Source organism: Nyctibius grandis, chromosome Z (assembly GCF_013368605.1).
Source record: "Nyctibius grandis isolate bNycGra1 chromosome Z, bNycGra1.pri, whole genome shotgun sequence".
NCBI lineage: Eukaryota > Metazoa > Chordata > Aves > Nyctibiiformes > Nyctibiidae > Nyctibius > Nyctibius grandis.
Window position 1 is genome coordinate 39,800,366 of NC_090695.1, and position 576,716 is coordinate 40,377,081.

General features: G+C 40.5%; 7 protein-coding genes across 16 annotated transcripts; 1 reads left to right on the forward strand and 6 right to left on the reverse strand.

The window, feature by feature from the left end:
• Positions 1 to 11,924: 11,924 nt before the first annotated feature.
• On the reverse strand, positions 11,925 to 143,905 carry MLLT3 (MLLT3 super elongation complex subunit). The gene is made up of 12 exons (XM_068423136.1): positions 143,664 to 143,905; positions 142,944 to 143,124; positions 75,523 to 75,605; positions 71,499 to 71,642; positions 58,458 to 58,577; positions 49,676 to 50,281; positions 29,986 to 30,064; positions 25,313 to 25,445; positions 23,626 to 23,725; positions 20,338 to 20,409; positions 18,967 to 19,038; positions 11,925 to 12,291 (listed from the first exon to the last, which is right to left on the reverse strand). Exons 1-12 carry the CDS (start codon positions 143,673 to 143,675, stop codon positions 12,160 to 12,162), a joined length of 1,734 nt encoding a protein of 577 aa, XP_068279237.1. The 5' UTR covers positions 143,676 to 143,905; the 3' UTR covers positions 11,925 to 12,159.
• Positions 143,906 to 164,716: 20,811 nt separating this feature from the next.
• Positions 164,717 to 297,446, forward strand: FOCAD (focadhesin). 3 transcript variants are annotated; one of them, XR_011050036.1, is made up of 46 exons: positions 164,717 to 164,803; positions 173,213 to 173,318; positions 173,761 to 173,849; positions 176,900 to 176,974; positions 178,487 to 178,641; positions 183,758 to 183,862; positions 192,079 to 192,180; positions 195,841 to 196,045; positions 197,819 to 198,025; positions 198,471 to 198,558; positions 199,249 to 199,451; positions 202,705 to 202,962; positions 216,512 to 216,616; positions 217,022 to 217,123; positions 217,651 to 217,781; positions 219,382 to 219,508; positions 230,359 to 230,493; positions 230,886 to 230,936; positions 231,607 to 231,690; positions 233,164 to 233,296; positions 237,262 to 237,450; positions 237,708 to 237,829; positions 248,383 to 248,475; positions 250,705 to 250,793; positions 252,952 to 252,993; positions 255,514 to 255,622; positions 256,122 to 256,238; positions 258,052 to 258,290; positions 259,344 to 259,433; positions 265,845 to 265,992; positions 267,905 to 268,024; positions 268,965 to 269,087; positions 269,886 to 269,963; positions 270,340 to 270,411; positions 270,578 to 270,680; positions 271,848 to 271,928; positions 273,008 to 273,136; positions 275,750 to 275,865; positions 277,150 to 277,410; positions 278,042 to 278,131; positions 279,267 to 279,444; positions 281,803 to 281,900; positions 282,748 to 282,999; positions 284,158 to 284,233; positions 285,729 to 285,899; positions 294,417 to 297,446. XR_011050036.1 is itself a non-coding variant. In XM_068422429.1 (45 exons), the coding sequence occupies exons 3-45, from the start codon at positions 173,793 to 173,795 to the stop codon at positions 285,800 to 285,802; spliced, it is 5,412 nt and encodes a 1,803-aa protein (XP_068278530.1). In that variant the 5' UTR covers positions 164,717 to 164,803; positions 173,213 to 173,318; positions 173,761 to 173,792; the 3' UTR covers positions 285,803 to 286,213. The 3 variants fall into 3 exon arrangements, 2 of the variants coding, with proteins under 2 accessions (XP_068278530.1, XP_068278531.1); XM_068422429.1 differs by lacking the exon at positions 294,417 to 297,446 and having other exon boundaries at positions 285,729 to 286,213; XM_068422430.1 differs by lacking the exons at positions 279,267 to 279,444; positions 282,748 to 282,999; positions 284,158 to 284,233; positions 285,729 to 285,899; positions 294,417 to 297,446 and having other exon boundaries at positions 281,803 to 281,890.
• HACD4 (3-hydroxyacyl-CoA dehydratase 4) lies at positions 293,128 to 314,649 on the reverse strand. Of its 2 annotated transcripts, XM_068422432.1 has the most exons (7): positions 314,558 to 314,649; positions 310,634 to 310,737; positions 309,610 to 309,737; positions 298,689 to 298,801; positions 295,998 to 296,104; positions 295,180 to 295,311; positions 293,128 to 294,463 (listed from the first exon to the last, which is right to left on the reverse strand). In XM_068422432.1, exons 2-7 carry the CDS (start codon positions 310,728 to 310,730, stop codon positions 294,381 to 294,383), a joined length of 660 nt encoding a protein of 219 aa, XP_068278533.1. In that variant the 5' UTR covers positions 310,731 to 310,737; positions 314,558 to 314,649; the 3' UTR covers positions 293,128 to 294,380. The 2 variants fall into 2 exon arrangements, with proteins under 2 accessions (XP_068278533.1, XP_068278532.1); XM_068422431.1 differs by lacking the exon at positions 293,128 to 294,463 and having other exon boundaries at positions 294,642 to 295,311.
• Positions 314,650 to 324,530: 9,881 nt separating this feature from the next.
• LOC137676791 (interferon epsilon-like) lies at positions 324,531 to 325,085 on the reverse strand. Its single transcript, XM_068423832.1, has one exon. The coding sequence runs from the start codon at positions 325,083 to 325,085 to the stop codon at positions 324,531 to 324,533; it is 555 nt and encodes a 184-aa protein (XP_068279933.1).
• A 6,373-nt stretch (positions 325,086 to 331,458) lies between these two features.
• On the reverse strand, positions 331,459 to 403,842 carry TJP2 (tight junction protein 2). 6 transcript variants are annotated; one of them, XM_068422098.1, is made up of 23 exons: positions 403,593 to 403,842; positions 360,025 to 360,078; positions 355,336 to 355,460; positions 352,915 to 353,017; positions 351,600 to 352,179; positions 349,936 to 350,039; positions 349,626 to 349,779; positions 348,495 to 348,603; positions 348,244 to 348,380; positions 347,669 to 347,735; positions 343,246 to 343,396; positions 342,393 to 342,501; positions 341,490 to 341,700; positions 340,047 to 340,234; positions 338,865 to 338,960; positions 338,681 to 338,760; positions 337,422 to 337,632; positions 336,903 to 337,003; positions 336,307 to 336,519; positions 335,847 to 335,957; positions 334,536 to 334,874; positions 334,022 to 334,107; positions 331,459 to 332,379 (listed from the first exon to the last, which is right to left on the reverse strand). In XM_068422098.1, the coding sequence occupies exons 2-23, from the start codon at positions 360,067 to 360,069 to the stop codon at positions 332,211 to 332,213; spliced, it is 3,489 nt and encodes a 1,162-aa protein (XP_068278199.1). In that variant the 5' UTR covers positions 360,070 to 360,078; positions 403,593 to 403,842; the 3' UTR covers positions 331,459 to 332,210. The 6 variants fall into 6 exon arrangements, with proteins under 6 accessions (XP_068278199.1, XP_068278197.1, XP_068278200.1 ...); XM_068422096.1 differs by having other exon boundaries at positions 360,025 to 360,081; XM_068422099.1 differs by lacking the exon at positions 403,593 to 403,842 and adding an exon at positions 391,116 to 391,212.
• A 3,805-nt stretch (positions 403,843 to 407,647) lies between these two features.
• On the reverse strand, positions 407,648 to 419,799 carry FXN (frataxin). Its single transcript, XM_068423208.1, has 5 exons — positions 419,674 to 419,799; positions 417,803 to 417,885; positions 416,317 to 416,437; positions 413,195 to 413,292; positions 407,648 to 409,769 (listed from the first exon to the last, which is right to left on the reverse strand). Exons 1-5 carry the CDS (start codon positions 419,797 to 419,799, stop codon positions 409,616 to 409,618), a joined length of 582 nt encoding a protein of 193 aa, XP_068279309.1. The 3' UTR covers positions 407,648 to 409,615.
• A 6,864-nt stretch (positions 419,800 to 426,663) lies between these two features.
• Positions 426,664 to 557,571, reverse strand: PIP5K1B (phosphatidylinositol-4-phosphate 5-kinase type 1 beta). Of its 2 annotated transcripts, XM_068422568.1 has the most exons (15): positions 557,487 to 557,571; positions 516,843 to 516,921; positions 515,663 to 515,731; positions 500,287 to 500,417; positions 489,648 to 489,765; positions 485,383 to 485,535; positions 483,310 to 483,609; positions 467,325 to 467,536; positions 465,209 to 465,292; positions 465,059 to 465,107; positions 464,433 to 464,517; positions 458,318 to 458,473; positions 457,414 to 457,558; positions 438,599 to 438,816; positions 426,664 to 427,336 (listed from the first exon to the last, which is right to left on the reverse strand). In XM_068422568.1, the coding sequence occupies exons 3-14, from the start codon at positions 515,729 to 515,731 to the stop codon at positions 438,681 to 438,683; spliced, it is 1,638 nt and encodes a 545-aa protein (XP_068278669.1). In that variant the 5' UTR covers positions 516,843 to 516,921; positions 557,487 to 557,571; the 3' UTR covers positions 426,664 to 427,336; positions 438,599 to 438,680. The 2 variants fall into 2 exon arrangements, with proteins under 2 accessions (XP_068278669.1, XP_068278670.1); XM_068422569.1 differs by lacking the exon at positions 485,383 to 485,535.
• Positions 557,572 to 576,716: the final 19,145 nt, after the last annotated feature.

Consider the following 576,716-nt stretch of genomic DNA (forward strand, 5'->3'; position numbering starts at 1 on the left):
AGCTTTCAATGTCAGATGTGAAAACATTGACCTTGCAAACATTTTCAATGAATGCACTTTTGCATTCACGCTTCCAGGCCAAGGTCTGTGATGGTATGGCACTGTCTGGAATCAGACCTGGGCTGTCTAGCCAACAAAAAATGAGCTAATGGAGACTCATTGAAAGAGAATAGTATTTGATGCTGTTTCAATCATTTGATCTATTTGTTTCCGAAAGCACAGCGCAGGGATTGAATAGGCTGGTGTTGCTAACTTTCCCTGGTACAATAGTGCTTTTGAAACTGGCGCATTGCCTACAACAAATTCAATGCAATTGCTCCCGGGCTTCTCAATTTTTGTTGTTTTTACTAGCTGAATTGTATCTTATTTAGATACTAAACTTCTCCATGATGTTCAGACACCTGTGGAGTGCTGTGCCTACTCACAGTGCTGTGTAAGCAATACTTTGATCTCTAAAGTGTTATAAAAGTGATTTACAGTGAGTGACAATAAGTGATCTAATAACTGTTTCAGTTAAGACTGTAGGGTATATAGTAAACATCTTGCCTGCAAAACCTATTTCAGCTACTGTGGCTCTCTGCAGAACCATAAAAATTCATGTGTTTAGTTACTTAAATTTAGAGACAAAACAAATTCTCCTGAAAGTTTCAGATGCTGTAAAGAGACCACACTATTAACCATTACTTTAACTATTAATAACCATTAAATTTGCATTGAAAGATTTCTTTCTATGCAATCTGCAGCTAATGCTTTCAGCAACAGTAAGAAAATACAACGCCAAAACCTCAAGTGTTCACTAACAAAGGACAGTGTTTGGGCTTTGTGTGATAAGAAAAGGTAATAAAAAAGCCAAACACCCCAAGCCTTAGGCAAAAGCAGCAGACAAAACACTTAAAGATTTTCAGGCGCACTAGTTTCGGACTAGTGCTGCAAATGCAGTATGCAGGCTGTACAGAAAGTGTAGCAAATTGAATGAGTTCTCTGCGTACTCTCACTGTGGTACATGAAAAATAAACATTGACATACTCTAGTTGACTTCTTTACTCCTCAGTTTCACAGTTTATCAAACCTCTCTGGGGACTGTTGTGAAGGTTATGTATCAAATGCATAGAGACCTACTGCTGTATCTTTGTTGCTTGAGGTCAGAGTTCATGGTCCAATATTGTTATATACTCAGGCAACCTACGCTCAATAGGAGACATGCAGGTGTTATTCTGTAGGCCTCATACTATGGCACACGATTTGGGCAATACAGGAGGATACCCACTACAATGACAAATACATAAAATACGTACGTGAAGAACAAAACCAAGTAAAAGCCTCAGTGACTGTGGGACCGTTTTGAAATGTGATGTTAACATCGCTCATATACTGTGGAAAATTTTAGCTTGTTGTTTTGGCAAAAATCTTCAAATGGTTGTTATTCCTGTGCGCTTCCAGAGATGGCAGAACAGTGAGGTATATGCATGCTTTTCTTTCATCTCAGAAAACAGAGTGCAAGCCCTGACTGCTGATTTTAAAGCAAATATTCAATACAGAATATGTTAGACTGGTTAAAAAAAATATTTCTCTCTCACTTTTCAACATTTGGGGTTGAAATACAAGGCAGAATGGTCTGAGTGCTATTTTTACTTCCTGTTTTTTTGATAAGGAAAAGAAGGAAAGAAAAAAACCCACCACAGATAAACTGGAGGATTAGCAATAGACATTAAGTAGGACACAATGAATCAGTAGTTCTGCTGAGTTTAACAAAGACACCATTGTTCTGCCACACAACAGGGGTGAAAGGTTAATCAGAGGTAAGAGCATACTAAAATTTAGGGACAGGAAAAGATATCAAACCTTCTGAAATATATCAAAAACTCACTTTTGAACTTTTTCACCCTGCTTCTTTGGCATCTTCACCTCTCCTGGAACAAATCAAGATATCCTAATCTCATTAAACGACTGCTTAACTTGCTTTCCTCAGAAATGTATCCCGTACAGCCGTCATTCACCAAGTGAAGAAATACTGTCAGTTTTCTGTATCGACTCAATTTCCTAGGGTACAGGCCACATCTGTGTTCAAAAGCTGTGTTTCAGTTTTTGAACACCAGAAAAAGTTGTGGTAATTTCACATTTAAAGCCCCTGTACTGGGATTTTGAAAGCATCCACAAAACTATGCCCTGATATTCTTCAACTCAAAAATAATCTCTTAAAATTAGCCCCCATTTTCTTCCTCTTTCTCCTTCCCGCTAGTAAATTAACATGCCTTCATCCACCCCAGACCTTTGATTTTTTTCTTCTAATGAAAGTAAATTCTAACATTAATGTTAATGCCTCATCCTCCCTCATCTCAGTTGCACATTTGTCAACACCCCACATTCCTGCCTCTCTCTACAGACCAGTCTCCACCCCTAATGATTTCTTCTAATATTCCCCTTGAAAACAATCAGCAGCACCAAAGCTCATTCTCTCCTTCCCATTAGCAGACACAGAGTACCTTTCTTCTCAGCCTGTTTGCCTGCAGGCAGGACAGTTGGGAAGACAGTGTTCCCTGTTCTTGTCACAGCTCCTTGGTGAGAGCACTCCATGTGCCCCCTTCCCTCCAGGAGACAAAGCCAGCAACTTCAAGAAGGCATTATTAATCAGTTTTCAACTTTGGTGTTACAACTGTTCATGCCTTCAACTAAAGCATCTTCCCTTTCTTCTTCCTATATGTACCTGTACCCTTCACACTGCACCAACACTGCAAATGGGTATCTGACCCATTTATTCCACTCTCTCCAATCAACCTCATTTCTGAACAGCATGTTTAAATGTTTCACCAGCTTTCTAATGGTCTCATTTCTATTGTCTTCTTGTCCCAATTTAGAGGAAATTAGACATTTATAACTCCTTAATTTAGAACACAATTCAGTTGAGTTCTCAGTGCTTGAGGCCAAGGTATTTTATACTCGTCAGCTTTGAAATAGTGACTACTGAGTGCTCGCTCATATATTTATATTTGTTTGGCTTCCATTGAAGTTTAGAGGGCATATTTGGACATATCTTTTCAGACCTTCTGGACCATGCTGATCTCCTCTCTCTTGTGACCAGTGATAGGACACGAGGAAATGGAATGAAGCTGTGTCAGGGGAAGTTCAGATTGGACATTAGGAAACAGTTCTTCACCGAGAGGGTGATCAGTCACTGGAACAGGGTCCCCAGGGAAGCGGTCATGACACGAAGCCTGTCAGAGTTCAAGGAGTGCCTGGACAATGCTCTTATGGTTTAGTGTTCAGTGGTCTTGCGAGGGAGTTGGACTTGATGATCCTTATGGATCCCTTCCAGCTCAAGATATTCTGTGATTCCTGACAAACTACTTCAGTTAAGATGAACAAATGTCACACTAGAAAAAAAAAAAGAGAGCATACCCATACTCTGTACTTTATGCATCTAGATTAAGCACAGAACAGACAGTTAAATTAGAAACTTAAGTTGCAGTTAATGGAAAAAGAAAACCATGCCCTGCAGGTAGTGAAGGAAAAGTGGGATCCAATTCAGGGGATAAAAGTTAGGTACTAAAGTAACTAAAAGTATGTAGTTTAAATAGCCCAAACTAGACACTTAAAATGAAGGGAAGGTTAGCGATTTTATGGACAGGGCACCAGGGAAAAGTTTCTGTCAGGTAGCGTTCTTATATTCAAACCAAACGTCATTCAGACATGAGGCTGTAGTTCAGCCACACACAGTTGGGAACAATCGAAAGAAGAAATTCAGCATTAGTTATGGAGATGGTCAAAGTAAATGGTCACTAATGACACGTTGGACATGAAAACTCATTCACCAGATCTCCTGAAGCCAAACAGGTACTTCCCTTGGTTTTTAAGTTTTCTACTTATCTTATCATCATCCTAGATTTCTTCAAGTCTTTCTGTAGCTTGACTCCTGTTTTACATTTCACCTTTCATGGTAAAAGCAGTCACTAAAGCAAAGATTCTCTCTGTTGAGAGAACTTCCTAGCATAAGAAAAATATTGCCCAGGAGTTTTTCTGTACCATCTCTCATACCTCCTTGATCTTTCTGTGAAAGTTCAAAGAACCACAGTCTCTCTGACCCTTTATGTTACACAGCATTCATTGCTAAGCAAACTTAAAGTTTGATTCATTAGTTTGAGTTTACATATCACTGTCTTCCTTGCTGTTTTTTCAGAAAAAAAAAAGGATATATGTGGTCCAGTTTTCTGGCATCTGCCTTGAGAGAGAGTGAGAAAAAAAAACAACACAAAAACTCTATAAAAATTTCTGTTTATCTTCAGATAAAGGATGCATCCTCAGCTCTCTTCCAGAGCCTTTGTGCTTCTCTGACAATCAGAAGAGTCAGAAAATCCTTGTAACTGGTTACCCGTCACCCCCATTCAAGAGAAGAACTCCCCCAGACTGGATGATGGATGCTTTTTCTACTCTACACTGCACAGCAGCCCCAGCTCAGACTACGTATGATCACGTTTTATGGTCTGATAACTGTCCCACTCCTAATTATCCAGACAGATAAGGCTGTGGGATGCTGAGTGCCTTTCTCACCTTGGCCTTTGCTGAAAGAGTCTCCCAGGCCTCTGTGCCTAAGGACAGGGTTCAATGAAAAAAGGAGGTACTGGGAGTAGATAGAATCTAACATCTGTTGAGAAATTCTGACCGCCCTGTGTCCACGGGACCTGAAAGGATGCATCTAAAGGTGCTGAGCAAGCTAGCTGACACCTTAGCACAGCTGCTCCCTAACATCTTGGACAAGTCCTGCAGCTTGAGGGAGTATCTTCTAATGAGTAGAGAAAGGCAAATGTGGTACCCATCCGTAGAAACAGCAAGAAGGGTGATCTGCTGAACTACAGGCCAGTTAGCATTTTTTCAGCCCTTGGGAAATTCATGTAGTGAGTCCTCTTGGAAATCTCTCCCAGAACATGAAGGTTGTGGCAGTAGCAGGTAACGGACAACGTGTATATGCCAAGAGTAAAAGGGAAAGCACTGGATGTAATTTACCTCAATTTTAGCAAAGGTTTCAACTTATCCTCCCATGGTATTTTCATATTCAGGTTCAGACATCATGGTCTGGGTGGGGAGTCAGCTACGTGAGTAAAAAACTGGTTGGGTGGTCAGGTGTAAAGGCTGGTGACTAATGGTTTGTGCTTTACCTGGAAGCCAGTTGCGGGTGGCATTCCTCAAGAGTTTCTGTTGGGATCTGTCCTGTTTTACACCTTTATTAGTGACCTGAAGGAGATAGAGTGCACCTGCCTCAGCTTTGCATACGACACCGAGTTGGGGGGGCTGTAGTCAAATACTTGAGGGCAGGGCTGCATGACCTAGACAGGTGGGAGGAAGGGGATGAGAGTGATTCTGAAATTTAACAAGAACGAACGTTAAGCTCTGCCCTGGGAAGGCAGAGCCCTGCAGTGATGCAGGTTGGGTCCAGGGAGCAGCTCTGGGGGAACAGCCGGGCAGCAAGCGGAGCAGGTGCCAGCCATGTTCCCAGGCAGCAACAAAGGCCAGCAGCACCCTGGGTGGCATGAGCAGTATGTGGCCCTGGGAGCCAGGAGAGGGATCCTCTTCTCTGCGCTCAGACTACAGAAGGAATACTGCCTCGAATGCAGGAAAAACGTTGACAGACTGGTGGGACTTGAGGGGAGGCCAACAAGGAGGTGGGGCTAGAGCTCTTGCCCTGCAAGGAGAGCCTGTGGGACTTGGGCTGGTTCAGCTGGAGGAGGGACAGCTTTGGAGGCACCCAAATGGGACTTGCATGGAGAAACTATAGGGTCGGACCAGATGACCTCTCGAGGTCACTTCCAACTTCAACAATTTTGTGAAACAGAATCAATCTTGCTTTCCTTGCTTCAACTCTTTTTGATGAAGAAACTGTAGATCCAGTGCTGATTTAGTCCATCAATAGTTCAGCAGATGTCTGATGCATCACATTGTCAAGGGAAGAGATTGAGTCCTGATGGTTCATTGATTAACTATTTTAAGAAAGTGAACAAGGAAGGAAGGAAGACATTGCACAGATGGAGAGAGAACAATTCTCTCTCCAATTAAAAAAAAAAAAATCCTTAACTGCAAAAGAGTAAAGGATAAATAAAATTTATCTGAGCAACCAATATCATGGCTAATCCTAAACATAATTCAACTTAAAGCAAGGCACCGCAGAATTCTGTTCCATAGTTGCAAGACAGTAGCAACTGCCCATTCTAGCCACCCCCTCCTGATACCTGTGATAATGCAAAGAAAAAGGGCTGTTCAGCACAGAAAAATCCCAACAGACACTCATAATAATTCATTTCTTACATAGGTGGTGTGCAGATGTCCAAGGGAGCTTAGGCAAGAGACAGTCAAAAACTGAGTACCTTAATCACTCACTTCACTTGCTACACAGGCTGAGATAGTCTTAGTCACACATTAAAAATAACATTGCTAGGCCGCCCTGCTTGCAGTGGTCCAACAGACCATCAAGTGCTCCATCAAGTTACATCATAATCTTAGATGTGTACACTTTCACAGAATCTTCACCTTAATTCATCCTCTTATTATACACTGTGCTAACAACAAGTGACACTAATGAAAACAGTATTAACTTCTTCCCACACATAAGAGAATTTTTCAGGGAAAACATTTCAGAGGCTTATATTTGTTGGACAGAAGTAGAAAATAAAAACAATAATAAAGAAGTCACTACCACGTTGCACTTCTATCTTCTCATGCCCTGTCCAAAGAAACTAACAACCACATCAAAATAAACCCACTCCAAACCTAACTAGGTCCCTAGCAAGCATGAAACATCTGAGTGGGGACTAATATAGTTGCAAAAAAGAATTCAAATATTTAGATGAATAGGGAAAGTGAAAACTTAGCTGCTCATGAAAGCTGAAAGAAAACTGCTCTAACTTGGATAGCCTGGGTGGTGCTGGCTGAGCCTCTCCTGAATGTCTCCTCTGCATTGCTCAAAAACTAAGCCCTCCTGCAGCATTCTGCACTGTCTTCTAGACCACCCACTCAGATGTGGATACACAAACCACATGTGTTAGGAATGTCTGCCCTGCACTGAAAGTAATATCAGCATTATGACCTTATTACTTGCGCAGACAAGCTTTTAATGCGACTTATTTATCTTTTCAATACTTTGATTCCCTAATGGTTTGTATGTAGTCTCTCTACTGGCCATTAGATGCTTAGAGACTTGAAAGAGGAATATAACTGTTCGAAAAAACCACCATTATCAGAGTGAAAATATTTTTAGCGGACTTTCCCTCCCCTTCTTTTCCTCTGCTAAAGAGATAGGCTTTATTTCTAGGTCTTACTAAAAAGATGTAAATGACAGCTTCACAAACCTATTATTTCCTAAACAGGACCCAGACCTTGAATTCTTTACAATGACAAAAGGTAATCATTTATTCCTCACTGTGATTAGAAGGGTAAAGTTTACTGATGGAAATTCCAGCTTTATAGCATGAGTTCTCTGAAGGAACATAGGAAAATGCATGACCCATTTGATCTAACATTCAGGAAAGGGTTACTTCCAGTCAGAATTATACTGAGTGATGATGAAAATACATCTTCTGCTGTATTCACAGACCTACATTTAACTTTGCTCAAATTTCCAGACTGGAAAAATTAAAAGCAAATAAAGAATGAAAAATGAAAGATTATCATTTTGCAGTAGCATCAATCTGGCTGAGGTAAAACATAGAATATAAATAAGATGCAATATTTAAACAAATGTTAAACAGACATTAGTATCTCAAACCATAAGACATCTTAGATTTTTGGATGATGCTGCAACACACCTCTCTCTCATCAAGTCAGCAACAACACAATTACTACAGCAGTGAACCAAAGAAGCTGCCACTCTGCAAGCTGTCACCCTATCTTACAGCAGACAGGACTGCTGACCAGCAAACTGTATTCTCTGTTAACATAAGGAACCACATCCAGCTACTAAGAGATCTCTTCTTTACTCTTTTTTTTTTTTTTTTAGTCCCCTCCCACAAAGTGTATTGTTCTCACTGTAGTAAATACTTCTCTTTCCTGTCTAGTCACAGTGGCATTTGTTGCTGCTCAAGTAAATGCAAGGCCCTTACGTGATTGTGCTTTGATGTTAATTTATCTGCTCACTCAGACACAGAGCCAGCCTTATAAAAGTCACTGGTTTAGCTGTGTTAATGCACTTATGACCTCCCAAGCACACACAAAAACACTGCAGATGAGTTTTATTCCCTGTCACCAGTTCCCAAGCCTTTTATGCCCAACAGTAAAGCTTCTTGGTACAGTATTAGAATAGCTTCCTGGTGTATACTACATTCTACTGTATACTGCTTAACAATTAGGAAAACTATTGAGGCACATAAAAACACATGCCTTACACTTGTCAAAGTTTGGAACATGTTTTGCACTGGTTATTTTTGCAGTTCCTGCTAGCTCCTGCTACGGCTGGAAGTCTGACAAAATTTTCACCATAAGTCTCAATTGCAGTGCATTGCACTATAGCAAACTGTCCAAATCCATGGACCAATCAGCAAATACAAAAATAACAAGTCCCTCTACAGTCTGAAACAAGAGCTTGCTAAAAGATACAGTTTGCTGCTAAACTGCAAGTGGTAAAAGATGGAATATGATGCATATGAACGACAATGGTATGAAGCAAATCAAACATCCCACCATCAAAGCAGTGTCTGGAGTAAGATAATGCATACAACTGAAAAGGGCAGTTTTCTCTTCAGACCGTTCTACAGCTTTCCCATTAATTTTGCAAACTAAGTGACGGGGCTTGAAATCAATGGGTTTTTCAAGAGACCCCAAAACACTAGTACAGCTTCTAAAAATCCAAGATGATACTTACCAAGTAAGGACCAAGGACCCAAACCAGATTGTGAACATACTTTATTTCACCGTGAGAATGGGAAAGAAGGACAATGGGTCAGGCAAAACCCAAGAACTTGTAATATCCTTCCCCCATACTAAAAGAAACTTTAACAGAAATACAACGGGCTCTCCAAATGCGCTGTACTGTGTGTACTCTGTTTCTGAAATTGAAAGCATAGACTTAAATCTAGATGATATTGAAATTTTTGTAAAGCCTCTCAGTGGATTCAAACTTCTAAAAAGATATTAAAACTTGTCTACCCAACTGGACATCCACTTTCTGAGGTGAAAAGTTAGTGGCAAGATGAAAACCATCCTTACTATTGGATACAACTACTGTTCCAGTAACAGTGACTCACTTATGCTGAAAATGATTTTTTAGATACTGCAACTTACTGCTAAACTCTGTCTGGTCACCTCAAAGAATTAATCCAAATTCTCATATAACTTTGTTTTAAACAGCTTGATGTTAAGTAAGACTCCAAAACATTTATTGCCAGAACACTTTAACCCAACCCAAAGATCAATGCTCATATACATTAAAGACTTGGAAGGGTATCTTATTATTTTTTCTTTAAGAGAAATATGAATGTCTGAAACTGAGTGAACAAGGATTTATTTTGTTTTTGCATACAAAATCAGATGAAAATAGCTATTTTTCTCTTCATTTAGATCAACACTTAAGAATTTTGTGAAAAAAGTCAATACACACACACACAACTGCAGTCTGTTTTCTTCCTTCTCCCATTGAATTAGAAAATTTAAGAGTTCAAGGATGATCCACAATTTGCATGAAATTCAGCACTAACTACAGTACAGATACTGTAATTGCCGTCATCTCCCTTTTATGCCTATTCTCCTATTTCCTGTTTTCTTCCACCCCTGTTCTCAATGTATAATAAAGCTTATCTGGTATTTTAAGAGTAAAATGATTCACTTCACCATTTCTAACAGAACAGTGCAATAGTTATACTAGAATTATCATGGGATTCTTCCCCTCCTGCAACTCAATGAGTTTTTACCCCAAAACTTAGTTAGAAAAGTCAAAATGGACAAAATTCCATATGTCTCTGGGATAACCGAAAGGCAGGACACGTTGAACACACACTAGCAGACCAAACATTTTTAAGGCTGCTTTTAGATTTTCAAACATTTTCATATAAAATAATCAATAAAAATTGAAGTTTATCCCCTTCACATGCACCCCTTCCCCCTCTCCACCATCACCTGCCTTATGTCAAAAGTAACTTTAAAATCCCACACTACCACTCCTTCCCACAATTGCACATTAAGACATGGACTTAAAAGAACAACACAATGCTTCAAGTATGCTTCATGCCAATCGTCAGTAAGAGTCATAACATTACTGAAAAAGTACACTTATTCTTGGGAAGCCTGAGAAGGACTTCCTGCAGAGTGTGGTAAACAACATTTTAAATAAGAAAAAAGCCCCCCAACCCAATCTGTATCCCGCCCTCTCAAAAACAGTAAGGTGTAAAATGTTCTTTGGACTTAAGGAAACAGTATTAAGATTTACCATCTGAATAAGAAATAACCCCAATAGGAATTTAGTTTTACAGTGCTGCATAAACTGTGCGCATGAAACAGTAAGTCATACAGATACTACTGTTCAGCTCTACACATACAGACTACAAGTGGCATATAAGCATATACATGACATACTGGCCTGTCCAGAAACAAGATACATTTTTTAAGGCTGGTAAACCTGAATAAACCTTTGCATCCAGAAGTATTTTTAAAAAGCTTTTATATTTTCACTGTGGGATTTGCACTTCTAATAGAAAGGTGACAATTTCATCAAGAAACCATCAGCAATATGAAAGCATGGAGCTTTGATGTGAAACAAAGTACACATCCTCTCATTTGATAATGCATAAACAAGGATCTTGATTTTAAGGAATAAGTGATGGTATGAAAGAATACTCATTTTTATAGACAAGAAATCCTTCTGGAAACACAAGCAGGTTACTGAACAGATACCAAAATCTGAAAAGTGTAAAAAGCATATATGCATGTGTGTGTGTGTATATATATATATATGGGTGCATGTATATGTGTATATACACACACACACATATATATACACTACATATCATATATGTATTTATTCCAACATGTAACTGTATAACAATGTATTTTTTTCTTTTCAAATAAAGGGTTTTAATTTAATCGTTGTAAAAAAAACAACAAAACCAGAAACAAAACCCCCAAACAAGCTAAGCAGACCATACACTATATGAACAAACAAAAATGTTATGCAAATTGTTTTATAGTAAAAGTGAGTCACACACTGGCAGCAGAGGAGTGTTGAAACTCAAAGTAATAAATAGCTCCAAATTAAGAATTTTCTACATCATTTCCTCAGAAGACAGGACCAGTGTTTCTTCTTTTATGATGATCCTGCAGAACACCTTCACTCTTATATATATTTAATTTTATAACATTGAAACAGACACAAGAATGTAGGCTGCAAAAGATGCTGGATTCAGGACAATATACATAACATTTTTTGTTAAAAGTCCTACTGGTTTATTCACTAAGGCTAGACAGCAAGTCATATGATCCTATTTGGTGCATTTTCTACCATGGTCAAGATCAATAAATTGATAGAACCAAGGACCTGTGGTCCAACCTGCTGTGGTCCAACCCACTGTGGCAAACAGGAAACAAAATATAGGACCACTGTTTGGTCCCCAATTTTGTATCTTGTTTCCTGGAACTGCAAAAGTGGAAACAAGACTGCAGTGTTTTAAGTGACTAGAGAAAGATAGCAAGAAGTGGCATTTTAACATGAGTAATGTTACTAGGCTTGTGATAGCACTGCATTGAAAGAGCACACATGGAACCCTACTACTTGCACCATCTGGTAGTGTCATTCAATGACTCATTGACTTTAGAATACATGTATGCAATAATAAATAGATCAGTTACTTAATAAGGCAGTGTGTGGAACATGCATTCATCTTGTGGACTGGAATACCACAGAGAGAGATACATGATAACATACACATTCATTAAGACCAAGTATTTTTGTTTGGTTTTGTGTGTTTGTTTTTCAAGGCTATCCAGGCGAACTCTTCCAGAGCATTTTCTTCTTAAGAGTGGTCCTCTGAGTCTTGTCACTTTTCCTCTCCCTTATCAAGAGATGATGACTGGCTTTAAGGAAAAATAAAGCTGAAGAGTGTTGTTTTGTTTTTTTTCCCCCACTTTGGTTGCATCATTCTGAATGTTTCATTTAAAGAACAGTTTTTGATGCAGCCAGATACTGAATCCTCAGGAGGTTCCAGATGTTTCGAGATAACTCTGTAGTTTACGGACTGTGGTTTTGTCCAGTGAGCAAAGATCAAAGTCAAAGGTTGTATTTGTGATATGAAAGTGTCCAGTTTCTTCTATAAGATTTACTATCTGAAATGAAACAAAAGATGCAGTTGAAAATTTCAGCAGTTTTACATGCCCACTGAATGTATTAACACGCCACTATATCATATGAAAGGCATAAAACAAGCCCAACTGCCCCAATACTTGCAGGTTAAACCATTATCCTTATCACTCACTTCTGCTCTGACACAAACTATGGTCCAGACTACAGCACCTCGGGGTTGACTTTAAATCATCATCAACCATAATGCCAGCCTACCCATCTGCTGTTCCAGCAAACATTACCATTGAGATTATATTTTTCAAATGTTAAAAAAAAATCTGCATATTTACTAAGTCAGCCTTTTAAAAAAAAAAAAAAAGAAAAAGCACCACCTCCCCTCCCCCCCAAGCCCAAACAAATATAAAAAAAAGCCTAACAGGTACATTTCTGTCTGGAATATTTACTGTATGCATAGCTGCTAAGCAGGTTACTGAAGAAAATAATTGGCATAAGCCTTTCTGCAAGCAAGGGAAAGAAATAAATCCTTATAGGATCTAGTCCATATCAAACAAAAAATGTATTCAAGAGCTCCCACATCGACTGTTAGTTCACATACTAGCAGTCGTTTCTTGAATAACGATTTAAATCATTTTTTTTAAACCAAATCAACCATGAAAGACTCCTACCAACGGCATAAGATCACTTATTCTGATGGCTACTTCATCTATAATCACAGCTTTCATTCAAACAGGAAATAGAAGATCTGTTAGGAGTTCTTGAGAAGAATAGGGACCAACCTATGAGGAAATGCTGAAAGAGCTGGGACTCTTCAGCCTGAAGAAGAGAAGGCTCAGGGCAGATCTTATCAATGTGTACAAATACCCGAAGGGAGGGTGTTAAGAAGACGGAGCCAGGCTCTTTTCAGTGGTTACCTGTGACAGGACCAGAGGCAATGGGCACAAACTGAAACACAGGAGGTTCTCTCTGAACATCAGGAAACACTTTTTTCCTGTGAGGGTGACGAAGTACTGGCGTAGGTTGCCCAGGGAGACTGTGGGGTCTCCATTCTTGGAGGTATTCAAAAGCCATTTGACACGGTCCCGGGCAACTGGCTCTATGTGTCCTTGCTTGATCAGGGGAGCGTCGGACTAGGTGACTTCCAGAGGTCCCTTCCAACCTCAACCATTCCATGACTTCGTGACATCAAAAGTGCATATCCAACTTGTGTCTTTCTGCAGTTTTGACATTTTTAGTCTCTGAATTGTACTCTACATTGTTAAAGAGTGGTCACACTCAACACTGAATTGCTGTAACAAGTAACTCCAGATATTTTAAGTTCTAAGATGTGTACCCACCTAAAAAATCCATTCAGCATCTCTGAAAGCCAAAGTATTATTTGTCAGACAGGGCTAACACACTGCATCACACTATGGTTATGAATCTCTTATGGGCGTTTTCATTCCAAGAGACAGACATCCCATGTGAGCACACAGAAAGGCACCCTATTGTGAAGCAGGCCTCTGGGTAGGGTCATGGACTGACAGAACATTGCTCTTCTACTCACATCTTTCCAACCATCCCTTCTGTGGCACTCAGGCTAGGCTCAATGTCCTGTTTGCACCCTTCAATTTGAAACCCGTTTAGTTCTAGGGCTTCCACATACACCTCCACTGAAACTGCTGCTAGATACTCCTTGCTTGTTTGAGCTTTATTAGTCTGACTGTAATTCCTTTTCCACAGCTGCAGGAGATACAGATGTATGCACACATGGCTTACAGAGCATACCTTAAAATGACACATCTGGTAGGAATATACCAACTTGAAAAACAACAGTGAATTTAAACTAAATCTTCTGCAATTTTCCACTCCCCATTTCATTATATAAACAGGTGTTTTTCCTCCTCAGACCACAGAAGAAAAGACTATGTTGATGATAAATGAAATAACTTCATGTGTACTGTCAGTCATGGAATGACACAGCCCAGGGTGGATTAAACAGAATGGAAACAAAATAAAATAATAAGAGGGAAATGCCTGTTACAGTAAAAATCTCCCTTTCCAATCATCTCCCATTTTCCGGGGGGAGCGGGGGGGGGGGGGGGGGGCTGAAAGTACTTAGGAACAATCCTGCTCGTATTAACACTTCATTTAAATCTCTGCCTCTTGGCTTTAATTTTTTTTCCATACGGGAATTTTTAACCTAAAATTGTCAACTTCATTTGTCCACTTGCTGATTCACAGATTCTTGTAACACTTTTCCATCTCCTACTGTTCTGCAATTAACATGACAGGAAAAAAATCAAATGGGATAAAACTGACTGTTACTGTAAGAAAGCTTTGATATGTGTTATGTGCCATTCTCATTTTTGTCACTCCCTTGAGCCTCATCTAAGAGAGAAGCTAAAGAGTCAATCCGGCTCCCTTTTGTAAAGTTAGGAATCTAATCTCAGGCTATTCAAAAATACTTGAAAAAGAATAAAATGTTGAGATTAGTTGCCAGGAAGTCTGACAGTTACAATAATAAAAACACAGCATTAAAACATTTTATTCCGAGAGCTCAGGCTGCAAAGAACAAAAATACCCCATTTGTTCCTGCTACAGTAAGCTTTGCTTTTCTTCTGTATGTACATCGCTGTTTACATAATGTCTCTCCAGTTCAGCTTCATCATTATCCATCGCAGTACAACTATTTATCTGCCTTTAAACAAGCAAATGAGTGTGTGTTTTAAGGAAGCCAAAGTGCAACTAATGACATAGTCATTTTTCAATTTACGGAGGGTTTTAGGCCATTTGATAGTTTCCAGACCTGCAAGCTGCCCCTTGCAGAAAATTCTCAGAAAAGAGTCACCACCTGAAGTTAAGCACCTTGTGGACATGAGCAATGTAATTTTCAGCAGTGCTGCATACTCTCAATTTCTTCCTTATGCGTGTGCTGTCTAGTGCGCTGTCTTTAAGGAGATTTTTCACCCGCTGAAGATATGACTTTTAATGCCCCAAAGTAAGAGGCAAAGTCTTACCAGAAATCTTGTTGCCTTTCATGGTGTCATGCTAACATCATCTGCGCTGAAAATGCGGAGTTAGGAACCCAGCTTTAGCCAGACAAATTTAAATATATGGGACATGAAGCATCAACATTTGATTGCATACTTAGTTATCCCTACTATTTCTCTGGAAAGCACAGAGTTTAAAAAAAAAAAAAAAAAAGCCTCATCACTGTAAATCCCAAACCCTTTCTCTACAGTGGAAGAGGTGGGAGAGATATTTCTTTTTAAAATGCAATTTCAGATCAATTTCTGTCTAGCCATGGTCCAATATTCACATAAAAATTGCTCAGGTGATTCTCACAGGACTAATTTCTTGGTCAAATATTCTTTTTCACCTGCCTTCTCCCTCTTGGGCAATTCTTACATATCTGTGACTATTGTTTTACATCAGGATTACTTAGCTACATATACAGGCACTTGCAGTTCAGTATTACACCTCTCCTGCCTCCTCCCTCTTTTTTTTTGTGGATTTATTTCAGCTTCCTTTACAAAGTGTCTCAAGAGAAATGCCTTTCTTGGGAAAGAGCTACATTCTCAAACAAATACGTTTTTCTCATTCCCAACTCAGCTGCATTCCTGTTTGCTGCCATGCCTATGGACTTGGTAACAACTGAGATTGCAAAAAAATGTCCTCTCCTTTTCACCTCGCTCAGCATAAGTTTCAAAAGGTAGCACTGTTGAATAATCAATACCCTCACTCTTCTTTTGCAAGTCTCTTCTCTAAAAATTCCCTAAAAGTCTGCGGGCAGCAGACTTTGACATGTGCAAGAGATTATTACCTGCTCTGACATAAACTAAAGAGATGACAATTACCACTCAGGAACATAGAACTCCACCACCATTCCACTTCAACACCACCATTGCCTTTAAAACTCTTGCAGCTATTTGGAGTTTTCTGCTGCATATTTTTGCACTCAATCCTTCTTCTCATGTACTAACTACCATCACTTTCTGCAGTTTTATCCCTTGCTCCCCTGACCTTTGACTGCCTATAGTCTCTATATATTTGTATTTATTGGTCTAGAAGTTTCACATCCATTCCTAGAAACTTTCTCAGCCCTGTACTCTTTTTATTTCTGTGCTCACTGGAAGTATTTTACATTACAGAGCTGTAAAGCAGTACAGACATTTAAGATGGGATGACAGTTTATTTGTAATGCAGAGAAGCACTGATTCTCTGCAAGTTATCCATTCAATATTGTGCACGTATTTCTACTGACAAAATCATATGAACTAATGAATTGCAGAATGTTAAGGGACTAAAGGCATTAAAATTAAACTGCATTAGTTGTTTTATAACAGCACAGACCATTTGCTAGTGCAGACTGGCTAACAGACAACTGGTAAGTAACTCGGCTCTTCCATTGAATTCTGGCAGACCTCTGTTGCCAGTATTATGCAGTTAACAGCTATCAGCACAGAACTGCACCACTGTCCTAGCCCGCACACTCCAGCCACATATCCAGCTTTCACTGGGGCGGTATCAACAGCCTGCACACACTCCAAACCAAGGGAAACAATCTGTAAGAACAGTCCCCCAGGAAACAAGGCAACACCGATTCTACATCAATCTAACTTTTATAATATAACTAATTAAACACTATGCTATGAGAAGTCAGGGACTACAGTATTTAAATTATACTCTTCACGTGAGTTGTGAGGCAAAGGTCAATGAATGCTTTCTCTTGTCTGAAAAATACACTCAGGAGCAAATAAAAAGTCCATCATTAGTTTAAAATGCACAAGAATATACTGTTATTTTTTCATTTACTTAGAACAGGACACTCTAAATTTCCAGCTCAGTTATGTCTCTTTTCACAGTTTTTTCCTTGTATTAGTAACTTCCCATGAAGCAGATTATAACAGTACTCCGTCATCAGACTGAAGAATCTTTAGTGGACGAACCCATCATTTTTCTAACAAAGATAAATATTTCTTCCCCACCAAATACACTTAAATGCTAGTAGATGAAAAAGAGGATTATGGAGTCAACTTGAACCATCTTATTTGCTTGGAAAATATTTCTTAGGATGACAGGAGAATTCCAATTGGAAGGGATTTAGCTAGTCCCAGCCCCTGCCCAGAGCAGGCTCAGCCATGGGGTCATATCAGGCTGCTCTTGGCTTATCCAGTCAGGATTTTAAAAGCTCCAAGGATGCAGACAGCACAGTCTCTCCAGGACTCTGTCGCACTGCTAGATTATCTTTGTTGTGCAGAAAAGGTTTTGAAGATGTTTTTCTTTTTCAAAATTTGACATGAAGCCACCTAAGCCCTATGCTCTGCAGGCTGTCGATACAGCCCCAGTGAAAGCTGGATTTATGGCCAGACTGTGCAGGCTAGTGGTGCAGCTCTGTACTGATAGCCGATAACTGCATAATACCGGCTACAGAGGTCTGCCAGAACTGAAACCATTCAAAAGCTATGCCTTGGATAACTGGGGAAGTGCATGCTCAGGAAGCAAAGCTAGGGAATGAATTTGCAATACAGTGTTTTTTTCACATTCACTTTTTATGTCAACTCTCTAAGAATTAATGAATAAAGTGAAGTCGAGAGGGTGTTGCAATTCCCACCTTTTAGCTTCCTGCACAGTAATTTCCCAATGTAGATAAAAATTTCCCTCTGCCACCATTCTGAAAGCATGCTTTGGTTCCCTTTGTAGACAAAAGGGAACTTGGGAAACAACAGTACATTAAATATGAAGGATAACCAATATGCATCATTGTGCATCACAACTTATGAAATCTCACAAAGCTATCAGAATTCCTCTTTAAATAAGAATATCCTTAACCAAGGTCTTCTTTTTTCACTGACCTCTCAATTGTTTTCTCATCTTTACTCATAAGATTGAGACTGAACTAATAAACAGATTAATGCTGGGGCTTACGAAATATTTTTAACACACTTATCGAAGTGTTGAGAAATTTGATGAGTGATTGCAGTCATTTAGAAGTAGTAAAAATTTCCCTCTTTACAACATGTCCACAACTGGCACATAATTGTGCTAAACATCATAAAACCATCTGTGCTACAATTACGTCTGCTTTGTTAACACTGCTTTTTGTTTAATCTTCACAATTTGTAACCCAATAGTACCTGACAATCCCACCCAAAAAAAAGAATACTGTTCTTTGTCCTTACTATTGCATAACCTTTCAATAAATTTGGAGCTTTCTTGCTTTGCACATTTTCATATTTTACTCCTTGCATTACTTCAGAAGACTCAATGAATACATTGTGGTTTGTCACAAAGTGAGTTCTCCTTTGAATTCCATGTTTTCTGTTTGCCACAGAAAACATCTTTAATTGTTTCTGAGAAAACACCAGTCATTTTCAGGAAGAAGCAACAAGATTTTTATAAAGTCATGGTGCACAGCTATATCCATTCTCCCCATCCTGTTTTCATAATTATTGATACAGTATGTTGAGAAACATAATGAATTGGTGAAAAATTTACCTCAGATAGGCATTTTTTTTAAGTTGTTGTTTAGTGTGATGACACAATTTAAAGAATGTGTAAAAATTCCCTAAGCTTCACTGAAAGTGGTAATGTATATAGATTATACAGGCTTGAAGGCTATTAAATCTGATTATAGTGTTTTAGATGAAGGGAAAAAACAGATGTGACTTCACAATTTCAATGAGCACACTGTGATATTGCATGAGAGTGCTCCTCACCTGCTGCAGTACATGTCTCTCTCTCAATGTCATTAATCTTCTGTGGAGCTCTACTAGTTCATCGAGATATGCCTAGAAACAAATTCCCCCCCCCGCATAAACAACTTGTTAATTAAGTCATAGCTATGTATTTCAAAAACTTCAGATGTCTTCAAAAACAATACAAATTGAAATTCTATTTTAAATCTTGAGCTAAATTTTCTTATTTAGTAGTCTGGCTTTCTCTAGCTTAATACAACCCAAATATAACTTTTTGTGGCTTTTTTTAGGTACTTCATGCCAATGAAAATCTTATCAGGTGGTCCTTTGCTGTAGAAGATAATCTCTGTATATCAACTGTGGCAAAAAGTGTCAAACAGACTGGGGATGCCAAAACAGCATCTTTAAAAAACATCTCCCACCTTTCCATGTAAGACCAAAACTCAAAGGCTCACAATAAAATCCCTTTTCTTCTCTAAAGCTACATAATTAATTTTCTGTGTCAATAAGGAGATATAAGGGGCAAAAGATCAAGCAAGATTAATCCCATGGTAAATTCCACTGTCCTGCTTCCTGGGATGTCAAACCCTTCCTGGGATGTCCCACCTCTCCACCCAATTATCAACTTTCTCCTTCAGCCTGAGCCATTGGAAACCTTTTTTTCTTTTAAGCAGAGAGAGATATGGCACCCGGATTAAGAAACGAAAAAGTGTATGGATCAGGCCACTGAAAATCTAGCAACATATACTGAAACTTTGGTCTGCCTCACGTTACCACAAAGCTGACACTAATACTTTAAAATACGAACCTTCAGAGGACTTGTCTACACTCGGAAATTGTGCTATGTTCGCTCACACAAGCGCTTAGAGCTCTTACCCATGGCCAGCTGACATGAATTTAAACAAAACTGTCTTTCTCAGTGTTAAAAGATAACTGTTGGGTCATATCATTCTAGTTAACATGTGAAATCACACTACCACTTCCTAATGCACAGCCCTCAGAAAGGATTTTGAAAAATATATTTTTTTTTAATATATTGATTTATTGGCTAGGAATACAGCTGTGAATTCTCCTCTTCAAAAATTATCACTTCGTCTGTGAAGCACAATGCAAACTCATGGTGGAGAGTAAATAAAATAAATAAAGGATGGCAGGCTCCCAACTGGGGACATTTGCCAAATCACCACATGGATTGAAGAGAAGGAAAACGCTTTCAAAATAGGACAGAAGAAGAAAGAATTACAGAAAAAAAAAAAAAAGAAAGATCTGCACATAAAGGAACCCAAAGCAAAGATGTACTAATTACTAAGTTTTTCATTCTGTAAAAAAGGTTGGTGTTTAGTAAATACATTATTATCATATTCTGGACTAGTTTACCTCATTCTCATTTACCTTATCACAATCCCCATTCTTTATTTGTTTATCAGATTTGTTTTGCTTTATTGGACTTTTCACTTCTAAAATCTGGAAAAGAAAGAAAATCCTGTAAAAATTAAATGCATCATTGGATACAACTACATATGAAAAATTCTGCCATCAGTTAATAACACAAAGAATGTAACATCTGGAGAAAATATAATCAAGACTCAAAACTGAGCTTTTCATTCTTTAATCCATACAACCTACTCATATTTTTCAGAAAAAAAAAGCAGCTTACAGCAGAAAATGCTGAGTTGCTGGAATGAGGTGATATTGATATCATTAATCCTTAAAAGAATTACTTTCATGTAATTTAAAGCCCCCTCAATACTTTTTTGTATCTTCTGCATGCTGGTAGGATAAGAGGTCTGATTTTGCAGATACAAAATGATGCTGAGGTACTCCCCAGTGCCTTTGAAATGTCACATGATCAGTGTGTTTTTTCTGCTTTTTTTTCCCCAATGCTGTCTCTTTTCTTCTACAATAGAAATTTTGAAACACAGTCTTTGAAATGGCTGCATGAGTTGTAACTGAAAAAAGACACCAAACGTGTTTGATGGTAATTTCTCTTGCACTTATATGGTACCCTTCCTTCAATGCCATACAAAGCCATTTACTATCACGTATAGAAACCAAGAATGCTTCATCCAGTACTGAACCCCAGTCAAGAAGAGCATGTCAACAAGCAGCAGAACACCATGCTTAGTACGAAAATTTTAGGACTATAGTGAGGAATATTTTGGAGAAACAGAACTGTTGATTGTTCTTCCCATTTTTTCACACACAACACACATTTTTTGAAGGTAAAATTAGAGTTAAAAAAAAAAAAAAACAAAAACAGATCACCATGTCATTCCTAACCGGGAATATGATCAATTCTTCTGAAAAAAATCAAAGGAAAATAAATGATCACAGATGGTGGGAGATTTTGTTTCACATTTCATCATAAGTAAGACTAACATCACTAGCAGGATTACCTCCAAAACCACACTGCACAATCACAACACAGGACAAAACTCAGCAAATAAAACAAGGAAATAAGGCCTGTAAAAGCAAGTCTTCTAGACTAGCAAGAAGCCTCACTGACAGCTTTCTGTAACTTCCCTCTCATTTCTACTTCCCTTGGTATAAATGACTAAAATTGTATACAGGCTCCCCTGGGTGACCAGAACATAAGAACACAGGAGGCAGGCAGCTATTTCCCTGTATATAGGAAGTGACTGCAGACCTGAGTTAACCCTACCTAAGGATTTACTTAGCCACGAGTGATGCATGGCCAGAAAGCAAAACACTCTTTTCCAAAGAAAAATCCCAGTCCTTTGATTCAACACCCCCTGGCGTTACTGCTGTATAGGCCAGTGGAAGAACAAGTCTTGTTTTGAAAAAAAAACAACCAAACAAACAAACACAACCCAGACCTCTAGGCACGGATCCAGTACCTTTTCTTGTTTTTAAAAGAAGAAAATTCTTGGTTTCAAATAGAACCTTAGCAAGGACACTACATTTGAAGAAGCGGCTTCCTCAGAGTGCTCTTCATGTGTAGTTGAAATCTAACATCTCAAGCACATTTCTTTAGATGAGACACAGCATTAATCACTCCTGAGGAAGCTTAAAGAAATATTAACTCTGTCTTAGCTCTTTAGTTCTATGTATGGATTTAGTCAACACAAGCCTGATTTCATCAGTCAACAGCATCATCCTGGCAAGGAGCACTATGCTACCAAACAGAGATTTCAAATGTGGGCATGGTTCATACACTTTGAATTCTCATAATGCTTCCTTAAATTTCTGATTTCCAGCTCAATTATAAAATTCAGCTCAAGGATAAATATGGAAAGAGGTATGTGACATTCAATTTTAGCTGGCACACTGCTATTCTTTGTACAGGTAGACCTTCTGTTAGATCACTGAAGGGGAAAGAACATGAAAGACGTGACTGCATGGGCTGCTGACATTGAAACTTACAATTACTTAACAATTACATTGCCTCCATAGAAGTTAGTCTTCAACAAGCCATAAACAGGTGTTTTATTTTTCTTGTGCTTATGTCTCCAGTAAATGCAATATTCTTTATCTTTATAGTTTGCTTTTTTTTCTCCAAAAGATTCCCTTTTAAATACTTGTAACTTTTGTACAGAGCAACTTAGAAAAGCCTACAGAGTTTCTGGTGGATAAGAAGAATGCTTTCTGGACATGGAATCTCCTTCCTCTCTCTGTGCACAAACTAATCCCTATGTTTTTTTCCCCCACAGTATATCTGAACTTAACTGACATGAATAATAATGTTTTGGTTTTGTTATGTTTTGGTTTTGCACTATCAGTAAGCTTGTACGGGAAACCTGATTATAAAAACAATGACAAGTAAATAATTTCTGCCAGATAATTGAAGCAGTTAACCTAAGAGACAGAGGAGAAGAGTCATCCATAAAACTCACCATCTAAACCACAAACTTTTGTTAATACATGTAGACTATATTCTAACTATATCAATACTGTAAGCACCCATTTATTGCCAGTCAGTAAAATTCATGACTGCTTTGTGTATGATCCAACTGACACTCAGAGTGAATTATGGCTCCCTAAAATAAGTGACAAATTATGTATTTTATAAATTATGATTTTTTTAAAGAATATAAAATTTTATGTTTAATTTTTATATTTAAGAGCCTTACTTTATTGGTGACTGGGGGTGAGGTAACTCCCAAACTCTAATTCTCATTTGTCACTGATGTATTTTGTAGCTCTACATTATTTAATTTCTTTTCTCTGAAAAACAGAACTGCCCTACTTTCCTACCTCAAAAATAATAACAATGTTAGCTCTTATGGATACGGAGCAAGTACTCTGATAGTGAAGTATAATCTATTGTGTCTTCCAGTGAAGTAAAAAATATTGTATCTTCTAGACAAACACTAGTGGGGGAGAAGGGAAGAGAGCAATGAATTAACTCCTGAGAATGAGCCTCTTGATGTGAACTGTGTCTACTGCTAATACAAACCCAAAGCTGCATCTGTTGTAAGACTGATGCTGTAAAGTCAGTTTGCATTGTTTACCTTACAAAACTAATTCATACAGAAACGACATATTTCTTAAAATACTGATGAAAATATTACTTTGGTCTATAGTATTTGCTAAACCAAATACTTTTTCTTCTCCTGAAAAAAAAGCTCTTTTTTCAGTTTACAGACTGAGTACCTGCACTGAGGTAATGAGAATGTCATATCAGCCCCCCAGGACTGCATTTACAAATCCTGACTTTACCTGGTTGTTGCTGGTTTTCAGTAAAGGTGGTGCTGGTTCATGATGTAGTGGTGAGGAAGCTGAACTACTTTCACTGTCACTGCCATCACTCAGACTAACCCTATGGACAAACAGAGCCAAGAGATTACACCTCCAGACAAAGGGCTGTTATTAGGGGTGAACCAAGCTTGCACTTTGAGGTAGGACACTAAGAAGGACCCCTGGCTAAGCTACACATCCTTAATCGAGGTCACATGGAAGAGAGGCATTTGAGAAGGGCCGCACTCTGGGAAAAGCTCTGTGTAGCATGGAGAACGAGGCTGTCCACCTGCACTTGGCTGAGATGACAGGTCCAGTTAACAGCAGCTAACATTACAGAAATGGTTAAATATTTACAACATTAAACTGCCATTCCCAAGGTTCCTGGAGTGAGTCTGTATCTCAGTTCATAGCCACAAAGAAGAAAGAAAATGTTTTGTAGAGATACTTCTCTGCTTTTCTAAAAACTTTCTAAACAGCTGTACTTCCCACTTGGACAAGTGCTTCACTGAAAAGTTCCTTGTTTCTCATCATAAATAACACTCTTTTTCCTGGCTAAATTTTAAAAACTTAGTATCTCAGGAGAGGCCACGTGAAAAAGCTCATCTCCTAGTCAGTCAGTCTCACCCTTCATTTACTTAGGAACAACAGGGAATATTTATTTGTTGGAAGAAAAAAAAAATCATTATTTGGGATAAAAAGATGATAGAGAAACATTAGCCTTAAGGTTTTGTTAAAAAACTGAAACAAAATCTCCACACTTAGAGACAAGTTGAGCTTGAGACAACCCTTTATACAATCACTGACATGAACAAATTCTCAAACTGCTCGTCATCTTGGTCTTTTTCCCCTTAATTCCAGCTGCTAAAGTGCACCAGGGAAGCAGCTTACATTCATTAATGTTGTCCTTTTACCTTCCCATTTAAGCAGTAGCTGACACTGGCACTCAGGTGCTGTGCACTCACAGCAAAACCCTGTGGATCAGATAAAGAACGCACTATGAAAAGGTTCAAGAAAAGATTGTTTCAGGTTTTCCATAACCTTCAACAACATTAAGATGGAGCTTCAAGCTGCCCAAAGAACAGATGATTTTCAGAATGCCCTCATAAGGTTGGAGCTAGGATGCAGAAGCATTTTTTAAAATGTAATTTCTGTGACAGATGCTCGCTTTGCCTTCTGTCTGCACTTTTACACATTACCTACTGCAAGCAGTGCAGAAATTACTTAGTATTCAAATTGCATTGATTCTAATCCACTTTAACAACATAATGTAAAACTGGTAAGCATAGAGATCTTCAAAAGGAGACACCAAGAGACACTATGTACAAAATAGCTCACCCAGCAACTGAAGGACTTCATTTTATCTCATTTACACCAGAGAGTAATTATGACTACTCCTCTGAAGTCACAATGGCATGAAATCAAGGAAAGTCAAATGAATGAGGATCATCATAAACATATGGATTAGTACAAAAATAGTTTGTATTGGGAATGGCCAATTCTGCTAGTTTTTAGAAGAGGCACTTTTACATGCATATGCTTTAAAAACAGCGTCTGAATTCTCTGCCCATTTGCTACTCAGCACTCTTTGAGAACATTAGACCTCACCCTATTACTAATAACCACAATGTCTTGGCCACAAGGCTACTTGCAATCATAAGACACTCACCTGCGACTCCTGCTTCCTCCTCTTGTATTTACAGGTCGTTCCAACTCAGAATCATTGTCATTCTCATCTGCTTCATCTGATTCATCTTCATTATCATCTGAACGCAGATCTTTCATTATAGACCTCAACGGACCTGAAAAACAGAGACAATAAAATACACAAATGAAGTTCACTTTGCAGTGTTCCAGGCAATTCACCCAACTTTGTAGATGATAGAAAACTACCCTCCCTGCAGTGTTGCGAGGGGAGAGTCTTAAACATTAAACAGATAAAGTAATGCACTGGAGGCTTATGCTGCAGGGACTTACCCATTTACTCACACGAGCAACTCAGCTTCAATGGATTTACTCATGGCAGTGAAGTGACTCATATGTTCAAGTGTTTGCATGATTGGCCGCCTGGACCATAGCTGAAGTAAGTAAAATACTGTCATGCCAGGAGGAATTGGCTATTACTGTATTATTATTAGAAGCAAGATTCTTTTGCATTGCTGGGTTTTAGCATTTTTTGCTTTCTCAAAGGGTACTACATGCAAGTAAAGATCTACAGGGACATACTGATCAGTAATAGTGCATTTGTTGGGTTAATCCATGTATTGAGAAGCGGAGTCTAACAAATCATTCTGACTAACTCATACTGGCCAAGGCAGTCTTTATCTTCCTGGGTTTTATACATTTAGCTTTAGCTGTTCCCTTCATTTCAGGGTCAATTTCAGGTCAAGTAAGCATTTCGCCAATGTTCATACATAAAAAGGGCATCAATCCCACACAATACCATGCTAACTCTTTTCCTGCATTAACAGAAGGTACAAAGCTTGACTTGCTCATTAAACTGCATTAAATTCAGTTTGGGATTTTGGTTTGATTTTACTGAATTTAGTTTGCTGTAAAAGACAGTTACAGAAAGACAAATATGTTTAACATATCTGGCAAATGTAAAACTACAGCTGCTTGAAATAATGGGCAAAAGCAGCTTAGAAGAAGAAAGGAAGCAAGACTGATGTCACAGGGCATTTAACTCTGAAGTACAGCCCTTCTGAAGCAGCAGGTAAAAGCAACAGTGATGGCTGCAGGAACAGCAATTACTGTTAGGGTTCTGTAACTCCTTCCGCCCAGGAAACACAAACTACTAACATGAACAAAGTGAACTTCAGAGAGTTTTTCAAAGGGAGATGAAGCTTGCAACTCTCTATTTGTTAATGGGGAAACAGAGTCAAGGAGTACCATCTCTGGCCACTGCCAGAAGAGAAGACAAGAAGTCTGTCTGTCAGGGTCATACTCGTAACAGGGAGGGTGTTCCCTTCACGGAAGGAAGGTCTTTATGGATTATTCCAGACCTAGCATGGTGCACGTCATAGGCATTTTGACTAGTTTAGTGCGAGCGACCTCAAAGCCGATGTTGAGAATAATTTACCACTAAGGCTGCACTAGAACTTTCATAAATTGGCACTGTTTGGGCAGGTTCAGATCCATGGTTTCTTTTCTCTGTTTTCACACCTTAAGGCTGGCTGGGAAGAAGCCCAGATGGTGCTGATGGGAAAATTCCTGGTAGACCAGACACTTGTACAGGTGACAAGGAAAGGGGAGCTATACTGAAGTGCTTCTTGTCCACACGACCACCGTTGATCTGCAGAATCAGCTGATCTGTGATCCATTTTCTGTTCCTGTTTTAACCTCAGGCAGACAACACTCAGCTATTTGCAAATGGTAACTTGTAATCTGACTGAATATCTAATCATCTGACCCTTGAAGGACAGAAAGGACTCCTTCCTTGGCTTTTAATAGGAGCAGTAAAAAACATTCCCTTTAAAAGGAAGGAGAGAGGGCACTCTCAGCAGCATCAGCACAAGGATGAAGGAAGAATTTGCCCATTTTGATCCTTTGGAAAATGTTCTTATTGGCCCTTGACTGTTGAGGTGGGTGAATGAGAGACATGGCATAGGGAGCCAAATGAATTGAGGTAAAGGGTTAGAAAAGAGAATTAAATTATAAATATACAGAGAAGGATTCCGTGTTTCAAGAGAGATAAAAGGGTAGAACACAAGAGTATTTCCACAGGCAAGGCTTAGCCTAGAAAGGCTAGTTTCCTTACACCTTACTGGGCAAAGACACTAACAACCACCACCAAAGTCCTACTGAAGATGGCTGTCTTTATCTGCAGTGAGAGCAGATGAGTCTCACTCCACTCCATAGGCTAAAGTCAGCTTCTGAGAACGCATTTGTCTCCTCTCCACAATGTACAGGAGGAAGAAAATGACAGAAAAGACTTGGTAAAGGACAGATTAAAGGAAAGCATCATCATACTCCTGATGAAAGAGCAGAGGAAAAGGTCAGTGGGAGGGAAGGTTAAAATAATCAACCAAAACCTAACTTTGTAATGAAATTTAGTAAGACGTATGAATGGCTGATCTTGCATAAAACGCCAGCATGCGATGCGACTCCACAACACAGAAACTAGTAGCTATGCTTGCAAGTCACCCAAAACATCAGTCCTTAATTTTAGTTTTAAATGGAAGCAGAAAGAAAACCAGCACACTTTCCTCATGATCCCTACACAGCCTGCTCTCCCAAGCTTAAGCTAATTTATTATCCTTGCCTATGTCCTTTTTCCAAGTATAGCAAGGGGCCATTTTATCCCCTGATACTCGCTTGCTGTGTTCTGGGACAATCAGATAGTCCTGTCTCAAGTTGCCAATAGGCTTATTCCTCTTTCTTGGAGAAAAAGGGACTTGGACTCCTGAGACACATCCATCACTGACAGTCCCCCAGGCACTGAACAACCTGTCATTCAGACAAGTTTTCACTTAATGTAGGACCATGACTTTGAACAAGCATTTTGTATCCAGCTAGCTAACTTCTTCCATAGACTTTACTAACTATCAGGAAAGCATTAATTTTTAGGTCTTCTGTTTCTAGCACTGATAGCAATGTCACTGTTAATGTTCTGCTCCTTGCTAACACTTAATTTAGAATTCCAGGACAACCTTTTTAAGGGTTTGAGGTTGTGATCTCCTAAAAGGTGAGAACAGTTAAGGAGAAACTGAAACCTAGGAGCTGCCCAAGAGCAAGAGTTCTTCGTAAGGAAACAGAGAAATATCAGTGTAAGCCCCAAGGGCAGAAGAACTTGAAGAACCTTAGGTTAGCCCATTGCTTATGCAAAAAAAAGAGGTGCAAAAATTTAATGCTGCAGTTTTCTGACACTTTAGTGAGCACTGGAGTTTGAATGCAACAGAAAAAGAGCAATGGCCCTGGCAAGTAACTTCTAGTTAGGGAAAAAAGCATAGGTTCTGAGCAGAGCACAACACACAGTGTGAACATGCTACAGTATACTTGGTGCTTCATCCCCTTGATATACAAATGTGCAGCCTGGGCAATGAATGCATTTAGTTAACTGGAACTCCCAGAAAGAAGCAATAAGCACTATTTATTGTGGCAAGAAAGAGGAGATGTATATACCATCTGCACTTCAGAGTTTTTCACATCAGGGAAAAATCTCCCATCTATTCTTGAGAAGGTACAACAAACTGAAAGACAGTCTGTGATACAGGAATGGGTATCCAAATTTTTTGGCTTGTAATGGACAGTTCACAGCACTAACAAGGTTTTCATGAGAGCAAAATGGGGTTTCAGCAAGAAGGGGTTCTGTTTAGCCTTATGTAAAAATTAAATGCCTGAAGCCAGTCATCAACCACAATTCACTTCAGTTGTTGCTTTCTTGCACCTGGAGTAACGCTGCCAGAACACATTAGAAAATCAGTACCAGTCACCTACAGAAAGGCAGTAGGACAGATATGCACGATGTGTAGACCTATCTAGAAACAAATTGCCTGCCTGAGGCACTAATGTATTTTCATAATCTTGAATCAAGTCTACCATTGAGGAATATAAATGGATAAAACAAATGCAATCTTAATTGGTCAAAAGCTGGTTTTTTAATGCTCCTGATCCAAAGAACAAAACAAAAGCTGACCAAGAATGTATCAGTTGTACAATCTTATAAACCCAGGGAAAAAGGCCAAGCAAGAACTAAGTAGTTTAACAGATCATGTAGAACGAATCTCAACTTATTTACAGAAAACCTGCCTTGTCAAGTTCTCTTGGAAGAAAAATGCATTTCTTTACTGAGTTCCAAGTAAACCGTAATTATCAGCCAGAAAACCAAAATGCAAGCTTAAAAGTCTAACCATCATCTTCCCCTGATATGTATCTAAAGTAAATACTGTATGCTCTTAAAACTTCCCAATAGTATGGGAAGATCATGCCCCTTTGAAAGGGTACACATACACACATCCTTGGGCTTCCCATGGGAAGCCACACCTTCCTGAGCATGGCTTCAGATGGAACCAGGTGCTGTGCTACCTGACACTACTGCAAAAGGACAACCTCAGAAACAGAAGCTCTTTTGAGTTTAGCACCTGTGAAGTGCCTGGCATGTATTTAGTGTTTCAAAACAAATACCTTTCACATGCTTTTCTGAGATACACATTTTCTCCCGTTTTATTTCATCCTTACAGCCACATCTGAAAACAACCCGAGGAAAAGTCTATAGCAAAACTGTGGCCAGTTCAGGCTGTGAAAGGCAGCAGAAAAGTGGTAATGAGATGCCACCAGTTCTGTTTTTATTGGCCCCTTCATCTCACACGTTCCTTTTAATTTCTTTTCCTTTGTTGGTACCTTGTTGTCTGCTGTTTTGAGACGGTGTAAAGCTGGAACTGGAACTGGAGCTGGAACTGGCAGGACTGGGCTGTTCAGACTTAAAAGGAAAAAAAAAAAGGCAAATAAATAACATTGTAAGTAACATTTTTGCCTAAAACTCTTAATGTTAGTTACTGCCTAAGGCATGCTGTCAAGAAAAAAGAACTACAGAACAGAATAATACTCAAAGACCTTTATTTCAGGTGTCAGTGAGGCAAACATTGTGGAAATCACTATGCACTCAAGATACCTACACACTACTACATCATGCCCAGTTCTTTACTACAGCCAATGGCCTAACAAGAAGTTCCCAACACCTTGTTTGAAACACAAGAGCCTAAATGAGTTTATAATAGACCTAAGACCCCTTGTCCTTGTCATACTGTATTTGCAACATTTTCCAAACTAGTAATGATGTAGTAGAATTGAAAAACAAATGAAGACCTGAGCAGACCACATTAAATGCCAGAAAACCTAAGACAGTTTTCTTTCTTCTTCCTTAGAAAATAAGTCTTAAGATAACGATTCAAAATAAAACTTTGCTGCTGTTATTGGGTTTCTTCTCAACACTTTCCGTATATATTAAGACCCTACAGATGGTGATTGAACCAGAAAGCTTGCCTTGTTACACAGGGAAATTATCTGCAACCCACAGATTACAAAAGGGAACTAGATTTTTAAAATAGAGTTGTTAAAATCAGTTTACATTACTTAACAAACAGTTCAATACATTGTTTTTCCACTACCGTTTAAAACCTATAAATTTCTCTCTAAAAGTTTATAAAATTACTAAGAAAGGCCTACTACCACATCTAAAAATTCTGTATAATTTTTCTCATAGTGGTTATGGCTTATGAGAGTTGTACTGAGAAGTTTTGCTTCCTGCTGCCATGTTGCATGTCTCCATATAATTTTTGCTGTTTCTTAAGCTCAGTGGCTTGAAGTGTGTGGGTGTTGGCATGTATGTGCACACTCATCTGTGTACATGAGACAAAGAACAAATCTGGTATGTGAGCACAGAAGATGATAACAGAGAACATAAAACAAGAAAGAAGTGTCCATACAGAAGGAATGGTGAAAATCAAGTTAGGAAGTCATGATCTAAAAATCTATTGTTGAAAAGAAAACCTGCTTACACTTTAAATTTTATACAATTGTGTTATTGTGATGTGTTATCCAGGCTAATTTCTGACTGTCCTTGCCTGTACAATATCCCTTGTGATTAAGTTAGAACTAAATTGTTCTCAAAAATAACAGCAAGAATATCCAGTCACTGTAAAACTCAGTTTTCACGCACACAGGCTACATAAGCCTAACAGTTGCTTTTTCTACATAAATCAGTCTATTGTTGCCTTTCACAACGAGCAAGCAGATTTACAGCCTTTTACCGCATTTTCTCACAATGAGAGATGCCTATTTGGGCAACAGAATGCTTGAGAAAAACACCATTAACATCTGCTCTCCTCAAATCAACACCAGCTCCAGTTCTCATAGAAACACAGTCAAAATACTCTGGACCTGACTGCATGGGTATATACAGCTTGTACACATGTGAATCAACCCTGTGCAAGAAAACCCAACCCAACTAACACCACAACCCATTTCTGAGTACCAAGAGAAACATGGTCCACAGCATCAAACCTTTTTGGAAGACACTGCAGCATCACCTGACACTGTTCCAAAAATCAAGTAATTCTGAAAAAAACTTTGAAAAAACATCAGACTGCACTGATGAAGAACAAGAGTCAATGCAAACTTTAAAGACATCACCATTCTGGAAACTAATTTCAGTCTTCCAGTTTCAGATACTGTTAAACACCTGGTTTATCTGTCACTTCCTGCAGATTTCTCATTCTGCAGATTTCTATTCAATGTATTTTTCCTTTATTAATTTCAACATGTTATTAATTAAACCTTTTCATAGTGGGTTCTTTATCTGATCCACAGTTATTAATTTCAACATGAACTTTAACTTACGTAAAATCCATTCCTTAAAAAAAGCAACAAACACTAAAAGACTGTCATATTCAGTTTAAAAAACTTGAAGTGCTAAAACTGTAGGAAAAAATCACCAGGTGCAGAGATATTTGTCACTATTAAAACTTCACTATCTTCTTTTTGAACCAGTGTACTGGAAATTAAAAAAGGGAAAAGGCCTCGTCTCATTCACATTACAAGGCGTGCAAAGACGAGCACAATTCCTCCGTGTCAAAATTTTCTCCCAGCATTAACTAATTAAGACAGGATCACAAGAAGGAATGGATACGGATATATATAAAGTCGCTATACTATGTTCCTGGTAAAAATTTTGCTGTGCTTTAGCAAGATCACTGTGAGAAGCCAAACCACAGAAAGTCCCAGTGAAACAAAAATTATCATTCATACTCTTTTAAAAAGGGTTCTTAATGCCTCTTGAAACAATTTACATTATTTCCTTAAATGGCCCTGTCTGAAAATTTATTCCAAGAAATACAGATTAGCATAAATTTTAAAACTGTTAAGTATCGGAAATTAAACCCCGCTTTTTGACTTCGAGAAATCTGGGGTGAGAGCACACCCAGAGGAAACAGCTGCTTTTAACATAAGAATGAACGTTATTAGCAGAAAAGACTTGCCTTTTTAGAAGGAACTAAAAATATGCCTTCCATATATGAATATGGATTAATGCTGACAGTGCTGATGCTTGGAGTTACCAGAGGCTATCTTTTGTCATTTAAGCAATACTTTTTGACAGTTTTACAGGCTGTTATCCCAAGGACTTAGGTATTTATGGCTTTATTCACTTGGGCTTTCTGCTCTTATCCACTGGTTACTAATCACCAAACAGATTTTTTTTTTTTTTTTAAATGGGTCTGAAATTAACTAAAGGGTGTCCTTCAACAATAAAAGCTTAAGACAGTACCAGCAAAGGGCTTCTCTCATATGTCCTTTTCCTGTTTTACTAGTTTTCTCTTCCTGCAGACAAGCTAATGAGAGTTTGGGCCCAAGCTGTTCATTAGTGCAGTGACCCAATATGATTTATTGCATTCTTACACAGTCTGTTTCGTTTTAGTGCTCTCACACTGATGCACAGGAGACACTGGCTTCTTCATTAGGCCTGCTTGAGGGATTCTGTGCTTTGAAACTGTTCCGCAAGAAAAGAGACTTTTCTTTGGCTCAAGTTTTCCCTGAAAGGTACCTTTTTTCACCAGATCTAAATCACTTGGCTTCTCTCATTTCCAAACTCTTGTCTGTTTTTACAAGTAGTACAATTTATTCTTGTGCTGCAAACCATTATCAGGCAAACTCACCTGTTTATGGCACAGGATATAATAGAGCTGTGTCTGTAATATTTCATTGTTGTCCAGATTCATGTAACTTCTAAAAACAAATTCCATCATTTCAAGCTCCTTATTTACATTTAAAAATAGAAAACATCTGTATATGGGTGACAATGGCTTTTCGTGCCTTCCCTCACACCATTTTTAAAGGAAGCTTACATATTGTTTCCTGAAACAAAATTTAAGTGGTGTAGTAATATCCCATTTCATATCAGCCATCTACATATTTACTGTTTTTACGCACAATAGTCTGAAGATTTGTTTCCCTGTGCCATACAAACTAAAAAGTCTATCCACTTAGAACAGCTTATAGCTGAGTATTACTTCCACTTCCACTTTGTCCGGCTTCTCAGGGAGGAGGAACATGGTGCCCAAGGACAAGCCTTCTTCTCTAACAGGACTCCTGTGTTTACAACTTCTACTGTCTCTTAAGTGCCCTGTCACTGACCACCACCTCAGCTTTTAGTAGAATAATCCAACCCATCTGTAGCTCAAAGGACAGAACAATCCCACCGCATCCACCAAGTGTCCACATCTGCCACCGCCGCAGGGAGACACCATTTGGGGTGTCTGTGATACCGTAAGCCTGAACTGAGCTGCCCGCACCCTGCACGAATTCTGTATCACCACATCTCCTGTTACGCTGCTACGCTAGCAACTAACCTCCAAGGCAGGGTAAAACTGTTCCTTTTTAACCATTCACAATAGTTAGCTTGCAGACTGCACACTCACAGGGAAGATGGAAGAAGAGGGGTATGGAGTGAGAAGTGGAATTAATTATTTTCTTATAGAAATGAATCACAGAATCACAGAATCACAGAATGTTAGGGATTGGAAGGGACCTCGAAAGATCATCTAGTCCAATCCCCCTGCCGGAGCAGGATTACCTAGATCATATCACACAGGAACGCGTCCAGGCGGGTTTTGAATGTCTCCAGAGAAGCAGACTCCACAACCTCTCTGGGCAGCCTGTTCCAGTGTTCGGTCACCCTCACCGTAAAGAAGTTTTTCCTCATATTTATGTGGAAACTCCTGTGTTCCAGCTTGCACCCATTGCCCCTTGTCCTGTCAAGGGATGTCACTGAGAAGAGCCTGGCTCCATCCTCATGACACTTGCCCTTTACATATTTATAAACATTAATGAGGTCACCCCTCAGTCTCCTCTTCTCTAAGCTAAAGAGACCCAGCTCCCTCAGCCTCTCCTCATAAGGGAGATGTTCCACTCCCTTAATCATCTTCGTGGCTCTGCGCTGGGCTCTCTCTAGCAGTTCCCTGTCCTTCTTGAACTGAGGGGCCCAGAACTGGACACAATATTCCAGATGCGGCCTCACCAGGGCAGAGCAGAGGGGGAGGAGAACCTCTCTCGACCTGCTAACCACACCCCTTCTAATACACCCCACGATGCCATTGGCCTTCTTGGCCACAAGGACACACTGCTGGCTCATGGTCATCCTGCTGTCCACTAGGACCCCCAGGTCCCTTTCCCCTACGCTGCTCTCCAACAGGTCTGTCCCCAACTTGTACTGGTACATGGGGTTGTTCTTGCCCAGATGCAGGACTCTACACTTGCCCTTGTTATATTTCATTAAATTTCTCCCTGCCCAACTCTCCAGCCTGTCTAGGTCTCTCTGAATGGCTGCGCAGCCTTCCATTGTGTCAGCCAGTCCTCCCAGTTTTGTGTCATCAGCGAACTTGTTGACAGTGCACTCTATTCCCTCATCCAAGTCATTAATGAATATATTGAATAGTACTGGGCCCAGTACCGACCCTTGAGGGACTCCGCTAGACACAGGCCTCCAACTGGACTCAGTCCCATTGACCACCACTCTCTGGCTTCTTTCCTTCAGCCAGTTCACAATCCACCTCACTACCCGATCATCCAGACCACACTTCCTCAGTTTAGCTGCGAGGATGCTGTGGGAGACCGTGTCAAACGCTTTACTGAAATCGAGATAGACCACATCCACAGCTTTACCATCATCTATCCACCGGGTTACGTCCTCATAAAAGGCTATCAAGTTGGTTAAGCATGACTTCCCCTTGGTGAAGCCATGCTGAGTGCCCCTAATGATCCCCCTATCCTTGATGTGCCTAGAGACAGCACCAAGGACAAGTTGTTCCATCACCTTTCCGGGGATAGAGGTGAGGCTGACTGGTCTATAGTTACCCGGGTCCTCCTTCTTGCCCTTTTTGAAGACTGGAGTGACATTCGCTTTCCTCCAGTCCTCAGGCACCTCTCCCGTTGCCCACGACTTAGCAAAGATGATGGAGAGTGGCCTAGCAATGACTTCTGTCAGCTCCCTCAGCACCCGCAGGTGCATCCCATCAGGGCCCATGGATTTATGGACATCCAGGTTGCTTAATTGGTCCCTGACCCAGCCCTCATCAACCAAGACAGATTCCTCCTCTATCCTGACTTCTTCTGGGGCCTCAGGGGTCCGGGGCTCCTCAGGACAGCCTCCAGCAGTATAGACAGAGGCAAAGAAGGCATTCAGTAACTCCTCCTTCTTTTTATCCTCTGTCTCCAGGGCACCCACCTCATTCATCAGTGGGCCTACATTGCCTCTAGTGTTGGCTTTACCTGCAATGTATTTGAAGAAGGCCTTTCTGTTGTCCTTGACCTCTCTCGCAAGGTTTAATTCCAAGGAGGCCTTAGCTTTCCTAGTTGCCTCCCTACATCCTCTGACAACAGACTTATATTCCTCCCAAGTGGCCAGCCCCTCCTTCCATGATCTGTACACCCTCTTCTTCCACTTGAGTTTGCCCAGCAGTTCCCTGTTTAACCATGCAGGTCTCCTGGTACCCTTCCTTGACTTCCTACCTGCTGGGATGCTCTGATCTTGAGCTCGGAAGAAGCAGTCCTTGAATGCTAACCAACTATCTTGGGCCCCCTTACCTTCTAGTACCCTGTCCCATGGGATCTCCCCTAGCAATTGCTTGAAAAGGCCAAAGTTGGCCCTCCTGAAGTCCAGGGTTGTGATTCTGCTAGCTATTCTGTTCCTGCCACATGAGATCCTGAACTCTACCATCTCATGGTCACTACAACCAAGGCTGCCCTCAACCTTCACCTCTTCAACCAGACCCTCCTTGTTAGTGAGGATAAGATCCAGCAGCGCTCCTCTCCTAGTTGGCTCATCCACCATTTGCATCAGAAAGTTATCATCAATGCACTGGAGGAACCTCCTGGACTGAGGATGGCTGGCTGAGTAGGCTTCCCAGCAAATATCAGGGTAGTTGAAATCCCCCATGACAACCAGGCCCTGTAATTGCGAGACTGCTCTCAGCTGCCTGTAGAAGGCCTCATCACCCTCCTCATCCTGATCTGGTGGCCTGTAATAGACACCCACAACAGTATCACCCCTGCCAGCCTGCCCCTTAATTCGCACCCACAAACTTTCAACTCGCTCCTGATCCGCTCCTGGATAGAACTCAATACATTCTAGCTGCTCACTCACATAAAGAGCAACTCCACCACCTCTCCTTAGTGGCCTGTCTTTCCTGAACAGGACATAGCCATCCATGACCACATTCCAGTCATGCGAGGCGTCCCACCAAGTCTCTGTAATTGCCACTAAATCATAGCCCCCCGACCGAACACGGATTTCCAACTCCTCCTGTTTATTCCCCATGCTGCGCGCATTGGTGTACAGGCATTTCAGGGAGCGAGCTGAGCACACCGATTTCACCTCAGGGGGACAGGAGGCCTCCTGGTCTACCTCAACACTAGAGCGTTGCCCCAGTGGTGCAAGCCCAGCTACTACCCCATCCCCTTCGAATCTACTACCCAGTCCCCCTTCGAATTTCCATTTCTTCGAAATGGAAATATTTATTCATAACTACGACACTCAAGGAACTAAAGAATTACTTAGAAAAGTAATTTAAGATTAAGAACATGTAAAATTTAAACAGGCGCCACCCAGCTGGAAAGCAGCTTGGCAGAAAAGGACCTGGGGGTCCATGTGGATCTTATTAATGTATACAAATACCTGAAGGGAGGGTGCAAAGAGGACGGAGCCAGGCTCTTTTCAGTGGTGACCAGTAACAGGACAAGAGGCAATGGCCACAAACGCAAACACGGGAGGTTTCCTCTGAACGTCAGGAGACACTTTTGTACTGTGAGGGTGATCAAGCATGCACACAGGTTGGCCAGGGAGGTTGCAGAGTCTCACTCCTTAGAGATACTAAAAAACCATCTCGTCGTGATCCTAGGCAACCAGCTCTAAGTGGCTCTGGTTGAGCAGGGGAGTTGGACCAGATGACCATCAGAAGTTGGACCAGATGACCATCAGAAGTCCCTTCCAACCTCAACCAGCCTGTGATTCTGTGACACTGAAACACATCCTTCATTTAACAATTAGTATCCAGAAAAGAGCTTAAGCTAAACATTGCAACTGTTTTGTCTGAACAATCGCACTGGATGAAGTGGGATTTGCATTTCTTTAGAGATCGTCCTACTAAAACATGTATCTACTTTTGAAAGAAAATCCTTTTCCTTCTCTATTTATGTACATATTTTGTCTTACCTTTATAAATAAAAAATAAATTTGAGACACTGCTAACGTAAAAACTCAGAAATACCCAAGCTAGTGTAAGACTTAGAAAAGTCTCATGCACAGGAGGCTGAGCTAACACAAGGGGGCCTACAGCAAAGTAGGAGAGGGACTTTTTCAAGGGCATGTAGTGATAGGACGAGTGGGAACGGTTTTAAACTGAAAGAGGGTAGATTTAGATTAGATATTAGGAAGGAATTCTTTACTATGAGGGTGGTGAGACACTGGAACAGGTTGCCCAGAGACGTTGTGGATGCCCTCTCCCTGGAAGTGTTTAAGACCAGACTGGATGGGGCTCTGAGCAACCTGATCTAGTGGAAGGTGTCCCTGCCCTGGCAGGGGGGTTGGAACTAGATGATCTTTAAGGCCCTGTCCAACCCAAAGCATTCTATGGTTCTATGTGGATAAAATAAATTATTTTGCAGTACACTGCACAATACAGTTGAAAGTTGAAGCACTAGTGAAGGCTGTTGCCCGTAGGAATATTTTTGCTGACGAAATCTTACTGGTAAGAGCAGAAGACACACAGTAAAGCACGGAAAGAAGTACAGGAGAGAAAATTATGGTTTCTCACATAGAGCAGCTGAATACTACAGTTTCTGTGGAATTCACGCCTACAAGATAATGAGTAAACTAAAGGTAAAATAAACTAAAAACGTGTATGATCATGTGAGTATGAACATGGTCCTTAACAAAAGGGGTACAGTGCAAACTGAAGGAAGTTCTTGTCAGATAACCCCAATCAAGAAGGATGAAAACTCTGTTCTGAATGGGTATGTAATGCTGGCAAAGGCAGGGTTATATAAATCACAGAGTTTTAGGCTTCATAAAAATCAAAAGTCTTTATATAAAGGCTTTATATAAATAAAAAGTCTTAGGCTTTTCAAAATTGGCACTAAAAACTGTGTTATCTGGACCACATTTCCCAGAAACGTGTGAAAAGACATCAATATTTGTGAAGAATGAATAAAGTACGAGCAGCATAACGTGGGGAAGTTAACAACTCTATATTCTATTCAAAGCCTGAATTATGTGGAAAAAAACCACAAAAATGGGGCCCACTGATGGAAGATGAAGATACCCTAAATAAGTCACTTGTTTGAAGAATATTGCTTATCTTGTAAGCTGAGTGGCATGAAAGCCCTGTCACGAGAGAATGATGACTGTCCCTCTGTATGCTGGTAAGTGTGAAAAGGCCAAATGAAGCTGACAAGCAATACTCAGATATTGATTTTCTGGGAGTTTGACTTGACAATTTTTAAACTTTCCCTTTGAGAACACATACTATACACAAAGCTCTCATAAGCCAACCAAGGAGAGAAATGTGTTTTAGAAAGAAAGTATAACCCTCAGTTTTAGTACTAGATACAAACTAGAAAATTCAGCCTACATATTAAAGCCAATGTGAGAGTTTTCATTCAACTAATCTATGGTTTTGCTCCAATATGTCTACTAGCAATGCTAGAAGATAGGTGGTGGCTGTTCTGGCTGGCTCTGACAGGTGCTGTATTAGAAGCCAACACTTTCTGATTCTCTTCTCTTGCCCTGCTTTCTTTTCTGTGCCCTATTTTACGTATCAGTACTGAGAAGGGCAGATGTTGATGCAGTCCCAGTTCACTGTTTGGGAAACTGAACAGTTTGTTCTCACTTTTGGTGCAGTAAGAAGGTTGTGAACCGAAATTCTCCCAGATCTGAGGTCGTGATGTTAGAAATTCATGCACTTGTACTAACAAAAAAGCAGCTGGAGAACGATCTCACTACATGTAAAACTTGGATGGATGTTATTCTGCACTATGGTACATTTCCACACCATTAGAGATCTGGTCTTCTCAGCAGGTACTCACAGACATGGCAAATTCACTGTAGTTCCTCTCTCTTCTTGTGTAGCTCAAACTCTATAGAGTGCTCCCAGCATGACTCTATACTAAACTTTTACTATGCAGAAATCTTGTCAAGGTCATACACATCAAGTAAATACAGACTTAAATACATGAAAAATGACAGCTTTTCTTCTGAAGTGCTGCTGCACAGTCCCTATGCACTGTCTTTGCTATTGCAGACTGCTGGCTCCTGAACCCATGTCCCAAAAAATAAAAAAAATTTTGTCCAAAATTTTACCATAGACTATAAAGAGATCTAGTGTAGCTCTTCCATGCCATCTTTGTTGGCCTTGTTTTACAACAAGCCTCATTATATTTACTTTTTTCTCAAACTTAACTCTTGGGATTTAAATGATTATGTCAAAAATCTCAGCTTTTATTTCTGTACATTCCAGTTTCAGTGAAAAGCTGTAGAGAGAAAAATATAAAAAGCTATGGAGTATCCTAAAAAAATTACCATTAGAGCTGCCTATTAACCTCAGCTACAAAACACAGCTCTCTGGGTGATGGAGGACAATATTATCAGTCAGCTTTAAACATCCTCCTCTTGCATCACTCTGAGGTGATGATACAAGTTTTGTGGATATTTAAACAGATTCAGACAAGTGCAAATAGCTCCATTATTCTTATCTTCTAACTCTGCTGTCTAAAACATGAATTCCTACAACACAGAACATCATTTCCTTCACTTTTGCCAGGTGGCTTGCAGCACAGTTAGTACACAGTAAGCAACTCCTTCACGGAGGTTAAGACATCCACAACAAGAACAGGGAACGTGTCTCAAGATAATTTGAAAAACGCTACACACATGTCCTAGAATCAGGCAGCCCTGTCTTGCTGTGCTACACATGTGTGCAAGAACTATTGTTTTCGATGGGATACAGTCAGCATTAATTAGCAAATTTCTTGGTTCCTTCATAGCCACAGTGTCTTGTAACAAAGAAGTCTGATCAACAAAGCTATATGCACCTGCTTGTTTTCAGCCCCAAAAGGGAATGAACGGTGTGAGATACTGATGCTTGGAAAGGAGCATTAGAAACCCCACTAATGTACTCAAGGCCAGAGGAAGCACAAACTACACATTTCAGTTGAATAGATAAGGATATCTGTATTCAAGGGAAGATGCAAGCCTGCTTAGAGGCTATTTTAATAGACAATATTAGGTTTTACAGAAATTATTACAAACACAGCTGAATGTTTTACTCAAAGTTTTTTGTTAGTTTGTTTGTAGGAAAAAATGTGAAGAAAATTCATTTTGCAACAACTGTTTCTAACAAAAACATCAGCTGCACTAAGATACCGTCTAAGCCAAGTAAGACAGCACTACTGAATGACACAGGGAGTTAAACCAAATTCACACCAACACTTCTTAGAGTTTAAGCGATGACAGTTTTTCTATTGCCAGTGTGGTGGTGGTGTAGGACCACCTTCAGTGAACATCCTAATTATTGTTAGAAATAGTTGCAGGCATGAGGCTTTCCCTAAACAGAAACTGCTGCCTGGCACGCCTTGATTTTGCAGTGAAGGAGTGGACACTTGTCATGAGGGAACAGGCAACCACAGAGAGGGCCAGAAAGAGCACATCTGCTTTTGCTTATTCCCTGCACCAGGGTTACATGCACACGTCAATACTGGAAGAACAGTGACACACAGGCACCATCACCTTCCAGTTCAGGGCAGGCACACAATGTCCATCAGGAGCATCCCTTGCCCATTCTGAAAGGGCCCCCCAGCACCCCGCTGCGGTGAGGCATCGACTGCCAGCACCCAGCACAACCCCAGGGCTCCACAGCATGGAGAGCCGAACGGCAGTCCCGCATCATCAGGCAGTGAATTGTCAGTAATTCTACACAGGCGTGATACATGACACAGTCATGGTAGTAGTGAATTCAGGCAGCCTTTATCCTGCCTTGATAAAAATTAAACTTCGGGGGATTACTCAGTTTTTAAAATGTAAAACTTAAATTGTGCGTTTATGGTGTGTCCTGGAGAATTCACATCAGTCATCACTGGATTACAAGCTTCTGAATGGGAACTGTTATGAAAACTATCTAATGAATTTCATGGGGAGTTTGGCAGCAAACCTTCAAAAGTACATGAGCAACACATGCCATTTTTGCCAAAGAAAATACTGTAAACTTGATGGTTCCACATAAAAAATAAAAGGGCATAAAAGCTTGGATAGATCTAAGTATTGTGGACACAGTTAAACTATCTTAGCTGATAACTAACAGGTGTTGGATTTTAATTATGTGGAGCTATTTCTCTGCATCACAAAATAATGTATATAAGTAGATAAAGCAACTTCAAAGCAATGAAATCTGTATCAAGAAGATCTCACCTGATCATGATTAAAATAAATTATCCTATTATTAGCATTTTGATTGCAATCATCTTGGCCTTGCAAAACTGTCATGACTTTACTGGACCACGTACAAAGGCGCTTTTTTGCCACAAAAGAAAGAATATAATGAAAACATTGGCACTGCATATACCCAGTTAAAATCCTTACTTTCTCCAGGCTAGCAGGTGATTAGAATTTTCCAGTGTTGAAATATAGAAAATAAGGCCCCAATCCAAAAATACGTTTATGCAAACTATTGAATTAATCCACCTGAGTAGGCCCCACTGAACTAATGTAGCCAACTCTTGTGAATAAAGTAAAATACTGAAGACTGAACTAGTAGCCTAATAATGTATGACATTATTTCTGTGGTCAAAATATGACATTGCCTCAAATTGAAAAAATAACTCAATACCCATGACTTTGCCTCAAGAATGCAAAACTTTCTGACTATCACAGTATTACTTTTGCGACCTGGACATTTAACCATATCTACATAGTTTCTCTTCACCATTTTATTTCCAAATCCTTAACGTTTTTGTAAGCCAGTGATTTCCTAACACACCATGGTAACAAAAGTACCTCAGTTTAACACCTGGACTTGCTGCCACAGAGGAATCACTTCCTGTCAATCTTGCTGCTTCCTCATCCAGCAATGGTTCATCTCGCCACATACAGAGCAGCTTAATATGCACCTAAGCTGTTGTGAGCGAAGCCAAAGCATTTTTCCCTTCACAGTAACAGCTAATAAAAATTGGCTTAGTATAGCAGCTGCAATGTGCCATATTACAGTAGAAGCTGATGGCCACAGAGTGTACTTGTGCCTACTACTATTTCTCTAAGGAGGTCTGATTATCTTAGGCCACTACTTCACTGTGAGCATATATTTGGAAGGAAACACCTTGGACTGTACAGTATTTGCATGACCTGCTAACACCTACCTGTTTGCGACCCCTGAATTACCTCCTCGACACAGGAGTACTATGAGCAAACAATGCCACGAGAGTGGCTGGCAATGGTTTAAGACCAGCATTCACACCTGGACTAAAAGTAATCAAATGCGGAAACAATACATTAAAATATCAAGCAAAAAGTAAGGATTCTAAGAATATGACAGGTTGTAAACCCACAGTGCCCAGCCTGCAATGAAGGACATCATCAGCATCAATCCTCTTCTGCATCATTAAAGTTCTTAACAGAGTCACAGCTTCACAAAAAAAATCAAAACCTAGCTTCCTTTTTTTTTCCTGGGTAACTACATGAAAATTCCACACAGAGCTCTATTTCACTGCTGTTATTTCTAACTTTAAATATTATCTCAAAGAGATCTTACTTGTACTTCCAGCTCTGCCAAAAAGTAGGATTTTTCAGCTAACAAGGTCCTGGAGGTTTTACAAGACCCTGTGCCAGATCCAAAGTGGCATTGTATGGATTACTTTAAAAAAGGTACTCATGTTGTAACTTTAAGACTGCTTTAAGATATGCAGGCAGTTAATTTTAAGTACAAACCCATAGGCTATGTGGCCACTACCATATTTTCATTGTTCTGTAATGGATTTCCTAAGAATGAGCTCACATTTTTTTCAAAAGGCAAAAGAACCACTAAAGTACTCTGCTTTTAATAACCGAAATCCCTCACCCCTGAGCTGTCACAAATTGCTAGCACGCATTTCTGCTCAGTTTGTACTTCCATAGGCTTCCACATGCCAACAAGGCTGCTACTATTACCAATGGCAATGCTACAATTGCAGGGACATACACAGGCAGGAAGGGAAAAAACATTACACACCATGTGCAAAATAATCACACCAGGAGCAGAAATTCACCAACAGAGCCACCTGCATTCTCTAAAACAGCCACAAACAGACCACTTTCATGCACAGCAGATTTTAAGAGTTTTTATTCAGATCTGCAGCTGGAGATACACTGAGAACATTTGTTAACACCTAAACATGTACATATGACCTCCCCTGTGTTTTTCTGCTGCAGTAGCTTCATTTAGAGCTACGCACTTTTTTTTCCTCCCTACCAAGCCCAGCAAAATTGGTAATAATCACACACGAAGTATCAGAGCACCCCTTCTGCAATGGCTCCACAGCTCAGAAGGGGCAGCTCCGGCCATGGAAAACACCTCACTCAGATACAAAACTCTGTATTTCCCCATCTCACACACCAGTTTGTAGCTCACACAAACGTTACAAGAACATCATCATATTTCATGATCAGACAGGCAGCAAAACCAAGGTCAAGTCCTTTTTTTTATCATGTTGCTGCACTGTCCCACATAGGAAGCAAACAGATGGACTTTTCTTTAAAACATCCTGCCATTGAATTTAAAAGCAAAATCTTCAGAGTTTTCAAGTGGACTGTGCTAATATTCCTACACCTCAATAAAACCATAAATCTGACATGCTTTCAGTCCATACCCTACTTTATGCGCTTCATACCAAAGCCAGTAAAATAATTCCTCAGCCTTTATGCGTAATTTCTAACTGAATATACCACATGTCACTCCCAAATAGCTTTTACTTGTCCTGGTTTGGCCCAAACCAGGCCAATTAGTCTTAGAGAAACCAAGGTCACTGCTAAATTCCTCACTGCTTACGAGTGAAGAGCCGAAGGGGGGTCGCAGCTGCAGGGAGAAGTGGACGGGGCAGGTGACCCAGGATTGACCAGCAAGGTATTCCATCCCATACATGTCATTCTCACTTTCCTGCTTATCACTAACCCACTGCCTCCTGGAGGTGGGGCCCAGGAGGGAGGGGCCCTCCTGTCTCCCACTGATTGGTACCAGCTTTGCCAAATCTCCAGTTAAAAGCCTGTAGGTGTGATGGCAGGGGAGCTACTGCATTTTGCCCTCTGCCCGTGCTGGGGGGAGCTACTGCATTTTCCCCTCTGCCTGTGCTGGGGGGAGCAACTCTGCCTGTGCTGGGGGGAGCAACTCTGCCTGAGGAGGATTTCCAAGCTCTCGATCTTCATTTTGTATATATATTTGTATATATTTGATTATTTCTATTATTCTTATTATACTCTTTTTCATTACTATAGTTTATTAAAACTGTTTTAACTTTCCAACCCATAAGTCTCTCTCCCTTTTCCCTTTCCCTTTCCCTTGGTGGGGGGGGAGAGGGTTAACAGAGAGCATCTGCCACCTGGTTAATAGCTGGCCCAGCTTTAAACCGTGACACTACTTCATACGACTCTAAAGATCCACACAGTTTTGAACACCAAGACTATCACTAACGCTGAAGTCCAACACACTTCAAATCACAGATGTATTTGAAAAATGATACTCAACAAAGCAGCATGAAGAGAAATGGAGAGACACGTTTCACTTGCCAACAGCTCCAAGTCAACAGAAAAACAGAGCTAAAATAAATACAGCAGTGCACCATACTACAGCATATGCCAAACAGACCACAGAGAAATGACCATACATGGTCTTATTCTTTAAGTCATGCACAGAAAGACTATTAAACCAGGGCAGAAAGTTTATCACTAAGCAAGGATGTGATTCGCTTTATTTCCCACTGTAATTTTATAAAGGTATTTGGAGCTCAGAAGAGGCATTGACTGCAGGACATCAGAGAACAGTGTCTGGCTTTCTGAAATGCCCCCAAGGCAAGAGTACGCTAACCTGGCTATGTTCTTAAACCTGAATTTTAAGGGACAGCTCAGAGGGAGGATTAGCCATTAGCAGACATGCTCTACCACATGAAAAAGAATCCATCTCTCCCGCAGGGTGCTAAACCTCTATGTCCTCCACTTCATGAAGGCGAAGGCCACTATTTCAAGTCTGAATGCCCAGAACTAGGTAGAGCATGATGCCAGTATTGAGAAGGGTTGAGCACACCCTGCTTTTCTGTCTGAAATTAAAGCCCATTAATTGAAACGATACACCCGACCTCGAATCACTGAATAGGAGCTGTATGTGAAGAAATCAGGGGACGAGCAGCATTGCCTTCCTGTAGCACCTACCCAGTGAAACAGAACTGCTGTTTAATGATGCTTGTCAGCTTCCTTTACCATCAGGACTTCTCAGAATGTCATCCTTAATTTGAAGACCTGAATGCAGCCTTTGCAACTGAGAACTGACCATGGACTACCGTTAGCTCTGAAAACAGTACTGGGTGTGACCAGCAATAGGAAGAAACTTACTTTTGCAGGAAGTTCTAGCTTCTGGTGAACACATTTGATAACAGCAGTACCAGTTCACCTGAACTTCTACGATGCGGCTTGTTGGACAAATTTCCAGAGATAATGCCAGCACTGTTGCTGATGTCCCACTTCTTAACTTGCTTCTCACATATAAAAAAAATGAGCTAGCGGGCAAAATTCAGAAGCAGTGAACATTTGACAAGGGAAGACTCCTCCAAAACCTCTGAAATAGAGATCCTTACCCTCCCCTTGACTTTTTTTTTTTTCCAAGAAATGCACACAGAAACTACTTGGTTTTGTGCACCTACTGAGAAACTGAACTCTCTGTAAAATATAAAAGCACGACTAAGATAATTCTAGGTGAAGTAATACAACCTTAGCTGCAGAGCAGTTACAGACAGCTCTGTTACATTACACCTTTTATTACACCTTTATCGTGTTTGATATGCATAGTTATGTATATCAGCTAATGCCAAAAAAGCTAACAGTCAGCATTTCAGGACAGGTGTTTCTGAGAATGAGAACATCTCTTACTCCACGAACTGAAGAAAATATTGTCCTCAAAAAATTCTTAGCAAAGTTATTCATAATTTTATCACAATAATTCATATAGTATTAGGTTTGCACTATGTCACAAATGGAACTTAAAGTAGAAAAAATGCACTTGACTCAGTATTTTTGGGGCATCCTAGCAATTTTCTTTTAGGTATTGGTTTGTAATCTGATTTGTTGTATCTAACCCAAATTTGCTGAGTTAGGTTTTGTGGTTTTGCATTTTTAAAGCCACCTTAGGAATGAATCCTGGATACTTTACTACAGAATATACTCCTAAATAATGATACATTCTTTGCTCATCAAGAACACTACCCATCACTGTAACTGTAGCAGAGTAAGAAATAACATTTGCCTGAATTTTAGAGCATATTATTATGCCAGAAAATGACACTGAAGAATTGTCTTCCCAGCTTCAGGCAATTATGTTGGTTAGTATCACAAAGCATTAACAGACCTGAAATAGCTGTTCCTGTACAGCAAAAGTATTATCATATTTTCATTTCCATTACTCTCTATGTAACACTGCAACTTTTCACTTTCTTTTTTTCTTTATATATTTATAGGGTATACCCTTTATGTATCTAGCTGTAAAATATACTCCTTTTCCTGAAATGCTTAGAAACCTACCAATACATACAAAAAGTTCAAACTACTTTTTCCAGCATACAGAATTACCTCTATTACACTGCTTAGTCACGTTTCATTAGGCTCCCTGGTTAAAACTAAGGAAGTGTAGAAGCAACGACTCTTTGTGAGATTCTGTAGATACTCATTAACCAGGCTACCCAGCTCTTTCTCCCACAGCACTAACCATGGTGTGAATCCACGGGCATCTTAGGGAATTATTCCAGGTTTTCTAAATGTCTTTTCTAAAAATATTATTGACTTTCTAAATAGTATCCAGCTGCTGACTGGAGCCATACTCAGCCTGATTTATTAATGAGCACAGTTTCAAAGTGGCAGACATCCTTTTCACCCACACAGGTGTGGACTACACCAGCCCTCCCGCTGAAGACCTCTCTCTTCCATGATCCAGGACGTCAATGTTAAAATACACCAGAGCTCAGGCCAGCAGGATCTGCTTCTCTTTGAGCGGACTCTGGTAGTTTACCCTCTCAGTAACAGTGGCTCGCAGAACTAGAAAAAACCCGAATCTGCTTTTTTTGCTTCAGAATAGAATTAAGGCACCCCTTAGATCGTCCAGGTCCACTGCAGATGGATGACGAACAGCAGCGCAAGTGGATTTGTGTCGTCCTATGAAAAACACAAGGGTGTACCCATTATACCATTGGTAATGTGTGAGAGGCTGCAAGACAAGAGAGGGAAACGTGAAAAATTAAAAAGGATCGTTTTAAGCACCTATCTGTATTCCTCACATATCAGTTATCTGCAAGTTGCTATGCAGCACACACCTCTGCAGTGCCTGCATTTGTAAAATTCCAGTTACATTGCAGTCTCTCCTCTCAATTCTTTTGCCTTTGAAGAAAAATGGAGAACCACTGCTGCCAGTAAAAGTGTATGTGCCACTACATGGCACCTCTCTGAACGAACGGGAAATGTGAATGCAAAATCTGTGCTAATTAGCCAGCTCTACTGAGGGTAGGTAGCAAGTCTTAAGGGTACTGACATAAATTAAAAAAGAAGATTCAGCTTCTTTTGAAGACATTAAAAATTAATTCACACCAAGGATGGCAAGTGTGAACATTTTCAGGTTTAAAGACAAATTCATATGTTCTAAGCCAGAACGAGAATGTCACCCCAACCACAATATCATCAGTGCCATGCTGTAAAGTGGAGCCTGTCTTATTGCATACCTTCTAAATTTTACAGCCTTTGCATGCCCTACGGGACCAGTCATTAAAAGGTCAATTCAGAAATAAATTACTTTCTCCCTCGTGGCAAGTTTCTATGAAGTAAAAACCTAACGCTGACACCTCCCCACAGCAGGGTATTTATTGTCTGATCCAGAGAGGGCAAGCAGGGCTATGAATCTGATGGCAGCAACAGAGGCACACAACAGAAAACAGAAAAATGAGAGAACTGAACAGTCATAGCTGATAAGACTTCCTCTCTACCATGCATACCACCTCTAGCCATAAGCACAAACAAAGGCACCAAACAAGCCTTCTCTTCCCACCCCTTTCCTTCTCTACTCATCTGTCTATAGAAGATGCTTCTGAAAACTGAAGTCTGCTATGAGAATGACTAAAATTCTAATCATCAAGAGCAAATTATGCTTGAAACAGATGAAGCAGATGAGTAAAATGAGAAACACCTACAGATATGGTAGACAAATATTTTCAGGAAAGTAAACCCATAAAAAGTCCTTCTTCTTGGGTAAGCCTGTTACTTTGGATAGATTCTCCCCATCAGAGTGAGGATTCTAGGAACTCCTCCTCCTCTGCAGACGGCATCATTCACAGAACTGCCCTTTTTAGCAGAAAAATAACAAATAACGCTCCGATTTACTGCAACCTTTTCCTGAATTTACTTAATTCTCTAACACCTGAACACAAAGACTTAGGGTGTGAAATACAAGCATTTAAACCAATTTCCTCTTCTCTCAGAAGCAGCATGACATTCGAAAGAAGAATATCAAAAGAGCAATATTATTTATAGCCATCTCCCATACGCTCATTCATCATAATGTTGACAGATTTATAAACTGAATTCAAGTAGACTTAAATAGGCAATACAATTCAACTAGAATATGTGTAAGTTTGAACAGCTGGCAGTCAACATCCTTCAATTTGAACAATCTGCCAGTAGACAGGAGAAAGGAAGGAGAAAATACAACTATGGTGCACAATCCCACAGACTGGGGAATACTCAACACATGAAGCAAAACCAAACACCACTTACTTCAGATTTGGAGGACATGTTTTCTTCTATGTCAGAATCATTGGGATCCACAATATCATCAAATGGTGGCAGAGTAGGTATCTTCCTTTCCAGTGCATCATTTTCAATTTTGACTCTCCCCACCTTGAGTTGAGATCTATCCTTTATCTGTTTTTTGTCAGCTGAGCAAGTAAGAATCAGTGGTGGGGCGCTAGAAAAACTTTTAAATAATGAATCTGAGCCACTCTTCTTTCTTTTTTTTGCAGAAGGTTCATCAGAGTCCAGAACAGAAGGCTTTTTTGTGGGCATCTTCTTTTCTTGCTGCTGCCCACCTGTTATGGTAAGGATAGGGGCGTTTTCAGATTTTGGCTCCTTGGATATGGGTTTGGGTTCCTTGAAGGACATCTTAGGAACTATTTTTTCATCTTTTAGTCGTTTGTTTTCTTTGGGTTTCTTAGAGGATTCTTTGGAAGATTTGTTGTGTTCCCTGGAAGGTTCTTTGAAGGCACTTTTATGTTCTTTTAAGTCTTTAGAAGTTTTTTCCTTGTGCTCCTTTGTTAACTTGTGGGTCTTTGAAAAACTGTTACTACTGCTGCTGCTATTTGTGTTCAGAATCCTAGTTGGGTCCTGCAAAAAGGAGATGAAAAATATTACTTACAAAAAAAAAAGAAAAAGAACCCTTAAGACCCCAAAAGACAGACACAATAGGGACATGGGATTCATATTAAAAACTTGGAACTGCAGGTTGAAAACCAGAAACTGCAAATACCTATAAAAGAACAGATACAAAACCCATCATTTTGGTCAACTTATCTGTTACAAAGTGGTGGAACATAAGCAGATACCACTGCTTGTCAATATCTGCAAGACAAGTTAGTTTTTATCTTAAGAATTAGATATGTCTTTTAAGAAACACCATAAGATGAACATAAAGACAGTTTAGGAAATGTTAACCATGACCATTAGCTATCAGGGAAAAAAACCCCCACCATCACAAGGAAAGATCAGGGTATGAACCACATAGCGGCAACAGAATTACTTCAGGATCAGAGCAAAACGTGCTCCTGATGACATTTCAGGCAAAGTTTGACTTCTTTACTGTGATACTCTCTCCAACTCTTGTCAGATCCTTTTCCTCATACACAGTAACAACTCTGTGTCCAGCCTGCCTATGGAAGACTTGATTTGACAAACATCGTCTCAGCAGTCAACATCTTTTTATGGAAAACTTCCTTTAGCAAAAAAGCTTTCTTCTTTGTATTTATTACTGCTGTGTTTAAATTGTTTAAATTCAGCTGTTATAAGCGAGAAGGGTTTCTGAGAGGGCGATGACTCAGTGGTCCTAGAATACAGGCAAAAGCAGAAAGAGCAGAGCAATATCATTCCCCACTCAGTTGAATCTGAAAAGTTGAAGTGGCAAGGAAAGTGGTGATCTGCAGCTATAAGCAGCAATAAGGGAACTGAACCATCTGGACTGGATCGTATGCGATCCTTTCTTCTAAGAATTAACACCCAGGAATTTTCAAAAGATGAAGATAGCTTCAGTACTGCCCACTTTCACTGGAACTGATAGCAGTGGGTGCTCAGCATCTCAAACATATCCAGTAGTCTAACTGCACTGTTATAAACACTAAACACCTGTAGCACTCTCTTCAGAAACAAGCTTCATTTTTATAATACTTCAAATCTGCAAAGTGACATTTCAGTTTACAGGAACCTACAGTCAACAAGTTTAGGTTGCTTACTTTCTTCCAAGCCGATTATAAGCATTTCTATCTATATATTGCCTAGCACCTTTCAGAAAGAAACACTTGAACAAATATACTGCATATACCCATTGATTTCCTTTACCATTACCTAGAACAGAGGTTTAAGTACTATAAAACTGAAAACACTAAAATCCTGGGAAAAAAAAAATCAAGCATGAAACCTGATGTATTGTAAAATTTGTAAAAATCCTAACTCTAGATACAGATTTATACTGAATAGGACTTCATTAACAATACCAAGATGAATAACATAAAAAAAACCCCATACTAACCTAGAAAATAAAAGTATGTGAAGTTTTATTGCTGATGAAAAACCCTAAGACCATTAACCCATGAACCTAGGAAACCAACCCTTCTTGAAAGCAGGATATTCCCAAAGCGTTACATGCCACGTCAGTATCACACCCTCCAACTCTCAAACGATCAAATTCATGACTGGCAGAACAGGAATAGCTTTGGGGAAATTATACAGACTACACACTCTCAGTGTGACAAAGACTCCCATACTCACACCTTACTTGCTAGCAACTATACATCTTATGGCTCAAGAGTCTATAATTACTCCTCCCTAGGACAAAAAGATGACAGTATTTGTCAGAAGCTGGAATATATTTAATTAGCCGTGTCCCAATACACAGTTCTAGAATCACAGTTTTAATGAAATTCTTAGGTTGAAAAAGAGGATGATGAACAATACTTACAAGAAAATGTTCTTCCAATACCATTTTTATGCAAAAAAAAAAGCATTATTGGAAATGGGGAACTACTGAAAAGGGTATTAGTCAGTATAAATACTACAAATGCACTTCTGGGTTTGACTTTCAATAATTTGGTTGGTTATTCATTCAAGTCCTTTGCAAGCTGCAGACCAAAGTGGTGCCCAAACTCATCTATGTAAGATTGGATATGCTTTCATCTGTATAAAATTCATGTACAAATCCCTAGCTCTGTTGGGAGGGGACACAGCTGGGACAGCTGACCCCAACTGACCAAAAGGATATCCCATACCATATGACATCATGATCAGCAATAAAAGCTGGGGGAAGGAGGAGGAAGGAGAGGACATTTGGACTTACAGTGTTTATCTACCCAAGTAACCGTTAACGCGTGATGGAGCCCTGCTTTCTTGGAGAGGACCGAACACCTGCCTGCCGATGGGAAGCAGTGAATGAATTCCTTGTTTTGCTCTGCTTGTATGCGCAGCTTTTTCTTTCCCTATTAAACTGTCTTTATCTCAACTCACGAGTTGTCTCACTTTTACTGTTCTGATTCTCTCCCCCACCCCACCGTGGGCAAGTGAGCAAGCAGCTGTGTGGTGCTCAGCTGCCAACCAGGGTTAAAGCACAACCAACCTGTAGTGAATACGTAGATGTGGTATGTCTGGCTGTCTAACACTGCCACAGATTTATAGAACAGCAGAAGGGAAAACATTTTTAGCTTTTCTTCCCCCTTACTTAACCACTGTTCTACCCACAATGTAGATGGGATAGCAGCAGTGTGCTGGAAACTGAAGGACCGAAGCAGGACATGGCCAGCCTCAACCTCCACAGGGTCTGACTAATGTTAAAAATACAGTCAGTAGAACTGCTCTGAAAAAAACCCACCCAATAAAACGAAGCAGAATTAGCCTCTTTAATGAAAGTTGTGTCAACAAGAGGAGAAATTAAAACTGAGAATACATCCACTTGTGGGCTCCCTGTTGGCAGATACCTAACTACTTACGACTTGCCCAAGTGGGATGTGTTAAGCCAGCATTTAATGCTGTAGGACCTGAACAGTTTATACATATCATATGTGCAAAAAGAGCTGTATCTCCCTTATCCTTTGTAGCAATAGGTGGAAACAATTAATTAAAAATAATTACTTTGAACTTTTTCACTTCTCAGTATCTTAACTAGTTAGTGAAATACTGAATTTTCACACAGTGCTGCACAAATTATTCAATTGCGCTTTTTGTTCAGATGTTCTTGCATCAGTACTGCAAATGTATTTTTCAGTCAGATTTGGAAATCTATGTATCTATATAACATGTATGCATCAACATTAACAATGGGCAGAAGCATCAACAAGGAACAGTATTATGATGACATCTGAAAGTCTGAACGTAAGGTACTTCCTCATTTCCCAGGCCAGTAATTAGAAAACAAAAATAAAAAAGCACTAATTATGCCTTGAGATGCTTTACTTCAGTCAAAACTAGTTTCCTGGTGGGGTTTTCTTAAATTAAAAAAAAAAAAAAAGCTCCATATTTTGTTTGATGCAAGACCAGCCCCAAAGGTTGACACATGAACTAATTCGTAATGCTTTTATCTTCACATCTTTTTCTATCATGCCAGAACTGTAAGTGTTGCCCTAGGGAGGAATAAAACATGCGCCATTAATAAGCTAGATGGAGTCTTTATGTTTCTTATTGGTCCAAAAGGAGAGACTCATTTTAGTGGTTTTCCAACAGATGAGAGCTGTGAAATAGGTCCTGGGGCGCAGTAGCATTAAAACCAACAGGAACTTGAGATTTTTCTTGTCTTTTCAATTTTAAAACCAGACTTCTTTCCTCTTTCTGTAACATGGAAGCCAATGTTTTAATAGAAATCATAGTACACATATATGATGTACTTATATGAGAGAGAGAGATACACCCCTGCCACACCGTCTGAGAGCAACTCTTTCCTAAGACGGCCAACCCATTGCTTTTACACCTGCATTCATTCTCTAAGTAAAAAAAGTATCTTTTCTTATTTCCTAAGTTTCTGCAATGACCCTAACAGAAGCCAACAATGACTTAGTGGAAACAGCAAGAGGAACATAACATTTGTAAGACAAAAAAAAATCCAAATACATTCATTGGTAAAATTATATCAAACATAATGATGAATGTGGAAGGCTCGTGGGGATGAAATGTTGCTGAATATTCACATAATGTTCAGCACAGATCTTACTGAAAATCAGAATGTACTTTCAATCCATTTTCTTATTTATAAAAATCTAACAGTGTGTTTAAATGTTTCTTTTCCTTCTCATCTTAAGAACTGTTGCAAGGAGTGAACAATGTATTTCTGCTAAGAGGGACAAATAAAACAGTCTTTTCTCAAGTTCATATGTAAAATGGAGACTGTGGGGTTTTGACAGGTAATATATTTACACACCATAGCTTATATTTATGTATTCATCAAATATTGAAGCAACCCAAGCAAATGTTAGACTTTGATACATTGCATAACAAACATAAAAAGAATAATACAGAGGATTATATGCATGTTAAAATACCTGCAGATGTTTTCTTTCCTTAAGCCAAGTAACACCATGTATATATAGTACTTCAAAATATACAACCCTTTCATAGAGCAGTACTAACAGATCTTTAAAAATAAATATCTTAGAAAGCATGATAAAAATCTAAGGTTTTGCCAACAGCGAACAACTGTGCTACTGTGACTGTTACACTCAACTCATGCTCAGATTTTGGCTAACACAGGTCATGGCTTGATGTATGCTGGGAGCAGCGAGAGCATCACATAGGTAGGACAGGTGGCCGGAAAGAGCTAAAGGGCCACTATGCAGCCATGACCACCGGCAAATTGCCGTCTCCTGCAGCCATCATCTTTGTCTGGCAGTTTGGTCAGAATCTGCTAACTTATAGAAATTATATAAACCAAACCTCCAAGCTGGAAGGTACATAACATCAGTTTACCAAAAAAAAAAAATAGCTTGTGAAGTGGATCCATCAGCAGCTGGACTGCTGAGGCTTTCATGCATCCCAGCGTGACACTGGGGATGCCCACACCATGATGGAGGAAGAAGGATGAGCACTCTCACCCTCCGCTAGGTAATTAATTTTTTTTTTTTTTTTTGCTCCTAAGTGCATGGATTAAGAGTTACAGGTTACAAGTTACGAAAGCTTATGACTTGAGTGGTGAATAAGGTTTCAGACACGTGATAGACTAGTCTGGCAAGGGGACTAAGCCCACTTTGTCGTGTTTGTTCGTTGTATTTCTTAATGAGCTCATGAAATAAAGTTTAAATCGCAGTGTATGTTGTCCTGTAAATTTGAGAGATCCAAAGGGACTGAGACAGCTGCTCTACGGGTAACATATTTGCAGATTAAAAGAATTCCGTAACTACAAGACAAAAAATGGCGTTGAACTCTCTGTATATTTTGCAGGGTTGGATTCTGACTTCACACCACAAAATGTAATTCCCAATTTGGCTGAACATGAGTTTGAATAAGCAGCATCCTCTGGAAATCATTTCAAACCTCTCCAGTTGCTGACAGACATTAGGAACCTAATTAGCAAACAAAGCAGGTAGGGGAGGGAGTGGTGGTTCATTAAATTTTATGAAGTTATTAAACCAAGCACATTGGCATGACCATGCCAGTCTACTGTACTCTGGGTTTAGTCTACAAATTTAGCATTAGTGATCATAAAAACATGCATTAATTTCATTTGTAATAAAAAAGTGTTTCTTCAAATGTTATGCTTATTGAAATAATCTGTCCATCTTAAGACAATGGACTGGAATTAGTCTCAAATATGCCTCCTGCTCTTCACAGGAAAAGAGGAGGAAGATATCTAAAAGGAAGTACTTGCTCAAGGAAATTCAGATTTCTGTTGAATACAAATGTGTTTATTACCGAACAAAAACACTAACTGATTTGGGTAAAAAAAAACCCACAATATTTTGAAAGCCTTCACAAATACTGTGGTATTCTTCCACTTCCCAGCTGCATGCTGGAGATGAATTTACCTGCTGCTATTTCTTCTTACAGATTATTACTGTAGCACACATTTACAAAGCCTTCCACACTTCAGCTTGTCCAGCCCACCAAACCATTATGACCACTGACATCAGGAGAATTAGAAGCCAGTGGAGACTTATAAGGCTCACTGGTTTGACAGAGAAAGCCAAAAGGGGGAGTATAAAACAATTTTTTTTTTTTTCTAGTCACACACAGGAATAAGAGTTTTGGGGTTTTTTGTTTTTATGAAGTAAACCTCATTTCACTGCAGCTGACACTACAGCTCATTCCAAAAGACATAATCATCCTAATGAAACTAATCAAGCTGTTTCCCTGTATTCCGAGCATGTAGTATTTACATAATACAAACACAGTAATACAACTGATTTAAAAGCAACACAAGTATCTGTAGGTAGCCTGCAGCTACTTTTACATCCTGAAAAAATGCATAAAGTAAGGTTTCATGCATTTCTGCCTGTCCTCCGTACTTCAAAGACTAAAGCTTTGTTTTAGAAACACAATACGGGGTCTCACTAATACCATCTCCATTAAATTAAACAAAAAATCATGGAACTTCAGAAATACATCTACATTTTTGTATTTCAGAAGACGATGTGAGAGAAAGCAAACAAAGTTCTTTCTTCATACTGCATTGTATTTTTTTTTAAGTGAATGCTAAACCAACAATACCACTTTGTTGCACTGGTTTTCCTGTCTTGACTGCAATTCTCCTCTAACCAGAAAGTCTACGCTAGTACTTTGTAAAGGCAAATGGGTAAGCAAATATTCTTAGGTTCTGGTTTTCCAAACTCAGAGCTTAAAACTGACCTCACAGTTTACTTTTGTATTCACAGACACAAAACAAACCAAAACCAAGCCAAGTCATGCATGACATGAGTGAATCATCATTACAGCCAAATCTAAGGAAGTGATTTGAAACCAAACTCTAGAGAGCTACCCAACCTCACACAAATCCCTATTATAGACAGTAAAGTGTCGAAGTAACTCATCTTCAGTATCCGAGTCAATGGAGATACGTCCTGGTCTATCCAAGCAGTCAGAGAGTTATCTTTGGCAGCTTGCTTTGGCACCTGGTGTAGCCAGGCACCTTCCTTTCAGGCATTAAGCAGTCATTTTCACATGCCAAAATAAGAACCTTCAGTCTAACCCTCAGATTCAATCTTTCCTCAGCTCCTCATTAGGAAAATAAAAATAATCACACATATCCTTTAAATGTTGAAAGAAGACATGCATTAGAGACTGCAAGGCATTCAGATACAATGCAAACCAGGCAGAAACACTTCAAAGAGCTTTTTTCTCCCCCTTCTATGTATCCTGACTCTTGTGACATATTCTTATCAATGGACACACTTAGGCGTACCCATAGTTCATTACTTGACAGTTCTTACATGATACAAGATTTGGTACAGCTACAAAACATGGAAGTTATAGATAAAAATGGGTATTGCCCCTTGCAGTATGTGCACTGCAAGACTAAGTAACGTATTTCAAACTGACAAGATGCTAAGAAAGAAAATCAAAACCCAAACAATTTAACAGAATGGAGAAAAGGCATATATGTTAATTCATTTATGAAGCAAGTCATTGTGTTGCATTTCTTATTTGAACAAATAAGACGATGCTCTTTATTCTCCCACACCATTACTTCATTTTGTCAAACTGAAGAAATTATCTGCTTTTTCAGAAAGGTCCATTTGAATTACTCAAAAGGTTCACTGGACTATACCTCTTTACCATGTTCTAGGTTGGGGATTCAATTTGATGTCCTAGAGACTGACGACACATGGCTGTCTTTGAAACACTTAGTAAAGAATTAACCCTTGAAATTTAAACAAAATTAGAAAATCTAAAGAACACAGCTTTAAGTTTCACTGTACACAATTATCTTAAAAAGTATTCAAAAATACTTAATAAATGAAACTATTATTATAGTATTTTCTCATATTCTTTACATTTCTGTAAATCCCACTTCCATCACCAGAATCCCCTAATACTACAACAGACCATTAGAATTCCTTCTGGGAAAGGGGGAAAACAATTGTCCATGTACAAAATCCAGAAAAGCAGTACCTTTATTGCCCTGTGTTCTTATAAACATCCTTGTTCTGCATTATTTTCCTGTGGTGAACAGTAAGTTCACAACAAAGGAATGTCAAGACCTATTATCACTGGACTATGGCATAAGATTGCAAAAATACCTAGAAATATATTTTTTTCTCAAGTTAATTCCCAGGGAAAGCACCATTGGCTCAAGTATCTTCTAGCAAATAAGTCTCACCTTTGGCCCATGAGATGGTTTCTTCTTCACCTCAGAAAAAGACAGGGAGTTACTGGGAAGGCTGGGGAGATGAAGGCTCTGTCCTGAAGAGAACGATGTGCCATCTGACATCACCATGATCTGTTATAAGAGGGAAAGCATGTCAGTCAAAACATTACCAACAGTGACAGTCTCACCTGCCTAAGAACTAGCAAATCACATTGGCAGGAGAACAAACCTTCTCCAACAAACAGTATCCATGTTTCTTCTCAACAGCGAATGGGTTAATGAAACCACACTGCCATCCTCTACTTAATGAGCAAATCACATCTTTCAATTTCCATGCAAATACAAGGCAAGCCCCTCAGAAAATAGCATAACTTGTTCTATTATGCCTGCTTATACGCCACGGCACTCAAGTCCTTAGCACTCTTTCTCTTGTCCTGAGCAATGTCTAGTACACTTGAAAGTTCATCCCACCTGCAGTAAAAGGTTCTGCAGGCTGCTGACATCCCAGAAGCATGTATGTGCAGCAGTCTTCACTTTCAACTACAGCAATGTGCAGAAAGATTGTAATAGGTATAGGTGGCAAGGTTTGGGTGGCTTCTGTGAGGAGAGAGGGACTCCCGCATGCCAAACACAGCTGGATCCAGCTGGCTCAAACAGACCCACCGCAGGACATGTCTGAGCCTCTCGGGCAAGATGGTGGTGCCTCACAAAAAATAGGTTTAAGAAAGGGCAAAACATTTTTCCTCACCTACTCTCCCTGTGCAAAGAAGTGTGAGAAGCTGCAGTGTGAACACCAAGGTCAAAGAAGGAGGGGAAGAGGTGCTCAAGATGCTAGCAAGGGTATTTCCCTGCAGCACATGGAGAGCCCATGCCGGAGCAGTTCTTGAAGGACTGCGGCCCACGGAGAGGCCCTGTGCTGGAGCAGAGGGAAAGTGTGAGGAGGGAGGAGCAGCAGAAAGCAGCTCTTATGGATTGACTGTACGGCAAACCACATTCCCCATCCCCCTGCACTGCTTGGGGAGGTGAAGGAGATAGACAAGTTCTGAACGAAGGAATGAAGTTGAACATGGCAAGGTGGTGTTGGGGTGTGGTGGTGTTTTCTTTTTCATTTTGTTGTTTCTCATTACCCAAATCTATTTTAATTTGCAACAAATTAAATTATTTTTCCCCAAGTCAAGTCTGTTTTGCCCATGACATTAACTGGTAAGCAATCACCCTGTCTTTATCTTGACCCATGAGCTTTCTCATCCTATATTGTCCTTCTGTCCTGTTGAGAAGGCAGAGTGAGTGACCAAGCACCTGGGTGGGAGTTCAGCCCTTAGCCAAGGTTAACCCACCACAAAGACAAACTGTAAAAACTGCCTGAGGTTTTAACGTGAAAGCAATACAGCTGTAACTTCAACTTCTAACTTCAAGCTTCTGCTTTATCTGGAGTACAGTAAACTAGATGGCTGGTGAGCAAGCAGCGTTTTTGCTATAACAAGGGTCTAGGTCCCTTTCTTGACTTTAAAGACACTTAAGTACAAACAGATCACCTCCAAAGACCACCGATATATCAGCCATCACAGAGCAGTTACCACACATGTAAAGGTTCATGCCTTCCAACTGAGAGAAACTCAGCTAGCTCCTGTCTTCTACTCCAGTGATGCTGTACCTGGATTTTACTGTTTCCTAGCACAGCTATTCATTTACCTATTGTTTCAAACCCCTAAATGCCATAGACAGCTTACCTACTGTCTGACAAGCCCTGCAAATCTGGAGAGAAGTTGCAGAGCTCTGCACCTGCAAGGAAACACTTCTCTCTTTCCACAGGTTCCCATGCACAAAGTCACACTTGGTTTTGTGGATGCCCTGTGTGGTCACCCCTGCCTCTTCACGTGACCAAAACATCCTCTGATATTGGAGATGGGGAGAGACTGACCCATCGCATGCCTCATGCACATGACATTGAAGGGGGAATGGGAAGGGCAAAATTGGGACATCTAGGATGTAGATATGTATACTCCACATTTCACCTCTCCAAGTCAAGGTAATATTTACTGCCTACAGCTTCTTCAAGACAGGATTTCAGCTTTTTAAAAAATTTTTTTTAATTGTCCAAATGAATCTTGTTGCAGGCAACTTTGTTCAAAAGATCATGTGGTAGCCTGGAGAATATCAAGGGACATGTCTAGATAATAAAGATTACTTTTATCAGCCTATAAATTGAGCATCACCTTTCAATACTGCTGCTAGAATCCAAAGGTGGAGGAAGAAGGCAATAAAGTTGTTCTCCTTCCTTGACCATATGTTCATGTATTTAAAAAAAAATCTTTAGAAGTTATTTATGTATTCAAACATTTTGTGAAGTAAGACTCCACACAGGGCATGTAACAAATTTTCTCCCCAATTTCTCATTTCCATTTCTCAGACACCTAAACCAAGGCCTGCCCAGAGCCAGACCTCTCAAAAATCAACTAGGCAAAAGCAATGGCAACCTTCTTGTAATCATGATGATGTTGATAGCAATCAGCTGTTGTGAATCACAGTAAGTGATTTCCTTTAGCCTGACAATTTTTAACCTCAACTTGCCAAGGGTTTTGGTTGAATTCAGCCCAGCTGAATGCAAGAGAAGGCACAAGCTAACAAGAACAATCAGCAACAAGGACAAGAAAAATCTGTAGCCGTATATGCATACCACAAACCTGTGCAACAGATGATAGAGAAAATCCATGTCTCTGTCATTATTTCCTCTCACTGACTAAGTCAAATTGGTAGTTAAATAAGATTGTTCTCCTTTAAATTAAACTCAATGCAATGTTTTAAACCTACAAACTTCATAGAAAATTGCATTAAAATCATCTTTCAGTAAAAGTAGACATAAGGTTACCCATTAATTATAGAGTTTAAGCAGGTATTTTACTGACACAAAGTAGTTTTGTTCATGCAGCCATATGATAAAAAGACGCATATCCATGGGGAAGAAACATAGTCAGGAGGATCAGGTTTGCCCTACCTTGAAATTAAATGCGAAGAAACAAAAAAAATCTGCCAAGGATTCTTTCTCCTAGGGTTGGAAGCTGCCATTTTCTCCCTGAAGCATAAAAGTCTGACTCACTAAAATAAACTGAGGTTCAATCACTGCAAAAATTTTCTTTTTAAAATTCGGAAACATTCCAGTTCAGAAATATTTATATACTCATCATTATACACAGACATTCCTAGAAAGCTGACATTTTTTTAAAGTGTATAGACTTTTGAGATACCTCAGTTTCTGGGCAAGTATTTGGACCACTGACAGTCTCAGTATTACAGACTGTGTGTTTAGAAACAGGATGACTGTTTAAAGAAAGACCTACGGGGCCAAGATGAACAGCACTAGTACCATCCGATGTCTGGCAGATTTGGCAAATCTAGTTCCACACAGAGAGAAAAGAAATCCCATATACTTTTTAGAAGACAAAATCAGGACATTCCAAACTGTGAGCCCTAAAAATTTCAGTGTATTGAATCCTGAAGTCTGTTATTTCATTATAAACCCTACGAAAAACGGCAATTGTAGGTTCAAAATTTTTATGTGATTAACAATGTATACAGTAAGACAGAACTTCAGTTCAGACTACAGACTTTATGGTCTGTTAAGATGACAAAAGACCAAGAAAATTTCATATAAAATTAATTTTTTGGTCCCTATGATAAAAAACACATCTCTGTCTTCCAAACTGATCTCTGTCAGAAAAAGGATATGGTCCTCATTGAAGTCCTCTCTCAGAAAAAAAAAAAAAAAAAAAATCACTTGCCTTCTCCTCCCTCTCAAAGAATAAAGTTAATATTAACATTAAGTAACTCTTCAGGAACTCTTCCAAAATGTTTGTTTTCTTTGCCAAGATTATCTATGTAAAAAGTACCTACATTACAAACACTTTTTGGAACTGAGATGCATTTCCCTTTTGGCTAAATTTAGGAAAGAGACAGCTGTACATTCAGTTTAAGTTTAAGTTTACTGAAATAGCTCAGCTGACAGAATCATAGCAACTTCTGCAGTGGGTAACTGCCCTTTGCCCTCCCATTAGTCAAACACAGAAACACACAGCCTGGCAGATGTACTTCAACCAGCTTTCACAGCAAGTCCCTACTTTTACATTGCCACTGTCACACTGGCAGCATATATCTATGTATTCACTAGTAAGATCTTGTTTCCTCAGGCCTCCAAGGTACCCGAGCATCCTCACAGACTCTGTGGTGGTGAGTCAGTGCGCACAAGAGAGGAGGATGGAGTTAGGATGCCCTTCATCCACAGGGACACTCAGGTTCATGAGACAAGACTAGATGCAAGCAGGGGTACTGAAGGAGCTGGTCATACCATTGCAAGGCAGCGCTCTATCATCTTCAAAAGGTTGTGGTGATCAAGGAAGGTTCCTGATGACTAGAAAAAGGCGAACATCACACTCATCGTCAAGAAAGAAGATCCGGGGAACAAGAGTCCCATCAGTCTCACTTCAGTCCCTGGGAAGACGATGGAGAAAATCCTCCTGGAAGCCACTTCCAGCCACTGGAGGGACAAGAACGTGACTGAGAACAGTCAGCATAGGTTTACTAAGAACAATCCTGCCCAACTTACAGCCAGATCTATGAGATATGGACTGGATAAAGAGATGACGAGATGAGTGGAGAATTATCTGGACTGCTGAACTCAAATGGTTCTCTTCAGCTGTGTGAGGTCCAGCTAGAGGCCAGAGACTACCAGTGTCCCTCCAGCATCAACACTTAGTCCAAAACTGTTTAATATCTTGATTAATGAATCAGTGGGAGATGATATACAGATAACTATTTTTCAGAGATACCCTGCGCTGTCCAGGAGAAGCTCCACCATACAAACACGACTGTTGGGTTAGAAGATGTTCCAAGAGAAGAAAAAAGGTCAGATGAGCTGTTCCATAAGGCATCCAGAAGCTCAAGTCAGTACATGAGGTGAACTCCCAAGAAAGCCAGCCTATATCTAATGAAGATGGAGATATGATGTTGACATGACAGACGGTGCCAGTCAAGAGAAAGAGAAGAAAGACCAACAGCAGCACTGATTAATGGAATAACTGCTTGACGTGACTGGACAAAAACAGAAGAAAATGCAGATGTCCACTGCTGTTTTTCCCTGTCCTGCTCCAAAGCCCATCTGTTCCAGTGACACAAAAGACTGCAGTTAATCGACAGTTTGGGGAGGAGAGTTATTCTAATAACGCATGTCAGAGATGGAAGGAGCCACACTCCAGCTCACTTTCTCTGTGAAAGGAAAACTGGAGCATCAGTGTGGGCAGCTACTTAACACACAACAGTAAACTTGGACAAGAGAGAATGACCTTTCTTAATTTTGCTTTCTTCTAGTTTACACTGTAACTGAGAGGTTTCCTACACCACCACTAATAAGCCATTCCATACAAGTTTTAGCTCAACACAGGGAAGAGATGATAACATCAAAATACGGTTTAGCAAGATCTCATCCTAATAATATAGCTAAGAAAAATTTATGAAAACAATGCAAAACTAAACCATGTTAGAGCATACTGTTACAGGAATATCATGCTGGTATTTTTTACTATGATAAACAACTCCTACCACAGAGCAAAAGAACAAGTGTACATTAGCTATCTTTGACTTTCATTGCTTTTATGGACAGATGTATAAGACAGCTTCCCACCTGCCCCCACTCCCCAACACTTTTCTCACCAGTCCACCCCTAGAGAAAGATTTTTCTCCTTTTGTCATGTGTGCCAATAAAGCATTACGCATACAAGCACTCAAATTGATCTGCTGGTAGTGGTATCTTGCCTCTAGTTCACCAAACACCCACTTTGCTAGCCTGCAGCTGTTGAGCTTGTATTTAAAGCCTTTGTCTACTAGTTGCTTTAAATAAAAGACAGCTTCCTGGGCAAGGGCAAAGGAAAACATTTTTTTCCAAAAAAAAACCCCAAACAAAACAATGGGTAGAGGAAATCCGTTGGTATTGACATTATTGGGCAGGAATGATCCTACATGCTCAACCAACCTGTAGTGACTAGTCTCCATAATACCTGAGCTTCAGGCACCTGCTAAGGGCATTCCAGTTTGCTACTCAAGACAACTGAATGCTACAGAATGAAAAACTGCCATGTAAATTACATATATGTAATTTATGGTAGTTCCATGCACTGCTGAACAAAGGAAGGGATCAGGGAACAACAACCGCGCACCACCAATTATCTTAACTGGGAACCCTTTTCCACTATCCCTTTTCCAGCAACGTGTGAAAAAATATGAAATTGTAATACCTGTACATAAACCCACTGACAACTGATTCAGAAGTCTCCTTACAAAAAATTGACCTGTCGAAGACCACACTTATCTACCAACACATTTGGCAGCTTGGAGTACTCAGGTACCCAACAAGAACCACCCGCTTTCGAAACACAAAGCTTTGCTTTTCAGATCCCTGTACAGAAAGCATGAGGAACAGCCTCAGAATATTCAATGAAAGCTGGTCTTCTTTCATTGACAGTTTCTACAAATTATGCCACCCCTGATATGTAGGAATCATAGATCTACCACCCCACATAGATACTTACACAGTCAGAAACTGCACAAGCTGTCACAGTTGCTCCAGATCAACACAATCTCCTTATTGAGACACATTAGAGGTTCTGCAGGGGAATGAACCATTACCAAAAAGCTGTTGCCTGTCTCCTACTTTTTCATTTTCCTGAATGAAAAGAGGCCATCAACAAAGCTGGAATAGTCTGGCCTCAAATAGATACACACCAAGCTACCAGCTGTAGTTTCATTTATTGAGCTGGTAATCTAACACCTTCATTCAGCAGATTCAGAAAAGGCTAGTGAGCTTCCCCACAACGTGCTGCAGAAAAATTCAAATAGTACTTTCAGTAAGAGCTGTGAGATATCTGTTAGAATTCCAGGAAAAATGAACCATTACTACAATGTTTCTGCAGCCCTGCAGATGAATTATACTCATTGTGCATCTGTTGCAGACAAAGGTACTTCTTTGTGTGGTCCTGGGCTGACACACTCCACGTCGTTTTACAGTGAAGAATGAGTTCATTCACCACTGAAAGCACTAAAAGTAACAAAAAAAATACAGTTGTCCTGAGCAACTATTATTCCTATTTAAATCAAAAAAACTAACAAGGGAATAGAAAACATTTTAGAATTCTTTTAAGTTACTCGCTTGAAAGTACAGTAATACATAGTTTAAGAAAATTCAATTACTTAATTATGAAAAGCACAAGATTAAAGATAATCCCTTCCCTAGAGCAGCATTATACCTAAGGTTGGCTCTGGGTAGAAGCCAACTATTCCAACTGACACAGAGGAATTGCAAAGAAAGAGGGAGGATAGAGAAAACAGGGAAATCGCCATGACTGCATCTTTGTTACATGGATTAGGACCGTAGGTTTTAGAAAAGGCATTATGCAGGCATCTCAAGTGACTAAAAAGACATTTCTCAACTGTTAAACAGTAAAACCACAAAGATTTGAAAAAAAACCCTCAAACAATAGAATGCAGTGTTTTTTGGCAAAACCTGGATTTTTATCTTGATACTTTTTTCTAAAAATTGCACTCCTCTCAGAACGATTCTTTCTCTCTCGACTCATTAATAGAGCAACTGTCTTCAAGGGAAGAGTTGCCTCGCTACAGAATCACACAGAATCACAGAATTGTTTGGGTTTGAAGGGACCTTTGGAGATCATCTAGTTCAACCCCCTGCTAAAGCAGATTCACCTAGAGTGGGTAACAAGCAAGAGCTGCTTCTATTTCCAAATTAATTTTACTGAAAGCAGACAAAAAGGACACCTCTGTTGCTAGAAAGAATCATTACTACTCTAAGAGTGACCTATTCCTTGCATCCTCTAAATATGAAACCTCAAACTGTACCATTAATAGCCAAGTGCATTTGTAATAATGTTATGAATTTTACTATTTTTGTCCATAGTGGTAACTGCGCTCTAAGGGACATCTAAAAGGCTTTTCCTTTCATGAAAGAAAATTCAACTATTAAATGCTGTCTGTGTACTCCTCGATTAAACAACTAATTGTGAGACCTCTTCTTCCAAAAATCGTGGGAGAATTACACAATACAAACATTTTTTTAATATATTTGCAGCTATCGGAGAGAGGGCTGTATTAAATTGCTGTCTTAACATAGTCTGAAAATATTTTCACTACTTTTTCCTGCAAGAATCAAGTTATTCATAACATCATATTCAAACAAGTGATGCCTGAGCAAGTCTATGTTTCCTGAAGCAAAATTCAATTTAACTGTGTTAAAACTGTTAAGATGCTGTCATTCAGCATCTTAAAAATTAATTTATTTCTACTGGCTCAATAAGCAGATTAGGTGTAATTTTCATGTTTTTCTTGAAATTGAAAAACATGCAAGCCAAAAAAGTGACAGAACCAGCACTACTGACAACACAAAATACATCAATGGAGTCAGACCCTGTTCATAAATGGTTTTAGTGGGATTTAACATTCAAAATCTACTTCAAATCTGAAGATTATTTTTAATGACTATAATTTCGCAGTCAATGTCATCCCTCTTCCCATATCCATAAGCAGGAATCACAGTGTCACCTCTTTTCCCTCAGGCTCTTTCATGTTTAGAGGCTGAAACTAATCAGAAAAGGTAACTGACAAATCTAGGAAGGAATGCTCAATGCTTACTGGTGTTTACTTGATGAAAACTTCAATCCTACTGTACCTACTCAGCATAATTTTGTGCTGTGTCTAGAGGATGAGCTCTAAGGAGACTATATGTATACAGTTCTGTCACTACCAGTAGCTTGACAATCTGCTTGATAAGAAATGGATTAACAATGGAGTCACCATTTGTACACAGAGTGTCTTTGGGGATTTCAAGCAACAGGTTGGATTATGGTTTATGCTGCTAATTCACGAGTCACATCTGTACACATGTTAGCTTCACATCATTAGGTACTATACTCAGTAAATGGCGCAAAAAATTCTCAGTGGCATCATTTCCACATAATGACATTTCCACATAATGACAATAAATGTCATTTAAAATATGTATGCAAAGAGATGGAACATAAACTATTACACTGAATGGTTTGATTGAATTTGTCCAGCATACTCTTGAAAATATTTTATTTCCTCTGTAAACAGTTCTTTTTACATTTATAAGAAAAAGGTCAACTGAAAGTAGGTGAACGGTAGAGATGGACTTGAGCATAACTAAATCTTTTCAGAGGGTGAGGGCAAGTTCAGCATAGAAAATATGCTTCTGAAGGTGGAAAACTTTGACAAAGAACTTTGCAAATTGGATATGGCCTTTGTAAGACTGAACCAAAGGTTCCTATTTACCTTCCTAGTACAGAAATACAATCTCTGCAGCCAAATCAAATTCTTCTTGCAAGGGCTGAAAAAGTAATTTTCAGACTGGAAGCGAAATCAGCCAGTTGGTGACCTCCTACTAATGGTAACTGACTGAACATTTATGCTTCAATTCTGGTGATATCAAATAAAATGCTAAGATAGATATATTCCACAGAGTTAATCTACATGACTGGCACCACTCTAAATGTCCTGTTTGCCTCAACTAAAGTGGCCACAGCAGCACTGCAAAGCTGTGCTGCAGTTGTGTTCTCACTTGTTTAATTACTCGGGATATCCGAATGTTACTCTTACTCTCGCCCAGTGAACTAATTGCAGGATAACTCGTCAGACCTTTGGGCACATGAAGGCTGGGATGCATACAGGGAAGGGTAACCATGAGAATGCACTGGCAGACTGCTAGCACTTCATTTTAAAACAAACAAAAAAAAAAGGGTTCTTAGCCTGAAAGACAAAAGAACACTGGCTATAGCAAGTATCCCTGACTAGTTCACATTTGGAATGCCACAAGATGTATATGTGAGGGAAAACAGGAGTTGTGAGCATCCAAGTGATAATTCAAGGAATCTGCATCAAGAGACAAATACATAATGACTCTAAACTGAATATGGCAGCATGCAGGTGCCAGGTAAGCATGCACTTTTTCCTTCAGAAGGACATACTATTTGTAAAATACATATGTTTATGCAAATGAGAAATAAAGAATAATTTAGTAGTTTACGTCAGTGGAATGACTTGTGCCATGACTTTTGCTTGGAGAAAAACTGAGACATTTGGGTTTCGAGGTGCACAGAAATGAAGCAATTTATACCATTATCTAAAAGCATGTAAGTCTGCCATTTTACAAGTTCTTTTCTTAAAGCTACCACTCAGCATTTTACATTAACAGGGAATCTCATTCATTTTGAAGGACATGATCTTCATTTTGCCTGGCTTGTTGCCTGTCAATGAAATTCAGTGATTTGTTACTTTTATTTTTTCTTGAAGACAGCCATAAGCTAGAAGTATGAATTGTTTTACTTATAAGTGCAAAACCCATCTCGTACTTTATTATCCTGTAAATGCTTTTCTCAGCCTAAAGCATGGAAGTTGCAAGTAAGTTAATGTTTTATAAATTCATTCATCTATTCTACCTACACCTGGAAGGGAGAGCCAGCCTTCCAGGGCTTCTATAACAGTCAAAGAAAAGCCTGTGTACAGGATTTCATAAACGTGTAACGGGCCTTTCAGTGCTGGGAGATGTAAGCCCTTCAAGTAGACAAGTAACAAGACAGACAGAATGCTATTACATCATCTCCACCAAGTTGATCAGACAAACTCCTAGGTCACAAAGCCTACGAAGGGAAGCACAAAACACTGATAGCTTCAAAAAAGGGACCCATTTCTTGGAAGGAAATTGGGAAAATGGAGGAGAAGGAAAAAGAAAAAAAGGCAAGCGGTTTGTAGCCTCCAGAAGGCAAAAGGCAATGACGCAAAGCATTTTAAGAATGACCACGCTGATATACTCAGGGAAAGAATTTGATCAAAACACGCCACATTTCATTCTTTACAATTAGGCAACATTTTTGCTTTTGTTAACTCAAGAAACCTAAAATTAGTAGGCACAGAAAATGAGCAATAAAAGGGATGCTTCCTATTTTTACCTTTTTAACCACCCCCACACCCCCGCAAAGTCCCTGCTGGCATCATTCAGATTTATTACACTTGTGGGTAAAACTTGTTCATTGACAACTGACCTGATATGATTAATATTAAAGCAGTGGCTCATGAAGTTTTCCAGAATACAATCTTGATGTTTTATTTGCAAACACACTAAAGAGCCAATACATTGTCCAGACATGGATACCCTCTTGCACCTAATAAATGCAAACACAAAACACAGCTCATGCTTCTATTTCAATACAACTATAGTTGTAACAGTTCTTTTCTCCAGGAGGATAACAAGGTCTTTCAGACTATACCCGCTACTTATTTTTGCTTCGTTTTCAAAGATCCTCTTCAGCAGACTGAATATTCTTACACTAGCTTCCCTCTTACCTCCAGCCCAGAACCTACGATTGTCTAATTGTGCCAAATAGGGCTATCCATTTTTGTTATAACTGTTCAAAAATATAAATATAAACATCGGACCAAAAGATGAAGGCTTGCTTAACATCTCGGTCAGTGACCTGGAAGAGGAGACAGTACACACTCTTATTCATGAGGTTGGCAGATGACAACTAACTGGGGAAGTGAAGCAGCTGACACTCAAGAGGAGGGCTGCTACCAGAAGGGACCCAGACAGTCTGGAGGAATAGGTTAACAGCAGCCTCAAGAAATACAATCAAGACAAATGCCAAATGCCAAACCCTGTCCCAGCAACGCAGAGCCCTGCAGCCATGAGGTTAGGGCTGGGAAACAGCTGTGGGTGGTTGGCCCTGGGCACTGGAGGGCAGCGAGCTGAGCCAGGGCCACCCGCATGCCTGGGGAGCAACAAGGCCCAGCAACACCTAGAGTCTAATGAGCAGGTCACAGCCATGAGAGCCAGGGGAGGGCAGGGACTGTACCCTCTGCTTGGTGCTTGTCAGACCCCACCCGGGTACTGCCTCCAGTTTGCATCCCCTACACAGAAACACCACCAAAAAAACGGTGGGAGGTGAGGGAAGGCTACTGAGACAGTGGGGCTGGGCCCCTTGCCCTGTGAGGAGAGGCTGCAGGACCAGGGCTGGTTCTGCTGGTAGGAGGGATAGCTTCGTGGGCACCCAACAGCATCCTGGCACTGATGCGACGGAATGGAGGAGATGCAGTTGGGCTCTTCACAGTGGTGTGTGGCAGAAGGGCAAGAAGCAGCAGCACAAGCTGACACATGAGAGGCTCAGGCTGGAGATAAGGAGAAGCCGTTTCACCATGAAGACACCCCAGCGGTGGAGCTGTGGCCCAGGGAGGTTGGGCCACCTTCGGCCAGGGGAGGTTTCACACCCTGGCAAGGACAGGTGAAGTCCTGAGCAGCCTGGTCTGACCCTATGGCTGAGCCTCGGGTGGTCCCTGCCCGCATGAATGATTCTGCCATTGTGTGAAACACAGCAGAATGGTTTTCCACTAGCAAAGTGTAAACCTAAAGGTTTGCCCTCTCCTCTCTCCGAACGGCCAAACTTCCTTTGGGCTTTTTCATACCAATTAATTCTACCAATGTGGAAAGAAGTCTTGCTAAGTTTTCTGGTTCAGACTGTGTAACACATTATATAAATGTAAGTAGGTTTATTTATACTTACAGTTTCTAACTTGTTCTACCTTATAACTACTGAATTTATTCTGCTTAATACAGAACCATTTCTCTTTAAATCAGAGACATTTTATTTTCTTATTACTTCCCCCCATCACAGTAGCCCTCCTGTATTTCACCTCTGGAAAGTCAAGCAAGCAATCTTCATGTATAAGATCTAAGTTCTGCTTTTGCAGAAGCAAACTTGGTTGTGAAGATAGATATCTAGTCATATATTTAAGGCAGGCACAGGCTCATTTGCTCACCCATTCCACTTAAAGACAACAAGCACTGAGCTCTTATACGAAGTTAATCACAAAAAAACTTCATTTTGTTTCACTGTCAGGTCAACCTTTATTATACTAATCATGCACCAGCAATAAGCAGCAACATCTTTTTGTGATGGCTTTTGACATGGGTGCAGGACTCACCCCTCCTGCTTTTAGCAGCTTTCTTCTGAATTCCTCTGTCGGGTTGTTGAATGTGAGCTTTTCACAGCGGAGGTGATTTACAGGTGGGTGGCCTTCAAGGTGCAGGAATAAGTCATAGTCAAATCGAACTTTCTTAGGTTCTTCCTGAGGGTTGAAAATAACCAGATAGAAACATCTAGCACCAAAACTAACTAAGTTGAAAACAAGGGCTACATAAAGACTGTCAATTAAAATGAAAATTATGTCATTTTTAACCATTCTCTGTGTTCTTGGACACATGGTGGAATTTACCAAGCGTCAGCTGAGCTACAGTAAATCAGAGAAGCTCCTATCAGCCCACAATAACATATGGTAAAATGCATGAACTTCATGAACTTCAAGGTGTCCTGACAAGGCTTAATTAAAACTGTAATGTCATTTTTGGCACAGGCTACAGATATATGCATAGGCAAGTATCATGATTCAGCGGACACAAGGTAACTCAGCCACCAATACAATCACACTTCTGAGCCCTAGATAGCAACTGAAGACGCTGCAGTAAATTTTGAATGTAAATGCCTCCACTGAAGCCAAACACTATTGTTTTCTTCACAAGTTGTAGAAAGGAGTAAGAATGAAACTGCTGCAGCCAACTTCATTTGATCTCCTATGTATGGGGTCTGCTCATTTATTAAGGAAACTTCATTGCCTTGAACGAGTGTGGCCAACTAGATTTCAAGTGTTCCACCACAGCTTCCAAGCAATTAAAATTCTCTGCTACTGCAGTAAAAAAAATGAAACTGAATGTTCCCTGTACCAATATGGAGAGAGAAAGAATAGGAAAGGCAACTTTATCTTGGAAGAAATAATCAGTGTTCTACTGTCCTGAGAAAGCCTCAGCTGAAAAAGGACACTAGTGGCATTGAATAGATTTCAGTCTGTAATACCAGAGGCAAGATACTAAGTACGTTCTGTGTTATATATTTACACAGTCCCTTCTAGAAGCTGTATTTTGCATGCTCTTTTAAGGCAATATTAAGTAGCCCTTCCTCCAAAGGTCCTGATGTGCAACAGAAGTCACCAAACCAATGTCAGTCTTAAGGTAGAAGACAAGTAAAACGTCAAATTCAGTAAAAGCTTTAGTAAAAAAGGAACCATGAGGGAAGAGGAGGAAGAAACACAGCAAAATCTTAGCACATATCCAACACTGCACGTAATGAAAATGCGTGCTCTGTTCAGTGACAGATGTTTAAAAAATTCACATTAAAAAATGTTCAGTTTTGATTCAGGATTCCAAAGATGTGAAGAACAGAAAGCGTAGAAATCTGTTATTCTAAAAGTTAAATCAGAGGTTTCAAACACAGCCAAGGGACATCCTCATCATCCCATCTCCAGACTTGGAGCAGAGACAACAGAAGAGGAACTGAAATAAAAGGCCTGCAGTATCTGTTTCTGAAGGCAGAAGAGAAAAGGTTCCCTTAGATGAACTATTTTCTTGATGGACCATTTTCAAAGGCAACCATAGATGAAGGTATTTCTTACTGTTAGAAAGATTGACACATGATTTCTCGCAGAAAAAAATGGAACTGATTTACTTCCCAGTCTGCTTAGAAAACTGTGATGTTGCTGTGGGCAAACAGTTGGTATCAGCAGCTTTGCCATAAAAGCAAAGTTGTGAGAATTTATAAACAGGAGTTTTCCAAGAATTCTGTGGAAAGTTACATGCACATAACCAGTGATTTCAAAGCAGACTTTTACAACACAAAGGACTCCCAGTACCACTGCCATTATTTCAAAACAGTGTGACAGTGAAGACAGAATATACTGCAGTTTATGACCCTTATCCAAAATGGACTGTATTTTCCAGAGTAGGAGTCTTTTGATCTAAAGGCATTTTTTCAAGGACTTTTGTCTCAATGCCTAACAACTATAGCCTGCTGCTGCTGAATTTGGGAGGGGGCTTTGTTTGTCATTTCCCTAATTCTTGAAAGCTTGGAATATTTTCCACCAGGGTGAAATGCCTATTAGATTTTCTACCAATTTCTGCTTAGTCCTGGGAGCAGGCACCCTTTAACTCTCCATGGTCCAGGTGGCTTCCTGTACCCCTGCCTTCTCTATTCATTAGGGTACTTTCTGAACTAGAAATTGAAAAGTTGTCTACCTTGAATAAGTGATGATGGTCTGTCTCCTCTTCCTCCTTCTGTCTATCTCCTCTTTTTCTGTATTGGAATACCTGTGAAGTGGCTTAGGGGAGGAAGAATAGCTGAGCCAGAAAGCAGTAATTTGCCTCAGGAATGCCACCTCAATTTTTGTGCCACTTTTCCTTTGTATGGTATGACCCCAGGGAAGGGCATGCTGCTGCAGCTGTGTGAAGAGCTAGCTGACTCACAGTCCAACTGCTGCTTGTTGTATTCCATGACACCAAAATAGGGGTGAGGGACGTTTGCAAACTTCCTAATTCCACATGCTGCTTGAGGGTGAGGTGAGCTGTAATCACTGCTGCCCTCTTGATCTCAGTCTAAGCCACAACTCCTGCTGGAGAACTCCTGAGACTTGCAGGTCTCCACAGTCAGCAAAGGCAGCCAAAAGTCTGAGTGGAAAACAAAAAAAAGAAATGTCGGGCGGGAAGCTTTCTGTACAGATGCTTCAATGATTGACTCACTGTCTTCTGACTTTGTCTGCCCAGTTTTGGGATGAGCTCTTCACCAAGGAGCTAAAAAGAATGGCCTGCTTTTCATTAGATTTCCTGAATGAATCAAAACTGCTTCCCTAATGGAGACAGAGCTAAAAAGCACACCAAAAAAAAAAGCCAGTCAACTCACTGAGGCAGTTCTGTTTCCTTTTCCAATAGCAAACAGGGTAGACTAAGCCCTGCTCTTTACAGATTGATACAGGGAACATTTCAGAATTACCTGTTCGAAACCTACAACTCAGAAAGTGCCTAAGCAGAATTATCCACACTTCATGCCTTGGCAGAGCTTTCTATGAAAGACAAAAGAATACTGGAATATCTACTTGAAGTACACACAGCTAGCAAAGTTGTACTCTAATAAAAATTTTAAGTGACCAGGGTTCCAGCAAAAGTCTTTTAGTATGCATTTCTGTTTTCTTTCGGTTTTACTTTCGCACCAAGCATTCAACACATTAAAGATGTAACAGTGACTTGATTAAAATAATTAAGTTAAACTACATGTTGGAAATATAAAATAAACACACAGGTATCTTAGAAGCGCATGTGAAGTATAATAATAGCTCCACCAAGGCACATGACATACAAAAGGAACCTAAAATATTGCAGTTATTAAGGTCCTGTACATTAAAGCATGCATGCTTTTTGCTCTTTAATTCCCCCCAAATCCAATTCTTTTTATCTGAATGAGTTATTAGTAATACAGATCCTGTTACACACATTAAAGTAAATCTCTGTATTTGCTAAGAGACACACAGTAAGTGCAGCATTTACTTAGACTCAGAATTTGAGATACCACAATAAAGCAAGCTTTGTAGAACAGCACTGGGTTTGTTTTTAAACTGTGCCCCCTGATAATGTTGAGTTAAGTAGAATCAATGTTTATATGCAGTTTAAATGAATGTTTTTTCAGACTGAGGATGTAAGACTGAAAAAAAAAAAAAAAAAGACTATTTTGAAAGATAAAAACCTGAGCAAATTAAAGAGATCGGTAATACTAAAATACAACAATGAGTTCATTATGAAATCAACATAATCAAGATCAGTTTCTTTTCTTAAAGTTTTAGGAAGTCATAACTTCTATTTTAAGTCTATCCTCTTCTGAGTAGGGCTAGTAATTCTTCTGAATAATTACATTCAACTTTTATTGTATCAGGTAATCCTAATTTCATAGTTATCTACTAAATACAATTATGCATTTCTAAAAGCTACAGTGACTTTGGATTGAGGAACAGCACTGACAGTTTTAAACCTAATTTTTAGTTGAGTTTATGAATTAAACTGTAAACCTTAAAAAAACTCTGACTCCATGATTTTTAAAATTTTTTTTTAAATGAAAAGTAAGTGATTCCATACCTTGTTTTTGAAGTAAACTTCAATTGGTAAAATGAAACCAGCATACCCAGATTCTTCAACTTTGTAGGGCGGATCCTTGCACACTGAAACAAAGAGAAAAACCTGTATTTAACACAAAAAAAAAAAGTTTTGACTACACAAGCAAAACATATACGAGCAAATGAGTTCTATGGCAGCACCGTTAAAAAACTGCACACACAGAGTGCGACATATCTGTGCACAACTCAGCGTGAATTTTGCAAGCAAATTGTTACTGCCTGTATACAACCTACACTTTAGGGACAGCAAATTTTTTTTTTTTTTTTTTTTTCTTTTTCGTTCCTTTCAGACTGCTAAAGCAGAACCACCAGAGACTTCAACACCAGGTGGACCCACTGAGTACCCACAACAGCTACATAGGCACTGCAGTCAAGGCTTGTTCTGGGAGTGGGAAATATATAGGATTCCACCCTGAGAGAGCTAAACATGTAGAGGGCAGAAGAACTGCCATTCATAACCTAATACTAATAAAATCCTAATTCTAATAAACGTAATTTAAAATAAATAAATTAATTCAATTAGAACTAATGCTAACAAAATTGAAATCTCTATTACTGGGGGAAGGGGGGACACAACGCAACATTCCACAATATAGGGGAGAACGTCAGGAAGGTTAACTGTTGTATTATGTAAAAACAGTATCCAGGTTTACCCTATAGGATTCAGACTTCTTTAACATGACAGTGAGTATTACTAGCTCAAATACACAATCTTTTCCTTCAAGTTTTCAGTTTAATGCAAGGGCTTTTAGTTACATGAAATCCCCGTAGTATTGAACATGAGCTGTCTGAAGGAAGTGGCACTAGCCTGCCAACTCCAGCCAGTGACAAAAAGCAGGTTGTTAGGGAACTTGGAACAGAAGCTACCTCTTCCTTCTCCTGTTCGGCTGCGTGACAACGTCATTACAGAATTCATGTTCACGTAACACATAGGCACAAAGGCAGGCTGAGCTTGAGAAACCACGCATCTCCTGCAACATCAGCTCAGGATGCTTCCAAATGCTACATTGTTATGCATGACAACTCATGTCACATGCACTACCATCTCAATGACATCACAGGACAATGACAGTTTCTCTACTGTAAACTGGTAGAATGATGCAATGCATACACAAAGGGTTGACTTCTTCAGAAACATTTGCTCAAGCTCTACCAATCTTGCTGACTGAAAGAAAATTCAGACTCCCAGATGGATCACCATTTGCTAGGATGTATGCTCTTTTCAGAATTGCCTGAGAGCTGCTCACTGCACTGTATCAAGTGCAACCTAAACTATACTTCACAGAGTGACTTGCAATCAGCTGAGCAGGGCCTGAATATCAAAATTATTATTTTTAGCAAAGCACCACAGATGGGTGCTTACCACCCTCTATCATTGCAAAAACATGACAAGGCCCAACAGACACACCCAGGAATATAACCGCTGCTACATTCTCAATAGTATGATTAGTACGGCAGCTTTCTGAGGACATGCAAGCTTGGTTAATACCCACGTAAGTGAACACAGCAGAATTTTCTCCTACTACCTTGCCATTCTCCTCCTGCTCCGCTAGCACCAAATCCATGCAGGGACTTCAGGGATGAGGAAGATTCCAAGTTCTTGCTCACCTACTGCAGCTGGCTATCACTACCCAGTTCACTTCATGCAATCAATGGAAAGGGAAAAGGATGACAAAAATGCAGCAAGAATAATCTCTTTTCCAGACTCTTCTGCAACACTGTCCTCTTGCAGCTACAGAATTTAGTTTGTTTTACTTGGCAGGAAAAAAGAGGACCTATAGTTTATAAAGTGGGATTTGAAAGATTTTGAAGAAAAGTGTTAAGATGATAGGTCAAATCTGAGAGGTGGTTTCAGACATACAAAGCTTTTAAGTTGGAAACTAAGTATTTTGTGTTAGAACCTCCCAGAAGCAGTGTTTCACCTTATGTTGACATGTCTTCCCTTAAAAGGGCTCACCAGCATTTGAAAAATGTAAATATAATAGTCCTGGTTAAGCACACTGACAGATTACAGTAATACATACTGACAATTTTTTCAAAGATAGAGTAGCGTTCCTGCTCGTCCTCTGCCTTCAGAAGACAACTTGAGGAGAAAGCCTTCCCAGTATTGTTTGAATGGCCACGCAGGGTTCAGAAGACTGAAATCCGTTAAAATAAAAACAGGGAAAGATTATTCAGCAGATATTTATCCAGATGGAAACAGAAACTTTTGAAACTGTAATGATACATTAACTGTTACAGAGATTTCAGGCTCCATTACGTGACAAGTCACAAATCATCTTTTTTTTTTTTTAAATAAATACCATGTCAACTTCTTCCTGAGCACTTAATTGGTGCAGAAAACACTGTCAGCATAAATATTTGTCATTCTCTCCCTCAAATCTCTTTTCTTTGAGATTTACACAACTGTCAGCCATGCTGAATAGTACCTTGTCAAAGTTTCACATTACAGTTCTGAAAACAAAGTCTGTTACACTTGCAGGCTTTGTTGAAACTTGGGTGATGGGTTACAAAACACTTAAATCACAAGGAAACTACCTTGGGTGCCTTCCCGAACTGAAAGATGGGATTTTAATAGAAGGAAAATTCTATGCTCTCATGAATGAAATCTTCCTGGAAAAAAAAAAAAAAAAACAAGTCACTGAGCAAAGCTCCATGCTATTGCATACATGTAGACTGCAACTAAAGTGAAAGCTATTACATTTTCCTCACCTTTCCTGTGGAAGCCACTACTATATGTATTGGCAGAAACAGCATTTTTGTGTACTCTGAACCAGCATCCACTGGCATAAGCTCTTTTTGTTTTGTTGAACTGTTTCAAGTAGTAAGAAGGGCTGCAATGACAAATGTGGTTTAGCCAAGCCAACAGGCAACCATCCTCACAAGGTTTGTTGAATGGAGAAGAGAGAGGTAGCAAGAATTAGGTAAACTACAGAAAAGGGAGAGATTAAGGAATAACAGGGCAGGAGAAGGAAAAGAGACACACAGGGAAATTGCAAGTATCCAACAACAGAACAAAACCAACAACAGAAACTATGAAGGAGTGATTTTGAAGAAGGAAGCACCTGGAAACCCTAACACGCTTCTCAGAGCTCATTAAGAAAAGCAGCTACACTAGACCAGGGAGATAAGCAGAAAACACTACCCTTCTACAGACAATTTCCTCCTCATCCAGAGGGACAGAGGCATTTCCCCAATGACTGTTCCTCTCCTTTGAAGTGGCACCTACAAATGCATTTCAATCACCAGATAAACAAAGCCTCTTGCACAACGTTATCACTAAGACTTAATTATTTTGGTCATGTTTTTTTCCTATGGAAAGAGCTTGTATGATCACAATGTGTTTCCTCCCTCTCTCTTATATCTTTTGACTAGTTGGTCCTACTTCAAGGTAGTCTCTATGACAATAAGGCCCTACGGATTCCTACAGCCTCAGTGAAAAATTAGTGCACGCACTGAGAAGGCAGTTCCAGAGAACAACTTCACTGAGTTGGCAGGGAGAAGCAGCCAGCAGTACACAGAATTACAAACCAGTTACAACACCATATCTCTTCTCATGAGAACTGTAGGGTCAGGAGTAGAGAAGGAAAGCGAAAAGCAAAACAACGCAGATTTCTTTAGACCCACTGGCCACAGAATAAGCTGGGGTTTTTGCTGCCTGTGTAAGCAAGACAAGGAGTTCACGTTACTATACTGCTACCGTGCCTTTGTCAGAATGCAAGATTATTTGTCTTCTTCCATAAATGAAAGCTTTATCTTAGGTATTTGCTAATGCATCTGCTAAATACAGATAGACCAGCCTCCTAAACCAATTTGATGTGCAATTTTGAATTAAAAATAGGAGTTTATACAACACAAGTATACAGCCGAAGTCCAACCCTTCTGTTCATCATGTTTCATTGTATTTTGGGATGAACATTGCTGTAACAAGTAGTAACGTTGGTATGTTTGAGGCCACAGAAAGGAATTTAGATCAAACAGGGCTCTAACTATAGCAAAAGCTGTTCAAATACTGCACAGAATCTTGAACTTATGTGAAACTAAAAGACTACATAATCTGTTAAAGGATGGAGGGAAGAGGAGAAGGTGTAGAAGCTAGAGCAAAAAGTCTCAGGTCCTAGGACAAGAAGTAGTTCTCATAGGTGGAACGCATTTTTCCGTAATGCTGGGGAAGCATGCATATGTACACACATGTGTAACTGCACAGGTACTGACTTCCAGTACCGTACATACCTCAGGTGCTCCCCTACAGCATAGTGGCACTTGACTTCCCTTGATAGAAGACTATTTAGACACTCAGCTGCAATCCTTGTGTATTACGAACACTTCACAAACAATAGTCAGAAGCATATTGGCTATGCTGATCCACTCATTTTGACCAGCCTTCCCATACATACAAGTGCAGTAATTTACAGCTGATAAAAATTATTGAAATGCTCCTCAAACAAAACATGCCTTCCAGAGACCAACTGCAAGATATCAATGTGCATGGTTTAATGAAAACTCAGTAGCAACATTATCGGCACTAATAAACGATTTTATTAACAAGGATTTCTCCTCCAAAACTCTCAGTATCTGTTTTGGTAAAATTGCCTATTACGCTAATTCTACATATAAGAAAGAGATGAGAATGCTCAATTCTCATTCAACGCACTCTACAACCAAATTCTTTTGATAATGCCAGCATAATGAGTTACTCAAGACCACAGCAAGCCAGGACAGGAATTTATGAGTTGTAGATTATCTGTCCCCTAATTCTCAGGCAATATGGCTTCTCCACAGCTCACATAAATGGCTTAAATCATTTATCTCAAATGTTTTGTTTCTTTATGCCACAAGTGAAGCACTGCTTTTTCTTTTGTTGTGTTCACGCGTGCATTCCCATGTGTTGCATCAGAAGTTAACTGACACCTACGGTACAGATGCAAATCAAGCCATGATGATGCATTTTAGTAACAGTGACCACACTGAGGCCTTTGGAGATAACAATAACAAAACTCTAGTATGAGCTATGCTTTTTAAAAGCTTTAACATGAGATTCATTTGCTACTCCAACACTGTTAAACGCTTAATTGTAAATAGATTTTTCCTTTGTTAAAAATGCAGTCAGAATGAATAAGGAAAGCAGAAGTTCCCTTTAGGCTGATGCTGACACAAAACATCAGGGTCAGACAGAATAATGACTGTAATAATTCACATATATTTTGTGCACCCTGCAGGATACACCAAGTGGGTGCTTGGAGGAAGTGAAGCCTTCTGATCGAGAACTGGTTTAATGGTTAACTTTTTTGTACTGGTATTTTATAGATTCTTGCCTATAATTTGCTCATATTGATCACCCTTCGACCAAGTCCTCCCTCTATTTGTCACCATCTTCATTAGAAGAATTCTCACAATGAAGGGGTGGCATTCACATTCAGAGGAAGGCAGATTGTGGTACCAAATTCCCCTTCCAGCAGAAAGATGTCAGCTTTAACTATTCACATGTGTTTTTTATAAAAGCTCTTTGACTCTGCTACTCAGTAGCTCACCTTCCCAGCTGTGGGCTCCAGTACTTGGACTCCACACGAAAAGTGGCAGGAAGAAAACAGGTCCCATTATGCCCCACCTTTAGGCACACCTCAGCCATTAGTATCAACAAATTGCCAGGCAGGTTCAAACAAAAAAAGCTAGCAAAAATTACTAAATTGAGTGTGGGTTAAAGGGTACCTCCTATGCTAGGAATAAGGAGTTCCCATTTGCTTAACACCTTATGCTGACAAGTATTTCACGAGACAGATACAACCCTAAAGTGAAAGCACAGAGGGCACTAACAGAGAACTAAGACTGAGCTTTCGGCATTACATTTACAATCATACTAAGTTCCCTGCTCCACATATTGAATATCCAGATTCCCACCACTTCTACCAGCTGGACAGGATAGCAAGATACAGCTTATAACCCCTTAAATAAATTGAACCCTAACTAACTTTTGGAGTGACATCTTCTGTATATAACTTCTACTGCCTGATCATTGGATAGCTTCTTCATCAATTGAGATCAAACTGATACACAAGACAGGAGAACAGGGAAGGGGAAAAAAAATCTCCGTCGTGCCCAAGAAGGTTTTCCAAATCCAGGTCTTACTGGAGCACTTAAATCGGCACTGGCCTTTAAACATTCCTAAAAGACAAGCAGAGAGAGTAGTAAACACCAGCTCGCTCACAATCAAATTTATCATCACTCCAAACAAAAATAGGCTAACAAAGATAAGGTTTGGTTTTTGTTTGTTTGTGTGGTGGTTTTTTGTGTGTGTGGAGGGTGGGGTGGTTGCTTTTTGTTTTTTTCACACAGTTAAGAGGCCACATATGCCTTCCTAACTCTTCCTCTTAGCACATGAAGACAGCAGTAAGCCTTGAACACACAATTACGAGTTTCTGAAATACTGCAGTGAGCTTCCTACATCCTTTGATCCAGGTGGAGCAACTTGCAGTTTTGTTTTTACAATGCTGCCAATAATTTATATAACTTTAAAGATGTTTTTCTGCAGTTTAATAGTTTCCTATACTAATTCTCAGTGCACATATACTATCTGTCCGCAGGTCCTAGAAACAATTGAGGACATGAATCCAGCAATTCCTAATTTTGGTTTAATTCTGCAGCACATATAAAATACCCCCTGGCCTTTGAAAGTACAATCAAAACTGACACAAACTGGCTGAGAGTAGAAGGGGGACCTAAAGTATCCTCACTATTTCATAATGCTGTGCAAGCCCATTTAATGTATATGAATGCTGCAGATGGGAAAAAAATGCATCTTCACTCATTAACTGTAAAGGAGAAAGCAATCTGTACCTGCCAGAAGACAGGCAAGGGCTGCCTTAACTTGGAAGTTCCCTCTCGTGTAAAGTTATTATGTTGTAATTCACACAACTTATTTTTCTAATATTTTCCAGCTCTGCTGAAATGGGAGAAGAGGGGGAAAGGATTTAAAAGCTCCACCTCACATGTCAGATTCTGGAGTTATACTGGCTGGCAGCAAATCATCCACCAGTTCTTGAAATGACATATTAAACCATGTTTTTCCACCCCTTCCAGGACTTCCAGTAAGACGAGCGCTTCTCTTGATGCACCACCACACACAGACATCAAAAGATCCTCAGGCACCTGCAAGCTTTCTAACATCAGTACACATCACAGGGAGTCCTCTTGACTCAAGGACAGAGAAAGCTATTAATCTATATTCTGCATGCCCCACCAAGCAACAATCCTCAATGAGACATACAGAAGTTACTGGAGATGTCTAGGACCATTCACAGTTCATGCTTTCCACCCCTTCTGTCTGCTGTCTCAGCTTTCCTCCAGATAGATGGGAATGAGAGAGAGAAAAGAAAAAAAGAGTATTTTTAAACTAAAGTTTTTCCTACACCACATTTCACCTTTTAATTCTAGATATTTTTTTTCAACGGGTTTTCAAAAAAGACTGTTAAAAAAAAATATGTCTCAGGTATCAATGGACCAGAGTAAATGACTTCCAGAAAGTACCTGGTCTAGAAGTCTTCCTTAGAAAAGCATACCACTGAAGAAGAAAAACCCTTGAACAGGAAAGGTCCTTAACAACTGAACTGCAGCTAAGGCTCTCTGGATAATAACATAATAAACCAGACCATTATTTTTGGTGGAAAAGACATCAGATACTACATTAAAAACTCTTGACTATAAACTTCAATTTGTCCTGTAGATACCATTACTATTTTAAGAGTAATAAAAATTCCCAGTAATTGTGCATTAATGCATCTTCATATTTGCACAGAAAATACAGCCCTTGGGATTTTATCTTTTACTGAGGAAAACGGGTCCCACAGTTGCAGGGTTTGAAGTCATTTCTGTCTCGGTTATTAACTATATGTTTCTCCCTGCTCAATAAAAAGACTTTGCATAGAGAATATTTTTTCTTAACTCCTAGACAGACACTTGAGAAAGTCAAATAAGTATCTATCTAGTTAGCTATTTTAACTTCATTATGCTATGCAAAGATCAAACTGGGAACAAGTATTTTCAGTGCTATCAAAATCAGTCTGTATTCCAGTGATGACATACTTGTGTCATACTTTTCCTGCTGAACTGCAAGCCAAGGCTAGGAATTTTTCCATCACACCTCTCAGTTCTTTGTGGTTATTTTACTTCATTAGTGATCAAGTAAATGTAATTTTTTTATTTGTAAGGCTTTTCATTCTATGGGGCACATACGGTAACTTAGAAAAACATCAGAACATTTCTCTTGTAAAGAACAGTGTCACATAAAACCTGTGTTTGCATCAGCCTTGAAAAGGTAAGTCTCCCCATCTGGAAATGCTTAAAAACAGAAAAACTGTCTGCTGCCTAATGCTCGAAGTCGGTACGAATCTTTTTATTGTATTAAGAGACAAGAGCTGAGAATTCGTGTCTGTAACACCTTCTGGTAACACTTCTGTGGAAATTCAGTAGCAAAGAACAAAACCTGCAACTGAATTCACCATTCATCATTATGACTAGTCATCATAAATCTAGCTGACTCTTTACATGACAATTAAAAAGAAACCCGTAAGTAGTTCCAGTAACAAAAGTGAGTGGATTTCTGAACGGCTAGAACAGCTCCTGGACTGCACCAGTATTCTCCAGCAAAAACCAAGTAACAGAGAACTTTTCTTCCCAGAAGATGAAATGAAGTATTTAAAACTAAGAAACTGAAATAGGAAATTAGGGCACACCTCCATGAAAGTAGCATAATTCAGTTACTGTGCACAATGAATTTTTGTATTTGTTTTTGTATTTGAAATTATATTTGAAATTATATTAACTAGTATCTAAGAGCAAGACGGTAATTCAATGGAGTTAGCATATCCTTATTACTTATTTGTTGCAATAGCATTTTGCACCTGGAGGAACAATACCCATTATATATAACTATATTGCCCTTTGAAGCCTGCAGACACATTGAAGTATATTTTAACTTAGATCAGCAGGAAACCGCTTCTTACAAAAGTATTTCAGTATTAATGGCAATGTTTCTTTCTTCATATTAAATACACTGAAAAACATAATCAATTTTGCTTCTATAGTCTACCTAATAGTCTTCCTGTCAGAGCAGCTGCATATAAGATCATGAATGCCAGTCTACATTTCACAGTTATTTTAGCAATTGGAGAGTGGGACTAAAAGGAAAAAAAAATACCTCTTCAAACACATTTTATTAATACCATTCATTAGCAAATGGGAAAATACAATAAAGTATGCTATCCTAATTTAAGCAAAACATTGATATATTAATATGATATGAACTTAAAACTATAGAAGAGTACCGCTAAAGCTGGAACAGTTATTTACACAGTGTGTTTACATGAATATGTCTGTTTTTTCTGGCTTTCACTTAGCATTACTTGTGTAACAGACCATACAAAGCTCTACAACCAAAAACAGCCTGAAGTTCAGAGATTTGAAGTCTGTGTGCAGACAAATTTATAATTAATATGACATAAATGTATGCTCCGGGCACAAACACAGCTTAAGAGCAGTGTTTGCATGCAGGTAATGCAGATGTTGTACATGTTGGCATGCAGGTAACGATCACAATTATACCATTCAGCTATTTGAAATTTTGGGGAAAGAGAAAAGTAGAACAGGTAGCCAGATGAGGCTATTGATGACTGAATTATGAAGAAGGGGCAGAGAAAACTAAGATTTTCTTCAAACACAAATAATTAAAATTGCCATGCCGTTTCTGACCACTATAGCACACCTACAGCTTTATTTTTCTGCCTGAGAGGTACAAGATGCTAATTCCTGAAAGCCAGCCACAGATAATATTTCCTCTTAAACTCTGCAGCCCTACATACCATGTAGCTGACAAACTCTCCTTTGCACATAGAACTGAAAATGGAGGGGGAAGAACTATAGACTGGGCTTTAAAAGCAGAAAATCTTCAAAGTGGCACATGGTCTAATCTTGAATAATTAGTTTTGTTCCAGGCCAATTCCAGCATGAACTGAACAATTATAGTTTTAAAAAAACCTCACCTTAAAAAATGCTACATTCATAAAACTGCATTTGCACTACTAATCTGCTGGTAATCTGTAAAACAGTAATAAAAATAATGTGACCGTGCTGTCCAGATACATATTTGACACATCGTGGCTAGGGTTTTGTATAAGAAAGCAAACTGCTTTCTTAGGCATGAAAGCCATTCGTTTTGCCATCTTTGAACTCTACTCTTTTGAAAATGTCAGGAAAAAAACATGGTCTTTTTCTTTAAAAAAAACCCAAACAAATCAGAAAGCTATTGATTGAAACATTAGAAATGTTTTATTTATACAATATAGAATAAAAACACTTAACCTGTAAACCCTAGCCTGTAGTTGTTTCTGAGAGAAGAAACACACAGCATTGTTTCCAGTTTTCCCATCAGTGACATCTTTATAATTCCACTGTTGAGTTGCAAGCATTGGGTAATAAGTAAATAATACTGCTGATAATTCTGGTGGAACATTTTTGGGGCTCTTAAGTGTTTTAGTTCTGCATATCTGGAAAAAGTGAAGTGCTTCCTAGTAGACCTTAACCTATGCAAATTGCTAACATTCATTTTTGCTACCAAATATCCCAAACTTTTGCTTCAGTGTTTAGACAGCATTATCACACGAAAAATATTTTTAGAATTATTGGTAAAGGCAAGTTTGGTTTTGTGAAGAATTATGCAATACTCCTCATCTATAACGTGTTCTGCTTCTACAAAACTATTTTAAAAGAACTTCAAGGAATATGTCAATGAAACAGATAAGGGTTTCAAAGTGACAAAAATTTCATTACGAAGTTATCCTGTGGAAAAATATATTTGCAAAGCTGAAAACTAAAGGGTACATACACTGTGTAACAAGACAGATTTTGTACAACTGTACAGTATGCTAGTATGTTTAAAATCATGTACAGACAAATTAGCTGTATCAATAAAAACATTTGAGTTAATCCTCAAAAATTTAAGAAGTGGCACTTAATGCACTTTTTAAAATTCTATAGTCTATAGATTTTTTGTACCTCATTCCCAAAACATTGTTTTTCATTTCTTCTCCTCTTGTTAGCATTCATTACCAAGGTATTGAAGGTTGTTATTTCTAAAATTTCACCACTGAATGATCTTGTTTTACTCTGTCAATCTTCCCAACACAAATGATTTGAATTTTGGCTGCCACTCCACCTTCCAGTTGATCATACAGGAATTCTGTCACACTGTACCGGTCTCAAAGAACTGCTGAGTATCTCTGAAGCTGGATGGTGTGTTCAAAGAGCAAACTCCATGTCTCTGGACTTTGATTAGTACATTGCCTATACGGCAGGTACTTAAAATATTTCCAGAGGAAAATTCATGCCTCCCTATACTTCTTCAACAGCTCTTTAGGCCATCTCATTAAATGATGCGTCAATTTGAAATAAGAAAATGACCAAACGAGAGGTCGTTCCTTGGACATTACATGCTAAAATGACAAAATTACCCTTGACAGATTTTCTAGATCAGATTTTGTTCCCCCAAAACAAGTCAGGCCTTAGTTACTCTATTATGGTTCCACTAAATCAGCTACATTGTGATTCTGTGATTACTCAGGGCTGAGTAAAACATGAAAATTCTTCTCAATTTCCACACAGGTTATTCCTTGCAAGATTTAAACTGAAATTAACATGAGGAAACACTGAATTAATGAGATATTGGTTTGTACTCATATCAATCTGATTGGACTTCAAACCTACCCAACAATACAATTACACATTCAAAGCCTAACCAGCCAAAGAAAATATGAACACAGTGAACAGCTCAGGAAGACAACTTTGGAACACGACTTTGGAACACCTTTTGCAATTCATCACTTAATCTTCTGAATCTGAACTCTCAATCGCTTAAATTCTAATCTTTTACTTTGCTCATAGCAACGTATTTTTCTTCTCTCGGTATTCCTCTGGCACATGCTTTCTCCATGTATTTTATTTGATTAAATAACCGCTTGAAAAACAACAAACAAATAATTCAGTATAAACATCTTGAACAAAAAATGAAGTGCATGACACTAGCCAGACATGCAGGTAACAAGTAATCTTGTATCACCATTGTTTCATTAGTGGTCATGACTCAAAAAGACTGCAGAGGAAGCGAAAACTTTACACTTTTCTTCAGTTTTGATGAAGGGAATGTAATGATTTACTTTGGGTCAAGTGAAGCAAACCAGCCCTCAAAATTATGTATGCCTGACAATAATTTGCTTCAATATAACAAAATATCCCCCAGTTAACATTCATTTGTAATTCTTTCTGGAATTAAGAGTACACATTGCCTAGAGGACATTAAATTAGTCAAAATGGAAATCAGCATTTCAGACTAGCATACCAGGTGCTTTCAAAGGAATCATACTCACAACTCTTCTATATCAAAGCAGACTTCCTTGTTTGGACATAACTTATCCAAAACATTATTTCCCATAATAGATTTGATTGACAATAACTAACTGCACAAGAAGGTTTTTCAAAATCTGGCATGTTTAATTGTGGGGTTTCCTCAGCTTTCTTATTTTTGGTTTGTTGGTTGGTTTTGGTTTCTTTTATTTTTTTAAACTAGTAATTGCCCAGGAAATTCTAATCTAAGGCAGAGCTTACAGTGAGCAAGGGCTGAACCTCTGCTGCCCCACATCCCCTCCTGCAGCAGGAGAAACACATGCCCTTGGCGCAGTCTGGCCCCACACCCAATACCGCCTCTTTGCTCCACGCCACCCAGAAACATTCGTGTGCTCCCCATTGCTTCCCTGCCACCAGACGTATTAAGGGCTACTTCGGATTACTCTGTCATCTGAGAGAAATGAACACAACAACAAAAAACCCTTTTTATTCAGTAACAAGGCTGCCCATCCGCAGCCTCATGCTGAATGAGCATTGAAGAACACTTCCGCACATGCATAATCCAATATATCACAGAGAGAACACTAACAATAATAAAACTGAAGCTGTGAAGACTCTCAGTGTTAAGTACAAAAACCTGAAGTGAAGCCAGTGAACATATGCCAGTGTGAGTCCAGCAGCTGAAAGGTTCAGAGAACCATGAGGTGGAGCAGGGTGAGGAGAAGGCTTTCGTTCCAGCACCCAGCTTCCTCCTCCGTCTTCAGGTACCAACTGCTGTCAGTAATAGAACTTCAGCCACATGCTTCAGAAACTAAAAATGTTTCCGTGGCCAGGATACCACATGTCAATATGCAGTGCCATTGAAACAGACTGAGGTTACAGGAAATGCTGAAGGAGACAGAACAAATCAGTCACACAGTTGTCACCTGTAGGAATGGATAAATAGGGTTTCTGCTGGTTTTGAGGTATGAGACACAGGCTCATCTCTGCTATTTAGGAATAATTCACTTTTAAGAGTCCTCCAAGCAAAACCTAGTCAACATAATTAAAAGGAGGATTAAGAGAAGCAATGAAAGGACAGATATTGAAAATATACATAGCAAAAAAACGATTTTTAGAACTCACTACTACCTTCCAAAATGTCCTGAAGTTACCTGATGAAGAATATTTACTGATGTCCAATACGTTTCTGTATTTAACACCTTCATTTTGCTCGTGAACCTACAAAAAAAAAGCTTGTGAAAGCGTTTATGTTCAAGCCTATTCCTTACTTGTAGAAAATACATATGCTTGCTAATTTAAAGTGATAGATCTCCTTTGTAATGTTGATGTAAATATTGTAACTATTGATTTATGCAATTTTCACCTTTGTACCCTTACTGACTGCTTTTACAGTACAGAGTTTTCTAGGAAATCCGCAAGCTCTGTCTGCAATGACCTAAACCCTTGGCAGAGACTTTGAGGTATCGCTTCAACACGGTTAATTAAATGGATAATTTCCACAGAGCTACAGAAAAAACAACCTTACACTTGTATATTGACTTGTACTGAATGCTTTCTGCTTTTCCCTTTTCTCGTCTCTCAACCAACTCTCCTCCCACAAAAGTACACCAGGATGTACAAGAATCCATACTTCTGCCTCCACCCCTGCTATTTCTTGCAGGAACAGCCCAAAAAATACAGCCATGACCCTTCTAGGTGTTCAGGTGACCTTCACTGTTCCACACCAAAACAATTCACAGCCGCCAATGCATTTTATACTTTGAAACATACACAATTGTATAGGAAATGTGATGCCTGAACTCCCAAGTCAATCCATCCAGCTCACCCAGGACACTAAATCTACATTAAGATCCCCAGTCTGATGCTAAACAACCTTTGGTTTGTCTCTCCTGTCTTCTTCCAGGGTCCCCCAAATCATTGAAACAATTATTTTATACATATCTAGTTTTCAACATTCTTAGTCCCTCAGTTTGTGTCTGGGAGTTCAGAGGGCATCAAATAAACTCGATTCTGGATGTCTCTCCTAGAAAGGTAGTGACAAAAACACTGTTCTTTGTGAACATAGTGTAAAAGCTTTGCTAATATCCCACTTCCTCCCCTGGAAACAATTTCATTTAATAACTGAAGGAGACAGGAGTTGCTTATTACAGATTTCTAAACAAACCCTTTATTTTTTACTTCAATGCTTTGAACTAAGACAGGTCATTCATTTCATGTTGTCTGCTCCCGGGAGGCACAAAGAAGGATCTTGCTCACCACACTTAAATGAGAATACTATAAAAGAAAAATGGTGGAGCCAGTTATGGTTTGGCACCCCATCAAACTACTGGGAAATAATTCAGAGTAAGGGTTATGACTGGGAATCTGTTAACAAATTAAATTCATCCAGAGTCTTCTGGCTATAATTCTTCTAGATAGTTTTTCACTTGTGAGCAACACTTGGATATGGAGTTACCAACAACACTTTCTACCTCGCAATGCTCATCCTCTTTCTTTGACTGTGATCATTCTTACCCTTAGAGCAGCTCTTGCTTTGTTTGCTTCTCTCTGGATATTACTGGATGACATATTTTGAACATGTGACATGCGTTCAAGCTGACATTCTGTATAAAAGGGGCTCACTTATCTCCTTACTCCCAGCAGCAGTTAACTGGCTTCATCAGAAAGCAAAGACAAACTCTGCTTGCACTTTTGCTCCCCATCCCTTCTCACCACCCCGAGAGCAGAAATTCAGTACGGGATTAAAAATTTACACTTCTGCCTCTGAGGGAGTTTGGAGGACTACAGAGAAAGCATAGTCTGTTAATCCTTCCCTAGATCTGCTGAGGCCCATGCTGGGAAAAGTAACATTACAAGAAAGCAGTAGGGTTTTTTTGGAAGTTAGAGGAAAAGAGCTACAGTGTCTTAGCCTCAAAAGTTTCACACAAGGTAACAGATCTGAAATATTGTTTCTTCCACCACATTGTCAGACTGTGGCTACACAACAGGAGGACAACAGAAAAAAAATAATAAAAGCCATTAAAGCTTCAGTGCCTTATGTGAACGAGCAGGAAGGTCTCTGCTTTAACTGCAACAAGCAGTTCTCAAAGCAGCAGAGTTACTTCGTCCAGATTTTGTAGGGGTGTGTGGCCGACATGCCTTGGACATCTTCACCTGTTGCAAGGTTCCTCTCCAGGGATGTCTTCCACCTTCTTGTCTGGCAGAATAACCAGTCATCCTCCCACATTTCTGAGCAGGAGTTAGCAAGTGCTGATGTGTATCCAGGCTGAGTGGTCAGGAAAAGGGCCAGTGGAAAAGGCCAGTATCAACCTCTGTGTTGCCTGTCCTTCACTGGTGGCACTAACTTGGGTCTGTCCTCCCCTCCACAAGCTACCAGTTTTCATAAAATACAGAAAAACTTAATGTCCTCGAGACTCCCACCTCTTTTGTCAAGTTTGACTGAAACTGGCTGGCTTTCAAGGGGATATGTAAAAATGAGAAAAAAAGCCTTGGTCCTCAAGGAAAGCAGTTAAGGCTTACATGTTTCTTCTAGTCAGCCATGCTGGTTAAGATTCACTTATGCATTGTTTATAGTATAACCTAAATTTTAATTTATCTGTTCCCACTGAATTTGATCCCGTGCTTGTCTGCTCTTTGCCTACAGTAAGAATTCCTTTAACAAAGCATTTGTATTCTGATCATCTTGTAAATTATGCTAGTTTTTTTCTTCATATTCTATAAAATACAGTTTTCCCACAAGAGCCCCTAATATGTACCATGTGTATCAGGATGAAATTCCCAGCGGCTAGTAGCTTATTCAACTTGTGAGAGTTTCCTTGGCACCTACACATTTTTCCATGGTTGAGTCAGCTGTTGCAGTAAATTAAGTATTAAGAATACATTTAACCCCCTGGACCTTGAAGTTAGGCCACAGCTAGAAAACGCCTCTGTAGAAAGACATGTGGGCACTGATTATTTTTGCTACTCAAATACCCTCCAAGTGAAAATGTCAGTCACTGGCTAATGTCTTAAACTACCACTTTGTATGAGTAGCTGCAGAAACAAAAGGGATATTAAGACATTACATGAAAGAATTTATGTACCTTATTCAGTGTTATTGTCCCAGACCACAGTCACTCTGATCTTTTCAAAAATCTATTCTTTCATCCTCTCATCAGTAACTTGACTAACAGTACAAAGTTTCTTTCCAACTCAAGATAATAGAAGGCTGAAATAGGAAGCTATTATTTAGAAGAGATTAACAAACTCCTTTTGGGAAACTTTACGAAACTATTTCCTCCCCTGGTGAAAATATGCTGCTCTACTGAACTCCATGTGTTTTTTTTCCCTAATACAGTATCTTAAGTCTACAGTACCCTAGACACTTAAGAATAATACAGTACCTCAAATACTTATTTTTGTGGTTTTGGATCATGAGCAAACTACGAGCAGCTCTCTGTGCAGCCCGAGGACTTTCCGTGACAGGATTTACTGCTCTCTGTATTACATCACCATTTCTCCTTATCTGCAGATGTCCCATTGAGTTCAGAAACATCACTGTTCTATTTTATAGGATCCCAAGTACAGCGTAGCCTCTCTCTCTCTGTAAGCTTCTCAATAGATAACAGAACTTGTATCTGTGGCTTATTCAAACTAAGTTCTTTGCATTAAGGATCCTCACTTACTCTGAAATACTGTAGCTGCAGATTATCTATTGTAGGCATCTCTAAAACAAAATGGAGAGGCGAGTAATTTTGTTTTTCAGAACCGTTTGCTGAAGAAGCGTAATTCTCTCTGCCTACTTCCTACTAGAGTCAAGCCACCAAAATTAATACCCAAGTTAAATAGCACAACTCTCCCTTTTTGTTTACATAACACCGCTTAGGAAAAAGAGCTCTACAATACAACCTACAGCTCATGCATGTACTGAGCATCTTAATATTGGGTAGAAAAGTATGGAAAGATGGTGGAGAATCAAATTAATAGTGAGAAACAACTCTGTAAAACTTCATATTTTTATTGAACCTGTGGTCTAATAAAACACACCAGAAAGTGCTCTTAAAAAAACAAACAAACAAACAAACAACACATAAAAAAAGGTTTGCAATCACATGAAATTCAACTCTTATAAGTGAACTAAACTGAGGAAAACCCAAGAGCTGCAGAGAAACATTAGATTTCACTTAATTTTCATCCCATCAGTACGAATGAACAGTTCATTAGCATCTTTTAGTGCCCTTATGCAAGCATAGTCCAGGCTTGCTATTTTCTTTTACATGAATTATCAAATTTTAGTTTAATTAATTACTGTTTGATCATTAGTCCAGTGACTATTTTGTAAAATCCTACTGTTTATTGCATGCTGGGCACATGTTAATACCCACAGTCCTTCAACCCACCTAAAAAAAAAAAAAACAAAACAAAAGTGGCTTGCAGATCACTAGAGGGACATTGTTTGTTTTAAAAAGATAAAGGGTCCTCCAACTTAAAAAGTATCCAGAAGCACAAATTTTTAAAAAAGTATACAAGAGCAGTGTTTCACCATAAGGATGTCATTAATGTGGAATCTCATCACATTTGTATTCAGCTGAACAGGAAATGAGAGCCAATTTTACACCACTTCTCAAGACAAATATAGTAATAGCTTAGTTTACCTCAAAGTGTTTGACCAAGGAAGACAGTACTATTGGCACCAACTTAAAGAGGATTCGGGGTGGGGGGCGTGAAAAACCTTGTTCTAAGTCATCCACCATATGAGTGGCAGTCAAGAACAGATGCAAAGGCTGCTGCTTAGCATTAAGACATGGCTCCATCCAAAAAAGCTTCGATTTTGCTAGACCTTACAAAGTTGAACCTGAACCTGGCCTCACATTCTACATTCCCAAAAGGCACAAAGCAAATCAACAAAACCAAACTGAAATCTTTCACACACATCTGCTCCTAAGCTGCTTTGAATACACCATGCATTCTACGCAGCAATTACCTGACATTTTCACAGAATCACAGAATGTTAGGGATTGGAAGGGACCTCGAAAGATCATCTAGTCCAATCCCCCTGCCGGAGCAGGATTGCCTAGACCATCTACCACTCCTTTCAAAGCGAGCTTAAAATTCTGAGCGAACACTTGGGGATGTATCACACAACCACGTACACACATTTTGTCAGTCTTAGCATTATTAAGCACCAGTGACAAATCGTAATAATTCTGGACATATCAGATTTATGATAGACAATTTTCTCAACTAAAATATAACAAACCTATTCTCCCAGTAAGATAAGGGTTGTTTTTTTAAAATCCAAAAAGTTAAGGGGGAGTACTTTAGAAATAATCACAAAATGTTTAGAGTATGAGTTCTCTGAACAGTACATAATTTGTCTCATTACTAAAACAACAGACGAAAGACAACAAAGCATTAACTTTAAGAGGCAGATCACTGCAAATCCAACATGTGCTTAAATCACAGCACAAGACCTGCAATTTACCATCAGACAATCAGCAGCAATGGAATGAGGTCATACTTAACAGAGATATTACAGTTAGGTATGTTTATACACACATTACGCAGGGTTAAATGGTAGGGAGCACTTAGCTTTCTCCCAAACGCAACTGCACTGGAGATTACTAACAGATTTCCTACCTGGTTTGTTGGAGCAATGTATCAAATAGTGACAATTTTGTTTCTAAGTAAAACTTATTTGCAAGTTTTCCTAAAAAACTATTTGCTCAAATATTCTTGTATGGTAAAGTATGCCATTGATGGGAGCTCAGGTTTTCAAGGGAGAAACAGGATTTTGCATAGTTCTCTTTGCTGGGGTGAATTGCATTTGCACAGGACAAAATCATTCCAACTCAACCTTCTGTTAGTTCTTACTACAAACGGTAAAGAGATGTGGAAGGAAAAATGTATTGGGAAGCAGTCTGCAATCAGGATCTGCAAGCAGGAAGCTAAATGATTAAGTGAAAGCTGGAGCATCGGTTAAGAATTTTCTATTAGTCTTGCTTATTTTATGAAGACATTAGTCACACTCAAGAAGCCTTTTCTTTCTATTCAAAGCAGTTCTGTGCAATTTGCGGAAGTATTATTTTCAGTGTTTTATACTTTGAGGGGGTTAATGCACATCAACAAAGCAATCATCAGTCACAAGGACAGATCAGACAAGTGAGAAGTTCTACATTTTGCCATCAATATCCACATATTGCACCCAGCACGAAAGACAGTAAATGGGTCAGTGTAAGTGCTTTTAATAGTCTGTATTACAAGGTACTGAAAATAGCATAACTGAGCGATGATCCTAAAAGCAAAGCGGTCACAAACTGAAAAGCATCTCCTTTAGGAAAGGACCACACACTTTATTGTCTTATCTAACAGCTAGGGTTACTGATGCATTCATATATTAGGTGATTATAACACACTTTCAGAAAGTACACATTTTTCAGTTAAGACATCAGCATTGCTAGAGGGATCAAATAAGCTGCAGCAAAACACAGTAAGGTCAAGGTATATGATGTTTTCTTCCCCTCTGTTCCAGCCTGCAGTAAAAGGCTAGTAAAAAAAGGAAGTAGTTTCCTCCCCTCTTTCCACCCTACAGCTTTCCTTATATAATTCTGAGTTTTTTGTTTTATTGTTGGAAATTGGCTAGCCTTTATGAGCCACCAATATTATTGCTGCAAATTCACTGCTGGCTCACTTGTAAAAACATGATTCTGTTAAAGCATTCCTGATCCTTTCTTCCTTCACTCACTTTCATTAACAACCCAAACTTTCACTATTTCATCTCAAGCTTCAAAGCAAAACAGATAATCAAATGTTTTTTGCAATGTTTTCTCATTTTTTGCAATGATACCTGCCTGTGCTACTGTCTGAACAGAGAAGGAAGGTGTCCACATCTTCATGGCAGTGGAAGTGCAGGTTCCCTCTGCCATACATCTTAAAGGCCTGGCATGTGAATAGCATACTTATGATGGGAGTAATAAGTGGATAAAAAGCTTCATGACTGTGTTAGTCTAACTTTTACATCTAAATGGAAGGAGAAGAGAAAAAGTCACTGGCAGCTTGGGAGTATCTCAACAATGCAAGATTTGGTTTTGCCTACCCAAAAGCATTCAGCTATGGCTTTCCATTTTTTCTTCTACCTTCTAAAGATCACACTTGCCATACAATGTAATCCTTGTCTCCTACATAGAGGTGCTAATGACAGCCATCTTTATACACATCCAAAGCAATCCATTTTCCATTTCTAGGGAAGATGGCAGAAGGCAGACTCCCAGGGTCTTGTTCACCTTCATGCAGAATTCAGCTCACATTGTACCTTTCTACAAAACACCAGTGCTCAGTGAAGCACTGTTCCTTTACCATACATTCAGTCCAAACTATCTTGACTGGCACTACTGTTTCTATGCACATGGTCTCCAAATAAAGAAGAAAATGTCAACTTTCAGAGATACAAGAGAACTCCACAATTAATTAGAAGAAAACACAAGAGGTTATTCCCTGCAAGCTCTATAGCTATCTCAGTTCAAACAAGTTTCTTTTTTCCTCTAACATAAAAAGATCAGAAACAGAAATATCTGTTACTAGCACTTTCAATTCGCTCATTTGTACAACTCACAGTGTGTGCGCAGGCAGGAGGAAAAGATGTTAATCTGTTGGTCTTGTATCTGTGTGACATTTTCTATTTTTTTTTCTAGTTAATATTTTACTATTTGTTGTATCATCTATTTTATGTCAGAAAAGATGTATATGGTTGAGTTAATGCTTCTCTCGGCTCACAGTTACAACCACAAGAAGCTAGCAAATGTAATCGTGCAGTCTTAGCACTGCATTAGTAATTTCTCACAGTTACTGTAAAACAGAATTAAATGACACCACTACAAGAGTTTAACATAGATCTGCCAGTGGTTTTTTACACTGTGGACAAGACATCACACACTCTCTCCCTCCCCTCATCTCTCCCACACCCACTGCAATCAGTGGGTCAACCTCTAGGAGAACCAGACACCCTCAAGAATAAGGTCAGATATCTGGCAGACAGTTATAGCGGAATACTATAGGAGTGTATGCACTCAGAGCACTACAGTAATTGGTGAGGATGATTTAAGTGGTCTCCCCCTTGTTTCTGCAACTTGAATTCATTCCAGGCTTCCTCTATTGTTTCTACATCTTCCTGGCTCAATGCTTTATTTCCAAATTCTCCTCATTGACATGATTCTTTAAGTGACTTCACAATACATTCTAGTTCACAGCATTCTCCGACATATTCCATATTACTTCACTAAGCAGAAATCAGAAGTTAACTAAAGAACAAGGCAAAACTCATCTGTTTTATAACTGGCTATTTTTATGCGCTTGTACAATTGTAACTATCTACCTTACTCTCACACGCAATAAATAAAATGTTCTGAAGACAGAGATTTTCTGGCAAAAGGTATCAGCATCCCCCAGTTCAAGATCAAAAGGTAAACCACAAACACTGAGCCTTTTATAACCCACTGATAGAAGACAAATAGGAACTGCTTTCATATTCTAATACAAACATTGCTCAATTTATAGCATCTAGCAAAAGGTCAAACATTTCCACCTTATCCTTAGCTCTGAATAAAAGGTTAATTTTCCAATAGTTTTCTCCAAGTCATCAATGTGACTATGTCACAAGCCACTGCAAAACTTGAATTTTGGAACATGGTAGACAGTCTCGCCTACTGAGCAGAGGTTGCTGGCAAATACGTAACACAATCAAACCCTCTCACAAATTTATTAAGTTTCATCTTAAAAAGGCTATTTCTTTTAGCCTCACTGTCCACACCAGAACACAAATCCTCGCTCACTCCTTTCATGACTAGGTATTTTCTACTAACTGTCCACGGCTGCTTCTAGCCATGAGGTGAAAATGAGCTACCAACAGTTCCTGGGATGGTAAGCAAACAGAGGGAGCTCTCAGCATCCTTAAACACCAGCTCTCTTCAGCTGAGAAGTTAGAGACATAACCCAAGCACTCGAATACCAGTGAACTGAAAAGAAAAAGAGGTTCACAACCAAGACTGAGACCTCAGGCTGTAGGAAAGCTCCATCTACACCTGTGGATGGTCAAAACTCCAACGGAAGAGAGGGAACAAGTGGAAGGGATAGAGGGAGTCTGGTAGTTTTAAGAAAGGTGCCAACAGACCAGACAGCACTTAAGATACATGCTTGTCTAGAAGGCAGAAAGAATATGAAAATTAAGCAACTTATTCACAGTCATGCGATGAACAAGCAACAGAGACAAAATCTGAAGAACCCTATTCCCTGTTGAGCTGAGCACATACACTACACACTGGCTGCTGAAGTGCCTAAGCACATGCTTCTCCAGTGCTCGTTTCTTCCAGGTTTTAATACTATTGCAGTCTACATAAAATGGTAAACAAATCCAGTGAAAAATACCATTCCTCACTACATACCCAGTCTTATTCTCCTGCCTCTGCTATTTCCTTTATGGGGCATACTGTTCATTATGAAAAGCTTACCAGCACAGCCATATAAATTATTTTGGCTTAAAACAAACAAAAAATAAAAATGTCTGTAAGGATGCCAAGGGAGAGGCAGAACATGGTATATGTCCCGCTGTTCTCTGATTTCCGTACGTATTCTCAGACACTTAAAAGCACATTTATCAATGAAGAGGAGAATGACTTTGGCAAACAAATGATGATCACGATTTTTGTCATCAAAAAAAGTGCAGAGAACCTTACAATAAAAGCTAAGTTCTGTTTTTCATTCCAGCCATCAAATGTAACTGTATACTTACTACACATGCTTTTTATTTCTCTGATCTGCAAACCATTCCTGTCAAATCCCCACAGCAAGCGTTCAGTCCCGAAGTCACTACAAACACATACTTCTCTCTTCTCCCCTCTGTAAATCAGTTTTGGTACATTTTTGGAGGATTTTCAGTCCTCTTGAAGCAACAATAAGGCTTTTCACCATGTCAGATTGTTATTTTAAGTCCCTTACCAGACATTATTACAGGCTTGTAGGCCTTTGTTATTGCAGTTAACTGCTGTCTTCCAAAACTGCTACTTGAAAAAGCTTGTTCACAGCCACTTAGAAAAACTAAGCAGGAAAAAGTGCTAGCATTGTATTTTAAATGGCACAAAGCATGAAAACATGCCTCTAACCAGACCTGTGCAAGAGATGGGGAGCTAGTTATGCTCTCGTAACTCATGTCTCTGTTGCTACCTCTGACTCAAAGGAGGAAAACCACAACATACAGCCAAATCACTATAGAAACTTATGCCCTAACTCCCTCTTTTCCTGAATCAGATTTCATATGGCAAGCCGTTCGCCCTTTGAGTTAGCTACTTACAAGGCTCTCACACCATCTCTCCTCCCAATCCAACACCAGCGAAGTCACGCTTTACAGTAGTAGTTCCTTTCCTTGATTTTGAACTACCTCCACTTCGCAATAAACCTCGTTTCTACTCCTGTTCTTACTACTTCCTTCTCGTATTTAACAAAGATTTTGCTCTCCAATTACTCAAGGTGTTTCCCCAATTTTTCTTTCCATAGCACTTTCATGGCACCTGTCTTAAAGATGGTATGTTCTCTGCATTGCCCACACATAAAGGAACAGAAAGAGAACACAAGCTACATTTAAAAAAATAACAAGAAATACTCAAGTCTGGCAAGGAGTGAAAGCCTCTATCCTGTTGCTGTTAACACAAATTAGCAGCCACACTTCTCATATAAACACACATCTATGAAAGATGGTGGGAACATCTATCTGCTATGTGAAGTCCCCTACCTCCAGTGAAACTGTAAATCCTCTTCTTTTTAGCTACGGTAGTAGTTCTACCAAATTTTCAACTCGGTACACCCTCTCCTCTTGCTTACTTCCCTGGAGTGATCTAACATAGAAATGCCAGGACTTACTGTTTCAAAGAGTCTGCTCTGTCTGATGTTCACCTTGATTTCTAAGGATTTTAATTTCATTTCAATTTACCAGGGTTTAACCAATTTGATTTATGTTTGCCCTACTCTATGCTTCCTATCCATTTTGCTGTTGCTGGGAGATGAAACTTATTTCTCATTACATTTTTGAATCAAGAGAGAGACTACTGTCTAGCAAGTCTCCATACAGCTCAGTAGACTGGCCAGTCAGCTCTTTCCTTTAAGCTATTATTTTTTAAATATTGACATTCCAGCAGCTTTTTGGTTTACATTCTCCACCTATTCATTGTATTTATTATACATCCGATCTGGTTAACAAGAAACCTATCGGTCAATCAAGGAAAAGACACAGCCAGAAAGAACAACCTTCCACACCCTGTGTATACATGTTACCTACAGACAAAAAAGAGCTTACTACTTAACTGTTTTGCATCTCCATACTAATGAAGACCTGTTGTGCTATAATGATTGATCCTCTTTTCAGATTATACTGTACATCACTGTTTTGCATCTCTAATAAACCTTTCCATGTTACAACCATGAAATTGTATAAAACTAAGGAACAGAGAAGTTTAACTAGCATACTACTTTCCTAGCCAACATTGCAACTAGTAGCAATTATAAAGGTAAATTTTGAAGGTTTGGATTAATTCTAATTAAACCCCCCATATTTTATATATCAAGATAATTCATAATGCCACGTCTTGAAGTAATTTCTTCTATTTTTGTTTGGGTTGTTTTAATCTGTGAGAAACCCCCACGTGATGATCTAAATGTTGAGACTTCTCCCCAAGAAGAAAAGACCTTACAATAGTTTTTATTAGAATATCTGGGGTTTTTTTACTTTACGAACAGAAAATTCAAGTTAACTGGATCAAATGGCAGAAATACAATGTGTTCAAACACAACTCTCCCCTTGCCCCATCATGTGCTTGTGGGCATGCCTATGCTTCCAAGTCCTGTCCTGCTGGCTCTCACAGAAAGAGGACTGAGCAGTTCTTTCCCTCCTCTATGAGGGAGAGAACCTATGTAGCTGCCAAGGTCTATATGTGTATTAGACACACCTGCCCCTCACCCCATGAACATCATCTACTTCTAAAGTATGGTATGTAGCTGAAGGAGAGCTAGCAATAGCATGAAAGATCATCCACAAGAACTGACAGGAAAAAAAACAGGCTTTAGTGGGGGAGCGAATGTCTGTGAGGATGTTTTGTGACTCTTAAAGTGTCTTTTTGGAAACTATTCTGTTAAGAATTAGACTTGGCTTGCTTTTTGCAGATCCAAACATAGCTTCTGAAGGAGAAGTAGCAGCTAGGAGTCTTCTGAGTGTAGCTTATATAAATAAAGGACTAGTATAGTAAATGTGCTTGTTATACATCTGACGCCAGGTCTACTCAATGTAGTTTATGTACTGTCTGGTACAAAATACTGCCTAGTACTTTCTCCAAGATGAGCATAAGAAACACCTGCCTCTGAAAGACATACATCATATCTACAGCTTCAGAAGTTCAAACTTCAGTTCATGATTGTGACATTTTTCAAATAATATTAGAAAATACATTCTAAGCATATAACTAAACAAGAAAGGGAGCACCACATAAACAAAGACTAGTTAAACTGTTGGCGGTACAAAAAAAAATTGGTTAGTCTAGTGCTTAACACACCCTACTCCAAATCTCTCACTTTAAAGGGAAGAATTATGACAGGCACTAACATCTCTTTTTCAGATTCCATGAGAACAACATACACCTAACTTAATTCATGGCATTGGCTCCATTTTCTCTGGCCTCCTTACAAGCCTGCCACATCTCACTACTTTGTTAAATCACTATCTTGCATAGAACTCAGTTTCAAGGAAAAAGGCTAATGGAAGATTAAAAATAGAAAACCACAGACGTTCAGACCACCATTATGTTCTAGTGAACCTCTTAAAGGCCTAGAGGAATCACATTTAAGAGAAGCAGTGTCCATTTACAAGATACAAAGGAAAAGGGTTCTGTACAAAGCTTCATTTAAACAACCTCACTGCACATGTGTAGTGAGTTTTAGCCGTGACGGTCAAAGCACATCAAAACACATCAAAACATAAGTTTCTGGCAAGAGTCAGGTGAAAGATCCAGAAAACAGGCAAGTTTAGAACGCTGCTTATCCTCGTAAGTCACATCAAAAGAAGAGAGTATACCTAAAGCTCATTCATTTTTCTGTCCAACTCTAATAGACACCACACAGCACATTTTCAATCAGGGTGAAGGAGGAGACAAAGAACAGCAAAATTACAAGGAATGTCTCAGTCTCCAGACTTTGAAGTTATCTTGGTACCTGACATAATCATTCTCTCAAAACTCCAGAACCTGAAAGACATCAAGAAAGCCTAAATTACAAAACAAAAGAAAAAATACCATATTAACGCATTACGGCTTTAGCAAAACTGATCTTTCCCCAGGACACCAGACCTTCTCATATTTTTCACCAGGTTTGAGCTCAAATACATTTTGAATTATTCCTTCTTTTAAGGAAAAAAACCCCTAACATTCTTTACAGGGGGAATGAGCTACAAGGTCTGCTGTACGCTTACCTTGAATTAAAATCCCCAAAAGTCTTGAATATTAAGAATCTGAAGACAGTCAGTTTTCTTCCGTGATATTCTTCAAGTTTGACTGCTTTGCCTTTTTTTTGCTTTTTAAATGTTAATTGGAAGAACTGAGGAGTCTTCCAACAGCAAAAATTCTAGAGAACAGAAATATCCACCACAATGTACCTTCAGAAGTAAAGAGGGTGCATACGAAAAATATAGTTAAAAAGATTACGAGCAGAATTCTGTGACTATGGGTGTGAGTTACAGGTACTGCCATATCCTCCCACACTCAGATGTTGAACACAGACGTAGTCATCTTCAGCACATGGCTTATGGAAACGTGCACGTATAAGCTCTGTGATGCACAGCTGACCTATGTTACAAACCTTGTAGTGCTGACACATCTTGCAACTCAGAGACAGAGAAGATCATGCATCCCTATCTTCCTGCAGGAAAGAACAATTCTTTCTTTCTTTGATCAGACCGGAACTGTTACCAAAAAAAATGCCCAGTTTACACGTACTCTTAAAAGACAAGTTATAGAATAATCAGAGATCTTGCCTGTGCAGTTCAGAGAAACACAGCAGCCGTCACTGGGAACGCCAATGACACTGCTGTGACCTCAAGCAATTTTTAGGCTAAGCGAGGAGTACATGCACAAAATGTATGAACTGAGGGTTACTAACACAATGGACCTTCTTCTTGCTCATGTTAGACACCACAGTGTCTCTCCAAGCACAAAGAAAGACTCTAGCACCGAGTACACAAGTCTGAAGTGAGCTCAACACTGTGGACACCTTGTAGACCATCTATCATTTTGTAGTAGTTTTATATAAAGGCGATATTTGTAGTTGAACTGTTCAAACATGAGAAAGCATTAGTTTGGACGTATCAGTTTCGAAACCATTTCTAGAGTGCATCTTGATGTATTTATGTGACATTTCTGTCTTGTCCCATCTCCTTACCCCTTAAAACTCAGCCAAGTCCACTCCTTCCCTCCCTTCAAAATCATACTGGCTTTGGACGAACAGGGCCTGAAAAACAAGGGTTCTCAGTTTCCCCCAAAATACATTCATTCTGATGCACTGAGGATCAAAGACAGGGAGAAAAGGAAAAAAGCTTAAAAAAATTTGTTTTGAAAACCACCAAACATCAACTTTAAATTTGATTATACTCAATTTTTTCAGAAGAGTAAAGGCGGAAAAAGAAATTCCCTAATCAAAAAATCCACATCTTTTAAAGAGGTTGTTTTTAAAACAGAAAAGGTTTTCTCAAAGTTTCACCCGCCTCTCACATCAATGTCAAGGTACCTCCCCTACCAAAGACTTTGGCATAACAGGACAACATCTATCTCAACTAACCTTCCACTGACCAGAAAAAGGCAAACAAAACCAGAAACAGCCCTCCCCCAACACACACCAGCACACTAGATTTCTCAGGCAGAAAGTATGTTTTAATTTATAGTGCAACCTCATCTGCAAGTCAATTCACAATGATGCGATACACACAAACTCTGATTTTAATAAGCAGATTTTAAAAACAAGTCAGTTTAGGTACAAAACCCACATTCCTGTGAACAGACTACAAAATGAGAAGTCACTCTTTCTAAGAGCTAAAAAGTCTATGAGGAAGAGACACACTTATCACTTCATTCCACTTCTCATTAGGTGACAAGCCCGTCTGCAATTCCCCTTTCCACCCCTGCGCTCAGGGGCAAACCAGACTGGTTTCAGAAAGGCAACGGGTCCGGTCAGAGCAGCAGCGAGACACCGTATTCCTCCACAAATGCACTGCTGCTGTAAGGTTCATCCAGAGGTTCATTTGACACTGATGGTGGTTCCTTAATACACTACATACTTCCACAACTATCAATTTCCACCTTCTTCACCAAGAATGACACACTGGGGAAAAAAAAAGTATCAACCACGGTAACTTAGAGAGCAATATACCATGACATTGTTAACAGCACTTCTGCCTAGTATTTTCACCTTTTGCAACACTCCTATTACATTCAAATATGAAAAAGCCGTGCCATATGAGCAAAGTAACATTCAGAAATGTGACTTAGGTAAAACAATAACTCAGCTTTTGTTCGGAACATGCCATTATTTTAGCCCCAAAGCAAGAGAGAGAAAGGAAAGAGTTTAACTAGGAATTGCAATTGGTTTGTAAACAGTTTAAGGCCAAGTGAAGGTTACTCCAAGCTGTCTTTATTAATCTAACATTTTAATGCTTATAGACACTTGTTTTGAGAGCTAAACATAGTTACGACTTAAAAGGTTTAGTTCAAAACTTATGGGGGGAGGTGTTGGGTGGCGGGGGTGGAAGTCAGCACTATTTATTTTCTGAAATTACAGTGCTTGAGTTCTATGTCCACTGGAAAAGTTTTATTTTCCCTACCACAGTCATTTAACAACCACTAGAGTTTGTGGACACACAAGTGCTAAAGGGAACACAGCAAAACAAAAACACACACACACACTCTTGCAATCCAAAATTTGGCATTTATAACAGTGATTATTTTGATCTTACATTTTGGAATTAAGAAAAGAGACTGGTAATACACTGGGGAACGAAGTATGTACTATTTCCAAAGCAACACCCAAAGAGTGGTACAATAATACCAGTGGGAGGTGAAGCCGACTTGCCACACAGTCATCTGGCCCAACAATGCCTGTCACTGGAACCCAGTTGTCCTCCAGAATTATTTAATAAACATAAAATTCTCCACGTTTCTATTAAAGGCAACATTATTCAACCCATTTACACACAGGAATACTTCAACCACCCCACATTCTCTCAGATGTTGCAATTAATCCCTGTCTCATAAGAAACCTCCTGTCCCCTCTTCTTAAGTTCAAGTACTTGCTGCTTGAAATTTTACATTCACGTTATTTAATTGGCACTGTACAAGGGACATCACAGCTGCTGAGCAACATTCCTTACACGCCCCTCATTACAGGGGCACTAATGACCGCAATCAGCTCAACCCCACTTTCCTGCCCAATTTCCTGCACAGTACAGCTTTCAGCTCGCCTTTGAAAGCCTCCTCATCCAGGACTGCACAGCATGCCTCTGTTCCCTGCAACAACAGAGAGCTCCTCGTGGCTGCTGCACGGACAGCCTGCCAGTCGTAACCAGTTATGTCACTTACCGTCTTCCTGAAGATCCCTGCTGAAACAGAGCTGCAGAAGTGCTCAAGTCAGTTGTGTTTGTTGTTCAGGCTTGCATCGATCAGCCCCAGCAGTGAACTAAGTAACAACTTCAAAGGGAAGCACTCATAGTAAAAATTTTTTTTAATTATATAAAAAAAAAAAATAGAGCATCCCAAACAGAATCCCTACACTGGAAGGACTACCATCAAAATGGTGAAAACCAAAACCCAATAAACCAAAAACCTATTGGTTCTGATCAGCTAAACTTTTGCCAGAGTTGGAACACAGAAAAAAAAGCAATGAAACAGTACACTCTAAACTAAATACAGATGCATAACCTGAAGAAAATACTAATTTTTGTATTATTTTTGTATGCTTATGAACATGGACAATCCTGGCATACACATCACATACAAAAGGAAACGAATGACAGCAGCAAAGTTTTTGATGTTTAATGTATTAACTGAAAGTTATTCTACTTTTAATCTTCCTTGCTTTACTTCACAAACTTTACTTCTATGCTGGTGTCCGCAAAGGTATTCCATCTTAACAAGACGTCACAACTCCCAGAATTATCTCCACTGCAATTATTTAAGACAAAATTTTGGCAACTGCAAGAAAGAGGGGAGAATGGGGGGAATAAATGTTATCTGGTGCAACTTGCTTGCATTTGGCTTCTTGAGCAGCCCTGCGGATTCTTGAGCATGAAGGCAGAAGAATTCTTACAACAGGTATGTTTTTAGTGATGTAGATTGCTTGAGTCAAGCTCCCATCTTTCCCTACTATAAGGAAAGCATCCCATCACCAAGTCGACTTCTGTGAAGCTGTACATTAACATTACAGCTGAGAAAAGCCCTGGGTAGCCAGTGAGCAGCTGACCATCTGTAAACTAAAAAGAATTGATCTTTTCTCATTTCTTTCAATCAGTCTAGGATTGCCACCAAGATACTGTGCCTAACCCCTCTATGTGTACATGGACATCAAGAAAGGCTCCCATGCAGCATGAAATGCAAAGTCTGCCTCTTCATCCCATAGTGTGCAAGGCTTGTTAACAAATATGGACCAAGGCCCTTTCTCCACTTCAGTCACATGCTGCTGTAGGGTAATAAAACTAGTAGTTGTGCTTTTAAATCTTACAAGGAGAGTGTCTGAACTATGTATAACACTGCTGAAAGGGCAAAGACTATTCACAGTATATGAAGCTAACAAGTGTCTCTTCTAAGGATTAGAAATGTGGTGCAGGCTTCTAATTAGGATTTAGGAAGGGAATATACAGCAGAGGAAGAATGTGTCTTTAGAACTTGCATTTCAGTAGTTCCAAAATATAAACCAAATTGCCTGATGGTCAGTAACTATTACTTCAGTTCTGCAGCTTTAATATATTTGTAGTACCCACTGAAATCAAGAGACTCCTTGGACAGTAAGTCTACAGTTAATCCTAAGTATACAATAGTCAGGTCATGAATACCTTCTGCATAATTAAGATTACAGAACAAGAACTTCAGTCAGGTTATCATAAAAGAAGGCATTCTGAAAAGACACAGTAGCTGTTGGTCATTAGCAGCTCAGAGTATTGTAGTCACTGAACCTGACCTACAATGAGACGCTGTAGTCTTTAACATCCTGAGAAAACAAGAGTAAATTTTGCTGAGGCCCAACTGTGAAGAGCACTGTTGGGAGTGGGAGGAACAAAGAGGAAGGAGAAGAAAAGAAAACAACGTCACCTGAGGGGCTAGAAACAAATCAGCTGAGCCACAAATAAGGACTGTATGCACGCTTTTAGCCCTTGGTAAGTGAGGCAGAACATGCCAGTCTCACTGCACAAGCACATCACAGTGATGACCTCAGCTGACACAGCAGCCCACTGAGCCTGCTGGTGTGCCAAGAGTAGTATGTTATACGTTCAATGTCTACTGGACTGTTAAAAAAAAAAAGTTAAATAACTTTCTTTTGAAAGAAGAACAATCAAAAGACAAAAAAAGGGACAGTAACAGTAGGAGGGAAATTTCTGTCAGGAGATGATGGGGAGAGAAACAGGTCATGTGCTAGTTCCACACTCCCTCCTTTGTGTGGATGTGCAAGCACACACAGACACACTGTTGTGCAGAAGAGCTGGGGATACACAGTAGCAGGGCTTTTTCAAATATGACTCAGTAATTGTGTGGTCAAAAGGGCCTAGATGAAAAGAGGGGAAAAGGAATATAAGGGATTACCTGTGGATAGTCCATGAAGGGGTCTGGGCTCAGTTTCATGCACAAAGGAAGCATATGGTTCTCCCTAGGAAACTACTAAGATTTGCAACTCTTGTGACTACAAATTTTCATGCTTGCTCTTAGAACAGTTCAACCCCTTCCCTTGAACAATTCCAAAGCACAACCACTAGTTCTATTATCATACAGCAGCATGTAACTGAAGTGGGGAATGGGCTAGAGACCTTCCGTCCCGTCTGGTCTGCTGGGGAAACGCTAGAGTCAATGCTCAGCAGAGTTGGACTCTCTTCCTGGTTCTGCCACCAGCCTCTCAGGATAATTTGCCACCATGTCTAGGGCTCCCCATATCTGTAAATACAGATACATATCCATCCTCTGTGAAATGCTTTGCCTTCCACAGTTAAAATTCATGAGGTAAGTATTAGCATGGCTGAACCCCACAGAATCTTAGCTGAAAACTGGAATAGCTACTGATGCTTTAACTATCCCATACTGTGCTCAGATGAACAAGTGAGTCAAAAAAAAATTCTTGTTCCTAAACTTACAAGTAAACCTCACTGAGACCTTCTCTCCAGAACACCACAGTCAGAAACATTCAGAACGATGAAGACCAGGAATGAGAAAGGAAAGGTATATGCCAAGACCTCGCTACTCCTCCCCTTCTTTCCTCCCAAGAGCCAGCAACAGCCAGCGGTAATCATCTGCCAGCAGAGTAGCTGTATTTGCCATGCTAAACATAGTGAATACAAAAGGCTGTAAGAGAGCTGCCTGCTAAAGCTCTAAGGGTGCCAAAGGAGCCTTCCATGCGTGCCAAAGGAGCCTTCCATGCGTTGGTTTAGAATAGAGGACACGCTGCGTGAGCAATCCCACATAAATCTGGGGAGTGGCATTCTGGTGTATTACTAACCACACAGCACGAGCATGTGGGTCTTCCCTGCTATGAGAGTGAGATGGGTTGTGAAGGCAGAGCAAACTCGAACACGAAGCAGCCCATATACAACTGACGCCAGACACATGAATGGGGAAAGGGAACACAGACTGCTGTGTTAGGTACTGCGAAGGAGATATGAACGGTCTTGTGAATGATTTTGTGGAAATGGGTGCTTTTCTGAAATGCCCCATATTTATCTGACAGCTGACAAATTTGTACATTTATGAGGACTTACGATGGTTGCGCATGGCAGAACTTACCTATGTATTAGCTTTAGTGCTACCAGCTACGGATTTGTGCATGTGTGCGTTTGTGGGCAGGTCAAACCTAAAATAAACTTACAGTACTACAAGGTGTGTTTACTATATGACAGGCAAAGCTGCTGGATGAAGTCAGTCAGAAAGTTCCACACATTGTTTTGCAATTTGCAGGAATAGCCATATAGTCCACTCAGAAAACAAACAGAGAAAGTCAATTCAGAACTGAAAGTGATAAACTCCTCTCTAGGGTAGGAGGGCAATGCTTCAACAGATATAATCACACAGATATGCAAGTTACAGCCCTTCCTTACCCATTCAGACTGAATAAAAAAAAGGCTACCTTTGTTTAAAACAGTAACAGGGACCAACAAAGGCTTCCATTTCCAGTCCTCTCCCTAAGTTGTTGTTGCCTTTTGGGGGATTTTCTTGGTTTCTTGGTGGGGGTGGGCAGGGCAGAAGGGAGAGACCCTACTCTATTCCCACTGCTTATGCTGACACTGATAACTTCTTGCCAAAAACAACACGAAAGGCACTTAAGAGTTTTATTTTTAAACTTAACTCTGTAAAGGTTATTTGTAAGAGTAGTGGACTACCTGACTTTCCCATTCTATCAGGAGAGAAAAACACAAACTTCAAACTCTCTCCTTTTATCCTCTAAAACTCTCTCCTCTTTTATCAACTCTTTTTTTATCCAAAACTTCCAAATGAAGTGTTTCAGATCACCACAGAGAAATTTTATGAAGCTAAGTTTTTAGCTAGGCAAAGAGATCATAGAATCATAGAATAGTTTGGGTTGGAAGGAACCTTTCAAAGGTCATCTAGTCCAACAACCCCCCTGTAATAAGCAGGGACATTATCAACTAGATCAGGATGTTCAGAGCTCCATCCAGCTTGATCATGAATATTTCCATGGATGGGGCATCTACCACCTCTATGGGCAACATGTTCCAGTGTTTCACCACCCTTATTGCAAAAAATTTGCTCCTTACATCTAGTCTGAATCTACCTTCTTTTAATTTAAAGCCATTACCCCTTGTCCTGTCACTACAGGCCCTATTAAAAAGTTTGTCCCCATCCCTCTTATAAGCCCCCTTTAAGTATTGAAAGGCCACAGTAAGATCTCCCTGGAACCTTCTCTTCTCCAGGCTGAGCAACTCCAGCTCTGAACCTTTTCTCATAGGACAGGTGTTCCAGCCCTCTGATCATTTTTGTGGCCTTCCTCTGGACTTGCTCCCAACAGGTTCATGTCTTTCCTGTGCTGAGGACTCCAGAGCTGGACACAGTACTCAGGTGGGGTCTCACCAGAGCAGAGTAGAGGGGGAGAATCACCTCCCTCGACCTGCTGGCCACCCTCCTTTTGATGCAGTCCAGGATACCCATTTATATCACAAAAGCCACATAGCAAGACTGGCAGTCCTGCAATGAAGGTAGAACAATAGCAAACAAGTCAGTACTGAAAACTGCTTACAGCAAGTTGACATGTTTAAGGAATGAGTGTGGACATCATCTCATTTCTAAACAGCTGTCCAGCTTTTACCAGCTCACTCTATGTTACTGCATGCACCGCAAAGTGTGAGTACAACTGGAATTTCAGAGTGCAAAGCCACTGTGTCATTAACAGGCTCTGTTCAAATCCCATTTGCTAATGATTGTGTTTCCGTGGGATTTCTTTCCTCCCTTTCTTAACCCATGATCAACTCCTAAGTCTATGCAGTAGATTTATTTCAGCTACTACCAAGCACTTACATGCTTTGCCTCTATTATAGTTCTAAGGAGTTCATGCTCACTCAAGTTTTCTCCACACATCAAAGTGAAAACAGGAACTGCCAAGAAGAACCTGGTCTCTTCAAATCTTGACATCAATAACCTGCTGATGACACAGCAACTTAGCCTGCATCTCTGCTTCTGTTTCAGTAAAATTCCATACTGCTTTACGATTTAATTACTGCAGTCTAGGAAGGCAACGCTAAAATATTGCTACTGTATCTGCAACACCTCTAGAAGCTCAAAGGAGGATCCATACAGACTACAAAGCATGCTTCCATGCAGCAGTCCTAGTAATAAACTCACATCTGAACTCACGTTTCCTCTACATTGATTCCTTAAGTCTGTAGTTCCCTGTCCTGAATACTTTCCGCTGCCTCCAAGCTTCTGCCAGGGCAAAAAGCCTGCTGGTGGTCTTACCTCCCCTCCAGCTAGGGCCCTGTTTACACCTCCAGTTTGCAGATGTAAATAATAGCTGCCAGCAAGGATTATAGATTTTTGTACTTGACTGTCATTACACAATGAAGATGTCTGTAACATCAGTATCAAGTAGTATGTATTGCAGAATGCTCCTCACAGAAAATACATTCTACCTCATTGCAGACAATTTATCGCTAACTTCTGTTGTTTTACTCTTCTAGCCTTCCAGATAAAACTTTGCACACTGCAAATTCCTCACGGTTTGCTCAAACTCAGCAATGGTATTCAAAAGTTAACACAAAAATATGTTACTGACTCACAAAACCCATAATTCCTTTAAATGCCCCAAATATATTTTCCCTACCAAATGTAAGACGACTAGATTTGCTTTACAGTTAAATACATTCCAGGACATAGACCAAAACAGAAAAGGGAAGATTATCAGATCTTTTTCAACTCTTGAGCTGTGCTTATGCTAGTAAATGCACTACTTATCACTAAGGGCAAAATGGACCACTGCCATTTTCTTCCTTTTACATACATAATGCTCAAGTGTATATATATATGAGCCTCATCAGTCTTGGATATAATTTCTGCCCAGGCTAAGAAGCCCTTCTATTCTTACACACCTTCTCTCACCATGAACCTTAAGAGACATCTCAAGAAACCAGAGCTACTCTACTATACATATTAGCAGCAGATCCTAGCATACACCTGCAGCGCACAACAACAGTCATAAAGAGGGAAGACGACACTGCTTGGCAGACTCCTTGTATGTTATGTCCTCTCTACGTGCACATTTTACTTGCTCCTCTCAGCTTAACTAACAAATCAAATCACAACTTGGAGACTGAAGTTGCCCACACTTTCTTCCATCTGCCTGTCCTGGCTAACAGCACTGCCTGTACGAAAAGCACATCCATAACAGCTCCCTGACTTCCAGAAGAAGTTTCAGCATATTCCCTAACACATAGGCTACACAATATCACAGAGGTTTGAAAAGAACTATTGCTTTTCTTGATTAAAAAGTTTGAACACACAAATGTAAACACTGTACACACTCCCACTCTTCTTGCAGTAATTTCCTGAATAGTGAATGGTAACAATACGATATCCTTAAGTCTCTAGGATTTCTCATATACTCACACTACCAATTCAAAGGATGTCATTGGAAAGGGTATCTTCATGCCTTTTCAACACCAGCTCTACCACAAAGCATTTTTGCATAGTTATTTTGAAGTTTTACAATTATTATGGCCATTCCTATTCCGCTAAGAAATTTTCTCTTCAGCATGAAGATTCTCCATTTTACAAGGCCAAAGTCCAGCTCCACAGATGACTGGAAGTGAATTTTGATCTCAAAGGGAGCAGGATTCAGCTGCCTCAGTTCAGTTTCACAACTATCTCCTCAGCTGGATTACTGACGGACGAAGAGCAGCAGTATAAAAAGGGGTGAGGGAAAGACAGTCTCTTTGCACCTTCTCTTCCTCTTGTATGCATTTTAAACTAAAGTGTCCTGCAATAATGTTAACATGGGAAGCCAAGGAACGAGGACACCTCATATTTCAGAGGCAACAAAAAAGAAAACACAGAAAAAATAACAGCCACTTACTAAGCAGGTCTGCCTGAAACAAAGTCAAGTTTCATCATGTGCCTGTATGTTTTAAGTACATAGTCTTGCTAGTTTCCAAAAAGGGAGGAAAAAAAAAACACAAGGCCAATTTTCTTTTTTTTGAAATAATATATATGGACACAGCTGCAAATGATAGTCACATCAAAAGGAAGAAAGAAAGGGGACTTTAATAAACACACAAACCAGTCAGGCTAATCATCAATGGACAGGTGAAAAATCTGATAAATTTATAAATCTTTCATAAAAAAATTACATTTAAAAAATCTAATACTAAACCTAAAAATCCTATCAATCTGAAAGAAGTCAACATCAGCACTGTATTTCACTGTACAGCATTACCACTAAAAAACATATGTAAGACTTGGAACCAAAATGCCGTAGCTCCCAACTGTCTAGGAAAAACAATAAATTATACAAAATTTTCACAGAACATGCCCCTCTATAAAGGCTGCCATATATGCAGCTTTTTACTGAAAAACTCCAAGAATAAACGTTCAATTTCTTTGTGTATGTAGAATCACTAAACAATTTTTGCCTTGTACATTAAATTTTCCAATACTATCTTCACCCAAGTTCTACACCATTTGTTTTTTGGTTTTCATAGTCTGTCCTGCATAAATTTAATCTAATTCTCAGAATATAAAAAAAGGATTTCTCAGACCAAGTGTGTAAGGCATGATTTAACCTTCTGACAATTAAAACATCTATTTAAAGTTTCTTTGTTTACATGCACAGCACAGAGGCACTCCCTTAAAATTCACTTGAACTGTGCTCCAACCTTTCCTTCCCCAAATTCAGCCGAAAGCTCATTTCAACAAGAAACTGCCTGAGCCGGGTGAGAAGCAACAAGAGACAAAAGACTCTCAAACAGACAACTCAATTTATTGCAGATATTCTGGTGTTACTTAACACAGAAAGAGAAAAGTAAAAATTGGAGGCAGATTTATCTTCACTCCCTAATACATAGAATTGTACCTAACAAGCACAAATTTGTATTCCTACACAACTCCATGTTATTTCCTCCAATTCTTCAGTCTTTCTTTCATGTAAAGGGACTCTCAAACATTCAGCATCATTTGCTTTCTTCAGCATCAATCTTACAAACCTCTGCAGATCTCGAGGGCAGCTTTTCATATAGAGTCAATCACTTAAACATGACAGTCAGGAAGAAAAAAAATAAATTAGAATTATGAATACAAGAAAAGAAGATAGGAAGGGTTTGGATTTGTTTTCTTGAAATAGTTGGAAAACTCCTTTTCAGACAGGAAATACTTTCATTCCCTAGAAAGTGAATTTCAGCGTCAAGTACTAGATAGAAACAATCCAGGGCTGAAATCAACTGACTTATAAGGAAGGAAAAAAAAAAAAAGAGAAAAATGGAAATTTGTCTTGAATATCACTAAGATGCTGTCACATTTGCATCTATTTTTCAATCATTTCCCTGGACAGCAATGCCTCTTAACTCATGTTACAGATGTGAAATCTCAGCATACTGCAATTTCTCCATGTTTTTATTTAACTTCTTCCTATCTTTATTTTCTTTACAAAACCTTCCAAAAAGCCTTTAGTTCTCTAGCAACAGATTTATCCTCTGTTCCTTTTACAGACCCCAAACTTTCCTGTGCCAAGTGCAGGAGTCTCTTTTGTAAGCTGTAACAGGAAATGCCAATACTTAAGATTCAGAGCCCTAACCCGTAAGCGCTGTGTGGCTTCTAAGTCAAAAAAGCCTAAGCAAGTCTGCAAAATCACAAAGAAGGAAAAATGAGGTTTCTCTTGTGATCTCTGCTGATGCAGTGGAACACCCCATACAAAAATCTGATAGCTGGTGAAACAAAATGGCCACAGGACTCATCACCCTTTCTCTGGCAGTAGCCAAAAATGGATGTCAGAAGAAAACCTTAATAACAAGGAAGCATACAGTGAGGCTTCTCACATACAATTGTCTTAATTTGAGATCAAGCATCACTGAAAATTACAATGAAATTTAAACAGGTAAAATTTTGGCATTTAATCATTTCTCATAAACAGTAACTGCTATGCTATCACCCCTTGGTCACATTTCCTGATACCAACTTCTTTCATCCCTTTCTGAAAATGAGCAAGCGTGTAACATTCACAGTGTACTGCAGCCATCAGTTTTGTGGTACGGTTTCTGACAGGCTGCAAGTCAGGAAGACAGCTGTGGATTCCATGCATCATTTTTACGTGAATGTCAGGCCTCCATCTACATCTTCTGCTACTTCACAGAATCACAGAGCAGTCGAGGTTGGGGGGCACCTCTGGGTTCCCTCCTTTGTCCTGAATCCTGGTCAGCTTCAGTATACCTTCCCCTCACCACCTCCTACCCCAAACAGAGCAGGTCTCTCAAGGACTTGGGCAGCTGAGCTTCGAGTATCTCAAAGGATGGAGTCTCCGTAACCTCTCTGAGCTACCTAGTCCAGCGTTTCACCATCTGCAGAGTTTAAAAAGCAAGAAGGTTTTGTCCATTCATATGGAATTTCCTATATTTCAACATGTGCCCATTGCCTCTTGTCCCATCAGTGGGCACTACTAAGGAAAGCCTGGTTTATCTTCCTTGCACCTGTCTGTGCAAGGAAGGTAACAAAATTGGAAAGCTCATCAAAACTCAGTACTGATCTTACCATTAAAACAAGAATCAAAGAATCGTCTTGGTTGGAAAGGACTTTTAAGATCATCGAGGTCATCAACCATTAACCTAGCACTACCCAGTCAACCACTAAGCAATATCCCTAAACAATATCCCTAAGCACTACATCTACTCATCTTTTATATACCTCCAGGGATGCCAAAGAAGCTATTCCTAAGTATTTCTCTGTGTTAACCATGTGTTACATTCCCTTACCTTTATTACATTTTCCGTAATTAAATTTAAAATACATTGAGTGCTGGATGTTGTTAAGCTACAATACTTAAACTGCTATGTCAACAACTATGTTTTAAACACGTTAAGCTACTGCCAACACCTTCAGCCATCAAGACCACAAACTAAAGCTTAACATATAGATACTTCACCTTTCCGGGCAGAGTTACCTCCCATGAAGTTCAGTTATTTGTTAGATATATAAAAACATACCCATGACATAACAGACACGGATTTTTTTCTTTGCATTACAGTATTATAATGGCAAAGCCTAAATAAACATCATAGGTATTTCATAGTAACTAAATGACTATCTGTTTTGGGAAAAGCCTTCAGGAATAAATGAGCAATGCCATGAACTAAATCAGCAATGTAAACTCTAAATATTTCAGTAACAAAAAATACATTTATATCATAGTCATCCCCAAACAACTTCCAGGAAGTCAGGCAGTCCAAAGTTGCCTGTTAAGTACAAAATGAAATGTGACACTGAGCTTTCCCTCTATGAAAATTTAGCAATAATACATCACTTTTCTCCTGTTAACATCAGACTGTTGGGGAGGAGGAGGGGGGAAGAAAGTGAATAACCCCCCAAAAAAACAGATTTCAGAAAGAGGCTAAAGGGGTTTTTTCAGTAGTGGAAAAGAGCTAAGAAATAGTTCAGCTTTTTTTCTAAGTATTACATTAAAAACTAACTGCTTTAAAACACAGTAATCAACACTATTTTACATATTTTACAGAAATTAAACAACACAGTAATTTCCCAAATAGTGTATTGTGAGAAGAAAGTTAAGTGCCATTACTGGTAGAATCTGTTTTCTAAGGCAACGCAAGGGGAAAGGAGAGAATGACAGAAATTCTAAAACAAAGGCTTTAGGCCTGCAAACACTTAAGCAAGTATGCAGCTTCATGCATGTGCCTTTGAGGGTTTAACTGTTATGTTCAAGGGTTTGTAATTTCAGGACCTAAGGTGTTGGGATTTTTGTTGGTTTTAAGTTAAAAGAAATCTGATGTTTCAAAGCAAACTAACCACGTGCAAAGGCACATACATTTTCAGTAACTTAATAACCTTAAAAAAAATTAATACATTTTTGACAAATTTCTCAAAACAAGTAAAAAATACAAGCCCAATGTATTAGCCTTTTAAGATTACTAGCAGGACAGAGGGGAGGAGAGGGCTGCTAATTTTTCAAAATAACATCCAGGTGTTAAAGTACAATTCTCATTGAACTCAAACTGCTGTCCACAACAGCTCGTAACCTCAGTAAAGGCAATTCAGATTCCCATTTTATAGAAGCTTAAGTATCAGAAAGCAGGATTAGTCATACACACAGCGTGAACAACTTACTTGACAATTTTATGTACGATAGTGTTGTCACTGACATCACACACGGATGTTAACAGTTTTGACCTTTTCCAAAGCAGATAAAAAAAACAAAATAACATAACAAGTACGAAGCGTTTTAGCATGAGGAAAAAACACATCAAAAATCTGAAATTACAACACCTAGAACAAAGCAGGTGAAAGAAGAATCTGCTTGAATTACTCACAACACATAAAATGACAAGCAAAATCTTGTTCAAACATTTTTTTTGTAAGGGGATTTCCTCATGACACTTACCTCAAACCTGCTTAAGAAGCATGAATTTGCACCACTTGATTTTGCTGTGGAATGGTTTTCCCCCCTCGGTCCTAGGAATAGGTTATCTCCTTGTTACATCAGGTATTTTTACAGCAGGTAAAGATATGGGGTAAATAACAACTGGTTGGATCTAATTAAGGAAATCCCCATTCTAGTTTTCACTGTCTTTTACAACCTCTTCCTCTTCGAGGCTTCAAGCTTTTAAAATTTTGCAGGAATTTCGCTCTCCGCAACAAACTGGAATGTTAGAGGAGAACTGAGTTCATAACCACAGCAATGCTTGTAGACAGTCACAGTAGTTTCTGCTTCTCACAAGCGAGTTAATACAGAGCTGCATCTGCAGACAGGTAAGCCAAAGAATACCCACCAGTCCTTAAACAATTAATTGATTAAGACTGCTTCGCTTAACACTGAACAAGGAAAAATGCTAACCCCAAGGCTCCCGGTCTCCCTGCTCTAGTGACGAGTTTGTGCTCACCACTTTTCCCACACACACTTCCCCTCACAATTGGCTCTTGACAAATGCCCACAGTACACCTTCTCTCCAGAGAATGAAGGAGGAAATACAGAAAGACCAAGCATTTACTATACACGCTTTCACAAAATGCTCATCACTTCTCTCACCTTATCTAAGCCAATTCTAAAAGCCAGCAAATGACTGCAAAAAAGCATTTAAAATTTGAAAACTGCATGATCAACATGAGCTAACCACTGCAGACCATCCATGTTTTGGACAACCAAGACCCTCTACACCCTTGCTTGCACTCTTGTCAATTCCAAGGCCGTGCCTTCTCAACCCTTTCGAGAGCTTGGTAAGGGGGTTCAGTTGTACTGACACTCCACGTATCTAATTTCTGAACAGTCCAATCACTTTCCAACTACATGCTATGTCAAAAAGGAATAACAATTTCATCAGAGGTCAGATACAGTTTTAAGCTTTTTGGTAAAATGCCTTATGGGCAGGTGGATTCCAAAGGCTTGTATGATGGAAGTTTAAAATGTCAAATTACTGTGCTGTAACCTGAGAGGGATTGCCTGCAGCATAATACCACTGAGTTCAATAGTTCTCTGAATAAAACCACTTTAAATAGGCCTTTTGAAAAATTGTCAGAAAATTTTTGCATCTCACCCCATTGATACCACTATGGATGCAAGATAAGGAAATCGACAATTCTGACAGAGAAATTTTTAGACATGCGATTTAAAAAGCTCTCTCCTCCCTCACCTTGCTTAAACGAAACACCTCTGCATTATGTATTTGCACATTAACCCTATCCTGATGTCACCAGAAATCTCCATTGCTCAACCCTGTCCTGATGTCACACATTGTTTTTTGAACACTGATATCCTGGAAGCAAGCAAAAGGAGAAGGCAGCAAACTATTCTACTTGTTCAAATCTTCAGTGAAGATAACAGCCACCCTTACTAAACAGAAAACACCCCAGTACTTGCGCCTACCCTCAGCAACAGAAGTCAAGATTTTTCTTCTGTTGCTAGTGAGGCAACAAAATTTGTAATCTAAAAGATCACAGCAACTAAGAGAAGACTACATCATTTAAAAAAATATCTATATTTTATATGAACATCAAGTCGTGCATTCTGAGGCAGGTAGAAACATGGAAGAGGCCTCTGGACTGGCAGACACAGAAGTAAATGCAGGGACCAGTTCCTGCTCTGCAGTTAGGCAAGAGTATTTAGTTTTTGCCAAGCAATTGGCACGAGTCTTCAGGTTTATGTGAAGCAACAGTATTTGCAGTACTCTAGCCCATCCAAGTCCTACCATTGCCAGCAACCTGAAAAACACCCTATGATTCCTAACGATGCTACGCCTTGGCTAGAATGTGGAATGGTCACCAGATGTCTCTGACATGGTATAACAAGTGCCAGGAGCAGCACTGGAAGCATTACACCTTTATGTCCTGGAGATTCGGGACCAAAAATTTGTTTTACTTTCTTAGATCTGGAAGACACTCTTCTACAGTAGAAGAAAGCAAGCAGTTACCTTTTTTTAAAGACTTGACAGCAACTAACAACCTCTCAACTTTAGATTTCCGCAAACTCAGGCTGATTGTATGAGTTAAGAAGTGATAAGTTATCAATAAAAATACTCACTATTAGAAATGGAAAAAGTTTGCACTGCTTTTATGAAGGACTGTTTCCAAGTTATGAATTTCTATAGGAAAAAATGAACAGTTGGTTCAGCTTCAGTATAGATTAGTTCCTCTGTAGAGAGCATTAGAGTACAACTGTCAAAACCGTAAGAAGCAGCCTGAGTCAGTGCTGGCCTCTTCTGTTTATCATTAGAGATCAACATTTAAAGAAAAATTTAACAGCTTGCATCCAGTTAAATCTATCACAGACACACCAGATCAATAGTGCTGTCACATTTTAATTACACGTCCTCCTTCAACCAAAATGTGGTAAAAGCCTACTGAGTTACGAGCCTGCAGTACAGAGAATTCTCTGAGTTGGGCAGGCAGAGCTCAGCTCCCGCATCACTGACGGATTGCAGCATACTCTCCATCACTAGGTAAGCCATTCAGTTGATGAACACTGTTACCACTGTGCCAGTGGAAGTTCTTAAAACAGCGCATCAAAGTAAGTAGCATATCTTCAAGTATCACTGCAGTAATCTTCATCTCTGGCATCAGAGAGTTTTGTCTCTGGAGATACAAAATAAAAACACTTGCTCATTTTGGTCAAATACTGTAGAAGAAAAGACATCATCAGGTCATTTCCCCTCTTCCCCTGCAAATACCAAACCCAAGAAGTAGTCTGATTGAATTATTTGGGCGTTTAAGCTTACCAGTCAAGAAACCAATTAGACAGTTTACATGTTCGCACATGAAACCCAACAAAAGTGAGAATCCAAGGATGTACTTAGAACATAAAAAACAGGAACAGAGTTGCACAGACATCACAGATACATGAAGGAGTAAGCTCAGCTTTAACAGGACCACTGTAGACAGTTTCTCTTTAAACCCCTTGCTTAGTTGGGCAGTGAAGTTCCCTGGAGTACTATTGCATGCCTTGCATACTGGTAACCTTGCGAGTATTCAAAAAAAGAGGCAATTCACTGCTCTTCAGAATTGTACAAACCCTAGAAATACAAGACAGACAGCTCACTTTACTGGCCTTCCTTATCCACTGAGTAAGCAGAACATCATAGGCCACTTCAAGGAAAACAAGATGTACCACTGGAAAAAAACAAAGAAAAAAAGCTTTTTAAAATACTACATTTTTCTTTTTAAGTGAAAAGCAAAGCATTCCATTATCCTTCTCTTATTACAGATCTGTATGGTTCCTAGTTGGTAGTTGTCAGATACAATGCAAACTTTCCCCCAAGCTCTGCAATTTCCTTTGGATCTTAAAAATAAATAGTGCAGTGCTGTGTACCTCCCAAACATGCTGCAAAATCTGCAGCACTTACAAAAAACTGAAATTCACTAAGAGTAAGTACAGTTCTACAGTGACTTAAAGATTCTTGTACAAAGGCACAAGTTTCAGAGGCAAGACCACAATATATCAGCAGCAGTGTCAAAGCAATACTTATGTATTCAAGAACTCTAAGGATGTGTTTTGTTTTGTTTTAACATGGTACCTTATCCTATGTGACTGCAAGCTGCCACTGAAAGAGAAAGTCTTGCTTTCCTTCCGCTCTTAGCCACGCATTCCCATGTCTCCTGCTTGCACAGGATGACATTGTGGCTCTAGAGCAAGTCAGTTCAGCCTAGAGATCCAACAGAAAATTCACTTCTCAGAGTTCAAAGTCAGAAGTGGTAGGAGAGGCTTGGAAGTTGTTTTCTGTTGAATCAGGGTGCTGGTTCAGCTCACACTAATGTCACATGGAAAACTGCAGCAGCACACAGTCAGAAGGAGAGACGAGCCACCCATTTTGGCAGCAGGTTGCGACCAGATCTGTTAAGGCATGCCACATAACTGCACTCTAGCAAGTTGTTTGTTGTCTGTATGAATCTTATTGTATTCACCAGAGCTCTGAGAATAAGGTTATCTAGCAACTGGGACACCAGTCCTTGAGGAAGAGAAGAACAAACTACTTAAGGGAGGTGCTGAGCAACTCCAGAAGAGCTTGCCATCAGCCTTAATTAAGGCACAGTAAGATTAGCCACACGGGAGTTCAGTTTGGCAGATAAGCTCATAAGCTGCAAATCCACTTTCTGCAGCTAGAGATCTTGTTTTACAGTGTTTAAAAGGGATCAGGTTCCTTTTTGCTATAAACTTTAAGCAGGAACTAATGACAGAGCAGCAGCATGCTAAAAGGAGTGGTATAAACAAGACCTCTTGTAAGGTTCCATTGCCATTTAGAGCTTCTCAGGCACTCTTAGAACTCACAATAAGAACGGATGCACTTCAGATTCTTCACCGAGAACTACACTGTGTGTGCAACTGCAGGATAACACATACTAGCAAATGAAAAATAAACTCCTTTGGGTGCCTCAACTAGTGCACAGAGACCAAGATAAACAGAAATGCCACATTATTACTGGTTTAGAGGCTGAGAATGGGGACAGTATGGAATGGAAAATTTACAAAAGCACTTCATCTACCACATGCTGTGTACAGTTCCTTGGCTACTCTTTACACAAAGAGGAAAGAGGGGAAAACCGCGACCACATGAGACCACAAGAGCACATAAAGCAGAAGATACACAGTTCTATAGATATAGATTCTATAGAAATAGATACAGTTCTATTTCAGGACATGACCCAAATAAGATATCAAACATATTTATTACTAGGAACTATAGTCATGCTGTTAGAACTGACAGCTGGAGAGTCCCTCTTCATATGTCAGTTGACTTTAGTGTGCCACAAGTTTGAAAGCTTCTTGAGATACATCCAAAGTCTCCACTCTTTCATTGCTCCATAACTGAAAGAATTGTTATCAATTTAGAATGTAAAGGAGATGAGAAACAAAAACAACTTAAGCTACGCAATGCTCAATCAACTGCATCGCAAAGTTGCACCCAAGTTACTTAAAGTGCTAACCCCCTGAAGACACAGACTGAACGGCAATCACATTACAATGCAAGCTATATAGTAAGTTTTGCAATCACTCACATCTCATCCCATGGAAGTCACCAGCTATTTGCCCTTCATCTTGGCTCAACTGTATGGTTTCCATTTCCAGCAAAGTTTTTCAAAAAAGAAAATGGGATAAGCATTCAATGCCATACAAAGTTCACAGAATCCAAATCCTCACCAGCTACTTTTGAATAATCCCATCCCAGCAAGGACATTGTTAGCTCAGTGAGAAGCCCAAGAACTGAAACTCGAAAACCGCTTTCTAAGAGGGAAGATCAAAACCAGCCAGACCAAATTACAGATGTTAGCATGACAACTCAAGCCACTAGGCAACATTCAAACAAACATCATAAACTGAAAAGAAATAGCTATGTCTTCAAAGTAAGATTTAGTTATTGAAAAAAAACACAATCTATATGACAAGCTCAACTACAAATCTTAAAAAGTGTTTCTTCCATCTTTAAGATGAATGTGAAAGCTGGAAACCAAATGAGGGCATAACAAGACAACCTAAAAGCCATTGAGAGCAAACAGCTTTAAATAATAGATTTATAAGTAATTAATTTAAGACAAATCCCACATCTTATTAAAATGTTCAATCATCTACAGATACTAACAGACAAAGACAGCCGAGATGTTAATAAAGAATAAAGGAAGAATGGCATTAATTCTTGAGATAAAAATCTCCTTCCTTCTCAGAGTAAGAGTTAACAGGAATACTGTGAGGTTTGCATAGGGCAGGCCAGTAATACACTTGCCAAACCTTGTTCATACATTAAGTGAAATCCAACAGCAAACAGAAGTTTCATCACTTCTTAGACAACTAATATTGTCATTGACGTTCCAACAGACATCAGCACTTTCAAGAACTAGAATGAGATCAGGGACAAAGAAATCAGGTGTGCCTAATCTATAAAAATAGCTTGGATGTCAGTAGGCTCACCTGGATCACCAAAAGGAAGAGTGCTGGAGCAGAATTGCTAGCCTCTGTTATGCTCAGTGTGGTGTACTCGGTCACTCATTCTGGGCCTCGAGTTTCCCTTCTTAAGTTGGAGAGCTTCTTCCTTTCACCACCTTGAACATGCTCTGCTTTATTTACAGACTAGAGACTATTGGCAGCTAAAGGCTAACCGTCTCAACAGTACTCACTTTGAGCAATACTAATGCCCTGATGCCCCTGTAATTGTACAGTACTGGAATTTACATCAGTTAGCAACCGGTTTTGTTACTTTGCCAACCGACCTGTAGTTACACATGTCTTTAGATGTGTATGGAGGCATGGTGACAGGTTCTCCTACCCAATATTTGTGGCGATGCCAAGTCACATCTCTCTAAATGCTGCTTTTATCTAAGAAAATATGGTCTGCCAGCACTTGCTATTACCACAAGCCACTGAACACTATCTCAGAGAACACTTCTTCCCTGCATCGCTTGCCTACACAGGGCACTGGGATAATGCCACAAACATACTCACTTGATCAGAGTACTCTGTACAGCCAAGTGAAAAGCAAGGCAAGTGCAAGTAAGTTACTGTCACCAGATACTTATCAACATATTGGAAAGCAGCAGAACACCCAAAAACTCCCTTGTGGGGATCCAGTGCTTCCTGACCCCTGGTTTTCAAATAAGACTGCCAACACATTTCCAAGATGGCTGCTTCAAGCAACTTAGAAAATATCCTAGTAGAATTTCAGGTCTGCACAGTTAACTGTTCAGTCATGCATGGTACCTGGAGAAGTAATTTGAAGTAAGACTTCCAGAAGAGAGCAAGGGCATCACGCTTATACTCACAATAGAAAAATGAACTATTTCCAAACTTCTAGAAGTGAGGTCACTTGGATTACTTACTCATTCTGCTGCATAAGTTTGCATGAATTTTCCTTCTGACTTATTAGTAATTAAGTCCTTTTTAGTCTGTACATTTTCGACACCGTGATCTTGAACTAAAGAAACAAACAAATGGGCAATTTCACAGTGCGAGTACAGTATTAAATATAAAGTATACAGGGTCCTTGTTAACTTTGCTTCAATAAAAAGCTTCCTAAATCCTGTTTCCTTTTTGTTCCTTTGAGAAAATGGAGAAGCAATTAGAATTTACAGCTTAGGTCCTGCTTCCAAAACACCGCTTTAGCTTTTTTTATTATTATTTTTATGGTGGATATAAATGGCACCAAATTGTCAAATCAAAGCTATTTTCTATGCTACCTACACAAATAGGTCTGACTTCTGGCAAGCCATAAAACAATTATGGCTGAATTCCTGTTGCCCTTTGATATCCCAGCTTGCCTGCAGTACTTCAAAGCCATCTTAGAGCAATGCTAAAAAATTTAATTTCCAGAAGACACAGAGGTAAAATAAAGCTTTTCAATTCCCACACATTCAAACATGAACACACCAAAATCTTAGCACTGGGGTGATTATGTTTGAAAGGAAGGGAACTTAGAACAAGCATGAACAGATAAGATACAGCAACAGTTTAAATCAACACTGCCTCACAGAAGGCAGCAATACAGACAGCTTGAGAAAGTGGGGCAGGGAGCCTATGACACCTGCCTCTGATTCCTCAAAACCTATTGCAAGTTGGGAAGCACATTTTCCTGCTTAAGCATTCAGCTCTCATCCCTTCTTGTGTGGATGGCAAAGAAAGGGAGCGGAAATAATCATAAATAGCAAAGCGAAATGGTGAAACTGCCTAAGCATGCACAGGAAGCAAAGATACTGTCTTTCTCTTTAACATCCTGATATTGCCAGCAATAAATTACAAATACACCGAAAGTCAAATATCAAAGGCACATGAGGATTTATATAGTTATATTTTATCTTTGTGTTATTATTTATATTATGAAAGGGTCCTCCCCTCACATAAGCAGGGGGACCTAGTTCTTGCTGTACCAACATGGTTTCTGATATCCACGAAGCATCTCTGAGAGTGGCAAGAGAACAACACTAACTCCTTTAAATAATGCCAGCAATGCTTTTGCCTCTTAAACGACTTGGAATTTAAGAGATGAAACTGAACAGATTGAAAACTGATTACTATATTTTTTTGCACAAGCGAAACTTCCATGTTGGCCAAGAAAAAATTATCAGAGTAATATAATTCTCATTGATTCAAAGACACACAAAAATCCAAAACACCTTTCAACTCTGTTTAAGTGGCTGCTGGTTTTTTGTGAAAGGCTAGAAAAACCTTTGCCAGTAATTCCTACTGTGAGCAGGCACTCACAAATATACATACACACAGAGTCAATATCAGATTAGAATTATGGACTCTATTCTAGAGTTAGAATTTGTATCAATGAGGCACACACTCACATCACATTTTTGTCTCCTCATAGGATAAATGTACAGGCTCTAGAGGTGCCACATAAAATTAGTATCATCCTAAAAAAAAAAGCCATAATTTCATTTTAAGTCCTTCCTTTCAAAAATAGGCATCAACCTGGTGATCTCTAGCAAGGAAAAGAATCGGTCAATAAAGTGCAAATCAAAAAGGACGAGTAACCATTAATCCATGCCTCTTCCTGATTCCCCACTTCCTCCCGTTCTTTTGTGGCACTTTTGAAGAAATATGCTTCTCATGATCATATAGAATTCTGTGTAATTTTTACAAAGTCCACTATTGTTAACCCTGGCAAGGAAAAGTCGCAAAAACCCTTTTAATCTCATACCTGGTCATGGCTGGAAGGCATTTTGTACTTACTGTATCCCTAATTTGCAGTTAAACTCTTGGGCCCCCACTCTGGCTTTGTGAAAACTATTATGTAAGTGGTCTCTAAACCATTTCTGTAAGATGAATGTGCAGTAGAACAGGCTGCATAAAATGTATGAAAGAAAACAAGCCTCTAGGGAGAGCAGGAGGAAAAGGATGAAGAAACCTTATCTTCATTGCCTGACTGCATGCCAGTCTCAACCACCCTTAATTTGCTTCAGTGCTTTTCATACAAAGATACAGATGTCTGTTTTCTTTTATTGCATAGTTATATTTTCAAATAAAGAACGTGCCAGAAATTTTCTACGTTTAGACTGACTGAAGCCTCAAGGCAAACACACTGACCTAATCACTGCCTTAGATTCCAAAATCACTTATTGAAGTAAACAAAAAAGGTTATCGTGCCTCTAAAACTACAATACATACAAACACATTTACAGACCACATGCTAGCTATATAGCTTAAGTTAATATTTACATATCAAATGCATCATTAAAAATGCATTCAAAAACCAGAGGATAGTTCAGATTTTAATAAATTACTATTATCTAGACCTCAGGACAGACCATGAAGTAAGAAACTAAAACAAAAATGTAAAATTTTCCTCTGCCTAGACACAAAATTGAGAATTTCCCAGATTTGAGAATTTCCCAGATTCAAGCTACTCATAAACACAAAAAAAAAAAACAAAACCATTTAAATATTCCACCTGAAACACAGATAGATAATTTTGACTGTACACTTAAAATGTCAGTCTTCAAATCATTTATTAGTATTTCAACTCCTGTAAAACTGTAGTTCAGGCATTAAGATAGAAATGTAAGGAAATATCCCTGCAGACTAATATTAGTAGACTAATATAACTAAACATCTGTTACAAAACCTGCAAGATCTGCAGTGGTTGTTTAACACAGTCTTTATTATATCAAAAATTCAAGGAAGTAACCTAATGTAGATCTGCTTCATAGAAACCAGTTTGTTTCTATTTAGTTTCCAGGCAATAGAAAGGACAATTAAAACAAAAATCTTTCACAGTTTATTTAACAATCTTATTTTTGTCAAATATTAACTTTTATTCTCATGTACACTCAATGGAGACATTTAGTTTGTTTGGAAATAATTTTGCAGGTGAAAAATAAACTTTCCAGTGTGGGATGACTCTATATTTAACAGTAATGCCTGAAGCAAATACTAAAATAATTGATGACTACCATTTTATGAACAGCCTTTGATTAAACACAACATCCAACAGATATTTCTGTTTCCTAAAGCACAAGCATTTAAACACAGTAAGTGCGACATATCATCTCCACTTAAAACACTGGACAGCTACAGAATCTGCACAAAAACGCAGTTCCACTTCTATGAAACAGTCAGTATTTGTAAAAAGCGTGTGTGTGGACGCATGCGCATACGTGTTTTTGTCTGTGGAGGGTTTCTGAAGTTTACCCTCCCATTAAAATCATTTGGTCATTGGTCCTGTTAGGTTTGAGCAACATAAGTGCTGTAACTGTATTCCCATAGAACAGCCTGCCCACCCGGGGCCAGCTTGAAGACCACAGGTCACTGCCACTTCCCTGGAGTTATCTCCGACCTGACCCCAGCAGCGAAGCAGGTTCTACTCCAGGGCACGGCTGTACAGGAGAGCCCTTCTCATTATCATCTCTCCTGTGTTAAAGACGGGCAGGGCAGCTCGCATCATTCCCAGCCACCCGCTGGAAAAGCAGTGCTAGGACGGCACCGCAGTGCCCGCAGAGGCAAACCCAAGTGTTTTACTGTTGCTGGGCTACCTTATTTGATTTAGGTTCAAGGGCTGGTCTTGGTGTATTTGCACAAGACTACCAAAGGCACCCAAAGAAGCTGGATGGAGTTGCTGCACAGTAATTTACACACAAATACCTTACAGCATTTCTAACAGTCAGCTGTAAGTAGTTTCCTTTATTTAAAAAGAAAAAAAAAAAACAAACCAAACATAAACATATCTAGGAAAGCGTAATAGAGAGGATAGCACTAAAGAATAATAAAAGCCAATATCCTTATAAGAAAGGACCCTAGGTAAATATAGAGGATGGTTGAAAGGCTGCTACCTCCCCATACTTACACAGAGGAGACAAAAGAGGCTAAGACCACAAGACAGAGAATACATCTACGTGTTCTAGTTGCCTTTTTATAGAGCAAGGGAGTGCCCTGGTTCTCACGCTAAGACCAATCTCAAAAAAAAAAAAATTTAAATAGTCTGAGAAGTCAGCCTTCCTGAAGTATCCTTATGCTTCAGATACTAATGATGTGCAATTGTGTTATTATGTTGCTGCTTCAATTAACCTAACTGTAATGAATTACTGAGTAGACTATATGTTATGTGTACTTTTTGCCGAGAAGACATCACAGCAATATTCTGCAGAACTGGGCTAAAACCTGGCTCAACTGAAAGGGCAAAAAAAGCCTCACCAAATTTAAGTTGGACTTTCTGTTCTGGAATATTTGCTAGATACAAATGGGAGCGTTTACAACGCTCACAGAAATCACACTATTAAAAGACACTTTAGACGAACTAGTGACAGCCAGGCAAAGAAATAACAACTTCAGCGTCAAAAAGTTTTAAAGTCTTAACAGTACAGGAATTACAATACAGAGAGAGCAGACCTTTGCAGCTCTAAGAGGTATAACCTTAACAGTGGCAGCATCAAAATAGAGAAGGAACCTTCACATATTACAGACGAATTCACAAGAATAATATTTTCTGACTCCAGTGTAGCGTACAAAAAATTTCTTTTAAGGCTGTATTTTAAATGAAAGGCTAAGTGAAACAGTATGGTTACTTTTGGGGTTTTTCTCCTCTCATAACGTATATGATTTCTAAATATTACTCTCATCGTTAGATTCTGTCTTTATTCCTTGCCATGGCTCATTATTTTTGAGATGACTGAAGTTCAGCTGTTGCGTTTTTTTTTCTTTTGTGAAAGGCCAGTTAACTATACTACCATCCTCTGGACAGCTACCCAGTCTAGGGAACAACTTATGTAAATACTTTTGGCGTTCAGTCTTCAAACTCACCGAAACCCTTCTCCAGCTTTCCTCCCCATTTCCTAAAAACTCCCAACGCGGATCCCAAACGTGGTTATCCACTGGTGGTAGATATCCACCTCCTCGCACCTCGCTGGCGCGTCCGTCGGAGAGCAGGTGGCTGGACGCTCCCTCGCACAGCGCCTGTGGCACCAGCACCACCATGCACGCTCGGTCGGTGGTCGGCGAAATAAACACACACACACACACACCCCCAGCCCTGCAAGAGTGCAGATCCTGGACCCTGAGCACTACCTCCAGTTTCTAAGTGGTTCCCTAATGAAAAGCAGCAACCAGATAGATATTGGCCAGAAAAGGCTGGGCATTGGATCTGGCTAAAAAGAACAAATCAGTGCTTATTAGTGTCTACTTATTTTCCCAAGCAGAAGTTTACCTTCTCAAAGAGGCAAAATACCAGAAAGCTGGCTCAAAAAATACCGCAAGGGCATGCTGTTCTTTTAAAAGTGAAAGCTCTTCAGCTTTATACATTCAGGGGTATTTTAAGAAATACTCTGGAATAGTTCTAACAGAGCAATTTTCATTAAGATCTTTTTAAAGAAACAGATTTGAGACTGATTTATGTCCCACAAATATGATTGTACACATTTAAATATACTTTATTCTTTCATGCAGTTTTGTCTTTCCTTGCAGTAATATTAAATCGTTTTGAGTCACCAAGCATGCCCAGCAATATGGTGTGCCCAGAGGCTGGACAAGCAAAAGGAAAAAAAAACCCACCACCAAACAACAACCACCAAAGAAAAAAAAAAAAAAAACACACACAAAAAAATCATCATGCAGTATCCTAGTTTTAAAAAAAAAAAAAAACCAAACCAAAAAACCTCTCCTTGAATATTATGCCAGACCTGTGCATCTCCACATTCAGAGAGCACACAAGTTTTCAAGTTCAGTCTACCTCCCTTCTGCTTTTCAGTAAAGCATGATGTTACTGCTATGATGACTTACAGCCATTCTGTAAATGGTTTTACCAAATGCTTCAATAAAATAATCACTTGGAATTTACATCATGTAAGGCGAAATGTGCAAACATTTTTTTCCTGTTAATTATATAACCTCGTACTAGATGGCAAGAGGAATTAAAAAGCTATTTACCCATTTAATAAGCATCAATCAAAATTCCCCAAGAAAACTTCCCTCCACTACCAGGAAGGCTGCTGCTCTGAGTAGCAGCAAATATTTTTTGGACCTGCCCCTTTTCCCCACACACATGATGGAAAATACCACACTTGCTGGCCTCCAGCCCACAATATCACGTAGTTATGCCTCAACTGAATCTCAGCATTATTCCTTTCTGGATCACTTGCCCTTTAAAGTTAGCACGTGAAAGGTAAAACACTGTCTCCCTCTAAATACACAAAGAACGTCCTTGATTTCCCTTATAAGCCCACAAACGCACAATAACTTTGTCTGTCAACCCTTGTTTCAAGACATATGTTATGTTCCCATTACTTCTATCTAGAACAAGGAAAATGGTTAATGTCTCCTTGACTTGAGTGGAGTTTTTCTGTACAAGCTTTAGAACAGCAGGCACAAATAGCAAATTTACTTACTACAAACCACTCGGTATCCTAACAGTAATCAGTAAAATCAATCCTCATCACATTTCGTGTTCAGCAGTGGGTATTTTTGTTGTTGTTGTTATGTATAATAATGCAGTTTGCACTATAATCTCTGCCACCATAACCATCGGAAAACACAAATACCTATCTTGGTATTTACCCTCATGAGCAAGATTCCATATGAAAAATACACACATCCTACTGTATAGACATGTGCTTTTTTACATAAAATTACGGACAAGTTACTGAAGCCATACAAAAGCAATTCATACACATCAAATGCTGATAATAGGTCTGAACTGTATTTAAAATAAATTAGATTTGATCTATCATTTACATAATGTTACAGCTGTTCAGACCTCTGTCACCATAGCATGCCACAGATTTTAAAATCAAACCCATCCAGCACCACTGGGCTCATTCAGGGAGCTCAAAGAAACAAGTCTAAACTCCTCAAGAAAGCCAGAGCCAGTGCAGGAGCTCAGCGCAGGATTAACAGCACGATACAGCCTGCAGCTGGCAAGCAAGGGAGAGTCAAGCGTTGATGCTCTGCCTAGGAGCACCATCACAAGGATACTGATGAGATGAACTCTCTGATGATTGACTCTGCCTGGTAGCAACACAGTCTCGTCCACTAATATTGTTTAAATAAATAGCACCCCAGAAAGAAGTTAAACGATTTAAACTCTCTAGCAGGTACTGAACAACAGGTTTTATCCAGCAGTGTACAGTTTTAAAAATTATTTTCTACACTGCAAAAATTGGTATTTTAGCTGTATCTTTTAATAGTAGGCAGTATGATGCATTTAATTATAAAACAAATTCTCACACAGAGGTTCAAGTAAGCATATAAATATTTTAAATACCAGTCTGTTCTTCTTCCCCTTTATGTACTAGAAAGCACAGCAAAAAGCCAACGGTCATGCAAAAAGCAAACAACATTTTCAATTAAAGCTGTTTTGTGAAAAAATGAGAAATCGTAATTTTCATACAAACATACAGAAGTGCTACAATTTGACTGTTCCCTTGTTCTCATATATGCCTATCAACCAGTATTGGGCATGGAAGAAACAGAATGATCGCACATGAACTAAATTCTGCTGGTTTAAAAGCACAGGTGTCCGTTATAAAGATCTCACAAAAATTAATGTAGTCAAACTGCAGCAGCCTACAGACTTCATTCTGGATCAAACCTTTATAAATTAATCTGTGCTTTCCCCACCTATCACAAGCATTATCAACAGGCTTTACAGGTTGCAACTATCAAGCTGTCAGTCTTTTCCACAGATTCTACCAGAACAAAGGACAGAATAACCCTCTCCAACATTTCTCCCCAAAACATGAGCTTAAAAAACAAAAAAACACCAAACCCAGCAAACCAAAAACCAACCCCAACCATACTGCACAGCACCATTACACGAGCAGCCTTCACACCTTGAATAGTACCACAAAAAATAACACAAATCAACTTTCCAAGATTTCACAGCTTATTAATAACACAGCACTGAAAAATGGTAACACACATAGTTACACCTGCAGTTCAGATTGTCTAACATGTAATAGTAAATATGCGGTTTAAAGGTTTCTTACATACCTATTATTCTAAGGATAAGAACTGCACAGAAGTAAATGAGATTCTCTCTATTAATGAATAGAGATTCTCTCTATTAATGCCTGGCTACGAGACTGGTGCTACAGGCAGGGCTTTGGGTTCTTTGATAACGGCTGGTTTTATAAGACACCAGGCATGACCGTAACACATGGGAAAGGTTTATGTCGTAGGGGCAAAAGGGTTCTGGGACAGGAATTAGCAGGGCTCATTCGGAGAGCTTTAAACTAGATTCGAAGGGGAATGGGGTAGTAGCTGGGCTTGCACCACTGGGGCAACGCTCTAGTGTTGAGGTAGACCAGGAGGCCTCCCATCCCCCTGGGGTGAAATCGGTGTGCTCAGCTCGCTCCCTGAAATGCCTGTACACCAATGCACGCAGCATGGGGAATAAACAGGAGGAGTTGGAAATCCGTGTTTGGTCGGGGGGCTATGATCTAGTGGCAATTACAGAGACTTGGTGGGACGCCTCGCATGACTGGAATGTGGTCATGGATGGCTATGTCCTGTTCAGGAAAGACAGGCCACTAACGAGAGGTGGTGGAGTTGCTCTTTATGTGAGTGAGCAACCAGAATGTATTGAGTTCTGTCCAGGGGCGGATCAGGAGCGAGTTGAGAGTTTGTGGGTGCGAATTAAGGGGCAGGCTGGCAGGGGTGATACTGTTGTGGGTGTCTATTACAGGCCACCGGATCAGGATGAGGACGGTGATGAGGCCTTCTACAGGCAGCTGAGAGCAGTCTCGCAATTACAGGGCCTGGTTGTTGTGGGGGATTTCAACTACCCTGATATTTGCTGGGAGGCCTACTCAGCCAGCCATCCTCAGTCCAGGAGGTTCCTCCAGTGCATTGATGATAACTTTCTGATGCAAATGGTGGAGGAGCCAACTAGGAGAGGATCTTATCCTCACTAACAAGGAGGGTCTGGTTGAAGCGGTGAAGGTTGAGGGCAGCCTTGGTTGTAGTGACCATGAGATGGTGGAGTTCAGGATCTCATGTGGCACGAACAGAATAGCTAGCAGAATTACAACCCTGGACTTCAGGAGGGCCAACTTTGGCCTTTTCAAGCAATTGCTAGGGGAAATCCCATGGGACAGGGTACTAGAAGGTAAGGGGGCTCAAGATAGTTGGTTAGCATTCAAGGACTGCTTCTTACGAGCTCAAGATCAGAGCATCCCAGCAGGTAGGAAGTCAAGGAAGGGTACCAGGAGACCTGCATGGTTAAACAGGGAACTGCTAGGCAAACTCAAGTGGAAGAAGAGAGTGTACAGATCGTGGAAGGAGGGGCTGGCCACTTGGGAGGAATAGAAGTCTGTTGTCAGAGGATGTAGGGAGGCAACTAGGAAAGCTAAGGCCTCCTTGGAATTAAACCTTGCAAGAGAGGTCAAGGACAACAGAAAGGGCTTCTTCAAATACATTGCAGGTAAAGCCAACACTAGAGGCAATGTAGGCCCACTGATGAATGAGGTGGGGGCCCTGGAGACAGAGGATAAAAAGAAGGAGGAGTTACTGAATGCCTTCTTTGCCTCTGTCTATACTGCTGGAGGCTGTCCTGAGGAGCCCCGAACCCCTGAGGCCCCAGAAGAAGTCAGGATAGAGGAGGAATCTCTCTTGGTAGATGAGGGCTGGGTCAGGGACCAATTAAGCAACCTGGACGTCCATAAATCCATGGGCCCTGATGGGATGCACCCGCGGGTGCTGAGGGAGCTGGCGGAAGTCATTGCTAGGCCACTCTCCATCATCTTTGCTAAGTCGTGGGCAACGGGAGAGGTGCCTGAGGACTGGAGGAAAGCAAATGTCACTCCAGTCTTCAAAAAGGGCAAGAAGGAGGACCCGGGTAACTATAGACCGGTCAGCCTCACCTCCATCCCCGGAAAGGTGATGGAACAACTTGTCCTTGGTGCTGTCTCTAGGCACATCAAGGATAGGGGGATCATTAGGGGCACTCAGCATGGCTTCACCAAGGGGAAGTCATGCTTAACCAACTTGATAGCCTTTTATGAGGACGTAACCCGGTGGATAGATGATGGTAAAGCTGTGGATGTGGTCTATCTCCATTTCAGTAAAGCGTTTGACACGGTCTCCCACAGCATCCTCGCAGCTAAACTGAGGAAGTGTGGTCTGGATGATCGGGTAGTGAGGTGGATTGTGAACTGGCTGAAGGAAAGAAGCCAGAGAGTGGTGGTCAATAGGACAGAGTCCAGTTGGAGGCCTGTGTCTAGCGGAGTCCCTCAAGGGTCGGTACTGGGACCAGTACTATTCAATATATTCATTAATGACTTGGATGAGGAAATAGAGTGCACTGTCAGCAAGTTCGCTGATGACACAAAACTGGGAGGACTGGCTGACACACCAGAAGGCTGCGCAGCCATTCAGAGAGACCTAGACAGGCTGGAGAGTTGGGCGGGGAGAAATTTAATGAAATATAACAAGGGCAAGTGTAGAGTCCTGCATCTGGGCAAGAACAACCCCATGTACCAGTACAAGTTGGGGGCAGACCTGTTGGAGACCAGCGTAAGGGAAAGGGACCTGGGGGTCCTAGTGGACAGCAGGATGACTATGAGCCAGCAATGTGCCCTTGTGGCCAAGAAGGCCAATGGCATCCTGGGGTGTATTAGAAGGGGTGTGGTTAGCAGGTTGAGAGAGGTTCTCCTCCCCCTCTACTCTGCCCTGGTGAGGCCGCATCTGGAGTATTGTGTCCAGTTCTGGGCCCCTCAGTTCAAGAAGGACAGGGAACTGCTAGAGAGAGTTCGGCACAGAGCCACGAAGATGATTAAGGGAGTGGAACATCTCCCTTATGAGGAGAGGCTGAGGGAGCTGGGTCTCTTTAGCTTAGAGAAGACGAGACTGAGGGATGACCTCATTAATGTTTATAAATATGTAAAGGGCAAGTGTCATGAGGATGGAGCCAGGCTCTTCTCAGTGACATCCCTTGACAGGACAAGGGGCAATGGGTGCAAGCTGGAACACAGGAGGTTCCACATAAATATGAGGACAAACTTCTTTACGGTGAGGGTGACTGAACACTGGAACAGGCTGCCCAGAGAGGTTGTGGAGTCTCCTTCTCTGGAGACATTCAAAACCCGCCTGGACGCGTTCCTGTGTGATATGGTCTAGGCAATCCTGCTCCAGCAGGGGGATTGGACTAGATGATCTTTCGAGGTCCCTTCCAATCCCTAACATTCTGTGATTCTGTGATTCTGTGATTCTGTGAAATGGAGTAACAACAATAAACAGCAATCAAATCCAGTTGTTTTCATTTTCTCAATTAAATGATAACAAATTTAACTGTCTACTGATTTAAACATTTTACTGTATGTTACTAAACTTACTAAAGAAGCAATAGAGCAGATCTTACACACAACAATCTGGTTTTCTGTGCATCAAGTGAGTATTATTCTACAGCTATCCAGAAGTCTTGGGTACAATAGCTCTGAAGCTACATTTCATTTCCTACCACCTAAAATCCAGCAGATTTACAATCACAGTATTAATATCTTAGCTTTAGAAAGATGTAAGTGTAACTTCTTAAAACTAAAAATACTGTATTAGCAATTAAATGCTATTCAGAGTTAAACTAATGCAAAATAAATACGTTCATCTTTTAAGAGTTAGGAAATGAGAGTCAGAACTGACTGGCAGTTCTGACAGATATCAGCATTTGTCCTTGCAGAGACACGCTGGCTGGGAGAAGAAATCTAGCCAAAACTAGAAGAATGAAAAAAAACATGCACTGAACACATAAACCACACAACTAAATCACATAAAACAATGTGCAAGTGAACTTTAAAAACTGTACGTTTGTGACACTGGACGATGTAGCTGCCTTGCTATTCACGTGTTCTGTCATGCTGCAGTACTGCAGGCTGTACAGCCACTACATATCTTGAGCAAGTGCAAGAGCCCGTTGTCACACTTCAGCCTGCATTTAGCTTCATTTCAGTTGAATGCAATGCAAGTCTTTGCAGACAGCAAATCACTTCTGAGGGAAAGGGATCATCAGATTTGTATGCTCAAACAGAGGTATACTGCCCAGTCTAGGAATCAAGTCCTCATTACGCTGTATACTTCTAAATAAAGTATAAGAATTGACCTTGAATGTGATCATTTGTAGACACATGTCGGGGAAGGGATATTATTTATTAGAAACAGTTTTTTCCTGAACAGGTAGCATCTTACCATAAAAGCCACCAATTATTTACTGATGGAACTCATGTAAAGATGAAACTTGACAGCTTCCCTCCATTCAAACTCTTCTCACTCTCTTTGAAAAAGAAAACTGTGAGCCCTTGTGAGTTGCATTAGGCTGAATTACAAAGCACACTTGAAAACACATATGTACTCTCAAAGCTATTCAGCCTCTTATTAAAGGAGTAGCAACATTAAGTCTCAAGAGTTTCCTGTTAAACAAATGTAATTCTTGACTAGACATCAGAAGTTTCATTTGGCCACAGCTGAAATCCACTGATGAGCAAATTCATGCCCAACAACACAACAGTTTTGCAAATAAAATAGCAACACCTGCCCTAAAAGGTGCAGTATCAAGCCTGTATCTGGAAGCCTGATGGAAAAGAAATTCCCACCTGCGTATCACACCTAGCAGGTTACGCTTAGGCAGAATTTAAGGGGGGAGCAGAACAGACCCACAATTAACCTCAGTTCTTACAAGTGTAGCTAAATAGCCAGCAGAAAACTGACTGCCTGTTTATTGATCTTGACCATCTGCCTGTGCTAGTTGGTACAAAGGGAAAACTCCAGTCATATGTCAAGAATCTGCTTGTGGGTCCCTATCATCACACCACTCAATTTCCTAAAATTAATAGAGTTAAAGTCTTTCATTGACTTCAAAGGGAGCAGGGAAAGACTAATTTTTTTTTTTTTACACTTAGTATTTAAAAATCACCAAAAGAAAAAAAAAATAAGCAAGAACAGTGAGTGAGGTAATATTGTTTGGTCATTTTCTCCAAAATTTTACAAGACACCATGCAAGCTACTAAAAGCAGCAGCATTTGCATTGTGGCCAACATATTAATAAAATGGGGCTAGGAAAGATTAAGGATCTTCTTTCCCCTCCCTTCTAGTAATGTGCCTCCTAACATAGTAAAATATTTGAAAAGCACATTTCAAAAAAAAAAAAAAAAAAATCACAAAGTAACCAGGGGAGAAGTGCATCATTTTTCCTAATCAAAGTTCATTCTAAGACATTTCATTGATTTTTCTGGCCAGCATATTATCAATAAATACTTTTAGGGAGCTTCATGAAGCATTTTTACAGCCAAAATACAGATCACTAGAGACTGTTTTAAAATATAATATGAGATGAGCTTTCACAAGAGGATTAAGCTGCCACTATAAAAAATTTTGTCTGAATTTAAAACATTCTTTTAAAGCAGCAGACCAAAACATATCCATGGAGGAGCCTATCTACATCTTGAAACTGTACCAATCTGTCCGTCACAAGTTAAGCAACTGATGCAGTCCACTTAGGTCAGTTTTTGTATGACAAATCCAAATGCACAGAAGCAGAATTTGTTTGGCATTTTTTCATTTCAAGACAGTGTATAGGGCATAAAAAAGCCATGAGGTTTATTTTTTTAAAATCAAAAAAAGTCTCCCCTTTGTAAATAAAATTCTGCATACTATATTAGGGTTTATCTACATGTATGTTTTCCCAAGAAGAGCTTATAAGCAAACTGAAGGATGTTTTTAAGGCAGTTTCCACTCTACAACTACACTGCTGTGCTCCAAGGATCGAAGAGACAAAACAAGGTGCTGCTTACACTACATGTGTCACCACGCACCGTGATGTGTCAGAACTGAAGCCAGGTTTGGGGTCTGTGTGGGCTCGGAGGGCTGTCCCTTCCACCAGGAAGGCCACACCCCACACCACCACTGCCATACACTCCACACTTCCCATGCCAAAAGATTCTTACCTTGCCGTGGCCCAAAATACCGTGGCCTCTGGGGCAAAGTGAACTTAAAAAACAAATAAACAATAAAAAAAAAAAAAGCCAGTGATAATAGGGACTGCATCTTTTACTTGGTTCCTCCTTACTGGACTCCTACTGCACAACAGATTCAGAAGAGGAGATTTTGTAACTTTTCTAAGGAAGACTATTCAGAAAATTTGCCTAGTCAAATTGCAGAAACAAAACTGGAAAAGCTTTCACATGAGAAGAGAAAGAATATGTTTACTAGGAAGAAATAATTGGCACCTTTTACCATAGCTAAGCCTATTTCAAAAACGTTATGGTCCACTAAAGTCTCATTCTGCACTAAGGGACAACCTTAACGAAAACAACCAATACTGGAAATGTGGACTTCCTAGAAGAATGTTACAGTTTGGTCCATCCTATAGTGGAATAACAAGCAGCTCCACTTCCATCACTTTGCCACATCATTGTAAAACTTCTTGAACTATGAGATGCAGTAAGCGTTGTTCCCTTCAGCTCCGCAGAGGAAAGCAACACCTCCCACTTTTTAAGTTACAACATTCCAGTGTCCAAACCACCGTTTTCATATTGACTAAGTTATTAGCACAGAAATATTAGCCCAACCCTTTTTTATAAGAAAAATCTAGTTTGTCAAAATGCACCACTGATTAATACAAACTTAACCCCTCAGGCCACGCCAGTAGTTTTTTTCCAATGTAGTTTTTGACATGTACTTATAATGAGTCACTGAAACACAAGAGATGTGTGTCTTACAGTATTTCAATTGGATAAGGAAAAATAGTAAGTTGGACTACTATTGGAGAGTACCAACATTCATTAGATAAGAAAGTGAAGAAAATATTTCTGAACTGTTTAGTAAGACAGACTGGTGTTGCAGAGCAGCAACATTCATTAGATTAGAAGAGGAAGAAAATGTTTCTACACTCCTTAGCATCCAAAGAAATAATGAGACACATTATCAGACAAGAGCAACAGCTCCTCTTTTGGAGGCAGTATCACAGCGGACCAAAACTAACCATAACCCGGTGACAAATCTTGTTCAACAGACATGCTTTAAAATACTGTACTTTTACATATAGCACTATTTTCTTCACATGAATAACTAAAGGTGAGCAACACATGCTTTAAAATAAAGCTAGAATCTTAGAAGTTCTCCATGTCTTCTCTTAATTTACAGCAGCATCACTAAATAGACAAAGTTTGAAAACTGGTATTTGTGATCACATGATGATTTTAGAGCACTTTTGTCTTGCAAACTGCTCAAAACTGGGTTGGGGCATGAGTCTACTTTCTTTAATCTGACAAGCCGTCCTGTAGCCACCCCCAGTCAAACTACTCATGGAAGCCAGATGGCAGGAGCAGGCCATTAAATGGAAGGAAACACAGGGAACCAGTCACTGGGAATGCCCATATGTTCCACCGTGCAAGGATAAACTTAAGCATTCAGTCATCATAAAGCAAACAGAAAACAATAAAACTGCTGCCAAACTCAAGTTTTTAGGGTGAGACACACTGAAAGATGAAGGAGACTATTAGGTCACTCTAGCTCATCTACACTCTGTTCCCTGTTATTCACCATCATCTTCCCATCCTAGCTACGCACACAAACCGATCTGCTCTGCACTCCAACAACTGAACACTATTCCTAGATATGTTTCCACCTTAAAACTGACGCAATTTCGAGATACTCTGCAGCAACTATTAGCCGAACAAACACTTGGACACACCTTTGCAAACTCGCCACCGACCTCTAGTATTTCCAAAATCCCTAGTATAGCCAGAAGAGACATGCAAAGCCAGAGCTGTAGCCAGCAAACTGTAGCAGTTTTATCCAGCTACTCTCATAAACATGCAAAGCAAAAGCACTGAAAACAATTCATCTCCCTTGCCCTCCTTTATATTTGGAATGACTATGCCCCTAACAGAAAGTGATCTAGCAACAGAAACACATTATGAGCTAGTAACACCTATAACAGCCTAATCATTTATTATTTTCAAATTTATCTGTGAGCTCTACAGGTCGACTTAATAAATTAAAACTTTTCCCAGCAAGCATACATGTTGTAGCAGCCCTTCACAGCATGAATCTAGAGAGAAAAGGATCACTTACCAGAGAGCTAAGTGTTGTTACGGCTAGTGAGTATACTAGTACTTGCATTTGATTAATATTGAATACCTACTTCAGCTTGCTAAACCGATTGCTCAGGATTAGTTTGAGAACTTAACAAGTATCTCTAAGTGGTAAGTTAAGTTATCTTATACTAAAAGAATAAATAACAATATAGAAATATATAACTAAAAAATAATAAATAATATAACTTCAGAAGAAGCAATGGAAAACAGGTAGTTTAACTAACACTACAAGCAAGCATATCTTTCTCATTAAATATGCAACACTTAAGATACCACCCTGAAGGCCATCTGAGGTCAAAACAAAGTAACAGAACTGATTTATAGAGCCAAGAAAACATAGAATAATTTTGTCAAAATTATTTGTGAGTTAGAAAGACAAACAAAATGCTCCCATTTACAAGGCACATATCACCACCAATCTTTTAAACATTTTTGAACAGCAGAAAACGTGCTAGGTAATTCACACATGGATCACTCTCGACAGCACAATGCTCATCCTTCCCAGTGTGATTTCGGGGGCCTGAAATGTCTTCAGCACCTATTTTTCACTCATTGCTGTAGTTTTAGGAGGCTAAGCAAAGCCCAGAATTTAATGGAGTGCTTGCCACCTGAGCTTACGCTCTACTGAATCAGAGTGGCTGCAGCGTTCTCCTACAACCCAAGTCACGTGCAATCACAGTATGACAAGTCCCCTCACGGGCTATATAAGCTGGCATCTTTCCCAGCAGTTGCCACATCATGAAAATGATGCATACAAATAAAACCCAAAAATAAACATTTTAAAACAATGGCTTAAATGACTGCATAACTAAACTCAGCAGCTGGAGACACAAAGCACTCCCAGCAGCAAACCATGCATTTTTCACTTGCAAAAGTCCTAAAATATATTCTCATTAGCAAGCTCCACATCACACCTAGCAACCAACCCTCAAGTCTGGTCTGCAGAGTCAAGTTCCCCAAGGCCAGACAAGTAAATAATTAAATAAAGCATGGATAATAAAAGCAGAGAGCATCACAAACACCCCCTATGCAGACAGAGCCTCGAAGTATTACATGTACTTTCTACCACTTATTTCAATACATCAACTAATTCACTGAATGCAGATAATACTATCTCACCTATTTGGACTACTCAGTCCTGTTCTCAGGAGTTTCTCTGCCAAACTATTTAGATTGACTTAAAGTCATGTTTTTCTGTACAAGAAACAGAAGAAAACAAGAAGACTCCACAGTGCAATCTGGGCAATTTAATTCATCAGAAATACTGCAGTATTACATACAATCCACTGAAAACTGTTTGTGTAGTACTGCACTGTTTTAGAGTAGATTTACAAGTTTATCGACTCTATGATAATAAAAGGGAATGAATAGCTTATATTTTAGCAGATAATCTCAGCAGTTCAAATATTGCAATTCTCACACTCCATTGTTTAAGGGAAGGAAAATATTCTAGAAGAAACACAGAAATAAGGTGAAAAAAAACCTCACAGCTTGGTGTCTTCAAACTGAGAAACACTAAATCAAAATACATGTTTTCACCTTACCACAAAAAAAAAAAGCTTTTTTTATCTCAACACTGAAAAATTTCCTGTCTTTTGCTCCCTGACCATTCAATTTTTCCCCACCTAGCTCTAAGCAGACAGGATTTATGATGATGTTGTTCTAAGGAACTGCAGGAGTTCTAGATGTCAATAAAGATTACAGATCAAATGAAAGGTAACTACTAACCATTGTGTCTGCATGGATAAATAAACCCGCTCACTTATTTTATTTATACTGTTACCTCTTCTAATCCAACTACAGTAATCAGGACAGTAAGGGCTCAGGAATCAGATCTGAAAACAAAAGGCTTCTTATACAGCTCCCAGCCCAGCTTATATGGGTACATATGCATCACGCATACACACCTTTCGAGAAGTTTTCATGTACTTAGGAAAGCCTGAAGCCCTGAGGATGAACTAGAGAACTAAACAGAAAGCAAAATGTTGGGGGAGTCCAAAAGCAACTACCAAAATCGGAGGAGGCACACATTTCCAGGCATCCCTGTCGCAGTCAGGCATTGACTACTATGGAAGAAAGCAACACTAGCCAGAAGAATGCAACACGTGGACAAAAACCTCCGGTGCAGACCCACCCCGAGCCAGAGGCCAGCCCCGTGGCACCGACAAGTGAGAGACCAGGAAGAGCCGGGACCAGACCCAACGCCGGCCCGGGCTCTGCGACCGCGGGCCGCCGCGAGTGGAGGTCCCCGCGGCAGCAAGTGCAGGAGCGGGGATGGGGCAGAAAGGCGCAACCCCCCGAACCCGGGCAGCCCCAAGAGGGGCAGGAGAAGGGCCACTGGCAGCCCACCACCGCACTGACGGCCGCTTTTGTTCTCCACGGAGACCGGCTCAGACCCGCCAGCTGCGCCCGCTCCGACCCGGCTGGGAACCGCTCGTCTGGGGGCAGACCCCGCTACCGCCCGCCCGGCACCGGGGCAGGAAGCCGGTCCCGTCGGGGCTGCCCGCGGCGGGCCCTGCCCTACCTCTTTTCGGCCTGGGGAAGCTCTCGTGCAGGTGAAAGACGACTTTCTCCACAAAGTGCTGAATGTTGCTGTGCTCGGGCCCTCTGACGAACACCATCCAGTCGTGGGTGAAGCCCTCCACGGTGGGTTTCTTCCTGACCTGGGCTCGGTGCCCCAGCTCCAGCTTCACCTGGACGGCGCACTGCAGGGGGAGAGGCGGGGAGCGCCCCGTAAGCGCCCGAGGAAGCGGGGCTGGACGGGGGGCCGAGGGGGTACCGACCCCATGGCAGGGGGAGAGGGGGACACACGGCCAAAACGGTGCCACAAACCCGGCAAGAGGAACAAAAACAGAAAGGCACCACCACAACCCTGCAACGAAAATCCGGCACCACAGGCGAGGGCGTAGAAAACCTCTCGCTGCCACCGGGAGGACGCGGGGAGGCGCGGCCGCCGGCCCGAGATGCTGTCCCGCGGGCAGCCGGGGAGAGCTGCCAAGGACGCACCGTCCCCTTTCCCAGCGCCTCCGCGGTCGGTGCCCTCGGTGCGGCAGCGGGAACATGGCTGAGGCGACACCCGCCGCCTCCCTCCGGGTGCGTGCGTGCCCCGTGCCGCTGCCGGAGCGGCGGGGAAGCAGCGGGAGGCAGGGAAAGCCGCACGCGAATAGAAATTCCCCGTCACGCCAACCCCTTCCTGGCGGCGCCGGGCAGCGCGGGGCGGGGGCGGCGGGTCCGCGGTACTCACCGAGCTGGCCATGCCTGGGGCGCCGGCTCCGCTGGGGCGCTCGACCCTGTCCCCCGCCCCCACCCCGCTGCGCTAATTCATGAAGACGCGGAGGCGACGGCCGACGCGCAGAGGGGCGGCGGGCGGGCGGCGGACATCCTCTACCTCGCTGCTCCCGCTGGCTGCTGCTGCTACCGCCGCCGCCTCCCCGCCCTCGCACCACACCGAGCCCGCGGCAGTCCCAGCCTCAGCGTTCGCCCCTGCTCCTCCGGCTCGATGAGCGCCCGCCGCGCATGCGCAGCGCCCGCCGGGCTGACACGGAGACACAGACACAGCAGTGTGCGGCGGGGGGGCGGGCACCGAGGGGGGCGCGGTCAGCCAATGGCGCGCGGCGGCGCGGCCGCGAGCCCCTCCGCCCGCCCCTGCCCCGCCCCACCGCCCCTTAAAGTAACAGGTTGGGGCTGGACGGGACGGGTGTCCCAGGCTGGGTGGGCGGGGACCGTGCCCCCGGGAGCACCGCAACCCAAGCGGGGGGCCGGGGGCCGGGGTCGCCGTACCGAAGCGGGAAGGGAAACTGAGCAAGAACAGCTGCGAACAGAAGAGAAGCGGGGTAGCCGCTCAGCCGGCGCCGAGCAAGCGGCGCGCGACGGAGGAGGCTGCCGCCCTCCCTTCCCCACGACCCCGGCCGCGGCGCCGTGTCCCGCTCCCCGCGCAAAGCCGCTGGGTTGCGGACGAAACGGCGGGCGGGATCCCCAGCTGTCAGCGACAGCCTGGATGGCGGTGGCGGGGATCGGCCGTCTCCGACGGCGACAGCGAGTAACTCCTCACGGCTGGGAAACGGCGACACGCTGAGACCGGCCGCCCGTCGCCTTACCGCTGCTGGGACCTGCCGGCCTCAGCCTGTAAGAGATCTCCGGCCAAAATTAAGTAAAAGGACTCCCTGTGCCAAAGGTACACTAAAAGAAGGACTTTCCTCCCCAAACCTCAGCCTCTGTCTCCTGTACCGTCACAAACAAACGTCTCTGAAAAGCCCCCAATACATCGAAGTGGGGAGGACACGGAGGGAATGCCCTGGCTGCACAGGCGTGGCAGGCGATGATGGGCAGCAGTCAGGGAATGACGCTCGGGATTATTTAACACATACCTGCAGCCGCTAACTGCTATTTGTACATTAACGGGCTGATATTCTTTTAAAACAGCAGTTACTAGCTCAAGAATTTCCATATCCCTTCAGTACTGTGAGATAACATGCTGATTCATGCCACAGAAATACGCCAGTGAGGAGCTGGAAGTGAGGTACTGTGAGCGTCTCAATCACGGCACTGACGCTCATCAGATGGGTATTTTCTGACAGTCATAAAGTTGTCCAAAATTGTCTATAGCAACTTTTGCCACACTGAAAACTATTTTTTGTATGTTCGATAATTATTTTTTGATAATTTTTCTGATGACAATTATAACTCAGTGATTGAACAATCAACACAGCAATCGTTTTCAAGAAACGTATGCGCACCCACGGGAATGAAACACCCTCCCTGGGCCTTACAGATTTCACCAAGAGATGGCGCGCGGAGCCCTTGCGCTGATGTCCTCATCTCACCTCTCCAGCAGTCTCTTAGCTGTCCACGGCTGGTATTTAGTCTCTTTTCACTCCGGAATGAGAAACACACATTATGGAAATTTTAGCATAATTTAATAATTCCTTCAAAACTACTGAGCTGCATCTTATTTTTCGTACGGATGTTGTAAGCCTTAATTAATAAAATCAGTACTAACAACTCAAAAGGATGAATACAATTTGTAAAAATTCCACAAGTTGCAATGTGACTTGAGATTTATTAACATTAACCCCTCAAGTATATGAATATCCATGTTTTAAAATTGCAATGTGAAGATCTAGTAGTTCACATATCTTCTACTAATCTTGCGTTGGGCAAGCCAACACGTAAAAAACTCCTGCTGAGTCCATAAACCCAACAAAGCTGACTCCGGTAACTTTAAAACTTTGTACATGCAAGTCAAGATAAATAAAAAAAGACAGCAATGCTATTTACCAGGGTAAGGATTATGCACATGAGCAAGGACAGCAAGGCTGGCCTGCTACCGCACTTCATGCAGTGGGCTTCCAGGTGTCAGGGCCCATCTGAGCAGAGCATCTGCAGGCTGAGGATCCCCAGCATTTCTCCTAGAAAGGTTCCATTTTTGCTGTGGCTGAGCTGCTCTTCTCAAGTGTTCAGTCACTTAAGGGATTTGTAAGGACTGAGAATAGATTGTCAAGAGCATTTAGCTGTCTAGATCCCTTCGGTTTCATTGGAAATCAGACTCTTAAGCATTTTTGAGTCAGTGAAGAGTTTTGCCATTCAGAAGACACTAATTTTTTGGTGCTTAATCACAACGTACTCTTCCACGTTATGTAGAGTTGAGTGTGTAACACGTTGCTAATAGTAACAATAATATATACACTAGAAGTATTTTGCCTTTCATTATTGACACATATTTAATTTCAAACCATATGTGACCTTTCTTTATTGAGTAATGCAACTCCTGGAAATACTGTTTCATTCTTACTCCAACAATAAATTTGAAGCACTGACAATTTTACAGTAGCAACTGGGCATGATTATTTAAGTCATTACCAAACCACCCCTCTTTCTTTTCTTCCACTCCATCACCTACATTCCAACTTCATGTTACACTGTCGGTCTGAGCATAAAATTCACAGGAAAGAGATGGAAGATGTGCTTCTCTGCTATCAAAACGGTGCTACCACTCCACTCTTAGCATGGCAGATACATGTGTTTTATGACAACTACAATGCATATTGCTGCTTTATTATTATTGCCTTTAAAAAATTAGAGAAATGTACTTAAATTAGTAACAGGCAAACCTTAATTTAGTCCATAAAGATTATATTATTTTTTAAACATAGGCAGCTGAAATTACATATCTCAGTGGGTATTTGAGCTCATAAATGTAGTTTCATAGAGATTCTGAATGCGTTGAACATACTATCTTACTGACAGCAATTATACAGAAAGAAGACAAATGCTCTGTGATACAGATTTGTTACTGAAACAAGTTTGTGGAATTATTTCCATGCTCAGTGACTGCAGTATCAGCCCTAAGAGTCTTTTTTTACTCTGTGTATCCACAACTTTAAGACATGAGGACTGCAAAATGCAGTCCTGAAATATTCAGGTACAGGCATTATTTTATAAGGAAATGTATATTGGAATCACTGCGGTTTGAAATGCTATTATATATGAACTCCTGTCTTCAATACCTATTGCTAGCTAGATAGTAAATCCTTTTATAGTATCACTCTACATTTCTGGACAACTCTTCAAAGATCTTGACTCCCTGTTTGTTTTCCTTCCTTATTTACATAGTAGTTTGACATCCTGAAGAATATATTTGCTTCCTATTCTGAGGCAGAAGTTGAGGACACCATCTTTCTGTGTAATAAATTAAGTTCTGCTATGGGCGGTACTATATAAGGATAGAACACTTTTTTCAACTCCATTTGAATGGAAAAAAATAGTATGAAGAATTTCTATGTATGAGTCACCTCAGTTTTGTTTGGCACAGTAGGAACAAGGTAGACAATCAAAGTAGTCAAATGCAAAAATAAAAGCATCACTCTAAGTTGGAATATTTCAACTTCTTGTCAACCTTCTTCCAGCTTTTCTTCTTCTGCAAAGATTTGAATTAGTCTTCCCAAGTTTGTTCTGGAAATCATTATTACCTAATATCATTATAACATTTCTGCCTGTTTAAATGTATTTCTCCCTTTGTATAACACCACAAAAAATCCATAGCTATAGCTAGAGAGAAGTCACAGTGGGCCTGATCCTGAATGTACGTTCACTTACCAGGATCCATGGTAGGGATGGAAGCATGTCTGCAAAGATGATTACTATCTTGCAAGCTAAGAGGCATGATGACATTTTTATACAAGAGGTACTTGTACATAGATACATTTATTTGCCCTGCTTTTCTCAGAAGGCTGTAAAGATAGGACTTCATTTCTTTCTTTCCTCCTGATATACTAATTTCTGAGAAAGGAAGGGTTCTTTTAGGCCTGGCAGCATCAAATGAATGTACCGCAGAAGTGAATGAATCAGATGAATGAAAGAAGAACTGTCTTTTGTCTCCACAAAGTCTGTCTCTCTGTGTTCCTGCTAGCTTTACACTGAAGTCAAGAAACCAAAGTCCCTTCTGAATCTTTGGGGATTTTTCCTGAAAGACACAAAACTATAATCACTTTAATAGTTGTCCTGTAACTTTGTGGTATCTTTGGCATTTTTGTTTTAACACAATTAGAGTGTAGATGAGCATAACAGCTTTTACGCTCAGGCCATTTCAAAAGCTAAGTTTTGGTAACAACATAGGCAAACAGAATAGCTATTATGCTTTTAATAGCTCGAATACAGCTGGTAATATCTGAACCTGGTTAGCAAGAGAGAAGGTGTCCAAAAAGTAAAGAGTCTTTGCTACACTGTATGATTAGGGTTGCTGGATTTTTAATTTTCATCCACAGAAGAAACAGCAAAGAAGAGAGAATAAAAAAGTCTTCCACCAAAAGGAGATGTTTTTTCTTTGATAATTCTAGCTTGTGTCATGGTGGAGAATAAGATGAAGTAAGGTTGTCAGTAACTGGAAAATTCATTTATTCTTAACAGATACCAGTGAGACAATTCTGTTTTCCAGAATCCCTTAAACGGGTCAATTTTCTGGCACAGACTCACACTCCATATTCATTTCCCTAACTGGGGATTCTACAGGAAGGAATGGAGCTGGATAGTCCCCTGGAGTCCTTCTATGCAGATTTTTATTTCTTATGTATTTGGAAAAAAATATTTTCTTCTTGACTTAGAACAGGACTGAATCAATACAAGCAGTTTTCCTATGTCTCACACCAGTGTAACAGTGGAAATGATTCTATTACCTAACTTTATTAGTTCTAATAGTCTTTTCAACTACTTAACTGAGACCACTCAGTTTGAGTAATGATTACTTAGAAACACCTGCAGATTCAGGCTCAAATTTGGAAAAGAAAATGGCGTTGTTTAATATATGTCAGTTATGAGGCAATGTTGATTTTTAAACCAAAAAAAATTAAAAATAGCATTTGTATTGAAGCTGAAAGGATTGTGATGCAATTACAGCCATTTAAAAATGTATCAATTTCACAAACACCAAATATAGTCTTCTGCTGACAGGAACAGAATCAAAGAATGATCTTGAGCTGGTTAACTGACAAACTGGTGCAACTATTTTCTTAATTTTGGATTAACAGTTAAAATAAACATTCTTTGATCTCATTATGGCAGATGGAGGCAATTACATGCATATGAAAGTGCAAAGACCCTGGTTCAAAGAACTACAGAGTTATAAAGGTGAAGGCAATTTTCTAGCAGTACTATCCAGCACTGCTAGAACAGGGTTTACTACAGCATGATTATACATGTGGAAGACCCTCAGTCTGCAAACAGCTGTGCTTTACTTGGGGAGCATAAGATTTGCTTGGGAACACTGCACTGAGAATAGTTTTTGCTTGCTTCTAAGATAAAGGAGCCGAGACCAGTTCACAGGGCTTTTTGAGGCATGTAACAAGTAAACATGTTTTGAAGGTCAGTTCTGAACACAGAGCTGAAAACAGGAATGATTGTTGGTGTTTTGAGCCCAGGACACTGTGGGCTCTTCCCAGGATGGGTGATGAGTGCTTAGCGTGTGAATGTTGATGTTATCTTGAACTGCCTAGTCTGGCTCCTGCATTGTAGCAGTTAAATAGAGTAGTAGCATAACAATAAAAAGCCTTAGGCCTTTCGGCTTTTTAGGTATTTAACTACCTAAAGGTTCATGTAATCGGCTACTGCAATGCTAAAAACGCTTGCATATTTTATGTCTGCTGAAATAACTGATGTAGCTGTAGGCTTCCCAGTAGGCACCCGTCCTGTTGTTCAGACACCTTCAGACATACCTACATCATGCTGTGAAGTGTGATGCAGAGATCCCAGATCCCTGACTTAGACGGAACATTAGTCAACATTTCTGCTGAATATGCAGCTAACTCTGGAAGCAGCATAGCTGTGGCAGTGCAGCATTGGACCTGACCTAACAAGAGCTGTATTTCATAGCTATACTGCTGGTGATTCCACACACAGCTGAAAGGTATTGCTTCTTTTTTGTATTATTTTCTTACACAAGGCACATATGTCTTATGTCATGAAAAAGGAGACTGCTTCCCAGCTCTCTTGCACACACTGAGTTGTCTTCAGTGTTTCAAACACAGCTGTTTTAAATTTCCATTTGAAGTTCAAATTTTGTGACCCAAATATATGGACTGACTTTTACATGGACCTTGTTTTTAAATGTTTCAAAACAGCAACTAGCTGAAACAGCTAATATTACTGGCCATAAAGGAAACCACAGTGCTTTTTAAATGTATCATCAGTCTGAATGTTTCTGTATTTGAGATCTCTTAATTTCCTTATGCAGACAGTATATAAAATCATAGCCCATTCCTGATCCAAGCCAGATGCTTTGATTACACTATTAAGATGCTGGCCTGAACCAGAGCCAAAACTTAAAATGAGCCTACAGCTGATCTTACACATATGACAAGGAATATGTATAAGCTGCTTTGTAATGCCACTCCGGCTGCCAGGAACTAAAGGCAAAATACTCTCTCCGGATTGGCTATTTTTCTGAGTTAGCTACATAGGCTGAACAAACGCCAAGCAGCCTGGGCCAAGTGTGTGCCCATTTTGAGGTTTTATTGGCTTGTCCATTTCTAATTACAAATCAAACAGAAAATAAGCACTTCAGCTGGTAATATATTAAACCTCTAGTCAGTGGAAAAGACCTTTAAGAGCAAGGACTGCATGTTTTAGAAAACAATATAAAACAGTTTACAACTCACCACCATCCACCTCAGAGGGACACAGTAATGACAAATGATAAATGCAAAAAGGGAGTCTTGGCTAAGCACAATATTACAGTATAGAAGGTAAAAAAAAAAATTGTTTAAAGGCCTCTAGGGACACATAAGGAAATCTGTTCAGAGTGGAAAGTCTTGTTGAGAGACCTACGAGGAAGTATTTAGGTTTTTTATTTCCTCACAATGGTGTAGCCCCTAGAGGAAATACTCCTGTTAGAGAAAGAAACAGAGACAAAGTCTGTATTCAGCTTAGGCCTCTGTAATGACCAAGTTCAGAGAACCTGTTCTGGATTTCTGCAACCATAGCCAGGACAGAGTCTGGGGACATTCAAGGGAGCTACTAAGGAGTAACTTCACGGATATCAGTGTTCTTGGTTCTTGGCCTGATGCGAGATCTCCCCACTGGGAAATCAACCAAAGAGCGTACAGGAATTATGTGATTGTCATCACTCTGCATCAGGTTATTGTGCTGGCCACTGTACTTAGTTACATATGTAACTACCGTTTTTCAAGATAGGAGTTATGCATAAGATGACCAGTATGTCTTGGTCATAGTCTTAAGTTATAGCTTGGTTATAGAAGTATCAGAAAGGCTGAGTACACTATCTTCACACTTTCTGTTGTGAGAACCATGAACCAGCCAAATCCTCCTTATTGCCAGTATCTCTAGAAAGTGAGTGAGAAGCTGGAATGGCTTAGCATTACCTTGGTGAGAAACTCATGGGGAAAAGCAGAATTCTTTATCAGTGACAAGTACTCGTATAACCATAGGGTCTTAGCTGTCCTCATCTTTAATGCACTCATGATTATGCCCTCACTATGACTCAGAAAGTAGTTTTAGCCTGACTCTATGGATGGGGAATTGAAACGAAAAGAAATTAAATTACTTACTTGATCACAAAATAAGGCATGAAGTGGGGCAAGCAGTTAAACCCAGTGAGGACAAAGCTTGGCCCTGAAAACAAATGGAAAAAATGAAGAAATAGAAAAAAATGTGTAAACAAAGGTAGTATGGGAGAACAGAGAGACTGAAATTCACAGCTTGCTAAACAATTAACAAGAAATGCTTTGACAAATGTGGAATTTGAAAGAACACCACAAAGTTTGAGGAATATATTACATGTGTATTTGCAGAAGTCTGGCCTTAGGAGCTAGATAGGTATATTTCAGAAATCTAAACAGAAATCATATGAAGGAGAAATAGTTACTTTTACACATGAGGAAGTTGTAAAGCAAGACTGCTCAACATATGGACGTTTTGGAGCCAGCAAGTAATCACAGCATTGCAATGAAGCTGGAGGTAATTTTACGAAGGCACACAGGGGAGCAACGCAGAATTAAGATGGGTGGAAATGCTTTGCCAGCTGCTGGAGGGGGACCAGTGGAGCTGCAGCCTGTATATTCTGACTTGCCACGCAGATTTCAGAAGCCCTTTCATATAAGATCTGTGTGGTCCACTGAATTAAACAGATTTTAGTCGTAGAGCAGCTGCACTCCGTTTACATCCCTCTTAATGGTAGGCACCCCTCAATGCACAATGAATTTTCTATCAGAATACTTTCCATCACCATATGACATCAGTTCCAGACACTTTTCCATATATTTACAATTTCATATAAAATTCCCCAGCTCTCCAAAAGATACAAATGCAAAAACCGTGGTGTCCTGATCTACTGCAACTCTTACCTTTCAATGCTCCACTACCTCTTTTTCACCCGTTCCTCATTTATCTGTTCCCCATACAGCATATTTTAAACTGGCCAAAACTATCAATTTTATCTGCTTCAAATTGCAAATACATACAAACATATGTGTGTGTGTAAGACATATATACTCTCTCTATATACACAAATTTAGAGGGAGAGAAATAGTTTCCCACTGCATCACTCATCAGTGTTCTGCACTTGCATCCCCATCTCAAGGAAATCCTTGAGAGACTAGGGTAAAAAGGGGCACCACTTCCTATGAAAGTGGATGCCAGGAGGTCTGCAAGTCTTTTGGGGGATCATAAATAATTTGGATCATAAATAATTTGCTTTCAGTATCCAGGTCTTGAGGCAGAGGGGTCAAAATCTACTTGTTCTAAAAGCCTCTCTTCAGTGGGAGTAAGTTTCGCAGACACTGTGTAGGGCCAACAAAAGATGGTAAAACTTCTATAATTGATCTTACTGCAAACACTGGAAATCATTTCAATACAAGTGGTTGCGTTAATAATGACATTAAAATCTCGAGGGTTCCAGAATGCAGTCTCAAATGGAACCAAGGGAAATTTAACTCCAGTCAGCCCAGAAAACATAAGCCATCGGAAACACAGCTCTAAAAGATCCCTGAAGAATGTAACTGGAAGTAAAAATATATAAGATGGAAAGACAGCAAAAAGGAAAAATAAATTACCAAGTAAAACACAGAAATGCAAAAGCACCTTAAGCAATAAGAAAAAATAGTATGTTTCACTGAACATTTTTTCAACAGTGAAAAAATGACTCATGTCATTAGTCTTCCTTGATAGTGCTGGTCCCTTTCATATCACTAGCATTGCCTATGTGAAAAGAATTATACGTACTTGTAGAACTTGCCAAAAAAGGCTCACACCAGCTCTTCGTTTTAATTTTCACATTGATGTTTCAGGTGAAATCCAATGGACTTCAATGAGAACATTAAAATTAAAGCCTTGTCTTGCAAACACACACTGAGTAAATCTAAACAAATGAGTAGTCTTATTAACCTCAATGGCAATGACTGGAATGCTCATCTATTTTAAATTACTCTGAGCGGTCTTCTCGCAGGTTTACGACATTAACTAAGGTCAAATTAAATAAATGTAGAGTCTAATAGGCATGTATTTGTGCCAAAAAAAAGTCATAAATAGAAAGCTGGTCTGTCAGCAAGGATGAATTAACTGGAAGGACTAAAGAGACCTTAATGCCTGCCATTGATGCATACTTCCCTGTGCCCCACAAGCATCACCCACATTCTCGTCTTCTCTATGGTTTCCTAACTCTGACTGCACAGAAGAAGAAAGTGGTGGCACAGCACGCAGGAACTCTGCATTTGAAGATCTATGTCACTTTTCTGTCTTTAGTATAAAACCTGGCTTGGCCTCATCATAGGAATTCCCAGTATTGTCCTTTACCCCAGGTTGGAAGCTACCCATAAAACTAATCCAGCTAACAGAGCTTTTCAAGCACACAAGAACAAAGGCCATTCTTTACATATTTGCTAAAATAACCTTTTTTCCTATATTACTCAAATACCGCTTCACCCTCGGCCACAGAACTGACTAGATTTTGCTGCTCTTGGAAAAGAATCACAGAGCAGGAGTCCGAAATGCCTACGCTGGCAGACACAATACAGTCCTCCTCTCTGACATACCTGTACAGTTGCAACTGGCAGAATTGTACAGGCATATTGCTCTGAGATGAGCTATCCAGGTAACTGCCAGGCATTTAGGCAAGTGGGTCATGAAGACAGTAATTTTAATCTCATGTAGCCTGAAATGTGCTAAAGTAGAAAATAACTTTTTTTTAATTAAGCACTTTTATGTTTTGAAAATGGAGCTGAGGCATAAAACAATCTAAATCACATCCTTAACTGAATTCCTTGAATCCTCTTTGGGTTTTGCTGTGCTGCATTGTATAAGTGAAAGTAGAATGCAGTTCTACTCATGGCTTGCTTTGCTGCAGCCGGCAATCTTGTATCTTGAATGCAGAATCTAGAAGATCATTACTGATTAAGGTGTTGCCATAATGTGAAATATCATTTCAAAATAACAGCTTTAGGGGACTTCATAAATGATGGGAATATAAAAGTAAGACACTGGAGTGGCCTCAAGGATTTGCAGAAATATGTTCAAAACACTTGACAGTTTAAGGATGAAACATGTTTTTGAAAGTCACTTACCAAGTTTGAATTTCCCACTCGGATTCTGATGCTCAGATAAAGACTTTTCATAATTATTAGTTGCCACAGAGAACAAATGAGTATCTGGAAGACATGTTACCTTGTTACATTGATCATTCCATGTTATGAAAATACTAATAAGATTGTAACTTTATGTCTGAGTAAGTACGCATATCTGTTCTTACTTCAAAGTAGAATTCTTTCTTTCTAGAAAGATATTAAATGTTGTTTCTAAAATTCTGATCCAAGAAATCCTCTTTGAGACTGTAACTGAGGTTATCTGAATCACTCTTGAAGACATTAGGCAGTACTGACCCCACTGTCAGCCCCTGGTGTACACCACTAGTAACTGGTCTCCAACGAGGCCTTGTGCTGCAGCTCACAAACCTTTGAGCCTGGCAGTGCAATGCAATGGATATCAGTTTCTGACGCATTAATATATACACAGGGTGTTCATACCTATCAATTAAAACCATTCTAATGGAATACAGTCTAGATAATAGTAAGTGAAGTAGGAAATTATTTCTACATTTTCAAAAAATACAAAAGAACATCCATTCAACCTTAAAAATTCTTGTTGTCAGTAAGAATCACCCAGTCAGTGCTCTCCTTTTCTGAAAATGTACTAGGAACTCTTAGCATTGTTGCAAGTCTGCCTACTCCATCTTAGCAACACAGTAAGTGCAAAATTACCCATTGGAGCAAAGCCAATTTTTTGGTTTTGAATGTGAATTTCAGATAAAATTATGTTGAGAATACACATTATGCCCTGGTGAAAAATACACACATTTCTGCACCCTCCCCACACCCAACTATCCTGAAAGGAAAATGCTGCTAACCATAGAATCATATCAATGAAGGGACAGAAAGAGCCTCAGGAGATCATCTAGTATAACCTTCTGCACACAGGCATGATCAAACGTATGTGGAACTAACCCAGACCTCTCACTTTCACTTTATCTTTCTGTAGTTTCATTGTGAAGCTATGGGCAAATGTTTTTCTCTCCTTTCTTTGAGTTTCCTACCTGTGAAATGGGATAGAAATATTGGAATTAGTATCTAAACAGTGCTCTGAAATTTAGCATTAAATATTAGTTCCCCATCTTAGTTATGAACCATAACTGTGCTTTTGATCCCATATATTGGAGGGACCCGATATAAAGAGAATATAATACATGGGATGAGTCACAGCTCTTTTCTGTCAGATTGTAGATAACAGTTCTCATGACACAATACACAAATGCATTTCTAAGATTACAGAGAAAGATATAGATTTTCCACAGACTTCAGGAGTACCTTTATTTGCAGCAGCTGAAGATCAGTTTGACAGCTTTATGTAATTATTAACCAGCAAGTTTGAGCAACTCCTTAAAGATATTTATTGAAATTAACAGCAAACTATGCAAGTTTGGTTCAGGAATAAAGGAGCAGACATCCACGTAGAAGGAGCTGGGTCCTTGCCCCTCCCCAGGGGTTAGACTGTCTGTGCTCAAGCCCCGCTACAGGGTTTGACCGCTGGGAACAAGCTGTGTGAGAAAGGGTCTCGGTGAGGGCCTCACTGCTTTGCTCAGGAGCTGCATTTAAGCACAGCCCTCACCCAGGGCCTTCCTGAGCTACAGTGCAGCCAGACCTATGCCCGGCCTTGTACCTTGCTGGTCCAGACTCTGACCCACAGGCTCAACCTCCTGGCTGGGTCCCAGACACTCATCACTAGGGTCTGCTGCCCCTGGACCGCTGGGCAGTGGCTGACCCTGGCCACCTCACCAGCCTCTTCATCTGCTCTGCCTGCTGCCTGGTCATACGTAAAGCTGCCTTTCAACTGATTTAGCTGTTCCCTCTGAACTGCAAAATACCCTCAGCTCCATCCAGGTAACAGTGCTCAGGATCTCAGGGTCAGAGTCTAGGGGGTTTTAAAATTTTTTTGTTACTGTAAACCTAGTCACAGATACACTGCTGGTCTTCCAGAAAACAGAAACTACATAACACTGGATATTCTTTTCAATTTACATATATTCATTCCAAAAGGGTTTGGACTTCATCTGGGTTTTTTGTATTTAAATCAGTCTGTGCAAAATAGAAGCTTCTTTCTCCTGTTAACTAAAGGAGCTGCAGGTGTGGAAGACCTTAACCACAACAGGAAAGGTGAGAGTCTGCATGCAGTGACACAGAACTGTGTTCACAGAATCACAGAATCAACCAGGTTGGAAGAAACCTCAGGGATCATCGTGTCCAACCGTTGCCCTGGCACCACCCTGTCAACTAGACCATGGCACTAAGTGCCATGTCCAGTCTTTTCTTAAACACATCCAGAGATGGTGACTCCACCACCTCCCTGGCCAGCCCATTCCAATGTCTAATAACCCTTTCTGAAAAGAAATTCTTCCTAATGTCCAACCTGAACCTCCCCTGGCACAGCTTGAGGCTGTGTCCTCTTGTCCTATCGCTAGTTGCCTGGGAGAAGAGGCCGACTCCCACTTCACTACAACCTCCCTTCAGGTAGTTGTAGACTGCAATAAGGTCACCTCTGAGCCTCCTCTTCTCCAGGTTAAACAACCCCAGCTCCCTCAGCCGTTCCTCGTAGGTCAGACCCTCCAGACCCTTCACCAGCTTGGTCGCCCTCCTCTGGACTCGTTCCAACACCTCAACATCTTTCTTGAAGTGCGGGGCCCAGAACTGAACACAGTACTCAAGGCGCGGCCTCACCAGGGCTGAGTAGAGAGGGACGATCACTTCCCTAGACCGGCTGGCTACACTATTCTTAATAAAGGCCAGGATGCCATTGGCCTTCTTGGCCACCTGGGCACACTGATGGCTCATGTTTAGCCAGCTGTCGATCAGCACCCCCAGGTCTCTTTCCGCGGGGCCGCTTTCTAACCACTCTTCCCCCAGCCTGTAGCACTGCATGGGGTTGTTGTGGCCGAAGTGTAAGACTCGGCACTTGTTCTTGTTGAACCTCATGCTGTTGGTCTCGGCCCATCTATCTAACCTGTCCAGATCCCTCTGTAGGGCCTTCCTACCTTCCAGCAGATCGACACTCCCACCCAGCTTGGTGTCATCTGCAAATTTACTGTGCAACTTGTGTTGCACAGAACATCTCAGCATCTAATAAATGGAGGCAGGGTGTTGTGGCAGGACAGGATGGGTGAGTGCCACTGGACACGCTACAACTGGAGAGTCTACAACTCAAGGTAAACAAGCTGCTGCCTCCCACCACTTCCCATCAGGCCACTTGTGTCCATGAGCCAAAGTGTCAAATACAACAATGCTCACAAATTCAAAGCCATTTTACCCCGCATGCAAAGTGTCTGCATTTGAAGGCCAGTTGCTCTGTCTTGACATTCAACCTGGATATACAACCCAGGAACCCTTAGCCAAACATTTAGCCCCATTTTCTCAGTGTAAAATAATCATTATGTTAATATACCATACAGCTACCTAACTACTTTTACTGAAATCTACAAAGAAATGTACTCAGTCTGAATTCTGCCCCAGATTTGCTTCATTAATGGTCTGAAGTCCACCAGCAAGAAGTACTCTACTGGTTCTAGCTCTGCTTGACCAGTCAAGCCCTTTGTCAATGCAGCAGCACCTTACAGCCACCCTTAACAAACCAGAAGGAAAACAGTACCTCATCCAGGAATGTAGGAGACATAATGTGTCTGGAAATGTAGCAAGCTCAACATAAAATGTACTAATGGTCCTAAGTAGCCCTCACTTGTACTACCACCAGTTATTTCGTTTCAGTTACAAAAAATGGATCCTTAATACAGTAAATCTTGGAAAAACTCTGTATTAGTAGTTCAGTTGTAGAACGAAATTTTCAGTCAGCTTCCAAATAAGATCAAATAATGACTGGATGGATGAAGAAAAAATCCTGGTGAGCATGAAAGGGGAACTGGAAACTAAGAAATACCACTACTTTGCCCACAAGACTATGAAATAAGCTCCTACACATAACTACCTTGAGGGTTTATTAGATTTTGTTGGAGCAACTTACCAAAATGAAGGGATGAAATAATGTCATTTGGCATTCACTTTATAGGGATGTCTAAATTAAAAAATAAAAATCATAAATGCATGTCTTTTAATTCATATTAGTTAAGCCAAGAGAGCTAAATCAGGTAAAATAACAGACAAGAAAAGGCAATTTGCATTTTATTTCTTTTTTTAGAGAAAAATATGGCATATTTAGCGTTTAATACTTTAGTGTCTTGGTGCTCTCCACCACTTACTACAATCAATGGGAAACTGAAATGCTCGAACAGTGATAGCAATTAGTCTTTGCCAGGGATATGTCTCAAACTTTCTACATTACCCTTCAGCAGAGCAAGTGTTGTACAATTACAGGCAGCCTAGTTATTCTGTGAGCCTTGCTTGCACTAATACAAAGGGAATTTTTATCTATGAACTGCTGCAGGATAAGGTTCAGTAAGGCATTTCAAGCCTAATCTTGTGAGTTGCAGAGCACTCCCTGGCAAGTGTTAAGCGATTTCAACTCCCATTAATCTCAACAGGCTTTCAGGACACAAATCAGGGACTTTTTGCTCAATTCCACCCTCATGCTGAATTTCTGTTGAAGTCTATGGAAGCTCTGTATATAGAGTGTGGAGTGATGGCCCTTCATAGCTGACTACTATTTGCAGCAAAAAGCAGTTTCATCTAAAAGTTTAATGCATTTTAAATAAGCCCTAATCTTAGTAATAATGGCTAGAGACATAGCTGACTAGGCCCATTTGCTAAAACTATATTTTGTTATCAGGCTTAAGAGACTTAAAATAAATACGTTTTAATAGTGGCAGGTTTTGCTGCTGTTGATTTTTGCAATATATTCTAAACTGTGTCTTTTCTTATTCCTTTCCTTCATTTTTAAAGCCAGAATTGCTTTCTGGCTTGGATAAAACTCGATACGAGAAAAGTGATATGACGATTAGGCCATTATCAGTGCTCTTACTACTTGATTTTCATTTGGATAATAACCTTCACTGGGAGATTTCACGGCACATTACAAAAGCTGCCAAGAGAACCTTCTGGCATTTCTTGGAGAGTATTACCAGCGCATCACCCCTCACGGTGTGACTGTCCCCTAATAAAACAACTCAGAAAGAATGTCCTAGAAAAAGTGTAACTGTAGCCAAGGACTCCTGTCTAGTTCCTCTCCTGGAAGAGAATTCACAGGCCAGTGAATAGGGCAGTTTTCATGGATTTATGACCTTTGCAAAAACTCTTGTCGCAGTAACTGGAGGGTGGTAAGCCTACTGGGCAGCCCAATCCAAGCTAACTGAATTCTACCTTTACTGTTTTCTGTATAACAGATAGGCCACATTAAGACCAGCAGGAAATAATGTTGGAGACACCTCCCTGAGGTGTCAAATTTCTTTCAAATTTGACTAGGAAAAGCAGATTTTGCAGCATAATCTGTAGCTGGTATGGACTGCTTCAAATCAAACCCAATTATGATTTTGGCACTGATGCTGTCTTCACAATTCCCAGGTATTTCTTTTACTTTAATGGAAGACCTTGGAAGCTGGGGACACTACTTCAGGGAACTACAGAAAATATACCTCAGTTTCACAGCCAGGCTCTAGAAGACCTGCAACTTGAAAGACAATCAAAAGCAGTATCTGTGAATTTAAGCATGTCCATTAAGAGATATCTTCTGCTTTTTTCCTGCTTCTGAGATCTGGGCACAGAAACAGCATTAAAACAGATCAAGACCATAGGACAGTAAATGGTTTCACACAGATGAGATGGATTCCTTTTGTCTCAAGCCAGCACTGAGTCTCTGAAGCTACCAAAAGCCCTTTGTGAGAATGTTTGGGTTATGTACACTCAATGTCCTCATGCACCAATGTCCCTACATGACCTGCATGAAACTCAGGAGTTTGAAGCAGTGCTGGGAATTAGGCACCACAGTCAATTAATCCAGAGAATGGATGTGGTATCCCTGATGTCCTGATGCCAAGCATGAGGCCACTCTGGTAAGGTGCTTCTCAAAGCAAGATGCTCCACAGTAAAAACAGGATCGGAACTGTCAGCATCAAAATATTTCAAAAGGCTATATGCTCCTTTCCCCTTGAGAGATCTCATTGCAATTTTCATCTAATTGAAAGCCATTTCGGCTAATGGTCATTTGGGCAATAGCAGACTTAGCTCTGTACTCAGAGACCTGGGGTCTCCTCTCTTGGGCGTAACATGGAGCTGATACATGGCTAGAGAAGTTTCCTTGGTTAATGTGTGTCACGGTTTAAAGCTGGGCTGGCGATTAAACCTGCGGCAGATGCCCTCTGTTATTCCCCCCCCTCCCCGCAGAGGGAAAGGGAAAGGGAAAAAGGAGAGAGACTTCTGGGTTGGAAAATTAAAACAGCTTTAATAAACTATAATAATGAAAAAAAGTATAATAATAATAATAGAAATAATCAAATATATACAAATATATATACAAAACCAAGATTGAGCTCCCCTGAAGTCAGCCACGTCACCACCAGCACTGCAGGGCAGGCTCCGGGAAGGCCCAGCCTGGGCCTAGCGACGGTCGAGAGCTGGATTCAGGAACGCACGGATCGGGATCGGGGGCAGCAGGAAAACAGACGGAGTCCTCCCTGGACACCGGCCATAGCAGAAAGAGAGCGAGACCCTCGTGATCCCCCCACTTCATACCGAGAATGACGTGTATGGGATGGAATACCCTCGTTGGTCAATTTTGGGTCACCTGCCCTGTCCGCTCCCCTCTGCAGCTGCGACCCCCCTTCGGCTCTTCACTCGTAAGCAATGAGGAATTCAGCAGTGACCTTGGTTTCTCTCAAGAATAAGTACAGCAAGAGCCTTTCTGCACAACATCCCTACCGGTGCCTCAGTGATAACTACAAACTTCGAGCGTTATCAGTCCTGGAAGCAGACACTGTCTGCAAAAACATGCAGTTAGTTTCAGAAAGTGCAGTTACTTAGAGGAGACTTAGCTGAAAGTAAAAATCACTGAAAGGAAAATCGGCCTGGTTTAGGCCAAACCAGGACAATGTGCTACTGAGACATACTTCACCTGTCTAGGCAAGCTCTGCAACATGGCAGCTTCAAAAAGCTGGTCGGCTAAAAGCCTATGTGGCAACGAACAAAAATAGTCTCTATCAAGGTGGGGGAAAAAAGGGAAACAGAACAGCAAAGCAGCATACTGAATGCATCCACATTCTCCATGTCTACCTACTGCAAGAGTGGATGGGGTGGCAGTTGGGACTGACTCTCTGCCCCTGCAGCATTTGAGGCAGGGACCTGACAAGCTGTATTGGGGGTCTTGCAGAAGACATCGTATCCCAGGACTCAGAGATCTTGAATAGGCCATGTCTGCTCTATTGGGCCAGGGAAGCCCGTATGTTATTAATGTAATCTATAATTTATAATATCTTTGGGAAAGGTAATGTGTACGTGGATAAAGGGGTGGAATGTATTGATTCTGACCATTGTACATCGAGGAGTCAGGGACCCATATCACAGCTGACCTGAGCAGGTGCAGGACTGTGCTGTGCTGCGCTGCATGTCCAGCGAGGCCTTAAAGCCTATGTTATGCTGCACAGGTCCCTTGGCACAGGACAAACTCAGCCAGCGCATTGTAACTGAGGAGCCTGCAGGCAGCTCCCACTCACTACTTGCAGTTACCTGCGTGGCCTTGACCTTATCTGAAGTGCTGCATGAAGTTCTCATGCAAATATCCTTTACGAATAGAGTTGGTTTCTTGTAAGAAAATTGAATAGTAGCTCGAACAACCAAAAAGCAGGAACCTCTCTCCACCATTGGGATCTGTGCAGCATGCCATGGGAAAAATCATCTGGGGTCCATCCAATGCTGCATGAATGCAGGATTTTCCCCATTTGAGGGACACAAGATTTGCTATCTACATTCCTCTTTCTGTTCTATCAGCTATTTTATTAAGCCATTTGCTGCTTGGCATTTCTTACTGAGATCCAGAAAGTGCCCTGCCCCGCCTCTCTCTGCCACCTCACCTCCCATTCTTTGGTACAGAAGGCAGGCACCCCACTCACACCCTCCATTACTGGGAAAACGCTCAGCTGTGCAACTCTTCCACCGAGTCAAACTCACTGTGATAGGGGAAACCCACACTAAAATTCCCACAACAAATGCCCTATCTTCCCTTAATCTCGTCAACATGTGAAAACCTCAAAACCCTAAAGACAGTCAAGTCCACTAAAAGTCTTTTTTTATCTGTTTCCAAGTAAAACTAGCAATGGCCAAAATTATTGCCTGGTCTACTGCACACTCTCCCCTTTCCATTCAGCTTTTATTTCTCTAGCCTACTGAATAATAAAGACTTCTTAACTATTCAAATTTATAGCCATCTATACTTATTTATAAAACACCATCAAAGACTTTAAAACATATTTAAGATTCAGTGATTTCACAGACCAGTTCAACAGATTTTGGGTCTAGCTGTCACTTAGGTTACTGATGGAACATGGTACCAAGCAGCACAAATCAGGCCCAAGCCACTTCAGACAGCAGTGTATGACCCACCATGTCTCAAGAACTAAATGGAGAATACGAGGCCTGAATCACACAGCATGTCAATAATGAACCACACAGCATGTCAATAATGAACCACCCTTTCAATAGTGAGATGTTCTTAGACAAAAGAGAAAGGATGGAACGGGAAGAGGAGACTGAATGCTGCATTTTGATTTGTGCCATTGTCTACAGTCACCTAGAGACAGACTGAAACACGTAACTCTTGAAAGGTCCTCCAGGTCCTTTTAGCTGATCTTGGGATACTGCAGCTCCAGCAGCAAGCGGACTTGTGAGCCCATCCTGGGCTCAGTGCACTGAGTCGCAAGCCACATCACAAATATTTGTGTGTGCTGTTTGCAAAAAGTTACTGTGGAGAAGTCATGTGGAGAAAAAAACAAGTCTACTTGATCTGTGGGATCTGACTGATCTTCACTTTGCATCTGCCCATGTAGGCAGCTCGAGAGAATACAGTTTTGTTCTGTGAGTCACTTTTGGGCTTTTTCTGGCTCTTGAACTGTCACTGTGTGCTTTCCCATCAATTCAATGGAAACAGGGGCAGGACCCTTTGGATGCCATAAACTGCCTATGGCTTTAGTTGGTGAAGCTGGAACCAATACATTAAAATACTAAGCAACTCCCTAGTCTTTTAAAACCAATAAACTGTTAAAATAAACAGACTTGCCCACATTTACTTCTGTTTCACATGTCAGCATTTCACTAGTTTCATCTCAAAGCAACTCACAGTACACACCCTTGAGTTACATCATTAGAGAATAACCTAGCCCTTTTCAAACAGATTCCTTTCAAGATATTTGTGACTTTTTCTGAAGGTATTTTTAGTGAGAGCCATTCTGATGTTTACATCTTGTAGAAGTTGCTTCTTCTTTCCATGTTCAGAAATGGAAGTGCTGTTTTGTGTTAAAATAACGTTAATTGAAAATATAACCTCTTTAGTCCCTGCTGCATGGAGCTTTCAACCTGTTGGTAACATAGTAGTTATCAAAATATATCAGAGCTGAGCTTAAACTGTTCTGCCTTTGAGAAAGCTGCATAACATGCAGCAAAGAGAGCATCATTTATTCTTCATGTCCATTGTCTTCCTGATGTCCCTGCAGCTTGCTGATCACTACCTGTCAAAATATTTAGAAGACTGAAGACACTCAGTCTGCAGCAATTTTGAAGCTGATAAAGATTTGGGTTTTTCATATTTAGGAACTACATAATGAATTACCTTACCCTCTTCCACACAAGTTATATTGCTCTTGTTTAAGTCTTTGGATTTAAGTCCGCATTTCAGTTTGGATGTAAGGAAGACCCCGAACCTGGCCCAGCACTAGATGACTAATTCATGCCCCGCATCCTTTGGAACAGCCTGGGCCCAAACCGCCCGGGCGCGCAAGCACGGGAAACCGGCCAGACCCTGCGGCCGAGGCGAGGCGAGGCAGCGGGAAGTCGTGCTGCCCTCAGGGTGCGCTCGCACAGCCGTATCACGGAGAAGCATTCCAGTGGCTCAGATCCGTCTTGCTACGATGGCACCGTTTAAAAACCCGCCGCATGTACGCGACCGTGGACGGAAGGTCGTTGTCACCGCTCGGGGCTCCCTCAGCCGCACCCGGCACCCGCCCACCCCTGGGCCTGCCGCAGCCCTCCGGCAGCTCGTGCGCATGCGCCATCCGCCGCGCAGGCGCCGTCGCCGCTGGGGGTGGCCGAGGCTCACGACAGCGCCCGGGTCCGTGTTCTGCCGGGGCGCGGGTGGGAGGTGCCGCCGGAGCCGGGCGGGTCGCTCGGTGGGGCGAGGCGAGGCGAGGTGAGGGGCGCGGAGCGGCGCGGCGGGAGGCGGTTGTGCTGGCCGTGCAGGCGGGCCTGGCGCCGGGGACGCCACCAGCGCCGAGACGGAGGGTGCAGGGCCGCGGGGCCGGGCGCTGGGCTCCCGCCGCCCCTGGGCGGGCGCGGGGACCGAGCCGTGGCGGAGCGGGGGGCGCCTCTCCGACGTGGCCGCTCTTGGGGGGATGCTGGGATCTGGTCGTGCTGGGCCGGAACGCGCCGTGCGCGCAGCGGGGCGGGCGGCCCCCGGAGAGGCCTTCGGGGAATGTCACCGCGGCGGGGCACCGGCACGGCGTCAGGCCTGCCCGGAATAACAGCGAATGCTGCCGTTACTCAGTTGTGTGGTTTTTTTGTTTTGTTTTGTTTTTAATTTAAACCCGGTTATTGTGAGGAGTTGTGAAGTGCTGCACGTGTGACACACAATCAGTGGGAGTGTTTGCAGGTTTTCTCATTCCCGGGGTTTGGTAGGAACCCCGATTTGACTCGAGAGTCCTTAACAAAGAGCAAAAGGCAATAAATATAGGAAATGTGATCTCAGTGCTCCCAGCCGTCGTTTCCTGTTACTCAGCTTAGCTAACCTTGTCGTAATTACTTTTGATAAACTGGTATGGACCAGGTCTGAAGGTGTAGTGCCATGACAGCCCCTCTGGTTCAGTTCCATTAGCAATGCTTGTCCATCTTAGCATTAGGATGCTGTATTGGGTTTACGTGACAAGGTGTTGGCAGTTTGGGGCCACAGGGGTGGCTTCTGTGAGATGATGCCAGAAGCCTCGCCCGTGTTGGATGGATCCAATGCCAGCCAGCTCCAAGACAGACCCACCACTGGCCAAAGCTGAGTCATTCAACGACGGTGGGAGCGCCTCTGTGATAACATATTTAAGAAGGGGGAAGAAACTGCTGCACAACAGCAGCTGGGGGAGAGGAGTGAGAATATATGAGAGAAACAGCCCTGCAGACACCAAGGTCAGTGGAGAAGGAGGGGGAGGAGGTGCTTCAGGCGCCGGAGCAGAGATTCCTCTGCAGCCCATGGTGAGGCAGGCTGTCCCCTTGCAGCCCATAGAGGGTAGCAGTGGAGCAGATACCCACCTGCAGCCTGTGGAGGACCCCATGCCGGAGCAAGTGGATGGGCCCAAAGGAGGCTGTAGCCCTGTGGAGAGCCGGCACTGGAGCAGGCTCCTGGCAGGACCTGTGACTCCGTGGAGAGGAGTCCATGCTGGAGCAGGTTTGCTGATAAGACTTGTGACCCCATGGGAGACCCACTCTGGAGCAGTCTGTTCCTGAAGGACTGTACCCTGTGGAAAGGGCCCATGCTGGAGCAGTTTATGAAGAACTGCAGCCCATGGGAAGGACCCACACTGGAGAAGTTCATGAAGGACTCCCGTGGGAGGGCCCCCATGCTAGAGCAGGAGAAGAGCGTAAGTGCACCTCTAACTCCATGTCCCCCTACTCTGCTCAGGGGGAAGAGGTAGAGAAGTTGGGAGTGAGTGAAGCTGACTCCAGGAGGAAGAGAGGGTGGAGAAGGAGGTGGTTTTAGATTCGTTCTTATTTCTCATTATCCTACTCTGATTTGATTGTTAATAAATTAATTTCCCTGACTTGAGTCTGTTTTGCCTGTGATGATAATTGGTGAGTGATCTCTCCCTGTCCTTATCTCAACCCACAAGCCTTTTGTTATGTTTTTTCACCCTGTTCAGTTGAGAAAGAGAGTGATAGAGCGGCTTGGTGGGCACCTGGCAGCCAGGCAAGCTCAACCCACCACAGATCCTTACCATTCATATTGATTATGTTGGGAAAACAAGGAAGGGTCCCTTTCCTATGCGTTGTCTTTTTTTTTCTTTATCTTTTGCACGTGTGTGTGTGTGTGTGTGTTGGGAGTTTTTTTGGGGTGGGTGTTTTTATCTGTGTAGTTGATGCTGTAGAGTGCCTCTTCAGCAATGAGAATAGGAAAAATGCAGCTTAGGACAAACAAACCAAAAAAATGTCAGGAGAATTGAGATGTAATTTGTTACAGCTTAGCAAGGTAGGCTGCTTGCATACATGGGATAAGTTTTTGGATATCTAGTAACCATTGTATGCCTGCTGAGACCAGCTATTTTGGCAGGCTCCTTTGTGGTATGGTAGGAGAGAACTCCTGTAAGAATCTCCAAGATAATAATTCCCTTTCATAGTATTCCTGTATTATTTTTTATTTCTGGAGCAGGGAAATGAGAAAAAACTGCTTGCGTGGAGCTTGCTTTAGGTACGGATGGATTTGTTTCAGAGTGGTGCTGCTTCCTTTGCAAGGGTTGTATTTTATGTAACACTAATCTCTCTCAGCTGCAACATGGAAACAAATTACACAGTGCTCTAAGTTGTTAATGGTAAAGAAGATTCTGCTCAGTGGCTTTTTGAGACAGAATGCTGTCCCAAATGTAAGCTAGGGTAAAGCTTGTCAGTAGTATTCACAGCTGTTGTTGATAGGCTGTAGAGACCCTCACCAGCTCTCATGAGCTTGGCCTTCCTTGGTTTTGTGGTAAAAGACAGTCAAAATAGGAAACACTGTTCTGCTGTTGCTTTCCAAATTCTTGGGATTATTGTGTGGAAATTGTGCCATTCCTGGGAAGGACAAAAAGGGGCTGCAAGAAATATTGATGCTTATACTTATTTATAGAAGGGGCTTGGCATACTGACAAGAGTGGGCAGTAACCATGGTTCCTAAAGGTGACAAAGCAGTTGTGTAGAATTTTTTTTTAATTAATAGAAAGGGGTCTCCAAATTAAAGTAGCTACGTAAACTGAAAAAGCGGGGGAAAAACCCCTCACCTTTTTGTTTTATTTCTTTCTTTTCACAGTGTCTAAGACTTGACTTTATCTTGATAGCTTTCATGTCTTCGGTGCCAAAAAGCAAGACACTGGGTTAAGAAAAGGGCTTGACTTTTTTTTTTTTAACTAACTGCAGATTTAGGTAGTGCTGAGGTTCTGTTTTTTTAAATCATACTTGCAATTTTCTGCGATGATTTTGACTATCTTTTGGCTCTGCAGCTACTACCAACAGCAGCTGTGTTTCTCCTAAACATGTTCTTCTTACTGTATTAGTCTCATTATATCATCAGTCCTGGTGTGCACAAATGGTTGTATGATGTTTCCATGGAGGTTATTTGCTGTTGGGAAGACTGGAAGTAATGCTTTGAGAAGTGGGATATAAATGAATAAATAGCATCATGGGGAGCTGTGCCCAGCTCAAGAATGCATTTAGCAATTCCTGACCGTTTTCTGATTGAAGTCTTGAACTGCTAAGTTCGGTTGACCTCCAGATGCCAACATGAATGTTACATGAAAGTGTATCTCTTCAAAGCTTTCAAAGAACAGTAGCCACTAGCCTTTGACTGGCTGCTACTTCCTTTAAGTTTTTCTTTTGGTGATTTTTAAATTTGCTAAATGTGGTCTGTGAACTTTTTATGTCTTCTCAGAAGGATGAAATGTTAATGGCACTCTGACAACACTGCTGGTAATCATCTTCCATGATCTGTTTCTTTGGGAATGCAAAGTCAGCAGAGAGAAAGTAACTGTTCCAAATAATGTATAGTGAGAAGACAGACTTATTTTTCACAGAAGAATAACTATGAAATCATATGCATAGATTAGAACTATAAAATAACATTTAATGTTTGTATTTTACTAGTGTGAAATAATAGCATTCAACAGCACAGTTACAAGTAGATATCTATTAAGTATGTATTTGAGATAAAAAACTTTGTGAGCTTTGTACCTGTGTAAAATCTGTGTGGGAAGTAGATAATAAAACAATGTATTAAAAGTAAGCTTTATTCTCTTCTTTTTCATCACAGTACTTGGGCATTAGATGTTTTAGCCTACCTATATTTTATAGCTTCTGATTCTTTTCTGTAATTTCTCAAGAAAGAGAACCGTTCTTGCTTAGTATCAAGCATGTGGGCAAATCCATGCCCACTCAGCAGACTCCTTTAGTATGGACAGAAGTGCTTTGTTGAGTGACGGTGTCATTGTGACACTTGGAAGTTCTTTTTGTAGTTAAGGGTGATGGCATTAGATTTCTAGATTGTCAGTTTTCCAATACTGTGTGTTTTTAATGTGCTCTTCAAAAAATGCTGTTAGAGTTGCATGCAGTGGATTCCTGCATTTTTCACAATGCTTTGTAATTGCATTTGCATGTAAGCTTTGCAGCAATGTGCAGGGTGGCATCTTTATTTTTGATTCATCGGGTTCCCAAATCTAAAGTTCAGATTAGAAATTATGCAAGTATCTCTTCAACTAAGGATACAGCTGTCTCCCTCTTTCTACAGTGAGATTTTATTTCCTTATGGTACCTTTGGTTGTAAATGGCTAGGGCCCGGAAGCAGTTGGATGAAGAAGGCCAGTAGGAGAGTACAGACCCTGAACTTCAGGAGAGCAGATTTTGACTTACTCAGGGGATGCTTTGGTAGGACCCTATGAGAGGTAGCTTTGTAGGGTGAAGTAGCTCAGGAAAGCTGGCAGAGCTACAAGCACAGCATAAAGTGCAAGAAAAGACTATCCCAATACTCAGGAAACCACCTAGATCTATTGGGAGACTAAACACTGTGCTTCAGTGCAAAACTGGCAGCATAAAGGAGACACAAGCAGGAGCAGTCTACAGAGGCGCAGTTTAGAAATATTGCTTGGGCATACAGAGATGGTGTTAGAAAAGCCAAAGTTCAGTGTGAATTGAATTTGCAACGGCAACAAGAGGAGTTTCTACTGTTACATTAATAGTAAAATGTTGAACAAAGAAAAGCAGGACATTTTCATGGTGCTAAGAGAGCTGGCTGATGCCCTTGTGAGGTTGCTCTCTGTTAATCTTCAGAAGGTTGTGGAGATATGCAGTGACTGCAGAAAGGCAAATGTTGACCCATTTTCAAAAAAGGTCAGCGTGGAGTACAACAAGCATGTCAGCCTCACTTCAGTCTGTGGGAAGATCATGGAGTGCATCCTCTTGGAGCACATTTCTGGGCATGAGAAGGATGAGGAGGATCCAGTTGACTACTAGCTGGTCAGTATCACTTCAGTCCCCGGGAAGGTTTGGGAACACATCCTTGTAGAAGCCATTTTTAAATGTGAGAACAGAGTGTGACTAGGAGCAGTCAGCGTGGGTTAACCAGGAGCAAATCATGCCTGCCTGACCAGCCTCATTGCTTTCTATAATGATGTTACTTGTGCTGTGAAGAAGAGAAGGGCAGGGGATGTTGTATACTTCACCAAGACCTTTGATGCAGTCTTCCATTTTCTTCCTATCACCAAATTGGTGAAATATGGCCTGGGTAATGGGACAGTGTAGTCAGTGGAAAACTGGTTGAATGATTTGCCTCAAAGGGTGGTGATCAGTGGTGGAACGTCTATCAGACTGGCAAGTAATGGTGTCCCACAGGCATCAGTAGTGGACCCAACACTGCATAGTACCTTCATCGATGACTTGAGTGATGAGATGGAATGCACTTAGCAAATTTGTGGCCAATGCCAGATTGCAGAGAGCATTCAAAGCACTGGTAAATAGGGTGCTCTTCAGGTGGACCTGGACAGTCTGGAGAAGTCAACTAACAGGAGCGTCTTACAGTTCAATATAGAGCAATGTTGTATCTGTGCATGGAGTAAATGTCTTGCATCTGGAATGAAATAATCCCACGCATGAATACAGGCAGGGGCTGACTCTCTAGAAACCAGGTCTGCAGAAAACGCCCTGATGGGGGTCGTGGTAGGCACCAAGAAGAACGTGAATCAGCAGTGCAGTGTGGCAGCAAGGAAGGCCAGCTGTATCTTGGGCTGTATTAGTAAGAATGTGGTATCTGTGACCATGGGTGTTCCTCTCTGTGTGTCACTTGTGAGATAGCATCTGGAGTGCTACACCCAGAATTTGGACTCCCCGGTACAAGAAGGACACTGGAAGAAGTCCAGTAGGGGTCAGCGAGATGGTCAGGGGTCTGGAGCACAAAACGTACAAGGGGGGGCTGAGAGCTGTGCATGTTAAGCTTGGAGAGGGGAAGGCAAAGGAGAGATGTTGCTGCCATTTGCAGCTGCCTGGTAGGAGGATGCAGAAAAGATGGAACCAGACTATTCTTAGAGGTGCACAGCAATAGGATGAGAGGCAACAGGCACAAGCTGGCTATGTACAAGTAAAAATTATATTATATATAAATCAAAATTCCTGCTAGATATTAGGAAAGAGGTGTTGTTTTTTTTTTTTACCATGAGGGTTATTGAATATTGAAACAACTTGCCCAGGGAGACTGCATCCTTCGAGGTTTTCAGGACTTGACTGGACTTGGCATAAAGCAAGCTGATCTAATCAGATCCGTTTCAATGAGGGGATTGGACTAGATGACCTCTGGAGATCTTTGTTCCAACCTAAACTCTGATCCAGTGGTTCTTATTGGGAAGAGTGAACATGGGTATGGATTTACCAAGGAAAAATTATGCCTGACCCACCTGATTGCCTTTACTAAAGGATAGATTAACTGGATTTGTAGACAATGGGAGAGTGATAGATGTCATTTACCTCAACTTGAGCAAGGCTTTCAGTGCTGTCTCCTGCAGTGTTCTTGTGTCAAAGGCAGAATGTTTGCCCACTGGCAGGGCTGCCTTCTGGACAGACTAGAGGAACAGGCTGATGGGAACCTCAGGAATTTCAGCAATGACAAATGCCCTGTCTTGCCCCAGTACAGGCTTGGGATGGGCTGGCTGGGGAGCAGTTCCACAGAGATGGCCATGGGCCCTGGCAGACAGTGCCCCAGGCAGTGTGAGCAGGGCATAGCCTGGGGAGCCAGGTTGGGGTGGGATTTATCCCCCTCTGCTCAGCACTCATTGACATGTCCAGTTTTGGATCCCCCAGTATGGGAGGGACACTGACAAGCAGGAATGAATTCAGGACAGACCATTGGGACAGTGGGGCTGGAGCCCTTGCCTTGTGAGGAGAGGCTGTGGGACTGGAGCAGGTTCAGCTGGGAGGAGGAACAACTTTGAGGGCAGCCAACAGCAGTCCTAGCCCCAATGGGAGAGGGATGAAGAAGACACAGCCCAGGCTCTTCACAGCAGTACGTGGCAAAAAAGCTCAGGCTGGTGTTGAAGAGAAAGCGTTTATCAATCAGGACAGCTCAGTAAGGTGGTGCCTTCTCTGTTCTTGGAGGTTTTCAAGCCCTGATGGGACAAAGCCCTGAGCAACGTGGTCTGACCCATGGCTGAACTTCCTTTGAACAGGAAGTTGAACTAGAGGCATCCTGAGGTCTTTGCCAGCCTTAATTATCCAGTGATCCTGTAAAAGTTCCAGGCGTTTCATATGCACACACAAGTGCCTTTGCTGAGGGTGAATGACAAAGACTGAAGAAGTGTTTAGATTGTATTTAAATTCATTAAATTGCATTGATATAGCTGTTGCATTGTAAATATCTTGTAGACGTTTAGAGTAGATTGAATGAAATTGAGGAATTGTCTCTGGGGTGGCAACAGACTTCTAGTCTGGCTGGAATAACTGATTTGTTCTTCCATTGGAAGTATGTACTGTGCTTCTTATGATCCTCTGCTGTAGTTTCTCCTTTTAATATGAATAATAAAAATTACCTGGTGGCAGATAGGATATAATTCCAATGTATTTGTGTCAAAACTACACAGGAAGGAACCTTCCATCATTTTGCTGCTTGTCAGGTAGAACTGGAGGGTGTTGTTTTTTGTGACTCGGTATATACAAATAGGTTGAATGCACCTAGATCCACTGGAATTATTATGCTTAACAGATGTGGGTATGTCTGGAATTGTTTGCTGTAGTGATCATTTTTCTTTTTTAAAAAAAGCAATATGTCAACTCTAGTTTAATATGTGTTCATTTATTATATGGACACCTATTGTCTCAAAATGCAGTTAAATCTATTCTAAAATAATACAAACTCATACTGGCATCATTCTGAGTGCAGTTAACAGTTTTTCTTTTCTCCTAAACTTTCAGAAATGTAATTCACAAGTATATGGGAATATTTTGCTGTTTAACTGCCAGAAATTTGTATTCATTGAGGTGGTAACTATTAATTTTGAGTTTTCCTGCTGTGAATGGTATTTGTTGTAGCACATGCTGTATTTGCATGTTTCCAGGGTTTAATTCCACCTTTTGAAAATAAGTGGCAAGATTCTGAATGCATCACATCAATAGCATGTCTTGAAATTGGAGTAGTGTGTGTGTGTATGTTTTCTCAGTGCTTATTTCAAAGGATTACACTTAGGTTTTCAGCAAGTTCTAGATTTTTTTTTTTTTTAAGGATGCCATCCCAAGTAACTGGAGGTGTGTTTACAGTAAACTGAAATGTTTGAGTATTTGCTGTTGGCCATCAGTTTCACTGGTGTGCAACAAGGTAAACTGAGTTCTGATTTCTCTCCAGTTTAGGTTCCTGTGTGCTAGTGCATGCCTGCATAGTCCAACTTACAGAGAGGTTGTTTTTGTCAAGTGTTCCAGCCTCTAGCTACAATTACCATTTAGTCTCACAGGTGGGTCTTCTGTTTGGTTTACTTCTGTTTTTGCATGAAATAATTGAAAAATTTGTGGAGAATTTTGCATTTTAAATCATGTTTTAGAAACTGTGAACTCTCCTCTTGAGCTGTCCCATTTTCAAGTTAATGAGATATACTTAAAATGATATCAAGGATAAATGCTCTCAGAGTAGACATATGCTGTGCCATACGGAACTGTATATTTCCTCCAGCTTTAAGGAATGTCCATCACCCGTTCTTTGTGCAAGACCAATGAGTATTCAGCATTTCTTGGGTTTAAGCCCATAAAGCGAAGTGATATGGTAGACTTAAGAGCGGGAAGAAAATGCTGTAACGTTATATTTGCTGTTAAGTACAACATAAATCTGTGTATTTTTTTCTGGCAAACAGCATGCTTTCTTTCCTAGTCCTAGGTATATCTTTTTAATCTCTCTTGCAGAGCGAGAGCTGGTGTCATATGACAGAGCCAAAATGTTGGATGACATCAAGAAGCGGTTTGAATTTCCTAATGCAGTTATTCAGTCACAGGTAATTTTTTTAAAAGCATTGAACAAATTGAATTGTCTGTAGAAACCTTTATTTCAAGGCCTGCTGCCTGACTGTAAAAAGGTGATAAGGAAGACTTTTTTTTTTTTTTTTTGGGGGGGGGGGGGTGGGGAAGGTGGTTTGCTCCAAAGGCAGAAAACTATGGAAGTAGGGTATTCTTAAGTTGCCAACAAATGCTAATTGCCCTCTCTGTGTAATCCAAACATTGGACATAATTGCTCAGAGACTGTAAAGTCTCTGCAGGAAAATCAGAAACTTCCCAGGACTGGAAGGTTTAAGTGGGGCCAAATGTTTTTTAGTGACCCTGTGGTCTCAAGAGAAGACAGGAGTTACCAGATGTCCTGTGTGGGGTCGAAATACTTCACAATACTTTATAGAACCATCTTTAGGACTGATCTGTTTTCTTCCTGTTTGATGAGAGCTGATGAACTACTGCAGTCTTGTCTGTCATCAAAGAATAACTGTATACAGCTCCACTGTGATCAGCAGACCAAATCCCTTTATTTTCAGATCCATGCATTGGCTCCTGATCATATTCACGTGAAACTTTCTCATGTGCATGAAGTGTTTATCATAATATTTTTAATGGACAGAAAGGAAGAAAGTAACAGGCTCTGTTTGAAAAATACACCTTCCTTTGGCCATCTCTCATTTCAGTATTAAAAATGTATCTCTTCAGCTGTAAGATTATTGTTAACTTCCCTGCTTTCTTCCTCTTCTTGTTTTGAATTCAGGATTAAATATATAGCCATTTGTTTGGTGGAGTAAGTTGGTGTGATGCAGGCTGTGCAACCTGATGTCTCTGTTGCCTTTTCAGTTCAGCTCAGTCTACATTGGTTTACAATAATTAAGTTTGAAAGAGAGACACACAAGTCCCCTTGTGATCAACTTGGCATTTAGGAGAGGAAGTCGTGTCCCTGAAAGCGAGAGTTCATCAAGGTCTAGCAAAGTGTCTTGCACTGCAGATGAGTTCATGACATTACTAGCCTTGATGAGCAGGACTTGGCATCTTTGGACCAGTTCATTTTTCTTCAGTGCAGAAGATTGTCCCTGTTGTACAAGTATTGCTGGAATGTCTTGGCTTATCACTACAGCTGCACATCATTTAGGGCTACTGATGTGCTTTGGTTGATTTTGTGCTGTGCTTTGGTTGTTTTGCTAGTTTCCACTTATATTCTGTGAACCCTGAAAAGCATGCTGTAATCTTCAAACTGTCATCAGGCCAGGGTTCAACTTCATGAGACATGTCTTCTCTTTCTGGGACCAACCAAGGTATCTGCTCTGCAGAACATGTGACCTACACAGACAAGGATCAGGAAAGTGAGGAACTTGAGCACAGTTTTGTAGGTCAAAAAGTTTTACTGGTGAATCAAGTTCTTGGAATGCAGTGGGCTAATCTACATTTTGACTTTCCTGTATAGCTCACTGCAAAAGCCACTTTCTATTGACAAGCCTCTTTTCTAGTGTAATGAAACTGTTTTAAGGATGTGGGTGTGAATTAATTTCTGAAGTTCCTTATAAGCAGGAAAAAGAAAAAATAATAGAAGATTCACTTGGCAAGTGCACAAAAAAAAGATCTAATCTGCTTTGGAGAGCATGTTCTTGCTCTTGCAATGGGATAGCTGCAGAGAAACAGAGAGAAATGTCTGACTTTGTCCCATTTTCTCTTTCTGTTTTCAGAAGAGTAAGATTCCCAAATAATAAACTGTCTTTTTAGGTCAAGTGTGTTAGAGTGCATATCCAAACCTTTGAAAAGCATAATCCTTGTAGTCTAGGAAGGTTTAAAGTGTCATCTTCCCTGGAAATGTGAACTGTTACCCGAGTGCTACTGTTTGTCATGTCAGGCTAGCAACTAGTATCTAAATCAAGTGTAAATAAATCCTGAAAGGAGAAGGAACTTGAAAACATTTAAAATAATCTGTCCTGTCTTTTTATACACTAACAAAACAGCATGTTACTATTATTTTTTTTCTTGCTGGCTTCCTAGTTTTTCCAAAAGTAGGGATCTGTCCTTACCTTGAAGAGTAGATACAGCTGCTATTCTGTTTATATTGTTAATCTGAAACATTTTTGTGCTTTTACTCTGAAAAGATGTCTTTCTGTTTCTCACAGAAAGGAATTTCTGTGTAGCAATATCAATGATTATGAAACAAAACAGAGTAAGGCATTAGAGATGAGTCAGAAAACAAAAGCCTGGATTCAGACACCCTGAAGCCTTTGAGGATATTTCAGTCTTTCAGTTCACATTTAGATTTTTAAAGGCATCTTGAGGAAATCAGACATTCCTTCTATTAAAATAGAATAAGATGCTTAATTTTAAACCTCAAATGAACAAGCATACTTTGTTCTTTAGAACTGAAGCGTTTTTTTTAGAAGGACCTTGAAAATTTAAATCTTGTTCGTGGTTTCTGCCACAGAAGAGCTTTGTGAGAAGTACTGTTAACTTCACATGCCTTATTTAAACTAAGTGAAACATTTCTGGTAGTAGGTATGCTAGGGGATATGTAAAGTGATTAAGATATGATAGTCTGTCCTCAGTGTTTAGCAAAACTCGTGATGAAAAAATTTGGGCAAGTTGCTTAGATTTGCTGTGTTTCACTTCCTCTCTTGCTTCCTCTGTGCTATATAGTAAAGGATTTAATAATTACCAGTGTTGTTAAGTACACTGAGATCTGTACAGCAGTGGAGCTGTAGATGTCTTATTACAGTTGATGCGTTAAAATATCTGCAATTCCTGAGTATGTACCTGATTCTAATCTTACAACGTTCTGTACAAAGAGACCCTTAGATCTATGTGGAGCCCTGTGAAAGTTTGTTCCTCTTCTGCCTCAGGATAACAATAAAAAGTAGTATGCCAGCATTATGAAGAGTTTTGGCCCTAAAACATGTTTTGGCTTCCATACCAGTAAGTTTCATATTTCAAATCACAATAAAATGATGATATGCAACAGCGGTTTAAGTTCTTCCTAATGGAGAATTGAAAAATAACGCTTGGTCTGCATGTGTGTTTTTTTTTTATTTTTCTCTTTTAGGCAGTGGGTCATCTGGTTGCTGCAGTACTGAAAGAAAATGGCTCTTCGGAGAAGATCAGACAGGCATCTGACAAGGTCTGTGGCGTTCTTTCACTTCTGTCTTCTCTCCCATCCATATGTACTTAACGTTTTTTTAAGATTGCCCATTTCCCATTGTGTAATTTTAATAAATCCTGGAAGTTAAGTAAGGTAGTTAGCAATATGTCTGGGCATACAGGTAGAAACAGTAAATCTCTGGGATTAGAAGTGTAGTTTTACTTCCATCAGAAGTCCTAATGACAGAAGTCTTAATTCTGCAGAATACCAACATCTAGCTGTGCTCAGTTTAAAAGAGTTTTATTTGAGTTTTTTTATGTTACTGCAAGTGAAGTGCCATATGGTGAGACGTTGCCACTTGAGTAGGAAAGTCTTTTACATCACTATAAAAATTTCAAAAAACATGGCATTTTATGTACCTGTATTGGTTTTATTTTTCATATTAACTAAGTAGAGCTTACGTTTCTTTGAGCAAGCATGGTGCAAAGGCATAGTTTGCCTTTTAGTAGAGTCAAGCTCGCTTAAGTGCAGGTCTGTCTTGTTAACTGAGAGGCGTATGAAATGCTGGCATTTGCAAGTGTCACAGAAACATAGGACAGGTGTTAGGATTTGCTCCTCTGTTCTTCCTCTCAAAAAAGATTTTTCCTTCCAGTCTGAAGTCTTAAAAAACCCCCTCAAACCAGCAAACCCAAAACTGAAAAGTGCTGAGTTTTGATGTGAGGGAGTGTTGGAGGTGTGTAGTTTCTTTAACAGAAGCTCCTCCAACAGTCCTGATCGTAATCATGTTCCCAAATGACATTCTGTTTTGAGCTACAAGCTGACACTTCCAATTTGCCACCCCATGAAGGTATTAAACTGAAATACAACAACAGCTTCTAAAATGCTAAGAAGCAGAAGATTGTGCTACTTAGACATTACAGGCTCTCTTTTTATTCAAGAGCATTTTGCAGTGTTCAGTTGTTTAAAACTTTCCATGTTTCTCCATTTGGAAACTACAAAGTCAGCAAACTAACCTGTGAATGCAAATTTAGCGTGAAAACAAGCAGCAGTTTTGATGGATACTGCCAAATCTTTGTGCTTACTAGCAAATAGAGAGAACTGAGGACTTCATACGGTGAGTGAAGACGACTTAGCTCTGGATAGCCGTTTGTATGCCTCCCTTTAGCTGTCTGCATGACACCTTGCTGTAGACATAGCTTAACATAGCAGTTCCTGAATTGCCTGCAATTACATCTTGATCTTTTTAAGGAAAGTGAAATTGATGGTAGCTGACCTGCATAGGCACAGCTGAAAAATTCGTCTGCATTACCCGTTTCTCAGAGACTCCTCTCCCTACTGAGGGCATAGGCAGTAGGGGGCAGGAAAGTGGGAGCAGTCCTGGGAAAGGCCTTTACTTAAGTGTAGATCTGTACCCCAGCTTCCTCTTTTGTGCTCTCTAAGGCTTCAGGAGAAGTTGCTGAGCAGTTTTTTATTTAAAAGTGTGTTTGAGATTAATGAAGAGAAATCAGTGTCGGCCTTCTCATTGTTTGTGTCTTACGCTTTTTACTTTAGACTCCTGCTCTGAACTTGCTCTGGGAGAAGTGCTGCAGTGAGAATGTTGCCTTGCGAACAGCCTGTTCTGAGGGGTTGGTGGCACTTGTTGCAGAGAAACATGCTGAGCTTGACTATGTTCTTCATGGAGCTCTTAACCTGATTCCCTCGGCAAGGTAGTATTTGGTTGCCTGATTCTGTGTCTTTTGTCAGCTGGTTATCAGTCATTGCTTTTTCCTTGTAAATACAGGGGAAGAGGAGAGGTTCTGTAAATGACATTATCTTCAAATACGCTGTGGAATTAAGGACTGGCATTGCCCTGCCACTCTCCTGAAGGGTGTTGCTTTCATCTTGTCAGTGTGCCAGTGTGGGCCTGACTTTAAGAACTCATAGAGTCTCCTGTACATGTAAGCTGAAATTTTTAGCAGTTCAGACTAATGCTCTGAACTTTGAACTGTGGAACCTCAGAAGTCAATGCTCTGCCTAGTTTTGCTGCCTCTATCATGGGGAAAGGGGAAGAAAACAGCAGCAACTTACAGGGGAGGGAAATAACTTCCTGATCAGTCTGTCCAAATAACTAGTTGCTCAGATAAGACTGTGGGTGGGGATTAGGAATGCTGGATTTGTTTCCTTGTCTGCTGAGGAAGAAATCACTTTACCTAACTCTGCAGCTACTTCCTCTTAGAACATTCTGCAAATATAATGCCTACATCTCACAATGGTGTTTTGAGCTAGACTGCCCGCGCAACACACTGAGAACACAGTGTTGTGGGGAAGAAAAAAGACACTGTGCATAAAATCCATAAACGGGCAGTCAAATGATGATTGGGACAAGTTTCCATTCAAATCTACCGACCTTAAGAAGTTCTTGGGTTATGTATCTCTCTTCTGATTTTTGGCAGCTAACTAGGTTTCTGTGCGAAGCCTTCTCATTCTCTTCCTAGGGAATGCTACTGTTGTTTTTAGCCAAGCCAGCTAGTTGGTGCGACACCTGTGATGTGTTATGCTGGTGGGCTCAGCATAGAGGCTGCAAGAACCATTCTATGCAAGACATGTTTTTCACCCTTTCTAACATTCACATCATCAGTTTTAGGCTGAGGTTTCTCCTGGTCAGTCTGAGCCAAAGGTTAGTTTAGGTTTGAGTAAACTAGTGAAATGCTTAAGAAATCAGGACTGTTTCTCTTCTTGTGACTTGCTTGTTTACAGCTAGTATCTTGCTGTGATGATGCTGATTCTATGCTCAGTTTACCATAGGTGGTTGTGGATCCCTAGGAAAGGTTTTGTAAATATATTTTTAGAATATGAATAATTTCTGCAAACCGCTGTTATCCAAGTGACAAGATTTTATGAGTTCAGTTTGGGCTTAAGGGAAGAATCTGCATTGTTAACAAAGAAGTAAAAGCATCTGTGCTTAGACTATGAGAATCTGAGTCCTGTGGGGTAAGGTGGAAGGAAAGTTTCATTAGCTGTGGCTTGCAGACTAAGAAATGTGAAATTCCTGTTCAGCTAAGGGTTTGTTGTAGTATCAGCAGTTTATAAGGAAATGAAATGTTAATACAATTTTGTATTTCAGAAAATAAAACATGTAAAATAGGGTATTTAGGGTTGAGTTAACCTTAAAAACAAAATCAGAATTATGTATTGAAAGGGCTTGGATCTGCCCCATTTCTACACCATTCTTAGATTTTTCCACGTGTGAAACCAACATACATGACTGATTGCTGTAGTAAGTGCTGGCAGATTACCCAGGAACCTTTTACGTATTTTTGGCTTCTTCCCCCTCCCCCAAGCAGCCATGATTCAATCTGCAATCACTATGGATTGCAAAGCAAGGTTTATATAGCCTAACCACATTAGTCTGTGGGTTTAAAATGTCTGTAGCCTCAAGAACTGATTAAACTGACAATTTCAGATTTGTTCTTTTTGTTCCATGTTCCTTTCAGTGCTGATATTCTTTTCTTGACTTTTTTAGAATTGTAGCCTACTATTCGTCATCCTGTTCGCTACCAAATTTTCATCCAGGTTTGCTCTGTGGCTTTGCACTGCTGTGTGCAGTGTCTCTAAAATAAAGTAAATATTAAATTAGCCGCCAGTGGCAGCCAGCAGAAAGGCACTTGGAACTGCTGAGCACCCTACAGTGCTGAATGGAGTTAGGTGAATGTTTTATTGGCAAAGACTACTCATGTTGTGTTCTTGCTTCTCTTCCTTCTGTTATTATGAATTTAGCAGGGGCTTAGTGCACCTGGTGGGTTTTATTTTGTCAGGTGTATCAAATTCTGCACACTAAGAGAAAAACATTTTGCTTTGTCAGAGTTGAACATCCAGTGCTTATCTGAGTTGACTTGTTACGTGGTTCACGCTATCTGCTCATTATACAAATGGGAATGTATTCTTACCCTCTGGTGCATCATTGTACTGTAACTGTCTCTTAGACCCGGTGTTCAGTTTCGTCTGATGCCCCACGAGTTTAAGCTTCATGGAACACCATATTTATGTGTGTGTTAGTGTGTGTATGCATGTATACAAAATATGTATATATGTGTAAATATATACATGCACATTTTTACACATTTTTAACACTGGTTTCCAGCTTTCTGTGTAGAAGGTGATGGGAAGCCTCTGTGGCCTGTATTCAATAATGAATGAGCATAAATTAACAAGTTGATCTATTAAAAACCTGTGAAACAATGGATTATTGTAATCTTTAAGAAATTTTCAGAAGGATTTCTGTGTGTGTGTATGTTTTCAGAATATTTTTATCCCCTGAGCATCCATAACTGTAGGAGGTGGGGAAATCCTTGCAATATGTCATGCCATTTTGCTGCTTGTGTTCAGGAGCAAAGTGCAAGGCCTAATGCAGCCATTCTCCCCCCACCTCCTGCCTGGGAATTAGGACCAGCAATACAGGAGTTTCAGAACAGGGAAGCCTGTTTTCTTATTGTGTTTTATGGTTTGTTTTTCCCCTCGCTGTATGGTTACCCAGTTGAAGATGGGGAATACGCTAGCAAATTCCCATTTAACTGACTCTTTCTAGCATGAAGTATCTAAAAGGTTGCTGTTCTCTTTTTCTCCCCTATATCCATCCAAAAGTCTCTCCTTCCTCCTCTTTGTTACATTGACTGTACTGGGATTTGGAAGCCTGCTACATGCCTTCCTGTTGGTTGCTTTGCAGCAAAGTTCTGTTGAACCTAATGTTTTCTTGTACAGTGATTTCAGTGTTTCGAGAGCCAGGTGTCATGACAGCCAGTCATTTTAAAGGTTACAGGCACATCTGAAACTGGTCCATTTTTGGAAGAAAGAAAGTAAACAGAAGCATGTTCTGTCAGTTTTGATCTGGGTCAGTGTTTTCCAGCACTGTTGCAGTAGTATGAAAGGCACAGAAGAGAGAATATATTACTTTGCCTGTATCTGGAACATGAAACTAAGCATTTATTGCTGGGGAGATCGACTGTGGGAATCTCTAGATGTTCCCTGGTGTGCCATACCAGCTTATGGAAGAGAGTCTGTCTGCAGGTGGTGATAAGTATAGTAAAGATCTGGTAGTTATAAGGAATGTTTGCCTGTGTGTTCCCATTTTACAAATGATGTGGGGGTTTTTTATGTTATGCTTCTATAATCATATGATCCTTTGCCTTTGCAATTTTTTAATCTTCAGTAAAGTGTTTATAAATATCAAGTCAAGATATTTCTTTGTGATTACATGTATGTTGTTACCATACATTGTTGTGCTGATGTTGGTCCAGCCTGTGTGTGTAAACTCCTGTCCTTTAGCAGTGTTCATGTAAAGTCTCCCTGTTCTTTGGTAGAAATATCTTAAATTTGTTCAGAGTTTTGGGTATAGCTTAGAAGTCTAGATGTATGTATATCCTAAACTATTGATAGTTTAGGAAGATGTTTGTGGAGCATACTGCACTCTGCCAAACAGTTAATATTACTGTATCTCAGTTTGCTCATGTGTTAAATGAGGATGATGGTTTGTTTGTTCTATGAGAGGGTTACATAAATTCTGCATAATTTCTTGTTTCCAGCTCGCTATCTGAGGAGTTCTTGCAGTTTTCCATTCACTGATGGAGAAGTGGAATTACAGATAAAATACATTTCTCAGATTTTTTCCTGCTAGGAAGGAAAGAAGTGGGAACAGTAAAAAAGAAAAACAAAAAACCCCCAGCACCCAATTATCTTTTTCCTCCCTTATCTTGCCCTGTGTGATAGAAGGAACTTTTTGTCAGGTGATGATCTCTTATAATTGTGTATTGTGTTAGCTCTTCCTGTTTGTTATGTGGATAAAGTGAGGAGTAATTATGGTTTATTAACATGAGTAGTAAACTGTCTAATATATTTTTAGGGATGATGGTGCAATTGTATAGCATGTTCTAGATGAAAAGTCGAAGAATCAACCATGACTTCTTTTTCCTCTGCTTCTACATTTTCACCTTGTGAAAGAGTGTTTCATTATAGAATCCAGGCTATCTTCAAGAGAAGGGATTGGGTTGGATCTGGCATGGCCTGATTGGAAAGGTGTGGAAAGCACTTAATTATGGGGAGCAAAATTTTGAAAGCTATCCTTGTAAGCTCAGCCAAGCAGTAATAAGCTCTAGACCTCTTGAGCTCTTTACTGCATGTCCACAGAGCTTTCTTTCCCCCTTGTGGTAGACTTTGATAATTGCTTTAGTGTCTCTCCAGGAGAATATGGAAAATCCTATAAAAATTCCAGAAGTACTGTTGTTTCTTGAATTTACCTGAGTGGTAAATTAAACAGCATAGGAAGAGGGAAATAAAACAGCTGTATGTACCTATTTTATGTAGTCCTTGGCTCCTGAGATCCAAAGTTGGCACAAACTAGATGTCTCAAGTGTCTTTTCTTACAAGGTGATTTCTCTTGCTTTCTTTGCTAGACAGTGGCATGGTTGAAATTTGTGTAACATGCTGGATGTTTACCTATACACTTACATTCAGAGAAGAGCTAATTTTCTGGTTTTAACATGTTAAAAGCACCAGTTTCAGTTAAGTTGGGGACAGCAAATGTGCTTGTAAGGTATGGTAGAAGCAAACCATCAAAAGTTTTAATTGATTCATTAATTATTCTTTCTGCTGTTTAGCTCATTATGTAAAAAGGAAGAGACACGTGGATGCACAACTTTCCCAAAATTGTGTGGGAATATGTGAGGAGATCCTTAAGGGAGAACTCAGGACTTCTTGAGTGTCAGTTTTGTTCCTGGGTTCCTCTTCTTATGGAAGAATCAACTAGTGTAACTACATACATGACTTTAATGTATTTCTTTTTATCAACAGAAACGTGCATGGTTTAGTAAAAACTATTTGGAAATTACTACAAATTCAAGCTGTTCAACTGGGAAAAGATGGAGATGATGCGGTTTGGAATCTATATGGAATCAGGTTAGTTTCAGGTTGGTTTTATTTACATACCATAATAACTTTTTGTCTGATTTCCAGAAAAAATATCGATTAAGTGTTGATACTGCCTTTCAGTCTGTCTCTTCTTCAGGGCCTTTCAAGGCCCTGTGATTTTGAGATCTGACTTTTGGTTTCTAATGTACAGAAAGGCCTGTCTTTATTCAGTGACTTGTTACTTACCGATTTTTGTAGTTGCGTGCTATCAAGTGCCATTAAAACTTAGTTCCTGAAGGAAGTAGAAGAATGTATACAATAACTCACCAACAGTAACCTCCTATTACAGTTCATATATTATGCTGTCAACTATGCAAAAGTATTCCATACAGAAATCATCAATAAAGAATCAAAAAGCATCAACATGTTCTCAAGTAGTTTGCTATTGTCATCTCTCTTGGTACATTTTAAAACCAGTATTACAGGGTAATAACTAAATTTGGGTAGGCTACTCTTAATTCTGGACTATAGAATTACTTCTGTAATACTGCTTCTTGTGATGATGTAATATCATGAACAGTTCCTGAAAAGAAAAGGGAGAAAATAATGTCTTGCAGTTTTGGGGGTTTTGTCTAGTTATGTTGTAGTGGGTTTGTCTGGGATGGAGTTATCTTTTGTCTGGGATGGGGGGGCATTCATTATTAAGGTGTTTGTCTTCTGAAGCAACTGCTACACATACTGAATCCTGACTTCCCAGGAAGTGGCTGGACATCTCCTGCTGATGGAAAGTAGGGAGTAAATCTTTTTGTTTTCCTTTGCTTTCATGTACGACCTCTGCTTTTCTTTGTTAACCTGCCTTTATCTCAACCCACAACTTTTTAATCTTATTTTCTCCCCATACTGCTGAGGAAGGGGAGTGAGAGAGCAGCTTGGTGTGCACCTGGTGACTAGCCAAGGTCAACACACCACGTAAGTTTTCTGATTTAATCTGGGGAAGCCTCTCTAGTTTTGATGCTGGGATTCTCTATTTTCTCTAAGCAAATTAACGTTGGAAAGTAGAGAAGGGTTTACCTCTGTTCCTACAGAAAGTGGGATGTGTTCCTTTTACGCTAGTAAGTTACCCCATCTCATATATCACTGGATTTTGGGATTCCTAATTGTTTCATAAGCTGTGTAAGTACCACTGGGTTTTGGGTTTGGGGTTTTTTTTCAGTAGTATTTTTTTTATATTATTGCAATGGTGGATAAATAGCAAACCAAATATGCTGGGTTTTTTTAAGGATGTGTGAAAAAAGTTATGTGATTTTTAAATTCACATATGGGATGTTCTGCACTTTTTGTTATGAAGTTAGGACCAGCTGTAGGAGAGACAGAAGTAGTCTGCAAGTCGGTCTGCCTGTGGACTAGAATTGAGCATTCCCAGTAGATTTATTGTCTCGTCTGGCATAAAGTTATCTGTTTCCTGTGCATATTAATATAGTTGTCTAATAACCTAAGCTCAAGCTGAATTGAGTGGAAGGGCAGGGAAGAGGTGTTTTTGAGGAGCGCTTGTCAGCATTCTCAGTGCAGATGGGTTATGACGTGCATGTACAGAACTTTGGCTGTAAATTTTTGCTGAAAGCTGTTATTTTTTTTTTAATGAACTAGTATTTTACATTATTCATGCATAGTTTTTGTTGTCTTAAAATTCTGGAAAGCTGCCAACTTTCTGAAATCAAAATTCAGAGCAGGTGGAAAAATGCTCAAAAAAATGCATATTTGATGGAGTAAAGTGCTATTCTATCTTTCTGAAAAGAGTAGGGTCACAGCTGCATACGCTGAAAAGTATGTTGACTTCAGACATTGTTTCCTCATATAGAAAAAGCGATCTGTCACTTAATTTGTGCTCTAAATCAGATTGGAGCTCTCTTGTGTTCAGAGATGTAACAAAAAGGTTGAGATGACCTAAAAGTTAAAAAAAAATTCTGTTTTATTGTTGCCCCTCACGAAAGATTTATCTTTTTTTCCCTAGACACGTATTTACAGGTGGATAGCTGCTGTGTCTGGTTGTGCATTTTGCTTTATCCTGAACCCACTGGCAATAACTTAGGGTAGTAGCACTGTAGTATCATTTGAAGCTGTGCATTTTACAGTGCTGTGCTAGCAATTCTTAAGTTAGTGTTAATGATAAATTGCATCTACACACCGCATTTTTCCTACCACTAATAGCATTATCAAGTGGAACTTCTTTGGGCTGCATGTTTTGGTGTTTCATTATTAATTACTGTTCACTGTAGATCTTAGCCAATTTCTTTCATCATCCTGTTCAGTGCAGTTATATTAGTTTCAGAACACACAAATCTGGCATAAAAGGTTTGCTTTTTTTTCTGGTTAGTAAGCCATTTTAATTTTAGACTTGTCGTGTTACATGTGCTGGATTTATGAAGGTTCCACTGACTTCAGTGTCGTAGCAGCACTTAGGTGACTGGAGACATTCTTCTCATTAGGAAAGGTAATTAATTCTTAAAGTATGACAAAGGTATTGAAATAAGCAGCTGTTACATCTCTGTGTGTCTATACACGGCTGTGCACGTTCAGGGTCTGGGCAAGGTATGTGAACAGTGTTTCTAGCTTGCTGATAAATGTTCCTGTCTATGATGTTGCTGGATTCAGGTGCCAGACAGGCAACAAGCTTTTTGTCTCTTGCATGCTGTCATCTTGGAAAGTTGCAATGAGGCAATAACCTTAGCCTTTCTAGTCTTCGTACACAGATTGTAAAGGACTCTGTAACTTCAGTAAACTGTTCACAGAATCAAGGAAAGTGGACATAGGAAGACCATGTATGTAAGTTAACAAATTTTAAGGAAATGAATGTGAGAAGTGCCAGGCTTGTAGCCCCAAATATGAAGGCCAGACGTGTAATATACGCATACTTTGTGGTCTTATTTGGTATCTGTTTTCTGAACATGCTTCAAGTAGTCCATCACATCAGCTGGCTTTCTGAAAGTCACTGTGTCTTCAAATTATTTGTTTGCTTGAACAGAAACACACCTCTTTGGAAGGAAAATTGTTTCAGGAGCGGAGGGAGAACCCAGTGTAAAAAAAAAAACCAACAGACAAAACAAACAAAAAACAACCAACCAACCCAAAAGCAAACAAAAAACCCCACAATTTCTGAGCTTGATAAAATGTTCCAGTGACTGATTCTTTGTCAGTGAAAATACATTCTCTTTTTTTTTTTTTCAGTGTGAATTTGCCAGTTTCAGTTACCAACCTCTGATTCTTGTATGCTAGCTTGACATTTCTTGCTGTATGAAATATGTTCTCAATGAAAGTACTTAGGCTGCAATGACACTATTCCTTAATCTAATCCTTGTTAGCTTGTGCTTCCACTGAGAGATGTGTTTTTCCAGGCCTTCATGAGACAGCCATGAGAATAGTTAAACTTCTCCAGATTTTTAATAACGGAATTTGAAGATGGGCACCAGAATAGAAGCATAGCCTGTAGATAGAGGGAAATGATTACACTTTTTCCTTGGCACTTACCAGACAGTATCAGGAGTACTGTGTCCAGTTTTGGAGCCCTCAGTACAAGAAAGAACTGATAAACTGGAGAAAGTTTAGTGTCTAGGATGGTCATAGGGCTGGAGAACATGCTGTTCGCTGAGGGAATTAGGCGTGTTTAGGCTGGAGAAGAGACCACTTGGACGGGACCTAACAGCAGCCTTCTCAAGGACTGAAGAATATATAGACTAGACTATTTAATCTGGAAGGGACCTACAGCAATCGTCTAGTCCAACTGCCTGACCACTCCAGTGCTGACGAAGTTTAAGCCTATTATTGAGGGCATTGTCCAAATGCCTCTTAAACACTGGCAGGCATGGGGCATTGACCACCTCTCTAAGGAGCCTGTTCCAGTGTTTGACCACCTCTCGGTAAAGAAATGTTTCCTAATATCCAGTCTGTAAACCTCCCCTGGTGCAGCTTTGAGCCATTCCCATGCGTCCTGTTGCTGGATCGCAGGGAGAAGAGATCAGCACCTCCCTCTCCATTTCCTCTCCTCAGGAAGCTGTAGAGAGCAGTGAGGTCACCCTTCAGCCTCCTTGTCTCCAAACTAGACAAACCCAGAGTCCTTAAACGCTCCTCATAGGACATGCCTGCCAGCCCTTCCATCAGCTTTGTTGCCCTCTGCTGGATGCATTCAAGGACCTTCACATCTTTCTTAAATTGTGAGGCTCAGAGCTGCACACAGTACTCAAGGTGAGGCCACACAATGCTAAATACAGTGGGATAATCCCCTCTTTTGACAGGCTGGTTCTGCTGTGTTTGATGCACCCCAGGATGCGGTTTGCCCCCTTGTCTGCCAGGGCACACTGCTGACTTATATTGAGCTTCATGTTGACAAGCGCCCCCAGATCCCTTTCTGCAGGGCTGCTCTCTAGCCGCTCCTCTCCCAGTCTATGCTTGTGCACCATGAGTTCATCCTGGGTGCAGAATCTGGCATTTTGACTTGTTAAATTTCATGCCCTTAATGATTGCCCAATGCTCCAATCTATCTAGATCCCTCTGCAAGTCCTCTTGTCCCTCGAGAGAGTCAGCAGCACCTCCCAGTTTAGTATCATCAGCAAACTTGCTAATGGTGCATCCAACTCCTGCCTCCAGATCACTGATAAAATATATTAAACCCCCTTCCAACCCTAGAGTTGAACCCTCAGGAATACTGCTGGTCACCAGCCAGATGTAGGCTAGATCACTACAACCCTCTGAGCTCTGCTTTTCAGCCACTTCTTCATCCAGCTCACTGTGAACCTGCTCATCCCACAGTGGGACAACTTGTCCAGGAGGATGCTGTGAAGGACAGTATCCAAAGCCTCACTAAAATCCAGAAAAACTACATCTACCACCTTCTCTTCATCCACTAGGCAGGTGACCTTATTGTTAAAGGATATGAAATTAGTTAAACAGGGCTTTCCTTTTGTGAACCCATGCTGACTGTGCCTGATGACTGAATTACTCTTTAAATGCCTTTCAGTAGTACCCAGTATAATCTTCTCCATAATTTTTCAGGAACTAACTTTTCAGGTTAGACTAACAGGTCTGTAGTTCCCTGGGTCCTCCCTCTCGCCCTTTTTGTAGATTGGAATAACGTTTGCCAGCTTCTAGTCAGCAGGAACCTCCCCAGACTCCCAAAACCTTTGGTAGGTGAAGAAAGATTACCAAGAATTCAGAGCCTGGTTCTTGGTGGAAGAGCAATGGGAAGTGAGCGTAAGTTTAAAACCAGGACTTTCTGACTGGATATAAGGAAAAATGTTTCACTGAGCACTGGAGCACGTTGCACAGAGAGCCGAGGTAAATTTTCTGTACACTGAATACAATACTGAAGTAAGACGGCACCTGCAACTCTTGGAATTATCCCAGTCATAGGCTGCAGAAGACTTCAGTGCTGAGACTGAAATCTACTGTGACCTGTGTGTGCTGCCCGGCCCACCCCCCTGCCCCACTTTATTTTTCCCCCTATACCCATTAGGCAAGGGTACTTATCCTGTGATTTTTGGCAATTCCAAATAGAATCTCATCTAATGTTCTATTCGTTAGAACATGGATCAGTAAGTGTGCAAAACTATATGCTTTCGTGGTGCTGAGTGGTTTGGAAGCAGAGTTTGTTACAGTCTTGCTTTGCTCTTCCCTTTTTATTCATGTAATTTTTCTAAATGCTGAGACGGCACTAGCTTAAAAGCTGTTCGGTTAATCCAGACAGAAAGCTAAATATCTGCTCCTGAAGAGCTTGTCCAGCTACTTTATTTTTAATTCTTCCTGGATGTGTATATGGTCTCATTATCTTGGCACAAGATAAGCTCCAAATTTAACCTGCCTTTTTTTTAATAGAGTAAGCTGAAAGCTACTAATTATTCTTTATAAAGATATAAATGCAATATGTTAAATTTCTTCTCTTTTAAGCTTTGTTAAAGGTGTGCCAGACATAACATGCCAGGTTCCATTGCTAAATTTCCTTCGGTCTTTAGGTACAATAGCCTTGTAACTGCTCTCAGTTGCATTAGCCCGTTTGGGTGGTGATTTTCCTTGATTTTATTGCTCAGACACTATTGGTAGTTTTTCAGCTTTATTATTCATTTTGTAATTATTTCCCCTACTTAGGTCACCTTACTAAGAATGTTTACTCCCTCATATTTATCTAATATGACACTAAATAAGTGTTATTTGCCACGTTCATGGAAAATCGATTTTGAAGATAGATTTGTGGTCCTATTTCCAAGTCTTGGTAGTATACAGGCTCTAATGTGTCTGTATGTAGAGATGACTTAGCAACAGTTTTCTTTATCTGACTTTATTGTGTTTCTGTGGATTTCTGCTGTTTTGTTAAAGGTGCAGTTGTCTTTGTGTCTGAATAGAAATTACCTGAATCTGGTTTAACTTTCTTGCTGATGAGTTATATTCTAAATAGTCTCTTGATTTAGACCAACTGCCCCCAGGCTAACGTCCTCAGCACTGCAGTTAAGTCTCTCTCAATAAACAAAAGCTTTTTCTTGATGCCTAAAAGCATATGAATGACACTTTTTGCTTTGTGAATATCCTTCCATGGCAAGAACTACTTTGTCAGAGCAAATTTCCTGCACTTTACGACCCAGTGTAGTTTGGAGCTTTTGAAGAGCAGCAGTTGACCAAAACTTATTTTCTCTTCAGGTACCTCAGAATTCTTAATGAGATTGTTTTGTAGCATGTAAGGACACTGCAGTTATGTGCTGTTACCTGAGCTACACAGCTGCAGAGTTTAGTGGGTCATATTGTCATATCTGACTGTTCTCTTCTATTGAAATAGATATTTGCAGTTTCCTTGGTTGTTAGCTCTATTCTGACCACATTGCAAAGAAAACAAGATGTATTAGGTATGTAAAATATTCTGTAACCAGCTTTCATAACTTGAGGGGCCTTTCATTCAGCTGATGTTGATGTTTATTATTCTCTGATTATCCTCAAAACTAGTCAGTTGCCCAAAATTCAAACAATGTTAACATTGAGAATGTAAAAATAACATAATATGGAGCACCTCTGTTAGTTTAAGGATATGTCTGCTAGATTATGTTTTTTCACAAATAGTATCTTACTAGGCATAGCAATAGCTCTAAACATTCCTGTTTATGCAGGTAAGTATTACCTCTTGAGCTCACTTAAGGGAAGCCTTAATACATCATCACGTTATGCAATTTGAATTTGCTATGTAATGGAAAAAAATATTTTTAATTCTTTTATGGGATTCGTGCAGATCTAATCCACTTCACCTGGAGCTAGGATGGTTTGGTGCTGCTAAGATGAAGCCATAGCACAATGCTGTTGAATACGAGTGTGTCTCAATGAATGTTGTCTGCTGTAATAAAAAGACTGCTTCAGATCTTGGGCTTTCTGCTCTTCACAGGGTTTTTAAAACAACAATAACAAACCAAATACCATTATAAATCCTTTCTAAAAGGCTTATTTGACTATATCACTCACTGTAGCAAAATTAACTACCATCCTGCCAAGGTTTTCTTCCACCTGCTGCTGTACAAGGGTAGTCACTGTTTGATGTGAGCATTGCACTTCTAGGTGGTGTAGATGGCATTCAGTCACTGACTTTGGAGATGGGGAAGGGGTTGGTGATAGATTCATCTGAGAAGAACAGGTGACCGCTAGGCTTCAGTAACCCTTTTAAACGTTACCATTCTCAGAGAGCTGGCAGTAAAGTGGAGGTCTCTAGGCTGGTGGTATGGCCAGCCTTTCTCCTTTCCTGCTTCTTTCACCACCTGAAAAAAAATAAGTTGGGAGCAGATTTAAAGTAGTAAGTGGGATGATGGTGACCTCGATTGGTCTCAGGTGCTGAAGATTTGTACCTGTGCTTGAAAGACTGGATTGATGTGTGACATGTGGTTCAAATTCTTCTGTGGCCATTACTTGGAGCCCACTGCTAGAGCCTGGTGCTGCTACCAATGACTCTAATCAGGCCACACATTTGAACAGCGGTCCTTAGACATTTATTTTAAAAGGAAAAAAAAAAAGAAAAATCAGACAAAGACTTTTTGAATAGAGATTCTGTTTTAATTTTGTTTCCTGAAGTTCTTGTAAAATGCGCTCTTTTGACAGCATAGCAGTCTTGTCAAAGCTGGTAAAGGGAGTTGGTAATACCAGGGGGTTAAATTGTCTGTTTCTACAGCTGCTTTTAATTTGAAGATACTTATTTGCACACTTGCTTTCTGCATTATAGATCCAAATGTTTTTAATTTGTGTTTCAGGAACACTCCTCATCCGTTAATAAGTGTCCTTGAAAACAGACCTGATTGCTGGCCAGTAATACTGCAGCAGATAACAGTATTTTTCCATCAGTGTCCAGAGAGGTAAATGAATGAATAACTTAAAAATAGTAAATATAGATAACTGAATCGTATCAGTGTAACTTTTTTTTTTGAAGGCAGCTGCAATAAGCAGTAAGAATTCTGTCTTTTGAAAAAGATAATTATAAAATTTAATGACACCATTTAAAGGTTAAAAATAGAATATTAGTAAAATACTAGAATAATCCATCAAAATCAATTTTTATGTTTTTTAAACTCTTATGTTGATATAATTTTTATGGATGTGGAAAAGCTGGTGCAAAATTGATAGGACCTTTGGAAATTTTTTTTTTTTAAATATCCAATTTTTATTATTTGCTTTGTCAAGATTTTGACTGCTTAGTCAAAAAAGATTACTAGTTTGCAAGTGTAACTCATCTGTACCAAATGGTGGGATGATAAAGGGAAAGCACAGACAATTATTTCTCACAGTAAAGGATGAGGTCTTTAAAAATGATGTATGCTTCTTCATTTAAAAAAAATAGGAAAAATCAATGGCAAAACCTTATTATAAAATACCTTTAACAATGAACAAATATCTTAAGCTACCAACAATGTCAACATTTCTTCACGCTTATCTCCAAGAAACTTGTCCAATAAAGTTTCAGTGTAAGATATCAAACTCCAAGGGAAGTTGGATACCCAACTCACAGGGAAGTCTGCTGCCTCCCTGGGACTCGGGTAAGGGATGTTACCAGGAGGCTTCCTGAACTGGTGAGGCCCTCTGACTACTACCCTCTATTAGTATTCCCGGTGGGTAGGGATGAGATTGAAGTGAGAAGCCCCAGGGCAATCAAAAGGGACTTCAGGGCCCTGGGGCGTTTGGTGAAGGGGGTAGGTGCACAGGTTATATTCTCCTCAGTTCCTTCGGTGTTAGGTGAAAATAGGGAAGGGACTATGAAAATACAAAAGATTAATATGTGGCTAAGAGACTGGTGCCGTAGGTGGGATTTTGGGTTCTTTGACCACGGGGCAGCTTTCATGGCACTGGGCCTGCTTATGCCAGATGGGGAACACCTGAGTCAGAAGGGGAAAAGGGTTATGGCTCAGAAGTTGGCAGGGCTGATCAAGAGGTCTTTAAACTAGGTTCGATGGGGGAGGGGGATAAGACCAGGGCAACTGCAAATGAACCTGGGGGCGACAGGCCTGCGTCGGGGGCAAGACCGCTAGCACAGCTGAAGTGCATTTACACCAATGCACGCAGTATGGGCAACAAACAGGAAGAGCTAGAAGCCACTGTACAGCAGGAAGGTTAAAAACTGGCTGGATGGCCAATCCCAGAGACTGGTGGTGAATGGCGCAAAGTCCAGCTGGCGGCTGGTCACCAGCGGTGTTCCCCAGGGCTCAGTTCTGGGGCCGGTGCTGTTCAATATCTTTATAGATGATCTAGACGTAGGGATTGAGTGCACCCTCAGTAAATTTGCAGATGACACCAAGCTGGGTGGGAGTGTCGATCTGCTGGAAGGTAGGAAGGCCCTACAGAGGGATCTGGACAGGTTACATAGATGGGCCGAGACCAACAGCATGAGGTTCAACAAGAACAAGTGCCGGGTCTTACACTTTGGCCACCACAACCCACTGCAGCACTCCAGGCTGGGGGAAGAGTGGTTAGAAAGCGGCCCCGCGGAAAGAGACCTGGGGGTGCTGATCAACAGGCAGCTAAACATGAGCCATCAGTGTGCCCAGGTGGCCAAGAAGGCCAATGGCATCCTGGCCTCTATTAGGAATAGTGTAGCCAGCCGGTCTAGGGAAGTGATTGTCCCTCTGTACTCGGCCCTGGTGAGGCTGCGCCTTGAATACTGTGTCCAGTTCTGGGCCCCGCACTTCAAGAAAGATGTTGAGGTGTTGGAGCACGTCCAGAGGAGGGCGACCAAGCTGGTGAAGGGTCTGGAGGGTCTGACCTACGAGGAACGGCTGAGGGAGCTGGGGTTGTTTAGCCTTGAGAAGAGGAGGCTCTGAGGTGACCTTATTGCAGTCTACAACTACCTGAAGGGAGGTTGTAGTGAAGTGGGAGTCGGCCTCTTCTCCCGGGCAACTAGCGATAGGACAAGAGGACATAGCCTCAGGCTTCGCCAGGGGAGGTTCAGGTTGGACATTAGGAAGCATTTCTTCTCAGAAAGGGTCATTAGACATTGGAATGGGCTGGCCAGGGAGGTGGTGGAGTCACCATCTCTGGATGTGTTTAAGAAAAGACTGGACATGGCACTTAGTGCCATGGTCTAGTTGACAGAGTGGTTGTACCCGATGATCCCTGAGGGCAGCGGTTGGACCCGATGATCCCTGAGGTCTCTTCCAACCTGATTGATTCTGTGATTGATTCTGAAATGTTGCAGCAGCCTTAAAGCCAAATGTTTTCAGTGATTTTACACCTATATGTATGCTTTTCAGAGAAAAATATCTCTTTCTCCTGTTTTCTGGAAGTCTCATACAAATCCAACAGAGTAATAGTACAGTGACATTGACATATATTCTGTTGCTCTGAGTAAACAAATAAGTTTATTAATCTCTCAAATGTCTAGTGGGCCTAAACTACATGATCAACAGTAAGACTCTCAAGCAAAAGTGTGTTTTGTTCAATTTAATTGAGCAGAGTATTTTTAAAATACTGTTTGCAGACTTGTTCTTCCACTCAGCTGCCAAATCTGGGACTCGTGAAGAGTCCTGTCAGATGTATGAATGATGGGATGAACTGTGGATTTTTTGCTGGTGGCTTGTTTTGAATTAAAACAGGAGTTCCTCTTGTTGAAAAGGAAAATATCTTAAACTTCCTTTGAAGCTTTTTGTGCATGGTTTCTGTGGAATGAAGTTCTAGACTGAGAATATGGAATCATAGAATCATTTAAGTTGGAAAAGACCCTGAAGGACATCGAGTCCAGCCATTAACTTAACACTGCCAAGTCCACCACTAAACCATGTCCCTAAGTGTGATGTCAACAGGTGTCACATATGTTGATGTAGATCTATTACTGAGTTCTTTGTAAAGCTCTGAATCAGGGCTGAGTCTTGTTTAAAATGGCTTTTATTTTTTATTCCCTGTATATTTGTTAATGTATTGATCACTGGCTTTATTTGGTTGTTTTAATGTCAAGAACAGCTGGTATTCCTAACGTGGTCAAGCCAAAAGAATTGTTCTGTAATAAATTTTTTACTGGGAAGCCATCTTGGTTAAAGCAGTTCCTGTTTCATGTAATTGTTTAAGACCATTGGGCAAAAACTGACAAGGAGTGGATGGCTTTTTTAGATTGAAATTAGGTTTTATGTGTTTTAAAAAGATATTTCTGAATAGTCTTGTCCAAATGCTACTTCAGAATTGCACACTAGTCTCTCATGACATTCAGCAAGGAAAGTCACTTTCTTGAATTCATGAGGAAAATAAAAGAATAAAATTAAGAGTGTTGTAATCTGCAAGTACATATTGAGTAGTATTCATGCTTAAATATTGAGTCTTTTCACAATTGCACTTCATTGTATGGTTGCTGTATAAGGTGTCATGATGGTACTTTGTGCTAAGTTGTCAAAGGTTTTTTGTGAGATTCAGTAGTGCCTTTCATATCATCTTTCTGTTAATTGCATCCTGTAATGTCGCATTGCTTGGGTTTTCCTTGTTGTTTGTTAAGTTTTCAGTGGAAAGCAGTCTTGGCAAACTTATTTCTTAAACTGCAGGGCACAGACTTCATGTGTTGGCATAATGGCTCCATTTCTAAGATACCTGTATGGCGAACCATCGCAGTTACGGGAATACGCTGAACTGCGAATTGGTTTACTTAAGGTCTTACTTCAGCCTCATGGTCCAAAGCACAAAGAAGCACCCTCCATGCTGGAATGCCAGATTCTTCAACTTCTGTGTGATTTGATTCCACACCTTCAGGTACCTTTGCCCGACCCCACCTTTTACAAATAAATGCTGTCAAAGCAATTATAGCAGTAGTAGTATTTCCTTTAAGTGTGCAAATACAGCATTCTCTTCCATTTCCTATAGATCAGATTTGTTGGTAGTACAGAGATCTAACAAACTGGCTCTTTCTGGTAGGAGATAAAACTTTTTAATTGTTCAAATCTGGTACACCTGGTAAGGTGTAAATCGAAACACGTTTCCCATAATTATTTGCCACTAGTTCCCTCAGTTAACATAGAGTAAACTTGTAGAGATACCCATGAGAGGTCAAACATGAGGTGCTATGGTATTATTGCCATAGAGAGAGTTTGATAATATTAATAATGTAAAGCTAAATAGGCTTGATATGAGGGTATTTGGTAGCATCTTCCTCCTGAGGAATTTTACTAGTAAAGTCTACTTTCTACTGGTAGCTACTTTTAACAATCATTTGGATGAATAATGACTTGTATTATACACATTTATCTCAGTTCACATCCTGACTTTTTCTAGTCACGGGGACATTTCTGATTGTGTCTTGATTCTACCTGAACTTCAGTATAACACTGTGTCCTGAATGTAGGACCAAGTTTGTGACTTGATAACATTTAGCCATAAAAATGGCACTGAAGATGACTTATAAAATGAGCTACAAATCTTTCTTTCCTCCATGCTTGTTGACACTTTTTTTTTTTTACTAGAAATCTATTGCATTTTTTTTAAACGCCGATTAATACTTGAATGTTTTTGTCTTGCCTGAGATACAACTTTCACAGTGGAAAAGGAAATACTTGCTTCAAGAAGCCTGTTTGGGCTGTTTTATAACCTGTCATTCCTTCTGCTTTCTCTGAACCTCAGGTTCTTATCCTTCCTTTAAGCTTAGCCGTATTTAATCCTCTGTATTGTATAAATGCTGAAATGCTTCCTAGTCGTTTTGTCTGACAGTATCAACCAAGCTGTCAAACATACAGCTTGTCACCTGCAGACTTTTCTGCTGAAAAATTCAGTGGACATGAGGCTTCTGATTAGAGCAGATTATTCATAGAATTTGTTCCAAGGGACTAAAAATTGGGATGTTATCCTTTAATGCTGGCTCCACAGTTTGGATCGGAACAGCTCGGTTTGTCTGGAACTGGAATTTTCAAGAGCAGAAATGCTCTCATCTAACACATTAGGATTTTGAGGCAACCTGCTTCTTGAAACCTCTTCCAAGTATGGAGATACTGCTTTTGGATATCACACTTCAGCTTTTCCTTTCTGCAGTAGGTAGATTACACGGCGCTCTAGAAGCGAGTAACACTACTGCCTTTCTTTTTGAGACATATGTTAAAATCTTGGTTGCATTACAGAGGAAATATCCTAGAGCAGGATGTGTCAGTTACAAGAATATTTACCTGCTGTATGAAATCCCCACGCAATTTACTGAGGGAACCCCAGGAGCTGAATTAATCTGCCATTGCTTTTGAGGAAAAAGGGATTTTTCTCATCAGCTACCAGGAAATCTTTTTATTCTGTGACATGTTTCTAGTTTTACTTCAAAAGCTTAAATAGCAGTTCATCTACTGCTTTTTCAGGGAAGCTGGATAAGAGATTCTTGGGTTTAGTTTATAAATGTGTTTTTTCAAAGTCTTGGTAATACTTGTAATGGAAACATTGCAGAGCTAATAGAACTAATTCTAAACTTGGGGAATTCTGCGTAGATAGGGAAGGGGAACTAAATCAGAATGTATTTTGGTTTTGTTTTGTTTTTTAACTATCTCTCTACAGCTTAAAGACTTACTGCAAGTTACAGAAGCTTCATTTTTTCTGCAAGAGCTATTCCTCAGCCTACTGCGTTATCCTGTGTTTTGGAAATTTCAGTTATCCCAGTTTTGTGTGCAACTGTTATGCTTCTGTGAAGTGTGTTTAAATGTAACGGGAGAATGTTCACCTTTGATCTCCTTAATAGAGAACAACTTTGAACTCTTAAAAGAGGTAAGAGTTCATGGGAGGAAAAATGAAATAGTATTAAATTTAAAGAATGTCATGTTTAAGACAGTGTTTAGAGACATTGATACATGGCATTCATCTACAAGTGGCCAGTGTTGTTTCAAAAGCTTCTTAATTTTTTTTTCTTGGTTGAAGACTTTCAGAAAACAAAAGCTTAACTGGTTCTGTGTATATCAGTTAACCCTTTAGTATGGGAGTTGGTTCAAACTGAGATAAAATGGTTTGAACAAATTAAAATGTTGTAGTTGTTCAGTTAAAATACTATTTTTACACTATTCATATTATTCATTGCATCTGCTGTGTTGCTGTGTGTGCACTCACTGTGATTCATGAAGAAACTCCTTACAGAGTTTTGATTGTTGCCCATTTGTACTGTTTAATGCCACTGAAAAACAAAGACAACTTGAACCTCTTTCTTTTTTCCTTGTAGGTAATTCCCGTGGAACAGTGTATAATTGGGCTAGCACTTCTACTGCTGCAAACACCAGAAAGTCAGCAGAAGTCTGTCTTGAGTCTAGGTAAAGGTCTTGTGAAAGAGGAATCCACGCTCTTAAGACTCTGTCTTTGTTTCTTCACGTTTATGAAAATAAGCACTGCATTCCCCTGAAGTTGGGTTGGGTGGTGAAATGTTTTTTAAATTCAGGAAAAACCCTGCTTATAAAAAAGTAACATTTGATCTAATGGCAATAAAGATAAACTTTCCTGCTACAGTGACTTTTTCCATGGATGGTACTGTGTTCTAAGCTTCCTGCTATCCTGGAGCTTATCTGTTTAGTTTTTGAGTCAACAACGGATATTCTCAGCTGAGATTCATGCATTCTGAATGGTTTCTTTTGACAGATCTTAAGAGAGCAGGCCTGACAGTCATGGCAGCATTTGGCTGAGCTTTCGACTTAGAAGTTTTGATTAGTGAAGTTATTCCAGTAAAAGCAAAGGAGTGTACTACATTCCATTATTCTATTTCTTGCTGCCATCAGGTACTTTGCTATAAACAACAGAAATGTATGGGTCTCCAAAGAGAATTGGAGTTTTACCAAAAAATCTTTTGAACTTTAACTTTAGTATGCATGTACTATAATTCTGGGGACTGTTATTTTGCTTGATCAGAGTGTTTCCTAGAAATATTTGTGTCATGCCTAAAAGTACAAATTATGTTGGTTCTTTTCTCCGTACGTGATCTTTGTTTTTCCTCACCTTGTCTTAAATAGCCTACAAGCTCCTTTCCTGTTCAGAAACCCAGAACATCTCGACCACAGCCCTTACTTTGGTGATGCCTGTGCTACAGATCTTGTCTTCTGCAACAGTTGGGGACTGCCTATCAGAGGATGATTCTGGAACTACCAGGCAGCAGCTGGCTGTAAATCTTCTGGGAATATTACAGGAGGAAGTTGTGAAGGATAAAAAGGAATTGGTAAAGTTATAAGGTTTTTTCCTTCTTTTGGGGCAAGTAGGGGATGCATTTAACAATTTTGTTGCATTATGGTTAGCTGCTTGGGAAAGGCTACCTATCTGAGCTTCTTTGTGTAGTACGTTGTATGGAAACACTGAAAAATATGTATAGTCCATAAAACTAGACTTCTGGTAAAATGGAAGTGTGCTTGTGTGCTAGATACTGTTTTACTTAGGAGATGGGACTTTTTTACTTTTAGAGACCGTATAGATTAAAGAATTCAAGTAACAGGACTTAATTAGAAAACAAGGTTATGTATACTTACTTCAGCTCTTTCAGACTTGCTTATTCTACTCATCTATGTCCTTTTCCTTACTATTCTATGTGGCTGACTTGTTAGCTACCATTCTTTCTTCTTTGGCTGAAGAGAGTTATGGAGCACATAAGTGTCACTTACCAAATTCCAGCTCATTATCCTGGATCTTTTTATCTGTGCTGTTGTTCTTTTTTGGTTTTATTTATTTACTTACGTCTCACGTAGCTGCCCTCCACCCATTTGTCCTATCTGTTCTTAGAACAGGTGACAGCAAGTCTCTTTGATCAAGATGTGCTTAGCACTGTGGAAGCTAAGCTCCTTTTCTGCGTTACACCCCTGTTATGTGGTGTAGGGAGGGTGGTGATGTGACGAGTTGGAGACAGAAAGAGATGCCAGTTTTGGGTTCTGCCATGTCTCCTTGTCCTGGAATCTGTCTCCAGCTTCATCTTACGTTTCCACAAATCTGAAAAGGCAAGCCCATTTGTACTCCTAACGAAAGATAAATGTTTTAAAGTTCTCTGCAACCTACACTCTTTATTCTGCTCTGAAAGAATAGTCTCTGGGATGGCTTTAAGTACAGAAGGCTGCTCACTTCCTCTTAATGGGACTTTGTAGGTGGCAGCCTGTACAGATGTCACTGGAGGTTTGTTTCAGTAAGAGGTGTTCCAAGTACTTCAGTCCTCTCTGCTCTCTGTCACTGGCCCATCTGTTTTGTTTTCTGTGGAGTTTTAGAAGCTAGTTTAATGTCTTACAAGACTACTGGGTTACTGTAGGACACAGATTACCGTACATTGTATAACACCAGCTTCCTGTAACAGAACTTTGTTGTACTAGTTCTGGTGGTCTTGCTTCAAAAAGCATGTGAAAGCTTTTATGTTAGGGGCTTAAATACTTCATGATTACTTTAACTTTTTCTGTTAGCCATGTTAAACTGAAAAGGCACTTTTTTTGGTGGGAATTCTTTAACACTCTCTTTGCTTCTGTCTCACTGATAGACATCCTTGTGGAGTTCATAGGAAGTAGCATGACAGATCATTCATAATACACGTTTAGCAGTGAGAATGGGGAGACGAACACTCATTTTGCCTGATTGTTGTTTGTAAAAGTGTGCCAATAACCTTTGGTTCTCAGCTGAAAGATTAAAAAATGTAGAATTTCTATTTAGTGTTCCCGTGGGTTCAGTCCATCTGTGTTAAAGGATCAGATCAGTGCTAAGAGAATACTATCTTTAATGGATTCTCCTTACTTAGACTTTCATCACACTGGAAATGGGCAAGAAGAGACAGGAAAAAGAAAGCACGTGTTACATCCACAGTGAGCAAGCTTTGAATAACAGTATTGAAGAGCGAACATAATTAAATTATGGTATATTTTCATAGAATCACAGATCAGCACAGGTTGGAAGGGAGCTCAAAAGATCATCTAGTCCAGCTTTTGATGGGAAAGGGAGCCTAGATGAGATTATCTGGTACCATGTCCAATTGCATCTTGAAAACTTCCAGCAGTGGGGACTCCACCATGTCCCTGGAGAGGCTGTTGCAGTGAATGACTGTTTTCACTGTAAAAAATTTCTAATATCAAGATGAAATGTCTCCCAGTGCAACTTGTACCCATTGCACCTTGTCCTCTCCATGTGGCTCCTTGTGAAGAGAGAGCTTCTGTCCTCTTAGTAGCTGCTCTTCAAGTACTTTTTACAAGGGCATGTAGGCGTGTAGTGATAGCATGAGGGTAGATTTAGATTAGATATAAGGAAGAAATTCTTTACTTTGAGAGTAGTGAGACATTGGACACTCGACACAGGCCCAGAGAAGCTGTGGATACCCCCTCCCTGGCAGTGTTCAAGGCCAGGTTGGATGGCGCTTTGAGCAACCTGGTCTAGTGGAAGGCCTCCCTGCCTGTGGCAGGGGCGTTGGAACTAGATGATGTTTAAGGTCCCTTCCAACCAAACCATTCTATGATTCTACCTTCCATTACCCAAGATAAATTTACCTTGCATTGAACAGTGTGATTAAAATGAAATTCTGCAGTTCTACGGAGTACAGCTTTTGCCACTCAATCTCTTTTTCCTTGGTAGTTTAAAGGTGAGTGGGCCCTGCCCTGTTGGAGTCTGAATTCCATTTTTGATGTTCATTTGAAGACCTCTTTTCAAATACTTTATTGACTTGATTTTATATAAATGTTCTTCATCTAATTACTGCCTGCCAACTACTGTCTTCATAATGGAAAGACATTTCTGAAAACATTGCATTTTCTAAGGAAACAAAGAATTAGTAGGAAAGAGATGGTTTGTCTTGGATTAAGATTTTTTGTTTTAATGAAAAACTTTGAACTTCTACATTAATTTGCAGGAGCTTTAAAATACATGTACTTTTACATATATAAAAACCTGAGTTAGGAGGATTCCTCATTTGTATTTTACTACTTTCGTGCTTCTAAATGTTATCTTCCATGACTGCACCTATGGAACATTTTGTTCTGAGAAGTGAAACAGTTAAACAAAACCGTAAAGTCGAATTAACTTAAATGGTGGTGTTTTATTAAGTGCTATTAAAAATTAAGAAAATTTCCTTAAAATAATGTAGATATTTACACTTTTGTGATGCATCTGTCAAGGTCAGGAACAGAAGCTTTTAGTGTACTCCAGTTTTATAGTGTCCATTTTAGTGAGGACGTAGCACTGCAGTTACCAGCAGGAACAGGAATTTTGGATGCCAAATAAAGGGTGAACTCCTGAATAAGGAATTAGCAAACCATTCAAACATCCTTAGTGCAAGAATTCATATAAAGGATTGTAAAGAAATGTATTGCAATTTATTCTTTACATTTATTGCATTGGGCCCCTAAAAAAAAAAGGATTTGTTTTGAATGACAGAGTGGGGTTAGTTATATTGGGTTTTTGTTCTTTCATTGTACCTTATTTGTTTGATTGAGAATTTTGTTTCTTTCACTGGTTCTCAGGTGTCCTGCAAACTCCTTTTCCCCATAACCAGCTCTTACAGCTCATTGTATACAACCTGGAAGATCATACAGCTCATGAAAGAGAAGTCTGCAGTTACTAACTGGTTATCTTCAGTGAAATCACTGCTACCTGTTACAACTCAAGTCCCTGCCCATGTTTTTCTTCTGCTGGCTTATCTACTGATCCAAGAAAATGGAGACAGTCTTCATGAGGTACTCCAGGCTACTACGGAGGTAGCTAAGGCTGATTGTTCTCAGGTAAAAACTTTGTGTTAGTAGATTTTGCTACAGGAACTGGGCTGGATTCTGCAGCCTGAGAGAGGCAAGGCTGCCACAGCTTTGTGACCCCCGGTCCGACAAGTGTGAACACTGTGGCTGTATTTTCAGTAGGTACATGCACGTACAGCACACACATACACCACATACCTGTGCTTATATGTGTATAATGCAGACACACACAGCACTCACAAGAACACAGAACAGCACCAGAGGCCTCATCCTGCTCTGCTTTCTGGGTGAGCAGGATGGAGGTCTACTAGTGGGAATATATGTACAATGAATGGATATGTACGATATGTACAGTATGGATCACTCCAGCAATGGGGCGTAGACGGTCAGCATGCACAGTGGGTGGCCACTGGATCCCAGTCTCACCACTTGCTGGCGTCTGGTCATACAAGCCCCTGAGGACACAGCTCCACTGCAGTTGCTGGTGCAGACTGCCACCCATCCTGCAGAGAGAAACACACACCCCACTTCCCCCCGCTCCCCATTCCTAAATACACTCCCTGTCGCTGTCTGCAACTCCTCTGGCCCCCAAGTAGGCAGCCCCCTGTGATCTCACCTTTAGACAGTCACATATGCACACACACGCATTTACCCCAAGCTGTTGGCTGGAACTCACTTTTTGTATGTCGCTTACAGCAAAATATGTATTCTGTCTCTGTTTTGGAGAATTTTTTAGTTGTTTAGGCTCAGGAAAAAAGACTGGCTGATTTGTTGATATTATCTAGTAAGTATGAAAATACAACATGAGAAAGTTGAAAAGAGGCTACTAAACCATTTCTGACTTTTGGTGACCTCATAAATTATTCTCTTGTGGTTTTTTTGTGATTATTGGAAGACTGACAAGTCCCTTGTGATATCTGTGTTCTTGTTTCTTAAGAATATGTGCATAGTCTTTGTCTGCTTCAATACTGAATTCAAGCCAGAATTATGCAGTATGCTCATACTTATCTGCATAACCTGGAAAGATAAATGGGGATATCTAGAAACTATAATAGGTAATGCGGGAGGCATTATACAGAAACAATCATATCTTATTTGTAAAATAAAAAAAATGTAGGGACGTCAGAAGTGTTGCTTCAAATTTCAGATGTGCCATAAAGAAAAGCTTTATTTGCTTCAGGTTTTTTTTTTAAATTGCTTTCTGTCTCAAAGAGTTCTCAGACTCTGCAGCACAACAGCTGGAAAAAGATACAGCTTATGGGATGTGTGCTTGATGACTTAAGAGTGCTGAGCACCGTAGTTCTTACCCAAGGAGGCAGTACAGGATATGCTTGCTGTTAAACACATGCTGAAGTGCTGTGCTAAACCAGGCCCATTATACAGTGCTTTTAGAGATACGTGTCTTTCTTAAGCTGAGAAGTTTTTAAACCAGATGAACAGCTTCACATGTTGTGGATTGCCTGCTGTTAGCTGTTTATGTCTCTTCTCAAATCTCTTTCAGGCTGGCCTTTTGGTTTGTTGTTTTCTTGCATGGGTGTATTTCATAATGCACTCGAATTGATAAAGATTTAGGAGCATGTGATTTCTTTAAATTTTTTTTTTCTCCATTTGGCTGAATTTTTTGCATTTTAGATTTTCTCTGTTGTCTTCATAGCATTGTAGTCAGTCATACTTTTGCGTTGTAATGAGGTTTTGTGGGGATTAGTTATTTTCTTTTTCTAGGCTTAAATGATGCTAGTTCCAGGCTTTTTGTTTTCTGTCTTTAGACACTTGAAATTTGTTAACCTCTGTCTTAAAGATAAGGGTCTGTGTTTTGGATGGTGTGTGGAAAAAGTAATTCTGACTCTTGTTCAGGCACACAGTAACAGATTGAAAAGTCCAGTTTTCAGTCTGGAGAAAATTGCAGAGTTTTGCTGTAGAATTACTGATAAGAACTGTGAGTGTTAGTGGGTGTGGAAGAACATACAGAATCTGTTAATTTCAGTGAACTGTAAGATCACTGCTCTGAAAAACAGAGTGAAATGTATTATTTACATCTTAGCCAAACCAACTGTAGCTAGGTTTCCAAGAGGTGTGTAACCTTGAAACACATTTAACTCGTGTTTCTCACTACAGCTTGAGGAAATACACACATACCATATTTTGGAGGGAGGAATATAAAAGGAAAGGTTTCCTTGATCTTAAAAAGATTTTTCATTGTTGCATCTGTAGCATAGCATTGATTTTTTTTGTTTGGTTGGGTTTGTTTTGTTTTGGTTTTTTTTGTCTGGAAAAATCATAGAGTAGTTTGGGTTGGAAGGAACCTTTTAAAGGTCATCTAGTCCAACCCCCCTGCCATGAGCAAGGACATCTTCAACTAGACCAGGTTGCTCAGAGCCTTGTCCAACCTGTCCTTGGATGTTCCCAGGGAGAGGGCATCTACAGCCTCACTGGGCAACATGTTCCAGTGTTTCACCACCCTCATCATAAAAAAATTTCTTCCTTCTATCTAGTCTGAATCTACCTTCTTTTAGTTTAAAACCATTACCCCTTTTCCTGTCGCAACAGGCCCTGCTAAGAAGTCTGTTTCCATCTTTCGTATAGGCCCCCTTTAAGTACTGAAAGGCTGCAATAAGGTTTCCCTGGAGCCTTCTCTTCTCCAGGCGGAACAATCGTAACTCTCTCAGCCTTTCCTCATATGAGAGGTGTTCTAGCCCTCTGATAATTTCTGTGGCCTTCCTCTGGACCCGCTCCAACAGGTCTTTCCTTTGCTGAGGACTCTAGAGCTGGACTCAGTACTCAGGTGGGGTCTCACCAGAGTGGAGCTGATATGGATTCAGCATACTGGGAAGAGATACAGCAGTGAAGAGAAAATTGCAAACTGAACTGAAGGGTACAGGCAACTTGAGCTGTCTGCGGTACATCTGTAGCGCACTTCAAACAACAAGTAGCCATCAGTTGAATTGAAAAATGTTACTGGGCCATTTGCTCTTATAGTACATCCATGCCTGTATGTGAATTAAATAGGGAAGTGTAGTGCTTTGCTCATTTTACTGTATTTTGAAATTACTGTTTTGTCCTGTGCATGCTGCTATCATTATGTTAATGTTAGTCAGTATGGTATTTCATTTTAATGAATGCACAGATCGTTACAGGTTCAAGATGACAGTTTTTACAAAGCCTGAACTCCAATGTTGATATTTACTTTACGAAGAACCTAGAAGGCTATACAGCTTACTTAAAGTTCAAATAAGAACAGGATCTAGTTCCTAGACAGTTCTTTTTGAAGTATTTATTGAGTGTTCTTGGTATACTACTTGCTGAATTATGTGTAGAACAGCTGCCATGGGATGTTACAAGTCTGATGTCAGTGGTAATACTGAGCTGCTAGAACTTAGAACTGACTCCTCAGAGTTAGGCATCTGGTGGAAATGTGCAAAGTGAAACGCTTTTTGTTCTTTTCAGGATATCTTTTCCCATTCTTACTTTGTCCATGTAATGGTTCTTTCTTATTTTCTTACAATGGCTGTTATTTTCTTGCACATGGATTAATTCTTTCGCTTAAGCCACAGATTCTTCCATTCTGTGTTGTAGCCTTGTACCTCTTCTAGAGGATGGTTAAATAACACAAAACAGAGGAGAATCAAAAAGCATAACAAAACATGCGAGCAAGTCAGAACTTCAGAGTACTCTCCTCAGACCAGAAGATTCTTTCTCAGACAGCTGTGGCAGGAGAGCACTGGAAGCTGCTTTTGCTGATTCATGCAATGTTTGGCTTCCTTTTAATTTGTCACCTGCTTCTTGTCACTCCATTTAAATTAAGATACCAATGCCGTGTGTTGTTTAAAACCTTACAGTGAAAAATACTGGATCACAAAGGCTCTGGTGGTCTTGTGGCAGGGAGAAATAAATATATTGCATTAAGAGTTCCTAGGTTACTTTTCCTGACACGGTAAAACTCCAAACAACCTATGCTAGGAGAGCTGTTTGCCAAATGGTGGTGGTATTGCTGCTGATCACCAGGTACAATGGCAAGCTCTAATATTTTTGGAATCAATGTGAAGTAGAGTTCATTCAGTAAGTTGTTACTTCACTGTTTTGAAAGAAGTGGAAGCCTTGACCATTTTTTAAGCCTTTCTTAACAAGTGGCTTTATGGTTTTTAAGTTAGAATATAAACAAAAAACAACACCCACATTTTCTTTGTTGAAAGATAAAGGAAACCAGAGATTTGAATGTTGTTTTTAAATGTGCAGGTTAGTCTTCTGAATGCAGGATATAGATTTACCTTGTTCATCCAGTTCACACCTAGAAAAAGGTTTTCTGCATTACTAACAATGCTAAGGTTTCTGTTAAGAAGTGTCTCGTTCGTGAGTTTAACGTCATCAGAGGTCTGGGGTTTTGGGTTATATGTGCATTATATGAAGTACCTTGCCAGTTAAGACTTTTTTTGACCAACTGTAGTATGGAAGTGGCCTTACTGTATGCTATTTTAGGCCACACTGAAAAGTTTACTTATTGTGCTGGGTATAAAGCTTTAGGTGCATTAAATACGGACTGTATTATTTAAGTACGAGTTGGAAAGCTGGTACCATAAAAGTAAGCAATCTCAGTGTCTTATCTCCAGGAAAAGGAATCCTTTAATAAGCAGGCATGTTAGGAATAGGATGGTATTGCTGGAAAATAATACTCTCTATTTCTCACATGCCATTTAGAACTCCAGTTGAGAGGAAAGGTGTGGAGCTAATCAACGGCAAGATGGATGTAAAGAATGTAAAACTTAAAGGTAATGAAAATTGTGATCCTAAGCCATCAGTCAGACATCAGTCTTCCAGATGTATTTTCTCTTGTAACTGCAAGAGACAGGTTTTTGAGGGAAGACAGAAAGCTTAAGGTAGCTTATAAATCTACTCCTGCCTAGATTTTTTTGGCAGGGTAGTTATTAAAACTTAATTTTCTCACTTTAAGTGGGAAGCACCTAATTGTATTCAAAGGGCAGGAGTAAGCAAAATGAATTGCACTTGTGTGTAAAAGCAAAGCTGAACTGATGTAGAACCACCTGTGCATCTCTTCTTTAACTTAGTTTCTTCTTGAAAATCTGTTTCTGTAAGTCAGCATTCAAAACTATTATGAGTAGTACACCCCAACTATGAGTAGTTTGACAGGTCCACTAAATAGTCTGTAATCAGTGATACAGGTCCCAGGCTTTGTAAATGAGTTAACTATTGTCTAGAGAAAGGGTAGGTAAATATGACTATGTGTTGTGACACCTGCAACAGACATACATCTGTCCTATCCTGCGAAAGTTTTCTGCAGTTCTGATCCGAACTGCTGCAAGTAAGGCAGTTTTCTGCTTGTGACTAGCTAGCTGTGTAAAAAACACCAAGGGAACTCCAGGCTTTTTATTGTGGATTTCCTGTTTTTGTCTGTAGACTGTCTCTAACTTGGTTTGCTGCAGTGGGTCTTTGAGTTATGTGATGAATCAGTGGCATATCACAGAAAGAGTAAAGGCATAATGCTTTTTTATTAAACATTTGATATAGTTATTCAAAATGCAATTTGATAGTCATTCAAAAAAGCAGTAACTTGCTGAAAAAAAAATTACTGAGATAATATGGCACCTGAGCAGGATGGCCTGAACTCTGACTATAGGAAATGATTATCTTCTGAATTTCATTGCAGTAATGTGGAATAGCTCCACTGACTTTAAATGAACAGTTTTAGAGGCTAATTTAAATGCAAGTCAGCAGAGTTACAGAAGCTTTAGACAGATCTAGGGAGAGGAATTTAACCCAAAGTTGTTGATGTTCAGCATGATGTGAGTAGGTTTACCTACTTTTGTTTGTTCTGCTTGTTTTAAGTGAAAGCTTTTGTTCACCAGTGCGGTAAGTAGGATTGATGGACACAGCCTCTTGAGCTAATTATGGTGGTATGACAACTTCAGAATTAAGAAGTCCTTCAGGCTGGTGAAAAAGTCCTTCCTGGCATTGGGAAAAATGGCTCGTGCCTGAATGCAATGAGAAGGTGAAGTTCAAACTGAATCGTATTTTGTGTTACCCTAACAATCAGAAGAAATCCATGTGAAATAGAAAGTGTTGTTTAAAATGCAGAACTCACAACAATATCAACAAACTACGGTTTAACTGGCTCACATTTCATTCACTAGCAGGGACTGCAAACGGTGAGCAGTCTTTTAAATTACTGTGGCTTTAAAATACTTTTCTGCAAAATATGTAAAGTATTCAGGTGACTTTTTAGTAGTACCACATGAAGCAATCAGTATAATTAGTAATACAGCAGGCATTCTGCTGGGTGACTTCTTGTTCCTTAGTTAAGTGCAACCAAGGATGCCTGGATATTATCCAGTTAGCACTATCTAATACATTGCTGTCTTTTAAACTACATTTTTTATTCCAAAAGATCTTAACACTTTAAAACTGAGACGTACTGTCTGGCTCAGTTGAACTTGGGACCACCTGGCATTGGTCTTGACTCTGTCCAGTTATTTGAGTTCTGAGTCTGCTTAATGAGTCTACAAAGATTATTACAAGGTGGCACAGCACTACACTGAAAGATTATCACATTGTTTCTTGTACATGCAATGCTCTCTTTAAAACAGGAGAATTACCTAGGACTTGTCTGGTCTTTCTCTTGCAGTTAAAGTAATTAGTACAGGGGCAGAAAGCATGGAAGCTCATGGATGGGGTAAATAACCAATTACTTTAATGAACTCAGTGGGCACTGTGATGGCAACAACCACTAACATGTTGATGGCAAATTTATACTTTGGGAATTGCTTTACTTGATTCTGTGTTTTATTCAGCTCCACATAAATAAGTGGTACATTATAAAAGATGGGGACAGTAAATGGTAAAACCGTGATCGGAATGTCCTTTAAGTTAAGAAAGTGGAAACTCATCACAACAAACTTGTTAATCATTTGGAGTCTTCAGTTCCATAGGGCACTTTCTGAAGGATGCAATGGAAGGTAGTGTTCAGCATAGCAGTTAGAAGGCTGTTCTGAAGAAGAGAAGAAAGTCAGAGGCTGTGTGTGGAAAGAAGAGAACAGAAAATGGCTGTTAATCCCAAGCTTGTTTTTAACAGTGACATATATTAACTTGAATCTCTTCCTTTGGTGTTAATAGCACTTGAACGCTCAGTTTAAACCCAGGCATTTATAATGGGAAGACGGTCTAACCAAGTAAATACAGGTACATTCCGAATTCCATGTCTTTGATTCGTGTTCAAATCAGAGTAAACTTGGGCTAGCAGAACCTCAGAGCTTAGCCTTGCAAAAGGTAAATAAAATGTCCACAGGGCAAAATGAAAAAGTGTCAACTTTGCAGCCAAACTGTGGACTACCTGTACTACAGGAGAATATATGAAAGTGCTGAGATGTCATGGTGAGGATCATAGCATAAAAAGAATTGTGTGGTGCTTTTCTTTTTTAAGCGAACAAGATCATCAGTAATTCTGCTGCTAGTGGAATTCTGTTACTTTGTGGTTCAGGTGGTTAGTGGTTGTAGCTGTGGATATTGAATTGAAAAGCCATGGGTGATGGCCATGCAAAATCTGAGTTGAAGAATTGTGTTTCAAAACAAAACAGGGTCAGAAAGAGAGAATGGGCATCGAGAATGCTATCCTCATTGCTTTCATGTTTATTGCGGCTCCACAAGGGGAGTTCACAAACAGGATCTCCCATTTGCACACTGACTGTTGTTTTTATAACGAGTCTGTTGTCTCTGCACTAAATTAATGGAGCATATAAAGTACCTTGCTATGTTTGAAAATAATTACCATCATTGATTTTGCAGACATTGTTCTAGTTACGCTTTGGTTTCGTTTTTTCTTACCCTTTCCGTGAAGAGAGCCTAGAGAGGACTTCTGTGTATATGCCTCCTCCTTCCCCACGGAGTAAAAGCATTTTTATTGTGCAAGATTAGTGATGATATTAAATGTGTTTTTAGCTGAGGCATTTTGGAGTAATAATCTGAAACACTATGGAAGAAAATCCAGAAATCTTTTTAAAAAGCTGACAAATGAATAGTAGTACATGGGCTTTTAGGCTATCTTAAATCAAATCACTGCAGAGGTTGCACTGACACATGCTGTTCATGAAAGACTTAATACAGTCCTTCTAATCGGATGAATTTTCTTGTTGTGCAAAACCTGTTATTACACTTTGTGTGAAACGAGCTGTGCTGCAAGGGGAAGAAATGAAATCATCTGACTGAGAGGTCACTAGTGAATAGTAGCACAAGATCTATTACCATTACTAGAGGATTATGAGGCTCTAGAGGACATCCGTTCTTTTATGGTCTTTCAACTGCTGGAATAAAATATTTTAGTGGTAAATGACACTCTTCTGGGAAATCCATCTAAAGATGTGTTATTTTGTGTTCTCTGAGGGCTCAGAGTGCATTAAAAAAAGGGTAAAATACATTTTTATTCGGGTAGTAAACATGTTTAAGGATATGTTGAACTGGATTTGGCTCACTCAGGTGGTGCGTGATGGTATTGCGCTATGTCCGATTATGTGAACTTCAGAGAGGAGCTGTAGGGAAACAATCATATTATAGTCAGATCTTGTGGACAGATTCTTCATGGTTGAAGGTTGTTGGCTAGGATCCTGCTGGAGTACTTGAAACTTTTGAAAACCTAGCTTATGTTCTCTGGAAAAGTACTTCTGATTTTTGAGAGCAGTTTATTTTATAGTTTTTATAAACAGAAACTTATCTTCATTTGTGCACTTCTCTGAAAAACTGGTTCCCTTGTTTCTGTGAATTGTTCAGTACTTTTGTCTTACTTACTGGAGCAAGAAATGCCAGAGTACTGAATGGTTTCAAAAACTTGCTCATTTCACTGCCTTGCCTACTGGAGAACTAGATTGATGCCTCCTCTCTTGCAAAATTCAGCCCAACATTTCGCAGAAATAAAACCTAGAACTTTTCAGTGACATTTATTGCCTGCCTTTTGGTTGGCATTTGGGTTGGGGGGGCAGGTGGGCCTGGAATGCTCTCTTAGTGTTAAAATTGACCCAAAAGAACCCTCCAGGATAGGCATGCAAGCAAAGAATGTGTGGTGGGAATAATGTAAAGTGATATCCTACATTTAGAATTTAAAATGAGGACAGCATATGTTAATATGTATTTGGATTATATTTTTTTGAAATGGGTTTTTCCTTTTGAACATAACTTTACTTTGCTTACTGTTTTCTGGCTGTCTCTTATTCTTTGCTCTGATAAAAGGACTGCATGACGACAATTTCTCTCCAGTAGAATGTAAGGAAATGTGAAGGAACAGAAGAGGAGGATTATCTTCCTCCCCTGCTATCCTCCCTTAGCTTGTGCTTTTGAAGGAGAATAACTGTCCTGTAGCTTAGAAAAAAGAAATCGGACCACCCAGTTGCAGAGAGTGAGAATGGTTCTCAAACCTGTTTAAGTGAAAGCATTTTGTCTCACATGTTTAATCATACTTTGAAAACGAGAATTATGGACATACCTTGGCATAATTTTTGAGATGCAAATTAATTTTAAAAAACAAACAAGGGGGGGGGGCAAAAAAACCCTCAAAACACAGTCTTGAAACCTTCTTCAGGTTGCTAATGACAGACTTGACCTAACCGCTGCATCCTGCGGGAGCGTGGGGGATGCAGAAGGCAGTGTTGCCAGGCAGCGTGCCTCTCCCTCTCCAGAGCTGCTTCCTACCTACTGGGAGCTAATGAATCTCTTATCAGCTTTGTTAAGCCTTTGATGAAGATTCAGCATACATTTAATATTGAAATTAGTCCCAGCATTGTTTATCCATTACGTGAGGAAGCAGAGGAGCAGCTTTGATGTATTAGAACGTTTTGGTTTTTTTCCTAATCTTATAATTTAAATATACAGTCCAAAACAAGTACACTTTAAAGCACAGTACCATTAAGGAAAGTGCTGTAACTGGCCTTATAGTAGCACGTACTTAGTCTTTTCCTGAGAATTGTGTAAATCGAACTTAGCGTTTGTTTACTAGATGTTAGTTTAAAAGTCATTGTAGAACTTTCATTTATGACCTGTTTAGTGTAGAATAAACTTCGTAACTATAAGATTAATGCAAACACAGAACTTGGAATGAACTTCTCATCATAGCTGATGAAGGCTAGGCCTAGGCAGACTGACTTTAAAGAGTTTGAGAATGTTTTTGTAACTAAGGATTATGAATGTCGTTTATTTTGATTATAATTTATTTTGAATGTCATTTAATCTGATTACCATATGCATAGTCCAATGTAGCTGCAACTGAGAAAAATGCAGGAAGTAGCCTATTGAATAGAGAACTAGCTTAAGACCAGATGGAGTCGCTTAAGACCCTGCCTCTGGCAAAGGAAGAGGCACTATGGGAGGAGATTGGAAGGAAGGAACTTAGGTAAGGAGTTTGATCATTGTAATGACATATCTGACATCTCTACTGATGTTTTATGTAGCCTTTTTTTCCAGCACAGGGTAGACGAATGGCAGCATTTATCAGGGGTGGGTATGGTTTAAAGAATTAACAAAACCCTCTTATCCTCAGAGTTGAGAGTCTTCCAACCATGCTGCTGCATACAAAACTTTCTGGATAGTATTATTAGAAGACATTTCTTCCCTGTTCACACATTGTGTTAACAGTTGTATGGAAAACATGTATCTTAGTGGAGGAGCACACATGACCTCCTTGATAATTTTGGGACTTAAAATGGTGATGTGTGTTGCTGTGTTAGTGTCCAATCATTAGATTGCCCCCCCCTCCCCGAGGTATGGAATATCCATTGCTTGCTCATCGCCCTGCAATTTACCTTGTATCAAAGATTTAGGTAACAGTAAATCAAGTGATTTATTTACAACAGGTGCCCAGAAATAAAACTGCTTCCATCTATCAAGTCTCCTCCTGGCTTCAAGAGGATTTTTTTTTTTCCTTCCTGTATTATTTAGTTTCTGTGCAAGCTTCCCTTTCCCTAAGGCTTGATTTAAACAAAACAGGCTCTTACTTTGAGGACGGGCCCAGTGGGCAGCTGAGCCCCATGGAACCACTTGCTCACTACCCCCGGTGGGATGGGGGAGAGAATCAGAAGGGTGAAAGTGAGAAAACTCGCGGGTTGAGATAAAGACAGTTTAATAGGTAAAGCAAAAGCTGCATGTGCAAGCAGAGCAAAACAAGGAATTCATTCACTGCTTCCCATCAGCAGGCAGGTGTTTGGCCATTTCCAGGAAAGCAGGGGTCCATCACGTGTAATGGTTACTTGGGAAGACAAACGCCATCACTCTGGATGTCCTCCCTTCTTCCTTCTTCCCCCAGTTTTGTTGCTGACTGTGATGTCATATGGTATGGAATATCCCTTTGGTCAGTTGGGATCAGCTGTCCCAGCTGTGTCCCCTCCCAGCTTCTTGTGCACCCCCAGCCTTCTCGCTGGCAGGGCAGCATGAGAAACAGAGAAGGCCCTGATGCTGTGTGAGTGCTGCTCAGCAACAGCTAAAACATCCCTGTGTTACCAACACTTTTGGTCACAAATCCAAAACATAGCCCCATGCAAGCTGCTATGAAGAAAATTACCTCTCTCCCAGCCAAAACCAGCACACAACAAAAGCTGGAAAATGGCCCAACATATCTTCAATACAAAGGTCTGAAAGAAAGGGAAGGGAGGGTGCTAGCTAAGAAGGTGCTTTCAATTTGGAATAAACAGGTGGAAAAGCAAGGCACTGTTGAACTTGTATTGAAAGCCCGCCTGGGTGTGCAGGTCTGCTCAAATGAATACTACCTTGAATTCTCTGCCACTTTTATTGATTTTGCTTTGAAAGATTTACAGTAAACCCAGTCCTCTGTCTAGGCAGGTGATGAGATGTTGACTACCTCTACAGACAGTAGACATCAACCTTGGGAAACAGTGGGAGGGAGACTAGTCAGTCAAAAATGTGGGGAAATTTTGGTTTATAAAGGGATTTATTCTATTTAAGAATGTCAAGTAGTATTTGGAAAACCAGAAAAAATAATGTATTTTAGTTAATTCCTTAGGTATTAAATATGGATTCCAGAACAACATTTTTAAGTTTGTGGAAGCACAAATTTAGATTGTTCAACGGTAAAAATAGTGATGTCTTGTAGAGCAAACTGGTTTTTTTGGTCCGTAATTTGGAACCAGTAATTACGGAGTGAAGTGTGCAAAATCCCAAAGCTCTTGGATTTTTGTTCATTTTTCTTGCTCTGTAGTTTTTGTGGACTGAGGCACCACTGTACACCTTTGTACAGTGAAAAATTTTATCATCTGAGGACATCTGCTCATGTAAAAATGCATATTGAGAGAATGTTGTAGTGGAATTTCCCATGTAATAGTTTTTTGAACCACTATATGTATAAACCACCTGTATGTATATATATATATATATATATATAAAGGGTCAGCTTTATCATGATAAACTTTCAGAGATGTTAAGATTGCTGAATTATAGATGGGATTAAAGGTTGGATCCAATCTTGTAAACACTGTGTTTGAGAGTTGCTCAGCCCAGTATGTATGGGATTTAATACACATTTGTCCTCCTGCTTTAAGCCTCCAGTCTTGGATTTACTGAAAGAATTTTCTAAAGTTACAGTAATTTGAGGTTAAAGAGGAAGAAACTCTTCCAAGGATGACTCATTCCAGAGGTAACACTAAAAGTGAAACTGAGAACTCTATACCTTGTTTACCATGTATGGAAGATAATTTTCTGAAAGCCAGAAGACTCAACAATAATTGTGTCCACTTACTACTGCTAAATACCAAATTCCCTAATTACCTTTTCTGTTCTTGGGAATGATATTATCTTTTAACCCAAGTTTTATCTATGGAAGACTAACCCATGTGGCTAAGTGAAAATCTTTACTGCTCTCTAAAGGCAGAATGTAAACCAGTGCTGTGTAATTGCTTTTAAGTTGGATCAAAAATTGCTTTTTGATCCATAAAATCAAGAAGGGGAAAAAAGCAAGGCCATCATGAGTAGATTTAATTTTACAATATAGTGATACGAACGTGCGCAAGAAAAAACTGAAGGACCTGCAGGTATGAAAATACTGAAAATCCGATCTAAGTAAAAGGCGAATGGAGATAAATAAGTCTCCTTTCCTTCATCATCACTTCAGGGGCAGCTCACTGGAACTTTTGTACCCTATATTAAAGAATGCAGTAAATTATATTGTATTATATGACACATTTGTGGTATGTGATAGTAGCATCATCAGAATTCCTCTGTAATGACTGAACTGAAGTGGAAGAGTTTCTTCATTGATTTGGTATGTGTATTAATGTACCATTTTCAATTACATGTTCCTTTCAGTCCGCCTGTAATGGAATTTCAAGTAAAAAAGAATTTATTGTGAAAAGTAGATTATAGCAGTGGTTACATCTGAACATGCATAACAAAGAGCTTTTAAGATGATAACTTAAAAACAAATAAAATTACAGACTTTAGAATTTTCCTTTCTCTTTCCTATTAGCAGAAAAAATAATGCAAAAAGGTAGGAGTTTCTAGTATGTTCTGACAAGTTGATTGTCTTATGTAAGATACCATGTTGGCAACCTAGTTCTAAGTTTATTTCCTGCTTTTATTTTAGGTCCCAAATCTGATCCCACTTCTGATATTTAAACTGGGAAGACCTTTGGAGCCTGCACTTTACAGGGATATATTGTACACATTGCCTACACTGGGTGGACACAAGGTCAGAATGAAAAATTTTTAGTAAAACAAAAACTGTTTCAGTAAGAGGTCATTTATTTATAAAAAATGATTTAGACTGGGCAATGCATAGCTTGCTTAAAATAACTGATTTGTAAGCTTCAGCATAACTTTAATATTTTGGATGGGATATGACATCTGTTTTAAAGAGCAAAATGTACATTATGCTTTGTTGTCTGCACTGTGTCGTCATATATATATCATAAGAAGATGCTATTGGACTCATGCACTGAAGTTTTTCAGAAAATGACTTCCAGTTTCTTTCTGACATTGTAGTTGGACAGTTATCTCCTTGTTGTACTTGCTTTTAAAATAACAATTTGTAGATTAGTCTCTGTTCTTGGACATAAAAAATAACAGTGACGTTTGCTTAAAAAATTTCTTTCAGGTTTGTGTACCTCAGATTCTACATGCCATACACATGTTGGGGAGCACGCCGAAGCTTAGAGCAATTACTTTGCGGCTGATGACATCCTTATGGGAAAGACAGGTTAGAAAATTCTTGCAGTGTCACTAAGATAAGTGTAGCTGAAAAACTTCCTTACCTCTAACCAAGGAAGGAAATTAATTTTGGAGTATTGCTTATACTAGTATCTCAATATCAGCAATATAAAGTAAATGGTGCAAGTGGTGCCTGTACTGATTCTGGTTTAGTAAAAATTTCAATAGTATGTCTTTCATCAAACCTGCTTTTCATTTCATCAGGTCTCAGACTGGAATTAGGAAAAAACATTGTTTGAAGGCCAGCTTTTTGCTTTTCAGAATGTGCAGTAAGAACAGGACCTCAGTTACGTGGCAATAATTTGCTTCTGTGTTTATAAAGTAGCAATAGAGATTTGGTCTGCAAAAGTCAGTTAGATCTCAACGCAGCGTTAGATTCCAATAATGAAGAAAAACAAATTATGGTATGCAATAAAAGTGGTATTTAGAATAGTCATATAAAAGTGCTAGCAATTGAAAATCCTGTCACCCACTTCTAAAGGTTTGATGGTAATTTTTAAATTAAATCTTTTCTAGGATCGAATTTACCCAGAATTGCAGAAGTTCTTGGTGATGTCTGATACACCTTCTTTGTCTGTTGACAAAGATGCTCAATGGGAGAAGCTGATTGCTAAGGCTGCTTGTATAAGAGATATATGTAGGGAGAGGTAAGCGCAAGTGTTACACATCTTCTGTCTTCAGAAGGGAAAACAATTTTATTCAGCTGTGTAATTATTTTTACCTACTCTGTTATATTAATGGCGGGTAATATTTTTCTAGTTGTATGAGATACTGACTCAGGTATTGCGAATCTCAGCAGTTAGTAAGTTTTGGGTTTTATATTGTAAGTAAAAGAAAGCACATATAAATAATGTTAAAATTAAAATATCTGCATCCTGAAACAAAATGTGCATCCTATACTGATCCAGAGTAGAAACTTAAAGTATACCACTTTCAAATTATAAAAAGAGAGTGTTGAAACATTAGAAGAAACAACTAATGATCTGTCCTTTGACGTGTTCAAAGAAAGACTGGGTGCTTTTCTGAAAAGTATATTTTCTCACATGCAAATTACTGGTCTTCATTCAGATGTAATACTGACCACAGAACACAGTTGTACAAGTTTAACTGAATGATGTATTGATCCTTTGCAGTTCTAACAATTGATAAGTATCAGTACTTGATAATAATTTACAGTTCGTGTGACAATTACTTTTAAATATATTATCAATTACTTACTGGTTTTATGTGCACAATACCATCTTTTCTCTTTGTCACCTGTCTTTTGGGTTCCACTTTTCACTTTCATTTATGAAGGTCAGTTACTAACAGCTGGGCAGATTCATGTGTCTTTCAATCATCAACTTTAAGAAAAAAAATTCTTAAAGAAAATACCCTTTCCTTTACCTCTTCAACTTTCTTTTATTTTGCTACACAGCGTTTTTCAAGAAATTTAAAAAAAAAAAAAAAGTTAAAACCAAGAGATAAATCTCAGTGCAGCTGTAATATTCTTTTTGCCTGGTAAGCAGTGTAGTTAGAATTCAGGTGCATGCACGTTCTTCGTGCATTTAGAAATTATTTGGAAGAAAGTGAGAGCAAATAGAGGAAGCCTGAATGTTCCATGCATGTAATTCACCTAGACAGGTGCTATTTACCCCAAGTTCTTACAGAAACAGTATAAGGAACTGCTCAATCAGTGGGACACCTCCCCACCACTGCCCAATAAAACTGAATGGATGCTAAAAGACTGGAAAGCAAACAAGCACACAATGTAGTCATTGAAGAAGAGACAAATGACATTGCAGGAGCAAAAAAATCTGGAAAAATGTCCCTGTCTGATCTAAGAGTGCCAAAAGTCTTTTGGTGCCAGAATCTCCACCGATACCCAGTAGTGAGTACTTTTAGAAGACTGCAACAAAGCAGCAAAGAATAGTATCTTTAATAGTACACGTGGATTTTCCTTCTCAGTCACTTCTTGAATGATGTAATCTTTTAGCATACACAATATCCTTGGACATACACTTCCATAGCTTCACTACTTCGTGATCTTTTATTTGGAACTTGATACCTGATGACTTAATTCTCTGTGTCGCTCAGTCTTTAGAACTCTCTATCATCTCCTCCCTTGTATCTTTTTTTTTCCTCCCAGTTTTAGTCTGGTTTAGTTGTCGCTTAAACAAAACCAATACTTAATGAATTTTTGTGTATAGAATAGAACTTGTGCGTATGCATGAATATTGCCTTGTATCTTCATGTTTTTTCCTTCAGGCCATACCAACATGGAGCAGACATGTTGGCTGCAATTTCCCAGGTATTAAATGAATGCACAAAACATGATCAAGCTTCGCCCGCTGCCATAGTGTTACAGGGTCTTCAGGCACTTTGTGAGGCTGAGGTAAGATTAAATTGTTTTGTCCCTGTGTTTCGTGTTTTGCTTGTGGATCATGGACTTTTTTCCTAGTTCACTTTTTTTTAGAAGTACATGGGATTGTTGCAGAATTTTTTTTTTTTCTTCTGACAATTTAATTCCTCTCTTCCAACATCGGTTAATTGTTCCTGTTAATTGTACTGTGAACTTCTACTAAAGCATGTCAGCCCTTCAGTGCATGGGTTGGAATTTTAGCTCAGCTTTGTGGTTTGATTCAAAGACATCCTTTCATGGATTTTTTTACTTGAGATTTGAAAAGAATGGCTGAGTGGCACATAATTCTGATTGTCTGAAAAGTACGTAAATAATCACATTTTTGATACCTTCTTACTGGCCTGCCCTGCTGGGTCTCACTCACATAGTGTACCTGATAGGGAGTAAAATCACTCGTAATGGGGAGGCTTCTGTTGTACTCTAATGCATTCATTACTTAGTGATGAAGAGGACAAGTAAGCATTGGAACATGGTGCCCAGAGAGGTTGTACTGTCTCAGTCCTTGGAGGTTTTCACATACCTTTTGGATACAACCCTGCGCAACTTGGTCTGATCTCATAGTGACCCTGTTTTAAGCAGGAGGTTGAAATATCCTGAGGTCCCTTCCAACCCAAATTGTCCTGTGATCCTTCGATATCCTTGAGTTAGGAGCCAAGGCTCTTTGTTTCCACAGTGACGTCCCAGATGTGGTGATGCAGGCAGACAGGCTGTGAATCAGACAAACTTGTGGACTATGCAGGCCATCTGAGTTAGTAGACTAATGATAGCCTGCAGGAATATTTCATTACCCATTCTCTGCCAAACAGCAATTCTAAGTTTTTCCACTTCTTCAGTTTTAGTACAGTGTTTACTGCGGTGAGGCCAATCCAACAAAATCTAACCATTGCCACATTTTATGTTTGAAATCATGTCAGCAGTTTAAGAACAACATAGTAAATGGTTAGCAGTCCATAGACATTAGTATTCAATACAGCTAAAATGCTTCAGACAATGGCTAAAAAGAACTGACTTCATATGGAGTTTGGCTCTTTAAGGTCACATGGATTCTTTGAATGGTGGCCTCAGTTTTTATTTAAGTAGTGTTTTGCCAGGCTGGATTATATTTGGGCTTTATTTCCCGCAAAGAAGCAGGGGCTAGGCCTATGACAAATGTCACGTCCTGCTATAAAAACCTCATTTGAGAACAGACGTACTATACCACTATTGAGAAGTGGAAGGCAGAGACAACTCCATGTACTCAGGATGGAAGGAAGGAAGGAATGAATCAATCACTTTGTGGACAGGTAACATTTTTTCATGTGCAAATTCTTACAGGCCCTCCTCAGCTTGCTTTATTTCCCCAATTTCATGCCAGTGTAATGTTCTGGGAGACCAGATCTGCCACCCAGGTATACTGAAACTTGTAATAGAGAAATCTCTTGTGGTTTGATAAACAGGGTAGTCATTTGGGTTAAGTAATCCAGTCTGTCCCTTATTTAGCATTTAGACTCCAGTTTGCAGTGCAGAAACCTTAAAGGGCATAATCGTAGAGGCTGGTCAGAGGATTTTGTTTTGGTGCTTTCTCTCTCTGCCTCTGTCTCAATCGATAACTATTGGAAAGGGATTTCATCTCTTTGAGCTTTTCCATGTGCAGCTGCTGAGATGCAGGATTTTAGTGAGCACCTAATTTTCAGTCAGCTTCTGCATCAGTATAACAAATTACGTTCTAATATGTATAGAGTTGACATAGTTGATCATGGAACCCTATATACCGCATGGCTTTGTCAAAGCTGCGTTCTGAGAATCTCTTAGAAAAGCTCCTTTGTAAAAGTAATGCTATAATAAAACATGCTGTAACATTGATTTTTTTGGTCAAATGTTGTGGAAGAATAGTTTTCCATTTTGTTGACTGCAGTAATTTTTTTGTGGAAATGTAATGGCTTTACCCAAAGTACATACTACATGAATAGCATTAAGAGTATTAGTTTAGCTTTTGTGGGACTGAGAAGGGCTAGCCCCGCCCCCTGCCTTTTTTTTTTCTGGTCAGTATAACAAAAGGCCTTTAATGAATAGCACACAGTGACTTGCACATGAAAAATGTAAAATACATACAGTTCTTGCCAGGCCACATTTCCTATTTCTAGGCAAATATTTTGGGTTTTTTTTCCAGTGATTTCAACAGAAACCAGTGTACTTCCTATGAGGCCATCTATCCTGGCATCTGGTTGATGTCATGTATCAGGTACTGTACGCAAGCTAAGAAACATTCAAGAATGAAAATGTTAAGCATAGTATTTAAAACCCCTTTCCAAGCTTTTTGTGGAAGTGGTTTCTTGCTGTTTATTCCCTCAGTCCACATTTATTTGTTTTATTGATCAGAAAGAAACCAGCATAGCAGAGGAATATAATGAACTGAAAAGCTCTTTGAGAACAAATTATGTTGACTGAGTTTAACATTTAGTTGGAATTACAAAGCTGGATGTTGTTTAAACAGTGTACACTTAAAAACTGTATTCTTAAAATGGTGGTTTTGTGTTGAGATGTTATCAGAGGATCATTACCTTCTTCTTGGGCTCAAGTTTCTGCCAGTTTCACTTTCTCAGGTCTGATTTACTCCTCATTTTGCTTTTGCCTTACTTTACATCCTTGGCCTTGTACATAGTTAACATCACAATTTCTACTTGAACTCTTTAGCCAGTAGTGTAGGTGCAATTCCTTACCTGTGCAGATCTGCTGTTGAAGGGAGGTGCCAGGCTCCCTGGATCAACTCTATATAGGTAAGGGGTTTTCCACATACTGAATGAGGGAGTAAAGTTGACTAGGAACCTTACTGGCCTGTATTCAGTCTGTCTGGTCTGGTGAACACCCACCATCAGAATATTTGCCATTTTACTTGATTTCCCAATTATCTGCTACTGCTCCTAAAATTGCTGCTACTTCTTCTTTTTCTTTTTTTTTTTTTTTTTTTCCCATCTAAGCAGTGTAATTTATGCCCTCGCTGAATTAAAATAGTGTTATCAGTTCCACTTCAAAGTCCGCTACCAAAATCCATTTCAGTGCATCTTAATCACTGGTGCAATTTCTGGTGTTTGAAAGCTGGAAATGTCAAAGATACTGTGGCAATGTAAACTTAATTTTTCCTTTTATTAATGCATTATGTTATATCATAGAATCATAGAATAGTTTGGGTTGGAAGGGACCTTTAAAGGTCATGTAGTCACAAACAGTTCCTCCTTCTGCACCTGCCTCTGCACCCAACCTCTTTTCATCTTGGAAAGGTTCACTGCAGTGGCAACTTCATTTTCTGTCACTTGATTAGGATATGTGGCATACTAATGTAGTCTAGCTAGTGTTACCATGTTGTTTTCTTCTCCTCCCTAACTTTGCTTTCCTGGGCTTTGCCATTTTATGTATTTTAACATTTCATTTGTTTTTTTTTCTCGAGGCGGGAACAGAATTTTAACCTCATCTTCTGGTTTTGCTAATAAGATAGCTAGTACTCTTGCACTTACTGTAAGAAATTGTGTATAACGATAGCTTGAAGGGCACTGAATAGCTTCAGGAAGACTAAATTTGTCAGTGTATTTTAGGTGGAGAAGTTACTACTTGTTCTAAGCTTAGGAAAATTTTATTTTCTTCAGAGCACACAATATGACTTACAATTTTAATAGAAGTTGTCTTAAACTTTGTAATTTAAAACACTAACAGTGGCTTTTAAGTTACATGTTACTTCTCCTGTCTGGTCTTCAACTTCGTGTTGGATTCATTGCAGACACAAAATAAATTAAGGAAACTTGTGCTCCAAGTACTTATAATCTATTAGCAGAAATTGGAAAACTACTTGTCTATTCCACAAAAATAATTCCCCTTTCGTACCTGAAATTTCAATGTCAGCATTTTGCATGTGAATGTGGACATACTCCGTAGACAGAATGATAATGGCCAAACTTTTTACTGTGGAAATGGCATTGAGGAGTGATTTGGCTGTTAATCCTCAGGATTAATAGTAGCACTTTTGCCTCTGTGGCACCATCATGTTGTCAAGTCAGCTAGTTTTGGATTATTGGGCAAAATGTGTTTTGAAAAGAAGATGGGTTTATTTACTCTAATTTATTCCTAGATTATATTTGTCCTCAAGTGTCACAGGGCAGCCAGGGTCATTTTTTGTTATCACAGTGTGTGTCAGAGTCCAACACTATCTGACCATGTTATTTTAGATGTTCCGTGCGTGGAGGATGTAATGTGTAGTATCAAATCTACTTGTTTGAAGGTAGTTGTTAAACAGGATTTCTCATTCAGCAGAGTGAGACAAAATATACCTAAATCACAATACAAATGTAAGTTACATTTAGCAAAATACAGCAATTGCAATATACAGTTCAATCACAATACCGATGTGGTTCCCATTACTGGTGTCTGTAATATGCTCACCATCGCAATGCTGAGCGTCCCCAGTCCCCAGGAAGGAATATGTGGTTGAAGCTAGCTCAAGCTCATTGCTCTCTTTGAAATTCTTTTGTTGGCTGTCTAGTTTTATACTGTATGTTGGGCTGAGCCACCCATTCCCTCCCTTGTATGCTGATCTGACTGACTCAGGGGCATGTTCACACTCATTTAAGGAACTGGAGAGAAACATTTACACCATCCGTTGATCCACTAAGCTGTTTATAGCTGTATATCTAAATCAAAGGTCCTCTTTGTGTTGAGTCAGTTTGCAAGAGCTGCGGTCAGTTACACCCTGCATTATTCTCGGAGCTTCATGGGCCCATTACCTTTGCCCACCTGAGCCACCTTCTGTTGTAGGAGTTTATTGGTCAGTCACAGTGTGTAGCACTTACACAGAGCAATGCTATGCCCTTTACTTTTTGCAAGTTGCAGGTATTTCTGTAGCTGGCTGTTAACTGTAACACTTCGCAGTGGAGGATGTGTCTGGTGGATTTTTCTGCAATTGCATGTTCTAGAAAGAATCTGATAGGTTTTATCCTAATTGTCGTTTAGAGGAGATTCTGAATTTCAGGCAATTATCATGACAGATATGAAGCTGCTCTGCAATAAATGATGAATACCATATGTTGACTTGGTTACTGACAAGTTTACTGTCTGGATATACTGATTCAGTTTTAAGGCAGAGTTTTAATTGAAGAGTAGCTACCTGGGGATCATTTTGGGACAACGACAGGCAGAGGAATCTGTTTTGTATTTCTCCTGAACCTACTGGATTGTTTTAATAAGAATTGCAATTGTACTAGGATACCCTTTTTTTCTATTGTCCATACTCTAGGAAGAGATGTTAAGATTTCCAAGAGGTGATGGAGTTGTTTAGAAAGCTGTTAAATGAGACCCATTCCCAGCTGTGTTTTCTAGGTTATTTGAAGATCCCAGTTCTGCTTGTCATTTTTTCAGAGTGCCAGAAGTTTTGAGCAGTATAAATATGTCTTCAGAGATCCACTTCAAAAACAAGTATTTAATTGTCAGCAGTGTTGGAACAGGTGAGACATACTGTAATTTCTCCTTTTTCTCAAAATGCAGCAAAAGTTTTTAAGTTGTGATATATTCCAAGCTGCACTTCTTTAGCTAAGACAAAAAACACACACTCGTGCCCTTAACAAATCTCTACTTCCAAACCTGTCCTTGACTGCCTTTAACGAATTTATTTCTGTCCTAATTTAAAATTGAAGTAGAGTTTAACAACCTAGATGAACTCATATTGGTTCTGTTGTCCTTTTGTAACAAAAAAAAAAAAATAAAATAATTCTTCCTCTCCTAGTAGCAGCAGTGTTTAAAATGAGAAAAAAAGTTACTACCTGCAAGCTCATATGCTACTAACTGAGTATGGAAGGGCAATGTGTTATTTTTGGTTGGGAGGCATACAAAGTAAACATGCCTTATGTTGTGGCAGAGAGAGTGTAATCATTTGAAGGATGTGTGTTTGTTTTAAAGGCATCCAATGAGAAATGAAACACACAAACATACACCTGTACTATTTTAAAGTTATTTTTTGGTATTTAGAAAACTTCCCCTTTTGCATTCTTAAAGAGCTACAGTTTCCAAAATGCTACTATTTTATGATTTCTGGATGCAGCAATGCAATTTTTCAAATGTTCCCACCTTGTTGGTGGGAATTTGGTTAGGACTTTTTTAGATCTGATGCTTGGATGTTGGATTATGGAATTAAGTTTTCTTGTTTGAGCTGGCAGCTATCAGAGTGGCATCTTATAAGACCATCTGCTCTAGACTGGGAACTCTATTGCAAGTGTTTTTTGCAAAAGCAGAAACATTCTGCATGTTGTTGATAAGTTTCTGGATTTCCATCAAATTAAAGGTGCTCTTAAATGATCAGAACCATGATATGGTAGGGGGGTTTTAATTTTATCAGAAATGCCAAAGGAACCTTGCTCAGTGGCTCTAAATAGTGATTGAACACTACTGAAATGAAAATATTACTACTCAAACTGTGATAATGTCTTTGCAGTTTTGTGGTTTCATTGAGTAAAGAGTTTGATACAGGCTGATGCTTATTTTTGTCACTATGTTGAATTGAATGTGAAGTGAGGTTTGAATTCAAAACACTGTGTTCCCAGTGTTGTCATGGATAATAGAAGTGTGAGCAGTTCCTCAATACAGAGCTTTTTGACTAGCTGCCAATAGAATGTGTGCCTTTCTAATCTGAGAAAGCGCTGACTTTCGAGAATTCCACTGATGTGTTTAGCTTCATTCACAGTTATTTAATGGGACTGTGGTGAAGATGATCCTGTGTTCGGTAGAGATCCAGAGTACTACATATGGAGAAGACAGGAGAATGCCTTAGACAAGTGCATCCTTGTTCTGTCTTACAGTTCATGCTGCTCGGTCCTGCCAGCATCTCAATGTTTTGCAGGACTTGAGCCTTCAGTTCTTTGAGCTTATAATCTACGTAAGACTGGAGCTGCACACCTTTGGACTTTGGACAACTAACTGATCCATGCATCTGTGTATGAAATTATTAAAATCATTTTCAAACTTGAAGAAGAACCTATGGAGTAGGAGGAAGCTCAGCTTGAAGTCTTCCTGTACGCTGCTGTTACTGTTCATAAAATACTGTGGTGAACATAAGCAGTAGACTAAAAGGACTTTTTTAGCATCCTTAAGTGGATGTATTCACATTTATGAGGAGACTTTTTTTTAATGTGAGTGGTCTGAATAAAGCAGGTTTTGCTGTCATCTGAAGCTTGAATCATGTTTCTTCGAAATAAAGCTGAGCATCAGGAAATTCTGGGTCAAGTGGAGCAGCGCCAGTTTTTTTTATTTGGATGTTATTGCCTGCAGCTTTCAAAAAATCCCTTTGTACTTAGCATATTTATGCTGTGCTGACTTGCAACACTAGGAAAAAGAGAAAAATAAAAGCTTGAATTTCAGCTGTGATACCGCTGCACAGCAGTAATCCCTTTACTTCAGGAGGACCTTCTGTCTGAAGAAATCAAAATGCTTTTGTAACAATTGATCTGTACAACTCTCCTGTGAGTACTCCTTTTTTCAGCTGGGAGAAATCAAAACCTTCGATTTCTTCTGAAGCTTCAACAAAATAAAACTCCAATCTCTGCTTCCTCATCCTTTCATGTGACTCAAAAGGTTACTCTTTTCAGAATCACAGAATCACAGAATGTTAGGGATTGGAAGGGACCTCGAAAGATCATCTAGTCCAATCCCCCTGCCGGGGCAGGATTGCTTAGACCATATCACACAGGAACGCGTCCAGGCGGGTTTTGAATGTCTCCAGAGAAGGAGACTCCACAACCTCTCTGGGGAGCCTGTTCCAGTGTTCAGTCACCCTCACCGTAAAGAAGTTTTTCCTCAAATTTAAGTGGAACCTCCTGTGTTCCAGCTTGTACCCATTGCCCCTTGTTCTGTCAAGGGATGTCACTGAGAAGAGCCTGGCTCCATCCTCTTGACACTTGCCCTTTACATATTTATAAACATTGATGAGGTCACCCCTCAGTCTCCTCTTCTCCAAGCTAAAGAGACCCAGCTCCCTCAGCCTCTCCTCATAAGGGAGATGTTCCACTCCCTTAATCATATCTTTCTATATTAAATCTATTATATCTATATAAGATTATTTCTATCTTAATCATTTTCTTTCTATACTGTAAAATTTTGTACTAATTATGTGTGTCACTGAGTTTCCAGGCACAATATCTCAAGTGCCTTGATGACAAATTTCAGATTCTCATGACTTTGAATTAAGGATAGTTTGGTAAAGCGCTTAAGGATAGTCATGAATTTAAGCAAAAACAGTGATTTTGTATTCAGTGGGACTGTTCATATATTTAAAGCTAGGCTAAAAGTGGAGTGCCTTTTTGAATTGAGGTCTGAAAAATTGTAGAATCATAGAATTGTTTTGGTTGGAAAGGACCTTAACCTAACACAACCAAGTCCACCACTAAACCATGTCCCTAAGCATCACGTCTACTAGTCTTTTAAATACCTCCAGGGATGGTGACTCAACCACTTCCCTGGGCAGCCTGCTCCAGTGCTTGATAACTCTTTCAGTGAAGAAATTTTTCCTGATACCCAATTTAAACCTGAAGGAGATCAGGTTAGTCAAGCAGGACCTGTCTTTCATAAACCCATGCTGTCTGGGCCTGATCGCCTGGTTGTCCTGTACATGCCCCATGATGCCACTCAAGATGATCTGCTCCATAATCTTCCCTGGCACCAAGGTCAGGCTGACAGGCCTGTAGTTCCCCAGATCCTCCTTCTGGCCCTTCTCCAGGATATTCTTCCAGACAGCTTGCCATGAGAGTGAACTAGCTACTGACTTGATAAATAGAGCCAATATTTCCATGTTCTCTATGAAACAACACTATAATACAGAGGTTGTTGTAAATATGTTTTATAATGCGCTTGGTTGTTTTTTTTATTCAGTGTAATGTCTGTGAGCCCCAGAAGTTGTAGTTGACTGGGGCAGAAAAGCCAAGAGATTTGCTGTTGCTTGTCAAACACTGCATGTGACTAGGGGAGAGGGTTTGTTCTTTGGTGCTAATGAAACCATCCTATTGTGAGAAACAAACTGTAGAATTCCCCCCCCTTTTTTTTCCCTTACAGCTGGCAAAATCTCATATGGATTTTGGCTGTTGGTGTATATAATTAAAAAAAAAATCAGATCTGTTCAGCTGGCTAACTAATGCTTTTTACCATGCTGTAATGCTTCCCAGTGTATGTTGGATCTGCATAAGAATTCTCTTCTGATAGTCTTTTTGCCACTTAACCACCAGGGTACATGCATCTAGTATTATTAAATTTTGAAACTTAATTATTCAGCTTTTCCTGTCCTCTATAAGTATTAAAGAGCAGGATAGACTTCTTTTTATGCAGTGTTACCTTTGTGTTGGAGGATTTCAATTTGTCGTTGTTTTTTTTTTTTTTCCCCCCAGTGATTTCTAATCTGTGAAAAAATACCAACCTTAGAATCACCAAGGTGCTATGAGTGTTTAATTTTATGATCTGTAATGACACATTACTTTGCTTTTCATGGTATGTTTGTCCTATAACCAAACATTGGCCTTCTGACTTTAAAAAAAAAAAAAAGAAAAAAAAAAGAAAAAGCATGATATTTCCCAGTTTATGCTGGATTCTTTGTAGCATGGAAGCCTGCAGATACTCCTGGTTTTACCTGTCATTGCCAATATGTTGTTGTGATTGCTTCCCCCCCCGCACACCTTTCCTTCACAGAATCACAGAATCACAGAATCACAGAATGTTAGGGATTGGAAGGGACCTCGAAAGATCATCTAGTCCAATCCCCCTGCCGGGGCAGGATTGCCTAGACCATATCACACAGGAACGCGTCCAGGCGGGTTTTGAATGTCTCCAGAGAAGGAGACTCCACAACCTCTCTGGGCAGCCTGTTCCAGTGTTCAGTCACCCTTACAGTAAAGAAGGATGTCCTTCGCTCATGAGGACCTAATAGCTGGGATTACAGAGTGTATCTAAAGTGATTTCAGTTTCTATTTAATGCACAGTAACTTTCTGATTTCTAGTATAATGGCGAAGGCAGATTTAACAAGGCTGAAGTAACTATGTTCTAAGGACTTGGAAAGCAAATGACAAGACTCCAAAGTCATTATTAACAGAATAAAAATAAATTCTATGATTTTTCAAACCAGTTTCACAGTTTTTGTAAATTAACAATTGGAAGCATGATGTTACTATCATCTGTGGTTTCCTGACAGAATTATTTTTTTATGTTTCTGGTTCATTGAAGTGATTTCTGTCACTGTAAATTGTAAGAACTGACCTGCTTAGTATAGGGCTAATGAAGTGTGGTATTAGTGTTTATTTTAGTTTGACTTTTTCCCAACACTTTCTGGATTCCTGCAGTTTTACATTCTTCTTTTGTTCCGCAAATTTGGTTGGATTTGCTTGTGTTTAAAGATTAAGGGCATTTTGTTTTAGAGGGCTCCCAGGGAACATAGCTTCCTCCATAGCTTCCTCTGCTTCCATCCTGTTGAACTCCCAGACACAGCTTGCTTTTAAGCTGATTTGAACAAGTGAAGTGGAGGAGTAGTGATATATGAAGATCCATCTAGAGCTTTATGTGTATTGCTAAGTGTCCTATTTATTTCCACTGGTAGCTGCTTTATCTGGTGTTGTGCAGTAGTATTGGATGATGTCAATTAATATACTGTGAGACTGTTAATACAAGTGAATTTTTAACACACTTGCTTTTTTTTTTCTTTTCCTTTTTATGAACCTTTTATTAATTCCTGTTCCCAAGTAGGAATAATGAAGGCAAGTGCTGGAAAGAAATGTTGTTTAAGTCAAGTTGGGATTGCTGTTAGTAATGGTGCCTCCCACTTTTCCTCAAGGTTGTTTGCATCCGTTCTACATGGAATGCTCTGTCACCAAAGCTGAGTTGTGATACAAGACCCCTCATTTTAAAAGCGCTGAATGAATTGTTTGCCCTGGTTCCCTCGTTAACAGTGAATACAAACGAATATGAGGTATGTACTCATGGACTAAGGTGAATCTCTTGATTTAGTGTATCTTTGTATATGACTTTTAAATGTGCCTGCTTGTTTTTAATATCTAAATTGCACCCACTGCTTAATTCAGGTTAATCATAATGCACATTTCCGTACAGTTTCACAATTTTAGCTTGCATTAGTGAATCCTGGGAGGTAGGTGAGAAATTCCAGTGCAAGGTTGATCAGAGGTTTCCCTCTCCCAGAATGTGAGGACATGTGAATGCGTCTGCAGTTCAAATCTGCAACCCTTCCATGTTCCTAGCTCAGTGCATGTTGATATGGCAGCAGATTGTTTCAGGTACTGCCTCTATTTCAACTGCTTATTTGGTTAAAAAAAATCTGAATGCCTGTTTTGTTTGCTTTTATAGAAATTCAAAGCTCAAGTTGTCAGCTTTCTTTGGAACAACACACAAAACAAGGTAGGTGATAACAACTGAAAATGTTGATTCCTGGTGTCAGCAACTGGATATTACGTTTTATACCTTTCTGTCAAGACAAGGTTATCAGTGTCAGCAGTCTTGTTTTCTAACAGAGTTTTCTTCTTGTCATTGACCATTTAACACTGTTTTCGAAGCAATGTAATGCACATGGAAGGTGCTAACTGATGGGCCTGACATCTGCCATGCCGAAAGAGAACTGTAACAAAAGCTAGTTTGACTCCTCTGGTAGACTTCAGCCTTGACATGATGAAGCATTCTTGGCAAAGCTGCAGCTGTGACAAGTCAGTTCTTTGGTGGGGTATTGTAATGCAGTGGCAATGTTGGACATCATCACCATGGGGCTGGTGGAACCAAAGTATTTTAGTTTAAATATAGCTTGGATATTTCTACATAAACTACTCTCACAGCAGTAATAGAGTGTAGCAATCAGAATGTTTGCTATCAAGACTAGATAATTGGTCTTGCTAATTTGCATTGTATATATAAAGTAAGCAATTGAGAGTGTGTCTCAGGAAAACATTGTTATTTTAAAGTCTTTTTCAGCATTCAGTGGTTAGTGGATAGGCTATTTGTATGTGGAGGTTCCAGTAGGTAGCAATACCTTATACTGTGCTTCTGATTTTTCTTTTTCCTTCTGTTAATTTTTTAGGATGCTGTTGTAGCCATTTCGGCCTATAAATCACTCTCATCATTTGGCTCTGAAGAACATACAATTCTTCATCTTCCTGAAAAGGTAGCAGTGTTGTATGTTTAATAGTAAGGACATCTGACATTTCCATCTGACACGGGTTATATCCTCTTGGAAAGGAAACAAGGCCTTGTGCCGTCTCTACTAGACAACTATCAGAGCCTCATAGAAGGAATATGAGCTCTTGCTGGTGAAATGAGACAATATTACGTATGATTAGCGTAACTAAGACTTATGAGAGGGGAAGGGCACAAATGCAGGCTGAGTGAGGTTTAAGCAGTCAGAAGGTAGTTTTTCTTCTTTCATTAGTTAAATCAGCAGGTTATTTTTTGGGCACCTGATTTGCATTTTATGCTCTTCTGTTAATGCTTGCAGTTGAGTCTTGACACTAAGCAGCTCTTGTGATTACTGCTTCGTCCATTGCAGTCACGCTCATGCTTAGTACTTTTGTTCCTGAAATGGGCAAGTCAGTTTGAAAAGTGCGTGCTGTTTTTGGAATTAAGCTGAAAACTTTTCCTGTGTTTCTGTTCTGAACTTTTACAGCATAACATTTTGCTTTTTTGTTGATTAAGGCAGCCAGAAAGGACTTGAAGTACTTGCAGGAAAGCTTTTTAAGTATGTAGAGGGCTGTTAAACCCTGAAACCTCCATCTGGTAGTTGACTCATTAGCCTTACAAAATGAAAGAGTGGAAGGAGGTGAACATACAAGGTCATCTATGTGACTTTTTTTTTTTTTTTTTACAATAACCTTGTAAGGGAGACTAGGCAACAATCAGTAGTCTTCTGGTACTTTATGGCACAGTAAATACTTCTGTAAGTTTTTATTTTGACTGGCTGTTATGAAAAGCTTGGAATAAGCAACTTTAAAAATAAAAACCATACTTGCTTTATATAAATCGATGAGAAGAGTTCAGCATGAACCTTACAAATGAAAAACATGTTTTGCATAGAACAGCACAAGATAGAACGAGGGAAATCACTGAACATTGCTGCAATACTAAATCTTTCACAGTAGTACATACCTCCGTATTATTGGTGCTGTTACTTTACAATCATTAGAAAATGAGTAAGTATATTATCATTGAAAGCATTGTAAATATGTTGCAGTTTTTCAAATTCTGAAAACTAGTATGGAAAAATAATGTCTAGCAGAAATGCTCTGTGTATATTAAAGTGCCAGTGTAAAACCTTGTTTTACTCTCATTAAAGAAGAATCAGAGTGAACATGAAGTTTTAGTAATATTAGTTCAGTCTATAAGTGTCAAGATTAATTTTACTATTACAGATAGGGATTTACATACCCATGTGTTTTTGTCAACTAGTTTTGCCTTTCATTCAGGTAGAAGAAAAGCTTTTATTCTTTCAGCTTCAAATTAATGAAATGGAGTGAAATTAATGAAATGGAGAACTTTTTATATTTAATTGGTATTTTTAACACTTGGTTGACACTTGAAATCATGAAAGGTCATGAGTATTCCAAATTTTTGTGCTGACATTTCCTTTTTTTTAATCTTTCAGGCACGACCACAAGTTGATGCACTGGAGGAGGCAGACATGAATGAAGATGAAGAGGAGAAAGAGGGAGATCTTTTTGTTCCGGGTTCTTCATATATCAAGCTGTTGTCTCTGACGCCAGCTGCTGTTTTAGGAGGTAAACATATTCAGTATTTGAGGTTACTTTGCAGATTTATAATCACAGTGACTGTACAGACATGTGGCTTTCTTATAATGGAGTGTCATATTGAAGTGCAGCCTTCCCCCCCTCCCCGCCCCAGGAAAATATCTTACCAAATTATAGGTAAAAATATAAAGTAAAATTTCAGAGGAAAACAAAACCCCCGACCCATTTTTAGGAAGACAATGAGTCAGAGGTCCTGATGGTGGAAAAAATGCTTATAACATAACTTAAAAATCCTTATCTGTTCTATAGGAAAAGCCAGTTGCTTATTATTTACTTCAAGTGCCCACTGTTTCATCACATCTGCTCAGTCCTCCCTGTTGAATTTGCACTGTTTTTAAAGGCAGCCCTGTATTTTAGCCCAGCACAGACTGAAGAAAAAAACCCCACACCCAAAGCCATAGTGTTTTGTAAACAGAGCATTAATAGTATTAAAACAATGCTGTATACAAAAATCTACTTAAACAATAAAGATATTAGTGCTATGCTTAATGCTTAATTTTAGTGATGCATCTTGATACTGAAATATGCTTCAACAGATGGTCTCTGGTTGATGCACTTGTCTTGACACCTATGCAGTTGAATCACCTTTTAGTAACTGGGTTTTTTAATGTTCACTTGATTACTCTCATTAATGCAATCTTTCACTTCCAGTTACAAGATTGTGATGTTAGTGCCTGGACACAGGGATTGTTATTTTACTGTTTGTAGAATGCCTGGGATCCTGATGTGTGATTGCAACCTGTAAACATTGCCATAAGAGATAGTAGTATTGTGTAGTATTTTCCCCCAGTGGAGGCTCCTAGAAAGATCCATTCATTAAATACTCCATGCATTGGAGTCTGGAGTTTATGCAATCTCACCTACAAAGTCTATATGCACTAACTAGTAAGTTCTGGAAGCTTTGTGGGGAAGACTGACATAATGAACTTCAATGAAAGAGAGTAATGTATGTGGGCAGAAAACTCAGCTGTGTAGTGGATGATGAGATAGGCAACTTCCCAGGAAGATGGGAAACCAAAATGGACGATAGAGACTGAATAAAAAGATGCAGCTACCACAGACTGATATAAAAACACATATGCAAATAGCTTTTCCAACCCAAACACTCACTGAATAGATTCTCCATCAGAGCAGTCTTCATCTTCTGACACTGTTAGTTAACAGAGAATACAGAAGAGTTGAGCAAAAGCTTTAGGGACTGGCAGGGGTGATTGTTGTGAGTTAATTGCTTCAGTGAAAGGGTGGATTCGTGAGATAATGTCCAATATAGGCCAAGAGCCACAAAGTCTCTGTTCTATTGGGAGCTGAATCTGTCTCATCTCATCTGCTGGAATCCTGGTGTCACACGCTATTGAGATTAATTCACTACTTCCTTACTACTTAGAAGGAGAAGGACCAAAATGCTTTTCAAGAAGACAGTCTCTGTTTCTCAGAGTTTCCCCTGAAGTCCTTGTTAGTGCACAGCAAATCATCTGAAGCTTCTGAAGGAAGTTTAGGTTGCTGCTTGTGAGATCTCCCTTCTTTTTGCCTTTCCTCGCTGATTCCTTAAACTCTGAATTGCTACTTCTTTTTCTTCCCTCCTTCTTCTTTAATCCTTGCAGGAGGAGGAAAATCTTTAGTTTTTTTCAGCCTCCGCATGCCTCTTCCTGAAGAGTTGAACACTTTATGCTATGGCAGCTGCAGTTAAAAGGTTCCTACCAGAAGGTGGGCTTGGTGCTGGCATTACTATTGAATTGTTGGGTTTTTTTCCAAGTGCCTTCTCCAGCCTGTGAGAGGAAAATGTCTAAGCTTGGAAACAAATTTACAGGGTCTATTTCTGCAACAGAGCTGAGGAAAAATTAGGAAGCAAAGTAAAAGTAGACTTTCTGTGGCAGTTGGTTGGAACGTGACGCAATTCCAGTTTACCATAGCTGTCTGCTTATGTGAAGCATTGGAAAGTGAAGTTTTAGGTAGTGTTTTCTCTCAAACTCCTTTCAAACTGTTTTGTCATTTCAGTTTCCATATTGTGTCAAAGCATTGGAGTCTACAGGGTATCAGAAGGGGTATGACAGCCTTATTTATTATTTTAATATTTTTTCATTCTGGATATCTGAGACTTGTCTGAAACCTGGTTGTCAGAGAATTAAAAATAATCACGAATAGCAAACTATAAACTTCAGGCAACAACTATTTATTGTTATTATTATTATTGAGAGGTATATCTCTGCAGGAAGGATGCTAAGAGTTTTGTTCTTGTGATGTTAGTTACCTCTTTTTTTACTTCAGACTGATTCCAGGCATTAAAGTATTATATTCTAGCATTTGCAGCACATCTAGGTGTTTCATTGAATTTATCTAGATTTTCTAGTTTGAGTTATATCTGACAGCCTAGATCCTTGGCTTGTATCTCTTGCCTGAAGAATTGCTTTCGAATGGCTTGTGAGTATTAGTCCTTTGGCATAACTAGCAAGTGCAGTAATATGACAGCAGTGTTATTACCTGTGCTAGGGTCTCTCTGTCAGTTGTGGATGGTTACCAGCAGAGAAAGATCTGTCCTCTTTCAGAGAATTTCTTCTCTGTTGCTGTAGCCACCCTAAACAAAAAAGCTCTTATAAAAGTCTAGAGCATATAGGTGGATAGTGTTTCATATCAGTAAATTTAGTTTTGTTGGAAGAGTATATAGTGTTGAGGTTTGGGGACAAAGATTTATAGTTTCTGTGTGAATCACTGTAGTGAAAATTGCTAACTGCATTCTGAGGTTATTGTTTGAAGGATATTGGCATTACAGGTGGAGAGAAAAAATCCCCAGAAGTAGGTGCCCTTCCTGCCATGCTACAGAAACCTATCAGATTTAGACTGCTACTCCACTATGAAGTTAAATAAATTGGGAAAGAGCATTGCTGAAAATCATTGGAACTTGCTGAAAATAGGACACGTGAGGAAGTTCCTGTATAAAACTATTTTATTCCAAGCTGCCATAGGTATTTCTTGGACCCAGAAAGCATGAGTGAGGGTGCTTTTTTCCTCTTCTGTTCTCTAGTTCCTAGTCAGAGCAGGACTGCATGTGATTTGGGAACTTGTATGCCAAAGTTTCAAGCCTAGTGTGAAACAGATGTTACAAATCCCCTTAAAACACAGTTGTATAACGAAAGCACTAACAGACTTTTAAACATATCAGGTTTGCAAGGTGCTGGTTCAATGTTGGCTCTCAGTTGTGATGTGGTAACAAACACCATGCAGTAGTATGTATGTACGTACATGGTACACACAGAAACACGACCCTTTTTTCTAACATGTACTTGTAAAGGCTGCTTCAGATTGACTTCACAAATGAACAATAACTTTTTAAAATTATACAGAATTATTATACCTGGTGAGACTGTAAAATGCATAGCTTGAGAGCACAGAACTTAATAAACAGTTTGTACTGCTATGGTAACAGAAATCAAGGTAATACTTCTCTCTCTGTCTGTCCCCTGTTTAGATATACACACTCTCTCTCCATTTACCCTCTTTGCATTATGCTTTTAAATCTCTTTAAGAACAACCTGGTTTTCGAGGCGATATTTGTCACTGTTTGTAAACATCAGTTTTATTTCTCATTGTCCTTCTGTCAGCATGTGCCAGTGTTATTGGTGTAGCAATCAAAGAGTGCAATCAAGAGCTCATGGAATAGTTAAGGCTATTTTTCTTCCTAGCCTTAGTGTCTGACATGACTTCCTTAGATCCTCCTGAAATTGCAGTAGCAGCAAGTATGGTGTGAGAGAGACTGGCTGAGAGTTCTCAATTCTTTGGCAGTGAGTTTTCATATGAATATGTCATTACTAGCTTATCTAAGCATCTCTGCCCTGAAGCACAGGTGTCATTTTGGGTTTTCCAGGGTTTGTTTGGTCTCTCAGTCATCAGGGTCTTGACATTCTCTTTCCTGTCTTCTCATTTTCTTGGACTTCATCCAGCATTTGAAGAGTTCGCAGCATCACTTGTGAAACAGGAGATGACCAACATGCCCCGTGGTGTGTATCATTCTGCCTTGAGAGGAGGGACCACACGCTCAGACCAGGGGAAGACCGTGGCAGGTGTTCCAAACTTCCTGCTGAAAATGTATGAGAGGAACAAACAACCAGGCATGATGCCAGGCCTTGCAGGTAACCTGTCACTTTCTTGAAGTTAGACAAGTATACATGCTTTGACCCAAAGATTTTTATGAATCTGAGAGTGAATCAGTTAAAGAAACAGTGATGTCTTATGTCTCTTGCATATGCTTACATATGCTTTTAAATTGTTGGCTTTATTAAGTTTACTTTACTTTGCTTTAGGTTCTTCACTCACTTATGCAAGACTTACCAACTATTAGCATGAGTATTGGTATTGACGTTTCTTTTCCCTTCCATCCCTCTTTAAGCTGGCATGTTGCTGTGTTACGACCTCCCTGTCCATGTGGGCAAAGATGGCAAGCCTATTAATCGATTCCTGGCCAGCAGAGGACGCAATTTCCAGCAAATGTTGGTAGCCCTCATTCACGAGGTAAGCCACTGGCTTTGCTTCCCTTTTCTTATTATGCTTCATATTATGCTTCCTTCCCTGCCTTACTACCTCATTTGTTTGTGCTAATTAGGAATTTGTATCAGCTAGCAATGACATGTATGAATGTACATAATTAACTAAAGTTGCTGTGAGGGACAACTAACTTGAACATGTAAATGCTTTTGTTTAAGAGTTCACTGCTGAAGTACCTCTTCTGAAAATCGGTAGAACAAAGAGAAGCTGACCTTTGCCTTTATCTGCCTTAAAGAATACTATACCTGCCTTATATCTGTCATGTGTAATCATTTGTAGGTGAATAGCAGGTCTGAACAATGCTGAGACTCTGTGGGGAAATGACATCTACACCCTGCTAAGACTTGCTGTTTATTCTGTCTCTTAAATATTTCAGGTCCCTGACCTATTAGGCTTAACCATGCAGTTATCTTTGGTGTGGTTTTGGAAAAAGGGCGTGAAATAAGCCCCCATTTAATCATTGTAGAAAATACAGTGTTTGTAACAAAATCTTTTGAAGAGTTTAGAATTACGGTACTTCTATGGTTGATATGAAAGTTGATCTTTGAAAATTTTGGAGAGCAGTAGAACAAAATAAGTAGTTAAACTGGATCTAGGGAAATAAGTGTTCCTTTCTCAATTTTATGCCAATGAAAGCAGTTACTAACACAAGTGCAAGTGTATTAATCTATTTAAGAGTCCAGAAAATAATTCTGTTAATATGATCATTTTGTATTGCTGCAGAGTTTTATCACATGCATCTGAGGGTGAAATTTCTGCTCACAAGACATAAATACGAATGTATGAATTATATCAGTCTGCTATGAGCAAGAGAGCATAGATGATGACAAAAAAAACCCTACAAAATTTAGATTGAGTCTTAGGTTGTATGTCCAGAAATGAAAACAATGTATTAATATCTGCATATTTAAAGATTTATTTTTTTCACACCCCACAGCAATACCAATTCCTGTTCTACTTTTCAAGGATAGAAAAGCTTAAATGGTCCAATTACTCCTTCTTTCTCTGTTCCATGTACAGGCAGTTTGGTGCTATTAAAGATAAATCGATTGTATGCTGTTTTGTACAGAGGAGCCTTTTCTTCAGAGCACAGGGTGGATCCTCTGTTGACAGTGTATAATAAAAGGAAGGGTTTTATCTAACACTCATACTGTATGTGTTGCAGAAGTTGGAAGAGGTAGAATGAATGAGATGGGTTTCAGGTGGGAGTCTGTCTGGGTGCTGATTTTGGTTTGTGACTGACACCCAACAGACCTGGAGCCTAGCTGCTGCAAGATTCCTTTATGATGCTAGTAAAATCACTGATACTAAACATTTTCTGTTATGAAGTAAGTATATCACAGGGTTTGACTGGGAGGGTTGCATGCACAGGGTTTGGAGAGTTTTCTGTTTACAGTCTGAAAGCCTGACACAGAACACAGCTGTCTGCAGTGGAAAATGCATGGGGGCTACGTTCTGATCCTGTGATGCATCCGCATGGCTCCCTCCTCACTTTGCTCTCAGGTCATGCTCACTGCTTGTTCACAGTGCATTTGTACTGGTTTACTCCCTCAGTCTCTTTGGAGCAAACGAACTAGTTCTCTCTAGCAAACCTGTCTGCAGCATAGTTTGCCTGATGCTTCCAGTTAAGCGATGTGCGTGTGTACCATACTGAAATTGGCTGCTTCTGCCCAGTGCAATCTTCCAACTCCATACAATCTCTCAAACACTTCCGTGTGCTAGCATTCACATAAAATTTTTACATATCATACAACATCTTATCATTTTGGTCCTTCTGAACTGAAAAACCACAAAAAGTAATAATCATATCTTGTGGCCACAGAGACACTACATGGATCCCAGTGGAAGTTAGACCAAATGGTACAAGGATGAAAGCCAGTCTGCACCAGTTGGACTGGGGTATAGAAATCCCTCCCTGGTGCTGTGTTATGAAGGCAGTGTCAACAGCGTTATGAAGTACTTCAGATGGCAAGTTCTTTTCTCAAACTAGTAAAAATAAAAACCAAAACCTGCCCTTAAACACAAATCTCAAGGCATCTAATCATGTATGCCAATTTAATAGATATTTTCCATCTTGACATCTTACTGCTAAAGAATGAAAGCAGAAACTGGAGATGATACCCCTCATCATAACAGGAGTGTGCAAGTAAATTAGTGAATATTCTCTAACTGCGTGGGTGCTCTAGTGGAGAGCACCAGGGGACGTCCATAGGGATACTACAGAATACATCAGAGGAGCAGATTTAGAGTAACAAGTTATGAATGAAACGTGGGCTTGCATAGCATGCAGAAAGAAAAGCTCTGCCTTCTATGTAGTTGCTTCATTCAATGGGACCTGGGTTCAGTGCCAGAGGTTCTGGAGAAAAATATATTTCATTATATTATAATAAGAGGCATGTCTTAAAGTGTTATGTAAGCCAAATTACAGTGGGATGAAGATCAGTTCTAAACTACTATGTTATAAACAATCACCTGTTGCCCTACTAAAGCACCAAGTACAATCTCTGGTAAAAAAATTAAATTATTTGTGTGTACTAGCAGTGATTATAACATCCAGCAGCACATCAAAAATACTCTTTCCTTGTGCTAAGAAGCTACCTTCATAGAAACACAACCTTAAAATGGTTTGCTTGACAAAGCGTAGGTTTTTTTATTGAATGTGGTGAACTGGATGGAGTTAGGGAATACATACCAATGACTGGACATCAAAATATTTTATTAAGTAGCTCAGTATTTTACAAAGTCAGTTGATTCAAGGTGTGGTAAAACTAAAAAGAAATCCAAGTGCGTTGGACATATAAACCTAAGCACAAAACATCTTCCGACAATCCTAGCTGCACCTTTTTAGTGAAAATTCGCAATAAGTATAAAATATGTTAGTATTTCTTTGTCTTTTAAACCAGTATAAGCTGAGAACAGAAGCTTTTTTTGCCTTTTTTTCCCTCGTACATAGAGACAGTTGGAGTTAGGGTTGTCAGGAAAAAGGTGTTTGGGCCTTTGGCTAGAAGAGAAACGAGTCCCTGGTCTCATCTGACTTAATTTCATGCCTTAGTGTTTGTTTAGTCCTCAGTGTTCTTCTGGAGAGCAGAGTTTAACAGTATAAAAACGGGGAGCTTAAGCTAGAAAGCTATCAAAAAGCAGCATTGGTCTAAGAAAACTGAGTTAATAGGACCTAGGCTCATTGTTTCCCTGCGGTGGCTGTAGGAATTAACGTGTTTTTACAAAGTCATTGCTTCAGAGTTCAACACAGCACATTAAGCGGCTTTTGTAGGGTTTTTAAATTAACAGAATGACACTTCTTTGCTACTGCTTTGACTCCTTTTTATTTTGGAATGGGGTTTAACTCTTGTAGTGACTTTTTAAGTAAAGTAAGAAGCGTTTTGTTAAAAAGAAGACTTAAAGTTGCCTTTGAGGCATTGCAGTCAGCATAAAGCTTTGAGAAAACTGTGAGGTGGATGTAAACACCAAGCAATTACAATTAATTGGGAGATAGCAAGCATCCATTTATTTTAGCTCTCAAAATCACCAGCAATTGACATTTCCTTAGGGATTAGCACTCATCAATATAATTGCCATACTGGGATAATAACTTTTTACCTCTTCACTGATTTGATCTATGCTCACATCTGTATAGTATCTTGAAGGCCCTACAAGTTGCATATCTCTCTGTATCTGCATATCCTTGGTTGCCATTATCACACTTAGTTTTTTGAAAACTGGGGAATGAGGAGGGTCTTGAGGCAACCAGTTTCATTTTTGAGGGATTCTTTACACGTAAAAGTGTGATGCCTGAGATTCTGCTACCAAAAAAAACGAGTTACATAACATTTTAATGCAGAGGAAATAATTTCTTCTTGTATGTTTAAAAGTCTATAAAGCATACAAATAACAAATACCAAGGTTTAGCTGCCATTCAAATCTAACAGTAACAACAAAAGTAAAAAGGTAATTTACTGTTAAACCTTAATGGGCCAGACTTACTCTGTCTCCTCCTAGGTGTTATTCTAGCTGAGGGATTGGATGCAGCTGTAATATCTGTCAGCAGGATCAGATAAAGATGTGGAAGGATTTTTTTCTTGTTATTTAAACTGGTATCTCATGGAAGGCAGAACATGTCAGTAAACAGTGGTGTGTTTGGAATGCTATATTGCTCTTTACTGGTCACTGGTGACTTGAAAGAGGAAAATCATCTTTCCCCCAGAAGTGGGTATGTGCTGTTTGATTGATTATTATATAGAGCTTGTTAACCTCTCTTTGAGAGGACATGTAAGTTACTGTAGTCACAGTGATCAGAAGTCACATGGACAGTGGGTTTTCTTTGTTTTCTGTACAGCTGCGGGGATCATACTGTACAAGAAGTCCTTGATGTTTATCACAGTGACCTGGGCTAGATTAGCTAATAATTACCTGTGACTGTTTCAGGTTTTGGAGTAATTCTTCCTGTGAATTTACAGGAATAATCTCTTACCAGCTTCACTTATCTCTGTTGTGAAAATGAATGAGGATGAATAGTCACATACGTTCACATCATGTACCGTTTGTTTTCATGGTACTGTAAATGTATGTTTTGGGTTAAAGTTATTAGGCTTTCAGCTAGCTACCCATCTTTTCTTTCTTTAGTGGAAGTGAAAGGAACTGTTCATGCTACATGCAAGAAGCAGAGAGGCAGCCTGCTTTTGACACACAGGTGTGGTAAATGGTGGCTTTGACAGTCTGAACCAGTGAAGTGTTTTTAACATAAAGGAAGATGGTCTTGCCTTTGCATGTTTCTCAATATTAAAGTGCTTTCTTTGTCTTGGAAATAGCACAGTTATTTTGCCCTAATAATTAGTAATATTTACAGACACAATTGCAAAGTTGGGTGCCAGTGGTGAGTTGTACAGTATTAAATACTGCTCTACAAATAATAATCAATTTAAGCACTCTGTATACTCAGGGAATAAGCATTCCCTGCTTCTATTTTAAGTTCATTCATTCAAGGCACATGGAAAATAAGGAGGTGGTTGGTGGCAGCCAACATGGCTTCACTAAGGGCATATCATGCCTGGCAAATTTGGTGGCCTTCTACAGCGGGATTACAGCATTGGTGGATAAAGGAAGAGCGACTGATGTCATCTACCTGGACTTGTGCAAAGCATTTGATACCGTCCAGCACAACATCCTTGTCTCTAAATTGGAGAGACATGGACTTGACAGATGGACCACTCCGTGGATAAGGAATAGGCTGGATGGTCGCACTCAAAGAGTTGTGGTCAACGGCTCAATGTCCAAGTGGAGACCAGTGACGAGTGGTGTTCCTCAGGGGTCAGTATTGGGACTGGTCCTGTTTAACATCTTTGTAAGCGACATGGACAGTGGGATTGAGTGCGCCCTCAGCAAGTTTGCCGCTGACACCAAGCTGTGGACAAGCTGGAGGGAAGGGATGCCATCCAGAGGGACTTTGGCAGGCTTGAGAAGTGGGCCCGTGTGAGCCGCATGAAATTCAACAAGGCCAAGTGCAGGGTCCTGCACATGGGTCAGGGCAATCACAAACATAAATACAGAGTGGGTGGAGAATGGGTTGAGAGCAGCCCTGAGGAGAAGGACTTGGGGGTGATGGTTGACAAGAAGCTCAACATGAGCTGGCAATGTGCACTTGCAGCCCAGAAAGCCAACCGTATCCTGGGCTGCATCAAAAGCAGCGTGGCCAGCAGGTTAAGGGAGGTGAATCTGCCCATCTACTCCGCTCTCGTGAGACCCCACCTGGAGTACTGCGTCCAGCTCTGGGGCCCCCAACATGAGAAGGACATGGAGCTGTTGGAGCGAGTCCAGAGGAGGGCCACAAAGATGATCAGAGGGCTGGAATACCTCTCCTATGAAGACAGGCTGAGAGAGTTGGGGTTGTTCAGCCTGGAGAAGAGAAGGCTACGGGGAGACCTTCTAGCAGCCTTCCAGTACCTGAAGGGGCCTACAGGAAAGCTGGAGAGGGGCTTTTTACAAGGGCAAGTAGGGATAGGACGAGGGGGAATGATTTTAAACTGAAAGAGGGTAGATTTAGATTAGATCTTAGGAAGAAATTCTTTACTGTTGAGGGTGGTGAGACAGTGGAACAGGTTGCCCAGAGAAGTTGTGGGTGCCCCCTCCCTGGCAGTGTTCAAGGCCAGGTTGGATGGGGCCTTGAGCAACCTGGTCTAGAGGAAAGGTGTCCCTGCCTGTGGCAGGGGGGTTGGAACTAGATGATCTTTAAGGTCCCTTCCATGATTCTCTGATTAGATGTGCTGTGATGACATGCATCTTTGAGCACTAAAGTGGAAAACTCCTTCTATACATTTCTTTCCGGGTTTGATTTTGATGTAACCAAGAGATTCAAGGGCTTATTCAAACCTTGAATGTGAAGTACCTTAAAGATGATAACTGGATTTTCTGGAACAGTACTCACTGTATTCTTCTGTGCTTAGGTATTTTAATGGATGTAGTTCAGATTATGAACTACTACTTTGTGCTGGTTTCCGCTACTGAATTTACGGAATAATCTTCTCCAGTGATGAAACAGTATTCAGGAAGTAAGTTTGTTGACAGATTTTTGCTTTTTTCCTCCTGAGTCTGCTGTGCCTTGGAGAAAGACATTTTTTTTTCCTCACAAAGGGGAGTATTTGGAAGTGTATGCAAGCAAGTATGTTAAAAAGAGCCTCCAAGCAAAATTTTACATGAAAAGAGAGGCTGCTTCATTATTTCATTGGTATGAATATGTAATGCTAGCCTTATTTATGAAATGACTGAGGCTGCAGTTTGTATGTCCCATATGTGAGAAGGGCATTTAAATACATGCCTAAACATTTCACTGACATATGAGTATTGTCTAAACATGTTTTTAGAGGCACACATTTGTTAGAGATGAGCTGAATTTAGACACCACATGAGTTGGCAGGACTATCGAGGTAGAAATCTGTTGTACTTAGTAAAAGAACTTACTGGGATTTCCCGTCTCCCTGCTCTGCATCACATTTTAAGATGGGCCATAAATGTTAATGATATCATAGTTTCTACGTTCTTTCAACAGTATCATCTCAATTAGATACCCAGGGAAGAGACAGAAACATGCTTAATTTCACTGTTCCCTAAAATTATTTTGTGTGCCCTCTGCTGGCTATGTATCAGTGCAAAACAAGTGAGCAATATACAAAGATTTGTGGCAGCACAAAGGCACCAGTGCTGAAAGTGAGCAAATCCAGATCTTGCTATGGTGTTTGATTTTTACTGGGAGTGCACTGGAGAGGGGAAATGAGCTGCTGATTTAATTTGAAATTATATTGCAGTCTTACAGAAGTGTGCAGAACTCGTGCTGTGTGTATTCAGAAGTGTTGGAAGTACAGGAGTAGTTATCTCCTGTGGTTTGCCAGCCAACCTGGGAAACCTGTCTTGGGTTTTGGCTAACACAGTCTATGCTTGTGTGTTTTTTCAGGGAGACATGTCCTTCTTAAGTATTGATCAACAGGCTCAGATTACTAGCTCCTAGATCATGCTGTTTCTTATTGCCTCAGATGTCAGGCTACAGCTCTACCTTGAAAACTACTTGGCAGCCTGGTCTGTTTATGCTGCCTCCCAAGAACGTCCTACGACCAGCATGGCACTGTTTCACAACCACTCGTTGGTTCAGACAAGTCTGTTCAGCCTCCTTGTCTGTGCTTCGCACCTGCCCAATATCTTCTTACACATAAATTTCACACTCAAAAGAATCTGAACTTCACTTATTGTCAGCTTTGTCTACGCTTGCTACTATTAGTTAACCAACACTTAACCTAGTTGTTATTATTGTGTATGCAGTGACAGAGAAGAAGTAAAGACTGGTGGTTTCCTATACTGAAATAGTGGGTACTGCTTACGTGATAATCCTCAGCACTATGTTCAGTCATTTTCAGTTTTAGATTAATTTTACTTGAGTGTTCTTTGTTATGTGAAGGTGTTCTGTCCCCTCTTGTCTTCCTTTCATTCCACATATCTGCAAAATGTTTGCTGCCATGAGAAAAGTTTATTAATCAAAAGGTGCTTAGCAGTTCTGCTGGTCGTCAAGCACATCTGTAAATTTTAAATAAGGTGTGCAAGGTGCTAATAATATGTTTCTAGACCATGTTGTCTAGTCACTTTAAATGTGACAATACACCTAAAGATTTTTATTTCCTGCGTGAGCACCTGAGGTGTTTTGAAGGCCTGCTTTTGCTCTGGTGCACAAGTGTGGATTACATGGTGAACTTTGTAGATCACCATGAGACTAGACAAATCTAAATGCACAAGTCTAAAGTAGTTTCAGAGTAGACACAAAGGGGAAGACTGGAGTTGCTGCAGTTGCCCCAGGAACCTAAGGCAGGCAGTTCTGACTGGAGCCTTGACTGCTCATCAGCTTGTTGGAGGAATTGATGAGCAGAGATGAGAGGGGAGTGTGAATAAAATTTTGGCCAAAAAGGAAGCACTGGTGTTATTAAGTCATTTAAAGATGACATTTCATTTTTTCTGCATATTGTATTTGTATTGGCTGTGGAGTAGAGTAGGTCATCTCTTTTCGTTGACTTTTAGATTGTATTTATTTGTATAGATGTATTAGTACTTACTCAAAACTGTTTTAAGTTCACCACTCGACAGTGGACATGAAGCTTTAGCACAGTCCTTTGCTTTTCTCATAAAATCCATGTAAAGAAAGAATATTGACTGCTTTATGCAGATCATGGGGGGCATAAAATAGAGGAGGTGAAGCAGGAAGACTTAGGAAGATAAACAACAGAAGTCCCCTTGTTTGTTAATTATCTTGGTTAACCATTCTGTACAGAGGAGGCCAGTGGAGAACAGGATGGAGAAAGGAGGGTTTTGCATACCTTGAGGCATGGAGTGTTTTACATGTTAACAGTGACTAGTCTCCATAATAAAATAAAGTAGGAGGAATAAAAAGGAAGAATAATAACCTTCTGGGATTAAGCCTGGCAAGATTAGTTACTCTACCTGGGCTTTGCACAGTTTTTGGTCACAGCTCACAGTGTTTTTCCATAACTCAGGGAGTCTGACATGTTTTTTTAATTTAGAAATAGAAAGTGTCAGTCTTAAACACCAGATACTGAGATATACCCCATCTCACCTCAACCTGACATGCTTGCCTTTCCTTTATTAAAAACTGATTACCCTGGAAACTGCTGAGATCAAATAACTTATTTCCAATGAAGTGCAAATGGCTGTGATGACATTTTTTCATCTTTTTGGTAGAGGCAGACAGTAGAAATAATAGGACAGTAGCAAGAAAAATCCATTTTCTATGCCCACCATGGAATATTATGAGATACAACAGTGCACACCCATCATTTTAATTACAGAGCGTATGTTGTTTGTGGGTCTGAAAACACAGCAGTTTAAAAGGAGAGGACACCTGAACTCCTGTCTTACTTCAATAAAATGTTGCTGCAATTAGGCAGTCATGGAGAGAGGGGAAATAGAGACTCCTCTAATTAGCTGTGATACACATTTTTTGTGAATTAATATATTTTGATTTATGAATTGCATAAAATTGCGGGGAGGGAGGTACATATATTATGCAGGACTCTGATGTCTGGAAAAACTTTCTTGGCGGCCTTGAATTTGTGACCCATTCTGTTTAACTTACCCCTGTAATGACTGCATTAAGCTGCCAAGAGCTGGAAAACGGCTTGTCACTGAGATCACTTGACTTCATTTTTGGTTTTCAACATGCTCTGAAAGTCTTTTGAGTCAGTTTGCTATGGTACTTACTGAAGAGAACAGTCTTAGGCTTCTGAGGAAAGTCTGTGCACATACATCAGGTTGTGTAGTTGACTGAATTATTTTTTTGTTGTGAAGTTGAGGCTGTCATACCTGTGTGAGATTTGGAGGCAGGCAGGGAGAGCTGTTGCGTATTTCTTTAAACTGTTTTTGAGGTGGTGTTGTTTTCCTCCTGTTAGTTCTATACTGGTGCTTCCTAGAAGGAAACTTTGAGATTCCTTTCTTTTTTTTAGCAGTTCCTTTCACTTAAAGGAAGTCTGAACTATGTACTTGAACATAGTTATGTATACCCCAGTCATGGATACAAACTCCTTTTGAATAATCTTCCCTGTATTTACATAATTGTCTGCTTGTATTTATTTTAAGTGTCTGTTTAAAGCTTTTAGAAGCATATGAGATTAACAAAAACTGTGACAAACATAAACTGCACAAACATCTTTGTTATGTACGTATTTTTGTCTACCAGCACTACTAAGCAATGTGCTTATTGCCACATATAATTCCACAGCTCTCTCTGGAATCAGTTATCTATTGAACTACCTGAAGTAACCAGTTTTGTCTGGCCTGGGTAGTGAAGTTAAAAGTAACTTGGTGTGACCAGGAAGGAGAACAAAGTACATTGTCATTTTAGTTTCCTACAGCCATGTGTAATGTCCTATGGGTGTGAGCAAATGATTGCCTTCAAATCACAGGTTGGAGAACATACATTCTGCATATATTAGACCTAATGTAACCACTTCTGCCCTTTCTGGTGTTTTGCACAGGTTAACATTCAACCTTCTGAATGGCATCGCTCCATACTGCTGCCTCAGTCCTGGTTAGGATTTATGAGTCGAACCTACAGTGCAGTCCTGCAGGTAATTTCGAGGTACATAATATTGTTCACATAAATGCTTATTCAAGGGGTATGAGTTTTATTTTTACCAGCAAGAGCATCCATGAAAGTTACAATAATTTAAAATAAAGCTTCAGGTGTTTAATAATAAAATTAATGAAAAGGAAATAAAAATAAGGTGAGTCTTCAGTTAATGACAGCACAATCTGGGATACTTTGTAGAAGTATAACTTCTGCTTACAATTCAGGTTATTGCAATCTTGTTCATATGTCAAGTTGCAGAATGTGTCAATTCTTAGAATTTTTAGAATGTGAAATTTTAGCTAGAGCTCTAACCTGTTACTTTGGCTAGGAATTTTGTAATCATATTATCACAAAGGAGACAGAAGCTATTGAGGAATGATTCATGAAATAGAACTACTCTTAACCAGCATGTAATGCTGTCACACTGTGAGGGACTTGTCTTTTGATTTTTCCACTCTATCTAATGATTAGGAAATATCTTAAAACCTCTCTTTCATTAGGTTAGCTGACCTGATAGCTAGAGCAACGTAGCGTCATTTGGTTTTTCAACAGGAAAATGATCTGAAAAACTTCTAACAAATAGCTGCCTTCTAGAAGGCTCTATTTGTGCTATCAGAAGGGCTTATTTATTTGTATTTCCAGGCCACATCAGCTGTTTTCAGCGTGAGCAGCTCAGGTTGCTGAGCGAATTCTAGAAGCTTTGACTGTTCCTTGTTTTGCTGTGCAGCAAAACATATGCTTCTCTAACATTTTCAAAACAAAATTTATCTTGGTCATCAGCAAAGTATCAGATTCTAAGCCAAGCCAGCCCCATTACAAAGCAGGCAGCAGCTATTCAAATTGTAGTTTGAGGTCATAACTACAGAGGGGGCCATTGTTACTTGCATTTAATTACTTTCCTATTTTGCTTCCCCTCTGAGGCAAGATTTCACTAGAAGCTTGGCGTTTAGCAGACTTGTTGCTGAAAGCCTCTCCAGGATTTTGTGCCATTTTACAGGGCAACAGAGCCTATTTTTGTTGCTTCCGAAGTCCCTCACTGGAGACCTAGTATTTTTACTTACTCCTTATGCTTCTGTAGTACATATCATCTGCGATGGCCAAAAGACACTACAGTACGAGTAGTCTGGATAGTACATAATTCAGTATTTCTGAACAACGAGTAGAGTTATCATTTTTACAATTTGGAGGCAGACGTTCATGGAGTCCAGTTCACCAAAACACTTGTGCAAGGATTTTCTTCCCTTTGGACACCCGAAAGTCCTATTTTCTTTCATGTCTACTTACATGCTTAAGCACTTCTGCCAATTTGTGCATTCAGCGTGTTTTTGAAACTGGAATCAACCTCATTATGATGATCCTACAGGTGTTGATTTAGTACAGGACTTAAGCTAATGTTTATATGTTTGGGGAAATTGCAGTAGGTTTTTGCATAGTTTTAATGCAGCCTTCTCTTTAGTCAATGTGTTGTATATCCTTCTTTAAACTCTGTGGAGAGTCACCTTTTGAGTTACATCTGGATTTACAGGATTGACTCTCTTGTATTCTCAGTTTTTTATGCACACCCAAACTACAAGCATTCAATATCCGAAAAACATGGCTTATGTGTCTGTATTTTTCACTTAAGGCTTAATAACCTACTAAGGAGCAGTAACTGACAACCTAAACAAGTTGAGATGTAGTTGTCTCACAGTTGGAGACTGAACATTAAAGCAAAGCTGCTTAATATGTTTAGATGACAATTGTTAGAGGCCAGAATCCAGATCATCTCCTTTAAGGTACAGAAAGAACTGTTGTAGAAGGTCACAGGGAGGTTGGGGTCATAGAAAGGAAAAGGATGAGGAATTCCAATTTAAGTAGTGACTCAAGAAAGTGATGTTTTGCTGTTAGAATCTATTTTAGCTAGCAGGCTTCTAAATCTCATTGCATGCTTGTTGTACCCCTTCCCAAGGGAACTTGTCTCTTTGCATGGACTAGGAGAGATGTCTCAGTATCTGTGGCTGTTTGTGCCACCTACAGCTTGTTTTCCTCACTCATAATAAAAAATTATGAATTCTTTTACTTATTATATTGTGTATTACAGTAGGATCCCATATGAAAAGCTGTCAAGTTCACTTATGAAGTAGCCCTCAAGTGAAAGGCTACATCCATTTCCTAAGTGATCTCTGAAGAAATCTTACGATAATTGGCCATGTAAGATCCACTTCTGACTTACTCTGTAATTCTGCAGGGGAGGCAGGCAGAGCTGGAAATGCAGTTAAAACATGGAAAAGAGGATCCTGAAGATGTGCAGTACAAACAGTTCACAGCCTGGCTCTGGTAAGGAACTGCCTGTCTGCGCCTGGTGACTTGTAACGGCGAGTGAGGGGGCAGAGGAGTGCAAGACTTCAAAGCCTTTAGTTTTGCAATTTTAAAGACTGTATGAACACTAATGAAAAAAAAAAAAAACAAACCACAACAAGCCAGCAGATGCAATGACCAAAGCAGCAAGGGGAGTGGGAAGAAAGACGCTACTAGGTAACTGTCTGTAAGGATTCCCATATGCACAGGTTCACAGGTACCTTCCCCTCTACAGTGTCTGAAACTTTGTAGGGTGAGCAACTGGAAGGAATGGAAAACTGTGTTTTGTGTCATATTAAAGCAGAAGGATTATGCAAAGAGCAAAATTTAGTTGTAGAGACTAGGTTAGCTGTCTCACTGAAAATGACTCGATAAAAGAAGTGTAAGCTGTGGTATGATATATGTCATAGTGAACTGAGACACACCTCAGTTCATATGGTAAGTTGGCAGTGTTGGGCCTGAGGATGCACGTGATGCACACCCTGACCCATATACTCATCTGCTTCTGTTTCAGTCAGCTAAGGTGTGTGTCTCAGTCTGTCAGGATTTATCCATGTATGTTCATGACCAGGGGAACAAGGTGGGAAGTGGGAGGCTTCACAGAGAGAACTACGTGTCCATGGACAGTATAAATACCTGTTTCTGTGCTTGTTCATAAGTGCATTGGGAAAAAAGTATATACAAAAAAAAACAAAAAGCCCTTTCCCTGTTTCAGTCAAAAAGGTGTTACTAAGTCCCATTCAACAGGAATACAAAATTTGTGTCTGTTGTTTCATTCCAACTAAGTCTACATTAGAGGGTTTCATAGTAAGATCCAGAATGATATGGTACTATAGAAGAGATTCTTTATGTAGTAGTGGCACAATTTTCTGTTGTTCTGCCTGATCACTTTCTTGATAGGGTATAAAGAGAAAACATTTTCCAGGTGAGAAGAATGCCTTTAGCAATGCTGGTTTTGTAGATTTCTCTGGAACTGATTTTTGCTCCCTATTTGCTAAATAGTGTTAATGTAAGCTCTGTCAAAAATGAGCAGAATTCCCTTTAACAGTAAAGAAATCAAAGCAGGAAGTGAACTGGGAGCTCGGTGTTAGCTTTCATGTATTTTCCTGCTCCCCCTTAGTTGCTTGGTGCTTCAGGGCTTTAACTTCAATACCCATTAAGCATTTGCATTGCCCACTGGGTTTAACCTGATTGTGGACAGCTTGATATAAACTTTAGTGTTAATGCTTTGTTGTATAAGTACTGTGCAATTTTGCGTTGGTATTTGGCAAGTTGGTGTGTTTCTAATGTAGGTGGGTTCGAAGCTGTGTGCAAAAACAGTGTGGTTATGAAGGAAAGCCTGAGTAGCTTTGTTTTAAAGCCTGACTATAACTCAGTCTTACAACATATGGCCCTGTTTTACAAGGCATGCATTTTCAGTCTTCTAATCATATGTTGTGGAACTGTGATTGGGGTGTATCTTTTTCTGTAGGATGACAGTCATGGCCCAGATGGTATTGTATGTTGTAGGATGCAGGATCTCTTTCCTCTCCCAAACCTGGCAATATAGAAGATTCACTGCATCTCTGTTTCTTGATATGAATGCAAAACTAAACAATGCAGACAAGTAGCCTATTATAAATCAGCTACAGTAATGTGTAAGAAATTACAACTACTCCTTATAGCTTTCATTTAAATGGATTCAGGTTACTATACTGCCTAATAGCATAACTGCCCGTAGTGGTTTCCAGGAGTATAGTAACTGTTGGATAAATTGTTATGGCTGTCCATTGTAAAACATTCTCATTTGATTATGCTAAGACATAGCGTAGTGATCTGGAAACTTGTGTAACAGCTCAAAGAACAGATTTATGGCTGTTGCATGAACCTGCATTTTACAAGAACTGGTATGAAGTCAAAGAAGAGCCCTTTATAAAACATTGGTAGTGCACGTGAGCATGAAGAAATGTTGGGTGATACGTAAGCACTTAAGCACTTTTACAGTTTTAATGCTTGTGATTAATTTGCGCTAAGTCTTCTGATAGCTAGATGAGATAATTAACCTAGAATGGACACATGTAAGGCATAAGGGGAAATTAGCTGAGTTCACGCTGTAGTATAATGAGCATGGTGTAAATTCTTTCTGTTTCTGTTGCAGGGTCAGAGATATGTTGACCGATGTCATCAAAGGTGCTTCCAAGTAAGAACTGTTAATTTATTACAGATGAGAGTGAGTTGTCTTTTGTGGCAGAAGAAGTAAGATATTTTCTGCAGTTGGTTATCTGCCAATTTCGTGATTTCACATGACTGGTGTTCAGGAAAGGAGCTCTTCCCCACTTTGTGCTTTGAGATTTTTACCACTGACTGTGTCTGTTACAAAGGCTGATGCCTAATGTTTTGAGTAAAGCCTGGGTAGTGCTATATGCACTATTAGTCTGTTCTTTTTTTAACTAGCAGACTGTTTGCATCAAGTAGCTTCATTTATCTAGAAGGTGGCTGGTCTATAGTGGAGTATGAGCTCTTCAAAACTGTCCTAGTTCCTGTTAAGGTGTCTTTCTTGTGCCCAGATGCCCCCAAAAGCAGGAAATTACATGTTTTCAGATTGTGACAGTCTTGTTGATTTGCTGTTAGAATTAGCACATGGCTTTCATGCAGCAATAAGTATCTTGGCCTTCCTTCATAGGCTGCTAAAGTGGTTTGACTGCTTCCTTTTGCCCTCCACTGGCAGCTGGCTTTCTGTTATGCTTTGCCCTTGGTTAACCTGAAATTGGTCACTTGCACCAGGTTAAGCAAAAGCATCAGAAATAGTGAATCCTCATAAGAACAAGTACTTAGAAAATCTTAAATCGTAAGGATGTCATCAGTGAAAGAATTACAGTGAAATCTCACAGACCATTTCAACATTGGTATTCTTGTAAATGTATAAAAGACTAGTTTGAAATACTTTTGCGAGTTGAGAGTTCTGAAGGTTTTAATTAGACTTTCCAGAAAGGTTTGAACTTTTTCATTTTTTAACCTATCATTGTTCAGATATTTAAAATATTCCCAGCTGTTCCATTTCCTTGCATGTCAGTCCGTCTTGAAGGAGTCAGTTAAAGACGGATGAAATTGGAAGACATTTGATATTTTAGCTACTCAATATTTTACCTCAAGGCAAGGTAGTAGAAAGAGATAAATAAAGGAGGAACAAAAAAATAAACTTTAAATATATCATACTCTGACAGAATTAAAGTTATGATTTTAGTTATGGAAGTTCATTAGCAGAACTAGTTGAGGTAGAAACATTGCCTGATTTGGGAGGGACTGGTGAATTTTCTTTAGGTAACAGCAGAAGGATTTCCTGTGAATAGATCACATCTCTAGAATGTCTTGTGTTTACTGACTTTCTTTTAAGAAAATACCGGGGGTTTTCCCCATTTTCAACAATGAGTAAGACTCTGCTCTTTTTCCTGCTGGGGGCTTGTTAGGGTGACGATTTTTGCCTTCATTAAATTTAAAGCATCCAGCGTTCATGAGTGTGTAGATTTATCAGTTTCTCTCTGTTCAAGGTACATCATGAAATGTAACCTTTCAGAAGTTGATGAACAACAACAAAGGTTCTATACATAGATTAGGAAATTATTTATGGCAAGAGTTACAGGGAGATTTCAAAGAACTTAACTAAGCACCTTGGAATTATTTGTAGGTATCTCTTGTCTGAAAGGAAATAGCTTCAGTGTTCCAAACAGAAGAGGTCAAAGACATTCCACTAAGGCCTGTGTGTCTTATTTTAAGAAGCAAACCAGAAATTCAAAAAACATTTTTATTGTCAAAATGAGATCTTTGGATCTGGAACAAATGTCTGAATTTGAAGTGTAGGTGTATTTTTACAGCAAGAGTTGAGGAAGTTTTTAGAAACAAAATACTGATGCAAAAAGTGTAGTACACTCTGTACTGGTCTAGTGTAAGGCTGTAAGTGGTCTAGTATAGTTGCATTGTTCAGCTGCTTTTGTAAAACAACTAAGAGTTCCAGCAGGATTATATTGTAATATGTTTTTCTGGGATATCAACATCTATCTTTTCATTAAACTGAACACAGATATATCCGCTCTGTTATTTGTAGGTGGTAGATTTTTTTTCTTGAGTTCGTTAAAAGTAAAGTTTTGCACTGTGGTAGAAGTTAGTACTCTTTGAAACCTGTCCTTTTCCATGATGTTAATGTTTTCATAGCATAGGGGAATAATTCAAAACTTTTTTTTTAAGCTGAGATTTCAGTGATGGCTGCTCTGCAAAATCTCCTGAACAGATACTATTGCAGTGAAGTGGCACCTCCCTGTCTAGCATTCTCTGTTAGAAGAGCTTTTTGTGTTGTCATGTGCAGAGATGGTACTAGCTAAGACCAACTGGCGCATTTCTCTGAGCGCTACTTGCTCTGCAGGGCGGCAGTCCTCATTATAGTGGAAGCAAGCTTCTGTTTTTATACACTTTGTGTGTGCTAGGCTTTATGTGAAAGACAAACAAGAAAAAAGACTGAAATGCTTTTCTCCCCTATTCTTTCTCTAATTCCTGAAGATGAAATGCAATAAACATTTGCCGAGCTAGAAGACAGTCCAATAAAGTTGCTAGGTGCAAAGGCCTTACCTCCTGGACCACGTGTAGCATAACTTTCCTGCATTGAGATACATGTTTTGTTGCCTGCATCTCTGTTATTCTTCTTAACTATTTGCCATTTTCTGTCCAGAGACAGCCCAGTGGTGAAAGGAAACTCTATTTTTGCCTTAACTGGTCTTGCAGTTGCTGTAGCCAAGTATGAAAGCAGCCTTTCCTCAGACACTGAAGGCATGCCTGAGGTGAGTCAATCTGGGAAAGATTCTCTATTTTTAGTGGAATATAATGAAGCAATATGACCAGGAGCTTGTGGGGGCTGGTAAGTGGATGTGAAGTACTTCACATTTTGAAGTTCAAATTTCGCCCTGCTCAGTGAATGCCATCTGGTAACTGTTGTGTGATCTATACAAAAGCAGTCAGAGTCTGTAGGTGCCTTCTCACAGAAACATGACTAACACATTTATTTATTGGTTTTGGCAGATCAGATAGAGGTCTAGTGGACAGTGAAACCCAGCCAGCCTCTTTTCTCATAATTTTTGCTTTCACTGAATAGTACCTCATCAAAAGTAGTGTCTGGAAGGTCAGCGTTGGCAAGTAAATCATGCTACTAACTGTACATAAGAATGACAAAATAATCTCATTCCTGATGAACCATAGCTGGAACTAGCTGCTGAGCTTCTGTTCAGGTAGGACCTGATTTAAAAAAAAATAATGATGAATATTTGGGTTTGATTTTTGCAGACTGAACCTGATTTTCTTCCCACAAAACACTGGATTTCTATGGTCACAGAGACCCTCTTTAGTATTGTGAATAGCCGCTATCACCCTAAAGGTGAAGTCTTCCCATGGTTCTACCAGGTATGTGTTGTGATGTTAAAGGCAAGAGAATATATCTGTATTTCATACCTGGAGTTCTTAGTGCAGAGTTCCCTGGTTCTGTTTGCCCTGTGGTAGTTGTAGTACGGGAGAATCAAAACTTTTATTGCTTTTGTTCATCTTCTTTCGTTGTGTTTCCTGCTTATATTTGGGTTTGCCTTGAGTTTTTGTTTTTATTGCCAAAATAGTAAAAACCACATGTGAGGATACATAAATGAAGGATATTTTAAAAACAAAAAAAACAACCCTTCAAAACCTAGAATATTCAGCATGCAGGTACAAAACAAAAGCTTCTGACATGAACAGACACCATTTCTTAGGCCTCTGAAATTTATACTTTCTCAAAATCTAATAGTTACAGAGCCAGTGATTCTTATTTTACAGTACCTCTTGAACCCCTGAGGGCCAGTAGAAGTTGTATTATATGTGCTTGCAGTGTGATAACCAGCCTGAAATTCTCAAGCCATATAAATATCAGGCACATTTTAAGTAGGACCTGGATATGGACTGAAAGCTCAGTATAGACCTTAAGGAATAGACACTGCTAAGTTTTGACTATCTGTGGTCAAAATGACCAGGTTGGAGATTCTTTGTGTCATGGATACAGAAGGGAACTTGGGTACTACAAGGCCAAATACCAGCCTGCTAATGTACTGTAATGTTTTCTCACCAGAACTTCATTAACTGCATTCATGAACTGTGTTTAGTCCAGCAGTGAGATGTTAGCATCAAAAAGCTGAAAATTACTGATGAACCTGAGTTAGCTCTGGCATGTGACCCCTGTCAGCACTGATAGGGGACACAGATCAGCAAGTCAAATGTAGCGTTAAATAAACGCTAGACTGGTTGGACGTAAGGAGATTCAGCTACTTGGTTGGCACTAGCAGTTCTTGACGAATTGTTCTGTGGCTCCTGCCTTTGAAAATAATGCTGTTTAGAAAAGGTGTTTTTGAGATGGAACAACGTGACAATGTTCCGTTTCTAAAATCCACTCTGTTTTTAAAAAAAAAAAAAAAAATTAAAATAGTATGTTTGTAAAATTCTAAGGCACACAGTAGAAATCAGTCTTGCAGAGTGCCTTGCATCCTGATGGGATTTTTTTTTTCCTTTTCAGAGTTGCATATGGAAGTTGATAAATATACATTAGGCTATTACTTACAATCAGTCCATTGCTTTATAAGTAGAGGTAGCTGTATGGATTTTGCCTTTCAAAATTGAAAGGAATTAAAAACCTTTGTAAGGGATCTTTTTTCTAGAAAGCATCTCTACTGGTTATGATGCAAGATCTCATGGTATTTTTTCATCTTAGGTGTGATACTTTTGAGGTAGTGCTTTTTCCAACTCACTAAATTCTTGGTGTGTTATAATTACAGAAGTAAATTAACATCATGGCTGGTTTCTGTTTGTCCTTCTGATAACACTGCTGGATATTTTAACAAGGAAAGTGAAAACTAAAATAGACCAATGTATTTAAGTGCAGACAGCTGTTAAATTCTAGTTGCATCCTGTCTTATCCTTTGTTTACAGTTCCATACTTACCAATCTTATTTACACTTAGAAATTATATTCTGAGTTGTCCCAGTTTTAAGCTGCTTACAAGGTAAGGCAAATGGAAAAATTACCATAGGCAATTCCATGAAATACTGGTTTTTGCCAGATTGCAAAACATCTGTGCTGCTGTTTGCTGTATAGGTATTTAAATTCCTAAAGTGCTGAGTGTTACTACCTGGAAAGTAATTTTATTTACCTCCCCCAAGATGAAAAGAAAAAAAAATATTTTTTTATATTTTTCTAGAAATCCTATTCGGGTGAAAATACTGCTAGTATTATAGCTCGTTCCTGTGCAGCCATTGCTTTGTCTCTCCTGGTGCCAGTTTTCATTGTATCATGCAAGGAGAAGGTTGAGGAGGTCCTGAATATGCTGACTGACAGGTTACCTGGGAAACCAAATGCTGATGAGTCTCAAGCTGTTCAAATGCACGTGGGCCTTGGTTTGGGGATGTTTATCTCACGTGTTTATGAAGAAAAAGTCAGGTAAGGATTACCATATGTAATGTAGGTGTGCAAATACCTTCCTTCTTTTTCCTGCATGTGGCCTTAAGTTCTGAGGAATTAAAGTATTGAGAAGTCATAGGCAAATGATTCTTGAGGGGCTTTGCAGTGTTTCTTAAATGTTGTCTTTTATTATCAGTCTTCACCACTCACCCTCCCGGTGCTATCCTGGATATTTTGCCATTCTTTCAGGATGAATGATTAGTTTTCATAATATCCTAAAGTACATGTGCAAAGCAGTTAGCTAGAAGAGCCATATGTATGCTTTTAAAAGGGGACTAACTGCCCTAGGAGACTTAATTGTACAACAGTTCTCATCGGTTCCTATCTAAGAGTGCTCTGGACAGTGGATAGTGTCTACTTACATCATGTGAGTTATGCATATGGGCATGGAGCTACAACAGAAGTAGTGTGATGGGCTATCTTTAAAGCATACTGTTACAGCTATGTTGGGAGCAAAGACATGTTCTGAAGTTGGTAGAAAATGCCTCCTTTACAGAAGAGTTGGCCTTATTTGCAAATTTCTGATGATTCCAGAGAAATTATGAAGTAAGTTTGGCTTTATACTCCTACAGCTTCTTGACTACTTGGGATTCTGTCTGCATAGATACCCATAATAAATGTTTAATGGGTGTGCAAGCACAGGTATCAAACAGATTTGGCTGACAGTTTTTAATTTGCTCAGACAAGCTAATGTTTCTGATGCACCTGCCTTTGTTAAAACACTGTGTAGCCTCGCTCTGTTAATCTTTTTTCCAAGCATTGACTTGCAACAACAACAAAACTTACAGGGATGTAGCTATAGCTAATATCAAATCATAGAGTTAGTTTGCATTAAAGATGTCCTTTCTATTAAGAAAACCATACATGTTTTGTAAGAGGGGATTCCATATGACGTATGAGAACCTGTTACAGCAAGAAAAGAACTCTGTTTACTGGCATGTTCATTCTTAGCAGGAGGTTTAACATCCTTTATGATTTTGAGAGTGGAGCTGTTTTTTGGAATTTTTTTTTGTTCCTGTTTTGTTTTTGTAGTGATGTACCTGGTCAACAGATGACCTTAGTTCTAATGAAGTCCCTGGATGCGCTGGAAGACTGCTGCTTTGACACCAGTCTGGAGTACAAGTGAGTTTCCTTCATTACTGGTGATATTTTGTTTTATTTTGAGTTCAACCTTTTTAAGTCACACTTTTATTCCTTCATTCTACATGGAAGAGTATAAGGATAGAACAGGGAGACAGCCTGTTCTGAGTACTTCCATAGAATTACCAACTCGTGCAGGCTGGCAAGGCCCTTCGGAGGTCCACATCCCTCCCCAAAACAAACTCAGCCATGGTCTTTGGACTACATTGCCCAAGGCTTTACAGCCAGGGTTTGAAACCACCCAAGACTGGAGACAGCACAGTGTCTCTGGGCCCTGGCTCTGCTTTTGGGCTGTCCCTATCTCCATGTGAATGTCTGATGTTTGAGCTTGTGCCCACTACCTCTTGGCCTTCCACCATGAAAGAGCCTATCTACATCTCCTCAGTTCTTTCCTGTCAGTGCTGGAGATGCTGTTGGATGCCCCCAAAGCCATTCTTGCTCACAGATGAACCGGCTGTGGTCCCACAGCCCCTGCTCTCAGGGCAAGGGCTCTAGCCTCACCACCTCAGTAGCCTCCCATGAACTTGTTCCAGTTTTGTTGGTGTCTTTCCTGCATTCAGAGCAGTATTCCAGGTGTGTTGGTGAGTACGGAGTAGAGGGGTGGTCCTTCCCATGACTCTCATGGCTGTGCCCTGCTCATGCTGCCCATGCACTGCTGACCCTCATTGCTGCCTGGGTGCATGTCTGGCCCCGGCTCAGCTTGCTGCCCACCAGTGCCCAAGGCTGTCCTCAAGAACTGATGCCCAGCCCCTCTGGTCCCAGCCTGTCAGTTGCCAGGTGCAGAACTGTGAGTTGGTGCTTGTTGAATTTCAGGATGTTCCTGCTGGTTTATTCTTCTGTGTACTGTCTCTTCTGTGCCCATAAATATACATATATGATGCTTTATATATGAACTTGTAAAAGTGTATGCATATGTACATATATCCAACACACACACACACACACATTTTTTTCCATACAGTCTTTAGTGCGAAGTGAAAAGAAGCAAGGACCACCACTGCTAATCCCTGCCAACCCACAAGTAAAAACCTTGGGCATGTGTAGAGAACCGCACAGTTGTGCTCACAGGCAGTGGGAGGATACCAGCAATTCTAGGAGCAGGGCTGCTCACCTGCACATGTTCATTAATGAGAGATGTTTTTGAAAGTCCTTCCTTGGTGCTCTTGGGTGGTTGCCAAGGTGTTCAATGAAGTCTAGCTGCTTCTGCATTGGAGCCTGTTACTGGAATGTATGTGTGCGTACAACACAGTGTGAGGTCCAGGAGCAGCTGCCTCAGATGGCTTATTTATCTGGGAGAGCCAGGCCATTAATTTAACAGCTGTGGATGGCATGTTGAATACTGAGTAAAGCAAATATATTTCCTTTAACCAGTTGAGGTTATGCCTCAGGTGTCCTAAAGAGAGGAGCAGCCCACCAGCAGGGCAAGAAATTACTGAACCGTATTCTACAATTACTAGCATTGGCAAACTTGGAATAATTGAACAATAAACCACATGTGTCAGTTGCCATTAAACAACTGACATAACATAGTAGCATGTGTCTTCCACACTAGTCATTTCCCTTTCAAATCAGGGAAGGAACTGCAGTATCTCGAGTGCCTCAGTGTGGGTGCACAGAGTTTTACTTGATTTTGACCATTATTCTGCCCAGCTCTTCCCTGTTAAAGGAAAGACAGCAATAATTCCTATTTGCCTTTGCCCTCCCCTTGTCCAGTGGACCTTGTGAAAAGCTGTGAGGGGTCACAGTTGCACACCATTGGGCTGTGAACCGGTATAGCTTAGTCAGGATTTGGGTTGCCTCTTGAGTGGCACAGGGTGAGACGAGTGATGCACAGGGGGTTGTATCAGCTGCATCACTTTGTTAACACCTGTTGCTCCTTGTGTGTGCAACCTGTGAGCTGGAGATAAATGCCTCACAGAAAAGCCAAGCTAGACTTCTCTGGCAGCGAGAGGTTGCCAGAGGAATATGAAACAATGGCAAGCAGGAGAGGGAAGATTGAAGGGTGGGTAGGTTTTTATGCTGGGTGTAATGGCTACATTTTTTAAATCTTAATGGTAAGTTGGTGTCTAGTGTGAGCCCTCTGTGAGCAAAGAAGTAATGTAAAGCTGTAAATGTTAGAGTTCTCCAGGCTTGGCTTTTGTCCACTTTTAAACTGCTATTCGAAAGCATGGGCCTTTGCAGCCGTTTCATCCGGTATGACAGGCACGGCCATCTGTGGGACGTGAGTGTTACACTGACCTTTTCATCAATGTTTCATCCGTACTAAACTGGTAATTCCTTTTTCCATTAAAATAGGTTGCGAGTTTTTTTGAGAGTAGGTATGTTATGCGGTACAGATGTGGGAGGAAAGGGTTCCTTTTTTTCTGAATGCCAGCCAGCAGCAATCGCATCCTCTCCGGCGGCTGTGCTGAGGTAACCTACGGCCGGGAGGGCCCCAGTGCCAGCCAGGCCCGGGCAGCACGCCGGCAGCTCTGCTCCCCACCCTCCTGCTGCCTTGATCACGTCAGCCTTAATAGGAGTGTTGGTTTTATATATAATTTTCTTCATTTAATTAGGAGCATTCTCTTTTTAAAACTGGGGGGGGGTGGTAAGAGGGATGAAGAAAACGGTAATTTTCAATAAGCAATAAGAATCTTTCCCTGAACCAGTGCTTTAGCTTGGTGAGAGTCCACCTACGTTCCATAAGAATCTCTGTGTCTGTGTAATAAATACTCTAATTAGTTTCCTCTCAAAAAGACCACTGTGAGAGTAATGCTTGTAAATCGGTATTCTCTTATCTGTCATAACCACACAGGAAAAAAAAACAACAGTGAAACTCATTATCTTTTAAACGGGGGAAAAACATTTCAGATGGTTAAGTATGTTGATGTGATCCTTCTTCAGTTTTTAACTGAAACAGTTTCATAGATTGCAGAGCCTTAGGAGCTTTGCAGTTACTCCTGATTTTAAATGGAATGCACTCAGATGTTATCAAGAGATCTCTGAGTGGACCTTAAATTTGCCCTTATGTTAAACAGAAACTGAAGTAATTATATTTTTAAAATATACTGCTACACCAGTTTTCAGTATACACGCGTATGGAAAATGTGCATGACAGGTGATTTAGACAGTTCTTTATGCTACTAAGCTTTGTCAGACTTAGTGATTACAGAAGCTATATAACCGTTCACTTTATCTCCCAAGCCTAACTTACATAGAGCACAGGTTTAGCAAGCATGTACATTCATGGCTGTTAACTTTTCCAGTTATTCATGTAGATTCTATTCAATAGATTTTTGTCAGATCAACCTCAGTGTACTGGGAAAAAACAATAAATAAGTAATTAAAAAAAAAAATCAAAGGCAGGGTTCCAGTCGTGACAGTACAGCATATGGGTAACAAACATAGCAGTACATATGATCCCTGTATTGGAAGGTTTTGCTTCCCCACTCTCCCCCCTGCATTTCTGCAAACAAAGAAAAACATGTGTTGAAGATTGGGCTAACTCTGGCCTTTTCAAAGGCTTGCATGTAAAAAGGTTTTGAAAATGCCAAGGGGCAGGAGTTACCTTGTTACGTTTCCCATATTGAGGATGAATTCTACAAGACATTTGCAAATACGACTTTTTGTATAAAGTTATTGCATGGCAGAACTGGTTTGCATCTGTAAGAATAAATATTGGAGAAGTATTGAGTAAATGATAAACACTGATACATGTTGTGTAAAGATGTGGTAAACAGCAAATTGTTAAGAAACTTGAAATACATGGTAGCCCTCCTTTAAATAACTGTGTGGAGCATTAAACTGGCCTGCTTTTATGGAGTTTTTTGCAAGCTGTTTGATTTGACTTTAAGGCATTTTCAATCAAAACTGTCATCAAACTTTTATATTGTTCTTATAGAAACCTGTCAAACTCCACTGACATCTGGATTATCAGGAAAAGAGCAGTTTTCCTTCATCCTAAAATACAGACCTTTTATTTTGTTTCACGATTTGTTCATGAAGTCTTTCATTCGGTGATGTGATGGACTGTACTGCCGTGTATGCTGCCAAGTTACATTATTGAGATAAATAACAGTAGATTCAAAGATGACTCGTGACAGTAGTGCTGTATGTCTGATGCACTGGCAGTAGAACACTTAAAACGTGCTGGGAAATCTGAGATACTGTGTGGATGAAGTGCACTTAAACATTAATTTTATGTAGATCACAAACAAGGTGGCCAAGTGAAAACAATTGTAGTTACAAAAATGGGAGCAGAGAGGGTGAAGTTTTACTCTTGCTTCAGTCCCTGCTTATGTTTTGGGTCTTTGCTAGGGGTCAACAACATAAAAAAACTGTAGCTCTAATTAGGAACTTTGTTTTCTTTCTGTGTATTTTTGTCAACAAGCAATAGTGTAAAACTGTATATAGAACTCTTGCATATAAGCCATGTCCTTATTTTGTTGTCTGTTCATGAATTCAGATATGCCAGTTACTTAAAAATATTGATTCCAAAGGTTTGTCTCATCTTCGTTGCTGGAAAAAGAAGACACCACTGCCGAGACACCACTACAAGTCTTCTAGCTTTGCTCATCATCTTCATCCCCAGCTGCTGAAAAATATTAGCTTATAAATATGACTGAAGTTATTCTCTGAAGTTTCTTTTTTACTTAGCTGAGTAAAAGCAGTAACTCTTTCCATTTTTAAGTTGGATAGCAAAAGCTTAGAAGAATACCTAAGATCCTAGCCATGTTCATTTGACTGCTCGATACATGCGGTGTCTGTCATTGACATGTTCAGGGAGATGCATGAGGGGAAAAAGCCTTCATCTTCACGTAAGAGCTGGTTCTTTAAGATATTGTGTATGTGTGCCAGTGAGAGAGCACGTTCAGGGCAGTGAGTATCTGCTGTGCTTTTAGTATCTCATGATGGTAGCCAGAACTGTTTGGGAGTTTTCTAACAAAACTTTCCAGTATTATGACCGATGACCTGTGGAAACTGAAACTTGTTGTGGGAGCGCAGGTGCTGAGTTTAGTAAGAGTTCCCTGGTCCAGAATGGAATTTCTGGTCAAATTTGAGAAAGAGGCAGAGACTGTGAAGCTGTTCATGCCAGCTGCCCTATTAAATTATGTACTTTGGCACTGTGTTGTTCTTGTTGCAATTTTAAGTATCCTCAGCATCAAATTGTTAAGTTGTGCTAGATATGTCCACCCTGTTGAAGCTGGTCCTCTGTTGCATATGCTGTCATGGTTTTAATCTGGCAGGCAGCTAAATACCAGGCAGCCGCTCGCTCACTCTCCCCCACCCCCAGGGAAAGGGGGAGAGAATGGGAAAGGTAAAGGGACTCGTGAGTTGAGATAAAAACAGTTTAATAATTGAAATAAATAATAATAATAATAATAATAATAAAAGAATATACAAGCAAGTGATGCACAGTGCAACTGCTTACCACCAGCAATGGTGATCAATGACCAGCCTGTCCCTGGCTAGGAATCCCAGAGGAGAGAAACCCCGAAACTGCAATCCCAGACGAGAGAGAGAGCAAGGCTTCCCAGCCAGCTCTCATCTAGATACTGAGCATGATGTTGCATGATGTGGATTATCCCACTGGCCAATTTGGATCCATTGCTCTGGCTATGCACCCTTCCAGCTTCTTGTGCACTTGCATGCTAGCAAAGCATGGGAAGCTGAAAAATCCTTGCGTTCTCGGCAACAAATGAAAACATCAGTATATTATCAACATTCTTCTCATACCAAAATCCCATAATAAATCCAAAACACAACACTCTTCTAGCTACTAAGAAGAAAATTAGCTCTATCTCAGCCGAAACCAGCACAATGCATATTTAAGTACATATGGGTTAGGATGTATACCTGACACTCATATTCTGAAATGTAGGTGAATACCTTAATTTGTACAGCTATCTTAGCCGCTCTCTGGCTCTATCACTAATTTCATTGTTTTTGCAAACTGAAATACCTCTTGCAGGAGTCTGAGAGCACCAAACCATAATGCAGCAGCGGACCTGCGATTAGTATGTTTAACTGGGATATCAGAGTTTGGGATATCAGTATAAATCAGATGTAGAAATTTGGATCCATACTTCCTTCATACTAGTTGATGTGCTTGTTGATGGGGCTATTGGTTCTTCAGGGGCAGAAGGAATAATGAGACTGTGTGTGTAGGATTTATTATTTTAAATGAACGTTTTCTTCTTATGCTCTTCTTTCATCCTGCGTCTCCCAAAAAGCATTAGCTATGTGTGAAATAAAAAACATTTGTAAAATTGACTGTGGTAAGTATTTATCCACAGGGCTAGTTATCAGGCAAGGCCAAGAGGTCTTTTTGCTCAGCAACCCATGTTGAGGTGAAAAGAGAGTTCAGAGCAGCCAAAGCATGTTTAATCCTTTTTCTTTTGTCTTCTTTCCAAGCACTGGATGTATTTTGGGAGTAGGACTTGTTCTTTCACTTATGAGTCACAGTAGCCAAACTGAATCACGAGTGCATGTTTCTGCTTCGTTGCGAAAACTCTGCAAATACCTGGACAGCAGTGAGGACCAAAGCAGAATCATGCAGGAGGTATGACCTATTTTATTGCAGATTTTAAATCTTCCTTTTACTTTGTTGCCTCCCTTTAAATACTGTAGACTTTTTACTGAAGCTTTGTATCTGTAGTACTGGAATGCTTGGTTTCTATTATTTCTTTCATAATATATGGTTTTATAGCTGCTGAAGAAAACAATAATAATAATAATAGAATAACCTGTAATGCTCCACAAACATTAAGAAACTGCCTGAAGAGATAACAGACATCATTCTTTAAAGTGCTTCTTTAATTCCTTAAACTCAAATTAAATTGTTGAAAGTTGCATCTTTGAGTAACTGTGGATATGGGTCTCCCTTATATAGAGTTGTTTACTTCTCATCTGATCTACTAGAAAGCAGACAGCAAGTTACTCTCAGAGGGAACCTTAATGCTAATACTTCCTCCTTCAATATGCCTTCTGTTTCCTTCTTTGGAAGCTGCTGTCACTAGCTAAATTGAATCTTGCACTTGTGAATGCTGCTGTCTCCCCATTTGCTGTTTTCTTTATAACTGTGTTTTGAAGACTTAAACTGAGTTTGAGCCTACATTTCAATTTATTTTGCCAAGATATGTCCTGTAAGTTTTGATGTTGGCCATACACTAAGTCTATAACCTTGTTGAGGTAAAACTTGAGAAGGAAAACTGTTGAAATTGGAGGAGTTTATGACAGAAAACAAGAATCAGAATAGTCAGGTATTTTGCACCAAAAAAAAAGCAATCCTGTACCTGATATATGTAAGCCTGCAGCAGCTGAACAGCTGAGTTGCACAATCCTTTGTTTTTTCTAAGGGAGTTAGCAGAGATAGGTAGTATTACTCTCTTTCCCCTCTTGGTACTGCTCTAAAAGCTCTTTATTAAAAGTCTTCTTTTATGGAGTTTAATTTTTTGGGCAGTACGTATGTGTTGGGATTAGCCTTTTGCAGTTTATGGTTCATGCATTAAAATGACTTAGAGCTATGAAATCATTTATCTCTACCCAGAGATCTCAAAGTGCTTTACTGAACTTAAACTGGGTTCAATACAGCAACTTCTGAGATGAAAGGCAGCAGCTGTTTAACATCATGAGATAGTTTGGGATGAAGCAAAACCTACCCTTTTCAATTAAAAACTCTGTCAGGAATTAAAAACAGATAATTACAGGAGTAAAATTTGGGCAGCACTCTAGGATGAATACTACTATACTTATGAGATGCGCAAGAGGCTCTATCAGAGCTATAAATGCGTGGGATATAATCCTGTACTTGAGAGGTAACTTTGGCCTGCTGCAGCAAGAGATAAAATCTGAGCATTACTTGCTCCAAGTCAAATTGTTGTCAGTCCTGCACAGTAGATAGGTGCTCTCTGCTTCCCTTACAGTCAGTGTTGTTCTATGGCTTAGCTTTGGTACAAGGGAGGTTAAATAGTTGGCACAGTTGTCTTGTTGAAAGTTCAGACTTCATTTTCTTATTCTCCACGTCTAAGGCTGAACAACAGAAAAGCAGTGTCGCTTGTGAATCCTTCTGCAAGGACACAAGGCTAGCGTCATGCACTGTGTGTGAGACAGTTCTACTACATGCTCCTCTTCTGGCCTTGTGGACCTGCTTGTAGCCCTTATGGGATCACAGCATGCTGTTTAAGCTTATGTAAATAATGATCATATACTTGTGTTGATAAGATTAACTACATTTGTGTGGAAGATCAGGAGTTTGACCTATATAAAACCAGAAGTACTTCCAAGCTTTAGTTATATTTGCTTAATATTAGCATCAGTGAAGAATCTTTCAGAGAGGGAATAAATATCTGAAAGTATAAATTGAGATTGTCATAACTTTTTTTTATCATGCTGGAGCATTGCTCCATATGCACATTGCTACAGTGAGTTTGATCAGACACTGGTTAACAGAATTAAATAATATTTCTTTCCAGGTACTTGCCTATTCTGTGGCCTGTTCCTGTGTCTCTGCTTTCAGTGTTGGAATCATAGAAGCAGCTGAGGCTGAGGAGGCCATGAACAAGCTACGGACCTTAGTGGAAAATAATCAGCAGGTTGTAATTCAGTGTTTGGGCTTTGCTTCAGTTCTGGTTTTGTCTTATCTGTTTAAAATTGGATATTGCTTTACCCAGACTGTAACTTCAAGAAAATTATGTTGATCTACTTTCAGCATTAACTAACATTGAGCATGTGGTGCATACCGTGCAATTACCAAGACAACCACTTGATCCATTGATGTATTGTCTACAGGTGTATAGCAATTACCAGACAGTGAAATAAAAACAGATTTTTTTATGTTTGATTGCATTTAGAAGGGAAAATAGTACTTTTGAGTTCTTCCTGTCTTTAGTTTCTGCGTCCTGCCAATTTTTATCTATTTGTAATGTATTTCTTTAGATTCCTTTTCTTGATAGGAAAATACTTCTACTGTGCTCTTCTGAATTTTTGCTTTCCCTTAGCCTCTAAACAGTGCATCATAACCACAGCCACAGTTTCCTCCAGGTGTCTGTATCATCCCTAGTGTCCTAGGGTTACCCTCTAAAAACGACAAAAATAATCTCCATATTTCAGTGTATGTTCTTTTTTGTTAAATGCTTGCCAGAAAAAAAAGGGAAGGAAAAAAAAAAAAAGGCAACCATTTTGAATTGAAGCCTGCTATTACACTAACTGTTCAGAACGTTTATCTGGAAAAGAGGAAGTCAAAAGAATTACCTTTGCTACAGCTTTATATCTTTATGTCGGAAACTCTGCTCTAAAATAAAGGCTTCAGAGCAATCTATATGCCAAAGATCAGTATTTAGTATCAGAAAATCCTGTGTCACTTGACATGAGAAAATACTTGAAATGAGAAAGCATCCAGCATTTTAGACAAAGACATTATTTCTGACTATGGGAAATAGTAAGTATTTAAGTAATGTTTCAATAATAAATATTAAAAAGAATACAGAATCCTTTGGAAGATCTGGTTTTTAATGTGTCTTTTTCACCTTACAGACCCACGGTTTTGCTTTAGCTGTAGGTGCGATAGTACATGGATTGTCAGCTTGTGGTCATGGGAAAGCCGAAGACCTGAGTAACAGACTAATGCCAGCCTGGATAAAAATTGTGCTTGCAGAGGTAAAGGACTTGGAATTTGTATCCTGTTTTTTGTGAGGTGGGGGTGATTTTAAATGAACAGTAGGGATATAGTTTTCCTTGCTTCTGCAGGAGTGATGCTAGGAAAAGCTAGGACTATCTGAGCGTGCTGTTTGGTTGATATTTGGAAGCAAAAATATATCTTTGGACTGTTTGCTAAAGGAAAAAAAAGCTGTGTCTCTTCTGCTTGGATGATTTATCAGAAATGCTTATCTCAATGAGATCTTAATTTGTACATCCTTACTAATTTGGAACACTATCCAAGGATAAAATCTAGGCTATTAAATGAAGATGCATTGTGAAATTAGGTGCTACTTAATCAAAATTAGACTAACAGAATGGTGATTATAGTGCCTCAGTTGTTGTAATAATTTTAATTTATCTCATTGTAACAAACATTGCGTGTTTGAAATCAAACTCTAAACTTACACATTAAGATTGCAGCTGAAGGTAAGTATCAGTAAAGAAACAGCATTTCAGAGTTGAAATGTGGCATATTTTGTGGAATACAGACTGTGCTAGAAGAAAGTGATTTGTCAGGGAGAAATGTATAATGATTTCAGATTGGAGGCAGGGGGAAGCTCTGTGTAAAGCCTTCATTCACCAAGAGAGGGATGAGTAATTGTCCAGCATGCTGGAGTCTGACCTGAAAAGGTTGTTGGAATGAGAGGTGTACAAGTAATAGCAGTCGTTGTTTTTAAGTTGGAAGAAACAAGTGTTTTGTCCTACAGTAGTGTTGTGTGACCACATTGACTCACTGATCCTGAATTATACTTCCAGGGTTCTCCAACAATGCAACGTCTGGCTGCTATCAGTGGGCTGGTTGCACTGGTGGGCTCTGAAGGAGGCATGATACAGGTGAGAACATGCAAGCACATGGTACCTTTATCTCTTCTGGAAATTAAGCTAGAAGGCACGATGGAATGACATCCTCTGTATCCTTACAGCAGTGATTATATACCAGAGCATCCCATTTATGCAGAAGTGAGTCATGTTGGGTATGAACCAAGCAGAATAGAATTACAGTGTGTAAAATGGAGTCTGTTCCATTTTCCCATCATATGGCCCATGTGCAGTGCCATTGGGGAAAAGTTTTCACCTTTTCTCCTCCAATCCCCCACAAAAAGGCACGTGTGTAAATGTAATATGTCTATTCAGCACCTGTTCTCTGTTTTGTTGTTCCCTTTTTTCCCTTATAAAATTCACATCATTTTTTTTTCTTTTTCCCTGGCAGCTGAAATCCGAGAGCATTCAGTCCTCTCAGTTTCAAAGTAAGCTGAATGAAGTCATCAGAACCATTACACAGGTAAGAAGGTAGCCTCTGTTTCCTGCTTTGGATAATGCACTAGGGTACTGTGACACCTTGTACACACAGGCCAAATCTGTTTAAAGAAACTGTATAATGTCTGTGTCCAGCTTGAATGAGGCAATGTAGGGAAATTTATCTAACTAGTGGTTTATTGTCTCAACAGATAATCAGTTTTTCAGGGCAGATTGGCCTTCAAACAAATGCAGCAGGACTTTTGGGGCGCCTTCATATGTCCTGTTTGTCTTCTACCCAGAACAGGGCATCTGGTAAGATGCTTTATTATTGCTGGTTAAAGAACTTCTAGAAGTAGCACCTAGCTAAAAAGGTGGCAAGGGACACATTAGACAATACAGGCTAGACATTGCAGCCCTGTTAAATGACATGACAGCCTTTGAATTGGAGACCTCATGGTCCTGTGTGCCAGACCTAAAGGTTGGAATATGAAGCAGGAATCAGTGTGCTGAATAGGATCACCCCCCCATCTGCTTTTACTTTTAGTATCAAAGTAAGGTTCTGAGTTGTTCTGACTGAACTTGTGTATTGCTTCTGTCTTTATTCTTTTACAGAGTAAATTGTTAAGAAGTTTTACATTGCATATGGCACACGTGTTTGACACCTACATTATTCACTCCATGCCCTGAGAACTGATTAATCTACTCTTTGTTGTAGCACCTCCCCCGGTATAAAAAAGCCAACATTTAAAGTGATCCATAACAAAAGCAAGCTGACTTTTGAAAAGTATTTTTCTAGAAGACATCTTCTCTGGTTAGCTGAAGTCAAAAACTAGTGTTCTGTGCCTTTTCAGTGTAGCAGTTAGCATAGAAATTCATATTCTGTTCATACATCATTACCTTCTGGTGTTATTTCAATATCCGTTGGTAAAATAAAGGCAGAATTACACCATTGATGAAATACCAGTAATAGGAGGGAACTAATGAAGTGGAAGCTGTTCACTTCAGTGTGAACCAAGTTGGGAACCAATAATATGAAGTGTAGATAAACTTCCTCATCACAGAAAAAATATTCTTGGAGTTTCTGCTTTTGCATAATCTTAGCACACATGCCTGAGGTTACATAGATACGGAATGTCTCTGTTGGGTTAAACTTATTAAGCTTTTCAGCTCTCCCTTTTAAAGCCTGACTCACAGTGGCTGATACATTTTAAGGAAGTTCTTATCCCTGGCTTTTCAGTTGGTCAGTTAATTTGTTTTTTCAGACCTGGCACCTCTCACCAACACAAATGTTTAGCTTGCCTTAAAAGTGTGAAGGCCAGTGTATCTATCAATAATCTTGTGGTCTAAATGCTTTGAGTCACCTACAGAATTGGGTAGCTCAAACATAGCTCAGTTTGGCCTTTGAATTTACATGTGAGCTGGAGGTTATAATTTCTGCTGACGTGTTTTAGTATGTGAACAGTCTTTTTGTCTTAACAGTTCTTCCAGATTTTAGCTACTTGCCTGAAAACAGCTTTATCAGGGCAGCCATTGACTTTGCCATTGAAAGCGGAAAGAAAGGTAAGAAGAGATCAAACTACAGTATCCTTTTGGGAACTTTGTTATGACTATAAAAGGTGACCCTAATAACCCACTTTCATTTGCTAAGAGAACTTTCCTAAATGCTCATTTGAACTTCACTAATATGGGATATTTAATCCCTAAACAAAAAATTGAGTAACACTCAAAAAGATAAGGTAGAATTGTGTAGTTAGGGCTTTAGTTTTCACCACTGAATTTTTATGACTTTTAAAACCCTTTCATTTTGCCTTTCCTCTGTGTCTGTGAGATGATGTATCTTCCCTGTGGGGATGAAAGTCACATCACTTTAAGTGTTAGCAGGTATCCTCAGGAATACTTCATCATCAAGCAAACTTCATGATGCCTCTTATTTTCATGATCCTAGGTTAAGATCCTCTGTAAGAGAGTGGTATTCAAATGGGTTACTGCTATGTGATAAATGCAAAGGAACCTGAAGAAAGCAAGCTCTTACACAAGGAGTGCTAGTAAAAGAGAGATGTCTTGGAGTACACTCTTAAGGAAGATAAAGCAGAAATTATTCTGTGTGGAGCTAAGTGAGCTCACTGCTGTCCTATGAAGCAGGCTTTGCTTTCAATGGAGGTAAAAATTGCCCATGCCTTGCCTCCAGGAGGACTTTCACTGAGTTAACTCTCTGTGTTTAAGTAACACAGTATGTAGCAAAGGTTAGCACCTGACTGACAATTTTTGTGGCCTGCACCTGCAGTGTCAGAAAACTTTGCTGTTCTCCTAATAACAAATGCAAAAATACTGCCCTAGTAGATCAGGAATATCTGTAATTAACTCACAAATTGGATCAAGGATAAGGAACCAGAAAGTTTCTATTTATCAGTAACAAAAAGCCCTCTTTGATAGGATATTAATGTTAAAAATACAACTGTTGATTACAAACAGGAGATGGCTAATTCTTAGGTACAAAAAGAAATAACAGTAATTTTATAATACTTTTCAGTTCTTCAGTACAGATTAGTCTTCAGTGCAGTATTCACATTTTTTTCCTGAGCTCTTTAGCCGAATGTGTGTATATAAAATTCAGACTTTGATTTAATCTTCTGTTGTAGGCCCTGAATCTGTCCCAACTGAGCTGGTGAAAGCAGCACTGGCACCCATTGCATTAGTTGGAGAAAGCCATCAGTATCCACCTGTAAACTGGGCATCCATTCTTTCTCCTTTGATGAGGCTAAACTTTGGTAAGATTAATAGTTTTCTATTAAGTCTTTTATACTTGTCACAAGACTTCTTTACTAATGCAGTTCTCACAAACTTCAGAGCCCACTTCAGGACTTGAACTTATTGCAGGGATTGAAGTGTTTACTATGCTTTCAAGACCAGCTTTTTAATGTTTGCAAGCATATATTTGTGATCACCTTGTGGACACAGTTTGTTTGAACTCAAGAAAAGTCTAGAGAAGATCAGAGCTGAGAAGTTTGGAGCAGTATTGGAAATTCATTAAAACACTGGTGAAATTGGACTGAGTTTTTCATTTGAACAATATACAGTAAGAAGAGCCCATCATGAAACTCAACTAATTGTATCTTATTTTTAGTACCCACTAAATGCTGCTCCAGTGCCTGTGTTGGAGGCTGCAAGCAGCTTTATCACAAGTTTGAACTGCTCTTTAAGTCATCTAGCTATCACTAGTCTGAAATACACTTTCTACTAAATTACACTGGGTGACAGAAAAGCATATCCCTTTTTCCATCATGATCCTGATTTTGTCAAACTACTGTGCAAAGTTTCGTATTCCCTTGTTTGATTCCACTGAGTTTTGTTTCTCCTGATTCATGTAACTGTTGTTACTGGCCTTGCAGATTCTTTTGCAGCTGGGTTGGGCAAGTGCTGTGGTGTTTAAATTGATGTGCTGTAGAGCCCAGAATATGGAAGGTTGTTCTTATTTCTTTCTGATGTATATTTTACTTATACAGAGTGCTTGTGTAAGCACAAGAAATCATTGAACTGTCCTGTGAGGAACAACTGCTTGCTAGGTACAGAAAGATTTGGCTACATATTAAACATTTTTGCTTATACTTGAGCTGCAACTTCTGTTTTACGTGGTATTCTTGCAATTGATTATAAAGTCTTTTGTAAGAATAAGTGAAAGAATTTCCTAGACTGAGCTCTGCAGTCCACGCTGATGCAAATTTGTGTGCAACCTTATGAATAGCTGAAACTTGTTAAATGTATGGGGGATTTTTTTATTCCTGTTTTTCTCTTAGGAGTCTTACTTTTGTAAATTGGGGGAATTCCAGAGGAAACAGTACATCAATTTTGTGGCTATGTTTTTATTGACTTCGGACAGCGTCATAGTCTACATTTTTATACATAATTTCTCTTGACAGTCCCTCTGTAATGTTGTGGTGGTTGCACACCCCTCTCTAGGCTATATATACATGCAGAAATAGGTCTTGCTGTATGCTAATGAGCAGTATTCATGTTGTGCTAGAAAGCATAATACAGAACAGTTGTATTATGACCTAACAGTCCACCTGGAAAGGTGGCACTCTAACACACCTTTTCTGGAAGAGCAATATCATGAATATTTTTATGAAAATTAGAGTATATACTCAATTCTCTCGGATTGTCTAGGTCACTGTTATTCATGTCTGAGAATTCATGACTGTTTTTATGAACCTTAAACGTTTCACAAATTCTGCTGTGAAGATTTGTTCATCTGTAAACATATTGAAGACAACGGATTTCTTTCGCATCTTATGAGGCTTTTGCAGTTTTTACTGAGCAGAAACTATAAAATGTGATTGAAGTAGTACCTGTTTGTTATTCAGTAGTGCTCTGAAGTGGGCAGTCGTAGGCAAATCACAATCTGCACCTTAGCAGTCCAAGCTAGCGAGAGAGAATTTTTGAATGGGTTACCAAAGTGTCTTGTTACAATTTCACCCTTTCCAAGTTCTGCAAATGATTTAAGCTCTTGTATAAAATAGTTCATTTCGAACTGATACTAGACTCTTAAATCTTTGCTTTGTTCATGCACTAGTGTTACTGAACTTTAGAAAAGTCATGCTATATAGATTGCCACTTTCATTACTGAAAGAACATTTTAACTTGCAAAGCACCTGTTTAAGTTTTATGCTGACATTTAACAGTAGTGTATCTTCTGTCTAATGGGTGAAATGCTAGTATAATACTTAAATTGTTTGTTCTTATGTTACTGTAGCAACCATGAACTACATGGAAGCCATGCCATTGCTCAAAGTACCTCTTCAACATATAAACAGGCTGTACCAGTCATTAAGGGAACTTTAAAGATAAACCAGTCAGGATTCCATAACCATCGTAATGTTTATGCACAATAAGGTCTTCCCACGTGTTAACTTGGAGAATGCCGCAACCAAGCATCCAAAGCAGTAACAGTGACCGACCTCTGTTCTGTGACATATCATATGAACATGGGGTACATGGAAGAGTAGAAACATGAACAAATGCTAATTATGCCTACACTTAGGAGGAAGGAATATTGATTCATCTCTCCTTTCGTAGATTAAATCTTCTCTTTATTTGGCAAAGAGTGTTTTAATTATTACTTTTCTTACTATTCTGACATTTTTATTCTTGAGTGAATTGAAATGAACTTGAACAAATACTGAGATTTCTTGCTGAAAGTGCATGAATGGGAAAAGGAGACTTCTAACATGTATGTGTTAAAAGCTTTAAGCAGCATCTCTAGAAAAGCAAATTTTAATGTCGTGCTCCAGTAAAACAATAACCCTCCTTATTTTATGAGTTGAGAACAAATCTAAAGTGAAAATAATTTCTTCATAACCTCTGCTTGTTTTCTTCTGCTTTAGGTGATGAGGTAAAACATCTCTGCCTTCAACTTGCTGTGACACAGGCCCAGTCATCTCAAAATGCAGCAATGCTTTTGGGGATGTGGGTCGCACCTCCCCTTGTCTACAGTCTCAGTGTATGTATGTCAGAAAATTGGTGGGACCTCAGCACCTCTTTCCTATAAGATTCCTCAGTGATGATGTTTAGGTTGTCTCACCAGAAAAGGATTACTGGGTTCAGAATTCTGCAGAAATATTGTTTAGCAAATATTTATAGTGAGAGGAAGGCTATTCTGGGGCCGTGAAATTCAAGGCAGATTTAAGATTAATCTTAGCAGATTAAGATCTGCTACATTGGTTTTACTTAGATTGCTTAAGACCTTTTTCCTCTCTCTTGTTTCATGCTATAGCTCTGATAACGTAGAGATGTAAAAAGGCACGGCATGTAGAAATAAAAAGTATCTTTTATTATACCACCCGATAGTCTTAGAAAAAGGTCCAACCTGTCTGTCCAAAAGCTTGCCTGCTTCTTCCAGCAATGTCTCTTGATCTAGTAAAACACGTTACTTCTTGAAAATCTTACCTGAATTCTGTAGATAATCAATAGACTAACCTATAGTATAATCAAATTTGGGCTTATCCTCCACTACAGTGCAGTTCTTCCTATGGAGGTATAACAGGGACTCCATGATACTGTATGTAAAACTCCCTGAATCCCACAGTGTACTTGTCTGCGCAGTTCTGTCAGTTTGTACAAGTTGAGGAGCAGGTTCATGACAATTCTCAGAAAATCCATTTTGGATTTCTGTGATCTTTGCCAGTTCTTCAAGGGGTATTTTTGTCTTGTAATTTTTAATTCATTAGTCTTCAAAGATTATACAAACACTTGGTGACAATTTTAAGATACATAATTGGTAAGGGATCAAAAAAAGATTTTATTTCTGAGCACCAGTTTCTCACTGCAGTGGGGATTTGAAGTTACAAAAATGAGCTCAGCCACAATATGTAAACTGTGGATTCCTTCAAGGTAATTATTCATTCCTCCTCACTAGCTAGCAATATTAAAGGTGCTAGGAGTACCATACTTTGTCTTTGGCTGTCTAGTCAGTCTGTGTGCTTTACGTAGGAATGCAGCAGGCATAGGAAAATCACAGTTCTCCTGCTAGCACAGAGACATGGTATCTAGGGTTCATTCAAAGAAAGTTCCTCAATTTTTAAGGAAAATATTGACATGTTTGAACTCTTTTTAATTCAAGCAATTAATGAAAAAAGAGAAGAAGAATTGAGCAGTATTTATGACTTCGAGTGCCTTTTTAAAGTGATGTTTGAGCCACTTTTTTATAATTTCATCCTTTATAACAATAGTTGAAGGTCAGTGAAGAGCTAGAATCTGAAACTAAATGCAAGTTTTTGCTTTTCAGATTAAAACCCAGAAATACCTTTTCATGTCCCTGTCCCTGTGGATTAAACATGTTGCAGAAGACAAGCTACAGTCTTTTACAGAAGTGTTTCTGATACAACAATTTGAAATGAAGAACAACACAAAAACCCCAGAAATTTGCCAGTGTGTTTTACAGGGGCTGGTGCAGGCAATGAAACTTCCAAACCCTGCCCAGCACTGCTGGAGCTTTCTGTGCCAGGCTGTGGAGAAAATATTTGGGCTTCTACCAAATGAGGTTCAGGTAAGGAATAAGTATCAGGTATATGAACGTTGTAACTGGATATTTTTACTGATGGTAAGACCCATCTTTTTGCACTGACCCATGAGATTTGAAACTTGAAGTAGATGTAAAATTAATTGATTATAGTTAAGATGCTTGCATAATTTCAATTTAAGTTACTTTCGGATATTCTTTAGAGTATGACTAATTTGTGAAACCAATTTAATGTACACTTTGACCTCATAAATGATTTGGTAATGGAAAAATACAGTATTAGTACTGAGATAAATATTATTGGAACGGAAGCAGAGGACAATCAGAAAGGGGTTTTTTTCCCCACAAAGGATTCAGCTTCTCACAGTGATTTAAAGAAACTCAACAGCTATACAAAATATCTCCAAGGAAGGGCACTTTTCCATTAAAAATAAAAAAACCTCTTTCAAAGTTTTCAGATACCATTATTCCTTAATAATTAAGTACATTGAAGTCCCCAGCAAAGACAGAATTTCTAAAATAGAATAAATAACATGAGGCTAGAGACTAGATTAAATATTTATCATGATCATTAACAAGGTTCCTGGGCTCGCCAATTTTAATGATGAAGAAACCTGGAATTATAGATCTAAACATGCATTTGCTTTTCTGTTTCTAGAGAGGTGAACTGGAGATGTATGTTGATGTAGCAAAATGTATCTCAGAAATGGCTGAGTCAGAGATCGATCGCATTGTCCAGATCTCTAAGGTAATAATGTTTTACTCCTGGTCATTTATCACCAAATCACGTGAAACAAGCATGGCTTACCATTTTTCTTGTCACCGGAGTGTTTTAGCTCATTGAGAGCATTGATTGTTTTATCTGCCATGTGAGTAAGAGTGTCTGGTTCTAATTTGCAGGCAGCAAAGAGAAGCAAAAGTGATGAGAGCCCATATCCAAAACTTTCTTAAGGCAACTGAAATACTACTGATTTCACCTGGGAGCTTTGAACTGGAGAGTCAAAGTAACTTGGTCAAGTTCAGGCAGGGCTGTGTAAGAAGAACAGGAATCTTGTTAGATCTTCTGAATCCCAGACCAATGATACAAACAGCAGACCATAGTCCTCTTTGATTAACATAACCACCTACTTGAAATGGACTGTAAATGCATCCTGGTGACTAGCTGTGCTTAAACTTGTAGATCCTTGCTTCTGTTAAAGATGTGAAATACTTTGATTGAACAATCTTTCATTCTTGACTTAATGTGCTGCAATTGCATTCATAAGGATGACAATGGAATAGAAAAGCTTTCAACTTGTAGCTCACTAGTGGAATCAATTAGCAGTGGAATTCTTAGCAGATGAAATGCTAAGGAAATGGCCTGTATGGAAGGACTTGATGGTTTCAGATCAGGTTGTTATAAACAAACATCCATGGCATAAAACCATGTTGTTCTGTTTACTGGCAGATTCACTAGAAAATCAATCATTTAAATAAGTTAGGGAAGCTGAACTGTCATTTTCTTATGTCTTTGAGTTTTTATTTCCACACTGGAAAACAGCATTTAAGACAACCTTTTTTGTCACTGCAGTGAATCTGTCTTGTAAGAAAACTCGAATCTCCAGAACTTGTCAAGCTGGCTCATTTCAATTTTAAAGGGAATGTAAAATTTAAAGCAGTATGAAAACAGTCAAACTGTACTGAGTTGAACTTTGCTGGACTATTTAGAAGTGTGTAGAATTAAATATGTACAGTCTTCTGTTTCATAATTTGTCTTGAAGAAAAATGAGCCTGCTAGATAATCAAAGAATTTCTCCCATTTTTTTATAAAAAGGAATGCAGCATCTAGTGTTCCCACAAGAAAGGTATGTTTTAATTTAACATGTTTTTAATTGCATTTGCAGAACAATATAGAGAAGGCCACATTCACGAAAGTGTATTTAATTTCTCAAGGCAGACTGCCTCTGATGAACTTGAGTGCCGTGATTGATACTGTGGCAGGATATCATCAGAAAGAAAATATTTTATGGATGCTCTTGCATAGTTTCTATCATGCTCGTATTGTGAGCCATGAAAACACAGGTAAGGTCAGGCTTAAAGAAGAATCAACAAAAATATCAACAGATATCAATGGATCTACACTGATTCTTTTAAAATAATTGACCACCCTCAAAGAAATGTTTCTTAATGTCAAGTCTGAACATCACCTAATGCAGCTTGAGCCAGTCCCACATGTCATAGGATCATAGAATGGTTTGGGTTGGAAGGGACCTTAAAGATCATCTAGTTCCAACCCCCTGCCACAGGCAGGGACACCTTTCCACTAGACCTGGTTGCTCAAAGCCCCATTCAGTCTCGCCTTAAACACTGCCAGGGATGGGGCAGCCACAGCTTCTCTAGGCAGCCTGTTCCACTGTCTCACTACCCTCACAGGAAAGAATTTCTTCCTAATATCTAATCTAAATCTACCCTCTTTCAGTTTAAAACTGTTCCCCCTTGTCCTATCCCTACATGCCCTTGTAAAAAGCCCCTCACCAGCTTTCCTGTAGGCTCCCTTTAGGTACTGGAAGGCTGCTAGAAGGTCCCCCCAGAGCCTTCTATTCCACAGGCTGAACAGCCCCGGCTCTCTCAGCCTCTTTTCATAGGAGAGGTGCTCCAGCCCTCTCACCATCTTCGTGGCCCTCCTCTGGACTCGCTCCAACAGCTCCATGTCCTTGGTGTGTTGGGGGCCCCAGAGCTGGACACAGTACTCCAGGTGGGGTCTCATGAGAGCAGAATAGAGGGGCAGAATCACCTCCCTCGACCTGCTGGCCACGCTGCTTTTGATGCAGCCCAGGATACGGTTGGCCTTCTGGGCTGCAAGTGCACACTGTTGCTCATGTTGAGCTTCTCGTCATCCATCACCCCCAAGTCCTTCTCAGGGCTGTTCTCAATCCATTCTCCACCCACTCTGTATTTATGCTTGTGATTGCCCCACCCCACATGCAGGACCTTGCACTTGGCCTTGTTGAATTTCATGCAGTTCTCACAGGCCCAGCTCTCAAGCCTGTCAAGGTCCCTCTGGATGGCATCCCTTCCCTCCAGTTTGTCAACAGCACCACACAGCTTGGTGTCATCAGCAAACTTGCTGAGGGCACACTCAATCCCACTGTCCATGTCGCTTACAAAGATGTTAAACAGGACCGGTCCCAATACCAACCCCTAAGGAACACCACTCGTCACTGGTCTCCACTTGGACATTGAGCCGTTGACTGTAACTCTTTGAGTGCGACCATCCAGCCAATTCCTTATCCACCGAGTGATCCATCCATCAAGTCCATGTCTCTCCAATTTAGAGACAAGGATGTCGTGCGGGGAGACAAGGATGTCATGCAGCAACAGACTTACTGGTGCGTGACACAGTAGGTAGGGACGTGTTCCTGTGAGACTTGTTGAACCAAGGAGATAGCTTGCTTTTCTGAACTCCTTGCACTGAGTTAACACAGGAAACAAATTGCCTTTCTGCCTCTTCATAACCATACCAGATAGTTGTCTGGTGGGTTAATGAGTTGGGCTGGCTCAGCTAAGGGTCTGATAAAGCACTGGAGCTGATGCAAGAGAAGTAGCAGAGGAAGATAATGGAGGAAGAAACAAGAACAGAGGGAGGGAGGAACGAGGTCTCCTCATTTTCATGGCAGAAGGATCTTTGGCTGCCTGTGTTCACAGAACAACTTCAAAGCATTATATTGCTAGATGCCTTAGCTGCCACCTGTGGTTGAAGCACTTCAAACAGTAATGAGTTTTGAATGAGCGAAGCGAGGCTCCTTTGGGTAAAAGAGGAGGCAACTTGAAAGAGGTCACATGTGAAGAGTACAAGAAGTGGTAGTGAATGAAGTGACATGGTCTCGAAGGTGAAGATAGTTATTAGTTTGTAGGAGGTAGAATGGATTTTGGACAGCAGAATCTGAATCAATGAAATATGTTCCATCCTTGGTTTGAGGGCTGATTTTGTTTGCATACCTTGACTGTATTTTACTGATCCTCTCTGCTCTGTAGGAAGATTTTTGCAGCACTCCCCACATCCTTGCCTACTGTACAGTGACATCAGTGCTAGACTTGGATGAAGTACTGGGGCAAAAACTTCAGGGAGGCTTTAGGATTCTGTAGCGATCATACATGCAGACTGGGTTAGTGGGACCTGCAGGCTGCCATTATGTGAAACGATTCTTGCTCAGCATTACTTTTTCTGTGTGTTCCATGTGTTGCCAGCGTACTGTTTAAGTGTCCATGTGCCTTCTGTCAGTGGCAACTGAAATGTGAAAAATGAAATGTGATAGTGGTATTGGTGATCGTTGTTCTTCCACAGTCAGTGCTTTGTTGCTATAGTGATTCCCTATGCTTTTTTAATGAAAAATGGTGCATTCTAGCGTTTTATGCGAGTCAATGTTCTTGTTCTTCTAGGAGTGCTGAAAAGAATGGACTGGCTGCTAGACCTGATGGGCTACATCAGAAATGTAGCATACGAGTCAACACCCTTACAAAATGTCGATCTTAAAGAGGTACATGCTGTGAAAATAATTTGCAGCTTTCAGGAAAAAAGGAGGTTTTGATGTATTTCACATTCTTCCTCAGTAATAAGTATTGTTCTCCATGCTTTTGTATTTTAGGAGATTGTCATCTTGCCTCCATAGATAAATTCTTTTCAATTTTTGTGAATGTATGTGTATTTAAAATTCTTATGATAGAAGCTAAACACAACTAAATGAAATCGTTGCTTCAAATTTACTGTATTTAGAACAATTAAAGGAAAAATATGAATTTACCAGTCGAACTGTCTAAGCGGGTCCAAACTGTGCAGCTGCTGTTTCTAAGAGGGCTTGGACAGTTTTAGGGAACTAATATTGTTCATTGTTACATCTGTTCAGCTGTTTAAATCTTCTGGTTGAGGACATAGAGCAAGCTGCTGCTTCGATCAGACAGGCATTCGTTACATTGGTGTAATATTTCCCAACCATTTGTAGCACCGCAAAGATGACCATCTCTAATTTCCCTCAACAGTCAGCTTGCTGTGAAGAAGTTATTTCCCCATTTTAAATGAAATGTGGATCAGTCTTTATCTAAAGGATGATTTTAGAAGTGTGTGGTTTTGCTTTGCTTTCTGTAGACGTTTTAGTTTGATTTGGAGTTTAGAAAAAGGCTTATGCTGCTTCAAATCCTAAGAGAACATCAAAAGCTTTTTAGTTCTTGTGTTTTGAATGTTAGCTGAATTATCAGATGATTGTTTTGAAGAGCAAGCCACCATCTGGATTTTCTGTTTGGTTTTTTTTTTATTATTATTATTGGGGTTTTTTTTCCCCTTCTGTGTTATCATTTAATAAAGTGCATTTTTGCTTTTTTGCTATTTAGTGCATAGATTTCCTCCTGTGGCTGTTTGCAGCTGCTGTGGTGGCCTGGGCTGACCATGGTGCACCCTTACTGCTTGGCCTCAGTGCTCACTGGTCACCATGGAAGCACCAAACGATATTACCAGAATTATCTGAGGATCACATTGGCAAGTACACCACTGACAAGCTTGCTGTGCAAGAGACTCTCACTCTCCTTCCAAGCAGCATTTCCCTTTTGCTGGCTAAAGAGCCTTGGAAAGAACACGCACAGAAGGTAAAATTGCATGTAGTGGTAAGCATTTTCAAAGAGTCAGAAAAGCATCCCATTTTTAGCAGTCAGCTCAAGTCTTAGGTGGGGCAGTTATTTCCTCTATATCTATTGCATCTGACTTGTGATCTTGTTTTTCTTTATTTGCAATCAGATATGACTTGTCTCAAAAGATTGAATGTAGTTTCTCAAGTAAAACGTGAGAGTTGCAAAGAACAAAAAACATTCCAATGTCGGGAGTCAAACTCTTAAGAGGGTACGGCTGGGAGAGAAGAGTTGGCAACTGCTGGTAGCAAGTCAGTGCTTTAAACACTGAAAGACAGATCCTCTGCAGCTGGCCATCACCACAGTGGCAATTCAGGGCAGTCAAAGATCTTCTGTGCAGTTTGTAGTGTGTGTTATTTATTTTCAAGTATAAGTTGAAAGTAAATGTGGAAAATTGTGCCTAATTTGGCAGCCCTACTGTAGATTGCTTGTGGTTGAAATATGTGGAAATATTGCTGTAAACCTATAGATTAATAGTTGTTTTGTGCAAACCAGAATCCGTTAAGGACTGGTTCCTGTACACTCCTGTGCTCAGAGTTACCACTGAAGTCAGAATTCAGAATGCCGGAGGAATGCAGTGGTGGGCTGTTAATATGCAAGTGCATAATTAGGCTTTAGGGAAGAATTTGAGACTATGCCCTGAAAATCATCCTGATAAGTTTGAAATACCACATGGTCCTCCAGACACCCTGTCCTGCCAGAAAAATAATGAAAAATGAGAGAGGTCAAAGGAGGGACAAAGGCGATAAGAGTTCTGAAGGATTTGCAGTAAAATGTTTGGACAAGAGACCGATAAGAAATGATCGTATTAATAGGTTAAAAGCAAGACAGAGGGAAACTATTTACTGTGCCTTCTTCGTTACAAAGAATTACTGCTGAGGGAATGACAAGGAACAGAAGGAGTTTCAGATCCAGCTGTGGGAGAAATTGCACTGACAGTGAGATGAACTCTAGGGCATTTGGATAGTTTGGGCAGAAGCTTGACTGGCCTCTGCCTCTGGTTAGATGACTATGAGTTTAGCAGCAATCAGATGTTGCCTGTCAAACTGAAGAGAATTCATGGTGTTCTGATACAAGGGCTCTTTTGATTCAGATTTTCCTTTATATTTCAATCTTCAGTTTATTGACTGGATGATCAATATGATGGAAAGTCCTAAGGAAGCATTATCAAAATCTTCCATGGACCTGTTGAAAGGTAGGATATTTTTAAATGGGTCCTTATTTTTCCATAACTATCAGTACAGATCAAAATCAAGTTGTTAAAAGGAGTGAGATGAATCTATATTATTAGCACATGTAGGACAACTATATTTTGTCTTTAAGGAAACGTTCACAGATGAGTTAACATTCCTGTCTGTAACACCTTATATTTGCTGTCTCATCTGCTGACGCTTACGATATACCACTGAAGATACAAAGGACCTAACGGTACATCTGGTCCTACAAGCGTATTTCAGTGATAGATCTGTCAATGGTTTTTGAAGTAACCCTTAAAAATAAAATGCAACATACTATGTGGAAACCCTCCAATACTAGAATAGAAATCACATAACAATTTAGTCAGGTGCAACTGAAGACTGAACTGTGGAGAAGGGGTAGGAGACAGGCAATGACAGCCTAGTAGAGTGGTCTGACAAGAAAGAATAGAGGAATGAGGGTTGCTGAAAACATGCATGAAAATAAAGATGGGAAGTACATGATATTTTGAATTACAGTAATGGCCTGTGGCCCTAGCATGCACCCCATTGCTCACCTAGAGGTGTAGGATTGTGAATACAATCTGTGCAAGTCGTTTTAAGAGGACACCACAAATACTCTCAAGTTAAGTTCACCTCCCTTGAATCACCTGATTTGTTGGACCTAAACATGGCTTCTTGAAATCAGGTTATAAGTTCTCTGCATTACTAGGATAATTAGCCTTGTTTTGAGGGTCTGCAATCTTTAGTCACTCTGATAAATTTCAAAATTCCCCTGTTGTTGTCTGTAAATCTCCACCAGAAACAATGATAAGGGTAGTTGGAGAATTTCCTCTGTACCTCAGAGGATTCTCATATACACGATATATTCTCAGTATGCCCTGATTGAGATGAGTCATTGTTTCCCTTGAGCTTTCTATTATTTTTTTTGTTTTTAAGTACTAGAATATGAAACTCCCATCTGGATGACTAGAATGTGACTGGTTTAGTTACTGGATTTTGCCTAAACGCATGATCCTTTCAGATTGAATTGAGGAATCAGTGAATTGCATTTCCAATCAGTGAATTGCACAGAGAACTTAAGACATTGTATTTTGTGCTTCTGACCTTCCCTTTGTCCTTCTGTCTCCCTTCTTGCATTATTGCTCATTGAATTCAAACTTTCTGCAGTGTTGTTTGATCCACATGCCACTTCAAAGTGATGGTCTAATTAGCAGATGATGTGATATGATTTCAGTAGGAGATATGCCATAAAGCAGATGAAAGGCCTAGTACAACGTCACGTTTCAGAGGGATGTAGAGACTAGTGTGTCTTGTGAACAGCAGAAGCAGCATCAGAAACTGTCAGGCTAGGAAGTTAAAAAGTCATGAAAAGAGTCAGTAGAAGGAGAACTGAATCTATACCTGTGTTAGTAAAATGACTATGGAGAATACTGATGTATCCTTTCCGGTATGGACCACACAAATTAATCTCTTTTGTCTTTGTCTTCACAGTTACACTTCTGGCCTTGAGATCTCTTGCAGAGTTCAAGAAGAAAGCAGTGTGGACTAAAGCTTATGGGTGGTAGCTGCATGCTGTATCTTATCCAATGAAGATATTTGAAAGCATAACATGACTACTCAGTCATCAAGACCACCAATTTCAAAGAGGTTTCCTATGAGAAGGTTTCGGAATTTTTTTTTTTTTAATCCTTTTACCGCCTCCCGAAGACTCATATGATGAAAAACAATATTTTGTTTTTCACTGATGGGGTGTTCTTTTACAAACTACCTAGCATGCTTTTAGCTGTGCTGAATCTAAATGAGAAATACATATTCAGTTGTTTCAGTTGAGTTGTTTCAGTGACACCTGGGAGCCTTGGAAGCTGGCGTGGAATATTCCTTTAACTCATGGAAGCTTTGTCGGACTGGGTGGAAAAAAAAGAACTTGTAAAATTTGTTTGGATGTAGCCTATTCACTAAAGTATGTTTTAGTGTAACAGACTTCTGAATGAGTGTTATTTTTTAACTGATAACCCTTTTTTAGTAATAACACGATGCTTTTGCACAGTAGTGACAACACATTGAAGGTATATAATGTGAGCAGGGTTTCTGAAGGGAGTAGTATGCTTGTCGATTTTGCAACGGCTTTATCAAGATCATTGAAATAAGTCAGTGATCCTAATGGCTACTATGTCCCCAGCTCCAGGACAGTTGCAGTTTTCTTTCCACTTATAACTGTTCTTGTCTCCTTTACCCTCCTTTGCACATAATGAGAGTTTTTCTCTGCGTCTCGGCAAAAGGGATAATATAGCAACTCTTTTCCACCTTTGCCATCTTAAAATTGCTATTTTTCTTATTTAATACTCTTCTCTTTCTGAGGGAATAGAGAACTTTTCCACTTTGCAGTCTTGCTAAGACAGACCTTAAAAGGGGTTTTATATTTTGCAATCCTCCTCACTAGAGCAGACAAAAAGTAACTGAATATAATTGCTTGGGCACTGGTCCCTAATGTCTTCCAAAGTAGTGCTAGTGAGATCATTGTTGATTTTGACCAGCCTGTGTGAAATGTTATCGCCATACATCTAGAAGCCACACCCCATTGCAGGAATTCTGTTAATTTCAGGACTGATAACGTTTCTTCTGTGGAAGAAATTTTCCCCTGACCTCTTTATGGGCTTTTCTTGCCTAATTAAGGTTACTGTGGGATTGCAGTGAGCTTCCCACAGCAATTAGACATTTCTTCAGCGATGAGGTGTGTGGAGGATTAACGCAGTACTTGTTTGTATTTCCAAAATAGTGTATAATAACGGTAATTTCCTGCTCTGTATGCAGCTGTATACTGAGAAGACAGTCTAAAGGTGAATGTACAGAAGGACTCACTGAAAGCAGTTGTCACCAAGTCAGTATCTCAGTGCATGACATTTCCATTTGTGTGCACTTCTAAGTGGAAGAGGTGAGCCAAGGGATGGCATAGCACTGCCTGAGGGTGGGAATGCTAATGCAGCTCCATGAAGCCCTGAGGGTTTAGGAGCATATCGGAAATGCTTGTACACCAGCGCACACAGTGTGAGAAATGAACAGTATGAACTAGAAGCATTGGTGAGTTCCCAGAGCTATGATATCACTGGTATTAGTGAGACTCGGTGGAGTGAGTCCCACGACTGAAGTGCTGGGATGCAGGGCTACAGGCTGTTCAGGAGGGATAGGCAGGGCAGATGAGGTGGAGAAGTTGTACTGTATTTAAGGGAGATGTTTGACTGCACAGCCCTTACAGTTAGGGATGATGTGGTTGAGAGCCTCTGACTGAGGATTAGGGGGATGAAAAACAAAGCAGATGTTGTTGTGGGTGTCTACGATTGGTCACTCAGCCAGGATGATAGCACTGATGATTTATTCTATAGGCAATTAGGAGAGATCTCTGGATTGGTAGCGCTTGTCCTTATGGGAGATTTCAACTTCCCAGACATCAACTGGGAATACTAGACCGCTGTGACAAGCAAGTCTGGGAAATTCCAGAAGTATGTTGAAGATAATTTCTTGTCACAAGTACTCAGTGAGCTAACTAGGAAAGAAGCCCTCCTAGACTTATTGTTTGTGAATAGAGAAGGACTTGTGGGAGATACCATGCTGGTGGCTGTCTGGGCCACAGTGATCATGAAAGGGTTAAGTTTAAATTTTTTGGTGTAATGAGAAAAAAGGTCTGTGGAGTTGCTACCCTGGATTTCAAGAGAGCAAACTTTAAGCTGCTCAGGGAGCTAGTTAGCAGTGTCCTCTGGGAATCTGCTTTTGAGGGCTTAGGGATCCATGAGAGCTGGTCAGTTTTTAAGAACACCTTTTAGAAGCAAAGGAGCAGGCAATCCCATTGTGCTGAAAGTCAAGCAAGCAGGGCAGAAGATCAGCTTGGCTGAACAGTCAACTTCTCTTGGAACTCAGGAAAAATAAATTGTATGATCTCTGGAAGTGAGATCAGGCTTTGCAGGAAGATTTCAGAGCTCTGGTTCAAATGTGTAGGGAAAAAAAACAAAAGGCCTAAGGTCAACTAGAGTTGAAACTGGCCAGTGGTGGGTCAGACAACAAAAAATTCTTTTTTGTGTATGTTAAGAGCAAGGAGAGATCTAAGGAAATATTGGACTAATACTTGATGAAAGTCACCTGACAAATAGGGGTGAAGAAAAGGCAGAGGCATTTAATGCTTTTTTTGGCTTCAGTCTTTAATAATACTGATAGACCTTGGGCTGCCTGGTCCTCTGAGTTGGAGGACATGTAGGAGCAGTGACTTTGCATTTGTGGACACTGAAATTGTAAATGACCAGTTGTATCAGTTGAATCTTTGTAAGTCCATGGGGCCTGATGGAATTCATCCCAGAGTACTGGAGGAGGTAGCGGATGTTACAGCAGGACCCCTCTCAATCGTCTGCCAAAGGTTTTGGGAGTCTGGGGAGGTCCCTGCTGGCTGGAAGTTAGCCGATGTTATTCCAACTTGCCAGAAGAGCAGGAGGGTGAAGACGCAGGGAACTACAGAACTATTAGTCTAACCTCATCACCTGGGAAAAATTATGGAGGTGATCATACTGGGTGCTATTGAAAGGCATTTAAAGGACAATACAATCATCAGGCACAGTCAGCATGAGTTCACAAAGGGAAAAACCTGTGTAACTAATCTGATACCCTTCTATGATAAGATCACCCACCTAGTGGAGGAAGGGACGGCGGTGGATGTAGTTTTTCTGGATTTTAGTGAGGCTTTGGATACTGTCCTTCACAGCATCCTTCTGTCCAACTGTAGGATGAGCGGGTTCACAGTGCACTGGGTAGAGAACTGGCTGGATGGCAGGGCTCAAAGGGTTGTAGTGAATGGGGCTACATCTGGCTGGTGACCGGTCACCAGCAGTGTCCTGAGGGTTCAACTCTAGGGCCAGAACAGGGTTCAGTATTTTTATTAATGATCTGGAGGCCGGAGCTGGATGCACTGTTAGCAAGTTTGCTGATGATACTAAACTGGGAGGTGCTGCTGACTCTCTCGAGGGACAAGAGGACTTGCAGAGGGATCTAGATAGATTGGAGCACTGGGCAATCATTAAGGGCATGAAATTTAACAAGAACAAATGCTGGATTCTGCATCTGGGACGGAGTAACTCTGGACAGAAGTATAAATTGGGAGAGGAGTGGCTGGAGAGCAGCTCTGCAGAGAGGGATCTGAGGGAGCTGGCCAACAGCAGGCTTAATGTGAGACAGCAGTGTGCCCTGGCAGCCAAGGGAGCAACCCGCATCCTGGGATGCAACAAACACAGCAGAACCAGCCGGTCAAAAGAGGGGATTATCCCACTGTATTTAGCATTGTGTGGCCTCACCTTGAGTGCTGTGTGCAGCTCTGGGCCCCACAATTTAAAAAGGCTGTGAAGGTCCTCGAATGTGTCCAGCGGAGGGCAACAAAGCTGGTGACAGGGCTGGAAGGCATGTCCTATGAAGAGTGCCTGCGGATTCTGGGTTTGTCTAGTTTGGAGAAAAGGAGTCTGAAGGGTGACCTCATTGCTCTCTACAGCTTCCTGAGGAGGGGAAGTGGAGAGGGAGCTGCTGATGTCTTCTCCCTGGGATACAGTGATAGGACTGAGTGAGTTGGGGCTGTTCAGCATGAAGAAGAGAAGGCTCCGGGGGGACCTTCTAGCAGCCTTCCAGTACCTGAAGGGGGCCTACAGGAAAGCTGGAGAGGGGCTTTTTACAAGGGCAAGTAGTGACAGGACAAGGGATAACGGTTTTAAACTGAAAGAGGGTAGATTTAGATTATATATTAGGAAGAAATTCTTTACTGTGAGGGTAGTAAGACACTGGAACAGGTTGCCCAGAGAAGTTGTGGGTGCCCCCTCCCTGGCAGTGTTTAAGGTGAGATTGCATAGGGCTTTGAGCAACTGGGTCTAGTGGAAAGGTGTCCCTGCCTGTGGCAGGGGGTTGGAACTAGATGATCTTTAAGGTCCTTTCCAACCCAAACCATTCTATGATTCTATGACATGTGGGACTGGCTCAAGCTGCATTAGGTGATGTTCAGACTTGACATTAAGAAACATTTCTTTGAGGGTGGTCGAACAGTGGAACAGGCTTCCTAGAGAGGTGGTCGATGCCCCGTATGTGTCAGTTTTGAAGGGACATTTGGACAATGCCCTTAAGAATATGCTTTAACTTGGTCAGCCCTGAAGCAGTCAGGCAGTTGGACTAGATGATGGTTGTAGGTCCCTTCCAAATAGAACTATTGTATTCTAAATAATCCAGTGTACTCTACAACTCTGCGTTCAGCCCACAGGACTAAACTAGAGATGGTTTGAAGTAAAATGCTCCGAAGGGCAAACAAGTTGGCTATTGGGTCCTCATTATGAATCCTTTCACTCTATATTTCCATTCCTGTTGGGCTGCTGTATGTGCAAGTATACACATAGCCTGTGACAGACTATTCCTCCTGTTGTGTGCTAGTGCTGGAGAAATGAATGTTATGTTTATTTCTAGGTGATCTCTTTCAAAATACTATATTGCTCTGGAGACAATGACTTTCAAGGACTGAGGTGGGCAAGTTAGTTGCTATTGCATTTTAGATGTGTGGGAAGGCAGCAAAGGAAGCTGGTGGTGAAGATATTGTTACGTCAGGTTCTTGTGACTCCAGCATAGCTGTTCTGTGGGCAAACAGAAGAGAAAATTTTTTTTTCTATCTTTAGCATTTAGGTATAATTTCTTTTCCACACTGTATGTGTTTCATATGCATGTTTATGAATTCAATCTCACAGTGCATAAGCTGTACTAAAACTAGTGGTTTTTTAAATGTCAGATAAATGTAGCAGTCAGATACCCTTCTGTTCCTAAAGAGACTGTTTAACCACTTTCAATTATATATCACTTCCCTAGTGATATTTTTCACCCTTGTCTACACAGTACATTATTTTGCCTGTGTTTATGTAGGTATGTAAGACCAGTGCTTACTTTGATTCCAATATCAGATGATCTAAATGGAGATACAGATGAGCTGGGATCTCAAGACTGATATAAGTTTTGAACAAAGATTTAAGTCCCCAGAGGTGGAAAGAGTTGCGAAACTTTTGAAGCACCTTTTTGCCTGCCTAGTCCTGAGCTTTTCCAGAAACTAAGGTAAGGCATTGGAGCTGAAGTTAAAGCGGCCTGCTGTGGTCACACATGGAAGGCTGATTCCCTTGATCTCATAATTGCCTTCCCTAACTTACCCCTGCACCAGAAAGAGGTGGGGAAGTCTTCTGTCATTAACTTCATGCCTTTTCTACAGTTTAGGTTTGGGGGTCCTCCCCATAGTGAACTTTAAAGAATCCTTCTCCAATTCCAGCCTTTTAGCCAGCTGTAAGAATCAATGCAAAGGGAGAGCATCACATCCTGGTTTTTTTTTTAACCTAAAACAATAAACATGGCTTAATATGAATATCTGTGCTAGGTTTGACCTTGGCTGTCTGCCAGATGCTCATTCAGCTACTCCTCTCACTCTATCTCCTCAACTGGACAGGGAGAAAATAGGATGAGAAAGCTGGTGGGTCAAGATAAAGACAAGGAGATCATTTACCATTTACTATCACAAAAACAGACTTGCCTTGGGGAAGAGTAATTTATTGCCAATTAAAAACAGAGCAGGATGGTAAGAAACAAAGACAAAACTAAAAGCACCTTCCCCCCACCCCTCTCTTCTTCCTAGGCTCAACTTCACTCCTTCATTCCTGATTGTTCTACCTCCTCCCTCCCCAAGCGGTGCAGGGTGGGTAGGGAATGGGGGTTGCAATCAGTTCATAACCTTCATCTCTGCTGCTTATTCCTGTTACACTGTTCCCCTGCTCCAGCATGGGGTCTTTCCTGTGGGATACAGTCCTTCATGAACTGCTCCAACGTGGTTCCTTCTCACAAGCTGCAGCTCGTCATGAACTGCACTAGGATGGGTCCTTTCCATGGGGTACTGTCCATCTGGAAAAGGCTGCACCAGTGTGGGTCCCTCATGGGCCACAGTTCCTGCCAGGAACTTGCTCCTGTGTGGGTTCTGTGTGCGCTGCAGCTTCCTTCAGGGCACATCCATCTGCTGCAAGCATGGGGTCCTCCACAGGCTGCAGTGTGGATATCTAGTCTGGCATGGTCCTTCACAAGCTGCAGAGGGACAACCTGCTCCACCATGGTCTTCTCCATGGGCTAAAGGAAAATCTGCTGCAGTGCCTGGAGCAACTTCTCCTTTCCCACTGGCCTTGGTGTCTGCAAAGCTGGTTCTGTCACAGCAGCTGCATAGCATTTTTTACCTTTTCTTACATGTGTTTTCACAGAGGTGTCATCAGCTTTGCTGTTTGGCTCAGCAGTGTCCCACAGTGGCTCTGTTTTGGAGCTGGCTGGAATCAACTGTTTCTGGCATGGGCGAAGCCCCTGGCTGCTTCTCACAGAGGCCATCCCTGCAGCTTCCCCACTGCCAAAGCCTTGCCATGTAGACGCAAGGCAGTATCATATGTCATATTTCCTCTTACAGGGTATGTTAACTCCAGGCAGTTTGATGACAAACACGTTAGATTGCATTTCCAAGGGGAAAAGTGTCCCTGTTTCACTTTTAGCATGTTATATAGTGGCTTGATGTGAAGTCTTCTTATTCTGGCTCTCTTCTTCAAAGCTGTCATCCTATTCAGCTGCTCTTTATGTTTCTTTACGTTGTCCACACTTGAATCAGTTTGGGTCAGACAGAATTCCAAAGTGGAAGTACTTCTGTTTCTCTAGTAAGTTCCAAATTCCTACCTCTGTCTGCAAGTCCAGGGCTGACCCTATACTATTGCATGCATGACCTTGTTGCTTATGGTTTGCAAATACTGCAGTGGTCACAATAGTCTGCAGGCATTGCTTGCCACATATATTAAATAAATAAAAATGATAGTAGGTGACATTTTGTAACAAATTAGTTCCTCAAGACCAGCTTCACTCTTTCCTAATATACTGTCTTAGGCTGCATGGTTTAGAAAGTCATATAGGCAAAAGCCTCTTCATGTTGTGATAGTGTTCATTTTCCCTTTAAATATTATCTTCCTTATCTTTCCTCCCTCCCCCCAGTTTTCAGTCAAGCTTAAAAAAATAGGCTCACTTTTCTCCCCCACCTGCTTGAATTCAAATGTACATGATAATCAATATGGATGAAACATTAGAAAAGCCCCTGCCAGCTTCTGAGCAGTTATTTGTTCATTTTTGCTGGTACAGTCCACTGTGGTGCTGTCTGTATTCTTCATTCCCAGCCTTTGAAGAGACTATGTTCTAGTTGCATTCTCACAGATAGCGCTACAGAAGTATGATGAGCAACACACTTTAGTAAAATGGCTAGAATTTTGCACATGGTTTTTGATAGTCATTCACTTTCTTTTAAAGAACAACACATATTTGGCCTGACTACATCACACTTCTTTTGCATATCTGTCTGCTCTTCAGCGTGGAAGAAAATCATTGTGGCGAAAGAGATTCTTAATGTCTGCCAGACACATGAATATAAGTTATTACTTCTGACCCTTAAATATCCCCTTGAATATATAGTAGATGAGTTCGTGATCCCTTGCCTTTGTGCTCTAGCTGATTTTTCTGGAATCTTGTTTGGAGAAGTGAAGGTTGAGCCAGAATGTGAGGGATCCTTTGTGAATGCCTGGAGCTAAGCAGCATGTGAATCTCATAGGTTGAAAAGTTTCCAGCTTCTGTTCCTTGAGAGATTCCAGTTCTAGCTAACTTAGCATTTATATATATGAGGCATATACATGTTGGCCTAGTATAAAATAATCTTATAGATTTCATGGTATTGTCATTACAGAATATCTGTTGCTAATGAGGCAAGAATTAACACCAAAATAAGAGTTGTTAGTGTGATTATGAGTAGCGGCACTCTTCAATTTTTCTAATGTAACATATGTTAGAAAAAATATATTAATTTTTAAAACTCCTGCCATTTGAAGTCAAAACTTTCAAAAGTAGCTGGTTATTCTGAGTTGCTCCATTTTTGAGGTGCATTAAAGAGACCTGCCTTTTCTGAAAATTCTATACAGCCAGGTAATGTACATGCAAACAGGAGTTTTGCACTGAAAATCTTTGTCTAATTTCTTTTTAATCTATGATATGCAGCAGCCCACTGGGAATGTATTTCTTATTTCCAAACAAAATATCAACTTAGCTTCTTTTCTTTTTGATGTTGCCTGTCCCTAGGTGTGCCTTCCTTTCAGAGAAGAGGTTCTGGATGATAAAGCACATACCTGAATCAAAACAAAATGGCGTAAGAACAAGGAGTAGAGTCCAAAGTATCTTCAGTTCATTTACGAGGAACAGTATGAGCTTTCGTCTGGCAACCTTGCACAGTTCCTTCCATGAACTTAGGAACAGAACACTGCATCACAAAGATGAGATCCTTCAAATTAGTGTTAAAGCCAATGACAGAACGAAGACTTGTCTGTAATGCAGCCAAATTCAATTCAAATTTTTCAAAAGTATTTTATTGAGAAGGAGAAGGGGTCTATTTATGTGCAGGTTTTAGGGTAGGCTCTTTTTTTCACCCCTTTGGATAATTAAGCTATGAAAGGCTTAATTTAGATATAATTTCTCATACCAACTAGGAGGAATGCGTGAGGAGGGGTTGCACAGAATGACAGTATGATCAAATGGGAATTGATTTTAAAAAGAAAAACAAACTTCAGTAAGTAGCTGTAAGGCCAGGATCATTGAAGCAATTTTTATATTTTTGTTTTGTATTTTTATGCCTCACACACAGAGTGTCTCTTCCAAATTCAATCATTTGTATTTGAAAGACATCAGAAATCAAAACAGCTGGTGATGAACTTCCCTGCAGTGGTCTGCAGGAGATGCGGCAGAAAGAGTTAGAGTTTGTGAAAGGAGCTATACTGATTTGATTTTTTGTTGCCATAGGCATCCCAGTTGCGTTGAGACGCAGCTTTCTGGAAGATGAGATACTTACCTATAAAGAGGACTAGCAGGTACATTTTCAGAACAAAGGGGAAGTAGATTGAGAAGGCAAATGGAAATGGTAGCTTGATGGAGTATGTGCCAAAGGATTCAAAATAAGGCAGTGATACACAAATTGCAAATGCTGTAAAATAACATCGTAAATCTTTAGTCAAAATGAGGTGGAAGATCATCAAAAAGCTTCACGTAAAAGTCACATTTAAGGCACAGATAGCTATATTTATGCTGAATTTACCATGTCATTGGTATGCATATGCACGTTTTCTCCTTGAGTTTAGTTTTGTAGGTCTGAGGTGCTAATTGCTCTTAATGCTAGAATTAACAAGTATTTCCTATTCAATAACAAGTTCTGTCACTGTAGTTGCACTGCTTTCAATATGATCTCCATAGGCGCGTTTCCTGGTCTGACAAGCTGCTAAATATGGCCTGAGCCAGTAAGGTCAGCTTCACTGGGGGAGAAGGCAGCGTTGGGATTTGCTGTCCAATGGTGGTCAGTGTGGAATGGAGGAATCTGTGTGTCTTTTGTGGGTGTATTTTCCTGCTTTACCCAAAAAATGACCATTTTCCCATGCTGTTAAAAAACAAACCAAAACCAAACCAGACACGCAAACTCCAGAGAATCCCTGTTAAGGAAAAAAGTACAGAAACGAGAAAGATAGGTGACATACAGGTTAATATGAGAGCACAGAAACATTTATGACTACTTCAGCAACACAGAAGTATCTTAAACACAAAGGACAATTGAACTGATCAAATTTTATGGAAGAAGATTAAGGAAGCGAGTCGTTGGTACCTTTCCCATCTCCTTACCTTTAGCCAGAACTGAAAGGGGATAGAGCGGGATGCACAGTGAGAAGTTGAGCCATGTCAGTGGTAGGTAGTGTATTCCCGTCCTTGCTAACATGTTGTAAGTGTACCTGCAGCGAGAGGAACAGCAGATGATCTCAGAGGGAATGATCATGTCTTTAACATAAAGATGCATTATTGAAAAATCCAAGGGAATTGCAGAAGAGGTTGGAGTTGCCTATCAGCGAAAATTTCAGAGCAATAAGGCAACAGTTTTGTTCGGACTCTAATGATGTTTGAAAGTAGATGGATGGTTCATTGTTTCAGAAAGGTTGTCTGTGGTGCTACCCTAGAGCAGGCAGATGGCAATACAGCCCTCCAGCCCAAAGGCTGTGTCAGAAACCAGCATGATTTCATACTGGTCCATCAGAAAATGGATTTCAGATAGGGATGTTACAACTGAGAGGGGCAGGCAGAATATGACTCTTGCTTGAGACTGAGAAAATGCCGATTTATGACTGCTGAACTAGGTAAACCACTGCTGGAGGAGGCTAAACAGCAAGGTAATCGGAGGTACTTAATCTTCTGTAGTATGGCTGCCCTTCCCCTGGACCCCAGAATGGGTAGTAGGTGCAAAAAAGCAGTTGCACTCCAATGTATTACAGCGCCTTATTCTTACTGTGGCTGTTACTGTTGCTCACCGGGAGACAAGAACACCTAGGATTTCAGTATCCAAAGGTGAGCTAATCCTAGCTAGTTTGATCTAGAGGTGGTAGAGCAGCTTTCCAAACACTGGAGAAATGGGTCTGATTGCATTTTTGGTCAGCTGGAAAGGCTTTTTGGCCTGTGGTCTTGCTAGAGATATGAAAATATGGATTTTAAAGCCACTGTGAGCCAGGACTGTTTCTGATAGATGGAATCAGTATTAAACACACTTTCTGTATTCCCGTCTTATTAATTCATTTGACTACTTTTGCGTCATTCCTGAACGGCAGAAGAGTTTGATAGGCTATAAATGTACCATCTTCTCTCAAGGTTGCCCTCTGCAACCTCAGGATTGTCTCCATTTTTTATTATTATTGCTTTTAAGGCATAATCTCAACACAATACAGAAAGGAGACAGCTACTCCCTCTCTATACGCCACCTTGGGCTGTTTATGGTATAAGCAGGAAACATCAGATATAGAAAACCTTGCAGAATTTGCTCTCAGTATATCATTAGCCATAATGCACAGGGTATTTATGTCCCTGAAGAACTACATGGAAGAACTTGTAATACTTCAAGACTAGTTGGCTAAGGGATGGGATAGATTCCTGTACACTGTTAGACATGACCACTTGTTTGAGATGCTAGGACATGGCACAGATGCTGTAAAATAAATCCGGTAAGAATTCTAAATCTGTATGAGTTGTCCTATGTGTTATTGTTTGAATTGGTCATTTGCTGCTGTAGACCACAGTACGTCGCTTATTAAACAGCTGCTATTATTGTTATGATGCTGGACTGTGTTCTTTAGCAATGACAGAAAATAATGATGCGTTGATAGGACTATTATGCACTGACAGGACTTTACAACCAACATTGTTTACATTTTTGGCACCTCTCCAGCTGCGCAGGATGCTTTCATTTGAGATTGGGTTCTACTATCTTAGCTTTACAGACTTCAAAAAGAAATGGGATGGAGCAATAATACACATAATTAATACAAGTAGTAGTTTAGTAACACATGTAGTACAAATATTCTGAAGCTGACTTAAAATCTTTCTTATCAATCCTACCTGACACTTTACTTTTTCAGATCTCTTTTATAGCATATATTTCCTTTGCTGCCTAAATACATATTCCCCAGTCAGTCCCCCAAAAAATGTATTTAAAATAGCAGAAAGAAAAAAGGAAAAGGGAAAGATTTTGTTCCTACACAGAGGGAATCCGTGAGGGCTATGTCTTGATAAATGCTTATTAATTCCTTATGTCTTCCCTGCTGTAAGTCTAGAAACTGAGGTCCATAGAGGCTGAAGTTACATTTGAGAAATGTTACTGACTTGAGATATCGACGCAAAAAGTCAGTAATGTGGAATTTTCACCGTTATACTTTTACCACAGGGAGGTACTGGTAATCTTCCACCACAGAAAATTTTTGAGAGTAAAAATCCTGAGTTATATTCCTATCCATTTTGCTTCATGCGCATTGTCCCTGCAGTGTGATATATGCCCTACTACACCAAAATTCTCAGTCTCTGTAGCAGGAGCTCTTTGCTTTTTGGAGAGCACAGTGCAAGTAACCCAGAACAGTCTTTCTGTCTTAGTAAGAAGTTCTGCCAGTGCTGCCTTACTGTGCTGTCAATCTTGGATCGAAGTGAGATGTTAAAAATAAATTAATTAATTAATTGAAGCAATAGGATTGTAAATCAGTTTCAGAAATTGCTGTTCCCAAGGAGGTAATTGTGATTTCCTTCTAAATTTTTGTTAAAAAGGTCAAAGCCTTTGAATGACAAATGTTAATGCAGCGATTTACTTCTGTAAGTCGCTCTGCCCCTGAACTATGCGAATTTTTGTAAAAATCAGTAAGTAGCTTATAAGGTTCAAGCTTTTACTTAAAATGGATAATATGCTTTTCTACCAATTTTGAAGTAATGAAATGAGCCTGCACCACAGTGTGGGTGGCATTCTGCTCACATGAATGACCCATTTTCCCCTCGTGGTTGACTCCTTACCTGACCACATCTAATAAATTCCAAAGGAAAAATAAAACACACACGACATATTTCCCTTGAACTTCTTCCTGACTGTTGATCACGACAAATAAAACAATTATTCTCTCAGTGATCTGAAAAGAAAAAAGAATTGTGAATTCAGGTCGTACCTTCTATCACTCTCATTTCTGTGCCATTTTGGCAAAACAGGAGGCCACAGGTGAATCCAGTTTGCTTTACACCAATGCTCCAGTGAACGTTTTGCTTCTTGGCCTCCTTTTGTTCAAGACCCTATTGGCCTTCCGCTCGGGGAACTGGAAACTGTTGGCTGCAGCATCGTAGGTCTGCTATGGTAAGGGTGGAGGTTTGCTTGGGATGACTTGGGTTTGTAGCCCAGGAAGCCTGTGGCTGAGCCAGCTGAGGTCGTGGGAGCAAGGACTTCTCCCACTGCACCCTGGTGCCTGGAGGGCCGGTGGGGGCAAGCTTTCTACCTTATAGGCTGCATGGGAGGCTGTGGGATACAGAGGGCCCTTGGCAGAGCAGAATGCCAGACAGTGCTAATCTCACAGTCACAGCTCTGCCTTCCATAGCTAGGAGAAGTGGGTTTAAGCTTGTCATATATGTGAATTATTTCCATAATATTTATGTCATAACATTTTTCTAATGATTGAACCTTATCCAACCCACAAGCTATGCCTTTACAAATGAAAAAGTGGATTAAACATGCAGTGTCTCCAACTTAAAGAAATACTTTAGCAATATTAAAGCTCAAGAAATTAGAAAGAAATGTGTCTTTTTGGAGCTTTCTTTGACAAGTTTCCTATCGGTATCCATGCCCAGCCGTGTAAAATAAATATATCTGTGGTATTCAGTATTGCCAACAGTTGCTTGTGAAACTCTTCCAGAACAGTACTGGTTCACTGATTTATACTCTGTTTGAAAGTGTGGAAGGAGAAAACATGCATCTATTCAGTTGGTATGAATCAGTGTAGCTTCATTGGGTTTTTTATACCCACTGCCGTCTCTTCCATGAGGTAGCTTAGGTTTAATGATTTTATGAGTTAAGATACCAAGTCAGTGAAAAGTCATGAAATGAAAAGGGATTAACAAGGTGGTTTTTATAAGCGCAGTCATTCTTCACTGGTTTCCCCCTTACTCCTACCTTAAACGAAATAAGAACTTGGCCTCAGAAAGTTTGTGCAGTAGTTTTGCTACATAATGTTTATCAGTTCCTGTGTAGAACATTTTGGCTACAGAATTCTTTCGCAAACGAGATCTGTCAGATAAAGCAGCCTTCACTTCGCTATTCAGTAAAATTACGTGAGAGCATTTTTTCATACAGAAAGAGAGCATGTCCATCCCCTAGGGATCTGTTCCTCATCTTGAAAAGCACGGAGGGACCACAACAGATAAAACCAGTTATGCTGCCTCTCACCCTGCCGTGACTGTCATCTTGTGCTGCTGATCCCATTGGTCCCTAACTGAGGAACTGATTTCTAAGAAGGTCAGATGTTGACAGACTTCTGTATAAACGGGCCAGGAAACAGAGAATGAGAGGTAGTACGTCCTCTGTTTGTACACTGGTGCTGAGGAACCTAGCAAAAAAATGGGGGAACTGGAACAGGATGTGAAAACAGATACAACAGATAGGAGAAGTGTGGTGGGACAACCATCACAAGAGGGAAATCAAAACAAAGGTAAAAGCACTGTGAGCTTTCAATGGGATTGTGTGCTGGAGAGAATAAATAAAATAGAATCTGAGTTAAAATCATTTTGGTGAAGGGTGGTAAAGGAGTGCAACATTGATGGTGTGGGCATTCTGTTACCAACCCTAAAATCATACTGGGATGTGGAGAAAGAGTTTGGCAATATTGTTAATACAAGGGATATTTCAGGGAATTGTCTCACCTAGAGACCAAGGTTTTATCATGATAATGAAAAGGTGGACATGTTTTTAGATGTGAGAGCTTGCAGATTTTCCAAGCGGTCACTTGCTCTTCAAGAGGTGGCTGGGTGGAAAAGTGCTAGAAAACACTATGGGTCAAGTGATCAGGAGCTGATCCCATTTCAGTGAGATAAAAGGATAAGCAGTAGACAGGTAGTTACCATCCCCAGTTTCAAAAGGATGAGCACAGGCCAATGAGACAGAGTGGCTGTGTAGACCCACAATTGAGCCTCATGGAAGGGGCTGTGGATTTCTTCCTCTCCCCAGGGCACAAGCAGATGCACAAGAGGCAGTGAGCATCACCCAGCTAGGGCTCAGCAAATTTCCTCCATCAGAGGATTCATGTTTGGGAAGGAGAGCAGTGGAGGCACTCAGCCTCACTAGTTGCAAATGATGGAAGTCAGTAATTAGACTATGTAATGTAGGTTAAGCACCTGCAAGAGCAGGGAACTGGACCTGACACAAAGCAGGTTCCCTGTAGGTCTTCTGTTCCTGTTAGACTGTGGTCTCAGCTGGCAAACAATGGGATGCACAAAGCAGCCATCAGAGGCCAAAACTGTGGAAACAGCCTGTGGCCGTGCTTTGGAGCACATCTGCAGGACAGGACACGGGCCCGGCTGCTCAGGGCAACTGTGATGTCCTCATGAGGACAGACAGTGGCATCGTGCCTCTTTTCTGTGTAAATCAGGAGGTTGCCTGCCTGCTTGCCTTTATTCGCCTTCTGGACACTGTGCTTTTCTGTTTCATAGTACTCATACCTTTAGGTAACCCACACAAATTGAAGGTAAATGAAGTGGTTAGTCAGAGGCTGGGAACCTTTACAGCAAGTGACAAGGCAGGGTGCTCCTTACTTCTTTACTGTAAGGGTGACTGAACACTGGAACAGGCTGCCCAGAGAGGTTGTGGAGTCTCCTTCTCTGGAGACATTCAAAACCCGCCTGGACGCGTTCCTGTGTGATATGGTCTAGGCAATCCTGCCCCGGCAGGGGGATTGGACTAGATGATCTTTCGAGGTCCCTTCCAATCCCTAACATTCTGTGATTCTGTGATTCTGTGAAGAAAAGGAGATTCCAGCACATGTTTGTTGATACTGTGCCCCTGTACACACATCTGTGTATATATATACATGGAATAATGTACATATATAAGTATACACACAAACATGTATGCATATGTATATGTGTGTGTATACACACATACCTATATACACATACATATAAAAAGCTTGTTCTGCTGCTCAGCCACAGCTCATTTCTTCTATGGATCATCTGTCCTTGCATGAATGAAAGTACGGTATTCTCTGTTGCTGTTCTCTTGCTTAAAACAGAAAAAGCAAAACTAGAAGTCGATGTTTCCATGTTCATAAAAAGGAAGTATGTGCTGACACCTCACAAAGCATAAATACAATGGTTTCATTTTTCATTCCTTCTTGTTCTTTGAGTTAAACTGGAATTTCCGTCCTCTCCCAGCACTGGCCTCTCATAGGATGCAGTAAGTTCTACAGAATGGCATAAATTTCCACAAGGCAACAAGGGTATTTGAAGCAAGTAAGTGAAACAGTATATTAGACTAGCTGAGGTTGGGGCAGGAGCAGGCAGCACATTCACTTCCATTTTTTAATAATTGTGACTGTGCAGTATTGTACTTGGTACCTGAAACCCTTACATAGCTCTTTTATTCAGCGAATGTTTATAAAAAAAGTAAGAAAAGTGCTACTAAATATTTAGATTAAGTTAAAAATTAATTTTTTTATCACAAAGCTGTAGCACATTGCTTTTGGTCTGGTAAATCCAATCCTCTTTGCACAGGATGAAAAACTAGTGTTTTGTTCACAAAAATGTCAGTCTTTTCACAGAATCACAGAATCGCAGAACATTAGGGATTGGAAGGGACCTCGAAAGATCATCTAGTCCAATCCCCCTGCCGGAGCAGGATTGCCTAGACCATATCACACAGGAACGCGTCCAGGCGGGTTTTGAATGTCTCCAGAGAAGGAGACTCCACAACCTCTCTGGGCAGCCTGTTCCAGTGTTCAGTCACCCTCACCGTAAAGAAGTTTTTCCTCATATTTATGTGGAACCTCCTGTGTTCCAGCTTGCACCCATTGCCCCTTGTCCTGTCAAGGGATGTCACTGAGAAGAGCCTGGCTCCATCCTCTTGACACTTGCCCTTTACATATTTATAAACATTAATGAGGTCACCCCTCAGTCTCGTCTTCTCTAAGCTAAAGAGACCCAGCTCCCTCAGCCTCTCCTCATAAGGGAGATGTTCCACTCCCTTAATCATCTTCGTGGCTCTGCGCTGGACTCTCTCTAGCAGTTCCCTGTCCTTCTTGAACTGAGGGGCCCAGAACTGGACACAATATTCCAGATGCGGCCTCACCAGGGCAGAGTAGAGGTGGAGGAGAACCTCTCTTGACCTGCTAACCACAGCCCTTCTAATACACCCAAGGATGCCATTGGCCTTCTTGGCCACAAGGGCACACTGCTGGCTCATGGTCATCCTGCTGTCCACTAGGACCCCCAGGTCCCTTTCCCCTACGCTGGTCTCCAACAGCTCTGTCCCCAACTTGTACTGGTACATGGGGTTGTTCTTGCCCAGATGCAGGACTCTACACTTGCCCTTGTTATATTTCATTAAATTTCTCCCTGCCCAACTCTCCAGCCTGTCTAGGTCCCTCTGAATGGCAGCACAGCCTTCCATTGTGTCAGCCACTCCTCCCAGTTTTGTGTCATCAGCAAACTTGCTGACAGTGCACTCTATTCCCTCATCCAACTCATTAATGAATATATTGAATAGAACTGGTCCCAGTACCGACCCTTGAGGGACTCTGCTAGACACAGGCCTCCAACTGGACTCTGTCCCACTGACCACCACTCTCTGGCTTCTTTCCTTCAGCCAGTTCAAAATCCACCTCACTACCCGATCGTCCAGACCACACTTCCTCAGTTTAGCTGCGAGGATGCTGTGGGAGACCGTGTCAAACGCTTTACTGAAATGGAGATAGACCACATCCACAGCTTTACCATCATCTATCCACCGGGTTACATCCTCATAAAAGGCTATCAAGTTGGTTGAGCATGACTTCCCCTTGGTGAAGCCATGCTGAGTGCCCCTAATGATCCCCCTATCCTTGATGTGCCTAGAGACAGCACCAAGGACAAGTTGTTCCATCACCTTTCCGGGGATGGAGGTGAGGCTGACCGGTCTATAGTTACCCGGGTCCTCCTTCTTGCCCTTTTTGAAGACTGGAGTGACATTCGCTTTCCTCCAGTCCTCAGGCACCTCTCCCGTTGCCCACGACTTAGCAAAGATGATGGAGAGTGGCCTAGCAATGACTTCCGCCAGCTCCCTCAGCACCCGTGGGTGCATCCCATCAGGGCCCATGGATTTATGGACGTCCAGATTGCTTAATTGGTCCCTGACCCAGCCCTCATCTACCAAGACAGATTCCTCCTCTATCCTGACTTCTTCTGGGGCCTCAGGGGTCCGGGGCTCCTCAGGACAGCCTCCAGCAGTATAGACAGAGGCAAAGAAGGCATTCAGTAACTCCGCCTTCTTTTTATCCTCTATCTCCAGGGCCCCCACCTCATTCATCAGTGGGCCTACATTGCCTCTAGTGTTGGTTTTACCTGCAATGTATTTGAAGAAGCCCTTTCTGTTGTCCTTGACCTCTCTTGCAAGGTTTAATTCCAAGGAGGCCTTAGCTTTCCTAGTTGCCTCCCTACATCCTCTGACAACAGACTTCTATTCCTCCCAAGTGGCCAGCCCCTCCTTCCACGATCTGTACACCCTCTTCTTCCACTTGAGTTTGCCCAGCAGTTCCCTGTTTAACCATGCAGGTCTCCTGGTACCCTTCCTTGACTTCCTACCTGTTGGGATGCTCTGATCTTGAGCTCGGAAGAAGCAGTCCTTGAATGCTAACCAACTATCTTGGGCCCCCTTACCTTCTAGTACCCTGTCCCATGGGATTTCCCCTAGCAATTGCTTGAAAAGGCCAAAGTTGGCCCTCCTGAAGTCCAGGGTTGTGATTCTGCTAGCTATTCTGTTCCTGCCACATGAGATCCTGAACTCTGCCATCTCATGGTCACTACAACCAAGGCTGTCCTCAACCTTCACCGCTTCAACCAGCCCCTCCTTGTTAGTGAGGATAAGATCCAGCAGTGCTCCTCTCCTAGTTGGCTCATCCACCATTTGCATCAGAAAGTTATCATCAATGCACTGGAGGAACCTCCTGGACTGGGGATGGCTGGCTGAGTAGGCCTCCCAGCAAATATCAGGGTAGTTGAAATCCCCCATGACAACCAGGCCCTGTAATTGCGAGACTGCTCTCAGCTGCCTGTAGAAGGCCTCATCACCGTCCTCATCCTGATCCGGTGGCCTGTAATAGACACCCACAACAGTATCACCCTTGCCAGCCTGCCCCTTAATTCGCACCCACAAACTCTCAACTCGCTCCTGATCCGCCCCTGGACAGAACTCAATACATTCTGGTTGCTCACTCCCATAAAGAGCAACTCCACCACCTCTCCTTAGTGGCCTGTCTTTCCTGAACAGGACGTAGCCATCCATGACCACATTCCAGTCATGCGAGGCGTCCCACCAAGTCTCTGTGATTGCCACTAAATCATAGCCCCCCGACCGAACACGGATTTCCAACTCCTCCTGTTTATTCCCCATGCTGCGCGCATTGGTGTACAGGCATTTCAGGGAGTGAGCTGAGCACACCGATTTCACCCCAGGGGTATGGGAGGCCTCCTGGTCTACCTCAACACTAGAGCGTTGCCCCAGTGGTGCAAGCCCAGCTACTACCCCATCCCCCTTCGAATCTAGTTTAAAGCTCTCCGAATGAGCCCTGCTAATTCCTGTCCCAGAACCCTTTTACCCCTACGACATAAACCTTTCCCATGTATTACCGTCACACCTGTTGTCTTATAAAACCAGCCATTATCAAAGAACCCAAAGCCCTGCCTGTAGCACCAGTCTCATAGCCAGGCATTAATAGAGAGAATCCTACTATTCCATCCCATGTCATCACCTGAAAATGGAAGGAGGGAGGAGAAAACAACTTGTGCCCCAGACTCTTTCACCAACCGTCCTAGGGCCTTGTAGTCTTTCTTCATCCCCCTCAGACTACGGGATGCAGCTTCTTCCCCACCTGTCTGGAAGATCAGAAGGGGTTAGTAGTCTGTGGCCTTCACCAGGTTGGGGAGTTGCCTGGTGGTATCCCTGATTCGGGCTCCAGGCAGACTGCAGACCTCCCTGTGATGGGGGTCAGCTCTGCATATTGGGCCCTCAGTTCCCTTTAGGAAGGAGTCTCCAACCACTAAAACTCTTCTCTTCTTCCTTGTGGAGAAGGCAGCTATACGCCTGTCAGGTTTTTCTGACTGTGGTGGGACCTCTGATATAGGTTGCCTCTCCACCACATCCCCATTGGACCAGCTGTATTCCACTAGGGCTTCATATCTATTTCTCAGAGGCACCTGTGGAGGCAAGGTAGGCAAGGAGGGCACTCGCCTTTTGCCACGGCCATAGACTTGCCTCCACTCACTCCTCTCCTCTAGGTTATTGTTTTCCACCTGAGAGGGACAGAGTACAGGGGTCCCTCGATCCTGGGAGCTCTCCGGCAGGTGCTCCCATTTTTGTTGTAGGGAGGGCAGAGCCTGGCTCCACCAGTCTATCTCCATTTCAGCCTCCCGAATGCTCCTAAGCCTTTCTACTTCGGCTTGAAGCCTTTCAACCTGGCTTTGCAGCTGTGCTGCTCGGCCGAGCAGATCATCTACCTGCTCACAGCGCACACAGCCCCCTGTCACCACAGAGACGCTGTAGCATTCCCTGCAGCCTGTGACCTGCACCATTGCCTCCTTCCATGGGAGCTCTGTCTGGGTTCCCACATCCATTTTGGTCTTCTTCCGCCGGGTAGATACCATTGTTCTTTCACTGAGCTGGGAAATACCTGTTGGTGACACCCCTGGTTCACAGCTCCTTGGCGCCTTCGTCGCCTTGTGCACTGGGAGGGAGTCAGCGCCCTCCCCAACGAGCTGCAAACGGCTGTGGCCTCTCCCGCCCTGGGACACACACAGTCACTGCTGACTCTCCCTCTCCCCTCTGGGCAGGGACTAGTCCCTGTCCTCCAGGAGGCTCTTTATCACCCGATCACAGGGGGTGGTGCTACACCCCCTCCTCTCCTGATTCGTTGCCGGGAACTTCCGGGTCCAGGGTGGGGGGGGAAGCAGCTCGGGGCTGCTGCTCGGGGGGCCCAGAGTATGAAAACCGCCCGGTACAGCCCGATCTCGCCCCCGCACTCACCTCAGTCGCTGCCACCGCTGTCGATGCTTTTCTTACATCTTTCCTACTCTCTCCCTTGCTAAAGTACCTGGCCTTTACTTCCTGGCCAGACTACTAAATTTCATTATCCTCTGTTTTGGCAACTGCAATGACATGTGACACATTCTCCTGTCCTCCCCTCAATCATTCAAGCTGCAAATGCCCTGAGAGACATCCCTTGGCACCAACTTTGTGACCCTTCTTCCAGAGCATCCATGACATAGGACTCATCCATCTTTCATGGTGTGACTTGGCCTTGGCCTACCTAACCCTTCTCAGGTGCCTGGTGGCCTGAGACTAGGTTCCTCAATGAGGCCATCCTGAATAGTTTTTTTCCAGAAAACACCTCTGAGTTTGCTTTTCCACTATCATCTGTAATGTGTATCTCAATGTGTTCCTTGTAAATGCTACTAAACCACGATAAATGGGGTATTAGGCAGAAATCCTTCATTTAAACTCTGCTTAAATCTTGTCTCTGTTATAATGCCTACAAAACAACCAACAACCACAGGGGTGCCTTCACAGCTTGTTTCAGTCAGGGTGGCATTGCCTCCACCCATGTGCTTCACTGACATTGCCAGAGCCACGTGTTTGCTCATCCTAGAGATCACCTGAGATGAATTTCACTGTGGATATGCACGTGTGTGCGTGGCCTGAGGGATGCATCTAGGGATGTGTTTTAAGCTTAGAGTCAGAACAGGTGGTGGGAATGCAGAACGGGGCAGCCACTACCAAATTCTTGCAGCTTTACCAGTGCCCTGACTATGTGCCGTAGTCCAGTAGGCTTCAGTAAGGTCAGCATCTCTAACTATCCTTCCCCAGATCATTGTGGAAAATGCATCTTTTTTTTTTTTTCCTGAGAGACAGGGAGGAAAGTGTGGCAAGACACATGGGAGTATTGTTGGCACACAACTGCGTGATCTGCACTCTCACAGCAAAAGCAGGGCAACCCAAGTGAAAGTAGAGTCTACACCAAAGAGTTTGTACGCCTTGCTTGGACATTACCAGACTACTGCTAACATTAAGGCAAGAGAGTTGTGTTTGTGGTGAGAGAACACTTGGAGAAAGAACCAATAAGTATCCAAAGCTGACTTTGTTGTGAGGCAAATATTTGGATTCACAGTGCCATATCGTTCCCTGAGCCATCTTCTCCATGCGGCCCTGGAGAGCACTGCAGTAATTGCACTGCCCAAGAAAGGTGACGGTTTTCTTGCTCGGAATATCCATTTCATATCTAGTGTCTTCTGTGGCAACACAGAGCAGTGTTCGTGCAGGCTTCCCTGATCTCTGCTTCTGTGGGGCTGGGTAGGGGACTATGTCAGGGCTGGGGAATGTGTAAACTGTGCCAGGACAAGCCTTGCTTTAATGACTATTAGCATTAGCAGGCTGCTCTTCTCTCCAAGAGATGACGTGAGATTTGTTACAGGACTCACTAGATGATAGGATACTTTTTGTTTCCCCTAGATTAGCGTAAAAGCATGTTGATTTAGGCAGGGAAAAACAGTTAATTGCATTTTGACAAGTTTGCTACCATTCTTAGTGAGCAGTATAAAGAACAGTGATCTGTATTAGTCAATGAATTTCTAATGGAGAGTTAAAAAGAGGAACATCTTCACCCATGCAATCTGTCATTTGACAAAAATGGGCTATCCAGAAAACTAAAAACATAACTAGCTACTCTTAGTCTTCTACCTTCTGACTGCTGAGAGCAATACCAGTTTCACCATTATTCAAATACTAAGGATTGGAAAGGTTTGAAGGTAAACTCAAGTCAACATTTTTACTTTTTCCAATGCACTAAGAAAAATACCAAAACCTGAGATTAACTCCCAACAGAAAACAACAGTGTGGTAAGGAAAATATCAGAGAATCATCTTGTTTTCTGCTATAGCATGTGATCTTTTGGCTGCTTTTCTGCCTACAGCTGAACATATGCTCTGTAAACCCCTTAACAGTGCCAGAACCTCTGGATGTTGCCCCAGCTTGCCCATGTCTGGGTTTGAGAGGGCAGAGACCCTTACAGCAAGAATATGACAATTCTCCTTTCTTTCCCCTCCCAACGTTAATTCTTCTTCAGTCCCTTAATTTCTTTGTCTTAATCAGTTCTTCTCCTTCCACACTCCATGACCACCAGCAAACCCTGTTTCAGGAGGTTTGATGTGCTGGTGGTTTTCTCACTGCCATCCATTTGCTACCCCACTAAATCTTGTCTCATGCTTGTCTACAAAATAAATATGCACTTGTCAGTGAGGAAATGGCACGGGAAAGAATTAGCTACTGAAACTTAGGCTCTGAAATGTTGTCTTCTGGCTGTAAACAAGTTGGCTGGGGTGGTAGTATCCTCGGCCACCTATGGCACCCTAGAAACGGGGGCTGCCCCATTTCTGCAGGTGGCCACTCCTCTGGACATCTTCCAGGTCCCTGCTGTTGTGGGCTGGGCGTGGGGCACTCACTATTCAGTTTCACTCAAAAAGAAAAAAGTTAGGAGAGCAGGTCTTTCCCAAACAAGTTCTGAGGGCTCAACTCCTGCAGTTAGCAGACTATTAGCGGACCAAGCTCCCCGAGGAAGGGTGCAGGTGGACCATTCAGGGTAGTTCAGGCTTGTCCCCAGGGGCAGCCATGGCTGAACTGTGTAGGTTGTGGAGGGAGGGTCTTGAGAAATGGACTTACCTGCAAAAACCTGGGGAAGAGACGGCTTTTATCAATGCCAATGAGGATGTGTAGGATCTCCAATACAGATAACAACTGGCAAAGACGCATTACAAGTCCTATGGAGTAAAATGTGTCAGCCAACGAATCTACAGACAAAGTGAAGAGGAAAATTAGAGGGTAGTTATACAGTAGAAGTCTGGACCAGCTACTGGGTTTGCTTTTGCTTGTCACCACTGGAGATGACAAGAAATAAAGTTCACACAGTACCAAACTTTTGGGCAGCAGAAGCAAAGCTTCAGGGAGGGGAGGAGGCAGTCCTCTGTGTGTGTGTGGCTCTGACACAGAGGCAGGAAGCTGAGAAAAGAACCCTGTACTTGATGCACTGGCAGACACTGTGCAGGATGTGCTGGTTTAGAGATATTGGTTTAGGTATTTCTAAATGAGGAAATGTTGAGGAAATGTATGAGGAATGTCTAAACATGAGGAGATGTTGAGTTCCTTCCTGTATCTGTACCCATGGCACTTCCTAAAACAAGCAGACCACAAAGTAGGTATTTTATGTGCCTACAACTGTCCACCATTATGAAGAATTTTAAATTTCCAGTCACTAGTTTTCTATTTTTGTGCCTTAACCCCAGGCAACGGAAAGAGAAATATGTTGTAATGGTTTTGGAGATAGAGAGTCATGTGCAATAACCACAAAGATATTCCCTCCTAGTGGCTTTAATAAGATTAACATTCACTATAATGACTAGACCTAGCCACATTTAAGTCTATGTCTAAGTCATATGTTACTAGCATACTGCTGAATATTAAAGCTTATTAGCAAAACGAGCTTCATTCCTGATGTGATACAGGCAGAACATAAGTACCAGTAATTTGTTTGTCCTTTTTAATGGAAGAAACAATGTTTTTCTATTTGAAATTACAGCCCCTGGTATTGGATGTACACCTGTTCAGAATCCTGACTTTATCTCTAATTGATGTTTCTGTGTGTCACTGCCTTTTAAAATATTTAAGGAAAATAGAGAAGGAATCTTACCTTTTCCAAATGACATGAACCTGATGATCATATTTGTAAATATCCAGGAATGTCCACAGAATTGCATTAAGTCATATACAAAGAGGTAGGTGTTCATCGTAAAGCTGTGGAGGTGAAAATGATAAAGCAAACTATATGACTTACTACACCGTTCAAGCTTTTTGACATGTAGAAATTGCACCCTCTTTGGACATGTTAGAAATCAAAGGAAAACAGCTGAAATGTAAACAAATCAGTGAAAACTGTCTGTGTCTGTCCATGGTCATGCAACAGTACTCTCCCTGATGGATCAAAGGCTCCCTTTGTTGGTATACCTAGGATATGCCGAGAAAAATTTTCTGAGTTTCCACCAGTGATTACGGTGATCTGTGGCCATACAGTGAAATTTGTCCCTCCATAGGAAAGAGTAACTAAACAAAGACACTACATTGAGTGCTGGATTCAAGCCTGAGCCCCTTGGCTTGGCTCTGCCTTGACGATGTGACCAGACTCGAGGGACTGCTGGGCTTGCACCCACCACAGCCCTGCTGAGGACCTTGGACTCCTGCAAGCACCAGCCCCAGGATTTCTGCATCTGGGTGAGGTTTATCCTGTTCTTCCCAGAAGACATGCCTCTAGCATGCGCACAAGACAGCTTGAAGTAGAATGCAAATAATTTGTGGTGTCGCCAGCTGGCAGCATAGTTGCATTTATAAAAATGTAGGTGAAGAAATAGAAAAGAAAGCCACATTTCAATCCATTTTTATTTGATGCAGTCTGAAGGATACCTGTCTTTAACCAACTTGCTCTACAGGTTTTCCAGGTAAACATTAAATTACAGTCTTTGTCTTTCTGCACAACCTGTGCTTCAAGTTGCATTTAATAAAGTGAATCTTCTGTTGGAGCAGACTAACTTTTGTAGTTATTCTAAGCTAATTTTCATAGGTGATCTGACTTTTTGCAAAACTTCATAGTCTCTGGAGATACTTAATTTCCCTTTCTCATAAATGTGTTTTCTTCTGACTTATTCCAGAGAGAAAGGCTTGCCTGTCCTCCAGCTATGAAAAGGACTGTCTACCTTTTGGGGAAATGAATTTGTTGATTTTGTATTAGAATTTATCTATCATCTCCTGTGTTTGGCCAATTAATTTCCTGTCCCAAGAAGTAGTAAGATCTCTCTCAAGTTGCCCCTTGATTCAGTGTGTTCATGTGGTATGTCTCTGCCATCAAACTTTATTTCACTTGATTTCATTTGTATTTGTACATTAACAAACACAGTGAATTTCTCTGTTTAGAAATATCTAAATTTGATAAACGCATATACTTCATTCCCAGCATTGGACCAAGACCATAAGTAACAATACACACTTCAGTACATTGACGTAGGTAAACTGATCCTCTAAATTTTTTGATCTAACTGTATCCTGGGGAGGTCATATAAAATGCCTTTCTTCCTCTCTTCCTATTATACAGGATGGCTGCTATTCATAGCATCACTTCTATAAGCACAGAAAGATTTGTTCGCATAATTTACCTCCCAAGAGACATCAGTGCCCTTTGATGCTTTGAAAATAGGACATATGAGGACCTAGACAAAGGAATGTATTCCATAAACACTTCTTTTGGGAAAAGTATGAAAGAACTAAATTGGACGAAAGTCCAGTGAGCTCTGTAAACATTGACCCAAAATCCCACCTGCTTTGTTACTGAATGACACTTTATTCTCTCCTGCAGTAAGAAAAAGAAGATGGGACACTGTACATTACAAAAAGGCAAAAAATTAAGAATATTGTTCTGATTTAAGAAACAGCCTTATTACTGGGTGGATAGGAACTACTGTAATGGGTATGAAAGTTACAGGAACAGTTACAAAAATCTTGAGGCTTTCCAGTCAGCAGCTCCACCAGTCTCTTTCATCTGATATTGCCACGTGGGCTTTGCACGGGACGCAAGCTGAGCATATGGTTTCTCTCTTCTTCTGAAGTTTAGTTTGCTACATTTGTCTCATCCTCAGAACTTGTCTTTCAGTGATTTGGGCTTATTTTCCAAACTCTTCCTCCATTGGCTGGCTAGAAAATTGTTGTCTTTACAGTTCTTAAGCTGCTTTATCTTGGCTAAACAGGGTGTAACCAAGAGGACTTTGTAAACACAGTTTCACATTAGTGTTTTGGCAATATGGCAGCCATTGCATGTTAGAACTCATCATCTTTAAAATGTAGTGGTGACTACTGAAATGTATACACACTGCTGGCATTTATGGAGGGCCCCATAAACCCAATCAAGCATAGAGATGTGCTGGCTGGCAGCATGCTGGTGTTACCTGGAGGACCGATCCCAGCCCCAGAGCTGCGAGCAGCACAGCTCCCGCACTTGATGATGCTCTCCACTGTGTGAAGGAACAGCCCTGATCTCAAAATGGGGTTTCATCCTACTGTGTTAATCACAAAAGGTACCTAAGTCCAAACAGAAGCCTTTGACAGAAGTGAAGAAATCTGCAGCGAATAAAAGGTGATTTCAGTGTTATCAAAGGCAACTGAAATGTCGCTGTTCTCTAAGGTCTTTCTCATTCAAAAGCTGATCTATTTACCTAGAGAACCAGAAGCAGACTGAGGGTAACCTCTTTCACTGTCCTAACAGTTTTGTGTGACAACACAAAATTCAGTCATCTGCTTCTGTTTGAAAGGTCACTGGCAGAAGAGACTGGCTTTAATTAGCTTTCCTGCTCCCCTCAGTTCATAGCAGGCATCATTCCACATTAACCTCACAGATCCTGCTTCTGCAGCACCCTTGCAGACAGAACACTGACTAGCAATCCACCAGGTAGCTGTTCAGTTCCTGACCCTGCCCCAGACTTGCTGGCTGACCTTACAAACCTCACTTAGCCTCCCTGGTGCCTGGTTTGTAAAATGGACTTGCTGCTTCATTTGTTCCTTTTAGTGTGATGTGCTTTAACGCACTCCAGTTGCTTTCATTTGAAGGCATTGGGTGAGCACTGCACATTTCATTTACTTACTGTGGCTGATTTTATATCAAATACATTGAAATGCTAGGGATGCATATATCATATTTAGGATCAACCTTGCTTAGTGGAAGACTTTATCTGCTTTCTCTCTGGGCCTAAAACTCAGGAAACCAGATGAAACAGAAGACCACTCAGAACTAGCACATGCAGCAGCATGGTCCCAACCATCCTCTTTTCCCTTTTATTCACCAGCAGAGATTTTTACCAGTGATGATACAGTTTTAGCTTGCAAAGTCTGACGTATTTCCACAGGCAGAAAAATCACCTCAGTCTAATCGTTGCATTTTATTGTTTTTAGCATGAAGGTCTTCGGTGTGTCTCTGTGGCAGCTGCCATCTGAGGTAAGTACAGAGGTAGGTGCCCTGAGTGTCTGAAGGGTGGTCAGGACCATGTCCCCCTTGAGCTAAGGTGACAGGTCGCACAGCAGCAGCACCCAGCTCAGGGCAGCCCTTGCCCCAGCTAGGTGTCCCTGGCAAGGTGCCAGGACGAAGGTCACACCAGGTCCCTCTCGGGGGGTCCCGCCCAAGCCTGCATGAGCTGAGCACTTCCCTGCCTTCAGAGCTATTGCACTCTGCTGCCTTCCTGCACGCACATCCATACTGGCTGGCCGCACATGAGGAAGCAACCCTCGCGCTGAAACCAGAGAGCAATGTTCCATTTTTTTTTTTTTCCTGCAGGAGAGGTCTGCTAGAAAAGCCCCTCTGCTGGCACGGTTTCCTTTTAAGTCATGTTTGTCCGAACTTCTACCCCTTCCCCCTCCCACCTCTGTGACAAGCTGCAAGCGCTACAGCTCAGGAAGAAAGCTGCTGAGAACCAGTATGAAATATGTACTTTTCTCTCATGGGCACATCCCACCCAGCTTTTTTTTCCTGTTCCTTTTTGCATTTGAGCAGTCTATGTCACTTGCGCTCAAGAGATATTACCTGTTGCAGGGGTTGGATTGCTGCTGCTGCTCCTGATCTTTCTCCTTTTTTCTCTCCACAGCTGCAACAGCTGTTTGTCAGGAGATCACCCCTCCTCTTTCCTCTTCCCCCACCCCACCACGTCACTGTTTGTAGCGCTAAGCAGGAACAACACTGCGCTTCCCGAGAAAGGAGTTTCTAACCCCAAATATTTCCACTCCATTTGCCCTGCTCCTCACCCAGCCTAGCCTAGCCTATTTTAGCCTAATCTAACCTAGCCTAGCCTCACCTAACCTGAATTGGTTTCTTGCCGTTGTACTAGTAAGCTAGTCTGTAAATCCCACTAACTTTGTCTCTTAACCCAGAGTAATATTTTGAAGGATTACTGGAGAGGAGAAAAGCAAAATTAATAATTTGTTTTTCTCTTCTGTTGAAATCATCAGCACTACAACATCTACAACACAACTATGCTATCAAATGATAAGGAAGGCTGGGAGCATAGCATAAAAGGAGCACTTTAAATTACTTCAGATAGAGGGAAGAATTTTCCACTTCTTTCTAGAAATGCCTACTTATTCATGCCCCTCTCAAATAGGGGCACTACTGGCAGAGGAAATGTATGTGTGCATCCTAGTTTACTTCAGATGAAGAAGAATGTCATAACATGTTTGTAAACTCCCTTCTGCCAATAAATAAGTTTCCCACTGGCACTCATGTTGAAAGCACATCCCATCCTACAGTGAGATTTGAAAATTGATGTTATGACTGAAGAAGTCACCAAGGACATAATGAGCATAGGATGTTATGTGTAAGTAAAAAAAAGTCTGGGGAATAAAATGTGCCTTACTGGCTCTTGTCCCTACTGCGAGTAGCACTGAGCTCCTGGCAAGACCATCTCCACTCCCTGTGGTGTCCTGGAGAGGTGAGAAATCCCTCCCTGGCAAGCGGGTGATTTCCTGGCAAACACAGTGGGACACCGTGTTTTTCCTGGTCATGTCTCCCATCTGGGACCTTAGCAGAGGGTCATGTAGTTATGCCTGGCTTTACTGCTGGTGTGGCAGCTCACTTTTACTGGTCAAGAATCATCATCTTTTTCTAAGCTGAAGAATGTATTTCTTTCTCGGGAGGAAACAGTAAATCAGCGTTAAATAAAGGGTTAAACAATTAAACAAATGGCTATTGAAAGGCTCAGCCCATAGCTCTTGCAAAACAGCTCCCACACTGTGTGCCTCTGGGAGGACAACTGGCGTGACTAATACTGCCAGGAGTTGAGCTCAGGACTGTAATAAGATCCAGCAGTAGGAAGAACAGCTCTTTTCAAACGTCACGCAAATACGTAAAAGCAACAAAAGCTCACCTAGCTTTGCGATGTGCAAAATCCCTCTTGTGGGCAGCTGCCAAGTTAAAGCTCCTACAGATGACAAGGGCACCTGCACGAGGTTTCAAGTTGGACACCAGTTCCCTTCTGTGGTGCTGGCCACCACCATGGCAGAGCCAGGCAGGAGGCAGGGAGGCAGCTGGGGCAGCCTTGGCAGTCTGCAGCCCGCTGCGCAGTGGGGCTCTGCCCCATGCTGCAGGCCCTGCCCCAGCCAGTGCTATCCTGACCCAGGCAGGGCTTTAGAGCAAAACAACCAGTACCGAGGAGGTGGTGCCCACCAATGCAGCATTTTGAGGGCTTTCCTTTGACAGCAGCTTGGCCCTGTGGACTGGATGCCCATTGCTTGCTGGAAAAAAAAAAAAATCTGCTCTGATGGCATGTGAAAGGAATGATGTTGGTGCACTCCAAGCCTGCCCTGTGATGAGGAACGAGGCATTGCAAGGGGCAATCACTACAAAGTTTGTTTCAAAGGTGTACTTCTGACCTGAACTATAATGCTATTATAAATGCACCCATTTATTTGAGTGCCGACGCACTGCAGTGGAGGAGCCAAAGTGCAGGGCTCATAAATCCACTATTACATGGATGCTCAAATTCTTCTTTGGGAGATGTAGAATGCAATTCAGCCAGTGAGCTGTAGTACATCTGGCCAATCAGACCTAATGCTAGCTCTTACGGTCTGTTTTTCACAAGAAAAATCCTTCTCTGAAATACAAGGTTTTTTCTGTGTACAAATTGCAGTTAAAAATGCATGTAAGGTCTCTTTAGCTATGTGATTTGCAGTGGTGGTTTTGTAGTGTGGTGGCCTAAGGGTATGAGAAACGAAGATCAGTAACAAGAGGTAACAGCTTTTATTAGACTAGATGGAAGTGGAGACGCTTCCAGGCACACAGGGTTTGGAGAAAGGCTTTTATGCTTATTATTTAACAGTTCTGTAAGCTGCAAAGACATTCAGATGAAAGCAAATATTAAGTGACGCTATTGGAACACATGTTAGCTGGATATGGGAAGGCTAGAAAAAGTCCTGGAAAAAAACTCGCTTTTATTTTTGGAAAATAAACTTTCTTCTCCACTCCAGCTACTTCTCTTGTAGGCAAACTTCTGTCTAGAAACTACTTAACTAGCACCAAAAATTACTTGTGTATAACTGCTTGCATCTCTTAAAACTAGCTTCATGACTGTTCAGCACGTATTAAGCCCGAGTCTCCTGGATTTCTTAAAACCTAAACAGACTGTAACCATGTTTGGTTTCCTTGCATCATGAGGTGGGAAAAACGTGTTCTGCCTGGGCACAGTGCTTGTGTCAATTGCAAGGGGGTGCTTTATGTGTAAAGTTAACAGCAGCCCTGAAATTCTTCATGTGATATGGAAAGAACCTAATTCTCTTCAAACAGGAAGCATCACCAGAACAAAACATCTGCTTCTTTTATGCATAGCTTTTGTTTCCAAATCCTTGCTATAAAAGCAATATGCAGATGTGTTTTAAGAAAAGAAACCATGTGTCTTAAAATTAATTTTCAATGGTGTTCCTAACTGCCAGCTTTATGTCTCCGTTCCTCCATGATTAGATTTTTTGGCTACCTGAATTCAAGCCTATGTTTTGGCCAGTGAACTACACTAGTTTAAGCACTGGTAAGTCACAGCTCTTAAACACATGCTTAACTGGAAGCACACACTCCAGTACTATTGACTTCAGTTAAAGTAAAAGAGTAAATCCTGGGCTGTCTGGGGGCTGTGGGGCTGATGTGGTGCAGTACTGGACACTCATTTCTCACTAGCAGGCAGAGTATTTGCACAGTGCTGGCTCGTGTTTATGTCGTGTGACCGAGACTGCCAGTGAGAAAAAGAGGACTGCGTGGAGGCAGCAGAGGAAGCAAAGTCATCTCCACACTGCAAGCAACCAACAGGGAAAAGTGTCAGTTGTTTTGTCTACGCTCTCGAACTGGGCAAAAGAGGAAGCAGCAGCCGTGCCAGCTTCATGCCTGTCACATCTGGGTGATTTTTTTTATGTTCAGCAGAGACCCTGGCTTGCAAACAGGTCCTGCCTCACTGGAGCTGACTTGCTGGCATCATCTAACAGAGTAAGTCACACCGAAGTTCCTGGCTGCTTTAGGATGAGAAAAGGTGTACCGGGTGAACAAGCATTGTGCCACAAGGGTCCACCAAACAGATAGAGAGCTGGCAGGAGTTTTAACTTTATGATTTCATCAGGTGAAAAATGGATGAAGTTTGGAAATTCTTTTGGAAGAAAAAAAAATCCCAGCCAGTCTGTTTGGCTTTGGTCATCTGTGAGTGATCTTTTGCATTTACCATCTTCCAGGACAGTTCCTCTCCAATGCAGGCAGGTATTTCAGAAAAAGCAGACTGGTGGCATTTCCTTGCCACTGCCCTGCAGCTGGAGCAGAACAAGAGGAAGGATGAGGAAAGCCAGACAAAAGACTCCTGGCAGCTCCTGTCCAGACCTCCCAAAACGTCACTTGGAGGAGATGTGACAGCCTTACCCTCCTTACTTGTCACTTCCTGGTAGTCTTTGAGGGAGAAGGTCACCTGGCCTCTAGATTGACCTTTGTAGTCTCAACCAGCCCTACAACTCCATAGGAATATGTTGATTTTGGGGATTTGTTATTTTCAAGCATCGATTTCCCAGACTGCAAGATATTACCCCAACCCCCAGGCAAAGGCAATCAATAGAAAACCACTGACTATGCTCAGCACAGGATAAAAATGCAAACCATTGTGTTTCTGTAATACACCTTACCTTACTCCTGTTTTTTCATAAAACCATGTCTATGTGGAAGCAACTTATTTTTATGATGCAAAGGATGACTATTGAAGGACAATATAATCTATTTTTTTAGGGTAACAATTTTTTACAATTTCTTACATAGGGTGTTGTAAATTGCATCAGTCATTTTACATTTTTTAAAAAATATCCTTTTTCCTTTAGTAGATGTTCCTGTCCTTCCTTCCTACTCCCAACCAGCCGTTTTTCAGCAAAGTGGGACATTCACTGGTTTTGCTAGGGAGGCAGTGAAAGGATTAGCTAAAGATCAAAGACATACCCAGTTCTGAAATGAGTCATGCTTCTACAGTCTCTGTGCCTCCCAGTTCACTGCACGCAGTTTCATTGCTGGATGAGACCCACAAGCCCATCAAATATGCCGCTACAATAATAAGGAGGAATTACTGCTTGATGGGCTGGGAGATTTCCCTTTTTTTTAAGTGTTAGCCATTACCAAGTCACTCATAACAGAAGCTGTGATAATAGCTTCTGATATTTTCTAGGAGTTTAATGGTTTGCACAAACAGTGACCATTACCCTGCTATGGGGAACTGGGAAGGAGAGGGAGATGTACCCTATTTTTCTTTTTAAAAAAAAAAGGAAAAAGAAGAAAGAGAGAAAATGAAGGGTTTAGTATCTTGAAATACTTCTAGTGACCAGTAATCACATTCAGCACAAATCCTTTTTAAATATATGTGAATAGCTGTGACAGGATTTAACGCTTGTCCTGAGGACAACAGCATGAGTTCTACTATAAGCAGCAGGAGCTTATTTTTAACTATTAGAAAACTATAATCACAAGAAAAGATCTGTTACAGCCAATGTGAGCTTTTCCCTAAAAAGTGGAGACCAGAACTGAGTCCACCTTGAACCCAAAGAGACTTGAAGAGAAAGTATGTTAATTGCTTAAAGAGAGAGCAAAGTTTTTAAAAATACTTGAAGTCAAACAGGCTTTATTTTTAGAATAAAAGCTTTCTGTTTTATATAAATATGTCTGTCAAGATATTTGCTTTCTGGGAAAATGAACTGTAACACACAGTACTCCAGCTAAGTCCAGAGGAAGTTGTGTGGGTTCTGGCCTACCAAGATAAGAAACTTGAGAAATGTAGCTGACAATGAGTTACAGTGAGTAGGCATGATGGTAACTTGTGTGCAGGGGGCAGATACGCCCTTTGAAATCTCAGTTCTTAATCTCCTTAATGTGGATTTTTACTTTGCAAATGTATTACCATATTTTAAGAATTATTCTGTAGAGTGGAGTGTTAACTGTGTTTACTTCCACACTTTCAAAAGCAGATTGTATTATTTGCTTAGAAGATTGAATTCTTCATTACTGAAGGTAACGTAGTTTTAGGATCCTAACTGCAAGCACTTGGGCTCAGGGCGGTTGGTCTTAGAAAATGAATCAACATTGCAGCCTCTTGTGGAGAAAACGGAGACAGGAGATGAATTTCTTTGTGCTCCTCTACTCATCACTTACCATTGCTTCATCCTCAGCCCCCCTGAAATGAAAACATGATTGCCAGTTCACGTGAAGTGGGGATGTCAATTTTAGTGTTGTGCAGAGAGAAAAGGTGTTCATCCAGGATACAACTAATAAAGACCCTAAATTGTGTTTGGAAGCTAGGTGGGCTTGGCCGTGCATTGCTGCCGTGGGGAGGCCCCACGGCAGCACTGCAGCTGCCCTCCAGTTTGCAGAATGGGCTGTGGCACTGGCATGTATGGAGACTGTGAAGAAGGATTGTCCTCACTTTCCCTGTCAGAGTTTGCTCCTCTAGGAACGCTCAGCACTGAAGAAGTCCTTGCACCTTACCAGGATTTCTTGATGTCAGTAGACGTGTGGGAAACACTGACATAAATTACTTGTCCTTGCCTATATGAGGATTAGTAGGAAAATTTTTGGATATTAAAAAGCACAGTCACCTTATTGGAAAGTATCAAATGCAATCTTACTTGCTTTGTTCACCTTTTTTCGCTTTGCATTAAATTTCTGAAGCAAAGTAAATTCATTCTGCCAGTCAAAAGTGAGGACTGACTCTTTTAAGATTTATTCTTTATCTTTGTCACCCTCATTTCTTGGTCTTCCCTCTGGTCGCTCCCTGGAAGGACCCAGTGTTCCTCCACAGCTGGGAGGGGGAAAACAGTTTAGGGCTACCCCTGACAAGGGGCAGACTGAGTTGGAAGGGGTGAGGACTGACAGGATGCAGCAGTCCACGGGTGCTGTCTCCCCATGAGCAGTTCCTGACCCGCCCCCCGCCTCCAACCCACACCCCTCAACCCTGGTGTCAGTCTGCCTGCTCCATCACAGCCACCACTGCAACTTCCCTGTGGCTGCTCTGGAGGAGTTCACAACTGTCCTTCCTAGCAACAACGGCTAATCCTGGATGATTATTTGGAGAGTTATTTCCACAGGCTTTTGCCCTGTTTTGCTTTAGGTTTTTTCACTGTTTTGGGTTTGCTTTTTTTTTTTCCCCCCCCCAATGTTAAAATAAAGTAAAGCCAAAGCTGGCAGAACAGGCCAAACCCACGGAAGTATTGCTTTGGACAGCTGTAGCTGACTGTGACTTGTGAATAATTTTTTCCAGAGTAAAGTCTGGAATAAGCATTCTTCAGTTCTCTGTAGCTATTCTGAAGTTTCATGTGGGATACAAGGTGTTTGACCCCAATCCCATAAATCCACCCTGGAAAACACTCTGCATAGATGAAACCCTGTCACTTTTAGTGCATATTCCCCAAAAGTGCCGCACGGCACATGTAAACAAGGTGCTGTGGGACTAGCCATGAGACTAGCCACAGCTGCGACAGGGACCTGTGCAGCCCAGCACTGGTGCATGAGCCTTATGAGAAAATTTATGAAACTTTTTGGCCTGCAAGCGGCTCCATCTTAGAAGGATTTTGTTTCATCTATGTTAAATTTTCAACCAGGATTTGAGACTTCACATTCACTATTTTATTCATTTCCTTTTGAAAGTAATATATGTTAAAAACTATATTTTGCTGCATTTGTTTAACTTCTAGAAAAATACTAACTGGGAGAAATACCAGAGGGTTTCAGTTAGCCAGGGGCATAATATACAGCTGACCTGGTAACACGATAGTGACAAAATGCAGATTGCTCCAAGATGTTACAATGGCAAGGAGAAGAGAGAGGATCTCCTGACTCTTCAGCTTTCTTCCTTTACCTTAAAGATTCTTTGTCTTAAAGATTCTTTACCTTTCTTTAAAAAGTAAGAATAAAACTAAGATCTAATGGTTTGCTATTTTCTTTTTCCTTTTTATTTGTTGAGCAATTATGTCTGTTCCAGGGTCCCCATCTTTAAATGGGTCTTCTAGACATTTTCTCAGTACAAATAATTTCTATTACCTCACAGTTGCCCGAAAAGTAATTGAAATGAAATGCTGTTTTATGAGCTCCTGAGATCTCTGAGATCTTCTTTCTTTCGAGAATAGTTCATTTTTCTTTCAGTCCCCTTCTGTGAACCCAATAGCAGTTTACTGATAAGCAGCATGCTCATAAAGAGCTGAAACAGTTTTGCCAAAACACATGTACATTCACGTGCGATTCTTACACTTGTCGATAATCTCACTTCGCCCTCTAGTGCCCATTCTGTTTTTTTCCTGCACTGCGAAGTATCCTGTTGACTGAAATATGTCAAAGCATATTTTTATTTGGCAATGAGACTTTTAAGGATAGTTATGAGCTAAAAAGAAAGCTTAATGGTATGTGAGTTTCTGAACAATTAGTGGGGCATGAATTAACATATTCCTACTCCAGGCAACTGAGACAATAAAAACTGGGATCCTTCATGAGAGAGCACCTGAAAATATTTCATGCTGTTTCCAAGTTTCAGTAAAAATGAGGCCATTTCACTAACAGTTTACCGCGTTGCCAAAACCACCTAGGATATCAGAACCAGAAAGGTAAGTAGGCTGAATGTCCTTTTATTGTACAGGCTTGAAGAAGTGCAAAAACCAAACAAGCAGCAGAAACAAGATTTGGAAACAGCTTTGCAGTGGGGCCGTATCAATTGCTGTTAGTTGCAAAGCCCAAGAAATACACATTTTGCTGTAACATTTGTGGCAGGGTTACACAGGTGGAAAGGTGGAAGGTTACCAGGTTTCCAGGTGGAAAAATGGCTCTGCTACTTCACTCTGTTTCTTTGGTCTTTTCTGTTGTTCTGGGTCCTGGTGAAGTTGTTTGGTTTTATTTCTGGTATTTCAGCTTCAGACCCGGTATCCATGTCTGTCGTCACTTCTTCAGCTTGCATCCATGAGTGATAGAGAGGAGAGTATGTACACCCTGCAAAAGAGACCAGTGTCATAGATATGGTACCTGAGTGCTGGTGTACCATTGCTATTGTTCTTATAGTTTAGATATACCTTTTTATTATCACCCCTTTGAATGTTACTCATCTGGATGGCTGGAGATCAGGGAAAGCTTTAAAGTGGTTCCTCACCTGATGCTTAAACCAACCTCTATCAATTTCAGCCCTCTGGGACTAACACCACCCTCTCTTGGGAGTTATAGCCATGCTGTGTCTCTCCTCTGCTTCTTTATGCCAGACCAAAAAGCCTCTGCTGAATGTACATCAGCCTTGGCCAGTAGAAATAGCTTCTTTTTAGAAGTTGTTGGATTTTTACCACTATTCATTAGGTAATAGAGCCTGGATATAACTCTGTTTTCCCCCTTACTAACATAGAGCAAGTGACTAGGGAAGACACAACCATTTGAAGTGGACTGGGACAATCTCCCAAAGGTAAAATCCAGGCTTGACCTCACAGAAATTAGTGGATTTCTGCCCAGTTTGTTGCAAGTTTCTTTAAAGAATTTGATTATATTGCAATTATTACTCAAGACTATGTAGTTTGGAGAGGAAATTTATTGGAATACCGAGGGCTATATGTTTTTGTGGATCAATTTGTGAGCAAAGAGAAAGAGGCAGAAAATTTCATGCATCAATAAAACAGAACTGAATGGGGTGACGGTTGAGATTGCAGTAGCCAGAATGAATATGTCCATGAGCAAGTAGGATGTGCCACAGGCAGATGTGGCTTTAGGGTAATTTTATGTAGAGAAGTTATTTAAAATAAGCTTGTGAAAGAAGTTAAAGTGAATTGGAAACACAGCAGGAAGGAAGAAAAAAACCTTTCCCCAGATAGTCAGAGGAGGCAAAGATGATACTTCAATTAATAGTAACAACGTCCAACTGAGAAGTTATTGCAGAAGCCACAGCTACTGAAAACGATACCATACGTAGACAAATCCTTTACCTCTTTGAACAACACGAATGTTAGAATGACTCAACTGTTAAAAAAATACATTATTGGAAAAGAGCATACAAACTTCGAAAGAATAATGAATGGTCTCAGCCTAAGCCAGAACCATTTAAATAAATAATATACTACTTTATTTTTGACACAGACTCAATCAGTACAAATCTAGCATTTCCTGTTAAGGTGAGGGATGTGTAGTCCATTCACAAATACATGATTCTCTATATGTAGGTGAAACAGAGATGGAAAGTTGCAGCTTGTTTTCTCAGCAGAAAACACCATAGATGACACTATTTGTCATAAGACTACAGTCCTTTCCTGTGGAATAACCCTCACTGAGATGTCTTATAGATTAATTTATAGCTAGTGTAGACATCTTGCTTACCATAGGAAAAATTTACTTGAATAATGCATTACATTTGCAAAAACAAATTTCAGCAACATAATTATTTAAATACCATTAAATGAACTAGAAGCACTGCCACAAGATACATCATAGAACAAATAATGAATATAAATATTTTTAAAGCTAAGTTACGTCAGGTCAAAATCTTTGTACCTTAGTTGTTAAGCTTCCTTATGACTTTATCAATCAATTGAAGACATCTCCTCATTTCTGCACGGCTGATCTCCCAGGAGCACAGGTTGTGTTGTTTGTCTTTAAGAAAACAGTCTATTTTTTGGAAGTACTTTTTCAGTTTCAGCCTGTTGACATCTTTATTCCAAAAGTAGTGAGTCTGCTTCTTGATTACACATGCCTCCAGTTGCTCAATTTGCTGATAAAGTCCATTTTGGAATTGTTCTAAAGCTGTCCCATCCCAAGAAGCTAGAGTCAGATTTTTGCTAAAGATATAGAAGATGTGGTGGAAGATCTCTTCAATGGCCACTTTGACAGTCTCTTTCTGTCTGGGTTTTAGAACCTGCTCAGGAAATCTGAAGGACATTTTCTCTCTTAGGCATTGTTGAGGAAACTTTTTGCCCATTTTGTCCAAAAGTTGCAGGCTCTTCTCGATCACCTTTCTTTGCTGTAAAGGAAGGTGATTACACTGAAGACTGGAGATGGTGGTAATGCACAACAGTATGAGGCCAATTTGTATCAAGCCAAAAGCGTTCATGATAAAGATAAGCTCTTATGTTCCTCCTTTCCTGTGTGTAAATTCTGAGAGACAGGCTGGGATGCTTTGAAGGTCATTCATAGGCTCCTGTTTCTTCACAATCTTGAAATTTAATTATTCTGTAGGAGAAGTTTTCTTTCATCATTTTTTGGTTTTTAAGGTTTTCCCCCTTGTGTATGCTTTTGACACCACTTTCATTTTCTGCTTTATGACTTCATTGTCTTTTTTTTTTTTGCCACTTTCTTTTTATTTCAGCTGGATATTAGAATGTTATGTATATATGTTAGTTTATCTATTCCATCTCCTTCAAAAATTCTACAGGAAGTATAATCAGAATTTAAAAGAAAAAGGTATGGAAATATCCTTAGTTTCTTAATATTTTAGCAGTGGAAGAACATGTTGAAATAAAACAACACTCTCAGTGATAGTTCAGGGGCCTGCTGAATACTACTGCTACCCTGTCTCCTCAGCATGATTTATATTTCCAAAATTCAGTTAAGCTTTCTCTACCTATTTTCATTCAGGGAAAATATTTTCTTTCTCCTCACCTTTATTTCTCTTGACCATTTAGACTAAAAGGACAGTTGTAATATCATTAAAATGTGTGTGTATATATATATTAAAAAATGTGTATATGCATTAATATACCTATGTGTATTTTAATACATACACATGGCTAATTAAATGAGGCCTTGATCTCACTTAGAGACTGTAAGTGCCATATGAATGCAAATACTCACATGGGAACAGGTTAGATACTTGGACGAAATATATCTTTTTTTTTCCCCTGTATGAGTAACTGAGCAATAATTAATATCAATGCCAGTAGTGCACAGGTCTGAATTCTGACATTAAATGGGAAGAGAATAAGTAAAGACGACAAAAAATACTCTAAAGTTGAGCCATTTGCTTTTCCTTGCCATATAATGGAGGAGGTTAGGACTATCACAGTACACTGGGAAATCTGGCTCCTGTCTTTGGTTTTATCTTGATGAAAGCTAGTCTTAAACTATCATTTTGCTGTCTCCCCAGCCTCCTGTGCAAACATATGTCATTGCAAAGGCAATACTCTGCAGGTGACTATGTCTTGATGAAGAGGTCAGATAAACTAGTTTTTTTAGTTTGAGACCTGGCTCTATATTTTTGTTCTGCTGTTGCATCCATTGCTACATGGTTGGCTTCATTCCCAGTCTGGAAGTGACTCTGACAGATTTACAATAATATTTAGGGCTTCCTTTGTGTTCAGCACATAAGTATTTGGGAGGCTTTAAAAAGTCATAAATTAAGCTGAGCACAATTATTCACATGAGCAAACTTCTTGGTTGCCCTGATGTTGCTTAAGCAACCTTGGATTGGATGCATTGCCAGTGTGAGGGAAAAAATGAATCCTTTATCACCAATGACAGTACTAAATAAAACGAGTATAAACAATCAGAGCGGGGTATAAAATGTATAACATGGGAACAAATCTTTTCACTTAGTGTGAATATTTATTACTTTGGAAAAACTGGCCTGAAGAGCATTATTGTTTTTGATACAAAATGGCCACAGAGATGTGTCACTTTTGCAAAAATACAGCTGTAGAAGGTAACCACATAACATATAATCATCATGAAATCAATAAAAATGTATTTAGCTCAATAAAAATATTAAATACTGCTACAGCCATTTCCATAAATCATACACAAGTATTTTTTTCCAAATTGTAATCATTATATGAGCTTAATCCTTCTACTGATTTAAACAGGTAAACTTCACATTCATTGTACCTCCCAGACACACAAGTTCATTCTTTCCTCTTGCAAAATAGTTTTTTTTACATGTTTCCCTCTCAATGAAGAGCTGAAGATGCCATCCTGGGTGTCACAAGCATTACAGAGGGGAAAAACAGAAGATGGTCTCTTCCAGATTTCTTACACAGATAGAGCTGGTCCAGGTATTTTAGTCTCCCGTCTGTGTTAACAGATCAATTGTCCACTCTTCCTCACACAAAAGTTACACTTGACTTAGTCCATCAGGTTTTGGGGGTTTTTGTTGTTTTTTCATTTGTTGTTTTGTGGTTTTTTGGTTTTTTTTTTTTTTAATAACAACAAATTGTTCTTTCCCACTCAGCCAGTTTCTTGATTATTGCACTGAGCAAACCATAATAGTAACACTGCATGATTCAGGACGTAGTCTCCCCTAATCATCTATCTTTATTGCTTAATTCAGAAACAAGCAGTTCATTAAAAGCAATGACTGGAAGAGGTAACTGAGTGATACGGAGCTGCAGCACGGATTGCTGTTTATTTCTCTGCCTGTGGTTGAAGCACAGACCACTCTAACCTAGAACGAAAAGAGGAAATAAGTTTACAAAGCACAGCTGTATTTCCAAGTGGACCTAGCAGATCATTATTCTAGAAACATTATCTGATCTTCAATTCCATGCAAGAAAGACCTGCCCTTAAAGGTCATCTGGCTATATTTGTATTCATTACAGGAGTGTGAGACTAGAGCTAAACATACGCAAAATTTTACATTTTTCTAACGCCTTTAAAATGCCACAAATTGGTTCCCTAATGGAAGTTTTCAATTTTATATTGTAATGTGATAGAGGAATGAAATGAATATTCACTATCCCTTAAGACATGGGTTCTTTTACCTCAGGCACCAAGGCAAGTGATAAATCTTTCAGCCTGCATATATGCTGGCAAATGGAGCAGTTCAAGGGAACATTCCTGCAAAATAGTGTGCTTTTGGCCTCTGGTAACTACCCCATGTTAAATCACTTCATATAACCTTACATCAGCTTTCTCAAATCAAAATAACCAGTTCCTCTCAACATTTAATCTACTCTAGCTATCAGTTTCTTTTCTCCTTTAATTCATTCAAAACACACTTATTTTAACAAGTCAACATGCCACAAAGGAGTCCAAATAGGTTTAGCTTGTCACTGCACAAGATAGCTTCCTCCCCAGCTAGCTTGACACTGCCCATGTTAAAAGAAAATAGTTTTTCTCCATTATGCTTTCCATCACAGCTATAACGTGCCAGTCCTCTCCCTTACACATCTAAATTCTTTCTTTATTACTACTTTTTTTTAAGCAAAAACTTCAAATACAGGCAATATTGGATTCTTTGCTCTTATCCTAAGACCATGAGGCTGGCCAGGTGCAAGCCTCATGCTATGATGGACAAAGGCAGGAACAGCCAAAACTACCCATGCGCTGGTCACAAATGGGATAGTACAGGTTTGATGCTGTATCTCGAACCACTCCACAGGGATGGATGAAGCTGAGAAATTTATATAGTTTTTTGACTACAAAATCTGCCATGAAGACGAACACCTTATTCAGTTTTAAATGATTAAAGCGCAGTTAATTTAGCTCATATGCTACAATTTCACTCACAGTCACTATTACAGTCTGCATTAAGAAGTTAAGATCTAACTTAGCCGTTAAGATCTAACTTAACCGTGTGACCCTCCCATCTCAGCAAACCATTTCTTGGTGTCCTGTTGACCTGTCCCAATCCACGTAACTGTTTTATCTTATGCTGAGTAATTGACTGAAACCATTTGTGCAGTAGAGGCTTGCTTTTACAAAGTACTGTTTCAAGAAGTACACTTTTACAAATAAGGGTACTAACTAATAATTAAAAACCCCCTAAGTGCTACAAACTCAGTTTATCGGAAAAGAAATTTAACAGAACAATCCTCAATGAAGCAGCAGCAAAGGGGTGTTACCATAACCTACTTTTTAGAATCACAGTAGTAAAAAAAAATTAGTATTTCCATTTATGTCACTGAAGGTTTGTTGCCTTAATTATAAAAACATATAAAAACATTGTCAGGACCTTTTTTTTCTGCTTAAAAAGGAGCAGGACCTGCAGTGCTTTTTGTAGGGAACTAAATTATCCAAATGGATATCCAATTATCCATTGGTAGCTTGGAGACCAGCACACACTGGGTCTTTTTGCCCTCACTGAAGTGCTCACATCTGGTAATGCGAACTGTCAAAACCACTGGGCACAGACAGGTTCTTTGGATGCTTTGCTGGAAATACCACATGAAGTGAATTCCTAAAGAATTACCAGACTATTCTGAGCGGCAGCTGCCTAAATGGAGGATCACTCACCCTCATTTTATAATGAGAGAAACCACAGGTGCCCAAGCTAAAAATGCTTTTCAAACCCTTCTGTTTATCTCAAAAAGCCAGATATTTTCAAAGATAGGTTTGCATGGGAATAGTGATTTTTCACAGAATCACAGAATCACATAATGTTAGGGATTGGAAGGGACCTTGAAAGATCATTTCCATGAAATCTTAATAGTATAAAGGCAGCCTTGGAGAATACCATGATAAATCTCATTAAAAAACACTTGAGCATATAAAATAAAAATGGGAAAAAATAAATGCATATAAATATAACCCTGAAAATGAACACAAAATATGAGGCAAATACATAAGGAACTGGGCAAATATGTGAGGCATTTGTAATTTTATGATTTCAGAGACAAGCAGCAGGAGTTGGCTCAGACAATTTTGGCAGGTCAGGACAGGCCAGGGTTGGTAGCATGCATTCAAAGGCCAGAGCTGGATTCCTCTCCTCTCTGGCATCACAAGGGTGAACAACACAGGACTGTGTCACCTGAGGAAAAAGGTCCAAGGTAGCTGAGCAGGGTAGTCTGCTCCTGGAGGTGGAGGCCTGGCTGGAGGAGTAAGAAGAGGCCAGTGCAGAGACAGACTGCTGAGCAGAAACAGCTGGGAAAGGAAAGGGAATGAGCTGCAAGACTCACGCATTTTAAACGAGCCACGTTCAGGAGACAGGGAGGTGAGCACCCTTTGGGGGACTCATGTCCCACTCTCCCCCAACTGTCCCACTGCCCCAAGCTCTTCTCTAGCTAGCCCTCAGCATCTGACATGTCCATGGAGGTCTTGCCCAGGTGGGCAAGAAGCTTCAGGCTGTCCTTGTTGACTTCACTCCGCTGGAAGCAAAGACAAAATGGTGCCACCAGGCAGCTGTGGTGGAGAAGGGCAGGGCTGGAGCAAGGGGCCATGCTGCTGCCTCCAGCAGTTGCAGGGTTGAGCAGCAAGGGTCAGGGGACCAGGGGCGACCTATAGCACTGAGGGTGATCCCCCTGCCGGCTCCAGCAGTTTGGCATGGGGGCATCTTCCTTTTCCCATTTCTGTGCCCTCCTGATGCCTTGCAGGATGTGTGCAGATCTGTCAGCTGTGAGTAGAAGGCATGTGTCTTTGTGAACTGGCCCTGGCTTTTCCAGTGCCCTCCTTCCCTTGGCACAATCGTTACAGGAAAGGTGGTGAGGGAGGAGAAGGAGAAGGAGTTTTCTTTCTGCCAGGAAGTAGCAGCACCAGGCAGCAGCGGTGGGCACAGCTGCAGGGGGTGTGCGCCCAGGTCGGGGAACTCCTCTGACCAGTGACAGAGCTCCGGGGAGAATCTGACATCTGGAGTCCTACTTACCAGACATTAAGCTACCCGATCTTAATGTTGTGGGAATTACATTTATCAAGAAACAAGCATATAACATACCATTTCCAAATGTGAGCCACACGAGCCAGAATCTTACTAAGTAAGGTTTTAATGTAGGCAGAGACGAAGTTGCAATAAGAAGTGTAAGGGCAACCAAAAGAGACTTCAGGGCCTTGGGACAACTGGTGAGGACGAGAGGGAACAGCCTCAAGTTGCACCAGGGAATTTTTAGATTGGATATTAGGAAAAATTTCTTCACCCAAAGGGCTGTGAAGCATTGGAACAGGCTGCCCAGGGAAGCGGTTGAGTGACCATCCCTGGAGATATTTAAAAGATGTGTAGATGCAGTGCTTAGGGACATGGTTTAGTCACGGACTTAGCAGTGTTGGACTCCATGATCTTAAGGGTCTTTTCCAACCTAGATTATTCTATTCTATGATTCTAATCTATGGTAAGCAGCACAACCTTCCTCATCTAAGATGCATCATTCCTTTGCTGCAACAAGAAAATTCTACCTTTTTTGTTTTAAGAGAGCATTTGAAAACCATGTTTTTTCTCTTGCATAAGCAAAAATAAATTTCTGTATGACCCTTTTGAGAATTTTTGTTCTATATAGCAGAATTGAGGATAAAGAACAGGAATGTGGAGGCATAAGCTAATACTCTAAAAGATAAGTCTCTTGCAGGAAATCCATAGTTCTGCATCAGTTATCTTTTAAATCACAACAAATTTTAAAACTATGTTCAGAACACTGGGAAGCAACATCAACGGTGACATTTCCCAGTTACTTGAACAGCAGGAGATGAGACCCTGAACTGAACAGTGTGCTGCTGTAAGTATACTCACGAACATCAGAAACTCTAGAAGACTAATACTACTCAAAAGAAAAATAAGATACACAAGGTTTGTCTAGAATATATCCTTTATTATTTGCAATCTGTGTAAATTTTAATACATGATTGAGTTTCTACATAATTTTCTCTGTTTAAGCACTTCCTGGTCTTTTCCAACAACCCAGTCAATTGCACCTTTATTATGTACAGTCAGTATTTGTGAAATATTGCATACGTATCTATGAACTTAGAAAAAATAATGTGCAAGGGAAACTGTTACTATGAAACTGTTAAAAAAAAAAAGATAGGTAAAACTGTCAATCCCCTTTTAGTGTGTTATGGCTTTGCACCAAGTATCAGATGTCAAAACAAACAGTTTAAGATGCTTCTTGTTAAAGGCACTTACTGTTCTTCAAATACACTTTCAAATTTAGCTCTATTGCATTAAGAAGTGTATCTCTCGGATCATACTTCATAACACAGCAGAACAGTCCAAAAAGGCAGCATTAATAAAAGGGAAAAAAGGGTTTCTATGTTAAAATATTAAAATACCAAGAATTAACACACATTTGCAGGATTTGGTCCTTATAAAACAGGCAACAGCATTCAAGCAATAGTGATTTCTTTTCTTAGATGCTAACAAAATAATATCCCCAAAAACGAACTCTTCCAGTTCCAGCGTATAGATATGTCTAAGTTCAGTAGTGTACCCTCTAAAACCACCCCCAATAAAAATATACCTTTTCAAGACTAACTACTGCTCCACTTTGGCTGTGAAGGAAGAAACCTCAAAAGAGCATTATACGTGCACATACTAGCAAGCCTACAATTCTGTGTCTCTGTATCTGGACGGCTGTCCGTAATATCCCTTCTTAGAGTGGTCTGATAGCTGCCGACGGTACTCCTCCTCCTCCTCTGCATCGCTGCTGTAACTGCCACGGTTCTCTAGGTAAGGTCTAATAGGAGGTTTCTGGGGTTCTGGAGGTCTGGAGCTAACACAGCAAGACAGGGAAAGAGAGAGAGATAATGTTTACTTCTGTTCTGAAAAGCTGACAAATAGTTATACTTAGCATTGGCTTCATGGCCATGTACAACCTAGAAAGTCACATGAAGCAAATAATACCCCTTCTAGCCTATAAACAACTGCATGGCCATGGTAAGCCTCATCTGGAGAGACACCTTATTTCCATCAAGCTGGAGCTTGACGTTCAGATTTGATCTACTCAACCTACCTGGAAGAATGCCAAATTTAAAATTATTAAACATCCCTGTGCACACACACACACATCAAGAGCTTAACAGCACTTTATTCCCTGAGCAGAGAGGTTTTCAGCCACTGCTGCTTCCTCCGCTGACATTTTTCCTCAATTATTTTTGCACCAGATTCTTTTTGTGCCTGCTTCTTCTTTTGCATCCCCAGTTTTCTGTCTCACTGTCTGAAGACTTCTTATGTGACATTTCTTAAATTGATAGCCTTCTCTTCTCACTCAAGGCTCTCACTAGGGCTCTCTTCCTTAAAAGTGGGCAGAAATAACCCACACATTTGCTTTTTATACACTGATGTTACCCATTTAACGTGACACTAAGCAGATACATAGAAATAAAAGCTGCCAAGGAAGAGCATTTTCTCAGTTTCAAAAGCCATGATTTCTGCGGTCCCGCATTGTACAAAACCAAGATGTTATCGTCCTTCCATATTGCCCCAGTGCTTAAACACTCCCTCTAGGCCAATCATTAACCTGTAAAAAGGCAACAGCACTGATTTCTGTATGTAAGCAAACACTCTGCATATGTGGTTAAAGATTACTTTTCACCACTTCTAAAGAGCTTCCAAGGCCATATAAAAAAAATATGCTTTTCTGAACCCACCAAGAAAACCCAAAAACAATCACTTCATCATTTCCGTTTTGCATTTTAGATTATATACTATAACATCAAAGGATTTGATTCACTAGGAAAAAAGTCCCATTTCTACTGGCTATTACTAAGAGGCAAGAAAAACAGAAAACAAAATCCATCATACAGTGTGTTAGCTCTTGCATAGGTCAAATCATAGAAATATGCAGTGTGTAAGGTAAGATGACACAAGGGTCACCCAGTTCAGAACTCATTGAATTTTAATGGAAGATTCCTACTTTCCTGAGACTTGATTGGGTGACCTCAGGCAAGTTTCAGCCTCAGTTTCCCCACCCACACAATACCTCTGTAACTGAATAAGCATTTAAATAATTCAGTGTTATTAAGTAACTAAAACTGCAACTATTTGTTAGGACAGACTAACAGTCATCAAGTATCTAGCACAGGAAGAATGGACATCAAAGGACATGAATGCAGAAAAGCTTCTGAGTAATACTGATTGGGGCAAAAAACTGGCTCTGCAAATATTTCAGCAAAATAATACAGTGTTTCTTCCTAGGTAACTCAAATACTATGAATGAACTAAAAGAAAAAAATACCCTGAAAAACAAGAACAGTTCACCAAAATTTTGCCCCACCTTTACCGTAATCTTTGAGGCACAAAGTGATATACCATGGCAGCATTATTTGTATGAATAAAAACTGGCAAGATCAGTTTTCCTTCTGCTGGTGAAGTAAACAATCAAGACAGAATGCTTTAAACAGGATACACCTTACCTCACAGGCTGGGGCCAGTTCTGTTCCGACTTCTGTGTTTTGACAGGGACGGCATAAATATCCGGGTGCTTCTGGGCTATTTCAAGCTTTAAAAGAAAGCAGGAGAAAATAACTGTTCTTTTTAAGTCAATCCATTAGAGATCCTAGACTGTAGATCTAGCAGGTGACAGCTACATCTGAAACAATTAAAGCACAAATTGATAACTGATCTTACTCATATTCCCACAACTACATAATCTTTTGCTAGAGTAGTAATTCAAAGTGCACATGAAAACAATGGATTGTCAAAAGCAACAGCATTACCAGAAGACAGCTTTCTACAGTTACAACAGGAAGCTTTAAAATATGTCCTCTTTTTACATCCAAATGCACACAATGGTATGTCTGCACGTGTAGTTTCCGAAGCTTCTCCCTCCATAAGTAACACAATGCAAGGGCATGATTTTCATTTTCAGGATGCAGGCTATTCTACATGCTAGAAAGCACAGCAGGGGGAGAATGAATCTCTTCATACCCTGGCATTCTGGGCCTCTTGTAGCTCTTGCATTCTTTGCAACCTTGCCTTATGATCCATCTCCTCAAATATTTTTACTTTCCTCAGTACAGATTTTGGAGTATTTTCTTGTTCGCTTCCTTCCTCTTCCAGCTTTGCCTCCTCCTCCTCCTCTGCAGGTGGGACTGCTGGCTGAGAGTTTCTCAGGATGGGACGCCCAAAGGCAGGTTTCACAGAAACAGGTGGTGGTGCTGCTTTAGCTGATACAGTTGAAGTCTCATAGTTGACAGCAACGTTACTTGATTTGGAGTCATAGTTCTTGGGGAAGTCATACAGATCCTCTTTGTTTTGTAACTTTCCCTGTACATATAAAACACAGAAAGTTTACAACAGCAACTTCATAATTTTCACTTGGAATGAAGGCTTTAATCGTAAATTTTGCCTATGTATTTAATAGTGTCAATCTTCATCCGAAGTAACACTTGAAAGGTATGTGAACTGCTGCAATATTTTGGCCACATGCTTACACACTACACATCAACCTATAGAAGACTAACACATTTAGGCTTGTTTGTCCCATTTGTTAAGGATTACCAGAACTACAACATGTGTTAGGGAACAGCACAGAGAAAACCAACCTCCCAGATGATTTGTCAATACTACCTAACGTAGAATATCACTACCAGGAGTTTAGAAGTGCACAGGACCCAAACCTGTTTTCTGTTCCATCTTTATTTTCCTTACACACATCCTGCTCTGCCCAGTCTCTACTGTCGGGGCATACTTGGATATATTTTGAATATATGCAGTATGTGGGGGCACCCTCCTCAGAAAGAAAGGACTTCAGGGTCAGGGGATATCACGAATTGCTAAAATAGAATTTGGTGTCCAGTCATCACCATTTTTTTTCACTGCATCATTCCTAAGCAAGGTTTGAGTAGACAGTTAACATCAGTTTCTAGTGATGGAGACTGATTTCAGAGGTGGTAGATTCTGGTTTTGTGCTTCACAATAATGGCCATCAGATATGCTTTTCCTGATTAGCATAGATTTGTTCTTGCTGAGCTAAGTAAGTGCCTTTCAATTTGTTGGCAGACACAAAAAGGAGTCTACTTTCTTATTCCATATAGAGATCACACATATTTGAAGAGAATAGTTATCATTTTAAGTTTTCTCTCTGCTTGATCCTGCAACAGCTTCAGCCATTTATCCTCTCCACACTTGAAGTGTTTTCTAGTCTCTGATCATTCCTATTGCTCTTCCTGATGTGCCACCCTGGAGAGTTGTCCAGAAAGAGGAACTTTATATTCAGATTTGTTTCTACAAGTTTACCTTAGGTGGTTCAGGCTTGAATGCTGGAGGTGGACTCGGTTCTCTAAGAATCTCCCTGCTACCAGCTTTTCTCAACTGAGCCCTTGGTTCTGGACTAAATTTTTTTGAACTCTGTGAAAGAAAGTAAGAGATAAAGTCACTGCAGTATCCAGTAATTCAATCATTTTTTCTCTCTCTCAACTATTTGGGGAACAGTAACCAGGAGTCAAATGACTGTCAGCAACCTGACCACAATCACTGCAGATGTAATTGCAAAGTTCAAGGTGATGAGACATCATCAAGAAACATGCAGAGTTAGGCAGAAAAGCAGAACTATTATTATTTTTGCTCCACCCAATGTAGCTCTAAAACACTACCAGAGGTAAGATAAAGCTGCAGTTTAAAAAACTCTCATTTTTAAGCCATACATACAGGGCTTAAAGTCCAAAGTACAGTCTTGTTGAAAATCCAATCATCTCACCTCCTCCTGATGCACAGGTTCAGAGGACCGGCTAACAGATGAAATTCTTGGTTCATCCAAGGGCTCATCAAGTTCATTGTCAGTGTATGTACCTCCTTCTCCATCTGTATCCTCTAGGTCACTGATCAGCCGACTGTCACAACTCAAATAGTCAGCACCCATTGCAGTAAGGTAAGACATACGATCATCTGCATCATCTTCCATGCTGTCCATCTAGAGAAAAGTCAGTAAGAATTAAGGAACAAATATTAAATATATAAGAACTGGAGCCTAGTTAGGTCTCAACATCATACCAAACAACTCCTTAAGAATGACTTCGTAGAACTGAAAGAAACTCTAACGTAGAATCATAAAGGAAACTCCTGTAAAAGTTTATCCTTCCTCATCATTCTCCCCTAGCTACACCATTAGTGATGAAAGCTCCAATGCGTAACAGAAAGAACAATAATAAGTATGTTTTTGTTACCAAGAAAGACATAACTGACTACTTGTCTAATCTATCCAGCACTGGCAAACAAAATTTTGAACAATTTTTACTGGCAAGAGATATCTTGAGACATCTGTATAGCTTAGTACAGTATGGACTGACTGCTTACCTTTCCTTCTGATACCCATACTGCTTCTCCTTGCTGTTGCTGAATTGTATCTTTCAGACTACCATACCAGCTGTCGTTGGCTGAATTCAAATTGATGGTGGCTGTAAAAATTGAAGGAAAATGTATATATACACAGCAAATGCAATGTGATCCTTTATCCAGTCTTTGCTGTTTACCATTTCTATTTTAGTTACGTGAGAATGTTAAACAGCCATTTCATTTGGATCACTGACAGAAACACGGTATTTTTATTTTATTGTTTGTCCACTCCCCAAGCTTACTAAACCACTTATCTTTTAATGACAGTACGCCGATTCACAGTTTCTTCTGTATTAGAATTTGGCAGAACAAGGAATTTTGCAAAAAGACAAGGAAGGGATTGCTCATGACCATACCTTCACACTCTTTTAGTTCCAGCCTGCATGAGTTAATATGCAGAGTAGTAAGTGGATGTCTCAAGACACACAGTCACATCCACTACTCTTTTGGTAAGCATGTTAGACACACATTCTTCCTTACCTGTAAAGAGGTGGGAACAAGTTTTCTTCAGTTTGTTTGCTTGCTCATAAAGTTTTCTCGAGCTCTTGTTAGATGTGGAACATAGCCTTTGTCTCATGGTTTTCACACCCTGCTTACTGTCTGGGTTAAAGAAGACCACAATAGGAAACCACTGGGTATAATTTAGCAGGTCCACTGCTTTAGGAGTCACATCCAACAGAGCATGTTTATCCTGTTAACAACAAAGCCCAGTCAGTGTGTTGCTTGTGGGGAACAAGAGGAGGTGGTTGGAACACAGTATCCTAGGAAAAACAGGATATTTTTGTCCAAATAAGACCAACTTATTCTTCACAGCTTGCGGATTTTTTCTGACAGTTTTATCACATTCAGAAGCCATAGTTTTTCTGAAAAGCTTTTGCCTGAATGTCCACATTCTTATGTTAACTAACTCTCATGTTAAGTAAAATGCGCTTATTCCAATTTTTTTTTAAATAAGTAGTGAAAGTTAACTAGCTCTTCTCTCTACCTGCCCCTACCAGAGCTTCCACTGCCACAACTATTCTGGGTGCTATCTGTGAGCTTTTATGTACACTTACTAGCTGAGGCAAATCTAATTTTTTTCATTTAATATATTCTTTCTTAGCTACTTGTAGTGCAAAGATGAACGGGATTTCCAAATGTGTGCTTCAGTGGGTCCTGAGCTCTGAACAGACTTCTGTGTGACATTCTAACCCCTCCAGTATTGATTTTATTGGGCTCAGGGCAGTAAGCTGCAGAGTACATTCTTTTTGCCTAAGTTTGTTAGGCTACTTGATTGCCACCTATTTACCTGACATCTAAACAGTATTATAAAAAGAGTCAATGCAGTTTCAATAGATGCCACTTCCCATTCAGTTCAATAATAGTAACCCTGAAGCAATCTAAAACATTAAGTTTCTGATGACAGTAAGAGCAAGTAGAGCACTGCATGAAGTAAAGCCTCCATGGCAAATTCAGAAAGCAGATAGTAAAACACAGATGCCCCTCTGTTCAAATTTAGAACGGACTAAGGAAGAAGAATGTAATTTCTAGTATCAGGTTCACCCTCCCACTTGGAGGACTGCTATCAAAATTATAAAAATTGTTGTTGAACAATTTCAAAAGATCCCTATCATTAAGCCAAGTCTGCTTACTGCAGAAACAGATGCAGTGAAGATTTTCGGACTCTGCAAGTTTTAGGAGCAAACAAATCAAACAACATGCCTTTGAGTGTAAGCAATTTTCACAGAGAAATACACTACCTGCTCAATGATTTGCCTCACAGTGTTCAAGCGGACCACCCCTGTTGACTTCTCTGAACCTGCGTCTCTGGGTTCTGTCTCTGCAAAGACATTTTAGCTTATCAAGAGTGGTTGGGAAGCTGTGATTATGAAGTTATCCATTCTCTCAGTTAAGGATGATAAGGAAGCTAGGAGGACAACCTACTTGCTGTCTGGTACAGATGAGGCAAATCATTTGACAACTTCTCCATAGCAACATCTGCAATAGGGCCAAATATCACCACAGGTCTCTTAAAACCAGCTGAAAGAAAAATATTTGGAGAAAAGATAAGTCTGACAAGACTGGCTTTATATATAAGTGAAATGGCACAGACAAGATCCTCAATTACTACGCAAGATTATTAGTAAGTTGAAGTTATTAAAAATTATATTTTAAAAAATTTATTCCTCAGAAGTTTGTGCCACAGCGTAAATCATACAGAAAGCTATTTTTATCAGCTGAGAAACCAAAAGAGATAATTTAACAGCTTCCTTATTCCTTCTAATTAAGATGTATTGAGAGGATTCTACATTCTGAAAACATACAGATCTTCAGTAATCTTTCCATCCAGCAAAATAGCAGGAACCTTGACCCAGTGGGTTTTGTGTGAATAAAGATACAAATGCTAAACCAACTGCAGGGCAGCCTGAAGAAGCAAAGAAATGCAAAATTCTCTTACGCTTATGTCAAAGCAAGTGCAAACACAGTCCTCAAGTTAATGGGGGAATGGCATTCTATTGCTTAGTCCTCGTGTTGACATCTGGGAGCTCCTTTAAAATACTTTTTACTGTTTGTTTTGTTCCACAGTACTGTCATGTGTGAATGCCCAGAAGATTATCTTGACTTGCACAACATCACTACTAATATAGCTAGTTTAGAGTCACAGAGATGGACTGCATCAACCTTGAGTACATTTGGACAATCTGTTGAAAGTACTTGGGTTTTATTTGCTCTCAAAGTAATGTTAAAGTGGTATTTATGAGCAAGCTAGACTGTGACTGATCTCAGGCATATGTATTGATTGTACTTTCAGAGCTAGCCAAGGCGAAGCTAAGGAAACAAGAAAACCCTGCTTGTTTCTTCCTTTTTTCATTTTAAATCTTCTAATTGGCATGTGTAATTTGGAGGCAAAGGAGAACAGCAGCAGTTTGAAAACATAAAAAGTTTTTTCTTAGAGTAGTTAATAGCATTCAGAAACTTGCATTGAGAAAAACGTCATCCCTGCCTGTTGCTCAAATTTAACATTGAACCCAAATTGTTCAAAATCACTTACTTAGCTGTCCAAACATTTGGACACTAAACCAACCAGCAATAAGTGGGCAGCTGGCTCACAGCAGTCTCACTTACCCTCACGCAACTGAACTCGCTCATAAGCTGGGAATTTTGTGCTCACAGATACAATAGCTGTCAGATCTTCACGACTCTTCCTCAGATTCTTCTTCACTCCAGATCGCTGGCCACGTGTTCTCCAAAAGTCTGCCCTATCACTTGAGCCATCTTTTTGTGCATTTTGAACACTGGCCATCTGCTCAGCTCTGACAGAGAAAACAGAGTTCATTTGTACAGAACTAGTCAAAGAGGGCAAAGGTGCTTTCACTGAGAAACAACAGAACAACAGATTTTGAATTTACAACAGGTACTTTGCCAGATAGACAGCCATGAATAGAGTCCAGGTTCTTCTGCCTTGGAACAAACACAGTGTCAGAACGATGCTCTGACTTGCCACAGCTACAAGATTGCTGCGCAGGAATGGGTCCTCAGGTCTTAAACTGGTAACTCACACAAGCATAAATAAACGAATGCAACTGCAAAAAAGTAGTGAGAGAGTGCAACTCAGAACTGAAGGCCTAAGAAATTACTGTCACTATTCTCTTCCCCATTAGGCCTTATAAGTGAAGTCACTACAGCACAGAAACAAAGGCTGGTTTGGTCAGATCAATTAACAAGAGAGGACAGAATGTACTAACCAGGAAAGGGGCAGCAGAGTCACATAAGAAGCATATTTTAGGAACTTCTGTACAATGTACTTGTGAGTTTTTTTCCTCCCTCTTAAAATCACAACCACGCTCAAGAACTTAAAAGATACAGGCTAAAAACATCCTCATTTTTTGCTGATGGATTTTAATACTTTTACTCATTGTGCATATTTGAAGACTTATTACTACCTCACATTAATTTTGACTAGAAAAGCATATCTAAGCAAAAAACATTGCTGTGGTCCACTCAGTATTTCACACAAAAATAAGGACTACGCTACCAAGAAATATTAGCCTTGGAATAAATTCTTGAAATATTTTCCATAAGGATATACAAAAGAAATTGAAGTACTGAAGTTCTTTTAAAAGATTAATCATCAGAGTATTCTTGCACACACAGTCATGAGCTTCCTAAGGTGCAGGGGTTTTTGTCTTTTTTTGGTTTGACTTGATTTGGTCTGGAAAAAGGCAAAAAAAAACCCCAAAATAGGACCCTCCACCCATTTTCTAGAAGAAGACCTGAAGCAGCTAGTGGTCAAAGCCTGGATGACGGCTGAGACAGGAGCTCTAGGTTTGTGTTGCAAATACCTGACCTAGTACGTAGGTAACACCATCCTCTCTCATCCTCTCACATAATGCCATGGTTCTAAAATCTACAGTTTTACAGGCACAACTGTTGTCAAAGTAAAGACAAGACAATTTATTCATTCTTGTAAGGGGGGTGGGAAGAAAGGTATGACATAGGAAGCAAAAATCATTTGGGGGAAAAAAAAAATCTTCTAACAATGGACAGGAAGACAGGATGCCACCTTACCTGCTCTTATTTGGAATGAGGCCCTTTTCCAGTTCATTTCCAATTCTCACCGCCAGCCAGTTTCCCAGTTTGCCATCATACAGTGTATCAACTACTCTAAAGATCTCCCCTCTGGTGAATGCTAAGCTCTGTGGTGACTCTTTTTCACACTCAAAGTGGCTCCTGATGAAGAATGAATCTCCTCTGCCACAGGCCATGATATCTCTGTACACTAAAAGAGGAACTCACATTTAGTTTATATTTTTTTACACTTCAAAGAAAGACTAAGCTGTCATTCTAGAGAAAAGTTTTGAAATTCTTCCCCTCCACTCAAAAAGATGCAAAAAAACCCAGCCTTCACATCCATTGCCCCACACATGTATTGTTAAGAGTGTTCTATACTTGTACACGTACAGCCCTTACAGCTCTAAGGGACAGAGGTACTTGCACCTTCCCAAAGCAAAAGGCAGCTATGGTACTTCAGTATTACAGCAGGCTGTGTCTCCAACAGGAAAGCAAGGTGCTTTGCTCGCTCCTTAACTGTTCATCAATAAAACTGCCCATTTGCTGCTATCTGACCAAATCCCTTACAACTGCCAAGGCACAGCAGAAAAGGAATGCTAACAGCAGATCTTGGGCCAGCTGCTACAGACAGAAAAGCAGAAGGAACAAGCAGTACATTGCCACTCTTCAGGATTAAGAAGAGATGTTATTTGCTAATAATGAAAGAGATGGAGAAGTTCTCTGAAAAACACATCACACATGCACATAGACCTTCGTGCTATGGAATACAACTATCTCCTGAAAAGGAGGGTAACTAAAATGCTATCAAGAATAAGCACAAGAGAGATTATTTGTGGTCTCACTGACAAAACTGAGCATAAAAGCTTCATGGATATACACACATTTGTTCAAAGCACCTACCTTCATACTTGCTTTGAGCCAAAATTGTCACTGTTTCACCTTTGGGAATTTCTAACAGATACAAAACAGCATCTTCCCGAACAATGCCTCTGAAGTCTTGAGTGTTTACCTATGTATCAAAAAAAAAAACAACAAAAAACCCACACCCAACAATAAAAGGAATAACCAAAGATTTTTGTTTGGTTCAGATCTAAAAAATCTTAAATATTCTCTTCCCTTATTATCCTTTTTTTTTAAAGTCAACATGGATGTCTGTTGCCATAAGGAATATTTTATTCCAGCCATTAACAGTAACCTTTCTGAAATAACAAGGTCCTTGATGTGCACTGCTAGATTCTTTCTTCTACTTTAACTGGCTCCAAAAGGCCTTGAAAATGAAGGCTATCACAAGAGAAAATAGGCAGAAGAGAAAATTACACTAGCCTCCTATTTGAATTTTCAGGAAAAAAAAAAGAGAATGTAAGAGGACAAAATGGCATAGGTGATATAATTCAGAAATTGGAAAAATAAATTACTGTTACCCAAGGAAACCGGAGAAAGATGAAAGAAGAAAAACATGCTGGCCTCATTTTTTTCCCCCTCCAAGACTAGGAAGAAGCATTGTACAGAAAATTTATTCTCCCAACTTGGGGCATTTTTCTTAATTAATATTTCTCCTACCTACCGCTTCCACAGAATCTTAAACAAACGAGAGCTTGATATACAATTCTCCTTCAAAAACCACCCTCCACCACACATATACATTTCCAAAGCAATAACTTGACACGTAAGGTCATAATGTCTTCCATATTTCCACTAAAAGCCAACAAAAAAATATAAAAGTGATTCGTATTTCAGGGACACATACTCATACCTTAAGAATCTGATCTCCTTCCTGCAGTCCCTCCTGATCAGCTGAGGTGCCTTCTTGAATTCCAGCAATAAATATCCCTACATCATTCCCACCGGCCAGTCGTAGACCCACGCTGTCGCCTTTCTTAAATCTCACCATTTTCGTATTAGGACTACAAGATTTACAGGCAGAAAAAGGAAGTAAGGCCAGATGTTAGGCATATGACAATAACAGGTTGTCAAGAGAAAAAAACTGCAACCCTTTCAACAAAATTGTATTAATAATATTCTTAGCCTCTTTCTTTTACCAATAGGCCATATTTACCCAGGTAACTCTTCAGTGAAGAAGTAAAGAATTTGCATTTTTCAGAGTGGAAACTGAACTAGGAAGAGTGACTAAGTGGCATACACAGACTTTCAGAGCATGAAAACAAATCCCTGGTTCTTGAAGTCCCAAAACAGTTCCCTCCCTATTGGATCCTCTCTCAGATGAGCAGCTGGGCTTTTGTGAAAACAGCCTGAGTTATAAGTAATCATACTCACTGTTTTTCCCTCTATACACTTGACAACTGTCATATGAATTAAATTTATACCTATTTTCTTTGTAGTTTAATATGTTTGTTAGACAGAAGTCTTCAAGTTTTCTTGTAATGAGAAGTATTTCCAAGCGTACTCTACTGGTTTGTTAACTATCTGTCCTTTCATATTGCAGTGGAAGAGGCTACTGGACTAGGTTCAGCTTTTTTGCTGTCAGAAAAGCTGTATGCCTGAGTGACCTTCCAACACAGAGGACAGTACTTATCTGTCAGCCTTCCTCAGTAATACCCTCAGCCTGTATTATAAATTCCCCTTCACCAAAATAATCACTTGATTAATTTGCACATCAATGACAACATATGCAGGGTCCAACCCAGGAAAGATCTGAGAATAGAATTCATTTCAGAAAATACTCCAACCTACAGAATATCTTCAAAACCTTATCTTTACGCTTCTCCTTACAATCTCAGTGCTCCTCTCCCTTCAATTTCTGTATTTGGACACTCTCAAAAGAAAACATGTAAGTTGATTTCCTATTAATACAGTTTGCAACTTTTAGTATCTTAATTGTTAATGAATAAACAGCACCAGGTTCCATTTGACTACTTAGAAAAATCGTTAAAAAAAACACAGAAAAAAACACTTTGGAAGCAGTATTTTGTTCATTTCTAAGCAGAGACTAGAACTCCAATATGGACTTTTTCCAATATGGAGTTTTCGATAGTGGAGGAAGTAAGGAGGGGCAAGAGCAGAACTTCTGCCTTAGATTTCTGCCAGGCAGACTTTAGCCTGTTTAAGAGGTTGGTGGACCGAGTCCCCTGGGAGTCGGTCCTGAAGGGCAAAGGAGTCCAGGAAGGCTGGACATGCTTCAAAAGGGAATTGCTAAATATTCAGGAACAGGCTGTCCCAGTGTGTAGGAAGACAAGCCGTCGGGGTAAAAGACCGGCCTGGTTAAACAGAGAACTTAGGCTAGAACTTAAGGAAAAAAAGAGAGCTTACTTGCTCTGGAAGAAGGGTCGGGTAACTTGGGAGGTCTACAGGGATGGTGCCAGGTGATGTGGGGAGAAGGTTAGAAGGGCCAAAGCTCAATTAGAGCTTGATTTGGCTGCTACAGTCAAAGATAACAAAAAGAGTTTCTACAAATACATCAACAGCAAAAGGAGGGTCAAGGAGAGCCTCCACCACTTGCTGAATGAGGAGGGTAGTGTAGTGTCAGGGGATGAGGAAAAGGCAGAGGTGCTCAATGCCTTCTGTGCCTCGGTCTTTAATGTCAAGACTGGTTGTCCTCAGGAGACTCAGCCCCCAGAGCCTGAAGTTAGGGATGGGGAGCTGTGTGAACCTCCCGTAATCCAGGAGGAGATGGTTAGTGACCTGCTGTGCCAATTGGACACCCACAAGGCTATGGGCCTGGATGGGATTCACCCCAGAGTAATGAAGGAACTGGCAGATGAACTTGCCAAACCACTCTCTATTATCTACCGGCAGTCCTGGTTAAATGGAGAACTTCCAGCTGACTGGAAATTAGCAAATGTAACGCCCATCTACAAGAAAAACCATAAGGATGATCCAGGGAACTATAGGCCTGTCAGCCTGACCTTGGTGCCAGGCAAGGTGATGGAACAGATCATCCTGAGTGCCATTACATGGCACATGCAGGACAATGGGGGCATCGGGGCCAGCCAACATGGATTCATGACAGGCAAGTCCTGCTTGACCAACCTCATCTCCTTCTATGACAAAGTGACCCGCTCAGTAGATGAGGGCAGGGCTGTGGATGTAGTCTATCTAGACTTCAGTAAGGCATTTGACACTGTCTCCCACAGCATCCTCCTAGACAAACTGGCTGCCCGGGGCTTGGGTGCGTGGACCCTTCAATGGGTTAAAAACTGGCTGGATGGCGGAGCCCAGAGAGTGGTGCTGAATGGGGCAAAGTCCAACTGGCGGTCGGTCACTAGCGGTGTTCCCAAGGGCTCAGTTCTGGGGCCGGTGCTGTTCAATATCTTTATAGATGATCTAGACGTAGGGATTGAGTGCACCCTCAGCAAATTTGCAGATGACACTAAGCTGGGTGGCAGTGTCGATCTGCTGGAGGGTAGGAAGGCCCTACAGAGGGATCTGGACAGGTTACATAGATGGGCCGAGACCAACGGCATGAGGTTCAAGAAGAACAAGTGCTGGGTCTTACACTTTGGCCACAACAACCCCCTGCAGCGCTCCAGGCTGGGGGAAGAGTGGTTAGAAAGCAGCCCGGCGGAAAGAGACCTTGGGGTGCTGATCGACAGCCGGCTAAACATGAGCCATCAGTGTGCCCAGGTGGCCAAGAAGGCCAGTGGCATCCTGGCCTCTATTAGGAATAGTGTAGCCAGCCAGACTAGGGAAGTGATTGTCCCTCTGTACTCAGCACTGGTGAGGCCGCACCTTGAATACTGTGTTCAGTTCTGGGCCCCGCACTTCAAGAAAGATGTTGAGGTGTTGGAGCGAGTCCAGAGGAGGGCGACCAAGCTGCTGAAGGGTTTGGAGTGTATGACCTATGAGGAACGGCTGAGGGAGCTGGGGTTGTTTAGCCTGGAGAAGAGGAGGCTCAGAGGTGACCTTATTGCAGTCTACAACTACCTGAAGGGAGGTTGTAGTGGGGTGGGAGTCAGCCTCTTCTCCCAGGCAACTAGCGATAGGACAACATAGCCTCAAGCTTCGCCAGGGGAGGTTCAAGTTGGACATTAGGAAGCATTTCTTCTCAGAAAGGGTCATTAGACATTGGAATGGGCTGCCCAGGGAGATGGTGGAGTCACCATATCTGGATGTGTTTACGAGAAGACTGGACATGACACTCAGTGCCATGGTCTAGTTGACATGGTGGTGTCAGGGCAATAGCTGGACTCGATGATCCCAGAGGTCTCTTCCAACCTGATTGGTTCTGTGATTCTGTGACTGCACGGGCTTGGATTGAAGAAAAGGCACAAATTTCTGTACATAAGTTTCCAGCTTGTACAGAAACATACACATTTGGCCTTGTCTTGCAACAAGCTTGTTTACGAATCAAATAGAGGACATTCTCTTTGTATCTTAATATTGCGAGGAAGGGGATGGTTGTCTTTTGTGTACATATAAAATAACAGAAGAGGTGTAAAATACACTTCCATAGAATTGCACAGGTTCGAATGACCCTCTGCTCAAAGCAGGTTGTTCAGGGCCTTGACCAGTTATGTTTTTGAGTATCTGGTGGTGCAGATACCACAACCTACAAAAGAAATCTCTTCCAGTGGTTAACCACCGCCATAATAAAAAGTTTTCTTCATATCAAGTCAGAATTTCCTATGTTCAAGCTTGTGTCCCTTGCTCTTTGTCCTACTACTGTACCCCTCTAAGAAGACTATGGCTGTTTTCTCTACACCCACTACCCATTAGGTCATTGCAGACAGCAATAAGATGTCCCTTCAATCCTCTCTTCTGCAGGCTTAGCAAATGCAGTTCTCTCAGTCTTTTCTCATGTCATATGCTGCAGCCACCAACCCCTTAGACTCACTCCAGTGTATCAATGTCTTTCCTGTCCTGGGGAGCCCCAAAATGGACACAGTACTCCAAATACTATCTCAAAGTGCCAAATAAAGCACAATAAAAATACAAAAATCTACCATTGTGTACGTTCCCATGCAAGTCCAGAAGCACAGAGTGTTCTATACCTTCCAGGTAAAAGGCAAGTCTATACCTTCCAGACAGATACTCCTAAAACTAAGTTTAACTCAAACAGGGTCAGTTAGAAGCCATGTCATCTCTTCTTGGCATTAAGCTATAAAGGGAGTATCATGCCAAATGAGCAAAAAACCCCACAAAACCCATGCAACCAAGAACCAGGTACAGGTCACTGGAAGAATACTGAGTGCAAAAGAACACAGCAAATGACGCCTTACCCATATATTGCTTCATCTTCAGGGCTGGGTTTAAGAACCGTTCTTGTAACTGCTTTTGGTTGAGTCACTGTATGTAAAAAAAGCCAACAGGAGTTACAGAGATATTAAAAAATTTATAAATGGCAGCAATTTTTAGCTACCAGATAGCAATCAAACCCCTCCATGCCAAAGATTAATACAGATTTAAATGTCAAGCATCTCTTTGACTAGGATTGACTTCATTTTTTTTTTTAATTCTTGAAAAAGAACAGAAAGGTTAAGGGAGGGATGCACAACTCTTTCAGGCAAGCCAGATCAGACTTCAGGAATAGCTTCATTGGCTGCTTAGGGCAACAGGCTACAGTAGATGCTCTAGGAAAGTACTTGCTTTTTGAGGTGGTAATTCTAATAAGCAGCTGCCTTCAAATAATCTCAGGTGTTTCTTTTCTCTCTGCACCACAAAGCAAAGACAGACCTCTCCTCTGTGTATCAGGATGGGGTTGACATGAAGAGTATACTAGATATGTCAAGAGGATTGGGAGAGTAGACATTCTGTGGCCAGGCACAAAAAAGGAAGCAAAATTTCAAAGTCTGACCTGCTGGGTCATCTTGGTACTTTAGTTCTTTGTTTGTGTCTACAACTGTAACAGCAGGAGTAGCAATGTCCCCAGTTGATTTGAATGGTGTAGGCATTGCTTCCCTGGACATCCTACTGGATGGATCATCTTTTGCACTAAAAGAAAGAAAAAGAAAAAAAAGTGTAATGAAATCAGGTAAGAATGCCATGTATTTTAAGAATTTATTTGACAAGCATTACAAAAACGGACTAGAAAAGACCATTTCTTACTTTGGTTTCTCTTTCAGCTTTTCATTGGATGAATGAGAATCCAGATCAGAATGATGTAATCTGTCATCTTGAGGGGAGAATGATCTGTTTGACTCTATTTCAGAAATGTCTGAGAGCAGCAAATCAAGAAATGCAGGATTTATTTAAATTATCTCCACATCTGATCACCACATCTATTTACAAAGCTTTCACATACAAGATATGCTGAACTTTTAAGCCTACTCCCATTCCAAGCTGGATTTGACTAGAGTCCAAAAAGTGCTGTATGCCCTTTAGCGTTTCCACACCCTCATCCCCCAAAAAAAAATTCAGGAAGGTTTCACACTACCTTTAGGAAACACACACATCACACAACTACGTTGAGCATACCATAGACTCATTAACTAGTGTTAGCAGCCTTTTATTTGAGGTCTCATGGAGGTTCCCAAACAGAAGACCACCTTCACATTAACAGTCCTGACATCACTGTTTTTCAGTGACAAAAGAAACAGAGTAGCTCTCAGACTGGAACCATACCTCAGTCTTCCCCGTAAAACCTACAAAAAGTTGCACATATTATGACATCAGAGAAGCAAATATCTTACACTAAATAATGTAATATCCTGCTCCCCCAAACATCCTGAGGCCTTCCCAAAGCAAGATTATGTTGAGAGATATAGCTCATACACTGTGAGAGATCACTTGTATGGAATAGATACTGGAAATAGAAACCAGTTGTCCAGGGGGACTTAATTTCCTCTTGTCCTGACATTTTTTCCCCTCCCGTTGAATGCTGTCATGAGTGTTAATGCCCTCAGAAGTAGAGACCAGTCCAATCCGCTTGTTTTTAAAACTGAAGTCTAATTAAAGCAACTCTTGCTTGTTCTGAGAAATAAGATTGATTTTGCCAGACGAACATTGCTTCTTCTGTCTCTGCCTGTGCCCAGAATGTAATTACGTGATTACTACAAAATTCTTCTTTCCTCTAAAGGAAGGGGGCTTGATGCTTAATTAGCTATTACTTAGGTTTGTGTTTGGTTATTTTTGGGTTTTTTTAAAACAACCTAGTATCACTCTACCACAGCAAAACACTATAAGCTCCATTCTGTCTCTGCACAGAGTCCAGAAATTTTTATCCACATTAAACCTCACCGTCCATTTCTGAGTCACTGTCATTCAATGAAGGAATGTTGAGCAGCGTCTGCTTTCTGTCCCTGAGGACAACCAGCTGGAGCTTCCCCCGTGACTTCTCAATCAATTTTCGCGCATCAGCTAAAGACATGTTCTCTGTCACTGTACCATTGATCTGGACATAAAAAAGGCAACAATAACACAAGAAGTAAACAAACAAGTCCGTATTGTGCTTAAGTTTAATAATGAGCTTGACTATAACATGACGTACGCCAGAGTAACCACTACAACAACTGCCTGCTAAACTGCTAGCAGTATAACCAGAACAGACCTTGAGAATGATATCCCCTTCATGAAGGTTGCCATCTTTGGTTGCTAGGCCAGTACGGGTCATTTCTTTTATGAAGATCTGACTTCCAAGCCGAAGACCATATTCTGCAATCAGAGAAATAATCCACTGTAGCTTAGAAAATGAGTGAGGATGCATTTTTTAAAAACTACACAGTATACATGCAGCAGACCCCATTACACCATAAGAGAGAAAAAGAAAAAAAAAAGAAAAAAAGAAAGAAAAAGAAAAAAATGCAGACCTAGTACACCCACTTAACCCTAGGCTAACTCTCCTACTTCTGTGCTCTCACCACAGTAAGAACAAACAGCAGTCCAAAACCAATCACAGATGGATGATTACTCTGCACCTTCAACAGCAAAACAATGCCTTTGTTCTGGAGGTGCTTATTAACATGCTGGACTAGATTCTCTCTCTGTATCATATTTTGCATGGCGCAGAAAGGGAGGGAAAAGGGAGAAAAGGGCTAATAGATGTTTTTTTTAACAGTTGCTCCATGCTGATCCTGTCCTATCTGTACCCCAGTGTGTGTCTTGGTTGTTTCAGGTAAAGGATTCCACCCCTCCTCGCCTTTCTCCCTTTAATCCAAGTTACTTGATTCAGTATATTTGCTACTTAAAAAGAAAGGCAACACTCTTAAAACACACACATCATCTTGTTACAGGATGTAACAAGAAAAGGAAAGAAAGAGTTATCTGCTTTAAAAAATCACCACATTTGAGCGAGTCTGCAGAGTATCCATATGAATGGCAGAAACTAGCTACAGATAAAAACTTAACAAAGACACCTTAAATTTCTCCTTATTTATATACCTATCTGCATTATCTTTACAAGTGGAAACATTATATGCCCAGGAAGAAGAGGAAGGAGAGAAAGGGATCCTTGCCAGAGTCAAATGAAAACAGATGTTAGCTCCTCTAAACAAAGCTTACATGAGCAGAAAATTCTTACAAATCACAACAGGGCAGATCAGAAAAAAAACAACCACCCACAAAACTCCCACAAACAAACCACTACACCCCCCCAAAAAAACCCAGTCAGAAAAGAATGCACAACTTAATCTCAGATACGCTTTGCTGCACAAGAGTCTATTTCATAGCACACGGAAGATCAGGCTTTTGGCTTTCATTTACACATTCCAATACTCAGTAAGGAAAGGCTTGTTTCAGCTGTGGCTATTTAAGTATTCTTTAATTACATTCTGAAGTATTCAGACCAAACAATGCTTGGAACTAATTTAATTGTACTGAAGGGAAGAAGTAAGTGCACTATTATAGGCAGAGTCTACTCCTCACCCTTTGTAGCTGACCCTTTTGTAGATGTGCCAAGTGTAATCTGAATCACGATCAGATCTGTCTTTCCCACCAGAACCACAAGAATAAGGCACAGAAAATGGAAAACCAAAGGACACAGTGGCTTGAAAAGACTGAAACGATTTGGGTGAACAGTTCTTTGCTCAAAGGTGAAGTTCAATGTGCTGAAGGAAAAAGCACCTCAAACCAGCCAAGAGAATGAAAGAACAACTTAAGCAATCAGTTAGAAAACTCAACATTTAACCTGTAAAAGCAAAGAATATTCAGCTCCTCCCCCACCAAAATAACATGCTGTATTAAAAGTCAATTCCTCTCCTCCCCTACTATACCTACCTTCATTATGTCTGCCTTTTGTTAAAAGAACACTGATCGGTCCATTCTGATCATGCGGTCCTAGGTACTCATGTTGATGTTGTATTTCAGGTGAAGGACTTCTGGAACGAAGCCTGTCCCGACTTCGACTCCTCACTTCCCTCCCATATCTAGGATCAGGTTGAGATCCACGACTGTAACTGGGTGGGCTGTAGTCTCCTCTGTAGTCGCGTTTGTAGCCACCATCCCTGTCAATGCTCCTTCCCCTGCTCTGATCTCTTCTATAGTCTCGATCCAAGCTCCTGTCAACGCTCCTACCACGACTTCGTTCACGGCTGTAGCTGCATTCCCTATCACGGTCTCTGCTTCGGTTACGCCCTCTATCTTGTTCATCTCTATAGCACTGATCCAGGCTGTTTCCCCAGCTTTGGCTGAGCCCTCCATTACCACTATGCCAGCTTCTGTCACTGTAGCCACTTTGAGCACTTTTGCCATCAAATTCTGCATGGTCATCCATTGCATCTAAAGCTCTGTCCTCATAGTCAAGGGATGGGCTTCTCCTCAGTGCAGTAGCCTGCATTTTCCTTGGTCTTTTCACTACCTGTTCAGTGCAATATGGAACAGACAAAAAAAAAAAACCCTCCAATGGTCAGAATGTGAAATTCAGCAGAATGAATACTCTTCACACTTCGAATGGGGGGGGGGGAAACAATGTTCTACTTATAGAACAACCAGTAAATTAGATTATTTACATGCACAGAAGAAATATTTACTAATTGGGAAGTTAAAGAACAGTAGGAAAATTAAAAAAAAACAAACAAAAAAAACCCACAAAAAAACAAAACAGATCAGCAACCACATTCTTTTATCTCTGCAAGAGCAAAAGAGTAATGAGTACTTTTTTCTTTTTCTAGATGACTTCTAGAAGATGTGACAAGCCCGCAGAAGAGAGAGTTGTAGATGCCTTTTTCAACTAACAAAAGCCAATCTGGACAGCAAATCCTTGGGCAAGGTCTGTGTATGCAGGACATCATTTGCCTCACTTAACTTTCCTTTTTTCCAGCTACCACTCATTATCCAGTAAAATTGAAGACTGAGGACATACATTTTATTCCCAGTTTTTCAACAGGATAACTTTGTGACACTGTTGGTTTCCATTTGTTTCACCTGTAGAAATGATGTCTTTGCTCTGTTTTATTTACTTTGTACGTTCTATTGCGCAAAGGCTTGCTTTGCTTTATCCATTTATAGCACATTTCATAGAAGAAAACCAAAATCTTGACTGGTTACACAGGTGGCTACAACTGTAGAGTGAATACATTTGTAATTTACTTACAATGGTGGCCACTCTTCCACTTTTCCTAAGCTGTTGGACTGCAAAAGAATGTGGAACATTTTCCATTGGGGTCCCATTAACAATGACCACCCGGTCGTTTTCTCTGGAAGAGGGCAGAGGGAAAAAAAAAAAGAAATAAAAGATTTAAAAGGAGTCTTCATGAAAACACGAGAACAAAATTTCTTTTTTTTTTGTTTTTTAGGGGTAACCTATACATGTCATTCACTTTAACAGGGAGTTTTGCTTAAAAACTGTTTGTTAAACAAATGCTACAATACCCGAATACTAGAAGAAGCTTTCAGTATGTTTAAAAATTAAGACTTCAAGTAGCAGTGCGATTCTTTGTACATGTAATATGTTTAGCTTACGTACCATGCTATAATGTCAAAGAAGATTTTGTTTTTCAAAGAATATTTGTGATGACCATTAAAACTTTTATTCCCTTTTTTTTTTTTTTTAAGTTCTTTCAGAACTCCTAGTCTTTCACACCTAGTGCTAGCTTTTTTTCACACCAATACAAGAATTTCAAGAGAGCTTCGAATTGCTGCAGCTATAGCAGTATTTAGACAAACCTGGACAAGTACCACTCTAGTACACTTTTCTGAAAGACTGGTATTCAGGTCCCATCTACTCTGAAGACAGACAACTGGGGCGGGGAGGGGGGGGCGGGGAACAAACCAAACTACAATACACAAAAAGTCCTCCCTGCCCTAAAACACACCCCGAAAGAGATGTCTATTCAGACCTCCTGCATGTCAAATAGACCATTAAGACTTAACTCAGTCATCCCCAGGAGAGAGCCCCATAACACATGATTAATTAAAAAAACAGGTAAGTGAAGGAGGTTAAGAAAAAACAAGAAACAAACTACCACTCCTTGTAGTAGTTTGTTCTGGTGACTACGCAGTTACTAACCTTACAGTCGGAGCATTAGCTCAACCAATTACTGGTTAGCGTGCTGTTTTCTGCTAGGTAAAAGAAATCTTTAGTACCCATTATTTTCTCTTCACTGTAATCAAGTCACATCACAAATCTTCTTTTTAAATAAGAAGATTACATACTTTAAGCCTCTCTTTGTAAGGCACTTTCTCCACCTCCTGAATGATTTTTGTGCCTCTTTTCATACCATTCCAATTTCTTTTAGTGAATGAGTATGCCAGAACAGCATACTATATTCCAGTATCAGTTTCATCCGGGCTTTATGTGCGAGTTAAAATAGCTCTCTTCACAGCCCATATATCCAAATACGGTATCAAACTTCATGTTGTAACACTGCATCAAGAGCTCCCATCTACTTATGCTCGCTCTACCCTAAAAAGGATTGCAGGATTGTAATTCCTGCACACTCTGAAGATTAGGCCTATACTCCTTGGTTTGCTGGAGGAATAGCTCTTTGCATTCAGTTTTCTTCAGAATGTGTTTTGCCTGAATGTGCCGAAATTGCTTGGTATTACCTTGTCATCATCAATTTACCTAGGATCTTACATAATTCGCAGACAGGATTTTATTCCCAAATCACAGGCAATTATGGAACAGGATGGATGAGAGTGGTGTTGTGCAGGGGTCACCACTGTAAAACGAAGGTTTTATACATCTATGTTGAGAATGGTTTGTTACCAACTTCACAATAATCCTTTTATCCAGTCCTTCAACAACTACTCCCATGTCAGCCTTTTCATTACCTCACCAAAAATTAAGGTTTGGCAAAATGGCCAGAATCTCCTGTTTTGAATTACTATTATTGCACAATCTTCGTCGTTCTTCCAAATTGCCTAGTCCTCATCAGGTATTCCAGGTCAAACGATGAAAAAACTGATCAGCAGTGGGCTAGAAAGTGTTTATTTCAGCCTACAGATTTAAAATTACTTGTCAATGACAGATGTTGCCTCACCAAGGATGATGTTACCAGGAGGGCTACAGAAACACTTTATTTCCATATTTTTTTCCTTAAAAGATAAAATAAATATTTAGCAAACACTTTTGTTTCTCTTCCTTCCCCATTATTGTTCCTGACACCTTAGGACTGAAGACCCTTCTCTGGGCTGACTTAAGCCATTCTCTTGAAAATTAATGATTGATTACGAAATATGTTTCCTGCAGGAAGAACAGGGAGAATTTTTAAGATACTAAGTATTTCTACTGTTTCTTGAAAAGAAATGCAATCTTAAGAGAAACATACGGAACTCTAAAAGCTTTTCAACACCACTGAAATTTAATTTCTTACAAAATAGCAAATAAAAACACCTCCCAGTGGAGTTTGTTTTGTTTTTTATTTAAAACAGACATCTAGGTTTTTAAGAAGGCATCTATATTGAGTGGATTAAATCACCAGCATTTCAACCAAGCCTGTCTGAAGGTTTTATGTATTCTACAGCCATGCCCCTCAAAATGTGCCAGACAGAGAAATATGAAATTGCTTACTGAAGTAATCCATCTGCTGGACCACCCGGGAGAACATCTGAAATGACTATTGATGTTTCACCATCTTCAAAATGAGGGTTATCTCTGCCGCCAGAAACTGCAATCCCAAATCCTCGTTTTGAATCCTTTACAACAAAAACAAATACAACAAAACTCAATTCCATCCATAGGAATTCTGATAGGAAGAAAGAAGAGTAACATGAATGTTTCTGTGATGGCACTTTACCTAGATATTATTTAAAATATGTTAGTTGCATGCAGAGAGTTGCAGAAACACATAGCACCTCTAGATTTAAAAAGGAATGGGTTTACAAATCCATGTAGCAAGATGGCATGTTCCTGTGTTCCAAAACCTCATTCTACAGCCTTGTGATGGTTAGTAACTAAGCAAAGGACTCACTAACTTAGCCTGCATTTTGCTGCACCATCCCACTGGTTACTCATATCAAATTTATTGTTAGATAAATCTATTTTGTTAGTGATGCTTGGGAAACTGGAACAGCTTTTCCAGGATCTTATCTTCATTATGACTGCTGTCAAGTTTGTAATAACTACTTACTCCTCGATCAGACTAAATAAGATCATGGCTGATTACAAAAAGCAAGCAGTGAACTTGTGAATTCTCTCTAATCATCCTCTCTCACAATCAACTATTTTAAATATGTAATTTATGTCAAACTTGTCATCATAGAAATATCAGATCCAAAAAAGCCCTAAGATGGCATTCATAAAATCAGGGACGCTTAACAGAGTGTGAAGGACACATATCTATAACACTAGACCTGAGAACTGTTAGCGTAACTGAACTGCAGACAAGAAGGTGTGCACAAATCCATACACTTTGTTAAATACACAGGTTTAATTTTATCAGCTATTTAACACAGACCTCCTATCACTACAAAATATAAATTATGCCACATTTAAACAAAATATTTTAACATAGTGGCAAAGTAATACACCAAATTAAAGTGGTGCTTTCCCCCAACTCACACTCAGCATTTGTAGTTCATCACATGCCAGCTTATGTTCCACTTACATCAATATTAAGTGGTTATGTCTTTGAGGAGGAAAAAAGCAATGTGTTTCTTTTTCAACAGCACTTCACTTGCTGCACCTTAGTTTTACAGGAAGCAGTTTGATGCTTCAAGCCAAAACAATACCAAAATAATGGTAAAATACATTGGTAGTGGCTGATGCAGTAAGTCCAATAGCCCTTTGCCACTTCAGTAGTACAAGCCTGTCTCTGAGGCAAAGAAGTAATGCTCATTTACAAGATATTCAAGATCTGACAAGTTGAAAATTACAGGAACTAAGGTCTGCTTCTGCAGTGTTTCTCCTGTCTACCTCTGTAACCTGAAAAACAATCCTTTCTCAACAATTCAGCACATAAAACAGGTGGCGTAGGAAAGATCACTGTTTTATCTGGGGTCATCAAGTTGAGTTCATTGCAGAACATGTAAAAAACCATAAGCAGCACAGCACAGGCTGCTCACTGAAACCAGACCATCAAAACAACTGGGAAGACCACCACACTGCACCCTAGCCATTAGAGAACTCTGAAACAAGAGGCCTACTTTCTTTAACTCAAAAGGACTCTATAAAATGAGATACTTCATTTTTTCTTAGAAGAATTGATAAATCACAGAATCACAGAATCACAGAATGTTAGGGATTGGAAGGGACCTCGAAAGATCATCTAGTCCAATCCCCCTGCCGGAGCAGGATTGCCTAGACCATATCACACAGGAACGCGTCCAGGCGGGTTTTGAATGTCTCCAGAGAAGGAGACTCCACAACCTCTCTGGGCAGCCTGTTCCAGTGTTCAGTCACCCTCACCGTAAAGAAGTTTTTCCTCAAATTTAAGTGGAACCTCCTGTGCTCCAGCTTGCACCCATTGCCCCTTATCCTGTCAAGGGATGTCACTGAGAAGAGCCTGGCTCCATCCTCTTGACACTTGCCCTTTACATATTTATAAACATGAATGAGGTCACCCCTCAGTCTCGTCTTCTCTAAGCTAAAGAGACCCAGCTCCCTCAGCCTCTCCTCATAAGGGAGATGTTCCACTCCCTTAATCATCTTCGTGGCTCTGCGCTGGACTCTCTCTAGCAGTTCCCTGTCCTTCTTGAACTGAGGGGCCCAGAACTGGACACAATACTCCAGATGCGGCCTCACCAGGGCAGAGTAGAGGGGGAGGAGAACCTCTCTCGACCTACTAACCACACCCCTTCTAATACACCCCAGGATGCCATTGGCCTTCTTGGCCACTAGGGCACACTGCTGGCTCATGGTCATCCTGTTGTCCACTAGGACCCCCAGGTCCCTTTCCCCTACGCTGCTCTCCAACAGGTCTGCCCCCAACTTGTACTCGTACATGGGGTTGTTCTTGCCCAGATGCAGGACTATACACTTGCCCTTGTTATATTTCATTAAATTTCTCCCCGCCCAACTCTCCAGCCTGTCCAGGTCTCTCTGAATGGCTGCGCAGCCTTCCGGTACATCAGCCACTCCTCCCAGTTTTGTGTCATCAGCGAACTTGCTGACAGCGCACTCTAATCCTTCATCCAAGTCATTAATGAATATATTGAATAGAACTGGTCCCAGAACCGACCCTTGAGGGACTCCGCTAGACACAGACCTCCAACTGGACTCTGTCCCACTGACCACTACTCTCTGGCTTCTTTCCTTCAGCCAGTTCACAATCCACCTCACTACCCGATCATCCAGACCACACTTCCTCAGTTTAGCTGCGAGGATGCTGTGGGAGACCGTGTCAAACGCTTTACTGAAATCGAGATAGACCACATCCACAGCTTTACCATCATCTATCCACCGGGTAACATCCTCATAAAAGGCTATCAAGTTGGTTGAGCAAGACTTCCCCTTGGTGAAGCCATGCTGAGTGCCCCTAATGATCCCCCTGTCCTTGATGTGCCTAGAGACAGCACCAAGGACAAGTTGCTCCATCACCTTTCCGGGGATGGAGGTGAGGCTGACCGGTCTATAGTTACCCGGGTCCTCCTTCTTGCCCTTTTTGAAGACTGGAGTGACATTCGCTTTCCTCCAGTCCTCAGGCACCTCTCCCGTTGCCCACGACTTAGCAAAGATGATGGAGAGTGGCCTAGCAATGACTTCCGCCAGCTCCCTCAGCACCCGCGGGTGCATCCCATCAGGGCCCATGGATTTATGGATGTCCAGATTGCTTAATTGGTCCCTGACCTAGCCCTCATCTACCAAGACAGATTCCTCCTCTATCCTGACTTCTTCTGGGGCCACAGGGGTCCGGGGCTCCTCAGGACAGCCTCCAACAGTATAGACAGAGGCAAAGAAGGCATTCAGTAACTCCGCCTTCTTTTTATCCTCTGTCTCCAGGGCCCCCACCTCATTCATCAGTGGGCCTACATTGCCTCTAGTGTTGGCTTTACCTGCAATGTATTTGAAGAAGCCCTTTCTGTTGTCCTTGACCTCTCTTGCAAGGTTTAATTCCAAGGAGGCCTTAGCTTTCCTAGTTGCCTCCCTACATCCTCTGACAACAGACTTATATTCCTCCCAAGTGGCCAGCCCCTCCTTCCACGATCTGTACACCCTCTTCTTCCACTTGAGTTTGCCCAGCAGTTCCCTGTTTAACCATGCAGGTCTCCTGGTACCCTTCCTTGACTTCCTACCTGTTGGGATGCTCTGATCTTGAGCTCGGAAGAAGCAGTCCTTGAATGCTAACCAACTATCTTGGGTCCCCTTACCTTCTAGTACCCTGTCCCATGGGATTTCCCCTAGCAATTGCTTGAAAAGGCCAAAGTTGGCCCTCCTGAAGTCCAGGGTTGTGATTCTGCTAGCTATTCTGTTCCTGCCACATGAGATCCTGAACTCTACCATCTCATAGTCACTACAACCAAGGCTGCCCTCAACCTTCACCTCTTCAACCAGACCCTCCTTGTTAGTGAGGATCAGATCCAGCAGCGCTCCTCTCCTAGTTGGCTCATCCACCATTTGCATCAGAAAGTTATCATCAACGCACTGGAGGAACCTCCTGGACTGGGGATGGCTGGCTGAGTAGGCCTCCCAGCAAATATCAGGGTAGTTGAAATCCCCCATGACAACCAGGCCCTGTAATTGCGAGACTGCTCTCAGCTGCCTGTAGAAGGCCTCATCACCGTCCTCATCCTGATCCGGTGGCCTGTAATAGACACCCACAACAGTATCTACAGACATCTACAGTCCATGTATTTTAGAAATTTTGATGACAGTAATTTTCTACTAAATTCTATACTGGTATATACTAAAGTACAGGGAAAAAAATAATCAGTGAAATTATGTTCAGTGACTATTGTAAAGCTTGGACATTAACCACAACTCCCTGATAGAACCATCAGCTTTGTTTTTAAGGTTACTCGATAATGAATTTAGCTATGTGGCTGGCATGTGGTATATTATACTGTCATCACAAAGACCAAATGGTAGCAGACATAGCACTTAAATTGTTAATTTAATTTACGCTTAACACTAGAGAGTCACTCATACTACTGTATGAGTAACTAGCAATTAACCTTTAAAATTAAAAACAGATCTGATTTGGACAACAAATTAATCCTATTCTAGACTCAGATATGCTAATAACATCTATTGTAAAACATACTTAGACTAAACCAGTGCTTGAATATCTGAAAACTAAAAATATAACAGGCATTCACTCACCTTTTGTAAGGTCACAGTGTACTGTTCCCATATTAGCTCTTCCATGCCTGGGGCCTGCTGCACACAGAAACCAATTAATAAAACACAAAGCATACACTATCTAAATTAAAATGTGAATGCCCCATTAAAACACAGGTATAAAAATGAGTATTCTAACAATTTGGTAAAGTTAGTATGAAACGTACGTATTTCAATTAATGATTATTTTTTCTTTAAAAAGGCAAAATATTAATAGGTCCTGGCTGGCAGAATCCCTTCACATTTCACACATTTAACAGCTCATTCTGATTTTCTGGAAAAGTCTCATTCAGCAAAAGCATTTAATTCAGATGACACTAGCATTATACAGACCCGATTCAAGTAACACACAAAATACTTAAGGAAGACCTCTCCATTACAGTATGCATTAAGATTAGCAGTTGAAACTGAGGTTTTCAAAACAAACTAGTCTTCAGTTCTTTTGCTTCTTGTTCAAAAAGATTTAACAAAATGTTTTGTCCACTATGAACTGTGTAACTGAGTATTTAGGTTCCCCTCAAGAAATTAAATTTTACAGGGAAACACAAGTGTATCACTATATAAGCACTGGTATATCCATTTTTGTGACGCTTCTCAGACACATCTTTTTTCCACATTTCCAGTTAAAACTGATCCTGAACCGATCAGTTTATCTTACATGATATAACCCAAAATCTTTCCAACATCACAGCTTAAAATATAATACAGAATCATCACCCAGCTGTGATGCATCATATAGTACACAGCCAGCCCCTTCAGTGCCTGCTCTGTAAAATGAGGAGAAAAATGAGACACAATATTTGATACACTGCAAACAGTTCAAAATGCAAAGCATCCATTGCAGAAGAAAAACCCAGGCATTGCACGAGTATGTGTACGCACACAGTCAAGCTGTAGGTTTATTTGTTTTTACTGCTAAAAGTGGTCTGCTTTCTTGGGAAGCTAAGAGTTTGCTCAGAAAACAATTTCAGGCTTCAGAAGATCAGTTTTGACTTAATGGTCTTTTAAAGGCATTAAAGGGATTACTGGTAACTAAACTCCAAAACAATAGACAGAGAAGTGATACAAGAAGGGTATGACTGTACTTTAAAGCATCCCCTGTATTTCCAGAGTAAAAGTCTTCTGGCAGAACACAACTATTTAGCAAGCTATGGGTGTTGTTTCTTGAATGCAAAGAACCCCATGATGTATTCTTCCAGTGGATTCTGAGGACTCCAAAGGGGAAAAAGTCTCCCATTGCACATTCACTGTATTGAAAAACAAACTTAAATCATAAGTCCTGCTCAGAGTTCCTGAGGGAATACGCAAAACATTCAGCATTCTTACCAGGAATTTTACAACACTGAACAGTGTTAAATTTCCACTGTTCTCCCAGAAAACGAACAATGCTCTCCAGTTTACTGAACCTTTTGGGTCTAATTAAAAAATTCATTTCAAGTACCTGGAGGAGAGGATGGCTTATATTAAAAATACTACAAGTAAGTATTTCTAAATTTCTACTTGTCTAGATCAGACAAGAATGAGTGGCATTTATAACTGTTAGTATTAAAACATATATGTCTTGAGTCAGTGAATTACTCTGCTGAAGTACATGGTGAAATTATTTTATCTGACATTCCCATTTAACCACCTGACACGTCTAACCCTTCAACTAGCTCACACTGAACTCTCTCACTACATGTATTGCCTTACACAGAGAGCCTCCCGTAAGTAAAGCATTTCTCCTTAACTAAGTGCTTTTTCTGAGCTGCTGTGATGCTGTGGTAAATAGAAGCGTCTAGGCTTGCTTGTCTGGCATGCATGAATATACGCAAACAGTTTACGTACTACTGACCCTTGGCTACACCATCACTGCCCTGCTTTTCTATATGACACTTTTAAGCTCTGCAGTCTGTGCTAAAGAAGGGCCTCAGTGTCATTTAAATTCCAGTTGACTTCACTGCAGAAAGTTTCAGAAATGAAAGACAGTATCAAATGATGGGTAAAAACTGAAGGACAAGCATGTGGGTTCAAATTTTGTAGAAGCAGGGGAGATGGAAAATCTTTTCCATCCTTCTCACTGTATAGAAGACTCAAACTTGTATGTGTAGCAAGAACATCACTTAAATTCAGTTTGCACTGTATGCAGTTCTTACCAACACTATCTCCAGCCCAGAATACTGAGTCCTGCTCTGCTCAGGCAAAATAGCAAGGCATGCAGGATGCAATTGACGAGAGCTTACCGTGGGGACAAAGAGCAGCACAGTTGCTTTACTCTTCCAGAAACTCTAACACCAGCTCTTTCAATACACTACCTACTAAAGGAAGGCCTGCGAAATCACGGCTTATTCAGTAAAACACTGCAGAAAAAGGACTAAGGAAAGCACAATAAAGATATTGGGAAAGGATTTATGGGTATGGAACAGGTAAGCTTACAGGAATTTCCTTCCAGAAAACTAAGCCTCCCATGAGCAGTGGCACAAGTAAAACCTTGTGCATAACTGGAGAGACGCATTGTGTAGTAAATCAAAGCATCATAAAATAACAGGATTAAGTTTACTTAGCTCTGATAAATAAGTCTCATGGTGTCTGGTCACAAAAATAAGTAATAAGAATGGAAGAGAAACTACTGCCTACAGACCCTACAATTAAGGTCTTGCAAGATGTTTAGCCTATAGTATCATCTCTGTGCCTAGAAAAAGTTCCTCATAGTATCATTGACTGTCTCAGGTACTTTCTGTGTAAATTTGGGGGGTTTATTTTTAGCTTGAAACTGTTTCTGAACATTAAACAAAAGCTACCTAAATAATGCACTTTTAAATTCTTAAGTATTTGTTAAAGTAATACATTTTTAGAAATTGCTGCTTGTGAAACTGCTCCCATTTGCTGGATGCTATACTAGTGAAGCAAAGTACACTATGCACTTGCAAAGCTGATTTTGTGCAACATAATTACCAAGAAAACAGGACTAGTTCTGCCATACTGATAAAGACATGCAGGCTCTGTAACACAGTTCAGAGAACTGAATGGTCACCTTGGAAGCCCATAAGGCACAAACCACAGCTGTACTCCCTCAAATCTCTAAGCAATAATCTCTTTAACATTATAAAACGTACTGCTGCTTGCCATTGCCATGATGCTAACCCATACTGACAGATTAATGGAGAAGAGAAGATTGAGAGGGAGGGAGAGACTACAAATGTTATAATTCATCAGTTGAGGACTTGACCAAAACTAAGATTGAAGTCTCCACCACAGTCACAAAATTCCTGTATTCCACATCTAATAATACGACTGTCCTCTGAATGCATCAAGTGATGGGTTACAAAAAGCCTCCATCACCTTGCAGTTTCTTCATCTGTAAGGAAACACAAAGTGATCCTGAGCAGCCTGGGCATCCCATATGGGATCGCAATTTCAGTGCAAGATTGCACACCAAAACACCGGAGAGAGAAAGGCAGTCAAAATGGTTAAGAAACCCATCTTCAGTTACTAATAGTAACTGTTTTGCCAGTCCACCCAGGTTTCACACAGATAGCAGGCAACCTGCAGTAAATGCAAATTACTGTAATTAGCTAGTCTAAATTCACTACTGACTAAAGTCAGTCTATTTCTAATTAGAACACTGTAGTCAGGATTTGCTTAAATCTGCCTAATGCTCATATACCAAAATGACAGGTGCCTTCTACACACCCAGAACAGACTGCTTAGCAGAATCTTTGGCAGGAAACAAGTCGAAGTGCTAAAATTGTCTGTGTGCTACGAACAGGCAGCAGTTGCAACTCTCACTGACAGCCATCAGAGATTTATGCAATTACTTGCTACTCAGAGATCATCAAAGACAACTTCATGCACACCGAAAGAACAAAACCGGAAGACCTGCCACAACAGTTATCCGGCTATAAAAGTGAGTTGGAGAGGGGAGGGATATACGGGGCGGGGGGGGAGAGAAAAGACTTGGAGCAAGACGCAACAAAAAGCAACTCACGTGCCCTTTCAAAATCCCCAACTTTTTGACTGCATGTGACCACATTCTCTGCAGAGCTTGAGCTGTCTTCATTGCTGCAGGGTATAATCTGTGAGAGGACACCGTACATCCCCGTCTTTTCATCTGTTTCCACCACTGAACATGGTTATGTAATTCTAATACAATAGTGGCCTACATACTCGAACAAATCCTGCCGTCAGTTTCACACAGAAACATATCAAAACTACAGTAGGGAAATCTACCAGGAGTTTAACTAACTCTCACTTTAAGACACAGGAAAAAAGCAGTACTGTAATCTTACAGGTTTTTTTAAAAAATTGTCAGGAACAGATCAATATGCAGCAAGTTATTATTCGTCCAAGCACAGATGTGTTCACCCCATCAGGAGCCTGCTTGAAACTTTCAAGAAATAAGGCTTAAAAAGCACAGTGCAGGTTATTTGAAAATTCATATTCTGACTATAATATTTTATAGTAAAAATTACCACTTGACTCCCTTGTCTTGAGTAACGCTGTGGTTTAGCAGCCTCTATCAAGTCTTAACAATTTAACTGCTGAATCCAGGAAGTCCTTATGCAGAAATAACTGTATGCGTGTGAGTAAGCCCTTCAACTGCATGTGTAAAATTACGTATGAACACTTGCAGAACTGTGGACTTGGCTCCAGCAGGCAAAAGGAAAGAGAAAAGGAATAATAATATCTGCAAATGACAGACACTCCCTCTGCCCTCAAACATGTAGTACGGTATTTGTAAGAATGATAAGCTAATCATACAGTCAAATAGATGACTTTATTGGAAAACAGGTCAAGCTATCAGTTTCAACTATGCCACATGAATGCTGTGAAATTTAAGCCTTAAGTGAACTTTTCCACTAGACTTTATGTTCACAGGCAGTGAACAGACAGGAACACATGCCAAGTTCAGTACATAATGCTAACCAAAACCTCCATCCACAGATTGCATTTTTCATTAGTGGAACAATGTTAATTGCTCAAGAGTAAGAATTCAGACAACAGTGGAATATCTGGGGTTTTTTTCAGGTGGTGGGTTTTTTGTTGTTTTGTTTTTTTTTTTCATTTTTTTCCACTTACAATTAAGACTGAATTCAACATCCTGTGTTTCCACTGTGACCCCACCTCTGCAGTAGCCAGCAGAATGACGATGAACACAGGCGTGCACCTTCAGCGCTGAGTTGCCAAGGGGGAACACCGTTCAGCCTGCACTGAGGGGGTCTGGGAGAAGCACACTGACACCAGCCTCTGACTGCAGCTTCCCACTTCCAGAGCACACGAGTGGATGGAAGTAGTTTAAGACTGTTATTAGAGTTCGGTCAAAACAGTTTAGAATCTCCATCAACATTTCTAAAGAAAAAAATCATTCCTCTGAACAGACTCACATTCACAGCTTCCAAAAACGTGTTTTTATTTTATTTATTTTTACAAAACCAGCAGGACGCAGAAACATGCGTAAGGATGTATTTGAGACCTCTCTAGCCCTGTCTTAGACCTCCTGCTCTCCTCCTCCTTGCCCTGACAAAGCATCAATGGCACTCCAAATAGAGAAATATAACCAAAAAAAAGACTGTGATGACATGGAGAACAAAAATGGCGAAACATTGTCCATGAGATGTAGTGGTTATAACAGCAAGGACTCTTCTTGGGTTTTGGACTGTCTTTTCTCTAAAGAAAAGTGAGAAACACAGATGGATTGACTCCACCTAAATTTAAAAGGAATCTGAAAAGAAAATTAAAAAACAATAATCAGGAAGTCTAGTAACGTTACTGCAAATTTTCTTGCATAGTCAGAACAGGAACTGCGAACAGACTGATGAGTTAACAGAAAGATGAAGGCTTTTGCATTTGGATATTTAATTTTGGAGGAAAACAATTTCTCCATGATAGGAATTTCTCTATTTGATTTATTAAAGTGAGAGGGAAAGGATTTTTTTAAAACTAACAAACAAGCACTGTTCCAGTGTCTTTTGACCTTACCTGCATGCCTCTTTACAAACGGTAAAAGAAACTAAAGCCTAACTTCACCCCCAGCACAAGATTACAGGTACAATTACAAGCCTTTCACATGTCACACCTATTCGACATCTATTATCCACAGACATTTCAAACTGAAACTCTTTTTGAAAGCAAGCTCAAATCCAATGAGACACACAGACTCCCACAGAGAACCAAAGTGTATCTAGACAATAAAACGTTTTGAATCATGTGGGGAAAAATGGATCGAAAAATAAGCATGATGATCTGTTCTATAAAAGTGGGATTGTGAAAAGAAAAGCAGAGCTCCCAGAAAGCTCAACAGAGTGATCTCAGAATGTCACAGCAAAGCCTTACAGCAGGAGGCAGCATCCCTCCACCCACCCAGGTGAAGAAAGAGCTTCCTTACCTCAGCATGATCTCCCCAGCAGAAAAGCTAAATAGAAGTCTTACACCTAGCACTATCTGTTTTGATCTCTTCCTTCTCAAAGACCAGATACATTACCAGAGGATTCAGAAACTGCCCTCACATGTCACCTGCCTGCTGAAAGGCAATTATGACAAACAAAATTTGATGGCCCTAGATTTATATGCATTCAAAGATGCTGATGCACTTCAACTTCTGGAGAGAGAATCCCCTCAACAGACAGTGAAGGCTGGGTGAAATGAGAAGCAATCTGTACATCAGTGTGTGGATGTACACACACCTCCTCTTTTTCATCTGTACGCCATAGCCTACTAGGCTATTAAAGATGACTATGAAAAGATGATCACATAACACAAGCTGCATATCCAGAGCCTGTCAAGTATCCTTAATTAACAGAGTGAAAAAAAAACTGAAGAGGAACAGGTCCTTTACCAGGTCTTTCCTCTGCAGTAAGGAAGGACACTGAAGAGACTTTGAAGTAAGAAGGCTCTGACCGAAGCATTTTCATGAAGTATCTGCAGATGCTATGGCAGATCTTTGGTTAGGATCTAGAAGGATGAGAAAAACTATTTACCCATGGATCTTTTACAATACAGCCAACATCTCACAAAAAAAGGAAGTACTCTAATGCTCTAATTAAGAGAAGTATTTCCTACTTTTTGTGTAGGCTCCTGCACCAATACAGCAACCCCCAGAAAAGCAACAGATAATCCTGAAGAAACAGGTTCCCAGAATGATGTATGGCTCAGATTAAAGTAAGAGAAGTGATAAAAATTGGTTTACAAAAGATACCGACTAGGAGTAACATGCAATTGCTCTTCAACAAGGCAGAAAACTCTTTTTTTTTTTTTTTTTTTTTTATTTCTCCCAGGGTCATGAAGGAGAAACACACATAAGGGACAGCTCCATACTAAGAGATCATCAGTTCTACTTTCACATTCGAGTGAAATCAAGATGGTTGTTCATATCAGGATGGTTATATTATCAGGATGCAGGAAGTTAAAAAAAAAAGTCACATACTGTACAAGTAAGTATACCTCTGCACTGGAGTGACAACTTTTGAAGGAGAAAAAAAAAATTCATGTAGAAATGAACTGTGCAGACAATCCTTTGTTCCCCTTCCCTCCAATGGAGAATTATCAGTTAGTTATAGCATTTGCTTTCTCCAAAATTACAAGAACAAATACCTTGCTAAGAGAGCAAAGGTATTTTGCTTGTCACAAGCACATTCATCATGTATTATCAGACTTTGTGTAAGAAATGTTTTTTTCCAAAATGCATTTAGAAGCAGTAATCTCAAGATAAGGGTTGTCTAAAAGGACCTATTTACAGAAAATATAAACTGAGCATGTTTCTAATCATTTGTTCTTCATACCTTTAACCAGTTGAATGTCATTACACAGAAACACAAATAACTGTTTTTAATGCAAAAGAAGTAACGATGTCAAAAACTTTTCTTTATCATATTTCACTTAAAAGTTACAGTATTCACTTGCTATAATTTGTAAATTCTATCTACAATGGCACTGGCAAATGCTACGTAAGTACAACACGCCTATTCCAGGCATTCAATGACCAATATTTACTTAAGTTGCATGAAAATTTTTAAAACCATCAAATGAGAACTGTTTATTATACAATAATTAAGGGTTTTTTTGTTTTACTTCTTTCAGGAACAGTTTGAATCCAGCATCATGACAATGCCCACAGTCATTACTTGACACTGTGCTCAGCACTATTTCAGCTGCAGAGCCAGGAGCATAATTCAGGCTTCTTGACTTCCACTGAAACATGTTGTGCAAGGAAGCGAACACACAATTTCCTCCATTTCTGTCAAACAGATGTCTCACGACAAAACAACCCCTGTAATAGGAAAACAGGGGTCAACGTCCTCCCACTGTGGGAGTTTTAGCCACCTAACAGATGGGGAAAAAATCTAGGGTGGCAGAACTTGCATTCATTTCTATTTCTCGTTGCACTATGACACTCCAAATGCCTTCCAGAATGCAAACTGAACTAGAATCCAGTCCTATGCAGAACTGAGGCAATAAAGGGCAACAGCACTGTTCACCAGACTATGGCGAACATTAATTGACAAACACATCTAGGTCTCATTTGCACTGTAGCTCTGTTACTAACATTCACAGTATAACGTCCCAGATTTTCTAGTGCACAAAAATTGTTTCAAAAATAAGCCAAAGGAGATGGAAAAAAAGGCTGCATACAGACAGAAAATCTCTGCTGATCTGGAGCTTTGACAAGTTGTGTGCTTTTTAATTCAAAATATATCACTTAATCCAGCTCACAGCATGTCAATGACAAACAATGCTTAAACATAATGAAGGATATCACACAATCTGCCCATAATAGCAGCCCCTGCAACAGCATTTTTCAAATGGTTCACAGTGATGAAATAGCATTCCCAGTTGAAAGAATTTTTGCAGAAATTTGCCCAAGCACAGGAAAAACACACCAAAGTAGAGGCACGGGATTTGAACTTTGCAAGTATTTAATTATTCCGCAATTCCAAAAAATAAAGGGAATAACAAGTAACCTGGACACTGAAAAGAAGCCAGTAAAGAATGTGGCACTGGGCATCCTTTTGCTGGATTACTGAGTAAAGCACATAATCTCTGAATAGTTTCATTTGTTTCAACTCTGTATTAAAGAAATAAATAAAACTGGGGAGGCTGTACATATAAGTATCTGAGTAATGCATACACTAGTCTCTTTTGGAGAGGAAAAAAAAAAAGAAGAACTGCTTTTCAGGGAAATTTTTATCTGTCCCTGCCAGTAAGATACTGCATAGGAAAATGGTGTTTCCTTAAAGCCAAACATTTACCAATTATATTGAAGATTTTCAGAAAGCAGGACAAGCATTTTGAAAGAAAGAAAGGGGAGAATCAGGATTTTCTTAAAACATTCTGGGTTCAAGCCACAATTCACCTCAGAAACAGCTAATAAAAATCCAGGGTGGGTTTTTTTGGTTGTTTTTTTTTTGCTTGCTTTCTAGATGCTTTCTTCTTCTCAGGCTCATTAAGGTTTCCTTGCCTCCAGAAACAAGCACCTTTGGAAGGTTCACAGACTACCAACATCCCTTTTCATCTTTGGCAGTGAAGGCTTCTCTTCCCCAACACACATCCACTGCATAGGCTGGGTATGGTTCCACAAGATACGAACTAAACAACAACTTCCTTTTGACCATAACAATTTCCACCTTCCTCCTCCTTATTTACTTGTGGCCCCTTGACTCATGCCATGAATTCTGCTGTTTGGCTCCTCAAAGTAAGCCAAAACAACTTCCTAAAGCAGCAAAAAGATGCTCATCTTTTCCCACTGGATTACTCTATTGCCATTTCTGTGAGCTGAACTGACTTGCCAAGGAACAGCTGAATACCAGGAGATGAAGCAGAAAGAATGTTAGAACTCTGCACTTAAGATCAACTCAGGCGTCAGTTGAAGCTTCACCTTCGAGAATGCACCAGGGTAGGAAAGCTAGATTTTATTAAAAGGACAGATTAAATACATAACCATAGAATCATTTAGTTTGGAAAAGACCATTAAGATCATTGAGTTCCACCGTTAACCTAACACTGCCTAGTCCACCACTAAACCATGTCCCTAAGCACCACATCTACTCGTCTTTCAAATACCTGAAAGGATGGTCACTCCACCACTTCCCTGGGCAGCCTGTTCCAATGCTTCACAGCCCTTTCAGTGAAGAAATTTTCCCTAACATCCAATCTAAACTTCCCCTGGCGCAACGTGAGGCTGTTTCCCCTCATCCTATCACTTGTTACTTGGGAGAAGAGACTGACACCCACCTCACTACAACCTCCTTTCAGGTAGTTGTACAGAGCGATAAGGTCTCCCCTGAGCCTCCTTTTCTCCAGACTAACCAACCCCAGTTCCCTCAGCCGCCCCTCGTAAGACTTGTGCTCTCGACCCTTCACCAGCTTCGTTGTCCTTCTTTGGACTCTCTCCAGCACCTCAGTGTCTGTCTTGTAGTGAGGGGCCCAAAACTCAACACAGTATTCACGGTGTGGCCTCACCAGTGCCAAGTACAGAGGGACAATCACTTCCCTCGTCCTGCTGGCCACACTGTTTCTGATAGAAACCAGGACGCTGTTGGCCTTCTTGGCCACCTGGGCACGCACACATATTCAGCCAGCTGTTGACCAACAGCCCCAGGTCCTTTTCTGCCGGGCAGCTTTCCAGCCACTCTTCCCCAAGCCTGTAGCGCTGCATGGGGTTGTTGCGACCCAAGTGCAGGACCCGACACTTGGCCTTGTTGAACCTCATACAGTTGTCCTCGGCGCATCGATCCAGCCTGTCCAGATCCCTCTGCAGAGCCTTCCTACCCTCAAGCAGATCAACACTCCTGCCCAACTTGGTGTCTGCAAACTTACTGAGGGTGCACTCAATCCCCTCATCCAGATCATTGATAAAGCTATTAAAGAGAATTGGCCCCAATACTACTGAGCCCTGAAGAACATCACTTGTGATCAGCCACCAACTGATTAAACTCCATTCACCACAACTCTTTGGGCCCAGCCACCCAGACAGGAAAAGGGTAATAAGAGTAACACAGAAACAACTTTTAATGGAAAAGACAGGAAAATGAAGGTTCCTGAGTGGCTTTAACGGTACTTAAGACTATGAGAAAATATATTTTCTCCTGCTTTTTAATCCACCTTTGCTAAAACAACAGATTACTACCCTCATGCATATACTTTACCCTAGCACAACCTGATAGCCATTAATAGGTTATGTATCCTGTCTGTTTGCCCATATTCTAGAAGAAACATTTATGAAGGCTTTGCAGGTATAAATGTAAATCTAGGATATAACCTGATATGTAAAGATATTAAGATATATTAATAAAAAGATATTGTATATACATATATACACACACTAAATATATCTGCCCTTTAGCACAGATGAACAGAAAGAAAGCCTGATTCTTCTTCCCCCTCATGCTGCATATTAAAAAGGCATATAAGCACCAGGAGCTGCATTTCCGTCTCCCACTGAATCTGCAGGTTGCTTAGAAGTCTAGAGCAGACCAGCAAAACGAGTAGGAAACCTCATATTCCAGAAGAAACCCACCAAGTTTTCGACAAATTATTTTTGCACTACGCAGACGATCGATGCAAGCCAGCAGAACTCAGAGCCAAGACTCAGAGTGTACAACTCAGAGCTGAGCCAGGGAACACTAGGTGGTGCCGTGATTCTGCAGTCGAGCACACCGCTCCTGCCCCATAAAAAGAAGCTAAACGCAGCATTTCTTTCGAGTTTTAGAAATACAACTTCAGGCTATTGTTTTGGCACACAGCATGGTATTATTGTTCTGAAAAACTAGACTCAGTATTGCACAATATCTTCATTTATTTATTTCCCAAACAGATTGGCATTTGAGTGATTTTCATAAATATAATTCGTGTAAGTTAAAAAATTCTGAGAAAGGCCTAACATCTTGTTAGGCCAAAATCCTACTTCAAAACTTTCCTTTCTGACTAAAGATGACAGGAAATGTGATGTTAAAACAGGTGTTAGGTGATTTTTGTTTTGTTTCTTTAATCTCAAGCACATATCCCACCAGACTTTTTTTTTTTTTAAATTCCAGCTTTATTAAGCTTAAGTGCCTTTTCACCACAATTATTTCAAGAATTAATTGCACTGTTTATACAAAGGAAATAAACATATTCTCTGAGCAGTTTTATATTCTGGAAAAGAGAAACATCTGGTACTCCAAAGATAAACCATGCATATTACTCATCAGTCACACTCAGATACCATGGAAATAGGTAGCTGAAAAATTCTAAACGAGATTTTGAACCAATAGTACATGACAGTTGCACCTAAAGTTAGAAATGCTACATTTTAGCACTAACAATAAAAAAGGGAATTGTAGTTACATTTTTGGAGTGAAGCTTTTTCTTCCAGGCTACTTTTAACCTGAACAGAAGAAGTTTACACTTATAAGTACCATGAGATCCTTTAAAGTCCTGATTCTGCTGCTGACATAAAGGCACCATTTCTCCTTACACCAGAAAAGTCAAGCAACACACACACACACTGGAATTTCCTAAAATTAATTCATTTCTATTTCACAGTACTTGTGATCTCTGCCAGTAAGAACAACAGCTAATCATTTCAATTCAGTACCCAGAAATTACTTAGGATTGTGTGGTGCCTTTTTAAAACTATGATGCTATGCAACTATCATTTTAACAACTGCCCATTCCTCTTACTGTTCGAAAGGGGTAAATGCAAAAGCAGCCACCTGAACTGCTTTGATGGTATGGTACCAGGAGCAGGCCCTTATTTACCATTATCGGGGGAGGGGGGGGGGGGGGGGGGGGGGGGCGAGGGAGGGAACGGTGAGAGGGCATAAAAGCAGTATTTATTCAGCAGAGCGTAACGAATTCAGAACATGAAACTCAACATAAATTTACAACTTTTGCATGCTATAGAAATTAAAAATATACACGCAAAACTTCTACCCTATCCCAGAAAAGTTTAGAAGACAAGCAGAGTAGTTTACACTTGTTACAGCTGGATTATACTGAGTTTAGATGAATACATATGCATCATCAAAAGCCACTACAATATCCCATTACAAACTAAACAAAAGCCTATTCAAGATGGGCAGAAAAAAAACACCTGATTGTATCCAAAACACAGCTGCAAGACACACAGGTCTTACCCACTGAATATCTAAAACTCATAAAAATATAGCTTAGATCCATTTCAGGAGCAAGTTCCCTCCACTATCTTTTGCCCAACAACAGTTCTGTCATTAACCTGGTGAAATTACGCTGCAATTGTTTCAGTGCTTCCCCCAACAGGAAGCAACCAATTGTTCAAAATTTGTGAGGGAACAGCTTCAATTGAAGTACAAAATTGCCATTTTGGAGAAGAAAACAGATCCCACCCAGAAAAAGGGCAAAAAATGTTTTAAATTATTTTATTTCTTAGAAGACAATTTCTGCCTCTTGAGAAATAATATTCTGGGAACTAACATTCTTTTCATCGAAGTTTTCTTCCTTTTCATACATTGCTTCACAGAGGAAAGCCAGAAGCCGTTTCTCCCAAGTGTTCTGGGATGTGCAGCACCAGTCCAGTGGAGGAGTCTTGGGAACACTAATTTACTCTCCCATAGGTGTTGAAGGGGTTCTAAAGAAAAGAACAAACCTCACCCTCTTGGGGCACTGCAGGTGCCAAATCTTGCAATAAAGTGTATTTCCCCACCACCCCTTTTTCAAAAACACAGCAAGGCTTCGGGAGATAAAAACCTGGAAGCCGAGCAATTTCAGTCAAAGATCAAAATTAATCTAGGTAAAAGGCTGACAGTCAGCTATACTTGTGTATGTAGCACGTGTATATACACACTGGAAAGTGAATAGACTTTATTTGCTGTTCTGCTTTGCACACAGTTTTCCTAGACTTTCACTTTGTCTCACAGACTAAGTTGCAGATAAATTTTTTTGTAAATACTACAAGAAGGTAAAGCTACTAAAGAGACACTAAACTTTCAGTTCACCTAATCAACAACAGCTTTAAAGGCTCTCTCTGACTTAACCACCCCCATTCACTTTAACTGTAAAACCTAACACATTTCTTTCCAGTCACACTGTTTCTGTACCTTCTGCTTCTTAAGATGCCCATGAAAATGAAGTCTGAGAATTAAAATGCTCGAGCAGTTTGTGCATAAGCTAAGTTCAAGAAGACCACTTTTTGCTTGGCATCATAAAAAAAACAATTGTTCTGATGTACCTGCAGCACCTAGATTTGATGGGGAGGTAAATTAAACTCACTAGCTGTGTATAATCAATTTCATTATGCTAGATAAACTAATAAAAAAAAATTACTTGTAAAAAATGTAAGTGCAGCCGCCATTCCTTAAGTGTCTCATTTCAGAATCAATTATTCCCTGCAGCCAAAGCATAGCTTTTACTCTTGTAATATCTTAGAATAAAAATGTGAAAGGAAAAATCAAAGCACCATATGCATTACACAGCCCAAAGCACTGATTATAATTTTATTCAACTTCAGTGACACACCTTCTACTGCTACAGCGTTTGAATGCTTCGGCTTCCTGCGCCCATATTCAAATAGCAAACCAAGCAAAAGAAGTGAACAACTCTAACATCAAGCAAGTACTGGTGAGAAACTGCATTTCCGCCATTCCACGGTCCTTACAGACTCTGTGATTGCATAACCTTTGTTATTCACCAACTACAGCTCCCAAATCTGAGAAAAACAAGCTGGGTACCTGTCTACTGCTGTATGTAACAGGTTTGTAAAAGGCCATTTCATTGCCGGGATACAATCCAATCAGGTCAGTATTTATATTTAATCATCCAGTCATAATGCAAGACAATTCAAACAATGGTACAATTGTTAGTTTCTGAGCTTAGTCCCAAACCAAACTAGATTTTTGTTCCCTGTTAAGGTTTCTAGTATCCTTTGTTCTAACTCTATTAATAGAAGATTGATATGCCATATTCTTGGAAGCATTTAGCTTTTGTTCGAGCATTCCTGTGGCAGTAAGATTACATATTGTCACATTAGCTTTCTTTTCTTGGCTGATGGAAATAAATCTCAATATGGTTCTGTATAACACAAAGTTTAATGGTACATTTGACCACACCTAAGACTAATACCCCATAAAATTCACACAATACAATGCATTTCATACAACTATCAATGCCACACCACAAACCTCACAAAACATAAACATCAAATAGAAGGTCACTGACACACAAGGTAGATAAATAAAAGCTTCAAATGCATTTAAATATCCGGAACAGTAAGAATCTAATTCAAATTTCTGTTAAAAAAAAAGTGAAAAATTGACAATTCAAAAGATATCAAATCTCTACACAATTAAGCAGTTTTGAGCTTGAAGTCATATGTTCAGCATCATTTGGATACGTGTCACAACAAACAGCTTGATTTATCAGCCAGCTCTTACAGATATATGAATTTCACTAGTCAGAACACTGAAATTACTGACTGCTCTGCTGTCCTTGTTTCAAAACAGATTCCCCCTTTTCAGATACTCCAGGTATCAAAAGGATTTTACAGATGTTTTCTAGTCACAACTCTCCACCTTCCTTTCGTTCTGCCACCATACTCCTGCCCTCTAAGTCTTAGGCAACTCGCCTCCCCTTCTCAAGGTGTCTCAACAGCCTACTCAGTCATGCCAGAAAGCATTGCTGAAGTTCACCCCTAAACTTCAATGTGTCTTGCACATATCTAAAACGAGAGCAAAATCTGTTGCAAAAGGGAATTTAGCATTAATTCTGTCATCCACACTGTGGAATATACAGATGCAAATGCAAATCTGGGGACTGCGTTTGAAGGGTTTGGGTCCGTAAGTCTGTAAGTTTGATACTCCTTCTCCTAGTACATTTGGAAGAAGAAGAAACAAGCAAACAAACAAACTTTATCATCCAATACAAAGTTGTGTTACACTGAAACTCACGATATACCTGATGACACTGATAAAACACTCTGAGGTAAGAAAACAACAGAAGGGCAGATGAGAGCAGTAAAATTCCAGTATCTTCCATTCCTTCTCAATTGTTTTGCAAGGTTGGATGTGAAGCTGAACTATACCATGCAGCTATGTACTAGCACATGACCTACCTAACATCCAAACATGATGTTATAAAGAACATTTCAAACCCCCCAATTTACATGGAAATTATTTTTCTTTAGTATCAAGATAGTAACTTTCACTTGGCTGATTTATTCCCACAGCACTAATCCAAGTGTATCTGCAGCCGTTCCTGCTTCACTTGAAAGGATGCCAGCAGCAAAAGTTGAAACCAGAATCCTTGATGCCATTCTTCTACGAAGTCAACAATTCACATGCATGTAACATCAATGTAAGGAACTCCAGGCTTTGCTCCAACCATTAAATGAAACCAAACTGACACATCCCTATGAAACAGTGTCATTTCCACTGAACTGCAAACTGAAGTACGCAAAGGATAATCTGACCAGAACAAGATCAGTGAGTAACAGAACAAATGTTACTTCTCCTTTTGCGACTATTAGTCACTTTCATAAACTACATGAGGCTTTGAAAAGAACTGGGAAAGAAAAACAAGATTAAACGCCTCGGAATCATTAAGGTTTAGAAATGCTTCCATTAAGTTACCACCCAGAACACATCTCACTTGGTAGCAACTGGAGGTTCACTCGCAACTGAGACTCAGAAAGTTTTCTTCTTGTGGTTTAAGCCACATAAAAGAGCATTATACACTTCAAGGACCTTCTAACAAACAAAGCAGAAGCAAACCATGATGAAGTGTTCTGCTTTTTTCCCCATCTGAAAGAAAAAGAAGTTACAGACATGCCTGTAGACAAATAAGCCTTACAAAAAGGTAAGAAAAACTTAATCCTTTTTCAAATAATTGTGATCCAAGAGTTTTAGCCCATCCTTATTGCTGCAGAAAACATTAAGAACATATCTACTGGCTTCTACAAGGTAAACCAGGAAAAGAAAGCTTGGAAAAGAATGGAAGATTAAGTCAAATAATTACAACAGGCAGAGAAGTAAATGGATGAAATTTAATGAATGAAATTCTATAATTTAACACCATAGCAACATTAAAATTAAGAAGGCATCATAATAACCTGTCAAACAAAAAGCCTCACAGAAAATGACAAAACATACTTAAGGCATTCCCATGTGTCCGACTAGATTACAAGCCTTTCACATACACCAAAGGGACAGCAAAGACTGATGTACCAACAGTACTCTGGTGCAGGGCTTTTCACATTTTACCAATAGTGTAACGTTTTACAAGCGTGTCTGAGACACATGACCGAAGATCTCCCCACCTTCTTCCCCCTTCTTAACCTATTCTTAAACCTTTTAAGTACACTGGGCACTGTGCACAAATAGCAAGGGAAGCATAACTGCCACATGGGAACTGAATATATAGCAGCTATTGGAAATGCCAGTAGGCATCCACCTGCAGTCAACACTATGTCTTTAGAAGTCTGACTGCAGGGTTTTTTGCAACCTAACCTACTGTAACACATCACACTGAGGTAAAGCACATACAAGTATTTGAGAACTCTGCCAGCAACTGAAGAAGCGATCCTGCCAAAATACTGGGTCAGGAACAACATCCATACTTTGATGCCAAACTGCAAGACTTTCAGGAACTTTTAAGTGCTGGAAAATAAAAAGTTACAGACAAACTGTAACCATTAGGTAGTCCACAGACAAAACAATGCAAATACAATTCTACAGAGAACCAGGAGTTCTGATGGCAGCATCTAAGGACCAGATACTGCTATCAATCAGCTATTCTACTGTCACTTCAACTGCTTTAAAAATGTATCAACTTGGCGCTAAGAACAGGATAACCAAAACCATTGACAACTTTTTCTTTCTGGAATAAAAATTGCTTAGGAAAACAAAGTAATCAAAGAAGTAAATTGTCTTTAATCCTGTTCTGCAGCTCTTCAAAAAGCCTCTGAAACACTGGACAGAAGAATCGTCAGCCCTGGCCACTAGAAGAAACCCACATTATCCACATTTTTGCAATGCTGGAGCACAGAAAGAAGAGCAATCAGTGCCAAGTGCCGACCCTGGCAGCAATCTGCTCTGTTCAGTTAAAGGCCAACAATTTGCCTCTCACAGCTTTGTTTGTGGAGCCTGGAATGACAGTCTAGCAGGACATTCTGCATTCCCTCTGAAAAGCTCATACTGACCAAGAATCACAAGGGGTGAGCATCCTGAATGCTTTCCCATCACAGACTAGGCATGCACGTACGTGCAAGGGAAAGACATCGCAGGCTGAGTACATACATTATTAAGTAATAAATAAATAATGGATAGTTGTATCATTTCTTGTAGCTGTATAAGGAAATTGTTAGATCACAACCTTTTTTTTCAAGATTTTTCTTTTTTAATACTGCGTTTTTTTTAAACAAGAATCATTTATCCAAAACGGAGTTGCGAAACACTAATGCAGTATTATTGGTCAGATCTATAGACTTCAGCAGCAGAATACTTAAAAAGATACCGCTCTCTGATTATTTAATAGGGCACAACACAAGGCACAAACACTCAGAAAGCTACTGACAATCACCTTCCTGCTTAGTTAACTGCTATCACTGTAGGCCTTGAAGGACCATTTCCATCTTTATTGTATTTTTAAGTTACTGGATAAGGATGCCTGGAAGGTTCACAAAGGCATCTCTCCTGCTGTTTAGTAAGACAGATGATTTACCCTTACACAGCATCAAGAGTAATTACATGTATATCTTATTTTCCACTGTACATTCCAGCTAAGATGCATTTAGGAACATAATTCAGCCTTAAGGCTGGTATTTGCAGTACATATCTGCCTTATCAGCACAGCTCACACAAAATTCATACAATCACAGAATCATAGAATGGTTTGGGTTGGAAGGGACCTTAAAGATCATCTAGTTCCAACCCCCCTGCCACAGGCAGGGACACCTTCCACTAGACCAGGTTGCTCAAAGCCCCATCCAACCTGGCCTTGAACACTGTCAGGGAGGGGGCACCCACAACTTCTCTGGGCAACCTGTTCTAGTGTCTCACCACCATCACAGTAAAGAATTTCTTCCTAAGATCTAATCTAAATCTACCCTCTTTCAGTTTAAAAACGTTACCCCTCATCCTGTCACTACTTGCCCTTGTAACAAGCCCCTCTCCCACTTTCCTGTAGGCCCCCTTCAGGTACTGGAAGGCTGCTATGAGGTCTCCCCGGAGCCTTCTCTTCTGAAGGCTGAAGAGCCCCAACTCTCTCAGCCTGTCTTCACAGGAGAGGTGCTCCAGCCCTCTGATCATCTTCGTGGCCCTCCTCTGGACTCGCTCCAACAGCTCCATGTCCACTTCTTGCCAAGTTCTTCATTTTGATGGTAAGAAATACATTCTAGATACAGTTTTAAAATACGAAGTGATTTTCAGTTCATTTGTAATTTTAACACAGCCATGAATTCCACTATACTATTTGGCCCATAAACCATATACAGTCCAGGTCATTCAAAAAAGAGATTCACGCAGCAACCAATGACGTCAGCTTCCTAAGAAAATACTGCAACTTACCACTTTCTGTTTCACAAAGGACTCCAAAAAGGTTTCAATCGTCAGCTGAATCCTCATTTGGTTTATATTTCTAATAATCACAAGCTGTGAAAAATAGAATTCCTAAAACTATAGTAGTAAATTTTATATTGTTTGCATAGCTTCGTTAAGAAAAATAAAGAGGAAACTAGAAATCATAGCTGTAGTATCTCTCCAGATTACTTTTCTGTCTTTTTCTGCAAAATAATGAACAAACTGTTGTCTTTATAAAAGAAACAGAATTGTGGTCTTTATATTCCTTATATTACAGTTATTAATAACCATTGCAGGAGCCACACCGACAATTTCTCACTACTTAAGTTCAGTACGTGTAAGAAACGTGGGCTTTCTCACAGTCTCAAACAATAGGCAGGAGGAAAGATCAGCCAAAGTTCCCTTTTTGCTGGCAGAGAAGCTGCCACTGAATTCATTGCTAACACAGCCCACTCCCATACAGCACGGACTCACAGCTGTGAAACAAAATGAAGCTGCATCCAAACCATTTAATTCCTATTTCTTTACATGAAAGGAAGACCTGAAGACAGTTTAAGAAAATCCCATACACTCAGAAGAGACCTGACAACCCCTACTTTCTCTTTTTTCTAAGCATTCACTTTGACCACAGAGAAGAGAAAGACTGTGGTATAAACAGGGAAGTACAACAAAGGGCAAAATCTTGAATCAAATCAAGCTAACACAAGTGTCGTCATTAATGGTAAGGATTCCACCAATATTTATAAAAGCAGGTTCAAAAAATATTGCTATTTGAGACAAATGGGAGGAGACTGACAGCACGGTCTACCAGTACACCATTTGCTGAAACATACTGCAAGGTCTTTTACTTCAGAAACTATTTTGTACTCACTATGATTTTGTTTAAATGAAGTATTTAAGGAATAGCCGTGTAAAGTGTGTGTGTCTAAAGTGAACATTTGTAAGTACAAGCTCTGTAACTACTACAGCTCACACATGCAGAGTCAGGCTTTCCACTCATCTCAGGTCAACATATTAAATCTCACCCTCAAGAGACCCCTGCAAGGCAAGTCACCAACACATTGTCATATTTACATTTCTCTCACCAGAACCATTAGCAAGTGATTACACCTACTTACTACATGTATTGCAGCAACAGAAGTGTCAAACACAATGGGATCTGTGTCAAAGAGCTTACAAGTTGGACTCAGAAGAGATAAAACAGACAAGTATATGAGATGATTAAGATAACAGAACAAGAATGTTGAAGAGTGGGATAGTTACCCTGATCAACTGTACAACCTTTACGATTTATTAAAAAACAAACAAAGAAATAAAAACCCCAAACAAACAAAAAAAAACACCAACCCAAAACCACACACTCTGGAAATGAAAGAAAGTATCAACTGGTAGTTCACTGATGGCCAATAAATACCCGTAACATGTGCAATATGGGATACTGGCTAACACACACAGGCTCCTACACAAAAAGGATACTTACAGTAATTATTCTACAAGCCACAAAACAAACTATGAAGCATAAATAACTTCTGTTTATGGCTTCCATCCATGTTTCAGCGAGGGTGGGGGAGATGACTACAGATAAATGCAGCTTCCCACAGCCAGCACGCACGCCACACTGCCTCTCCAGTCGTGACAGGTGCTGCTGGCTACTCCTAGATGCTTCATAGCTATACTGATTACCGCAGTTCAGCAACAGGCATAGGAAAACACGTTTTCTCATAAAAACTGAACAGTCTTTTTTTTAAAAAAAAAACAAACCACAAACAACAAAGCAGGGGCCAGGGACAGGGAGGAGTTTCTTTTTCAAACTTGGGAGTTTGCTTCTCCACAGGAACAGGAGTATTTTCGGTTAAGACACTGACCTGCATCCTGAGCACAACCAGTATTTAAGATATAAAATTAAGTTTCGTCTTCCAGCGTTCAAGACGTAAGAAACAGGCCGGTATGACAGAGGCGAGCCCGCGCACCCGAAGCTGAACGCCCCTCAGCTCCTGCCCGCCGGCCTGAAGCTCCCCGCCCCGATTTCACTGGAAAAACACGGCGTTCCCACCGTCTCTCGGCTCCAGCAATGCCACTGGCCGGCCTGGGGCGGTGGGGATGAACCGACCGAACCCGAAGTCCGCACTAACCGGGTCCTCCTCCTCACAGGAGCGACTTCTCCGCCTGAAGGGCGGGTGGTCCCGGCCTGGCTCGGATCGCCGCGGCGGCCACAGGTACATTAAGCGGGTTTGAAATACACGTTAACTCCTGTAAGTAAGTGTCACGTACACGCTCCTCACACTGATGTACACACCAGTCCCCCGCCCGCCTCACAGCCCCCGCCCCGCCGCGGAGTCCCTCCTCTGCCCCCGGCCACGGCTGGGTCCCGGCCGGAGGGACACTACCACGGCACGGGCGGGGGTTGCCGGCGGGCGAGTCCGGCAGGAGGAGGAGCGCGCTGGGCGAGGGGGAGGCTACCGACCTGCTCCGCCCCCCCTGCTGGCTCCCGTGGTTCGCTCCCGGCGGAGCCCTGCGTCGCTCCCATAGTAACATCGCCGGCCCCACCGCGCCGCCGGCCGCTGCCGTCCGCGGCCCCGGGCGCTATCTGTCAAGTCCGCCAGCCGCGGGCATGCTTCTGCCCCGCCTCGGCCCCGCTGCCCGGGAAGGGCCGGAGGAAACCGGCCGAGCCGCTGGCCGGCGGGAGCGGCGCGGGCGTGGGGCCGCGCCGGAGGCCCGAGCGGCGCGGGGGCGGCCGGAGCCCGCGGGGACAGAGCCGGCACTGAGGAGCCCGCCACAGAGCGGCTTTGTACTGCCGGGGCCCGGCCGCCCTCAGCCGCCAGCCAATCAAGCCTGCAAACGCCCCGGGGAGGCGAAGAAACATTTTCATTCTCCCTGGGAAGAAAAGAATTGTTATTCTCCATTTACAAAAATATTTCTTGTATTCTTGCGCTTGGCAGCGGCCAGTAGCTGACGCCTGTCACCGGGTAAACGGAAGAGGTGGGCCCCGTGGCCCAAACCCGGGCAGCATTTCTGACGTGAGGCTTTCGGCAGTACCCACAGCCCTTCTTTTATCAAAGAGAAACTCACCAGTCATTTCTGCCTTCTCTGTTTGTGTGTTTTTAGGATGCGGATTTGAAAGTCCCCCTGCCCGGCACCTGATGGCTTCCCCAAGACCACAGCCTCCAGAAGGTTTCCTTCCCACCACCTAACAGTCCTTCCACATCAGTCTCAAAGTCAACATTGCTGCTATTAATTCAGAGGTTGAATTGCTTGGGTTTGAGGCCGTAATCACTATTTTAAAAAAGCGTGTTCTTGAGGCAAGAGTATTTGCAAGAGCTTGCAAAAATGACTGGTCACTAAAAGCACTAAGGAAGAGAAGACTGGCAGAAGTTCAGTCATAATTGTATTCAGAAATAAAGACTTCTTTCCCAGTGCTACTGTCTTCCTGGATATACATTATCTTAGGTGGATGAGTCAATACTTTGAATCAACTCTTGGAAGGAAGAAATTAAGAATGAGGAGAAACTGTAAGGGAAAAGCTTTCTTAAGCTAGCGCTTTAAAAAAAAAAAGAATGCAAACAGCATGTTACTTTGTATGGCCTACCCTCAAATTTAGAGAGAATAAAACAGAAAAATGCAAAAGCATGAACTTTGCTCTTCTTTCATCTGGTCCCTCCTCTCAGTTTTAAAAGTGAGTGATACCATCCCACTTTTATTGCAACACTAGCAATCTGGTATGCCACCGAAGTCAAGACCACTTAGAAAAATGAAGTGCAGGGGGCCTGGCTCCACATGCACATGGGGCTCTGTGATAGCATCTGGCATCAAGAATTTCTCCATGAGACACAGCAGGGTAAGGCAAAACAGCTGCCGCTCCCCGCACAGGTGAGCACTTCTGCACATTTCTGCAATCTGGACGCAACTTTCCAAAGATCTAGCACTGGCTGGCAACATCAGCATAGGATATTACACCATGGCGTCAGCATAGAAAGCCACTGTCCAACACTTACTTCCTTGAAATGACAAGACACAATGAAAACAACATGAGCTGGTTTTGATAGGATATGGTATTGCTGCAGACGACTATGCAGTGTCAGATGCAAGATCAATTTTTGTTTCTAGCCAGATGGCAATATACTTTTTCATAGAGAGCACTTGTCAGACATAAGGTGGGACAGGGAAAGGAGAAGCCACTAGATCCCTGCGACCGCAGTCTCTTAACACACACCAGCCTGCTGAAGCCATCTCCCTCCACATGGGCTCTGGCAGAAGAAGAGCTAGCACTCCCAATTCCCCCAGTAGACACAGCCTGTTGGGGAGCGCAGGCAGCTCCAGTCAGAGCAATGTAAGGGTCTGCCTACCCTGCCCAAGGCCAAGCAGTATTACTTCTTGTGGCAGACAAAAGCTGTGGCTTGGCCTGAAGTCTCCTTTTGGCATGTTCTGTGACTTTATCAAAGCCAGGCGGTGTTATCACTAGCAGTGGGGTTATCAGGCCATACTTCCCTGAGCTGTAGGGCAGCAACTAAGGTTAACACACGTAGCTAGCCTGAGGTAAGCGCAACACAGATGCAGGAACTGACCATAGTTACGCAAGCAAAATAGGCTGGTTTTCAATCCCTTACCTCAAATCATCACCTGGGAAGGGCCTATCAGTTTGTCTCAATTCAGTTTACTGCCATTACAGATGGAAAAAGCCTATCTGGACTTCTCTAAGGCCTTTGACACAGTCCTGCACAACATCCTTCTCTCTAAATTGTAGTGATATGGATTCAATGGATGAACTGTTTAGTGGATGAGGAATTGGTTGGATGGTCACATTCAGAGGGTAATGGTCAATGGCCCAAAGTCCAGATGGAGATCAACAACGAGTAGTGTCCCTCACGGGTCCATACTGGGACCAGTACTGTTTAATATCTTCATCAGTGACGCAGACAGTGGGACTGAGTGCACCCTCAGTAAGTTTGCAGATGACACCAAGCAGAGTGGTGCTGTTGACAAGGCTGAGGGATGGAATGCCATCCAGAGGGAGATGTGGACAAGCTCAAAAAGTGGGCCCATGTGAACCTCACGAGGTTCAACAAGGCCAACTGCAAGGTCCTGCACCTGGGTTGTGGCAACCCCTCATATCAATATGGGCTGGGGGATGAAGGGATTGAGAGCAGCCCTGCGAAGAAGGACTTGGGGGTAGTGGTGGATGAAAAGCTGGACATGAGCTGGCAGTGTGTGCTCGTAGCCCATATGGCCAACCGTATCCTGGGCTGCACCAAAAGAAACGAGGCCAGCAGGTCAAAGGAGGTGATTCTCCCCCTCTACTCCACTCTGGTGAGACCCCACCTGAGTACTGTGTCCAGCTCTGGAGTCCTCAGCACAAGAAAGACATGAACCTGTTGGAGCAAGTCCAGAGGAGGACCACAAAGATGATCAGAGGGCTGGGACACCACTCCTATGAAGACAGGCTGAGAGAGTTGGGGTTGTTCAGCCTGGAGAAGAGAAGGCTCTGAGGAGACCTTATTGCAGCCTTTCAGTACTTAAAAGGGTCTTATAAGAAAGATGGGGACAAACTTTTTAGCAGGACTTGTTGTGATAGGAGAAGGGGTAATGGTTTTAAATTAAAAGAGGGTAGATTCAGACTAGATATAAGGAAGAAATTTTTCACAAGGGTGGTGAAACACTGAAACAGGTTGCCCAGAGAGACAATAGATACCCAGTCCCTGGAAACATTCAAGGTCAGGCTGGACAGGGCTCTGAGCAACGTGTTCTAGTTGAAGATGTCTCTGCTCACTGCAGGGGGTTTGACTAGATGACCTTTAAAGGTCCCTTCCAACCCAAACTATTCTATGATTTATGAAAACAATCCATTTGGGCTTATCAAAGTATTTCCCACATTTGTCCATAAAATTTCTCACTTGTAAGAGTACAGAGGACACACATCTTTTCCTGCTTTCTTATTTCTATTTTCAAACCAAACAGCTATTCTGCCACAATGGGCAGATATATCATCCCATACCAGCCTGAAAATGTGAGCAGTAAGTGACCTCTAGTGCTCATGCTCACGCTAGAGCTTGGCCAAGTGCCCAGATGCCCATACTGATGACATAACTATCAACGTAATCACAATTTACAAGTTACTTATCCTGCAATTCAACCACAGAGAACAGACTTTCGGGCCTTCCTGGGTACTTTCTGCCCCTTGACCAAGCTATCCTCCCAAGGTGGATACGTAGGTAGGCCTTATGACGGGAGGATGATGCCACCTAAACCAAAACTGGAAGGATACAAGATAGCAATGTAATTCACGACAAGAGCTGCAGGAACTCCTCTGGCACCACAAGTTCCTGCCTCCTGTGGCAGGAAAAGGGAGAAGAGGGACTCAAAGCACACAACTCACCTAACAGCTATTCCACTGGAGAACAGCATCCCCATTCTCTTCCCTTGCAAGCCGAAGGACAACAAAACCAAACTCCTACACTGCAGCTCAAAGCGCATCAGATATAACTTCTCTTGACTCAGCTTCTCTTAAACACCACAAGAGCCTGCATTGTGGCTCACGGGTGACTAAACAGAGTACCTACAAACCAGCCAAAACTGACCTGGGACAGCAGCACAAGCAGAAGAGGGGCAGTAGATCCAGCAAAACGGTCTGTGCAGGTCTCTGCACACTTAAGAGCATTTGGAGTCATGGCTGCACTTTTCACTCATTGTCTCCCTTTGAAATGGGAGGTGCACATACAGCTGTAGTCAGTCCCGGAAGGGATACTGCATTGTGAAGAGTAAAGGCTGGGTACCAACACCAGGTCAAAATTACATGAAATGTGCTATAAACGTGCAGCTCTGTCCTCTGCAGTGTTTAGGACCAGCTATTTTGCATGTGCAATAACTGTACGAAATAGTACTATGTGCAGGGGATTTCATGAAATGTTACGTAGGTGTGTAGAGATTTTAAAATTAACTTCCATGGAAAGATTAATTCATGTTAACTCTATGAGAAACGTGCAGCTAACTTCTAGTGACCACATTTCCCATTGAGATTTTTCAGTTTAAGTAATCAAGGCAGACATTGTTTGCCTACAATCAGATTGAATCTACGGTCTGCGTGGCACAAATTTAGACAGATCACCTGCTGTAGCTTCAGTCATGCAAAACCTAGGACATAGTCCATAAGTTATCTAATGCTCCTGTGAATGAAGTAGTTGTGCTGCTTCCAGCATTAGCAGAGGGAACACCCATTTAACATTACACTACAGGATGCAAATTTAAAACAAGCAGCTGTCTCTCACAGTTACTCCTGCCAACCAAGCAAGGCTATTCAGCAACTTGCCTGCAGCAACCAAGCTTAGTTACCATGTTGTGATTCAGGTTCTCTCCACCTCCTCCCCACCATCAACCCTTTTAACTGGCCTGTCTGACAATCAGTTCTTTTTCTTTTTTTTTTTTTTTTTAAACGTTAGAGTTCAACACTTAGTAGTGCTGCTAGACAGCATGGCAAATAGGCAACCTCTTTTAAAGAACTGGGAACTGATTTCAGCAAGAGATACTGGGAATGCAGGCTGCTAGTCCAGTTGTTGAACTGTCTGAACAGAGATGTCAGTTTTGCTTTTGTTTCTAAGCAAGTGTTCATGATCTTCCGATGAAAGGCACTGTAGAAGTTTCTAAAAATACCATGTTGCCAAACAGCCTTTCCCCCTTCCCTTCCAGGCAATCTCTTTAGACTGCTGTTTGTCATCAGCCTGCAAAATCACACAAATCAGTCAGTCCAGTCTTACTTAAATGATTCATAAATCCAATTATGTCCGCTTCTTTATATAGTAAGCTGGGCCCTAACAGATTCAACCTTCAGGATTAGAGGATGTGTAGGTAGCTGACCTCTGACCCTCAAATTGCTGAGGAGCTACATATGGTTCAAACACACAGCTCAACATTGGGATTAAGACGTGTGGCACAGTAAACTTAATCTCCGTCTGAAGGGACTGGAGAAGAGAAGCCATGCATACTGTCTTGGCACTTGTTACCATGTGTAGCAGCGAATCCAATGGAGGGCCATCAAGATGGTGGGGGCTAAAGCACTGGCCCTGCAAGAGGCGGCTGTGGCAGCTGGGCTTGTTTAGCCTGGAGGAAGGATGGCTTTGGTACACCTAAGGACAGCCCAGGGGGAGATTAAGGAGATGCAGCCAGGTTCTTAGCCGTGGTGCGTGGTGGAAGGATAGGAGATGATGAGCGGAAGTTCAAACAAGAGAGGTTCAGGAGAAAATTTTTCCCCAAGGGCAGGCAAGCCATGCCCCCCGGGCGCAGACAGGTTGTACTGTCTCTGTCCTTGGAGGTTTTCAAGGCCCAACTGGGTAAAGCCCCAAGCAGCCTGTTGTGATCTCACAGCTGACCCTGCTTTGGGCAAGAGGTTGGGCTAGAAACCTCCTAAGGTTTTGCCTTCCACCTGAATTTGCCTATCATTCCTGGGTTACTGCATGACTCAAGTGCCAGCTTAAAGCAGAGTGACTTGTTCATTAACCTGACCCTTATCTTCCCTTCCAAAGTACAGCTTGTGATTACACAGCGTAAAGATTTTGGCACGCAGCTTGCAGGGTCCGGTACATCATCTCTGGTCGAGTGTAACGATGCACAGCTATATACACTTTCCATGCTTCAAAGCAGCAATTCTAAGGCTCTTATTTTAGAAAGCACAGAACTCCCTGGAAGAAACACAGAGCCCAACATAAACAGCATCTCACACTTCATACGTATTTTTTCTGCTGGGGTAATCAACAGTACAAAATCCTCTGTAGCTCACCTGGCCACTAATTTTGACATTCTCGTGGGAAGGTTTGGTTTTTTTTTTTTTAACCTAGACATACAGATTTACCTAGATGCTTCAAATCAACAAAATTTAAAACATGTAGATAAAGATTTAGAGCAAGAAGCAGCATTGTTCTAAGCCAATTATAAACTCAATTTCAAGATCACAAAAATGAATAAAAAAATTACTGTGACAAACATACACCGAACAACTAGTAACAGCACTAGAGATATTAACAGTATGAAATACAGTAATATAGTATTTTTTTCAACAGTTCTGAAATATTAGTCATCCATTCTACTAGATCTCAGACATCACAGGTTTATCCTGCTAAAAAGCAGCACAAGACTGCTTGTTTTGTTTATTGCTACATCTTTGCAAAGAATATATGAATTAGAAAATACAGCCATATAGCATGTTTCACAGGATAGATAAAAAGCAGCATGAAAATATGCAAAGCTGTTTCATAATAGTCAATAATAAATGATAGCGGGGAGAACGAAGAAATACCATCTATTTATTTTAAACACATTTTCATCTGTGCAATGTTTTAAACTACACTGCAGCGTCTTGAAAATTACACTGGTAAGTAAGGCAAACAAATGAAATGGTGTGACCTATTGCTAGAGAGTGAACCAGGGATTTAACAGTGACTCTACCAGAAGACACATACCCCCCCCCCACCTCTACGGACTATGCAAATTGAAGCAACTTTCTTTGGCAAAGTCCTCTAATAAGTAAGAAGCTACAACAGCTAGTACTGTTATTCTAAAGAATGAAATAACAAGTAGTTTAAACAGATCCAAAACAGACAAGCGTGTACTGTTTTTCTCCTCAAACCCCATAAAAATGTTCATATCAACACCTGAAAGGAAATCTCTTCCCCACCCCCAACTTGTTCATTTTAAACAGAATGCACCACATTGAGCACATTCTGTTTGAACATTCATTTTGCTTACGTCTCATTTTCTTCCTTTCTTCTCCATGCTTCTTGACTACTCCTTGCAAGGCTGTGAAACCATCCTTTGCTTTTAGCAACTGATCTGCCTTCCCTCACTAGAAGTCAAGCCCTACACATCATCAAAAACTTTACCATGGTAATCAACTCTTACAGCTCAAATTAATTAAGACAACACAGTAAACAAAACAAAGATCCCATTCTCATGGAGATCGTTATACTTATTAAGAACAAGCAAAACAATATGCAGAATGCACAAGAGACATAACAAACGCAAAACTTTGGTGTTAATTTTTTTCTGATACAGAGGCTAATTTAAAAAACAAAGCTCCAGCCAAGTTAGACCTTCAGAGCACTAAAATTATGCTTCAAAGCTCTGCCTCTCCCCATTCTGTTTATACTGGCAAACCTCCTGCTCATGAGCTCGTTAAGAAACAAAGCAGTTCTGCAGCCCTACTCAGTAACAGCAAGGTCCCACCTAGAGTACTATGCTCACTTTTGGGTCCTGCTCTTCAGGAAGGACTGAAAAGAGCTGGTGAGAGTTCAAGGGAGAATAGTGAGAACAATCATCAGGGAGAAAGCTGATGGACACGGCCACTCCAGTCATTCACTTGCCCGCTCCACAACTCCTGGGAGCCCATAGGCAAAGATGCAGCTTCTGAGGCATCTTTCTCTAGTGGATATATTGTTCTGGAGTTTCTTTCACGAAGAGTTGGGCTTGCAAGTATCCACATTTCCTGGTGTAAGGTTTGCATACCATACCATATTCTTGAAAGTCTTTTATTTTGAGGAATATGCTAGAGTCTCCTTGAGACCTCAACTGGGACATTCCTGCCTAGCTACACTTCACTGATATTCTTATATCTTCCCCAACACAGTGCCCTAAGTGAACAGGGCTTGCTTGTTTGTTATTTTTTATAATGCCAACTTTTTTTTTTTCCTTTTCTGTCATGTCTTTAGAGTCTTACTAACTAGCATATCTCCCCTCACTCCCAGAACATTAAACTAACAAATGAGTAGCTTTGGTTAAGTATATCACAAATTAGAAAGACAGGAAAACGGATACCCACATTTCCAAATAAATTACTAAAGCTGCAATAGCTATTCATCTCTCAAGAATGAAAGATAAGTCAATTATAGTTTTGCAACACACCAGCGTAAAAACCCTGTGCTCTCTTAAAACTGTCATCTGTTAATGACTTACAAAAACAAGCCAAGCATGTCTGGTAAACACATAAAACTAAGAACGCATTTTATACTCTCTCTGGAAGCACTTGAGAAAGGTTTCGAAAGCAAGGTTAAGACGCCAAAAGGATTATATTTACCTTAATGATGTACTATAAGAAATACGCAGCAAAACAACTCTCCCTGTGTGTGGCTATTCTATTTCCCAGGACTCTACTGAGTCACTAAGCAATTACCATTAATACTACCCTCTGTGCTTAAAGTAATTTATTTATTCCCAAACCCACGCTAAATATCTATATTTGCTGAAGACATCACCATAGATTAAATCCATTCTTCACAAACGTTTAGCTAAGAGATGAACTAGTACAGGCCTGTGCATTATTATTTGCAAAACTTTAGCAGAATATTGAGTTCATTGCATTAGTCTCTCCTGGAGGCCTGTTGTACATAATGAAGCTTTCAGCAAGCGTGTGTGTGCTCATTCTAAGTTTCTTTGAAAATCCAAAAGAACTAGTTCTGATTTCAACGTATTAAGTACAGTTTCTTAAACTTTTTAAAAACATAGCTAGAAGAATTAACATTATAGCTAGCACATGACAAGAATCCGTCATCTTAAACCAATGGCCAGTTCTAACTGTTCTAACTTGACTAGTACCTTGTGAGGAATGATGATTTTTGAGCACCCCTGTCTACTTGCTGTGAGATGCTTTGGGCTTGATGTACAGCTGTGCTCCCAGTCCCACTCACAAGCAGATGGCAGTGCAGTAGTTTGCTCCCTGAAAAACAAAGTTTCATTTAAGTCATATATAATGGTCTCTTCCAACCTGGTTGATTCTGTGATTCTGTGATAATCACAATAGAGTGACTGTGAAGCCTGGGACACTGAAGTCCTAGAGATAAAGAAGATATAAAATACATTTCCCTGGTTAGTTTGGCTTGCTTTAGCTTCCTTGGCAATCAAGTGGAAACAGTGCTTGAATAAAGGAGATAGTCGGCAATATTTACACTTGCAGCAACACTGCAAACGTCAGTTCAAGCACTGACCCTCATCATCCATCCCCGCAAGCCTGCACACAAGGCAACGATGCATTTTTGCAAGCTAAATAGGGTACAGACAGCAAGCATGCTTATATTCCCTTCGTTGCATGGGTCCTCTCCACAAGGCATTTAGGCTTTTTGCTTTAATTTAGTCTTAGTCTGACAGCTTAGTTTGCACAAGATTGTACAACGTTAACCTAGTAAGAGCACTGTATCTTGAGCATAACCTCAGTAAGAACAATCAGATACATGCACTCCAGTGATTTCAATTGCTAACTTAACGACTCCAGTTGCCAAATGATAGAAGAGAAACAATTCCCAGTGTCATTTTCTACTCCTTCCCCCACTCAACAGGCCTCAGCTACAGCTCTTCTGCACAAGCAGTATGTTAGCATCCATTCAGCTTCCCTGTCAGAAGGCTCCTCCTCTCGCCCACCCTTTGCCCTAGGCCTTGATTATCCTGTGTGGGAAAACAGAAAATGAATGGTTTAACTAAGATGAAGGAGGAACTTTTGACAAAAATAGAAACAGAAGCCAGTGGTTACGGTTTTTTGGTTGGGTTTTGTTTTTAAAAGAAAACCAACACACATCTTGATCATCTTAATTCTTTCCAAAGTGTTCAATCTTCAAAGAAGGATATAGCCAGACTTCCCTAGAAGTGTATATCTTACCCATACTCATAACAGGTTTGCGTTTTTTGTGGGTTTTTTTTTTTCCCCCCAATGTGTATGGTTTTTTTTTTTTAATTCTGGTTAATACTTCATTAGCCATTTCTAGACAGCAGGAAAGCCATAAGAAAGAGATACTGAAAGAATTTTGCAGAACTTCCCCAATTATCTACAAGTCTACTCCACATATTACTAATGTGTCTTGTGTGTGGCACCCTTTTTTTCCTTAGCACAACCATAATGAGGTCTCAGGTTCAAAAAAGCAAACTTTAAACTTAAGATATTTAAAAAATACATTTGGTCTCAGATTAACTTCTTAAAAACTTCAAAAATGCAAGCACCTGCCAGACATCACATTGTGAAACTAGAAGGTCCTTTTCCCTCTCTGCTGATTCTTCCAGCATCTTTCTAAAAGTAATAAACTACTGGTTTAGATCAAGGCATGATTTCTGAGGTCACAGAACAAAAGGATGCTTAATGTAAGTTTCCGTGATCACCAAAGAGCAGAAAGGAGATATGCTGTACATTATTACTGTTCCCAGCTGTGCACAGAATACTATTCCGGAGGCTGCAGGAAAGTTACAGAAGGCAGCTAAACCCCAGCTACCACTGCTGTCATTATTTTGGCTCTGCGTGAATATGCCAAAAGCTATAAAAATCGATCTGTTGCAGAAATCACATCACTATTCTAAGCAAAAAAGGAGGTAGAAAAGCATACTTTATAATGCCTTTGATATGCAAATGTAAATGAATCCCTTAGCAAAATAGTATTTGCCTTTCCTGCTCCCTTTTGCGCCTGGGTTTTTAATCAGGATTTTCACAACTTTCAAGTGATGGCATTGGAGCTGACATTATACTCTAATGCTACTTTTTATTTTAGGAGAAGATATTTTATTTTAGAAGAAATAAAGGAAGTATTTGAGTTAAGCACGCACCTGAATTTGTGCACTGAGGAGATGATAGATGAGGACCTCTATATCCTATATTCAGTATTAGGTTTTGGAAACTGTCTCATGTTTTTGGATTTGTTTTTCGCTTGTCCACCCCTCCCCCCCCCCAATACACACACACTTTTAAAACAGCTTTTTTATATGAATGTGACAGGGTATCTCTAGAAGTTGAATGATAAGCTGATGTTAGCAAAGTGAGTTATTGATTTGCTTATTCCAGTTGTACAGAATAAGCAGTCTGCAGCTACAAAAAGAACAGCACTTTTTTTCTTCCACTCACAGTTCACTTTGCTGCAATTGCTGGTTACCAGCCTTTAGCTCCCCGAAAGTTTTAATGAAAACATAAAAGGGATCCCTATCACAGCCCAATGACAACAGCTTTTCCGCTTTTGTGAAACTGTTGGAATGGCAAATCCAAACATAATCCAAATACATCTTAACCAGTTTAGAATTCCAAGTGTGTTCAACAATTGCATCAACTAAACCTCTCCCTGAAAGGAGGGAGATGCCCAATTATGTATGCTGGAAATAAAAACAAATATTAACGGGGCAGTGTCTTTTGCACTTTGATACTAACAGTCAGTAGTGGATGAAAGCCAAGCAGTCCCAGTTACAAAACAAAAAATAATGGATACTAAAGCGAGCAAGTTCCATTTTTAGATGGCTTATTTCAAGCTGTGATTCTGTCCAAACAAACCTACTTGAAAACAAAGAGAAATTCTGCAAGAACGTACCATTACTTTCCAACACCACTCCTCAAACTATCAAGAGCAATCATGTACCGTTTTATCAACATGTAAAGAGTGGCTGCAGAATTCAAAGAGACTGGCATGTAGATAACTTATATGAAACAATCAAAGGAAGTCACAGTCTAGGACACTCCACTATCCTGTGTCCAAATACATTTTCCTAGAACCCCTTTTAACAGGCAGATTTTTAACAAAAAGCCCTACAAGCACTCATTAACATGATACCAGAAACTTAGGACCATCTTGAAGAATACTTATGTTAATAAGAGGCTGGAAACTGTTGGCATCGGCATATTTTCTAGACTAGTTTTGTGGTTTTGGTGATGCAACAAAAAAAAAAAAAAAAATCATATAGTGCACTGTATTTTAATTGTTTTTACTGTTGCTACCACCATTAGAGGCAGTGCTCTTGTGGAAAAATTACAGGATAAATCTGAGTTCAGTTATAGCCAGTCACAGTTTTACTCCAAGCTCTTCTTTGAAGTCTTGCTTACACAAAACTATCCAAAACCAGTACAAACATATCAACTGTTCCTGAACAAAAGCCTCTCACATTTTGCACTCCTCTGCAATGTCTGAAACAAGGTGACAGTATTCGAATGTGTAGCAAAAACAGCAGATAGTATACGGCTGTGAAGACACTCATCCGTTGATGCTACTCTCCTGTAGGGGAAGGTGGGAGAGAACAACAATCCCCTTTTACACACACCATAAGTTTTTGAGGGAAATAGTTATGAACAGAAAGAATTTTCTGAAGCCTAATACTCAACTTGTGTGGCACAAGAAAGCACACTGGATTGTTTTTAACAAAACCAGAATGCTCGGTATTTCACATTTTGAACATTACTAGCCTTAACTGACTTCTCTTTTAATAACTAAAACTTTCCTTCAGGGAAACAGTATTCCTAAGTATGATGAACTCTTGCTTCCTAGAAGAGGAGGAAAGTTGCACACACAGAAAAGTGTTTTTCTTTTCCACTTTTAGAAGCTGCTAGTTCTCTCATGGATAAAAGTAAAATAACGTGTATTTTCAAATGGGCAGGAGGGGGGGATCGCAAACATACACACATCAGCTTAGTAGTAAGCAATAAACACAAAACAACCATTTAATTTTCATTCTGATGAGTATACACCTGTTTATCCTTTCGGTTCTTCAGCAAACTCCCTTAGAAATAACACCTTCTTCTACTTATTCTACTAGCCAAGGACAAGAAGTACATAGAAATCTCTAACAAAACCACACAGTTTAACTACAACTGCAGAAGATACACCATTTGGAAGGTACAGAAAAAATTACCTGTTTTATGAAAGACTCTCCTCTTTTCTGATAACAAGCTTTAAAATTGCATGATTCAAGGTGAGCATAGGTCTTCCCATCGTTACTCACTGATTGCTTTTTAACACTTACCCTGGATGTTGCCACAGATTTGCATGTCTACCCTCAGGAAGCAGCTCCCTCTTGTTAAGGGGAGTAATACCTATTGCTGCTTCTAAAAGAGTTACATATTTCTTGTACCGCATTCTGCCTGTCTCAAGAGTTCCACCACACAAAGTTACCGTCCAGACGCAGACGCTGCAACTGAAGTCATGCTTCTTCACTTATCTGAACTGCTGCTTTTCACAACATGCTGAGTCTGAAGCATAAAAATAATGCTTTTTCCCCTCTCCCAGGCTTGAAGAGTTAGCAGGAGAGAGAAAGCAAAGAAAAACTCCTACCAGATTCCCCTGAAACGTCATTGTTACATAATTTGATCTTTGAATAAGACACTAATAAAAATGATTGAAAAGACAATCACGGTTCTAAGCCTGGCCGGATAATGCACACTCTCCAACTGACTAATCCTTTGCTAAATCTCTGCTGTCTATAATCTTTCAAGTACTAATGGAGCACTAGGTAACTTCTCTGTCAAATCCATCCAGGGAGTAAGAGATCTGCACAGAAAACTTGGGACTGTTTCAGACACTTTGACAAACAATAATAGTTTTTGCTTCAGCTTTTCTTTTCTGTACGTTGGAAGTCTTACAAAGGGATTTATCTGATCTGTTCAGAAAAGGCACTGAGAAACATTGCCTTGCATGTACGGAATTGAGAAAGCTAAAGACTCCCCTTATGATGATATCTACTAGTCATTCAAATGTGCCTCACACAATGCCAGAAGCCACCTTCCATGTCAAAATTGTTCTCTCCATGAGGTAAGTAACTGCATGCCAAGGACCTCAGCTACTAACTACAAAGGTGGAGACAGATGTACATGTTGAAGTAACACCGATATTTTGGAAATGCTGCAGCGCTGTCAAATTGCAGTATTAAAAGAGACATACTTGATTGCAAAAAGACTAACGAAATGTTGTTGTAATGCTACTTAGATACCAAGATAGTGAGATATGAATGTTTTATATATAATTATACATATTATATAAACATTATGTACTTATGCAGTATTATAGAGAAAAATATAAAAAGAACAGATGGGGTGGGAAGACTGAAGACTTCAGCTATAACTCCCTCTGTAAACTGTGCATTTTACTTATTCCTTAGTATTATTAGACATGTCTATATTTATGTTGGGGCGAGTTCATACTGCACGCTACTTATTTAGAAACTGCTAAGATGAAAACCACAAGTTTTCATTACTTATACTGTAAAATATTCATCTCTTAACAACAAGATTTGTATAACCATTGCCAAGTCCTGTATTACTTACAATCCTGTGTTACCCGTATTTGGTGTTTAATATTCAGCCAAATTTGTAGGTTATGTTAACACATGCACACACTGAACTCTCTCAAGTCATTACTAAACAGTAATCTGTAAGACTGATCTTAGAAGAGCAAAACAAAATTAAGCATTTTTTAGATTCAGAGACTACCACAACAAACAACTGTCAGAAGGAAAAACTTAGTTTTCACCTACCTAATTGCATGATGATATGTAAGGAACATGTAGTCTGAAAATTTGTGATGTATTAAGAAAATTAATTAATATATCAAAAACACAGAAATTAAATTAAGCAAAGAATTACTTCTCCAAGTCTTAACTACAACTTTAAACATCTGTATACAAAGTATTAAGCAGCTTAGGAAAGCGAAGTACTACTAGAAGGCTGCAAGCACAGCTAATGTCATTAAGCCTTGCATGCATCCTGACTTTTGATAGCTTTGGCAGCTCTACTGCAAAGGCAGTACTGGGTAGGAAAAGACAAGATAAGAAGTGGGCAGTTTTTTGACTATTGCAGTTTTTAAGAACCTTCTGACTGTAGTAGTTCATGACAATATTCAATTTTACTTAAATGCAGAAACATTTTGATAAAATTCAAGCTTCCCTCAAACTCAGTTTTGTTATCAATGTCAGTATTACCACAATTTCTCCTGTGAAGTTTTGGTACTTCTTTCTGTGCTGTCTTAACACTTTTTTAACCCTAAACTTTCCCCTTATAGATCTAAGAAACTTTTCTTACAAAAACTTCCCAGAAGTACTTTTCAAAGCCAGAGTCCTATGCAGAGCACAAAAAAATACTTAGTGCAGCTGTGGTCCATCTTTCATCTCTTTGGGCAAAGCCAATTAATTCTGACTACAATAGGTGGTCCACAACTACCCTTGTACACAGAGAAGCCAAGCTCACACAATACGCATAAGTTACTCCCAAATGCTGCTTTTGGCTAAATGGTTCATGAAATCTCCGGATATTTAGAGGGAGTAAAACTGACTCACAGTTTATCAACTTCCTTGAACTTTATTTGAAAATAGAAATTCAAAGCTGCTAGTACATCCATTGTTAGTGAAGGATGGCTTTTGCAGAGCAAACAAAAGGTCTAAAACGTACCTTCATCCACTGTTTCCTGTTGGGAAGTTACCATCCACTCCCCTTTTTCTGGCTTTGTACTTTTTCAGGAAGAACGAACACCAAGTTTTATTGGAAAGAACACAGAGCAATTTTCCTAACTGGGAACACACAAGTGAACAAACATAATCTAAGAACTAAGCTGTTAAGAAAAATATTTGTGTCAACTTCAGGAACTCATGTTCCATAGCCATATCCAAAAAGATAACAGCAAGAAACCGCCTCACAGTTCAGCTAAAAAGATCCTTTGCTTATTCACTATACTGCATTCTCTGCTAACCTTCTCCCTGTGGATCTCTCACATGAATTACTAATCAGTTTACAAAACAAAGAAAATCCTGTAACACGCGTTTCTATTAAACTGATACAGCATATTGTGAACAGTACCAAAAGGCTGGGAGCACTTGCCATAGCCTTACCAAGCTACACTGGCTATAAGGAAACAGGACTCCATGAAAACTGTCAGGTTTTCCTTATCTGTTCCAAAGTCCCCTACTCTTTTCTGTGCCGCCTTAGTTGAAAGAGTGGGGGGAAAAAGTTTCAGTCTTAAGGCAGTGATTTCAACCTGGCTGAAACTCTACAGACAACTTTTGCAAAAGCAGTTCTGAAGTTTGCTTATTTTCATTCACACTGTAGAAACTGTAGACTCAATTGCAGTGGATGGTTTGGAAAGTAAGATGTATTTCAGTGAATGGGGAAGGAATGACAGAAGCTCTTTTCTGGATTAAAGAAACATTTATGAGATCAAAGCAAAAGCTTCCTTTTGCTCTAATCCTTGACAGGTGAAAACAGTCATACTCCCTTAATTAGATGTAGAGCATACTTCATGTAAAAACTGATGACAGAAGTATGATCACATCTTCAGTCACTTCAGACCCAACTACAAAGGAGACAACCAGTGCCCAATGTAGCCTCAAACTACTTTCCATCTTTGAAAAGAGACAAAATGCTTTTCTTTCTCATGTCTCAACAAAAATCTGTGTGACACCTACAGACCAAAGAGTTCTCTCATGAGGACAGCAAAGAAACCAAGGTCTCTTCCTACATGCTTTTTTCTCAGGTGACAAGAATAACTATGACAGACAATTGTTAATTTCCAGAACATACATGTGTAACATACAGCTAAGAAATAGCTTGAAAAACAACCACGGCATGTGTAAAGCTTGATCTGTTGAAACAATCTTGAGGCAAAGGAGCATCAAGGATCTGACTGGGGGCAGGAGTGGTTTCATGGAAAGAGGAAGACCTGGAAACTTCTTTCACACAGCTTCACGGATTGCAGTTGCTTTCGGCCCCTCCTTAGAGATCGTCCCTTGCCTAAACAGTCCATATGTCCCTGCAGATTCTCAGAATCAGCTTACACAAAGTTGTGCTAAGGAGGCTAGAGACACTAGCAGTCAAATCTGCTGGCTATTAAGCAGAGCTACATGATGAAGCAGATGTTAGAATACACAGAGCAAGCCGGACTAAAGACAGCCTTGCTGTTAACAGTGAGGTCCAGGAGAGATTTATGAGTTTTCTCTAACACCTCTTTTTTAAAAAAAAGAAAACTAACAGGGCAAAGCAAACAACAAATAGCTTGAACAAATATATGAAACCTTGGTTTAGATGAAGCCAAACATTGTTGAGTTCAGGCTCGGTTTATCAATACAATGCAGGCTGATGTTAAAGAACTAGTTTGGTACAACAGAGCAATGACAACAAAACACTTTTGGGAGAGGTATTATTGAGCCAATCTGAGGAAAAATCCAAAGCAGTCCAAAACTTCTGAACTCATGCCTAGTTTAATGAAAACATACCACACCTAACAAGACATCCTAAATCTGACATTTAACATGTATATAGACCACAGCCAAAATAATCTGCATATGTTTAAGAAATAAAAAGCAATTTCTCAAAAGCAGTTCTGGATTGCTTTTGCAAAACAGAAGCAAAGACAACAGCATGGAAAGGGAGCAGGCATTGGGAAAAATCAGAACAAAAGGGGATCTATATTTTTCTTTGCACACTTATTATTTCACACATTATACATGTGAAAATACAGCACTAATAAGTTTCCTTTTCTTCCTAGATTAGAAACCATCGTTATCTGAGGTTCCAACACTCAAATACACAGTGACAATGCTGACCTACATTCAGGAAGACTTGGGTAGCTCATGTTTCCTAAAAACAAAGCCTGCAGCTGATGAACACACACTCGGGTAGATGTTGCGCAAGATACCAGACCAGAGCTCCCACAGCTCACTCTGTCCTTACTAGGCTTGGATCATAAACATCCTAAATACGTTCACAACTGCACGAGTCATCTAATGCTGGACAGAAAGGAGTTGCCACAGTTTGCATTCTCACTTGAAACAGAAATCTCCAGTATTCCCTAACAACATGCACTTTCAAGAAGCAATCATCTGATTTAAAAGGAAACAAAAAACAACAATAACAAAACAACTAAAAACCAATCCAAACATTAATAGTTTAAGTTGTGAAATGACCTGGAGTGGTCTTTGTTGCTGCATGAAGCGGTTTAATTCCCATATTCTAGTCGATATCTGTGTTAATTATGTAATATTTAACTAAAAAATAACCTCAGCCCTCTTTTAAATACAGGCTTTGTAGGTTAAAAAAAAAAAAAATTGCCTATTCACAAAAAAAAAAAAAAATTTACTTTCTGAAGTGGGACTAGGATAACCCTGGTACAGGTAAAAGACCACTAAAGGGCAACGGAAGGCTCCAAAGTCTGGGGACAAGAAGCAAGCACACTTTACAAGAGAGCAGACATAAGAATCTAACACAGTGCTGCTCTTTCTGAGGAAGAGGATAGGTTCAGGTAATTGAGAAAAGCACCCTGTGGTTGAACAGCTCTGTTTTGGCAAAAGCACCTGGGAGAGAAATCTGTGTAGAAATTAAACCTGAGTACTTCCCTGGGGATTCCCAAACAACTTCGAGTGCTTGGTCATGGGACTGAAACCAAACCTTTAACAGTGAAAGATGACATGCACTGGTGTGTGTATGTCAGCACAGCCATGCAAAACCAGTCATACCCACTGCAGTGCTGCAATCTTTGTAGGTAACTCACCATTTGCAAACATTCTTCACTATGGCAAGATCCATATGTGACAGGCCTAAAAATTATACCCTACATCCTTATCGCCATAAATGTTTGTTTTATTTTGTTTTAGAAATCAGCTGTCTCATTTTTGAGAAGTCTTCTGAAGTTCACAGAAATTCACTGCAATTTGGGATTAAGATTCACAGGTCTTATGCAGTTGACGTCAAGGATCAATTGTCATATTTAATAAATTATTTTTTTCCCAGCAATGAGTATTTTCACACCTGTTTGAAAGTCAACCAGACTTGAAAATATCTAACCTCAACAAACTGTATCTGCTACACCACTTTAGTGCTTTCTTTCCCCTGTTATTAGAATGACTGGTTCCAGGACTACTGTTACCAAAAATAGTAACCAAGAAAACTCTCCAAACCAAATCATAGTTTAGAAAGCTGACATTGGTTTACAGCAGCACTACTACAACAGGATGAAACTGATGCAGCCAAGCCATGACAAAAGTTATACTGTCCTTGAGAATGTAAATACTGTTATTTCAACAATTAAAAGAGAACAGTCTTGTAACAAGATATTTCCTTCACCCTACAAGGAAGTTCCGGAGACAGTGTTGGTAACTGTTAAAATACACACACAAATACTATCATCTAAATTTGCTCTAAGTTAAATGCAGCTTTGAAGTAGTCCTGGAGTATTAGGCCATTCCCCAGTTGAGGATTACTATGATCCACGAACTTTCTGATGCTTTTAAGCATCTAGGTTTTATAAAGGTACAATCCATCCCATTTTGTGAACCATGTCAGTGCCTAAACATTATTTTAATCACTAAGAAAGATTTCCTGGTTGTCCTTAGAAGACACTGAACCAGGAAAGGGGGGATAAAGCAATCAAAAAAGTATCAGACACTTAATTACTTCAATGCTTCATTCTGAAGAGCTCTGTTGAGCTCTACATGCAAAGTATTGGGATCATCCTAACCCCACTGCATAATTCCAATATTCATCTTCAGTCTCACAAAAACCCAGTGCAGTGGCACTGAACACAGTAGCAGTCACTGATATTGTGATACAGGGCAATGCAGAATGCAATTAAAGTTACACGCAGTTTCTCCAATCCATAGTTACTTCCTTTTTCTAAGGGAAGAGCAGTCACTACCGCTACGTGAAGGCAATGTTTAGGACATAAGAAGATGTTTGCATATAACAGTCTGGAAGCAATTCTAACAGTAAACTCACCTAAAAGTCAAATACATGCAGAAGCCTGATGAAAGCCCTCATAAGCTCTAGGTTATACTAGGTATAAATCTTACTGTGTCTAACTGGCACGCCCATGCTTACTACATGCAAAGCATTTCAAAGTCTCTTCAAGCAGCCAGATGATCTATCAATGAATATCAATTTACACAAGCAAACCTCCCATGCTTTCCAGTACCTGAACCTTGCCATGCAGATCTCATGGATCCTGACATGGGTCATTGCTTGGAAGAGCTTACAGATGGATCCTTAGACTATGAATGCTTCAGAAAAAAAAGAAGCCATATTATCAGTCACAGCACATGTTTGTTTTTTTCTTTTCTCTGAATCACAGCCCTAAACCTTTAAAATAAAACTTTGCTGAGCAAAATAAAAGGTTAAGTCATTTTGTTTCAAACCGTCCCACCTTGATAACTACATCCAAAGGTAAAACAAAGCAGACCTTTGGTGGCCTCTGCTGGAGCACAGCTGTGGGGCTGATAGCTTTCAAATACTGTCCTAGCTGTTGGATTCAACACCAGTTTATAAATCGAAGCTAGGTAGCAGATTATTCAGAGATTCCAGCTGTTTTAAGTGAGTAACTATTAGAAAGCAACACTGAAGCTATGACAGTTTTCAAATAACCAATCTGAAAGATGAGCATATGACTCTTGCACAAGTATGTTCAGACAGCATGTACTTTCTCATCCTGGAAAAATATGCAGAGGAAACAGGTTTCAACCAGGGCGAAAGTAAGGGCAGAGTTGTCTAAAAAAGCAAGCGCATGCCACTGGTAGATCAACCTTGACACTCCACAATCCACATCTAATGTACCTGGGCTCCAGCACCGCAAACAAGGCCGATGCCAAGGCACTTTAACAGGGCAATCAAGCATTTGGCTCCTGGAACTGCTTGTTGCTTTGTTTCACAGTTCCCTGTTAACTTGAAACTTCCCCTGACCCAGTTAGCCAAAGCCCAAGGCACGGCTGGAATCCGCTCGGGATGTGCCAATATAAAGATTTCAGGAATTCTGTGTATAACAAAGGCAGCCCAAACCCCCGCCGTCGGGGGTGTGCGCCCGTCGGGGGACCCGCCCCGCCTCAGGGGAAAAAAACGGTAAACAAAAACCCTGATTCATCGGTGACATCTCTCCCACTTCCCACGTAGTATCGCACTCTCCCGGAAAGTACTTAGCACAGAAAAAGTCACCGAGAGCCGCTTAATCCCGTTAGGGAAAAGCCGATCCCCGACCCAAGCCCGGCTGTTCCCGCGGCCCAGGTGCGGGGTGGCGGGGGTGGGAGCGGGGCCGGTCGCCTCGGCCACCGCAGGCGAAGAAGTCAAAGTGCGGCCGAGGAATGAGAGCGGGGGCGCGGGGACGGACGCAGACGACACCCAAAGCACACAAAGGAGGGAGCGGGAGAAGTCGCGCAGCTCCTCCCCGCAGCGCGGGCCCTCGAGCGGGGAGCGGAGGCAGCGGGGACAGCGGCGCCGGGCGGAGGGCGGCGGATCGGCGCACGTGCCCAAGGAGCGAGGAGCGTCGGGGATGCGCGGAGCCGGGGTCAGCCCAGCCCGCCCCCCGCGGGGATACTTGCCTGCTCGCGGAGGTAGCCCTGGAGGTAGCCCCGGTGTGGCGGCGGCCGGCAGCGGGATTGGAGGCCCTGGGAGGCGGCCCGGCGCTGGGACTGCGCGCCCTACCCTGCCCTGCAGCCCTGCCCCGCCGCCCTGCGACGGCGGCGCCGAGTGCGAGGCCGCGTCCGAGTCCGCTGCGGCCGCTCCCCCGAGTCGGGCGATTTCCTGCCGGGGCGCGGGGGGCGGGCTCCCGCCGCAGGTGCCGGCCTCGCCCCGAGGTGGGGAGGCGGCGGAGGGGAGGGCAGGGGAACGGAGGAGGAGGGGCGGTGGCGGCCGGACGGGGCGGGCGGCGGGGAGCGTCCCTCTGCAGGCGCGGCTCCACCTGCGGCCGCCTCCGCCCCCCGGTTCAGGGGTGAGTCGCGCAGCTGCCCCCGGCCCGCGGTCACGCACACACACTCGCACACGCGGCGGCGGGCGGGGGAACAGGAAATACCGGTTGCAGCCCGGTGCTCCGCGCCGCTGAGTCACCGCGGCGGGGCCGCCTCGCCCCCCGGCTTTTCTCAGCCCATACCGTCTCCCGGGAGGGGGGCCCCGGCTGTGCCGCCCAGCCCTGCCCGAAGCGCCCCGCGGCGGGGCCGGGGCGGAGCCCCGAGCGGCCGCAGCAGCCCCGCGGCTGGTGCCGGCGGCCGCAGCGGGTCTGGCGGAGCCCTTTGGCCGCTGTTTCTCTCGAGGTGCGCTGTCACCGGGACCCGCGTTCGTGTTTTTTTTTTTTCCGTTTACACCAACGTTCTGTTAGGAACTTGGGATCACTGCCCGTCTAAACTTCTATAACTGGAAGACCTCTGAAAAAGCTTTTAAAACCACGGTGCAGTGTTCCACGTATGCTTCTGAATCTTCTTTTTTCGTGCTTTTTATCACAGAAGAGCTACGGCCAACTGCTCGCCGCTTTCCTGGTGTGCTCTGGCAGCCCTGAGGAGCTGGGTGTTCACATCATCACTCACACCTAGATTAGCAGAAGGCAGAGCAGCCCCATTTCTAGGCCAGAACATGCAGTGTCACTCTGCAAGTCGTACCAATGCTGCTCCCGAAACTTTCACATACCAAAAGGGAACTGCATTTCAGGCTGGCATTCCTCAGGTATCAGCTTTCCAGCATCACTGATGTCCTGCAGCCGAAATGAGAAAGGCAAGGCCAAACAGCCCTGACAGGATTCTTTGGAGTTGTATTTCTTCTGCACTGTAAAGCACTAAATGTCACCAGGAATTCTAATCTGCTCTCTCAGGCAGTTAAACCCAATGCAAGCCCCTCTAAAATTAAACCGTTTACTCCCCTGGTATCAGGTCTGTGAAACATAATCTACTTACAAGTTTTCCGGTTTGTTGTCAGTTGCCAGTGAGAGAGGGGAGATGATTTTTCAACAGATGCTAAATATTCCAGATTCCCTCAGCATTTCTAATTCAGATTGGTTTCTTCCTCATTACGTGCAGATTGTGTTTGGGCAGTACGCCTCATACAGAAATTAAGATAAAGAAGGCAAACAGCGTTCTTCATGAAGGTGCTGGACTTTGGAAGGAGGTACTGAAAGAGCCTGTTTTATTGACTGCAAATACAAAACTGCGTTCAGACGTATTGAAAAAGCCTGCTTGTAGCTATAGTTAATAATTAACATGCCTGTGCATACAGTAGTCTTCAAATGACTGTTGCAGTCTAAAAGCCCCAAAGAGCAAAACCGATCTAAAAAAAAAAGACTAATTCAGTAACTTGATGTTTTCTGCCAGCTATAGATAGGTGCAGCGATCAGTACATAATATAGTATTGCATTCAGGCAGAATCAAGGCATGAGGAGTGGAAATTTAGTATTACTTCCAGGTATGTGTCAGATTATTTGGTTTACGCTGTGCTGGGTGTCTGTTGCCTTAATGAACGTTTAAAAACTTCATCTGTTCTCTAAATGTTTTCCTTTTTCTGAAGCTACTTTTGTAATAGTGGCCTTATGATGCTTGGTTAATGGTTCTAAAATGCTGTGAAGAGGAGTAATACTATTGACATATTTAATGTATTCCTAATTTTTTTTAGTAGAACAGTGGAGAACATTGATGGCTAGCAGAAGAGCCTACATCTGGAAACTAACAATGCTTACAAAATTACTCATTGTAATACTGATCACTTAGCGTAATTACCATGACGTAAACAATTTTTTAAACAATTCCACAAATTGGAGAGGGCAGCAACAACATTATATGGCTTGTTTTAAACATCTATTGTTTCCGTAGCTGAACTTGTCTGTCTTTCCATAACCTGAACTCCAAAATAAGTTTGTAATTAATAACTGTTTAAAAAACTTTCTTATTTGTTCATAGCTCTGTTTATTGTACCCCCATCAAAACAGCCTCTGCTGTCTATCTCCTTTCGTAGAGGTCATGAATCTTGTCTTTGTTTTATGGCTGCCAACACTACAATTTACATAAAAGACCGTTTGGGACAGAGGGGGAGTAACTCCAAACAACTACTTATCTTTACACAGGAGTAAAAAGAAAAATGTCAATAGCAAAATGGACTGGCATATGTTTGATTGCTTACAATTATAAATAGTGGAGTGCAGTGAATTTAAAATACCATCCCTTAAGGGCCACAACAAACACGATGCAGCTTGCCCCTAGTCTTTCCTTGCCCTGCCAATGACATCAGCCCCTGGGCAAAGTTAATCTCTTCCCATAGACTTTGCTTCTGCCCCTCCCAGGCTTCCTTTTCTATTTTGAATCCTCTTCCAGGTATTTTGGCAAGCCTCCGCCTTCCTTCCCAGGACTCCCACACATTCCAGAGCTGGTTAGCACAATCACAGAGTTCAACCATTAACCAGAAACTGAAAGTAATCAAACACAAACCTCCCTGTGAATCCCCCTTCCCTTATTCAGCTACAGCCTCTTCAGGACAGGTCTTTATCCTGTTTATTGAAGCTGTTAAAAGACTTGGGAATTTTAAGGAAACAAGACTGGATGATTTTATCACGTGGAAGAGTCTTGCAGGGAAGAGGTAACATTTCTTAAGAACTATTGCAAGTGGAAAGGACAATGAACCAACAACCACCAGACAAGCATTTAGGCACATAACTCCTGTCAAACACATGTATTTTGTGACCAATACATACTGTCAGCAGTTGCTGTAAGCTTAACTTGACTATGTGAATCAATTGAGACTTCCAAAGAACTCACTGGCACACAGGAAACAATGAATTTTTGGCAAGGTTAGACACGCTAGGACTTTCAGACTGTAGGCCAGAAGCAGAAAAATAAAATAATCACCTGCAGAAAGAGTGATTAGCCATCGGTGAAAACCCTGATACACCTAAAAAACCCCCACACACCCCACTTTTCTCTGCTGAGTCTGAATATCCAGTACAGCTACAAATGCCAATACTTGTCCTTTAAAAGTACTCTGTATGTTTTCCTTCACTGAAGATGGATCAACTGCCTTGTGGGAAAAATGCTGCCAGTAATGCAATGGTTCTTACCGACACATAGTGTCTATCAGAGGATTTTCCTTCAGCTATTTCTTTTGGGAGAGGTGAAGCCAAGGAACTATTATTGTGATGTCAGGTGTGTAACCATGGACCAAACTGCTTATTCAAGTAAGTTACGGAAGTAAAAAACAGTGAGGAAGAGTTATTTGTCTTGAGGAAATATGTGAAGTCTGACATTGGGATCAGAGCTTGTCCTGTGTCTCCACTGTACGAGCATGATGGCTGATGGAGCCCTTACCCTTGTTTACAATTTGATGGAAGTATTAGAGAAAAGAGAGTCACCTCCCATGATTCATTTTGTACATCTAGATAAAACTCATTCTAACTTGCTGATGGTATTTATCATTACCAGTTAGATTTAATCCATTTGTTACTCAGCTACCTAAAACCAGGAAATTGTTTGCATAAATAGCAGTAGCATTATGGGTGAAGGGCAAGGCATGTCAAATGTGAAAGTTGAAGTGCTCTTATAAAATCCACCTCAATTGGCCAAATTTTGAACAGAATCTTTCCAGTAAGTGTTTTAAGAAAGACAAAGAATTCAAAATAATGCACGTCTGTGGTCTTCAGCTTTATCATCATAGTCTGGAATCACACCTTTACATAATGAATTAAAAATTCTACATGCAACTTTATTTTGGTATAAACATTTGCACGAGATATGGAGAATGAACCTCCAAATATAAATCAAATGCATGTTAGTGAATATGTTGCATGCAAATCACTTAAGAAAATAATTTTTGGAAAAGTCAGTCAGAAAAATAATTATACAAGCTGTATGCAATCAGGCAAAGGAAGAACCAGGAGGAAGTATCCTTGATTTAAATATCAAGTAATTAACATCTATACAAATGTGTTTAGCTATTTGAGCTAAATACTATCATTTTCCATATGCTATAAATTATTTTCACTGTTCTAAATTCAAAACAGTAAAAAGATGTTCTATTTTTAGCTTTGCTTTGTTAAAAAAAAAGCATCTTTTACTCTTGTACTCGTATGAGTTGGTAGTCATTGTATTTACCTCATCCAGTAGAGCTGAAATTTCAGGTAATTGTCATATTTTTTATTTTGATTGAAAAACATGCAAACAGTGTGCACAATCAACCAGGAGCTGCTCCTAGTGAAACGTTACTCTCTATTTAATGGTGGGAAATAGCAGGTAACAATGCTTATACTTTAAATGCAAATACAGGGCAACAATACTATATAGCTATTGTTTTTCAATGACAAATTAATCACATCTTTCATAATTCTAGCTAGCCAGAAAATCATGCCAAATTAATCACAAGCGTCAGAGGAACCAAGAAGAACAATAGTTTGCACTGAATATCTTTTCATACATTGTTAAGCAATTTATGAGTGTATAGCACAACTGTTTCCTCAAGAATTAGTCAACAACTTTGTGCTTCCATTTTATAGGCAAATAAAAACCTCCGGTGGTAATAATGTAACAGTACAAGTGTTGAAGTGTTCTTCTTCCAGTTCACCATTTCTTTTAAAGTTTTTTGGTTTTAAGATCCAGAGTATGTAATTTATTTCATTCTAATTTTTTAACAGCCTGAAAAAGACAACTTCATCAGTGTTAAGTACCACACTCAATTCTAAGAAGCAAAAAGGCAAAAGTTCCTGCATTAGCATGGTACTAAAGGGAGCCTTGATGTATCGTAGTGAAAAAAGATAATCTAAGCCCACTTACTTAAGAAATGCAGCAGAAAAAAAAAAAGTCAATAAATTATGCACTTTTATGCTTTGCAGAACAAAAGGGAACAGAAAGAAATCCACAGTAACAGAATGAAGCATTTGCAGAGATATTGCTGCACAGCTTAAACATCACATACCAGCCTTTCCAGTTCCATATGATACTTACAGCCACACAGACCTCTAAGTAATTTAAAGTTTAGCTCAAAAAAAATCCTAATGTGAAAGAAACTAGAATTTAGAATTTGGAGAAAAGAGCAAGTTCTGCAATACTGAGAGAAAAACTTAGTACATGGATTACACAAAATGAAAAGTTTCTACCTGCCAGTCATTTCATTTATGACATGCTCAATTTGACTGTGATATGTTATTCACTCGCAATAGCCACAAATTTTAATGCAATGCATTCACAGTACTACAACTTAGGTCAATGCAATTCACAGGCATTTCTCTTTTCTGGGTGAATGGCTCACCAAATGAAGTTTAGCATTTGCGTGCTGGTCAGAAGTCGCCAGGGGGGTCAGTCCTTACATCCAAACAAGACTAGAGACAGTAAGAATTTGTGACTTTCTTATGCAGTAAGAAAGTAAGAAATGCAGTGACAGGAATGGAGACCTCAACCACCTGTACTACATGGACACAGATTCAAGCAGTGACACAGAAACCCAAAGACTGAGCACTAAAGAAAAATGTATTATTTTCATTTTTGTTGCACAACATAGTGATGTCAAGAAAAACAACAACCGAATTAAGCTCAGGTACTTCAGGAACCAAGGAAGGGCTTGGCTTGTGGTTAAAGTCTTTGAACTTCCATGAGGTAGAATATCATCAAGTGTTTTCTTTCCCAGAATATATTAAGCAGGACAAATCCAATTTAGTTTTTAATGCCGTTGAAAATTCTTTTGATAGTAGTTCATGAAGGGATACTCTGTCATGAGAATACACCCAGTTCCGTCCAGTCCAGTCATAGCGCTTGGGCCCACTAGAAAACAAAACACACACTGTGTAAATACAGATTATTCATGGGGAGCTGCTGGAAGCCTGTATTTATAATGCAACCCAGAGAATGCTCAGGAAAAGGAGTCAGACAGCGTGGAGAAGGACTGGTGGACAGTCTGGAGAAGTGGAGCAGAAAAGGCCAGATCTGCCAGGAACTGCCAAGCCATCCAACAGATATATCTGTAAGGTGACAAGGTACATCAGTCACTCCCAGCAGACACAAGCTCCTTCCCTTCTTGCTTTTGGCACTGATTTCCCCAACTTCTTCCCTTGCCCTCTTCTTTCCTCACCCACGAAATTTTCTTGCACACAAATATTACAAGGGATATTTGTGTAACGCTGGATTAATGCTATTGAATAGTTCTTGCAGCAGTCACATGCGGATTTTCTAAGCACAGCAGAACACCGACCACCATTCTCACTTTCTTTTTAGATGCAACAAAAGAATTTACCAGCTGAAAGCAAACATACTGGCATGTGAGAGATTTATATTTACTTTTATGCTCTTTTCCTCTGTGCTATCATATAGGTGTTGGCTTGATTTTTCAGACCTATATTAAGTATCAAGAAAGAAACTTGCACACCCGTGTTCCATTCCAGACCTTTCTATCCCCCCAGTTCTCCACATCTGAAACAGGAGAATGACGGCAAGGTACTCACTACTGTTAATGTCAGCTAGAGAAACTAAGAAAAGAGAAAGGAATGAAATGGTCGTCCAGGATAAACACACAAACCATCAGTCTTATCCTTGAACTCGCAGGACAAAATGCCTTGGAACTCAGACAATCCACGCACAAGGTCAGCTAGAAAACATACTAGCCTATATATATACACACAAGAACAGTCTGCAGGTTCTCTACAAACATAAACACTCATCTGAACCTTGAGTGTCCTGAATTACTTGCAATATTCAAACGAAGAACTTTCCAACCACTAACGAAACTATGAGAGTCACAAATGCAAACACAAATTCAAGTCACTTCCACTGAAATCTCACTTCCTGCATGTTAAGTGGTAACTATTTGGAATCGAGATTATGGCTCCAGTTACTTTACTATTCATTTCTCACTTCTTTGTCTTTGCAGCACAAGTGTATGTTTATACTGTCCTGTACCTACAGAATGACAGAATGGGATGCAGCCATTCATGAAAATCAGGCTAAGACAGGCCATTTAATCAACAATGACAAAGAAAAATGCCTAAGTTACGTGAACTGTTTTTAAATGTTACATAGTAAGTATTAGTGATAATGGTTAGCATATGAAACACCTCCATAGTTCTCTGAGTCTCCAAAATGCTATACAAATGTGATTTTTAAAATTCAAATTAATAATTTAAGCCAAGGTCTTGTGAATTCTATAAAATGCCTATGAAGTTAAATATAGGCTATTTCCCATGGAAAGTCTGCATACATTTTTAAATAGTAAGAGAGAAGAATTAAAGTATCACATTAAGGTATTATTAAGAGATGCTGCATAAGGTTGCAAAGTCTTTTCAGTCAAAGGAGCTACATGAAATTACTGCAATCACACTGCTGGCAGGTTGCACCCACCCCTTCACCTCCTTTTTTTAAATTGTCAATTAAGTAAAGCTTTACAAACACAAGCTTAAGTACACTTCGCTGTATAGATGCATGATAGCAAACACAAGGTCAAAAAATTCAAGAAAATTTCTCTCTCTCACATCTTAAGAATTTATCTCCCTCGGGATTATGTTCTTAAAAGACTCAAGATTCTACATTTACTGTACAAATTTTCCAAATATAACATGCAATGCAAGTGATCACTGGCAGTTAACATTTGCTTCTCTCACTTCCTAGTATATTGCACTTAAGAAGGATGTCACTCCAGATCATACAGTATTTGCTGGAGTTGCTTTTCAGAAGTTAGGAAGTAAGTGAGCATGTAGCATCATATTTCAGGAAATACCACTGTTTACCACAATACCAGTTAAGGAAGCACAAAACTTTATGTCTGTAGGTGAATAATTTTTCACCACAGATGATGAAAAATACCATCACAGAATTTTCAAGTTTATCTCTTTCCTGTGTATTTTTATTCACTACTGGAGCAATCAAAAAAAAATGAAAAGTTTAACATTTTTTCATTAATTCCATATTCTGGAGCATGTATGTCTTAGCTCAACTAGAGTTGGCTCCAAACAGATAGGAATTCTCTGAATTTTGGTTTTCATACATAGATGAAACCTTTGTGTCAGTGACACAAAAAACTTACAGTCATCTTAAGTGGAATCAAGGTTCAGAAATTATGCTTGTTACAAGATACATGGAATGAATAAATTCTGACACACAGCCTGCACCTGTTTAAACGAAAAGGTTTGTTAGCTTGCTAGGCCTGTGCCTTAGCAAGTCATGTACCTGTTAAGTAAGTTATTTAATTAATAAAAGGATTCTGGGATAGGAGAGGAGTTAGTAGAAAAAATTACTAACCTAGCATGCTGTGCACCAGCCAGTACGTAAGTATGCAAAAGCAAATTACAATTTTCTTTAGGAAAAATTTTTGTCTATTAAAATTGTTTCTCTTAAAATCTTAAATTCCATTGTGCCCCGCCCCCCACCGCCACCTGCCCAACACAAACTGCACTACAGAATTCTACTACTGCAAAACCATTCCCGGTTTTGCAATCAATACATTCTTTCTGAACAATGTTCTAGAGGTACATCTTCATAGTTACTGGGAGTGCTCATACTTTCCAGCAAGCTGGTTCCTTCACCAGTAACACTGACCATCTCCCTCAGTTCTTTCTGCTTGACAGGGCAGAGAATACATATTTTTGGGGGAAACAGCTACAACATTTTCCCACATATCTGGCTGCCCTCCCCAGCGAAACCAACCAGAAAACCTGGAATGGATCGAAACATAGTACTGGAGAAGGCAGAAGGAACTGCTAGCCAAGGCTCCCATAAAGTGCATATGCTTGACAAAAACAACCAGTGGGAGAGCACATAAACATATAAAGCAGGAAATCCCACAAGCTTAAAGGGGAAGGAGCCACCCTGTTTAAATACAAAGAGATGTTTAAGTCATAACATCATCATCACTCTCTTTCCAACAGAAGCTTTGGGGTTTTTTTTTCATCACGGCTGTTTATTTTTTCTATGAGTAGGCTATATTCCTGTAGACAGTGGCTTTGGTCCGGAACAGGGTATGAAAATTCTGTATTACACATTTCCTGGATTAATTCAGGTATGTCAATATACTGCACTGTGCCTCAAACCTCTGTAACAAATTATTATTGAACATTTTGATTGTGTCATGTTTTGAGAATATACTGAGGAAAAGAATTACTTATGAAAAGAATATTACATGGTCCTTGCTGTGCTGTAAAAAAGGGGAAGTACATTTCCACCCAGTCTGCAGGCATTACATAACTTAAGACATAACTTACCTAGTGGGTGAGGACAGCCAAATCTGCCGGTTTGGTGTTTGTTTATTGATTACATATGTTCCCATGTCTCCACCTAATTTAACTGTTAGAACTCCACTCTAAAACATAAAGAAAATAGGTGAGAAATTTAAAATTTCCTTCCTGTTACTTGACAAGAATTACATAATCTGCAGTAGATAAACAGAAACTTACATGTCCGTATCACATTCCCAACTATTTCCCAAACAATAATAGCTTGGAAGAATGATCATTAGGTACCAAAAACTTGTGTTAATACCTAGGACAACCTGCATATCTTTGAATCTGATCTAGACTTTAAACCTTCTGGTCAGAGGTTGATTTAGTGTGTTTGCACCATTCACAATGGTACTACTTAAATAATGCTCCTGAGGTTTGACCTGTCATCTTGAAAGGACTGCTAGTTCATTTTACAACTAAAACATCATCCAATAACAACTTTTTCTATTCATGAACCATGCAGAACAGGTGTGGTTAAAAGTTAAGAAGCTTTATGTGGCACTGCTAGATTTCTGAGCCATGCAATTTTATCTAACTTTTCTTAAGTAACTGTAACAGTTTCCCAGTGAACAAGCACAATTCTTTCTCCAATAATTCTGATGAAGTGCCTAGATCCTGAATCATACCTCAAAAATGTTCCACTTCTAAACTCCATGAAGCCTGGTTTGTTTCAGTTATGCCAGCTTTACACCATTAACCTACTGAGCATTTATTTTCTCTTTCTTATTCACATTTCTTACTGACAACATGATTCACATTTCTCCAACGTTTTCATGAGTGCACTTGAAAAGGAGACATAACTCTGACAAAAATATTTCTGTCCTAACTTTAAAAGAACAACACTATTTGGACTAAAGTTAACCTACAGATGATCTGAAGTATGCCAATTAAAAAGGGTATCTCTATAGAATACAGTTTGATGATTCAGGTAATATGTTAGTCATATTTAATCTACAGTTTCTCAAATAATTCATGCCCTATAGCACAATAAAGCTACAAGAGCAGGCTGGGGTAATTAGGCCTGTATAGCGAGATAAAGCTTTCACTATTCTTCTATGTGCACTTTAGTGCCATATTAAGTATTCAGCATGATGTTATGCTGTATACTACAGAAACACTGTAAGTACACAGGTTTCCAAAGAGTTAACAAAAAATTTATTCTATTGCTTACATAGTGTGTCAGCTGTTGGACAGTGTTGTTGCCCTGTCATTGCAAATTAAATAAAGGTTAACTTCTAACGCTGTGTTTAGAACATTTTCCCATACATTTTGCAATACTTCTGAACTACTAGAAAATACAAACTCAGTTTTTAAGAACTTAAAATGCAAGATATTTTTACCATATTTTAAGGAATACTACTGTATGTGTTTTGTACTACTGGATGAATGTTTGTTATCTCCTTGTAACAACACTATTCTTCAAAAGAGATTTTTTACCCCTGGACACGAAGATACAAATTGCATGAAGAAATAAAGTTCGTAACAATTCACTGGCATAACAGACCTTTATCACGTTCGCCACCTTGTGGCTTGCTGTAGCACTAGCCTTGTTTGTTCAGAATTAACTTTGGTAAACTTGGGATCATTTAACCTTTTGCTCTTAACAGAAACGACAACTTATTATTACATCATCATACAGTCTATGCAACAGAAGAGTACTCGTAAAAATTAAGATGGATGTAAAAATAATTCCTTTTGAGCCTCACAGTGAGTCAGTGTCAAACACAATCCACTCTACAGTGGCTGGAGATAAAATTCTGACATAAGATGACCCATCACCTTCAAGTAATAAAGTGTCTGAGAATATTAAAGAGGTAAACTATAACCTTATTGCTAAGTTTTGTCCTAAGCTCTTTAAATAGAGCTGATATGCTAATAGGCGCTGATATGCTAAAACATACTGGATAGTAATGGTTAAACTATTCTTTCCTTTTCACCAGAAAAGCAATTAGCTATAACATTAATTGCATATTTAACTAAAGCAACAAATAGTATTTGCTAAGGGCAACAACAGAATCCTACTAACAATACATTATTTTCTATCCTACCTGTAAGAAATAAAGAATGAACATTATGATGACAAAAGTTACACAGCAACAAATTCAAAACTACAGGTTTTGGGCCTTTTTTTTTTTTTTGCACAGTGCAGCCCCAACCATCTGCTTCAATGTCCCTCAGCATAAAACCTTAACTGTCAGGGCTAGTAGAAAGCAACCTCCTTGTGGTAGGACATGAGGAGGGAGCAGCAGTTATGTGACCTCAAAAAAAACGCAGTAGTGAAAATCCTGTTTTGCAGACGGCAATGTAGGGAGAAACCGCATTTTCCTCCAAGTCATGTAGAGGGCTGTAGCATACAAACCACTTCAGGAATTGTATATAAAACTAATGCATTCCCTATACAAATAGAATGGACATTTTAAACCTGAGTCTGTCACTCCTGTACAAGAATTTGAGTGGCTGACCTATTAAAGGCTCCAATTATCAGCCTAGCAGCCACCCAACATCTCCCATGACAATAGCCTTCTCCTGATGTATGCTCTGGTCTCACTTTTGCTACCACCTATCCAAACATGACGTCCTCTTGTTGCTTCTCTCCACCACAGGCTGGGTCATCAGTAAAGCCGGGACAAACGTCCTCTACCTGGTCAAGACAAATGCTGCTTCTCAGTATTCGGGGCAATCAAAGAAACTGCTCTACCAGTTACATGTGATATACATGTTCTATGCCATGCAGGACTGTCCTAGTCTTCACCAGGAGGGAAGTGACTGCTGATGTCAGAGGTCTATGTGTGTTTAGAAAAATTTATAGACCACTGTGAAACTGGAAACCAGTTTCTGTCTCCTCCTGTGCTCATTTATTATTCTATATTATTCTATATTATGTCTTTGAGTATTTTAAATACTCAAATCATACAACAGCACGTGTTAATTTTTACCAGAATAGTTGCTCCAGTCAGTATAAACAGGTGTATTTTAACAATAAAGCTGTAAAAACTCATTGTATTTTAAGTGTTGGCACTAAGGTGACCTATTTAAAATTCTCCTTCAAACTAAAAAAAAAAATCTACAATAATCACAGTGGTAACAGAATGTTTAAAACATACCCCTAAAGAGACATCATAATCTTCTGGGGTAAAAGGCTTATCTGTCAGGTCCTCAAAGAAGTCTGCTAAGGAGTCCAGTGTTTCTTCAGCCAGTTTTTCGTAAGTCGTTTCATCTAAAGAGCTACAAATGGCATATAAACCCGTGATTAGGAGGGAAAACATAGAAAACAGTGTTTTCCATATAATAAAAACATACCAAGACCTTGGAGGAAACAGTAACCATGAAACAATCATATAAAACAAGTAATCATTTTTCTTAAGGTAATGTAGGTAACAATCCACCTTATAAATGGAGGTGGAATTTTGAAATTTTGGTAGTAGAGATCTCTGAGGAATATGTACTTCTTTCCTTAGATATACTGATCCCTGTGTACTAAGAAGACAGAGTTAGACTTCAAAATAAGGCATTTTCATAAAAGGACTTTTTGCAAGAATTACTTTGTTTTGACTTCTACAAACAGATACAAGCATCTCCTCTTTAGAAGCATATGTCATGTGACTCTAATAAATTCACTATAGTTATAAGCACTTTAGAACATCAATATCACATGCCATGTCTAAGTACAGCATTCAACTTCTCAACTGGAATTACCCATGCAGCGCGGTAATTAGATGTTATTCAAAGTGTGATAATGAACTAATACATACAACTACCTTCTTCTTCAGAGAGTCTCAAAGCACCCTTGTAGCCATTATGTAAGACTTACAGCACTTGTGAGACTGCTTCTGTTATCCTCTTTAAATAAGCAGAAAAAGTTAGTGGGAACAAAGTCTAGATTGCTTTAATTAACCAAATGTAATTAAATCACATAAGTTTTTCCATCTGTATCAGTGTCAAGTTTTAACTGAGTGTGTAGGTGAGTATCTCTAGCAACAGACAATTCAGTGAAATCATTTCAGTTTTTACTAATGGGTATGGCAATACGACAGTTACTATGAACCACGGTGACTCAGTATCTTTCACTTGATGATACAGAACATGTATTTTTTTAAAAGTTTCTGCTAACTAGTTACTGAAATACACTCTTTGTCACTTATGTGAGGGATACCACAGAAACACCTAGGGGCGTGGAGAATGGAAGGCCTTAGGATTACGCAGGATTCATGTACTGGTTCAGGGTGCAGTTCAGGTACTTAATACTAAGAGCCATTTTAGATATCAGCACAGTCTTTCACTGGGCCTCCAACTGCTGCATCAGAAAGGAAGAAGTCTCTTACAGGTACTGTATCACATCCTCTCAGCGCAAGGCAGAAATTTCACATACCCTGACAGATATGAAATGGTGGCAGACACCTATGTCTAGGTATATGAATTATTTCCTAAGTGACTTCTCAAATTCACCCAAAGTGCTTTCCGCTAAAACTGTACTTTTCCTTTACATAGTCATATCAACATTACATTAGTTTGATAGTCTTAACATGTCTAGAAATTATTTTAAAATTCAGAGATGATATTTTCATATGAATATCTCAAAATAAAATTTACCTTGTGTCATTCAGAGTTCCTGCATTTCTTGAATTCATGAACCAAAGAGTCTTGCTCTTCACCTCTGAAGTACACTGTAATTGCTGTTGAAAGTAAGCGGAAGTAAAATGGAATTAAAAGTTAAAACACGAAGAATAATAGATTACATATTTGTCACATAAATTAAATAGATCCTTGAAGACCTTTCCATCCCCCCCAAGTTAAATATTCATATTCTCTATCACACAGCTAATATGGAAAGAATTATGCAGCTTTATTCCTTGGATGATAGAGGCAATCTATAATATCCTCGGCTTCTGATACAAATGAATGAAAAAAAAAAGAATTTATTCATAGAATAGGGAGCTAGGGAAGAGAAGAACTGTCTTCTTTTCTATTGCTCTATCACAGAATTACTGAGCAGCTTCAGACAACTGGCTTAGGCCAAGATTTTCACAAGTCTCCACTACTCAAACGCTTCATTATCAACAACTTGTGTCCCCCTGTTAGAAGTCATGAATATATTCAACCGAAATAATCAGAAGCCCTGAATCCTTCTTACTTACAAAAGTTAAGAGCTAACATCACACTTCAAGTTCTTGATCTCTTCTGTAAAACCAGCTGTTTATTTCTAATTTCTCTGCTGTTTAATAAAAGCTTCAAAAAACAAATCAAAATTACAGAAAAACTGTATCAACATACTGGCAATATAAGACAAGGGAACAAAATGGGCAGCCCCTTTGAAGGGAAGCAATAAGTCAACATGGATCAAGTTGATCCCCTAGTCTAACGCACTAGCAGAAGCTTTTAGGCTATCCACCTAGAAAGACAGCACACTTGCCATTTTCTTCTTAACCTGGGCTGTGAAGGTACGTGTTTTTGGATGAATGGTAAGGTAGCATTCTTGATTGCTCGTTGTGTTATTTGCACAAGGTTTTGAAAACTAACACAGTGAGCTGAAAACCAAATGACATTTAAAAAGGAACTATGACAGCCTCTTTTCAAGCACACGTGAGAGCAAAACACAAACACATCTCTCTCCACATGGTTTGACATCTATCCTCAGGCACTACAGATGAACGGGTCTGTTAGTCCAAAGCCGTAACACAGGCATTAAGGACGGGGAACAGCAAACTCCTCGTACCATCACAATGATACAGGTTACAAAATACGCACTGATGCCTACACGTTTTTGACTGTACGGTTTAGCATTTCTCTAATACCCACTTAGGGTCAAAAGCTACAAAAGCATAAATACGTTCAGGTTCTGGCCAGGTTGAGAAGCTGTAGCTCCGTTAGTGTGCTCAGTTTGTGTATGCTTGAGGCTGCCAACACGGTGCTAGCATACAGCTGGCAACACCCCTTCACATACCAAACCCTGGGCTAAGGGTGGCCAGCACGCACGTTCTGCGACTAGAAAAGGGCAGCAAACAAGTAAATAAAAAGCGGGGCCCCGGCCCAACACTTCCGCGCTCCTGCGTTCTCCACGGCAGAGGGCCGAGCCCCGCTCCGGCGCGGACAGCTGCGACCGCGGCACCGCTCTGCCCTCGCACCGCGCTCGGCCCGGCCGCTTCAGAGCCGCTCGCAGGCGGGCGGCGCGGCCTTCCCCCAGCCAGCGAGGGAAGACGCGTCTCGCTGCCGGCCGGCCCGCGGGGAGGCCCGGCGGGGGCCCTGGCTGGCGTCGCAGGCCTGGCGGCTGCTGGCGAACGACCTGCGGCCGCGTGGGGAACCCCCTCAGCCGCCCTTCCCTCCCCGCCCCCCAGGGCCCGCCCGCAGCGGGAACCCGGCCCGCGGCTGCTCCGCCCGCCTCGGGCAGCGGCAGCGCTGCCGACTCGCCTCCTCCCTGCCGGCGGCGCAGGCCGTGTCTCGCCGCCCGCCTGCCTCACGCTCACCGTGCGGCCGCGGCCGGCAGCGGCTGCCCCCGCCAGCAGGACGCCCCCAGGGCCGCCGCTCCGCCGCCGCGCCACCGCCGCCCGCCGAGCGGCGCGCACCGCGCCGGCCGCCCCCGGCCTCCACATGCCGCCGCTGCTCGTTACGGAAGCAGCCGGGGAGGAGCCAGCCCGCCACGGCGGCGGCGAACGAGAGGCGGCGCGGGCGCTGCCGCCCTCCGCCGGCACCACGGGGAGCAGCGCCGCGCCGGGCTGCCTCGGGGGCGGGACTCGGGCAGCCCCCGGTGCGAGGGAGCGGGGTGGTGGCTGACGAGCGCTGGCGCAGCCGGCCTGCCAAGGCGGGGGCAGAGGGCAGGTCCCGGGAGAAGCAGGGCGGAAGCAGCCCCCGCTGGACCCGAGCGGCAGAGTGCTTTCCCCTTTCCGGCCGGAGGTGGGAGGCACAGGCGGGGCGGGTCCTTCCCGGGCCGTGGCGCGTCAGGGAGCTGGCGAGGTGCCGCTGAGGGCCACCCCGCCTGCGGGCGGGCTGTGGGGCACCGGCCCCCGCCGCCGGCCGGGCCCTCTTGTCAGCGTGTCCGGCAAGGTGCCCTACGAGCCGGCATGTGCAGCGCCGGGCCGGCGGCCGGCGCGGTGGCACAGCCGCGTCTGCGGGCCTGGGGGAGAAAAGCAGAATGTCTTTTGTCTTTTTTTGTTTTTTCCGCTCCAGTCCCTGCTGACTTCAGCCGCAGTACAGCCGAACTGACTTAAACCCAAGGGTTTTTGCTACTGAGACGATAAACCGGTACCGGAGACGAGCACAGCCTTTCTTCCCGAGGTGCCTTCTCCAGGAGGCGGTGCTTTCCCGTCAGCTCAGCGGAGGGGGAGGGCGTCCTGTCCCAGCACACCCACCCTTCAACACAAACATCCAGCGGCAAGGCCATGTGGAGGAGAGGGGTGCTGGCTCCTGGTGTAGCGTTCAGACTTTTTTGCGTACTTAGGAGAACTTGGGGATCTCGAATCTGACCTGTTTCATAAAGACAAGTAGCTGGGACGGTCACTTGGTAAACACGGCTGCTCCTGCTGTGCACCTTCACCGCAGCTGTTATTCTCAGACCAGGGAATAATTGCTCGTGGGTGAATCTCTGCAGGTACCTGATCAGGCAAAGTGGTCTTGCCGGGTGAATTTATAAGGAGCTGGACCTTGGAAAGGCAGAAATTAAAAGCAACACTACCCACTCCCCCATCACTGCTTCAAAGGAAAAAAAAAAAAAAATAAAGCCGAGGCAGGGCAAAGGAAAGTTGCTGTTTATTTCTACCTTGCAAGGACTAGCAATTGTAACATACAGGCATTTCCTACACAGCACAGGTGCTGACAGCAGTCTAATTTCAGCAGCCTGAGCTACAAAGCAAAATACTTCGAAATTGAAAGTGTATTGTAATTGCAGTCATTTCCTAAGCTGCGTGGTAAAAGTCTACTTCCTGTAGTTGTGCTGTTCCTGTCCTCTTTAGCAATTTTCCAAAGTACAGTATCTACTGGAAGAGTTTAGCTCTTCCAGACCTAAACTGTAATAGAGAGGGATTTGCCCGTTCATGACAATTTAGGACAAGAACTGTAGGGGACACTGGAGTACAGAGAGGGAGCAATGGGACAAGGACCAAGGCTAGTATCTTGGGTTCAAACTGTACAACAGGCCAGTTGGACAACAGGTGCACACCCCAGAACTGGAGGAGCTGCAACTCACTCAAAAAAGCTGTTGAGATTCCAATTCCTGTTAACTGCAGTTAGTTAATTCTAGGTAACTGCACTGATGTGAGCAGCTAATATGGACCACTCCAGATGACAGGCACTGGTTTGTCCAGGAGCTATTTTGGCAGTGTGAATACGTGAGTCCATGGAAAGGCACGTTATTACAGAATATAGCATCCACTCAGGGACCCATCCTAGGACAGTATTTTCTGTGACAGCAAGTATTCTGAACCATTGCCTCCTGTAGATAAAATGTTACCCTGAGCCAGTAAAGGGAAAATAAAGCACATAATTTATCACACCTGACATATGTTTCATAGAACTTCCAATGGTGTGCTTCAAAAAGCAGTGACAAAAGAGAAGGGAATTTATGTAGGCGACTGGCCAAGTTCCGACCAAGTTATTTAAATGCTGGTGATATCGTACTATTAATGATATGTGAGGATGTCAAGAGTCTCAGCTAGACATCTTTTATTGTCACTTAAACTGAAAAAATAAAATAGGCTTACCAGGGAGATAAGAAATAATTCTGATGAAAAAGTTTCTTACAAAAACCACTTCCTGTGTGGGAACACAGACAAATTTAATTTCAGATCCTTCCATAGGTGGGTTTGTATAGGGGTTTGCAAGATACAAGTAAAATAATAAATATGCAAAGCATACAAGTATTAAGAAGTTTACCACTGATTACTGTGTGATGCATTTTTACATTTCTAAAACTCTCACTCAAGTAAGGAGCTGGCATTCTGCAATGCTTTATGGAGTAAGTTGTCAAGTTTCTCACCAAGATTTGTATTATTTTTTTCTTTAAGTTGAAATTATTTTCTACCACATCAGGGGCAAAAGCCCAGACAATTCAAGTCAGTTGTACAAATTTCAACTGAGACTTCGACATCTGTTGTAGTTAAGAGTTCTCTGTACCAAGAGTTCTCTGTACCAAACTGTATAATCTAGCTTAGTCAGCCTCTTGTCTCTTTCCAGCAGAGTCCTGTGTGCTTGTTACCAGTAACCTCCCTCAGATCTTGTAAGGGTCTGTGTTCTCGTTGCATTTTGTGGAGGCAGTTCTTACACATCAAGCAGATCCAAGATACTCTGAAGACCAACCCACATTCTTATCACTTCTAGAAAGAGCTAGCTAGTTATTTTTTTTGCAGCTGTAATGGTCTACATACTGAGATAAGGCCTGTAGGAAGAACACTTTTATCAGACCACAGAATACATTAGTAAAGCAAACAATTCCTTTTTCATACCTTGGTGGGGAGAAGGGAAAGCAGCTGGAAGAATGCAGGAATGCTTGTTTTTTTATGTAGCATTTGCTCTAGTAAAAGATGGTGCTTGTTTACATACCTTGCCATTCCTATAAAAACAGTGTCAGAAGATATTTTCTGTTATTACCCAGGTAGTTCCACAGTGATTTTTCTCTAATCATCCAAGGTCATATGCAACTCTTAATAGGAAATGTTCATCTTTCTTTTCTAAGTTAATGACAAATCAATGAATTAGTGTAGATTAAATATTTTCTCTGGTATTAGCAATCTCACTTAACCAAACATTTTAAAAAATTGTCAACAATGTCAAGATAATGAACTTTACAGGATGCTACTACCAGTGAGGATCATTCACACAACTTCAAAAAGGGCCTGAGTTAGGGGTTAGCAATTTTAACAATGACTTCCTAATGTTTTTCATCTTGATCGTTGTCCCTTAGGTTAATGATGTTGTTCATACCACAGCACTTTGGTATCAGTATCTTTTTAGGCTGGTGTAAAATAACTGTGAAGCAGTTCCAGATGCTGGGTCAGACCCCATGCCTTCAGTCTGGAAAGAGCTGATATCTTTCTTTTTGCAAGCAAACGCATGCACCACTGGAAATGGGTCAGCAAGTGGCTCCCACGAAGAACAGGTCGAGTGCATTACTGATTACTCTTCTATCACTGTCTATTGTTCAGGGTTTGGGAAAATAGCATTGAGTTATATGAAACTAAATTGCCTGAAGTATAAGCAAAGTCATCAAGAAAACAGATCTCGGCATAGGTGTAGTTTCAAACCACTGAATTCTAGCACAAGGACATGAAGTAGTTGTTTTTTTCTTAAACTGAGGACAACTATTACATACTACCACCAAAGGCAAAACTCACCCTCTGAATGCCATATCATTAAGTCACAGGGTCAGATATACAAATTTGGAGTTATTCCATACCTTTCTCTAAGCAGGCATCAACCTGTGCTTTTGGCTTCTGGGTAGCTTGCAGGGCTACAGTATTCAGATACCACTGCATACAGATAGCCCACATCTGTGACCTAATTCTTCAAATTTTGCTTCCTGTGATGAGTTCCATCTGTTTAGACCTGGAGAAATAGACCAATACGTTACTGCAGTACCCCAGTGAGTTGATTATGCCTTCTGTATATATTTTATTTTTACTTGACATGCATTGCCTCATCAGCTTTATAGATATGTTTAATAGTCACTACCTTTTCATCAAAGTCCTACCAATGCAAAATACCAATGCAAGATGAAAAGAAACTAATGTCCGGCACATGCAGGATAATCGGGGCATCGGGACCAGCCAACATGGGTTCATGAAAAGCAGGTCCTGCTTGACCAACCTGATCTCCTTCTATGACAAAGTGACCCGCTTAGTAGATGAGGGCAGGGCTGTGGATGTAGTCTGTGTAGATTTCAGTAAGGCATTCGACACTGTCTGTCTCCCACAGCATCCTCCTAGACAAACTGGCTGCCCGGGGCTTGGATGGGTGGACTCTTAAATGGGTTAAAAACTGGCTGGATGGCCAGGCCCAGAGAGTGGTGGTGAATGGAGCAAAGTCCAACTGGCGGCCGGTCACTAGCGGTGTTCCCCAGGGCTCAGTTCTGGGGCCAGTGCTGTCCAATATCTTTATAGATGATCTAGACGTAGGGATTGAGTGCACCCTCAGCAAATTTGCAGATGACACCAAGCTGGGTGGGAGTGTCGATCTGCTGGAGGGTAGGAAGGCCCTACAGAGAGATCTGGACAGGTTAGATAGATGGGCCGAGACCTGTTAACAGCATGAGGTTTAACAAGAACAAGTGCCGGGTCTTACACTTCGGTCACCACAACCCCCTGCAGCGCTCCAGGCTGGGGGAAGAGTGGTTAGAAAGCGGCTGGCAGAAAGAGACCTGGGGGTGCTGATCGACAGCTGGCTAAACATGAGCCATCAGTGTGCCCAGGTGGCCAAGAAGGCCAATGGCATCCTGGCCTCTATTAGGAATAGTGTAGCCAGCCGGTCTAGGGAAGTGATCGTCCCTCTGTACTCGGCACTGGTGAGGCCGCACCTTGAGTACTGTGTCCAGTTCTGGGCCCCGCACTTCAAGAAAGATGTTGAGGTGTTGGAGCGAGTCCAGAGGAGGGCGACCAAGCTGCTGAAGGGTTTGGAGTGTATGACCTATGAGGAACAGCTGAGGGAGCTGGGGTTGTTTAGCCTGGAGAAGAGGAGGCTCAGAGGTGACCTTATTGCAGTCTACAACTACCTGAAGGGAGGTTGTAGTGGAGTGGAAGTCAGCCTCTTCTCCCAGGCAGCTAGCGATAGGACAAGAGGACATAGCCTCAAGCTTCGCCAGGGGAGGTTCAGGTTGGACATTAGGAAGCATTTCTTCTCAGAAAGGGTCATTAGACATTGGAACAGGCTGCCCAGGGAGGTGGTGGAGTCACCATATCTGGATGTGTTTAAGAAATGACTGGACATGGCACTCAGTGCCATGGTCTAGTTGACGTGGTGGTGTCAGGGCAATGATGGGATTCAATGATCCCAGAGGTCTCTTCCAACCTGATTGATTCTGTGATTCTGTAAATACTTAGACATGAAACATACATATCCTTACCAGCTCCTGTATTCTTCAGTGTTTGAAGCTTTATACCATTTCATGCATTAGAGAAAGAAATGGGTTCCAAGTTGTTGATCATTAACATTGCTTAGCTGTAATCCCTCTTACCTCTCAGTGGCACCATGTAGTCACAAAAATAAAAACCACCAAAAAAAACCCCAAGTAAGTGCACATGCTTTGGAGCAGGTTTTCCTAGTAGGCTCCATAGTCTATACAGGATTTCCTTTTGCAAGTATTAAATGACTGTTTTCATTATAAATGTCTGTGTTAAAGGGATTGTACACAAGGGACGGCTCACTCTGAATTGTGTGGTATAGACATTCTGGTTTTGGACAGAATCGTTGCAGTTAAGTTGTGTGTCCTCTGGCGACTTCCTAAGGACTGCAGTCTGCTAGTCAAGTAGGAAAAAAGTGACATGTATGTGCTTTATGAAGGTTAATCTGAGCGTAAACTAAGAAATTTCATGGTTTTCCCCAAATAAGACTAATCAGAAATATCTACTTTGCAGAGACACACATTCTAAGTATGCTGTGCATGAAGGAGCCGACACTTCACATAGATGTACAAATGGTTTTGCTCACAGGGCATGCAGATTGGTCTCCTGCATTTCTAAGAGGAATGCTGTAGAAGAATTATCTTGCTGAGATTAAGCAATCAAATTTTAAAGCCTGGAATATCATGAGACACAGGCTCTAAGTTAAGCCAGAGACTCTACATACTTAGAGAAAAAAATAACCTCTCTCTCTCTCTATTCTGTGCATAATTAAGGAATAATACCCTCCTCCTTCTCAAGGTTATAGGACTACATCAAAGTAAAAAAAAAAAATCCCACACCGAAACATTAAATGAAAAATTCTTCAGAGGTACGAAGCGTAATTCTAGGAATTAAAGTGCCAAATTCTGGTTTTGCCAGTCCAGCAGGTTTGCTACACTTACTCCTAGAAGAAATGTTATTACCAATAACTTCCATAAACTTTCAAAGTGATAGCTGTGTAGTTTTTAAATCCACCACCGCATCGAAGTGTGAAATCTTGCATTGATCATCACTGGTGTTGGGGTTTATCTCTCTGCTGCTACGGAAATTAAGAAAACCAGAACAATTTCTATAGTTACCTTAAAATGATTGCCCATACTGAAAAACCTGAAATGCTTTTATGAAGCAATGCCTGTTGAATATGTTCCTTTGCTTTTTCTGCTCTAATTTCAAGATTTCCCTCTTCATGAAAGAGCTGGTAGAAGATGCCATGTTATAGAGTGGTTGTCATCCTCTCAAGACCATCTTATGAACGTAGAGAAATACCAGAACAGTAAGTCCTGTACAGATTAAGAGCAGGTTGACAGCTGTGACAGTCATGAGAACAAAATATTTTATTCATCAATAAAACTATAGTTTACAGTACTATTTACTAAATAAATTATATAATTTTTGTTTTACAAGAAATAAACTAAAATCAAAAATATTTCAAAGACAATATCTGTACACAACATAAGGCCTTGTTATAAATAACATTTTTTCTCCTTTTCACCAACAGTGAAAATAGAAGCTCATTTTCATACAGTGTGTGCAGAGGTTTATCCTAACCCTTGTATGACAGCAATTCCAACTTCCACTGATGTGGACCTAAGTCATTAGAACTGAAGGGTCAAAACAAATGAAATTAATTCTATTCACCACTGTGCTTATTTATAAATAAGTGAAGTAGATAATAGATTTTGCTTGTGCATAGTTACAGAAGGCATGCAAATGAAACCACTAGAGAACTGATAAGAAAATACCACTTTCAAGTTCAAGAACGGTGATTGGCAATATAGTAGAAAGCAGCCTGAATACACCATTCTTCACAGTTCAGCAAGCAACAGCAGATGATAGCGGAGTGTGGAATGTTTCACATCATTTTTGCCAAGTCCATCAGTCCTTTCCATGGTTCAAAGATCCTGATGCTTTTTAGAATAAGTTCAGTTGATTATTACTCGTTGTCTATTAGGCTCAGCAAATTCCTCCTTCTTAAATCAGGAGTGCAGAAAGTGCTCTTCATTAACCACTTCTCTTAGTTCTACTCTTTGTGTATTCTTTGTTACTGAAAATACAGAAATGACAAGTTAAGTCAAGAGTTGTGTTTATTTCTTTTCTTACATAATTATAAACAGGTAACATCTTTCTTCATCTAGACTGGTTGCAGCACAGTTTGGCAGTGATTCTTTTTTCCTTGCCCCCTAATCAAAAGCATTGGGTCTCATCTCTTCTACAACAGCTAACACCTATAGTTTTGCAGACACTGCAGTACACTTACCTTAGATGAAATACAACCACTTGCTGCTGCAAAATGCTGAACTCTCTGGACATCAGAGAAGACAGTCCCAAACTGAGAGCACTCAGCAGTTCACAACAGTTTTTATTACCTTGCAGAACTCACTGGGGCCTTTGTTACTTAAAAATGTTAGGGCAAGAAGTGCAGTCTTCATACATCATGTATAAAAGTCCTGTTAGCTTCTGCATTATACCCTTCCCTGGCTGAAAAATCATACCTATCCAAAAACCTTCAGGCACAACTAATGTTCTAGTCAATGTCATAGCAATCATGCTATTTCACAAAAAAATTACTTAATAATGTTAATGAATTAGTTTCCTACAGTATCTTCTACAGAAGCAGTGGTTTATGTAATACAAATAGTTGGTCACATCTTAGCATACCTATGGAGTCAGAGATGAATTGAAAAGAAACTGTTCTTTGCTTAACACCTTATTACTACGACTCAAACTAAGGATAAACTGACAGCTGAAGAAAATATTGCAGTAAACTGAATGCATCTCAGCTAATGTATCCAGCACGGAGCAGGACACAAAACCAAAGACATCTGTAGTGACCTTACTCTAAAACCTTATTAAAAAATATAATGAAGGCATAAGTTCCTATTTATTAAACAGATTTTTAAGATCACCTTTAAATTGTACTTTTTGATACAAGCATTTAACTAATCTTTGAATAGTTCAACAACAATCTAATCTTGACTATGAACAACAACAAAAAAGTCTCCAAAGGCATTTTTAAAGCTTATCTTAGAAAAAGGTAACTAGTAGATTTAAATCAGTATTTTACTTATGACTTCTGGCAGTAGACCTTAAACCTTGAAGAATTATATTTCAATATTGTTCTATGGCAACCTGAAATCTGTTACTGTATCGTGCACCAGTGTTAGGGTATTCATAATCACTGAAGCTAGTGAGCACAGTGCTAATCTCTCAGAGGCTGTTCTCTCTCTCTAGATAGCTATGATCTGGCAATGAAAGTCTATCTACTGCTGAATTAGCACCTGAATGTGCTAAGGGAGTAAAGTAGTACATAGTTACAGGATGCAGAACAATTTAATATGCAAAGTAAAACTGTTGGACAACTGAGTAAAATTAAAGAAAGTGATATTTTAAGAAGAGGATGACATAAGGCTAACAAGGATTTAAAAAAATTTTTTTTAAGAATGAGTTTGGCAAAAAAAAGTTGAAAAATGCTAGTATCAATAAACAAAATAATGTTTTATGAAGCCAAGATAAATTAGTCAAAATTTTCACTAGCACCATATAGTTTCTGTCTGAAAGCTCAGATCTGAATGACTGTAGGTCCATTTTGGCAGATAAAATGGTCACTCAACACAACTTCAGACCCTCTGGCTTCATCACTGCTTTTCACTAAGAAGACTAACAGTATTGTTGATGCTAGCTTTACTCTATTTCACTAATTACGTAATGCAATTATTACTAGCTTATTCTTGCTCCTTTTTCTCTCCTTCCAAAGCATTTCAGAGGTATCAGCAATGGAAAAAGTATCAGCAAAATTTGCGTAATGGAGTTGGAGAAAACAGACCTGACAGAAACTTGTAGCAACCGCTAACTGCGTGAGTCAGTCACCGAAACGTGGTACTGATGCCATTTTAAGGAGGTGGGATTTTCTGATGTTCATCTTTGTGTCAGGTACAGTCCAGTTCTGTGCATATTATTCTGGAAAAAACTCCATCTATTTCAAGGCGCAGGACATGATGCTTATCTAAGCAACTCTGTAACCACTGCACACCTTTTGGGGTTACTTTGATTGCAAAGAAAGAAACATTATTTTGTGGTAGAGACCGAGTCTGGCCATAGTAATTGAGTCCAAAATGATAAATAATGGACAAGTGACACTCCTGTAATCACTGTCTCGGGTGTCTGACACTGAGTATATAATTGATTTACAATGTTTGAGCCTACTTGAGGCTTTTTGTATTGGAGCATTTTTGTGCTCCAGTTCTCTTTTCATGGATTTGTTTATGAGCTGATTGATTTCCTCATGTGTATTAAAAGCCTCAGGGAAGAAGAACATGTAGTTTAGTCACAATACGTGCTGGCATTTTAGCACTTGGCTTAAATGTAATGTAATGTATTACCTGTAATCTGGAATGGTACCTTTTTAATCTAATCAAGCACATCAATTCCCATGTCTGATTTTCATGCAAGGGTGACTGAAATGTTGCTGGTATGTTGTTTCCTACATAACATTGCTTCTGCAAGAACACCTCTGCCAAACTACATTCAAGTGCTTAGTTGTTGTTTCACCTCACACCAGGTTTCAGTTCTATGAGAGACACGGGCCTCTTTTTCCTCTCCTTTTTAAGACCATGCGTGGATGGGTACAGTGGTAAGATAGGTAATAGGAAAGGAGCAGTTACCTCACTGCATAAAACAAGTAGGTTTGCCCCCTTCAGCCTTAATTAAACAGGATTCTACTTTGAGGAAAGTGCCTGATTGGTTCCAGTATGCGCACTTAACATTCTAAGGATTATTCTGCCCTCAGACGAAAGAAAGGATATCTCTTTAAGTGAGGAGGCCTGAATTCTCTTCTCATAGTCCCAGAATTAATGTTCAATCTACCATGTTTTTCCATCAGTATCTTCAGAGGAAACGGTGAGGCAGAGAAACTGAACTGTCCAGAAAGAGAGCAACGTATCAAAATTTGAGGTACGCAGCACAGTGTGACTGTATACTTTTCAGCTTCTTTTTACATGTACCCTGCCTGGGAACTGCACTTCTTAATACTCCACAAAAGCACCCTGAAGAAAACTACAACATGATTAGAATTGAACGAAATGTTATGAAAGACCGAGAAGCAAAAGGTTTCTGAATGAAAAACACCACTTCATGAAGGAGCTATGGAGGAAGTACAGTCCCTTAGCCAAAGCTGTATCTGACTAGGATGCTTCACTCGATCAGAGCCAGGTGGGAATTTTCTTCTGTGAATGAAGAGCTTATATGAGATGAGAGAGCTTAGAGTGCTAACTGAAAATAGCTGAAGGGGTGAAAATATCTGCAAGAGAAAGTAACTGTGAAGATGAAGAGCTAGACAGTAACCTGGCAGTCAGAAGGGTTTGAATATGAACTAGGAAATGCTCAGAGAGACAGGCTTTAATACAGAACTATGTGAGTGAGAACAGAAGGAAAGAGTTAGAGCACTGAAGAGTAAGAAGAGGCAGACAGTTTTGACAGTTTCTAAACATGCATTTTACAGACCAATATTTGTAAATCTGCTTATCTGTGCATCTACAGCAGCTTTGAAATACAAAGTTAATTTCAAGCAATGTTTTAAGACTTCAAAATCCTATAATAAAATTGGCATTTGGACATAAACCACAACATAATTCTAAATGTAATAATATTATCTACACAATTCATCTGACACAAATCATAGCTACACTAACCAGAGTCTGGGTTTGCTCATCACTACAGTTATTCCATTCTTTTATTTTACTGAAGCCCTTATCAATCCTTTGCAACCGTATCTTCAGTGGTAGTGACTTCCAAATTATATACAAATTTTGTGAGCCCTTTCTTCAACAACAGGAGGCAATGCTGTATTTCCATGTAACAATTTCTGTACTACTTAAGAATCTTCCATTATAATTAAATATAGAACTATTCTTCAAATAGGCAGGGCATATATTTATTTATTTAAATCCTATATTTACCACCAGATGACTTAAGATGTACAGCATCACAACAGAGCAAACTTCAAAGTTTGTTGCTGTCCTATTTACATGCATGTTCTTGTTCCACTGTAAGTGTAAAGGAAATCAAGCCTACTTGCAGTGAACTAATTAAAGTAATTCTTAAGTCTTACTACTCGTGATTTTACTGATACTGTAGTTTGTCAAAATAATATGTCAGCTACCTTTATAAGTCATTTCAGAGGTAGACTGAGAAATCACAGTGGAGCAGTTCATAACTGCACATGTTGCTTTTTCAGGGACAGAAAGCTCAAAGAATTTGGGACTTCACTGCAGAACAGAAGAAACAAGGTGACTTTAAGTTACTCCTTACTTTCTAAGTTAAATTACCACTTTTAAGGTCCTCCATTTTAGGTACCAGTCCATACTAACACTGGATTAAGGTCTTCAGGATCAGTTGCACTCGCTGATCTCTCTTAAGAAACTTTTGCAGGGTTGGGCTTGTAATTCCTACTAATTAAATTCCATAGAACTCAGTAGACTTTTGTGTTCAACAGCGCTTGCTGACATTTAATGCTTTTCTGCTTATATATCAGCTGACACTGCCTGAACTGACACCAATAGGGCTTCAGGGGAATTTTAAAAAGTGACTTAAGTTTATTTCCACAGGAAGAAGGAAACACTGTTTTACTCTGTTGTTTTGTGTATTTCTACATCAAAGTACTAAACAGAAGAGTGTTACCTTCTCTGTTACTGGCTTATGTACAGGACACCTATTTACCTCAAGTGGCATCTTTTGCTTCTAAGTATCTTATCTATCATTGTATTACATGTTCATAAAAGCAAGAACCTTTTAATGCTTTAATTCTCTGCAGAGAAACATTTCAAATTTCTGTTTTACATATCTGCTATCTTTCTGCAATCCTTAATTAAAAATTAAAATTATTTTTACAGAATATTCAGTAGTTGTTTCCCATTGTATGGTACTAGAATATCTGGAAATAATTTGGATTGGCTTATACTTAACTGCTCAGTACAGATCACGGTTAGTCATTTTATTCATAAAAGGTAGATTTCTTAAGTTATTATCTGGGTTAAAAGATTTAAGAGAAAATAAACCAATGGAATTTTGAAGTAAACTTGGATTTGAGGATGTTCCTAACAGTGTTGCTCAGAGTGGCAGGTGCACAAAATGCTGGTTTGCTGAACCTGGTCTTTGTTCATAACCGAGGAACTCTGGGCCCAGACCAGCCCTTCAGCTGCAAACTCAAGATGTCTCCATATCTGTGTCCTGGAACAAAAATTCTTGCTGCTACCAGATAAATTCTCAGTTTTGACATCAGCTGCACAGTGTGAGTCTGCATGGTGTTCCCTTAATGTAACACCCCAAAACCAATGCTCTTATCTGTAACAGGAATTTTTTTTTTTTACAATCTCTGCTCCACCCCACCTTGCTTGACTGTCTGAATTCGTACACAACACTGTTCAGCCAAATGCCATTTTTAAACTGTTTCTTGTAGTAAGTTTGCACAATGTCATTTTACTACAATGTCTTTTTTTTCCTTCATGGGATCAAAAATTCATAGCTCTTCATTTCCTAGAGGACTAAAATTTAGCATTTCAAAGCAGGAGGCAAAGACATAAAAGGATTAGTAGAGTTAACTGAAATTAAGCAAGTTAAGATATTTTTCATTATAATATCTAGCGGGTAAGACTACAGCAGCTTGCCTTGCAGTAGAAACACAGACAGGATTAACCACTATGGGATTAAAGGAAAACCTGGGAATGCCATTTAAAGCCACATTTTCTCCTCATGCTTTTAAAAGGTCAAAATGTATCTTGAAACTTTTTCAATTGAGGCTTAAATGAGCTAACGCAAACATCATTGATTTGCTTTGCTTTTTGAGACACACATTAGAAATGACTGACCTGTTCCTAGTGTTCTCAAAAACATGCGTCTTTCCCTTCTAGCCTGCATTTAATCATCCTCCTATAAAAACAAAACTACCTTCTGCCACAGCAGCAGTAAATCAAACATAACACACATCACTGATCCTTTAGTATCACTTTCCCAACCAGAGGTTAACTGTTGTTTCAGGGTCCGCTGAAGGATATTGGGAGGCATTAGGAAGTAAAAGGTTAGTGCATAAAACATTATCTTATTCCTCTTTGTTCCACAAACACCTCAGCATACATACAAGGGTACATGTGATAAAGTTACAGCTCATTTCTGCAGCCATCTCAAAATAGTTAAGGAGGCATCAGTACAGTGTGTGGGACAGGACCAAGAACGCAGGGCTAAGTAATTTCTCAAGATGAGTTTGCCACTTAAGAAGTAACATGTGCTTAGCCAGAGTATCCAATTTCCTTGAAGCTGTCAGCTGTTGCATACCTAGACACTGGAGGTATGTGCCACTACCTTGTCTTGATTAATGTATTTTGGGTTTGGATTTTTCAGTGTGCTGAGAAAGGGTGCTGCCAGGACAAAAAAGCATCTATGATTCTCTCCACTTAAGACCTATTTATTCTTCCAGACCTTTCCTCAGGGGAATAAACACTGGATGTTTGTAGTAACGTCCAGAGTTGGGTTTTATTTATTTTTCTGTTGATATTGATCAGTGGAATACACATATACTTACTGCAGTTTCCCAGACATAACAGTAATGAACGTTTTACAAGCCAAAAACTAATGAGATCACCATCACACCTGGAACTCATAAGGACAGCTTTATAGAAGGTATTACCTATGTCTGTCACTAGATTTTCAAAACATTCCACCGTCCACTCTGTAGACATCAAACTTTAAAAAAAGCACTTCACAGTGCTGAGCAGTGTTAAACAAGATTGTTATATTATAAACCAAATTAAAAAGTTTTCAACAAGAAGTGGTTTCTCTGTTAAGTGGGGCCAAAAGAAGCACAGAACAGCCCAGGATGGAAGAGACCTCAGAAGATCATCTGGTCCGGCCTTTTGTGGGAAAGGAGGCCTAGATGAGATTACCTGTCCAATTGCATCTTGAAAACCTCCAGTGGTGGGGGTTCTACCATGTCCCCGGAGAGGTTGTTCCAGTGATTGTTCTCACTGTAAAAATACTTTTCTTATATCAAGATGAAACCTCTCTTGATGCAACTTACACCCATTGCCTCTTGTGAAAAGAGAGCCTCCATCCTCTTTGTAGTCACCTTTAAGTACTGGAAAACTGATGACATCCTTCCTGAAACTTCTCTTCTACAGGCTGCAAAGACCTAACTCCTTCAGTCTTTCCTCACATGGCAGGTTCTCCAGCTCTTTGGTCATCTTCATGGCCCTCCTTTGGACCCTCTCCACTCTGTCCACATTTTGAATTGTGGGGCCCAGAGTTGGACACAGGACTCTGACAAGTGCTGAGTAGAGTGGGATGATCACATCTTTATCTCTGCTAGTAATACACCTTCAGATGCACCTCAGGATCCAATTTGCCTTGGTTGCTGCAGTGGCACACTGCTGACTCATGTTCAGCTTGTAGTCCACTGGGACTCCCAGGTCCCTCTCAGCAAGGCTGCTCCCCAGCCAGACATATTGTAGCCTGTGCCGGACTCCGGTTATATTGTCCCAGATTCAGGACTTTGCACTTGTCTTTGTTAGACTTCATCCAGTTCTTACTAGCCCACTCTTCCAGCCTCTCCAAGTCTCTCTGTAAGATGGCCCTACCTTCTGATGTGTCCACCTCACCACCCAGTTTAGTCATCAGCAAACTAGGTGAGGGTGCTTCAGTTCCATCACCTAGATCATTTATGAAGATGTTGAACATCGTGGGGCCCAGTACTGATCCCTAGAGGACCCAGCTTGTGACAGGCTGTCAGGCTGAGTAAAAAACACTCATCACCACCCTCTGAGACAATTTCCTGCCCATCTTGCAGACCACCCATCCGACTGTATCTTGCCAATTCATCCAGAAGGCTGTGGGAAACTGTGTCAAATGCTTTGCTGAAGTCCAGCTAAACAACATCCACTGCTCTCTCCATGTTGACAGAAGATGTTATTTTGTTGTAGAAGGTGATGAGGTTAGTCTGGCATGATTTGCCTTTGGTAAATCTGTGCTGGGTTTTCCAATCACCTGCTTAATTTGGTTTGTAACAGTTTCTGGGAGGACTCCTTCCACCACTTTCTCAGGGACTGAAGAAAGGCTAATGGGCCTGTAGTTTCCTGGGTCCTCTTTTGGGCCATTCTTGTAGATGGGTGTGAGATTTGCTCTCTTCCAGTCATCAGATATGCCACCTGATCTCCACGACTTTTCAAAGATTATAAGCAGTGGCCTTGCAACAATGTCAGCTGCTTCTGTTAACACCCTGGGGTGGATACTCCCCAGGCCCATCGATTTAGGTGGGTTGAGCCCTTGCAGAGGGCCACTGCTGGTGGGACAACACATGCATTGTCGTAGCTACTTGATCGTGTGATCTGGGGTCCATCCATGCTAGCAGAGACAGAGGCAAAGAAGGTATTGAGAACCTCTGGCTTATCAGCATTATTAGTAACTCATTTCCCTGCCCTGTTTAGTAAGGGGCCTATGTCTTCTCTGTGCTTCTGCTTAACTGCTCACATATCTGAAGAACCCTTTCTTCTTTTTGAGATCTTCGGCCAATTTCAGTTCTAGCTGAGCCTTAACCTTCTTGTCTGCATCTCTGCACACCCTAGCAAGCTTCTTGTAGTCCTCAATGGGTATTTCGTCACCTTTCCATAGCTGGTATGCTTCTTTTTCGCTTTTAAGGACACCCAAAACCTCATTGTTAAGCCCAGGTGGTCTCTCTCATTCTGCCTTCTTCCTTTCCCTTTGTTGGCAATGGACTGTTCTCGTGCTTCCAAGAGGCTGTTCTTTAAAAACTCCCAGCACTCACAAGCTCCTTTGCCCTCCATGCATGCTTCCCTTCGAATGCCTCACATCTGGGCTCTGAGCATACACTGAAGCTGGCTCTCCTAAAATCCAGGGCCTTTGTCCTACTACTGGTCTTCAGTGTACTCAGCAGGATCTTAAACTCCACAATGTTGTGATCACTGTATCCAAGGCTATCAATTTGTAGTTATGTTGTCAAGTACGTCTTTTCAGTTTGTGAGCAGTAAATGTAGCAATGCACTGTTCCTAGTCAGCATGTCCAGCACCTGTAGCAGGAAGCAGTCCTCATGCATTCCAGGAATCTCATGGACAACTTGGGCACTGCTGTGTTGTTCTCCCAATGAATATCTGGGTAACTGAAGTCGCCCATGAGGACCAGGTTCTGTTGGCCCAAGACTTCCCTGAGCAGCCAAAGTAAGGTTTTATCAGCCTCCTCATCCTAGCTGGAAGGTCAGTAACAGATACCTAACATAAGATCTTCCTTGGCGATGAAACAACTAATCTCTATTCAGAGGCATTTGGCAGAACTTTTGTGGTCTCCATAGCTTACTTCCGTACACTCAAATTTCTCTTTTTCCATGAAATGCAACTCCACCTCCTCTTCCTCCCATCTTTCCAGAAGAGTCTGCAGCCATCCATTGTGGTTTTCCAGTCATGTGAGTCTTCTCACCAAGCTTCTGTGATTCCTATCACATCATAACTCTCAGACTGGGCATGGAGCTCCAGTTCTTCCTCTTTGCTGCCGAGACTATGTGCATTGGTATACACGCACTTGAGGTGGTTGGACTTGGTGTTCTTGCCTTTGTAAAGCACTTGAAGCATTCGCTGCTACTCTAGTAAGTGTGCTCATCCACCCGTATGAATATGCAGGTGTCACAGCTCTGGATCCTACCCCCTAAAGTTCATTTGTTTAAAGCACAATTCACTAAGTCAGTCAATCTTCTAGCAAGGTTAGGTTGCATGTGATTACTCATTTGTCCATTTCCTATAACATTTCAGGATTTGTGAGTCCCTCTTTACAGACGATTCATGTCAACATCTGATCAGCAACAAGCCAAATTAAGACAAGTCCTACAGGAATAGGCTGATTTAATGGGCTACTTGAGGTCACAGGTAACTAAGTCAGTTCTACATCTAATTGGCCACTGGTACTTGCACTGTCTTGTTTCAGTGGAGGCAACAACTCCCCCAAGTGTGCTGCACTATTAAATTAGTAGCTATTAAGTGGGTACTGTATATACTCAAGCGTTGCTGGCTAAAAAGAAGAAGAAAAAAATCAGTGGTGCAGCCTACAGAAACAGCATGGGGATCAGACACAAACATGTGACAAACATGTTTCATCTTGGCATAAGATCAGACACAAACATGTTTCATCCCAACAAAAGAAAAATTTTTTCAGTATGAACAATCAATCCCTGGAACAACCTCTGCAAGGATGCGGTAGGATCACCATTGCTGGAGGTTTTCACGATGCAGTGGGACAGGGTGCTAGATAACCTCATCCAGGCTCCCTTTCCCAACTGAAAGGCTGGACTAGATGATCTTTCGAGGTCCCTTCTAGCCTGGGCTGTTCTACGATTCTATGATATTCTGGATCTCTTAAGACAAAAATCAGGAAACTCTAGAGATAAGAAAAACAAAAAATGCATTGAACTTTATCTAAAAAGGAAACAACCATACCTGTGTGAAACGTTTATTAGAAACCTAGAGAACAGACTTCCTTTTTTGACACTTTCTCTCTAGTAAAATTCTTGCCACAAAAGTCACAGGCATTTATTTATGAAAAGAGACGGAAAATATAACTAGGATAATATCAGAATTGCTTGGTTGGTGCTTTAGGAAAACAAACCTTCAGGAAAAAAGCCAAGCTTAACATACTGCCCTCCTATACTTATACTGATATTTTCAAAATGGCCTAAAAGGGTTAGATGCACAAAACTTCACTCAACTGAAACTGGACTTGGGTGTCTACTGCCTTTATGTCTGTGGAATGTGAGCTGTAGATACCAAGAGAATTTTTAAAACACAGGTGATATGAAGACAACCAAAGATGTAGACTTGAGCTTATCTTTCAGCAGTCAGATAAACTGCTCACTAGAAACCAAAACAGCACAGAAAAGACAAATTTTTAATTATTTTCCAGCCACAACTAGACAACCCTTCAGAGCAGAAAGGGGAGCCGTTAACGTACTTCATATTGAGCTCTACTTCACTGGCATTAAAATCACTTATGTAAACACAGAACTTTCCTCTCTGAGAAAATTTAATTTCTACACTGTGGAATATTCAACATGAAGAGGAAAGACTTTTTCTTTTCTCCCCCCCACATTCCCCCCCCCACTTTTTTTCCTTTTTTTTTTTTCCTCCTATGGAAAACATATAATAGGAAAAAAACCTCTACCATTAGAGAAAAACTGAAAGACATTTTGGCATATGTCATTATTAACACAATAGTTAATAGGAATATAGATTCTTGAAGGATTTGCTTTGGCAAGGTACTTACTCCTCATTAAGAAATACCCCAGTGAACCTCTGGATCTTGAAGTTAAGCACGTATTTTAGTCACTGAGCCTGAGTCAAAGGAATTACAGGTGACAACTTACTAAGTAGACATCCAAAACTGAAGCATTATCATTTTCCATTTCTAGTGTGCTCTGTTCTGAAGTCAAATAGATGGCACTGTCTTCTAAAGTGAATGTTGAACTCGAAGGCAACCCTTTACTGCAAAGAGAAGGGAGACTACAATCAACCAAAAATACAAGTTACAGAGAGCTCAGTCATAGCTGAAAATTTTAAAATAAATTTCTCTCTTAAGTGTAAAACTTCAAATACTTGAAAAGACGGAATGCAAATGGACACATATAGATGTGTTGACAACAGCTAGGTAACTAGCAGCTCATCACAGAATCACAGAATGTTAGGGATTGGAAGGGACCTCGAAAGATCATCTAGTCCAGTCCCCCTGCCGGAGCAGGATTGCCTAGACCATATCACACAGAAACGCGTCCAGGTGGGTTTTGAATGTCTCCAGAGAAGGAGACTCCACAACCTCTCTGGGCAGCCTGTTCCAGTGTTCGGTCACCCTCACCGTAAAGAAGTTTTTCCTCATATTTGTGTGGAACCTCCTGTGTTCCAGCTTGCACCTACTGCCCCTTGTCCTGTCAAGGGATGTCACTGAGAAGAGCCTGGCTCCATCCTCATGACACTTGCCCTTTACATATTTATAAACATTAATGAGGTCACCCCTCAGTCTCGTCTTCTCTAAGCTAAAGAGACCCAGCTCCCTCAGCCTCTCCTCATAAGGGAGATGTTCCACTCCCTTAATCATCTTCGTGGCTCTGCGCTGGACTCTCTCTAGCAGTTCCCTGTCCTTCTTGAACTGAGGGGCCCAGAACTGGACACAATATTCCAGATGCGGCCTCACCAGGGCAGAGTAGAGGGGGAGGAGAACCTCTCTCGACCTACTAACCACACCCCTTCTAATACACCCCAGGATGCCATTGGCCTTCTTGGCCACAAGGGCACACTGCTGGCTCATGGTCATCCTGCTGTCCACTAGGACCCCCAGGTCCCTTTCCCCTACGCTGCTCTCCAACAGGTCTGCCCCCAACTTGTACTCGTACATGGGGTTGTTCTTGCCCAGATGCAGGACTCTACACTTGCCCTTGTTATATTTCATTAAATTTCTCCCCGCCCAACTCTCCAGCCTGTCCAGGTCTCTCTGAATGGCTGCGCAGCCTTCCGTTGTGTCAGCCACTCCTCCCAGTTTTGTGTCATCAGTGAACTTGCTGACAGTGCACTCTATTCCCTCATCCAAGTCATTAATGAATATATTGAATAGTACTGGTCCCAGTACCGACCCTTGAGGGACTCCGCTAGACACAGGCCTCCAACTGGACTCTGTCCCATTGACCACCACTCTCTGGCTTCTTTCCTTCAGCCAGTTCACAATCCACCTCACTACCCGATCATCCAGACCACACTTCCTCAGTTTAGCTGTGAGGATGCTGTGGGAGACAGTGTCAAATGCTTTACTGAAATCGAGATAGACCACATCCACAGCTTTACCATCATCTATCCACCGGGTTACGTCCTCATAAAAGGCTATCAAGTTGGTTAAGCATGACTTCCCCTTGGTGAAGCCATGCTGAGTGCCCCTAATGATCCCCCTATCCTTGATGTGCCTAGAGACAGCACCAAGAACAAGTTGTTCCATCACCTTTCCGGGGATGGAGGTGAGGCTGACCGGTCTATAGTTACCCGGGTCCTCCTTCTTGCCCTTTTTGAAGACTGGAGTGACATTCGCTTTCCTCCAGTCCTCAGGCACCTCTCCCGTTGCCCACGACTTAGCAAAGATGATGGAGAGTGGCCTAGCAATGACTTCCGCCAGCTCCCTCAGCACCCGCGGGTGCATCCCATCAGGGCCCATGGATTTATGGACGTCCAGATTGCTTAATTGGTCCCTGACCCAGCCCTCATCTACCAAGACAGATTCCTCCTCTATCCTGACTTCTTCTGGGGCCTCAGGGGTCCGGGGCTCCTCAGGACAGCCTCCAGCAGTATAGACAGAGGCAAAGAAGGCATTCAGTAACTCTGCCTTCTTTTTATCCTCTGTCTCCAGGACCCCCACCTCATTCATCAGTGGGCCTACATTGCCTCTAGTGTTGGTTTTACCTGCAATGTATTTGAAGAAGCCCTTTCTGTTGTCCTTGACCTCTCTTGCAAGGTTTAATTCCAAGGAAGCCTTAGCTTTCCTAGTTGCCTCCCTACATCCTCTGACAACAGACTTATATTCCTCCCAAGTGGCCAGCCCCTCCTTCCATGATCTGTACACCCTCCTCTTCCACTTGAGTTTGCCCAGCAGTTCCCTGTTTAACCATGCAGGTCTCCTGGTACCCTTCCTTGACTTCCTACCTGTTGGGATGCTCTGATCTTGAGCTCGGAAGAAGCAGTCCTTGAATGCTAACCAACTATCTTGGGTCCCCTTACCTTCTAGTACCCTGTCCCATGGGATTTCCACTAGCAATTGCTTGAAAAGGCCAAAGTTGGCCCTCCTGAAGTCCAGGGTTGTGATTCTGCTAGCTATTCTGTTCCTGCCACATGAGATCCTGAACTCTACCATCTCATGGTCACTACAACCAAGGCTGCCCTCAACCTTCACCTCTTCAACCAGACCCTCCTTGTTAGTGAGGATAAGATCCAGCAGCGCTCCTCTCCTAGTTGGCTCCTCCACCATTTGCATCAGAAAGTTATCATCAATGCACTGGAGGAACCTCCTGGACTGAGGATGGCTGGCTGAGTAGGCTTCCCAGCAAATATCAGGGTAGTTGAAATCCCCCATGACAACCAGGCCCTGTAATTGCGAGACTGCTCTCAGCTGCCTGTAGAAGGCCTCATCACCCTCCTCATCCTGATCTGGTGGCCTGTAATAGACACCCACAACAGTATCACCCCTGCCAGCCTGCCCCTTAATTCGCACCCACAAACTCTCAACTCGCTCCTGATCCGCCCCTGGACAGAACTCAATACATTCTAGCTGCTCACTCATATAAAGAGCAACTCCACCACCTCTCCTTAGTGGCCTGTCTTTCCTGAACAAGACATAGCCATCCATGACCACATTCCAGTCATGCGAGGCGTCCCACCAAGTCTCTGTAACTGCCACTAAATCATAGCCCCCCGACCGAACACGGATTTCCAACTCCTCCTGTTTATTCCCCATGCTGCGTGCATTGGTGTACAGGCATTTCAGGGAGTAAGCTGAGCACACCGATTTCACCCCAGGGGTATGGGAGGCCTCCTGGTCTACCTCATCACTAGAGCGTTGCCCCAGTGGTGCAAGCCCAGCTACTACCCCATCCCCCTTCGAATCTAGTTTAAAGCTCTCCGAATGAGCCCTGCTAATTCCTGAGTAACTAGCTCATATTTGACTAACGTATGCAAACCACATTTTCTACTTTTGCATTAATTAAAATTTTATCAGGAAGTAATACTGTTCCTGAACTCTAATATTTACTTAAAGAATGAAACTATGTCACAGTAAATGTGAGATAATTTCATTAATTTCAAAAGAAGTTACTTTCACGTTACACATGGTGTAAATTTTGGTGCACTTCTTAACTCAAAATAGGGATTTTGAAGATTTGGTAATTAGGCACAGTAGCACTGGACTTTCTCATGCAGATATGGGATCATTTGCAGCCACAGTTCAGAAGGGAAAGTGGGAGGAGATCAAGAGTGTACTGTAATTAGTACTGTTCTGCAAGGAAGTGGTATTTACAGAGCAGGCGCACTGTATTATCATTCATGGATATCATTTTTTGTTCTCTGCTATCCAGAAAGAAAGTGAAACTGCAAATGCATCCGCACAGGAATCTTCTTTTGTTTTGTAAACACACTTGGAACCACAAAGCTATAACTCTCACAGGTGTTCTGTAGGAGTTAGGTGCCCATTATCACCTGTCCTCACCAGCTGCCAGAAACTAACAGACTCCAGGCTGCCTTGAAAACTCAACTGTCAATTTTTGCAAGAGACATATTTTAAAAGTTCTTATCTATTTACACACAAGGTGAAAAGCAGCCAATTCTGCATTATAACTGGGTATGAAAACACAGTTACAGCCATCAGTCCAGAAATTACTTATTTCCACCTCCCTTTGCAGTACTTTGTATTTTGTTTCAGATGGGTTATAGTTTCAAAAAGGGCAAAGCTAGCATGCAAAGTAGAAAACAAATTCAAATGCTCAACAAAACAATGAATCATCAGTCACCCTCATGTCGTATTAGTATTAAGTGCACAGCATTACGTTTGCCACATTACAATGTTCCTTTTATTATATAGTGTATTAGGCATCTTTTCAATAGCAAGACTATTTCTTTTGTCCCAAGGGTGACCCAGCTCCCACTGACTTAGTAGCATTTTTCTCACACCCATTACTTGTATTTCAGTTACATCAGTTTTCTATCAATGCTTCATTTTACTGAAGGGGAGAGGGCAGACAGGAAGGGAAAAATGGGTTGTTGCCAAATGTTAGACTATGTTTTATCATCTCCCACAAAATAAGCTCTGGCATGGATGATACTACTCTTGGCAAAAGGGCGCGGTGGGTGAGGGGAGAGAGTCACTTTTGTTTGCAGAATTTTGATCTCCACTGTTGCACAGTTCAGGCCTCTGCATGTGCAAAGGCCCATATATGAAAACCATGTGACACGAGATGAATGTGCAGTGAGGAGCTACTACTGCTATAAAAATATGCAAACCCAGTGGTCAAGCCTTCCTTCTGGAAAATAGTGCTCTGCATTACTAACTGTAAAGCAAGCCAGGCAGGCTGTGGTGTATACCTGGCTTTGAAGCCAGGAAAGTGAATACAGTGTAGCAATACAGGAAACAGAGAGTTAAAGTTTAAATGTAGGCTTTAAGCAAAAACTTAGAGAATTTAGTATTAACAGCAGAGGTAATAATTCACTGAGGAACAGGACGCTATGACATGGCCTAGGACGCTATGACATGAAGTAGGAACAGAGAAAGCTGAAAAATGCTAACATATATAACAAGGGGAGAGAAGAAAAAGGATGAGCCAAGAAATCAAGTATTCTTGCCAAGACACTAGGAATCCTTGCCAGGTACATAGGGAAACCATCCAAATTAAGGAAAGTTCAAGAGTTTATGAAGATGATGATGAAAGGACACTGGGTTCATGAAGCTGAAGAACGGAACGACCCCTGAAAATCTCCCCAAATTGAAGACCATGCCTATAACTCCGCCTTAACTCCGCCTGCTATGAATATTATAATTAGATGTTGCAATAATATGAATATGCATGAAAAGATGTTGTAATCTCTTATGCAAATTGTATAAATAGTCTGATTTCCACGGACTGCTTTGGAACTCTTTTGTCCGGCATGAGCCGGGGGTTCCCCAGCGTTGCCTGAAATAAATACCTCGCTGCTTAAAGACTAAACTTTGTCTCTGAGCAGTTTCATAGAGCCTTTTGGGGCATAATTTCGGCATCAGCTTTCACTCCTGCATCAGGTGAGGTTTAAAAGCAAAAAAAATTGAAATAGTTATTCCTTTCATATACATATCTGGCAATATCACTGCCACCTTTAATGCTGTTATTTTTAACTTCTTTCACTTCCAGAAAACCTCTGGAACCTGTACTGAAGACAAAGTGAGCATTCTGTAACTAAGACCTAGTCCTCCTATTATTTCAGTTTAATTCACTGGCTTACTGTGACACTTACTTTTCTTCCTCTCTTCTCTACCTTCCATTAGAAGGCACTGCACTTCTTTTGCTCTTAGCTTATTAAATTATAATCTATGTTGCTTCACAGCCTGCTGTGGATAGCAAACAACAGTAATGTTAGTTTAGCATTCAGTCTTGGGATTGTCCCACTTTTAAAAAGGGAAAAAAGGAAGACCTGGGGCACTACAGGCCACTTAGTCTCATCTCTGTGCTGGGCAAGATCATGGAGCAGATCCTCCTGGAAACTATGCTAAGGCACATAGAAAACAAGGAGGTGGTTGGTAACAGCCAACATGGCTTCACTAAGGGCAAATCATGCCTGACAAATTTGGTGGCCTTCTACAACAGGGTTACAGCGTTGGTGGATACGGGAAGAGCCACTGGTGTCATCTACCTGGACTTGTACAAAGCATATGACACTGTCCCGCACAACATCCTTGTCTCTAAATCGGAGAGACATGGACTTGAAGGATGGACCACTCAGTGGATAAGGAATTGGCTGGATGGTCGCACTCAAAGAATTGTGGTTAATGGCTTGATGTCCAAGCGAGCGCTGTTTAATGTCTTTGTTGGCGACATGGACAGTGGGATTGAGTTTGCCCTCAGCACGTTTGCCAATGACATCAAGCTGTGTGGTGCGGTCAACACGCTGGAGGGAAGGGATGCCATCCAGAGGGACCTTGACAGGCTTGAGAGCTGGGCCTGTGCGAACCGCATGAAGTTCAACAAGGCCAAGTGCAAGGTCCTGCATGTGGGGTGGGGCAATCCCGAGCACAAATACAGGCTGGAAGAAGAATGGATTGAGAGCAGCCCTGAGGAGAAGGACTTGGGGGGTGATGGTTGATGAGAAGTTCAACATGAGCCAGCAATGTATGCTTGCAGCCCAGAAGGACATCTGTATCCTGGGCTGCACCAAAACCAGCATGGCCAGCAGGTCAAGGGAGATGATTCTGCCCCTCTACTCCACTCTCGTTAGACCCCACCTGGAGTACTGCATCCAGCTCTGGGGACCCCAACATAAGAAGGACATGGAGCTGTTGGAGAGAGTCCAGAGGAGGGCCACAAAGATGATCAGAGGGCTGGACCACCTCTCCTATGAAGACACGCTGAGAGAGTTGGGGCTTTTCAGCCTGGAGAAGAGAAGGCTCCGGGGAGACCTCATAGCAGCCTTCCAGTACCTGAAGGGGGCCTACAGGAAAGCAGGAGAGGGGCTTTTTACAAGGGCAAGTAGTGACAGGATGAGGGGTAACGGTTTTAAACTGAAAGAGGGTAGATTTAGATTAGATCTTAGGAAGAAATTCTTTACTGTGAGGGTGGTGAGACACTGTCACAAGTTGCCCAGAGAAGCTGTGGATGCCCCCTCCCTGACAGTGTTCAAGGCCAGGTTGGATGAGGCTTTGAGCAACCTGGTCTAGTGGAAAGGTGTCCCTGCCTGTGGCAGGCGGGTTGGAACTATATGATCTTTAAGGTCCCTTCCAACCCAAACCATTCTATGATCCTATTATTGTTAAAATATTGGTTTTACCTATAACATAAAGACAATGACACCTCCCCTTTGGAATGTGCCTCTTTTTCTTCTGTACCTGTTATGGAAATACAGTATACAGTCATGCAGCAAATGAGGGTTGAAACAAAAACAGCACGTTAAGAGAAGTCAGAGAGAAGCTCCTATTAATGTCACAATTTGGCTATTTAGTAGTGAACTTCCTAAAAAAGAAAGAGATTTAATATATGGAAACAAATAATATATATAATATATATATTAACATACAGAAAGAAATGGGAGAAAAGGGGCAGAAGAAAGTACAAAGATACAGTAATCTACATATAGAAACCCAGTAGCGACTAAAGTCCCTTGAACAAAATCAGTCATGAAAGAAGAAAATGAAACAATGCAGATGCCAGTCCACCTATTTTTTTTTTCCTTTTTCACAATCAAAGACCAACAACTTATTTGCAGATCGCAATCTCCTTGCTGCTGTGACTTTCACACTGAATAATTAAAGATAAACTCTGCAAGTAAGGAAGACTTATATCCTGCATGAAAAATGGTTTATTAAAAGGAGAAGTGTAGGAAAACTGTTGCAAGACGGAACTGTCTTTCACATACCTTAAGTTCAATAACCGAAGCTTTTTCTCTATTTAGAAGAACATGAACTGTCCACTTTGGGAAGCTAATCTGTACTGTGTATAAAGGAGAAAGTGAAAATTTCAAGTCACTGCCCTGTTAATTTGCATCCGGAGCCCATGCTGGTGTCAGTATGAAAGCAATTGCATTTGCCAGGAGCTGCACTCTGCTGCAACTGCAGCATAGTGCTTATGTGTAATAATGTAATAACACCTCCTTAGTTACAGCCGATTAGTTAGAAATCATTTTCATGGCAGAGTACAACAATAATTGTTTGTTGTACTTGCCTTGCAATGACAGCACGAAGAACAAGCAACCCCACTGCCTAAGTAGCTATGAACTACTGAAGATATGCGTAAGAACAAGATTTCCAATTTTCCTATGAAAAGGGGAAAGATCAAGAAGCTTTTTTTTTTAAGGTCTCATCCTTAGGTGTTATTGTGGATCCTATTTTAAAAAGCACTAAATATTTTGTCCTTCTGCTGAAGTGAGGAGAGAAGTCATACTTTGACCTTCTAAATCAGCACACTTCAACACATTTAATAAAAAAACAGGCTCAAGTTTTCTTATAAAACCTTCATTTTCTGAAGTCCTTCTAAAACGCTCTCTTGGGCATGAGAGACGCAAAAAAATCCTCACTTAAATTAGCTCAAAAAGTTAAGATAGTTAGTGATTCCTGCTTGCAAATATGAAAAATGAGGTGCTGAGCACAAGATGTTCAGTAAGAACAATTGAATTAGACTGATGTTCTGCAGATTTGTAGAACAGCATAACTTTTACACATTTTAATCTAATAATGATATATGTAAGATCCTATTAAGTTTCTAAGGAATAAAGGAAAAAAAATATACTTTGTCAAGGAACTAGCATAAGCAGGCAGGATTATCTAAAATAAAATAGTAAAAATAATTTAAAAAAAATTAAAATACTGGTGTCCTTCAAACCTTCACAAATTTTAATTACTATTTCTGTCCTTCATATTTTATTTACACTAAACTGAAGTGACAGTTTTAGAAATAAAAAACTTCTGTTTTCTTCATGGAAAAAAAAATATGCCTCATTATAATGTGTCTACTTGCAAGGCAGCCTGCAGGACAGGTAGGACTCTTCAGCCTCCTTTCCAAGTCATTGCACAGCCTTTGAAGAACGGCACAAACAGTGCCAGGTAGTAACAACTGACTGAAGCAGAAGTTTGAGCTATATTTTGGGTTTAGTTGTTTGTTTTTTTTTTTCCCTCCTGCAGTGTGAAGAACAGCTCTTGTAGGAATAAAATTATCAGCTTCTTTTAGATAGTGCCAAAATACAACAGCCATGAATTAGAATGAGCTACTGCGCCTCCCTCATTGTGAAGAATTGTAATAAAAATAGGCTTTGATGTCTATCTTTGGATGTCAAATATGCTTTCCTGTAGCATATTCCACAGAAAATTTATCCCCTAAATAGCAGCACATTTGTAATGTCCAATGTGTGTGAAAACTCTCATATATGCTTTTGAAAAAAATTATCAACTCATTGCATCATGAGTTTAGATCTTTAAAATCTCAATGTATAGAAGTTAGCCAGAAAAACGTCTTGTAGGATAAATGAGCAGTAAAGCTATTGTTCTAAGGTACAACTTAGTACCAATTGTTGCAGAAAAGCTGCCTGCATACATATAAATGTGAACATGGACAACAGGTATTAATAGACCTGCTGAACTAAATGCATTAATTAGTCTAATGTTTACAATGTAGAAATATTACGTCACCTCTAAAACCCAACCTTGGATTTCATTTTTATAAATTACATGTATGTGTTGAAAAAAAAAGTAGGTCAAATATAGTAAAATTCCCTGGTAATATTTCACTAACACTGTTGACAAACATCAAAACTACAGACCTGAGAAAACAATAGGTGTGACTGATCTTCTAAATGCTGCTTCAAATGAAGGAATCTGACAGTGAGTCTGTGCTATGACACTCACGCTAATGGCAAACCATGATGTGAATCAGGAAACATCACAGTAAGCACATCCATTTCATGTTGTCAACAAACCTATACACCATTGCAGGTGCCAATTAAAATCACAAAACTGTAATTTTTGTACCTGACATATGTATGTAGTTGAAAAGTGACGGTATAAGCAATCAGAATTTAAGAACTCAGTGTAGATTACAAAATATTGAGTAATAACAGCCAAATCCACTGAGAGATACACACCAACATGTATCAGCCCTTGGAGGGACCTACACATGAAGTCGGTTCTGAGAAGCTCCTCTGGATCCTCCTCACCAGAAAAAATTAAGGTAATGAAATTAGACTTGCAAGGATGAGTATGGAATATGAAAAGCAGCACACAGAGGGACAAATTCAGTCAAGGAAACATTTGCTTATGTATTAAATAACTACTATTACCATTGAAGTTTCACATATGCATCTGTGTATTTAACTAAACAATAATTTTAAATTTCAAGTTAAAAAAGTATAGGTTTTCTTCCTACTTTTCAACAACCAAGTTGTTTTCAGAAGCACTGGCTAAATAATTTATAAAATTTCTTTTTTCTGTGAAGGAAAATGATCTTTTAAGAGCTGTATTAAAACAAATTACAACAAAAAGTGCTGCAAACAGGGCATCAACAGCTGAATGGGATTAGATCCAATTAATTTAGTAAGCACAGACTGAGGCATTCCTACTTCAGCACATATGCAGAGATCTTTACAAGAAAGCTCACAGCAACATAAGGGCCTGCTTTTAAAATGTACCAAAAAGAAAAAAAATCACAACACACTCTTCAGACTGCAATGTCAATTATGTCACTCTGTTCAGCATAAGGAGGCAAAGGATCCCATCAAATTAGGAAACATGAAAATGATAACTCACTCTTTAAAGTGATGTTGATGAAGTTTATAATTCTGCAGACTGGCTTATGATATGGTAGTATGTCTCAAGGGAAGACAGTACAGAGAACCAAAGTATGAAGCATGATTGTGTATTTCCTATACTGCAATTCAGTGCAAATTATGGCAAGGCTCACTGTTTCCAGATATATAGTGCTGTTTTCACATTTACAGCAGTGAGATTAAAAAAAAAATCCATTAAAAAGTCATATATATATTTGCTGGTGAAGGACATATTCTTGAGCTAATATTCTTTCCATAGGGCTACCAATGTCTGTTCCCTAACAACTGCTAATCCCAATTACCTGATGGTAAGGACAGGTAACATCACAAGCACCAGCAGAACCTCAGATCTACATCAGCCTGCTGCAAACAAAACATCAATTTTTCAGAAGGTTTTTATTTTTCTGAATGGGTGGAGCCACTTGGTGAACATTTTACAGAAGAAGTGTCCCTCAGTCATGAAAGTGAAATAAACCTTGGAACAGAGCGAAGTCTTCTCACTCTGCCTTGAGGCTGCCTACCTATATAGCACTAGAATTGAGGAAAGACTCAAAAGCAGGGGGTGACATCTCCTGTTACTCACCAGAACTTTTATTAGAAACTTCTAGACAGTACCTTTGAGCAAAAAATAAATTACACAGGTATGATGTAAACAGGGTACCATATTTATTTACTGCTCTCTCTTCTATTAATTGTTATGTTTGCTTAATAACTTGTTGAGTTACATAGCGGTGGTGGTACTCTTTCTAGAGATGTTTTGAGAGGATGAACTTCGTAACAGGAAATATAGTCATCTATGAAATCACACAGGCTACTTTTCTGAAAAAATTACATACCTTTTACACATTAATATATACCTACAGGCGTGGAGCAGGAACAGGTGAAATTAAAGGGTCACTCAAGGCTAATTACAAAACACCACACTGGATCACTTGCTCAAAGCAGACTGAGGAACTTCCGTTCACAGGACCAGTCCTTTAGTCTTTGTTAGGTCCTTCTTCCATTGTCAGGGACACTGACCTTTTGCCTTTCAGGACAGCACTGATCCGCTCCAGGGACAGAACCTCTGCTTTACAAAATACTTGCCTACCTTACAAACTTTCATTAAGGAAATACTCCTGCTAGATCTTCTAAAAAAATTACCTTTGTTACTGCTTTCTTGCCACTCTTCACAGCTAGATTATTGACAATTATTCAGAATCTCCAATAATGGCAAATATACTATGGCAAAATAGGAAGTCTCTAGTTTTGCCACAGTTACTAATCGTTTCTATTTAGAGTTCTTAACCTTTACTTTATACACAAGCTTCAGAATATCAGTGGGCAAGCAAAGAGTTTACATCTGAGAATCAGTCAGCTCTCCCTGCTTTGCTGGAGTTAATGTCTGTTCTGAATTCTTTCTTACTATATGGTATTTAATATTGAATCTAAATACCTACACAAAGAAAATACTATTAAGAGTAGTTTCACACACTTAAATAATAGATCAGTAGAGCAGCATTATAACCACACAGACTACTTTAAATAAGATTTGTAACAAAGCAACGTTAATTTTTTCCAGACTCATACATTATTAAGGATTCTCTAATATCTCAATGACTAAAAGATTAAGTGTAAATGGCTCAGAAAACTTTAAATGGAGAAAGAACTGTATTTCTTTTTCAGGAAATCTATATGCCTCAATGATCCCTTGGTACTGATACAAACCACTTGGTAGTTGATACGAACAACTGATAATCCTTAACTATTTACACTGAATTCCAGGATTACTCAGTATTCGTCTGGCTATGAAAGTAACTTGTATTACAACCTAGACTTCAGTGAAAAGCTAGTAGGAAAACCAAATTTCAGATTAATCTTTCTTAAGACTATGAACTCCACAAGATAGAGATCATCACGCTAGGTATATGTATGAGGCTTAAACCATAGAAATTTAGACATGCCTTAGTAAATTAATGAAACTGGTGCATCATCCAGATTTGCTTTACACTTCACATTTGAAGTCAGAGACTGAAATTTTATATTTTGATGTGTCCAGGACAAGCATTTACATGCCAAGAAAGATCCTCTCTTCTATTTCCACAAACATTTCATAAACCAACTACAATAAACCCAAATATTAACTTCCGACACCACCAGAGACGGGGGGAATTCGGTTCACTTAGATGGCATTGTTTTCTTCTAATGCCAGCATATATAATTAAGAAATGTCAAACTGTAAGATTAAATGAAATATTAGTCTTTTGCCAGCAACGCTTTTTTGATGCCTCTTCAGGACTGCAAGTAGCAGTGTTATGCTCTTTAAACCAGTATTCTTCAATCTGCTTTTCTGCTAAATTTCTTGCTCTGTTAACCTTGTCACAGTATTGTTGTTCCAACAGAGCATAATGGATAAGCAAATAAACATAAATTGTTTATTTGATTAAGTACCCCTGAACACTTTTAGACATTATGCATTGGTATTTAGATACATTATTAACTACTACAACTGTAATCGTATAATAGGAAGAAAAAAAAAGAACGACAGTACACCTTAAAGCATACAAAACTACCAGCACATCAATGAGATTTACAAATGACAGCCTTTTTTCAAATTAAATAATTGAGATGAAAGTGACATGTGCATGGAACTTCTGCATAAAAGAGTAAAAAAAAAAATCTTGTAATTAATGTCTTAACAGCAACACATATGCTGTCAGCAGTTGGTAACTAAAAGTTCAAATTTCTGCAACAGCATCATCATAGCCGCACCGATCGCCAGTTTTAATGCAGACTTCTGGTAGGGCAAAGACAAATTGAGGGGGGCACAGGAGAGAACAAGCGACATTCCTCTATACATAGTGTACTAGAAAGAACGCTTCAGTGGAACAGAGGTTTTGCACAATTTCAACAGTGCAGTGAGTTCTCATCCTTAACTTTTAGATAGAAAAAGAAAGAAAAGCCAAGCAAAACCCCTACTTTTACAGTTACTTTCTCCCATATAGTAATGATCAGCCACAATGACTGTGCTCAACTGCGCTGTTGTCCTCCTATTGCTAAAGCAGTCTATTTTATCTTGGTTCTTAATTAAAAAAGAAAGAGAAGCAAAAGTAATTCCATCACAGGAGAACTGGGAAAGCCTTGTTTTTCTTTAAGCCACAATTACACGTTCCTTCAATCAGTCAAATTTTCTTTCTTTCCCATGGGAATTCCCCAAGTGTCTCAGCACATCTGTTCCTAGCATCAGAGCATTCAAGTCTTTTTCCTCCACCTAGCTGCTTATTTTCATGAAGCTTGCATGAATTTAATCCTCTCTGAATCAGATTCAGACAAATTTGTCTAAGCTTCAGAAGCTAAGGGTGGTGGGTGGATACACAGAACATTTAAACTTAACACACAAAAATTTGCTTACATAGAAAACCAGACTGGCAAAAGGTGTAATTAAGTATTCCTTACAACAGGGAAACTAATACCTACCAATCCCTTCCACTGAAAAAAACAGCAGAAGATTTTACTTTTATTTTCTAAGCTGTCTTTGAAAAGGTTATTTGATAGAATGTCAAGTCATGCAACATTTCAGTTCAAAGTTTGGATGTTTAAGAAAGTTTTGACTGTGTAAGAGAAAAAAAAAAAACACAACCCCTCAAAGCCTTCCAAAATTTCAAGTGGTCTGCACTGAAAAACAGCAATGCAAAGGTAAGGCAAACAAACACTTGAAAAATACACAGAAAAGCAGAAAGGAGAGAGAAGGCAGAAGTCCATACTACATACATATCTTACAGGAAGGAGGTACAGAATACATAAAGAGAAACAAGAATTAGATGTCATGTAGATTATTTTCCTAGGTTCAAACATATCAGAAAAATTCAGCAATCCTCCTTATATAACTCACAGTATCTTGGCATTGCTCTAAAGACAGAGAGGTGAAGTACCCCTTTATGCTTCATGGATTTTGTTTGGGGTGGTGACTGGAAGCCATAAGACCGGCTGAAAAACAGATGGGAAAGAGACTTTGTTGTATCTTGAAACTCCTATTTAGAACATTTCCAGAAGCACCTGTAAAGCCATTAACCTCCTTCAGCTCTTTGCAATTGTAAAAGCAATGTCAACTGAGACAACAATTATACTGCTCAGGACACTCAAGATCTGTCATCTTTAATTTAATTCATCAGTACTTACTAGGAAAACTTTACCTGGAGGGGGAAAAATCTGTTACCGCTCCTGCTAGAAAAATAATCCCTGATATAATATGTAAGTATTACACTTCCTAAGATAAAGCAAATAAACCCTTTCAAAGAAGTGTATTTGGACTCAAAACTGAACATATATTCTAGTGGAAAACAGACTATTTAAGTACAAAAATATCTTTACTCCAAATATAAACCTCCTTGAGGAGGAGTGGAAAATCTTTGAGAATTTTAATAGAAGCAATAAATTGTCAATTCTGTTCTCTTACTAAATGAATACTTAACATTGCTTATGACAGAACCACTTCACTGAGAAACAGCTTCATAGGATAGAAACCAGCTGTCTTCTGACAATCAAGAAAGCCTACAGTTGCTGAATAACATATGTCATGTTTGCCCATTTTTTCCTTTTTACTTCCCTTTTTTAGATAAAGTTCCTTTTGTGCTGAAAAATACAGCTGTTTTCCCCTCCCCAGTACTCCTTTATTCACTACTTTTACCAGTTCTTCACACTGCCTGGGTAACATCTCGAGTTTCAAGGACTGAGGAATAACTTGGTGAAAAAAAATCAGCTATCAGTCTGGAAAAACACTCCTAATAAGCTGTATGTTTATGACCGCTGCTCAGACTCTCTTTTTTTGCTTTAATCACAAGTCCCTAAATGCTGCTCTGCATTATCTACCAATTAGTTATGCTAGTTCTAATCCGTACCAAGCTAGGTCTACATACACCCTCTCCTCAGATGATACAGTCTCAGGAGCTGGCTCCGGCTCAGCAAGTCACCTCTGTCTGCTTAACCACATTGTCAGCAGTTCCTTGCTTCCTACCACAAGTGCTGAGCACCCTTCAAGGAGAGATGGTGCTGAGCTCCTTTCTCATATCAAATGCCATTTCCCTCTCCTTGGAGAACGATTACAGTCATGGTTGATAGAAACTGACGGTAATTCCGAAAAAAACAAAGTTAAAAATATGGCGTTTCAATGTGTCTGAAAGTATTACTGTTCTCTTTTTAATGAGGCAAATAACGGCATCTGTCTTCTCACTGGTATGGGCACATACTGCTCATTAGCATTAATAGGAGTCAAGGAGCTATACAGATACTGTATTATTACTATGCGTGCAGGATAATCTCCCTTTATTACCCTAAACCAGAGATTCCTGACTGGTTACAAGGAAATTCATATACTCTCTACTTTATGCCACGACACTTTGAAGGAGGAGGAAAAAGCCTGATGGAAGAAGATGCCAAACTGTAATTCTATTAAAGAACGTGAAGCAGAATGTCATAGTCAATTACATATTTCAAGACTGAAAGCAGGCTCACAATTGTAAACAAATCATTCATTCAGGCTTTGTTTCAAAGACTGCTCCAGGCCTTGTGTTTATCAGAGACAAATGGTAAAGGGATGAGTCCTGCATTACACTTTGTAATACTCAAAAGCAGAACTCCAGTGAGAAAAATCTAAGACATCTACATCTCAATGCATCATTGTAGCAGGGGGTTTTTGGTGTTTTTACTTCCCTGCCAGCTTTTCCCGTGGGAGGACTGAAGTTCCTCCAATGTACCATAAAAAACATAAATAAAACTTCAGCTGGATATATTATTTAGTGCTTTGAAGAAGGAAGGACCTCCCTGAACTGATGCAGAAAGCAGAGGTGGGTACAAAACTGCAAGTGACCAGAATCATGTTGGGGAAATTGGTTTAATACTGAGCATGCTTAGCAGCTTTCTTAAATCCTAAAAGACACACACTATCTATGACAGGGAATGTAATCCTCATGAATCGTACATACTGAGACTTTGACATGAACTAGTACTTGGACAGGAGAAAAAATTGCGACCGAGCCCTAGCTGAAGAGGATACATCTAGACCAGTGAGGATGTTAGTTGGTCAGCCCCTGCAGCAGACCTCCTGGCTATGGGGCAAGGTTTTGATACAAGACATGGAGAGAGCCACACATCTATGAATGCTGGTGCAAGGTCTGCCGTGTTAAGATAACGTGTCCTGTTGTACTGAGAAATTGAAAGTATGCAAACCTGGACTGCAGACACTACAGTCCCAATCCGATTTTGTAAGATAAGAATGTGCAGGGTAACTGCATAACTGACAAAATGTACTATGTTTTAGGTTATTTCATTGACTGAATCGCAGCTGGAGAGTAAACAAGTCTAAATGCAGAATCAAAGTGTAGATCTGCTAAAAACCTTATTTTAGAATTATAATGAAATATCTTTACAGGAAAATATCATAGACTTACTCACAGCTTTTCTCTACAATTAATTTATGGAGACTAAAGAGAATTTGAAATGTTTTATTTGCAGTAACTCTGAACTCTTTATCCAGACGACTCTGCAGTTCTCTTTCATTGACTGATGCTAATACAAATTAGTTCTGCAGTTTTACTTGATGCTTAAAGCAAATTAAAAAAACCCCAGTGCTGTCTAACCTTATTTCTAGCAAAGTTAAAACTTAGTACAAGATCATGGAATATTGAAGTCCTACAGCTAACTGTGTCACAAACCAGACAAGACTGACAGAAGTTGAATTGAAAGACCTCTATTTCTACAATGTGTATTCATTAGTAATTTTATTTCCTAAAACTTATGTAGATGCATTTTGGGGCAACTCGTGATGGTTCTGTAACTAAAACTTCAACTTTGTTACACTACAAACCATACCTCATTCCAAATTTTTATAGCAAAACATCAGACCTGTGATAGATGCCATCAGTGAGACTTATTTCAGCTTCATGAAAATGGAAACTGCAAATATCACTTTGATCAAGTAACTCTGCAAGTAATTTTGCTTCTTATGAAAATACAGTTGGTCAAATTTTAATAGAAGGTAAAATCCTACTGCCTCAAGATTGCTTTTCAAGTAACTTGATCTTTTGGACAACATGCAGTTTAATGAACTACATGTCGGCACATGAGTAAGCTTATCAAATTTATATAGACACTGTGTAGTCCAGGATTCCAAATTATTCCAAAAAATATTCAAGATACTTGAGTTCACAGGGGTTACCCTTCTTGACAAAAACAGATAAAGAAATGGCTATTCTGCAGTACAACACATGGTAAAGAGATCTGCAAGCAGGCAAGATCACACAGCACACTTCAGGTGTACAAGGCAGAGTACAGGCATACACACAGATGATCTCCCAGCAAGACTTACTGGCATATGCATGGTATTGGACAGTTATGACTGAAGTATATTCAAACACAACTCAAATCACATTCAAGCTAGCTCATAAACATCTGTGTTACCCTTCTTGAGACTTTCCTGTTTTTATCCTTCCTGGGCTAAAATCAGACAGGCTCTAATCACACCCATAGGTGAAGTTTCATAGAAATTCACTTCAGAAAATGGTCATTTCAAAAGAATTTAAATCAGACCATTCAGCACTGTACATTCAGAAAAAACATCAACTTGAAAGTAGGTCCCCTTTCCTAGCATACCACAGTTTTCTGCAGCTGTTTGAGGCTACAGCCAAGTTACAACTATTTCCTACCCTGATCTTAATGTAGTTTAGTTTATGGCACAGACTAAAGGCCTAAGCAAGTTTTTAATGCCCAGCTTAGTTTTGGAACATGACATAAAACTCAAACTATACTGTAATATTTTTGCTGTGTTTATGCTTTCCATTTTGTGACCCGAATCACAGAATCAGCCAGGTTGGAAGAGACCTCTGGGGTCATAATACATATAATAACAAACAAATACATAACAAATCCTATGGACTTACAGCACCCCTCCTTCACTGGAAAGGCTCAAGACTGAGCTACAGAGACACCTGCCCCTTCTGCTTTTACTTTTGCAGAGCCCTCTTCCATTGTACACATTGTCAGACTTTAGCAAAATGGTGGGGAATCCTCTACCACATATACAGCCTTTACCTGCTAGAATAGAGCATAGGTTGATCACGTTGATAATGCTCATCTACATTCAAGGAAGAAGAAGAAATTGTGGTTGCCAAGGAAGCTGCTTCAAATAGAGATGGAGTGCTCGGCACTAGATCCGGCCGGTGGCGTGAACCTAGTACTGCACATGCAAAAATAAAGAACAACATCAACAAATTTCATTTCAAATCAAATCCAAGAATCTTTATGCAAATGTATGGAGCCACATAGTGCTCCCAACAGCTTCTTGAAGCTTCTTAATACGTCTGAATTGATGACAGTGTAATATTCATGTGCCCATACCCACACTCCTTTGCGTTACAGGGTGAATTGCAGCTGCTAGCTAGTATATTGAGTAGAATACAGAGCAACCCCAAGGTCAAATATTAAACAGTGGTATGAATATCTGATGAATTCTTGTAAGTTCTGGGACTGGTCTCAGACCACCAGGGCCCAGTTTTCAGGTGGGATTAGGTGGCTGGTTCTCCTCTGAGCCTGACTGCAGATGAGCTCTGAAAGAGGCAAAGTCTATATCTCTTCAAAAAGACCCTGCAAACAATGAACTGAGCTTCAAAACACTTCATGTGACATGTTTGTTTAAAAGTCAGTGAAAAGAAGAGCACTGGCTCCGGCCTTAATCTTCTACCTGGGCTGGATAAATTTTTTTAGGATCTCCCGAAATCCAGAAGATTAACATCATATTATAACTTTGATTCTGACTGCTTCTTTCTCCTGAAGGTCCATTCTGCCAAATATGACTAACAACTCACTCCATGAGAATAACCTGACTCTGAAGTTTTGAAAGATCAACCAGATTAGAAGCTTTCTAGTTATACGGCTTCTAGAGCTTATACTAAATTCCTTTAAAAACAGTTTAGGCTGTTGATTTGAAAGACATTACCTTCTTCATCAAGGCTGGCATAGCTTTGTCCTTCAGCAAGAATGCCGTGCTTTTCATCCTTCCACTCCTGGTTAACTATACACACTATTTCTTGTGATGCTGCCTTCAGGGCTGTGATGGAATTGCACCGTTTCTTTGAAGGTGAAGACTTTAAAGCTGCATTACCAAATGAACATAGGTGTTGAATGATGTTATCTCCCTGCACATCTTTAATAGCATATAGAAAAGCAAGCCATCTATAAAGCTAGAGTTTCTGAATACAGATGAAGAACACATCCAGATACAAACCCACTTATAAAATATTTTACTAAAACCAGAGGCAAAGGCATTGTTATTTCATCTATGAGTGAAGTACTTTTGTCTTTTTCTGGGGTTTCTTACCGCTCATATGACAAAAAAAATCAAGTCAGTTAACCAACTTTGACATCACTAAGTTACAAATCCCCTATGGAGAATCAACCCATGTAATCACAGACAGAATCATAGAGGAAAAAAAAAAAAAAAGGAAGACAGGAGCACTGAAAAGACATTTGGAGTATTCTGAGAGGTTATGATCATTTCCTTGAGCTGTGAACTACTGCTATGTAATGAAGTATATGATACTGCAGAATTTCCACTTCAGTGACATGTGTCAAATATCTTCTTTGGGTAAAATAAACACTTCCAAAGTGTTGATGGCTTGTACACTCAGGTATGAGCATCCCCTTTATAATTCTTACCAGGGCCTGCCTACTTACAATGGCATTTTGGGTGAAACTCTAGGATCTGACCATTGCTACTACTACTGAACCATGACCCCCATTTATAGTTCTTCTCCAGAAGGATGCCAGCCAGTTCATTTAGTTTTTTTCAGTTGCCAGGTGCTCACCTCCATGCATTGGCTGCAAGGCTACTTCAGATGCATTGCAATAGTTCCTATTGTGCTCTACTACAAAATTCAAATTAAAAGCATCAAAGCCACTTGGCTAAAGACTGAAGAAGAGAATCAGATCCATAGCTCCAGGATATTGTTAAAAAATAACATAGTAGATAGCTGCTGAGCTAGCCTCTGCCCAGGGCTGAATCTGCTTATTATGTTTTTATTGTCATTTATGGAGGCTGGTTCTGTGCACTAGGGGCAAAAGCACATTCAGAACAGGGCTTAACAGTTTAAACTGAAATGTCTAACTCGAAGTTTAGAAAAAATGTTTCTGAAGGCAGGAACACTCCCCATTCTTTATTTTACAAAAGAATGATAATGCATTTGAACCATTAATCCATAAAAAAGAAGATTAATAGCCTTGCATGCAGAGCAGATCAGTGAGAGTGGGATATTAAGACAGGTTAATAGCCGTGAAAAATGAGACAGATAAATTAAGATTAGAGAGAAAATGGCATGATGTCCTTAATTGTCCATTGTAGTTTTCAAATACAGAACGGGTTGTGTCTTGTGCTGACATAAATCTAGCAGTCAGAATTAGAAAGAACTGAAAAAAAGACTCAAATGTTCAGGAAACATATGGCTGCATGAGACATTTATTTTGTCCAACAGACAGAAGTATCAAGTTGTCCACTCCTTACTCTCTGTCAATGCAGAGGAATTCCTTTAAGTATTGTCTCAGACAACAAAGCTCCCACCATTTCTCTAGTAAAATTATTCTAGAGTTTAAGAGATCTGAGTCTCAGGAGGCTCCGTCCTCCTTTCAGCTGAATTTTCCTTCCTATTTTGTCACATTACATCAGAGTCTTTAATTTTTATATTAATCATCCTTTTCTGAAGGATGTAACGCTTAACACCTTAAGTTGTTAATTTGTGCTAGTATTTGTAGTCTTCTTGTTTCATTTAAATCTCCTTTAGCTCTATCCTTCATTTGTATTTTGTTCTCTCTCTATCCACATAGACTTGTTTCTTGTCAAGAGAACAGTGTAACACTGGTCAAAAAGGTATTTACAAAACACTTTCTTCAGTTTGATATAATGCCATATGCTCAAAACCCTTTCTGTAGTATTTGAGCCAAGTGTCCATTCCACATTTTGACATTTAACTTCAAACCAAATACAGTCCCACAAGTAGGATTATCAAACTGTTAACTAGGATCCATTTTAGAGTATAAGTTCCTCTATAAACTACATAGTTCTAGCCAGACAATTTATTTGTCAAGAACTCTGCTTTATAAAAAGCCGTGAAACTCACGAAACACTTTTCTAGAAGATAAGCAGAAACATCCCTTCTCTTACTGAAAAAAAAAGTGCAATTTCAGCACCTCCATGGATTTAAAAAATAACTTGGCAGTAAAGCAGTAAGTTAGTATGGATGCATGCTACTTAAACCAGCTGATCTGTATGTCTTATTATAAGGTTTTATACCACTTGCCATGATTGTTGAAAAAAACCTCATTGCTCAGATAACCAGAATAGCTTTTCCCCCAAAGAGCAGCCTGAGCCACAGTGAACCCCAAGCACTCATCTTTGCCTTGCTGGTATATTCATCAGGTCTTCCCTACAGCCTTCCTCACTGCACACACACTGAATTCATCTCAGCGATCATCACCATCCTTCTCTGTACTTGTGATGCTTCAGACTGAATTTCCTTTCAGTAGCTTTACCAACTCATAGAGGAATTATCCATCAATTTGTTAATATTTATAAGACTCTCCAAAAGTCTTATTTTCTTGAATAGCTGTCATAACATATCATGCGTATAGGGAATCACTAATTAGGTTTAATTCAAATTGTCTTTTTCTTCTAAAGACTCCTTCACTCTACTTAGAATACCTTTTTGTTTTTTTTTTTTAGTTCAGCTACTCTCAGCTTTCTCCTTTCATCAGTCAATCCCTTTTCTTCGTATTTACTAATTTCACTAAGTACACTTCTGATTTCTTGTTGCTCTTAAGTTATCAGTTTTCCCTCTTTCTTGCTCTTTTAGACCTAATGATGTATCTTGTTCTAATCTGCCATGTCTCTAACATGGGTTTTGTGGACAGGGTCAGAGTTTCACAAGCTCACTCCAAATAATTTGATTCTTTCCAAAACTAGCTGGCTACTGGTCTTCAGAAGAGAGATATTACCTTTAGACAAAATGCAGAGTAACAAAGGTCAGTACAGTCTGAAAAATACTGACTTTCAGCAATAGAAATTTTAGTGAAAATAAAACCTGCTCTGAACTTCTGATGGAAGAAGCATGTAAGATGAGTCTCTAAACTTTGCCTTTTTTTTTTTGTGCAATGAGAATATACTTATCATACCTTGATGAACTGTAATTCAAGGTAGATATAAACATATGAACTTCTATTTAAGATGTGTATTCTTGAATGATAGCTAATTTTCCCCTGTTAATTTTCAAAGTCAGGCTAAATGCAGCAAGTCTGAAAATAAATCTGTTTCTTAATACTTACAAATTATATTGTTTTGCTTCATAGCTGTACCCAGATTATGATAAAATATCTATATTGCTCACTCCATGGGACTAAGGCAACATTAATTTGTGCTGTTCAGTTTGGAATCAACAAAATGTGATAGCTATTTCTCCCAGCATTTTTGCTGAAATCTAACTTCATATGCCTACATGGTAGTTACTGCAGTGCTTGGACTTTTTGGAAGATACAGTACACAGGTTTTGCCTGGGACAGAGTTAATTTTCTTCGTAGTAGCTCTATGGTGCTAATGTCTTGGATTTGTGACAAAACCAGTGTTGACAGCACACCAAGGTCTTAGTTATTGCTAATCAGTGCTTATACAGCATCAATGCTATCTCATGCTGCCCTGCCAGCGAGTAGCTGGGAGGGGACAAGATGCTGGGAGGGGACACAGCCAGGACAGCTGACCCCAACTGACGGAAGGAATATTCCATACCATAGGACGTCGTGCTGAGCAATAAAAGATGGGGTAAACAGGAGCAAGGGGGAAACATTTGTGGTTATGGCATTTGTCTTCCCAAGTAACCATTATGCACAATGAAACCCTGTTTTCCTGGAGATGGCTAAACACCTGCCTGCTGATGGGTAGTGGATAAATTCCTTGTTTTGCTTGGCTTGCACACACAGCTTTTGCTTTCCCTATTAAGCTGTCTTTATCTCAACCCAAGATTTTTCTCACTTTTACCCTTCCAATTCTCTCTCCCATCACACCAGAGGGGGAGCAAGTGAGTGGCTGGGTGGGGCTCAGCTGCCCACTGGGGTTAAACCACAACATACAGGAACGACTCACCTACGTAGGATCAATTTACCCTCCATCCCCAATGCCTTATTAAGAGGATCTACAGTTTCAGGGTCTACTTTAAGTTATAGAAATCAACTCATTTTATTTGAGAGAAGTGACAATCAGTAGTTAAATTGTTGTTGCAAGACTGAAACATAAGCCTTTGGACAACTCTTGGTAGCGATGTCCCTCTGTAGTGATGGTGGGTTTCTCCTGGCTTTTTTTCTCTCCCCTGTGTATTGGGTTTGCATGGCAAGGTTTTGGTAGCAGTGGGACTACAGGGGTGGCTTCTGCGAGAAGCTGCTAGAAGCTTCCTCCATGTCTGACAGAGCCAATGCCAGCCAGCTCCAAGACAGACCTGCCACTGGCCAAGGCTGAGCCCATCAGTGACGATGGAAGCGCCTCTGTGATAACGTATTTAAGAAGGGGAAAAAAACTGCTGTGCAACAGCAGCTGGGGGAGAGGAGTGAGAATATGTGAGAAACAGCCCTGCAGACACCAAGGTCAGTGAAGAAGGAGGGGGAGGAGGTGCTCCGGGCGCTGGAAGAGAGATTCCCCTGCAGCCCGTGGTGAAGACCATGGTGAGGCAGGCTGTCCCCCTGCAGCCCATGGAGGTCCATGGTGGAGCAGATACCCACCTGCAGACCATGGAGGGGCCACACCAGAGCAGGTGGATACACTCAAAGGAAGCTGTGGCCCCATGGGAACCCTATGCTGGAGCAGGCTCCTGGCAAGACCTGCGAACCCATGGAGAGAGGAGCCCACGCTGGAGCAGGTTTGCTGGCAGGACTTGTGACCCTGTGGGGGACCCACGCTGGAGCAGTCTGTTCCTGAAGGAGTGCACCCCGTGGAAAGGGCCCATGCTGAAGCAGTTTGTGAAGAACTGTAGCCCATGGGAAGGACTCATGTTGGAGAAGTTGGTGGAACACTGTCTCCTGTGGGAGAGATCCCACTCTGGAGCAGGGAAGAGAGGAGAAAGGAGCGGCAGAGACAACACGTGATGAACTGATTGCAACCCCCATTCCCCATCCCCCTGCACCACTCAGGGGAAAAAGTTAAGAGAATTTGGGAGCGAAGTTGAGCCTGGGAAAAAGGGAGGGGTGGAGGGAAGATGTTTTAAGATTTGGTTTTATTTCTCATTACCCTACTCTGATTTGATTGGTAATAAAATTAAATTAATTTCCCCAAGTCGAGTCTGGTTTTGCCCGTGATTGGTAACTGGTGAGTGAACTCTCTGTCCTTACCTCAACCCATGAGCCTTTTGTTTTATTTTTCTCTCCCCCTGTTCAGTTGAGGAGGGGGAGTGATAGAGCAGGTTGGTGGGCACCTGGCACCCAGCCAAGGTCAACACACCACACCCTGTAAGTACCCAATAGTGTTATGTATCTTACCCTTGAGAATGAATTAAAAGATTAAGGAAGGAGCAATAGAGGGGAAAATTAGAAACAGGTGACAGTGACAAAGACAAAAGACTTTACTAATATCCAACTTTTGATTTTTTTTCCTTGATAAAGCACAGAAGAAATCCACATCAAAGGGAAGAACGCTTATCTTTTCAAACATGCTGGAAGTGGTATGTAAACAATCTTTACTTTTGCAAATTAAATAAATGAAAGTCAATGGGGGTATTCCTATGAATAACAGATGCAGGACTGGACACATCATTAGATTATGAAATTTATCTTTATATCAATGCTCATATAAGGGAACCTGTTTTACCTTCAAATGCCCCTGATGTGACAAAAAATACATAGCAAATTATTCTCTGTAATTTTACTATTAGAGTACAGTCCCACTAGCTCCAGTAAAGAAATTCAGCTTCTGGCAATGTAAGTGCAACATGATGCTGAAGAAAGGATTCTTTTATTGCCAAGACAGGGGTGTTATAAAGTAATGATTATAAAAATATCTAGAAAAGTAAAAGTGACAACTTTCTTACCTTGTATTTTCTTGAAAACTCTCGTACTCATAAACTTTAAAAATCTGTCTGCATAAAAACCTGGTCGGTGAACTGAAACAGTATCCTACAAGATTAAAAAGGTCTCAGTCACATTTTCCATAAGTAAATCACAAGGAAATTCTCAAGAAAGAAGCTGGACACCTCAGGTAAACTATATATTTCAAGCATACTCAACACAAGTGAACCCTAACAAGTTTTTCCTTTTTAAAGATTAATTCTTCAAGAACTTTTAAGTATTTCATTTATGAAATTATGAGTTATGAATTATACAGCCATATTCTGCAAAATCTTCCTAGCATTTGAAATGCTTTTTTTCACATTATGTACATTTTTCAGTTACAGATCCATCAATGTCCTGCTAAGTTGCCATTGTCTCGTGTAAATTATAAGGACAAGCTTGATCATTTTAGTTGCTTTTTGAAAGATCAACAAAAAAAATGAGAGCATGTATTGGGGAACGGACCTAAACGATTTCAGCAACAGCCCAAACCACGTGGTGATGGTAGACTACAAATATACCGGAGCTAGCTCTTTCCTGGTCAACATAAGTCAAAGTTCCATTAGCTAAAGTATCAGCAGTTAAAAAAATAATAACATCTGCTTACCCCATCATAAACAAGAGCTTTCCAAGAATGTTCCAGCTTCTTCATTAACCTAAGCATATAAAAACAAAATCAGAACAGCTTTATAGAATTTCCACATTTGTAAGTTATTTCAGAATAGCTTATTCAATAAAATCTTGAAATTCAACTTACCTGTAAGACTGGAGAATATCAATAATACCCATAAATAGAAGCAGCTTTTCTCCTTTATGGCTTTTAGCTGGAATACCTCCCATTCTGAAAGAAACAATAAAAACATAGTTAGATTATCTTTTAAGATATCTTAAAAGATAAACTGATGATCAGAGATATCTCTGATCATCAGTTAGCAGGTGAACTGTACCCACTTGCAAACCCAAAGAAATAGGCACAACATTAAAGCTAGATGTCACAGCATCTGTCTTTACAGACAGATTAGCAACAGAAAAAGTAACAGTATCAAGCTGAGAAGCATGACTGCCTGGATCTCCATTTGGTTTAGAGTATTTACTCAGACATGACCTTAAAGAACAAGGTGATCATCCTAAGATCCCCTCTTCCTACTCCAGCACCTAGGAAAAAAGGGTCCATTGTTTTTAGAACCAGAAATTGAAACCGTTTTCAGTTTGTCACCTTCTGTTGACATTGGTGGACCCACTACAAAACCAGCAGAAAAAGAGATTGAAGATGCAACACATGCAAGACCTCCAAACTTTTTTAACAGTTTGAGAAACAAGTAATACACACCTGAAACAGCAACCAAAGATATAGTTGAGAGTATATTCCCCATTCTGCCACCAAAGCACAGCAGTCCCCCCAACAAAACAGGGCTACCATCTACTCAACCTTTTTTTGGGGGGGGGAGGGGGTTTAGCGGAAAAGTTTTTTATTATTTGAGGCACAAAGGAAACTACGTAAGAATAAATGGAATTTAAATTACTGTAAAACTCTGTTACCGTAAATTCCAGCTCAATTAACTGGTCAGAAATCCAGAAGTGTTAAGTGGTTTACAAAACTATATTCTGTCAGCTTTTCCTGGAAGCTATGACTATAAATTCAACCCAGGACAAGCAGCAGTTATTGCTGCTGGTTATCCACTCTCATCCTCGTGCTTGTATGGCCTTATAATGAACCACAGCAGAAGACTGACCTAGGGGTCTTTTTTGTAAGACTTAGGCTTATTTTCATCCACCTCAGTAAGGTTTGCCACACTACCAGTTATGTCAATACAAGACAGGATATAGGGCAGGGGGCCAAGGAAGGACTCAACTGCTGCAGTAGGCTTCCAGCAGCGGTACTACACTGCTCAGGATCTGGGCAGCACTACATTAGCTCAGGTGATGTGGGAGCCCAGGGTGGGTTTCCATACATAATAACCACAGGAACTTCCTTGGATGACCTGTATCAGCTTTGGTTTTTAGTTAAAAAACAAAACCAACACTCCCCAAAACTGCCAGTGCAACACCTCTGTCACCATACAACAGCACTCATCATCTTCTGTGTGAATGTGAGTAATGCTGTAAAAACTGAGTGAAATTCAGCTCTAATTTATATTCTAGAGCTCTGAACATCTGGAAACTCTCTACAAATGCCTAATTGTCCCATTTGTTTGCTGTAGGTTTAAATACATTTCTATATCATCAGTTGTATTTATGTAGACAGCTCCCTTGAGAACCAGGAGAAGAGTAAATCCTTAATTTGAAATTAAACCCTCATTATAATGAGGAACTGATTATATAGAATGAGAATGGTGAACATAATGCTCTCACTAACATTGAATGTATTTCAAAGGAAACAACAGAATAACTATCATCTGTATACTTACCTTTCTATCTAGCAAAAACTGCAGTAGAAATTTAAGAGGAAAGCAGCCATCCTTAATCTCAGGAAATACCGTACATGGATATGACTGCACTTCAGTGGCTGATGATACAGTTCTAAGTATTGAGTATACTATTTTGGGATTAAAATAACCACCATAGGAATATCCATTTCAATGTTAATAAACAGTTTTTGCTTATGGCTCATCAGGCTGCTGCCAGTTAAAATTAGATTATAGCTATCACGGACTCAAAGATGATCAATCTACTAACCAGCGTTCTAATTTCCTGCTCTGCAGAAAATCTTGACAGTCCAGCTTTTGAAAAAAAAAAAAAAAGGCTTAATATTTCAATTCCCGAAATGCAGTGTACTCTTGAATGTTTTGCCTCTTACTACTGATTGGCCCAGATTGAAGAAATAGAATATGCGAGTTTTAATAGTAACTTTAAGAGCAGGTTATGGCACTTACGTGTTTGTTGTCTCTGTGGTGACAGAGTCTCCTGGCTTCCCAGGGCCCTGTATAGACTCCATGGCTGTGGAATAGAGAACTTTCTGCACTCCAGGACGTTTTGCATCCGATGTGCTCCGGAAACTCTCTCCCTCTTTTTCCTTCATGTTACTGTTCAGTATGTGGATTCCCAGTAGCAGACTGTAATCCATGATCTTAAAACTTTCTAGAACCTATCAATGAAGAAGAAACGGCTGTACTGAAACAAAAAAAGACTACACACAACACGAATTACACAGCAGCACTTCGAAAATCTAAGTAAAAATAGGCCTTCAAAGCACAAGTTTCTCTTGTGCTTTAATTATAATTAAACAAAAATCTTTTACTACTCCACATAAGTCAAAGTACTAGTTACCTAATTATCTCAATGCTCTTGTTACAAGTGGGAAGGAAGATGCATAGCTGAAATGTAACCTGATGTTATTTTGTAGTCAACAAAGCTATGTCCAGTTAGCACCTTTTTTATTTATAGCAAAATCAACTAATTAGTCCCACCATATACTTATGAACTGTAGACATTTTTAAAGTCATCTATAATGCATGTTCCAGACTTTACTGAGCATTTTTGCCTAGACTGCTCTCTACCTCCCCTCCACCTCCTGCTTATAACTGAGAAAGCATTCTTGGAGAACTTTCAAATGTCAAAAAAAATCATTTGCTACCACCCTCTCATTAACAGCTGATGGGATTTGGGTACAAAAATCATGCATCTCTATTAGGCTACGTAAGCTCTATCTAAACTGCAAAAGCAGCTTTATTGCTGAAGCATGACTTAACCAACCAGCCTTCTCTTCTAGCTCTACCAACCATTTTTGCCTCTGTCAGTACGTGAGTTCCCTTCTTTCATGCACATGTACTGTCCTAAGTTTCTAGTCAGTTACATCACTATGAACTCTGGCATGCTGCCATTAAAAAGAAAAACAGTTCAAGTCAATGCAAACATGAACTAAAACAAGCTGTGATCACATCTAGAAACATATCCAAACTGTTAGCAGCCAGCAACTGCGTTAAATATCTTATATAACAACAGCGCTAAGCGAAGGGAGAAACAAATGGTAGCAACCAGGAAGGATATGCTGTGCCACCCACCTCTCCTCTACCTCATGCAGATCAGCAATGATTCATGACACGTTTTGGTACACAGTGCCCTAAGATAATGGTGTAATTTTTGGCATGGAATCAAGAGGCAACAGTACATCTTTTTATGTGAACAAGAACAAAATATGATTTTGCACAGATGACAAAGAGCAGTAACTCCAGATACGTAATTTTGATGAAGACTATCAAAGTACAAATATTTTTACACAAAACACGGAGACGGCTTGTGAACTCTAAGACACATGTTGCAAATTCAAAATGAGGTTTGTTGGCAATCGCCAGGAGATGTCTAGTGGTCCGCGAAACTGTATGAGGGAGTCTACTACTTAACACATCCCCAGAGATAATTTTAACTCCAACGTCCAAGTATACATGCAAAGAGGTAGGAAAGCTCTGTTCCACTCCATCTGTATTTCTGATGTACTCATTATACTAAGTAGAAGCCAGATGTACAGTACAGGTTAATTCTTTTCAATCTCTGGCATTTATCTTCCACGAGGAACATGGTGTCTTAATTTTAGCACCACGGTAAGCATTTGAAGTGAAGAAACAAAGTGTAACACACTGTCATCTAAGTGTAGAAAGGCATAGCCTCATTCTGATTTCCAGACCCAAGGGAGGAGTTTAGAAGACATGGCAGGTTTGATCTTGCTCAGAGTAATCCTACTCAGTCAGTTTAAACAGAACAAGAAAAAGGCTGCTAACACATGGCCCTCAGTACTCCACAGCATACTCTGATGACACAACTCTCACAGGGTTTCAGGACACAACAAAAAAAGCGTATTCTAAATTACCATACAACAAGATAATGTAATTTTGTTGTGCATTATGTGGAATGTTGGTGGCTAATAAATTCCTGTTTTATGATCACGAACTGCAAAAATAGTGCAGCTAACAGGTACAAAGGCACAGACCCTTGGTGCCAAATAAGTTCTAGAATTTTCTTTACTGCTTGTTCATTGCTACCGTTTACTCAAATTTTCTCCAAAAGACATTACTATATAATGTATTTATTAAAAATGTGGTATCAGTGGATGTTTGCCACCAAATACTGAAAGTAGATTCTGGGTAGGCTAAAAAAAAAAAAAAAAAATACAGTTCATCCTCTATAAAAATACTTACCTTAGTAGCACAGTCAGCAACACTTTATGCAAAGCCAGATTACAACTGCTAGTAAGGCTTGGAAAAAGCATTGCCACTTTTATTTTACAGTTATAAACCTAACTGCTGACAGATCTGCCTTCAGCCTATGCTTTAACACCATTTGAATTCGATTACATTAGACGCATCATGATTTAACTGCACTAATTACATAACCTACATCTAGGACTGGATGTAGCCTCACGGAAAGCTGTGGTATCGTGTGCTGCTGCTTCTTCCACAGGGACCTCTTATGTGATAAAAATAATCTGACTGCATCAATCCACCACTGTCACTTAAACCCGTACCATTTGTAGTATACGATGGACTAAAAATCTCTTTGACTGTTTATGACTTTGTTCTGGGATTACAGAAAAACATCATAAAAACAAGCAGCTATTTTGTTATTCCAGTTCATTATGAAATTGAAACACCTGCACATCCAACGGACTAGCTGCAGTACAAACAGCACATAGCATATGATATGAACCCTAGCCCTCGTCCCCTGGACACCCTATTCGTGGTCCTACTCAGAGGCAGGACTGTCCAGTCTACAAAGTATCTTCAGGTTATCATCATATGATCTGCCCCTCCGTCTGCCTACTGGTTTGATACACAGTTCTGATTACCTCCTGTTCAAAATTCGAAAACCAAATCAGCCACTCCTAATGCAAATACACATCTTTTGACCAGATCTAAGCATGTTTTACTACCCTATTTCTTTCTAAGGAAAATTCTGATAAGAAATAATTAACCAGAACAACAAGGAAGAATCTCAAACATTAGCATTCAACAAAAACTTACTTCGTGTCAAACTCTTCAGTCTGTATTAAGACAGAAATTTTACTTCAGTCAGTGAGATTTCCAGCTGAATGTATCTGAAGGGCTCTTACATATGTATCATCATTAATATTTAAAATATCAAATCATGATTTGATGATTTTGTAACATTTTGTACACACAGTTGTACAAATTAATGTGGTTCACCAACGAAAAGCTACAGAATGCAGCACCTGCATTCTGAACATGCAGCATCCTATGAAAACACAAAAAGGCATAAGCCTTTTTCTGGGTCGAGGGTTGCTTACAAGTAGCTTTGATGATTTTAGATGGAACAACTTTTGAGAAGCAGCAGCAAGTTTTTGATACAAAGGTACCAAAATGAGATCTGAATCTAATGAAAAAAACACTCAAACAAATCACAGTATTAAAGGGCTATATTCATAGCAAAATGAGAAAGCCCTGTTAAACACCTGAGGTCATCCATGTGAGATCACTAGAAATTGACATTAACTCCCAGAAATTCAACCCTTGTGTAGTTTACATGACAGAAATTCAACCTTTACTCATGTAACCACTCTGAAATGCACCTTGCTAGCAAAATGGCACTGGTAGATTTCAGGAAGGATATTTTTATTTGTTAGTACAGGATGATTTAGTGTTGTATTTGATAATGACAAGTAAATGTTCAGTTCATTAACTCAACATTAAATTGTTCATCTCGTTTGTATTTATATATGTGTTATTTCACTAGCTACACAAATTCTGTCAACACAACGTTGTCACTTGGTCACCAATGACTAATTCCAAGGTTGGCTTTAGCTGCTCTAACAACTTCCAGATGGCAAGCATCACTCATCCCATTCTAGCCTTAAGCACTATTTTGCTTTCATACCCAACATAAAAAACCCAGTGAAATGGCATCACAAAATACGTTGTTTCAGAACATGGAAAAATAACTCCTTGAACCAGATTTTCTTTTCTCAGAGATAATCAGATGTTAAAGCATTCTGTGAATCATCTTAGACATGGTTACACTCAGCTGTCGCAGCCAGTGACTAATAGAGCAAAGCAAGTATTTCTGCCATTGAATTTCTTTTTTTAGATGCAGCCCAACCTGTGTACTGTCTGACAGAGAAATCTGCACTCACGTTGCTAACCATGCAGAACAACTCAAGTCAGCAGGTCATTTTCATAAAAGAATCAAGGATAATGCTACTCAAAAAAATATAATCTCACAAGTTTATGAAACGCAAAAACTAAATGGATAACCATGCAAGCAAGCATTTCCTCTCCTACAAGCATTTTGGAAAAGGGACATAGGAACTAACATAACAGAAAGATGACCGATCTTACACCAAATCGATAATTACTCTCCAACATAAGGAGATACACAAAAATCCCACAAAACAGAGTACTATCTCGCAAAATAAGCCTTTCTTAGAAACAAGTGCGCGAATGTCAAATGCCTAGTGATGGGTCTGGTTTAGAAACAATCTATCCCAAGAAAATAAATCACCAACCCGCCCAAAGCATATGTGGAGTTACTTCCCATTTCAACAATATGTTTCAAGAATTCTGTTAACTAACACTCCTAAAAATTACAATCTGGTTTCTGATTTTCAAAGTAGAAGTAAAGAGAAATTTGGAATTTCAATTGATACTACAGAAGTGATAATATGTAAAGATACAAGAGAACTGCAGTATCATTCCATGTCCATTTTCCTCAAACTACCATTTCTGACAGAGGACCTTCATCTAAGATTAGCACATTCTCCACCTCCATGCCATGCATTCTAATATTTCTGCCGTATGCTGCAGTTCAATACTCCAAGTTGTGCCAACACTACTGTTTGTAAGGACATGCTGTAGAATGGGTCACTGAAATTATTTGGACCAAAGAATAATCTGTGTAGACCCTCTGAGGTAGAAAAAAAGACAAGAAAACCAACAAAACCCCTGGGTTTTGAAAAATCCCGTGAATAAATTCGATCATACAAGGTCTCAGTAAATTTGCAGATGACACCAAGCTGGGTGGGAGTGTTGATCTGCTGGAGGGTAGGAAGGCCCTACAGAGGGATCTGGACAGGTTAGATAGATGGGCCGAGACCAACGGCATGAGATTCAACAAGAACAAGTGCCGGGTCTTACACTTTGGCCACAACAACCCCATGCAGCGCTCCAGGCTGGAGGAAGAGGGGTTAGAAAGCGGCCCGGCGGAAAGAGACCTGGGGGTGCTGATCGACAGCCAGCTAAACATGAGCCAGCAGTGTGCCCAGGTGGCCAAGAAGGCCAATGGCATCCTGGCCTCTATTAGGAATAGTGTAGCCAGCCGGTCTAGGGAAGTGATCGTCCCTCTGTACTCGACACTGGTGAGGCCGCATCTTGAGTACTGTGTTCAGTTCTGGGCCCCGCACTTCAAGAAAGATGTTGAGGTGTTGGAGCGAGTCCAGAGGAGGGCGACCAAGCTGCTGAAAGGTCTGGAGGGTCTGACCTATGAGGAACGGCTGAGGGAGCTGGGGTTGTTTAGCCTGGAGAAGAGGAGGCTCCGAGGTGACCTTATTGCAGTCTACAACTACCTGAAGGGAGGTTGTAGTGAAGTGGGAGTTGGCCTCTTCTCCCGGGCAACTAGCGATAGGACAAGAGGACACAGCCTCAAGCTTCGCCAGGGGAGGTTCAGGTTGGACATCAGGAAGAATTTCTTTACAGAAACGGTTATTAGACATTGGAATGGGCTGCCCAGGGAGGTGGTGGCGTCAACATCTCTGGATGTGTTTAAGAAAAGACTGGACATGGCACTTAGTGCCATGGTCTAGTTGACAGGGTGGTGCAAGGGCAACGGTTGGACTCGATGATCCCTGAGGTCTCTTCCAACCTGGTTGATTCTGTGATTCTGTGATATCAATATATTAATTGTTCTAATGTTAACTTAGAAATGAAAAATGGGTAACCACATCCTTTTGTTTAGAACATTCCTCAACACTTGCATGAAATTCTCATACATGTAGAGAACAACCCTAATGAACTATGCTTTTTTGCCAGCATCAGGATCATTTCCAACCATTGCTACTGAATGTCTGAAAAAGGAAAAAAAAAAAAACCAAAACAAAAACCGTAACAGTATTGCATCAAACGAATAAAAATAATTCTGTTGAAGTGCAACTTTGGAATAAATAGGCTCAGTTTCCATTTAAAATTTTCAGAAGGGAAATCCCATAATACAAAAAGCTGAATTCTGTTGTTTGGTTTCTAATTCTACTTAAAAGTCTTAGCAGCAATGCATTTTGTCCTTCCTGTCTTGAAAAATTTTAAGCAATGAAAAAAAAAAATAAAACCAACATGACTTGAACTCCTACTCTGACCACCAGACAAAAAATGGTGTTCACAAACTTTAATCCTACAGACAGTGTGGAGATATTCCCTAAATGATTCTGACAATACTCCTATGAAGCATCTAATCATTCTCATAATTTTCTAATGCAAAAATACACTATAAAAATTAAGTGTTCTGCCACAGAGGGAACACATCGAGTCAGTCTTCATCCATCAGGAAATGTTTTGGTTTCCTCATCTGCAGTAAGACCTGCCTTAAGGAAAGAGGTGAAAAAGGAAACAGCAAAGATTATTTGAATCACACTTCTTAGAAATAGCTGTATTTACAGAGAGAAGAAACTTATTTTTCCACCCTCATGAATTTGGAAGAGATATCTCCAGCAAGAAATCATAAGACATGCATACTTTGTGTACTTGTAGGTCATTAGCACTTAAACTGATAGCTCGAAAAATATTCTTCCTATTGAGACAGAAAATCTAATTACTTATTGCAAGACAAAATTACCTAGTTTTACAGTGAGTTGCCTTGCCTGTTTGTGCAAAACAACATTTGTTAATGTAGTTTTAAACGTGACAGGTGTCACAGGATCCCTAAGGTCAGCAAGTTAACTGAGAAGAACTAGTCTTGAGTTTATATGCCAGCTCTTAAATATGCTTCCATTAAGAAAAAAGTCATCCTTAAGTAACAAATGAAGATCAGTAAACTCTAGCTCACGTTTTCCCCACTTTTTTAAATACAGGGAATAAATCTTAAGTTCAGTTTTTACAATATTATGTCTTCGCAATTTCCCTGGGGAATTTTATCCCAAATTTCAGGATAAATAAATACTGTTTGATTTGCACAGATAGTTTTTTCATCTCTGATACTTATATACATGAAAAAGTGTTACACAAGAGGAGGAAGAAATACTGGGAATTGACCACTGACTGACAAAAAGAGGTTATCTGAGTCCATACAGGTAAACATCTTACTAATTAGACATTAAAAGCAAAGTAAAGAGCAAGAGGAACAATACTTGGAAATTTTTTTTCCATTTGTCTAGTTAATAGAGCTAACTGCATTTACATGCACTCCTCCTTTTAGCCCTTTTTGATTTTCTTTTCTCTTGGACTCAGCAGGAGATGGAAAGAGAAAAACACAAAAAAAACCACAAGAGAAAAAAAAAAAGAAAACACCAAATGTACTTTAAACTGTCTTTAATGTCTTTACTGACTTTGTTTTTACTTAGTACTTGCCTAAGTGCCATAAAGCTTTTAATTCCTGGTCTCATTCATGACCAGAACTGTTTCTGTTAATATTTATAAGATTAACTTTATTTGGAAATTGGAGCATCTGCTCTATTCTTTAATAATTCATAATTTTATACAATGATCAGAGCAGCTAACAGCATGATTACTAAAACTAAATCACAGCTATTGAAACTACCTTCCAATACTCTCAGTACTTACCCCTGGAGGGCAGGGACTCCCTGCCCAGAAGGGAGAGAGAGACTCAGCAGTGACTGTGTGAGTCAGCAGTGACTGGGTGTGTCCCAGGGCAGGAGAGGCTGAAGTCGTTTGCAGCTCGTTGGGGAGGGCACTGACTCCCTCCCAGTGCACAAGGCGACGAAGGCGCCAAGGAGCTGTGAACCAGGGGGGTCACCAACAGGTATTTCCCAGCTCAGTGAAAGAACAATGGTATCTACCCGGTGGAAGAAGACCAAAATAGATGTGGGAACCCAGACAGAGCTCCCATGGAAGGAGGCGATGGTGCAGGTTGCCGGCTGCAGGGAATGATACAGCGTCTCTGTGGTGTCAGGGGGCTGTGTGTGCTGTCAGCAGGTAGATGATCTGCTCGGCCGAGCGGCACAGCTGCAAAGCCAGGTTGAAAGGCTTCAAGCCGAAGTAGAAAGGCTTAGGAGCATTCGGGAGGCTGAAATGGAGATAGACTGGTGGAGCCAGGCTCTGCCCTCCCTGCAACGAAAATGGGAGCACCTGCTGGAGAGCTCCCAGGATCGAGGGACCCCTGTACTCTGCCCCTCTCAGGTGGAAAACAATAACCTAGAGGAGAGGAGTGAGTGGAGGCAAGTCTATGGCTGTGGCAAAAGGCGAGTGCCCTCCTTGCCTACCTTGCCTCCACAGGTGCCTCTGAGCAATAGATATGAAGCCCTAGTGGAATACAGCTGGTCCAATGGGGATGTGGTGGAGAGGCAACCTATATCAGAGGTCCCACCACAGTCAGAAAAACCTGACAGGTGTATAGCTACCTCCTCCACAAGGAAGAAGAGAAGAGTTTTAGTGGTTGGAGACTCCTTCCTAAAGGGATCTGAGGGCCCAATATGCAGAGCTGACCCCCATCACAGGGAGGTCTGCAGCCTGCCTGGAGCCTGAATCAGGGATATCACCAGACAACTCCCCAACCTGGTGAAGGCCACAGACTACTACCCCCTGCTGATCTTCCAGACAGGTGGGGAAGAAGCTGCATCCCATAGTCTGAGGGGGATGAAGAAAGACTACAAGGCCCTAGGACAGTTGGTGAAAGAGTCTGGGGCACAAGTTGTTTTCTCCTCCCTCCTTCCATTTTCAGGTGATGACGTGGGATGGAATAGTAGGATTCTCTCTATTAATGCCTGGCTACGAGACTGGTGCTACAGGCAGGGCTTTGGGTTCTTTGATAATGGCTGGTTTTGTAAGACACCAGGCGTGACGGTAATACATGGGAAAGGTTTATGTCGTAGGGGCAAAAGGGTTCTGGGACAGGAATTAGCAGGGCTCATTCGGAGAGCTTTAAACTAGATTCGAAGGGGGATGGGGTAGTAGCTGGGCTTGCACCACTGGGGCAATGCTCTAGTGTTGAGGTAGACCAGGAGGCCTCCCATCCCCCTGGGGTGAAATCGGTGTGCTCAGCTCGCTCCCTGAAATGCCTGTACACCAATGCACGCAGCATGGGGAATAAACAGGAGGAGTTGGAAATCCGTGTTCGGTCGGGGGGCTATGATTTAGTGGCAGTTACAGAGACTTGGTGGGACGCCTCGCATGACTGGAATGCGGTCATGGATGGCTACGTCCTGTTCAGGAAAGACAGGCCACTAAGGAGAGGTGGTGGAGTTGCTCTTTATGTGAGTGAGCAGCTAGAATGTATTGAGTTCTGTCCAGGGGCGGATCAGGAGCGAGTTGAGAGTTTGTGGGTGCGAATTAAGGGGCAGGCTGGCAGGGGTGATACTGTTGTGGGTGTCTATTACAGGCCACCGGATCAGGATGAGGACGGTGATGAGGCCTTCTACAGGCAGCTGAGAGCAGTCTCGCAATTACAGGGCCTGGTTGTCATGGGGGATTTCAACTACCCTGATATTTGCTGGGAGGCCTACTCAGCCAGCCATCCCCAGTCCAGGAGGTTCCTCCAGTGCGTTGATGATAACTTTCTGATGCAAATGGTGGATGAGCCAACTAGGAGAGGAGCGCTGCTGGATCTGATCCTCACTAACAAGGAGGGTCTGGTTGAAGAGGTGAAGGTTGAGGGCAGCCTTGGTTGTAGTGACCATGAGATGGTAGAGTTCAGGATCTCATGTGGCAGGAACAGAATAGCTAGCAGAATCACAACCCTGAACTTCAGTAGGGCCAACTTTGGCCTTTTCAAGCAATTGCCAGGGGAAATCCCATGGGACAGGGTACTAGAAGGTAAGGGGACCCAAGATAGTTGGTTAGCATTCAAGGACTGCTTCTTCCGAGCTCAAGATCAGAGCATCCCAACAGGTAGGAAGTCAAGGAAGGGTACCAGGAGACCTGCATGGTTAAACAGGGAACTGCTGGGCAAACTCAAGTGGAAGAGGAGGGTGTACAGATCATGGAAGGAGGGGCTGGCCACTTGGGAGGAATATAAGTCTGTTGTTAGAGGATGTAGGGAGGCAACTAGGAAAGCTAAGGCCTCCTTGGAATTAAACCTTGCAAGAGAGGCCAAGGACAACAGAAAGGGCTTCAAATACATTGCAGGTAAAACCAACACTAGAGGCAATGTAGGCCCACTGATGAATGAGGTGGGGGCCCTGGAGACAGAGGATAAAAAGAAGGCGGAGTTACTGAATGCCTTCTTTGCCTCTGTCTATACTGCTGGAGGCTGTCCTGAGCAGCCCCGGACCCCTGAGGCCCCAGAAGAAGTCAGGATAGAGGAGGAATCTGTCTTGGTAGATGAGGGCTGGGTCAGGGACCAATTAAGCAATCTGGACGTCCATAAATCCATGGGCCCTGATGGGATGCACCCGCGGGTGCTGAGGGAGCTGGCGGAAGTCATTGCTAGGCCACTCTCCATCATCTTTACTAAGTCATGGGCAACGGGAGAGGTGCCTGAGGACTGGAGGAAAGCGAATGTCACTCCAGTCTTCAAAAAGGGCAAGAAGGAGGACCCGGGTAACTATAGACCGGTCAGCCTCACCTCCATCCCCGGAAAGGTGATGGAACAACTTGTTCTTGGTGCTGTCTCTAGGCACATCAAGGATAGGGGGATCATTAGGGGCACTCAGCATGGCTTCACCAAGGGGAAGTCATGCTTAACCAACTTGATAGCCTTTTATGAGGACGTAACCCAGTGGATAGATGACGGTAAAGCTGTGGATGTGGTCTATCTCGATTTCAGTAAAGCGTTTGACACGGTCTCCCACAGCATCCTTGCAGCTAAACTGAGGAAGTGTGGTCTGGATGATCGGGTAGTGAGGTGGATTGTGAAGTGGCTGAAGGAAAGAAGCCAGAGAGTGGTGGTCAATGGGACTGAGTCCAGTTGGAGGCCTGTGTCTAGCGGAGTCCCTCAAGGGTCGGTACTGGGACCAGTACTATTCAATATATTCATTAATGAGTTGGATGAGGGAATAGAGTGCACTGTCAGCAAGTTCGCTGATGACACAAAACTGGGAGGAGTGGCTGACACAACGGAAGGCTGCGCAGCCATTCAGAGAGACCTGGACAGGCTGGAGAGTTGGGCGGGGAGTAATTTAATGAAATATAATAAGGGCAAGTGTAGAGTCCTGCATCTGGGCAAGAACAACCCCATGTACGAGTACAAGTTGGGGGCAGACCTGTTGGAGAGCAGCGTAGGGGAAAGGGACCTGGGGGTCCTAGTGGACAACAGGATGACTATGAGCCAGCAATGTGCCCTTGTGGCCAAGAAGGCCAATGGCATCCTGGGGTGTATTAGAAGGGGTGTGGTTAGCAGGTCACGAGAGGTTCTCCTCCCCCTCTACTCTGCCCTGGTGAGGCCGCATCTGGAATATTGTGTCCAGTTCTGGGCCCCTCAGTTCAAGAAGGACAGGGAACTGCTAGAGAGAGTCCAGCGCAGAGCCACGAAGATGATTAAGGGAGTGGAACATCTCCCTTATGAGGAGAGGCTGAGGGAGCTGGGTCTCTTTAGCTTGGAGGAGAGGAGACTGAGGGGTGGCCTCATTAATGTTTATAAATATGTAAAGGGCAAGTGTCATGAGGATGGAGCCAGGCTCTTCTCAGTGACATCCCTTGACAGGACAAGGGGCAATGGGTGCAAGCTGGAACACAGGAGGTTCCACTTAAATATGAGGAAAAACTTCTTTACGGTGAGGGTGACTGAACACTGGAACAGGCTGCCCAGAGAGGTTGTGGAGTCTCCTTCTCTGGAGACATTCAAAACCCGCCTGGACGCGTTCCTGTGTGATATGGTCTAGGCAATCTTGCTCCGGCAGGGGGATTGGACTAGATGATCTTTCGAGGTCCCTTCCAATCCCTAACATTCTGTGATTCTGTGATTCTGTGATTATACAAAATACAGGCACATTGGCTTTACAAATTAAGGCACTCTGAAGCGAATAAGGCTTCAAAGCAAAGATTTTTAGGAAATGTAGTCAGGCAAGTGAAATTTTTTTTTTTTTGTACCGTTTGCCTGTAGTGTGTCCCCCAGTGCCTGCTGGCAAGGATAGGATAGCTATAGTAAGTCTCAGCAACAGTCTGGAATTTGAAAGCTAGTTCAAATTTTCAATTGTGTGCATTGTATTGTACGATAAACTCGGGAATACATCTTTAGAACACTGTAACGTTACACTCCTCTGTCTAGCTAAGGCGCAAAAAGTGCAAAATGGTATGTGAGCAGAGCTTTCAGATCCTGTCACCTTGAGTGTGAACATAATAAGCAGGGGATGCAGGAGCTGGAGAACGCTATCAATTTGTACCTGTCCCAAAGCAGACAACCTGGAGTGCCTACTGGAGGCACCAGCCCACAACAGACTGCCACAAGCCCCTCAGCTCCATTCTCTAACTAGGTAGATCATGCATCTCCTCATCAGAGCTGCAGGAAGGCGTGACAGACAAGAACTGATACTCCAGCAGTGGTCCACTACTGCTGCACCCACTACTACCTTTCCCTTGGGAGGGAGCTCTGTGTCAGCTGATGAGATGTTCTGTGTCAGCTGAGGAGATAAATCAGGAGGCCAGCTCAGCTAAGCAAGGAAGCAACAGCACAGTTTGAGTGTGAAAAGGCATCATACAGGATTGGGGAGGACAGACTGTCTACAAAGGAGGAATTGAGAAACATTGCCTGGGTATGAAGGGATGGTAATTATTGTCAAGGAAGGCAAAGCTCAGATAGAGTTGAGACTTGCAAGGGATATCAAGGGCACAATGAAGAACTTCTGCTGCTATATTAGTGGTAAAAGGCTGACCAAGGAAAATGTGGACCCATTGCTGAATGGGGCGGGTGACACAGTGACAGTAGACAGATCACAGCAGGTCCGCAGTGCCTTCTTTGTCATCACCAACAAGTTCTGCCAGGCCTCTGCACTTAGTGACAGGGCTTAAGAAGGAGAGGGGCTACCAGCTGGGAATGTTTACATTAAAGAAGCAGGACAAAAAACCATAGCTTACTGATTCTGATTGCAAATATGAGCAACAAAAATATAATCCAAATTTAAGCCACACAGAAGAGAATTTCTTAGCCCTGAAATATTGTCCAGATCAAAAATTTCCTTTCTTTAATGAATTTTTGATTCCAGTACCTACATTAACTTCCTCATTTTGGAGTAAAAGGAAAATGAGACGACAAGTTTTGAAGCCCACAAAATCTAGGCCAATTATTCACTCATCCTAAGTAGTCATCCAAATACCATATGGACAGAAAAAAAGCAGTGGCAAAACTGATGCCCTTTTCCCAAAACTGATGGAGTATTTCTATTCTTTCTAAAGGCAGTAGTACACGGCAAGCAGTCAGATCCAACCTCATTTGTTGAGCAAATTCAGCTATGTGAAAGGTAACAGTGTCTGCTCCCTTTGTTTTACAACAGAGTAAGACTTATTTGAATGGGAAAAAAACGCTAGTCTAATTTTTGTTATATACATGTAACATTCAGTGTGTGTACATATATTTATACAGACACATACTATACCATAGTGTATACATATGTATTTATGTATACACACTGATTATTTAAAGATAATTTTCTTCTTTTCTTTTAATATTAAGATTTAGCTGGGCCTTTAAGAACTCCAGAGTAACTTTAGAGTTGTTAATTTAAGATTACGCACTGAAAAAGCTGATGTTTAGCTCAGGACTCAAATAACGCATAGCAAGAATTCACCCATACTTTCAAAGAACCAGTAAGTGTCCTTTATATGTAGCAATTGAATGATTGATTCTTGTTTTTACTTTTCAGTCCAGTTCCCTCTTTTAGATTCTTGCTTATTATTTTCTATACAATGGATCCCCCCAGGATTTGACTGGGTAAGTAACCTTCAACAAGTGGGGGGATGCACAAAAGGGCATCCAGATCCCCAGATGTGACATACTGATGCATTCTACATTATCACACATGGCAGGAGCTCAGGAAACGCTCACTGCAAGAGGCTACAGAACGAACAATGCGTGGTGTTAGCTAAATGTCTCACCCTGAATATGCAGCTGAACATTAGGTCACCCAGCTTTACAAACCAAGCACAAGGCATTGCAGGCTTCTGTGATAATTAAACAAAAAGTACTATTCATGTGCAAAAACAACGCCTTCCATCTTGCACCACAGGTGGCAGCGAACAACAAACTCTGATGTTCTCAGAGTTGAGACACTCAGGATCTCAAACTCAGGATGCCTCTTTTCTGTGTGATGAGTTCAGTCTACCCATTCTGCCGCTTTATTATGAAACTCTCAGACAAAGACAATCTTTTCTTTCCACAGCCCCTGTGAATCTTGTGAAACTCTGAGACCTGGATAACTCCCCTTTTTCCTACTTCATATTTTCTTACCTTTGCTACAGAAAAAATTCCATTTTCCAACACTTCTCCCAGCTCACAAGAGGCACTGATTCCATTCACCGAGGTCCTCTGAAAGGACAATGGCAAGTATCCTTCTCCTGCCTTGAAAATGTTATGTGGACATTAAGCACTATCTTTCATCTCAGGAAGAAATTACGTTGCTCCAGAACTAAGACCACTGTCACCAGACACGCCTCCCCCATTTAAGTTTCCTAGCTCTTGTTAACTTAAAAAGGGGCAGACTTACTGAAGCAGTACTGGGCTTGCAGCTCTACATAAAGTTTATAATATGTAACAATGGCACCACATGGCTATTTATTGTGCTTTAGAGAAAAATAATTAAAATCTCCAAATTAATGGAAAGCAAGAACAACAATAAAAAACCCACTCTACTGGATGACTTTCCTATGTTAATCTGCTTTTCCACAGATGGATCAGTGCAATCCTGGATGTACAGACAAACAGGGGTACAGCCCTGCAGAAAGGGACCTGGGGGTTATGATGGATGGTAAGCATCATGAGTCAGCAATGTGCCCTTGTGGCCAGAACAGCCAACTGCATCCTGGGGTGCATTAAGCACAGTATAGCCAAACTGGCTGAAAGAAGTGATTGTCCCACTATACTCAGCATTGGTGCGGCCTCACCTGGACTACTGAGTGCAGTTTTGGGTTTTGGGCTCCACAATATAAGGATACAAAAATATCAGAATGTGTCCAAAGGAGGGCAACCAAGATGGTGGAAGGACTAGAGGAGATGACTTGTGAGGAGCGGATGAAGATATTAGGTTTGTTCAGCTTACAGAAGAGGAGACTGAGGGGTGGGTTACCTCAGTGCTGTCTACAACTTCCTCATGACAGGGTCAAAAAGGGTGGTGCTGATCTCTGGTGCCTGGTGATAGGATGCAAGGGAATGGCTTAAAGTTGCATTGGGGAAGTTCAGATTGGATATTAGGAAAATGTTCTTCACTGAAAGGGTGGCCAAGCACTGGAACAAGTTCCCCAGGGAAGTGGTCATGGCCCCAAGCCTGTTGTTGGTGTTCAAGAAGTATTTGGACAACTCTCTTAGGTATATGGTTTAACTTTTAGATTGCCCTGTGTGGCATCAGGAGTTAAACTCGATGACCCTCATGGATCCCCCTTCCAACTCAGGATATTCCATTCTATGATCTCAGATCCCAACAGCTTAACTAAAATACAGGCTTCATCAGTGCTTTGACATTAATAGTTTTTCCTAATTAAATTGCATGGAAAAGGAATGGAGGTTAAAGTACGTACAAAGCCACGTCCTGCTCTTTGTTTTGCTGAGGTAAATCTAGAACAGATGTGAACACAGAAGTTTAAATAGTCAATAATTGTTACTCACTCGACAATCCCGCTGTAGTGTTTTCATTAGTGCGTTGTGTGTTTCAGAGTCAAAATACAACCCTTCATGCATGTCTTGCAAGAAATCCAAATCTTTGAATGTAGGGTTGGACTTCTCCCTCTCTTTTCTTGACGCTCTCCGTTTGTATGTGGAGCCTTTCAAGTCATATGTGAAACGCATTTTCAAGGCTCGTGGCAAAACATTGTTCATTACAACAATTCTAATATTAATGCCTCCTGACTGAACGCAGTACAGCCCATAAAATTTGGGTAGAAGAGTCCTTGGATTCTGGTTCAGATTCTAAAACAAAAGAGATATTGTTAAATATGTCTATTTTCAATAAAATTCCATGCTTAAGAAAATTCTTTTTAACACCAAAGGATGTTAATAAACACCAAGAAAACTGTATATGTTTTCCTGTTCAGCATAGTTTCTTTGACCCGTTGATTTTCTTTGTGGGTCCGTATATCAGAAAGCTAGCATAAACACTGCCTTTTTGCCAGGAACTTATACAGGTCAAGAGCAGAGCAGTTAAAGAGAAAGCTGGCACAAATGCAGTTATCACATCCCATGAAAGAGCAGACTAGATCAAACCTAAAAGCATCCTGAAGATTTAATTTATTTATTCTGACTTGAACAACCTTTGCATTCTACCTGCTGGAAGGAGTTTGGGTCAAATGTCGTTCACGTTACCTTGACTCGGATTCTGAAAAACAGAACCCCTGTCTCCATGAGGCTTTTCACATTGAATGTTAGTGCCAAATGACCAGGTTGTCTCCACAGGAGTGTGAGGTCATAACACAACCACAACTGACCATCAGAACAGAAAAGCATGAAATAATCCAAATTCCACAACAGGCAAAAAAATTAAACTAGGAGAGGATAAGAAATGGGAGAGCGAAAATCCTCCTTCTGAATACAACTGCTCTCAGTTTTTGGCATGAAAAAGCAAGAAGGGGAAAAACTACTTAAATTGATTGTGACGTAATTACTAAGTCACAACATACAACAATGGGAAGAAAGTAGTTTCATAGGAAATAATCACAGTGATTAAAGTTTTGCACTTTGGAAACCCTTGCATATGGTAGCAGTGAGAATAAAGTTCTCAGAAACAAAGCAAAGTGGCCTTATGTTTACTTATAATAACTCAAACTTATGCTGACCTGATTATCATGATTAGAAACAACAACAAAAAAAGTACCTGCCACCATTGCTCTTTTTGATGCTGTCAGTGCGTAATTTTTTTTAGACAAACAGTGAATCTATCTTACTTTTGTGTAATAATGACAATATTCCTCATTTTTAGTATAAGTGAGAGGGTAACTTTTCAAGTGTTTACTTAAGCAAGCAAAGAAAGAAAAGAAAGTCAGTCACAGGCCTAATATGCCAAAATTCTGCATACTACCCAGAAGAATCTCTGTTCATATATATGAGTAGCTTTTTTTTTTTTTTAAAAAAAAGAAAAAAATTAAGTTCTCCTTACTTCAGATCAATGGTTTTCCTTTCTGATGACTGACACACGTAAAACAATACAATTGACTTAGCGTTAGCCCTCAAAACGCTCTGTTTAAAAATTGAGTTTTGAACAAATTATACGGATAAAAATATTTTTCGCATCATTGTTTTAATACAAGAGAAATGGAAATTAGAAGTAGTCCAGAAACAAAAGTGAAACTGACTTGTCTAGTTTCTTTGTCCACTCTGAGTGAAATGCAGAGGGTAGACAAACACAAAAATGGAGAAAAAAGGTTGACTTAGAAATTCAGAAACCTTTTTTTTTACTAGCTTATTAAAAGTAAAGTTTGGTATCAAATCAGAAGATGACATTCAGCTTCATCTTGAATACTAAAAGAACAGCAATTATTATCTTAAATATATTATTGATTTATATCTATTCTTTCTGATGGGTGTGTGGGATACGAAGTTGAAAGACAGGTAAAAAAAGTCAAAAATATTATGAAAAATACAGATAAAGCAAATGAAAGATTAAAAGACAACAAATGAAACTGAATCTTCAGAAGTGTGACATGAAACAGGAAAAATACAGGTAAAATACAGTCTTCAATTACTTACCATATAATAACCTGGCAAGAGCTTCTGAAGAAACTCAGCCTCTTTGTGTTGAACTGTTTTGATGATGAACTCATCATCACTAGTTACAAAAAACAAGGACCCACTGGCACCTGGGTTGGATAATTCAATTAAAGGCTCACTGCAGATTGAGTACTGGAAGAGACAAAAATTTGTTTTTCACTGCCAATGCACGCATTACTCAAACACAAGTTTAATACGAAGAACTACGGGTTCAAAGAGGCACAGAAGAATCAGGGAGCTTATTCTATGGGCTTTAACTGCAGCATCTCTACTACTGTACAGCAAGCTGGGTCACAGTAATTTGGCTGAGATTTGTCACGGCAGCTGTTACACTCCACTCTGCCCAGGACACGCTGCACAACCATGGAAGAGCAGTTAACAGCTGAGCGTACGGTCCCTCTTCAAATCCCACTGCACCAGCTGAACTTTCCCTGGAGTGGAGTGAGTGCTTGAGGTGGAGAGAGTCCATCCCCACACTGTCAGCATTGCAAATTCTCGAGTCAGAAGCCTGAAGGTGACATTTTCATTGCAACTGGTGGCTTTTCATAGCCATTTGTGAAACAGGTACATAAAGATGTTAGACAAACACAGTGGGAGCAGAGGTTTCTGACTACATACAAATAAGCAAGTCCTCTTCTATGAAATTGGGATTGAAACCACTAGAATAATAATCTCAGTATTGCTGCTAATATAATTTTCTGATTGAAAACTGCTTGAAACAGAAAAACTAAATACCAGTAAGTAGGGAAAATTAGGTTTTGGAGGACCATTATTTTGGAAGCTTAGACAGGCTTTCTCTTTCACAGGGAGACAGTAATAATTACGATCACATTAAGGAGAAAAAGACACCAAGGAGTATTCCTTACTAGTAGAACCAGATCTCATAAGGAGGTTAACGTACATTTATTAAATCTCCATTAATGAACACTTCTTGCTTCATTCAAACTAAACGGAGAGGAGACACTAAGCTCAAAACTAGAAAAATCCGTTTATATTAAGCTCGGGATCTTGTTTAAAACATAATATCATTAAACTTTCATTCACACACTCTTTTCCTTTGTTATATATCATCAGTTTTACATACTTGGAGATCTAGTGTACAGTCCAATATTTTAAGGCTTCAGTCTTTGAAAGAAACAAAATTACACCAGATGTGAATTGTGAGAAGTGTAAGCACCAGGGAATTATTCTTAGCAGTGCAGTATGTCTTCTGGTCTTCTCAGCACAAAAGGACTGTTTCAGTAGCAAATATCTGGTTTTTTGGGTCATTGCCTGAGATGAGTTGAGTAATTCCACAGGAAAAAAACAGTTTTGTTTGTTGAAAACAGCTTTCATTAAATTTAACTGGAGTCTTGCCATTGATTTCAGCAGGTGGTGATAGCAAAGAAAAGTGACACCAGAAAATCTAATAAATGCGTTCTTTTGTGAGCACTTGAACTAAAGAAGTATGCTTCCTATGGACTCAAACCACTGCCTTAATGCATCTCCTTATTCTGGCTTCAGCTGAGGCTTTTCCCATGCTTGCAATTTTTAAGAGGCTTTTGCATGCTATAAAATGTTTCCTGTTTCTCTCCCTGCTTCTCCAGTTCACTCAGTTCCAATTAATACAACAGACCTTTCTTATTAATCCTATAGTTGCAATTGTCTACAGATAGAACAGCAATACTGGTCTGTGACACTACAGACCTTCAGAGCGAATCAGCAGTTGTATTGCAACCCCTGTGTTTTTCTTGAGAAAATATATAAAGCTTCATGAGTAATTGTCATTGTTGTAAGCATTTGAAACTAATTACCCAAAACATTAAAGCTCAATAAAACAGTACAGCATAAGCACAAGTTATTAACCTATACTGTGCTGGTCATTTTACAGTTGAGTTCATTCCTGTAAAATAAAAGTCTACCCACCAAGTCCTGCTATACAAAGAGCCCAGCTAATTTTGACTGGACACTTATGAAAGGCAAATCCAAACTGAAAAGTAAGAAAATCTCCAAGGCCCTGACAGTTAAGAACTTTATGATCAAGAAGCTTCCCTGCAAAATGCCGGTATTCCATGAGGCTTCCAGTGACAATTTAATTCTACCAGCTGTTCAAATGTGTTTACCCTCGTTATCCAGTCTGACTCCTACATTGCATTACTGCTCAACCTCTTTGGAAATGGTGAAACTGTAAATCTTTGGGCTGTGTCATTGCAAATTCATGGTGTAAATGTACATATGCTTGCTGTAATTTCTCCTCTTTTTACTTTACTTCCCTTCCCCTTCAGCCACAGTTGTACAATCACTTGGCGCATTGTTACAGTAAAGTGTTTTAGGTACTTTGGAATTACGGTCACTACATGACAGATCCAGATTTCACAGAAACAAGAGGGACTGTTCAGTCAGAACCCTGACACATGCTACTGGGAGCAAACTCTGAAACAGATGTTTTGTTCATAACCAATTGGGAAAAGAGTCCCAAACTAAAAATAGTTTTGTTTTATGGTCATAGTACCCCTCTGATCACATCTGCACCTGGACCGCAAAGGGACTGCAACCTGCTCTGATTGCAGAGGGATGCCCATTTAGAATCAGAAATGACAGACATGGATTTTAACATGTTTGCAGAGCAAGTATAACCCTAACAAAGGCATGCATCAGTTACAACAATGCACACTGAAATTCCAACTATATTTCACAAAAATACCCATTTGTTGAAGGAAATCTGCTTTTGCATTTTCAAGAAAAGAAGGTGCACTTAATCTTGAAACTAGCTTTTTTAGTTGCCCCTTTTCCTTGGAATCATATCACTAGTGTCTTTTGCTGTGCCAAGACAAAAAAGAATCTGCAACAAGTTGCCTTTACTGGGAATTTCCCTCAACGATTAGTCATTTTGTAAGCTGAGTGTCACAAATCTCTAATAAACAGCAAGCAGTCTTTCTATAACCTTTAATTTATGCTAACGCAAATGCTTCTTTAGATGGAACAGAAGTTGCAAGTGACCATAGCTTTACTCTAGGAAGTACAGACTTTTTAGCAGCTGGCAACACAGCCCAAATACTTTGTCTTCGCCAGGTCCATAAAAGGAGATAGATAAACAACATATTACTAATAACACCTTTATAAAACTCCAACCCAACTGCACCTCCCTGCTACCAACATCTGTAATTCAAAGGAATGATCTGTTTTTATATATAACTATTGTCATGAGGGCTAGTAATACCGAATCCATATATAGTACTAGAGAACTAAAATCAGACACCCACATTCAATGTAAATAAAAGCAAAACCAGCGAAGTTTTGCTTTTAGGCTCATTGTCCAAGAAGGAAAAAACCCCTTATAATACACTTGAACACAACAGCAGTCAGTGAAGTAACATACTAAGTAATGTTTCAGCACCATTTAATCAATTTTTCTTTTTTATTCATTCAAGCTCTTTCAAATTCTTTTGTTTTTAAAGAAACAGTAACGGAACAATAACGGAACAAAAAAAATCTAAAAACTCATTCAAAATAAGTTAATGATAAAACTCTCATGTACAAAACTGCTAACTTGTACTGGGACCCTGATTTGTTGGGTGGATCAGCATGAGACAAACTAGACATGAAGCAAACATCTAGAAAACAATTCCGCTCTTTGCTTTCACACTACCCTTCCAAAAGCAGAACTACAGGAGAAGTAAAATAGTGGATCCTCATCCCTGGCAGTGTACAAAGTGGTTCTACCAAGTAAAGTCTGCTTTTATGATGGCAGCAAATGCATCACTTTTTTCTCAGGTAAACAGCTGAATACTGAGAAGGAATAAGTCTTCAAACTGTAAAATACATAGAACAAAGGAGATACTCTAAAATGCTTCTTTTTTGGCCTGCCACCCACTTTTCTCAAAGCTAGATGGGAACATTTGCAGACAAACACTTCTTTAATGAAGTGAATAAATAACGCAAGTAAGACAAGAGCACTTTATTAGAACTGAATTGGTAGAAGTCACACAAGTACTGATTATAACTCGTCTAGAAACAATGACCTAAATGAGCAGTAATACTCAAGTTGTGCTAGTCAATTAACAAGGTAGGTTTTTTAGAGGAATAGTCTCAGAGATGAAGAATTAAAATTTGGTAAAACAGTGAAAATGTTCACTAGTTATAAACCACCCCATACATAAAATTTACTACCTGTTTGAGCACCATTAAAGCATCCTCTTCTGTCACTATGAAACTAGTGTACATTATAATCATTTGTAACTCAAAGAAAAACTGCAAGCTCTTACCAAGTAATCATCAGGCTTGATACCAAAAAGTTCTCTGAAATAGCGGAAGGCAAGAGGTGCATACGTCTTAAATCTGAAGTCAGGGTAATGATGAGCAGGAGTGAGATTGCTCCCTTCACTGAAAACAAAAACAAAAATAAACCAAACCCAATTATTACTGAGCAATTTTTAGCTACTTCCTTCTTGCAGCTAGTTTTACTGTAAAGCTGCCTAACCCAACCATTGGCCTTCTGAGACAAGAGACATAAATGCAGACAAAACTTCCTATCACCATTAATCAGTGTAATAGAAATGTCTGTGACAGAGAGAATACTGCCAGCACATTCCTTTCTCCCACTTTAAAGGAAATGCCTATTTTCACTAGCCATATCCATTTGCAAGAAGATTGGGTTTAAACTAATGCTACAACTTCTGATATCTCTCTAAGGTAAGCCAGTCTAACAGCTTACTGACACAGGAAGGGTCACCCCACCTCATGTAAGCTCTTGCAAGAAGTTTGGAAGTCAATGCAGCAAAACAACTTTACATGAGCTTGGTGACCTGAATTGGTTTGCAGGGGAGTCAGATGGACACTAAGGACAGCACAACACAGAGGGCAGAACCATGCGGCCAGAGCAGTGGGAAGGAAGCAGGACTACGTATGTTTTTTGGTGCCAGCAAACATTGATTGGCTCAGCCTTATTTATGAAATGGCATCCTCTGCATTAGTCTCTTCTGCAGTCTAACTGCAGTTATGGTATCTCTTTCTTTCTTGCTACAGTCCAGTACAGTCCAGAACTGTGAAGCCACTCTGGCTTTGCTGACCTTAAAGTGATTTTCGGTTTGTCTGCCTGCCATGTTACATATTTTACTCCACCTCAGTCTAAACCAGCACTAGCTTACACATTCCTTTGGTTACATGGGAACACAGGGTACAGACCCTTTGGGGAATTCTGGAAAAGTGTATGCAGTTATACGCAAGGTACAAACTAGAAGAGGCACAGACAAAGACTACTAGGGTGACCAGCCTGGAAGATAGTCTTTCTTTAGGGTGTGTGTGTGAGAAATAACTGTAGACTCCTTGTCCTTGTTTTATATTTACCACCTCACTGTATTTTTAGGCTGCAGTTGTATGAGTCTTGAGATGAATACTACATGATTTAAGCTAAAGCAAAAGGTCATCAGCAAAATGCTGTCAGAAGAAGAAACATATAAAACCTGCCTGTGGATTCATTTATGATGGAAACTAAAAGAAGGCTTTTAAGCAGAAGAGTAAAGTTCTACACTACAATTTCAACACAAACAAGAACAGCTTTAAGACAAAGTTTAGTCAGTCGCTGAATGGTTTGATAAATAGATGAGTACAAAATCCAAGACTTGACACAGTGTTCGAAATCAGCCCTTCCAACACTTCTTTAGTCTTTAACTAAATTCTTCAGAAATGCAGCATGTACCTCTAAGCTCGGCAATAAGAATGTGCAAAGTATACAAAAAAAGAAAAAAATAAAAAGAAAAAATCTAGGAATTCACACAGATTTGAAAAGTAATAACTCTAAGCAACATTCCTGCAAAGGCTAAATTAAATATCATGAAAATATTTAAGAGCTTTGATCCTGTACAATTAATGCTTCTCATATGAACTTGTCACCATCCATTAATAACAATTTGATGACAGATATCAACTTGACCCACCTAGCTGCCCCTGCATGCCTACCACCAAAACCCAACAGAACTGAACTGCTGCTGATTAAACAGTGAGCTGAAGAACAAGCTTTTCAGGCTCCAGAAATGCATATACTTCAGACTCTTGAATAGAAAATTAAAGGAGGGAAAAAACAATCTGATTTCTGTCTGGAAATCACAAATAAAAAGATGGTTGTGGATGACCAAGGATACATACAAAGACATTAGAATACTGCTGTTTCTTGGAGTGCTAAACCATACGGTTAACAGCTACTGAAGGCTGCCTAGTCCTAATGAATCATAGAATAGAATCATAGAATAGGTTGGGTTGGAAAGGACGTTTAAAGGTCATCTAGTCAAACCCTCCTGCAATGAGCAGGGACATCTTCAACTAGACCAGGTTGCTCAGAACCCCATCCAACCTGACCTGGAATGTTTCCAGGGATGGGGCATCTACCACTTCTTTGAGCAACTTGTGCCAGTGTTTCACGACCCTCATTGTAAAAAGTTTCTTCCTTAGATCTAAGTCCGAATCTACCCTCGTTTAGTTTAAAACCATTACCTCTTGTCCTGTCACTACAAGTCGTGCTAAAAAGTTTGTCCCCATCTTTCTCATAAGCCCCCTTTAAGTACTGAAAGGTCGCAAAAAGGACTCTCCGTGGCCTTCTCTTCTCCAGGCTGAGCAACCCCCAAACTCTCTCAGCCTTTACTCATAGGAGCAGTGCTCCAGCCCTCTGATCATCTTCGTGGCCTTCCTCTAGACTCATTCCAACAGCTCCAAGTCCTTCTTCTGTTGGGGGCTCCAGAGCTGGATGCTGTACTCCAGGGGGGGTCTCACGAGAGCAGAGTAGAGGGGCAGAATCACCTCCCTCTACCTGCTGGCAATGCTTCTTTTGATGCAGCCCAGAATATGGTTGGCCTTCTGGGCTGCAAGCGCACACTGCCGGCTCATGTTGAGCTTCTCATCCACCAGTATCCCCAAGATGAACTTGTCTGATCACTTTATAATCAACCGTATCGCAACTCCAAGATATTAAAATCAAATCACATGTATTTTATTGTTCCATTAAAAAATGGAAAAAATTAAAAAATTGTTCCAGTAAAAAATGGAAACCAATATAGGATACAAGGCTGAAGACGGTAGTTTTTCTTTACAGTTAAGATTGGCTAATGCTTTTTCTTATAAGGTCTTTCAGCTGCTCAGAATGCTGCCAGTCTTGTCTGATATTAAGTTTTATATAGCTGGATGCACCTCATTGAATTTTTGTGCAATGAGGATACCACAGGGGTAATATACAGCTACGCTGGGAACCTGGGGGCATATTTGTAGATGCATTTAATTGTTCTAAGATGCAGGATGCAGACAAGAACAGAAGAGTGTTCTCTGCTGAAGCATCACATCATTGTCAGGGAATATTAATCATTTAAACTTTATAAAAAATCCCTACCTTTCAGTACATAAATACCTTTATAAATCTGCTTTCTGCAGCCATAACTCAAAAGCTACTTTTGTGAAAGCATGGCAGTAGAGTGCATGTCCTTACTGTGTCAAAGCATGTACTGTTGTTGGAACTTCACCAGGCTAAAATAAAGATAGGAGGTTTGCTATGATAATACCATGGGTCCAAGCCATTTCGTAAGTGCATATGGAGTCAAATGACCAATACTGGGTCTGCAGGTGGATGGCAATGTATAGTAAGTGGAGACTTATTCCAGAATAACTGCAAAAGAGTGCAATTATTTTGGAATAGCATCTACACAGAGGGCGATTCCATGTATTTAGAGCACATGAGTTTACTTTATTACAGATATGATCGTCAATCTCACTGTGCAGACAAGTTTCCTTATTCTTTGTAAAATCATTAAAAAAAATCCCTTTAGCTAAAGGTCTGCAGAGCTTTTTATCATACCCTGCTATTTCTGTTAAACATATTAATTAGTTTCAGCTTCACTGCCTAATAGAATAGTTTACAGGATCCCAACAGTAAGTTCTCCTGCGATGCAAGAAGCAAGCCTGGCACAAATTTAAGATTTCTTGGTTACCTCTCTGGAAGAAAGTTTGTAAGGTTTTCTTGTTGCTACTTTTAACAGAAAAAGCACCCTCACTTCCAGTAATTTCCTGCAGTAACGGAAAACCTTCAAATTCCTTGTGGTCGAATACGTCCTTGCTCTGACCTGAAAAGGACAGCTTCCACTGTACAGAACACTTGGTGTAAATACGTCTCTACCTTATTTAGACATGAATTTATTCACCTTCCACTCTATTAGCTCTTGACAATGTATTTCATTGTTTCTCCCCACATTTTCTTGGCACATTTTACAAGTGCGTTTCACTCTGGCTGGATTAAAGTACATGAGCAAAGCACTGTGTATTCCCTAGCTTGATTAGAAGTTGGTGTTTCATGGGTACAATTACGTCTTTGAAGTTGAACAAGAAAAATACCCGTGATCTGTTGAAAAAAAATCTGCAAAATGGAGCTTTGGACATAATAGAAATGCACTCTATAAAAAAAAAAATGAGACAATCATGTAATTTTCCTCTCAGATAGTTTAGGGTACAGGTCTACCAGGAAAAAAAGAAAAGGAAAAATAAAGGCTTTTAATACCAGCTTTGATTCTGGCAATCTTGAGGAATTCAAGTCTCTGTATACAAGCTATGACAAATAATATAGGCTTTGGAAAGACTAGGAAGCAATTGTAACTTATGAGGTATTTTAATAACCGTAGCTGTAAGACTACACAAAAGCAAAAGATTGGGGGGGGGGGGAAGATTAAGCTTACTGTGCAAGTTTGCTTTAATACGTACATTTAAAATTTTTTTTAAATCAATCACACCTAGAAATGACAGTATGTGCATCTTAATCTGTCTCTTAATAAATGCTGAGGGTTGATTTAAAGTGTAGGTAGTGCAATATCAAACTAAAAATGAACTAAAACTAATTATATTTTTTATGGCTAACCGTGCAACTAGCAAAAATTTCCTAAACAAGACACCCAGATATGTTTCTTGGCAGCTTTTCTTTTCTATGGTCTTACCCCGGTAGGCTGTACTCAGGAGACAGCACACCTATCTGAAGGAGTAGAGCAGGCTAGCCACGTCTCTTGGTAGCTAGCCTTCATCACAGAGCAATGTTAATAGGCTCTGATGTAGCTGTTAACAAAAGAAATAGCCATGCTGTAGTTGTGGGCCCATGTATACCCTTCTTGTATGTACTGTAAAAAGAGTGAAGAGGAAGAACACCTCAGTTCTCTCACATGAAAGCAACTCAATTTTAAATCTTAAAATAAAAATAAAATGTCTAAAATTAAATGCTCGCAATATTAGAAACTAAGAGTATCCAGTCTCAGTCTCACTGTTCTTGGATGAAGCTGCTCATTTAGAACACATCAAAACATGTTTAAACTCTACAAACTGTATCCAATATATACATACTCACAGATCAGGTAGTGCTTTGGTGTGTTCATTTCCTATACATCATTTCAGGAGAGCAATTGTTTCCCACATTATAGAAGAAGGCTACCTGTACAAATAGGCATGTGTTTGGTTTTTTCGTACTGTGGGATAAAGTCCAGTGGTAATATCCTTGTTTCTCACTGTACGTTCTCCTATACTTTCGGTTACTGTATGCTATCCTAAGCAGTCCCCTGCAAGGCAACTTTAAAATACAACTGTGAATAGTAAATATGTTCAAAAAAAGTGAAGCCAATCATATCTATGCAACAGCTGAATACACAGACATTTTCTTATGATGACGATATGACTATTTCACAACCAACTGGAGATGTCATTAAAGCAAGAGATGTCAGAGTACTTTACAAATAGTTTAATTATGTCTGTGTAACCACACAAGCATCCAGGTTATCACAGATTTACCAAGAATTTGACGCTAACAGAAGTAGCTAAGACCAGTAATCCATAATGAACGTTTTTGCTTTTGTTGCTACAGTATCCCCATTCTGAATACTATCGTTGGCAAACAGAAACGACTTCCTCCTATCTGTGCTACCGCTCTACTCACAAACCATAAAAAGTGTGTCAGAACTTGCGTCATCCTGTGCATCTCTGCAACCGAAGCACCAAAGAAGAGCAGCAGCGCTTTATCAAAGGCTTCAGGCCACTTTCTTATCTATCTTGTGAAACTGTGAAACTGCCCAGCTGGAAACAAATACAGTGGCATAAGTTACACAACAACTAAGTGTTACTGTGAACATTTGAGAACTATTCACACCGAGCCTGCAAAACCATATCAGAAAACAGTATACTTCAGTTTTAGATGTAGGGTAAACCCCAGACTGGTTAAAATACGTCCAAGGTTTTACTTTTCTGAGTACTTTTGACTACTTATTTGGGCTGTCATCCAAATGCTATCAAAATACAATATTAAGCTTTGAAATTAAATAGCAGAAAGCACTGGATAATCTTTCATGAGCATCACAAGAAAGCAATTTGTAATTGAACCAGTTCATTGTACAGATGACTGTAGCTGCAAGGTGCATGCAGGTCAAGAGCATCTAACAGACTTAGTAGTTAAATTAGAAACCATAGCAAGTGTTCTCAATATGCAGGGTCTAGACCCTGAAAATAAAGCGTATTAGCAAGGGAAGCACACAAGACTGATTAACAGCTTGCTGCAAAGAGGTCAGACTCACAGCTGTGCTTAGCAGCAGCCTCCATCTAAGCAAACAAAGAGATGGAGCCTGAAACACACTGTCTTGCTCCAAATGCTCTGCATTTCTGAAGCTGCCTATGACAGACTAGCCAAACTTAGCTGACAGAATGGAGCAGCTTCTGTTCGGCCTGCCAAGCACCACCACAGAAAATGTGCCTACTTAGTATGTGTCCGCTGGAAATGTTTAGCAAGCTGCCCACATTGCCGACTCGCAGGCAGCTGCATGGCCCCATGGCCCAGCGACCAGCTTGAGCCACCAATGACTGACACAGCACAGCTTATTAGCTCAGCAATGAGCCTTTCTAACCATGGCCACATTACTTGGAGCCAGCTCCACACTTGAATCAAACAGCTGTCAAAACATTGCTGTAGCCACATTGCACAAATGACTGATTTTGAGACAATACATGCCACCAAGAAATGAACTGGTTCCAACCAAGGAAGTCAGGGGTGCAGAGCATAATGCAGGACGGGGAGAATACGCCCCATGGAGCTGAATCATAGGACAGAGCGTAGAGAGCACAACCTTCCCACTGAACCCTCCAGCCACTGCTGCAGCAGTACCAGCACCAGCTAAGCAACTCCACTGCTGGATATCCAAAGCAGTGTTTAAAAGTCAGAAGACAGGTTACTTGGAGTAGTTCCTCCTGTACTTTCACCCTATTCAGGGAGCTGGGCAGAGACTTCACACACTGTATCTTCAGAATCAACTGGGTCACTGCAGACTGCATTTGTTTCTCAGTCCAAGGAGCACATGTGCATCGTGCCACTTAAACTCAATGTGGATGGTGGTTCTCTATGAACTCCTTTTATAAGAGTCCCTAATAATACCTCACTCAGTTCCCAAAAGCAACACGTTATAAACTCCCAGGCAGACAGAAGAAAAAGGGGCAAAGGGGATGACACAACATGTAGCAGACGGCAACAAAGGCACTTGCCCCCTGCCCTCCACCACATTGTACAAATGAAAGCAAAGACCTTTGCAATTCAAATCCATCCACTGTAGAGAAATACCTGTACTTCACTCAAAGTCACTTCCTGAAATAAACACCTAAATGAATCTGGGCTAAACTCTGACCAATTTAGCCCAGTTACAAAGTAATGCTGGACCAGGCACAACCTGCAAACCACGGAGTTATTCCTCATTTACGTCAGTAGCTGCCACAATAAGCAGTGCAGTTATGTTCAGGTCTGACCTGACCACCTTTTTCCCTGGCATTTTTCTCCCTCCTTCATGAATCCTGAACACCACTGGAAGTGTTTTGCTATCATTACCGAAGCTGAGGTACAAGCAGTGCTGAGGTTTACTTTAGGGGCTGAGAGATATGCAGACTATTTATCTTCTGCACCTGATAAAATTTATAAACAACTGTTGGCTATTCTCCCCTAACAGTTAAAGGGCACAGATAACACTATATTGCTCGCTGGCGCAGGCTGCTGTTCCACTGCATTTCTACTAGCTCAGGTCTCTTTCATCGCTGCCACCATAACAGCACTCCTGTTGCTGCCAAAGCAGCAGGTGTGCCTATGACTCTGCGAAACAGCTGTCCTCTCACCTCGCTGCCAGACCCAGATGAGGTGAGGTGGATGCAGGGAAAACATGAGAGGAAGGTGGAGCATGACAGTTTGCGAAGAGGCAGGCTGCTGTGAATTGGCCACAATGAAGGGCAAGTTCAGCTAATAGCCTGCTTGGAGTTGCAGCCGAATTATGCGTACCCAAAGCAAGTGGAAAAATGCGGCTCCTTGCTTGGTAAGTGCCTGCTTTCAGCACCACACTTGCTACACTGTCAAGTTCTCCTCCAGCTGCAGACATCTGGCAAAAAAACCTTACTTAACCTCAACTTGCTCCAGAGTGCTTCCAGGTAGAGGTCAGCCCATTGGACCTGTTTGTGTAACTAATTTCAAGTAATTGCTTTCAACCCAGACCAATCCAAAGGGCGGGGGGGGCAGGAAGTCCTTAAAGTAATGACTTTTAACAATACTGCCTTCACATGTAGGTACTGTCCTAGGAAAAAGTGAAGAGCACCTGAGGTGCACGTGAGCGCAGCCCTATCTGGAAAAAACATGCAACCTTAGCTTTTTACCTTCAACTATGGTAACAAAGCTATGTACAGATACAACTCAGGAGCGATCCACATAATGCCATAATGAAAAACTCAATGTCAGGAAAGAAGCTTGTATCATTATGTTCCCTCCTAAATTATTACAATTTATGCAAACTAATACCACTGTGGATTGAAACTATTTTAAGATAAACGAACATGCATGTTACATTGAGACACAGGAAGGACATGAAATTTGACATTTCTGTGCATTAGCATATGAAATTAAGTGTCATGATATTAAAAGATTGCTATTGATAGCCAGTTTTTAGTTTCACAGAGTACGTTGTCAGCAAGTGCTCTTTATAGAAAGGCTCTATATATACTCCTGCTTACTAGATAGGCATGCAAAAAAAAAAGTTATGCTGCCCTGGCCATTACTTTTATTTGTCTAATTTTCCTTATGCGATTTATTTATTTATTTATAGGAAACTGTCCAGAAAGGTGCTACTAAAGCTTTTCTAATAAATTTTGTGTTAGTGCAAATAGGCTATTCCTTCTGCCGTTGTTTTCTTTTTAAGCCAGAAAGGCTCGCTCCCAGCTCTCCCTCAAAATCAACACAAAACAGGGAAATCTAATTTCTGAGTGTACATGCACGTAAGTTTCACAGAAGAGATATGAAATGTTATGGACTACAAACCATTTTATTTTACTTGTTGCTTTACAACTATGTTAAAAAAGATAGAGATTACATTTTTTTCCCAGAAATGTGCTATGTCATAAAACCATTTTAGCATGTATGTTTCATTTAATTTCCATGAACAACAAAGCTGGTATCACAGCAAAACAAACTACAGAAGCCTGCATCTCTGTCACAGTCACACATTTCACAAATATGACAGCTCACTCCCTCTCACTCCATTTTTCAGACCAATAAAAACTTTGTTACATGATATGCAAATTTCTCAGCTGTAATTTGGATTTTTTAAACAAACAAAATTTTGTAATTACAATGTATGAAAACACATGCACATAGTTAACTTCTCTATATTTACCTGATCTACAACAGAAAGACTACAAAACTGTGCACAAACCTTACAGTTAACACCAGAACAAGGATATGAACACCCTCTATTACTAGGAACTAAAGAATGTACTCTAAAAGCTTATTTCACATAAGAAAAAAAATTTTCTTCTCCTTAAAGAATATCTTGGTTCAGAGGAAAACAGGAGCTGAATCAAGCAAATTTACATGAAGAGAGATCAACTTTAAAGTGCCTGCTGTACACTGTCAGTTTTACTTCATTTTAGGGCCATCAGTAATTTTTAAGGATTGTACATTATTAGAAACAGTTTATGAAGCTGCATTCAAACTGCACATGAACAAAACGTTGAAAAGCTCATAGAAAGCATTCCCAAATTCAGGGAATACTGCATACATAGCATGTCCTTACGGAAATGATGGGCACTACTGGTCTGGGTTCTTCAGAAGTGCTAAGTACAACACTGAATAGAGCAAGTCATCCTGGTTTTGAAATATATTTTTCCTAAACCTTCTTCATCCCTTCCTAGCATATGTAACTTGGAAAAGTTACACGGCACTGTACTTGAACTTCTTGAAGCCCCAACATGAGTATGACCTTGATTTCTCTCATCAGTGTAACTGTATTACTACAAATTCTTTATGATCAACTTGGCAGTGATACAAGCTGAGGTGGCCAAATGCAAAGCAGTAACGGTGCACAACCTGTAGTCAGCTAGTAAGAGCTGAGCCTCATCACAGGCTAAAGTCCTGGCTAGAATTTTACAGTGCCGTGTAAATTCTTATATTACTCTTAAGACTGAAGGATTTGAGTTTTCACAAACTTTGACAACACCTCAACAAAATGGCAAGTGTTATTTTCATTATGTGAATATGTGAACAACTATGCATGTGAATGTTTGACATAATACTTCATTGCATATAGATCCACAAATCACTTCCAATTGTAATTACAGCTCCTTTAATTGAAAGCGTCACAATTACTTTCCTTCTCTAGAAGTGACAAGTCTGAAATCTTCAACTGGAGCGTGATCTTCCTAGTTTTCTCCCTGCCTTGATTTTCAATGACAACACGAAGACAGGATAATTTTCAAATCCTCATACATTAATCTTACTCTAACCCCATTTTGTTAGAACTGGAAAACAATCCTTGTTTGAAATATCTAGTTAAGAGTTTCATTATGAAATTCTACTAAAAATAAATTGAGTAGGCTCGTCCTTACCTCGGTAGGAAGACACTTTCCACTACATAGAAGTCTTGCATAAGAACATCTCTGTCCGGTTTTGATGTAAGGTTTCCTACTGTGTATCCTATTCCCAGCTGGATAGCACCTTTAATAGCTGAGGATGCAGTCTGTGTAGAAAGTAACAATTCAAGCATGAGTTTGCTAAAAATAGTTTCTGTTCTTTATCAGTAACATTATATGCTAAACTCAATCATTTTTGTAATAAAAACGCCATGTCATCTTTACCTCCTAGACCTCAGAGAGCTGACTCCTTTTCAATTAAAAGATTTAAAAGAAACAGTTTGTTGTAGCAAAAGCCACAAAAATAAATTTTCTAATTGTATAGACTGAGATTTTTCAAATTGCGCAAGTAATTTAGACATTGGGTTCTAACTTAAGACATTACCAATCTAAGTGGACATTCAAACTGCTTCAGGAGTTTGAAACAGCATGCATTATCTTCTGGAAAAGAGAGTCACAAATTCCAGGCGACTGTACATGCATGCCAAGAGATCACGATGCAGGCTGATGGTTTAAATGCAGATTCTGGATACAAGTGTATTTATTAAGTTTTGCTTAGCAGTCAATGCAAGATGTGCATTCACGGGGGGGAATCCAGAGAGAAATGAAAGTGATGAGGAAGGAAAATCTCTATATCAAAATCTATACGCATAGAGTGAGTGTCTTAAATTCAATGAACAGGGCTTGCAAGGGAGAGAAGGGTTCAAAAGGACAGCACCAAATTGTGACAGATACTGTATGTACGTAAATCGAGACCATCTCTAAAACTTTCTCACGCTGACTAGACAAACCTGCAGGATGGATTAAAAAAAGGCAGAATTAAGTCAAAATACAAAATTAGTCAAGAAAGGAATTCTTAAGAAAATATGGAAGGGGTGAACAAAGAAAACCACTGGGAAGGGAAAGAAGGCTATCAGGAAGGGAGTATCCTCCCTTGGCATGGTGTATTTTCAGCAGTTTTAAGATACCATTTTGTTGCCTGTTTCAAGGTTTTACCTCCCACCCACCAAACAAGCAATAGACTGTATCAGTGGAAGCAAGGCATATCAGAAGTTTCATGGTCAGAACTACTTCAGCACTTGAACAAAAATATTTCAGGAGTGGGAATTACATAAGAAAGGGTTCAAGTACACAATACTACTCTTGTTACAGTTCTCAGAACAGCATACGCTAGAGTGACTGCTTATTTTCAGAAGAGACAGAGATGTGTAGCTCCTAAATAATTAACACTGCACACCAAGCAGAACTTGCACTTGCATAACAGTTCAGAACAGGCAATTTGGTGGGAACAAACACCACCACCATTCTTAGACTGCTGCTTTGACTATTAAAGAGATTTGGCTTTGTGTCATAAGAAGATTCACTTTTTTTTCTTTCCTTGAAAGGCCTCTATTCATGAATGATTAATGCCCAACACAAGCAGTAATTCTGTAACTTTGATCAAATCCCCCCCCACACAAGCAGAGTTCCTGCTTCATAGCTGGATGCCCATTCTGTTCACTGGGACAGCAAGGGACTATTAAAGAGCAGCAAATAGCACAGCACTGTATTTTATGAATGAGAGAAGATAAGCCATTAAAAAAAATAGGCAGGTAACCTGGCAATGTGATTTCAAGAGGTCAACTCTGGATGACGTTTCAAGCTCATAAACAGCATCTGCAGGATTTCTGCAAATTCAAAAGAAGACCTACAGTCTCTGGAGGGCAGAATGTAAGGCCTTCTACTAGTATGGTGTAGACCTTACCTATAAGGTTACCTTCTTGTTAATCTCCACTCCTATTCAAGAGTGTCATTAGTAATCATCAGTCATTTCTGCAGCAATCACAGCAATGGATTTAACAGAAAAGCAATGTTACGAATCAATCAGGATACTTTAAGAACTGTTTTAAAACAAATTGATAGCAGTTACAGCATGCTGAAGGCAATTGCCAGCCCAAAGTCTCCTTCTCTGGAGATACTCAAAACCCGCCTGGACATGACCCTGTGCAACGTGCTCTAGGCGAACCTGCTTTAGCAGGGGGTTGGACTAGATGATCTCCAGAGGCCCCTCCCAACCTTAAGCATTTTGTGATTCTGTTTGTAAGCCACTGTTATAAGTTAACCCCAACAAAGGCTGGTCACCCAATATCCCCTCAGCAAATGACAAGTTTTTGTTTTCACAAGCCTTAAAATGAAAACAAAACAAACCTTGGAATTTGTCTGCATACAAACACTTGTTTTGATCTAACTTCTTTATTAGTATTATTTTGTGATTAAGAAAGGAATCCAAGGAAGACATAAAAAAGTTGCTTCTCAGGCCTCAGGGGAAATGATCCATACATTTTATTACTACAAAAATATATTATTGGAATCTACAAATACAAATGGAAAAACTGATCTCGTGCATTTTTCCTTACTCAGGCACCTCTTTTAATGCCTATGAAGGCAGCAAAATCTAGTTTCAAACCTAAGCACCTTGTTTCTTTTCAATTCCTCTTGAATACTCTCCTGCTGTAGAGCAAGCAATACAATTCAGTAACCTTCTGTGCCATGAGTTCTCTCTTTTAGAGACTGAAATATTTTTTTCTTCCTATTAGCCTCATGTAGAGGTTCAGAAAGTGGCCCTGAGTCCATGTATCATCTGTAGCGGTACAGCTGACAGTACACGGTGACTCTTGGATCATTTAACCTATTATCAACACGTTATGAAGCTCTAAGAAATGAAAAGATGAGAATAATCAGCAGGATAAACAACTTCAGCTGATGAATTTTAGACTCTGAAACTGAATTTGTAGCAAATGGTGCACACTGTGACAACTGTCTTTGCTACCTAAAGCGGCACAACAAAGCAGAAGTTTTACCACCCTCCTTTTGCTGATTAGGGTATTACTATCTACTGCACAGGTGCTTTGGTGGTTTTTGTACTGACAATGAAGGCAGAAACCCATAAAAATGTTGCCAGTTTCAGACTAAACTACCTTTTATTGGCTCTGATACTGTGGATCCTAATGTGCCAGGCCAGGATCTGTCCTCCTTGGCAACATATAACAGCACAAACTTGCATGGTCGTAGGCACACAACCTCATCTCTCTCAGACAGCCAAGGTCTTACTGACTTAAACTAATCTTCGCTTCTGATGTTACTGTTGAAAAGGATAGACCTGCTCTTTCCTCTCCAGCCCCCAAAATCTATGCATTCGTACTCTTATGCCAGCAACAGCTTCTCTTTGTCCAATCAGTTACAAAAGACCTGATACAAGTTTTCAGCAGGATCAGTTCCCTGAGTCATATAAGCACTAGTGTCAGCTACCCAGCTGAATAAAAAAACAAATCAAACCCTCATAGCATAAACCAAATTGGATTGGGCTAATGTTTGTCCTTGTACTGGCTGCAGGAGGACAAGTGAAGTCTGAACTAGCAAAAAGCCTACCTCGTCTAAATTAATGTGTCATCACCTCCTGAACACACCTCAATGGACACTGAATTTATGCTTGCTCAGTGCTTTGTGCCATATGGCCAGCACACTCTTGACTTGACAGTGCGAACCCTGAACTTCTCTCCAGTCCACAACCAGAATCAGGTACAGTTTCTCGCCACTCTAGGTTTTCAACAAAAGTTCGTTCAGGAGAGAAAAGCAAGATTTTCACACAAATTCAGGTTAAAGTGTACCTTACATAGATACTGAGAAGGAAAGCATGAAACTATATAATTAAGTATAATGGAAATTACAATTCCTGCAGCCATGCAAACTGAGAAATTGTCCATTCCCTGTACTACTGCCCCAGAGTGCCAGTATTTCAAAGCAGGCAGGGACATTTCTCTTCTACCTACCACCACTTGCCTGTTAAATGGGAATAATCAGCAAAGGGAAAAGAACTGCATTTCAGGAAGAGATGCTCCAGGAGAAGTCCCGCAATTTCAAACTGTTGAGACAAAAAGCCTCCCAGACAGACTCTGCTACACCCAGCTTCACAATGAACACGAATGGGATTGCCCTACCTCTTTGGATTGCTCTATATCCAAGTGACAGATTAGCAAATAATAGCGGGATTTATTGTAATGACTTTGTCATTTTCACCTCAAGCTACAAAACTCCTTCACTGTATCTCATAATGCTTAGGTAATTCCAGCCTTAGTATTCCCACATTTTTATTTTAGTCATTGTGCCCTTCTGTCCACAATATGAACATATTCAAAACGAAACTTAATTCTTCCTCCTGTCTACTGCCTCTCCACAGTTTTATCCCTGCATATAAAAGCTTAAATTGTTGTCATTCTGATGAAACACACCTTTGCCCCTTTTTGTCAAAAGTAGCTATACATTTTCTCTATATTTGTCACACAGCATTGCTAAAAGGCTTGTAGAGATGAAAAATTATATGCAGAGTCATAAAGCATAACAACAGGTTAGAGGCTGAATACAGAATACAATACAGAACACAGACAGTTAGGTATATGAAATATCTGCATCACCAATAAATATTCTAGCACTAGATATGCTGCCTCATGAATTACTGTTCTTTTCAGATTGGTCTTTTACTCGCTCTATATCACTCCAAGCTGAAATGCTTTTTCAGAGTAGCAAAATAAACGAGAACTTAAATCCTTTCAAATGAGGTATTAAGTTTACGCATGATCCCACTAAAGTACTAAGTAGGATTTTAACATTGCTTTTCCTACAGATAATTGCTTTCAGACTAGTTCTATAAAATCTAAATCTGCTATTTTCATAAAAGAAAGGTGTTAATCAGATACACATAATGTATGTAAAGGCAGTTTACATTAAGTTAACAAAAAAATCAACTGCACGGAAGCTATTTAACAACTGTGCAAGTCAGGGACAAGGCTACTGGAAAGATTGAAAAAGTCTGACTTTTAAAAAATAATTTAAAATATTCAGGGATGACAAAAATATAGGTACTATAGTTACCAGAAAGTATACTATACATTGCTCAATAATTATTTCCATTAGAGTGTGAAGGTTGTAAACGGTTGGCAAACCTAACTAACCACTGTTAAAAGTTAAAGGATTGGTTCTGGGTACATAGTGCACAAGGACTTCAGATATGGTAAACTGGTTTATTCTTTCAAACAAGTTTTCTTGTATTTTCTTCGTATTTGTATGGGACTATTAATGACAGAAAACAAATCATTTAAGAAACCATGAGCAGAGAGGAACTGATCGGTATGCAGGCTTCATTTAATTTTATGAAGTTCCCCTCTATTCTCATTCACAAAGTTTTTCCCCATTCTTCTTTTAACTCTCAATTGTTCTTTGCTAAGTCTTTATGCATTCCCCACAAGCAGCTTGTGAAAACATGTAACTCTTAACAGTCTTGCCTCCTTTAAAAGTAGACATCCTAGGGATGTCCTTTAGGACCCCGTGGATGTAAACTTTGTCCTTCTTTATCTGTTCTCCCTTTTTATAACTCATTTTATCGGAGCTGAAGTTTGGCCTATGAACTTTCTGGGGCAAAGATGGTGACTCTTCCAGCAGACACCTGCCTTATTGCAGGTGCTATAAAACAATAAAAAACCAAACCAAAACAAAACAAAAAACCCAACTCTGCCTCAGCAGCTCCACCTTATTATCACTCTGGAAGGCAAGATGATGTTTGCTTTCTTCCACCCTCTGTGCTACTGTCATTTAAACAGGTTTTAAAATCTGCCTAATGAAATGGTAGAGACACCTGGTTGTCACAGTTCTGTGTAAGAGATGTGAAGAAAAAGGTACCACTGATTAACACTGCTCTGCAGCCATGCTTCCCACAACATAGCTGCCATTAGTTCGTTTCTTTGACTTCTGTCTGTGGAAAAGCCTGCTGTCATCTCCTTCACCAGCCCACTCTGCTGCTTGGTGGGACTTAATGAACTGGACTGGTGTAGAATACCTGCATATAGATGCCTTCCTGCAGGCAGCATTCTTGGTGAAGTTAAAAAAAAAAAAAAAAGTGAAATCCACAGGGCCTCACTTGGTCAAAATGATTCAAACCTCATGGGTTAGGCAAGATGTGTATTTTTTACTACAAGCAAGCATTTGTTCTTCAGTTATATTGGTTACTGTAAGTACCGGGAATCCATGCACACTATCACTCCCACGCAAACACAATTTGTCTTCTCCAGACTCCTGAAAAGATACTAACCCTCCATAAACTGTACAAACCCCTAAGCCAAACCACCTGAGGAGAGTGCCTGTTGAAAAACAGTATGTCATCTTCAAGCAACACTTAAAAAGAGCTCTCTTTGAACATCAGGAAGTTGCAATTAGATTCAAGATGTATGTGTAGTTATTGCCTAGTCCATTGCTTTAGCACTAGAGCTCTCTCATCTTTGAGGGCCTGCTGTGCTTACAGTCCCATTGAAACAACATTTCTTGCAGCTGCTTCTGCTGAAGCTTCTGCAGGTAGCTATCCCGTCTCAGCATGCTCTCTGCAGCTGCCACATTTGAGCTATCAATTTCCTTTCATATTAAATCACAAACATGGACATAAAAATAGTTACTAGAAAATCCCACTGACTGAACTACTTTTACTGTTTCTTCACAACTTGTAACCATGGGTCTCTACAGCCATGGTACTCCTTCACTACTCCTTCAGTTCAGTTTTTCTATCAACTGTTTGTCCAGCTGCTGCAGATCATTATTCACAAAGCTGGACTTCTGCCCATCACCCTCACCTCTGGATCTTGCCGCTGGGGTGGCAGGGTGGGGTCTGGTGGGGGTGAATGGCTATTACTAAGTTGTTCTTTCTTCTAGCATAGTATGCTGAATGTTAGCATAAATGTTACATCATTAATCAAGTGTAGCTGATGATATTGTATCTTTTTTTTTCCTCTTTATATAATTACTGTTCAAAGTAGGTGAAAGTAGGGTTTTTTTGTAGTTCTTTGAATAATTTTAAAAAACTTTGTTGTGATGCTCTCCCAGGAAACAGTTAAGATATCAACACATTATATTCTCGCAGAATGATTCTCCGACCCAAGCTGAATCTGATCTCCCTTCATTTTCCAAAATTGGATTCAGGTGACTCCATGGCTTTCAGTTGATTCTTCCTCAATTTCAAAACATGTATGCTGAAATTTCAGGAGTAGCCATGAACCCAAGTGCTTTGGTTCTTCTATCTCTCTGAGAAAAAGAGTTTGAGACCTGTAAGTTTGATAGTTGCCATTGCTCCAGGCAAAGCCACTAAAGACAGTCATTTCATTATCTTTGCAGATGTACAAAGCTCTCAAAAGTCTGACACTGAAAACATAGGTCCCAGTGCAGCAAAAACTCCAGTAGCGAAGTTTCAATGTCTGCAAGAATAAGTACCCTACGTGCAGACATCAGACACGGGGCATAAGCCAATGTCAAAAGTGATGCAGCAATACTGCTGGTACACGTTTGCAAGCACTAACAACAGCTAGCTGGTTTCCTTCATTCAGGCAAATTCCCTTTGCTCCAGGGCAAAGTGACTCACACTTACGATACGCAGTTTTGAACAGGTTTCATAAACTGCTTGTAATACACTAACCAGAAGAGCCACAAGATATGTAGTAACGAGAAAGTCTAATTGTATAGATGTGTGGTAGCCTTCAGATTACAAACAGAGATTCTGGTAATCTAGTAGCAGGTTTCCACAACAGGTGCACTATATATAATCTGCTTTGTACTCTGCTGTGATTTTCTTCTACACGCTTACAGTGCTTTGACAGACCTGTCTGTGCCTCATTCTTGCCACCATCCTAGTACTAAGCATCAGGATGCTACTGAAATCTGTTTTGTCAGGAAGCAGATTTAGGGACTACTATGTGATTGATGAATTGCAATGCAAAAGCTGCATGTGTGTCAGCAGCTTCTCACAACAAAGTCTGCAAAGTATCAGGAGGAAATGAAAAAAAGTGGCTGTTGCATACACCAGATTTCAGTGACAAGACTGTGATGGATATCCAAAAGAAGCTACAGTCTGGTGACTGCATTTTGTTGCCAGGCTCCCTTGCTACTTTGCTTAGGATCTTCAAGCACGAAACGGAGCAAATAATCACAGCCTCTCTCTGCTCCCCTGCCACCTCCCTTTCTCTCTTTGCGGAAAAAAAACCTAACCAAACAAAAAAAACCCTGCAAAACAAACCAACCCAAACCAACCAACCAAAAAAACCCCACTCTCAAAGAGCTGGCCACAGTTTGCATAATTTAAGATTTCTTTGATCTCAAAATTATTTGAATCCTCTAACTTAAAAGCTGCATTGAACATATATCTGTGAAATTTCTCTTCCATTAATTTCTTTGATTAGAGTGACTGAAATTTTTTAGGTGATATTCACACTGTAAACTTAGCAACTTCCTGATAGAGAGAAAACCCAGGAGGAGTTTCAGAGATTGTAACGCTTGTAGTAAATGACTGCAGCTGAAAAGCTGTATAAACCCACCCTAAACAACAACCTTTGAAAGAGAGGTTATGCAAGGGAAGGTTGTGGTTTTCAAAAAAAAAAAACAAACAAAAAAACAAACAGAAAGTTGTGTTCCATCATGATTCAAGGACTTTGACTAAATAACATTAGACAATTAAAAGCCAAAAGAGCATTTATGTCAGATTGCAGTGACAGAAAAACTAAAAGCTAAAAAAAAAAAAAAAAATAAAAATTAGACCCGAATGAAGAAGCATGATTCCTAATAGAAACTATGCTACTGACTTGGTCTAGTTATGCATTTCAGAGCCTGAAGGGATCTTGTAGCAATGCTCATGCAAGGCCTCTCACAAGGTTTTAGTAATCTAAGACATTTTCTTGGAGCTCCAAGCTGTTTACATTCATGCAGTTGGCAAGTCAGATTTTCTTCTGCCAGGGAAGTAGGCCAGAACTTGACTACTGTAGGAAATTGAAGAAATGCAGATTTAATTAATTCAGACAAAGATGTTACCTACCTCTTTACCTACCTATTTTAGCTGAGCTGACAAAATCATAAACAAAATACTGGAAGAATCTAAAGTCCCAGAAATGCAACTGACGGGCCTACAGACTACTTATTATTCTGGAAAGCTTATGCTGGATGAAGTCAGAGATGCTCTCCTGGAGAAAGTTCATTTTTACCTGACCGTGGTGAACTTAAAACCAATAAAAAAGTCATTACTACAGATGTTTGTAATATATGGATAGCTCTTATAACTAATCTACATAGATTCAGGACATGTTTGGAACATATTGCCACTGCACAGCAGATACTAGAAGTCAGAAATAAACTTTTCCATTATAAACAAGATTCTGTTTTTCCCCAGGATGAACAGGCAAGTAATCCCTTTGGGAACTCACCCAAGACCAAACTATGCTAAAGAGTTAGAGCAGGCCAAAATACACTGATGCATACACACAGAGAAAAGACACGCACATTTTGAGGATTGCCCATTTTCACCAGTGAATGATTCAGATGCTTTTTCTTAGCACAGAGCTTCAAACCAATTTATCATAGCCAATCAGTCCTCAAGAGATGAGGTGCGCTAGATGAGAACATCACCCTCAGCAATGCACATCATGACAGTATGAACAGCGTGCAAAAGGCAGAATTATAGAATGAAGAGGGAACAACAGAAGAGGGAACAGATTAAGGAGTCTTTAGCTCCCACTCATTCTCCATCTGCTGCAGCAACTGAGTCCCACATCACTAGGTGCAACTGCAGCTGTTATGTCCTTTCCACATTAGTCAGTCCAGACCAGCTGCTACTCAAAGCAGTATCTACATCATCCACTCCAGAGTCTTCAGAAGTAAGGGGGAGTGAACCACAAGGAACAGAATGTGAAGGTTTTCCACACACCCCGGAAGAAAGTTATTTTTCTTCAAACAGCCATTAGACATAATTTGTTCTCTGATGGAAATGGGTTTTAGTAAGCCATCATTCATCTCTCTATCAATGGGACAGATTGTATTGGCTAAGGTAAGCAGTTTCATTTACACTAGATAAAAAACACCTTTATCTGCAAGACAAAAGTATATTTTTTTTTTTTTACACTTGCATAAAACAGGTTGGTTTTTAAAAAATCAAGTATTTGCAATTATTTTCTCTAAATTTCCCCCAGGTTTCTCTTACGAGAGAATTCACAGTTCTTAATAAGGGATATTTACATTTTCAGATCACGCAACTGTTTAATATTGATTGATTAGTTAGGCGTATTTCTCATTGGATCTGGCACAAGGAAAATGCCTCCAAAGCCAAGACATTTATTTAATTTTCTTCTATGGGTCACCGGATTTTACATCACAAAGCAGACATTTTCCATGCATCACTTTTCCCATTTGTACACACTTTATACATGTACGACTAAAGATGCAACAGGCATAATCTTTGCATGCTATCATGAAAGATGAAGGGATGCAAGGTATAATTAAGCAAAATGCAGAATTGTTTAAAACAAAAGGCCCTTTTGCTTTTTAGGTCAGATTGAGGATTGCTCTCCCTCACCCTCCACCCCCAAGGAAAATGTAACCTTTCAGCATGGCAGTTTCAGTGCATCCCTTATCCCTAGAAATTTAATTTTATTTTGTGCATTATAGACATTTCAGCATGCATCTGAGTATCAGGTACTTTTTGCCACAAAGTGACTGGAGACCCTGAATCTGCAAGTGCCTTTGCACTTGCTGGGAGAGGATAGAGAAGCACACTGGCATTTTGTTCTAGGAAAAGATAAAGAGGCCAAGGAAGATTTTGAAGTTAAGACCAAACCACACAGCTCATGACAGAGTTACTGCTACAGAGTCCTCATGCAGAACCAGTGGGTCCCACAACAGGAGACAATGGCAGGATGACATTAACTCTTCCTTCACTGATCTCTCTGCTTTGCAAGGGTGACCTTTTACCTAGGGTGTGGTTGAGACTGAAACTGTCACCACATTTCAGCATTATTATCTCCCACAATTATCACTAGAAATCCCTTGAATTACCCACATAAAACTTGACATTACAAAACTTTTCTAATGTCTGTGTTTGTGAACTAAGTTCTAGTTACTCATTCTGCTCCCAGCTATACTATTGCTCTGTTGAAACCCTCCATGCCCACATCTCATGACACAACTTCTTTGGCTACCAGGCCTTTTCAGGGGAGCACACCATGGGTAAGAATATCTCAGGTCAAAGTACACACTAGTACCACAGATCCCATGCCACACAGTCCTTCATAAACTTACTCAGTTCCATCTTAACAGCAGTTATACAGTTGCCCTTGTCCTATATATTAGACGTCAAAGCAGAGCAGAGTAAAAACCAGAATTGCCACAATTCAAGCCAAGGTACTGTCCTTTGCTTTTCTAAGCTGAATAGCACAAGCTTGTTCACCTTTATTATGTTTTTTTTTTTTTTTTTTAAAAAAGTGGAAGTGAAGCCTCTGAGCGATGAGAATGGGCTAGCAAGCGCGGTCTGACCTCAGAACTACATGAGTATCTCGCCTAAGTGTTTCCACTGCGATCAAGGGCAGTGGTAGATGGGAAAAGGAACTGCCCAAGTAGCTGAGAAAGCACCAGCTGAGGAAACAAGCTCTTCTCCAGCCCAGATTTCTGGAGGAAGTGGCACAGGAAGTCACAGGACAGAACTGTAAGTATTTTCCAGTCAAGCAAACCAAGTGCAACAACACATGACTGGAGATCTGTAAATGCAATACCTATATAAAAGAGCGAAGAAAAGTGATGTGGGCAATAGAAGACACGCGGGTCTTAACTGTAAACAACACTTCAACGAAGCAAGATCACCTCGTGAAAGTTACCTAAAAATACGGAATTAAATGAGAAATGGCACGAAATGCCTCTGGTCAAACGCAGGTCCTGCCAGGCTTACCCTCTAACGAACTTTTTAGACATATGCAGTTGATTCTCTAAAAAATTATGAAACAATGTTACATGGAATATCTGGAGAAGGTGAGAACTAACAGAAAGTGCAAGTTTTGAAAGGAATTTGGCCTAAGAAGAAAGATACAGTGTTAAAAGCAAAAACATCAGACAAACAGAAAAGGCTTCTTCAAATACACTGCAGGTAAAACCAACACTAGAGGCAATGTAGGCCCACTGATGAATGAGGTGGGGGCCCTGGAGACAGAGGATAAAAAGAAGGCGGAGTTACTGAATGCCTTCTTTGCCTCTGTCTATACTGCTGGAGGCTGCCCTAAGGAGCCCTGGACCCCTGAGGCCCCAGAGGAAGTCAGGATAGAGGAGGAATCTGTCTTGGTAGATGAGAGCTGGGTCAGGGACCAATTAAGCAATCTGGACGTCCATAAATCCATGGGCCCTGATGGGATGCACCCACGGGTGCTGAGGGAGCTGGCGGAAGTCATTGCTAGGCCACTCTCCATCATCTTTGCTAAGTCGTGGGCAACGGGAGAGGTGCCTGAGGACTGGAGGAAAGCGAATGTCACTCCAGTCTTCAAAAAGGGCAAGAAGGAGGACCCGGGTAACTATAGACCGGTCAGCCTCACCTCCATCCCCGGAAAGGTGATGGAGCAACTTGTCCTTGGTGCTGTCTCTAGGCACATCAAGGATAGGAGGATCATTAGGGGCAGTCAACATGGCTTCACCAAGATGAAGTCATGCTTAACCAACTTGATAGCCTTTTATGAGGACATAACCCAGTGGATAGATGATGGTAAAGCTGTGGATGTGGTCTATCTTGATTTCAGTAAAGCATTTGACACGGTCTCCCACAGCATCCTCGCAGCTAAACTGAGGAAGTGTGGTCTGGATGATCAGGTAGTGAGGTGGATTGTGAACTGGCTGAAGGAAAGAAGCCAGAGAGTGGTGGTCAATGGGACAGAGTCCAGTTGGAGGCCTGTATCTAGTGGAGATAGATATCCCTCAAGGGTTGGCACTGGGACCAGTACTATTCAATATATTCATTAATGAGTTGGATGAGGGAATAGAGTGCACTGTCAGCAAGTTCGCTGATGACACAAAACTGGGAGGAGTGGCTGACACAACGGAAGGCTGCGCAGCCATTCAGAGAGACCTGGACAGGCTGGAGAGTTGGGCGGGGAGAAATTTAATGAAATATAACAAGGGCAAGTGTAGAGTCCTGCATCTGGGCAAGAACAACCCCATGTACGAGTACAAGTTGGGGGCAGACCTGTTGGAGAGCAGCGTAGGGGAAAGGGACCTGGGGGTCCTAGTGGACAGCAGGATGACCATGAGCCAGCAATGTGCCCTTGTGGCCAAGAAGGCCAATGGCATCCTGGGGTGTATTAGAAGGGCTGTGGTTAGTAGGTCGAGAGAGGTTCTCCTCCCCCTCTACTCTGCCCTGGTGAGGCCGCATCTGGAGTATTGTGTCCAGTTCTGGGCCCCTCAGTTCAAGAAGGACAGGGAACTGCTAGAGAGAGTCCGGCGCAGAGCCACGAAGATGATTAAGGGAGTGGAACATCTCTCTTATGAGGAGAGGCTGAGGGAGCTGGGTCTCTTTAGCTTAGAGAAGACGAGACTGAGGGGTGACCTCATTAATGTTTATAAATATGTAAAGGGCAAGTGTCATGAGGATGGAGCCAGGCTCTTCTCAGTGACATCCCTTGACAGGATAAGGGGCAATGGGTGCAAGCTGGAACACAGGAGGTTCCACATAAATATGAGGAAAAACTTCTTTACGGTGAGGGTAACCGAACACTGGAACAGGCTGCCCAGAGAGGTTTTGGAGTCTCCTTCTCTGGAGACATTCAAAACCCGCCTGGACGCGTTCCTGTGTGATATGGTCTAGGCAATCCTGCTCCGGCAGGGGGACTGGACTAGATGATCTTTCGAGGTCCCTTCCAATCCCTAACATCCTGTGATTCTGATTCTGTTAAATACACACTACCAGTAAGCCCTGCATGGACAGATTGTGGGGTCAACATTTATTAATTTTTTTATTAACATTATCACAAAAAGCAGGAGCATAATGATAATATTTGGTGATAACACTAACCTATGGGTCATATGCAACACAGGATCTTGAATACAGAACAACTGAGGGTGTAAGTATAAGAAAAGGAATTAAACTGCTGTAAGATACAAGTACAGACCACTTGTCGTTCAGGGGAAAGTACAGAATTTGGAGATGATAGTCACTGTGATCTCCCAATGTAAAGTGGTTGTGAATCCCAGGTTTTGTCAGCGATATATGTCTAGTAAATACACAGAAGAATTTGTGCCATGGTGAGGAGTCTTTACAAGGCTTCCTCTGGAATATTGTGAATTTAGAGTTGGAAGAGGAACAGAGGAGGGCATGTAGGATGACTGGGGGGAATGGAAACTCACCTGTGGTGGGACTACCAGGATTTGTCTTGTCTAGTCTAGCAATACAAAACTGCAAGTGTCTACCCCAAGCACTGAACTTTACTTCCTTTCTCATACTAAATGTCAAGAACAATTCAGACTTCAGTATTTTGAAGTCATAAGCCAGGAGACTGAACACAACCTATATCTAAAACTAAAAATAGCGCTTTCTCAAACATTATTTCTTTTCATTTCTAAGAAAATTATCTGGAATGTTAAGGCCACCCAGATACTGAAAATGTAGCTGCCAACAAAAGGGGTGGGAAAATAAATAGTAGCTTATTATTCTCCTTTACTTTACCAGCACTGCTGTAGGCAACACTCAGAAATGAAAAACCCTAACCCATGATATATACTGCAGGAGCATGTGGATCTCTATGCTACATTACAGAAATAAAAACAAACAAACAAAAAAAAGTCACCACTTCTTTGAGGTGATCTGTCAAGAAAATGATCAAATCCCGTAGTTAACAATTTGGTTGTGTAAATATGTATAGAAAAATGTGCATTTATAGCTCCCCTCAGTTATTAACAGTGCTAAGTCAACCTAAATAATGCTGGCCCCAGACAACCAGTGACAGAAAAACAAAGCCAAAACCAGTATCAGCTACTGTTACAACATCTAAATAGCCCTGTGCTGCTACCATTGATGCATGCTCTACATTAAATATGTCCTGTCTCAAACAACATTTCTTTTTTAAAAAACAAAGCAAACAAAAAGCGTACTATTTGGCAAAGCATTGAGGAGGTAGTAGGGTAGGTTTGTAGTCCAGACACATCGCCTAAACATTCAAAGCATTTGGGAACTTACCGTACTAAATTTCTGAGAACGGTGCTTATGCCCAGAGGTGTAACTGTTGCTAAGAGCAAAGAATTTCCATCAATCTAGCAAGAGTGTATACTTTAAAGCTGTACTGGACAAGCTTTCAAATAGTCAGGTCTGCAGAGCGTAGAAATGTCTTTCGATTTCACAGAAGGAACAAAGTACTTTCAAAAAATCCATGAAACATTTTTTTTTGTTGTTCTTGTATTTAGTCAGTTTTGAAATACCTTTCACTTACAGCAGGTTTGAATTACCAATATGAAGGGAAAAACATGCAATGAAAATGTTGTAAGTCTTACTTACCTTCTTATATGTTTTCTCTTCATTTGGCTTTCCAGCCGTCACATCTCCATTTTCAGTAACAGACGACATCTAACAACAGAAGCTTAAGTTATAAACAAAGTAGTTGCTTTGGAAAAGTAAGTGTTCAGAAAACATCATACAATTTGTTATCCATTTTTTGCTAAATTAAAACTTTTTAGAGAACAGTAAGTCATCAACATCAGTGACATTTTGTGAGCATCATTTTCCTCCACTGAAGTTGTCTTAAGCTTTCCTTTTTTTTTGGTCACTTGCTTAAAATGATTCAAAATGCAGTTCAAAATGCACTGTGTGTCCTATTTTCCTACTGCATCCAAAATTCACTCTTTATTTGAATTACTGAACTCATTGTTAATTCACTCATTATATGTTTTAGAATGACTATGTTACATGTTTCTCTCTTTGAATAAACAATATGCTTTTAAGCATACAAACATACCACCTATATTCCTTGCCCCATTTCTTCCTGATTAATTCTTGTTCTACTACCTTTATGCATGTCTCTAAAACAGCTCAGCTGCACTTATGCAGTCTTCGAAATTCTGATTTTACAAAACAGCATTTCTGCAAATCCTTCTGCAAAAATCAAATATGTAAGAGAGGCAAATTGTCCTCTCCCTTGAATCACTGTGCAAGCACCTTACATATCTGCAGTGCAAAAACAGTACTCGAAAGTATCCTTTTGGGAAGTATTTTCCAGGCAAACTAAAAGGACAGCACTGCCCCAGGCATATGTCCAGCATATGACTCTATTTCTACACAACCCTCTATTCCTGTTTCCCCCCACCAGTATGCAGGTCTGCAGTAAGACACTGCAGTGAAATCTTGCTCCTCAGCAGACTGCACGAGACGACCTTGAAAGGTATAATGATGGGCAAAGCTATGAGGCTTGGGAGTCAGATACTCAGTGGCATGTCTCAGAGGTCCAAGGCCTTTGGCTGCATTGACACACTCAAAGGAGCACACACCTCAAAGAAGCAAGGAGATATTTGACATTGCATCTTATCATGGCTGTAAAGCAACACTAGATAAGAATAAACCACTAAGACATGACTTGGGTCAGACACTCGAGATGTGGCTGCCAAAGTGAATAAAACAAAAAGGCTGTGTTTCAAAATAATTCTGGATTCTGCGAACACTTTCACAATGGAAGTATACATACCCTTACAAAGAACACAAGTCATTTGGAGCTGAGAGTGAAGATCAAGACATTCATTGGTGGTGTTAACGTTTTCCAGAACCTATTAAAAGAAAAATCTGTTATCACTATGCCATCACAAATTTACATCTCGCAGAAGAGCTTTAGATTTCCTTTTTCTACTATTCTTCAGCCAAAGCAAGAATCCAGCCATTGATGCTGTTCAATAATCTTCACTCATTTGGGATAGCCCATATTTTAATTCTACCCAAGCCAAAAAGATAAACAATAGGAGTGACGGTTTGGAAGACTGCACACTGAATAGTCATAGATAATAATAAACTCATTTTGGAAGAATGGTAGCTATTATCAGCATAATTTCTGCAAGTAGTCTTGTTGAGGTGAGCTATTTCATAGTTAAAATGGTTTGACTAAACATACGAGAAAATATTACACAATCAGATATTATGTGATACCTCTTTGGAATCAGCTCTCCCTCCCATCTTCCACATCTGTTTTAAGCTACATCAGTAAAGGTATTCTTCAATTTGAATTCTCAGCCACACCAGAATAAAATAAATCTCATTTGTCTTTAATCAGTACAAATAGCATCTTGTACATAACTAAAAATTGATTAAAAAAAATATCCCCAGGTCTCATTCACTGAATTTAATTTTCCAGTAATCTGAAAAGTATACATAACACCACTAAGAAACCTTTTTCATAAAAGGCTTCAAAACAGTATTTTCTTCGCCTCCAGAGAAGCAGACTATTAATTGCATCTGAGACAAAATAAAGGGACAACAAATAGAAATATAGATTTTCTGAGAATGAAACAATGCTTCCTTAGAAAAACCTCTTCTAACATCACATACCAGTATTTTCCTACTGCAGCTAGCTACATTCTTCATTGTAACTTTCATGCCATTAATGTATCTTAATCAATAATTCCTTTACTTGGATGTGTATTAGCATCATTCTACACATCACACTCTTACTTAAAGGCAACAAATGAGTTTTGATAGCTTTTAAAACTGAGTGTAGTTTATCTAGCTTACCCATATTCACACATTTAATATTCATTAATACTGACCATGCTTGTTAACTATCAGTATGTGAATACAGATATCAAGAACTTCCTGCTAAAACAGCTTTTGTGGGAAAAGAAATGTAATTTTAATCACTAGTAGAGGAAGACTTTATTGAACTGATCCCGGGGTACAACCATCAAAACCCTCAAAGTGTTGTTCTCCACACACCTACAAGGACTATCGGTATAATAAGATGTTCTACTAGTGAAACGGTTGAGGGCCCCAAGAACAAGGAGGATGTTGTAAATACCTTAGACATTCGACTAACCTAGTTATATAAATAAACAAAGGGGAGCCTTTTTTTAATTTAGGTGGGTATATCTCACTTCAGACAACCGGGCCTTGAAAAGATAGTTTCTAATTAGGATGGCTGTATTTCACTTCAGACAACTTGGCCTTGGGAAAACAGAGGCACAGAAACCTAAAGATAAGGGAGTTGCAACAGCTGCCTTGAAGGACACAGCCTACGTGACCTACGTGATCCCTGGACTGAGTTTGCGCAGAAGCAGGGGTCAGTTAGCGAACACAGCGAGGAAGACTATAAGCCTTCATCTGAAGACCCCTGACGACCACCAGAGAAAACGACTGCGCATGCGGAACGGACATTTACATATATTAATGAGTTCCAGGAAATCTCATGACTATGCAAATGAGTTATTGGGAATCTTATGACTATGTATAACTTTATGGTATATAATCTCTGAAAATCTGCAAAATCGGCGGAACACTCATGGTGGATAATCCCCAGTGCTGCCCAGCGCTGCAATAAAGAATGCCTGCTTCATAACACACTCTGGTGTTATTGAGTTTTCTTTCGGACTCCTTACCCAGCCGCACCTAGCTTCCCACTTCGGTGAGGAAAGTTAGAAAGCAAGGGGGTTTGGAGATCTCCGATTTTTGTATCACTAGTCCCAAAACTTCCTACAATATGATCATACATACTCAGCAAAAGTCAAACATGAAAGCAACATGAGAACTTGCTTTCAGCAAGATGTTAGCTGAAGAAAACACTCATGCCAGACACAGAAGAAAAGCTTGTTTGTTCCCAGCATAGTCAGACAAATTATTCAAGACCACTTCATTCATATGAAAATAACACCATGAAGAAGGTAAATTTCTCCTATCTATGCCAGTTGATTTCATTCCTAGAGGCATCTAGAATAGTATTATCTCAGTTCCTAATCTTTTGAGAAATAGAGTACATAGCTCTAATTTAACTGGGGTTGTGTCAAACATCTTTCAAGATATTCTCTGTGACAACCATCTCCTACTCCATGCTAATAATTTTTTGCAAAGCAAGTATTACTTCGTGTATTTTCTCCCTGCTCTGCAGCTACTGAAATAGTACAGGGTGCTTTCTCATGTGCTTTATGTTGGGCACAGAAGAGCTACTGTCTCAGTTCTGCTGAGGTTTAACAGTGCAAAGACAGGTCATAACTTAGAGTCCTGGACTTACTTCCAGGCTAAGCTATTTATTTATTTATTACATTAGCAGGAAACTACCGTAACAAAAGTGTTGGATCTCTGCATGTATCTGACAACGGGAGGCTCACAATAAGGCAAGCCAAGGAGGCTGGCAGAGGTAGAGGAGGAAAACATTTAGTGTCAAAAATACCGTAGGTGTTCAGTGAAAGACTGGGCTATAAAGATCTGCTGTTTAACTTCTTAGACGCCACCCAGCCTACCTGATAACAAAAAAGAGAAATATTAAAGTTCAGTATTTTTCCCAAATGCTCTTGAAGAGTCAACATTTTTGTCATGAGTCTTTTTTGCAGCAAAAACTAGTGTGATATGTTCAGTTCCTGAGACACAAGTCCACAGCCTTCAATTCCAACTTTCCGCTTGGAACGTCTCCTTGCCCCAAATGCAGACTTAAAAGAATCACACCTACTCAATATGTGCTTCAGCCTTTAAACAAAAAACCTGTGTTTTACAGTTTAGTTTCTCACATTGGAATTGTTGAATCGTACACTTCTTAACTAACACAAACTGCAATTTCCATGATTCTGGGGAAAAAGTGCCATATGCATTTTGCTCTAAAGCTACAGTGGCGCCTTTCTCTGCCTAGCCAGAAGCCCGCTACATCAAGCACCGCCCTGCCCACCACGCAGCTGGAGTTTTGAGAGCTGAGGTGACAGACACCAAACGCAAGCTTCCTACTCAGCTTCTCTTTCTTTTCTTGAATTTTTAATTGCATTTTCCTTACACAGCAGAAATTCACCTCTTACTGACAGCATAAGGCATTCATTTTGTCAGATTATAAGTAACTATCTGTTTTTAGACAACCTTAATTGCTTAGGCCCAGCACACAGGAACACATACTGGTACTTACACCTTTCAGCTCTATTTCAATTGAACTTCAGAATTCCCACCGTCTTCAATGAAAGCCAACATGCATGACAAATGCTGTTGTTAACTTCATCCAACCAAAATCAGTTCTGCTTTCTTTCCATTATCAAGAAAACAATATTTGTTTGAAGAATGCATTTCTCATCATCTTTAGATCATTTTCTTAAATTAATCATTTTTTAAAAGCACTGATAAAACACGCTATTTAGGAATCACATTCCAAATACAAGCCATGTAGCCTCTCACTATGACTGCCGCCTTGTCCTGGCTGACAGTTAAAATTCACAGTTTTTTCCCTAGCTTTTGTGAGAGACATCTCCACAGGTGTACTGCTGGCAGGCTTCTACAGTGGCTAATACATTCAGAAAGAGAAACCTTGTTTGAAAGAAAATGTACTGCTATCTTTTCACCTGGCATAATCTATCATTTTAATTATGAGGAGTTAAAAACAAACAAAAAGCAAAACCAAATGACACTTCATGTTTTCCAGTGGGCACAGGGAGAATACTACAAGTTAAAGAATGCAAGAAGCAATTATGCCTGTTTAAGAAATATAAAACACAAATAAAATAGACTGGTGCACATTTTTCATCTGAAACACACACCTGGATTTTCATGAAATTTTCCTTTTTTGGTAAGTGAATGCATTGGGACAGAATACACAATTTCAGAATTAATCCAGAAATTTGGTTCTCATACTTGCCTGCATTTCAGATCACCTGTTTATTAGAGATAGCCACTTTCTAATCCCTAAACAATTCTCTTCCTCCAGGAAGACACAAAACTCCCAGCATGGGGCAGCTGACTCCTCAGAAAAGCACACTGAATCTCATATTAAATTCATAACAAGGATATTAAGTTAGCACCAGACAAAAATTGGAGATTACCAAATAGTCATTTTATCTGTCCTAAGTAACTGGAAGTTTTCAACACAAGACTGCATTCTTGATGATGGCAGTTTGTCAGCACAACATGTAAAGATGCTGCCAGGCATTTCTAATTCTATAAACAGCATTTATAGTGTATTCCATTAAAAAGAGTCATCAAGTTAAATTCCTTGTCAGCCCTTCTCACTCCTCTGTTACGACTTTAAAGCAGCATCTTTTCATACAACTATGAAAATCACAGCCATTTCATTTACTGCAAAACTCACTTTCACTGGTAAGATTTGCCCTGTCATACTCTTCTTGTGGTCGTTATGAAAGTAGCTTGACAAGTCAGTGTCTCAGTTCACAAAAAGGACTTGAGATCTATATTGCAACACGCTTCCACCAAACCTCTTGGGGGACAGAGTCATACACTGCCAGACTTCAGCTCCAGTGCGAAACTGGAAATCTTTGTTATGCAGGAAGGAGAAAAACTTCTCAACCAAAAATTCTCCACAGTGGAAGAAATCCACCAACACATATTCATTAATGAGAAACTATTCTCTAAGAACTTGTTCTCCTGTGATCCTCCCCGACCCAGAGTGCCCCAAAACAGTTCATGATATTCTTGGAGCTACAGAAGAGTATCTCCAAGATAAAAGGCACTAATAATGCTAACTCCCCTACTTCCTTGGGATGACCAAGAGTGGAGGTCACACCTTAGGCACTGTACAAACTTCTCTTGCAGATGATGCATTTATAAAGTCTCCCTCCCGTCTGGATTCTCTGCCATCTAATACAATACATACATCAGCATTGGTTTTCCCAATTAGATATTATTTGGCCTCGTCTATTTTTCCATGAAACTTCCTGGTACTCTGGACCACTGTCAAATTTAGTTGACAAATTTAGGACAACCAAAACTGACAACAACTTTCCCCTTCCCTCTCCAGTAGAATTTAAACAGTAGGATTATTTATAAGATCATTTGCAAAGGAAGGGGCTCAGGACACACAACACATCCTTGAACACACACACACACAAACTGCATACATATATCTTGTCTCCATAGGAAATCAAGTTAAAAGTATCAGCATACTTTTGGGTGTCCCTGGGAACAGGAACTGAAGAAGGGACCTCAGAAGCTTTTTGCACTGCACTGTTTTCACACCACTCAGGAGGCAGCTGAATTGTTAACGTCAGGTGAAAAGCATGACCTAAATTGTTAGAATTTTGACATTTATTACATTTTAGCTTCTTTACAGAGCTTTAAAACAATGCTGACTATATTTTTCATTATTTAATTGCCTTAATTCTGAGGTGACCAAAGAATGCAGAGTGGTGTTTAAGAACTCGCAAGCATTGCTAGGCAGTGTGCCAATAAGCAGATGTAAACAAGTGAAAAGAAGCATAATTTGGTGTAGAGTAAGAAAAGAAGCAATACATGAAACATCCTACAGCTTTCTCAACAGTCATTACAAGTTAACCCCCTCTCCTAAAACCTTATGCCTTTTAACATCACTGAATGTTCTCTATACAGTGTCTGGACAGTTACATAGCCCTCAAGTAAAAAGTGAGGTAACGTATGTGGCCACTCAGTTATAAGAAAATACATATATAGTTCAGTTACCTATTTTTCTTTTTTTCTTCTACTCTTTTTTTTTTTAATAATATCCCAGACACCAGTCTGTGGAGTGGACGCACTTCTTTATGGTAGAAGTCATGTAGCCATCTAAGATGACACACAGGAGTATGTCCCCATACCTGAAACATCCAAGAAGTAAAAGCTAGTATATATTTTTAAACCAATATATCCTGAGAATGAAGTAAATGTTTACATATTGCAATGCACTGGATAATCATTAGAAATTCTAAAAAAGCTTCAAATCTGAAAAACTCTTTTTTCCTCCATGAGTTTTCAAATTCAGAACTTCAATCTGAGAGTCTTTAATCTATCTGACTCCCATAATGCCTCTTAGCCTATTTAACCTCTACTGTCAACTGCTGTGACTTCCCTTCTTCCCAGAAGTGATGAAGGATCTCTTACGTCTTTCCAGACACCAACTGTGAAAGCAGAGCAAACTTTTTACTGCATTGTAGATACCACAGATATAACCTACTAAAGAAAAAAAAAAATACCTTTTCTGCCTATCTGGCAGAAACAAAATACATTGTATGAATTGTAAAGGAGAGGGGGAAAAGTGTGGAAAAAAAAAAAGAATTCTTAGGTCTGTTCCCTTGGCAAGTTCCCTCCACCTCCATCTGGTTATGGCGGGTTTAGGAATGATTGAAAGTCACACCTTCTAGGTAAAATATATGATAGTACTGTAAGGGTTGTTGCATTAGTGAAAACTCGAAGAGGTTGGTCTTGCTAACAAGGATGAACAATTTCACAGTGAACAGCTGCAACGAGCTAAAAAATGTAGATCAGAAATTGTACAGCCTGTTACACCCAGAAAAAAAATAGAATTATTCCTAAGATGACCCTGCTCACGTTGTCCAGTTTCAAGCCCTAATCAGCCTATAAATCTAATTACTTTTTTTTAATTTTGCCTCAAAAATAAGAGGGAAATAGAGATCACAAGTAGTATGCAAAGTGATGAAAGTCACATCTAAAGTAAAATGCAAAAAAATAATCTTCTCATGGTCTTCATGATAACATCAGGACAGCACAAAGGCTACATAGAAAGCAGCAAGCAAAAGGCATCACAAAGCTGCCATTCAGACTGTTCACCTAGTCTAAAACATCTCAGCTGTTCACACCACCTTTATTTACCTAGCTTAATAACTCACATCAGTTTCAGCGCCCTGCCAGACCTTTTAGGCTCTCAGTAACTAACCCAAGCACAATGCTAAGATTCCGATACTGTTTGATTTCTACTGTGACTCCCCATTTCCAGAATTACAGCACAGTATTTGGATTTTTTTTAAAAAAGTGGTAATAGAAGTGCCAACTATTTTAGTTTGCAGGCTGAATTTGAAAAGTAATTTACCAATGTAATTTATATTATAAACTATATGTTTATATTACAATGCTTTGATTTACTGCAAGAAGCATCATCATCTATTCTCCTCCTTTAGCTTTCAGAAAGGGAAAACAAATAAAAAAGTAGAATGCAACAAACATCACCTCCATCAAAGTTTACAAAAACTCAGAATACAGTTTGATTTACCTGGAAGATTTGACAACTTACAAAAGTCCTGCCCTCTTCCACTTAAGGTGGTAATCCTAGTGCATTAACCTGTTCTCTGAGGTGAAAGAGACTACTCTACAAATGTAATATCCAGAGGCACAGTAACAGCCACAATAGCACAAATTATAGCTATTTTATTTTCTATAACAAATCACATTCTTTGTTTTGAAAATAACCTGCTGTGATTTTTCAGATGTGAACTTGCTTCCACCAATGGAAATAAAATTGCGAATTTATTATAGGAGTCAAAGTTTAGAAGACCTTAGAAACATAGCATACTGTGGTCTTCCAACAAAACACATCCCTTTTCCATTTGTAACTTCTGTGTTTTTTAAACTCTGCATCTCACAGATAACTTGAAAGCCCTCTAGGAAGAGGTTGTTTTTTTTTCCCCTCCATGAATTTCCAAATTCACAGCTTCATTCTGAGAGTCTTAAATCTATCTTACTCCTCTACTGCCTACTAGCCTATTCAACCTCCACTGTCGACTGCTGTGACTTCTGCTCTTCCCAGAAACACTGAAGGATCTTGTGTCTTTCCAAACACCAACTGTAAAAGCAGAGTAAACTTTCTACAGCATAGTAGATGGTGTTCCAGTATTAAGAACTATGGGACTTTTCCAAATCACTGATCCCAGACCTGCAATCAGAAAGAACAAACATTTGATCCCTGACATAACTGACTTCCCAGTATGCATTCTGCAGAAACTGCTAACAGGCCCTCTGTCACGGTTTAAAGCTGGGCCGGCTATTAAACCTGTGGCAGACGCTCTCTGTTAACCCTCTTCCCCCCCCCACCCTAAGGGAAAGGGAAAAGGGAGAGAGACTTATGGGTTGGAAAGTTAAAACAGTTTTAATAAACTATAGTAATGAAAAAGAGTATAATAAGAATAATAGAAATAATCAAATATATACAAATATATACAAAACCAAGACTGAGAGCTTGGAAATCCTCCTCAGGCAGAGTTGCTCCCCCCAGCACAGGCAGAGGGGAAAATGCAGTAGCTCCCCCTGCCATCACACCTGCAGGCTTTTAACTGGAGAATTGGCAAAGCTGGTACCAATCAGTGGGAGACAGGAGGGCCCCTCCCTCCTGGGCCCCACCTCCAGGAGGCAGTGGGTTAGTGATAAATAGGAAAGTGAGAATGACGTGTATGGGATGGAATACCTCGTTGGTCAATCTTGGGTCACCTGCCCTGTCTGCTCCTCTCTGCAGGTGCGAGCCCCCTTCGGCTCTTCACTCGTAAGCAGTGAGGAATTTAGCAGTGACCTTGGTTTCTCTAAGACTAATTGGCCTGGTTTGGGCCAAACCAGGACACCCTCCTTTTACAAAGTGAAACGGCCTCATTAATTTCTCATTATTTTGTAACAGACTGAAAGCATATGAAGTAGAAACGCATATTTGTACATAGCCAAAGAAGACTTCCCAGTTCCTACTGATGTTTTCATAATTGAGATTTCATGTGCCAACAACAGTAGCTTTTAGAAGACCAGCAATCTTTCTATAAATCCAACTGGAGTTGCAAATTAATAAAAATTGTCAAGATGGTTTGTTTTTTTTTTTTTTTGAAACAAGTGAAAGAAGGAAACTCTGCACACTCTATACAATTGTATGCAACTGAAGAAAATAGAAGGTACAGTAAGTATCACGGCGAAGGGCACAGGTAGAAGACATTGCAGAATCCAGAATCAGAGCTCTGCTCCATTACATGACACCAAACTGGGTGGGAGTGTCGATCTGCTGGAGGGTAGGAAGGCCCTGCAGAGGGATCTGGACAGGTTAGATAGATGGGCCAAGACCTGTTAACAGCATGAGGTTCAACAAGAACAAGTGCCGGGTCTTACACTTTGGCCACAACAACCCCATGCAGCTCTACAGGCTGGGGGAAGAGTGGTTAGAAAGTGGCCTGGCCGAAAGAGACCTGGGGGTGCTGATCGACAGCCAGCTAAACATGAGCCAGCAGTGTGCCCAGGTGGCCAAGAAGGCCAATGGCATCCTGGCCTCTATTAGGAATAGTGTAGCCAGCCGGTCTAGGGAAGTGATCGTCCCTCTGTACTCGGCACTGGTGAGGCCGCATCTTGAGTACTGTGTTCAGTTCTGGGCCCCGCACTTCAAGAAAGATGTTGAGGTGTTGGAGCGAGTCCAGAGGAGGGCGACCAAGCTGGTAAAGGGTCTGGAGGGTATGACCTGTGAGGAACAGCTGAGGGAGCTGGGGTTGCAAACATAACTTTACAACAGAAGCACAAAATGAAGAAAGATAATCGAAATTATTTGCTTAGAAGAATATTCCATAAAAGATTGTTGAGTGGACAACACACAAAAGCTGTGGTTAAAATAATTCACATGCACTAAAACAGATGGCGTAATTTGTTCATCAGTTCTCCACAGGCAACTTGTAAGTCAAACACCACTGGGAACTATTAGCCTATAAGCATGTAATCAATCACAACAAAGTTTGCAGAAGGATATGCTGTGGAAACACTGAGCTCAATGCTGCAGTGGATTATCATCTTCGAGTTCTTCGAGTTCTCTGTGCTTTCTTGTCCTGGGTCCTGCAAGTATAATTTTTGCACATACAACTTTTACTGAATGCTAGCTAATTTTGCCTTTTCAGCAGCCAGGTTATCTAAGAAATTCAAGTCTTTAAAATCCCATATTTGTCTCCATTTGAGGGCCCTTCTACACAGCTGTAAAAAGACAAATGAAGAGTGGAACAAACTACCTTGGAGGATGTGATACATAATATCAGAGATTTTTTGACAGATTAGACAACTGTTTTAAATATAGTTGGTACTGTCTTGAAGGAAGGGAAAGGTATGGATATCCTGTCATGGTTCCTCCTGGTTTCCATAGTATCACCATGTACCACTCAGGCTGTATATCTGCAACAATTTCAGTTATCATGCTGGTGCTGCTACCTCCTGCCTTCCAAGCACGCATTCACTAGCATCCTTATTATGACGCCAGTGCTCCTTAGGCCCCAGGACCTAGCCAATTAAACTAACAAAAAAGTAATCTACCAAAGAATAATAATCATAATGGAACTCCTTAAAACACCAAGCATGGCTTTTATATGGACTCCGCTGAGATCAAGGGGAAACCTGGAAGGGCATGAGGAAGGTGATGCAACACGTGAGACCTCTGGCCCATGCTGAACAGGAGACAGATTGTCTCAGTTGTTTCAATCAGTCAGAGATTTTCACATAACCTCAGAGTCTTAAGTCCACTTGTGACAAAACCAGGAAGCAAGACAAAGAGGCAGATGGAAAGTGTTAGCGGCAGTGCCCAATGCGCTTGGCAACAGAACCAGAACTAAGCTCAAAATCAGCTTGTGGGAAAAGATCTGCAGTAACACACAGCTAAGGTTAGGCACCCAAACGTGTATTTAAACACCAATTGTTTTTCAGGTGCCTAGCTTGTATGAAAAATAAGGTCACTCAAGAATGGATCAATGTAAGCACCAAATTTGAAAGTTATGTTTAAATTCAGATGAGAGACACTTTAAATTACTGTACTGTATAATAAAATCTGTTATGACTAATTAAAAAGACTCCCACTATTTTCCTTCAGGAAAGTTAAAACTGCAATTAATAGGCGTTTTCCTTGGATACCTCTAACTTAATTTTAGTTAGAATTTAACAGAAAGCTCACTTCATTATTGAAAATTATTTTTAAAAAAACCCTCTTGTATCATTCTCAGCACAGAACATTGCCAACATTCCTATACAGCGAAAGTTCATCAGAAACCTCTCCCAAACCACTTGCAGCTATGGAAAGGGAGACCATAATCCCATTTTATGAAATGCCCTATAAAATAAAAAAGCTGGAGTTTTCTTCATTTAAATGAGCTTTCTAACGTGCCTATTTTTAAACTACAGGGAAAGCTTCAAGGCAGAAAAAATAATTTCAGAAGCTGCACCAGACAAGAATACTTCAAAAAACAAGAGTGAAATAAAATCAAATTCTGAAACCAATTAAGAACTGCTCAGCATCTAACGAAAAAGCTATTTGTCATAGCTGCTGTCTAGTTGTCATCAAACTGAGACAGCAATTTTACAGCCACTACAGTAGAATTACACCACTAAGTGCACCAAAAGAAGTGCTAGTATTTTAAAAAAGTTATGCCATTCTCTGACCATGTGGCTGCTTAAAGGTAAAGCTGCTACTGCCCTTATAAGTAACTGATACTTTTGTTCTCCAACTCAGTCTTCGATGGGCAGGCCAGAATGAGCAACCGACTGCTTTTTTGCTTGACAGCAGCCTGAAAGCATGCTGAATTTGGCACATATCTGAAATTATGAATATACTTGTAGTGTACTTTAAGAAACAAAACCACATCAGCATACACATGTATCCTACTGACATTAAAGAACATGACGTATGTCTTAGGAAGAAATATGTACAGCTGTTTTAAGGTATGGAAACCTAGCCACAGAGTTTTTAAATGGTGATACAAACGTTTTCAAATAAACATTTTTAAGTAGTTATTTACAGCCAAATGATATAAGAGAATTGTTTTCCAAGTATTTCACTTGCCAAACCAAATCGAAAAACCTGCCCCTGAACATTTTTGGCAGCAAGAAAGTAAAATGAAGTCATTACTAAATATTTTTGGCAGTTCTGAAACACTCTATTATTTTTCAGATGTGGTTTATACTCCACATTAATTGCACCAATATGAACATTCTTGTATTAAAAAAATGCAAGTTCATAAACAATATATAAGCACCACCACAGCCTTCTGCCCCAGGAAGTTCTCTGCAAATGGCTAGCTGTTTATTTTTTTTTAATTAATCTAGCTAGAAATATTACGGGAAAATTCAAAATCTTAAGCTATCACTATAAGCAAAGGATACATCTGCACATAAATTAGCTTTTCTATAAAAAAAGCAGATAGTGAATACAATGAGAATGGGACTTAAAAAGGAGGCAGTTCTCCATCAGCAACAAGAGCAAGCAGTGGGCGAGCACTTTATAGCAGAACCATACACAGCCTGACACCACTGAATTTTAAAGAGGACAGACTAGAATCTGTTAGCTGTTCCAAGGAAAATGAGTGTGAGGTTTCCCACAAATGAAAGAGGTCTCTGACTTCTTGAGAGGCCTGAACAAGAATCTCCCTCCTCCACTGAAACACTATCTACACCTCTCAATGTATCATTATAACTCGGTTAGAAGCATCATTATGACTTGGTTAAAAAAGGCATAGAGTATTACCTGTAAGTCAGTTAATGGCCCACACCATGGTTTTCAAAAGGTAAAAATACAGCTTTCAGCATTTAGAAAGAAAAAAAATTAATCATACTTTTTGCCTAAGAGATCAAAATTCCAACATGATAAAAAACAGTCACTGGCTATGAACATTATATAGTTCCCATAAACTAAAGTGAAAAAAGAAATCAATTAAATCAATACCTTCTTACAGGAAAATAGCATTCTTATGATTTAAGGTATACAATGTGATACTCCACTTTCTGATATGCCTTACCTGGCATTAATCAGCTGGAATGTCTGATTAAATAAATGAAATACCTTTTTCAGCCTATTATTTTACCAGTTACTAGGTTGTTATTTTTTTAGTCTCAGGTGACATAAATCAGTATGCTGAATGGCGCATATGTTTAAATGCATTTATAGAAAATTGCCTTTCAATAATTGCTGTCAGCAGTGTGCACTCACTACCCCCTTGAACCTCTCGGTTTTGTGTCCTGTTTCCAGGAATAAGCAGCCTGACGATTAGCTAGGTAAGAGAAAAGGGATACTCATTAATATTTTGGACTAGCTAGCTATGCTTTTACTTTATAGCAAATAAAGAGACTGGTCTTCAGTTTTGCTTGCAATATGATACCATTATAAGAGCACAGAATTGCAGTGCTGCACTAGTTACTAAGGATCACCAAATGAAAGGCAAGAAAATAACTGAGACAGGTAATAGCCAGCCAGACTACCCTGTGTGCTTACCCCTCCTCATCATTCTAGCAGCAAGGATGGCCACAGGACAGACAGAGATGGCCTCTTCATTGCAGGAGCAGGCACAGCAGGTGGTCACAAAAACAGTGATGATGGCGTGAACAGTTTTCTTGCAGAGCACTGTATTATCCAAATGCTTGTAAGAGAAGACCATTAGTTTAAGAAGCTGATTAGGAGATCAGCTAAAAAATCTTTACTGAGGTGCTCTGGCTGGTGTGTTTGTGTGTGTGTGTGTGTGAGTGTGCAAGTTAGTGCATGTACACGCGAGAGTGACAGAGAGGTAGGGCAGACACTGTAAGATGCCTCACAAGGCCAGACTGAAGGTGCTGTACCACATTAAAAAAAGCTACTGTTAACTAGCAGTGACTAAGACTGGTCCGGCATAAAAGCCAGAAAAAACAGACACTATCCATACCTCCCTTCAAAGTAAATGGCTTTCAATAGAAAACACTGGTTTGCAGATACAGGTCTAAGATTGCATTTTTGCTCAAGCAGATGAAGGAGTTGCTAGGGTGATGCTAAGTGAGGCTATGACGGACAAAGACACACAGCCTTAAGCCAGCCGCTGATGGCAAATCACACTCCCCTCACAGGGGTAAAGCAGAAGTCCTGCAATGCTTTTTGGTAGATGCTTCACTTGTGAGTTTCTCCAAATCACAGAGGCAATAATGAGGTTATCTAATTAAATAACCCTTGATTACTTGCTCTACTAAACAATTTGCCTATGTTGGTACACCTGTCCCTGACCATATCTTGCATCAACGGGCCCAGAAAATCCCAGACTCAGCCAGTGTGTCTCTGCACAGGTTTGGAAGGATGTCATAGAATCACAGAATGGTTTGGGCTGGAAGGGACCTTAAAGGTCAGCTAGTTCCAACCCCCTTGCCATGGGCAGGGACACCTTTCCACTACACCAGGTTTCTCAAAGCCCCATCCAGCCTGGCCTTGAATGTCCTTCTGTACCACTGACTTTAAGGTAGCATGTCTCTGTGTAACAAATACAGCTTCCAAGAGCTGACACGTGTCAGGGTGGGTGGATGGAAGAGGAATCTATGGGGGTATTTCATACCTGCATGACATGTGTCTCTGTGAGGGTGTACACCTTTCTTTGCTCAGCAGCCAACGCTGTTGAAGCTTTATATCTCTGGGCTAGCCTTAATGATGCTAATTTCCTTTGCTGTGTTGTCCTCACCACAGGAAGAAAACTAAAACTAGCTGAAAAGCATACTTTATTTCACTTTGAAAGACTTTCATGCATAAAACAGACAGGAAGGGTACAAGTGAACACAGCGAGCAATTTGGGATGGGGAACAAAGAAAAAAGAGAAAAACAGGCAAGAAGGGGAGGAAGAGACTCAGCAAGAGATTGTGCACAGTTGAAATGGGAGGAAAGGAGAAATGGGAAGCAATAGTGGATAAGAAGCAAGGGAGCCAAAGTAGAAAGGAAACACACGCTAATAGGAAATACATGATAGGAGATGCTTTCTGCTTTGGTCTGTTAAAAACAGGCATTCAGTGCCATTAACTTTGAATAGTCAAAAGGATACTCACGGGAGGAGAAAAAAAATAAATTAAGAAAGTCAATAAACAGCTGATTGTACAAAGTTATGTTGTAGGGAAGAGAGCAAAGAAAACAAACTTGATTTTTATCCCCAGGACAATACAGGTATTTTTGTCCCAACACACAGAAAGGTCAGTTCACTGTGAAGCACAGATAAACACATTTATCTCCCAGTAAGGGCTTGAGATATTCAGTCCTGCCCTGTTTGCCTGTTGTCAGGCGACTATTATCTACACAAAATGGCATCAATCCATGGTCAAGATCAAGGAGACAAATCAAAACAAGCCAACCAGCCAAACCCAAAGTGCAGTAAAGCTTAGCTGCTGAGGCAACCATTGTAACTTGCTCCTGCACTGCAGAAAAGCTTGAAGAGATGTATCTGCAAAAGACCATTGCACTGTTTGTGCAAACAAACCAGACTGGCCCATGCAGAAGCCTGTTACGGGTCAGCAGACATGAGCAGCTTGCTACAATAAATCACATTTGCTTATATTAAGCTACTGTAAAAAGAAAGGATTGGTCTGCCTTGGCTTCAACACATTCAGATATTTAGCAGGACTTATTATTAGGTGCACCACAAACTACAGACAGAAATTTAACCTTCACATTCAATGAAAAATTATATATACACACTCAATTTTTTCATATTTTCCTCTACTACTTGGGACCGATCTGCAGCTGGTACCTGCGAGAAGTGATTTTTATTGCCCTTACCTGTGCACATCAGTGCATAACACTGTGATCTCAAACTCTAACCAGGATTTTTAGTCACACCACGAAAGGCACAATGCTGTTATGAAAAATAGTTGCAGTTTTAGACAGCCAAAACGGAGAAAAATTATAGTCCTACACACGTCTCTTGCAAAGTTTGGAGTCTTTTATTAACTCTTCACACCTCTACTATCAAGCCTCCTTCTTTCAGTAGGCAGTTGAGTATCACTAGCTTGATGACAACCACTTTATACCCTTTTCTGCTAACATTTCTTTAATTAAGAAAAAAAAATCCAAACCAACCACCATATATACGTTATTTTTTAGCCACTGCATAGTTTGAAGCATCTCTGTGAGGAACACATCAAGTGCACCAGTATTTGCAGATGGATCAATCTAAACTATTATCCATATGCACAATTTTGCCTAAAACAAAAGCAATCATACAAAGAATTCTGGTACCAGAGAATCAGAGCAAAAGGAGACAACGCTTCAGTTCTATAGCTTAATAATCAGATGAAACCTTTACAAAAGCAAAGAAATATACCGAAGAATTCAGCAAGATATTAAACACCACTTCTATTTTTTGCAGTACATGTTGTCAATATTGGGAAACATCCTCCTACACAGTTATTTCAAATGTATTGATCTTTAGTAGGAGATGCTGGTAAAGCTTATTTTAAAACCTTGCCAAGCAACAAAGGTTGCATTACTGTCCACATTTGTGATGACACTCCAAATGGTGTTTTACCAAACAAAACAGACAGAATTGGAAGTCTAGGTGCACAATGTTCTGTAGCAGAAAGTAACATTTGCATGCAGAAAAGAGGTTTTGCTTGCATATCCTGTGTGGGATAATTTGATGGTTACAAAATGAACCTTTGAGCTAAGGGAAGCAGACAAAGGAGCACCATGTGAACCTATACTTATTTTGCAAAAGTCGTGTTATACTGTTCTTGCAAACTGAATAAAGACACCTTTCAGCTCCTTTCCTACCTGTTACCAGAGGCCAAAATTAGCCTCACAGGGATGAGAAGCACAATCACAATAAAACAGAAAAGGCTCAGAATAGTGAAGTTGCTTCTGCAATGTGTTTTTTGGTAAAAGAGCCTTTACCATGGCCATCTAGGACTCACCCACCCTTTCTTTTCCTCTGTCATTACACCATGCAAAACAGAATAAAGATTAAAGAGAACAGAGAATGTAAAGGTTGCATGCATAGTATTTTTCTTCAAAGTCACATACAAGTTTAACTACAGGCCCTGAGAGAGAAACACAGGACATTACTATTGTGATTTACCTGCCTTTACATCTCAGGGTCACAATTTCAACAAATAGCATTCATGTGTGAATTTTAGTATAGCAGTTTTATTATAACCACAGAAGGAGCCCACCTCTTGTATTTTTGCAGAGACCTCAGTCACATGCTGTCTGTTGCAAGGACCCAACATGAAGCACAGCACTCAATGTGCAGTGCTTCAAGCCTCTGTTCTTCATCCCACAGAAGAGGAGACACCATGCAGAAGCCGGAATTTTTCTCACAGTGCCTCATCCTGGACACGATGACATAATCCCTAGCTACAAACAAGTCATTCATCAGGTCTGTTACTTCATGAGCTCACTGAAATTGTTAAAAGGTGATTTTTCAGAGTGCTATTTCCCCTTCAACATCTGGACTATCTTGTCATTTCAACTGATCCACACTCCTGCTAGGGAATTTCTATCTTAATCTCCAAATTCCACAATTAAACTATACTAATGCTCTCAGGATAACTTGAAACACATTTGTTTTTCCCATTTTGCAGCTCGTTGTTATACAATTCTTAAGAGGAAAACACATATTTGATAAGGGAAAAAATACAGCATTATTTTCTCTCCCCACCCCCAATATTGTGTGTCAAATGAAATTTGTTAATATTTTTGAACACGAAGTTAGTCCATAAATACATTCCAAGTAGGCTTTTTGCAGGACACACCACTTTATCAGCGTTATATTTGAGATACCAGTCCAAGAACCGCCTTTGCAGCTCACTAGATCAACGTCATTTTGACTGTATGCTGCAGTATGTGCAATCCTGTATGAGCAAGCTTCACCACTGCATTCGTATGCTCTAACTTATGCTACTGCACACTTTTCCCAATATAGGTTCCCCCTATCACTTTGCACCATGCATCATTATTTCCATGGGCCTGTAATATTTGCAAAAGTGCAATGATAATGCCAAGACTGACTAAGTGAATGAGAACGGTGCACATCCACTCAATTCAGGGTTTTTTTTTGCACATTGCTTATAGTCGCTCTAGTGTTGAGGTAGACCAGGAGGCCTCCCATCCCCCTGGGGTGAATTCAGGGGGTGAATCTGGGATGAAACCGGTGTGCCCAGCTGGCTCCCTGAAATGCCTGTACACCAATGCACGCAGCATGGGGAATAAGCAGGAGGAGTTAGAAATCCGTGTTCGGTCGGGGGGCTATGATTTAGTGGCAATTACAGAGACTTGGTGGGATGCCTCGCATGACTGGAATGTGGTCATGGATGGCTATGTCCAGTTCAGGAAAGACAGGCCGCTAAGGAGAGGTGGTGGAGTTGCTCTTTATGTGAGTGAGCAGCTCGAATGTGTTGAGTTCTGTCCAGGGGCGGATCAGGAGCGAGTTGAGAGTTTGTGGGTGCGAATTAAGGGGCAGGCTGGCAGGGGTGATACTGTTGTGGGTGTCTATTACAGGCCACCGGATCAGGATGAGGAGGGTGACGAGGCCTTCTACAGGCAGCTGAGAGCAGTCTCGCAATTACAGGGCCTGGTTGTCATGGGGGATTTCAACTACCCTGATATTTGCTGGGAGGCCTACTCAGCCAGCCATCCCCAGTCCAGGAGGTTCCTCCAGTGCATTGATGATAACTTTCTGATGCAAATGGTGGAGGAGCCAACTAGGAGAGGAGCGCTGCTGGATCTGATCCTCACTAACAAGGAGGGTCTGGTTGAAGAGGTGAAGGTTGAGGGCAGCCTTGGTTGTAGTGACCATGAGATGGTAGAGTTCAGGATCTCATGTGGCAGGAACAGAATAGCTAGCAGAATCACAACCCTGAACTTCAGGAGGGCCAACTTTGGCCTTTTCAAGCAATTGCTAGGGGAAATCCCATGGGACAGGGTACTAGAAGGTAAGGGGACCCAAGATAGTTGGTTAGCATTCAAGGACTGCTTCTTCCGAGCTCAAGATCAGAGCATCCCAACAGGTAGGAAGTCAAGGAAGGGTACCAGGAGACCTGCATGGTTAAACAGGGAACTGCTGGGCAAACTCAAGTGGAAGAAGAGGGTGTACAGATCATGGAAGGAGGGGCTGGCCACTTGGGAGGAATATAAGTCTGTTGTCAGAGGATGTAGGGAGGCAACTAGGAAAGCTAAGGCCTCCTTGGAATTAAACCTTGCAAGAGAGGTCAAGGACAACAGAAAGGGCTTCTTCAAATACATTGCAGGTAAAGCCAACACTAGAGGCAATGTAGGCCCACTGATGAATGAGGTGGGGGTCCTGGAGATAGAGGATAAAAAGAAGGCAGAGTTACTGAATGCCTTCTTTGCCTCTGTCTATACTGTTGGAGGCTGTCCTGAGGAGCCCCGGATCCCTGTGGCCCCAGAAGAAGTCAGGATAGAGGAGGAATCTGTCTTGGTTGATGAGGGCTGGGTCAGGGACCAATTAAGCAATCTGGACGTCCATAAATCCATGGGCCCTGATGGGATGCACCCGCAGGTGCTGAGGGAGCTGGCGGAAGTCATTGCTAGGCCACTCTCCATCATCTTTGCTAAGTCGTGGGCAATGGGAGAGGTGCCTGAGGACTGGAGGAAAGCGAATGTCACTCCAGTCTTCAAAAAGGGCAAGAAGGAGGACCCAGGTAACTATAGACCGGTCAGCCTCACCTCCATCCCCGGAAAGGTGATGGAGCAACTTGTTCTTGGTGCTGTCTCTAGGCACATCAAGGATAGGGGGATCATTAGGGGCACTCAGCATGGCTTCACCAACAGGAAGTCTTGCTCAACCAACTTAATAGCCTTTTATGAGGATGTTACCCGGTGGATAGATGATGGTAAAGCTGCGGATGTGGTCTATCTCGATTTCAGTAAAGCGTTTGACACGGTCTCCCACAGCATCCTCGCAGCTAAACTGAGGAAGTGTGGTCTGGATGATCGGGTAGTGAGGTGGATTGTGAACTGGCTGAAGGAAAGAAGCCAGAGAGTAGTGGTCAGTGGGACAGAGTCCAGTCGGAGGCCTGTGTCTAGCGGAGTCCCTCAAGGGTCGGTTCTGGGACCAGTTCTATTCAATATATTCATTAATGAGTTGGATGAGGGAATAGAGTGCGCTGTCAGCAAGTTCGCTGATGACACAAAACTGGGAGGAGTGGCTGATGTACCGGAAGGCTGCGCAGCCATTCAGAGAGACCTGGACAGGCTGGAGAGTTGGGCGGGGAGAAATTTAATGAAATATAATAAGGGCAAGTGTAGAGTCCTGCATCTGGGCAAGAACAACCCCATGTACCAGTACAAGTTGGGGACAGAGCTGTTGGAGACCAGCGTAGGGGAAAGGGACCTGGGGGTCCTAGTGGACAACAGGATGACCATGAGCCAGCAGTGTGCCCTTGTGGCCAAGAAGGCCAATGGCATCCTGGGGTGTATTAGAAGGGGTGTGGTCAGCAGGTCGAGAGAGGTTCTCCTCCACCTCTACTCTGCCCTGGTGAGGCCGCATCTGGAGTATTGTGTCCAGTTCTGGGCCCCTCAGTTCAAGAAGGACAGGGAACTGCTAGAGAGAGTCCAGCGCAGAGCCACGAAGATGATTAAGGGAGTGGAACATCTCCCTTATGAGGAGAGGCTGAGGGAGCTGGATCTCTTTAGCTTAGAGAAGACGAGACTGAGGGGTGACCTCATTAATGTTTATAAATATGTAAAGGGCAAGTGTCAAGAGGATGGAGCCAGGCTCTTCTCAGTGACACCCCTTGACAGGACAAGGGGCAATGGGTGCAAGCTGGAACACAGGAGGTTCCACTTAAATTTGAGGAAAAACTTCTTTACGGTGAGGGTGACTGAACACTGGAACAGGCTGCCCAGAGAGGTTTTGGAGTCTCCTTCTCTGGAGACATTCAAAACCCGCCTGGACGCGTTCCTGTGTGATATGGTCTAGGCAATCCTGCCCCGGCAGGGGGATTGGACTAGATGATCTTTCGAGGTCCCTTCCAATCCCTAACATTCTGTGATTCTGTGATTCTGTGAAAATAATTAGGAACAAGTTTAAGTATCGTAAGAGGTGACTCAAAAATAAGAGAAGCAATGTTGTTTCTGAAAAAATGTGTCTTCCTTACTTCCTGCATCACTATGGCCTTAGTAAAATTACTCCAACGCTTAGTACTCCAACACTTAGCCACTTACAGACAGAACCAGGCCCTGTTTAAAAAAAATAAAATAAGTGGAAGTACCTATATCACAAACTGAACAAAAACCTCACCTTTACCGCAACAGCTGCAGAAGTAGCCACATAGAATAGGAACAGCAAAACTAATCCTAAGGAAACAATGAATAGGAAACCACCCCCTCCTGAAATTCCACAGTTCGGAGTGGTCTAAAAGGGAAACTATTTGAATGCTTTTATTAGTTTTATGTATAAAGACAGGCTTACATGTGAAACATCCCTTTAATGAGAAATTCTCATATACTATGCCAACAACAATTGCATCTTCAGATAAGAAATGGGTCTGTCTCTTATGGGAAAGAGTCTGTGTTTTAGTTAGATAGCCAGGAACCTGGAGCCCACAGGACAAAAAGATATGCCTAATCATAGAAGTACAGAGTCTCTGACATCCTTATCTCCTTTGCAGAAGCACGTCATAACACTCCTGCCACTTTCCTTATTCCCACCTCCAAAAAACGGAAATTATATACAAGCCACATTACTGCAAGGATCAGCTGTATTTTAAAAGTACCATTATTGTTGCTACTGCCTGTTTTGACTTCGCTTTGAAAGAAATTGGACTGCCAAAATTAGAGTACATTCTGAACACCGCAGAATCACTGAAATCAGAGGCCAGCTGATTTAACCACCCTGTTCTGCACTGGGACTTTAGCAGAATTGTGGTTTCACTCCTTCAGACTTGTGTAAACGTTTCTATAATATAGAATGGCTTTGAAAATAATATCAGAAACCTTCCCCCCCCCCCCCCCACTATATGTGTATTTATTAACTCTGCTGGTAGGTTTGAGAACAATTGCCTTATCAGTTTTTCCCTCTTATTCTGATTTTTTGGATATCCATTTCTGCATCATCAGTTCTTAAGATATGAGTTTTAGCAATGAAAACGGCAGTACACTACCTTTCAGGTTACAGAGTTTGAGGTGAATGCTGCAGAAGAAGTTTTGTCTATTTATATTAAGTGCTAATGGTCCATAAAAGATCTAATGCATGTTAATGCATTATTTCTTTCTAAGTGGAAAAATCTTGCAGTATATACAGGGTACAATACATTTCAAGGAATTTTGTAATAGTTATGAACTTAAAATCAATCAAAAAAAGTGAGACAGGTACTTGAAGACTGCTTCACTGTTCAACTGATATCTTTGCTTCTAACATCTATTTGATGGCGCATAAGCATCAGCAATTAAAATTTTAGGAAATGCTGCTATGTCCTGGTACTTTCCAGAGAGATCAAGCCACTCAGATTGTATTTCAGAACACATTTTGGCAAACATGTATACTCAGTCTGATTTTATCTGAACATAGTTCTGAACAAAGCAACTGCATATTCCGGAGAACAGGTCATCAGTCACCCTTAGAAGGGTGATTTTAAGATTCATTTAGATTTAGATTCATTTAAGATTCATTTATAACTTCAAATGATCTGTAATAAAAATATTCAGCTGAAAATTTTGTTCCAGTCAGGAAGAAGGGATGGTTACGGCATGTTTATGGAACCAAAAATATGTTTACGTTCACAAAAAGGGGTAAGAGGAGAGGGGCACTAACAGGATTAGAAGTGTTCTGGGAGAATCAGGCCTAAAGATGTCAACTTTGAAGTTGTGAACTTTCCACAGGCTCCTGTTACTTTTCTCTCCATAATAATATATCACTTTGTTGGTAAATGCACATCTCTGTTTTGTTTCATTAGTTATTAGGAACACAATAAAGTATTATCAATTCAGTGTCTTCTAGTCTGACAAAATTCAGACCTCATCATTCTTTGTAAAAACTACTTCTATTATATATTTACATATACATAAATAAAACTAGCATTTATTCTTATACATACAGTGCCTCTCTTCTCCCCCAATTTAGGGCACAAATAACGAAAGTCCAACATATTTCACATCTAACACAAGAGCCAGTCTACAGAGATCTCTGTAAATGTCATCTCAAACAAGTATATTATGCAAATCTCAAGACACTAAGGAAAACAGGAAGAAAAACACAAGACAGGAGAGGTAGGTCCATCACTCCAGAAGATCACCTTGCCAGATAAAGAGCAGGCAGGTGACTTATGGATGCATCCCGCTACAGTGCGGAAGAGCCAGAGAAACAAAAAGGGTGGTCCTGCATCAGACTAGAAAATGGAAGTTCTTCTCATCCACCATCCTCAATCCGATACTCTCTCCTCAAAGATGTGCCACTGCTAAAACTCTTTATTGTCAAACAATTTGCACAAGTTACCAGGAGTGCACAACTGTACAACAGGCACTTCATCTCTGATAAACTGTATTTAAGGAAACACCTTAAGAAAACTGGAGCTGCTTCACATGAAAACACTTTTTCAACAAAAAATAATTTTAAATAGTTTTTGAAGCTGCTTGTAGCACAGACTCAAAAAAAAGTCCTGGAGTTAAGAAATAACAGTTCTGAACAGTCGAAAAAATACAAGGTCCTGGAGGCTAAATCTGCAGTATGCTGTAAGTTCAGACAGGACTAACGTATATAACTTTTTACAAGAGAGGCCAGCAATAAGCACACAGGAGGCATATTTAAACTGACAAAAGCAGCTCAGTTTCTTACAAACCTGTATGAAAACAGTGTATTTTGAAGCTTTAACTGCACTTATTCCAATGATTTCAGGAGTTGAACATGCTTCCTGAAACACCATGAAGGAACAAGAATCTTTCTTTTTCCCAGTTTTGTTGGTCACTGCTCACCACCAGAATCCTACACATTACCAGATAAATACCTGTTTGCAGTCTGTCTGCATTGGAGGTTGGAAGAGGAGGGAGAGGGTTGAAGAGAGGCGAGACGAAAACAGCCTTTAGTGAAAATAAACCCGTTTGTTATTCCCCATCCTTACAGTTTGCTTCAGTTTTTCATTAAACTGACATACGGTCTAACTTCACAGATAGATGGCAAGGATAAACTGTCAGTCTTCTCCAACTTACTGGCAATACAATTTGCAGACCAGTCAGCAGAGCAACAGGCAAGCATATCACCTGGAAGGACAGAGAGGGGCAAGAAGACCCTGTAAACACCTTGCACCCATCCCCTCAGTATCCATACTTCCCAATTCATGAACTAGAATTGTACCACTTCAGAAAGTTGTGGATTGTAAAGCAAGCTGGATTTGGTGCAGGACATACAAGTTACTATGGGTTTTGGTTCCTAGACATCCTCCTGGCCACTGACTAAAGATAGCAGGAAGCATAATTCTGCACATGATGTTATAAAGGGGTACACTACACTTCCTTGCACTTAGCTGGCAAGAGACGTGGGAAACACTTCTATTTTAATTCTTTTTTCCCCTAGCATAAACTCTTTTGGCCAAGCAACTCAAAGCTTAAACATCACTGTTTGCAAGCACCTGGGGTACAACTTTGTCCACTTTGCTTGATAGCTAAGAACACCTGAAAGCTCTATTAATGCTTCAGCAGTGTGACCTGAAAGAGTATTTTTCAATTCCAGTGTCCAAGTTGCACAAGAAGTACGTAAGAATTCCAACTTGCTGACTGTTTACAAGCAGCTCTCGTCTTACAACTTCAAGGAGGCCCTGTGCACCTTATCAAACATCCTTCTAGCAGTGGGACAAGTAGCAAGAGACAGTCATCCATGTGGGTGACAGTACAGACACCTATAGCCTAAGGACTGTGTGAAGTTTCCACGTTCAAAACTATGAAATCATGCAAGATGTGTTCAAGTTCTTACCGGACCAAAATAAGACTGGGGGTGGGAAACGCCTGCTTAATCATTCCTACATTTTCAAAGAAAATGCAGCTTGAAATTAATTACCTCCTTAGCAGCCCTTTCCCCCCTCCATAATACAATTTAAGACAGAAAAAACTACACCATAAGTACCCACGAACTTACTGTCATCACTTCCATCTTACTAGAAACAAACCTGATTCTAAGAATATTGCTATTTAGAGCAGACTTTTGAAAAAAAAGGAAAAGAGCATATGCTTTTCATCTTGTAAAAGCAAGTATTTAAGCCATAGGTAGGCATATTAGGTTGAAAGGAAATACACAAAGTGCAAACCCTACCTGAGTCCAGAAAGTCCCTTCGGAAGTAAGCTGAAGAATGTTTTTACACATGCATATACAATTTATATATATATACTTTATATACTGTCTACATTATATATTACATATTATACAATTGTGTTATATTATTAAGATGTTATATAAATGTATACTGTATATATATACACACACAGATAAAGGGTTATAAAATACAAACAATTTGTTGCTAACATGCAGTGACAAATTGCAAAATATCCTCAACAGAACGTAACATCAGAACTGTGAACTGGGAAAGTAATTTGTTCCCATATAACTCTTTCATACTAAAAAAAGATAGATTTTTACTGAAAAGCAGCATCTAAAATGTTAGGAAACCAACACTTTTTTACTACACAATGAAAATATGTTCTTACATATGAAAAGATATGTTTTTACAGTATCTGAAATACAAACAATATCAAAGCAAATATTTGACCATATTTATTAAAATTATTGCATAATATGAATTATGAATAAGTGAATAACAGGTCGCCTCTGCAATATATAGCTGATGTTGGAAGTCTGTGACTTTTCATAAAAAGGAATCAGTTTTAACTTAGTTTTACACTGTATTCAAAAATCATTTACCATTTTATTGTGTGGTACTGCAACACAGTATTAGATCTGAGTGACTCCTGGCTTTCAAATCTCTGTAACTTTATCATAGCAGCTAAACAAGCTACTTTGCATTACATTTGTTTAAGTCCGTTTTAGCCAAACTTGCTGTCGATTACGAGGAAGAGATCTCTGGGATCACCGAGTCCAACCTTCCACCTAACACCAATGCATCAACTAGACCATGGCACTAAGTGCCATGTCTAGTCTTTTCTTAAACACCTCCAGGGATGGTGATTTCACCACCTCCCTGGGTAGTCCATTCCAATGCCCAATAACCCATTCTGTGAAGAAATTTTTCCTAATGTCTAACCTGAACCTGCCCTGATGCAGCTTGAGGCTATGTCCTCTTGTCCTATCGCTAGTTGCCCGGGAGAAGAGGCTGACTCCCACTTCACTACGACCTCCCTTCAGGTAGTTGTACAGAGCGATAAGGTCTCCCCTCAGCCTCCTTTTCTCCAGGTTAAACAATACCAGTTCCCCCAGCTGCTCCTCATAGGACATACCCTCCAGACCCTTCAGCAGCTTTGTTGCCCTCCTCTGGACTCGCTTCAGCACCTCAATGTCTTTCTTGAAGTGAGGGGCCCAGAACAGGACACAGTATTCAAGGTGCAGCCTCACCAGTGCTGAGTACAGGGGGATAATCGCTTCCCTAGTCCTGCTGGCCGTGCTATTCCCGATACACGCCAGGATGCTGTTGGCCTTCTTGGCCACCTGGGCACATTGCTGGCTCATGTTGAGCCAGCTGTCCACCAATACCCCCAGGTCCTTTTCCACCGGGCCGCTTTCCAACCACTCGTCCCCCAGCCTGTAGCGCTGCATGGGGCTGTTATGGCCAAAGTGTAGGACCCGGCACTTGTTCTTGTTGAACCTCATGCCGTTGGTCTCGGCCCATCTGTCTAACCTGTCCAGATCCCTCTGCAGAGCCTTCCTACCCTCAGGCAGATCAACACTCCCACTCAACTTAGTGTCGTCTGCGAATTTACTGAGGGTGCACTCGATACCCTCATCCAGATCATCAATAAAGATATTAAACAGGACTGGGCCCAGTACTGAGCCCTGGGGGACACCACTAGTGACCGGATGCCAACTGGATGCGGTACCGTTCACCACCACTCTCCGGGCCCAGCCATCCAGCCAGTTCTTAACCCAGCAAAGAATGCACCTGTCCAAGCCGTGGGCTGCCAGCTCATCCAGGAGAATGCCGTGGGAGACAGTATCAAAGGCATTACTGGCATTCTTAGGCCGTATTGCTGCACAAAAAGAAAAAATTCGTTGTCAACAGGAGGTACAGGAGCTGCAGTGCCAACCATGTTTCATGGACCACATCCAAATCAATCCAATTCTGGCTGAGCACGAATTGGTATTTTTCTTCCCAGTGAAACACAGATAGCTGGGGATACAGTTTGCCCATGTATGCAGACTTTTAAAGATGACCTTATTAATCATCTTTGATGCTAAGTCAGGAGAATGCAATGTAGTGGAGATAAAATAATCTCACACATACCATTCCCAGGCTACCTAGAGTAATATTCCTTGCAAATTGGCTTTTGCTACTGTTGTCACTTGCCTTTGTTAGCTGCTATCAGTGCAACAAAGTTAAAACTGGAACAAAAGGTATTATTTTTCTCTCTCTACATTTAACAGCCTTTGCACACATCTGAAATGATAGTTCACTATCTGAGGGTTTAGTTCACCGAAACATTTGCTTTTGCTGCAGAGATGCCCATTCTCTTGAAGATAATGTAAATGAACAGATGCAAGGATCAAGAATGAACTTACAACTTCCCAACATCACTGCTGGCTTTGCTAAGTATCCAGTGAATGCCAGGTCTGATTTTTAGTTACATGCATACAATGCTGTGGGTCAACACAACACGTATGGTAGAGTAGAATACATTCCGATACTTTATAGGCACAAAAAGTCACCTAATAGAATATATGGCATGAAAAACATTGTCAAGGTCCATTAAATAACATATATGCTACACAGTGACAAATTCGACTCTGTGTGCTGCTGAAGTTTCTTAGAGACCCTCCAGCACAAGTAGGTTCACAGCCTGCATTCAGTTACCACGCACACAGACAGGTCACAGGCAGAGTGCACCGCTCTTCCGTGATACAGTGACAAACCACAGGAAACACACAACACGGACAGCGGCCCTCATCGTAAGACATTACCCTTTCATGTACTCAGTATGTTGTATTTCTTTTTTTTCAGTTAGCCCTTAAAGGTACAGCTCTTAAAACTTTTTTGTTTAGTCCTTCAGAGCCTCTCATATAAAAGGCTGAACCTTTGCATCCCTCACTTCTGCCAGAAGAAACTGCAGGGACTCGACAGCTCTCACGGGGTGAGCCCTGATTTTCTCCTCATATCCCAGGTTTTAAGTGACAGCTTGTTGTGCTGTGAGTATTGAGTTGAACTTGACAATCTAAGTGCAAGTTTTTAATAACAAGTAAAAACTTATTTTGCCTAGGCCTTATATACTGACCTTCATGAAATGTTTTCACCCTCAGTGCCTTATACAACAAGTGTACACAATGAGAACCGAGGTTACAAGAATGAGCTGCAGCTTGCCAAACTGCTCATTTCCATATACCAGCTAGCTTTAATTCTTCAATAAACTGCAAAGTTGCATCAGGTGTGCTCTATAAAATTTGTGTTTGCAACTTAACATTTAATTTTAATGGCAAAGACACAGTATCCAGCAAACCTCATAGACGTGATAAGAAAACCAAAGAATTTTATTGTTCCCCCTTCCAAGTTTGGCAGTGCTCCTGCAAATCCCACCCTCCAGTATATTACTGCCGTACTACCATTCTCACTTTGTAGATATATAGTATTTCTCAGAGTTTGCAAAGCACTTTCTAAATATCATTTACAGGCAGAAGCAACAAATTCACAGAATCGATGTTTATACTGACTATTTCTGAGGTCCCACAGAGTCAAAAACTGCTTCGTTTCAATTAACAGAAGTACCACCAAAACAGCACAGTCAAAAATTGTTTGCTCCCAATCTTTTCAGCCTCAGCTTTGCTGCTTCTAAGTGGAATAGTCCCCAATGGTTCAAATGTATTCTTCATAAAAACATAAGATAAACAGTACTAAATGAGCACTGCAAGCAAACATCAAAATACCTAATGTGGTTGCTACTGCAACGAAGTTTTAACCCAAGCAGCTACTAAATTCCAGTCAGAGGTTTATCACTCACATCCCTAGAGATTATTGCCAATGGAAAAATCCTCATTTTTCACTATGTCTACTTACTTGGCCCCTCAAACTCCTTCATAAAAACATGTATGTTTCCAGCAGTTTTCATATAATTTGTGATGCTTTAGCACAATATTAGTGTTGCAAACACTGAGAAAAATGTTTACCTTTCAACAAACAAGTTAAAATCCTGAAAGAAACCTACCATCTCTGTAATTAGACCTAAAGTTTCAAGATAAAGTATTTCTGCTTTGAAGGTCTATATAAAAATCAAGACATTGCTCAACAGTAGCCAACAAAAATATCCTAAGGCATCTTTTGTTTTTAGCTCTACTTTTATGAGCCACACTTCTCATCACGCACTTTATCATCATTTCCGGGTATAGCAAAGCAAAATTCTTCTACTAATGTCATGCTGTGACCAAAAAAAAAAAACCAAACCCAAGCAAACAACTTATAAATTACTTCCTAACACAGTCTGTTATTACACATCTAGCTTCAACTGAAGGCAGATGAAATAGCCACTGGCTTTTTAACCTCCAGTTTAACCATTCCAAACAGCCAATGTACTTGTGTTTGCTTTCACATTTGCTATAGCTAATGATGCTATCCTGATATTGCAGATTAAATCAGACATATACCTGACATTAAAAAGACAGATTAAAAACGACTGGACATTAAAGAAATAAGGCTTGCATGGACAAGTAAATTAGAAGACTGAGGGAATTTCCGATCATATTTGTTAGCTGCATAAATTCAACTCAAAGTTCTATAATATCTGTATGAACAACATATCAATAGACCAGATAATTTCAGATTAAAATAAACTGAACATGATGATTTTAGATTTAAGCTCTTCCTCGAGCCCCTCCCAATCAAGGGGAAATCCCCTTGAATTTTACAAAGGGCTATGAACTGCTTGACACTGACTTCCAAGGCCTCTCTGATCACAATGTCAGCCTGGCACAGGGATGCAGTCATAAATAGGTAAGATTCAGGTCAAGTAAGAGCTGCTACAATGCCATACATGGAAAAAGTTTTAAAGAGATTTTACCATAATTACTGCAGCGTATATTTCTGAAATAAACCACTCCAGTGTTTTGCTAGCCTGCCTGAGGACAGGGGGAAAGAAAAATACATGGATGAAAAGCCTGTGCAGCAAACTAACAAAGGCAATACAAACAGTTGGACCACACAAAAGGGTCTTGATTAGGTTTCACCATTCTGTGGTCGCAAATTGTCGCTTCAGACCAAACTTGGAACCACGATTCAAGTGGCGAGATACAAAGGGCGATTCTGAATGACAGGTAGTCTCTGCAATGTGTATGCACAATCTGGGAGGAGACAAGGCAAGTGCTAAAGGTAACTGCACTTAGTAATTGTGCAGATGTTCATGGCTGCTTACTAGTTAATGACTGATGTCTACACAAGGTCAAACAGCTGTTAAAAATTATCATTCTTACATCACAGGTAAATAAATTCAAGCACCAAAAACATGAGGAAGGATACTCCTATGATGCACAACTGCTTTGGGGCTGCACTGAAGGACAGTCTGATCACAAATGCACTTAAAACTACAGTGATCTTTCTTGAGCTGGTTCTAAGATGAGCTCTGAGGTACACAACTACTGCAGGGATCCTTATACAACTTTTCCTCTGGAGAAACTAAGGTAAAGAGGGTACTTGCTCTCTGACAGTCAGCTTGACATCTCAATCTTCAGATGTATTTTCTACCCTGTACAGTTCCTGTCACCTCTGTGACATAAAGCACATGAAGCAGAAAGAAGATGGTTAGGGTCAAATGTTGAAAAGACTTGTCAAAATAAACTCAGAGGTCAGTGATATGCAAGGCATGCTCTGTTTGGGCTTTAGTACAACATTGTTCAGATTCCAAAGAAATACAGTTAATTCTAGAAACTGGAGCCCCCAGAGACAGAACAGATCATGGCTCTTCTTTCCTGTCTAAACGACGTTTCTAACTATTCATATAGTAAGAAGATACTGTTAATGTACACTGCTGAAACACACAGATAACACTTTCCTTTCTTGGTGTTGCAAGGTACATTCACCTTACAACACAATCAGCCTTCCCACAGTAAGCACAGTATCTTTTAAAATTAAGACAAGTGCATGTTACAGACACTCCTTTACAACCAATCCTATACAGAAAAGGAAGAAAGTGAGAGTACTAATTAGCAATGGAATAATTAGTTTAATAACTTATTGGATTGCTATTGGAAATAGGAAGTTAATCCACCAGTTCAGCTGCTAACAGAAGGCAATAATCCCAATTTGAGAACCAGTAACTCTGAAGAGTGGTTCAAATGTGTTTCTTCTTTTATACTGCAGCTTTGTATGCTCACTCTTGGCCAACTACAGCACAAAGGAAGGCCTGTGCTCACATAATAACGTAATCTGCTGTGGTCAGGAGACATAAACGAGGGAAACGCTGCCTTCATTGCAGACTGTATAGGCAGTAGGTGACTCAAAAGTATTCGTTCACTGCTCAAAACCCCCGGTTTTGCTCTTTGCTACCAACAGCTAGTCAAATAACACAGACAGACCTAGGTGGGGTCTGTCTGCATCAACTTCAGACTCCAATGTAAGTGTATGCAAAGCACATGACAAAAGTCACACCTAGGTATACACCAACACACAACAAAACCTGGTATGTTCCCTGGCACGATAGTAATCTAAAAGAAGAGAAGCAGCCTTGTAAACCCTAAACAAAGGCATGGGACAGCCCTACAAAACAGCCAGTCTAGACAGGCACTTCTGTGTTTCTTGGTTATTTTGCATGAGAACACCACAGTGCACCACCGAATCTGCTGTTTAACATATGCAGATAACTAAAATATTTCTCCACAGACAGGTCAAAATTAGTTGCCCATATTCTACATAATTCCAGAGAGAGAGCTTGGGACTAAGCAAAGATGACAAGTTTACAGTACTCCTAGACTTAATTAAAGGTCTGAGGGCTAACAAGTAGGATGCCTATCTTACTGTTGGAGTTTCTTTTTTCAAACGCTGAAGTGTAAGACTTTGAATAAAACATCCTTAAGAACACATTTCAGATGTGAAACAGTACATGAATGATCTTAACCTAAATACTTATAGTTATAAGCTACTCATTCATTAGTCCTGGCTCTGAAAAACCATATTTAAAACAAATGAAACGTTAATTTAACAGTGAACATTTTAGTAGGTATTCCTACATAAATGAAACAAAAGCAATTTGCCACTCACATTGCCATTTAAGAATTACTTCTGAATTACTACGGATTATTTTATTGAAGAGGTCTGAAACTCTTCCTTCTCAGAATCAGTATCAAAAACTTTTCCTAAATTCCTTGTTTCGTCTAGTTACAACAGAATTTTAAAAGGTATCTTAAAATTACACAGGTATTTGTGTTTTAACGTTAGGTACTTTTAGAATCTCATACTTGAATTCCATTATTTGCAACACCAAGCAATATTATTCTATGTGTTTTCTGCCTAGAAATCAGATGTCAAACTGCCTCTTTGACAAGGTAATCTCTGCTTTCTGCATATGCTTAGAATCACCATATCTACATGACTGAAGATTAAAGCAGTGCCAGCAGCACTACATCTTCCGTATGGGATCACCAACACACATTTCAGCAGAAGTCTAACAACCAGAGAAAAAGTGATCATGAAAGACTATGATCCTTACTCATTCACATTCCCAGTAGTTTCACACTATTTCTAGTGTAAAGATCCGCAAAGCCCCGAAGCAAAGCAAGGTTCCAATTTACATTTCTATTGCAACCCAGAAATGCATAATAATGTTCTTTCCATTTGCAGTACTTTAGTGTCCTACGATAGTGATCTGTGAATAGCTGGCAAAAGGTTTATAGTGTAAACAAAACCTCATAACATGAAATGTACAAGTATTATTATTTAATGAGATGACTTGTTACATCACCATGTTTGTATTAAAAACAAACCCAGAAGCTGTGGACTCCCATGAAAAGGTTTTCTGTTTCCTAGCTAAAAACCTCTTCATAATACTTCCCTTGTTTCCATGTTGAACAAAGTGACTGAACTTGGTGGGACATCTCTCTTCCATCCCAGGAGACCTTCCACTACCACTCTGAATCTTAAAGTCTCTTTTCCTCAAAGTATGTGCAAGATTGAGTGGGGAATAAATAACTAAAGTACCAGTCCCTCAAAGGCTTCTGTGTGAGCCTGCCTTCATGCACTGCTATGTACCTTACACAATTATCCATACTGACTTCCACATCACTCGAAATCAAGCAAAAACACCGGTTTTGGCAGAAGCTGGGTTCTCAAGTTTGACTTAAGGGTGTGCTCCTCCATGCAAGGTAAGCCACACGTACCTTTTTCTTTCCAGACCATTTATCCAGAGCTCTTGAGGGGTCTTATACAAGACCACTCAGAGCCACAGTAATATTGCTTTATGTCTCTGAAGCCTGGTGACCAGGAGCTGGGTGGGCTGGGTAAGAGGCAATCTCCACACTACACAGATCAGGACCACCCCCTTTGCTCTCTGAACAGACTCACATAAAACTTACCACAAAGGAAAATGGAGGAGATTCTAATCAGCACTTGCAGGTGTGGATCTGCCAATTATGCTTTGCACTATGAAGAGGGTAAAGGCACAGTAATCTTTACCCTGACTCATATGCCAAAAGACTACACTGCATGGCAACTGCTCCATCGGCCAAGAAAGTAAATTTTCACCCCTCTCTCCCGAGATAAACCTCTCCTAATATGATCAGCAGACACACTGGAGAAAAAAGTCTGAACAGGATTATTTATTGCCTTAGCAATATTTTTTTAGAATCATGCATACAAAAATATTTGTATATTCATACAAATCAGTACACAAGCCCTCTCAAATCTGTAAGACATTAGAACAAGAGAAGCACACCCTAAAGACAATGGCCCGTGACACAACTGACACATCCCTTACTGGAGCTCTGAATGTCAAACTTGACACTGAAGTAGCTTTAAATAATAAAGTGATCCAAAAAACTTAACTCAAATAGCACTACTGAAAATAAAGTTCACTGTTCTCACCTGAGATGCTTCTGGATCTTTTCCACAGGTTAAAAAAAAAGTCACTGTCCTACTTTTCTCTATATGATCGGCAGACAAGCCAACTGCACACCACTGCACACGCACACCTTCCTACTGAGGAGAAAGCACCAACAAGCTGTGTAGTGCTGACTACCACACTGTAAACCTGAGCGTGATCTCATACAAATGTTGCATTAATTTCAGGCAAAAAGCCTTGACTCATGACATTAAAACCGAGACTTTAATTAGGTACAAAGGGAAAGAATATCTGCACAACCTTTCAAGGCAGAAAGTTTCCTTACTGGCATCCAGGGAATCCCAGAATCTTTCCATTTAGTTCACTCACTCTCTGAAGATTTCCATAAACAGCTGTAACAGGAAGCCCATGAATTTCTAAACTCCTTTTTAATAATCCTACAACTTTACAGCTTGGGTTAGGAAAGGTACATAACTATGAAGATTGCTATCTTGACCCAAAAGAAATATTTCCATTAATCTTCTAATTGGAGATAGGCAGCAGTGGTGGCTGCAATGGATTTTTATGTTACCCACATAAAAACTTGGCTGCTCCCTGTTTCTCTGGATCTTGAGTGCTTACGATGGTTTACCAACAATTGAGTTTGCTGGGGGAAAAAAAAAGCAAACAAAGAAAACACACTTCCCAGATTTTGTAAGCCAACAGATTACAAACTGTCCTGCAAGTAACTCAGAGACCAGCAGAAACCTTTAGTAAACCAAAAAAAAATTTAAAACATATGACACACAGCCTGTGACCCTACTGTTGCCTCAAAAATCTTCAGTAATGAGGAAACCACAGTTTGAGACATGCTATCTCATGCAGTTAATCCTCTTCATGAACTGAAAAAAAATCAACCTTAGATTTGGGGAGGAAAAAACAGTTTGTAACAAATCCAAAAGTGAAAGCTTATCGGCTCTCATGGTCTTGTGGCTAATGGCAGGAGACTCCGCAAGAGTTCACGTAACTAAATGGGAGTGCCATTCCAACACTAGGAAACCTCTCTACACACACCTGTCAGCAAAAGCAGCAAACTAATGCAGGACAGAACCCAGTACAGGCTTCAAGCCCCAGTACAAACCTGGAGCTCCCATCAGCTTGCCACCCTTGGTACCTCCTTGCTGCCCCAGCTGCTGCCACTGGGACTAGCTATGCTGAGACCTGGAGAGTGACAGGCACACCTCTGCTACAATTAAGCTATCATTTAGCTGCATGGATGTATCCTCTGGCGGTTAGCTGACTCACATTGGTACCCAGGCCAAGAACTTCTCATGAAAACAAACTCAGCAGGAGCAAAAACCAAATTGCTTTCCCATATAGAGAGGAAGGAAAATTTCTGGGTACAAAACAGCCCAAGGAGAATCCGTCCCATTCACTCCCTTTGCAGACACAGGTCTGCCCACGGGCTTTGCTCCACTATAGCTCGCTTCAACACAAGAAAAAGCCCTGATGGGCACAGAAAATGAAATTTAGACTATGATACGGACTGGGGATGTGGTGGGGGCAACAGATGTTGCAACCAAGCAACAAGTTTCTCTCTCTCGACTAGACTACAGGATTGCCGACAGCAATCTCACATACTATTTTCTCACAAGCAAAAGACGCTATCAGGTCTCACTCTACCAATTCAACTTCGCTTCTGCCTCTCCACCGCCATTTACGCACCCCCACAGTACAGCCCCACAAACGGTCATACTAGCAAATTGCACCAGTTAAATAAGGGTCAGTTGAAAAACAGCTGCCCTCCACACCGATTTCTTTTGTTCTTGAAAAGTTATTTTTAACCCAGATCAGTTCAGTGATCCGATATTATGACAAAGCCTCACCAATAGTTGTGCAACCACAGTCAAAAAAGTGGCAAACTGCCATAATAGTTGTAGTATTTTTAAGTCAGCTTTGGTGCTGAAGGCAACATCCCATTAAACTGCACTGCTCATCAAGCTGTAAACTTAAAACGCTAGCGGTTTCCTTCAGTTCAAATGGCACAGCTATGTTTCTGGAGTTGTGAACAAGATTTAATATCTGCATTTGTAAATTACAGCAATATTTCTACTATTGAATGGTATTCAATTTTTTAAGTATTACTGTAATTGAACCATCTTTGTATTTGTGGCCATTATACTTAATATAATCTGATCAGAAACTAGTAGCTCTAGTCAAAGGATGCCAAGATAGGCTTTCCAATTTATGCTTTCACGTGCCAGAAAACTGCAACTCGGTAAGTTTGTACAGAGGAAAAATGAGCCAAGCGGAACCTGATTCCAGATCCTTCGTAATTTTTTCATAGCATGAGTTTTATGATTCACAGTGAACTGGTCTCCATTAAGAGAGAATAAAAATCATCTTCTTAACACTGGGCCGTGACCTGCAGACGCACATTTCCTGCACATCACTGGATGCATCTTTCAGCCTCCGTGTTTCAGCTCCAGGGTGTACAATATAAGTGTTCCCTGGCCTCGAAGAGACATTTTAAAAGGTGTATCACTATCTATAGAATTTGAAATACTGTAATAACAAGGATCACATAAAAAACAAAGGGTACCAAACACAGGGGGTTGCCTGCGTGGCATGCAGTCACACATGACATGAATCTCGAGCTAAAAGACCTAGCAATAAAAATGAGCGCAGTCAATAAAATGGCCATTGTCCAGCACCTCCTTTACTATACAGGAATGCCCTATGACTCCGCATGTACACAGCACCACACAAAGTTTTACAAGTAACTGACTTCTTGAGTATGATGTAGATCACAGCCGTGACATACTGAAGAAAATAACGCTAGCTTACGACTACTTTTAGTTTTTAAAAATCTCATATTTCAAAATATAAGACACAAGCACATCTGGACAACGGTGGAAACATACAAGGCACTTGCAGCACCTACAACTTCCCACTACTTTGCCGATCACAAATAAAATAGCTAGTGTCACGGTTTAAAGCTGGGCTGGCTATTAACCAGGTGGCAGATGCTCTCTGTTAACCCTCTTCCCCCCCTAAGGGAAAGGGAAAGGGAAAAGGGAGAGAGACTTATGGGTTGGAAAGTTAAAACAGTTTTAATAAACTATAATAATGAAAAAAAAAGAGTATAATAAGAATAATAATAGAAATAATCAAATATATACAAATATATACAAAGCCAAGACTGAGAGCTTGGAAATCCTCCTCAGGCAGAGTTGCTGCCCCAGCACAGGCAGAGGGGAAAATGCAGTAGCTCTCCCTGCCATCACACCTGCAGGCTTTTAACTGGAGAATTGGCAAAGCTGGTACCAATCAGTGGGAGACAGGAGGGCCCCTCCCTCCTGGGCCCCACCTCCAGGAGGCAGTGGGTTAGTGATAAATAGGAAAGTGAGAATGACGTGTATGGGATGGAATACCTCGTTGGTCAATCTTGGGTCACCTGCCCTGTCCGCTCCTCCCTGCAGGTGCGAGCCCCCTTCGGCTCTTCACTCATAAGCAGTGAGGAATTTAGCAGTGACCTTGGTTTCTCTAAGACTAATTGGCCTGGTTTGGGCCAAACCAGGACAGCTAGTTTTACAGCAAGAAGGAAATAACAGTAAAATGGTAGATATCGTACCTTGCAACAGCCTGATACGGTTTTCTAGTTTACAGCTGGAGAATGAAGGGGGAAGGTGAAAGATGGGATTTCCAGATCACTGATGGAGGACTTGAAGTTTCTTCCTCACACAGAAGGAGAAAAAGCTCTCTCTGGACTGTACAAACGTGAATAATAAGACAAGACGCATGACCTCATAACCACAGCAGGAATGTGCGATGACAAATCAGACACTTGATCTATTTTGGGAAAATAAATTTAAGAGTATCAGTGGTGTGGGTCCACAACAAGCAGGTATAGTAGAAAATGGATTCAAACACAAATTGCACCTAGAAGAAGAATGGTCCAAGCTGTACCTAACACTGGATGGCAGGAAAGGCACAAGGACCCTCTTCCCAGTCCCTGCCTAGCACTGTCAGTAAGACTGCATTCAGAAAAGCATTTAATTGCATTTAACTTGTGCAGAGTTTGCTATAGATTTCTAAGCAATACAGGGTTTTGAATGTTACAACATATACCAAACTGCTCATCTATATGCTGCTAAGTGCACATTTTATTTCGCCTGATTAGTGAATTGCTTTTCAGCTTCCAGAATATATAAATTTCAACTATAGCACCATATAATTATCAGCAGTAACCAAAGTAACCACATTGCAACACCAACAAGTATACATTCTGCAATCATTGTGTAAGACAAATGCTTAGGCAGGCTCTCAGCAACTGTTAGCACAGCACTGTATCCTGCAGGGCACCGAAAACTGCACAGAAGCTGTGCCAGCTCTTATCTCCCCTTAAAAGCAAATGCGAGCTGTGAGGAGAAAGGCAGGCAGTGCCTTACAGCTGCCCAGGTCCCAGGGAACGGCTGTTGCCAGCTTCTATCCTAAAGTAGACAAAAAGCCAACACTTAGAGTGCCTTGGTTACACAGGGAGTAGACACTGTACACACAGAGCTGCAAGAATCAGTAAGCACGTTTTCAACATTATATGGACCACATTATGGGAGCCACAGAGGAAGTATTTTTTTAGTTTCTAGCCCATTCTGCTGGTATCAAAAGTAAAAAAAAAAAAGAAACCCCTTAGCCACCTACAGGCTAGAAAAGAAACAAAACTGAAAAATAAACAATGCCATTCCACAAACACACACTATCACGGCAAACCATGTAATCATATGCTTATTTTTAGGCACATGTTTCAATTCTCCTGATATCAAGAAGACCTAAATACATAACTAAAGATTATAAACAGCCCTAAACTAGCACCAGCTAAACTCAATGAAAGAAACTTCCTGCTGTTTTTAATTGTTTAAAGATCGATTCCTAAACTTAGAATATGATTTTCCACTCCTTATCTACTTGGGGGAGGGGAAGAATCCAGGAAAGAGATGAAATACAGTAAAATGAAAAGAGTGAAGAGGAACATTTTTAAAATCATGTTTTATTTTTCCCTCAATATATTAATTTCAAGAAACTGACTTTTAAAAACAAAACAGATTTAAATATTTGCATTCAATTTTCGTTGTCGTGACTCAATTTTGAGATGGCTACAAGGCAAAAAAGTATATTAAGGACAGGAGAAAGTATCTGGGTGGAGAAAGAAATGTGACAAATTAAGAATTATTTATGTTTTACCTAAAACATAAAGAGAGTAACAACTACATTAGGCATTCATCAGACTACGTATTCTCTGCTTTGAAGACATCTGAGAGACCATTTAATGAACTTTATTAAAAAGCATCTCTACCATAGTAAACCATGGGATAAACATCCTAAAAATTTACATTGAGACATAAAAAACCCAGTGGGTGCTACAATATGCATTCACTAATTTCCAAACTGCCAACGCTCCTTACGTTAGGTTCCTTTTAAGAAGAGTTTCTGTGGTTTAAATTTTGATCTGAGCCCTCCTCCACTTTACACTACCCAAATGTTAGCTCAGAACATTGACATAAACACATAACTCTCTAACAAACTATAAGGAACAAACCCACTGTTTCTTCACCTTAAGCAATATCCTTTTAGAAGCAACATGAAACAAGTATATTTACATTTCCCTGGGGAGAGCTAAGATAACATCCGCACAAAGTTTTCCTAAAGCAACAGCACGTACCACAGCTCCGTTTTAAAGACGCAGCGTTAAAAAGCAATGCGCGGTGGACACACACACCAAAACCAACCTCTGATCACCTAAGCAGCGTATTGTAAACATTGCTACTTTAGGAAAACCACTTTACGGTACTCAGAGGTAAATTTACTACGTAAAGTTTCCTGCTTCCGGACGCTATTCAGCAAAATCAGCATCTTGGACAGAAGCGTCCCAGCCCACCCCAGCTCTCCCAGAGGCAGCAGCAGCGAGGAGTCGCCCTGTGCCGCCCCGCCGGACCTCCACGGTGACGGGCTCCGCGCACCTGAACGCGCCCGTCCCGCCGCAGCGGAGTTTAATCCTGGCATAGCCAGCGCCTAAGGCACGCGGGAACCTACCCCTCACAATCCCCTCACACGCTCTTGTTTGGGTTTTTTCCCTTAAAAAGCTACAATCCCACAATTGAAAGACTTAAAAGTCCGTAGAAGTTAACGGAAAAATCTCCCCAAAACAAACAAACACAAGAAGCCCAGAAATGAGACCCGTTTTCTGCCAGTCCTTCAGGCCGCAGCCGGCACGGCCCCGGGTGCAGGCGGGGCTACCCCGCGGGGACCGGGACCAGCCGCGTCCGGCCCAGCTCAGCACCTGCCCCAGCCCAGCGCAGGGCGCCCACCGCCCCCCCCCGACTCCCCAGCGCTCAGGCCCCAGCCCCACGCCGCCCGGCTCCCCGCTCAGACCTGCTCCCGTGGGGACACTAAACAGCCCTAAACATAAAACCAGCGAAAAACCGGACAGCACGTGCCGAAGCACCCCACGCCCCGCGGCGACACCGCCCACCCCCCCGGGGGAATAAACAAGGCACGGCAAAACAGAGGCACTGCACGTACGGAGGTACCCGCCCGCGGCCAGCCTGTGAGGGCCTCCAGCGAGGCGCCCCCCACTTCCCGGGAGGCCTCCTCCCCGACTCCGGCGCCCCGCCGAGCCCCCCGAGGCCGGAGCGGAGAACCAGGCTACCGCCCGCACAGCAACGCCGCGGCTCCCTCACCTCCAGCGCCGGTGTGTGGCGGCGTGAGGCGAGGCGGCGCGGCGCGGCGCGGAACGGCGGGCTGCGGCCCAGGCCCCGCCCGCGGGCGGCTCCTCCCACGCGCCCCGGGGGCCGGGGCGGCTGGGCTGCGCGGGGCGCTCCCTGCGTGTACCCTGCGTGTCCTCCCCGCCCCGCCTGTCGGCCGGCGTCCTCCCGGCCATGGCTGCCTCCCCTCGTCGTTTGCCGCCTCTTGCCGTGTGCTTGCTGGCGCTCTGGGCGCAGGAGGTTGTTTGGGGCACCGTGGAGGCCCAGGGAGCGTGAGCGGCTGGTGGTTGGGGCTCCCGGGTCCCCAGGAGACACGGCTGCAAGTGCTCATGAAGGGCTGGGTGCTGCTTTGATGTCCAAGGCCGTGGTGGCAACCTGAAGTGTGACAGCACCTGATAGCCCGTTTTTGGCAGGAGGGACTCTGCCTCCACGGCCAGCCGGCCGTTCAGGGCCGAGCCTGTTAGCCTGGACCAAAGGGTCACCATCTGGCACATGCTCGCGTCCTTGCCTCTCCTTTCATTCCTCCAGGACTGTGCTCATTCATTGCATGTGAGCTCTGAGTACTGCTTCTCACATAACACTATTTTGGTGCTGGCCACCAGGAGACACGTACGCCCTGACCGGGACCACATGAGAACTGTCCCTGCAGCATCCACTTGGGCACCCCCATCTATGTTGAAAAGGCCAAGTTGTTAATTCCCCCCAATGCCATATACTTTCCAAGTTTAAGTTTTGCAGGCCTCAGGGAGGTATTGTGCAGGACGACAGTGAGGAAGGCAGTGTACGTGAATGAATGTGGAAAGGAAGCTGGGAGAATGAACATGCAAATATTTCCTGCTAAAGAAAATGAGCGTTGGGAGCAACAATGGGCACCCACAACACTGCTGCGTTCAAGGGACTGCCTTTTCTGCAGGCGCCTGAGCTCTTCTTGGGGAGCAGAGTGCAGTGGCTGTACACCTGCCGTGCGACCCAAGGCTGCACAGGTGGCTGTGCCTGATCACTTCTTGAGAATGGTTACAAACCCTTAGTGTCTGTTCAGGACCTTTTTATTCCTGGTGGAATAGACTACTCCCAAGCTACACAAGATGAGTGCGTAATAGCTGTGCATTTATAGCTGTAATTACTGATGTCAGCTATGCTGACTCATGCATGTTGAATTCGAAGTGCAGAAGGAACTATTGTATGTGTGTGCGTGTTAAAGAAAAGAAACCACATAGCATTTCAACGTGCTACTTCCGTTTTGTTCCATTTTGTTCAAAGTCCTTACTTCACTCTGTTTTTTATCTGCCATGATATTTATAACAAATGACAGCAGAGGGACTACATTGTATGCTTACTCAAATTGATGTGCAGTAGTCACAGCACTTAAAGGACAAAGTTTTCCCTAGGTCAGAGCTGCGAGAGACATCTCTGGTAGACTAGCTTCTGGTCTCATTCTCTGATGAGTAGTACACACCAGTGGTAGCACAGTGGCTTATATACACTGCAGTCAGATGTGCCATGTGGCTCAGCTCTGAATCTTTATAGTGGATGATGCTTTCTTAATGTATTCAAAATCTGCAGCATTAACTAGCTTGTCGTGATATTAGAAGGGCCAAAGCTCAATTAGAGCTTGATTTGGCTGCTACAGTTAAAGATAACAAAAAAAGCTTCTACAAATACATTAACAGCAAAAGGAGGATCAAGGAGAGCCTCCTCCACTTGCTGAATGAGGAGGGTAGTGTAGTGTCAGGGGATGAGGAAAAGGCAGAGGTGCTCAATGCCTTCTTTGCCTCGGTCTTTAATGTCAAGACTGGTTGTCCTCAGGAGACTAGGCCCCCAGAGCCTGAAGTTAGGGACGGGGGGCTGTGTGAACCCCCCGTAATCCAGGAGGAGATGGTTAGTGACCTGCTGTGCCAACTGGACACCCACAAGGCTATGGGCCCGGATGGCATTCACCCAGAGTAATGAAGGAACTGGCAAATGAACTTGCCAAACCACTCTCTATTATCTACCGGCAGTCCTGGTTAACTGGAGAACTTCCAGCTGACTGAAAATTAGCAAACGTAACGCCCATCTACAAGAAAAACCATAAGGATGATCCAGGGAACTATAGGCCTGTCAGCCTGACCTCGGTGCCAGGCAAGGTGATGGAACAGATCATCCTGAGTGCCATTACACGGCACATGCAGGACAATGGGGGCATCGGGGCCAGCCAACATGGATTCATGAAAGGCAGGTCCTGCTTGACCAACCTGATCTCCTTCTATGACAAAGTGACCTGCTTAGTAGATGAGGGCAGGGCTGTGGATGTAGTCTATCTAGACTTCAGTAAGGCATTCGACACTGTCTCCCACGGCATCCTCCTAGACAAACTGGTTGCCCGGGGCTTGGATGGATGGACTCTTAAATGGGTTAAAAACTGGCTGGATGGCGGAGCCCAGAGAGTGGTGGTGAATGGGGCAAAGTCCAACTGGCGGCCGGTCACTAGCGGTGTTCCCCAGGGCTCAGTTCTGGGGCCGGTGCTGTTCAATATCTTTATAGATGATCTAGATGTAGGGATTGAGTGCACCCTCAGCGAATTTGCAGATGACACCAAGCTGGGTGGGAGTATCGATCTGCTGGAGGGTAGGAAGGCCCTGCAGAGAGATCTGGACAGGTTAGATAGATGGGCTGAGACCAACAGCATGAGGTTCAACAAGAACAAGTGCCGGGTCTTACACTTCGGCCACAACAACCCCATGCAGCGCTCCAGGCTGGGGGAAGAGTGGTTAGAAAGCGGCCCGGCGGAAAGAGACTTAGGGGTGCTGATTGACAGCTGGCTAAACATGAGCCAGCAGTGTGCCCAGGTGGCCAAGAAGGCCAATGGCATCCTGGCCTCTATTAAGAATAGTGTAGCCAGCCGGTCTAGGGAAGTGACCGTCCCTCTGTACTCGACACTGGTGAGGCCGCACCTTGAGTACTGTGTCCAGTTCTGGGCCCCGCACTTCAAGAAAGATGTTGAGGTGTTGGAACGAGTCCAGAGGAGGGCGACCAAGCTGCTGAAGGGTCTGGAGGGTCTGACCTATGAGGAACGGCTGAGGGAGCTGGGGTTGTTTAGCCTGGAGAAGAGGAGGCTCCGAGGTCACCTTATTGCAGTCTACAACTACCTGAAGGGAGGTTGTAGCAGAGTGGGAGTCGGCCTCTCCTCCCAGGCAACTAGCGATAGGACAAGAGGACATAGCCTCGGGCTTCGCCAGGGGAAGTTCAGGTTGGACATTAGGAAGCATTTCTTCTCAGAAAGGGTCATTAGACATTGGAATGGGCTGGCCAGGGAAGTGGTGGAGTCACCATCTCTGGATGTGTTTAAGAAAAGACTGGACATGGCACTCAGTGCCATGATCTAGTTGACATGGTGGTGTCAGGGCAATGGTTGGACTTGATGATCCCAGGGGTCTCTTCCAACCTGATTGATTCTGTGATTCTGTGATATGAGTATTTGGAAGATAACAGAGAATAACTGAATACTGTCAGGGCTTCTCAAAATTTCCTTTCAGATCTGTAAGGAAGACTGCTTCACGTTACGCTGCACCTCAACCAGCAAGACTGAACTGTGTTACAGAACTCTTGCAAAGGAAGTTTTAAGATGAACTGCAGATAGCAACGCTGGTTATATGCAGTGAACAGGCAACACCAAGTCCCAGGCCCAAGACAAGCAGACAGAACCCCTAATTTCCTCTTCCTGCAAAAAAGCATCCTAAAGTAGGAGAGAGTTTCTTCCTTCTTTCTTCTTTGTGCTGAAACAAACAGGTACCTGAATGTTTTTTTCCACTCATGTGTACTCATTAATAGTGCTATATGATGTTATGAATCTCAATGACCGTTTTCTTCTCCTCACACTGCTGGGGTGGTAGCTAAGTGCCCTGGGGTCTCACAGGAGCATCCCACACAGATATACAAAAACCATCCTGATAAGAGTTGCCACTAGCTGTGGTAGTAGATTGCTCCTTACAATCTAATTTTCTGCAATTATCATTTTGGTAGATTGCCCTGCACTGAATTCCATGCTAACACTTTATGCTGCTTACATCATATGAGCTAGTGAGGTAACTGCAGAAAATCTGGAGCCACAAATGGTAGCCCAGCACTTTTTTTCTTATTAATATAATCACTCTTGGATGGGACTGATGGTGATGTTTATGTAGAGCACATTTATGTTCAAAATATTAAAACATCTCACAGCCTATGTACTTCTTCCACAAAATATCTGAAATGAGAGAAGTACTATTTATAAATGGGTGACTGAAGACATGTATTGACAATACACTAAAGTCAGTTTTAAGATTCACAGCTCCAGATCAGAAGTGCTGTGGTAGAGTGATGATCTGGTATAAACTCACTTTGCTGGCTCAGACTCCTTCAGACAGTTTGTATGAATTAGCTCTATGCTGATGAGTTTTTTACCTTTCCCTTCCTCAATGGCTTATGTTCTTGACTGTGTGGGGAGAAGTGTAATTGTGTGCCATGCCTGAGCCAGAACAAGTTTATGCTGCTGGGAGAGTCAGTGGTGCACAGGTCCAGGATGAATTTTGCTGGAACCATCAGTAGTTGCAGCTGGATCATTTTGCCAGTGCAGAACATTTAACATTTTTATTGCATCTTCACATTGTCAAAGCATTTGCGTAAGGATGGCAGTATAGAGTGCTCAGTCACTGCAGGACACTTATGTGAGTTCCAGTTGTCTCCAACACAGGAGGGAGCTCAGATGATCAGAGTAATTTTTTTTTGTCTCAAAAGCCATGAGCTGATCTGAGCTACTAACTGAGTAAGTTCGGCATACGGAGTACAGCATCATGCACAGATAGTATTTTAGGCCCACATTAGTAATTTCATTTATATGTTCCCTTGGTTTTACATATCCAGTAACCATGGACCAATTTTTGAAGGAAAGTTTCACATAGGAAGATTTACTTTCCTCAGCATTAAAAAAAAAAAAAGAAAAGAAGCTAAGAAAGATTTCTAGAAATCTGAAAATGCAGTAAGGGGCAACTTAGAGCCTTCTGAGTAGCAATGGGTAACAAAGCCTTTTGCGTCAAAAGCCTTCCTGTGATATATTAGTTTGGAGAGAGAATTTTTTTTCCCTAGAAATGTATAGAACCACAAAGAGTTCTATTTCTTCTTTTAATTAAAATAAGCAATTTTCTTCTCTCTCCTACATTCCTCTTGTACCATGTCTTTGAAGAGTATGCAAAGTTATATTAAAAAAAAACCAAACTGTTTTCCAGTTCTACTGATCTGATCAGTTTGTGAAAATAATAAAAAAGAATATTTATTAAAATAATATTAAGCATGCTCATTAAAGATGCACTTTACAGGAAATTAATACGGTCTCTTATATTTGTCTGAGTATTCAAGGGCAGTTTCTCCTTCCTGTCTAGCAATTGCAGATATCATAAACTTCTTATGTTCTTACATAATGTCAAGGAAATGTGAGCTTTGGCATATCAGTATGTCAACACTATGCCTGGATTTTGTTTGCTGAAAACAAAGGCAGGAGAGAAGGCCTTATAAAAGGGCCCTGAATGCTTTTAAGAAAGCAGACCTTTTTCAATAGGGATTACCTGGATTTCTGATGACTGCTTTCAGAAGAGCATAAATCGTTGGTATCTAGGAACTGATTGCTCGTTTCTCCTTTTTTTTTTTTTTTTTTTTTTTGCTGCTCCACAGGCAAGGGAGATAACTGAGCAGAACTAGTCAATCAGCTATGCTCTAGGAATCAGAGCGCTCTTCATACAGATACTCACATGAGCCATTCGGACAACATTTGTCTTCAAGTTGGCAAATCAGTCATCCTGATCCCTTCCTTAGAACAAAACTGTAGTCTTTGTACCATTGATACTGTTCTGAACAGAACAGGTACACTTTTCTGGAACCAATGAAATATGGGAAACTGTCTCCTCCCTGAATCACTTTCTGCAGTCCAGCCAAGTTTACAAATAAATTCAGTCTTTCTGGATTCCTCATCCATGTCTGTGTCCTCTTAGCCACCCACATATCCTTGCATTTGTCTTAGTTGGTGAACATTTCTGTGATAAGCTGGGTTTCTTTGGTTGTTCTTGTAATTATGAGGCTGCAGAGCATCGGTATATGGTGCTAACAACATGTAGACAGGACTTCTAGTCTGAGTGTTGCCATTATTTCCTGTTATTTTGAAGATAATTACATAGTGTAAGCCAGGTCCACTGGGGAAATTGCATGCAACAGAAAAGAGGTTGTAAAAACTTTTCTAAAACTGAAAGAAGGAGACGCATCTGGGTGAGTTAAAATGCCACCACTGCCAATGAAACTGTTGGGGTCCCCAAGAGCAAGGGATGTTGAAAATACCTTAGACACAACATAGATATACCTTAGATCAACATAGATATACAAAACAAAGGGAAGCTTTTACAATTTGAAAAGTGGTAATGGCTGTAAGATAAGGAGGCTCCAGGATGGTCTCACTTCAGATGGCTGGGCCATAGGATGGGCGATGCATGAGATAAGGGAATTGCAACAGCTACCTCGAAGGATGTGGCCTACGTGATCCTCAGACTGAGTTTGCGCAGAAGCAGGGGTCAGTCAGCGAACACAGTGAGGAAGACTACCGGCCTTCATCTGAAGACCCCCGACGACCACCAGGGAAAACAACTGCGCATGCGAATGGACATTTGCCTATCTCATGGCTATGTAAATGACTTCTCGGAAATCCTATGACTATGTATAACGTTATGGTATATATTCTCTGAAAATTTGCCAAACCGGCGGAGCACTCATGGCGGATAATCCCCAGTGCTGCCCAGCGCTGCAATAAAGAATGCCTGCTTAATAACACACTCTGGTGTTATTGAGTTTTCTTTCGGACTCCTTACTCAGCCACACCTGGCTTCCCACTTCGGTGAGGAAAGTTAGAAAGCAAGGGGGTTTGGAGAGCTCCCATTTTTGTATCACCAACCAGAAAGCATGCAAAGTTCTGGGAGTTAATTAATTAAAGTAAGTTTTGCCACACGTTCACTTGAAAACTGAGCAGTGTTGAGCTCTCCTGGCTGTCAAAAACTGGATGACATTGATTCTGTTTCCCAGATTAGGACATGTATCTGAAGCGATCTAATCCCTAGGAAGAACAGTCATGGAGAAATTCTAGAACAGTATTTTCTTTTCCTGTTGATTTTACTGCTTAGAAGATACAAATGCAAACTGGTGCAAAATCTTCAGAGGAGGGGAAGAAATTAGTAAAATGTTAGAGTAAATGTCTGAACATTTTTATTGACTAGTTTTCTAGTTTCCTGCTTTTTAAAATGACATTGCAATGACTGTAGAAATGTAATTTTAGATAAAAGGATGATTTGAACTCACCCTTTTAAAGAAGCATCAGATTTAAAGTGAGATTGCAATTATAACGATTTTACATGTTCACTAATGATACACTCATTCATTTACAATAAGCTGTGTTATTGGAGTATAAGAGTTCTGCTTCATATCTGAAGCAACCTGGAAAACGAAAATTCCATTTGAACATGAACTAGTGTAAGTGTTTGCATCTTTAAATTCTACAAAAGCAATAATTACACAAAAAACCGAAAATGCAGGTACTAGTCTGTAGCATTCACCCTGCAGACTTCTGCTGGCTTTTCTGGCTTTCTTCTTCTCAAAGCTATGCCTTCGCTTTGAGATACTCAATCAAAGTACATTCTGGTGTGAATACATGCCTCAGGTTTCTCTGACGATAGAGTATAGAACTCCCCGTTCATTGTTCATTGTCTGGCACAGCAAGATCATCTTTCAGGGAAATCTAATGCCAGTGCAGCATCTTCTGTGCAGAGAGATGCCTTCTCCCATGCTTGGGGTTCTGCCCCCTCTGATAATGAACCATTTGTTCTTAAGTCTTTCAGTGCTGTTTTGTGTTTTTCCTTTTAAAGAATATCTCATCTTTAGAGAAAAATGTACTCAGGATTCATGTCAGGGAATTTAAGCATGAGGTGCAGGGCATTTTCAATGGATCTTGGTGCCATTTTACTGATAAAATCCTGCTCTTGAGGTGCTGTGCATGTGGGTGTGTAGCTGTACTCACATACATCACTGTGGAGGAGAAAATTCCATTTCTAAGAGTATTCAGAACTGCATTACTCATGTATCAGTGTGATATCTTAGTATTTCAAAACAAGAAATTGCATTTGGCTTTTGCATGTGCAGACAGTTACATGCAAGTTTTATTGCACTCTTTTCAGAGTTCTTTTCAAAGTGTGGGTCATGAGTAGTTAGTAACAGGTCAAAAAACCATGATGTTATTCCCTAGCTAAACAGGAGCTCTAATCCCTGAGAAGCCTCCTCTGCTGGATGCAGGTAGAGACCAAGATCGTATGTTTTTTTCCAGACACATTCCTTTATAACTGCACAGGAACAGAGTTCCAGTGTATTTCTCTTTCTATTATAGTATCACATCATGAAATAGAAAAGCAAATGCTGGTACGTACTATTCGTGTGCTAAGGCTAGTTCCTATGGCCTGTCTATACCGCACAGTGCAGTGCTATGCAAATATACTGAAGGGAACTCTGGTACCAGATACAATAGAGTTGCATTAGCAACTTAATTAGCCCAGACAAAGGGCGATGTTAACATAGTTACACAGCTCGGGCTCCAAAAGAAACGTCGTTCAACACTATCTCTAAATGGTGATAATTAGGCAGACTGTGACTTTCTATCACTGCATGAGATGCTGCATTAGGCTGTATAAGCAATCAAGCAAATGTTCTGTAGTTAACAAGCTGCTGCTTATAAGTCTGACATGAGTAAGCATCCACTACTGTGCATTTCCTATTAGTGGAAAATGTTAAGAAAAGTTTTAGTAATTGTTTCCAGTCACAAAAGAAACAGCAAAATAGTAAGCATAACAGAAAACAAAAAAAAAAAGCATCAGCACATGAAACAGAAGCTTGTAAGACATTCAGAATTCCTTCTCCTCTGCCTTCAAAATCCAACATATTCAGGAGAATTTATTTCAGAGTGTCTGAATCTTGTGACTCCATCCAGTGAAAATGTATGTCTGGAAAACCTTTAATAACAGAGAAGCAACACGTCTATCAAGATGCTTCAAAAGTTTTGCAAGTGTTTTGTCCCTCATTGAGCTCTCTGCATTCAGATCTTGATGTCTGAACAGAAGACTGCCAAAGACAATGAGACACTGTGCTGAAGAAGAGGGGTCCCTGTGCAGAGGTCATCAAGGAACTATAGATAAAGTTTTTACTGTATGTTCCTGAGTTGCACATATGATATAATTGCTAGTATTTATCATACTTCTGATTGGGGTATCTCCTGAAAACATTGCTATCTAAGATTGTTTGAAGAAAATTTTTCCTTTAACCCACTGGTTTTGCTGTAGATAATGGTGTCATTTCTGGCCCAACATTTCTACTGAGCTTCTCTGTGTTACCACTGTATATTGGTATTCAAATGTTATTTAAGAACAAGTTTAAGAGAAAAAACAAGTAGCTGTTTTTTCATTCCATTGAAATGTGGAGAAAAGTTCCAATTTTGTTTCACTTCACAGGTATTTATTATACTCATGACTGCAATTCATGTTTGTAGCCTAAAATTGAACATGAATTCGAAGAAAAGGCCAGAAAAAATTGATAGGGAATAGATCTGCATGTCTGTAAAAGCTGGATGCCCTTCACCTAAAAACACTTGGCTATGAAGGAACCAGTATCTGCTCCATTTATTTCAGAGATGGGAGACAAAAAAGTATGATAGGATCACATTCTTGTTAGTGCTCTTGCTTTCCAAACTTCATTTGAGTCCTTCTTTATGCATTAAAAGAAAAGCTGTCTTCATTTGATGTGAATTATACCATCATGAGAAAAGAGCTTCCAGGGGAGTAGAAGACAAATAATTTTTAAGAAAATCTATAAGGAACGGAAAACCTGTTTCTTTCACCTATATGTGTGTTTGAGGTATCTGACTTTCTTAAGCTACACAGAACTAAAATAACAGAGCTCTCTCACTTGCTACTGGTTTGGTTATAGTAGTTAATGTCTTTTTTGTAAAGTTTTCACCTTTCTACTCAGTATTTCCTATAAGTACCTGTATAGGCTGAGCCAAATGAGAACCGAGGTGCCCATACATACCTCAGGGTAAGGTTATTTTACCCCAGAAATTCTTTCCTAACAAAGTGACTAACTGTCACTCAGTTCTGTTAGCAATGAAAGGGCTGTTTTCTGCTTCATACTAACACATGATGACCTTCAATGCTCATCTGTACAGTTGATTTCCTATCTGTTTATACAGCCCCACTAACTTGCTGTGGGCTTCTCACAGACAGATAGGCTCTAACCCCATGCATGGGACTGCAGGAGTATTTCAGACAACATTTACAATTTTCCAGGAGGAATGTGATTGTCATTATAATCACATAGCCAATACAATTAATTACAGTAATATTGCACAATCAAGATCAATCCAATCTTTGCTGCTGAGCTGCTACTACATTGCTAAAGACTGAATTTGCTTTTGTACATGAGTAGTCCCAAAAATATTTTTTTTCCAGTGGGGTGAAGTCAGATTCCTACAGTGGACAAGCAGGGGGAGAAGCACACTTGAGTTCCAGCTGATATCTCAGTACAGGTCTCATAGCTATATCACTTGCTTGGATAAACCACAGTGTATATATTACCTGTGTTCTGTGAGTCAAATAATGTTGAGCTTATCATCTGTGCCTGTAGACTCTTGAAGTTTGTCTCTTGAATTGTAACTTTTTATGAAATAGAAAACAGATTAATCTTTGTAGTTGTTGCAAGCATAAGACAAGTCTTTGAACCAAAACCACACTCTCACTCCCACATACAGAGGACTGAAGAATTCTCAGTAGAAATACTTCAACAGTTGTACATAAAATCTTGAAAAACTTACATCACTGCATTTTTTTCATATTTATCATCAATATTTCAGTTTTTGCAATTATTTCAATTCTCATTCTTTTTTCTGTCCTTAATGTTCATCATTTTTTCAGTTAATTCCTGTATTCTCCTCAGTTTTTCCTTGCATGCTATTTTTAACTGTAAATAGTTAACAGATATTTCAGGTTTTGTTTTGATTTGTGGAAATATGGTCTCTCAAAGTTAGCTATGGTGGATTCCTGCAACTTTTGCCTCTTCTTCTATGAAACACATATATTCTATTCTCTGGTAGGTTAAAGGTGTGCAAGTTTATTTGTTTTACTTAAACTTAATAAACCATGTTGGCTTTCTGGGTGGAACAGTGATCAACAGCAAAATGGGAATTAGCCAGGGACCTTTTCATGGTGACTCCCTTCTTTGAATGATGCACGTAGAAACGCTTCTTGTCAGTATTTCACTTTCTCACTTAAAGTGATATTAATAATCAAACACCAAAATGCTTATTAATTTTACTATTCAAAAGGGTTTACCAGCTTCTACTGAAGAAAACACCTACAAAATTTATCTTAGAATTCCTGCTGCTAAATACCAGGCACTGTATAAAAGCTGGAATTCATGCAGACAGAGAACTTCCTTGCCTGGACAGCTGCGAAGTCAAGTTAAAATGATGCAGCACACTTATTCTTCCCAAAGGCAAAGGAACCTGCAGTGCTTTATTACTCGAAACATCATGACCTGAAGTTCAACAGTGTGCAGCATTCCATACATAGAGTTGCTAAATCTGTAGTATTATACATATTAAAAAAACTCATGATTTTTTTGTTTGGGTTACAGATCATCACCTTGCTCTGATTTGGTGTTCTTTCAAACATGACAATGAATCCAAACTGATCGTTTAACCATTTGGGATGTAGACATTATGTTAGGTTCTTCGGCATTGTTGATTGTGTTCCTAGAGCTGTAGAGAAATTTTGACTTGCTTAACTTTGTAATAATTAAAAACATTAGAGCAGTTAACACGTTTAACAATAGATGTTTTTCTGTTGTGGGGGTCTAATCAATAAATTGTATACCCAAGTGCCCCATGTGTAATCCATAGGAAAACTGATTATTTTAAATCCAATCTTTAAGTCTATAAATCAAAATCAGTGTGATAGCTGAAAGATGTTTGCCAGGCAATGAAAAACAAGGTGTGGAGTTAATGTTTTGTTTTGTTTTTTTTCTGAAGTTCTAAGTTAGTTTACTTCTTTTAGGTCAGTGTTCCCATAGGCTGAAATTTCACATTTAGTTACCCTTAAGTTACTAGCCATTTAATACTAAGTCTGATCTTTTCAGGGAAGGGATGAAGTGTTTTAGTCTCAGTTGTGTACTGACAAAGGCAATAGGAATTTAGTCATGTTTGTCATCTACAAATTTACCACAGTGTATTTCAGAGCATCAATTTATTTCAATATATTTTCAGACCATTCCAAATTATCATTTCAATTTATGTTTCTTAACATAGCACTGCCCCTGTTGCTATGATTGTTTCATGTCTGTCAGTCAATAAGATGATACACATTCCCATGACAAATGAAAAGGTCAAAAAGAAGTTATATAAAACTTACTTGTTATCATGAAGTATCTGCAATTCTTCCCACTGTGAATCTAGGTAGCAAATATTTCATCTGTTAGTATCCAGTCAAAAAACATGCTTAGGAAGTTTATTTGTTTAAATATAGTCATTCCTTAAATATTTTTGTGATAGTCCTTTAGCACAGGAAGTCAATAAATCCTCACTGTAAATACTCAGATGAAGGTAAAAAAAAATACCCAGAGTCAGAGCATTGCCATAGACTTTTATTTATGAACATTTTGTGTTTCAAAAGCAATTGCTGAAGGAAGCAATGGCTTAAGTGCTTTGGATTTTTTCTTTGATGTTGTTACTAGTTATTTCACTTTCACAGTGATTGTGAAATTACTGTTATCATTTGTAAACTCCCCTTCTTAACTGTGTTTGAATTACATCACCATGTTAAATAAAAACATGAGTTTATCATACCTAGAGCGCAATCTTGACACTTTTTAGAATGTTTTTGGTGACAGTTCACATCTGGCACACTGACAAATTCTTGGAGAGTCTGGCTCAACGAAATAAGTGTCTTCCAAGTTTTTTCAGCAAATGTCTAAGAGACTGGAACTGGAGCAATGTTATATGCCACAGCATTTATTGCAAAACAGAAAGAACTTTGCTCTTTTAAAAAGGAAAGAAAGATTTGGGAGGATTGAAAAGTTTATTATTCTCCTGGTGGACTTCTTCAGGCATGTAAGGATTTGGTCCTGCAGCTGTTGAAACTGATAGCAAAATCCTCAAATATATTGGTAGGTTCAAACCCAAAAGCAAATGGAGTTCTGTGAAGCTATCAAAAACATAATATAAATGTAGCAAATATAAGCTATGATCAATTTGTTCTATATTTTTTTTTGTCTAGTAGCCGAGCACCCTGTGCAAGTTTTTTTTGTATCTTTAAGACAAACCAGAGACTCAAATGCAAAATCCAACAGATAGCCTTATTACAGAATTTGTCACAGCTGAAAGTCTTGAACACAGAAATAAGGTCACTGATTACTATAACCTATAAATGCATTTTCTTCCATTCCCCAGTCCTCTTCTGTGAGAGATATTAGTCATCAAATAAGTCTTTGAAGGCTAAATTTACAAGATTTCAATTTAAGCACTCAGTAAGTTTCCATTTGATACAATTTCGGAAAAATGGTGGACCAAAATTGTTATTTGATGTTTAGAACTAAAGGTACCCGCCGCCTTTACACAAACAGTCAGAAGTAGAACTTTTTATTTATTCAGACAAAAATGACCTGTTAGAGAGTCAGAGCGCTGTGTACCAGTATACTTCTGCCTTAGTGGCATCACCCTGGAGGATTTAAGTATTATGAGTAATGAACTGATCATTTAAACTGAATAAAGGACTAGGAGTTTGCCATACAGCATCTTTACAGGAAGAATCAGAATAAGTACAACTAGCATCCATTCATGTAGTAATCAAAAGCTATTATTTATTTCGGAAAGGATTTGAACAACTGAGCTAGACAGAAATTATATACCATTACTAAACCCATGACCTCATTAATTCCCAAGATTTCTGATTACTGGAAGTAAGACGAAAGAGGTCAAGAGAATTCCACAGGAGAAGGGAAGTGTGTATGTTGAGGAGAGTCTATTTTTACAATTGGGTTAAGAAAAGACCATATACACAAACATGAAGCAGTATATACACATGGATTTAGCATTGAGAAAGCCTTGAGAAAGTATGCAAACAGTGCTATAGTCTTTAGTTTTGGGCAAAATTCTTTTTAATTTTAAATCATAGCTATTAAGTCTTAGGCTGCACAACTGAAGAAGCAGAATAATGCTCGCAACTGTTCTTTCTAAACAACTTTACATCAGTAGCCAAGTTTTCAAGAAGCAGCCTTCATGTGAGCACTCAGAATATGCAAATATCGTATGAATATAGTTCGAAAGGTCAGAAACAGCATCATCCCCATATTGTCTCCATGAGAGTGCAGAAGTGACAGAGCACACATGGCAAGCAGGAAACATATGAAGAACTTACTAGCTGCAGCAGCTGTTCTTGCAGAACTTCAGTTTCTCTTCAGGCTAAATGCACTGTCACTTTTTAAAGGAAATACTAAAGAACAACTCAGTGTTTTTGCAGTGTAGCCACCCACATGCAGTGTCACAATCACCAAAAAAAGATTCTTAGTTGAACCTCCTCAACATTCCTAACAAGCTTACTTTTGACATGTCCTCATCTGCACAAATTATCTAAATAATCTTCTGGGAAGAAAGATGGGCCACATCCTCTCTTCATTATGTGTCTAACTTAAGGCAGCCATTCAAGTCTTCTAACCCTTCAAAGTGCCTCAAGAAGTGATCTCAGGCCGCCCTGCTATTCCATGAGAAGCCCAGTTCTCTGTCATATGCTCCCATCACCTATCTGCTAGTCATATGTGAAAGTGTCAAGGAAGTCTGGCCCTAGGACCACCTTAAAAGCTCACTCAACATATGACAAATCTTTTGACAAGCAACTCCCTTAGGCATTTTTTAAAATGTGTACACGTGTTTTATCATTTATTGCTGCTTTATCTTATTGTAGAAAGAATGTGAAAATTGAAGAGTTTTTCATGAGTTGTTATTTAAAATAGAATGAAAGTAGCCATTTTTCTGGGTGTCAGCTTTATCCTATTGCATTATTAACCTACAGTTTATAGTACTGGCCATAAATATTAGACAGAACTGTACTATAAAGAAAAGGGAAATTGACAGGGGAGGTTAGGCCAATAAATAAAAGAAAAAATAGTATTAGGGAAAGCGAAAATGGAAGTAGAAGAAGAGACTGGGAGACAAAGAAAAAGAAGTGTAGGTTCCTTGATAGGGAAAAATAAAAGCAGAAGCAGTGTATCTTTTTCCTTGCTATCCACGGCATAGTACATTCATCCTGTAACTCCTCAACTGCAGAAAAGCTGGGGTGATTTCAGCCTACTGTTTCATACCTCCACCACTTGGCAGGTATTACTAAGTTCATGTTAACATGACAAAGGAAAAAAACCCCTTTATTTCTGAATGCCTCGGCCTCACATAGGACAAATACAGTAGCTAGACAGATGCAAATAAATTAAGAAAATTGACTCCCAGATGTCTCAGCACTGCTCTTGTGGGCAGCTCTCCCTTTAGCTCACTGAAACCATCTGTTGTGTTATTGGGAATGAATCTTCTAGTCATGTTGGTGGTGCAGCTATTTGCAAGAGAGAAGGGTAGAAATTTTCAGAGCAGTGATTAATTTCATTTTGCAGTACTTGGGTGCCTGAGGTGACATTCGCCCCACCCGCCCTCCACAACAGGTTCCTGAGTATGTAAGAATGAGTTTGTACAATAAATTGTAGGAATGAACTGCACAGAAAATTCTGCATGGTGTGCACTGAAGCTCCACAAGCAGAACAGCAGGTGTTCCCCTGGGATGCATAGCCTATTCAAAATCCCCATAGCACTTCTGTGTTACATGGCACTGTGCAAGGAGGTAGGAGAGAAGTGTGCAGGAGAAATGAGGTGTGAGAGAAATTAGGAAGCCACACATTGTGCATGCTCAGAAGATTGTTCTTGCTGGGATCAAGCAGGCTGACAGGGAAGTGTGTGAAGCTATGACTACATGTACCCAGTATTTCTAAAACAGCACCCACCTGCTGGGGAAGTAACCTGGGCTAGACGCTGACAAGAGGGACTGCTTAACAGCCCAAACCCCAGTTCTGGTAGGCAGCACTCCGGCAAGGCTTAAAGGGGGTGGGTCAGCACATTGCTGAACCCAAGCTGTTGCTGCTTCTGAAGACGTGAGGCTATTATGGTTAAAAAGATAAACAGAAAAATTTATGTCTGCAAGTAGCACAAAGAGAGTAAGCTTGTACCTTCCCCAGGCAAGCCTTGACTAATATAGAAGGGGATGTGTATATTTGTAACAAGTGTATTTCTCAAGTAGTACTACTATAATTTGAGCAACTGTGTGGTCACCAAGAGCCTCAGTAGAGTGACGGAAATGGATGGAACGTGTCAGGATTTATGAAAAGATTTGCCTGCAATCTGTAAAGCAGTTATAACCCTTCCAGTTTACAACCCATTCCAAGAACGTGATGCACAACTTCCTTGCAGAGGAAACGTCCTGTTGTCTGAAGCAGACAGTCGTCATCCAAAGATTAAATAGCTTGCTGAGAATCATCAAGTACTATTCTTAGCAGGTTTATACAAGAGTAAATGACTGTTACAGCTTCCTTAGTTGCTGTCAACAGAGAGGTGTCTTGCTGCTGCAAGGTGTTTTGCAATTACATTGAATTGTCTACAGTGTTGCTCTGTAATTAAGGTTTTCATGTAGTTATCACAGAGTGAAATTGTTTGCCTTATCTAATAGGAAATCTGATTAGATGACTGGAGTAATACCTCTGATCTGTCTCGTAAACACCTAACTATGTTCTTTACCTACTTCCATACATGAATACATGCTTTGGGTATGTCCCGCAGGAATCTGCTTCACACTTTGATACAGCATTGCTCCATTGTTTAAAATGTTACATTCAATCAATTACTTGATTTAAACATTGCGTATTTTCTCTGTTAAGACTCTCTTGCCATCTCAGGTTGGCTATTCTTTTTCCTATGTACTGTAGACACCACAGTCAAAGAAGGTATAATGTTTCGTTAGATGTTGCCATGATCAAAGCCATAACCAAACCACTGGAAAATCATACAGATTTTGGTAACAAGTGCTACCGATGTCAAAAAAATTCCAGCATTACAAAGCAAAAGGCTTGACATTTTCCCCTGTCACATTGCTGAAAATAGATCTGATGTATAAGAAGCATGCAAGTCTGAGGAGAAATAGCTGAATGCCTATTATTAATGAATTTGTTTCAGAGCAGTAGGTTGCATTCCATAGGCTTTATCCTCCTCCATTAAAACCAGTAGGGTTTCTTCTTTCACTTCAACAAGCACAGGACTTAGTCCGTTGTGACTTTTTTCCCTGTTTTCTAATTACTAAGCTACCTCATGTGTAGAGCAAAGCAGTGCAGTTACACCATTACCCTGCCTAAGTAAGCTGTGGGAATAACTTAAACAGAAACTGCTCAGCAAGAAACTGCTAAATTAATTGCTACTGCTTTCTGTTACAGAAAAAAAATCTCAGATACTGTCATTACCATCACTGGTGTCATGACCACTGTTCACCACTGTCATTACAGGAGCATGATGATTGCTGCGATTTGATTGCTGGAAGGTCACATTACAAGAAGCATGGTGGAGCAGGCTATTTGGCAGTTTTACAGCATGTTGCTACCTTCTCCCTGACACAGAACAAGACAGTGCTAGTAGTGCTATTAGTGTTAACACAGCCATCTCCAACAAAGGAAGCACGCTAAGTGGTTAGCAGACCTGCTGCCCAAAGAACTTCCAATTTAAGGCACAGAAACAAATAAAGCAGAAGCCAGGGAAGCATCTGCTCACAGGTGGAGTACTTCCCAGAACAGATGGGTTTTCAGAACCATCTCAAGGAAGGAAAGGAAATTGGCTTAAGCTTTTTTCCAGTTTCTTTTTAACTGGCATATACAGTATTTTTATGAACAGAGCAAGAGTATGAAGTAGGAACTGGGTAAGTTTTGTTAATCTCTGACAAACCTGTGAATATGGAAAAAGATGAATAAAATAAACAAGCAGACGTATGGTGGCAAGTCGCCAGGTTCCAGTGAATTCTCATGTGAATATGATTAAACTTCAGCAGTAGCTCTGGCTCCAATGCTTGCCGGTTTATTTAGCAGTCTCCTACGTTGCTCTCAAATTCTGAGATTGATGGGGAAAACAGACTATTTCACTGGCTTTAGAATGAACAAAACCAAAACTCTTTGGGCTTCCTCTAGATCTGCTTCCCTAACAATCACTGATTGAGGTTCAGGGGTGCTTCTGACAACCAATGCATCAGAAAAGCTTGTTACTTTCCCCTTTCATCTTCCTAATCAGACAAATAATGAATCTTTTACGGAGTTGTGAGAACACCACATTCAGCTCAGTCATAATGAGAAAATAATTTCTCAGAGAAAGGCAGGAGCATGGGGGTTTCACAGCCAATGCAGCACTTAGCTGGGCTGGATGGCCAGAGGTATCTGAGGAACATAGAAGATTAACTGAGACAGTTGCCTGCCTGCACCCCATGGGGGCTGCAGTGCAGCCGTGCCTGTGACATGGATGTTTGAGGAGGAACGGCCCATGTCTTTCTTTGGGCATTGTGGCAATTTCAGGAAATAGTCCATCTGCTGCCTGCATGCTCTTTTGCTTCATCACAGCTTGAGATCTTTGAGCAAAGACAACAATACATGGTTTAGGAAGCGTGGTAAGTATTTCTATTACTTTTTTTCTTACGTGTTGCACCTAAAACAGCACTAGTGTGAAGCAAGCACAACATATCACCAGTATCTATTAAAATTCCACAAAGAATAACTCTGAACTTTATAATTTAAAATACAGCACTTTCCTAATATGTTACTTCTGTAGGTATGCTTACTACCTATGGAAAGAAGGGGTTCCCTGGGAAACAATTCCCTGCTCAACGTGATGTTGCTTCTGTATTTA

Coding starts and splice junctions, on each gene's coding strand:
- MLLT3 (XM_068423136.1), bottom strand. Junction 50,282..58,457: donor AACCATCTCATGGGCCAAAG/GTGAGACTTATT, acceptor TCCTTTTTGCAG/GACCCAACTAGGATTCTGAA. Junction 20,410..23,625: donor TGAAAACCAGCAACAACCAG/GTAAAGTCAGGA, acceptor TTTCTTTTCCAG/ATTTTAGAAGTGAAAAGTCC.
- FOCAD (XM_068422429.1), top strand. CDS start 173,793: ATGTTGGATGACATCAAGAAGCGGTTTGAATTTCCTAATGCAGTTATT. Junction 173,850..176,899: donor ATGCAGTTATTCAGTCACAG/GTAATTTTTTTA, acceptor TTTCTCTTTTAG/GCAGTGGGTCATCTGGTTGC. Junction 271,929..273,007: donor CATTGAAAGCGGAAAGAAAG/GTAAGAAGAGAT, acceptor CTTCTGTTGTAG/GCCCTGAATCTGTCCCAACT.
- HACD4 (XM_068422431.1), bottom strand. CDS start 310,730: ATGAACACCTACCTCTTTGTATATGACTTAATGCAATTCTGTGGACAT. Junction 309,738..310,633: donor GTTCATGTCATTTGGAAAAG/GTAAGATTCCTT, acceptor CTTTGTCTGTAG/ATTCGTTGGCTGACACATTT. Junction 295,312..295,997: donor CCTTTCAGTTCTGGCTAAAG/GTAAGGAGATGG, acceptor GTTATTTTACAG/CATTTGCAATTTGTGTATCA.
- LOC137676791 (XM_068423832.1), bottom strand. CDS start 325,085: ATGAACGCTTTTGGCTTGATACAAATTGGCCTCATACTGTTGTGCATT.
- TJP2 (XM_068422094.1), bottom strand. CDS start 382,071: ATGGGAGCGACGCAGGGCTCCGCCGGGAGCGAACCACGGGAGCCAGCA. Junction 352,180..352,914: donor GTGGAAGAGTGGCCACCATT/GTAAGTAAATTA, acceptor TGCACTGAACAG/GTAGTGAAAAGACCAAGGAA. Junction 337,004..337,421: donor TTGTTCCCACCTCTTTACAG/GTAAGGAAGAAT, acceptor CAATTTTTACAG/CCACCATCAATTTGAATTCA.
- FXN (XM_068423208.1), bottom strand. CDS start 419,799: ATGTGGAGGCCGGGGGCGGCCGGCGCGGTGCGCGCCGCTCGGCGGGCG. Junction 417,886..419,673: donor CTGCCGGCCGCGGCCGCACG/GTGAGCGTGAGG, acceptor TACTTTCAACAG/CAATTACAGTGTACTTCAGA. Junction 416,438..417,802: donor GGAACTCTGAATGACACAAG/GTAAATTTTATT, acceptor TGCCATTTGTAG/CTCTTTAGATGAAACGACTT.
- PIP5K1B (XM_068422568.1), bottom strand. CDS start 515,731: ATGTCGTCTGTTACTGAAAATGGAGATGTGACGGCTGGAAAGCCAAAT. Junction 483,610..485,382: donor TCTTGCCAGGTTATTATATG/GTAAGTAATTGA, acceptor CTTTTGTTTTAG/AATCTGAACCAGAATCCAAG. Junction 465,108..465,208: donor GATATTCTCCAGTCTTACAG/GTAAGTTGAATT, acceptor TTATATGCTTAG/GTTAATGAAGAAGCTGGAAC.